Genomic DNA, 496,582 nt, shown 5'->3' on the forward strand with positions numbered 1-496,582 from the left:
CTTGGACTGCAAGGCGATCAAACCACTCAGTCCTAGAGGAGATCAACCCTGACTGCTCTTTAGAAGGCCAGATCCTGAAGATGAAACTCAAATACTTTGGTCACCTAATGAGAAGGAAGGGCTCACTGGAGAAGAGCCTAAGGCTGAGAAAGATTGAGGGCAAAAGAAGAAGGGGACGACAGAGAATGAGGTGGCTGGATGGAGTCACTGAAGCAGCAGGCATAAGCTACCAAGATGGTAGAGGACAGGAAGGCCTGGAGGAACGTTGTCCATGGGGTTGCAATGGGTCGGATATGACTTCACAACAACAACAAATCTTATAAATCTTATTCTAGGATTGAGAGAGAGTCGCTGGTCCAAGGTCACCCAGCTGGTTTTGTGCCTAAACTTGGACTAGAACTCATGGTATCCTCGTGTCACAATTCTCACTCTTCTCAAATTGTTCAAGGAGTTGAGAGGAAAGTCTTATTTCTATTAACCCCTACACTGTTCAAATTCACAAAGAATGTACCTTTCTGTTCCTGAAATGTCCAAATACACTGAACAGCTGAAAGCTTCACAAGATCCAATGTCTTGAATAGAGAAGAAAGCTTACTGACGCTTTCTAAGAGCAAAGCTGGGCAGATGAGAAAGTGAATTGAGGTTTTAAAATTATGCCTATGAGGCTGTTGAAGCAAATACAGGTAGTCCTCGACTTATAATCACTCATTTAGGGACTCTGCTCTTTATTATAAATAATAAATTATATAATAGTCCAGAGGTGGTATTCAACTGGTTTGGACTGGTTCACCCGAACCAATAGTGGAAATTCATGGGTGGGTCTGCCCACCCGCCCCTATGCCGTCCTATTTAGGCATGTTTTTGAGGCCGGGCACATGCGCGGAAAGCACACTTGCAAGCAAAGTGCATGTATGGAAGTTTTGGGCGCATGCACAGAAGGGACACGTGCACCCGTGAACCGCGCAGGTGCACGTGCAGCGATGGTAACAAAAATTTGAAACCCACCGCTGTAATAGTTCTTTATCATAGGTTGCAGTGTCGCGAAGTCACATTTGCAACCTTCTAACAAGCAAAGTCAATGGGGAAGCCAGATTCACTTAACAACCTTGTTACTAACTTAACAACTTGTTCTGACCCCCCCTCTTCACACACCAAAGCATGCCGAGACAAAGATACTTCAAGGATTTATTCACACACAGACTAGCCCTTGGCAGCAATCCAGCACAGACCAGACCTTGGCAGCAATCCAGCACAGACTAGATGTTGGCAGCAATCCAGCACAGACTAACCTTGGCAGCAATCCAGCCTGCCAAGCTAGCCACAAGAGTTCTCCAGCTCTAGTAAATACGTTGACTCCTGCAACGAGCGGAGTCGTGGACAATCATTCCTTGAGAGGAGCCTAATTACCACCAGCTGAGTGCAATTATCTCCTGTAACTGCATAACTGTTCTTTACGCCTATTAGCTCTCTGTTGCCGGGCATCCAGGACCAACTCCCTTGTCTCCTCCCCACTGCTCCAATGCATGACATCAGGATCACACTCCCTTGTCTCCTCCACATGGTCCAAGGCTCAGGCGCCTCCTGGTGGCCAACCAGCCTCTCTGCGCCCTGCTCGGAGTCGGAATCCTGTCCAGGGTCCCCCACATCCTCCAGAGCCGACTCAGCCCTCACTGTTGGAGTCTGGTGGCAGCTCCAATGGCTCCTGCTGGGCCACAACAACAACTGCTGTGATTTATGTAACAACTGTGGCAAGAAAAGTCAGAAAATGACTACCCATATTTATTAATTAGCATGAGTTAATAAATACACAAATGTACACAGTACATGTTCATACAAGTAGATTAAAATCAGCAGGTTAAAATGGTGAGGGCATCTGTTTTTGTTTGTACAGTTCCCGAGTACGAGGTCAGTATTCTCAGTTGTTCAGCAGAAGACTTCCCAGATAGCAATATTGTTAAGGCAACTGTTTTCTACCAGCTGTTAGTGATAAAATAAAATCACAATGAGCCAGCCTATTTCCTTTCTTTCTAAAGGACAAACATCCATTGTCTTTAATAACTATGCAAAAGTGGTAGGTATTAAAAAATTAAAAGCTATGCCAAAGGTCTGGTCTGTCAGGTTTCATTCATATTCATGAGCTCTCGTGCAAAGCATCTCTTGAATTAAGACACAGATGGTCTTATTAGGCCCTGGTGCTAATCCAGATGTACCTCTCAAACAAGAGCAGTTTGCTTAAGAAATGTATCAGAACATTCTGATAAAGTATATGTGGCCTTTACATGGCACAAATACAAAAAGGAGAAATCTTTCATTAGCAAAAGAAAATTTATATTTGATTTTCTTCCAGTTCAGGTTGACTAGGAGAATTAAAAACTACTGATAGTTCTTGAGTTACGACCACAATTGGGGCCAGAATTTCTGTAGCTAAGCAATGGGGTTGCTAAGTGAGTTGCACTTGGTTTTTATGACCTTTTGGCCACAATTGTTAAGGGAATCTCACTGTAGTTAAGTGAATCACACAGTCATTAAATAATCCAGTTTCCTTCATGCTGTGCCGTTTGTAAATGCCACATCTTTCCATTGTTGCTGTTATAACTTTGAACAGTCATAAAACAAATGTTTGTAAATTCAGGACTACCTGCATTTAGGGAACAGTTAGGGAAGAATTGCTGCAATTCACCAGGAGCGTTTCAGAATGTCAGGTCAGAAATCACCTTGCAGTCTTCTCAGTTATGTGTAACTTCGTGACCCGACAAAAGCGTGAACGTCATAAGCGCGCCGACAACACTGTGGCGCTAAAACCGTGATGTCAAAAGCGTGCCAACAACAGCGCGCCCACAGAAGCGCGATTTAATTTAAGGTAAGTTTTACGGTTAGGGTTAGGGTTAGGGTTAGGGTTAGGGTTAGGGTTAGGGTTCCGTTACAGCGCGCTTCTGTCGGCCCGCTTTTGTTGGCGCGCTTTAGGGCTAATTAGTCGCTCATTCATCACGCGGTTTTGTCACCGTGCTTTAGTCACCACGGTTTAGTCAGGCGCACTTTTGTTGTGCGCGCATTTGTGGTGGAACCGTGTAACTTATATGTAAGAGGTCCCCTGTGTTCAATAAGGCTTTCTCCCAGGCATTTCTGCATAAGGATCGTAGCCAAAAACACCGTTCAAAATATATTTATTCAAACGGATCTCGTAGAGATGTACTCCTTGGCACATGTATATTCTCCCCCCCACACACACACACTATATATATATCTTGTCCTGGGGGGTAAGACAAGAAACAATGGGTGGAAACTAATCAAGGAGAGAAGCACCCTAGAACTAAGGATACTTATACATGAATTTCCTGACAGTTAGAATAATAAATCTGTGGAAGAACTTGCCTCCCAAAGTTGTAAATGCTCCAACACTGGAAGTTATTAACTCTGTTATTCTATTCCTGTCATGGCGATCCTATGGCATACGTGTCACAGGTGGCACACAGAACCCTCTCTGCGGGGATGCGAGCCGTCGTCCCAGCTCAGCTCCACTGTGCATGTGCTCCCGCTTCCCGCTGGCCAGCTGATTTTTGGGTCGCTGCTGCGCACGTGCGAGGAGCAAGTCACATACGGGGGATGTGCATGCAGGGGCGGGGGTTGCGCGAGCATGCACAGGGGAAGGGGGAAGCATGGGGATGCAGCGAACCCCCATCCCACAGCCCATTTTTGGTCCTAGGAGGCTTCAGGAAGACCTGCTAGCCCCAAAATGGGGCAGGGGGAGCGTGGAGGAGGGGTCGTATGCTTTTGGCACCCGACAACAAAAAGGTTAGCCATCACTGTTCTGTTCTGTTCTGCTCTGTTCTATTTACAGTGAAATACTTAAAGAGATAAGTTCTAAAAATGAATGAATACTAACAGGCTCTCAAGATGTGTCTTCTCGCCAGTGGTGGGTTTCAAAATTTTTTAGAACCTCTTCTGTAGGTGTGGCCTGTTTTGTGGGAGTGGCTTGCTGGCCATGTGACCGGGTGAGAGTGGCTTGTCAGCTATGTGACTGAGTGGGAGTGGCTTGGAAGTCATGTGACTGGGTGGGCGTGGCCAACTTGTAAAATGTGGTGAAACTCACTTAACAACGCTCTTGCTTAGCAACCAAAATGTTGGCTCAGAAACTCTGGCATTTGAAGCACGCAAGTCTTAAAGCTGTCAAGTTACAAGAGCCTTGCACCCTAACCCTTTATAAAAAAAAACCCAGGGGTGTTCAAACTTGACAGCTTTAAGCCTTTAAGGTTTAGAGGCAGGCGGGGCGATTGGTGGGCCAGCCAATCAGTGAGTGGCAGGCGGGGCAAGCGTGGTGCGGACGGGCGGGGGAGGGAGCTGGAACCACTTCTAAACGGCACGGTAGATTTGTGGAACCTCTTATATAGAAGAGGTTAGAGCTGGCAGGAACCCACCCCTGCTTTTCACTCATATCAGCATTGAGATATTGGCTGATTTTTTTTCGAAGTATAGAAAATGCTACAGTATGATTGGACAAGGATCTATCCTTAAGTATAGAGATATCAGCAAATTCCTTCAGTCTCTTTCTTTCACTCAGTAGCTTTACCATCCTTTTTCTTAGAACACACCAGATGCAGAATCATTGCACCATACTGTGGTAAAAAAGGAAAGTCCAAGGAGGTGGTGACATTCCCTCAGAAAAAAAAGGGTGCTGCCTTTTTTCTTTTACTATTCTAGAACAAGACTGTATCTAAAGTGTTTTGGAGAACTAAAAATTACAGGTTGGCCACTAAAAGGGAAAATCTGCTTTTAACCGTTGTCCTTGTCTTTCTGGCAAGAAAATCAATTGACAAATGATTGAATGAAAGCCCCAATGCAAAGTGTAAGTTTACAAATAGCACATATACAGAGATCGCAAATATCACATGTGCACCAAAACAAACAGGTCTATTGATTCCTCTACCTGCTTGCACCTCCCCACTTCCACTCAGGGAAATCAATATATAGAGAGAGGTAGGGGTGTGTGTGTGTATGAGTACGTGTACACATATACACATACACATATATACTTATACATGAATATACAAACACATATACATTATGTACATATATACATATATTCTTGGAACATGAGTCTCAACTTTACTTCTCAATACAGTAAACTTTTGTCAGACTGATATTAACTCTCTCCTCTTGTTAGGGTCTTTTAACTGGGATTGTTTGAACTTCTCTGGAGTAAAAGGGAGAAATCCATCACCAGGAGCTCCTTTCATCCCTAAAAAGTATATATTGCTCTTATCTCTCTGATATCTGTTGAAAGAAATGTTCTTCTGGGTTCGGATCCAAGTGGGGAAAAAGACACTGGAGACATGGATGCTGCTTGGAAAGATGGTTTTAATGGTGGACAGGACCACATGGCTTGAGCTCCTGGACAGAAAAGGTGATCACATGCTTCAATGTCGGGGGAGAAGAAGAGAAGGACGAACTGAGATGCTGAGTCCCTGGTTTTATGCCCTCTCTGGCCTTTGATCTTGAGCTTGTATTCTGATTGGTTGTCAGACTCCCATGGAGCCATGCAGGGGCAACTCTCTAGGCTGTGCTTTGAATCGAGGTTTGGTTGAGTTCTCAGATGCCATGTGGCGAGTTGGGTAAAGGGCCAATATTATCTTGCCTTAATCCCATGTTGCTGGAGCTGAAGTGGGGAACTCTTTATTATGTAAAGGGACTAGCTTGGCCTTCTTAATGGCCCATTGACAAAAGAGATGGGGGAAGCAGGAAGCTGCAGGAAGTTTCTCTTTAAAACATTTCTCCCTTTCACATCCATGGAAATATAATATTCTGCCTTTTCAACTTTTCCTAGGATATTTCATTTCTCTGGGAGAGGGCTGGGTGATAACTTTCCACATATCAGAGTAGAATGAAAAGAGAACAGACATTTCTGGACTGTACTAAATCAGACTTTGGAGTTCAAAGACCAATGTTCTCCCAGCTGCTGGAGATACACAGATCATTTCTCCAGCCTTGGAGCTCCATGAAAAAAATTCCTCTCTTTTCATAAGGATATGAGAGAAGGAATGAAATCCACATCTCTTTTCTTTAACCTGGCTCACTCCACAGGGCTTTAGAAATGCAAGGGCTCCGACCACAGAAATGCTTTGAGGAACAAGGAAGAATAATCTGTGAAACTATTTTGGTGGTCGGCAACATACAGTTTGCCTGTCCGAAATTCTTGGTATAAGTGTATTGCAATTACAATAGGTTTTCTTTTTAATTGGATTGGTTCACTCCAGCACTTTTCATAGCTATTGCAGCAAGAAAAATGATATTATCAGTATTTCCATAATAGGCCAATTTCTTTTATAGTTGCGTAAAAGCTCTCTACTTATACTTTCTTAACGGTAAGTCTCCCCTTGTACAGCACCCATCAAAAATGTTATTTTAAAGCAGATTAGATTTCCAGTGGCTGCTTTTCATTTACAAACTAGACAAAATTACAGCCATGATCTTTCTGGCTGACCTGCAACTCCAGAGTAGTTAGGTGACCTTCAGATGCTTTGCACTTCAATTCTTATGAGCTCCAGAAAATACTGCCCAAGGCAAGAGGATGTGGATTATCATCTTATACTTGCTGGTTTTTTGTATTCCTTGAGTATAACCAGAACTCCCAATTTCACATGGAAGATGTGAATGATGGTGAACCTATGACACATGTGTCAAAGGTGACACTCCATGACATTTTGCCAGTGTTCAACACTCAATAACTGTTCTCAAGAGAATGCCACATTCTGATGTGTCTTCTGAAGCCTTTGAAAATTATGCAAATGAAGTGGGTTTTTTGCATGGTTTGGGGCAAGGGGTGAAATCCAGCAGGTTCTGACAGGTTCTGCAGAACTGGTAGCAGAAATTTTGAGTAGTTCAGAGAACCAGCAAATACCATCTCTGGCTGACCCCAGAGTGGGATGGGAATTGAGTTTTTGCAATATCCTTCCCCCTGCAGTGGGGAGGGAATGAGAATTTTGCAGTAACCTTCCCCTGGAGTGGGGAGGGAATGGAGATTTTGCAGTATCCTTCCCCTGCCACGCCCAACAAGCCACAGAACTGATAGTAAAAAAAATTGAATTTCACCACTGGTTTGGGAACACTGCAAGGGCAACGGAAGAGCATTCTCCTAAACTGTTTCAAGAATGAAGGCTTTATGCAACCTGGAGCACCTGTGAGTAGCCACAAGGACCTTTCAACATAAAGAGAACAACACCTGAGGGGCACTGGCATATGGCAGGTTCTGGAGATCAAACACATGATTGGAATGTGTTTTCCAAATTTTTGGCATCCTGAGCCTAAAAGGTTTGCCATCACTGTCTTAGGGAAGAAGGCATCTAGAGAATTGGAGATTATAGCAACATCTTAATAGCACAGTTTGTATACCCAAGCCAATCAGGTTAGTTAATGAGATCTTACCCTTCTCCTCTTCCCATCTCTGTTGCAACACTTGTGGTTGCTTATAAATAGTTCTCAACTTACAAAAACAATTGAGCCAAAAATTCTGTTGCTAAGCGAGATAATCGTTAAGTGAGTTTTGCCCCATTTTACAACCATTCTTGCCACAGTTATTAAGTGAACCACTGTAGTCGTTAAGTTAGTAACATGCTTGTTAAGTGAATCTGGCTTCCCCGTTGACTTTGCTCACCAGAAGGTCATAAAAGTTGATCACATGACCCTGAAATACTGCAAGTGCCATAAATATGAATCGGTTGCCAAGCATCCGAACTTTAATCACATGACCACAGGGATGCTGCAATTGTCGTAAATGGGGGAAATGGTCCCAAGTCACTTTTTTTCAGTGCCGTTGCACCTTTGAACGGTCACGAAATGAACTGCCATAAATCAAGGACCACCTGTACTATCTCAACCAGAATAACCACCATTTTCAGTTCCTGGTAGAAGCTCTTCTCCTTGCCTAGCAAAATGGGCTTGCCAACTCCATAAGAAGTATGAAACAGGACGTATGATGATTGCTGCTTAGTGACATTTCATTATCCTTTAATTTATCCTTATAAATTAAATCCTCCACTTATAACTGTTTGTTTAGTGGCTGTTCGACATTACAACAGCATTGAAAAAAAGTGATGTATGGTCATTTTTCACACTTAATGGCTGTTGCAGCATTCCAATGCACATGTGAACAAAATTTGGATGCTGCTGGCAATTGGCTCATGATGCTTGCAATGTCCCAGAGTCAGATGCCACCTTATGTTAAGCCTTAAGTCAATGGAGAAGCCATAACCACAGGGTTACTAAATTAACAATTGCAGTGATTCACTTGCTAAGAAAAGTCATAAAATAGGACAAAACTCACTTAACAACTGTCTCAGCAACAGGAATTTGGGCTTCAATTGTGATCATAAGTCAAGGACTACCTGTAAGAGCCGAGGTGGCGCAGTGGTTAGAGTGTAGTACTGCATGCTACTTCAGCTGACTGCTAGCTGCAGTTCAGTAGTTCGAATCTCACTGGCTCAAGGTTGAACCATCCTTCCATCCTTCTGAGGTGAGTAAAATGAAGACCCAGATTGTTGGGGGCAATTGGCTGACTCTGTAAACCGCTTAGAGAGGGCTGAAAAAGCACTGTGAAGCGGTACATAAGTGCTATTGTAACGATCTTCAGATCATGGCCGGCATAGAGCTGTTCTGAAACATTTCTTCATGTTGGTTCTCTTCTGCCAAATGCATAAACCAAAGGATTGCAAAAGAGTCCATTTTCTGGAAGTCTGTATCTGTAGCATGTCATATTTCTCACTAGGGATAGTTTAGCCTTGAGTATGGTTTTACTGAAGCATGCACACATGCTGAGGAAAAGGCTACATTATTTCTATGGCCTAGCACAGCATTACTTTGGGGATGTACTATTTAGGAAATGTGTTCATACCAATTACTCTGGTAGACGAAAAACGGAATCTGCTTGTAAAATGAATATAGATTATTCAATCTTTTTTTTTTTTTGAGCAGTTTGATGTTCTTCCAGCTACAGAAAGTTTACAAGAAAGTTTTCCTTTGCAGAAAGTGGTGTTTACATATAAGATTTTTTTAAAAAATGAAAACGCACAACCCAAAATGAAGTCCCTGACAGGAAAATCTCTTGTAATTCTGATTTCACAATTTGAGAGGTTACAGAGGGTACAAATTTAACAGGCTCACATACAAAATGTATCAAAAAATTTATTGCAATCCTTTAATTTTTCCTTTTATGAGGCCTGCTAGCAAGAATCCTGTGGGAAAGTTGTCCTCCTACTGCTAGCAAGGACTCTTACTTTCATTTTATGTAGCCTGTTGATCATCCAACTGAAACCAATCAAATGCACTGCCAGCAGACAAGTATATTCCCAGGAGTGGGGCAGCATACAAATTAAATAAACATATTCCAATTGCAAGAGATTTGCTTGTAATCTCTTTTGCTCATAATGCTCAGAACAAGGCTAGTCTTGCTTAATATTTCTGAACACTTTCTGGCATTCAAGCAATCTACCTTTAACAACCACTAAGGCAGTGTAGGAAGTTAGCACTCACCCCTCTCCTAGAAGAATGAAATATCCTAGGACATATTGAAAAGGCAGAATATTATATTTCCCGGGATAAGAAATGGAGAAACATTTTCTTAGGCAGGAAACAGACTCACTCTTAATAGCCTCCGTCTTTCTTAATGGGCCATTAGGGGCCCTGAGCTAATCTACTCTACATAACAAAGATAGGGTTAGCCTTCCATAGAAACTCACCACATGGCATCTGGGAAGAAGCAATGCTCAACCAAACGTGGAAACAAAACACAGCCTAGAAAGCTCCCCCTGCATGGCCCATGGGAGTCTGACAATCAGTCAGAATACATTTCTTACACAGGGACAAGAAACAGAGAGGTGGGGCCAAACGGAGAGCCAGGAACTTTCAGCATCTCACTTTCTCTTTTCTTTTTCACCCAACATCTGGAAGCATATGACCACCCTTTTCCCCAGGACCACAAGCCATGTGGGCCTGTCCACCATTAAACCTTCTTTCCAAGCAGCCTCCATGTTTCCAGTGTCTTTTTCCCCACTTGGAACTGAACCCAGAAGGACATTTCTTCCACTAGCAATCTTTTCAAAACTAATGGCTTCCTGAGATGTTGGACTGTAACAACCCAGACAGTAAAGGAGAAAATCAGTACACATTGAGGACATAGTACAAAGTTTAAACGACTGCCTTAACTGATCAAACAGTGCAACGCTTTAAAACCAGCAGGTCCCCAAGGCTCTCAGAAGGAATCTTCATGCTAGTTTGAATCAGATTCAATTGATGAATCCAGTTGGCTTTCAAAGCTCTTCCTATTGTTGGAAGAAAGGTCCTTCTGGGTTCAGTTCCAAGTGGGGGAAAAGACACTGGAAAGATGGAGTCGCTTGGAAAGATGTTTTAATGGTAGACAGGACCACATGGTTTAAGGTCCTGTGGAAAGCAGGGAATCACATGCCTCGAAGATGTTGAAGAAGAAGAAAAAGGGCCGGCTTGCTGAGAGTCCCTGGGTTTTATTCCCTCTGTGGGCTTTGAACTTGAGATTATATTCTTTTTTTTAAAAAATATACTTTTTTTATTTTCCATTTTCATAACTTATAATCACATGTATACTGTTACATAGCCAATATCCTATTGTATTAAGTAGTAATTACATCAGTTCCTCTTGCCATCAACGCCCAGAAAGATAAAAACCCATTATTAGCTCTTCTGCTCTCCATACACCTTTCTTCTACCTCTCTCCTACCTCCTTTCTTCCCTCCATCATCCTTGTCTACTCTACTTCCCCTTCCTTTCTCCTTCTCCTCTCTCTTCATTCCACTCCTCCTTATCCTCCTCATCTTCCCCCCTTACCTTCTCTCCTATCCCTCTCTTCCTATCTTTCTTCTCTATTCTGTTTCCCCCTCTTCCTCTCATTCACTTGGTGTATTTCAGCTTCTGAGCAAACTCCATTCTATGTTGATGGTATTTATGCTTCCATATCAATATACTTAACATATCTTAGTTTTAAAGAAAAAATAAGAGAAGACAGTATACATGTGCAATCATATTACTTTAAAATCTAACACCCCTCGTCAAGCCTAATATACATCCCTCCCTCCCACCATCCCCTCAGCCCCCCCCAGCCTTCCCTCCCCCGACTTCCCAGAACCCATACACAGTATAAATCTTTAACAAAAACAGTCTAAAATATATTTGAAAAAAGAATAGAAAATTGATAACATCTTTACATTAAACTTAGCTCCTCCTTGCTAGGCTAACTTTAAACAATTTATATCATTCCTGATCTTAATCATAAGCTATCTGGAATTTCTTAGTCCCATATTTATTTTGTATATAATCGATCCATTTTTCCCCAGTCTCGTTTATATCTCTCGTTTGAGTGGTCCTTAAGAACTTGAGATTGTATTCTGATTGGTTGTCGGACTCCCATGGGGCCCTGCAGGGGCAACTCTGTAGGCTGTCCTGAGACCTAAGCCTGTTTGTCCTTTTGGCTGATTCAACCCTCCCAGGTGCCATGTGGTGAGATGGGTGGTATGCTAATCCTACCTTTGTTATGTAGAATAGACTGTCCCAGGCCCCAATGGCCATTGAGAAAGGGGGGGGCAGGAAGTTGCAGGGAGGTATTTTGTCTTTAAAAACATGTTTCTCCCTTTTCACATCCAGGGAAAAATAATATTCTGCCTTTTTAATATTTCCTAGGATATTTCATTCTTGTAGGAGAGGGGTGGGTGCTAATTTCCTACACTATAATTACACGGAGTGGCAAGAAGGATACCACTGATGGCCAAACGGAATGGCGACCAAGCTAGTGGCTTAATTGACCAATAAACTCCTATGAGCTAAACCCCAATTCCATAATAATCCTACAGCTGTGGAAGAGGGATGTAGATTGAAGCAGGAGGGAGCTGTCAGTACTGCCCTTTGAGTGGAGGAGGCAAAATTGCTCAGAGGTTTGCAAAACAGTGTCCCGTCCCCCACCCCAAAGTAATCAGTAAACAGTAAGAACTGAAAGTTGAAGCCCATATAAGACCTGGCAAGCATATCCGAAAGCACCAGACAGACCTTGTGTAAGCAGATGCCTCTGCAGAATACGGAGTTCAAAATGTGGTTGCTGTATTAAGAACAAACTTGACCTTTTCCTGAATTGTCAATCTCCTTATCTTGCCGAGTTTTACACACAGAGGAGCATCTGGCTCACTCTTTGCATCCAGAAGCTTTAGTTGTGCTTGCAATTGTGGGAAAGAGAGGAAAATATTTCTGCTTTGTCCTGAACTTTTGGTAAGTGAGACACACACAATTGTGTGCCTGCTTCTGTACAAAAAGCACCAGACGTCTTGGCACTACATAGGTAATCCAGATCCCCCCCACTCTCACCCAGTCATTTGAGGTTGGGAATGGAAAGGTTAGGGCCGTGATGGCACGCGTGACACAAGTGGCACGCGGAGCCATTTGCCCAGACACGTGAGGCGTTGCGCTGTCAGCTGGCCAGCCTTCGGCCTTCTTTTGAGGCCATTTTTCGCCCTCCGGAGTGTGAAAAACTGGCCCTACGGGCAAACCAGAAGTTCAGGAACGTACTTCCGGTTTGCTCATAGGGCCAGTTTTAGCCCTCTGGAGCCTTCAGGGGCCTTCAGGAGACTTCCCTGAAAGCTCCAGAGGGGGGAAAAACAACCCTACAAGCAAACCGGAAGTCAATTCCCAAACTTCCGGTTTGCCTATAGGGGCGTTTTTTTGCGCTCCGGAGGCTTCAGGGAAGTCTCCTGAAGGCCCCTGAAGGCTCCAGAGGGCTAAAACTGGCCCTATGAGCAAACCGGAAGTACGTTCCTGAAGCCTGAGGCTCCTGAAGCCTCCGGAGGGCCTTGGGGGGGGGGTAGGGGAGGCTGTTTTCACCCTCCCCAGGCTCCTATAAAGCTTCTGGAGCCTGGGGAGGGCGAAAAAAGCACACCAAAAATGGGGGTGAGCGCTGGTTGTGTGCATAGCATTATGGGTGTGGCATGCCCGCATATGCCCCCCCCCTGCATTCCCCCCGCTTTTGGCATGTAAGCCACAAAGGTTTCACCATTACTGGTGAAATAGGTGGGAATGGAAAGAGAGGCATATGGTCTGAAAATTCCTGCAGAACAAGATTGATCAAATGATGTCATGCTTCTCTATTGCTATGCAATATAACAAGAGCCTGATGCAAAGCAAAGCAGCTGATTATACCCCCTGTGAAATGTGTATGCATCTTTAGTGAGTAACACAGAGTTACCATGGATACACATTCTATTTCACAGGTCCTGAGCAGCCCATATAGTTATACACCCCTTCATATGCGACATGTGGTGAAAAAAACAATGTAAAAACAAGGCAACTAATCACATTTCTCAAAGGGGGGGGGAGCTCAGTTTCCACATTTGCAGGTGCAGGCAGAGTTCCTGAAAACCAGTTGAACTGAGTCTCCAGGTGCTAGTTTTTGTTTCCTTGTCTATTTCTTCTTTTCTTTCACTTTAACCTTTTAATGTAAAGAGTCATCTTGTCTTATTTCCCTTCCCAAGGGTGTTCAACCACATTATCCAGGATTTCTTGTGATAGAAAGCAGGTGTGTTCATTCCTCTTCCCCCGCCACACACACACACTCCCCAAAAAGGAAGAAAATGAAACAAGAACAATTCTAAAGTTTTGAGGCCTTGGTGTTTCGCTGACCTTATATTAACCACTAAACTTTTCGGGGAGAGTATATACCATACAATAGACACTTCATTCATACCCATGGTGAGCATCCAAGGTCTAGTGAATTACTCCTCCTTAGATGGGACCAGAATTAAAAGGAACAGAACATGCATAATGGCAAATATTCAAATTCTTCTTGTTTTTAACCCATCTTTGGTATTGCAAGTCCAATTTTGCTATGTCTTCTTTTAAAAAAAAAAAAAAAAAACCCTGCTATCTCAATGTTTTTTAAACTGCAGCATGTTTAAAGATCGCTGCTCCTGAAGCCTGGGGTAACATTGTTGTGCAGAAGAAAACATACTAGATCCGTAATGGCAAACCTATGGCATGCGTGCCGCAGGTGGCACGCAGAGCCATTTCTGAGGGCATGCAAGGCGTTGCCCTGTCAGCTCCAGCATGCATGCATGCCCTGGCCAGCTGATTTTCAGCCTTGGTTTTCAGCCTTGGTTTTCAGCGGCTTTTTTGCCAAAAATGGCCTGACACACAAACTGTGTCCCCATACTTCCGGTTTGCACATTGGGCTGTTTTTCGTTAACTTACTAGGCCAACTGGACCCTTTCTTTTTCTAAACTGCTCTTCCTGCCTTGAACTTCAGTTAGTTGATTAAAAGCTTAGTAAGAGCATAGAAACAAACTTAGTCAGAACACCACAAACAATAGACTCTCTGTCTCTTTGTATTTTACACTACGCCAGTTATATTTAGCAAACTAGCAGTGAAGCATGGTTTCAAACTCTTCATTGTGCTAAAACTCAGCTATGATTTACTATTTTATATTTCAATCTCCCTTGGGATCGTTTAAATGGTGAAGGCACTAAAATCCTGGTGCCAGCTTGTCCTTCAAACCTCCACTCCGGACATAATTTTTCTTGTTGTCTTTACTCTTTCTGCTGATTATGAATAGAAGCTAAGCAAGAAGGAGTTGGAGGTTAAATAAAATACAATCTATGATACTTCAATGTTCTTTTTCTTAATAGTTCACATGAGAATGTATAATGGTTTTCAAAATAGCATTGCCATTTTTTTTTCTGTTTCCACTCCAAAAATGGTGTTTGGTAGCTACTGTATGATCAGAACTTAGATTTAGAGGCCTCCCAAGGGCAACAGATATAACATTTGAAGTCAGAGTATAAACCCAGTTGTCCAGTTTCAGTGGTAGCTTACGGTATGTCATTCAGACATCGCATGGACCAAGCCTTTGTGTGGTTGGTTGCTTCTGAGTGAATATTTCAACAAAGCCCAATAACAATGATAAAGAATCTCAATCTATCCCTGTTGTTTGCTTAGATGGGAAACTTCCATTTCCAGGCATTTGAGCGCTTCAGAACTGAGAAGCCTCAAAGGAAACAAAAACATCAAGCTGTCTTTGGACACCAGTTTGTTCCCTGCCAAAGAGAAGCTGGTTAGTCTGGGAAGAATTCCTGTGTCAGGGTTCAAACCAACACCCCCAACAGAAGTAAAACTCCAAGGCAGGCATTTTCCTCAAAATTCCATTTCATTAGAGATGTCATATTGGCACATCTGGAAAAATGTCAGAATCTGAAAGCCCCCTGGATTTTTCCCACCCAAAGTAAAGTCAAAGTCCCTTCCCCACATGCCCATCACATGGTCCAATCAGGACCCCTGGAGATGGAAAAGCTAATTGCTAGAAATGTGGTGGGAGTCAATTAGAGATATAGAAGTGATATGATGAGAGTTGGTCAATAACAACACTTTAAATGCAACAGAAAGCTGAGCTACTGAAAAGAAGCAAAACCGATCCCACTTTTCTCTGCCAGAACGCACATTCTTTGCTCATTAGAGAAGACAATGATTTGTCTGCAAACCAACCATGTCTACTGCTTTTTAAATACTATCTTTAATGTTGCTCTGAAGGCTGGACTGGAGAGGGAGATTACCAGCAACAAATAAGGAATGATGCAACCAAAAGTAATCACTTTAAGCCCTATTGATTTTAGTGTGAGAGAGTTAAGCCCATGCCTAGCACTTGCATTGAAATCAATATTTTCTAAAGTGCTTATTTGCGACTGATTCATAGAGATTGAGTAAAATTAAATTGTTTATAGGGAAAATACATATAATTATTATAGGTAGGACTTTAGATTCATAGCTAGGGAACTACTTTTTTTTAAACCAAGAATAAAACATCTAGCAAAAAAAACATGGAACCATAAATATTCTACTTTGTGTATAACCTTACAGACTTCCCATGATGTGTCAAACTATAAGAGATGGAAAGAACTGGATGTGATTTCATTTAAAGAAGGGAACACTCATTCACAAGATTATCAGTTAAAAGCATTAAGAACTATAAGAAATGTGAAAGAGAAGGAAGGCTGATTTTTCTTCTCATAGATTAAGGACAGGACAAGAATCCATGTTTCCACTGAAAGAAAACATCAACAATTCCAAGAGTAATAGGATTTTGATAATTTAAAAATAGTTTTATTAGTTCCAATACTGATGAACATGTTAAAACTATTGGATGTCATTCTTTGTCATTCTTTTTTTTTTCTAGAAAAGTTTGGTCAAGTCTGACAGAGTTATGTTTCAAAGGCAGCTTGTCCCGCCTAATAAACATAGACCAGAAATAATTTAAAATATGAAAACAACTTTGTATTTTATGAGACTTGGCTTATGGAAGGATCAGTTGCAACAGAAGACTGATTTCATGTAATCTCTAAATTTGGAAGAGAACGTAAGGGTAGCTAGTGTAGCTTGCCCTGTTTCCCAGTTAAAATTTGTGAAAAGCTACACGAACCACTATTATTTGCTTTTATGGTTAAGCTTTGCAGTAGATGCTATAGAATCTACTTATTGATTTTTTTTGTTTTAACTTGACACTTTGGAAGATTTCAGAGCATAATGTCAAGGGGGGGAGGTGACAACCTCATCCACAAATTATCTGTCAGGATTCCCCCAAAACTATTATACATTACTTCATTGTTTTTAAAGTATCTGGCCCAGAAATTGCCTTAAACCTTGGTTGACTTAATTATGATTTGTTAATCAAGCCAGAACTCTTTAGAGTCGTTCAAGCTAATAAGATTTGAGCAATTTTATACAAAAGCTAGGTATGAAGATGGAAGCTGATGAAGTGAATCTTGTTTTATCATGCCAGAGAAAGTCATTTTATAAACAAGGGACAGATCATACAAACCTTCACTGTTGGAAAACAAGTAGCCCCAAGGCCAGTGGCTCAAGACGGTGGGAGGTAGAGATCCAGGATATAGATGTTGGGATCAGTGGTGAAATTCACATTTTTTTACTCCCAGTTCTGTGGTCGTGGCTTGGTGGTGGGGTCCTGTGACTGAGTGAGCGTGGCCAACTTGATGTCACTCATGGTCATGACTACTCAGTCACATGTCATCACCACCAAGCCACGCCCACAAACCCAGTAGGAATAAATGTGTGTATGAGTGCATTCACAGCAGAGCTGCTGCTCCCTTTATGGTCCCCACCCCGCCACCTCCCTCCCTGGGTCTAACTTAAAAGGACAGGCTGCAGCAGCTCTGCTGTGAATGGAGGGAAAAACATTCAGATTGGGTGAGTGGGTCAATTGGCCAGAAGAGGTGAGCCGAGACAGGGTGACCAGGTGGGGATAGGTGGGGCCACCAGGGATTTTTACCACTGGTTCGGAGAACTGATGCCAATCGTCCCTAGCAGTTTGGCCGAACCGGGCAGAATTGGGAGGATTTCACCCCTGGTTGGGACTAACATATATAAAAGGCAGAATTTGGGGTTATTATTAGATGATAATTTCTTGTATGGCTGACTTCTTAATTCTGTGCAATAAATCTACTTGCTACTCACCTCAGACCAGTATGATTCTCTTCCTTCAATGTGGAAAAAGTTTTTTTTCTTTTTGTAAAGCTCAAAGTGTCTTAATCACCTCAACAATTTTGATTACATCAGCAATTCCCACAAGCCTTTTTGGACCAGGAATTTAAACAAGCCCTGCTGGCTGAGTTCTTTGCTAAGACCTTATTAATTTGATACAGTATGGCTTTTTGATTTCAAGTATATGATTTGACTTTTTTAAAAAATAAAGAAATATAGATTTTATTCTTTTTAGTTATAATTTTTATGTCTGTATTTTATTTTACCTAACACGGAAACTATTTAGTTATTTTGCTAACTTGCTATAATGAGAAATGCCTAGTATTTGTCCAAGCTTCTTGGCTACATGTGATGGAGATTGTATTGTCCATTTCTTTGGTTTCTTTAAGAAAGAGTAAAAGCTGTTTTTTAGGTGATGGCTGGCATTAGCCTTCCCATCCTGATGCCTGCCAATAGGAGTGTTTTAAGAAATCCTGCATCTTCAAGTCAACAAGAGAGTTGTAGTGTTGGTAGCAAGCTACATTGGCATTTTGACCCAAGTTCAAAGAGAACATGCGTAATTGCTAAAATAAACTGAGAGTTTTGTCCTTCCCTCACAAAATATGTTTCTAAATAAAGAATAAGCTCAGATTATGTCATGTTAAGCATCACACTTTGTTTTATTAAACATTGAAAATTAGACTGTTCTTTTTATTTCTATGTGTTCATTAAGACAAATGTGAGAATCATACTGGGACAATGCATAGATATTGACTGTCAGCTTGATTTCTTATTTGTATTTTTTTTAAAAAAACGGTATATGGCAATCCACTCATAGTGATTCTGGATGGATTACAGGAATAAACCCCAAATATAAAAGTCAAAATCTCGCCACCCCTCCTGGCAACAACATCCAAATAAATCACTTGCTCCCATTTGATCGTGGTATCCCCAGGCCTGTTGACACAAATGTGTCTTGTGGGTCTTTCAGAAGAATATCAAGGTAGGGGGCAGTTTTATCTCCACAGGGATGATGTTGCACCAGAGGGAGCCACCACAAAAAAGGTCCCTCTTCTTGGTCCCACTAGGTAGGCCTCCTTGATTGAGGGGATCACAGGTGAAATGCTAACCAGTTCAGACCGGCTCACCTGAACTGGTAATAAAAAATGCTACCGGTTTGGGTGAACCGGTAGTTCAGATGATTAGCTGTGCGGCGATCAGCTGTGCCACATGATTTATAATCGCTAGAAAGCAGGAAGTCCTGCTTTGTAGCTAATCTAAATCGTGTGGCACAACTGTTCCTCCCCCCACTCTTCTACTTACCTTTGCAGACTCAGAAAATGTTTCTTAATCCTCCATTTTCATTGCTGCGCGATAGAGCCTGCAGTGTGCATGCGCGCACGAAGCAAACCAGTGGCGAAGCGAAGCAAACCAGTAGCAGACTTCAGAGCATTTCACCCCTGGAGGGGACCCATAACAACCCTGCCTCCTCGATTTGTAGGCTGGGTAAATGTAATTGGGAAAAGATGGTCCTTCAAATAGCCTGACCACTCCTGCAAGAACGGGGGCACATGCAAATCTAGATTTGCACAAAACTATGCCAGTCATTGCATGCTGAACCGATGGAAGCTACTGGATACTTTTCAAGGGCATCCCCATGAAGAATACATTATAGTGGTCAAGACAGGAGGTAATGAAGGCATGGCTGACTGTGAGCAGAGCCTGTTGATCCAGAAAAAGTTGCAACTGATGCACAACCCACAGTTGTGCAAAGATCCTCTTGGCCATGACTGCCATTTGCTCCTCGAGCAGCAGTCGCAAATCCAGGAAAGCCCCCAGGTTCATCTAGGTTCATCTAGGGCAATACAACTCCATCAAAATCACAGATAGCAATTCTCCATGAATCAAGGAGTCCTGAAGCTGCAGAGATCAGTCTTGCCAAGATTCAGTTTCTCTCTGTTGTTCGCCATATAGCCCTTAATAGTCTCTAGGCACTGTTAAAGAGAGATCAAACCATCGGTTAACTCACCATGGGCTGAGATATGCAACTGAGTATAGTCAGCATTTAAACACACCCTATGGTGATGGAAGATCTTCCCGTAATTCAAATGCTTTAGGAATTGCTCACTCATGCACACACCTCTTCCTACCCATATTTCTGATCATGAAAAATTTAGGTTTTGTCATCACGAAGCCTCAGTTCGGCTTCTTCTTTCACTCTCCACTCCAAATCTTCAAACAGCTTAGCTGTGAGCTATTCTTAGGAATTAATTTCTAGATAAGTAAGCTTCAGTTCAGTTGTTTTTTCATTTCATTTTTAAAAGCTATTTTTAAGCATAGTTCTTTAATAATTGGATGCTCAAATAAATTCTAATCTGAAATTGGCAATACCGTATTCATGCAGGACTAACATTCTACTTAACACCCACAAAAGCAAAGGAGGTTCTGAAGAGAGAGAGGGACAACTGTTCCCTGTAAGTGTAAAATCTTAATTGCACACATGTGTAGGTCCATGGCATCAGTGTCAAGCTCCGTGCTGAACCTCGCCATATTTGGGAGAAGAGAGACAGTGGGTGGTGAAGCTGATGATGTCCTACATACTGGCTAATACAGCTGACAGCGGAACGAAGCTAGTGGCTACAGGAGATCCCCACAAACCCTCTGATATCTGATTTGTGCAGGCTGCCGATGAATGACGTCTCACCGGTCCAAGGCACATTGCTGGAGCTGTGCCGGGCAAGCCGTATGAACCTAGAGCAACAAGCATGCCGAACAGCTGGGAGGGGGGTGGGAGTTGGGAGCGCCAGATAGTGGTTAGTTTAGGGCGTACATTGCATATGCATAAAAGGCGCTGGAAGGCAGGTGCTCCCAGCACTGACTTTAGACCAATTCACGGACTCACGTTGTTCTGAGCACCTGTCTGGTCATTGGATTAAAGGCAGTTTTATTGCTCTGGCACGAATGTTCTGGTTTTTTGTTCCTTCTGTGTGAAGCAGGCCTAGACAGCTGAGACTCAGATGTGAAATTTTGTGCATTATTGTATTATTGATGATTGGATGTTGATTATCTAAAGCCATCTGAAGCATTTCTCATTCGCTCATCAGTTTCATATGTTCACACAATAGTGGTTTTGTTGGGTTCCACATCCAGTAGCCAGCGTTCTGGAACTCTTATTTGAACAATTTGATGCTTTATTGTGATGGAGTTCCATTTCCACTAATTGGAGATACTGTTAAACCACTCTCTTTGAAGCCAGCCATCTTTCGAAACATTTGTAGATTGCAATGATTAAAGAAAAATGTTAGATTTATAGCTGCCTGGTTTGTAAAACAAGATACCCTATTATATTAATATCCTCTAAGACAGTGTTTCTCAACCTTGGGGACTTTAAGTCCCGTGGACTTCAACTCTCAGAATCCCCCAGCCAGCATAGTTATGCTGGCTGGGGGATTCTGGGAGTTGAAGTCCACAGGACTTAAAGTCGCCAAGGTTAAGAAACATTGCTCTAAGAAATACTTAGAAGGAGAATTTGCTTCATTTAAAGCAAGTTCACAATGTTAGAATAGTTTATTAACAACATAGTGACTTGCTAGGCTGAACTTATCCCTCTACCTAAACAGTTCTTAGAGCACGTAATAATAATTTATTAAACTTGTTTACAGTCTGCCTCTTTAGAACTATGCACAGCTCACACCAAAGAAATTACAATAAAACTTAAAAACAAAACAAAAATATGGCAAGTGTCAGGATGTAAAACATCTTTCTCTCTCCCTCTCCAAAGGCCTGGGTAAAGGGAAGCAGAATGGGGATTATTTGGATCTTCCAGCTGGGGTGGGGGATCCTTTTTCCACAGGGCTACAGAGAAGGCTCACTTCTTGTTGTTGCCTCCTGGCAACTAGCAGAGCTGGCAGCAGAGTCAGACAGTGAGGAGGTTGGGGAGGAACAACTCCCAGTCCTGGGAGTTGAGGAAAGCTCAGACAAGAGGTCTGCATCAGAGGCAGAGAGGGAGCTAGACAGCAGTGAGGCAGAACAGCTGGAGCCTGTTCCCAATGTGCGCAAGCACAGAGCTGCCAGAAGACAAGAACAACTAAGAAAGCAGGGTCAATTTAGGACTAAAGCCACATCTTGGAGGTGATTGGCCCCTCCCATAGGAAACAAAAGAGGAACGAACAGGGAGTGGGCTTTTGCAGGAAACAATTCGTTCATTCTGTCGGTTTGAGAGTGGAAAGTTCTGTGTGTGACTTTAAGAGACTCTGTGCCAAGTTTGCCTTGCCCTGCATTTGGGAACTAGTTATCTAGCAGAGCTCCAAACGAGATAAGGTGCGTGGGGATAAACATTCCTCTGAAAGACTGTTTGCTAAGCCTTGATGACTATGAATGAAAGGCATTCACAGTCATGTAAATAAAAGAGGTTTTTCAGGGACCAAGACTTTGCTTCTTGTTTTCTAAGAAAGCTTCGGTCAGAACACTTCTACCTTCTACATTTCATATCAAAAATGTAAATGCCTACTTTCATTTATGTCAGTAGAAGCCAATCTTAACATGTACCACGAAACCCTAAGTCTACTCCTGTGAGACAGTTATTTTATTTATACGGTCTCCTTCCAAACATGTTTCTTCTTCAACTGAACCTTAAGTTTCAACCTTAAATTTGGGCTACCTTGCCAGAATATTGGACCTCCCCCTCCAATATATTATTTATCCTTAGGGTTCACATCCACGAGCTTTATGTCATATCATATTTAATTTATGTGCTGGTAATCAGTCTCCAGCTTGCTATAAAAGTAAGAAGGTTGATTCTAAGGACAAACCCATATATTTCTCTGGCAACAATAGGAAGCACTTTCAGGTATCCATTTGAAGGCAAAAGGAGAAAGAGACAGGAGAGGATGAGTTGGTCGATAACACTATAGTGTTATTGATGCAATGAATATGAATTTGAACAAATTCCAGGACACAATGGATGACAAGGGGGGCTGGTGTGCTATGGGTCATGGAGTCACAAACAGTCAGACACGACTTAGTGACTGAACAACAAAAATGTCTCTTCAGCTTCCTGGATTCACCCATAATTTGGGGATTTTTTCATCCTTTCCCATGCATACATTAATTGGGTCCATCCTGAGATTGACAAAATTTGTTATTGTGTTGCTATTTGCTATCTATTACATATTTCAAAAAGGGACATGGCTCAGTGGCTAAGACACTGAGCTTGTCGATCAGAAAGGTCGGCGGTTCGAATCCCTATTCCGCGTAACGGAGTGTCCCAGCTTCTACAACCTAGCAGTTCGAAAGCATGTTAAAATGCAAGTAGAAAAATAGGAACCACCCTTTGGTGGGAAGGTAATTCATTCCATGCATCTTCAGCGTTTAGTCCAGAGGTGGATTGCTCCCGGTTTGGCCGAACCGGTAGTGTTTTTTTGGCCCGGATGGCAGAACTGGCAGCGACCCAGGCTGACCACGCTCCTGAACTGGTTCCCTGGTCCCTGCTGCCATTATCGGCATGTTGTTTTGTAGTGCGTGGGTGTGCGCAGTTCACTGTAAATTGTTCTGCGAAGTGCGTGTGAAGTGAACCGGTAATAAAACCAGAAGCAACCCACCTCTGGTTTACTTATGCCGGCCACATAACCACGGAGAGCTCTGGCTTTGAAACGGAGATGAGCACCGCTCCTGAGAGTTGGGAACGACTAGCACATATGTGCAAGGGGAACCTTTACCTTTACATTACATATTTCAAACACTAGCACATTATTTGACATGCATTAAAAAAAGTTTCAGACTTTAACTAAGGATTATTATGTGACTTAAAGACTACTGTTTTGATTCAGCCTTTTCTAAGAGACATCTTAACCAGACAATTGTGAATGTCTGGAACAGGATTCCCACTTGCGCTAAACAGATACACAGAGAAATAATACATCTTGATCTTGAGTGAGTTCAAATTTCCAGAACCAGATGGATTGCATTCTCGGTTACTGAAATTGCCAAAAAACAAAGTGTGATCTATTTTTTTTTAGCCTTTGAGAAAACCTGGAGAAATATTGAAATGCCAGATGATTGAAGGACAAATGCTACCCCATCTTTAAACAAGGGCAACAAGCAGATGCTGGAAACTACAGTACTATCTGACCAACCACTCTGCTACTGATAAGTGGAAGGATCCTAGACAGATCACAGAATCAATCAATCTCTGGGGGAGGGAAAGACTATAGAAGTCAGGACAGATTTGTCAAGAACACATCTTGCCAGACTAATGGTATTTTATATTTTTATTTAGTAACTTCCTTAGGACATTATGGGAACACTGTGGGCATAATACAGTTGACTTCAGCAAAGAATATGACAAAGTTCCCCATAAACATATTGGTTAGCAAGTTAGTTAAGAATGGGCTGGTTGGGACATCTATGAGATGGATTCATGCATGGTTTGAAAATGATATTGACATCATTTCTCAACAGATCAAATTAAAGCGAGAGACAAATGCAACGCAACAGGGTTTAGTCCTAACATGGTAGACAATCAGTATTAGAGATAATTATCACCCAATTTAAGATGGTTTAAAACTAAATGGTACAGCTAGCATTTGTCATTGGGTTTGGGGGGGGGGGAACCTCACTTGCAGTTGCAGCTCTTTCATAGCCTAAGCTCATGGTTCTTCCTCTCTTCTCTCTCCATATTGTTTTTCTTCCTTGGTGTCGGAAATACTTTGTTCACCCTCCTCACTCTCATTGTTGCAGAGATCTGGCAGGTACGTCTGGAGGCAGCTGCTGTTTTATCTCTTCCCTTTTCATCCTTCTAGTTTGTTTGTTTTTTAACCTCTCAGCCAAATGGAAGCTTACATAAGCAGGCAGTTGTCGGCTTATGACTGCAATTGAAGCCCCCAAATCCCATTGCTAAGCAAGGCAGTGGTTAAGGGACCTTTGGCTCATTTCATGACCTTTCTTGCCACAGTTGCTAAGTGAATCACTGCAACTGTTTAGTTCGGAACATGGTCGTTAAGTGAATCTGGCTTCCCCATTGATTGTGCTTGTCAGAAGGTCGCAAAAAGGGGATGTTGCAATGGCTGTTGTGAAAAATGGTCATAGTCCCTTTTTTTCAGTACTGCTGTCACTTTAAACAGTCACTAAGTGAATGATCGTAAATCGAGGACCACCTCAACTTACGTTGCATTTTAAGGTCTCCCTCTCCATGCACTTAGTTATGTTAGAGAAAGCTGATTTTTGCTAATGTTTCAGTGCATACCACATCACCTCTGCAACCTAAAATGTTATTAAAACCTGGATTGTAAACAATAGATCATTCCAACATGCAAATCCGTCTTTATGGATTTTTCTTATCTGCATCAAAGTATTGTTAAAATGAAGAAAAAGCTTAGCAAAAGAATCTGTAATGCAAATCAATGACCTCAACAATTAGCGAGTCTTTACATTTTTATTGTTGTACAACAGCTTTGATTTTTCCAGGTTTCTTTTTCCACCATCACAAAAGGGAATCTGATAGATATTATTGTTCTCTTGTTATTTTAAAAGAAAGCATGCAGACTCAGACCATTACCACAAATGGCAAAATTGAAAGTAAAATACCTTTTTCATTCTACGGGTTTGGCATACAACTGGCTGCAATACATATTTCATCTAAAATGTCTCTCCCTTCTTTGGTCTTATTCCCCTTGCATTTAATTATAGCAGCATACGCATCGATTGTATGAGAGATTTGAGGACTCTTAAACATACATGGGAAAAATACAATTTCAGAGTCATTTTTCTTTTGTTTCAAAGGTTAGTGGAGAGCCCAGTAATGATATAGAAACCCTGGGTCTTTTGTAAACTCCTCCCTCTTGAGCTATTGAACTTTGCCCAAAAATGCCAACTTATGATGCAATTTTCTGAATAAAAGCATATAGCAATAGCATTTAGACTTATATACTGCTTCACAGTGCTTTATCACACTCTCTAAGCGATTCATAGTCAGCATATTGTCCAACAATATGGGTCCTCATTTTACTGACCTCAGAAGGATGGAAGTTTGAGTCAACGTTGAGGAGGTTAGGATCAAACTGCTGGCGATGGGCAGAGTTTTGCCTGCAATACTATTATTCTAACCAGTGCACCACCACGACTCATGAAATAAAATACTAGCATAAGCCTTTGGATATGTTTAGTTCATATAAAGAAGTAAAGCTACTATATGTAGCTTCCCAAATCCACAGATCCAAAAGAACATTAAAATCTTATCCACTCTTATTTGCAGGAATGTTACTGGGTTACAACCCTGCTCAATTCAGTTATAGCTTTTGTTGGTGAGTTTAAAAAAAATAATAGCACAAACCTTTACTGCCGATTAGTTGTCTACCTCTCCTTTACAGGTAGTCCTCAACTTACAAAAATTTGTTTAGTGACTGTTCAAAGTTGGCATTGATAAAAAGTAACCTATGATGGGCCTCCCACATACAACCCTTGCAGCATTCCCAATTGTGATTAGAATTTGGGGGCTTAACAACCGGGATGCATTTATGATGTTTGCAACATCCTAAGGTCGCATGATTGCCATTCGTGTCCTTCCCAACCAGTTTCCCACAAGCCAAGTCAATGAGGGGAGCTGGAGTTGCTTAATCACCACAAAGTTCACTTAACAACTGCAGTGATTTTCTTAACATGGCAAAAAAGATTGTGAAATCAGGTGCAATTCACTTAACTTTGCTTAGGAATGGAAATTCTGGTTTCTGTTCTGGTCATAAGCCAAGGATTATTATCTGTATAGGACTGTGATAGCGAACCAGGGCTGGGTTTCAACCGGTTCGCACCGGTCCCTGCGATCCGGTTGGTTGCCGAACCCGGAAGTAAGTAACTTCCGGGAACGGCGAAGCCCCCCCACCCGCGCCCGCGCGCGCCCGCACACCCGCGCCCGCTCCTTACCCGGTTTTTTGAATTTCGCGCTTTCCACGCATGCGCAGAACGCCTGCGCGATCCTCCAGGAGCAGCTGGAGCATCGTGCAGACGCTAATACGCATGCGCGCGCCGCGTGCATGCACACGCACGCCGCGTGCGTGCGCGAGGACGCCGCGTGCGTGCACGCGCACGCCGCATGCATGCGCGAGGACGTCGCCGGCCTCGTTCCAACCGATCCAGTTGGAACGGGCCGAGAAACCCACCCCTGTAGCGAACCTATGGCATGCGTGCCATAGGTGGCACACAGAGGCCTCTCTGCCGGCACGCGAGCCTCAGCTGAGCTCCACCAAGCATGGCCACTGGCCAGCTTATTTTTGGGTCTCTGCAAAACACTATACAAGCCACCGATATACATCCAACAGGAACAGGGAGTGCCTAACTGGAGCAGATAGAGGCAAATCCTAGAGAGGCATGAAATGCATCACTAAACAATGGAGATGAATGCTAGAGAGGAATAAAACTGCATACTAGGCCAACATAACTCCTGTTAACAGCATGCAGGCATGTACAGGGGGGAGCGTGGCAGGGGGCACTGCACCCCTTTTTTGGTCCCAGGAGGCTTCAGGGAGGCTTGCTAGGCCCAAAATGGGGCACGGATGGGTCGCACGCACCTGCACAGTGGGAGGTGCGGGGGGCACATGCGCATTATATTATGGGTGTGGACATATGTACGTGCGATGTCATGCGCACGCACACGCTTTCGACACACGAGGACAAAAAGGTTAGTCATCACTGGTATAGGGATTATAAAGCCTGTTCCTGCTCATAAATAACTTAAAATCCTTAGTAAATATACTACTTGGTAATAGGCTAGCAGCAGTGGGCTGCAAAATCCAGAAGGCCAGTAGGGGACAGCAAAGAAAGAAAGGGAGGGAGGGAGATGTATTCTTTGATATCACCTAGTGGCTATTATTAAGTTCTGCAGCCTGCATCTGATGGTCTACTATGTCCTGTATGATAAATACAAATTGAACCCCAAATTTGGGATAAATGAAATTGTAGCAACGACTGAATTTTCAAGTCCTGGTGAGATCGCATTCAATCGTTTTCTGTGCTCAAAATTGCCATTAAAATAAGTGCCATGAGGGCGAGTTGTGATTGAGGGGCAAGTAATAATGTACTCCAGCAAGTAAAAGCCATGTTAAAATGCCTAGGATCATAAAATGTAATTATCTTTAAGGATATCAAGACTTTAATGATCAACATGCACCTTGTTTTATCAATCAACTGTTCTCCTGGGGACAATAACTGAAAGATAAACTTACTCAAGCTATGGCTTCCTTGATAAGGGGTAATGTTATAGTTTATGATAAAACTTCATTAAACAAACTCAGAAATGCAAAGACTTAAATTAAAATATCTTGCTTAATGCAGACTTCCAAATCCTACAAGTCCTCAAAATCTATAAATCATGCAGAAATACAGAACTTTGGGGCAGAAACCTATCTGGTGGAGGGGAAAAAAAGATACGATATAGGAAAGGAATAGGCAAACCTTAGGTGGAATTAAGTATGTCATCAGCTTAGAGTCCCTACATTGCCACAAATAACCCATGTCAGCCCTCCTTGAATCCCTTTGACCCTTTTCTAGCATCAATTTAGTGCTGATTTTTAGTGACTAGGTTCTTGTGTATAGGCTTGAATAAATCTTCTGTGCTGCAACTTAGCATATGGGCCTGTTCCTTTGCCCTGACATAACAGTACTCTAAAGATAAGTGTGTAGCAATCAGGAGAAAAGGAATCTTAGCAGATTAAAGTCCTGCTCCTTACTGGTTGCCAGAAAAGTTGTACCATATTGTATGCTGCTCCTTCTCCTGTCCTGAACAATTAATAAATAAGATCTGATTTATAGTTAGATTGATCCTATCTAGTTATATTGATCCTATCTAAGGTCTAAACACCCATTTTTCTAATAATGATACCTTCATCCCATCCTTCAATGAGACAGGATTAAATTGTCCTCAGTTACTCCAATTTTAAGGTAGGTTTTCCTCAAAGCCAATGGCCACCTATAGTACTTTCAAGGTATACAAAAGCTAGTTGCTTTGCCAAATATTCTATCGGCAATATATTTGGAGGATATGGGATAGATGAGAACAACCTGGTACTTACTGGCCACTGAAGGAGGCAATAGAATTGGAGGCCTCTACTGTAATAAATGGTTCAGACAGCCCAACAAGCAGCTATCACAGTAGCAGGGGAACCCCAGAGACCTAGGGTTTTAAGAGCCGGCACTCTCATTTTACCACTCATCTACCCAGCTGCCTTGTTTTAACAGTGGGCTTTTGCACCCTCTAAACAGCTGCTTCCAGCTGAGGAAGATGGCCGATAAAGTGAAGGCTTTCATTTCTGGCATGCAAAACCCTCGAGTAATTATTGCACCACAGAAAAGAGCACTTAGTGCACCAGCCCATTTCTCCCAGTCAAAAGCAAACCCCTGATGACATTTGAGCACATGGAGGGAAGAGAGGAGCTACCAGAGGGAAAGACACCCGCAAAGGAACTGGCAGACTTTTGTGAGTGTGTGTGCAAGAGCTGAGCGTAAACATGGGGCAGTCGGTCTGACTCTCTTGCACCTCATTAAAGCCTGTCAAAAGCTATACTGGAGGAGATTCTGATTCCTTCGTATGTCAAGATGGTGGAGTCCAGGGTTGAAATTCAGCAAGTTCTGACCAGCAAGAACTGGTAGTGGAAATTTTGAGTAGTTTGGAGAACCGGCAAATACCGGCATAATCCTTTGCCTCGGCGGTAACTGTTGAAGGTCCTGCCCCAAGTATCAGATTCTGAACTGGAAACTTTGGAATTGGAGGATATCTTCCATACTGAACTCCTAAAGCAGTTATGGCGAACCTAAGTGGCACACAGAGCCATCTCTCTGGGCACGCCAGCTGTCGTCTGTTGCTCTTTTGGGTTCCAGTGTGCACATCCACGCTAGCCAGCTGGTCTTCAAGCGCGGGACAGCTAGAAACTGAAAAAGCAGCTCCCTGGCGCACAGGGAAGCTGAGCATGTTTCCAGCGTGCATCACCTGGTCTTCCAGTTTTTGCCGCTCCCCCACATGTGCGCGCGGTCCCATTTCGGCATTCAGTGCCAAAAAGGTTCACCAACTGACCTAAGGCAAGTTCAGTATCCAGGACTTGTAGGTACAGAATAGGTCCTTTGTTCAATATTGCCAAGCTACAACTCCCAGGAGCCTCAGGCAAGATGGCCAAGAGTAAGGGATGGACGGAATTGCTAGATCGGTGTTTGTCAACCATGGCAATTTTTAAGATGTGTGGACTTCAACTCCCAGCACTCTTCAGCCAGCATGGGAATTCTGGAAGTTGAAGTCCACATGTCTTAAAGTTGCCAAGGTTGAAAAAGCACTAATCTAGACAGCCACAGGTTCCTTCCTACTAATATAGGGAAGTGCCCATAGATTCCTTTTCCACGTGGGTCAATGTTACACCTTGGTTCCTTTTTTAATAATTTAGCCACATTTTTGTTTTTTAGCCGATACTTAAGAAGATATAAAAGAAAAGATAGCAACAGGTAAGATAGTAGACATTTGCCACCATCATTTTATCAGGGCTGTTTCATATATGAATGTTACCCGTTGTCTAGATATCAAATGATCAGCAGTTTATGATCTTTTATGATCTTAGCAGAATGGATAGGAAATAGATAATAGATATGGTTATTAAAGAAGTATTATTAATCTTGAGTTCAAGGTGGAGTAAATTCTCTCCCACAAACCATAAATACACAAGCCACTAGGGGGTTGTTTTTACCCGGGATAAAGATTTGAATCACACTGAGGACAATGTCTATTCCTTACCTGACACATATGTGGATAGCAGTGGTTTCCTGATCCCGTTGCAACCAGTATGGTGCAACGGGGCCCGGCGTCCACCACATGAACATGTGCACTTACCGCCTGCGACATTCTGTGATGCCTCCATAAGCAGCTGGAGCATTGCGCAAGCGCCATACGTTCCTTGTGCCTGCGCAGAAGCCACGAAGAGCTCAAATGCCAGTAAGGAATGCGGGTGGGCCCTCCGGAGCCCCATACCGGAATGGTACCCGGTGCTCTTGGCAGGCACAGGTACGCCCGTACTGGGGCGTACCAGTCGTAACCCACCACTGGTGGGTAGTTGTCTGGGTTCAGTTAAAATAGCATCAGGAACAAAGACCTACATAAAAATATTAAGATTTTACCTAAAAATGTCAAAGTTGGGAGTAAGACTGAATATGCTACACACCTTAAAAGCTTGCTTCACAAGAGGTGGGTGGTCCATATAATACTATTATTCAAGTGTGGATTTTGGATCCATTTATAGAACACGAAAAATCTGATTTCATACTTTGGTAATATCAGCTCTATTCACAAAAGAACTTTTTGTAGTGCTACCAAAAATAGTGCTGAAAAAATAATGAAGATGGCTAGATGGCAGTAAAGAGTAAGAAGTTTTAATTTCTCTCTCTTGCCATCTAGTGGCCTCCTGATATTTGCAGGTGAGATCCAATTGCCCTGCTTTCTGAGAGAAAACCATTAAGAAGGAAACCAAGGGATAGCAATATGGCAAAATAAATTATTTCTTTGAATTCATAGGAAAACAATCTGATTATAGCTGCAGACATCTCTCTATTGCCCAACGAGCTATACAATCCTCATTTTTTGAAGATCACATTTTATTAGCTACTTTTTAAATAATATATTTATGCAGCTTTAATTTTCCCATTATCTCCTTCCAACCTGCAAATAGTATCATGACTACTATTTTTTTTATTTGAACACACAAATGTAATGCTTGGTTAACTAAAAAAGGGCAGAAACTTTCAGAGCATCTACTTTTAGAATGGGAAGAGGGTGTCAATGATCCCAGCTTCATACAACTTGTTCAGAATTGGAACTTGTTTATTTAATGCTTGTCCAATCATTTTAAAATTATAATTCAAATCCTGGAAATGAAATAATTCAATACTAGAAAAAATCTTACCAGTAAAGGTTTTTTTTTAAAGACAGTGCAATATGATGGATTCCAATATAGACATTCTTTGATGGATCTAGTATAAACATTCTTACTATGCTTGATCACATCATGCCTTTATACATGCATTTACTATTGTGCACACACCAATGTGTGTGTCTAGTCTATCACCCCAAAATATACTTCTTCTTTTGATTAGTATCTTCATAACCAGCTAGCCTGGAGCTGTGATGTACATCTGTGCCCTTTTCGTCACATACATTTGCCACTCTCTTAAGAGAACAGTCAGTAGCTTTTGCTGTCATTCAGTGTGGACTGCTGCCTTCCATGAAGAAGTATGGAGATTGTATTGACCACGGCTGGAGTTTCTCAGATACTTGTCTGAAGGTCTCCATTGAGCAATGTTCTCTGGGTTTCTGTAGCTTCATTGAGCCTGGCCTTGTCCTGCTTGCTGTCACTCCTATCAGTTTCATCTATGCCACCAACTTTCATCAGGCAGAGGACATTCTGGAAGCTCTTCTTGAAGTTGTCAGATAGAAAGGCATAAAGGATAGGATTGGCACAGCTATTTGCATATGTGAGGACTACCACAAAATCAAACATGCCCTTGAGGATAGGCGTTGGGACAATAAACACAGAGACCGATGAGACATTAAAGATGTAGAAGGGCAGCCAGCAAAAGATGAAAACAGCAACAACAATGGAGACCATCCTGGTGACCTTTTTCTCTGACTTTTTCCTCTTGGAGGAACCTACCCTAATACCAGATGATTTCACCTTGATGATGATGAAAAGATAACAAAGGCAAATGATGGTTAGGGGTATCAGGAAGCCAAGAATAAAGGCATAAATGATGAAGGCAGCATACCAAACACCAGAATCATCTGGCCAGATCATGGTACAACTACTGTTTCCATGATTATTGATCACTCCAGCATATATCATGATGGGTAATATGACCAGAAGAGAGATGCCCCAGACAGCTACATTGACCATTTTTGCTGTTCTTGGGCGCCTCCATTTAGCAGATTTTATGGGGTGTACTACAGCAAGATACCTATCCACACTCATGACTGTTAGGCAAAAGATGCTAGTGAATTGATTGATTCCATCCACTGTCATGACGATCCGGCAGATGACTTTCCCAAAGGGCCAGTGAACCAGAGCTACCTGCATAGCCAGGAAAGGCAAGCCCAACATAAACAGTTCATCAGCTATAGCCAAATTAAGGATGTAGATATTGGTGATTGTCTTCATCTTGGCATAGCGAAGGATGACATAGATGACTAGAGTATTTCCACAGAGGCCCACAATGCACACCACAAAGTAGATAAAGGTGAGGATGGCATTGCTAGTCAAGTCATAATGGTGGCTTGTGTTGTTGATGGAAACATTAGTAGCTGGAGTCTCTGGGGAGAAACTGTCCAACTGAGAGGTTGAGGGGAACCAGAAGACTGTGGTGTTGGGAAACTTGTTATCCTGGTCCATGGTGCAACCGCTGTCACTGTCTGCCTGGCAAGAAATCTCCTTCAAGCAAAAGAAGACGCCATCTTGATTGATTCAGGGTGGTTTAAGATAAAGTGGAATCTAAGCACAAAATAAATGAAAAATAAAGATCGGGTTCAGAATGGTTATTTAACAACTCCCTATTGCCAAAAATCAAGGAAAGTTCTTACTTTCACTATCTTTTTGATGATGCCCTGGCTTTTTCTTTGAAAAGAACTGTCACAGTGGATTGAGCGCTAATAACCCACCTCTTCCTATATACATCAACTTGGGGAGAAACCAAAACTTCCAAAAGAATGTTATTCTTGATTTGACCTCTCATATGAATTATATTTCATTTAGTGCAGGGCTGTCAAATTCACATCATCACAGCAGCGTCACGTGATGTATCGGGACTTTTCCCACCTTTGCTAAACCGGGCATGGGCATGGCGTGACACATCCGGCCCGCGGGCCACAAGTTTGACAGCCCTGATTTAGTGGATATTATCTGTAACAGAGAAATCTCAGCATAGGCCACTGAGTATAATTCTCCCATTAATCTGATCCTGCATTTCATCAAGAAAGCACAATCTGAGGCCACAATCTTTAACAACCCCATCATTGACCACAGATAAGCTAATTTGGATGAGAAAGAATTTTTCACTGGAAAAAGGAGATGGGAGATAATCATTGTGTATATCCTCAGATTATTCATGCACCTTCAAAAGGTCCTTCAGCCTCTCTTAAGAACTTTTCAGGAGATGTGAAAGCTTAGAGCAGTGTTTTCACAACCTCAGCCATTTTAAGATGTGTAGACTTCAACTCCCAGAATTCTTCAGCTGCATGCTGGCTGAGGAATTCTGGGAGTTGAAGTCTACAAATCAAAATAGCTGAGGTTGAGAAACATTGACTTAGAGCAGTGTTTCTCAACCTTGGCAACTTGAAGATGTCTGGACTTCAACTCCCAGAATTCCCCAGCAGGTGAATGCTGGCTGGGGAATTCTGGGAGTTGAAGTCCAGACATCTTCAAGTTACCAAGGTTGAGAAACACTGACTTAGAGCCATGCCCTGTTTAGGGAAGGGGGGGAAGTTGCAATATGTCACACGACGACGCCAGTTTGATACCCCTGGCTTGGAGGATTGCTTCCTATTCCCTATAGAATGCTACTAATAATAGATTTGACTGAACCCATTACTGCTTGGATGCTCAAAACATTATTCTAGTGGGTTGCCATTGTTGTTACTGTTGTTGACAATCATTTTTAAAATGCATACAGGTAGTCTTTGGCTTACAACCATTCATTTAGTGACGACTGAAGTTACAACAGCACTGAAAAAAGTGACATGAACATTTTTCACACTTACAACCATTGCAGCATTCCCACAGTCATTCCATCAAAATTTGGACACTTGGAAACTGCCATGTATTTATGATAACTGTGATGTCCCAGGGTTACAGGATCATTTTTTGCGACCTTCTGACAAGCAAGGTCAATGAGGAAGCTAGATTCACTTAACAACTGTGATACTAACTTAACATCTGCAACGATTCACTCAACGGTTGTGGCAAGGTCATAAAATGGGGCAAAACTCATTTAACTGTCTTGCTTAGCAACAGAAATTTTGGGGCTCAATTGTGGCCATAAGTCGAGGACTACCTGTAAACAGGAGCTTCATGTGTTCTATATGAGTTTCATTTTTTCCCCGTGATAACCCTATAAAATAGGTTAGGCTGAGAGCTAAGCTTGTTCAATAAAGTTTATTCTGACACAGATTTTCTCAATTCACTTCTCCTTCATTAGGCAAAGCACCAGATTAGTTCCAAATTATAGATCTGGTGATAAGGAAAAATGCCAGATGTAAAGCTAATTGCAGTTTATATAAACCAGGTTCCAAGTGGGTGTATTATATATGATTGCACCTCCATAGAGGTGAGATTGGACTGCATAGTTTTTTTAGACATAACCAGCCCCTACTCTGCAGCAGCTGTTTACCTGGCAATGTGAAACAATGTCATCCCAGTAAATAGGAACCAAGTCCATTACTTCTCATCCATCAACACAACCTCTGGGGTTTTTTTCATGGAGAAACAATGCTGAAGTAAAATGTATCCTTTTGCATAGATGTGGAAGATATGGAGAAAGGTATCTCCTAAGAAGAGAGTAATTCACCTGTATCTTCCCAAGAGACAACATTTAGCTCTGGACTACAAACCAAACTAGGGTTTGAGGTTCCAATACTATATTTACTATAAAAGAGTTAATATTGTGTTGCAGCTGAAAATTGTAAGAGATTACTTTGGAAGAATCAGCTAAAATATTAACAGTCTCTAATATATCTTTTTTTCATGACCTACTTTTCAGGATAGAAATCAGCACTCCAAGATAGACTTGCAAACTACAGGTAACTCCTAATATATATTTTTTCCTAACTGCAGAGTCTCCTCTTCAAGAACATGCCAGAAATCACCACTGATTTCTTCCTGAGTTTCAGCAGAAAAACAGACAAACAAGCAAGCAAACAAACAGGTGTGTTAAGCAAGTGGTAGGAAACTCTATCCTGCCCCTCCAGCAATATCTTTGCTTCGCTCTGTGAAACCTGTAATCGCCGAAACAGACACACTATCCAAAAGCTATCAGCCTCTTCTCTTGTACTTTCAAAAGGTGTGAAAATCAGAAGAGTTTTCTACTTAACTTTTTCAAAACAAATACTCTACTTTTTATTTACAAGAAATCTCCCGTCCATGAGGGGTAAATTCAGCAGGTTCTGACAGATTCTGGAGAACTGGTAGCGGAAATTTTGAGTAGTTCGGTTGACCCCAGAGTGCGGTGAGAATGAAGATTTTGCAATATCCTTCCCTCAAGAGTGGGGAGGGAATGGGGATTTTGCAGTATTCTTCCCCTGTCATGCTCACCAAGCCACGCACAGAACCGATAGTAAAAAAAATTGAATTTCACCCTCCACAATGTGTACGCAAATAATAAGGAGTGAATATTAGATATCTCTCAAGATGAAATTCCATGTTTACTTCTACTGGAATATAGTTCACTCAATTAATGAGATTTATTGTTGTTAAATAATGATACAATTTCATTGTCAATGTAGGCTATATAGTTTTGTTTTTATTTTGCAAGGAAAACATTACTGCATTAACTTGAAGAGATTCTTTATTGTATTTTGTTTTTCAAAATAATTTACCTGTAAAATGGAAGGGCCACTTTCAAATCCTTTTGAGATTATGGTATGGAGATAAACAATAGAAATAGCACTTAGACTTACATACACTTCACAGCCCTCTCTAAGCAATCAGCATATTCCCTCAACTATCTGGATCCTCATTTTACTAACCTCGGAAGGATGAAAGGCAGAGTCAACCTTGAGCCAGTCAGGATTGAACTGCTGGCAGTTGGCAGAATTAGCCTGCAATACTAGCCACAGTCTGATCTGACCTTCCTATACAGGAGAGTGCTGCTTCCAGGAAAATGTGTACCTCAGATTTGGGGCATTATGACCTCTGGCTGAAAATCTGCTCACAAAGCCAACTGAATCTCCAACTCTGATCTCTCCCCATCACAAGTAGTTCTTGATTTAGAAGCATTCATTTAACAGTCGATTAAGTTACAGCACCACTGAAAGAAAGTGATTTATGACTAAGCCACACATGTACGATCATCGCAGCATTCCCATGGTTCAACGTAATCAAAATCTGGGGGCTTGACAACGGGCATGTATTTATGACGGTTGCAGCATCCTGGGGTCATGTGATCACCATTTGCAACCTTCCCAGCTGGTTTGCAACAAGCAAGGTCAACGGGGGACGTTGCATTTGTTTAATGACCACATGTTTCACCTTACAACTGCAATGATTCGCTTAACTGGCAGGAAAAGTAAACTCCAGTGCAACTCGCTTAACAACCAAAGTTACAACTCACTTAACAAAGTTACAATTGTGACTGTAAGACATGGACTACCTGTATTAATTCCTGACTTTATTCTGCTGTAGTCTACCTATAAAAGCCGAGGTGCCACAGTGGTACTGCAGGCTACTTCAGCTGACTGCTAGTTGCAATTTGGCAGTTCAATTCTCACTGGGCTCAAGGTTGACTCAGCCTTCCATCCTTCCAAGGTGGGTAAAATGAGGACCCAGATTGTTGGGGAAAATATGCTGACTCTGTAAAACCGCTTAGAGAAGGCTGTAAGAAGCACTATGAAGCAGTATATAAGTGCTATTGCTATTTTGTGCAAATAAAGGAGAATTTTTTGAAGCTCAGGGTTGAAACGAGGGGTTCTGAAACCTCTCTGAGCTTGCTTGTTTTCTTGTAGACGTTTCATTGCCCAAACTAGGTAACGTCATCAGTGTTGTGAAACAAGAGTTACCCATTTTGTTCCAATGGAACGCATGGGGGAGCAGGGGGCGGGGAGGAGGCAAATGGGCAATTTCCAAGTGGTTCTGCAGAGGTGATTATGTTTCTGGCCATTGGAGACAAAATGCAGAACCTTCAAATCAGGAGATAAATATACAACTTACAATTGTTCATTTATTTACTGAGGAACTGGTCACTGACAGACTGAGGTATACGTATCTGTGCTTATCTTTTTGTCAAGAAAAACACGTTCTGATTGGCTGTCAGTATTCTGCACGTGCTGCAGGTCCCGATATATGTAAATAGGTCTGTTGGTACAGCATCCTAGTAACTTAAAATATTTCTGAAGTCCTGATTACTTTCAATTATGAAATCAAAATTTTGAGTGGTGAAAGGCTGACTGTATCCTCCGAGTCCTACAACTCATGAGCAAACTCTTTTCTTGTCACACACTCACACTGCTCCTTTCTTTCCAAGAAGGTAATTTTTAAAAACCTCTCACTCCAAAAAGACTTGTGTTACTGATACGCTAAGGAATACTAACTTGATGCCTCAAGAAGTGACCAATCATTCATCTGTATTTACAAATTACTGAGATAAATGCTGGATCAACTTAATTTTTTTATTGTAATAAGCTTTTATATTTTATCCTTTTGGATTGTAGTAATATTTCACACATGCATTTCAAGGATCAGTTTGCCCTGTTTCTCTATTACTTTTTTATTTACAAATTTTGGATTTACAAATAAATCCAATTCAGAGTCTACTTGGATGCAAGGAAGTTCCATCCATCATTCAGTACTTTCTTTTAAGAAAAAAAAGCAACCTTTTGTTTTTAAGACCTAATTCAGCATGGCACTAAGCTTTTTTTTTTTTTAACCAAGATTGTAATCTTAACTTTGTGGATCAACATGTTAACTGAAGCTGTTCTTTTACACCATAAAACACGGGAATCTGGATCTATCTCTCCTTTCAGTTATTGCCTGCAGTGGCCCATTATCACATACAACTGGCATCTCTCCCTTGTCTCAGAAAAATCCATTCCAAATGATAAAATGTATGCAGTGTGGGTCTGTGGACAGAATCAATGTGCCAAGAGGGAATCAAAGTGATTTAATTTCTCCAAATATATGTGCAGCCCCTTTGTCAAAACAAGACTTAACCCAACTTCAATACTTTCTTGGCATGGCGTTAGCTGACACAAGCCCTCCTAAGACAGCATTTCATTTTCCACCCAAGTGTTTCCATATTCCCTCTATTGGCTCTATGTCATTCTTGACTGGGAGCTGCTGATTTATACTGGATGTCTTAAAACAGATAGCAGCCATTCTACCCCTGGCAAAAGACGGGTTGCTGGATATTGTCTCGCAGCTCCTAATCAAATCAGACTTGAAAAGAGGAAAAGAACATGTTGGTGCAGGGAAGCCACTTAGGATGGCTCTTAGGATGGTAAAAGGAGAAGCTATGTTGCCAGCTTCTCCTGCTTCCTTCCTTCACAGAATCAACAGGCAGCACCGGATCCAAGCAACAGGGGTAGGCATAGGTGTTGAAGGACATAAATAAAATGTATTGGATGGTTAAAATTAATATCTGAGTTTAATTACATTTACATTCCCATCTTTTATCAAAAAGTTCAGACTATTACACAAGATCTTTCCCTTTTCCTCTTGTCTTACCCTCTCCATCTTTTCATTCTCTTCAGGAGTAAAACTCGAACTAGGTCATGTCAGTCTTCTGTTGTACCTGGCTATGGCTGAGCCACTCAAAACATCAGAGAGGCAAGAGACAATCAAGGACACCAGGAATAGCTAGGAGTCGTCTTTCAGTGTCACACTGACTTAGCTCAACCACAGATTCTTTAATCACGATTTACTAAATAACCCATAAATGGCTGGGTTTGTTTAACATACTAAGGTAAAACACATGGATAGCCGGGGTCAATCTAATGAAAATCAAAGAAATTGCATTCCTGATTAATGTGGGTGCCTTTCTCTTCCTTTTACATTAGAAAAAAAATTGCTACCCTGTTGGGTTTTTGGAAAAAAAGATCAGATTGCAATGATCTCTAGATTGGGAGAGCAGCATTCACATAGTTATCTCAGCACCATCATTTTGATTATTGGTCTTCATGTTACAGGGGAGAGCAGTGGATGAATGCATTTCACAGGGACCCAGTTTAAAGTAAAACTGGGAATCCTGGCTGGGCAGTCCTCATACTCAGCAGTTAGGGAATTGCCTGGGGAAGAACTGGGAATGAGTTCTCTACAGATGAGAAAGTCAAAGTGTGGGTGGGGGGGGGTAATATTACACTGCACAGAGCCTCTCTCTTCACAGAATTCACTCCTCTATCCAATTGCCAGTCAACACAGTCAATGTGAATTTTCAGATTTGCAATCACCTACACAACTGAAGGCACATACCGAAGAAAACTGCCCAACATGAAACATCCACTTTTCTTTAGGAGCAGTGGCCACAGTAAAACATCGTGTACGATTAGCGGGTTTTTTTCCCTATCGGCCGGAATAAATGCAACGAGGATTAGACTCACTACAGATACGTTGCTACGGAAGAAGGTTCTTTTAACGCACTTTGACTCTAACCCAGATGAACGGGGAGGGCATGCAACCCAACTCGGGCGTCCATCCCATCGGTGGATGAAGCTCTTATCGAAGTAAAGCATGCAACAGATTACACATCTTGCTCCCGTTCGCTCTGCTTGCTCGGGAAAGAAAAATCCATTAAAAGGCAAGGGGATAATTTCCAAATGAGCGCGCCCACGACTGCAGCCTAAAATAAAAATTAAAATTAAAGGAGCGTAAGTAATGTGTCAGGAGAGAAAACTAGCATTTTATAACCACCCCTGCTTGGTTGTCGATCCGGGCCAGTCTCGCTTCTGCCTTTCCTCGATCGGGAAGTTTTCCCACCTGTAATTCGTAATACTTCGAGCCCTCTACCCGCCACCGATCCTGGTTGCACCACCGACTCTCCCGCAAGATCACTTACAAGGTCCGAGTCTGTGCTTCACTCTCTCTCTCTCTCTCTCTGCCTTCTGGCTCCAAATCGGGGCCGCGCACCTCTTCCTGCCCTCTGGTCCAAGTGAATCCCTTGCAGCTGTTGCGACGGAAAGCTTCCCCTCCGAAGCGCGGAGGAAGGCAGAGCGGCGCTCGACGCGACTCTGCTCCTTCAGCTGTAGGAGCCCCTAGATAGGGAAGGCGGGTGGGGGGCGGAGCAAGGGAGCGCAAGCGGCGGATCCCGGGCTCATATGCAGCGGAGCTCTCCAGGCACAGGAGCTTTGGAAAAGTGCTCCGCTCATGCACCCACCGGGACGGACCACGCTCGCTCGCTCCAGCCACTCCCCTGTCCCATAATTGTCCCCGGCTGCTCATCACCGAGCTGTGTCACGCTAGGGTTGCGATGCAAAGCAGGGAAAGCTAAAGTCCACCTAGCACAGAAACTGCGCTTGCCAACATAGGGCAGCCTTTCGAGAAGTGATCAATCATTGCAGCAGACGGGGAGGGGGGGATTGATCAGGGTTGCCTAGGTGGGGAACGCGGGAGGGCAGAAGGCAGGCCGATTGCCAAGAAGGTAAACTCCAGCGGCAGCGCGCCCTGGGGACGTCCAGCGTTTGTTGCAATAACAAACAGGCTGAAGGACGCTCGGTCTGCAAACAAGGCGCTGGGCCAGAGCAGCGCGTGACGTCCCGCGATACACTCTCTCTAGTCTAGAGCGACCAGCGGACAGGATGCATTTTTATTTTATTTATTTTGTCAAGCATGTATAAGATAACAGGTATAACTATAAACATGATTATGAATACAGGAAAGATATGAGTAAGTGGGGACAGTAGGACAGGGACGGTAGGCATGTTGGTGCGCTTATGCACGCCTCCTTACAGACCTTTTAGGAATGGGTAAGGTCCACTATAGACAGTCTAAGATTAAAGTTTTGTGGGGTTGGGGAAGAAATCAGAGTCAGGTAGTGCATTCCAGGCATTGACCACTCTGTTGCCAAATGTGGTATTTTCTGCAATCGAATTTGGAGGATGGGAAGAGGGATCTGCAACTAGTGCCCCTGGACTAAAGGTGGCCTTGCCCCTAATATAGAGGTGCTGGTGTCACACAGTAGCAGGATTTGCTCCTGGAGCCAAACCTTGGATGCAACAGAGGAAGCATCTTTGGAAGACAATGACTGCAGCAGATGGAGAAGAAGTGGGAGGAAACCATGCATCCTTAAAATCTGCTTTCTCTATTTTCTTCCCATAGCCTTGGGAGGAGAGAAAGAAAGATGGGAGATATCCACCAGCTACAGAGCCATTTCTTTGATACTTCTCACCAAAATGCTGGTCTTAAAGATTAACCTTGTGAAGGCTAACCAAGAAGAATCAATCTTCAGCACGTGCGAGAAGTAACGCTGAACTGAGTTTCACTGTTATATGTTGTAGGAAGTGTTAACCCACCTCTCTCCTAGAAAATGAAATATTTTAGGAAATATTAAAGGACAGAATATTTCCCCCTAAAAGGAAGAAACTCACCCCCCACTTTGTCAATGGCCCATAAGGCCTGGGCCAGAGAAACATGTTACAGACTCACTCTTAATAGCCTCCACCTTTGCCAATGGGCCATTAAGGCCTGAGCCAATCTATTCTACGTAACAAAGATCTACAGGCAGAGCCATAATAAGAATCCCAACGCCCTTTCAATACATCACCACCAGCAAGGCTCAACCAAACTTGGACTCAAAGAACAGCCTACAGAGGTGCCCCTGCATGGCCCCATGGGAGCCTGAGAGCCAATCAGAGTGCATTTCTTGCACAGGAGCAGAGGCCCCAGGGCAGGGCCCAACATAGGGCATGAAACCCAGGGACTTTCAGCAAGCCAGCCCTTTTTTCTTCAATATTTTTGAGGCATGTGATTCCCCTTTTCCACAGGACCTCAAACCATGTGGTCCTGTCTACCAATAAAACCATCTTTCCAAGCAGTTTCCATGTTTCCAGTGTCTTTTTCCCCATTTGGAACTGAACCCAGAAGGCCATTTCTTCCAACAATGTACTATGAGGCTGATTCAGATCCAATTTTATTTATACCCCCAATATTTTTCCCTAGAGTCATCCTGATGATCAGATTAAAAATCCAATCCGTTAGCACTTGAGAAGGCCAAAAAGTACATTGGCATAAGTTGTGCTGCCCCCATTGCTGATCTCTATTCTACCATAGTAACAAGGCCAGATAATTGTTCTCTCCATGCTCTCGATATTTATTGTGGGTCAAATGACAGAAAGGGCTGTGAGGAAATTCCAGCGAGCAACAAGGAACCTGATTCTGATTATGTGGCCAGTAGCAGCAGGTCCATTTGGTACCCAAGAGGTCTATGCCAGGCGTATCTAATGCATGGCACATGGGTCACATTTGGCTCTGGATAGCTAGTAATGCTGCCCCAAGAGATTGTAAACTTCTAACATTATGTGATTTATATGCATTAATTATTCTACATATTTTATATGCAGCCTAAGACAATTCCTCTTCACTCTGTGTGTCCAGGCAAGCCAAAAGGTTGGACACCCATAGTATATAATATCCACATATCCACAGTAAAAGGTGTGTTTGGAAAAGTGGAAAATATTACAGTACTTTATTATCAAATGCAATAAGAAAAAAACTAATCAAGGAGAGACGCAATGTAGAACTAAGAAGAAATTTCCTGACAGAACAATCAATCAATCAGAGGAACAACCTGTCTCCAGAAGTTGTGAATGCTCCAACACTGGAAGTTTTTAAGAAGAGATTGGATAACCATTTATCTGAAATGGTATAGGGTTTCCTGCCTGAGCAGGGGGTTGGACTTAAAAGATCTCCAAGGTCCCTTCCAATTCTGTTATTCTAATTCTAATTCTAACTTGAACACATGGCAAAAACAAATAAACAAATAGCTTCATTTTGGGGGATGTTTGTGTTTTGGTTAGGAACCCTTGAAATGTATTATTTGAACAAAAGATGCAAGCGAGTGAAAAAATCCGCCCCCCCCAGCCTGAAAAATCAGTATTCAGTGCAGGACAGATATGCCAACTGGAATTTCTTAATTTTTTTCCCTTCAGGACTCCTTCCACTTTTAAAAAATACGAAGCTTTTGTTTTTATGTTATTCTTTTTTTTAAAAACCATTTAATCATGTCCAATTCTTGGTGAATTTATAGGCAAGTCCTCTCCATACTACCCTATCAAACACAGCTTCTTTCAATTGTTGGTTTTCAACTTTCTGTCAGATTTGAAGTTACCAAGCCAGTGTGTTCTTTCCTTTCCCCTTCTTGTTCAACTAACCATTTCAAGCATCACTACTTTCTCCAATGATTTTACTATTTATCATATTAAAAATGCAAAATTGATATATTTGCTGCCAGTACTGCTTCTCACAATTTTTTGGTTTTAGTACTGTGCTATTTTTCAACATAGGCTCAGAAATAATATTGATTTTGAGGACCCCTGAGAGCGTCTGAGGGGATCCCCAAGACCCCTAAAACCACATTTTAGGACTGTGATGCGAACTGTGCGCCGTCGCCAGTTGCTCTTCTGGTTTCCAGCACACGCATGAACGCTGGCCCCCTAGTCTTTGTGTTCTGGTGCTCCAGCGTGCATGTGCATGCACACACACACGCATTCCGGTTTGGGGACTCGGTGCCAAAAAGGTTCGCCATAACTGCTTGAGGAAATGCTGGTGTAAACAAACAAAGGAAAAGGCAGCAGACCTGTCTGGTTCTTTTACTGTACAAAAACACCCCCTCCCAATGCTTGCAAAATGTCAGATGCACCATGAAGTGGCTTCTCTTTTTGCAGAATTCACAAAAGTTGGCACCAAAGGTAAGGGAAGAATTATAGTCTGAGAAAAGCACAGTGTGTATTCTTTTGTCACAATTATTTTGCCTGCAGAAGCTGCAAATGCCAGTTCAGATGAAAGATAGATGAAGACCAAGATGAAAAATGGAACAGTTAGTTTCCTATTCTGTCATACAACTGTTAAAAACTTAGGAATCCTGCCTTAAAACTTTATGGGAACTCATATGAGTAGGTCCATGAGCATTTGGACATGGCCCAGCAGGAAATAGGTACTTTCCAAGGGGCACTTGGGACTCTAGGCAAAAAAGAACTGCAGGTAATCCTCGACTTACAAGAGTTCATTTAGTGATTATTCAAAGTTACAATGGTACTGAAAAAAGTTACTTATGACTGTTTTTCATATTTAAAACATTGCAGCATCCTCATGGTCACATGATCAAAATTCAGCCGCCTGGCAAACTGACTCATATTTATAACAGTTGCCATGTTCCAGAGTCGTGTGATCACCTTTTGCAATCTCCTGACAAGCAAAGTCAATAGAGAAGCCAGATTCATTTAGCAACTGTGTTTTTAACTTAATAACTGCAGTGATTCTCTTAACAACTGTGGCAAGAAAAGTTGTTAAATGGGGCAAAATTCACTTAACAAATGTTTCACTTAGCAACCCAGGTTTTGGGCTTGGGCTTTATGGTCGTAGGTCAAGGATTTATCTGTATTCCTTTGCAGGGGACCAAATTTCGTTCTTCCACAGAAGTTTATTCATCATTTATAGTTTCACGTGGCCCTTCCGTCAGATGTTTTATGTTCTTTTTCATAAATATGAGTACAAAAATATGTGAAAGTATCCGGCTGAAAAAAGAGGAAGAAAGGGAGCTTTTCTTTGATGGCGAACTATGGAAATAGTTGTAGAGAAAGAATCTGGGGAATAGCCTCAAATCTAGAAGAAGCCTTGCCTAATCAGTCCCTTTATTTCAGGAATCTGGTAGACTGCCCCTGATACTAAGTACCTGAAATGCTGGAAAAATGGATTTGCATTCACTCATCAATTATTCCGAGTTCATTTTTAGGTTGATTAGAGTCTATTTCTCTTATTTTACTAACACATACACACACACACACACACACAGAGAGAGAGAGAGAGAGAGAGAGAGAGAGAGAGAGAGAGAGAGAGAGAGAGAGAGAGAGAGAGAGGATTTACTCTCTGAAAACAAATACTGTGGGGGTAAGACACCCCTAAAACCCCTTGGAGTGTGTGTTCTGTTAAGATACAGCCTGTTGTGCCTTAAAATGGCTTCTACTATGCAGCACAGTGGAGTTGCCATGGTAATGGCTTCACAGTACTCCATAAGCGGGCTCCCTCTTGTAAGGGGGAAAATCCAATATTAGAAATTACGTTTGGTCCGGCCATTTTCCGTCTATAAATAAATATCCAGGCAACGCCGGGTTATCAGCTTGTATCTATCATCTATCTATCTATCTATCTATCTATCTATCTATCTATCTATCTATCTATCTATCTATCTATCATCTATCTATCTATCTATCTATCTATCTATCTATCTATCTATCTATCTATCATCTATCTATCTATCTATCCCACCCTTATTATTTCTATAAATAACTTAATGTGCTGAACATCCCTAATGCACCTTTTTCCTCCTCTTTTCCCTAAATCAACAACCCTATGAGGTGTGCTGAGAAAGAGTGACTGGCCTATAGTCACCCATTCAGCTTTCATGCCTAACTGGGACTACTGTAGAATTCACAATCTCCCAGTTTCTAGCATGATTCCTTAACCACTCTCTTATGTATTATTTGTTTATAGTTATTATTTTACCTCTAGAAAGGAATGCTTCCTTGGATATTGCTACATTTGCTGATCAAGCACACTTTAAAGTGACTAAAAAACAGTGACCAATAAAAGAATCGGGAAGGGGAAAATAGATTTTAAAAATCACATTTGAAGCACTGCATCTGTAAACCAGGAGAAACAACACAACAGGAAATTACAGCCTATATATTAATTTATTCAATTTAATTCTCAGAGTGCTTTGGAGCCAAAATAGTATGTTTAAAAAATAAAGTCTCCCTTGAGTCAGGCTGTGCTTTCTGTTGTCTACATGGGCATTTTGTTTTGTTGATGATAACGTGGAAGCAGTTTGCCTTTTGGGGGGCTATTTTTGGACCTCATCTAGTTTATACTGTAGGTCTGATGTTCTCTGGCAATTGCTGATTCAAATACTAAACCAGGACTTATCTGGCTCAAATACTACCTCCTCTATCTGTTCTCATAAGAGAGGGATCATCAAAAGGCACAGAAATAATCCCTCAAATTTTTCAGGAATAAGCTAAAGATTAAAAGTCAGAATAGAGAATTGAGAATGTTCAATAGCAGAGAATGACATCTTTGGAGGGTGAATAGAAAATATAGCAAAGAAAGGAATGAAAAGACTGACTGGGTTGGGCTAGTAGCTTAGTTAGAAGCAGCAAGTGGCAACATTTGTCAAAATGCCACTTTAGTTTTTTTGGGGGGAAATCTGGAATTGAAACCCCAAAGGTGCTTTTACCAAAAAGGAACTAGTCTTTCTTAATTTTTTTTTTGCTCTGAAAATTCAGGTAGAACTGAAAAATCTTCTCGGATGGAAAGTGAAACGTTTTCAAAGTAAAAAACCAAAGAAGTCTAGTTGCCCTGTAGAAAAAAAGCATCTTAGCCATGACCTGGATGACCGAAAATCTCCACTGACATCTGCAATTGAAAGGTTGTCAGTGTTCAGCTGGAAAATATGGAGAGACAGTGTGACACAGTAATTAAAATATTGGAATTGTGCTGGGAGACCTCAGTCTAGTCCATCTTAAAGCAGAGAATCTCCTTGGATGCCTTGTAGACCAGTACACTTTTTCTTAGCCTGCCTTGCAGGGTCATTGTAGTGAATAAACTTGGCAGAAGGGAGTGCCGTATATGTAACCTCCATATCCCAAAGGAAAGGCAGGATGTAAATCTTACAAATACAAAATAAACAAAAAGAGATCCCATAGGCATCTGAAGCCCTATCCATTTTTATGATGAACTAGAAATACATAGAATGGTTTGGAAATATGAATAAATCACCATTAGAATGCTAAAACTTTCCACTTAATGTAAGCCTTTTTGTGCTTGGATATCAGATGATCTTAATAATTAGCGATCCAATATTACATACCTGTTCTGACCCCCCTTGTCCCACACCAACACACACTCCGAGTCAAAGATAAGTTACGGCATTTAATTAACAGACAGACAGGTCTGGCAGCAAACCAGCACAGACAAGCTTGGGCAGCAATCCACCACAGATAAGGCTTGGCAGCAATCCAGCCTGCCAAGCTCACCATAATGTTCTCCAACATTAGTTCCTGCGTTGACTTCTGCAAGAGGGGCGTGTGTACAAGCAGTCTTTTTATAGTCTGGAGAGGAGCCTAATGACCACCAGCTGAGTGCAATTACCTCCTGTAACTGCACAACTGTTCCTGACGCCTATTAGCTCTTCGGTGCCGGGCATCCAGGAACAACTCACTGCTGGCATCCGGCTCACTCTCCCTTGTCTCCTCCACACTGGTCCAAGGCTTAGGTGCTTCCTGGTGGCCAACCAGCCTCTCTGTGCCCTGCTCGGAGTCAGAACCCTCTCCAGGGTCCTCCACATCCTCCAGAGCCGACTCATAGGGCCACTCACTGTCGGAGTCTGGTGGCAGCTCCAACAGCTCCTGCTGGGCCACAACACATACCTATCTTCATTGGTGGTTTTAGATGGCTTTTCTGTCTATTCTTACCTAAAACAACCTTCATTTATTTCAGAACAAAATATAAATCCAACTGAACCATTTCATATAATAGTTGTGAAAATTGTACACTTCTCAATACCACCTGATGATCCCTAGCATGTACTTTTTAGTCTTGTCTTTTAAAAATGTAATCATACGTTTAACACACATAAATTCACATACACCAACAAAAACTTTCTCTGATGTTTTTCCTTCAATGGTATGCAGAAAAGAACAACTAATAACTATCATTTATAATAGCTATTATTTCACCTCTTTATTAGAATGTGGGGAATTTCAAACAGTCACATAAAGGTGTCGTATTTAGAATAGTGTGTTTCTGCACAATTCTTTTTCTGTATGGGTTTTACAAATTCGGGGGCATTTCCATGTCTTGCTTTAGCCTACAAAGCTGTGATTTGGAGATTGTAGTTGAAAAATCTTGCAAATAAATTAGCAAAATAAGAAAAAAAGCTTTAGGTGGAAGTCCTTGTAAGAAAGTGTCTGGAGACATGTCACCCAAATTCAATAGTATTGTAGATAAGCTGGGAGTGAGCTATAATACAGAATTGTATTATGTATCCTCATGAAAGCTATAAAAAAACGGACTTACCTTTTTTCATAACATATTGATTTTGTTCCCTTCTTGTGTTAAGACTGTTCTATGCTAATCTTGGTTTGTTTAAATTTCATTTATAAATGCATAGCACATAAGTCGTAGTGCTTAACAGTGTGCTTTGTAGAGATCTACACTTGATAGACTTGCCATTATAATCTCAAAATTTGTAATTGTTTTCTGTAGCTCGTAAGTGTACCTGAGGCACAAGAGCAGGCCAGAGTAATTGAATCTGTTCAGTTGACAAGTCTAATCTGGGGTGCTTATTTATAGTGCTCTACCATTCAATCAAGAAGTCATAACTGTATCCATCAGAAAGTGCCACACTTGGCAATTTCACTCTGATGGCTGACCAATACCCCAGAAGCAAAGCAGTACATTTTAATGAAACTTCTCTAATGATGTTTAGTGGCACTGATAGGTTGTTGGGTAGAAAAACTTCCCAGCTATCCTTATGGCCTGAAATACATCTCAAACAAAAGCTGCTGGTTATAACGACCGCCTTCTAAAAACAGACCTTGATTCCAGCAATGAAAAGGTGGAGAAGGAGGGATTGGGTGCCACATTTTTCAGGCACAAGATGTGTCAAGAGATATTGTATTCAATACTCTCTCTGTCAGCAAGAGTTAGTTATCGAGTAACCGTCATTCAGAAAGGCCCAAAGTAAAGAGGAGAGGTTTGGGTTAGAGAGATAACCTTTCCAATGTCCTGGGAGATTCTAGGAATGAATTAATATTCACTTTTTATCTCCGTCTCTTTTATCACTTATCACAGAAACAACAGAAGACTGGAAATTAAGGGCAGGTTGGAATAAAGATGACAATGGCCATTAATAATTAGCATCAGGCACAGGTGGACTACAAACCCAAGAAGCTTTCATGGTTGTGGGATCTCAGGAGCTCAAGGAAGTAATCATTACCACAATAAATAACTCATCAGGCAGGAATATGACCTTTCCCAAAGAAGCAAATAGGAGATAAATATCCAAATAAGCTTTATTTTTAAAAACCCATAGAGCAGACTCATAGGGGAGCAGATGGTGTTACTATGGGTGTCCTTGCGAAGGGATCTGCACACTTATACAGAGGCAGCTGGCACAGTCCTCCAAACACTGTCCTTGCCACAAATAATGCCTTTGTGGTGATCCAAGGCCAAGGGAGATTTCCTCCAGTTAAAATAAGAGAAGGTTTGCATTTATTTAAACAGTACCTTGGAATCATTCATGGACTTTATTTTAAATGGATTCTAGCTGTCATTGAGAAAGGCCAAAATAAACAGCAGCTGAATCAACATGTTAGGGAAGCCATCCACATATATACATATCAACACACACATGGGGGGAGAGGGAGGGAGGGGAGAGAGAGAGAGAGAGAAAGAGAAAGAGAGAGAAAGAGAGAAAGAGAGAGAGAACATTTACATCTGCGATTCCTTCCAAGTACTTCATAGCAAAAAAATAAAAGTCATTAAATTATCCTTCACATGCCATTTTTATGTCTAGCTTTATAAATATAAATATAGCTCTCCTAAGCAAAGGAGAAGTGGACAAATTCCCGCTTTAAAAAAAAACACTCCTCTTAACTGCTTGGGTGTTTGTTTGTTTGATATATGACATGGAAGCTAATCAGTGCAGAAGAAAAAACAAAGCAGGAAATACATTTGAGATCTTCTAGATTCAATCTGTGTTTTTTAAAATCTTCCTCTCCACCCAGTTGGAGAATATATCCAAGACTGATCCAGGGTATCCCAATATTTGCAAATCTCTTCACTTATCAAGGCATTATGGGCATGGTCAAGCTGACATCGTGTGGAATGTATCTTTTAGATTCAATTTGTGTTTTAAAAAATCTTCCTTCTCCACCCAGTTGGAAAATATATCCAAGACTGATCCAGGGTATCCCAATATTTACAAATCTCTTCACATATCAAGGCATTATGAGCGTGGTCAAGCTGACATCTTCGGGAATGTAGTTTGCTGAGGGTGATCAGACATTGCTTGCTTTTTCTGGCCAATATCCAAGAACTCTCAGCCAGTCAGTGGTTATCATTTCAAGCAGGCCAATATTTGAGAGCCTTATCCTGCTCTTCTCAGGCTGCTCCAGGCACAGGCAGGCTATGCACAGGTCTGTGCATAATTAATCATCTCTTTCTTCTTTCTCAACAATAAAATAACTTGCCTTTATTACTCCTGTTGTACAGACATTTCTGTACCTGAATGCATGAATATTTGTCCATTGTTACTCAACAACAACAACAGCAACAACAAAACCCAGAAGCTTTTGGAGGAAAAGTTATGTAAGGGGAGGTCAATTTTTAAAAAAATGCACAAAACATTGAAAACCCTACGAAATTTCTCCCTTGCAGGGGAGCAAGCTTCCCTTGCCTCAAAAAATGCACAGAACAGGGATCCACAACAAACCTTTGGACCAGAAACAACAGAATACAGCACATAGATCTGTAATTAACCCTGTTTTCCCCAAAATAAGACCTCCCCTGATAATAAGCCCAATCAGGCTTTTGAATGCATGTGCTAAAATAAGCCCTCCCTGAAAATATTGCAACATAACAGCAGCCATGAGGTGACCATGAGGCCTCCTGCACCTCAAAAATAATGAGACCTCCCTGAAAATAAGGCCAAGTGCTTATTTCGCGGGTGGGTGGGTGTCAAAAGAAAATAAGACCCTGTATTATTTTTGGAGGAAACACGGTATTAAGAAAAAATTAAAAATGAAACAAAATGACATAAAACACATTCTTACAGTAACTGGTAGAAATAGCAGTTGGTAATCACCAAAAATTTGCTAAACATCAACCATGGGTAGGATAAATACAACGACCAATAGCAAAAAACCTAGAAAGATAATGGCATCTGCACTATAGCCAGTGAAGGCAATTGAAACACTTTAATTATTTCTTGATGACCAAAAATGAAATTAAATAAACTAAAATGCCCCCAAGACCAGGCCATAGCCAGTCTGGTCTCAACCTCAGTGGAGAAATACTAGCAGAAAATGACCAGCTGGACTATGGGATATGGGGTTTTTCTGCCAGCAAGCAAGGAACAAGGTATGTTGAGCATGTGGTGACATCAATGCACAAGCCTTGTAAATGAAGGGCTTGTGCATTTGTTACATCTTGTCCCATTTACTTGCTGACATCACTATTCCATGGGACTTAATCTTGGCATAGTGGGAACCCTGATTTGAGGACCTATGCCAACTATGCCCACATCAATGGTGGGTTTGAAAATTTTTTAGAACCTCTTTTGTAGGTGTGGCCTGCTTTGTGGGAGTGGCTTGCTGGCCATGTGGCCATGTGGGAGTGGCTTGCCATCCATGTGACTGGGTGGGAATGGCCAACTTGTAAAATGTGGTGAAACTCACTTAACAACACTCTTGCTTAGCAATCAAAATGTTGGGTCAGAAACTCTGGCACTTGAAGTACGCAAGTCTTAAAGCTGTCAAGTTACAAGACCCTTGCACCCCTAACCCTTTAGAAAAAAAACCCTCAAGGGTGTTCAAACTTGACAGCTTTAAGACTTGTGGACTTCAACTCCCAGAATTCTTCCTCTCGCTCTTCATCTTGATGATGTGTGGACGGGCAAGGGGAGGGAGCTGGAACCGGTTCTAAACGGCACTGTAGATTTGTGGAACCTTTTCTATAGAAGAGGTTAGAACTGGCAGGAACCCACCCCTGGCCCACATGTTCTATAACAGTTGGCGAACCTTTTAGACACCAAGTGCCCAAACTGCACACGTGCATGCCCAAACTGAAAGGTGAATGTACATGCATGTGCAGAAGAGAGCCTAAGACCAGCTGGCTGGCAGGAGGTGGGGCATCCCAACACCAGCAGTGGGGCAAGAGGTAAGATCTTTTTCTTTCGTGAGCTTCTGTTTCGTCGTTTGCAGGGAAACAGAAGCTCACGAAAGAAACGCCATGGAGATCTGACCTGGGGTGATGGTGCAGGCACATGTGCCATAGGTTCGCCATCACAGCTCAGAAGCTAAGGCAAAATCTCTCCAGTGGGAATATGGATCTTCCCTTGGAGCATAAGGTAGCAATATGTTCTGAAACACTTTGCTGTCTTAAAACAGCATTTCCCTATTTAATAAGACAAGCATGAGTATACAACCATGATGGCGAACCTATGGCACACGTGCCACAGGTGGCATGCGGAGCCCTATTGGTGGGCACATGAGCTCAGCTCCGGTGCACATGTGTCAGCTGATTTTCGGGCCTTCTGGCCTTTTTTAAACAAATACAAAGCCTAAAAATTATATGAAATGTTAAAACAGACTCGATAAACAAGCAGTTTTTCTTTCCATCTTTGAAACTGCTAATAAATAGGAATATGGCAAGTGCAAGCCAATAAATTTTCATCATTTATTTCTCAAGCACATCCATTACAGTACATCTGGAGCTGGCAGCAGTTCTCTGAAATGGATTGTAAAAATTATGCAGTTTGAAGATCTGAAATGTTGAAGCTTTATAGTTCATGACAAACAATGAGAGCTGATGGGTTCCTTATGCATTTGCTTTTAGGTGGCCAACATGTCATAGCATCTTCTTGGAAGACAGGGAAATACAATAAATGCAACAACTCCTAGTGTGAAACTTATCTTAGTCCTCAAGTTTTTTTTTTTAAATAAAAATGGTAGGTGACTAAGATCCTGTAGTTAGTTTGAGGATATGGTCCTCCTCCCAGAAAAGAAATAAAGTTTGGATGGTAGAGAATATATATCCTGGGGAGCTAATGGGTTTCTAGTTTGAGGAAAAAGAAAGAAGAGAATATCTCAGAGGAAAAGTAGGATTCTTTTCCAAATGCCTTACTTTAAAATTAGAGGTAGAACAGGAGGTCATCTTGGATTATTAAGAATATAGTATCCATTATTTCATTTTGGAAGTGATGATCTTAAATATAAGATAAATCAGCAGTCATGAGTTTTTTTTGTGATGACCACAAAAGTGTATGACCAATTTGAGAGCATACCAAGGACACAGATGCTTTTACAATAATCAGATCCCAATCCTACTTAACAAGAAGTGTGGGTCATACATACTTGGATGATATAATATCACTGATGAAATTCAACACAAAACTAATCTGGGGCGGAGTGACAGACTTTTCAATTTTATTCAGGTGTAATATCTGGAGGGGTGGCATAAAATGTATATTTTCTGCAATTTTAATCTTTCTTTGAGCACTATAGGCTGGATAGAACCCCACAAGAAACCTCCCTACAAATCAATTTCCCCTCTTTTCTACTTCTCACATTCCTTGCAATCCAGTTTGGAACCAAACTGTTGGGTTTGCTAATCTAGAAACACTAAGAAACGGCAGGGAACCAAATAATTCAATCAGTTTTCCTTCAAGCTGATTAATAGGAGAGTTTAAGAATAGGATTTAGAGCCACCTATTGTATTCCTGCTATATTCAATGTGGTCCATCTGCCACTTTTTACTGTGATTTGTCATGGAAAGTTGATCTTGTATCCGTCGTGCTCCATAACTGGGCAGTTGAAGAGCCCAACCGCCAAAGTAAATGTATGGCAGAATTACAAAGATTGAAGCGGTTACTTGTAGTGACCACACCCCATTCCAGAATTGGAAAGAAAGGCAAAAAATGGAATTTGGAATTTAGGCTCTTGATCATGTTATCACATTTACTCCTGAAGGAGTAAAACAAATTCTGGGACTAAGTCCTCTAAACTACGAAGGACCATGGACTGGAGAACCTTCTTTATAATTTGCTTTGAGTTTGCAGGTGTTAGCTCATAAGTTAGCTTAAATCAGCATCTTTATTTTCAAATGGGAATTAGGAAGTAACTAACCACAAAAACAGACTTGTGCCAACCTCTACTTTATTAACTGTATATTCTGACGATAAGCAGAAAATCTAACCCATGTTACCAAAAATAAGACGTTTGGCATTTTAACATCATTATTGGTCAGGATGATTATATAAAGTTTATTTGCTATTTGTACCAGCCTTAAACAGGTGGAACCTTATGATCTGTCTTCAGCAGTGTTCGGATAAACTTGGCTCAAGAAGGTCATGTGGTCTCCACTCGTAAATTGGGTCTTGGAGAATTTTCCCCTTCACTCCTCACTATTACTTTATTTATAAGAGTACAGGTTTTGCAGGATTGTCCCTACTATTAAGGAAAGGTCCATGTTTCAGGCAGTACATGATATGTGGGGTATGCAGGATAATGGCAGATTTTTTTATGAGGGGTCCTTGCTGCTCTTTGAGTTTGGTTGTTTTCTTGCAGACATTTCATTACCCAAACTAGATATCATCATGCACTGATGATGTTTCCTAGTTTGGGTAATGAAACATTTGCAAGAAAACAATCAAGCTCAGAGAGCATCATTTCAACCCTGAGCTACAAATATTCTGCTTCATAGATGCTCTTTGTTTCAGACATCTACCCTGCATCACCTAAATTAAGTTATTTTGCTGCAGCAGAGAAAGGAAGCTTGAGAATTTCTCTCTGTGGCAGGTACGAGTTGAGGACCATCATGTAGCTAAATATTTTGGACCAATCTGAGCCATTGGCAAGGATGTCCAGATGGTGGGTGTGACAATTAAAGCCCTGTCCTTTTTTTTTAATGTACATGATATGAGCAGCATTTTAAAAAGGGTTGAAGTTTTGGTAACCCAGTTTGCACCCAGCATTTTGACATTACTGACAATCCCTGTGGATGTCCCTCTATATGATCCCTTTGTTCTCATGTCTTTTGGGCAGAAATACTGAATTATTATTATTTAGATTGAAATTCTATCTTTTACCGGGGGGGGGGGGGGGCTCAAGGGAGCTTACGTAGGATGTTCATAACAACAATCATTTGAAGTAGAGGAGAGAGAAAAGTTAGCCAGTAACCTTCCCTGGCTGAAATGATCTTGACCCCGAGTCTCAGTTGTCATAATTCAACACAATCACCACAACAACACAGTGCTTTCATATTTTAAGTATAAATGACCAAAATAAGGTCTAAATATATGGACAGAAAACATCTTCTCTCCCTTATTTATATTGCCTTCTTACTCTTTTCTCTCTTTCTGCTTTACCAGGAGAAAAATTTAAACTGTAAACTCTATAAGGAAAACATGCTTGCATTATATGATAACTTGCAAGTATATAAACAATTTAACCAATCCAAGTTGGTAGAAGTCACAGCCCTATATGTTTGCTGGGAAAGAGTAAGCCTTCTTAAATTACGCTCTCAATTATTTGCAAGATCTGTTTAGAAATTATTTTTATTGTGTGCTTTCCAAGCAATCTTTTTCAGCATCAGAAATAGAGCTGGGAAACAACAAGTATAAAATCCCAAGAAAATTAATTGTTAAAACAAAGATCAGGACTTCATACAGTATATATCAATCAGAGCCAATTAAGAATTCCTGCATCATACCCAATAACTGTTTATAAATCGCCATGTATTGAATATATGTAGTTGTATTAAACCCTGCTAAAATGAAGCTAACCTTTAGATGACCCTAACTGTTAACTCCAACTGTTTTGGAGGGAAATTTTGAACATTCATATTTGGGTGGGGTTTTTCATGTATTATGAATGGTTAAGGCCCTGTGGTCCCAGAGTGTAAATTACAGGCAACTGCCTGCTGTTCTTCACTTCCAGTTTGAGTCAATAAATGCTGTTGTAGCTATGCTGGTCTGCTTTTTGTCTATTAAAACCCCACTACACAATAGCCACAGTCTACAATCCTTGGCCTCTTCTCTACTTTTTGCAATCTTCATTATCTCTGTGATACAGGATAATTACTTCACACTTGGTGAACTGGGGATGTCCAGAGAAGCTAATGATGTAATAACTTCATAAAAGGAGCTGTAAAAACTAGTGAGAATCAGCTTTCAGCTGCTTATCTCTTGTGTATAAAGTGGCTACAAATTAACTTGGTTTTAAAAATCCCTTTCTGGATTTCAATTCCCTGCTTTAGGCACAGCAATGGCCTGATAAATTTACAATGGCTTGTATCGGGGGATTCTCCTGCTTTATGTCTTTGGACTTGTAAAAACACACTGCTTTTATTGTTTTTTTTTCTATTTTGGGGGAAAGAAAGTGATCGAACTCTTGACAATTTTATTTATTTATTTAAATGAACTTGTAAAAACATTGTTTTCCTTGTTTTCCAGATTCTTCCAATATGCGCGCCAACTTGAAAAAATTGCATACTGATGGCCTAAAATATATATATTTTTTATTAAAAATAGTTTTAGTATTCAATTAAAACCTGCTAAAATCAAAATAACGGATACAAACAAATCAATTACCACCATCCTATAACATAGTCTCAAAAATAAAGCCCATTGAATTCAATTGAATCTTTCCCATTCCCAGTGTATATAAAGCTGAAGCTTTATCTTGGAAATTAAACCTTTTTCACATCTTTTTACAAACCTTTGCTAAGCTGTTTTTATTTCTTCCAAGTCCATATGGATATCTTTGTACTCCATACTAATTAATATTATTTGCTATTAATTGTGACATAGAAATTCTTTCTAGTAATACTTGTGAGGAACTTTTAAAATGTATTTTGGAGAATATGTTGCCTTTCCTGGCTTGTTTTCACAATTTCTGATACTGATTAGGATGCCCATTTCATATATAAGAAATATCACTTTTTATTTCTGAGAGGTAGTCTCTCATCCATTTATCCAGCCAGCCATCCACAAATACATGCACGCACATAATAAAAGGAAAAAAAATTGAGGGCAATCTGAAATGTGTAAAACGTGACTGTCTTCCAGGCTTAAACTTTGCCTCTCAAATTTAACTTCAAACTGAATTTGAAGTTAGCTTACTGTATATTTATGTGTCTGGCCCAGTAACCATCTTTTAGACAACATGTTTTAAGAAGGACACCTTCAATACATTTTATTTTATATATACTCAGTTTCCCTGACTGTCAGAGATGAAATAGGCAAGCTGTGCCTAGAGCAAAAGCAAACATTGCCCTCTAAAGAAGCCGAATAGCAATTCACTTAGCCATTGGAAACAAAAATATTTCTTTCTCTCAACACTATTAATGGTTTGGATAGACTACTTACAGCAGCCAAATTGTACACCTGAATTGTGTATAGATTTAGTGACTATGACCTTCTTGCAAGAATGAGACCTGATCCTGATTAAACTGGGAACCCTAATCTCTCACAGCTTCATTTCCCAAACAGTGCCTATTAGATCTGCCCAAAGTATTCCAAAGAAGAGCATTGTAAAATGTGTTTTGGGTAAATGAAACACTTCTTCAAAGCTTTAAAGTGGTGTGTGTTTTGCAAGACTCATGCAGCTGTTTCAAAAGCTATCCCCAGCCAACTGTTTCGGCATAGCCATTTCACCCCACTTGTGATCACAGCACAAGTTTATTCTGTACAAGCACAAAATGGGTCAGTTGCCACACTTGCAAAGTACACAACTGCTTTAATGTTTCATAGAGATGTTTCACTTGCAGTTTGCCACAAAATCCTTCTGAAATGCTTTGCACAGCTTTAGGGCACTGCATTCAGCAGAGAAGACCAACCCCCACCCCAATACTCACAGATTAGAGCAGTTAACCTACTGGGTCTTTTTCATCAGAAAACAAAGATGATTTGATGCCCCACCAGAATCTGATTTTCTAGTGCTCCTATAGTGGTATAATTTTTGTATACTTTCCAGCATGATAATCTGTTATTCCATTTTGTGGATCAACATGTTCCAGCCAAGAGTTTAGAATATTCCCTTAGGAATCATGTTCCCTCATGGCTAGGCAGTGATCCATTGCATTGTTTTTGTCAGAATTTGAACCTGTATTTGGCCAAGACTTTAATTGTTAAAATTTTATACGTTAATTGCATGTTTTACCATTTTCCCTCACTGTTTTACTATTTCTGCTCTATTTTTAATTTTTTTAATTATAATCATTACTGTACATTGTTTTGATATTTAAAGGAAAGGTTCTATTTTTTAAAAAATTGTATGATTGGCATCACTCTTTGTTATCAGCACAAAGAACTTAATTTTCATCTATCAATGGTGCTTTATTTAGTAGCAATATCAGTAAAGCAGAAACGAAGTAGGAAAAACATAATGCAGTTTGAAACTACTACATTCATGTTGGAAGCACTACCAAGGCCACACGAGCCACTCCACCCCCGCCCCATGCAATTTGATTGCAGTTTGGATCAGAGTATTAAAAGAGCTCCAGTAACTGAGGTTTAGTTCATAAAGTTTGGTTTAACATGGCAAATGAACCAGTTGAGACATTGCCTAAGAGACAATAACAGTGCAAAGCTTTGCAGCCACAACTCCCCATCAAGTATGGCAGCTATGGTGTATACAAGTAATGGACCAAGTCTTTCCCAACTTGGTCCCCTTCATTTATCGGTTTTATAACTTCCAGAATTCCCAACAGGTACAGGTACAGTAATACTGAAGGAAGTAATGAAGTAATGAAGTTTTTCCATAGTTTGCTAAAGTAAATGTATCACCCCATTCTGCCCTAGCAAAAATTCTTTTTATGGGAAAATTGCTGTTTATGGGCCTAGAAACAAAATTTCCACATGAGTTTTCTTCCCCTGCCTTAAAATTGAGGGATAGCCAATATTGGGTTCTGTCAGTGTGTTGCTTTAAGAAACTCTTATTTTGTCTTTTATCATCTTGAATGCTTGTCTTTTTATTTGTACATTTTATGATATTGTATATTTTGCTCTGCTCCACAAATATGATAAAGTTAAACCAGAACCATTCCATTTTTTGTAGATGTTGGTTCTCCTGGAGAGACTACACATTTTTAGCTGTTTTATGAAAACAGATCCATCAAACAATGGATCTATGAAAATATCCTTGGCTTTGTGATGGCAGAAGAAGATCCCAAGGCAACCTAAAAGCCAACCCCCCTCCAAAAACCTTTACCCAATCCCACTAATTATGACAAATTTCAGAATATTTTAGCATGAATTGCTGTCTTAATTATGTTCTCTGCTGTCACTATATGGAAAGCAGGCAGCAGAGGAAAGTTTAAAAAAAACCCAATTTAAGCAAAGAATTACTTACCAGGAAACATCTTTATTTCCAAGCAATAAGTTTGTATCACTTTCCAAACTCTAGCTATTTTTTTAATACTCAGACGTTTCTCCTATCCAGCAGAATCTATTTTGTCCCCCTATTCCTCTTTAGCCTTGTTAATTATTTACAGGAACAATGGTGCTCTACAGCTTGTTCACTGTTAATTGTTCCGTGTACATGCAAAGCATAACTGAACTTTAAGATTATGCATAGTTTACTGCCTAGAGCTTCATCTTGCATTGGTTCACATCTCATACAGAATACGTTCCATTTAGATGGTGTTCAAGTAGCAAAACATACATAAAAAGAGCTAATATGCTACATATCCTCTTTTTACACTGAAAAGGAGCATTGGTCTTACCTGATACTTTCCTTCTCTGAGCACTGTGGGAGAATCCAAGCATGAGTTAACTTCTGTCTATCTGCCCAGAGATTAAGTGGAGAAAACTTTGGCCACGCCTCCTCTGCTTGACTTATTTTTAGTTTTTTAGACCTCCAGTAGACTTGGTAGCATTGATAATGCCATCCACTCCTGGACCAGAGTAGTCATCAGGGTGGGTTTGGATTCTCCCGCAGCGCACAGAGAAGGAACGTGTCAGGTAAGACCAACACTCCTCCTCTAGTGCGTTGCTTGGAGAATCCAAGCATGGGACATACCCATGCTTAATGTCTCACGGGCGGGAAACAGAGTGGTCCAGGGTCCTCAATGTCGAATTAATCCTTTGCAGCACTCTCCTTCCGAACAATGCCTCGATTGAGATGAAAACATCCCACTTGTAGTGTTTAATAAAGGGCAATGGGGAGGACCATGTTGCTGCCCTGCAAATGTCCTCAATTGATGCCTGTGTCGCCCATGCTGCTGTTGTGGCCGTGTTCCTGATTGAATAAGCCATTATGCGCCCGGGTAATGGCCTGGCCTGATGTTCATAGGCCTTGGCAATGCACACCTTCAACCAGCATCCTATGGTTTGAAGAAGTCACCTTCTTGCCCCCGGATGCAGGCTGGAATGAGATGAACGGGGATTCTGTCCTTCAAAAGGATGTGGAGGGCCCTCCTGACATCCAAAGTATGCCATTTTTTCTCCAGGGGGTGACTAAGTCCTGGACAGAAATCTGGCAAAATGACCTCTGGGCCCTATGAAACCAGGAATTCACGTTGGGGATAAAGGATGGGTCCAACCACAGAATAACCCTGTCTGGATGGAAAATGCACAGGTCCTCATGCATGGAAAGGGCCGCCAATTCAGAAATCCTCCTGGCCAATGTAATGACCAATAAAAGCGACCTTAAAGGTCAGAAGTGGAGGCTGGTGGTCCTCAACAGCTCGAATGGCGTAGAGGTGAGGGCTTATAATACTATAGAAAGGTCCCAGGTAGGGTACTGGTGTACCACAGGGGCTTAAAGTTAGGGGCTCCTTTTAGAAAGCTGCACACTCTTGGATGTTGAGTAAGGGATTGCAGATCATCACACATCAATACCATGGACAGAGAGGCCACCTGCCTGCGGAGGGTGTTGGGGGACAACCCCTTGTCCAGTCCTTCTTGTAAAAAGTCTAGGATTTGTGGAACCGATACCGAGGTGGGATTGATGTGTCCCTTGGAGCACCATTTGTTAAAAGCTGCCCAGGTCGCATTATAGATCCAGTTGGTTGAAGGCCTTCTGGAGGCCTGGATAGTCCTGGAGAATTTATCCCTCCTCAGGATGTCCTTCTCAAGTGCCAGATGGTCAGCTGGAGCCACTGAGGCTCCGGATAGACCAAGACGCCCTGGCTGAGAGAGATCCTGTCCTGGGGTATCCTCCAGTGCTGTGATACAGAAAGGCTGACCAGGTCTGCATACCAAGGATGTCTGGGCCAATAGGAAGCAACAAGAAGAATCTCTACCCCCTCCAGTAACACCTTCCTGATCACCCTTGGGATGAGGGGAAGGGGAGGAAAGGCATACAAGAGTCCTTGAGGCCAAGGGCTGCGGAGAGCATTGACCCCTTCTAGCGTCCTGAATCTGGGGGGGAAAACCCGGTAGCTGGGTGTTCTGTGGTTGAGCGAATAAGTCCATGATCGGATGCCAAACCTCTCAGACAGATGTTTGAAAAGGTCCAGATGCAGGCACCATTCGAAATGGTCTAGAGTGGTCCTGTTCAGCCAGTCCGATTGCACATTGGCAACCCTGGATATGTGTTCTGCCCTAATGGAGAGAATTGGCCCAGAGCCCCAATTTCTCCACCTCATGTGTGAGGGACCTGGGACAGGTGCCCCCCTGGCAGTTTACATGTGGTTTGGTGGCCACATTGTCTGTTAATAGCAGAATGTGTTGGCTGGCTATCCTTTCCTGGAAATGATGAAGTGCCAGATGCACTGCTCTTAGTTCCAGCTAGTTGATGTTGTTTTTTAACTGTGAAATGGCCTCAGAAATGATGTTATGTAATTCCTGGGATAGCCCAGGGCCCTGATCCTCCCCTGAGTGGAGCTCCGCTGCAATAGGGTGAAGGTTGCTTCAGGGGCTGAACCCCTTGCAGTGCCAGCTGACTCCAAACCTGCTGTTGCTAGGCAGGCAAAGGGAGCAAAATCATCCTTGAAGCAGGCTGCCTGTAAGGCCAGCGGCTCAGTGGCGCCATCTGGCAATCAATCCTGTTGTCTTTCCTCAATGAGGAAAGGAGACAGCTCAGGTTGCAAAGGGCAGGAAAAATCTGCCTTCCCCAATGAGGCCTTTGGTGGCCTATCCGCCTCTTCTTGCCTTTGGGCTTTGGCAAATTGCTTCTCTAATACCCTTTGGCATCTTCTGGAATCTCTTTCTGAGGCAGAGGAATACTCTGCTGCTGGCTAGGGGAAGGCTCAGCTTGATTGCAGCTCTCCGACAATGTGTGTTCCACCATTTTGAATAAGGGCCGGAACGTTAAGGCCCGCCATGTGGTCACGCTATCCGAAATCCAATATAATGTCCCTCCGAGCTAGTGGGGCACCTGATTAGCAAGGCCCATGCAAAATCTTCTAGAGTGATGGCAGCTGCGTTGGAATAGCAGCGGGGGGGGGGGGGGGATAGATCACTCACCCTTGCTGTGAGGGAACAAAATGGCTCTTCATTGCCACAAGTATCATTGAGATCCTCAGAGTTTAACCTGACAGAGTGGGCAGTGACTCTAGAGCTGCCATGATCCCCTGGGTGGTGGCGGTCGTGCAGGCAGACTGGGGGGACCAGCGCACACACTGGGAGCAACAAATGGTGGAGACATGCGACCGCTGAAATCTGGGAGATGCCACGAATGCTCGGGCTTCTCCACTTGCTGCCTCTCCTCAGAGAGTCCCCAGGTGGTGACGATCATGCTGGTGGACCGTGGAAGACCAGTGCACTCACCAGCAGTTGTGTTCACCAAAAGATGCAAAAACACCATGTGGCATCGAGAAATCTCCTGATCGCAATGCCTGCTCCTCTGTAGAAGGAAAATTAAGAGAATCTAAGCAAGGATAAGTTCTGTTTACTCTGAGTATCAGAGCAAGTCTTTTCCACATCTCTAGGCTAGACTGAGTCGAAAAACTGGGCTCAGTTGAGCAGAGGATGCGTGGTGAAAGCTTTCTCAACTCAGTCTCTGGGGAGATAGACAGAAGTTAACCCATGCTTGGATTCTCCAAGCAGCGCACTGGAGAATGAGTAGCTTGTTAATGAAACAACTGTCCAAAGCTCGCCTTAAAAAAATTCACTGTTATGAGAACACTTACAGGTAGTCCTTGACTTACGACCACAAGCGAGCCCAAAATGTATGTTTCTAAGCGAGTCTGTTGTTAAATGAATTTTGCCCCATTTTACAAAGTTTTTTGCCACAGTTGTTAATTGAGTCACTGTGGCTGTTAAGTTAGTAACACAGTTGTAAAGTGAATCTGACTTCCCAATTGACTTTGCTTGGTTGCAAGAAGGTGATCACATGCTCCTAGGAATTTTGATCATCTGACATCTGGAGATGTTGCAACTGTCGTAAGTGTGAAAAACGGTCATAAGTCACTTTTTAAAGTTTATTTTAACTTTAAACAGTCACTAAGTGAACTGTTGTAAGTTGAGGATTACCTATATAGAATGTAGCTCTTTAAAACATCTGTGTAGAATAAATCCTAATATTGTAAATTTAGCACAATGCACATGTACTCCCAGCACATGTTCTTTGGATTGTGCTAAAAAAGAACAATCTAATCAAGGCTTGCTATGAAGCCAGAAGAATCTTCAGTGTAATTGATCTGAATCTTTATCTTTAAGGTAGAATGCCTGCCTGCCTGCCTGCCTGCCTGCCTATCCTCAAGTTAGCCTTTTACAGGATAGCTGAGTTAATCCAGAGTACAATGTGCCACATTTATTGTCACAAGTAAAGACCAGAAACACATGTTATGCAAACTCCAATGCATGTAATTCAATGCTCAGGCAAATGAATCAATATTTATGACAGAATTTATGGCTGGAAAGGGCCATTTGGCTCATTGAGTCAAATTACTTGCTCTGTGCAGAATGTAGATTAAAGCATCGTCAGCAGATGTATGTATGTTTAATTTCTGTTTGAAAACATCTACCAAATCTATCTTGCTGCAACAGTTCTGGAAGGAGAGAGAAGCCTCCTTATAAATACTAACCAAGGGCAAATATCCAGATTCTTAAAGAAGATTTTTCTCCTGCTTTGAGGTATTTTTGACAGTGACAAACTCTTCGTATTCAAGTGACTATCCCTCATTCATTTAAATTGCAGCATAAAGTAACCTTGCTGACACCATCACCACCACCATTCCCTTTCATTCTCTTCTTTCCCCCTTCTCTGAATCTGTTCTTAATTTCTCCTCATCTTCTTTTCTTTTCCTACTTTTACTGGTTCCCACTTTGTTCATTTTTTGTTGTTCTCTTTTTGGTGTGCTTGTATGTGTGCAGGAATAGGGAAATATACACAGGGGGAAAAGAAGATAACTCTGACTAGTTCACTTCCACACTAGGTGGAGTTTCACTTAATATACTGAGCGAGGTACCTTTCCTTTAGGCACACAGCCTTCTGAAAGCAAATCCTACTATGGTCTATGGGATTTAAATTTCCCACTGTATGATTGCAAGCCTCAACTGAGGGCTACACTGATAAATTAAAAATAACTGGACCACAAAGAAATAGCTGACATGTTGATCCTTTGTTTGGTGGCATCAGTGGAGCTGATGGTGTCAGTCAGGACAGAAAGTGTTGGAGGTGCTTAGCAGTGTCTTGTGGGAGACTATGCTGGTGGATCCTTCCTGGCAGTTGTGATATCTAGAGGCATTTAATAGGGCATTGGTACTTACCTGATATGCCTCTTCTAATAGAGTGGAGATAGCATCCACTTATGGGTGGATCCATTCTCCTATTGGACTGAGTCTGATTAATAATTAATTAGCCGCATATATAATCCGTCTCTGTGAGTGACTCCACCCATCTTTGCGATGAAGAACAAAAACACAGACTCCACATGTTATCCAACTTTCAACTTTAGTAACGATATATAATAAACCCAACAATAAATTCCACAATGATACATAATGCAATGAACAACAACCTCATCAACCCTTCGTCCAGGTAATCACTTAAGGAACATTCTCCAATCAGGGTGGGGCTGGATGCTATCTCCACTCTATTAGAAGAGGCGTATCAGGTAAGTACCAACGCCCTTTCTCAATAGAGCTGGAGATAGCATCCACTTATTGGACATACCCAAGCTAGTCCCCATAGGGAGGGAGAGACTGTTGTATTACCTGCCAGTATTCTACCACTTGTAGAACCCAGCGGCCAAAGGCAGCGTCTGCCGAAGCGAATTTATCCAGCTTATAGTTCTGAACAAAGGGCAATGGGGTCGCCCACACTGCCGCCCTGCAAATTTCCCCCAGGGAAGCCTGGGTGTTCCATGCCACCGAAGTGGCCGAGCTCCTGGTGGAATGGGCCGTAATCCCTTGCGGGACCGGTTCCTCATTGGAGAAATAGGCTGTGGCTATACATTCCCTAACCCATCTGCCTATGGTAGTGACCGAGACCCTCTGCCCAAGAGAGGAAGGCTGGAAAGAAACGAAGAGATGTTCTGTCTTCTGCCAAGCCGCAGTCCTGTGGATATAGGTTTGAAGGGCATGCCGGACATCTAGCATGTGCCACTGCTCCTCCAAGGGTCTCGAAGGCGAGGGACAAAAGTCAGGTAACACAATGTCCTGTGCCCTATGAAACCACGAATTGACCTTGGGGCGGAAGGAAGGGTCAAGCCTGAGGACCACCCTATCTTCATAAAAGGTGCACAGCCCTTCGCCAATGGATAGCACCTGGAGCTCTGATATTCTTCATGCAGATGTGATGGCCACTAAGAATGCAACCTTCAGGGAAAGAAATTGTAGAGGAATAGTGTCTAGAGGTTCAAATGGTGTTTTCGTTAGGGAGGTAAGGACCTTCGCCAAGTCCCATGTGGACTATCTGTGTACTATAGGTGGCCTAAGATTAGAAGCCCCTTTTAAGTATCTCCTAACTGCCAGGTGCTGAGATAATGATTGTCCCCCTCCCCAGGACAACATAGTAGACAAGGCCGCTACCTGCCGCCTAAGGGTATTGGGCGACAATCCCTTCTCCAGTCCATCCTGGAGGAACTCGCGGACTTGGGGAACCGATGCTGATAGATCCCTGAGGTATTAATAGACAGCATTGGACTAAATGGGCCAGGCCCAGAATCCAACTGTGAGCAGGGGTTGCGGCCTGAGATGGTAGTGGGGGAATGAGAATGAGGCCCAGCCTTGGCCTGGCGGTGGGCCTCTTTGTCTGCTGATTTGGGAGTCTTTTTTGATTTGGAGCCCTTGCTGGAGGATTTAGAGTCCTTAGAGCCTTTATCTTGAGGCTTATTTGTACTGCTGCTTTGGGCTGAGGCAGGCAAGGCCGGTGGATCGTGGCCTCCAGCCACTGACAGCAAACATCCTTGGGCACTCCCTGACATGTCAGACTGGCCTGATGCTGTGCTATCTGCCATTTGAGGGGCCGTTGGTATTCAAGATGGCGGCCGCGCCAATTTTCCCATTCAAAATGGCGTTCGTGCCAAAATTCTCCTCCTTTTAGACAGCCACCGGCTCTCTTTCTGGGCTCCTGAGGGCTCCCTCAACCTATTGCGGCCGCTCACGCTTCAAATCTCCCTCTGCGGGCCTCACAGGTAACAAAGGCAACTGCCAGGATCAAAGGCAACGTGTGAGGGCCCTTTTGTCTCTCCGCAGCGTCAGCGTGCCGGATCCCTAATTAACTTGGAGAGGTCGAGTAAAGGCCGGCAAGGCGCCTCCCAGCCACAATTAGCCGTTCACAATAGGGGGAGGTGTTTGAAGGGGCTGCTTGTCAGCACGCGATCCTTCCTCCCCATTTTGCAACTGTGGCTCAAGGCTGACAGAAACCTCAATGAGCCTCTCTCTCCAATAGCCTCAAGGCTCTGTTACTCACTTTTCCTGTTAAAAACAATTTCGCTAACGAAGAAGATCAGGTACTGGATAACACTACTGTCCAGAGTGGACTGAGTCGAAAAGATGGGTGGAGTCACTCACAGAGACGGGTTATATATGCGGCTAATTAATTATTAATCAGACTCATTCCAATAGGAGAACGGCAGGGATGTGCAGTCACTAGAGGCAGGGGAGGCGGGGCCTTAAGTGGATGCTATTTCCAGCTCTATTGAGAAATACTGAGTTTTTATAAAATGCTTGGTGTTCCACATGTCACCTGTATATCAAGAGGTTTTTTTGTTGTAGCAGCACACGCAGCAAGCACACAAGTAAATGATCTTCAACAGAATTCAATTATATATCAGAAACCTCTTTATATACAATACCATAAATCAGAATTCAGCATACAATACCAGGAACACAGAAGCAATATTCATAGAAGTAAGTCATTACAGAAAAAAGAGATACAGAGACCTACATTGTACAGAAGCTGAGGTAAAGTTACAGAAGCCAAACCAACTCTTATATATAGTTCAGCAAGTCTAAGCCATACCCATACTCCAAACGTCTCTTATGGCCCACATACAAACAAATACTATGTTTCAGTTTCCAAACAGTCCCCATTGGCTGACCTGTTATCATGTCTATTCCAGTCTATGAACATACTCTGACACTGTAGGCTACATTTTGTGCAGAAAACAAATGAGCTAGAAAGGCTATTTGTAGGATTCACCTACCCTTCATTTATTCCAAAAATAAACCTGTTTTCCAAGTGCAAGAAAGCAATGCTTTTTACTTATGTGACTGACAAAAAAGAAACTTTACATTTACTTATTTTCTTAGTGGATTGTGGCTCTTAATCTCTAGAAAGCCAAGAGTTACAAGGGCTTTCAAGTGGTACAGTACTTAAAAACTTTACTATTACAGGCATTATCTACGAATATATAAAGTTCACACCAGCTACTCTAGTGAAGTCTTACTGCACATATGGTCCGAATTCAACTCATTCATGGGTTATAAAATGATAATGAAATACAGGCAAAAGAGATAATAACTGATTTGTTCTGGATCCTATCACAGAATGCAAAATCTATGAGAATATTTAATGCTGTTTATGAACTAGAATTGCCAATTGATCAAAAATAACATTAGCTTGACATCTTTATGTTTTTCATTATCGCTTCATTTTATTTAATTATCGCTTCAGACATAAGAATTAGCAGATGCTTGTCATTTCTTACAAACAGACATTTTCTATAATGATTACCATCATGATGTGGAGTTTTCAGAGAAGAGAATAAGCTAAAATGTGTCTATGCATTACAATGGCTTTCTTTAACTTTCAATATCAGAGGCAGAATACCGACAAAGGACTGTGGTGATTCACAGATGCCTGCTGATTCAGTTCTTCTGGTGATAGAAGCACCAGTGACCGACCCCTTACTGCTGCCGCAAGCTGCACCTGAAATAGTGTCCACCACTCTGTCTAGTCAAGGCCCTGGACCTTCTGGTCTTGAGGTGGACCCTCGAAGGTTGGGATGGACAATTCACCACCCTGCCTACCTAAAAGACTACATATGTAAAATTGTTATTTTGATCACCACAATGCTCCATCTTGGTGGGGAGGGGTGTTATGTATTGTATATAGTTGTCAATCACTCAGGCCTTGCCTCCATTCTTCACCCAGAACATAACACTGGTGACGAGGATGGGATCAAATGGAAACTGAGGCTGCAAAGAGCTGATCACTGTGAACTGACCCACTCAGAGCTGAATCACCAGAGCTGATCCACAGTTGCTGCCACTGCATTGATCATAGATGCCTCAACCCAGATTGCTTGGGGGCTCACACAGTCTCATGGAAAATGGCTGCACTACTGCCTTTTGTTCCATTCAACCCTGCCTCTGAAACATCCTACCTTGCTTCTTTCGACTGCTTCCTTGAAGCCAATGACTTTGCAGAGATCATTGACAACAGGAAAAGGGCATTTTTCCTAAACTGCTGCAGCCCAAAGATCTTTGAGATGGCCAGGGCTCTCCTCACTCCACTGGCCATTCAGTCTACGCTATAGGACTTGCTGAAGAGCAAGCTATGGACTCACTAAGAACCTATACCTTTTTGAATCGCATGTCGGCATGCCTTTCATCATCAGAATCAGGCTGAATGAATCCATCAACAAATACATTGCCACCATTCAACAGGCAGTCCTATATTGTGAGTTCAAGGACTTAGATGATGCTCTCCTGGACAGAATGGTCTGTGGTGTGAGGAACATCAAGCTACAGCCCAGGGTGAAATTCAGCAGGTTCCAACAGGTTCTGGAGAACTGGTAGTGGAAATTTTGAGTAGTTCAGAGAACTGGCAAATACCACCTCTGGCTGGCCCCAGAGTGGGGTGGAAATGGAGATTTTTCAATAACCTTCCCCCAGGAGTGGGGAGGGAATGGTGATTTTGCAGTATCCATCCCCTGTCACACCCACCAAGCCACGGTCACAGAACCGGTAATAAAAAAAATGAATTTCACCACTGCTACAGCAGCACCTCCTTGCAAAAACAGACCTCACCCTGCAAATGGTAATTGACGAAGCACAAGCAGCCAAGATGTCCAATTAGTCAATGGCTGAGATTCAAAAATCAAACAGCCCATCAGCATCAGGGAAACCAGTCATGATGCACCATGAAGATGCCAACCACAGTGAATCAGCAGATGAGGACGATGACCTCTATCACCTCAAATCCTTTAAGGGGAGGAAAGCAGAAAAGAGCCAACCATCATGTGCTGGTTGTGGCAGCAATCACTCGTGAATGGCATATAAGTTCAAGAATGACATCTGTCAAATATGTGAAAAGAAAAGACATTTGGCCAGGGTCTGTCATGCAAACCAACTGATAGCTACCACTGCAAGCCCAGAAACTCACCCCAAAAGAATGCAGAAGAGACAACAGAATCATGGATATGACTGCTTCACCGTCTCCAAAGGCACCTGCAAATAGAAGCAGACATTGGTCAGGCCAGCCTCTCCTCTTACAGGAAGATCCATGTCACTGTCCTGTTTGAGGGGCAATGGAGGTGGATATGGTATTTTCAATGACCATCGTCTCTTGGAGCACACTTAAGAGATTGGTGCCCCAAATCTCAAAAGATAGTTGGACTTCCACTATATTCATCTCTAAGACTACCAGAGGAACAGCATTTCTGTCATCAGAGTGGGCACCTTTAGAGTATCTTTCAAGGATTTCTCGGGCCCACTGCAACTGCTCATAGTGGACGGCTCCCTATCAAGTCTCATAGGACTGGACTGGTTCTCCTCCCTAGGTCTGGGAATCATTGGTATCCACTCCATCAGTGACTCTGATATCGAGGCCTTAATATCTGATTTTGCAGATGTTTTTGATGGGAACCTGGGTAGGTATAAAGGGACACCCATCTCATTGAATCTTGACCCCCCAGGTTGCTCTGATCCAAATGAAGGTGTGAAGAGTACTGTTTGCCTTGCGCTGAAAGGTTGATGAGCAACTCAACAACCTCATCAGCCAAGGAATCCTGGCATCTGTCAACCAAAATGGGAGACCCCAATTGTGACTCCTGTGAAGCTGGACGGTTCTGGCTGCATCTGTGCAGAGTATAAATGTACATTGAATGAAGTGCTACAACAAAATGCATACTGGTGCCCATGGTCCAACATTTATTGTACTCTCTGGGTGAGGGTAAGGTCTTTGCTAAACTGGACCTTGCCCAAGCCTATCAACAGTGCCACAGCTGAGGCTCAGATTGAGGAGCTTTGAGATGTCGCTGGCTGTAATTTGGGGTGAGCATGGCACCAGGACTCTTCCAGAGCCTGATGGAGCGTCTCCTGCAAAGCATCCCAGGTGTTGTTCCCTATTTTGATGATGTCTTAGTGTCAGTGGCCAACAACACTGAACTCCTCGACTGTCTGTGAGCGGTACGTACTTGTTTCCAGGAAGTTGGCCTCAAAGTTAAAAAAGAGAAGTGCAAGATCGCTGTTCCACAGGTAGAGTTCCTTGGCTACCTTATCAATGCCTCTGGTTTACACCCTACACAGGCAAAGTTCTAAACCATCCAGGAAGCTCCCACACCCAAGAACAAGACCAAACTCCAGGTGTTCTTGTGACTCCTAAAGGTCTACAGCATCTTCTTGCCACACAAAACTTTCATAGCTGAACCTCTCCATCGCTTGCTCGACAAGAAGATGTCTTGATCCTGGGGCCAAAAAGAATCTGCTGCCTTCTCAGCTGTCAAGGAGCCACTATCTTCAAACAGCACCCTGATGCAGTACAACAAGAATCTTCCCTTGGTTCTCACCTGCGATGCCTCTCCATTTGGCATCAGTATCGTTTTAACCACCGATTCTCAGATGGAAGAGAGGCCGTGATTGCTTTCTTCTCACAGATTTTGTCATTGGCTGAATGAAACTATAGCCAGCTGGGTAAGGAAACTTTGGCTGTGGTTGCAGGAGTCAAATGCTTCCATTAATACCTATACGGCAAACCATTTGACATCATGACCGATCACAAGCCGCTACTGGGTCTGCTCGCCAGGGACTGCCAAACACCACAGGTTTGTCCCCTTGCATGGTGTGCTGGACTGTGTTCCTAGCTGCATACAGCTACCGCCTCCTGCATCAGCCATGCCGATGCCCTCAGACAATACCCACTCTTGACTGTTGTGGAGGATCCGGCTCCAGCACTATATGTCTTATTAATTGAAGACCTGCCATCCGATCCCATTGCAGTGTCGGAGATTGGTGCACACTCTGCCAAGGACCAAGCCATCGTCCAAGTGCTCAACTGGATGTGGAGGGGATGGCCAAAGGGGCCAGTCAGTGCAGAGTTCCTTCCCTTCCACACCCGGCAACATGAGCTGTCCACTCAATGGGGCTGCCTATTCTGGGGGAGTCGTGTGGTAGTATCCTAGAGGTTGTGGTGGCCAGTTTTGACAGCTCTTCATGTAGGTCACCCAGGCATCGTGTCGATGAAGGCATCATCCGCAGTTATGTCTGGTGGCCTAAATTACACAAGGCCATCGCTGATTGGTTTGCATCTTGTCAGCCTTGCCAAGAGTCAAGGTCAGCCCCCACCCCCTGCTCCAGCATGCGAGTGGGAAGCACCCAAGACACCTTGTTCGAGGATGCATATTGACTTTGTGGGACCTTTCTATGGACAGACTTTTATGGTGGTTGTGGATGCCCACTCAAAATGGTTTGAGGAGGTACTCATGACATCAACCACCTCAGACGCTGTGATCAAGGCCCTTAAAAAACTGCTTGCAACCCATGGACTGCCAGATGTCCTTGTTTTGGATAACCATCCACAGTTCACATCAAGCCAGTTTGAGATGTTCCTGGTGGGTCACGGCATTCGTCATGCCCTGATTGCACCATTCCATCCTGCTAGCAACAGGCAAGCTGAGCGGATGATCTGATCAGCAAAGAAAACACTGTCCTGGGGGCCTTCCTGACATGGATAGCCAAGCACCTCCTGGTTCAACATGTCACACCAAGCTCCAACACCAATAGAAGTCCAGCTGAACTCCTAATGGGTTGCCATCTGAGGACCGATTTGGACCGGCTGCACACAGACTACTCCTCAGAGGTCCCTGCAGACTCGACCAGTCAGTTCCAGTCATTTTCCTTAGGTGACCTTGTCTATGGCCACAACTATACTGGAGGTCCTTCCTGGATTCCTGCCCGGGTAGTGGACATCACACGGTCACGTTCCTACAGGGTGGCACTCGAAGATGGCAGGTTGTGGCACCACCACATCGACCAACTGCGTTGCTGTCTCAGAACCTCCATCTGCTGTCAGCTAGAATGGACTCCACCAGAGACAATCCCAGCTGACATTTCAGCTCAGCCATCACAAACAACAGTACTGACAAGGGATTGTGGTGATTCATAGATGCCTGCTGACTCAGTTCCTCTGGTGATAGAAGCAAAACACTCAGCGAACCGGTAGTAAATCGGTTAGCAACTACCATGGAACTGGGGTGGGGGGAGGTAGGATGCTCTTCCAGATGGCAGATACCCTAACAGAATGTGCTTTCCTTAGGACCCAAGATCAGTTAGTCTTTGACGTATGCCCACAATTGAGCCTAAATTTTTCATTGCTAAGCAAGACAATTGTTAAATTAGTTTTGCACCATTTTAGAATCATTTTTGCCACAGTTATTAAGTGAATCACTGCAGTTGTTCAGTGAATCATGAGGTGATTAGGTGAATCTGGCTTCTCCCATTGATTTTGCTTATTGGAAGTTGGCTGAGAAAGTTACAAATGATGATTATATGACCCTGGGCAGTGCAACCTTTGGGCATAAGTGTGAACACAAGTCATAACTTTTTTTCAATACTGTTGTAATTTTGAATGGTCACTAAACAAATAGTTGTAAATTGGGGATTACCTGTATTTAATTGAAAGGAATTGGAGTGCACCTACTTTACATGATCGTACTAAATGAACATAAAGAATCAGAGATAAATGGCCTCAGATAACCAGGCCTTATGCCATAAAAGGCTTTATAAGTAATAACTGACTCCTTGAATTGCATTTTGGAATTCAAGCAGTGCAGCTTTTGGGCATATTGTGGCATGCTCTTCATGGCACACACGTGCGTGCATGTGCATGCACACACCCACGCACGCACGCACGCACGCACACACACACACAGCTGCATTCTGGACCATCTGTAATTTCAAAGTCAACTTCAAAGGGTTAGGGATTAAGTGATCATATGAAGGGCTTCCAAACATTTTACTCTGCCCTTTCATTCAATTTCTTGAAGCTACTGAATATAGTAGTTTTCTTTCTTTCTTTCTTTCTTTCTTTCTTTCTTTCTTTCTTTCTTTCTTTCTTTCTTTCTTTCTTTTTCTTTCTTTCTTCTTTCTTTCTTTCTTTCTTTCATTCTTTCTTTCTTTCTCAGGGGAGATTTTAAAAATATTTTAGGTCAAAGGTGGCAAATCCATGACATGCGTCAAAGATGTCATGCCATGATGTTTTGAAAGACATAGCATGGTTGACCAACACCTGATGACATTTATTCTCAAAAGCAAGCCCCATTTTCACTTGATTTTTGGAAGCTGTGGAGGTTGCATAAGAATGAAGTGTGCTCAGCATGGCCTCCCGATTCCCTGGAAGCTGGGTAAGAGGGATGTGCTCTTGTGCACCTTTTGGAGCATCCAAAAATTGCCCAAGAATGGGACGTGCTTTTGTCTGGTGTTTAGAGGCTACAGTAGAAGAACATTCTCTAAAGCTGCTTCGAGTATGAAGACCTTGTGTAAACTGGAGCAGTCTTAGGCTGATCGCAGGGGCCTATCAATAGAAAGAGAACACCATCTGAAGGGAAGCAGCATTCAGTAAATCTTGAGGAACAATGGGAAGTGGCTGTTTTGAGTGGCATTGGTGACCTTAGGACTAAGTCAAGGCCGGATCTCAACCAAGTGCCACTGCTCAAGGTGGCTTAGATGCGGGGGTGGAGATAGATAATTGTTTCACTTTTATTTTTATGTATGCACTTGTGATATCCAGCAGGGTCATTTAGCAAGTTAGGCATTTTGTTGTGTCTGCTATTTCGCAGATGTGGCCAAGTACGGGTCGCTGCTGATTGGCAGGAGATTGCGGTTTGCTGATTGGTCGCCGCTTGACAGCTGCTGCCATATAAAGAGCTGTCAGGCGGGGTTTGTTTCTCTCATTGCCGTTTTGCTTACTGTTGCTTTGAGTTACTGGCTGTTTTGTTATCTCAATAAAGGGATCATTTTGAGCAATCCTGTTTCGACTCAGTCCTTGCCGCTGAGTACCCACAAAATACTGGGCTCTTCCCAGTGGTGGGTTTCAAAAAAATTTCGAACCTACTCTGTGGGTGTGGCCTCCTTTGTGGGAGTGGCTTGCCGGCCATGTGACCTGGTGGGTGTGGCTTGCTGGCCATGTGTTCTCTCTCTCTCTTTCTCTCACTCTTTCCTTTCTTTTGTCTCTCTGTCCCTTTTTCCTTTTTTTCTTTCATCTCTCACTTTTTCTTTCTTTTTTCTTTTTTCTTTTTTTTATTTCTTTCTTTCTTCCTTTCTTTCTCTTTCTCTCTCTGTGTGAATGTGTGTGTGTGTGTGTGTGTGTGTGTGTGTGTGTGTTGGGTTTCAAATTTTTTTGGAACCTCTTCTGCAGGTATGGCCTGCTTTCTGATGGAACCTCTTCTAACCGGTTTGGTAGATTTGATGAACCGGTTCTACCGAACTGGTGCGAACTGGTAGGAATCCACCTCTGGCTCTTTCCATCTTGGATGGCGCATGCATACTCTTGCAAGTATGCTGGGCGTCTGCACAATCGTCCAAATCGTCTGTGTTCAGGAGTGGCTTACAAGAGGAGTCTGCGCAGCTGTTGGAGGAGTTTCAGGCAGTTGTATGGAACTGTCGGCAGCAGAGGATGGCCTGAGCTGACAGTCTTTAACACAAGGTAAGTCTTGTGCCGTGGTAGCCGGGAATGTAGACAGCTTGTTGTGCAATGGCAGATGGTCGGATGGTAGCTGAAGTTTCATGAGGCCTAATAGTCGGTCAGTGGTCAGTGCAGTGCCTGAGGTGAACTGGCGCCTCCATAGCTGATTGATGTGTCGGCGCCAGACTCGCTCGTCCTCTAGGCTGACCTGTTATTTCAATGATGTGACCAGGTAGCCATTTAGGGTCGCCCCCATAGTTCCGAGCATAAACCAACCCCCCCGACCTGAATTCCCTGACTGTTGTCAAACTCCACCAGCTTAGACATGTCATAACTTGGGTGCAGTCTATCCAGGTCAATTCAAAGGGGGCGACCCATCAACCGTTCTGCTGGACTTCGGCTGGTCACTGGACAGGGACTTGAATGTTGGGCTAGGAGATTCTACTTCCCCACTTCCCTGGGCCTGACTTCTCTAGAGCCTCCAGACCGTTTCCTGCAGGGTGGAATGGAGCTACCTGCGCATGGCGAATGCCATGTTCGGCCAAAAACATCTGGAACCGTGCAGATGTTAATTGCAGCCCATTATCTGAGATTAACACGTCGGGGTACCCATGCATCATGAAAAGTCTTCGCAAAGCTCTAATAACGGCTTTTGAAGTGGTTGATGCCATAAGATTGACCTCCACTCACTTGGAATAGGCCAAAACCATGAAGTTTTGTCCATGGTATGGGCCAGCGAAATCCAGATGGATTCACAACCACGGAACCTTTGGAATTTCCCATTCTCTAACAGGGGCAGCTGGAGGAGCTGGTCGTGAGGTTTGTCATTGGTGGCAGGCAGCAACCCAGTTTGTGACATCTTTGTCTAACCTTGGCACCACACATATAGCTTCTGCTGAGTGCCTTCATTTGGACCACCCCGGGGTGACCATCATACAGGCTGGCTAGAATGGGCTCTCACAACTCCTGTGGAATCACCACCCGGTTTCCCCATAGAAGACATTCCCCCTGCACAGAGAGCTCATGTTTTCTTATTGCGGTACGTCCTCAGTAAGTCATCTGTGTACCAAGTTTGGTTGAAATTGCTTGAGGCGTTCCAGAGTTATGACATATCATACATGGACTAGCAACAAAAATTAATTTTTCATCTAGATTAGTAAAATGCAATAAAATATAAATGTTTAAAAGAACTATGTTTGAATACCAATGTCCAGGCTGTTTAACCATTGATGTGTAGCATTATTGATATTTTTTTAAAATCAGAAACTGGACTGCCTTTGGTTTATAGCCAGTCACGATGTGGGACTCCCGCAGTCACATTGAGAGGAGGATACTATGTCCCATTTATACAGAAAGCCTGGAAGACACCATATAACAAATTCATAAGTTTGCTTATTCAAGCAATCAAAGTTAAACAAGGCATGGCTTAACATGATATACAACATGATGATGGTGTGATCCTTTCCCAGTGAAGCTTCTGAATTAACTATATGTTTTATCCACAGGTTTCAGCCTTTGCCATATCATGTTGTTGGCCAATTGCATCTCCTTTGAATTAAAAGCTCACTTTTTGAATTGCTGCCCAAACATGTGAACTGTGTTTGCTTAGCAATGGGCTTTTCTGAGCCAAAAACAGCAGATTTGAAGTTTGTCTAGTTTGGCTTTTATCATCCTATCCTGTTTACTTGTGCAGCAGCCAATTGCCTGAAATCTTCCTGTTTGCTTGTTTGTTTGTTCATAAGATCATGAGATATACAATTGCATTTCTCCCCCACCCCTCAAATATACCCTGAAAAATGTGAGCTATATTCTTTCTGCTAACTCAGGGAAAGGCAACTTGTGCCCCCCAAAGCACCAGAGAAGGGAAGCTGAAATATGAGGACTGATTTTCCCCCCTTTTCTTTTATTACTGGAGGCTTGAGAGAAGATTAAGGGAATCTTAAATCTTGCAGAGATATCAATTTTGCCTCATAAATATTCCCCCAAAGCCTCAAAAGGTGATAAAATGTCCAAGCATTGAAACACTTTATACCACCCATTCTTAAGAGGGGTACTTGTCTTTAAATCACCATTTGCCACCTGCATTATAAGATATTGTATAGTTTGTTTCTTTTTAATTGAACACGTCAAGTGAATTCTGTTCCTTGTTTGGGTGCATGTTGTGGGTACTTTTACATAATGGCTGCCATTGGCCCTGCCCATTCAAAAAATGGCATTCAAATGGGTGATTTGTCAGTTCCCAAATACCATTTTAACAGAAACTAAACTGGTAAGATTGCTTCCAACCAATCCCTCTAAGCATTAAAATTTAATCTTTGCAAGGAGCAAAGAAACAAGTGGATATCAAATCTCTCTATTATGATTACTTTTAAAGGCTGCCCTCAAGGCTTTCTTATAAACAAAGGCTGTGCTAAAGGCCGGTACTTTCCTTTGTAACATGCCACAATTTCATTTCATTAATTAAAAGAAAAAAGAAAGTTAGGGCAGTTCTATTGTTGATGGAGATTTGCAGGTTCTGCTCTCACTCTTTGTCTTTACAGGTTGTTCAGTGGCTTCTTTGGATTTTTTTTTATATAGTTCATCATTGTCCAAGAATAACATGAAGGTTGTTTTCATAGAGACAATTTACTGGTGCTAAAATTCAGAGAGTTGCTAGATGTCACTCATTAAATACTGCACTTATGACAGATTAATAGGGTTTAAGATTTGAGAGCAAAAAGGTAAAGTGTGGGGAGGCCACATCGGATCTGACTGCACTAATAAAAACCGTTGTGTCTCTTCTTAATGTCATTCAGCCACTTCCTAGGAACATTGTTTAGTTTAAAAGGGGGATGGGTAAGACTTGAAAAGATGAGCTGGAAATGTTTCAATAAGAATACAGAGAGACCAACTATTTCTCACTGAGAAATGAACAGCTATGAGTAATAAAGGCAGGGGGGGAAAGTGTCATTTGGGGAACTGTAACATAAAGACTCGAACCCTAGAATTTGCAGAGTCTGCCTTTCTTGCTTAGCAAATACCTGCAATCAAAATATTTTATCAGAGCAATAACATATTGTCCTTGAATCACTGGCTGGGAGCTTTTTGGTTCAAGTATTGGTTGGGGTAAAACCAGGGGTGAGCTTCAGCTGGTGTTACTGCTGGTTCCCTTGTGCGAGCACTTTGCATGCGCTGGATGCGAGCTGTGTGTGGATGCACAGTACAATTGAAATGGTTCTGTGCATGCACAGAACTAAAAAAAAGATGCCAATGGTGGCAATCAGGAAACTGGTTCGGGGGCGTGGCCAGCCTGGGTCACTGCCGGTTCTGTGACCCAGGCCGGCATGCCACTACCGATTCAGCTGAACCGGGCTGAACCGGTAGGAACCCACCTCTGGGTAAAACATGACCTAAGGAGCTGCACAGAGGAGCTATGACTGCCCCATGCCCTTCAAAGCAATTTCAAATATCAAGGGCGACCCATGCCTAAAAAGTCAATAACGCTATCTACTCAGAGCAGAATTAAAAGGGCTTGTGTGCTGTTTTCGTCAATCTTTAGCAATAGCAATAGCAATAGCAATAGCAGTTAGACTTATATACCGCTTCATAGGGCTTTCAGACCTCTCTAAGCAGTTTACAGAGTCAGCATATTGCCCCCAACAACAATCCGGGTCCTCATTTTACCCACCTCGGAAGGATGGAAGGCTGAGTCAACCCTGAGCCGGTGAGATTTGAACAGCCGAACTGCAGAACTGCAGTCAGCTAAAGTAGCCTGCAGTGCTGCATTTAACCACTGCGCCACCATCTTAGCAATTAGTCCCTGAAGCTTCAATGGTTGGTTCCTTGTCCAGTATGTCAAGTTCAGAACCTTAAGTAGAACTCACAATTTTAGCTGTCCTATTAGTTTGGTGAACACTGTCACAGAATGACAAGCTACCTTTGCTCCTTAGTCTACAATTAATATTTAAAATTCTTTTGGTTAGCACTGTTTCCAGGTTTCGGGGACAACCTGAGCAAGATCTTCTCAAAATCCTCATCCTTACTTGAGTGGACCTACCTCTTTGCCACAACTTCTGCCTCTGTTTCATTGTGGCCCAGTCTTCAGGAACTTCATGGAGGAAAGGAAAGGCACCGAGGCTCTGCTTCCCTTTCACCATTACTGGTTTGAAAGAAGGCAGGAAAACAAGCTTCAACTGCAACAGCAAACAGCAGCAGGATATGGGCCTTGGCAGTGACTGAAGGATGATAACCCCTGGCCCCGCTTAAAGAAACTGTGGAGATCAAAAGCCCTATCAGACAGCTTGAGCCTCCTGAAAAAAAACAAAGAGCACCAAACGGGAGGATTAGTCAATTTTTACAATGTACGTATCAATATTAGAAATGAGTAACAGCTTTTGTTATTTACATTTTTGTAAGAACCTCGTTTGTTTTACTGACAAGGACTTTTCCCCCTTAATACAAATTTGAGTGCAATAAAATTGCAAATCAGGTTGCAGGATTCAATTTCTTGTTGCTCGTTCATCAAGGAGAGAATTTAATTTGGATTTGTAGCATACCGTTTTTCAAACAGCTTTGAATTAAGTTTAAGACAATGGTCTAAGCACCTGGGGCTAAGGGGAACTGTGTGGAAAAGAGAGAACATGTTTTCAATAGTAAATGGCTGAAGCCTGGGGAATCATCTGCCATCTGTTCTTCTCCATTCCATGGTTAAGGGAGAAAATGGCAAGTTTTCAAAAGATGAATGTTGCAGCTGCTTAAAAAAGACATTGCCTTATACCCAAAACGTTTGCATTTGCTTTTAAAGTTCCTGTTCCCTTTCTTCTTCTTCAAATTAATCCATCAAGAAGAAACAGCCTGCTGTGAAACAGCCACTGTCTATATAAGATCTCTGTGTAGATTAGCAGCATGTATTTTCTCCAGTAGTATTGACACTTCAATTTTCTCTTTAATTCTCATCCTGGAGTACCAGGGATGCAGCAGATCTGAATGGTTGTTGGTTGAGGCAAGAGGCAAAGCTAGTTTAGGTCAGAGCTAACAACCAGATCACCCGAGTCAGAGGCAAGAAGGATGTAAGTGCAGCAAACATCCAATTATCAAACAGTGCTGTTAACCTTTGGGACCAATTGGCTACCCAGACCTGGATCTTTTGTTTTCTCTTTAATTATCAGCAAACAGTTAATCAATAGTGTCTGTTTTTACTAAGTGACAATCCATTAATGTTCCCTGAAGTAGAACAGACACACATACACAAACATACACACCCAGGCTGATTACAGGTGGGAAAAGACTACAAGGACTCCTAATTAACATGGTGACTGGGAAGTCCCAGAGCTGAACGCTCAGTTCTGAGGGCTATCAGGTTAGGAATGGTTGATCTCAGCCTTGATTGCTTTGTCCTGTGTCTGTGAAATAAATGCACCCATTTTGCAAAACTGGCCAGACCCATAGGAAAATCCCCCAGGACTCCCACAATGTTAGCTTTGATCTAGTGGCTGCAATGTTGCAAAACACATTTTGAATAATCCATAGAGCAAGTTTCATACAGTGGTAAAGCATCAGGCTAGACATCCTGGAGATTGTGAGTTCTAGTGTCTCCTCAGAGCACAAGCTAACTTTTGTGACCTTGAACAGACAAGAGCAAACCGCTTTTGAAAAGGCTTGACAAGGAAACTGCAGAAATTTGTCCAGGCCATCACCAAAAGTCAACATTTATTTGATGGTGCACAGAGACAGACACAAACAAATAAATAACTCATCCAGCAGATGAGACCACTAAAAAGGAACGTCTCTGCTTATGTCTCAGCTGTATGAATAGTCTACACTTGTGTGCACTAACCCCACATTTTGTTTTGTTTTGTTGGAGAAACTAACTCTTTAAATAGTTATAAGTAAAAATCCCACAGAATTTAGTTGGACTTATTTCCAGATAAGCATTCACAGAACTTAGCTTCAAAAGCTCACTGCTTATTGGAGGTGGACGGACTGCCTCTATTTTAAACAAATGATTTAAGTTTCCACTGTAGTCTCTGAATGTGACAAAATTTATGAAAGGTTTCCTAGATATCAAAAACTTGGTGTATGGAGGGTTGTGGAAGGAGAGGAATCAACAGAGATTTAGGAAAAGCTGCCTTCTCAAATTATTTCAGCTTTCAAAAACAGTTTAGCACAGAGATACTCAACAATGCAAACAAATAGTTTAAATAGTTTATTTATTTGAATCAGCTTTGTGGCTTAGAATACATTCTCACATTCTTCTAACTAGTGGCCTGCTGTAGGAGCACCTCTTCACCTCTCGTAACTTATGGTTATTTTGGCCTAAGTTGCAGGATAGGGGAGACACTAAGGAGAAATTTTCTGAGAGTGAGAACAATTCACAAGTGGAAGGGCTTGCCTTCAGAAGTTGTGGGTGCTCAATCACTGGAGGCTTTTAAGAAGAAGCTGGATAGCCACTTGTCTGGAATAATATAGAATCTGGGGAGGGGGCTGTAGGTGTTGGATTAGAAGACGTCTAAGGTCCCTGCCAACTCTGTTATTCTGTTCTGTTCTTATACACCTGACTTCTACTGGGAGCCCAGCCATATAATGCCTGATTGGTAAAAGCATTCCTCAAGCATTATGTGGGTTTACAGCTTTTTTGAACAAGTGTTACTCTCTCCTACACCATTTTCATTGTTTTATGTGGTATTTCTCGGTGCTGGACACAAGACAATCCTTGCCAAAAGCACTGTTATTCCTTTGCAAAGCTTGTCAATTCTGCTCTTCTGAACCTGTCCTCTGTACCTGTAACCTGTCAGTGGTCGGAGCTGTCGTCTTTCTATAAACCTTGGTGGGTGGGTGTGGAGTGCTGGCTTTGTTGCTGTAAGTGGGTTGATTGGCTGTGTAGTTGCATCTTGATTGGTAGATGGAGTTCATGTTTGTAGATTGGTTGGCTGTTTTGTATCATCCTGTGTGGCTGAGGTGCTGGCTGTGTCCGTTGTTCCCCACCCCACCCATCACCCAGATCGTTATAATACAAAAGAATAATGGACACACACACACACACACATATATATATATGTGTTTTTTTATTTGTGCTGCTAAATAAATAAAGGGAGACTAGTATAGATCTATTTCAAGCTATTTAGCTCTCATCAGCTAGCCACACCCTTACTGGGATTTGAACCTGGGCTATATGGCATACTAGGCACACTAGGCAGAGATCTTAGCCATTAGGCCACAGGCTCTTATCCGCTTATCAGCGAAGCCAGGGTGAAAGGTATCTATTAGATTTTTACAACCCCTGGTAAGCCCCAATTATGGGAGGAAGCTAACTGCTTCCATCATCTGTCCTTCGGCTCGTCGCAAGAGTCCATCATGACAGAAACCCAATATTTTTACTGTTGCCTTTGTTATATTTGTGTTTTTTTATTTGTGCTGATAAATAAATAAAGGGGTTGTAAAAATCTAATAGAGAAGGGAACTTGGTTGTTTGCTTTTATTTCCATAATGAATTGTATTTTGGGGTGTAGGCTGTTGAGATGTGTGAGGAAGTTGTCCAGTTTTTCTTTCCCATGTGGCCAAATCACGAAAGTGTCATCAACATATCTAAGCCAGAGTTTGGGTTTGGGTTCAGATTCATCTAAGGCATTAGTTTCAAAATGTTCCATGTATAAGTTTGCGATGACGGGTGAGAGGGGTGATCCCATGGGTGCTCCTTCTATCTGTTTGTATCTTTGTCCATTATGGATGAAGTATGTGTTGGTTAGGCAGTGGTTGGTCAGGTCCAGGATGTGTTTAGTGGGGTTGTGTTTGTTCTGGATAACTGTCAAGGCTTCTTTTACAGGCACTTGGGTGAAAAGGGATATGATATCGAAGCTCAAGAGTAGATCACTGGGTTGTAGGTTTTGTTTCTTTATTGTTTCTATGAAGTGGAGTGAGTTTTGTATGTGTGAAGTGATGAATTCTGCGTAGGGTTGGAGTTGTTTGGCGAGGAATTTGGCAAGATTCTGTAGAGGTGAGCCTAGACAATCTCAATCTTACACGGGAAACGACCCGAAAACAACAAGACCAGCATACCTACACCCGTGAAAATCTACGAAAACACACACACACACACACACACACACACACACACACACACCTGACTTTATAGTCACCAGCTATTTTTGAGCTAGCAATTTAAAAGGTGGATAAACCCACTTGTCTGTACTTGACCTATCCCACCACACAAAGTAGCAGAATTCATCAATGATCTTCTTTAACTTGTTTGACAGCAAAACTATGAAATAGCACCTCTTACTAGCTTAGTCACTGAAGCAGAATAAGGCTTGGTATTAGGGGCGATTACAGTATATACCTTTCTGCTGAGTCAGAGATTAGAGGAATGCACATTAATATGACTGTGAAGAACTCTTAGTCATATGTGTGAATCTGCAAGCCATTATTTTTGCAGTCAACTATTATTAAGTAGCCTATTGTCTAATACAGTTGGGAATCTATCCATAGTCTCTTGTGCGATAAAAAAAATGGTGACAGACATCTAGGTAAACTCATTGGCATGATGTATGATCACAAAATAGTTGTCCACAGCAATGTTCTGATCATATGCCAGCTGTGCTTTATTTAATCATGGCTTCCTGAAAAAAATTACAATTTGCTGATTTTACATTACATGTGAATTGTATAAAAAGCTAACCTGCACATAAGAAACTATATTATAGCATGGCATCTTATTTAAATCTAGCTTCTGCATATGTCTTTGTTTTCATTTTTTTATTTTTTCAATTGAATCATTATGCATCAAACCCTCTGCTTCCAAAAATTAAATACTTTCATATTCAGCAAGATTTTACATATAGCAATAGCAGTAGACTTATATACCGCTTCATAGGGCTTTCAGCCCTCTCTAAGCGGTTTACAGAGAGTCAGCATATTGCCCCCAACAATCTGGGTCCTCATTTTACCCACCTCGGAAGGATGGAAGGCTGAGTCAACCCTGAGCTGGTGGGATTTGAACCGGTGAACTGCTGATCTAGCAGTAGCCTGCAGTGCTGCATTTAACCACTGCGCCACCTTGGCTCCTATAATGAGGGTAATCTTTTATTAAGTCTTTTATTTAAAAAATAGCAATATCATATTTAATGAATTGCTTTATACTAAGTACAATCCTGAAGATAAAAATTGTTGGGATTCTAAAATGTACTTTTTAATGTAATTATTAAAGAACCTGTCCTTCCTTCAATCAATGGCAATCTAATTCACTCTCCAATTTTTGTATTGTAAAGCCTTTGCAATGCAAACAGAAAACAGTAAGTACTGCAGATGGAAGCAACACACCAAACAAGAAGCAACAATCTACCCTAAACTAAAATTCTCACTTATTTTATATTCTGGATGAGTTTACACAACAACGGTCTTAACCTACGGCACTTTCAAGCCATTAAGTTTATTATGAAACAAGCTTATATGGCCTCAGCGTTTATAATTTATAACGATTTTTTAAAACCCATATGCACTCACAAGTCAATAATAAAAAAACAAATATAATTGGGTAAAATATAATCAAAATCATTATTCCTAATAAAAAGGGCTAATTGAATAAGAGGGTCTTGATTCCCTTCCCAAAGATAGCAAAAGAATCCTATGTAGATATTGGGGAAAATATTTCAAGGATAAGCAATGGGAAAACGTCCGAAGACTGAGAAAAGCAGCGGGGCAGCAATAACTGAACGATAGAGTGCCAAAGAAACTCTAGCCTAAATGAGAATAATTAAAATATTTGAATCATTCTTGGTCGTTCGTGCTCATGGGATGTACAAAACAAGTATAGTTTTTTTTAAAGGTCTGCCAGTTGTGATTTTTGTTGTTTGTTTGTATTGGTAAACTCGGATAGTCGACGAGAGTCGGAAACCATATTAATCCCATTACATAGTAGTGCATGCATCCAAACAAAGTCTTTTTTTGAGCCACACGTTTCACTTTTTACAGAAATCTATAGGCGTGTACCGCAAAATCTAGCCTGCTATTCCAGGCTGCTTTGCCAATGGCTGAAGCAGAATAGTAGGTGGAGCCACGTCGGTTTGAGAGACACGTGTACAGAGGAACCAGGAAGTGACTGCCGGAATTGGAGTAACCGCTGTATTTTGCAACGTCTGGGTGATCTTATTGAGTGTATGTAGTGAATTATTATTTTTAAATAGAATAGGTTATTAATTTTAAAAAAATCCAGGAGGATACATTGAAAACAAACACCCAGGAAGGCAAAATTCTTGCGGTATGTTTTAGGAGGTTTTATCTTAAAGAACCAAACAAACCCGGGTTAGTACGGGGGGGGGGGAATGATCTAACTATTTTTACTTGTCAAGTTTGTATCTTCGATTTTTTTACAGATTGATTATTTTAAAAATGGACCGCAAATAGTTTAAAAAAATATATATTTTACATTGTGGCAAACCGACCGACCTACTCATTCATTTTGGTGCCTTTCACGTTTTAGGTGGGCTATTCAAAGCTTTGCTTTGAATGAAAATGGCCATACAGACGGATTAGATCAAGTGTGATTAAAATAGAAGAAATTGTAATAGTTTGCAAAGGTTAAATTGGCGACGATAATATTATTATGGAACTTCATATAGACTGATTAAGTTACAGTAACCTGGAGTTGTGCCTCCCCTTCCCCAGGGTTGCAAGTTCTCAGATAAAAATCTAAGCAGACATCGACGGTAGGAGAAAGTTCTATGACTATTTATTTTTCCTCTCCATTGTAGCGATTCCCTTGTGTAATAACTTCCTTGATGAGAACAATGCTTCACTTGAAAGGCAAAATTAGCGCAAGTCAAAAACACAACCCAAAGATTAGGAATTCACCTGATGTGCCTTTCAAACAGTGATTTGTGGTTTAATATGAACCAGGCATCTATGCTTGTTCATTTAATATTATTAAAACAGCTCATAGTTTATAGTGTAATGTGTAAATTCAGCTGGAAGTAAATCTCTCGGTTCATGAAGGACTCACATGCTTAGAAAGGATCACAACACCATTCCAATTTTATGAGGGATTGAAGGATGGTAGAAATTCTTCAAGGACCCTCCTCAAATGGATTAATAGCTAAACTGTCTTACTCCTTATGATATCTCCTATATTGCCCGTAATCCTCCCTTACAAGAATGGGTAATCTTTTGGGATGGAAATATTTGAAACTTTGAAGGCATGTGGTTATTGTTTTCTTCAAATGGCTGCCATGAGAGGTCTCTTAAAGAGCCATGGTGGTGCAATGGTTAGGAGAATGCAGAATTGCAAGCAAATTCTGCTGACTGCCAACTGCCGGCAGTTCGATTCTGACCAGCTCAAGATTAACTCAGCCTTCTCTCCTTCTGAGGTGGGACCCAAATTGTTTGGGCCAATATGCTGACTCTGTAAACTGCTTAGGGAGGGCTGTAAAGGCAGCATGAAATGGTATATAAGTCTAAGTGCTATTAATCTTTTCACTAAATGGCTCCTAATGGTAGGTGTGGCCAATCATAAAATAGTAATTTACCAGAAGGCAAACAGATAATGTTGGTTCCCCCCCCCTTTAGTTTACCTGGGAGTCCCCCCCCCCCCACCTTCCTGGACAAGCAGACACGCTTCTATTGGAAACATCATTCTTCCTATTTTTATTTTCTAAAAGTATCTACAAAGCCAAAGTGGGTCCAGAACCATCTTTTAAATAAGGATGATTCTGAGGGATAATGGTTTGCTCTATATTTAATTACAAGTATCTAATAATATATGAATAAGCAGGCACTTTATGCAGATATGGTGATGATAGGTAGCATTTTGCCAGTTTCAGGCACACTTGAGGAGACACAAATCAAATAACTTTCTAACTATTGACTAATAGACAAATAAAATGTATTTCCGAAACAGAATAATTGATTTTGATTGGCTCAGATTTTAAGTTTTCTACCTAATTTTCCTTTCATGTTTACCAGATCTTCAAATCCAGAATTCCTCATTATGATACTTGGTTACAATCCAGTGTTGCAAGCACTACTAGGAACTTTACTGACTTGGGGATTGACAGCTGCTGGCTCCGCACTTGTATTTATATTTTCCAGTAGGCAGGTGAGGCCTGAACATTTTTGGTACAAATTTCAAAATTAGAGGATGAAAAATGCATTTTCAGCATTAGATATGATAAAATTGTGAATGTGGAGTATAAGTATGGATCAGATAATCACCATAAATACTAATTATGGCATGTGGGAGTTATGTGATAGAGCTGGAAAAAGTAATGAGCTTAGTATTAAATTTTTATATCTTTAATTAATACTCTGCAAACATTTAGCTGAGATTGGCTAGAAATGCTTGTCTCTAGCTTTTGCATTTTTAGAAGAATAAACCAAATTGCTACAGCAGATAAATAGGTCTTTTGATATCATAAATTTGAAAGATTTATTATTACCTGGGTTATATTAGAAGAGATCCTTCTAAAACTCTTTGAAAGTCATATTTATGATATCCAAAACTATATTTATCAACTGTAGCAATTAGATTTTATTTTAAAATTGTAAATAACATAGCTATTGTGATTACCTTTAACCCATGTCCTGACATCTGGAACTAACTTGGGAAGGTTTCAGGAATATGCAGTTGTTGCAAAAGGCAGTTGGCTACGTTCCTACCAATGAAAGTGGTATGCTAAAATTGAAGGAGAAATTCCCTTTTTTTGTGCTTCTTCTGTAAGCCTGAATTTTGGTGGACAGAAGAATTAACCAGTATATGTTTACAGCAGCTTTCCCAGTTTCATGCCTTTCAGATATGCTGCTATTACAGCTCTCAGCATTCTTAACCTGCATGGTGGTACTAGATGAATATTTTATGAATTGCAGAGGATATCAAAATGGGGAAAAATGACACATTTTGAAGTGTGATGTCTTTATTAAATATGGACTAGATTTTTAACTCTGTATTGAGTATCATCTTAGTTTTACAAGAGACTAACATACACTTACCCGTATTTTTCGGAGTATAAGACGCACCAAGATTTTGAAGAGGCAAATTAAAAAAAAGTTTTTTCAAAAACGGACTGTTTTTCGAAAAAACCACCCCCTTTTTTTCTCAAAAAAAAAAGGGGGGGGGCATGAATAGCCTTTAGGAGGCTTGTAGAGTGCTCCTGGAGGTTGGGGGTAGGGGCAAAAATAAGCAAAGAACGGCCTGTTTTTCACTCATTTCTGCCCTCCCCAGCCCCCAGAAGCATTCTGCAAGGCACCTAAGGGCTATGCACGGCCATTTTGGTGAAGGGGCAGGGTTTCGGGAGGCAAAAATGCTGTATTCAGTGTATAAGACACATCCAGATTTTCAGCCTCTTTTTTGAGGGAAAAAGGTACATCTTATACTCAGAAAAATATGATAGTGTGTTTTGTGTGTTAGGGTAAGCTATAGTGGATTTTTTTTTGCTTTTCAATGCAGCTGTTGTCTGCAAGCTATGTCTTACGGCTTTGCATGTTGCACGAAGCCAGCAAATTAACATTTACATAAACTATGATTCAACGTCAAATGTGAAATTATATGTTGCTGCTGCTGCATACAGTATCATTCTGACGACTTGTAATCTTACATTTGCAGAGACGAATCCTGGATGGGAGTCTAGGCTTTGCTGCTGGGGTATGTAATAACTTGATTTAATTTATAAATTTCTTAAGTTTACTTTGACTTATCTGACCTCCTCATTGTCGATGGTATTTGATCTGTTGGCATTAGGACTTCTAGCTGAAGTTCCATGAATAATCACCTGTTCTGTTTAGAATTGGTGGTACCATGTTGCTTATCAACACTCTTTTTCCCCTGCCCCCATAATTGAATAGAGCCAAAGGTTAGGCCCTGCTTGCATTTGTTGGTTGTCAGAAGGCTAAAGGGCAAATGGGTGTTTATAGCTTACAAATAACACACATTTAATTCCTTCAAACTCTTGAAATTGCCTCTTCCCAAAAGGCTCGGGTCCTCCTCCTTCTTGTTATGGGTTCTTTTATATGCTGTCAGACTTGTGAGGTAGTCCAGAAATGAAGCCCACCCATATGAACTAATTCTACTTTGTTGTATTGTTAATAGAATTTTGTAAGTCTGAAAGTACATTTCTCCCCTCTCCCCTCTAAAGCCCAAGAAATTAAAGAGGTTCTCTTCTGAGAAAAGGAACGCGGTGGCTCAGTGGCTAAGACGCTGAGCTTGTCGATCAGAAAGGTCACCAATTTGGCGGTTCGAATCCCTAGTGCCACGTAATGGAGTGAGCTCCCGTTACTTGTCCCAGCTTCTGTCAACCTAGCAGTTTGAAAGCATGTAAAAATGCAAGTAGGAAAATAGGAACCACATTTGGTGGGAAGGTAACAGTGTTCCGTGCGTCTTTGGCATTTAGTAATGCCGGCCACATGACCATGGAGATGTCTTTGGACAGCACAGGCTCTTTGGCTTTGAAAAGGAGATGAGCACTGCCCCCTAGAGTCGGAACTAGCACATATGTGTGAGGGGAACCTTTACTTTTACTTTCTGAGATGTTTGCCATGCCCACATACCTGCTGTGAGTTGTGATCTTTTATCCAACTGTTCCCCTGTTGTGGCTCTCTCCCTTATCTCCTAAGGTGATTCCCACATACCATTATACCTGCCACCCAAAACCCAGCATTGCCTATTAGCCAACTTTAATCCTTGCCCTGGAAACAGATGGGATATGTCAGCATCCAGATGCTGTGGATACCAGGAAAATGCTACTTGTAATATGGAAATGATTTCTGAGATAAAAGGAATAATTTCCATATTATTTGCGTTTTTATTATATCTCTGTGGCATTTTCAAGAATCGGGTTTAATTTTTAATCTCCATATACATTATCAAAGTCACCAGTTAATATTCCATATGATGTAGCATTTTGGGCCATTTTGGAGATGGAATGGGGGTGGGGTGAAGTTTTTCAATTTTTTTAAAAAAAGAGAAAAAATTTACAGGGAAAAATGGAAAAACGTGACAGTTCTCTTATTAAATGTAAATTTTATGTTCTGGTTTATAACAAGAATATATAATTGAAGCAGAACATAACAAGATCAGGGAATCTGCAATTCAAAACGGAATGTTGCATCTCTTTTTTTCTAGATTTATGAAATGTAGGACTAAATGTTCTATATTTTATTAAGTGATATTTGTATATATATAGACAATTCCCAAAATGGAACTGCAGGGTGCTGCGTCTTGAGATATTTCATTTTGTAACATGGGAAAGAAAGGAATAAAATATTAGTGGGCAGAAGGGGGAATGACGCTGTTAACAACTATAATCATGTTTCTACAGTAGATTTAGATGTATGCTGTTGGGTGACAGGTACATGTCACAGTTTTTATGGACTAATGAGTTATTTTGTTTATCTAAAATTTATATCTCACACTTATACTTAATATTTATTATCCCATAGATATATCTTTAGAGCTATAAAAATACACATGGGACTTGGAAGCAAGTATTTCATGTTAATTCCTTAACTGTATAGGTGCATTTGCAAATTGGTCATTATTTACCAGCAGCATTTGTAATACACTTCAGTCCCAAAGGGCTTTGGCGAGCACAAAATATCTTAAAGTTAAAAAAAAAATCAAAAACACCCTCTCTCTAATTCAGACAAGTTGAGTAGTAAAAACTGTGTTCATTACTCTTTGGGCAATAAGAAATTGGCTGTGCTAGATGTAAGAGAATGCTTGAAATCTGTGCTAAGACAATATTAGGGCTACTCGGTGATCACAAAAAAATAATAATAGAGAATGTTTGGAATTCCAGATAAGTGTTACAAAAATGGAAGTGTGTGTTTGTGGGGGGAGACGAAGAGAGAATGGTGTGATCAGAAAATCCTGACATCTGTAGAGTTGTCTCAAAAGAAAATAATGGAGGATGATATGGATATTCACATTTGACTGCACCTCCTGTAATAATTGGACGTAGAACTGGACTCATAGCATGAAGAAAAAAAGCCCTTGCGAGATGAATGTAATTGTCATCAGTGTGTAGGAAACTGATTATCTACAGTTTTGTTCATTAAAAAAATAGAAAATGTTCTGTGAAACTCCACTTAGTGTCACAAATGACAGTTGGGCATATTTGATGCATTTAAATTGTGTTGCTTAATGTATTTGAAAATACAAGGAATGTTGCCAAGCTGCCAGTTCAGGTTATTGTTTGGGAAATATATTAATTTCTCATCCAAGATTTTTCAGCCAATAGTTTAATGCCACCCAAATGCTCTGTAAACAACTAGGTAAAGCCGGCTGTAGTGCAGAAGTTGACCATCCGGGAGTGAGTCAACAAAACGTATTTCCAGGCTGTTCTCTTTATTCGGTTTTTATTCTTTCTTCTTGAAATGTGTGTCTGTCTTCAAGCATATTCCAGCAACAAGAAAGTACAGGTGGTCCTCAGCTTACAGTCACAATTAAGCCCATTATTAAGTGACACAGTTAAGTGAATTTTGTCCCATTTTATAATCTTTCTTGGTTGTTAAATGAATCACTATAGTTGTTAAGGGAATCTGGCTTCTACATTGACTTCTCAGAAGGTTGCAAAAGGTGAGCATATGACCCAGGGATACTGCAACTGTCATAAATATGAGTCAGTTGCCAACATCTGAATAGCAATAGCAATAGCAGTTAGACTTATATACCGCTTCATAGGGCTTTCAGCCCTCTCTAAGCGGTTTACAGAGTCAGCATATTGCCCCCAACAACAATCCGGGTCCTCATTTTACCCACCTCGGAAGGATGGAAGGTTGAGTCAACCCTGAGCCGGTGAGATTTGAACAGCCGAACTGCAGTCAGCTGAAGTAGCCTGCAGTGCTGCATTTAACAAGTGCGCCACCTCGGCTCTTGAATGTTGATCACATGACCAAGGGGATACTACAATGGCTGCAAGTCACTTTTTTTCAATGCTGTTATAACTTCAGTCACTAAATAAACCATTGTAAGTCAAGGACTACCTGCATTGTGATTCTAAGTATTGCAAAAGAAAATGCTATTAAAAGCAAGAAACTAACTAACTAATATAACTAACATTAAAATGAACAACAAAATTAGAATCTGGTTGCTATTATTTAGTCTTCTTTAAAGATGAAATGCTATTCCTGAAAGATAGGAATTTATCTTCGTGGATATAGATATTGACAAAGAGAAGCAACTGTCAAAACAGTCTTTGGGCTTATTAAATCTAAGTGCAAAAACAAATCTGAATCAATTCCAGCAAAAATATGTTTGTGTTACTCTATTCTTGTGTTTATTTGCTTTTCTGAATAGATAGTAGATGTTCTTTGGTGTATCACTAGGACCTGGGTAACATAATGACATCCTTGAATGCCTTTGGAAAGGAGTAATGATTGTAGGGACGTGGTGGCTCAGTGGTTAAGATGCTGAGATTGTCTATCAGAAAGGTCGGCAGTTTGGTGGTTTGAATCCCTAGTGTTGCGTAACAGAGTGAGCTCCCATTACTTGTCCCAGCTTCTGCTAACCTAGCAGTTCGAAAGCACGTAAAAAATGCAAGTAGAAAAATAGGAACCACCTTTGGTGGGAAGGTAACAGCATTCCGTGCGCCTTTGGCATTTAATCATGCCGGCCACATGAACTCAGCGCTGACTCTTTGGCATTGAAATAGAGATGAGCACTGCCTCCTAGAGTCGGGAATGACTAGCACATATGTGCGAGGGGAACCTTTCCCTTTAATGATTAGAAAGTTGTCCCTTGGTTGTGTTTCTTGGCACCATCGCATTTGGTTAGTGGATGGCATCTTTCCTTGTTCTTCTCATGGCAGATGCTTTGGGAAAGCATCTTTTCAAGTTCTTTTCAAACCTTTGCAGGCTGCTAACTGATGAGAATCAGACAAGAATATGGATTCTAAGCCAAGGGCATCTTTGTGTATTCCTTGCTCAGATATGCCTAACTAATCTTTTTTGTCATTTTGTGTAACAGTGTGAAACTTAAATATTGCAAATGTGTAGTCTTTTTGACAGAACTCTGTGTGTTTGCTTCAAGAGAACATTCACTAAAATGCCAAGGATGTTTGCAGCTGGGAGCTTTAAAACTAGATGATTGCAACAGAAAGCAACTTATTTTAAAGTCTTAATAATGGTTGATTCAGTTAACAAATCACTTGCAAAGATAGGTGGCCATACATATTAAATGAATGAATGAGTATTCCTGATTGGAGAAATGGCGTGGAAGTGAAACACTTTACGTCAAGACACACCCTTGAGTCCTCAAATCTTTTTTTCCCAGTGCCGGTCATGGCCAAATGTAAAACATTAAGCCAAGTGGGACATTGATCCCCAAGGACATTAAGGGCAGAATATCCCATGTTGGGAACTCTATATTTCAGGTATTACAGAATGGTGAGAAAATGTTCTTCTCAATTAGGAATACTTCCATATCCACGTATCTTCCAATTATGCTGGATGCTATTATCTACCTGGAAATCTCCCTGCCCCAGAGTAGCTGGAAAGGCTACTGCAAAAGAATGAGGTGAAATAAACTTGGCATCTCTGATGCCGGTGTTAACCTTGTGGAGATGGTGTATGTGTGTGTGAAGAGCGGGGGGTGTTGTTGTTGAGAAGCTGGGGGGAAAACTATATGGGTGGTGCTTCTTATCTGTGACATACAGTACTGTGCAAAAGTTTTAGGCAGGTGTGAAAAAATGCTGTAAACAAAGAATGCTTTCAAAAATGGAAGTGTTAAAACATTTATGTTCATAAATGAACAAAATGCAATGAATGAACAAAAGAGAAATCTAAATCAAATCAATATTTGGTGTGACCACCCTTTGCTTTCAAAACAACAGCAATTCTTCTAGGTACACTGGCACACAGTTGTTGAAGGAACTTGGCTGGTAGATTGTTCCAAACATCTTGGAGAATTAACCGCAGATCTTGGATGTAGGCTTTCTCACATCCTTCTGTCTCTTCATGTAATCCCAGACACACTCGATGATGTTGAGATCAGGGCTCTGTGGGGGCCATGCCATTACTTCCAGTACTTCTTGTTCTTCTTTACGCTGAAGATAGTTTTTAATGGCTTTGGCTGTATGTTTCGTGTCATTGTCCTGCTGCAGAATAAATTTGGGGCCAATCATACGCCTCCCTGATGGTATTGCATGATGGATAAGTATCTGCCTGTATTTCTCAGCATTGAGAACACCATTAATCCTGACCAAATCTCCAACTCCATTTGCAGAAATGCAGCCCCAAACGTTCAAGGAACTTCCACCATGCTTCACTGTTGCCTGCAGACACTCATTATTGTACCGCTCTCCAGCTGTTTAATGAACACACTGCCTTCTGCTGCAACCAAATATTTCAAATTTTGACTCATCAGTCCAGAGCACCTGCTGCCATTTCTCTGCACCCCAGTTCCTATGTTTTCGTGCATACTTTAGTCGCTTGGCCTTGTTCCCACATCGGAGGTATGGCTTTTTGGCTGTAACTTCCATGAAGACCACTTCTGGCCAGACTTCTCCGGACAGTAGATGGGTGTACCTGGGTCCCACTGCTTTCTGCCAGTCCTGAGCTGATGGCACTGCTGAACATCTTCCGATTTCGAAGGGTAATAGATGTGTCTTTCATCTGGTGCACTAAGTTTCCTTGGCCTACCATTGCGTCTATGATCCTCAACGTTGCCCGTTTCTTTGTGCTTCTTCAAAAGAGCTTGAACATCACATCTTGAAACCCCAATCTGCTTTGAAATCTTTGTCTGGGAGACACCTTGTTGATGCAGTATAACTACCTTGTGCCTTGTTGCCTTGTTGCTGTGCTCAATCTTGCCATGACATGAAACTGTCATCCTCACCTTGGTAGCAGAATTTGGCTGTTCCTCACCCAGTTTTAAGCCTCCTACACAGCTGTTTCTGTTTCAGTTCATGACTGGGTTTTAACCTACATGTGACATTGATGATTATTAGCACCTTTTTGGTATAATTGGTTGATCATACACCTGACTATAATCCTACGAAATCCCTGACTTTGTGCAAGTGTACCTATGAGAATGGATGCTGGTTTGAAGGCAAAAGGTAGTAACACCAAATATTGATTTGATTTAGATTTTTCTTTTGTTTGTTCACTTTGCATTTTGACAATTGACAAAAATAAATAATCTTTATTTATATTTCTGAAAGCATTCTTTGTTTACAGCATTTTTTCACACCTGTCTAACACTTTTGCACAGTACTGTAGGTTCATGTGATTTTTATCAAAGTAGCAGGGGATGGGATTGCAGAAAACACCTCCCACTCCAAAACAGCTAATGGCTTGTATTTCTCAGTTCTCTGACATGTACACAGGCAGTATTGTTGTTTCTCTGCCTTGCCTTGCAAACCCATTGTTCAGCACTATGTACATATTTTAAAAGTTAAACTGCTTTATTGTATTCACTCATTTTTAAAACATTTGCAGGAGATAAATCTTGAATAACATCTTTTGAAAACTATAGTAAATGTACCCATATATATGGCTGCACAGCATGAACAGGCAGGACAATACCTCCTGCCTGCCAGGCATTTGGAAGCCTGCCCTTATTGATAAACGAGTCCTTAACATGATGAATGACACCAGGCCCACACTCACAAGAGCCACACAGGATATCACCACCAAACATCTACAAAGAAAGCAGACAAAAACTCACACTGATGAGGAGGCACGACCAAGGCCCAGAATCCAGACTGCAAATGCACAATTAGCCTCTTTAAACCCCTCCTATCCTTACATGAAACACAAACCCCCAACCAATCAGGACACACCTCCACCCAATCAGGACACAGCCAAGCTACCACCCAATCAGTTCAAACCTCCACCGGCAGTTAAAAGGAAGAAACAGCCGAGATCTCACATTGATCCTGGAAGCACCAAGCGTGAAGATGACGAATGAGACTTCGGCAAAACGTCACCAAGACATCTCCAATTTTACGCGGGACCTACATACTAACACCTGCGAAAACCTCAGAAAACATATATATATAAATAAAACTAAATAGATACCTTTCACCCTGGCTTGGCTGATAAGGAGTCAAACTCTGTAGCTTAGTGGTTAACACATCTGCCTAAGATGCAATACAGCACAGGTTCGATTCCCAGTAAGAGTATGGCTAGCTGATGAGAGCTAAATAGCTTGAAATAGATCTATACTAGTCTCCCTTTATTTATTTATCAGCACAAATAAAATAAAAAATAAAAAAAACACAAATATAACAAAGGCAACAGTAAAAATATTGGGTTTCTGTCATGATGGACTCTTGTGACGAGCCGAAGGACAGATGATGAAAGCAGTTAGCTTCCTCCCATAATTGGGGCTTACCAGGGGTTGTAAAAAATCATATATATATATATATATATATATATATATATATATATATATATATATATATATATATATATATATATATATATATATATATATATATATATAGTGTTATTTATCAGCACAATTGCAACATGTGTGTATGTGTACGTGTGTATGTGTTCTTAAACTTAGGGTGGGATTCACACACACATACATATGTTTTCGTAGATTTTCACAGGTGTAGGTATGCTGGTCTTGTTGTATACGGGTCTTTTCCCATGTAAGATTGGGATTGTCTTGGCAACATTTCGGTGAGGTCCCACTCGCCATCTTCAGGCTGGTGTTTTCGGCTTTGTGCTTGTGCGAGTAAAGCGTGGTTGGAACTGCCGTCTTTCTATAAATCTTGGTGTGGGGTGTGTGGAGTGCTGGCTTTGTTGCTGTAAGTTGATTGATTGGCTGTATAGTTGCATCCTGATTGGTAGATGAAGTTGGTGTTTGTAGATTGGTCGGCTGTTTCATGTCATCCTGTGTGGCTGAGGTGCTGGCTGTGCGTCCATTGTTCTTTTGTGTTGTAATGACCTGGGTGGTGGGTGGGGCTCGTTTGTTGACTAGGGCTGGTTTCCAGATGTCTAGTAGGTGGGAGGTATCGTCATGTTTATTCATGTTGAATAATTTTTCTATTTCTATTCCCTCCTTCCCTCCTATGTTTAAGAACTTTAATTTTACTGGCTTCCTTTTTACATACACCAAAGGATACTATTGAGAAGCAAAAAATTGGAAATTATATGCTGCCAGGTTTGACAAACAGACATAAGGGGAACTCTTTTTAAATGTGTTTTTGTTTTGTTTGCTTTGGCAGTTGTGATAATCATTGAAGCAATGATAATTCCATTGCTGAGAAATGCATGAAAATAATTGAATCAAAGCCTCAAAAGTGAATTCTGAGCTAGGCATTCAGAGTGTAACTTTTCATGAACCTAAACTATACAGTATATCTTATCAACCTTAAGATATAAATTAACTCTGAATTTAACAATTTAAATTTGAATGGTCATTTCTCTTATAGTATCCTGCATTTTCAATTATATCAGGCATCAGTATTGTTGATATCTTAAAGTCAAAATGATATCCAAAAGGATATCAGCAGGGAGATATCAACACATTTACAAAAGAAGTAAATACCCTTTTAGAGAAATCGGAGATCTGGAAAGACCAGGATAACTTATTTATTTATTGAATTTATATATCTGCCCATTCTAGCTTATGATTACAGGTGGCTCACAATACAAAACACTAAAAACAAGAAATAATGCAAACATCATTGCAATAAAGCTGAGGTCCTTAAAATGATAATCTAATCGAAGCATACATGAACTTGGTCCTAGCGCCTGAGGAAAAGGTGAGGATTTCAAAACTTTCTGGAAGACTAATAATGTTGGGGCTGTTTAGCTCTGTTATGCTGTTTTATAGAACAGAACAGACACTATAATGTAATGGTGATTGAATGGCTACAGAAGTCACATAATTATGATTAATGTATCTACAACTGCTCCAGAAGGAGGACTAGAGCTGAGACCATATTCTGATACTTGGGTTTTAAAGATTGTTTTTGTATTTGGCAATGGTGAGTCTTTATCTAACAATTGCACTTACTTGGGAAGCAGGGAAGACAGACCCCTCAGAGTACAAAAAATTTCTTTTGGAAAAGTTTGCAAGCCCCCTTCCCCCAGACTCCACTGTAACCTCTTGGGGGTTCAAAATGAAAATGCAAGTTAAAATAATAAATTATATAATTACAATTGTGGAGGTCACAATTAACAAAATGAGAGCAACAGTCATAACCAAAAAGACTGATTTAGAGTGAGGGGTAAGGAGTGGGGAAACGAATCAAACTGGAACCCATTCATTCTTTTCATTTGAAATTGCTACAAAGAAGCTAGTTCTAAACTCCCTGGGATGTAGTAGCTTCAGGAGAGCTTAGAAAAAGTAAAGATATATTATGGAGAGAAAAGAAACTGGAGACATGCTGAAGGTTTTTTATCTGTTGTATGAGTTGTGTGTTTGAAAGAGGAAAAAAATAAGAATTGGAGATGAGAGAGAAAGGAATGAATGATAAATTAGAAGAGAATCTTCTCTTTGTTCAATCCTTCTAATCAAGGGCATATACTTTCCTTTTACACAGTTCTTCTAATAAAGGGTATGTACTAACCCAATTTTGCAGCTCAACTCTGCAGCCTTAAGTACCAAAGAAATACCATGTTTTCCCGAAAATAAAACAGGGTCTTATTTTCTTTTGACCCCTGAAATAAACACTTGGTCTTATTTTTGGGGAGGTCTTATTATTTTTGAAGTGCAGGAGAAGGTGAGCGTGGTCACCTCATGGATGCAGCTGTGTTGCAATATTTTGGGGGAGAGCTTACCATATTTTTCAGAGTATAAGACGCACCTTTTTCCCCTCAAAAAAGAGGCTGAAAGAGGAGGAGCCAATGTCGCGATGAAATGGACGTGCGGTCTCGATACTCTGAGACTACAGCCAATACTTTTGCTGCTGGGTGGTTCAAACGGACCTAAACCGTCTCGAAGAGACAGTGAACAGGAAGAATATGTCTTGCTGATCTCAGGGATGTCCCAAAATCCCTGAAAGAAGCAAGAGAAGTTCTTCAAGCCAGCAACAAAAATCCAACCTAGGCTGGCAAAGTCGGGGCAGCTCCAAAACGGAAGGATATGGAAAGAGAAAGTGTTTCCAGCAGGTGAGGAACTTTTACTGTTTTAAAAAAAGACTGCCTATAAAAATTTAAAATTAATCTAAATTGGAGAATAGAAGAATCAAGCGGCGAAATTAAATTTGGAATGGTTTTGGACAGTGGTTATCTTACTTTTTAAATGCTATGTTCATGAATGGAATTTATGCAAGCCTTTTGAAGCGGATGGATTAAGTTTTCTTCTTCTACTTTTTCTTTTATTGTTCTCTGAAACCTATGGACTAAAGTTTTCCTCTTTCATTGCTTTGGGTATTTTTCTAATTCATTTAAAGATTGGAATCTTTTTTCTAACTTGAAATACAAAAAAGATACAAAATGAAACTAGATTTTCAACAGTGCTCGGTAACACTGTTGGGAGGATTTGTTGATTGGAGTCTTGTGTATTGAAAATGGAACATTTTTTTTCTACACGGATTGTTTTGAATTGGCACTACAAGGTTTTACTGCTTAGCTACAGAGAGAGATAAGAAGGGAAGCACACAGATGTCCTTTTGAAGTATATTTCTAATTAGAGAAAAGTGGAAACAATGTTTTTTGTGAATCTATGCTTTAATTTTATTAACCTTCCAAGCTAGAGCAGCTGTGTTTGTTAGAATAGTACAATTTGAAAAGAAAATAGAAGTCTCAAATTTGCAAAAGATACTTTCAGAAATACAGAAATTATCAAATATATGTGAAAGAATAGAGAAAAAACTGGAATACTTAGAGCACATAACAATAAAATATGATGAAAAAATTGAGGATGTCTATCAAATGCAAAATGGGGTGATTGAAACCCAAAAAAATATCAAATGAAGTGGAAAATGAATATAAAGAGATTAAACCTGCTGATATTTATGATAATTGGTTTGCTCCTGAAAATGGAAAGAATGGAATACTGAAAGAGGAATTAAATGGAGAGGAAATTATTCTAGAAGGCAAGATACAGAAGAAGAAAAAACTAAAGAATCTTTGGATTTGAAGAGAGAAATTCTACTAGCAAAAGCATTGATAACACTGCTGACAATCAAAGATAAGCTGAATAAGGAAACAGAAAGAGGGCATCAAGATTATATGAGAGATCTTATAAGCAAGGAGTTGCTAAGAGAAGTCTATACAAAGCTGATTAAGAAGATGATTAGAGGATTGGCACCACAAATGGCAGAAGATATGAGACTGTTTTGCTATTGGGAAGATACAGGTTGATAGATTGAAGAATACAATTTAAAACTAGTTAAACTTAGTGAAATTTATTGATAATAGATATAGCTTAAATAAATAACTGATAATGTTACTAATGTATACAATGTGTGGTGTTATGATGAGTATAATTTGATATGAATATTGAATGGTACCCATGTAAAGAAGATTAGCAATCTCTTGGGATTATACATAAAGGATAATGATAATAATAATAATAATGATAATGATAAAGTTAGATACAGTTAAAGTTTTGATTATTAGGGGGGAAATGTTATGATATACTCAAATAAAGGAGGGATAAAAATAACAATGTATATATAGATATGAATATAACATATGTAAACTGAATGTAAACTTTAAACATGATTTGGAAAGGAGGATTAGAAAACTTTGTTATTAAATATTATGGCTGTTTAGCTAGACTAGGACATAAGGATTTAGTGTTAGAGGAGGATTTTAGAAATAGTAATTGAAAGGCCAGTATGTGGTTATGTATTAAATTTTGGTATATTTTATGATGAAGGACGCTTAAACAATTATAGTCAAATGAAAATGGAGATATAATGATGATGACATGTATAAATATTTGAGTTAAAACACTTAAGTTAATATGAATTATGTTTGTTGACTGTGGAAGAGATGCACAAAAGTCTTTTTGTAACCAACTGATACACTTTCTATAGCATGTAAAGAACGATGCTGTATTTGTTTCAAACTAAAAAATTAAAAAAAAATATTAAAAAAAGAGGATGAAAATCTGGGTGCGTCTTATACACTGAATGCAGCATTTTTTGCCTCCTGAAAGCCTGCCCCCTTCACCAAAATGGCCATGCATAGCCTCTAGAACAATGTTTCTCAACTTGGTGACTTTAAGTCCTGTGGACTTCAACTCCCAGAATCCCCCAACCAACTTGCTGGGGGATTCTGGGAGTCGAAGTCCACAGGACTTAAAGTCGCCGAGGTTGAGAAACACTGCTCTAGAAAGCTTTTAGAGAGCTCCTGGGGAGGGCAGAAATGAGCATAAATGGGCTGTTTTTGTAAAAAAAAAAGGGGGGGGGCATGCATAGCCTTTAGGAGGCCCATTTTTTGCTCATTTCTGCCCTCCCCAGCCCCCAGGAGCATTCTATAAGCCCCCTAAAGGCTATGCATGGCCATTTTGGTGAAGGGGGCAGGGTTTTGGGAGGCAAAAAATGCTGTATTAAGTGTATAAGATGCACCCAGATTTTCAGCCTCTTTTATACTCTGAAAAATATGGTACTTTATCAAATTTGTTTGTTGTCCATCTCCCTTAGAAGCGACACTGGACAACTTGGGCAAGTTACATTAAAAGCAGTAAAGCCATAAAAGATAAATATTTCTAAAGACAATAAAAACAGAGTTACAATCCAAAGTTACAGTTAAAAGATGGGAAAGGAGGGAGCAGTATGCATGTAGTGTGGGAGGAGAAGGAAAACTGGGATTTTTACTTTATTACCCACTTTTTTCTCAAAAAACAATTTTTCAATATTATATAATGCTGTGCATTGTCTTTAGAAAAAATGTTTTTCGTAGTTGTCTTTTGTAAAATGAGTTTGACGCAAGCAGGGTTACTGAAGATCTAGGTCCAATGCAATATAATGGTCGTCAAGTCTTAGAACAGAACCAGATAAACCCAGATTTAAATCTGTGCTCACCCATAGAAGCTCATTGGATAAAATGGAATTACTCACTGATTCTCAGTCCATTTTATCTCATAGAATAGCTTTTGTGAGAAAAATCAGAGAGAGTACATTAGATTTCAAGAGAGTACATTAGACAATAAATTGCCAGTTTTTAATCAGAAAGTATTGAAAGGACTAGAAGGAATTACACATAATATCTAACTCATGACAAAAATGAATACTTTTACGTGGATCACTGCATATGTTTCCCTATGGTCTATGATCACAAGTAAATCTGTTAATGTGTCACAGACTACTCACTACAGAAATTACATTTGCTGACCTATTCCACAACCCTAAGAGAGCAATAATGTTTAACAATATCTATATTGTTGTTTAAAAATTACCATTTTAGTTCCTAGTTTCCCTTTTATTTTCTTAGTATTCCAGAAATATTCTTGAAAATGAAGAGTATAGTTGAGGCCAGTGTTTGCTATGTAACATGCTAGCACAGACTTAATTTTTTAGAATTCAGGAATCTTAAAAATTGAGTAGGTACTGGTGTGTGTGTGTGTTAGCAGACACACACTGTATAGTGTGATCCCATATAACATATAGTGTGCAAAAACAAATAGATGATAGGATAAATGACCAACAATGGTAATTGCAGTGACTATATTCTCAACATAATAGACCTAATTTAATATTGATGTTAGATTCTGCCAGTTAATAGTGATATCAACATTCTCCAAATCCAATTATGATTTGCAAATATGGTTGTGCAGTCTAATGAATTTAAAAACCCTTCATTAGACAATATCAGGGCCACAACATTGGAAATTGATTTTGAAATTCTCCAGAATTCTGCATCAGAGGAGAGAATAATCAGAGCTGAAAAACCTTATGTTTGGTTCAGTGGTGGCTTTCAAATTTTTTTAGAACCTATTCTGTAGGTGTGGCCTGTTTTGTGGGAGTGGCTCAGCGGTCATGTGACCAGGTGGGCGTGGCCAACTGGGAAAACGTGGTAAAACTCACTTAACGACGCTCTTGCTTAGCAGCCAAAATTTTGGGCTCAATTGTGGTCATAAGTTCTCTTTCTCTTTCTTTCTATCTTTCTTTCTTCTTTCCTTCCTTCCTTCCTTCCTTTCTCTTTCTTTCTTTCTTTCTTTCTTTCTCACTCTCTCTCTCTCTCTCTCTCTCTCTCTCTGTGGCTCTTTGTCTCTCCCTCCCTGCCTCCCTCTCTGTCTCTCTGTCATTCTCTCTCTGTCTGTCTCTCTCTCTGTGTGTCTCTCCTCCCTTCCCCCATCTGTCACTCTGTGTGTGTGTGTCTGTCTGTCTTTCTGTCTCTCTCTGTGTGTGTGTGTCTCTGTCTGTCTGTCTCTCTCCCTCTGTGTGTGTATCTCTCTCTCCCTTCCCTTCCTCTCTCTCTCTGTCACTCTGTGTGTATATGTGTGTGTGTGTGTGTGTCTGTCACTCACTCACTCACTTACTTAATCACTCACTCTGTGTGTGTGTGCTTCTGTGTCTCTGTCTGTATGTCTATCTGTCTCCCCTCCCCCTCTCTGTCTCTCTCTCTGTCTCTCTTTGTGTGTGTGTGTGTGTGTGTGTGTGTCTCTCTCTGATTCCCTCCCCCCTCTCTCTGTGCCTCTGTCTGTCTGTCTGTCTGTCTCTCCCACTCTCTCTCTCTCACACACAGAAACACATACTGTTGTCACCTTGTGTTCCAATCACAGGTTAAAAGTACCTGGCAGTGGCGTTTTTCCCTGGGGGAAAGTGTCTGAGTCTGTCATTTACAGGGTGTGCGCACAAACCTATGTTTTCAACGGCATGGAGCTGCGACGAGGCTCTGTGTGGCTGGTGATGACTCCAGAGCCAATTCAGGAAGACAAGGAACGCGAGGGGGACCCCCTCCCCCCACGGATGGGCTCCGGACCCCACACATCTTTCACAGCCGCCTCGTCTCCAATTGGGGGAATCCATGCAGAGGATTTCTCCCCCCCAAAAAATTGGAAATGAGGCGGCTGTCAAAGACAAGCCAGCGCTGCCTTGTCTTTCACAGCCACTTCGTTTCCAATTGGGGGGATCCATGCAGATGATTTCTCCCCCCCAAAAAATTGGAAATGAGGCAGCTGTCAAAGACAAGGCAGTGCGCCCTGCAGAAGAAGGAACAGGAGGGGAGTTTGCGCCAGCCACCGGTCGGGCCAGGGCAACCCTCCGCCCGCCCACCTGACAAGTGGTGGCTGGTGGGCACCAGACTAGCCCCACTGTCCTGGCCAAGTGGCACCCGCGGCTGCCGCTTACCTTGAATGTGATGTCGTGGAACTCGCCTCTGCTGCTGAGGGAGGGCTGGCTGGGCAGCATCTCCCCGTTGGCCACCCTCTACTAGGCCGCGCCTGCGTCCCTGCTCAGCCCGGCTGACGAAGTGGTGGTGGCACATTGGTAGGCAATGTGCAAGGTGGAGGAGGGTGCGGCGCTGCCGCCCTTGCCCCTGGGGCTCTTCTTGCGGGACATGCTGGCTGGCGGTGCTTCAGGGTGCCCCGGATGCTGGCTCCTCGGTGTGCAGCCTGGCTCCCAGTGCCGCTGGCATCCTGTCCGATGCCCATCCTCGGAAGCACAGTCAGTCTTTCTTTGGGGGAGGAAATCCCCAAAACCAGGTTGCCCAGCACCCTGAAGAGGTCTGCTCGGGGCTGCAGTGGCTGCAAAGCATGGCATGAGGGGCAGAAGTCCCTGAATCCAGTGGGGCAATGCAGCTCTAGTAGCCCTCGCTAGGATTTCCCCATTCCTCTGCCCAGCCTTCCTTTGCTTAGGCTTCTTCGTCAAGAAGCGGCTTTTGGGACTAATGGGACTTGGGTTTCCAGTCCGACAGCTCCCGCCACTTCTGGACGTCTATTGCAGTTGCGAGGAGCCAAGGAGAGCGCAAGTGTTCTCAGCGCTCTGGGAAGCAGCAAAAGTGGCTGGGAGGGGCACGCGGCTTGGTGTAGCCTCCCTGGATGTCGCAGCAGCCTCAAGCCTGCCAATCTTGGTGTTTTTCACATCAGGCGTGCTGCAAGAGGGAGTGAGTGAAGACCTTTTTCGGCCGGCGCAAAGGACTTCTCCGGACTTGCTTTGCTGAACACGGGGTGATGGGCTCGCACCCCCACCCCCAGCAATCCAGAAAAGTTCTTCACTCCCTCCCTCTTGCAGGATGCCCTGATGCGAAAAACGCTGAGATTGGCATGCTTGGCGCTGCTGCTGTGACATCCAGGGAGGCTAAACCAAGGTGCGTGCCTCTCCCTGCCGCTTTCGCGGCTTCCCAGAGCGCCGAGAACCTTCATGCACTTCTCTGTGCTCTCCTTGGCTCCTCACAACTGCAATGGACATCCAGAAGCAGCCCCAAAAGTCGTTGCACCAGCAAAGAGCTTACCCCTTCGACAGGCAGCCATAGAGAGCCAAAGGCTCTCTATAGGGCTTTTAGAGGCATGGTGCGGATGGGCGGGGGGAGCGAGCGGATGAGCGGCGACCAGATGGGTGGGTCCCAGGGGTGAGCGAGTGAGCGGGCGTTCCACCGCTGGAACCGGTTCTAAACGGCATGCTAGATTTGTGGAATCTCTTCTAGCGAACCGGTTAGAACCGGCAGGAACCCTCCCCTGGTTTGGTTCATTTTGCCAGTGTCATAAAGAAATAAATAACAAACACATATTTGAAGACAGTATTAATTCCTTAGAAGTCTAGCTCTAGTTCTTCTTTAGACTTTGGCTAAAATTTGTTTTTGTATTGATCTATTTGGCCTTTTCAATTCTAAAGAAATTTAAATTTGCATGGAAGAGAATACTGGAGGAAAAATCTGGTTTTCAGGTTTCTCAGACTTGTGTTGGGTTTTGAAAAAGCTCACTGATTTATTTGGGACAAAGAGATAGGAATTCAATTTTCAACCATTTGTATGCATGCAGCCTTGCATTGTACCATCGGACTTTTATAGTAGCTTGATTTAATGCTCTTCCCCCAGGGCTAACAGTGGGTGAGCATGAAGACACAAGAATAAGTAGTTCCTGGGGGACCGAGGAGGTGGGGGAACCAGGTACTTCCAGTTTTATAATAGTATTTAGGAACAGTGTATATCTTATTTCCTATTCAGACCAATGTTTGGACATCTCTAGCAGCATAATAAAGTTCCTGCCATTACTTGCTTCCACTTTGCCTGCTATTTAGCAAGTTTTAAAGGGCAAGTTGCCCTTCCAGACTACATATTGCTTTGTTCTATATATTTATTGTATGCAGTCCTTTGATTGTAGCAAGAATCTAGATATAGAATTTTAATTAGATTAAAACATATGTTTATATATAAAAAGCAGGACAGATAAAGGTTCTAATTCCATCAATTTCAACCATTAAGCTGCTGTTACTCATTGCAAACTCCCATTAATGTAACTAGAAATAATACAATACAATTTAATTTAATTTCAGTTTTAATTTTCAAAAGAGAAAAAAAAATGAGAATATTGCTGCTCCTGCTGCTAATTAAATGTAGTCACTACCACTCTTTGTGATCCTCAAGTCCCAGGATGCATCTTTTCTTCTGTTTTGTCAAACTTTGCAAAATGTCATCCAAACATGGCATGATTATAAGATGACTCTAGAATTTGTTTGTACTGTGTGCTATGTTCTTACACCTTCTTTTTGTGACTCTGTCGAAAAATAAAGGTGAACTATATCACTGTCTTCAGTTAAGTTCCAACCCCCACAGTCATTTTTATGTCGCTAAGGTAGACTATGTTCCTCCCCATTCAGATCCTCATAGTGTCCATATACCAGGGCAGCATCTAGAATCATCTCTTATTTCAGCCCAGGACTTAAGATATGCAATTGCAAATTATCTACTGATAATACCTGAACTCATGACACTGGTGGAACTCCCTCAATGTGTCTTTATGAAGATGTTTAAACAAGAGGGGTAAGTTCTTTAACACCCTACAATAGACAGCTTTAGAAATCATCCTCTCCCCCCTTCCCCTCCTCCAGCCTGAAAGAAGAGAACCACTATTTACACCCTCTTGGGGCACTTAAACTTCTGATGGCATTCAGGATAATGTTAGACAAGTATCACTGTAAATACTGGGTAATTTTTAAGGGTTTTGCCCTTTAATGAGCACTTCCTCTGAGCACTATGTATTTTTGGACTACTCAGGAAGAACATCTGACTATTAGTTGCTCCACTACAAAACACTGATAATATGGCTGAGTTGTTTTTCAGTAAGAAGTAAAAAGTTCCAAAATCATTTTGACAGTTGTAACACATGGCTTGGAATGAACTCATTGCTACATTTGTAGGAATGCTGTCCACCATCAATATCTTGTAGTACATTAAATCTGAGCTCTCTGGTATATTTTACAAGCAACCCTATGAACAAATTATTACCTAATCCGTGAGCCAGTTCCTGGTCTGTTATATATTCCCTGTTTTTATATAAAAAACCCTCTATCTCTTAATTTTTTCCTTGATATTTATTTGCTCTGAATCCGGCACATGCATGCACACTGGGCAGCTGCTCTTCTGGTTTCCAGTCCTCCCATGTGCATGAAGATCAGCTGGCCAGCACGCTGGAACCTAGAAGAACAACAGGTGACGGCTCACGTGCCTGGAGAGATGGCTCTGCGTGCCACTTCTGGAGACGTTCCATAAATTCGCCATCATGATTCTAGCTTCTGGTCTCAATGATTTATGCTGCCTCTATCCATGGCCATGCTTCTTCTTTTGCTAATCCTCCCCAAACCCTATTAGAGCTTTGCCTATCTGTTCTTGCTGCCTGTCAGTCTAGGAAGATTTCCCTATAGGAAGATTCAGATGTCCTCTTCCCTTCCTTGCTTCACAGGCCAGCACTCAGAGCCTCCCACAAAGATGCAGCCCTCCACTCTTCCCAGACACCCCCCCCCCACGAATTCTACCCTTGGACCCAATATAATTCTTCTTCTCATGTCTCCCATACAGGTTCCATAATACATTGCTACTAAGCAAAGTGCAGGCAAGAAAGGAGACTGAGTTCACAAGGAGTCCACTGGAGAGGGTGAATGTGTGCATGATTATCTTCATGCATGTTGTGGGTTCCTTTGTGTCTATTAAAGTATTAGACTTTGATCAGGGAGATTGTAGGAGATGACCCTGCTGAGTCCAGGGGGCGGGGGAGGTCAAATGTGTCATCAGTTTGGAATCACTAGGCTCTCACAAGAAACCGAAGTCCAACCCCCTATGAATGCTTGTTGATTTGCCCTGACCATTGGTAGATCAAATTTGTGTGAATAGGTAGCATGGAATAAACATTTGTGCTTGTGAATTATATCTTGACTCCTGATGTCCCGCTCCTGGCAGACTCAGGTTCAAATTCACACTTAAGAGTGGAGCTCATTGGTGACTGTTAATCGTATTTCTCAACCCAACTTGTTTTATAGGAAAGATGTTAGGGTAAACTTGAACGGGGACACTCCATAAACACTCTTGAGGATTCAGAGAAAAAGTGAAATATAAATGTAAAAAAAATACACTTTTTGCAATATACGGTGCATTAGTTTGCATTGTCACCTCTCCAGTTCAAAAATGATGTGTTTAAATGTTTACATTGTTTTAGTTCGGCGGTTTGAATCCTTAGCGCCTCTAGGAATGGGCTCCCAGCTTCTGCCAACCTAGCAGTTCAAAAGCACATAAAAATGCAAGTAAAAAAATAGGAACCACCTTTGGAGGGGAAGGTAACAACGTTCCATGTGCCTTTGGCATTTAGTCATGCCAGCCACATGACCCTGGAGATGTCTTTGGACAGCGCTGGCTCTTTGGCTTTGAAACGGAGATGAGCACTGCCCCCTAAAGTCAGGAACGACTAGCACATATGTGCGAGGGGAACCTTTACCTTTACTCTTAAAACATGTTAATAAATCAATTAGCAAAAAGAAAATGCAGAAAGTACCAATGGCTTTGAGAAAACTTCAGCAGCCCATTTTTCCCCCTTCATACCTGCCTGCTTAGGTGGGAGCCTGGAGGTATCAGCTGTACAGAAGTCACAGTAGGAGATGACGATTTGGATTGTGGAAAGAACGAAATTCCTTTCTGTCCACACAAGTGTTTTTCTATTAAGCTTCCAGCAGAAACAAAGTTCCCCAGAATTGGGTACCGTTCAGATCAGCATATTATGTTGTGCCAAAGACTGCTACTGGAAGGCTACATCAGTTTGCCTCCTGCATAGAAAGAATGGTATTGCTTGTATTCAAGCAAAGTGGAGACCAGGGGGAGGGAGGGGCGTTAAGAGACCCAAACAGCTTGTCTAATTTCTTTGAAATTATGGAAGCTAGGTACCCTTGACATATGCACATCATACGTTTTTCTTCTTCACATAGAGTAAAATCATTAAAAAAAAAATCAGGATCCAGAGTTTCCTTTTCATGTCAAGGGGAAATACAGAATCAGAAGATGCAGTGAACTGCAGAAGCCTGGCTCTGTAATTAATTAAATTCAACCCACTACTCCTGTCTGCTGAGTGTTGCAGAGCTCAAAAACTTTTATTCCAGTTCATTGCCAAGAGGATGAAAAATATCACATACCTGCCCTGCTTTAATTCTCAGGAAGCAGTTTTGACCTGAATACGAAGAATGTATTTGACGATCACTTTAAGGCTGTAATGGAAAATATTATTTTTTTTAAAAAAAACTAAAACCATGATCGTGAATCTATGGCACGCGTGCCAGAGGTGTCACATAGAGCTCTCTCTGTGGGCATGCATGCTATCGCCAGCTACTGTTATGGATGCATGCATGCAACGGAATCGGGAAGAGCAACTGGACGCCACACGCATGCGCACCGTCCAGTTGCTCCCTTCCAGGTTCCAGCACTCCAGTGCATGCACCCTCCAGTTTCAGCACTCGGTGCCGAAAAAGTTAACCTTCACTGATCTAAAAGAATGGTGCCCCAAAGCTAATTTTTTAAAATGAGGATGGAGGATCACATTTGCAATTTGTTTTGCTTGTGCTGGTTAAATATATCCAAATCTACATAGGTAGCAGGTTTATTGCATGTCTTTTTAGTTATGATGCCTTGGTGATTTAGGATGGCTACTTCGAACATCTCGGTTCCTCTCCCTCTTGCGGAAATGACAAAGAGAATTAGACTAACAATGTGCTTTTCAATTTTTTTATTAGCTATTGACTGTCAGATTTGAGGAATTTGATCCGTAATCTGACATTTGTTGTTTTTGACGAACAATTTGGATGATAGCACACCAAATGCCATACTTTCTAGCATTACTTGGAGAACTCTGGGTCTTATTCTGGGGAGAAAAAGGGAATGTTCCTCATGTGTCACACTACTGTTCAAATGTTTCTTGTATTTCTAAGAGAAAGAATCAGACAAAAAAGTTGTCTCACTATCTATCAGCAAGGGTGAATTTTAAACTCTCTTGCACAAATAGTTGAGATTATTCACAGAATAATCTTGTTCCACAGAAAACCATATTTTTTGTTTTTAGGCAATTAGCAATATTAGACAATTTTTGTTAGTTTTTAGACAATTAGTAATGAAACATAGCAATGAGGAGAGGCCATGTGCCATGACACCATTACTGACTTTGTGGTAGATTGAAAGTTAACCTATTGTTCTTGCCAGGGAAATAGCTATATCATAGCTATTTGACATTAAGCAAATGTCAAATAGCTATGAAATTTTCAGAGTTAAATGAATGGTGAAGGAACAGTTGGCTGAATGTCAACCCCACTAAGTAGTACAGACCAGGAAATTACCTCCAAAGGAAGGCTAAAACTACATTTATAATAATCAGCTACAATAACAAAAAGTATTATATATATATATATATATATATATATATATATATATATATATATATATATGTATGTATGTATGTATGTATGTATGTATGTATGTATGTATGTATGTATGTATGTATATGTACATATATGTCGTATTTGTGCTGATAACTAAATAAAGGGAGACTAGTATAGATCTATTTCAAGCTATTTAGCTCTCATCAGCTAGCCATACCCTTACTGGGATTTGAACCTGGGCTATATTACATACTAGGCAGACATCTTAGCCATTAGGCCACAGGCTCTTATCCGTTATCAGCGAAGCCAGGGTGAAAGGTATCTATTAGATTTTTACAACCCCCGGTATGCCCAAATATGGGAGGAAGATCACTACTTCCATTCTCTGTCATTCGGCTCATCACAAGAGACCATCCAGGCAGAAACCCAATATTTTTACTGTTGCCTTTTTGTTACATTTTGTCGTATTTGTGCTGATAACTAAATAAAGGGAGACTAGTATAGATCTATTTCAAGCTATTTAGCTCTCATCAGCTAGCCATACCCTTACTGGGATTTGAACCTGGGCTATATTACCCAGGTTATATACCCTAATGGCTAAGATGTCTGCCTAGTATGTAATATAGGACAGAGAATGGAAGTAGTGATCTTCCTCCCATATTTGGGCATACCGGGGGTTGTAAAAATCATATATATATATATATATATATATATATATATATATATATATATATATATATATATATATATATATATATATATATATATATATATATATATATATATATATATATATATATATATATATATATATATATATATATATATATATATATATATATGATAAAAAAATAAAAAATATATAAAAAATAAAACACACAAATATATATATATATATATATATATATATATATACTTAAAGTCACAACCCCTGGTATGCCCAAGTGTGGGAGGAAGGTCACACTTCCACTCTCTGTCATTAGGCTCGTCACAAGAGTCCATCCAGACAGAAACCCAATATTTTTACTGTTGCCTTTGTTATATTTGTGTTTTTATTTGTGCTGATTAATAAATAAAGGAAGACTAGTATAGATCTATTTCAAGCTATTTAGCTCTCATCAGCTAGCCATATCCTTACTGGGAATCGAACCTGTGCTCTATTGCCTTCCCAGGCAGGGAGTTAACCATTTGAGCTACAGAGAACGACTCCTTTTATCAGCCAGCCAGGGTGGGAGGTATATACTTAAAGTCACAACCCCTGGTATGCCCAAGTGTGGGAGGAAGGTCACACTTCCACTCTCTGTCATTAGGCTCGTCACAAGAGTCCATCCAGACAGAAACCCAATATTTTTACTGTTGCCTTTGTTATATTTGTGTTTTTATTTGTGCTGATTAATAAATAAAGGAAGACTAGTATAGATCTATTTCAAGCTATTTAGCTCTCATCAGCTAGCCATATCCTTACTGGGAATCGAACCTGTGCTCTATTGCCTTCCCAGGCAGGGAGTTAACCATTTGAGCTACAGAGAACGACTCCTTTTATCAGCCAGCCAGGGTGGGAGGTATATACTTAAAGTCACAACCCCTGGTATGCCCAAGTGTGGGAGGAAGGTCACACTTCCACTCTCTGTCATTAGGCTCGTCACAAGAGTCCATCCAGACAGAAACCCAATATTTTTACTGTTGCCTTTGTTATATTTGTGTTTTTATTTGTGCTGATTAATAAATAAAGGAAGACTAGTATAGATCTATTTCAAGCTATTTAGCTCTCATCAGCTAGCCATATCCTTACTGGGAATCGAACCTGTGCTCTATTGCCTTCCCAGGCAGGGAGTTAACCATTTGAGCTACAGAGAACGACTCCTTTTATCAGCCAGCCAGGGTGGGAGGTATATACTTAAAGTCACAACCCCTGGTATGCCCAAGTGTGGGAGGAAGGTCACACTTCCACTCTCTGTCATTAGGCTCGTCACAAGAGTCCATCCAGACAGAAACCCAATATTTTTACTGTTGCCTTTGTTATATTTGTGTTTTTATTTGTGCTGATTAATAAATAAAGGAAGACTAGTATAGATCTATTTCAAGCTATTTAGCTCTCATCAGCTAGCCATATCCTTACTGGGAATCGAACCTGTGCTCTATTGCCTTCCCAGGCAGGGAGTTAACCATTTGAGCTACAGAGAACGACTCCTTTTATCAGCCAGCCAGGGTGGGAGGTATATACTTAAAGTCACAACCCCTGGTATGCCCAAGTGTGGGAGGAAGGTCACACTTCCACTCTCTGTCATTAGGCTCGTCACAAGAGTCCATCCAGACAGAAACCCAATATTTTTACTGTTGCCTTTGTTATATTTGTGTTTTTATTTGTGCTGATTAATAAATAAAGGAAGACTAGTATAGATCTATTTCAAGCTATTTAGCTCTCATCAGCTAGCCATATCCTTACTGGGAATCGAACCTGTGCTCTATTGCCTTCCCAGGCAGGGAGTTAACCATTTGAGCTACAGAGAACGACTCCTTTTATCAGCCAGCCAGGGTGGGAGGTATATACTTAAAGTCACAACCCCTGGTATGCCCAAGTGTGGGAGGAAGGTCACACTTCCACTCTCTGTCATTAGGCTCGTCACAAGAGTCCATCCAGACAGAAACCCAATATTTTTACTGTTGCCTTTGTTATATTTGTGTTTTTATTTGTGCTGATTAATAAATAAAGGAAGACTAGTATAGATCTATTTCAAGCTATTTAGCTCTCATCAGCTAGCCATATCCTTACTGGGAATCGAACCTGTGCTCTATTGCCTTCCCAGGCAGGGAGTTAACCATTTGAGCTACAGAGAACGACTCCTTTTTTCAGCCAGCCAGGGTGGGAGGTATATACTTAAAGTCACAACCCCTGGTATGCCCAAGTGTGGGAGGAAGGTCACACTTCCACTCTCTGTCATTAGGCTCGTCACAAGAGTCCATCCAGACAGAAACCCAATATTTTTACTGTTGCCTTTGTTATATTTGTGTTTTTATTTGTGCTGATTAATAAATAAAGGAAGACTAGTATAGATCTATTTCAAGCTATTTAGCTCTCATCAGCTAGCCATATCCTTACTGGGAATCGAACCTGTGCTCTATTGCCTTCCCAGGCAGGGAGTTAACCATTTGAGCTACAGAGAACGACTCCTTTTATCAGCCAGCCAGGGTGGGAGGTATATACTTAAAGTCACAACCCCTGGTATGCCCAAGTGTGGGAGGAAGGTCACACTTCCACTCTCTGTCATTAGGCTCGTCACAAGAGTCCATCCAGACAGAAACCCAATATTTTTACTGTTGCCTTTGTTATATTTGTGTTTTTATTTGTGCTGATTAATAAATAAAGGAAGACTAGTATAGATCTATTTCAAGCTATTTAGCTCTCATCAGCTAGCCATATCCTTACTGGGAATCGAACCTGTGCTCTATTGCCTTCCCAGGCAGGGAGTTAACCATTTGAGCTACAGAGAACGACTCCTTTTATCAGCCAGCCAGGGTGGGAGGTATATACTTAAAGTCACAACCCCTGGTATGCCCAAGTGTGGGAGGAAGGTCACACTTCCACTCTCTGTCATTAGGCTCGTCACAAGAGTCCATCCAGACAGAAACCCAATATTTTTACTGTTGCCTTTGTTATATTTGTGTTTTTATTTGTGCTGATTAATAAATAAAGGAAGACTAGTATAGATCTATTTCAAGCTATTTAGCTCTCATCAGCTAGCCATATCCTTACTGGGAATCGAACCTGTGCTCTATTGCCTTCCCAGGCAGGGAGTTAACCATTTGAGCTACAGAGAACGACTCCTTTTATCAGCCAGCCAGGGTGGGAGGTATATACTTAAAGTCACAACCCCTGGTATGCCCAAGTGTGGGAGGAAGGTCACACTTCCACTCTCTGTCATTAGGCTCGTCACAAGAGTCCATCCAGACAGAAACCCAATATTTTTACTGTTGCCTTTGTTATATTTGTGTTTTTATTTGTGCTGATTAATAAATAAAGGTAGACTAGTATAGATCTATTTCAAGCTATTTAGCTCTCATCAGCTAGCCATATCCTTACTGGGAATCGAACCTGTGCTCTATTGCCTTCCCAGGCAGGGAGTTAACCATTTGAGCTACAGAGAACGACTCCTTTTATCAGCCAGCCAGGGTGGGAGGTATATACTTAAAGTCACAACCCCTGGTATGCCCAAGTGTGGGAGGAAGGTCACACTTCCACTCTCTGTCATTAGGCTCGTCACAAGAGTCCATCCAGACAGAAACCCAATATTTTTACTGTTGCCTTTGTTATATTTGTGTTTTTATTTGTGCTGATTAATAAATAAAGGAAGACTAGTATAGATCTATTTCAAGCTATTTAGCTCTCATCAGCTAGCCATATCCTTACTGGGAATCGAACCTGTGCTCTATTGCCTTCCCAGGCAGGGAGTTAACCATTTGAGCTACAGAGAACGACTCCTTTTATCAGCCAGCCAGGGTGGGAGGTATATACTTAAAGTCACAACCCCTGGTATGCCCAAGTGTGGGAGGAAGGTCACACTTCCACTCTCTGTCATTAGGCTCGTCACAAGAGTCCATCCAGACAGAAACCCAATATTTTTACTGTTGCCTTTGTTATATTTGTGTTTTTATTTGTGCTGATTAATAAATAAAGGAAGACTAGTATAGATCTATTTCAAGCTATTTAGCTCTCATCAGCTAGCCATATCCTTACTGGGAATCGAACCTGTGCTCTATTGCCTTCCCAGGCAGGGAGTTAACCATTTGAGCTACAGAGAACGACTCCTTTTATCAGCCAGCCAGGGTGGGAGGTATATACTTAAAGTCACAACCCCTGGTATGCCCAAGTGTGGGAGGAAGGTCACACTTCCACTCTCTGTCATTAGGCTCGTCACAAGAGTCCATCCAGACAGAAACCCAATATTTTTACTGTTGCCTTTGTTATATTTGTGTTTTTATTTGTGCTGATTAATAAATAAAGGAAGACTAGTATAGATCTATTTCAAGCTATTTAGCTCTCATCAGCTAGCCATATCCTTACTGGGAATCGAACCTGTGCTCTATTGCCTTCCCAGGCAGGGAGTTAACCATTTGAGCTACAGAGAACGACTCCTTTTATCAGCCAGCCAGGGTGGGAGGTATATACTTAAAGTCACAACCCCTGGTATGCCCAAGTGTGGGAGGAAGGTCACACTTCCACTCTCTGTCATTAGGCTCGTCACAAGAGTCCATCCAGACAGAAACCCAATATTTTTACTGTTGCCTTTGTTATATTTGTGTTTTTATTTGTGCTGATTAATAAATAAAGGAAGACTAGTATAGATCTATTTCAAGCTATTTAGCTCTCATCAGCTAGCCATATCCTTACTGGGAATCGAACCTGTGCTCTATTGCCTTCCCAGGCAGGGAGTTAACCATTTGAGCTACAGAGAACGACTCCTTTTATCAGCCAGCCAGGGTGGGAGGTATATACTTAAAGTCACAACCCCTGGTATGCCCAAGTGTGGGAGGAAGGTCACACTTCCACTCTCTGTCATTAGGCTCGTCACAAGAGTCCATCCAGACAGAAACCCAATATTTTTACTGTTGCCTTTGTTATATTTGTGTTTTTATTTGTGCTGATTAATAAATAAAGGAAGACTAGTATAGATCTATTTCAAGCTATTTAGCTCTCATCAGCTAGCCATATCCTTACTGGGAATCGAACCTGTGCTCTATTGCCTTCCCAGGCAGGGAGTTAACCATTTGAGCTACAGAGAACGACTCCTTTTATCAGCCAGCCAGGGTGGGAGGTATATACTTAAAGTCACAACCCCTGGTATGCCCAAGTGTGGGAGGAAGGTCACACTTCCACTCTCTGTCATTAGGCTCGTCACAAGAGTCCATCCAGACAGAAACCCAATATTTTTACTGTTGCCTTTGTTATATTTGTGTTTTTATTTGTGCTGATTAATAAATAAAGGAAGACTAGTATAGATCTATTTCAAGCTATTTAGCTCTCATCAGCTAGCCATATCCTTACTGGGAATCGAACCTGTGCTCTATTGCCTTCCCAGGCAGGGAGTTAACCATTTGAGCTACAGAGAACGACTCCTTTTATCAGCCAGCCAGGGTGGGAGGTATATACTTAAAGTCACAACCCCTGGTATGCCCAAGTGTGGGAGGAAGGTCACACTTCCACTCTCTGTCATTAGGCTCGTCACAAGAGTCCATCCAGACAGAAACCCAATATTTTTACTGTTGCCTTTGTTATATTTGTGTTTTTATTTGTGCTGATTAATAAATAAAGGAAGACTAGTATAGATCTATTTCAAGCTATTTAGCTCTCATCAGCTAGCCATATCCTTACTGGGAATCGAACCTGTGCTCTATTGCCTTCCCAGGCAGGGAGTTAACCATTTGAGCTACAGAGAACGACTCCTTTTATCAGCCAGCCAGGGTGGGAGGTATATACTTAAAGTCACAACCCCTGGTATGCCCAAGTGTGGGAGGAAGGTCACACTTCCACTCTCTGTCATTAGGCTCGTCACAAGAGTCCATCCAGACAGAAACCCAATATTTTTACTGTTGCCTTTGTTATATTTGTGTTTTTATTTGTGCTGATTAATAAATAAAGGAAGACTAGTATAGATCTATTTCAAGCTATTTAGCTCTCATCAGCTAGCCATATCCTTACTGGGAATCGAACCTGTGCTCTATTGCCTTCCCAGGCAGGGAGTTAACCATTTGAGCTACAGAGAACGACTCCTTTTATCAGCCAGCCAGGGTGGGAGGTATATACTTAAAGTCACAACCCCTGGTATGCCCAAGTGTGGGAGGAAGGTCACACTTCCACTCTCTGTCATTAGGCTCGTCACAAGAGTCCATCCAGACAGAAACCCAATATTTTTACTGTTGCCTTTGTTATATTTGTGTTTTTATTTGTGCTGATTAATAAATAAAGGAAGACTAGTATAGATCTATTTCAAGCTATTTAGCTCTCATCAGCTAGCCATATCCTTACTGGGAATCGAACCTGTGCTCTATTGCCTTCCCAGGCAGGGAGTTAACCATTTGAGCTACAGAGAACGACTCCTTTTATCAGCCAGCCAGGGTGGGAGGTATATACTTAAAGTCACAACCCCTGGTATGCCCAAGTGTGGGAGGAAGGTCACACTTCCACTCTCTGTCATTAGGCTCGTCACAAGAGTCCATCCAGACAGAAACCCAATATTTTTACTGTTGCCTTTGTTATATTTGTGTTTTTATTTGTGCTGATTAATAAATAAAGGAAGACTAGTATAGATCTATTTCAAGCTATTTAGCTCTCATCAGCTAGCCATATCCTTACTGGGAATCGAACCTGTGCTCTATTGCCTTCCCAGGCAGGGAGTTAACCATTTGAGCTACAGAGAACGACTCCTTTTTTCAGCCAGCCAGGGTGGGAGGTATATACTTAAAGTCACAACCCCTGGTATGCCCAAGTGTGGGAGGAAGGTCACACTTCCACTCTCTGTCATTAGGCTCGTCACAAGAGTCCATCCAGACAGAAACCCAATATTTTTACTGTTGCCTTTGTTATATTTGTGTTTTTATTTGTGCTGATTAATAAATAAAGGAAGACTAGTATAGATCTATTTCAAGCTATTTAGCTCTCATCAGCTAGCCATATCCTTACTGGGAATCGAACCTGTGCTCTATTGCCTTCCCAGGCAGGGAGTTAACCATTTGAGCTACAGAGAACGACTCCTTTTATCAGCCAGCCAGGGTGGGAGGTATATACTTAAAGTCACAACCCCTGGTATGCCCAAGTGTGGGAGGAAGGTCACACTTCCACTCTCTGTCATTAGGCTCGTCACAAGAGTCCATCCAGACAGAAACCCAATATTTTTACTGTTGCCTTTGTTATATTTGTGTTTTTATTTGTGCTGATTAATAAATAAAGGAAGACTAGTATAGATCTATTTCAAGCTATTTAGCTCTCATCAGCTAGCCATATCCTTACTGGGAATCGAACCTGTGCTCTATTGCCTTCCCAGGCAGGGAGTTAACCATTTGAGCTACAGAGAACGACTCCTTTTATCAGCCAGCCAGGGTGGGAGGTATATACTTAAAGTCACAACCCCTGGTATGCCCAAGTGTGGGAGGAAGGTCACACTTCCACTCTCTGTCATTAGGCTCGTCACAAGAGTCCATCCAGACAGAAACCCAATATTTTTACTGTTGCCTTTGTTATATTTGTGTTTTTATTTGTGCTGATTAATAAATAAAGGAAGACTAGTATAGATCTATTTCAAGCTATTTAGCTCTCATCAGCTAGCCATATCCTTACTGGGAATCGAACCTGTGCTCTATTGCCTTCCCAGGCAGGGAGTTAACCATTTGAGCTACAGAGAACGACTCCTTTTATCAGCCAGCCAGGGTGGGAGGTATATACTTAAAGTCACAACCCCTGGTATGCGCAAGTGTGGGAGGAAGGTCACACTTCCACTCTCTGTCATTAGGCTCGTCACAAGAGTCCATCCAGACAGAAACCCAATATTTTTACTGTTGCCTTTGTTATATTTGTGTTTTTATTTGTGCTGATTAATAAATAAAGGAAGACTAGTATAGATCTATTTCAAGCTATTTAGCTCTCATCAGCTAGCCATATCCTTACTGGGAATCGAACCTGTGCTCTATTGCCTTCCCAGGCAGGGAGTTAACCATTTGAGCTACAGAGAACGACTCCTTTTATCAGCCAGCCAGGGTGGGAGGTATATACTTAAAGTCACAACCCCTGGTATGCGCAAGTGTGGGAGGAAGGTCACACTTCCACTCTCTGTCATTAGGCTCGTCACAAGAGTCCATCCAGACAGAAACCCAATGGTTTTCTGTCTGGATGGACTCTTGTGACAAGCCTAATGACAGAGAGTGGAAGTGTGACCTTCCTCCCACACTTGGGCATACCAGGGGTTGTGACTTTAAGTATATACCTCCCACCCTGGCTGGCTGATAAAAGGAGTCGTTCTCTGTAGCTCAAATGGTTAACTCCCTGCCTGGGAAGGCAATAGAGCACAGGTTCGATTCCCAGTAAGGATATGGCTAGCTGATGAGAGCTAAATAGCTTGAAATAGATCTATACTAGTCTTCCTTTATTTATTAATCAGCACAAATAAAAACACAAATATAACAAAGGCAACAGTAAAAATATTGGGTTTCTGTCTGGATGGACTCTTGTGACGAGCCTAATGACAGAGAGTGGAAGTGTGACCTTCCTCCCACACTTGGGCATACCAGGGGTTGTGACTTTAAGTATATACCTCCCACCCTGGCTGGCTGATAAAAGGAGTCGTTCTCTGTAGCTCAAATGGTTAACTCCCTGCCTGGGAAGGCAATAGAGCACAGGTTCGATTCCCAGTAAGGATATGGCTAGCTGATGAGAGCTAAATAGCTTGAAATAGATCTATACTAGTCTTCCTTTATTTATTAATCAGCACAAATAAAAACACAAATATAACAAAGGCAACAGTAAAAATATTGGGTTTCTGTCTGGATGGACTCTTGTGACGAGCCTAATGACAGAGAGTGGAAGTGTGACCTTCCTCCCACACTTGGGCATACCAGGGGTTGTGACTTTAAGTATATACCTCCCACCCTGGCTGGCTGATAAAAGGAGTCGTTCTCTGTAGCTCAAATGGTTAACTCCCTGCCTGGGAAGGCAATAGAGCACAGGTTCGATTCCCAGTAAGGATATGGCTAGCTGATGAGAGCTAAATAGCTTGAAATAGATCTATACTAGTCTTCCTTTATTTATTAATCAGCACAAATAAAAACACAAATATAACAAAGGCAACAGTAAAAATATTGGGTTTCTGTCTGGATGGACTCTTGTGACGAGCCTAATGACAGAGAGTGGAAGTGTGACCTTCCTCCCACACTTGGGCATACCAGGGGTTGTGACTTTAAGTATATACCTCCCACCCTGGCTGGCTGATAAAAGGAGTCGTTCTCTGTAGCTCAAATGGTTAACTCCCTGCCTGGGAAGGCAATAGAGCACAGGTTCGATTCCCAGTAAGGATATGGCTAGCTGATGAGAGCTAAATAGCTTGAAATAGATCTATACTAGTCTTCCTTTATTTATTAATCAGCACAAATAAAAACACAAATATAACAAAGGCAACAGTAAAAATATTGGGTTTCTGTCTGGATGGACTCTTGTGACGAGCCTAATGACAGAGAGTGGAAGTGTGACCTTCCTCCCACACTTGGGCATACCAGGGGTTGTGACTTTAAGTATATACCTCCCACCCTGGCTGGCTGATAAAAGGAGTCGTTCTCTGTAGCTCAAATGGTTAACTCCCTGCCTGGGAAGGCAATAGAGCACAGGTTCGATTCCCAGTAAGGATATGGCTAGCTGATGAGAGCTAAATAGCTTGAAATAGATCTATACTAGTCTTCCTTTATTTATTAATCAGCACAAATAAAAACACAAATATAACAAAGGCAACAGTAAAAATATTGGGTTTCTGTCTGGATGGACTCTTGTGACGAGCCTAATGACAGAGAGTGGAAGTGTGACCTTCCTCCCACACTTGGGCATACCAGGGGTTGTGACTTTAAGTATATACCTCCCACCCTGGCTGGCTGATAAAAGGAGTCGTTCTCTGTAGCTCAAATGGTTAACTCCCTGCCTGGGAAGGCAATAGAGCACAGGTTCGATTCCCAGTAAGGATATGGCTAGCTGATGAGAGCTAAATAGCTTGAAATAGATCTATACTAGTCTTCCTTTATTTATTAATCAGCACAAATAAAAACACAAATATAACAAAGGCAACAGTAAAAATATTGGGTTTCTGTCTGGATGGACTCTTGTGACGAGCCTAATGACAGAGAGTGGAAGTGTGACCTTCCTCCCACACTTGGGCATACCAGGGGTTGTGACTTTAAGTATATACCTCCCACCCTGGCTGGCTGATAAAAGGAGTCGTTCTCTGTAGCTCAAATGGTTAACTCCCTGCCTGGGAAGGCAATAGAGCACAGGTTCGATTCCCAGTAAGGATATGGCTAGCTGATGAGAGCTAAATAGCTTGAAATAGATCTATACTAGTCTTCCTTTATTTATTAATCAGCACAAATAAAAACACAAATATAACAAAGGCAACAGTAAAAATATTGGGTTTCTGTCTGGATGGACTCTTGTGACGAGCCTAATGACAGAGAGTGGAAGTGTGACCTTCCTCCCACACTTGGGCATACCAGGGGTTGTGACTTTAAGTATATACCTCCCACCCTGGCTGGCTGATAAAAGGAGTCGTTCTCTGTAGCTCAAATGGTTAACTCCCTGCCTGGGAAGGCAATAGAGCACAGGTTCGATTCCCAGTAAGGATATGGCTAGCTGATGAGAGCTAAATAGCTTGAAATAGATCTATACTAGTCTTCCTTTATTTATTAATCAGCACAAATAAAAACACAAATATAACAAAGGCAACAGTAAAAATATTGGGTTTCTGTCTGGATGGACTCTTGTGACGAGCCTAATGACAGAGAGTGGAAGTGTGACCTTCCTCCCACACTTGGGCATACCAGGGGTTGTGACTTTAAGTATATACCTCCCACCCTGGCTGGCTGATAAAAGGAGTCGTTCTCTGTAGCTCAAATGGTTAACTCCCTGCCTGGGAAGGCAATAGAGCACAGGTTCGATTCCCAGTAAGGATATGGCTAGCTGATGAGAGCTAAATAGCTTGAAATAGATCTATACTAGTCTTCCTTTATTTATTAATCAGCACAAATAAAAACACAAATATAACAAAGGCAACAGTAAAAATATTGGGTTTCTGTCTGGATGGACTCTTGTGACGAGCCTAATGACAGAGAGTGGAAGTGTGACCTTCCTCCCACACTTGGGCATACCAGGGGTTGTGACTTTAAGTATATACCTCCCACCCTGGCTGGCTGATAAAAGGAGTCGTTCTCTGTAGCTCAAATGGTTAACTCCCTGCCTGGGAAGGCAATAGAGCACAGGTTCGATTCCCAGTAAGGATATGGCTAGCTGATGAGAGCTAAATAGCTTGAAATAGATCTATACTAGTCTTCCTTTATTTATTAATCAGCACAAATAAAAACACAAATATAACAAAGGCAACAGTAAAAATATTGGGTTTCTGTCTGGATGGACTCTTGTGACGAGCCTAATGACAGAGAGTGGAAGTGTGACCTTCCTCCCACACTTGGGCATACCAGGGGTTGTGACTTTAAGTATATACCTCCCACCCTGGCTGGCTGATAAAAGGAGTCGTTCTCTGTAGCTCAAATGGTTAACTCCCTGCCTGGGAAGGCAATAGAGCACAGGTTCGATTCCCAGTAAGGATATGGCTAGCTGATGAGAGCTAAATAGCTTGAAATAGATCTATACTAGTCTTCCTTTATTTATTAATCAGCACAAATAAAAACACAAATATAACAAAGGCAACAGTAAAAATATTGGGTTTCTGTCTGGATGGACTCTTGTGACGAGCCTAATGACAGAGAGTGGAAGTGTGACCTTCCTCCCACACTTGGGCATACCAGGGGTTGTGACTTTAAGTATATACCTCCCACCCTGGCTGGCTGATAAAAGGAGTCGTTCTCTGTAGCTCAAATGGTTAACTCCCTGCCTGGGAAGGCAATAGAGCACAGGTTCGATTCCCAGTAAGGATATGGCTAGCTGATGAGAGCTAAATAGCTTGAAATAGATCTATACTAGTCTTCCTTTATTTATTAATCAGCACAAATAAAAACACAAATATAACAAAGGCAACAGTAAAAATATTGGGTTTCTGTCTGGATGGACTCTTGTGACGAGCCTAATGACAGAGAGTGGAAGTGTGACCTTCCTCCCACACTTGGGCATACCAGGGGTTGTGACTTTAAGTATATACCTCCCACCCTGGCTGGCTGATAAAAGGAGTCGTTCTCTGTAGCTCAAATGGTTAACTCCCTGCCTGGGAAGGCAATAGAGCACAGGTTCGATTCCCAGTAAGGATATGGCTAGCTGATGAGAGCTAAATAGCTTGAAATAGATCTATACTAGTCTTCCTTTATTTATTAATCAGCACAAATAAAAACACAAATATAACAAAGGCAACAGTAAAAATATTGGGTTTCTGTCTGGATGGACTCTTGTGACGAGCCTAATGACAGAGAGTGGAAGTGTGACCTTCCTCCCACACTTGGGCATACCAGGGGTTGTGACTTTAAGTATATACCTCCCACCCTGGCTGGCTGATAAAAGGAGTCGTTCTCTGTAGCTCAAATGGTTAACTCCCTGCCTGGGAAGGCAATAGAGCACAGGTTCGATTCCCAGTAAGGATATGGCTAGCTGATGAGAGCTAAATAGCTTGAAATAGATCTATACTAGTCTTCCTTTATTTATTAATCAGCACAAATAAAAACACAAATATAACAAAGGCAACAGTAAAAATATTGGGTTTCTGTCTGGATGGACTCTTGTGACGAGCCTAATGACAGAGAGTGGAAGTGTGACCTTCCTCCCACACTTGGGCATACCAGGGGTTGTGACTTTAAGTATATACCTCCCACCCTGGCTGGCTGATAAAAGGAGTCGTTCTCTGTAGCTCAAATGGTTAACTCCCTGCCTGGGAAGGCAATAGAGCACAGGTTCGATTCCCAGTAAGGATATGGCTAGCTGATGAGAGCTAAATAGCTTGAAATAGATCTATACTAGTCTTCCTTTATTTATTAATCAGCACAAATAAAAACACAAATATAACAAAGGCAACAGTAAAAATATTGGGTTTCTGTCTGGATGGACTCTTGTGACGAGCCTAATGACAGAGAGTGGAAGTGTGACCTTCCTCCCACACTTGGGCATACCAGGGGTTGTGACTTTAAGTATATACCTCCCACCCTGGCTGGCTGATAAAAGGAGTCGTTCTCTGTAGCTCAAATGGTTAACTCCCTGCCTGGGAAGGCAATAGAGCACAGGTTCGATTCCCAGTAAGGATATGGCTAGCTGATGAGAGCTAAATAGCTTGAAATAGATCTATACTAGTCTTCCTTTATTTATTAATCAGCACAAATAAAAACACAAATATAACAAAGGCAACAGTAAAAATATTGGGTTTCTGTCTGGATGGACTCTTGTGACGAGCCTAATGACAGAGAGTGGAAGTGTGACCTTCCTCCCACACTTGGGCATACCAGGGGTTGTGACTTTAAGTATATACCTCCCACCCTGGCTGGCTGATAAAAGGAGTCGTTCTCTGTAGCTCAAATGGTTAACTCCCTGCCTGGGAAGGCAATAGAGCACAGGTTCGATTCCCAGTAAGGATATGGCTAGCTGATGAGAGCTAAATAGCTTGAAATAGATCTATACTAGTCTTCCTTTATTTATTAATCAGCACAAATAAAAACACAAATATAACAAAGGCAACAGTAAAAATATTGGGTTTCTGTCTGGATGGACTCTTGTGACGAGCCTAATGACAGAGAGTGGAAGTGTGACCTTCCTCCCACACTTGGGCATACCAGGGGTTGTGACTTTAAGTATATACCTCCCACCCTGGCTGGCTGATAAAAGGAGTCGTTCTCTGTAGCTCAAATGGTTAACTCCCTGCCTGGGAAGGCAATAGAGCACAGGTTCGATTCCCAGTAAGGATATGGCTAGCTGATGAGAGCTAAATAGCTTGAAATAGATCTATACTAGTCTTCCTTTATTTATTAATCAGCACAAATAAAAACACAAATATAACAAAGGCAACAGTAAAAATATTGGGTTTCTGTCTGGATGGACTCTTGTGACGAGCCTAATGACAGAGAGTGGAAGTGTGACCTTCCTCCCACACTTGGGCATACCAGGGGTTGTGACTTTAAGTATATACCTCCCACCCTGGCTGGCTGATAAAAGGAGTCGTTCTCTGTAGCTCAAATGGTTAACTCCCTGCCTGGGAAGGCAATAGAGCACAGGTTCGATTCCCAGTAAGGATATGGCTAGCTGATGAGAGCTAAATAGCTTGAAATAGATCTATACTAGTCTTCCTTTATTTATTAATCAGCACAAATAAAAACACAAATATAACAAAGGCAACAGTAAAAATATTGGGTTTCTGTCTGGATGGACTCTTGTGACGAGCCTAATGACAGAGAGTGGAAGTGTGACCTTCCTCCCACACTTGGGCATACCAGGGGTTGTGACTTTAAGTATATACCTCCCACCCTGGCTGGCTGATAAAAGGAGTCGTTCTCTGTAGCTCAAATGGTTAACTCCCTGCCTGGGAAGGCAATAGAGCACAGGTTCGATTCCCAGTAAGGATATGGCTAGCTGATGAGAGCTAAATAGCTTGAAATAGATCTATACTAGTCTTCCTTTATTTATTAATCAGCACAAATAAAAACACAAATATAACAAAGGCAACAGTAAAAATATTGGGTTTCTGTCTGGATGGACTCTTGTGACGAGCCTAATGACAGAGAGTGGAAGTGTGACCTTCCTCCCACACTTGGGCATACCAGGGGTTGTGACTTTAAGTATATACCTCCCACCCTGGCTGGCTGATAAAAGGAGTCGTTCTCTGTAGCTCAAATGGTTAACTCCCTGCCTGGGAAGGCAATAGAGCACAGGTTCGATTCCCAGTAAGGATATGGCTAGCTGATGAGAGCTAAATAGCTTGAAATAGATCTATACTAGTCTTCCTTTATTTATTAATCAGCACAAATAAAAACACAAATATAACAAAGGCAACAGTAAAAATATTGGGTTTCTGTCTGGATGGACTCTTGTGACGAGCCTAATGACAGAGAGTGGAAGTGTGACCTTCCTCCCACACTTGGGCATACCAGGGGTTGTGACTTTAAGTATATACCTCCCACCCTGGCTGGCTGATAAAAGGAGTCGTTCTCTGTAGCTCAAATGGTTAACTCCCTGCCTGGGAAGGCAATAGAGCACAGGTTCGATTCCCAGTAAGGATATGGCTAGCTGATGAGAGCTAAATAGCTTGAAATAGATCTATACTAGTCTTCCTTTATTTATTAATCAGCACAAATAAAAACACAAATATAACAAAGGCAACAGTAAAAATATTGGGTTTCTGTCTGGATGGACTCTTGTGACGAGCCTAATGACAGAGAGTGGAAGTGTGACCTTCCTCCCACACTTGGGCATACCAGGGGTTGTGACTTTAAGTATATACCTCCCACCCTGGCTGGCTGATAAAAGGAGTCGTTCTCTGTAGCTCAAATGGTTAACTCCCTGCCTGGGAAGGCAATAGAGCACAGGTTCGATTCCCAGTAAGGATATGGCTAGCTGATGAGAGCTAAATAGCTTGAAATAGATCTATACTAGTCTACCTTTATTTATTAATCAGCACAAATAAAAACACAAATATAACAAAGGCAACAGTAAAAATATTGGGTTTCTGTCTGGATGGACTCTTGTGACGAGCCTAATGACAGAGAGTGGAAGTGTGACCTTCCTCCCACACTTGGGCATACCAGGGGTTGTGACTTTAAGTATATACCTCCCACCCTGGCTGGCTGATAAAAGGAGTCGTTCTCTGTAGCTCAAATGGTTAACTCCCTGCCTGGGAAGGCAATAGAGCACAGGTTCGATTCCCAGTAAGGATATGGCTAGCTGATGAGAGCTAAATAGCTTGAAATAGATCTATACTAGTCTTCCTTTATTTATTAATCAGCACAAATAAAAACACAAATATAACAAAGGCAACAGTAAAAATATTGGGTTTCTGTCTGGATGGACTCTTGTGACGAGCCTAATGACAGAGAGTGGAAGTGTGACCTTCCTCCCACACTTGGGCATACCAGGGGTTGTGACTTTAAGTATATACCTCCCACCCTGGCTGGCTGATAAAAGGAGTCGTTCTCTGTAGCTCAAATGGTTAACTCCCTGCCTGGGAAGGCAATAGAGCACAGGTTCGATTCCCAGTAAGGATATGGCTAGCTGATGAGAGCTAAATAGCTTGAAATAGATCTATACTAGTCTTCCTTTATTTATTAATCAGCACAAATAAAAACATATATATATATATATATATATATATATATATATATATATATATATATATATATATATATATATATATATATATATATATATATATATATATATATGATATAATAAGTATAATATAATAGTATAGTATAACATAACATAACATAACATGACATATAACATCACAACACAACAACACAACATAACATAGCATAGCATAATATAATGATGTGGTGGCTCAGTGGCTAAGAAGCTGAGCTTGTTGATCAGAAAGGTTTGCAGTTTGCTGGTTCGAGTTCCTAGTGGCGCATAACGGAGTGAGCTCCCGTTAGTTGTTCCAGCTTCTGCCAACCTAGCAGTTTGAAAAAATGTAAAAATGCAAGTAGAAAAATAGGAACCACTTTTGGTGGGAAGGTAACAGTATTCCATGCGTCTTTGGCATTTAGTCATGCCGGCCACATGACCACGGAGACGTCTTCAGACAGCGCTGGCTCTTCAGCTTTGAAACGGAGATGAGCACTGTCCCCTACAGTTAGGAATGATTAGCACATATGTACGAGGGGAACATATAATATAATATGATATGATATGATATGATATGATATAATATAATATAATATAATATAATATAATATAATATAATATAATATAATATAATATAATATAATATAATATAATATAATATAATTAATATAATATAATTAATATAATATAATATAATATAATATAATATAATATAATATAATATAATATAATATAATATAATATAATATAATATAATATAATATAATATAATATAATATAATATAATAATATAATTAATATAATATAATAATAATAATAGAAAATTGTAAGAACAGAAAAACGAACTATGGTCTGGATTGATTACAAAAAGGCATTCGACTCATTGCCACATAGTTGGATCATAAAATGCTTAGAAACAATTGGCATTAGCAAAAATATTACATCCTTCACTGAAAAGGCAATGAAACAATGGAGAACTGAGTTGGCAGTAGGGAATGAGAACTACGGAATGGTTAATATCAAGCGAGGAATTTTCCAGGATGATTCACTTTCACCTCTTCTCTTCATCATCGCGATGATCCCACTATCAGTAATCTTAAAAAAAAATATGAAATTAGGCTACCAAACAGCCAAAGAAGCTGAAAAAAATTCTCATTTATTATATATGGATGATTTGAAACTCTCTGGAAAGTCAGAAATAGAAATCCAATCACTGACAAACACGGTCCGAGTATTCAGCACCGATATTTCAATGCAGTTTGGCATGGAAATGTGTACCACTGTATCTATAAAAAGGGGCAAAATCACTGCATGTGAGGGTATTGAAATGCCCAATGGCCAACTAATTAAATGCAATGAAAATGAAGCCTACAAATATTTAGGCATTTTGCAGTTGGATAACATCAAGCAAGGAGAAGTAAAAACTATTGTCAGGGGAGAGAACACCAACAGAGTTAGGAAAATTTTGAAATCTAAATTGAATGGTGGAAATACAATCAAGGCCATAAATACCTGGCAATACCAGTTATAAGATACACAGCTGGTATAGTTAACTGGACACAAGCTGATTTGGACATTTTGGACTGAAAAACCAGGAAACTAATGACAATGCACTGCAGTTTACATCCACGTGCTGATACTGATAGACTATACCTGTCCCGAAAATCAGGTGGCAGAGGATTCTTTCAAGTGAAGCAAATAGTTGAAGAAGAAAAACATGCACTGGCTGATTATTTAAAAGAAGGCCAAGAACATCTATTAATCGAAGTAAAGAACAAAAATCTGAGGAAGGTCCAATAGACGAAACAAGAATACAGAAAAGATGTGATAAAATCAAGAATGGAGAGTTGGCAGAACAAAGCATTGCATGGCCAATTACTTGAAAAAATAAAAGATAAAGTGGACAGTGAAAAATCTTGGTTATGGTTAACAGCACGTACATTAAAGAAAGAAACAGAGTCACTAATTCTGGCTGCGCAAGAACAAGCTATCCGCACAAATGCCATTAAGGCCAAAATCGAAAAATCCTCTGATGATGCCAAATGCAGACTTTGCAAAGAAGCTGATGAAACTGTTGATCACATACTCAGCTGCTGTAAAAAAATCACGCAGACTGATTATAAATTACGGCACAATTCAGTAGCACAAATGATCCATTGGAATTTGTGCAAAAATTATAATATTAAAACAGCAACAAACTGGTGGGAACATAAGCCTGAAAAGGTCACTGAAAATCAGATGGTCAAGATCTTGTGGGATTTTCGCATACAAACGGACAAAATACTGGCGCATAACACACCAGACATCACACTGGTTGAGAAAAATAAAGTTACAATCATAGACATCACAATACCAGGTGATAGCAGGGTCGACAAGAAGGAATATGAAAAAATGGCAGAATACCAGAACTTAAAAATCGAAATCCAACGATTATGGCACACACCAGCAGTGGTAATTCCATTGGTAATCGGCACACTGAGTGCTATTCCAAAAGCACTGGAATTACATTTAAAACAGTTAAAAATTGACAAAATCACCATCAGTCAAATGCAAAAAGCCGCACTGCTTGGATCTGCACACATATTACGAAAATACCTTATGACGTCCTAGGCCCCTGGGTGGCGCCCGACTAGTAATTAATGCCAAATCCGGCGAAACAACTGGCCGCTGTGATACAATTCTGTTGTTGCAATAATAATAATAATGATAATAATATAATATCAGTCCATCCAGCAAGGAATAACATTAAAGAGGATATGACTGAAGGATCTGACCTCCCTTATTCTATGGCACTTGGAAGACTCTGAAAAGGTTGAGAGTTGGAGTGCCTATATGTAAATCCAATATGTTCAAGTAGAGGCCTTTAGCGGATTACAATACGCTTTGTGAATGTGAAGAGACACAGAGCCCAGCTCATCTGCTGGAATGTTAGCTACTACCAGAAACATGTAGGCATAAGGGCTTATTTTCAGCCAACGACAAAGCCAAGAAGGTGGCTTCATTCTGGCAGTGTAAAGTTTGATTTAGACATGGAAGAACAACAATAACAGAATCTTGTAAGTATGATTGTGCGATATCTTCCTACTTCTTGTACTTCTGTGAATTAGGGAGTTGTCTCTCTGAGGCCCTTCCAGATATTATTAGACTGTTGTGGATTTAAAACATGTTTCACCCCTTTTGATTGTAGTAATGATGCTTATATATCTCCATCAAGATGAACTTCCTTATGCTCTACATTGAACTGGAAATAGCAAACTGAAGGGAAAGGGAATATCTACTATGTACTTTAGATTCATTTCCTTTTTTTATACAAATTTGACAGCAGGCTATTGGATGGAAAGTTGTTTACAGAACCTTTCTTAGATACATGAAGTGCCCAGAGTTGAGAATGAATGGGTATATTTTCTGCAAACACCATGCTTTTAGATAGGAAGATGAGAAGGACTTGCACTGGCTTCCTCCATGATCCAGAATCCCAGACAACCAATGTGAATACACTTTTCCCTCAGACTTCTTGCCTAAATATTTAGAGACTGGATAAAGATTTGGGAGGTCTGTAGTCTGTATGTGCACAGTCTCATTTTCTACCCTGAATTCTGGATTTTACACATAACCAACCAAATGCCTGAACAAGATTAGAAGCAGAGAAATTAAACAATTTTGAAGTTTTTGAAAATCTAATAAACTTTATATTCAGAGACAAACAAGGCACTTTAAATTACTGTGCAGTGGAGGTAAAACAAATTTGGCTTTTGATTAATTATGTCATTTCATGCCAAGAATTGGTAAGAACTGTATTTTCTGGAAGGAAGAGTAGGCGTCTGTTCCTACTTTATTCACTTTATTAGAAGTGACAAACAAAAGAATAAACAAAAATTATGTTAAAAATTTTCAAAGGTTTTGGCTTAAAATACAGATGAACAGAAAACTAGCTATAGGACTATTTTTGAAGGTGTTAAAATGTTTTTTAAAACTCAGAGATGGAATAAAAGGTTGGCTTATTGATCAGGATTAAAAAATAAAAATAGTTCATCTAATTGCCTTTACTGGATTTTTGCTGATAAAGAACAATAGTGAAGCATTTGGATTCTGTTTTTACTTACTAGATAAACTTTTTTTGGGGGGGGGGAGAGGATATATTAATTTGTGTTTAGTTAGGGTGATAAGTTATTAAGATTGTCTGTAATGGTTGGATGAAGGGATGTACTTTTTTCACAGTTTTTTTCTTTTGATTTTTTTTGTATTATTTTTGTTCTTTTCATTTATAATTCTTAATAAAAGTATTTTAAAAAAGAGAAATGTAATTGTAGGGATAAACAAAATTCAGTAGGAAGTGAATATTTATTTACCCAAACAGCTGAACAGAAATAGCACGGGCCTGGACAAAAACAATGGGAACAGGAACGGTGACAAACATGGACTTTTCTTGTGGGAAACCGGCAGCGAGTTTTGGGAATCACAATCACATTTCCAATTAAAAATGGTATAAACATCATGGAAATGTCAATTCCATAGGAATAATATGTCCTGGATTATTTGTGCCTTCTTTAAATTAATGGATTTTAGGTATTTTGATTTAAAAATTGTTGCAAAATACCAGCTTGAGGGTACTGACAAACAAACGGCTAAACACAATAAAAGACTAATGTATATATATATTTTTTGTCTTGTAACTTTAAATATTTAGATTTATTTTTACATTTTAAAATGTCATAATATCTATTCTTTTCATTTGGGAAGATTAGTGCTATAATCCAGTGTTCCCCAATCTTTCTGGGTTGGCGGCCTTGCACAGGAGGAGGAGAAAGAAGGAATGGTTTTGTATTAGGGGTAATCGTGCATGTGCACAGCTTCATATATGTAGTAAGTGGCAGGCTCATGAGCCTGCCACTCACTTGATAAGGACTGTCAGCCCTGATGCCCGTCACTTGTGTGGGCTGAGCTGCACAGCCCAGTTGAAAATAGCCAATGGCCCAGTCGTTGGGGACACCTGCTGTACCTGCTCTCTCTCCCGCCCCCCACCCCCCATGATAGGAATGCTGGGATATACTAGTAGAGGTGGTAGTTTTTCCTCCACATGGGGAAGTAATGCCTGAAAAGGATTAGAATGCTTTCTTTCTTCTTAGATTAGATTACTTTATTTGTATGCCGCCCTTTTCCCTGAAAGGGACTCAGGGCGGCTCACAATTCAAAGGAGGGGGAAAAAACCAAACAAAATTACAAAACATAAAAAACCATACACAATTTAAAAAAAAACACTTCTTCCTGAGCACCTTCTCCTGCCTGTGTTTTTGTCTCCAGGGCTCACATCTGGAATAGGTAAATCCAAATGCACTTGATACCTATTGTTAAATAATGTAAAATTAATGTCATTGGAACAGGTGTTTCTTTTCTTCTATCTTGAAAAGGAAGCTTTTAAAATGCTTTTTATTCTGACTCCCAGAATATAGATGTTAAATTAATCTCTTTTTAAAAAATAAATCAATCCAGCAACTTGTTGAAAGGACAAGGTGAGTGGCCGGAAAACTTCTCTTTTATCATCCCTGTCCGTCAATAATCCTGTCATCTTGTGGCACACGGCATTTGAATGCTCTCTTTTAGCTCTTAATTTAGTTTAATCTTTGTGGCAGTTCATTGTGGGATTTTATTTCCTATATTCTCGGTGGTGATGGAAAGCAGCCAATGAGTTTTGTTCACTTTGAGGAACCCTGAAGCTTGGCAGTGCTGTGAGTCACTGATAAGATAATTATGGCAGCAAAAAGACTTTATTAAACACACACACACACACACACACACACACACACGCACGCACACCACACTGGATTGAATGCCAGCAAACTAGGGTGGGATTCTGTAGCTGTCTCTTTCCATAGGGTACCATGCCAGAAGAACAAGTTTACCTAAATATATAAAATAAAAATGCTGCACTTTATCTGACTTTCAATATAGATAGGTTCTCCATTTCAGTGTATCTTATGTAGTAAGGCTGTGACAGGAAATCCTACTGCACCGTAACAATTTTTCAGCTTGGCAATCTGCCCTTATAAATTTGGTGGGAAACATTAGGCTTTTGTCAGTTACTCAGATTTCAAGGCTAGCAAGCAGAGATTCAAGCACAGAATTTTTGATAAGCTAGTTGATTACTGATATTAGTACTGGAGTAGGAAACCAGCTGTAAATAAACCACACACAAACATGTATACATATATACATGTATAAATATAGATATATGTGTGTGTGTATGCATGTATGCATATATATAATGTGTGTGTGTTATATACATGTATACATGTATACATACATATACAGATACACATATATGTTTATGTACATATGTGTGTGTTAGATATATGTGATATATGTGTATATGTATATGTATGTATGTATGCATGTGTGTGTGTGTATGTGTGTGTAAAACTTTCCAAAGGTTTGAACCTTAACATCTCTTTTTCCTGCCTTAATGAACATTGTTGCTCAAGGAAAAGTTTTTTTTTTTTAATCTTTTTGTTTTTTTTGTTTTTTTTGTTTTTTTTATTTAAAGATTTTATTGGTAAAAAGAAAGTACAACATCCATAACTTGTAACAAACAATACAACTACATTTCGAGATATTCCCATACTATCAAATCATTGTAAACATCAAAGGTTAGGTATCTTTCCCTCCCTCTTTTCTTCCCTCCCCCCCTTACTTCCTTCTCCCCTGCCTTCCCTCCTTTCTTTTCTCCTTTCCTCCTTTCCTTCCCCGTCCTTTCTCTCCCTCGGTCCCCCCCTCCTTCTCACATACCTTTCCTCCTTCCCTGCCTCTTTCCCTCCTCCTTCCTTTTAATCTCCCTCCTTTCCTCCCTCCTTCCCTCCTTCCTTTCAACTCTCCTTCTCTCTTTCTTTCCCTCCCTCTTTCCCTCTTTACTACCCTCTTCTCTTCCCTCCCTCCTTCCTTCCCGTTTTTCCTCTTTCTCCTCTCCTTCTTTCTTCCCACCTTCTTTCCCTTCTCTTCTTTCTCTTCCTCCTCTTTATCCTTCCCCCCTTCTTCTGCCTTTCCTATTCCTCTCCTTTCTCCTCTCCATCCTGACTTCCCTACTGCCCTCCCTCCCTCCCTTCTAACCTTTATTACATTTGCATATTTCCCTCTGCTGAGGACAACCTGGTTTTCTTTCCCTTTCCTTGCTTGAAGAGGCAAGGATTATAAGTCCTCTCGCCTCACCTAAAATGAAGTTTGATCGCTAATTTCATGCAGGTAATTATAGCGGATTTCCTATCAGCTTTTTAAAGTTTTCCCAACATTGTAGCGTAACAAAATTGCTCGACGGTGGGTTCTCGCCCCTGATACATTTCTCCTTTCGTTTATCTCTCAGTTGTTGTATATTGTTCATTTGAGTTATTGGTTTAATCGTATTAGGTTAGTCAGCTATCTCTTTTTATGTCTAGGTCTTCACTGACTCATCAAGCCATTTGTATAGCTTCTCCCAGACTGTATAAAAGTCTGTGTCTTCTTTGTCATTAATTCGCATCGTCAGTCTGTTCATTTCTGCTAGCTCTAAAATTTTATTCATCACCATAGTGTTGGTGGGGGCATTTTCACTCTTCCAGCACTGTGCGTAAACAATCCTTGACGCTGTCAGAATATGGACTAGGAGGTATTGGTCAGATTTGCAAATTTTTTGATCTATTATTCCTAATAAGAAAGTTTCCGGCTTAAGGCATAGTTTAATTGAGAGGATTCCATTCAGCCATCCTAGTATTTGCTTCCAATATGCTTTGGCTACCGGACACGTCCACCACATATGGTAGTACGTGCCCAGCACCGTTTTACATTTCCAGCATATGGCCGAAACTTTTGAAGACATTTTCGCCAGTCTTGTCGGTGGAAGATGCCAGCGGTAGAACATTTTATATATATTTTCTTTATAGGCCGTCGACTTTGTCAATTTTAGGTTCCATTCCCAGACTCTTTCCCAGTCGTCTAGGTCTATTGTGTGGCCAATGTTTTGGGCCCAGGTTACCATGACTTCTTTTACCCTTTCTGCTTCCGTTTTTCGAATCAGTAAGCAGTTGTATATTTTTGAAATTAATTTCTCATCTGGTCCAATTAAAATTTTATCTAATTCCTGGTTCTTGTTCTGGAAGCCAGGTTGTGCTAGATCGAATTTGTGTTTGTTTTGAATTTGGAGATATGGCCACCAATCAATGTTTATTCCCTTATCAGCCAAATTTTCCCTGGGATTTAGTTTGTTTTGGTCGTCTAGCAACTGTTGGTAGGTAACAATTTTATCCAAGTTTATCAAATTCGGGTATATCAGGGCTTCCGTCGGAGATATCCATTTAGGTAGTTGCGTGTAGTATCTCCTTCTAATTTCGAGCCAGTCCTTAATCAATACCCCCCTTAAATGGTGACTACTAAAATAATTGTGAATTTTATTTCCCTCGCACCATAGGTAGTTATGCCACCCGTATTGCAGGTCGTGGCCCTCTATTGTTAAGATTCTTTTATTAGCTAACATTACCCATTCTTTTATCCACATAGTTGTTGCTGCTTGGTGATATGTTTTCCATTCCGGTAATCCCATTCCCCCTTGAGTTCTTTTATCCTGCAGGTGCATATATTTTATTCTGGGCTTTTTACCATTCCATATAAAGTTTCGAATCATTTTGTCCAAATCATTATAAAATTTTTCCCCTAGCTTGACCGGTGCCGTTTGAAATAGGTAGAGGATTTTTGGCAGAACATTCATTTTAATTACTGCGACTCTTCCCATCAGTGATAGTTGTAGTTTTGACCAGGTTTTTAAGTCCTTTTGGGTATTCTGTAACAACTTATCATAGTTGTCTTCTTTTATGGAAGAGCATTTCGCAGACAGCCAGATCCCTAAATACTTAATTTTTTTAGTTACCTTTAATTCCATTGTTTCCTCTAGTTCTCCAATCTGGTTTTTGGGGAAGTTTTTTATAATCATTTTTGTTTTTTCCTTGTTTATTTTTAAACCGGCCACACACCCAAAGTTCTCAATGTCCTTCATCAAATTCGGTCCTGAAAGTAAGGGGTCTTCTACGATAAAGACCATGTCATCCGCGAAGGCCTGTACTTTATATTGTTCTCTTTTTATGGTCAAGCCCCTAATTTCCTGATTTGATCTTATCCGATTTAAAAGGACCTCTAGTGACGTAATAAATAGTAGTGGGGAGAGCGGGCACCCTTGTCTAACACCCTTTCCAATTTGTATCCTCTCCGTTAGTTCCCCATTGACTATAATATTTGCAGATTGCCGTGAATATATAGATTCTATAATCCTAATAAATTTATCGCCAAATTTCATCATTTTTAGTTGAGTGGTTAGAAAGTTCCAATCTAGGTTATCAAAGGCTTTCTGAGCGTCGACAAAGATTAATGCGAGTTGTTTCTCGGATCTTGTTTGATAGAATTCCAAGGTATCAATTATTATTCTTGTATTGTTTCTAATATGTCTTTTTGGGAGAAAGCCGTTTTGATCCGAATGTATACTCTGATTTAATATTATTTTTAGTCTTTCCGCCAATATTGATACAAAGATTTTGTAATCTGCATTTAACAGGGATATGGGTCTATAATTTTGGACCTTGCTACTGTCCGCCTCTTCCTTTGGTATTAGGGTGATGTAAGCTTCCCCCCATGATTTTGGGACCCTACCATTTTGTAATGCCTCATTACATAGTTCTAATAATTTGTCTTCTATGGTATTTTGAAGTTTTTTATATATTTCCGACGGAAGCCCATCCGGCCCAGGTGTTTTATTGTTTTTTTGTTTTTGAATGGCCTTTTTCAGTTCTTCTTGTGTGATTTCTTTATCGAGCATCTCTCTCATCTCCTCCGACAAGACTGGAAGCTTCTGCTTTATAAGGTATTTTCTAATGTCTTGTTCATTAATTTCGTCTTGTTTATATAGTTTCCTATAATAGTTCTGTACTATCTTTTTCTTTTCTCCTATTTCTTGTTTCAAATTCCCCTCCTCGTCATACAGTTGTTTAATAATTCTTTTGACCTTCTCCTTTCTTATTTTGTGGGCCAACCATCTCCCAGTTTTATTTGCATGTTCAAAATAATTCTGCTTCATTCTCTTAATGTTTTGTGCTATTTCCTCTTGAGAGATCAAATTTATTTGGTGTTTAATTAACTCTCCTTTTTCCCTGTGTCTACTATTTTCTGGCTCTTTCTGGGTCAGCAGTTCCGTCTCTCTTAATTCTTTGTTCAGTGTATTAAGTTTTTCCCTGTGTATTTTGTTTCTTCTTATTATATAGGCTATGGATATTCCCCTCACAACTGCCTTCATCGTGTCCCAAACATTTTGTATTGAGGTCTGCTCTTTACCGTTTTCTTTAAAGAAGTAGCCCAATTCCTTTTCTATTTGTTGTACAAATTGTTTCTCTTGTAGTATGTTCTGGTTTAATGTCCACCTAGCTTTTATCCTTGCCTTCCCTTTCCATTGCATAAGACTGGGTGATGATCGGCCCACTTGCTGGTTGTTATTTCAATATTTACAGTATCCATGAGTAGCTCCGAGTTTGACCAAACCATGTCGATACGGGACCATGAATTATGTGGATGGGAGTAAAACGTGTACTGTTGCATCTTGTCATTCATTGCTCGCCAGACATCATAAAGATCTAGATCCTTCGGAGAAGAAGGCGGGGTTAGCAGTGAGAAGATGGAGTTTTAGGCTACTCCTGAAATTCCTCTATACCAAAGGATTTTTGGACGGGTTCTTTGAACCCCAGCTGTCCCGAAGACGACAGTGAAGGTGGGGAGGGACCCAGGACCCCAGAGATAATCGCAAATCTCTGGGGGAGGGTATTAACTCCCCGTGCCAATTCCTTTTTGGATTAGCTTCGTGCTAACTGAAACTGCAGGTCGCCCCTAAGAATGGAAGAAGTGATATCATCTGGTAAGCTGATTTTATTATTCAAGAGAGATTGTTCGTGTTAAAAATTAAGCTAATTGAAAACCAAACCACAAGAAGATCAGCGGCGAATTAGCTTTTCTAATGGATTTATGACTGGTGGTTACTTTACCTCTTAAATGCTTCAAGAAACTCCGCGATATCCTCCCCCCTCTGAATCTCCCTAAGTGGATCGTAAAACTTATCTCCTACTAATTAGCCCGTCACGATTCGACATTTTTATTACTTTACTATCCAGCTCTGTTTACAACTAGATAAGATTGACAGCCGGTAAGAGACTAAAAAAAAAAAAGTAAAAAGTGCTTCGAAGCCTCTGGGGAAAAAAAAAGAGAGCCTTTATTTTAACTACGACACATCATGGCGTCCCAAGATACCTCTAAGACTTCATTTCAGACTCTTTTCTCTGCGTGTAGAGAACTTTTTCATTCTTACCAAAGATTGGAAAGAAAACTGGATCAATTGATTCTAAAATATGAAGCCAAAACTGAGAATGTTGAATGCTTAAATGTTCCTGAAACACAAACGGAAAATGTGAGAAATGGTGTCTGGTCTATCTCAGAGGAAGAGAAGAGGGAGGAAGCCATAAAGACGATTCATTTAAAGAGACAGTGTGCAGAAGGAATGGAGAATCCACCCTTGAGAATTAAAGTTAAATTGGGAAGTTTTACAAGCCAAGAACAACCTTATTATTTCATCACTGACATTCAGAATCCAAAGGTGCCGAAATATTTTTGTTTGGACTTGCTTATGGAAACATTTGGTAAATTTATTCAACGAATGGCTACTGGACGGAGGAAACCTTGTGGCTGGAGGGACACAGGCTGACAGATGGGACAATATAAATTAAAATTAGCTAGATCGGATTACTTTAATTTGTAATAGATATAGCTGAATAATGACTGATATGGATAGCAATATATATAATTTGGAACTGGCTGATAGATTGTTGAATACAATTGAAAACTAGTTAAACCTAATTGCTTTTCTGTGTAATAAATATTGTTGAATAATAATTGATATTGATAGCAATGTATATAATGTGGAGTTGATATGACAATTAACAATTGGATATGAGAAAATACTTTTAGACTACACATAAAGAGTATTAACTATAATAATTAGCACTATTAAAAAACTAAATAGAGTCCGTACAATCAAATGTTAATTAATACTGGGAAAATGTTATGATATATGATATAATTGAATATTATGGATGTTTAGCTAAAATAATTGCTTTTTTGTGTAACAAATATTGCTGAATAATAATTGATATTAATAGTAATGTATATAATGTGGAGTTGATATGATAACTAACAATTGGATATGAGAAAATACCTTTAGGTTATACATAAAGAGTATTAACTATAATAATTAGCACTATTAAAAAACTAAATAAAATTCATATAATTAAATGTTAATCAATATTGGGAAAATGTTAGGATATATGATATAATTGAATATTATGGATGTTTAGTTAAAATAGAATATGAGGATTTGATGATAATAGAGGTTTTTACAAATAAGTAAATGAACTGCCAGCATGTGTTATGGACTAATTCCTTAGCATAACTAAGGATGAAGGATGTTTAAATAATTATAATAATTAAAACCGGAGGTATAATGATGTTGATATGGCTAATATTCGAGTTAAGATACTTGAATTAATGGGAGTCAATGGAAGAGAAGCACCAAAACATGTTGTAACCAGTTGATATACTTCTTATTTTTTCATAATAGACACCTGTGTTTTGTTTTGTTTTTCTGATTGTTGTTTTTGTCTTTTTCTGTATTATCTGTAATTGATTGATATATTAAGAAAGATGTTGTACCAGTTTTAAACTAAAACTAAAAAAATATTTAATAAAAAAAAAAAAAAGATCTAGATCCTTCACCATATTTACATAGGCAGACGGTAGTTTCCTTCTTGTGCTTTTCTTGTGAGTACTCTTATAGTCCATCTTACCGTCTGCTATAGCGTTGAAATCCCCTAGAATACATATATTTTGCCACTCTATTTCATTTATCCTCTTATATAGATTAATATAAAATCTCTCTTGTTTTTGATTTGGGGCATAGATTCCAACTAGTAAAATTTTTTCCCCACCATTAATTATCTCCACCATTAACATGTATACATATATACATGTATAAATATAGATATATGTGTGTGTGTATGCATGTATGCATATATATAATGTGTGTGTGTTATATACATGTATACATGTATACATACATATACAGATACACATATATGTTTATGTACATATGTGTGTGTTAGATATATGTGATATATGTGTATATGTATATGTATGTATGTATGCATGTGTGTGTGTGTATGTGTGTGTAAAACTTTCCAAAGGTTTGAACCTTAACATCTCTTTTTCCTGCCTTAATGAACATTGTTGCTCAAGGAAAAGTTTGTTTTATTTATTTGTTTATTGAATTTGTATATCCCATGTCGCTTGTATGTAATTCTCGGCAGTTTATGCAATTAAAATAAAAATTAAATAAACATTAGCAATACATATAATTGGCCATTAAGAATCAAATAAAAACAGTTAAAGACTATGATAACAAAAAGAAAGAACACAGTCCTCAGATAAACCATTTACGGGGGTCCCACTTTTCATGGGATACCCAGGCCCAATGGCACAAACACCTTTTGGGGGCTAATTTGACTGCAGGGGGAATGAACTTTTAAAGGGTGAGTACCATGGCAGAAAGGCTGCCTTCTTGGGTCCTGCCAAATAAAATTCCTTAACTGACAGGATACACAACATGTCCCTCCTCTTGAATCTGATGAGAAGATGTAATTGGGAAGAGGCAGCACCTCAAAAACTTGGGCCTGTGGCTTGTGGGACTTTCAACGTCAAAACCAGCACCTTGAATTGGATTTGGAAGCAAACTGGCAATAGTGCAGCTTAGGGAGCCCAGGCATACCTTCCACAGTTTATAACTGCCTGCGCCATTGACTTTTATACCAACTGAAGCTTCCACATACTTTTCAAGGGCAGCCAGATGTAGAATGTGCCACAGAAATCCAAGAATAGCCAAGATGGATCAGGTCAAAGTCCATCTTAATCTAGTGTGTTTTCTCAAAGCTGCCATCAAAATGGTGCTAGGTTGATTCCAAGCAGGAGATTGAGGCCTACCACTCTCCTAACATTATAACCTTGGAACTTGTATTTGATCCTGACTTCTTCTTACTCTTTGCATTTTATACTTTAAATGGTTAGCATTTCATAAAATCATAAGTCCTTTTATCTAATTATCATTAAATATGTTTAAGATGATTTAGTGAAAAACTAAAGCTTTTTAAATATCCAGATATGCAGTGCAGATAGAGTGCCTGTTCACAGCAGGATTTTTCCCTTCAAGAAAGTTCATTATTTTTTTAATTAATTCACTTCAGTTAAGGTGGCATACAGATAGTCTTTGACTTGCAACTATTCATTTAGTGATCATCGGAATTTACAGTAGCATTGAAGAAAAGTGAAATGATGATTTTTCACACTTACGAGTGTTGCAGCATCCCCATGATCATGTGATCAAAATTCAGATGCTTGTCAACTGGTTCATATTTGTGATGGTGGCAGTGTCGTGGGGTCATGTGATCACTTTTGGGGAACTTCTGACAAGCAAAATCAATGGAGAAGCCAGATTTACTTTACAACTGTGTTACTAATTTAATAACTGCAGTGATTCACTTAGCAACCATTGCAAGAAAGACCATAAAATGAGACAAAACTCATTCAACAACTAACTTGCTTAGCAACAGAAACTTTGGGCTCAATTGTGGTCATAAATTGAGAATTATCTATATACAACTTCAATTTATATATGTGGGGGGCTATATCATGAATTAGTAGTAGGCAAAGTTATATAATATTGATGTTTGGGCTTAGAATGTGGAAGGTGTATTTATGAGAAGAAGGTTCTGGGACAGCTTTCCTTTGTCTCTATGTTAGGAGTGTCAAACTTGTGGTGTCACGTCACATGACATATCACGACACCCCCCCCCCTTTGATAAATGCGGTGGGTGTGGCCAGCACATGATGCATCTGGCCTGCAGACTGCAAGTTTGACGCCCCTGCTGAAGGTGAAGCCTAAAAGCTGGGTACTGTTCTCATGCCATGTGACTCATGTCTTTCATTATCTCGGTGGTGGAGCCTCTCTATTGGACTCACTGATGGCTGTCTGATTGCTTATAGTGATCAGAAGGCGTTGTGAATGATTTATAGGCAATATTAGCATCTGGTAGCTACAATGGAGAGACCCATTCACTAAGATCATGAAAAATTACTGGTATGTGGATTGGATGTAGTAGAAGCAGGATAGAATAGGAAAAAAAAACTTCCAGTGTTAGAGTATTCACAACTTCTGGAGGCAAGTTGTTCCATTGATTAATTGTTCTAACTGTCAGGAAATTTCTCCTTAGTTCTAAGTTGCTTCTCTCCTTGATTAGTTTCCACCCATTGCTTCTTGTCCTACCCTTAGGTGCTTTGGAGAATAGCTTGACTCCATCTTCTCTGTGGCAGCCCCTGAAAGGATAATTTCCTCTATCACCAGATGAGCAAGTTCCAAAGAAAAAGACCAAGGAAGTACAAGGAAGCCACATTTAACCTTTCAACCAGATTGACCAGTGTGAACAGCTACAGTTGAACAATGAGAAGGAGAACAAATGCATATGCATTGGGAGAGAAAGTGTAGCCATAAGCTCACCCCTCAGTTCTTAACTTCTGAAGATCTCATTATTTGTGGTTTTGCTATTCGCATTCATGTTTTACTATTTACATTGTTTCATGTCAGAACAGAACCCAGCAAACAATGAGATTACATTTGCAATGTAAAATCATCTTAGTGTTATTTTTATCTGTTAGTTTTATAAATGTAAATGAGATGTTTTCTTTCATGTTCAAATAGGGATGGTAGAGATAAAGAAAAATAAATTTCATGAGTTTGGTTGCTGATTTTAATTATGAGAAACTTCAAGTGCATTATTTATATGCCTTCACAATTTAGAGTAATTTCTACCGTGCATGATAGCTATTCTTGTTACAAGTAGACTATTGGTGTAGTCCCCAGTGCCTGATCTGTAGAAGTTATTTTCATGTTATTACTGCTCAATGGAATAAGACTGCCAGATTTTTCATGCTAGTTGCTGCACTTCAACTGAAGAAAAAGTTTCTTAAGAGTTGAGCTTAATCCATAAAGTGTTTTCATAGGAATAGAGAATAAGCATTCCATCTGAATATTATGCTGCTGTCATTTGTGTAAATAAATATATTTAGAACTCCAAAACATCTATTGTAGGTATTTTAGGTATTTATTAATGCTTATAGGCCGCCCTTTTTCCCTGAGGGGACTCAGGGCGGCTTACATAAAATAAGGGGGGGGGGGTATACAGACAATAGACACAACAATACATAGAAGTAAAATAGTAAGCAACATGTAGCATCTTTGGTGTAAAAAAAATCATGCTATTTTATATTTTGACACCTACTGTTCAGCTGGATTAGGAAAAGGCTAGATGGGGAGTGTGGGAGGGCAGAGGTAGGCTGATGTACCCTGGATAATTACAAAAGCCAAAAATACCAAAAAGAAATCAAGATGGGCTTCATTGATTATAGGCATGCCTGGAATTCCATTGATCACATCAAGCTATGGATTGTGCTCAGAAAAATGGGAATCCCAGAACATCTCATTGTGCTCATGAGTAGTTTACACGCAGGCGAGGAAGCCACAATAACAGACAGAATATGCACAGTTTTAAAATGGAGGAAGAAACATCAATAATCTGTGCTATGTTAATGGCACTACTCTGGTAGCCAAAATACAAAACATCTTCAAGCTCTAGTAATAAAAGTGAAGGGGCACAGTGAAACATGGGACTAAGTTAAATCAGTGGCAACAGGTATGACAACCATTTTAGAATGGGCAATCGTGATATCAAAGTAGTAGACTGCTTCTGTCTTTTAGGATCAATCATTAGGCATAAAGAAATAACCAGTTAAGAAATCTGGAATAATCTGGAGATGAACATGCTTAAAACTGTAGAGATGAGAGCGGATTTTGGAGGAACTCTTCTATATTCAACTATATCCAAGAGCACAATATTAACAGTAGAATCATTCAGGTTTTGGGGTTCTATAATCTCCCAGGATTTGAAATGGACTCCCAACATTAGAACCATCATCAAAAAGGCACAACAAAGAATGTTCTTCCTGCATCAATGTAAGAAGTTCAGACTGCCCCAGGAGCTGTTGATACACAGGAATTACTGAAACTGTCTTTTGTATTTCTATAACTGTCTGGTTTGGTACAGCAACTAAACAGGATAGGTACAGATAGTTCAGGAAAAAAAAACAGTTGCAACCAATCTGCCTTCCATAGAACATGTGTATATTGCATGGGTCAGAAGGAGGGCTGAGAAAATAACTACAGATCCCTCACATCCTGGACATAAACTCTTTCAACTCCTCTTGGGCATTACATGCCAAAACAACTAGATATAGGGAGCCATCACTCTGCTGAATCCTACAGTACTGCCTTATGTCTTCACCCATATTGTATGGCTGTAGTGTTATTATCCTTCTCATCTCCTCTACTACTCCCTCTTATTGGTATCATTACGATTATTATTTCTCTGTTGCTTTGCACGTGCACTGAGAGCTTCTGCATCAGAGACAAATTCCTTGTGTGTCTGTCCAATCACACTTGGCCAGATGAAGTCTTCTCTTCTCTTCTCTTCTCTTCTCTTCTCTTCTCTTCTCTTCTCTTCTACTCTACTCTACTCTACTCTACTCTACTCTACTCTACTCTACTCTACTCTACTCTACTCTACTCTATTGTATTCCTTATTCTATTCTATACCACCATCTGATACCTGTCATAAATTAGCACTTGATAGATCAGCCACAAAGGCCTTGGAAAAGATATTAAGATAGCAGGATGGTGAAACTACAGTATTCCCTGTAATGCTGTATGGAAGGGAAAATTGGACTTAAGTAGGATAGGAAGACAATGAACACTTTTGAATTTTGGCGTTAGAAAAGACTCTTGAGAATATTGCGGACAGCATGAAAACAATTGATAGATCATTGAACAAATCAACCCAGGGTTCTCATTTGAGGCACAAATGACAAGGGTCAAATTAGCCTAGTTTGGACATAAGTGAAGGCCAGCTTTCTGGAGAAGGCTCTAATGAAGGGAAAAGTGAAGAAGAATGAGAAGAAGATGACCAACAGCAAATGTGAATGGACCCAGTTACAGTGGCAATGGGTGCATCATTGGAAGATCCAAAAGATCAATTTAGGGACAGGTCATCATGGAGAAAACTATTTATGTAGTCACTAAGAGTCAAAAAGGACTTGATTGTTCAAATAAATTCCACAGTAGTATGCAATATGAGTATGCACAGTTCAGTGCAAATGTTAAAGATATGCTTACATTGTAAACAGAAGGCAGCACATACAGAATACCAGTGGGGAAAAACCCAGTCAATTAAAATACCTCAGTAAAGTTCTTGCGGAGAGGGGATTTGGGATGGATTTTAAAAAATTGATCATTATTTTATTTAATGAAACAGTAATCAAGAAAATTTGAGATAATTGAATAAATGATAAACTGACATTTTCTGAAGGCAGGAATAAATATAGCCAACAGTTCATGTCCTGACAATCATTATTACAATATATTAAGATTTAGCCCAGGTGTGCTTTTATAAAACATCTGCTGCACTGCTTTTAAGGAAAAATTGGGTGAAAACAACAGCTTGTGATAAAATATAGGAATTAAACAGGAATAGTAGTTGGATTGAAAATTGCCAACACTTCTGTGCATTCTCAAGGGATAGCTGAAAAATCTTTCACCGATCTGCTCAAGTTGCACTGGTCAGAGCCATAGTGAAAAAGCAGTGGTTAAAACAAGCCTTTTATATTCCATAATAAAATGACCATTTGGTAAAGAGCTTTTAGATTTTCTTTGGAAGCCACATATACCAAATATGAGATCATTAAATATGAGATTAGGCTGAATGGCCCCTTCCCAGCCTTGTGATTCTATGATTCCTAGGTAACAAGTTGCTGACTTTTAATTTGAAATATTTAGACTCTTTAACTTTTTTTGTTTAAACCAAGGAACAATGCATTGTATATAAATCCACACCGGTTCCTCCCTCCCTGTTTGGTAAATTGAAGTCGATATTAACAGTGACTTCCTTTCGTTGGGTTCTCAGGGAATGAGCATGAGGTTGCTTTAATTGTGATTTGAATAGCCTAGTCTCTTCTGTTGTTTAGGTTATGCTGGCTGCTTCTTACTGGTCCCTTCTTGAACCTGCAATTGAGCTAGCTGAGGAGTCTGGGAAGTTTGGAGCCTTGGCCTTCCTCCCTGTAGCTGTTGGCTTCACTCTGGGAGCAGCATTTGTATACTTCACTGACCTCCTGATTCCATGGCTGGTGAGTACCTCTCAAAATCTGATCATCCAAGACCAATAGTTATTTTTGGTGTGCTGGGGATTACTCTGAATGAAAAACAGGTACCAGGTAAGGTGTATCATTTTTGATCCAGCTTTCTTCTCAGAGCATGTGGTGAGTTTGGGGAAGATGGAACAATGGAAGATGGAACAATGTTTATTTGGTGCTTTGCTCCTTTGATATGCCTCACTGTGCATTCTAAATCATAATTATTAATAGGAAAACTCCAGCACTTGAGTGACTATAGCCAGCATCATGACTATGAGTCGGAATCTGTTTCTTGCCTATTGTGAAAGCAACCATTCCAGATAATCTCACTCAGTGATTTTTACTGTTCCCCTTCTCCAATTGGAACAGGAGTGAGACACTTCTGGCTTTTATAACCCCAAACAACTTTCTCCTAAATTTTGTTTATAAAGGTTTCCTTGCTTTTGCATCTTTTTTTGTTTATTTTCGGGGCGGGGGGGGGGGGAAATGTTGAGAGAAGATTGAAGGAAGACCGAAGAAAGAGAAAAAGACACAGCAGGAAGAAAGATCAGGTGTGAAGGGTTAGAACTGGTGTGATCTTTTTTTTCCTGGGTCTTGCCAAGATATGCAAAATGTTTAAAATTTCAATAATCTTATTTCAATTCTAGAAGATTTTATTTGCAGTGTTCTGAGTGTGCTGAAAACACTTTAAGCTTAAACATTTGAAATTCACACTATCTGGACATCATTCTTCTTTTTTACCATATCAATACCTTCTCTGTCTTTTTTGTCTCTGTGTACTTGCTAGATGTCAAGAAGCCAAAACCGTTCTGTTTTTCTGTCTGCCATGTACTTTGTCTCACAATGAGAGGACAGTAAACAGAAGAATCTAGGATGGACATGGATGGCCATCTTGACAAATGGCATTGTACATGTCTTTTTGACCATGCCAGTCTTAGGATATTGGACAATTTCAGTGCTTATATTTCTGCATTCTTTGTGCGTATGAAAATGAGAAAACTCAGTTTCTTTTCTCATTTTCTTTCTAGTAGATGTCTTCTCTATTTTAACTCTAAAACTTTTTAAAAGTAGTTTATGGGCATTCTTACTTTGGAGATTTTGAATTGGTTTTTTGAGCAGTGGTCTATTCCCTTATTTTTTAGCAAAGAGCTAGAACATAGAAGTAACCCTCAAGTGCTGTCTTTAACTTGGAAATGTTTTCTCAGCTCCTAGTTGGAAGGGTGGGCCTTAATTAAGCAGAGAGAGGCAGTTATTTTCATGAATATCTTTTACAGAGTTACAAATTGACAGTCATAGGTAGTCCTCAACTTATATCTCTTCATTCAGTGACCATTCACTGTTATGATAGAGCTGAAAAATGGATGTATGACTGATCCTCAAAGTTCTGGACATTGTAGCATCCCTGTGGCCATGTGAATGATGCTGGTGCTTGGGTGCCTGGAATGCAATTATGATGTTCCAGGAAACCATGATGTGATTGCCATTGGTGACCTTCCCTGCTGGGTTCCACAAGCAAACTCAATGGGGAAGCTGCAGGGAAGATTGCAAGCCTTTCTAATAAGTCACTTCCACTTTATGTCTCATCTATAGTACACCCCCAACCCATCCACAACTGTCTTTGGTCTCTCCAGGCCTTACTTAAATGCAGCCTGCACTGGCTCTCCCAGATCCTCTGATGGCCTCCCCCACAGCACCCCACACTCCTTACCTGGGACTCCTGCCTCTTCCTGCTTAACCACCCACATGTCTTGAGGTTATGATGACAACTGTGACTGGCTGGGATTGAATTCAATTGAATTGAATTAAATACTTTATTTGGTCAAGTATGATTAGACACACAAGGAATTTTCTCTGGTGCGGAAGTTCTCAATGTACGTATAAAGTAACAGAATAATGATAATCATAATAATAAAGAAGTAAAGTAAAGGAGTAAAGAAAATAAGGATAATAATCCTATAGCCATACTACATAGATAAACACACATAGACAATAAATTAAATTGCTATTGTTAAGTAGTGCAGTCATTTGATGTTACGGTTTATGATCACTTATTTTAGCAATGTGAATCCAGATTTCAATTGCCAATGTAACCTGACAACAACTTGCACTTTGTTGGTATTAGTTATTAATTCAGTAGATACAGGTTCATATAGAACAAATATATACAATTGTTTAAAGGCCTATACATTTTTTTCAACAAAAAATAATAGTGTTTCAGGAAATGTACCAAGATTTCTTGGCAGATGTGCAAAAAGGATAATTCTATATATAATAGCATATGTACCTGCTACAGGAGGACATTTTTTGAGTATTTATGAACCAAATCTGACATTTCCTGCTAATAATGAGAAAACTTTTATCTAAATATACCATAGAGAATGTAGTTAAGTTCCTTTTCTATCTCTTTCCCTCCCTCCTTCTCTTTTTCAAACTCCCTCCTGATAAAGATCTTGCTATAGCAGCTTGTTTTTCTCCATTAGTTAAAACTGAAGTGAGGAAGAAATCCCTTTTAAGGTTTTTACAACGTGACTGGACTGCTAATGTCTTCTGAATTACTTAACCAGGTTTGCTGTATTGAAGTCAAGGAATAGGTTCAAACTGCTGAACTTCTGAGATTTCCTTCTATCCTAATATTTAATGTGATACTTAGGTATTTTGTTTCATTGGGTCCCAAACATCCTAGTAGATTTGGAAGGTTATGTTGGTTTACAATCACAAGTTAGGATTTCATTACTTTTAGTAAGTAATTCATTTCAATAAACATAACTTTAGATAGTTAACTTTGATCTCTTTGGTCTTTTACTCTGTGTACTGTTGTTTATGTTCCCTTTCCCCTTTGAGTTGTTCGCCGCCCTGAGTCCCTCCTGGAGAAGGGCAGCATACAAATAAACCAAATACAAATACAAATCTTAGAATCCTTCAGTGTCTTCTCTGAACATGCAGAGAAGTAAAATGTAGAAATAAAATTACCTTTAACATTGTAATCACGTGAAGATCAAGATCACGTGAAGTGTTAATACCACTTTATAATGCCTTGGTAAGGCCACACTTGGAATACTGCATCCAGTTTTGGTCACCATGATGTAAAAAAGATGTGGAGAAAGAGTGCAGAGAAGAGCAACAAAGGTGATTAGGGGACTGGAGGCTAAAACGTATGGAGAATGGTTGCAGGAACTGGGTATGTCTAGTTTAATGAAAAGAAGGATTAGGGGAGACATAATAGCAGTGTTCCAATATCTCAGGGGCTGCCACAAAGAAGAGGGAGGGGGGGACAACATATGCTCCAAAGCACCTGAAGGCAGGAGAATAAGCAATGGGTGGAAACTAATCATGGAGAGAAGCAACCTAGAACTAAGCAGAAATTTCCTGACAGAACAGTTAATCAGTGGAACAACTTACCTCCAGAAGTTGTGAATGCTCCAATACTGGAAGTTTTTAAGAAGATGTTGGATAACCATTTGTCTGAAGTAGTGCAGGGCTTTCTGCCTAAGCAGGGGTTGGACTAAAAGACTTCCAAGGTCCCTTCTAACTCTTATTCTGTTTTCTGTAATACAATAAACAACCTTTTATTTAGATTAACTACTAGATTGCTGGTAACAAAGGAGACATCTTGGCTTTGGTAGATTAAATAAACCACAGAATTAAACATTTTAAAATATTGTAGTCTGGCAACTTCTTAGTTCAATTTTAGTTTTGAAGTTCTTCGTTCCTTTTAGAATGGCTGTTACAGTCAGTTACAGAATGTTCTTTTAGTTTGGAATAATTTCTCCCTTTGGTTATTAATTTCTGCCAATCTTGATCTCAGAAATAAATTTCTGTATTATTTTGTCAAGACACTGCCCGGTTTGTTTTATGTAAAGTGCGGAAGGGCATTGCTGATGGGGATTGGGTGACTGCCCACTGCCAGGAGTTTGATCCTGATCAGCTGAAGGTTGACTCAGCCTTCCATCCTTCCGAGATCGGTAAAATGAGGACCCAGATTGTTGGGGACAATACGCTGACTCTGTAAATTGCTTAGAGGGGACTATAAAACATGCGGTATATAAGTCTAAGTGCAATTGCTGTTGGAAAATAAATAAATGAATGAATGTATGAATGATGTTGTCAAAGTCTGTTTAATGAACAAGTGGTTGAAAATTGAGGACTACCTATAGTCCTCATTTACCAACTGTCTATTAGGACTGGCAAGTCTGTTGCTAAGTGGTGTAGTTGTTATGTGTTAGTGTCAGACCTGAAAGCCATATTTTACATTGGGCCATCAGGCCGGCCACATTTTCTACTGTGGGAAAATGGGAAGGGTGAGATATAGTCAAAATAACATTCTTTTCTCAGTGTGTCAAGACCACCTTTCCCTGCAGCTGCAATTGTGTAACTGGGAGGCACCTCCAGAGTTGGATGGTGGCTGACTGGATCATGTGATGGACATGTGGGTGCTGGGCAGGGCTTTCTTTTGGATGGGGAAAACCTGGAAACTTTCAGTTTCGGGTTTTCCCAGATGTACCAATACAACATCTCTAATAAAATGGAACTTTGAGGAAACTCAAGCCTCAGAGTCTTCTTTTGTTGGGGGTGTTACTTGGAACCCTGACAATGAGACTGTGACAGATTATGTCAGTTCTGGCTATAGTAGTTAAGCAAATTACCTTAGATTGCCAAGAATGACATCATGTTACTGCGACTTGCAACTTCTTGTGGGTTTCCCCATTGATTTTGCTTGTCAGAAGCTGACTCTGTTGCACGTGATTATCATGTGACTACAGCCATCATTAAATATATGCTGGTTGCCAAGCACTAGAATAATTATCTGATGACCATGGGGATGCTGCAATGTCTGCAACTTGAAGGACTAGTTGTAAGTCTCATTTTTCAGTGCTGTTGTAAGTTTGAATGGTCACTGAACTGGAGATCAGTAAGCAAGGATGTGTATTGCTATTCCAAGTATCTATTTGTTGTTTCTTAATTCTTTTTTCATCTACTGAGCCTTCTAGCAGGGTTCTCTGTATAGCGTCATAACTGAGTGTATGACCCATTCCTCTCAGGTTTGGTTTGTTTGATGGTCTTTATGACCGTTCTTTCTTCTTGTGCCATCTCTAGGATTTCAGGATCGATCTTTTGTGACTTGAAGAGATTCTTGAGATTTTCCTCAAAGCTGCGTTTAAAAAAAGTTGTCAGTCTGTTCTCAGTCTCCTTTAGTACTGTTTATGTTTTGTAGTTTAAAGGAGAAATGGCCAAATATGGTATTGATCATAATCTGTTTCTCACAATCTTTCAGATATGATATTTGGTCATTCTTAAATTTTAATCCAAGTCCCTTGAGGTCAGAATATACTTCAGGTCTAAAAAACTTTCCTGATAATTTCTATTTTCCTCTTTATTTTTCCATGTTCCAGGTGAAACTAAATAGCTGGACAAAACACCTTTCTTGCTGCAGAAGGGCATTATTGACTATGGCAGTGTTTCTCAACCTTGGCAACTTGAAGATGTCCGGACTTCAATTCCCAGAATTCCCCAGCCAGCGAATGCTGGCTGGGGAATTCTAGGAGTTGAAGTCCGGACATCTTCAAGTTGTCAAGGTTGAGAAACACTGGACTATGGTTTATATTTCTGAGGGTCTTTTTTTCTAGAAGGTACATTCATCTTAGTTTCTTTTTTGTACTACAATATAACTTGTACTTTTCACTTTATTTTTTTTTTTGTTTTCTCAGTTAAGTTTCAGGTTCCATTCTTTTTCTGTCAGAAGCACAGAATTAGCCACATATCTTAAATTGTGTCCGTACTACCTATCTTTAATTCCAGAAGTATTGAAGGTCCTGATGTAGTGTTTAGTTCATCAAATATTTTTTCAGTAGAGACACAGAAAAGGAGAGGAGAGGTGAAAGGACATAATTCTAGTGCATTTTTCTTTTTGATTGAAAACATGTTTGAAAAAGCTCCTTCAGTCTTCAAAGAAACTTGCGCTCAATAATAGATTCACTATCATTCTAATACCTTTAGCCATCCATTCCAATCCCCTTTCAGATTGTGATCAATATTTCATGTTTTATAGAGTCAAAGGCTTCTGAGTAATTGACAAACAGGTCTATTTTGTTTTTCCAAATATCTCTTGATTATTTTTTCAGACTGAGCATTTTCCCCTAGTAATACTATCTGTAAGAAAGCCACATTAAAGCTTATCACATTGTTCTGTTTTTCTTGAATTTCTTAAGAAAAGACTTCTAATACATTTTTTGCTGCCTGACTGATAAAAGTAATGATTCTGTGTTCAGACCATTTTATAATTCCTGTTTATTTAACAATGGGGAAAAAAGTTGAGTGCTAAAATTCTTTTAGCAAGTGACTTCTTCCATACATTTGAGTCCAGATTTTGGTTAGAATTCCTATTCCTTTTCCCCTAGGGATTTTAAGATTTGAAGTGATTTTATCTATGCCTAATATCTTATTGTTTTTTAGACTTATCTTATTGCTTACTTTACGTTCTGATACAGCTGGCCCAATAAAATAGATAAATTTTCACCCTGCAGACATAGAACAATTTTTGTCTATCCTTGTGTTATATTTTTTGCATATTAAAACCACCCAGGAAGTCACAAAGAACAATATTAGGGATTTGCAAGCCTCTCACATTGGCTAAATCAATGTTCATGAATCCACCAATAGAAAATCATTTTATAAAAGTGCCAATAGACAATAGCCTGCCTCAAGTTTTTCAAAAAGTACTTGGATTATCCTTTTTAAAAAAAAAAAAATGGACCAGTAAGTCAAAAATGTGTATCACTATGTTTGGCAGAAGCTAAACATTGCATTCCACAATAAGAATCACATATTGGCCGTCAAGCATCAAAGGGGTAATGTCATGGTTCGGGGTAGCTTTGCAGGGTTTACCATCTTTGAAGGAAGCACGAATTCTCCTTTGTATCAAAGAATTCTGGGAGAGAATATCAGGCCATCTGTCTGTCACCTGATGTTGAAGCACATACGGTTTATAAAGCAAAAATATGATCCCAAAGAAAGAAGAAGTACAAGAAAATGAATGAAGAAGAAAGTGTTTTGCAGTAGCCATGGGATAGGTCTAGATCTAAATTCTACAGAAATGTGTCAGGACTGGAAACAAGCAGTTCATTCTGGAAAAGTTCAAATATTACTGTGTTGAAGCAATTTACCATTGAGGAACAGAAGCCAGTTCCACAGTAATGTGAGAGACTGATCTTTAGTTACTGGAAGTTGTTTGGTTCACTCTTAGAGACATTCTGTAGAAATTCAGGGTGGTTTTTTTCTGAAATCAGGAAAGATATGCAAAAACTCAGAAAATCCAAATGTGTGTTGCATGATATCAAGGGCAACTACCAACAGTAATTATCTGACCATTATAAAATTGTTGGAAATGTTATACATCTTCTTGCTTTCTCCTAAGTTGAACCATATGACAGGCTGAGCGCCAAAGAATTGAGGCCTTTGAACTATGGTACCGGAGAAGACTCCTGCGAGTCCCTTGGACTGCAAGGCAATCAAACCGTTCAGTCCTAGAGGAGATCAACCCTGACTGCTCTTTAGAAGGCCAGATCCTGAAGATGAAACTCAAACACTTTGGCCACCTAATGAGAAGGAAGGACTCACTGGAGAAGAGCCTAATGCTGGGAAAGATTGAGGGCAAAAGAAGAAGGGGACGGTAGAGAATGAGGTGACTGGATGGAGTCACCGAAGCAATAGGCGTGAGCTTAAATGGACTCCAGAGGATAGTAGAGGACAGGAAGGCCTGGAGGAACGTTGTCCATGGGGTCACAATGAGTCAGACATGACTTTGCAACTAACAACAACAAGAACAAAGTGGGCATTAGTTAGAGAGTAAAATTTGAGACCTTTAGAAACATTCCATATGATCAGTTCCAAAGCATCTGTTGCCAGCACCTCCTCTTCTTGCTTCAAAATGTTTTAGATGATAAGAAGGTTGTAGGATCTTCAGAATCTCTCAAACTAATAAGAGCATCTTTCCTTGCACTAGACTAAAGTGAGGTTTTCTGAGGCTTGTGATGAACCTAAAAGAAAGAAATCCTGTACATAACTGGGTTTTATAAAGAAAGCTTGAATCTTGCTTTGAAAACCTATTTGTGAAAGATAACCACAAAGTTACTAAATGGAAAAGATATTATAATGTTTCTACAGGTTTTTTTTTGAAAAAAAAATTAAAGTGAACTGTAGTGAACTGGAGGCAAGAAAACGTTAATATAAAACTATCTTGACTTTAAAGGAACTTTAATTGTGTGAAGAGTAGAGGGTTTTGTTTTTTTTTATTCATGAAGGAACAAGTTGCAGACATAAAAAATTGAACATCAAGAAGCTTTAATCACTAATTCCACCAGTGGTTATTTACATTGTGTTTGCTGTCTTATTTCAATCCTAACTGGTTGGTGTTGAAAAATAATATATGTAGAAGGGTTTTTCTAAAGTACCTAACAAAACTAATGTCTGGAATTGTTTATTTTCATTAGATTGTCTTTACGGTGGTAGTATAAAATCCACAGTAGTTATCTTCAGGCTGCCTAAAAATGAAGAAACAGTGAATTTTATTGCTCTGTAACATCAAGAACATTTAAGCTAACAAATGCACAAGCCGTTCAATTTGTGAATTTAGAAATTATTATAAAGTCTTACTTACAATGTATTTCAAGGTAACTGTCAAATACATCTAACTAAATTTTCCATAATCTAAGCATCCTTCTGAAAAGTTCTTTGTTAAGAACTCATAACAACAATGTATCATCACATATTACTTCGAATTTCTTTTCCAATACCAAACCTATTAGCTTAGATACCAAAGGACAGTGAATTATTGTTGAATTGTTTTTTTTTTCTTCAAACTTATTCAGGGAGGATTTGATGCCTTCAGAAGAACCTATTAAAATGTTCTTAACTGCAACAAAGAGCTGGAGCAGTTAATAAAAAGGCACTTTATATGAATTAGATCATAGCAAAAAATAAAACAATGTCATAGATTCTTATGATAAAAGATGAATAGTGTAAAGAATTTATCTTAAGGGAGTTACAGCCCTTTGCAAGCGAATACAGATTATGCTGAAATATGACTATAAATCTGGATTAATTTTCTCCTTATCCCTGTTGCAGACAAACTGAACTTGGTGATTTGTGTCAAGTGGGAGAAAAAAAAAGACATCTCTTACAGAAACATGCACTAGTGTCAGAATATGCTTTGAAAGGATGTGGTTGAAAAGATTAGCCAGTGTCATCATTGTTGCCTGGGGGATGCCTGGTTGGGGGCTCGTTTCATCGAAGTAGAGCTTTGATTGCTCTACTCCTAGCTCTACTTGAGTTTTTAATACAATATTTCATTTTTTTTTTACAGAATGGGAACTGGCTGTCAAACAAAGCAAGGCATTAGTTTTGGCACCATTTTTATTTAGAATAATGCTTCTGGGCTTCACTTAAATACCATAGCCTTTCTTAGAAAACGGATGGCTAAAAAAACAGTGCTTTGTTTCGAAGGTTAATCATGTGTTCAGAAAAATAAAGGAAAGATGTAAACTTTTAAAAAAATGTTCTAAAATAATTTCTCTCATCTGTCTGTCAGTGTGTCGGTCTGTCTGTCTGTTTGTCTGTCTGACTATCTGTCTATCATCTATCATTTCTGCCTGACTGCTAGCCAACCAGCCAGCCAACCAACCAACCAACCTATTGTATATGTATTATATATTTTTTGTTCATCTTTGCTTTTTATAATGAAGTATTTAATTATTTTAGAAAAGAATATAAATCATGAAACATGATATTAATATAGTACATATGTTAGTAGAATACAAGTAAGTAAATGTGGGGTAAAATATCAGAAAGATTGTAATTTTTCAATATATGTTTTATAGAATTTTATAAGTTATGAAATTTGACATTTATCACTAATTAAAGGAGAATTTAAAAGTCAGTTTAAGCTTTCAACTAAAAATGTTTAATTAAGCTTTAAACACAGGCTAAATTACTTTTAAAAATTAAGTCAAGGATTCCAATTTTTTATAAAGTTAAACTATATACAGGATTTGGTATAAATCCACAAGTTATTGTAATTGTCTTAATTATAGTCCAAGAATGAATTCCAGAGAGAACTGAATTCTGGATCAGTTTTATTTTTAAAATACAAAGTTGTTTTTGATATTGAAACATAATTCCATCATTTAATTAGTCATTCGTCCAAGAGAAAGGCAGAACACATTTGTAATAAGCAGCATATTCTTACCACTGGGGAAAGATGCAAACTTGGTCAAAAAGACATTCCTGAATGTTAGAAAGGATGGTTGGGGTGGTGGTGGTGGTGGTTCACGTTTTAAGATTCTCAAAAGTTAAAATTACTTTTATTAAGATTGACAATAATATCAATACTTTTAAGTTTGACTGTTCTCTGTCTCCTCAGTTATGAATCCATCTGGTGATGATGCTATCTATTCAATACTTTTGTATTTTATCAATTTATGTTTTACTTTGTCAAATGCCTTATTGAAATCTAGCTATAGGGCCATAGCATTTTACTGGTCCACTATTTTAGTCACTTTGCCAGAAAATGCACTAAGGATTGTCTGGCATGATCTGTTTTTGACAAACTCATGTTGGCTTCCAGTAATAGCTTTGCTTCTTTCTAGGTCTAAGTCAGTGATGGCGAACCTTTTTTGGCTCGTGTGCCAAAAGCGGGGGGAGCTCAGGGAGGTCATGCGCGGGCATGGCACACCCATAATGCTATGCACAAACCCCCAGCATGCATTCACGCATGACCAGCCCAGCATTCCCCCCTTTTTTAGCGTGCTTTTTTCACCCTACCCAGGCTCCAGAGGCTTTATAAGAGCCTGGGGAGGGCAAAAACAGCCCCCCCCGGAGGCCTCAGGAGCTTCCCTAAAGCCTACAGAGTGCGGAAAACCAGCCCTACGGGCAAACGGGAAGTTTAGGAACGGACTTCAAGGAAGCCATCAGAGGGCGAAAAATGGCCTCAACAGAAGGCCAAGGGCCAAAGTCGGCTGGCCAGTGTGTGCATGTGCGCTGGCTAGCTGCATTGCCCTGACAAATGCCATAGTTCGCCATCACAGGTCTAGGTTCTTGTTTTTTTAAAAACAAAAATATTTCTGACATTTATTGCAAGTCTTAATTCATTCTGCGTCTTAGCTTTCCTGATTTCATCTTCTCAAATTCGGACTGTATGCTGGTTTTCTACCTTAGCTATGTGCCCCTCTTTCTATTTTTTAATACTTCTTTCTTTCTCTCCTCTCTCTCTCTCTCTCTCTCTCTCTCTCTGTCTGTCTGTCTCTCTCTCTCTCTCTCTCTCTCTCTTTCTTTCTTTCTTTCTTTCGTCTTTCAGTTTACGAGGGAGTTCTTTATGTAACCATGCTGATTTCTTCTGGGACTTCTTATTTTCATTTTTTTCAGTAATATTGACTTCTTTATAGCCTGTTGATGACCCAGTTTATTTCTTTACTAGCATAGAATATTATGTGCTAAGATGGTATGACTTTATGCCCAACCTGTTTCTTGAGCTGTACTAGTAGCATTCTTACTTTTTCATTCTGAAATACAATAAGGATTGACCTTCTGGATGGCAGAGGAAACCTGGTCGTCATATAATGTGCACTCTTTCCTCTCTGATAGCTGTTTCCAGTGGGTCCCTTTGGTTCTTAACACTATCACAAGAATATAAAGCTATATTTATACTGCTTTATTGAGTGATAGACTACAGATATCTTCAGGGCTTTTCAGAGCTACAATAATAGGCAGTATGTGGGCAACCGTTTGGTAATCTGCTCTTTATCGCATTCTGTTGCAAAGAGCAAGGAGCACTTTATACTGAATATCTGAGAAAGCAGGCTGACATCCTTCTTTCTGCTCAGCAGCATGATCCAGATGTCTTGCTTGTGTCCCATAAATAGCTGTCTGTGTTTGCTCATACTATAGTTAAAAGGGTATTGGATCTCCTTTTTAATCTTTACTGTCAAGATATTATATAGCAACTGAAAAGGAAGGAATTTATGCCGTACATGAGTTGGGTGACCAGTGAATGACCTTTTTTTCCTTCAAGGTGTGACCCGTTCTTTCTTGCATTGCGTCAGAAACCCTAAAAGTCTTAATTTATAACAGTATCCAGGCTTCTTGAATCGGTAGCGTTTGTATACCTCCAGCAGAATGCAAGATGAGCTGTTGTCTTCATTGTATTGAAGCACCCAGGGATGATTTTGAGAAAGATGCCTGAGGTCAGGCAGACAATGCAAAGTGGTACTTCTGTTGCTATAGCAGCTCAGTTACTCAGTGTGTTTTATAATTCTATTGTGGAGTAAGCTTAACTTACTGTCTTGGAGAAAACTATATCTCTACAATTCTGAGTTTAGAGATTATCTGTGCTGTTTTATTCTTTTTAATTTATGGGGCCTAGACATGTGATGTGTTTGGTTTCCATACTTTCCCCTCCTTTTCCCTCATAGGATTGATAAAAACAATGGCACTGGGGCAAATACCCCTAAGAATCCTGAATCCTGTGTTTTTTCATGTTGGAAATGCAGTGAATATATTTACATTCTTGAAAGATATCTAGTTATTGCATATTCTTATGGGAGGTGGAAATCTTTTTATGTATACTTCTATTGATGCAGCTCACTGAAAATATAACCCAAATTGCTGGTCTTCCTGTTTCCTTTATGCAACAGTTATCTCTATTAGACTTGACAATCTCTTGCTCAGCTTTCCTCAGAGAAAATAAACAGATGGACACTTCATAAGATCACGTGAAGCGTTAATACTACTTTACAATGCCTTGGTAAGGCCACACTTGGAATACTGCATTCAGTTTTGATTGCCATGATGTAAAAAAACATGTTGAGACTCTTGAAAGAGTGCAGAAAAGAGCAACACAGATGATTAGGAGACTGGAGGCTAAAACATATGAAGAATACGAGGCTAAAACATATGAAGAACAGTTGCAGAAACTGGGTGTGTCTAGTTTAATGAAAAGAAGGACTAGGGGAGACATGATAGCAGTGTTCCAATATCTCAGGAGTTGCCACAGAGAAGAGGGAGTCAGGTTATTCTCCAAAGCACCTGAGTGCAGGAGAAGCAGCAATGGGTGGAAACTAATCAAGGAGAGAAGCAACTTAGAACTAAGGAGAAATTTCCTGATAGTCAGAACAATTAATCAGTGGAACAACTTGCCTCCAGAAGTTGTGAATGCTCCAACACTACAAGTTTTTAAGATGTTGGATAACCATTTGTCTGAAGTGGTGTAGGGTTTACTGCCTAAGCAGGGGGTTGGACTAGAAGACCTCCAAGGTCCCTTCCAACTCTGTTATTTTAAATTCTAAATTCTAAATATAAACAAGTGTAATGCCAGGGCTTTGGTAGGTCTCTCTTTGGTAAGCACTGTTTGAACTCTTCTGTGGTGGAAGTTGGAGATGAACATCTACATCTAACATTCTTCTTCCTTTATTCCTTCAGTACCAGTTGCGGGGTATCAGTTGATAGTATACTTACCAGGTTCAAGGATAAAGAGAATCGGTAAATACAAGACAAAATCAATAACCTTCTGGCATTTACTCTTTTAATATACAAGTAATCCTCATTTAGTAACCACAATTGGGCCTGGAACTTTGATCATTAAGTAAAATGGTGACTAAGTAAAACTGCAATTGTACCTACAACCTTTACCTCAGCTTTCCTTTCCTTTGCAATCTTGTGAAGATTGCAGATATGGAGATTGGTCATAAAGTTAATCATCCTTATTTATTATTTATTTTAATAATGTCTGAATTGTCTATCACTGCCTCTTGTGACACGAGCATTGCATGAGTTTAATAAATAAAGTAAAATAAAGTTATTTTTTCATCATTGCCTTAATTGTACATAAACAGCAGTCAGGGTCGATCTCCTCTAGGACTGACCGGTTTGATCAGATATGCAGATGATACCACTCTAATGGCAGAAAGTGAAGAGGAACTAAAGAGCCTCTTGATGTGGGTGAAGAAGGAGAGTGCAAAAGTTGGCTTGAAACTCAACATTAAGAAAACTAAGATCATGGCATAGTGAAGTCCAGATAGAGAAACAGTAATGACCCTTGTTATGAGGAACTTGCTATCTGGTTAGTTTTGGATGATTTGTTGCTTAGCTTCTGCAATGCCTGCTTATTTGTTCTGGACAGCCTCCTGCATGAGGTACATTTGCATATATCATTTATTGTGGGCCCCAATTCTTTATTTAAGTTGTAGAAATACCAGGAAAATACTTCTGTGTGGGATTACATAACTGCTAAGCATTGATTGCAACACATTTTTATTTTGTACTCCAGGGGGAAGATTATTCACTTCCTTCTACCATATTATTCCTCAGAGTGAGTTGTTGTGCCTAAACTATGCTGTAAGCACAAGTATTCGGAGTTCATGAGACTTGCACAGAATTCTTGAGCAATGCATGGAAGCTCCACCAGGGATCTGGAGACTACTTAAGTTTGTTAAGTTCCTAACATGATGTGCTTGTTTATCTAGAAGTCATTAGAGGGAGGGATTGGAGAAGAAAACCAAATCATGAAAGATCCCACCATAATGTCATTACTATGCATGCAACATAGCATTTTGTTCCCTGTTTGATTGCTGAGGGAGATTGTAGCTAATTCCAGTTGGTATCTCTCATATACTGAACTGAATTTATTTTATTTGAAGTATTCTCTTCAAATGTTAACTTTGTGGGTTGTGGGGGAATAAAATATATGGTGTGTGTGTGTAAAACAGTAACACAATAAGAGTAACACAAAAGCTTAGTGAACATTTTTATTTGTATGAGTTAAACCTCAAACAGTCTCCTATTTCCCCATTTGTACACAATAATAATACACTGAATTCTTTAGTCTTTTCTGAATTCTTTAATTCTTTGCTTTTTGGAAGTTTTAGAGAAATGAATGGTTGGAGTTGGGTAGCCTAACAAAACGAATAAATAAATAGCTTTTAATTCTAAAATTGCAGCATGTCTTCCCAGGGGCACTTATACTTTTTGAGAGGAAATTGAATACCTAAAAGATCAATTTGCACCCAATGCATGAAATCAAATGAAATCAAACTGAAGTGAGTTCCTCTTGTTCAGTGTTAGTGGAACATTTTCAGATAGAGGTGATAACAATGTGATTTGGTGACTAAAAAGCAGGTCTTATAAAGAAACTGATTTATTATGCAATCAGAAGAAAAAACTGAGAGGGATGAGATAGTACGGTGCTCTTCAAATACCTGAAATGATGGTTAGAACAATAAAATTTGTTTTTTAGTATTCCAGACTGTCGGACATGGAACAATATATTTAAATTACTGTATAGGAAATCAAATTCCAATTGAATATTAGAAAGTTAGAAAAAAAAACTTCAAACAACTAAAAACAGCTGGAGAATGAAAGCAGAGAGTAATAGGATTGCAGGTTAGGCATCTGTTAATGTTGTTTTAATTCTATATATCCTAAGCAAGAGATTTTATTACCGTATATATTTTATTACTGTATATGTCCCACTAAAATTCCAGCAATTCTGATCCTACAACATACTCATTTTTAATAATGTTCTTGTCTGTTAGATTCCATAAAGTTTTTTGTTTACAAGAACTTGTTCAGGCTGATACTTTTTCTAGCACTGTACTATCTACTGTGATTAGAGGCATTTTTGCAAAACCTAAAAGGAAGGGTTTCATATAATCTATCTGATTCTTTTTAACAGAAAGTGGCAAGTATTTATATGTATGTATGTGTATGTGTATATGTATATATATATTTAATTTTCAAAACAGACACAACACAAAGAATCCTCTTTCTTTACATACTGTAGGAAGTGTATCAATTGGTTACAAAAAGACTTTCGTGCATCTCTTCCACAGTCATCAATCATAATTCATATTAACTCAAGTATTTTTACTCAGATATATTTATACATATTACCATCATCATACCTCCATTTTCATTTGACTATAATTGTTTAAATGTCCTTCATCATGAAATATAGCAAGATTTAAAACATAACACATGCGTTATTTCTAATATCCTCCAATAACACTGAATCCTTATGTCCTATTCTGGCTAAACATCCATATTATTTAGTAACAAAAATTTCTAATCCTCCTTTCCAAATCACTGTTTACAATTTACATCCAATTTCCTTATGTTGTATCCATGCATATATATATATATACGTTGTTATCATTATCCCTCCTTGTGAATCTCTAGTTCTGTGCTGTATTGCAGAATAATGGTCCTCTTCCTACATCTATGCTGTTTCCTGATTTTTATTGATTTTAAATTGCATTCTAGTACAGGTAGTCCTTGACCTACAACCAATTTTAGCAACCAAAGTTAAAATGGCATTGAACAAAGCAACTTACCAATCCTCACACTTATGACCATTATAGCATTCGTATGGCCACATAATCAATATTTAGGTACATGGCAACTGTCATGTATTTATGATAATTGCAGTGTCCCAAGGTCACGTTATTGCCATTTGCATCCTTCCCAGCTCACTTATGACAGGCAAAGTCAATGTGGGAAGTTGGATTCACTTGCAGCCACATGATTCACTTAACAACCGCAGTGATTCACTTTATAGCTGGGTTAGAATACAGCACCATTTCTCAATTTCCATCATGTTGTTTGCTTTCCATAATTTTTCGGAAATGTTAAATAAGAGTTGCACTTTTTCAGAGTCAATCATTTACCAACATTTGCTACATCAACATTTGATTTATGGCCAGATCTTCCAAGATAGTGGTTTTTATTTTTTGTTTTATAGATTCCATAACTGAAAGAGCCTTAATGGTAGAAGATGTCCTTGAAAACAAGTCCTACATCATACCTACAGCTTTTACATGCTTTTCACATGCATGCATTCCCATGGTTCCTACAGTGGCCAGAAGTTATGGAGGTTAAAGTCAACACATATCTGTAGGCAAGAGAATCAAGTTAGAAAAGATTGGTGTAGGGGGAACAGGAGTTAGTTTGGTAGTAGTTATCTGGTCCTGGAAGGTATTGCATGGTCTCAAAATAACATGCTAGGAGTTGAAGATTTTTATGGATCCATCTCTATCACTAGAGTAAAGAATGCTATGTTATATGAATCTTTGTTACAGCAGCTAAATGTCAGGAGTGCTCCTGTTTTGATGGTGGTAATAAAAAGGTTATAATAAATTGGCTTATTGTGGAATGTACTTTTGGGGGTCAAGCTTTTATATGAAGCTTATGATATCAGACATCATGTCCACTTGTATCTTAACGTTCTAATTGTGTCTTAAAACTGGCTTTAATCTCTGTGCAGATGTTTAGAATGCTGTATAAAGTTGAATTCTGATATTTTATGTCTTGCTAAGCTTGAAACCCCAGTTTGTGTGCTCTTTGTATTGCATTTAAGTAGACTTTTATATTTCATTTTGAACATGCAAATGTTGTCCTAAGAGCTTTATCTTTAGAATGACTCAAAAACTTGAAAAATAAGTGACTACCGTATTTTTCAGAGTATAAGACACACCCTTTTTCCTCCAAAAAGAGGCTGAAAATCTGGGTGCGTCTTATACATCGAATACAGCATTTTTTGCCTTCTGAAGCCCCGCCCCTTCACCAAAATGGCCATGCATAAGCCTTATGGAGGCTTTCAGAGAGTTCCTGGGGCTGGGGAGGACAGAAATGAGCAATAAATATGCCGTTTTTTGCCCCCCCCAGCCCCCAGCAGCACTCTATAAGCCTCCAGAAAGCTATGCATGCATTTTTTTTGACAAAAAATTGCTCGTTTTTGGCCCCACCCCCCACCCCCAGGAGCACTATGCAAGCCCCCCCCCCAGGCTATTCATGCCTTTTATTTGAAAAAAATGGGCCCGTTTTTGCAAAAAATGGAACATTTTGGGGAGGTTTGCAGAGTGCAAAAAAAATTTTTTTTTCCTTTTGGAAAGCTCTTTAACTGATAAATGAGAATTACATTGATCAAGTGCAGAAAGAAAGTCTTAGGTGCTCCAGATTGTCAGCAATTTCTTTCTCCAGCACATGGATAAATACACCTGGAAACATCTACCTATCTACCTACCTACTCTCTCCCTCCCTCCCTCCCTCCCTACTGTATTTCTCTCTCCCCCCCTCTATCTATCTACCAACCTACCTACTCTCTCTCTCTCTCCCTACCTATCTACTGTATTTCTCTATCTCTTTCTATTTCTCTCTCTATCCACCTACCTACCTACCTACACTCTTTCTCTCCCCCTACCTACTATATTTCTCTCTCTCTCTATTTCTCTCTCTCTCTATCGCTTTCTCTACCTACCTACCAAACTACTCTCTCTCTCTCTCCTTACCTACCTACTGTACTTCTCTCTCTTTCTCTCCCTCTATCCCTCTATCTACCTACCTACTTTAAAAAAAAATGCCTCTTCAAAACCTTGGTACGTCTTATACTCTGGTGCATCTTATACTCCAAAAAATACGGCAACTCTGTAATTATATGAAGACATTATCATCTGAACCATATTAAAAGAAAATTCTGAGTCTCCAAAAACCAAACCACATGAAAACCCTCAAAGATGCCACTTGCCTGTATCTTGCCATTGGAAAGTTCACAGAACTGCAGGATTCTCTTAACTTTTTATTTTTTATTTTATCAGATAAATAAAATTACATGTGATTTATTGACATCCAGAAAGCACATTAAGAAATACTCTCTATTTATTGCTTCTGGGATGCATGTTACATTCCTGTAAGTGATCTTGAATGTTCCTTTTTTAAATGGTTGTCAGTCAAGATGAACGCTTTATTTCCTTTTGGATGAGGCATGTAAGACATGAAAACAAAATTGCTTCCTTCTATTCTCTCTTCCAGTTGTTAGGTTTGCCTGACAACAGGGCTGATATTTATTGTCTACCTAGAGTGGGAAATGAGAGTATTGTCACGGCTTTTGTTTAGACTTTAAAAACTCCCAATAAAATGCTAGTGAGAGAGACAAGATTTATTTCAAGCATCCATCAGTAACAACAGTAGAAAGCCCATTGAAAGCAAGATATCTGAAATTGGCTTTTGGTTTAAACCAAGGATAGGCAGCTTGTTGACCTCGAATTATAGTTATAATTCCATACAGTGAACATCAGCAGTGCTGGCTGGATGATTGGAAATATATGAACGAGGAAGGGTGCTTACTTCTGGGATTGCTAATGCTTGCCAAAGCTTTCAGTTTAATTTCAGGGCCCAATTCAAAGAGTTCTTTCAACTTTCACTGCTTGTTTTTTTTGTTCCTTGCAAGTGATAAAACCTATAGAGGAAAAGTATAGCCATGTCTTGAGCCCCCATGTATGCTGTTATACATGTTTGGGTCATTTCTGATTCTAGGATTTCTTTTAATTAGAATACCAGATTTTGTATCAGGAGAATAACTGTCAAGTTCAAGCAACCAGAACAGCTCTGAGTTAATAGAATATTTATATATTAATTTATATATTAATTTAAATACTTAATAGAATATTTCAGTTGATATAATCCATCTAGAGGTGAAATGATGCAAGCATCTAAACTAAGGGAGAAAAATAGTCATGTATGAAATAGAAATAAGGGGACACGCTGGCTCAGTGGCTGAGATACTGACCTTGTCGATCAGAAATGTGGGCAATTTGGCAGTTCAAATCCCTAGCGCCCGTTACTTGTCCCAGCTTCTGCCAACCTAGCAGTTTGAAAGCATGTAAAAAATGCAAGTAGAAAAATAGGAACCACCTTTGGTGGGAAGGTAACAGTGTTTCTTGCGCCTTTGGCATTTAGTCATGCCAGCTATATGACCACGGAGACATCTTCGGACAGTGCTGGCTCTTTAGCCTTGAAACAGAGATGAGCACTGCTCCCTAGAGTCAGGAACGACTAGCACATAAGTGCAAGGGGAACCTTTACCTTTATGAAATAGAACAGGAAAAAAGCTCGACACACAGATGGGATTACAAACAGGAAAGTAAAGGGATAATCAGCAGCTGAGGAACCGTGCAATGATACAATCTTTGAACCAAGGTGAAAAATGGATCAGCAGACTTGGGATCTCTGATAATTCTGTAGATTTATAAGAGAAGTCAGTACAAGATAAAAGTAACTACTGTTACAAAAGGAAATCACACAGTACTATAATCATTTGGATCAGCTCTTGAAAAAAAAAAGTAATTTTCACCCTTTGTCCCCAGCTGCTAAAATGTTTCTGAGAATTAAGAAAAGGACAATCCTTTCTCGTTATCCTGTTTGGTAGTTAATTTAGTGACAGAATGGTGGGAAAGAATGGGTAGTGTAAGTGTACCCTGATTTTGACTTCCATCTTGCTGAAGATGGCAGCATGAAGCCTCCCACTCTTGTAACACCCAATTGTATTTCATTATTATTGCAATTGAAGTTTAGATAGCACTCTGACCACGAAGGGTAGTTTCTAGTAGTTTTCTCCTCTAAGCTGCTCCTTTGTGGAAGCAAATGCATGTGGGGTGATAAATCCAGAAAACAGCCTTGCCCTTTCTGCTGCTCTGCACATGATGTTTCACCTCAGTTTCCGTTGGGCCTACAGTATTTCAAGTGTGATTGTTTATTGATCTGAATTGCCTTGAAGCCTCCCTTCACCAAACAGCTTTAGTCAAAACATTTTTCCTCTTTGTTTTGTCTACACCGGTGGATGTAATGAACCTGCAAAAACAGATTATTTGTATTGTACTCTGCAAAAGAATTAAGAATGCCATTCAGAGAATGATTTCAACTGTAGGGAGAGGGAAGATCGACTTACCTAGGACACACAGTTCCATTTTTTCTGGGGAAGATGGGAAAATGTACTAATCCTGGGTATACAATTAACATAATTTCCTGCTAATTTGCAGCATTTCCTGAAAAATGAAGGCAAGGATGAAAGCAATCTGAATCAAGGTTTTGTTTATTTAGCTATTTACCCCAAACTCATTTATAGAGTTGATTTGTTTTAAATAAATCTAATGATACCCCCAGAGGAAATCCACCAATTTAGAGAGTGGGTTGGGAATGCAAAGAACATGAGCCATTTCCTCTCCCCTATACGAAAACGTGGAATCAGATTTGCACGCACAACCTTTTCCATCTGGGAATCCCAAATAGATCTCCTTTCCTTTTTTTTTTTATAGGTATTGCAAAGACCTACTATCTTACTCTCATCCAGCTACTTTACTGTAGCTTCCTGCACTTTGGATACAGGGAGCAGCAATTCCAGTTCAGGGCTAGTGTTTTGTCTGTTTTTCCTTGGAAAAGAATTCTTCAGTTCTGTTAATTTGAAATGTGTCTAAAGAGCACTCCCAAGGTTTTTTTTTACCAAAAAGAAAAAAGAAAATAAAATGTAATGGTGTCCTGTACTTGAACTGATTGGGGCTGTTGGATTTTCAAGGTTAAGTTACAGGCAATCTCAGCCTAGCACTCAGAGTTTTTTGCACATTATAATGCTTCATTTAGTGATAGTCAATCTGCATCTATTGCAATAATGAATCTTCAACTAGGTTCCAAAGCAGATTACCCTGACAATGATCTGAATGATGGGTGGCCCATTATTAAAAAGCCAGCACATGAATTTTGTTGTTGGTAGACTTCCTGTCTCTTAAGAGTCAAGCTGCATATCCCATCTTTTGATGAGTACAGGAAATAGTTGAACCAGTATCGCTGGAGCTTCTCAGTCATCAAGGTCAGGGTTGTCCCAAAGGTGGTTTTCTTCTTCTTCTTCTTCAAAAGGCAGCTGGACTTTCTGGTTTTTCATTGAAGACGTTTCACTTCTCATCCAAAAAGCTTCTTCAACTCTTGACTGGATGGTGGGGAATGGAAGGCTTTATACTCCTTGCAGGCAGGTGGTCATTTGCAATCTTTTAGCAAGTCGATAAGGTCACCTGGAAGTTTATCTGTGTCATCAGGGTCACCTGAGTGGTGCAAATTGGTGTGGAGCCTTCTTGGAATTGTTGAAAGGACTGTGTTGCACCTCTCAGGTGACCCTGATGACACAGATAAACCTCCAGGTGGACTTAATGACCTGCTAAAAGAATGCAAATGACCAGCTATCTGCAAGGAGTATATATCTTTCCATTTCCCACCATCCAGGCATTTCCCACCTTCTTGCATGAGGAGCAAAACATCTTCAAGGAAAAACCAGAAAGTCCAGCTGCTTCTTGGAATAAAAACATCTTTGGAACAGTTGAACCAGTATTTTCTAGGCAATTTGGATGGAAATATAGATGAAATTTCCTTTAACACACTGGGGCACAAATTCAGATTGCCAAGAAAAGTAACAATGACTTTCCTCAAATGGGATGTAGAGTAATTAATAACCCATCTAAAAGAACACATGAAAATATTCAGGCTAAGATCTAGTTATATTACCAGTATCTTGGTTGAACTGCCAGATAATCTTTGTGTCTATAAGCCTTTAAAGATGGCTTAAACTATCTCAGCCTATTTACATATAGCATAATACATTTTAAGAAGAAACCATAATTCTAAATGCTCTGGCTTTGGAGTTGCCACTTGGCCAGCCTTCCTTCCTTCCTTCCTTCCTTCCTTCCTTCCTTCCTTCCTTCCTTCCTTCCTTCCTTCCTTCCTTCCTTCCTTCCTTCCTTCCTTCCTTCCTTCCTTCACTCACTCACTCACTCACTCACTCACTCACTCACTCACTCACTCACTCACTCACTCACAGTTAGTCATTTCTCCCCAAGAAGGAACAATGAGCAGAGGGAACTATTATAACCCAAATAACCAAGGCAGCTTTCTTGTGGACAAATCAATTTTATTCTAGTTTTTTTTTTAAAAAAAAAACAAATTTAAGGATATGAAAATACAAATGCCGCTTTTTAATGGCTTTATTGGATTTAGGGCATGTTAAATTTTTCAACGTTCAATTTCCAAACGTTAGGGGTTCTTAAAAGTTGTGATATGCCTTGGGGATTGTAAAGATACTTTGGCTACTTTAATATACTGTAGATATGCTTGTTAAGTAACTACATAAATATTATAACTTTTTAACATTTTGTTTCATAAAAGCATATAAGTTTAACGTGTGGCTAATTTGTATGGGTTTCCATGTACACACCTTTTTCAAAATTCAGCAAAAGTACTCCTTTGAAACTGGTGCCATTTTTTATGCAAGCAGTGCCTTTAACTTAGTGTTTCTCTTGGGCATTGTTTCTTTTCAGGTTATTGTTTCACGTTACACATGAAGCATCTGGAAGCATGGAGAGGAATAAAAGAAAGGCAGGAATAAGTTTGATAGTTAGCTTTGTTGCTTGGGGGCCCAGCTGTTACTTAGAGCCACTGATATTTCTTCTTGTTCATATAGTGACTGATTGGAGGAAAATGATGAATGTCAAAGAGCATGGTTGTTTTGGTGACCTTATCATCTGTCTACAAAAAAGCAAGTGGATGTACTCAGACACATTAGAATTCTGGAATATTTTAAGATAATTACGGTAGATAATGAAATAGCTCAGATTTCTAATTTAAATAAGTTAATGGGTCTATTAATCAGCTTATTATGGTAACATTATTTTGTTGGGAGACAATCATTGTCTAAAGTTTCCACTAACATAGTTGGGGTAAGATCCTATAAACAAGAAATAAGGGAGGGAAACTTGGTATGCTATGGTAAACTAGAATTCTTCTGAATTTCTAACTTTTTAGAATGAACCAAACTGGCTGATAGATTGATTTCAGAAGTTAGATAGAAGTTAGGTTTATTATGGATTTCTGAACATAGACTGAGCCCTGGTGATGCAGTAGTTAGAATGAACTATTGCAAGCTACTTCTGCTAACTGATGGCTGCCAGGAGTTTGGCAGTTCGATTCTCACCAGGCTCAAGGTTGATTCGCCTTCCATCCTTCCGAGGTTTGTAAAATGGGAACTCAGATTGTTGGGCCCAATATGTTGACTCTGTAAACCATATAGGTCTAATTGTTAAGTGCTATTGCTATAACTTGTTTCTCTTTAGAGAGTTATGATAGCAAACTGTGGAAAACATTCTGTATATTTAGCTTGTCCCACTTATAAAGAGTGCCAAATTAGAGTAATAGGACACCATGCACCAGCATACTTATTCAACCCATTAAAGAATAATTCATATAAATCCACTGTGATGTAATAATTGCCTTACAAATCTTTCCCTTATGACAGCTGAAGTTTTTGTTCAGAACATTATAGTTTTGTTTTATTTATTTCTTTTATATCCCTCCTTTAATCTCAATTTGTTGATATGTGTTGCTTTTATGGATCTTTTCTACAGCAAATACTTAATGTAATTTCTTTTATTTAGATGTAGTAGTTTTGTGAACAACTTAGTCTTTTCGGAGTTGGGGTAATAATGAATTTCGTATGGTACCTATTTATACAGATACTATTAAAGGAAATAGAATTTCCTAATAAGTTAAATTTCATTAAGTGTGGTATGCTTGTTGTAAAACCTAAAAGTTTTGCAGATGAAACCTTTATTACCATTTTATTTTTAATAGCAGCTTGTATTCATTTAATCATTTTAATACAATTATTTTAATACAATTATTTCATTGTATTAAAATAAGTATTATTTTCATTATTCAAAATATTTATACCTTAGTAATTTTCAGATTGTCCAGCTTGCCTGATTTTGGTAAATTTTAAAAAGCTTAAGTAAGGACAAATCTAGCTACTATTTATTTGGCTTGAAGATGACAAGAAAACACCAAGATTTTACGTTAGACTATGAACTTAAAGGTCATCAAAGAAGAATGTAAAGAGAATCCATTTTCACTGGATTGATTAAAGCAGGGGTCCACAATTCCTGGTCTGCGGACTGGCACCGGTCTGCGGCATGCCAGAAATGGGCTGCACAAACAAGAGAAGCTCCATCTACAGGATGCAGGCAGCACACAAAACCACGCCCCCTCCGGTCCACAGAAAAATCCTCTCCATGGAACCAGTCCCTGGAGCCCAAAGTTTGGGGACTGCCACATTAAAGGATCTGGAATTAAGTAGTCCCAGAAGACTACCATTAAATTCAAGATTGAATGTTTAAACATTTGTGCAACGCTGAACTGAGTAGTTTTACTTACACACACACACACACACACACACACACACACACACACACACATCTATGGGATTGATCTTACTGAAAAGAGTTATCAAACTCATGTGGAACAACTTGTCTTCAGAAGTTGTGAATTCTCCAACTGGAAGTATTTAATAAGAGATTGGACAACCATTTGTCTGAAATGATATTGGGCTTCCTGCCTGAGCAGGGGGCTGGATTAGAAGACCTCCAAGGTCCCTTCCAACTGTTATTCTATTCTGTGCTGTGCTATGCTATTCTATTCTTTAGGAATATATTAATTTTGACTATGTGTGTATCAGGGGTGGGTTCCTGGCAGTTCTAACCTCTTCCACAAATCTACAGTGCCGCTTAGAACCGGTTCCAGCTCCCTCCCCTCGCCTGTCCTCACATCATCAAGATGAAGAGCAAGAGGAGGAATTCTGGGAGTTGAAGTTCACAAGTCTTAAAGCTGTCAAGTTTGAACACACCTGGGTTTTTTTTTCTAAAGGGTTGGGGGTGCAAGGGTTTTGTAACTTGACAGCTTTAAGACTTGCGTACTTCAAATGCCAGTTTCTGAGCCAACATTTTGGCTGTTAAACAAGAGCGTTGTTAAGTGAGTTTCACCACATTTTACAAGTTGGCCATGCCCACCCAGTCACATGGCCGGCAAGCTACTCCTACCCGGTCACATGGCCAGCAAGCCACTCCCACAAAACAGGCCACACCTACATAAAAGGTTCTAAATTTTTTGAAACCCACCACTAGTGTGTATGATGCATCTATTCCATAGAATGGTATAAAGTGCTAGAGGTTCTTCTGATGGAGACCTGAGGCTTTCTTATTGTGTAGTTAAATTCAATGCTTTGTAATTTGGAAGAACTGTCACTTTGAACTTCTGAATGTGACTGACTCTTTTAAGGAGAGGCTACAATATTATTCATTTATAAACATAAAAGAAAGAGACAAACATTTGGGTTGATCTCACTATCAGTGGGAATCATTACGCTGATATTATTTACAGCATCAAAAGTGTGAGTACACATCTAAGATAACAAGTGACAAAATTGTAAGTAGGCTCAACAAAGAAAAATGTCAAAAACAAAATGAGAGTAACAAAATTTCCAGGGGTTGGTTTTTTGTTTGTTTGTTTATTTCAATATAGAGGCTGAATCTGTAGCAAATGATAATGGAGAAAAACTGCTAGAGGCATCATGCATCTCAGATCTAATAGCTTGGTAATATCTTTATTATCACTACCATACCCAGAATAGAGGTTACAAAAAACAGAAATTGTGCTGCATTATCTGATTTTATTTTTTCAAAGCTTTAGGCGTTGGAGCTGAAACCATAACAACTCATTCATGGGTTTGCAGTGAATACTCACAACGCTTAGTTCAACAATACTTTGAAGCAACATGATCAATTTATGAATAATTAACATGTGTTTTTATTCATTATAATTAAAAAGTTTATACTTAGGTGTGAAAGAATGTCATCCTGGACATGGAAAGGGGGAAGAAATGACCTAATAGCTAATGGAGGAGTTTCAGAAAAAGTTGCCCAATTCTGAAAAAGTAGGAAGCATGAGAAAGAAACTTAAAATATTCTTGTTTTGATTTTGTTTGGTATATAAGATGGCATAGAGAGTAACTCTGATTGGTGTTCAAGACTCTTGAATAATAAAGAACATTCCTGGAATCCAGGCATACAATGCTCTTATCTTTTCTACCAGTTCGGTAGCGGGAGCACACATGATACACATGCGCCAAGCATGCATGATGATGTCAGGGTGGGTGGCATAGCTTCGTGCCTCCACCATTACTAGTTCGCCCAAACTGGTGTGAACCGCCAGAATACCACCTCTGCTAGAATCCCAGTTAAATCTTTTTGTTGACCGTACCTGCCTTAAAGGGCTTAAGTAAGCTACTGTACCTGTGTTGTTCCTTTCACGAATCATATCTTTATAATGATACAGTGGCATGCTAGACCCAGTGACCTTATGACCTATCCCATTGTGTACACTTCAGGGTACAATAGATTGCAAATAAGAAATCAGAGTAAATGCAATACACCAGAAAAAGAAATGGCAGTTCACTCCAGGATTCTGCCAAGAAAATCAAACAGGCATTTACCGCCAGGACAAAGTCAATATGAAGAAGAGCTCTCCATGTGATAACAAAAAAATTGAAACAATGACTTTGGTTTTGTTGATCAGAAAGATTTATTGTTATAGAAATGGCTAGTTATATATTAATGTGTAAAAGCAAAAAATTGAAGATGGACGGTTTTTATCTTGTACTGCGCTAAGAAGAGTCAGAAGTCAATGCCTTTTTCTTTCTTTCTTTCTCCTCCCTTATATCTCACACCCTCTTTCCCCCCCCCACTACTTTTTCTTCCCTTAATTTCCCATTTTATTTCATTTTCCTTATATTTTATATAATAAAACAAATAAAAACTTGGATCAACGAAGATGAGCCCTCCTGATAAGCAGGTATCCAGAAAGTTACAGGGGAAGAGGAGATTAGCACTGGAGTTTAAAATGTGGCTGCATTAAAGCCCCCTCCCCACTAGCCAGCTGTTGATATAATCATAGGCAAAATAAAAAATTGATGCTGCATACTTTTGTATGCAGAATGTCAGAACCATGGACCAGAGTAAAAAAAGTTAAGATGGAGCATTAACATTTTGGGAATCAATGGACTAGAATGAATCACTTTACAGAAAGAAAATAATATCTTTTACTAGGGACAAAAAATAGAAGAAACGGAGCAGCCAATATTATTAACAAAGGATGTCAAGGTCAGTGCTTGGATTCAATTAAAAAAAAAAAGATAAAATCATTTCAATTCCTGGCCTAGGCAGGGCAATTAATACTATAATGATACAAGTCTGTGGTTCAGTTACAAATGCAGGGGAAGCAGGAATTGAATAATTCTATCGTGACTGGAAATAGCTTGTCAGTACAACATCGGAACAAGATATCATACTGCTTAGAAGAGACTGAAATATAAAGGCTGCAAGTAAAAGAAAATCTGAAATAATGGGGAAATTTATTTCATACAGATTAAAAGAGCTTTTCCTAGACAATCCAGTGTTTATAAGAGATCCTTTCTTTCAACAACCAAAACCACACACGACTATATATTGTGTAAGTGAAAATGTAGATGTTCTACTCAGTGGAGACAGGACCTGGTGCTGAAATGTGGCTCAGATAATGAACTCCGTGCAGAATTATCAATCTGGAGGAAATCATACTGGAAGTACCTAGGAGCTAAGCAATGCAGCATTTGAAAGTATCAAATGAACTTTTCTTGAATGAACATTTCAGAAAACCTATATATTGACCAATATACAGTCTCCAATATTGGTGTAATATAGCTGAAATGGCTCTTACCTAGCATCATACAGGCAGGTGGATTTTTATCAAACCACAGTGTTGGGTTTGATACAGTTATTTACTACATATCAAATGTCTGATCAAAATCCTTACTAAGTATTAGTGATAAAATTAGCCAATTTGGCCTGTTCCTGGTGATTGATGAACCTAGTGGGTTTTCAGGGGATTCTCGGGGTTTTCCAGAAAGACTTGTTGGGTTATTTGAGCAATCATGGTTTTTCCATGGTTTCTGCCAATCTAGTAAGATTGGACAGAACTGGTGTTGTTGTGGGTCCCATATATTAAATAATGCCATGTGGTAGAATGTAGGAAGCAGATGAAATATCTTGGAAAGCATATACTACACACAGGATGAGAGCATTTGCCTTCTGGAATTGTCTTTGGTCAAATCAAGAGAGATGATGTTCTGTCCTAGGCTTCCTGATAAAGCATAAATCATACGCTTAGTCCCAAAACCCCTCTTTTATTTAAACGGCTGTGAATTATGGTCATTCACAGCCCGTAATGATTCACAAACAGTCTGCAAAGTGTCTGACAGATGTCTGCCACAGTCTTTCAGGGTAATGCTGATAAGCACCCACCTTTATCTCCCTTGAAATGCTGCCAGGGACCTAATTCCCAGTTAGTTTTGCAAGGCTAAACAAAGCACAGAGTCAAATGGAGCTTCTCAGAGTTTGAACTGTCCAGAATGAACACATTGCTTCCTGCAAAGGCTCTCGTGCGTTGCTCTTTTATGTCTAATGGGAGAGGCCAATCTTCTCCAAGCCTTACTCCTGAGTCACCCCTTTTGTCTTAACTGTTATTGCCTTCTGACAGCTCTGTGCATGCGCAACCTGGAAACAGGATCACGCTGTTCTTCTGCCTCGCTGATGTGAGACTGCGGAGGCTCTGGAGGCAGCACATCACTACAGATGGCCCTGCCCCCTCTCTGCCTCCGACGCAGAGCCTTCGGCCGAACCTTCCCCAGACTCCAGGACTGGCCCATGTTCCTCCACAACTCCTCACTGTCTGACTCTGCTGCCAGCTCCGCAGGCCGCTGGCGGACCACAACAGATGATTCCCTTCTCTGGTTACTGGAAATGTGTAGCTGGTTGTGTACATAATTGTCACATGAATTTGTATCAGCCTGATCTTATAAAATTTTAGGCTATATAGTTGATTTGTTGAAACTGAATTTCTTTTTGTTCTCTGAGTGTGATTGCTGTAGAGCTAGGGAACATGCAGCCTGGCATGGAAAGCACCAGTTACCTGTGGACTTGGCAGTTAAAAGCAAACTACTCCAGACCGTTTATTAAGGGATAGAATCAACTGATACATGGCAGTGGTCTGAATAGTATGTATTACAACAGATGTCAAGAGACATTTTAATTACTTGCTTAATGAGGCATAGTAACTCTTATGAGCTGGGTCACCTCTCCAGTGCCATCCTAACCATCTCATCCTGTGTGTAGTATATGCTTTCCAAGATATTTCATCTGCTTCTTGGCATCTCCAAGAATGAGGCTTTACTAGTAAACAGCAATTGAAATTCTTTTTTGAGTTGTCTCAAAGGATATAGCTTTGCCGAAGCATCTGTGAGCTATACAAATAGCAATCATAAGCCATTTTGAGTTTGTCATCATATAGATTATGAGACTTAAAAACAGCACAAGTAAGCAAGTGCAGATGCCACCAGGCTCCTTGCTCCATCTAACTTCATTTTTTAAAAAAAGAAATTGTTTTTTTTTAAATAAAAAAAAATAGGAAGCTGACATGTTATACAGCAACGCGCCAGCCTCAGCAACATATTTATTTGCAGCAATGCCCTGGCCTTCACAAACTTCTAGTCAGACACTGGAAAGAATTCTGAAAGGTCTAGTTTGTATAGTTCTATTTCTCATGAATGGGCATATTGAGAGTGGCCGTGTCTTCTGTGGCAGTCATTTTGTAAATATATTCCTGTTTTTAGAGTTGCAAATGTGTCCCTGGCCTCAGAATTTGGCTTGCGTTTGAATGCCTTGGTATCTAGAATCTTCATTTATTACATTTCTTGAGGAGATGATTTGTCTCTTGCAGAAAACCAGCAATGTAATTTGCGATACGGAACAGATTATCAAGGCAATCCCTTTGGAAAAATAGCATGAAGGGATGGTGACAATGGATGCTTTCTCCTCCCTCATTAAGTACTGTAAAGGAACTACTTTCTTTTTTTATATTTTTTTTTTACTATAATGAAGACAAAATTGTCTCAGTTTTGCTAATGAGGCATTATAGGCCAAACACATTAAGCAGAAATGGTTGTGAAATTTTAATATTGTTTGATATCTGCAAATGAAGGAAAGATGTGGAAGTCTGATTGCATTATCTGTTTTCTTTGCATGTTCAATTCTCCTTTTGATCAAGGCTATTTAACTACCCTGTAAGTTAATGAAGGAAAACTTCATTATTTGATGAAACAAATAAGTAATTCTATGAAGTAGGGATGGGTGGATGCTTTTGACCATGGCTCATGAGAAATCTCATTTCACTGTAATGTAGAAAATGTAGTAGGAGACATGCTAAAAATGGAAGTATGTTTTAAAGTATAATTTATCTTGAAATTTACTGCCTTGGGAAAAGGCAATCTGATGTACACTAGATATTAGTACTCCTTACCTTTTATCAGCTGCAGACAACTTGATTAATATCTAAGGTTAGTAGGAATTTAATCATTTTGCAATGTTTGTTACTCCGAGCTTGAAACTGGTTTGAGATCATCTCTCCACTAGACATACAAATCTGAATTAATTAGTTAATTGACTTGCTTGTCATTCTCTAAAAGCTTCATGTGAGCCATCTTCAAATGGCTTTATTCTGAGATGATTAGTCAAGAATTTATAGATTACCTTCATTTAGGATTACAAAGAAGTCCATCTTTCCTACTTGCAAACCCATTGCTATTTTGCACTGTTTGATGATGTCTAATTTGATTTTGTATTTCTTGAATTTTGTCCTCATCTATGACTTGATGGGACGCAGTGACTCAGTGGCTAAGATGCTGAGCTTGGTGATCAGAAAGGTGATCAGTTCGGCGGTTTGAATCCCTAGTGCCACGTAATGGAGTGAGCTCTTGTTACTTGTCCCAGCTTCTGCCAACCTAGCAGTTCGAAAGCATGTAAAATGCAAGTAGAAAAATACGGACCACTTTGGTGGGAAGGTACAGCATTCCGTGTGCCTTTGGTGTTTATCATACCGACCACATGACCACGGAGATGCCTTCGGACAGCGCTGGCTCTTTGGCTTTGAAACGGAGATGAGCACTGTCCCCTAGAGTCAGGAATGACTAGCACATATGTGCGAGGGGAACCTTTACCTTTATCACTTGATTTACGTTTCTGAGTAAGCTGAGCCAAGGTGGCGCAGTGGTTAAATGCAGCACTGCAGGCTACTGCTAGATCAGCAGGTCAGCGGTTCAAATCTCACCGGCTCAGGGTTGACTCAGCCTTCCATCCTTCCGAGGTGGGTAAAATGAGGACCCAGATTGTTGGGGGCAATATGCTGACTCTCTGTAAACCGCTTAGAGAGGCCTGAAAGGCCTATGAAGCGGTATATAAGTCTACTACTGCTATTTTGTTTCCTGATGTCTGATCTGACATAGATCTTGGTATAGAACTATCCTAATTTTTTCCTTGGAATGGTCCCACTAGGGTAAGGGTAAGGGTAGGGAACTACACTACTCACAGTCCTAGAATCCCAAATGACAAACCTACCCACCTCGTTTTTTCTTTCTCAAATCTGGGCAGAGCTGATATAGATAGTCCTTGACTTATTATTACAATTGGGACCATAATTTCCATTGCTAGGCAAGGAAATTAAATGAATTGTGGCCAGTTTTGCAGCATTTTTTGCCATGATTGTTAACAAGTCATTTCAGTTGTTAAGTGAATCATGTGGGCAATCAATCAATCTAGCTTCCAACTTTGCTTGTCAGAAGGCAGTTGGGAAGATCACAAATTGCAATTACCGTATTTTCACCCATATAACCCGCCCACGCAAATAACCCGCCCACGTGAATAACCTGCAGATTTTCAAGATCGTGTAAAATGTTTCCCGTATACCCCGCCCACTTATATAACCCGCAACGAGTAAGCCGTCGGCAAACATTACATTAGCGCTATTCCATCGGACCTACCCATTAAAACCAATCGGAGGAGAAAGCCTGGGCGAGCTGGGGAGGGGTTGGAGGAACTCAACTCAAGGGAGAGATCTTGAAATTCAATAGAAAAAAAAATGCTTGGGTTTCGGGACGCCTTCGTGAAAACCCCACCCCTGGCTATGGGCGAAGCGACCAGGAAGAAGCAGGAGGTGAGAGGAAGCCCGGATTCTGCAGCCCCTCGCCTTCTCTGGGCTTGGAAGTCCGGCAGGAAGGGAAGGGGAGCAGGCGGCGGCGCGGCTGTGGCTCCGTTTTCACACACACACACACCCCTCCCTTCTTCTGCTTTGCTCTGTGAAAGGGCTTCACTGCCGAAGCATTTTGGTTTAAAAAAAAAACACCGTCCCTTTCTCTCTCCAGTTAACAGGGCCAACCCAAGTGGTGCATTTTATCTGGGAGACGCCACGCAACGAGGGAATCTCCTTTTGGGGTGTGTGTGTGAGACGCTGACAGAAAAAGGGCAAGCAGTGGCCGTGTGAGGCGGCCTTGAGAGCTCCAAACGACCTACCGTACTGGCTGGCGAGGTTAGTTCTCTAAAGGCCGTTGAAAGCTCCGGGGAAACCCCTTTTTCCGCCCTCGGAGCCCCCGGTGCTTCCTCAACCCCCCCACACTTTTTCCTCTTTGGTTCACCCCACCCCCGCCCTCAAGGGCCCGGGACTCTGGGAAAGTGTGCAGCTGGGGGGCTGGGGAGGAGAGAGCGTCTACCGTTCCTCACGGGAGGCACTTCGAGCCCCACCGTATCTGAGAGGCTCTTAGTCGTCGGTGTGGGAGAGGAGAGAAAGGTTAAAATGTTTTTGAAACATAAAAAGAATCCTTTGTGGGCAAACTTAAAGCTGCTGGGCTGCACGGGCTTGCTGTAAATTGAGGGCATGTTTTGCCTTTATTTATTTTGCCGCCTCCCCTTCCCTTCCTCGGAGGGGAACGCTCGGAGCAAAAGGGACCCCCGCCTCGTTAAAGCCGCATCCGACGCTTCACCTACAAATGATCCCGATTCTCCCGCGTCCTTCCTTCCTTCCCTCCCTTCAATGTACCGTACTCTTCCTATAAAGAGAAGGGAAGCGTGAACAAACTCCGGGCAGGAGATGGGCTCGCGTAGAGGTACCAGAAGTTTAACCGTTTCACCTAAGCCACAGCTCGTCCTCTCTTGGGACAGCCTTCCACCGACATTAAAACGATGCGTGAACTTGCGAAAAACTGTGGCAGGCACGGAAGGGAGGGAGGGAGCGAAAAAAGAAGCGAGAAACGGATATTTTCTCCCTCTCGTGAAGGGGGGAGGATCTGGTGCTTTCCGGCTCGGGCTCCTTTTCTCCCTTTTCCTGCTTGGGTTTCGGGACGCCTTCGTGAAAACCCCACCCCTGGCTATGGGCGAAGCGACCAGGAAGAAGCAGGAGGTGGGAGGAAGCCCAGATTCTGCAGCCCCTCGCCTTCTCTGGGCTTGGAAGTCCGGCAGGAAGGGAAGGGGAGCAGGCGGCGGCGCGGCCGTGGCTCCGTTTTCACACACACACACACCCCTCCCTTCTTCTGCTTTGCTCTGTGAAAGGGCTTCACTGCCGAAGCATTTTGGTTTAAAAAAAAAAAAACACCGTCCCTTTCTCTCTCCAGTTAACAGGGCCAACCCAAGTGGTGCATTTTATCTGGGAGATGCCACGCAACGAGGGAATCTCCTTTTGGGGGGGTGTGTGAGACGCTGACAGAAAAAGGGCAAGCAGTGGCCGTGTGAGGCGGCCTTGAGAGCTCCAAATGACCTACCGTACTGGCTGGCGAGGTTAGTTCTCTAAAGGCCGTTGAAAGCTCCGGGGAAACCCCTTTTTCCGCCCTCGGAGCCCCCGGTGCTTCCTCAATCCCCCCACACTTTTTCAAAAAAAGAAGCCAGAAACGGCGAAGGGGGGAGGGATCTGGTGCTTTCTCCGCTCCTTTGTTATTTTTTTGCTCCCTTCTGGTGCTTTCTCCGCTCGGCGACTAAGAGCCTCTCAGATACGGCGGTGCCTCCCGTGAGGAACGGTAGATGCTCTCTCGCCTGCCAGAAGGGAGCAAAAAAATAACAAAGGAGCGGAGAAAGCACCAGATCCTCCCCCGTTCACGAGAGGGAGAAATCCGTTGTTATGTTTTTGCTCCCTTCTGGCGAAGAGCCTCTCAGATATGGCGGTGCCTCCTGTGAGGAACGGTAGATGCTCTCTCGCCTGCCAGAAGGGAGCAAAAAAATAACAAAGGAGCGGAGAAAGCACCAGATCCTCCCCCCTTCACGAGAGGGAGAAATCCGTTGTTATTTTTTTGCTCCCTTCTGGTGCTTTCTCCGCTCGGCGACTAAGAGCCTCTCAGATACGGCGGTGCCTCCCGTGAGGAACGGTAGATGCTCTCTCGCCTGCCAGAAGGGAGCAAAAAAATAACAAAGGAGCGGAGAAAGCACCAGATCCTCCCCCCTTCACGAGAGGGAGAAATCCGTTGTTATTTTTTTGCTCCCTTCTGGCGAAGAGCCTCTCAGATACGGCGGTGCCTCCCGTGAGGAACGGTAGATGCTCTCTCGCCTGCCAGAAGGGAGCAAAAAAATAACAAAGGAGCGGAGAAAGCACCAGATCCTCCCCCCTTCACGAGAGGGAGAAATCCGTTGTTATTTTTTTGCTCCCTTCTGGTGCTTTCTCCGCTCGGCGACTAAGAGCCTCTCAGATACGGCGGTGCCTCCCGTGAGGAACGGTAGATGCTCTCTCGCCTGCGAGAAGGGAGCAAAAAAATAACAAAGGAGCGGAGAAAGCACCAGATCCTCCCCCCTTCACGAGAGGGAGAAATCCGTTGTTATGTTTTTGCTCCCTTCTGGCGAAGAGCCTCTCAGATACGGCGGTGCCTCCCGTGAGGAACGGTAGATGCTCTCTCGCTTGCCAGAAGGGAGCAAAAAAATAACAAAGGAGCGGAGAAAGCACCAGATCCCTCCCCCCTTCGCCGTTTCTGGCTTCTTTTTTTGCTCCCTTCTGGCGAAGGGGGGAGGGATCTGTTGCTTGGCAGAGACGGGTCCTTTGCGGGCGTACCTCGGCCAGCTTGCAAGCCGTCCACGCAGCTTTGGCACCCGCGCAAACCCAAGGAGATTACAGCCGGCAATCCAGCCACAACCAACCTCCCCACCCTCGAAGAGAAGGAAGCTCGGGGGAAAGCGAGCCGCCTGCAGTTCTCTCGCCCCTTCGCCAGTGCCCATGGAGGCAGCCCGGGGAAGCCGCTGGCTGCCTGAAGCCGAAGAGCCTTTGCGAAGGGGAGGCTTCTTCTTCAGACGCTACTGCTACCCTCACCGGGGTCGTTCGCCTCGCTCAGCTTTCGAACTGCACGGATTTCTGGGGTTGGCGGATGACGATGAAATAAACCGGCAAAAAAAAAGGGGGGGGGCACCGGCTGGTCTTATCTAACCGAGAAGCCAAGCCAGCCCAAGTGGCGCACCTGCTTATTTAGTATTATTATTTTGGGGGGGGGCAAAAGGCGACTTGCGGTGGCGAGGGAGGCGCACCGGGGTACGAAAGGAAGACGCCACCAAGCCGCTTCTCCCGGACGAGGCTGGGGAGACTGAAAGGTGGCAGCGGGGAGATGGTGGGGGGCAGGAAGAAGAAGGAAACTCCCGCATCCTTTCCCAGCTTCGCAGAACGGCGAGAAACTGCCCTGCTTTGGGCCCCCCCCAAAAGGAGATTCCCTCGTTGCGTGGCGTTTGTGGCAGCCGAGAGCGCGGAGGACGCCGCTCCTCCTGCCGCACGTGTCGTGTGTGTGTGTGTGTGTGTCGTCTCCCAGATAAAATGCACCACTTGGGTTGGCCCTGTTAACTGGAGAGAGAAAGGGACGGTGGTTTTTTTTGTAAACCAAAATGCTTCGGCAGTGAAGCCCTTTCACAGAGCAAAGCAGAAGAAGGGAGGTGTGTGTGTGTGTGTGAAAACGGAGCCACGGCCGCACCGCCGCCTGCTCCCCTTCCCTTCCTGCCGGACTTCCAAGCCCAGAGAAGGCGAGGGGCTGCAGAATCTGGGCTTCCTCTCACCTCCTGCTTCTTCCTGGTCGCTTCGCCCATAGCCAGGGGTGGGGTTTTCACGAAGGCGTCCCGAAACCCAAGCAGGAAAAGGGAGAAAAGGAGCCCGAGCCGCCGAGCCAGCCCACTGCCGCGAGGAAAGTGGTGGTCCCAAGCTCTCCCTTTACCGGTAGTTAATCTGTGTAAAATATTTTACGTATACCCCGCCCACCTTTATACCCCACAGGGGGGCGCTGTGCATGTAAAAAACGCATATAACCCGCGGGTTATATGGGTGAAAATACGGTACATGCCCCCTGGTTGCTCCAGCCATCATAAATTCTTGCCAGTTGTCACTCACCTGAATATTGATCATATGACCATGGGGATGCTGTGACAGTTGTAAGTGTGAGAATTGATAGTTGTTGTAACTTCAAATGGTCACTAAATGAATAGTTGTAAATCAAGGACTATCTGTACGGTCCTGTAAAGCAGAGCTCCAAGCAGTTTTTCTCATTATTCAGAGTATCTTTGAATATGAAGATCTATTATTTTAGGGAATTTTAGGCTATAGTAGGCAACATGATTGCCCTACAAAAAGCTTTTTTAAGAAAGAACTGCACCCTTATCTTGTTCAAGGGGTTGAATTGACTACCATATTTGTCAGAGTATAAGACACACCTTAGTTTTTGAGGAGGAAAATAGGAAAAAAAATCTACCTACCAGGTATTCATTTTTATTCTCATAGTACCAGAAAGGCAAGCAAACACAATAGTATAATAAAATGAACTTTTTTGCCACTTTTTTTCTTTCCCCAGCAGCTGGGGAATATCTTAACTAGATGTCTGGGCATTCAGCCAAAAGTACTTAACAGCTTTAAAATGTAACAAAGCTGAATCAACAAACCAGCCCAGTTTACCTGAAGGAAACCATTGAGAAAACTCAGATAGCAAAAATCCCTGCCTTGCCCTTAAAGGGATTATCTCCAAAAGAATAGAAATCACATAGCCACAGGAACTTTCTGCCTTGCCCTTGAAAGGATTAGGTCCCCAAAATAGAAACTGGACAAAAGATGTCCAGTTAAGGCAGTCTTCAAATCTTTCTCCTTGGCTTCTCCCAGCTGGAAAAATATTCGAAGCTTTTTTTCCAACCCTAATGAGGTGCTAATGAGTGAAGCTGAAAAAAAGCTTCCAAAAAGTTACTTTTGGAGTATAAGACACGCCCATATTTCCACCCTCTTTTAGTGGGGTTAGGGTTAGAGTTAGGGTTAGGGTCTTATACTCCAAAAAATACGGTAAGTAGAACCAAAGGAAAGGCAGACAACTCTATCTTTACTTTTTTTCAAAATGTTCGATAGCTAATTGAGAGTTAGTGACAGTTCTGTACTACTAGTAGCTGAATTTCAAATTGTATCTGCTATTATATAACCTTTGAACTTAGTCTGCCTATTTACAGGTTCAGACGCTGAAATCCCACCTTGCCAAGCAGATCAGGAAAAGTGATTGTGTAATTTGGTTACTTGTACTGCAATCATGTCACTTATTTTCTTCTTCGGAAAGCTTTTGTGTATTCAGTCTTCTTGTTTGACTTCTTCTGTACCTCTATAATAGTGTCAAAGTTTGCAAATTCTGTTAAGAGGAACGTTAATTTCAAAAAAGGCAACTGCTTTCAAGTGGAAGCATAATTAGAGAGACAAATGTACTTTGAAATATTTTGCAATATGTTTTCAAAAATATGCCCTTATTTTTATTTCATTTGAATTTAACTTCCTAGAATTGAACTAAATTAATTCTAAACAAAAGCAGAGGAGAGGTGGGAGGAATCTGAACTAAAGATCTAAATTTCTAATGACTCACATATGCATTCATTTGCTTTTGTTGATCTATTCAGAAAGCCTGCTCCAAGAAACATAAATAATTTATATTCTAAACTACAAATAAGATAGTAAGTGAAAAAGAATCAGTTGATAAAATGAAAATACCAACAATGCAAGATATATTTCCAGAGCCCAGTATAATTGTGGGCAGAAAACAAAAATACAAATGCAATAGCAGAGTTGGAAGGGACCTTGGAGGTCTTCTAGTCCAACCCCCCTCGCCTAGGCAGGAAACCCTTTAGCGTTTCAGACAAATGTAAAGGGCATTTTATTATTGAATAGAGGTGATCCTTTTTTTCAGAATTTCCAATGACAAATTGTTGAAGTCTTATACAATTCTATGAATAATCATTTCTCTCCTTTTGGATTTTTTGAATTTCTACATTTTTTGCCATTGAATGTTAAGACAGTTTCAAGTGTGTCCTACTATAAAACACAAAACAGAGACAGAATTTTAGTGACCAAACCACAATGTCTCCCTAGTTCAATCAAGTCAATCAAAGGGATAATTAGGACCACTTGTATGAAATCTGACTTTGGTTTCCTTATCATGACAAAGTTCCTACCAAATAAATTCTAAAAGCATTTTAAACAAAAAATTCAGTGAGGAAGAAGTTGCAAAACCATTTCTAAACTTGTAAAGTTCACAGACAGAAAAATTATCGTGAAATGAAGATGATTTGGGACAATAGACTGTTTAGTTGAAAACAGCCAAAGAATGGAGCATTGTCCATGTTGTTGTTGTTAGTTGCGAAGTGAGGTCCGACCCATCGCGACCCCCATAGACAACGTTCCTCCAGGCCTTCCTGTCCTCTGGAGTCCATTTAATCACAGAGTGCTTCAGTGACTCCATCCAGCCACCTCATTCTATGCCACCCCCTTCTTCTTTCCCAGCATTACACTCTTCTCCAGTGAGTCCTTCCTTCTCATTAGGTGGCCAAAGTATTTGAGTTTCATCTTCAGGATCTGACCTTCTAAAGAGCAGTCAGGGTTGATCTCCTCTAGGACTGAACGGTTTGATCGTCTTGCAGTCTAAGGGACACACAGGAGTCTTCTCCAGCACCATAATTCAAAGGCCTTCATTATTTGGCACTCAGTCTTCCTTCTGGTCCAATTTTCACAGTCATACATTGCAACTGGAAAAACCATATCCCTGACTATATGCACTTTTGTTAGCAGGGTGATGTCTCTGCTTTTTAGTATGCTGCATTGTCCATAAATTTCCCCAAATCTGCAGCCTTCTGTCATCTGTCATCTGAATCTAAGCTACATTCAATGCTTATGACCAGTTGCCTGGTGATCATGTGATCACCATTTGAAGTCTTCTCTGCCAGTCCCCCAGAAAGTTAATGGAGAAGCCAGCAGGGAAAGTTGCCAGCTGCTGCTGCTTGCCACATACAATGGGACCTCAGGTACCGAATGGCTCAGATGAAGAACAATTCAGGTGCTGACCGAAAAACCTGCTAAATGCTTCTCTCGCGTCATGAACACATCCTCGGGTGCCGAATAAACACAGCTGCGGCAATTTTCCCTGCCACGGTGATTTCCTCTTCCGCACCATTTTTTTAATGCACGCATGCACAGTTTGTCTTGCTTCTGGTCACGACCAAATCAGGTGCCCACTGAAGTCCTGGAATGGATAACAGTCGGCACCCAAGATCCCACTGTAGCTGATATTCTCTCCCAGCAAGCAGCCCTTTGAGAATGAATCTCTGTGTGGAATTGAGATTCCACACACCTCTGGGGTCCTTTGAGAGCAAAAGCCCTTTAACTTGTGTTATGTTACTAAATTAAATTGGGAAATAACTGGCTGAAAGTAGTATAGTCAATAGTAATTGACTGAGCACTACTAATCATTTTTGGGATATTGTATTGAACAAGATAGATGATGAAGAAGACTAAAACACCAAAATCCAAACCATATGACAGCCAGAAAACACATGACATACCACTTCTGTAAAAAATCATTCATAAAATTTTATTTTAAAAAAGGAAAAAAACAAAGTAAAAATAACAAGCCGAGTGGTAATTGCTGTTAAAGATTAATAGCAATTAAAATAGATGAAAAGTTGAATAAATAACTACAGAAAAATATGAGAGAAAATATTGATTTAATCACTGTAAAATTAAATGGGTCAAAAGTTCTAACATATAAGATGAAAGAAAGCTTTGATTAATGCCTCTGATCTATTTGGCAGAAATGCTCAACTGAGGGAATTAAACAATGATATTGGTGGCACTATAAAATGGATGGGAAAACATATTAATAAATGTAAGATATCATCCACATTCCCCCATTTATTGTATGAGCTATGTTTTATGTTAGCTGTCATTGGCTTGCTAACGTTGGTTTAAAAGTCATCACTTTGTGATGGCTTCCAATTTATCCTTGATTTTTTTCCTATTGTCGAATTAAATAATGTATCTCTGCCTAAAGGTGGCATAAAGTAGAACTTATAAGTGCAGATTTTGTTCAATTCTTTGCTCGCCCCCTCAGTTCAATTCCTTAAGGAGTTATTCTTATTTTCCAGGCTCTAAATGCTGCCTTTTTGCCTTTTAATAAGCATGAAATGAGTTAGCCCCTGGGACTAAATGACTTGTAAATTATTAGCTCCTGTTCTTTTTCTTCAGAAATTATTTTGAACATTGCTGAATTCATAATAGGGCAGTTGCATTTGTGTTTTTTCCCACTAGTGCTCACACATAAATCATATAATAAATTATTCCTTAATATTTTCTTTTTGTTTTTGGTGGGTGGGTGAGAGAACTTTTTTTTTATTTCAAAGCTTTATATTTAATAAAAATAGGACAAAATAAAAGCAGAGATGGCTCAGTGAACATTTATCTGAATTACCGCAGCTAGAGTTTTATTTAAATGTGACTTTTTCCCTTTCGCTTATTATTTTTAATGGTAACCTTTTTACCACTCCCCCCCCCCAAAAAAAAAGTTGGTTCAAAGTTTATGTAGATACTAGGGTTTTTTTTTTGCAAGTAGATCAAGTGTTGATTATTGGAGATTGAAAAGTCTATTGAAAGTCCCATTAAAATTTGGACAGAACACATGTGAAAGCTGTTGGAACGAACTGTCTCTATGTTTAATCCCAAAGAATCTTGGTCTAATCTGGAATCTAAAATTTGGTCTTTGTATATCCCTAAATTGTATTGTGCCTTGCTGCTGCTTCTATCCATGTCATGTGCAGAGAAGAGCAACAAGGATGATTAGGGGACTAGAGATTAAAACATATGAAGAACGGTTGCAGGAACTGGATATGTCTAGTTTAAGAGAAAGAAGGACTAGGGGAGACATGATAGCAGTGTTCCAATATCTCAGGGGTTGCCACAAAGAAGTGGGAGTCAAACTATTATCCAAGGCACCTGAGGGTAGAACAAGAAGCAATGGGTGGAAACTAATCAAGGAGAGAAGCAACTTAGAACTGAGGAGAAATTTCCTGACAGTTAGAACAATTAATCAGTGGAACAGCTTGCCTCCAGAAGTTGTGAATGCCCCAACACTGCAAATCTTTAAGATGTTGGATAGCCATCTGTCTGAAACGGTATAGGGTTTCCTGCCTAGGTAGGGAGTTGGACTAGAAGACCTCCAAGGTCCCTTCCAACTCTTGTATTGTATTGTATTGTATTGTATTGTATTGTATTGTATAGTATAGTATTGTATTGTATTGTATTGTATTGTATTGTATTGTATTGTATGTAGATTAAAGGAGGAAAAGCCAGTAGAGTTATGAGGTCATCACAATTTCTCAAGTTCTTTTTCTTGCTCCATTATCTCCTTTACTTTTTTTTCCATGACTCAGAATAAAAAGTTTTATTTTGAATTTTGTGTCTCCTATCTTGTTCTCCTTCTCTTTCTGTCTACACTTTGGTGGTCCAGAATGCTTCCTCTTATCCATTCTATTTCTATTTCTTTGTTTTCAATCCATGCTTGCTGAGCTGGTGGGATAGACACTTCTTTAATCCTGTTCCTAATGATTTTGTATGCAAACCAATGGTTTCCTGTTGGGTGAAATCTGCATTCAGCACTCTGGTCACTTGAAGTGGTGGAAGCTTCTTGGTTCTTTGTGTACTTTAAAATACCCATTAAGTAGAATAGGGGTCCCCCTCCCTTATCTTGCCCTATTTGGTATCTCACAATGCAAAGAAGATGCCTTTCCTTTTTAGAAAGGTCTTCATTCCATGTCTATTGGTGGTATATATGTGTCAGTTTAAGACACAGGATGTGTCCATGATGTGAGAACAGAGCATCACTGGAACATTACTGGCATCTTTATTTAAGAGATTAAAAAAAAAGAATGGTGGGTCTGTGGGTATAGCGGTAGTTTTCAATGAATTATCATTTGCTCAGTGTCTGTTCGAAGTTGAGACTGTACTGAATAGTGGGTCTTAAGTGTTCCATCTTTCCCAAAGCCCCTGCTCTGGAACTTTGAGCAATACTTTGCCTTGAATTCTGATTTACTTTTGGACACTGTGTGCGATTGCTATCTGGAGGTTTGGCAACTAGTTTGCACTCATGACCCATTGCAGTTCCCTGCAATCACATGACTGCCCTTACAAGCTTCCCTGCCAACTTCCCTAGAAAGTTGGCAGGGAAGATAAGTCTCCCTCACCTCCTGCAGCTCCTCCATGCTTCTGCCACATGAGCCGCTCATGCATCCCTGCACATCCTTCCTGATTCTTGCTGCACCACCCTTGTACCCTTGCACACACTCACCAATCATCCCTGCCCTCCCTCCCTCCTTTCCTAACTTGGCAGCAGCTAATTTACCTGACTTTGGTTGTGGGAAGCTGGCAGGAAATTGCCTTGCCTAATGACTGTGGGATTTGGTTAATGAGAACAACTGGGACTTCTTGATGACCCCATTGCTTAGTGACAGATGTTATGGTCCCATTTGCAGTTGTAAGTCAAGGACTGCCTGTAATATGTGTTGATCCTCTTGTATTGCGCTAATGATAGAGAGCCTCGTAAGAAGCTGGAGAGCAAATTCCAAGAGGGAAGTTTCTTCTCACTCAAACATTCTTTATGATGACATTAATGGGAAAAGTGTCAAGGCTTGAGGGAAGGTACTAGCCTCAAAGGATACAACTTCTTGCTGTTACTTAATTTGATTTGAAGTGAAGATTCTACCTGCTAAATTTCAAGGGGATTCATTAGTCACACAGCATCCCTTTGAGCTCTTCTGTATCTTTTAAGAATGTGTTTGTTTGGTAAGTAAAAAAACAAACAAACATACAATGCACAATCCATTTATTTGGAAAAAAATCACTAAAACTATGGTTCCAAGTAGAGGTTCTCTGGCAAATATCCCTCTTTTCCCCCCCTTCTCTACATTATGAAGCACAAGTGGAAAGTGGTACATTTGAACAAATATATAGTCCAAACAGAAGCAGTCATAATGAGACTAAAAAAGAAATATTCACAACTTGTTTTAGAGAAATGTGCTTTATTGTCAGAATAAATCAGTTGAACATAGCAAGACTTTTACTTTGATATAAACTGACCTTCTAAATGAAATGTATTGGTCACAGGTGGGATTAACAATTGTTCATCAATGTAAACATTTGCTCAAATGTTTGCCATGCGTGCCTTTTCCATGACAGCCGGTCCTGCCTTTCGAACACCTTCCCCCTGAGGCTTGGCAGGCCCCCACTCAAGACGTGGTTTCTCCCCCAAGCACTGGGATGGGATGAAATTGTGGAGTTGATATTTTAGTAGGCTATAAGGGAAAGGTTAGCTATGGTGCCAGACCTTTTGGTTTTGATGTGCTTGGTTTTAATATGTTTTATTGTAACTAGATCTTGTTTTACTTTTTTGGTTGGTAAAGATGAGTGGTTATATAAAGGTTTTAAATAAATATTTGAAAAAGTAAATGTTATCACAGTTAAGAGCTGTGATCTGAAGAAGACTAACAGTGTTTAGAATCTCGGGTTCACCTTAGAGTTTTCCAGCCTGAGGATATGGCTTCCTCAAGCACTCCCCCCACTTAAGTCTCTTTCATAATATCTGATATTTCCCACCTATATAGGTTTAGACATATCAATGTATTTTAAAGAAATGTGAACAGCAGAAATAAGATTAGTGGTGGAATTGAGAAATTGCTTTTCTATCTTCTTTAGTTGAACATGGGAGGGTATTGGAACAGCCCTTACATTGAACCTTGCTATAGCTGCATCTGAACTCTCCAAGGTCCTGAAAATGCTATAATTTCATTGTAAAATCTATAGCAAGGTTCAAAGATAGCAGGGCTTCAGCTATGTGGGAGTCAAAGTATGATCAAATTCAATTACTCATAACTGTTGTTCCAGCTCCTGTGAAACAGAAGCTTTTATGCCAAAAGGTCCTGATCCATATATGAGCATAGCTAATACTGATCAACTCTGATTGTAATAGCAATATTACTTAGACTTACATACTGCTCCATAGTGCTTTACAGCACTCTCTGAGCAGTTTACAATGTCAGCATATTTTCCTCAACAATCTGGGTCCTCATTTTACCAATCTCAGAAGGATGGAAGGCTGAGTAACTTTGAGCCTGTCAGGATCAAACACCTGACTGTGAGCAGAGCCTGCAATACTGTGTTCTAACTACTGTGCCCTTAGGGCTCTTTAGTAGCTGGTCTTCTTGAGAGTTATTTATTTCTTGACACTGTTACTCTCAGTGGGCCCTTCTGCACTATCACAGCCGTTTGGTTCCGGATGTCATAATATTAACTTTGCTGATCTAAATTGCATAGTAGGAGTTGAAGAAAATGGCTCAATTGGATCATATTCTGGTGCATCTTGCACCTTATTAAAGTGCATCCAGTGCACTTTATCAAAGCAGAAAGCACATCCAGATAAAAATTAGTGTGAGGGGACCACTGTGGAACACCAAGAAGAAATACAGATAACTCCTGAGTTACAACAGCAAAGGAACTTAATACAATTCCATTGCTAAGTGAAAAGGTTGTAAATTCTGATGTCATGTGACTGGATTGTTTAGTTACAACAATTACAGCAATCCCAGTTGCTATCATAAATCCAAAATTGTGCATGTTGTTCAAGGATCAATGCAACAGCTTCAGAGGGGCCAATATATCTACCTGATGAATTTAACCGATGAGCATATTTCTACATTGAGATGACTATTGAACACTTTCAATAGTTGTGCATTAAAGAATACCACCCATTAAGAAGTTATAGTTCTATTCTGTCATCTTGCTTAATGTTGTTTAAATCCTCCCATTTCTGAAGACCTCCTAAAAATAGGATATGAATCATCACCACACCTTGTATGCTCCTTGAATGGTTTTGACTTTGGCTTTGGCTACTGTATATAACATTTTTCTGATATACTGAGTTTTTGCTGCAATACCAATGGGTCATGTGCTTCAATACCAATTTATGCAGATCTGGATGTTCATTCAAGTCTGGAATTTCGGCTTTCACAAATATATTATAAACTTGTGGTCTTGGCTTGTCTGCTTCATCAAGCCACAGCAGACAGCCCAAATAAGGCAGAATCCACTTTTGAAATTCTATATTGAGCACATAAGCCATACAACTGCAAAGAGATTAAATGTTCCAATGAAGTACATCATGAACAACTTTATTTTCAACTTGAGTACTCCTGTGATTAAATCTGGCTGATCATTTGGCTGCTGATTCAAAAAAAAAAGATGCTGCCATATTTCTGTCCAGTTTGGATTGGATTGCATATCATTGTAATAAAAAATGAAGCATTGCCATACTTCCTTATATACATCATAGCATCTTGACATTGCTCCATCATATATCTTGGTCCATCAACAAATGTTGAAGAGAGAATGATGCACTTTCTGATGTTTTTAAAATCATCATCTGTCATCATTCAATATATCAGTCACGTTTCTATATATTGTTGAACTCAAGGTCGCATGATTCATTCAGACATAACTCAACCCCTTGTCCTCAATCTTTGCAGCCATGTCAAACATGTTTTGTTGGAATAGACATCCTCTTAGAAGGTTATTAAACTCATTCTCATGGTGCATTATTCGATATGCATAGTAACAAGCACTGCCATTAGTCTCTTGTTCATCATTTGGAGCTGGTGATGCCAGCCATTGTCTCCAAGAGGAAAAAAAACATGTGTTGAAAAGTATCTTTGGAGCAATGAGACTTTGAAATTATTTGCAAACCACTTTCAACATAATTGGCATGGTATTGGTTCAATTTCAGTGTTGTTTGGTATAATGACGGCAACTTCATAGTTAATCAGTCTACTAAATCACCTCTCAGATTCAAATGTTGGTCTCCAGGAAGCTTTGGTATGTTTTACATTTATCCTTTTGCAAATCGAAGAGACACAACGTCCAGGTTTTGGTTGTTGTTGTAGTTTCTCCAGTTGTTCAACAATTTCACATTGAATTCCTTTATTGTGAACTATACTCGTTCTCAATTCTATGCTGACTTGAGGATCCATGATGTAAATTTGAATAAATTTGGCTTGCTGCTTCGAGTCTGGCATGAAATGTCCATTGTAATTATGGATTTGTCCTTGAATAATTGCAGACATATTCTGTCTATTCTTTGTTGGAAGGACTTTTTTTTAGCATCAAAGGATGTCATTTTTAAGAGGATGTTTGTTGTTTTGTCTGATGTTCTTCCTGAACTCATTTGCAATAAGTTCCTTATTGCTATATAAATTGAGCTCATTAGATAAAGGTTGGAAATTGCCTATCCTGATATTTGTCTTCATATAGCAGAAATTGGCAGTTTCTCTATAGAATAGAAATGCATGAGAGTGAGGGCAATCTTTAGCCATGCCACCAACTTCAGAAAAAACATTACATTGTGCAAATCATGTATTTTATCTCAGTCTCTCTTTGCTGAGGTCTTGTTAAAGGTGGATATTGTCATATTGAGGAATTCCTGCAGTAATTAGTGATAGCCACATATTCTCTAGTATTCTTCCTCACTTTCCATATTTTCCCTTCCTCCATATTCTCCTCCCTTTCCATATTCTCCCTTTCCTCCTCTATCTCTTCTTGTCTTCTCATTCTGTTTTTGTGATTCTGCAGTCATGCAACCCTTTCCTTCTCTAATTCCTCTTTTCTCCTCATCCTGTCCCAAGTTGTTGGGTATCATCTCTTGACCATGTTGTCTCCCTCTCTTTCCACATGGGATAATTATGCTGATGATAACTTAACTTAATTTACTGTATTTTTCGGAGTATAAGATGCACTGGAGTATAAGACACACCAAGATTTTGAAGAGGCAAATTAGAAAAAAAAGTTTTTGCACTCTGCAAACCTCCCCAAAATGGCCTGTTTTCCTCATTTCTTTTTTGCTCATTTCTGACCTCCCCAGCCCCCAGGAACACTCTGAAAGCCTCCTAAAGGCTATGCATGGCCATTTTGGGGAAGGGACGGGGTTTCGGGAGGCAAAAAAATGCTGTATTCAGTATATAAGATGCACCCAGATTTTCAGCCTCTTTTTTGAGGGAAAAAGATGTGTCTTATACTTCGAAAAATATGGTAACTTAACTTAATTTCTTTTGTACCACTATTTGTATGTTGACTTTCTCACCTCAGAATAGTTTAGAATCCCTGCTGTCTTACACACTGAGTTGTAAGAAACTCTCTAACGACAATTCCAATATAGGATCACATGGCTTTCTGAGGGCTAGGGTAGGACTGGTCTACCTAATATTTGGGGGCTGAAGGAGGAGCCAGTTTACATGCAATTTTAGAGTTAGAAGCACATAAAGCAAAAAAATAAAAATCCAGGCCTTTCTTCATACCCATTAAAGTTGTTCCTTTTTAAAGAGCGACATGATGAATCAATTCCTTGCTGCTGGGTGGAGGAGGGAGAAAGAGGTTTCAAGACTGGCTGGGAAATTGTCATGGGATGTTGAAAATGAAATTCACTTGACTATAGGAGCAGCATAGAAGCAGCCAGTAGCAATGGATCAGGCACAACTTCCCTGTATTCCCTTGAGAGTTGTGGATCCTGGATTTCAGACTCATTATCCATTTGAGGTACCTTGGTTCAAAAATTGATATCGTGTGATGCATCATTTAGACCAGTTAAAGGTCATGACAATGACAGTTGTATTATTACAGAGTAGTTGTGAATAGTTTAACAACCAAGATCTATCAAGTGAGTTTTTCATACCAAGTTGGCATTTATTCTTTTGGCAAACTGCCATCATAAATCCTCCTCCCTCCACATTTCTATATGTGAGGAAAAATGCAATCTACAAGTAAAAATAGATTTGAAAAATAGAGAGGTAGATCAGGTGTGAGTGTATATATGTGTGTCTGCTTTGAGCTATATGATCATTGTTTCTTCTCATTCTCCTTTTTCATCAAATGCGAGAAAAAATGCTCAAGTTGCTCCCTTTTTCAACTCATTGTTTTTGTTTTATTTATTCTTTTATTGCTTTTTAAATGACAGGAAAACATGCAAAGATAAAACACATGTATTGCCAAAGAAAAGGGAAAAAAACCACAAAGAAAGTATATTATTGTTTCTCTTTAATACAGGGAGGTAGTTGATGGACATAGTCATTTTAGCCTTGTTTTATGAATACTTATTATAGCCTGATATATAGTCTTATGTAGTAGCCTTAAAGTCCTAATCTTATTTATGCTACTACCTTGTTTATTTTTTTTCCGGAGATGGGTTAGCTCCTTGGCTTTTCTTCCCTATGTATACCGAATTTTATTCTTCACCTTAGTAACAACCATGGGGAAAGACGTTGGAGTTGTGAAGAAAGAATTTGTTACGGAGAAGGAAGTCTGAGCAGGAGCCAGTTTGATATCAATGACTAGTGAGGAGAACCTTTATCTTTACCTTATGACACCGAAGACTTTGTAACACATTATGATTTTGAACTTAGGAATAAGATTTCTTCTGGCATTTTCAGTTTATTTTCAATAGCAGGAGTTCATAAGAAATGCCTCTCTGAGGCCTTCAATTTTATTTCCTATTTTATGTAATATAACTATTGTCATCCCCTTTGAATGTGGCTAGGTTTCCTATATCTTAATTGAGTATAATTACTACTATTAAGCAAAGATTAAAATGATTTTTAAACAGCACAGTGTTAATCAGGGCCTTTAAAAATACTCTTCTGTTTAGTTGAAATCAGTTATAAATGTTGTAGAGAATGGTGTGGGAAGTAGAAAATTTTTGAGCTAATTAAAAAGAATAACTGCATGGCTCTGACAAATTATGCTTTGAAAAGTATGCTACCTCACACCCCTGAGTAACAAGTCTCATTTCCTTGTAAGTGTCGGTCTAAAGCAGCCATTCCTCAATTATGGAATTAAAAGACTAGGTTGAAATACTCAGATTCCTATCACATCTCAACCATGTAAACTTATCAAGTTGTAGAAAAAGTTGGCATGAAGAAGTCCTGCCTTACCTAAAATAATGTTGAAATCACATGAAATTTTGAAGTCTCCTGTGATCTTGGCAAATTTGAATGAGATTTCAGTATTTTTAAAAAATACGCAGATGAGTAACTGCATTTGAAAAAAAAATTACCAACTCTAGGCATATAGGAGCATGCAGATCAGAAATCTAGTTGACAAATGTCCTTTATGTGTACGTAAATAAAGGCCCATGACCTGATGAGTTCTCAGAATGCTTCATAAACTTACTAGGGGCCATGAAAATAATTGGTAGCTGTTGAAAATTGTTATTCATATTATTTTGAGGAGGAACCTGTGAGTCCCATGACAAGGAATAATGGCAGATTGTCCATTTGTTCTTATCTTCTTCAACTATAAGAAGCTGCAGTGAAGGGCTTCTGGTTTTTGGGCTGGAATGGAGAAATGGGATGCATTGATATGCCTTATTGCCAATGCCATGTGCCTTTGTCGGTCCATTTAGGATTTCTAAGGCTTTATGTCTTTTTCAGCACAAAGATCTATATACATTCTGAGACACTTAAGAAGTTTGCCTACAGTGGTTGCAGGCTCCCTCTTGCTGACCCAGATTTTTGAAATGCATAAAGGCTTTCCATTATTAATATTTACAATTAGTTTTACTTATTTTGAATGTTTTTTACTTGCAGTCTTAATCACTTTAATGTTTGGTTTTAATTTGCTTTTGTTGTGAACCAAGTAGCTGGAAGTATAGCAAGTTCTGTACAATGATAAATAAATAAAAATCTATTCTACCAGCCTAGCTTTAAAAAAAGTAAAAAAGGAAATGAAAGCACTTTGGATGTTCTTACCCAAAGTCCAGAGCCATAAAACATTAAAAAACTGATGAAGTGCTATCCTCTGCTTTCTTCTTCAACCTTGACCCTGCACCACTTAAGCCAAGACAGATCTCTTCTTAAGCCACAGCTTCTGACTACAGTTATATGCTCCAGTTTCTTCTTCTTTTTTCTTAAAAAACCCAGGAAATTTGATAAACAAGACTATTAGGGTAATGCCTGAAATCATTGACTTTCAACAGCTGAAGTTTTATTCTTATTTTTTGGAGTGGAGATGCCACTGTAATGCCTTTAGAAGTAGAAGTAGCTAACCACCAATAATGAAAAGTATTTTTCCTATTTTCTTTTAATGGAGTAAAAATGGCCAATGATATTTCATAAGCTTGTTCTACTATGATCATTGATAAAAGCAAAATGTTTCAGAAGCAATTGACACTCTGTTTGGACAGAATGCCAGCTCTCCAAATCCGCCTAAAGCCTGCATTTATAGGCTGAAAAAAAATATGAGCCACTGATTTATATCCATGCTTCTCCATTAGCACTAATTCTGCAACCTGTAATTTAAAGTTTGGAAATTGCAAGCGACTTCTCGAAAGCATACTGAAAGCATCGTTGAAGGACCTATAGTAGATGAAATGAACAGGCAATAGGTTAGACCAAGGAATATTAGACTATCTTTTCTTTTAAAACAGTGCTGTCAGTGTTTTCCCTGTTCCTCTGAATCAGCATAGTGTTCATAATATCTTATTCTTAGTAGAGAGAAGAAAGGACTCAGTTCAACTCTCTTGCTAAAAAAAACCCTGTTCTTCTTGAACTGCTACCAAACGAAAGACATTTAATTTGAGTTAGCCCTCAGCAGGGCTTAACTGACCCTGTACAAAATTACAAGTATTTGGTGAATATTGGAAAAAGCTTGCTGGATCAGAAATGTTTAGCTTAACATCTTAACTGACAAGTTTTTGATTCTTGTTCCTATCTATCATCATAGGGAGCACCAGTGCTGAGATTGTTCTCACCTTTAATTATCGTACTATCCTCTTAAGAGCTGATTACTGTGACTTTGAGTAGTGTGATCCAAGATGCTCCTTCCTTTGCGTTGATGAGGTCCACATGAGGCCTCCAAACTTACTAGTGCTGCAAGACCAAATCTCCTCCTATTTACTACCATGGTCACTGCCAAAAAGGTTCTGAGAGTGTCTAGTGTCATGATGGCGAACCTTTGCCAGGCGTGCCAGAGGTGACATGCAGAGCCCTCTCTGTGGGCACGCGTACTGTCACCAGCTGCTCCTCCGAGTTCTGTCATGCGCATGTATGCCAGAACCCAGAAGAGAGAAGACAGAACCCGGCCAGCTGCATGCGCACTAGCCAGCTGCTCTCTTCCAGGTTCCGGCACGCATGCTCCATTTTTGGCACTTGGTGCCGAAAAGGTTAGCCATCACTGGTCTAGTGCTATTTAGAAGCTTTTGTAGGTGCAAACAACAACCACTGTTAAGTTATGCTTCTTCTAACCAATCGCATATTCTGCAGCTTGCCTCACCCGTTGTATCACTGGCAGTATCTGCAGCCTAACCTTTTACAACATTTGGCATTGATTTGAGGTTTCAGAACCAAAATTCTGGTTGCATCTGCTTCCGGCATTAGCTAAAATGGATCAGTGAAGATGACCATCTGCATTTCACTTCTACAGTATCAGATTAGTCATTGTTGTCAACCCAATTAGGATTTCATCAGCTTTCTCATTAGAGGACACCAGTCACCCGCTGAACAATTGCTTTGCATAATGAAGGCATTTGGAATAAAGATACAAATGGTTAATTGTCCCTTTTTACAGTTCATCCATTATGTTACTTACCATTCCCTTTTACAGGCTCTGAAGTTAGTCGAAGACATTTGGCAGTGGCAGCACTAATTTCTCTCAAAAGATAAGAGTTCATGTTAGTCTGCCAATTATATCGACAGCTTTCTTTTCTAAGCCAGCCATCAGTATTGAGTGCTTTCTCCAGTTCCTGCAGGGAATTAGGCTGTTTGGTCTCCTGCCTCTTTACTATTGGAATAGGCTTCCCTTAATACATATGGATGAGGACAGAGATGACGATGATGACGATGACGACGACAATGATGATAATATCATCTGAATATCTTATCTGTTACTGTGGGTACTTGAGTAACATACAATAAGAGATCGTAGCCTATGGCTGTCTGTCATCCTCTCATGTGAGCAAGGAAGCACAATATTCTGTTTAAGTAGAAGTTAAGAGTAGAAGACAAAGCATGTTTTATCATAAGCACAAGAACTTTCTCATAAGAAAGGTGGTGGCAAATTGGGAGGAGATAGCTGGTGTCTTAGAAGAGAAACCACTAGGAAGGAGAGGAAAAGAGATCCCTGATAATCCTAAAACAGATTATGCAGTTTTGAACTGCTGAAAACCTGCTAGTTCCAGGGAAGACAGGGGCAAGATGTCTAAAGTTGCAGCTTGTGGGATCTGGAGAAGATTAGAAGAAACAGGGCCAATGAGGGACACATATCTTTGCTATGGGTTTCTTTTATGGAAAGCTGAAGTGAAAGATCACATCCTGACACACTAAGGATACATTTATTTATTTATATTTCATATTTCTTAATCATCCATCTCCCTCTGAGAGGGGCTCTTAGTGGGTGCTTGCCAGCTAGCATAATTACCCCTTTCTTTCTTGCAACTAAGTAGGAGAGCAATCTATACTAATGCACACATATTGTTAATGTTGTAGACCAGTGATGGCTAACCTTTTCCAGACTGAGTGCCCAAAGCATGTGCGCGTGTATGTGAATGCGCGTGTGTGAGCCTGTCCCCCCAATTGCAATGCGTGTGTGCCTCCCATGCATGCATGTGCCCCACATTTGCTCTGCCCTCGCACATGCACACCCTTGCATGTGCATGTGTGTGTGCCTCCCACAGGCGCCCCACTCCCATGCATGTGTGTGTGGTCCCTGCATGCACTTGTGCATGTGTATGTGCCCCTCTGGCATGCCCCCTACATGTGCACATGGCCCTATGCATGTACCCCACCACCCGTACATGCGTGGCAGAGACCCAAAGACCAGCTGGCTGACAGGAGGCCTCTGTGCATGCATGGCGGAGCTGAACTGGGGTGATGGCTCGCGTGCCCACAGAGAGGGCACTACAAGCCACCTCTGGCACATGTGCCATAGGTTCGCTATTACGGTTGTAGACTGAACACATATTCAGTAGGCAGATAGGTAACTTACAATTCATTGGAGATGTAACGTAATGTACAGTACAGTGCAGTACAGTATTAACATATAACACAACATAACACAACCAGGCTTTGGTTTATTGCTCTATTGCTGCTTCATTACTGCTTATCAGAAAGGTGAAAGTGTGGGAGAAATTGACGATGTTTTGATGTAAGGCTTCCTGTATTTGTTTACATGCCTGAAAACTGAAGTAAGAACTTGCCTTGTTTTGCTAATGAACAAGATCAAAGTTCCTAAGAAGGGACTGTTTGTTCTGTCTGTGGGATCAATTTCTATGTATCCCCCAAGCTTTTGTGACAAATACCATCAGTGCCTTCACACAATCTTCTGCATAGTCCCTTCTAAAGAATTTTAGGATCTTGTACTTTGAGGAGGGTGATTTCTACAAAAAGATCCCCTACAATTCTACAAAGTTGCATTGTAGGCTGACTATGGGAACATTACACATATCTCTGACTACGTAAATCCCTTAAAGGATATACATATATACATACATGCATGCATGCATGCATACATACATACATACATACATACATACATACTGTACATACACACCTTGCTTTAATAAAACCTAGTCTTTAATTAAAACAGAGAAATAAATTATGAAAAAATAGATAATCCTGGAAATTTTACCAAAATTATAAATGCGATAACTGCACTTTCTTAATGCTGTTCTTTCATAATTGATGCTGATGATTTTGTGATGCTTCAGTTTTTCACCCATTGTGGCTTATTACAACTGCATCACTCTGTTCTTCTTAATAGTATTGACATTTTGTTGTCGTCCCACCCACCTCCATATATAAATAAAATAGAGCTTCCAAATCGCTTGGGTGAATCCACTGTCATCAACTTGTTCTAAACCTAGGAACAAAATTACCTCTTTTTCATGTTTAAAAATGCAGCACAGTTTGATGCCATGATATATTTCTTAAAAGCAGATTTTGTACTAATAGGCCGTAGGCATTTTGGTTAAATTATTCCAGTTATCTCTTTATTTTTTGTAAGAGGTTTTTCTCTTTAGGGTATCATTTAGATTTGTCATGGCTGAAAAAGAAGGCTATAACTAGCAGATCTGCAGGATTTCTGCTCCAGAGATGAATCAGCAGAGATCAATAATGGCTTTTTATTATCCATAAAGCCTGGGAAACATTATCTCTTTTGACAATGGAAGTACCATAGTTTAACTTATGCCCTGTAGCTAATGAGAAAGGAAACAAGGTGCGTGAAATATATGAAATCACTTTTATTGACTGTTTTTCATCTAGTTTCATATTTCTATGGTTGGTCCTCACATTAAGAGAGTTCATCATTGAACCCAGCTGTAACTGCACAATTTTCAACTAGTCTCCAACATTCCCTTTTTAGGAAAGGTTCTTGAGAAGGTGGTAGGTTTGTAGCTCCCAAGGGTTCTAGGGGAAGCAATATATATGGACTAAAGGGCTGGTGGGTTTCAGGCCAGGGTAGAGCACCGAGATGGCATTGATTAGGCCTGTAGATGACCTCTGGCAGATACGGGATGGGGATAATCTTGACTCTCCTTTTTCTTTCTGTGGCTTTCAATGCTATCAGTCATGGGATCCAATCTGGGTCGGTCACTGGGACTAGAGGTTCAGTCTTTCAAGCTTTCAGATTTGTACTGGGGCCCATCATATTTCTCACATTTCTCTGTGAAAGTTCCCTGAGGATGGCTCCAGCATGAATCCGAAAGCTCGGAAGACTTAACTTCTGGGTCCCAGTGACCGATCCAGATTGGATCCTGCAGCATTATCCTAGGACACGTATTAATATCCTTCATTCGTGACTCGGTCATGGTAGCTATTGAGAATGAGAGGTACTATAAAGAAGATTAAAAACTAACCCCAAAAAACAAAGAGAGAAAGGAAAAGGAACAAAAGTGCAAAAAAGAAAGGACAGAAAACTAAAGAAGAAGCTTCTGATTTCCCAAATGCAAGGATGATCTCTTATTCTTCATTATAAAAAAAGCTCACTTTTTCTATTGTCCAATTTTTTTGGGTAATCATCAAAACCACAAGCCATAAGTGCATTTTCCAGGCAGAATGTCTATAATGGGTTTCTATGAGCCATGAATGTAGATATTAAATTTTCTCTAATCAAAGAAATTAATTTAGCATCTCTGCAAGTCTCATCATCTTCATCAATCATTCCTTCATTGTGGGCAGTATTGAACCTTTCTACTTTTAAGCATATATCACTGCAATTACCATATATAAAAACAAAGTTCCATGACTTTTTTTCTTGCTGTCTGACCATTAGCTCCAAAAGAAAAACTCGGATTTCAATTGTACCAGAGCCTTTAAAAACCTCCGAATTAATGTATATATTTGTATCCAATTTTAAAAGATGTTCACCAAACATGATAAAATGTCCCTTTTATGTTGTTCACATTTCTACCACAGATTCTAAGTACCTTTATATATTTTAGACAATTTGTCTGGTGACAAATGTTAACAATAGGGCATTTTATTAAAAAATATATCTGATTTTTAATGCGTAGGAGCTCTCCATCTATAAGCATCTTTAATGGAGTCTGTTGTTTTGATCAATAATTTCCCCATTTTTGATTGTAGAATCTTCGTAGCAGATCAGAAAGTTACTTAGTGGTGAACCTGCCTTCTTAAGCATGCCATACTTAGGAAATTTAAAAAAGGGATAATTCCAAGTGGACAAACCATGATTCAAAAGAGCTAACTTTGGGGATGTAAATTGTGAAATAATCAGATTTAACTTGTTAAGCTTTCATCACCATCCCAGAGAAACTCTAGGGGACACTGTTGAGCTACATCAAAATGTATGGCTTTCTCACATACATAAAAACTGGATGATCATAGAAAGAACCATAGAGAAGGAAATGGATTAATTTCAGCCTAATACTCAATAACTATTGAGATCACCAAACAGGTTGAGAAAGGTGCTGGTGGTCAAACCCATTGCAAAACTTTTGCTGTCTTAAAATAACATACTTTCTCTAGAATTGCAGTGCTAGTTTTTTTTTAAGTTTAAATGGCAGTCTTTCATTTTTAGTTCTTCCTTCATGTCACCTCATTCTTCAGGGGTTCATTGAGAACCACTGGCATTTGGAAGAAAAAGTAGATTTTCCAAATTCTTTTGGCCACAGTGCCTTCATTTAATAGGTATGAGCAAAGTTAGATAAATATATTGAAAAGGACAGAAAATAAATGGAAAAGAATAGCAGATGTAAGGAGTAAAAATGTATGTGTGAGGTATGCCTTCATGGAGTAATGCTATGATCACTTGCATTCACTTCATGTTGTTCCTGTCTTACTATAATAACTTGCATTATAAGAAGGGAAGCTTGAGCTAATATCATTTGAAAATTAAGTGGTTCGGACAGCTGTGTAGGTCTCTCTTCAGAATAGAGGTAGCTTGCAAAAATCTAGAAATCTCTTATTCTTTCTTCCTACTGGACTACTGTTCAATTCCAGTAATTTCTGAACCATATAATTTTCTAACTTTCCTTTTTTTGTCTGAGGGTAGATAACAGTGAAGTCTGAATTTAGCAGCTGAGCTAAATTTCATGGACTGCTTCATTTTATTGAAAAGACATAAAATGGTATCGATCATAGTGTAGCTGATTTATAATTAGAAAACATGCTCCATCATGCTTCTTATCTCTAAGCATTAAGACAGTCCCTGTCTTGTTTGAATTACTTTTATACTTGTGAGTTGGAAATGGAAAGCTGACAGAAATGAGAGGAAAACTGTTATGTTTTATTTTTCCTTTGCACTTGAGATATTGGCATTAAGTGGAGGTGGGGAGAGAGGGGAACATTTTAGAAAGCCTGAATATTTCAGAGGAATGGAGAATAAATTACTTTTCATTCATCTTCACCTGAACTGATAAGGTAAGAATTTTCATTCTGGAAGTCTGTGGAGGAATATTGCTTGCTTGTGGAAAAGATGGGGAAACAATCTTAAGAGGGCTTGTTTACTGCCTTGAACTATGAATCCAATAGTGATTGCTTCTGTGGCCAGATTCACAGAACATGTTCATGGTGGGAAGACTGATATGAAGATGTATATGTGTGTAAGTGATGAGAAGGTTATTCAGAATTAGTAATTAAATGGACAGTGCAATAGTAGGAAAAGATATGAAACTGAACTGGAAGATCAAAACAAATTACTTGTTTTTTCTACGTAGCATATATTTATTGTTTACTGTATCTACATTCATTTTGATACACAATTTTCAGTAGCAACAGAAACACAGAAGGCAATAACTAATATGTAAGCAAGAAATACATAAATTGATGTTAAATGGTTAAGTAGTCTGGGAAATGCAAAAAAAATTAATTGGGAAGTTCATAAAATGGATATTAAGAGAACATTCCACAGTTTAATTATTGGATCAGTTATCCAGAGTCTGTTGTGGTCCACCAGTGGCTTGCAGAGGTCACAGCAGAGTCAGACAACGAGGAGGTTGGAGAGGAACATGGGCCAGTCCTGGAGTCTGGGGAAGGCTCAGATGAGGGCTCTGCATTGGAGGCAGAGAGGGGGCCAGGGTCATCTGGGACTTATGTGCTGCCTTGGAGCCACCAGAGTCAGACAGCAGCGAGGCAGAGGAACAGGCTCTCCCTGTTCCCAGTGCGCGCATGCGTAGAGCTGCCAGACGGCAAGTACAGCTAAAACAAAAGAGACGACTCAGGAGTAAGGTTTGGAGGTGATTGGCCCCTCCCATAGGACATAAAGGAGGAGCAAAAGCAGGAAGCAACTTGGTTCATGCTGGTCAGTTTACCTTCGGAAAATACATTTGGACTCTTTGCTCCATGTGGCCTTGCCAAACTAATTGCCAATTAAGTCTTTGGCAGTGTTTTCAAAGAAGATAAAGGTGGGTGCTTATCAGCATTATCCTGAAGGACTTCGGCAGCCTGCTGTAGAACTCTTTACTGCTATTTGGAACTCATTACGGCCTTTGAAATAAAAAGAGGGTTTTTGGACTTAATCGTGTGTATTTTACTGTATCAGGAAGCCTAGGTGAGAACAGAGTCCTTAATTGGCAGAGATATTAAAGGGTAGGCTCCTGAAGGCAGTCTTGGGATCCATCTCTCATGCCAATGCAGCTAAAGTTCCTCCTCCTTTCCCGCAATGATTCCACCTTCATTGAACTGAATGAAAGAATTGAAGAATTAGCACAGCTGAAAGAAAATACATCTTCATATGGAAATTTGCTACCAAAAGATATGATAGATGAAAGCCAGGATGACTATATAATTAGTTGTTACTTCAAGTGGGAAGCAAAGAGGAGGGTAACATTGAGTACCTGTTCTGCCCTTGGACAGAATGGATCACATCTGCTTCACCATATTGGCCAATCTAATCTAGATTAAATCTTTTGTTTGATCTGTCAATGCTATTCTTAGGTTCAAAGCAAATGTAGGAAGAACAGTTCCCCAGTAAGGCGTAGGAATGCTAGCTGCATTAGTTTCTTCCTTATGGTTATTTTTGGTGCATTTCTTTGTATGCCACTGACATGTGCATGCTACTATTTTTTACATTTAAAATTTTCCCTTCTACATAGCAGATGGTCAGAATAGTGATAAATGTCTCCATGTAGTATGTTGAAAGGTGGGAAAGGGGGCAGGAACTTTGCATTTGTAAATACTCTGTTCTCCGTTATGTTATGGTGATCGATCTGTCTGTCCGTCCATCTATCCAACCATCCAACCATCCAATCATCCATCACCTGTCATCCAACCATCCATCGCTGTCAGGAGACCATATGGGATCATAGCCGCCTTGTAGGGGTGGTAAAGGAAAGAGAGGTGCTTTGCTGACCACAAGGAACTCTAAATTTCCTTGTTAGGTCCGAAGCAATTTCTCCTGAATGGCAGTAGGGAGAAGGACCATTTTTGGCAGTCACAGAGCTGGGACAAGTGGGACTGATTTGTGCTGGAGCAGATCATGGACATGGGTGAGATAATTACCAACTTTTACTCTAAAGACCTGATTTAAGTGCAATAATTTTAGAAGAGAATTTCCAAGCCTAAGAAAGCGGTGATTAAATACACTGAGAGGAGGGAAAAACTGAAAATCAAGAGACGAAAGAAGCCCAGGGGAAGCTTTAAAACACAGAAAACCTGAAAAAAGCTTAAACAATTGGAAAGGTGATTTTCGGGAGAAACTTGCTTATTTGTATTTCTAAACCCCCTGGATTTAATGGATAATCAGCTGTTTTTGACAGATTCTTTAATGTTGGATTTGGGAACAAGAGAGCCATCTACTGGAAGAAGAGAACTCCTACAGCTCTATAGCCGCAGTATACTCAGTGAAAGTGAACCCAATACACACAAAGTCTAATACACAGAATAGCAATAACATCTGGAAGACAGCCTGACCTTGACTTTATGTTAGAAGACAACTTGGATAATTTGAGAATACTTAATGAGTTTTTTTCCCCTTCTGAAGAATTCTACAAGGAACTAACTTGCAAATAACTAAGTTTTATTAAAATTGGCTATTGGATTATAGATCTGAAAGATTGGAAGCATCTAGTGGATTAATTTGGATTTGGACTATTAATGTTTAACAGAACATTCTATGAGACAAAAGAAGAAAAGTGATAGAACAAAAGAGAAAAGAAGGAAAATTAAATAAGACTTTAAAATTTGGACAATTGGGAAGATATATAATTGGAAAACTATAAGGCTGTAAATTACTAAAGAATTTTAAAGGCCATAAATTTACGGGGTTTGGACGTATAATTATGGGATTGATGAAATCTTATTAAGCAGGAGTTTTAAAATATTGAGACCTTGGAACTATAGAAATATACTGAGTATTATTGTTATAAAATGGATTTACAGGGGATGATAGAGACATGTGAAGAAATATTCTTGATGTTAAAAGTGTGCGTGAAACTATAAAGAACAATAAGGAGACAAGGGGATTGTTTAAAGACACAAAAATGAATGTAGAAGTTACTCAACAATTGGGGGCGGGGAAGAGCAACACGATATTCAGGAAATAGATGAGAAATTAAAAGAAGCCGTGGAAGGGAAAAATCAAAATGAGATGCAAGACGCTAAAAATAAAGAAGAGTAAAGATTAATAAGTAGGAATCAATTAGATAACTCCTTTAAAGTTTATAACAGAACAGAGAGAAAAAAGAAAAATCCCTTCAAAAAAAGGGAAAGATTTAGAGAGAAAAAAGAAAAATCTCTTTTAAAAAAAGAGGAAATCTTGTGGATGGGTATTTAAATAATATAGCAGAAAGAGACAAAGGGCACCCAGAAGAGAATGTTCAGTAGGTGCAAATATATCAAAAAGAGCTACAAGATTGCAAGAGGGAGAGATAAAAGGCTGACTGAAATGATGGAATTTCAAAAAGGTTGAGATGATGGATAAAAAGAAAATATATTAATAAAATGGAAAAATAGAAATAGGGAAAATAGTAGTGTGTATACACACACAGAGAGAAAGAGAGAGAGAGAGAGAGAGAGAGAGGGAGAGAGAACTAAAAATAAGTTAATCTTCATAGATGGAAATTTAGGATTAGGTAATCTAATTGTATTACCAACATTAAGAGTGTGGTAAAGTATATTGTGAATTTATAATATTAAAGATTAGAAATTGTGGGGCTTTTGAGATACACTCCCGGGATTGATTAAATATTGTTAATATTTAGCTTTATTATAATATATATATATATATATATATATATATATATATATATATATATATATATATATATATATATATATATATATATATATATATATATATATATATATATATATATATATATATATATATATATATCTTTATTAATAATCCTACACATTTGGAATATTGAAGTTATGGTGGAATAATGAGTAATTTTTAAAATATCAAATATTAGTAATTTAATAGGGGATAACAAATACATGGGGCAAAGAAATATTATTTATGTTTAAACAAATTAATGGGAAAAATGATTAAAAATTATAAAGAGAGAATAGTATTGTTGAAGTTGGAAGATTAGGATTACACATATTTATTTGTATTATTATTGTTGGCATTGTTTAAAAAAGATTTGACCCAGTCAATACATTGTCCACAAAATATGTATGGTGTGAAAAGAAAACTGCAAAAGAAAACATGTTTAATAAAAAAGGATGTACTTTACCCATCTTATATCTTTTGCCCCCTATCTGATCCAAGCAATTACTTTCACTTTGGACTTGCTTTTATCCTAGGGATACAAATGGAAAGGGGGGGAAATTCTTTCCCAAGCTTCTTATATTTCAACACCTTTGTCAACATGATTTGTCCTCCAAAAGCTGCCATCTTTGTTTACCAACCAATCTTCTCAGCTGCACTTTTCTTTGAATCCTGCTTTCTCTTGGTGAGATTTCAGCTGCAGATTCCTCTTCCATCTCTCCCTTGATATATTGTTGCTATCTACAGTCATTGCTGTACAAACACAACTCCAGCAAGGTCCAACCAACCCCAACAAACCCTTTGTATTATTTGACTCTTCTGTCCTTTTATATATTTTCACTTAAAAAGCAGATGTGCCTATATCCAGATGTTTTAAATAGGTACTAAGCTCCTCTTTCTGTATGATACTGAGCCTGATTAGGACACACCCAAAGGAAAAACAAAACAAAATATCTTTAGCCTTGATGCCAATGCTCTGTCCCATGCCTGTCGGGGAACTCCCCCTGCTACACAGTAAAATGTACTGCTTCCTTTCCATTCCAATCTGGGACATATCAACTATTGTATTTGTTAAAAACATAATGTGTTTAGACTTGTGGTGCTACAGCCCGTGATTGCTTTGTTCGACCCCAAGGCTTCCATCCATGCCTCTCAGTTTGCCCCTAGATCCTTTTAACACTTAATCCTGTCTTTGAGCTAGTCTGAATTGATTCCTCCCTATAGCTGGGAGGCATTGAAAACGTTAGAGTGTAATTTTATTGTATGATTCTTAGCTTCATTATACATGCAGGGTGTAACAAAAACCAGGCCCCAAAAGAAATGTATTATATAATTTGCATTACATGTTTAAATTGGTTGCCATTTTCTTCTAAACTTTTCCTTATTTGTTTGATGCAAGAGCTTTGGACATTCTTAATTATACTAACATTCTCTCTGATGTTTTCAAATTCTGATCTGATGGACTCCTGTGCATCATGTGTTGGCCTATGGGACTTGACTCTTGGTCAAATCTGTATTTGAGTTTTACTTTTTCCTTATGTGTGTAGGTCTGATTAGGATATTCTCTTCATCTGTCTATCCCCATGGCTTTAAAATTTTAGAAAAAAAGTAGTCTCTCTTCAATTTCTATTCCATCACTATTAACCTTTGACATTCTAGAACTCAGTCACAGTTTATTAGATAATTAGTGTTTCTAGTCCAGCACTGGATGCTGACCCCTACCACCTAGTAACCTTTAAATTTGCTTTAAAGAAGAAATAGCGCACATCATCAGTGACACCTTTGTTTAGATCTGCAGGTAAGAAACTTTGTCAGACTTAGGGAGTAAACAGGATGACCTTGACGAAGAGAGGGGAGATCTGTTATGCAGGCAATGAGTAGACAAATATTGCTTAAGCCCAGACAGGGGAGAGAGTAAGATTCTGTTACTATTGCTTACCTATCCTTGAATATCCATATTTCTATCAGTAAAAGTAGTTTTAGCTTATGTGGTATCTGTTTCTTGGTTTATCCTGTAGGGCTGATTAAGACTCTGAGGCATAATTACCAAGGGCTTGTACAATATCTTAAACCCTTGAATGAATCATCTAGATGAGAGAGATGCTCCCTTTCAATACTGCCTTATATCCTCTACAAGGATACCATGGATAATGGAAATCATTAAAAGAACCAGAAGAATCCTGAAAGTCAGATTTTGTTGCCTTTAACCTCCCCAGGTGATCAGGGCAGTATCTATTTCAGACTACTGTATTTTTCAGAGTATAAGACGCACCTTTTTTTTCCTCCAAAAAGAGGCTGAAAATCTGGGTGCGTCTTATACACTGAATACAGCATTTTTTGCCTCCCAAAACCCCGTCCCTTCACCAAAATGGCCATGAATAACCTTATGGAAAGCTTTCAGAGAGCTCCTGGGGGCTGGGGAGAGGGCAGAAATGAGCAAAAAACAGGCCGTTTTTTGCTCAATTTTGTCCCCCCAACCCCAGGAGCACTCTATAAGCCTCCATAAGGCTATGCATGACATTGTTTTGACAAAAAAACGGGCCATTTTTGTGAAAAGGGTGGGGTTTTTTGCTCATTTTTGGCCTCCTCAGGAGCACTCTGCAAGCCCCCCCCCCAAAGCAGGCTATTCATGCCTTTTTTGTGAAAAATGGGCTGCTTTGGGGAGGTTTGCAGAGTGCAAAAACTTTTCCTTTCAGAAAGCTGTTTAGAGGGATTGATGAGAATTATATTGATCAAATGCTGTGCCAGAAGAAACAAAGTTTTAGATGCTACAGGTTGTCAGATATTTCTTTCTCCAGCACATGGATAAATACACCTGGAAACATCTACCTATCTACCTACTGTATTTCTCTCTCTCTCTCTATTTTTCTCTCTCTCTATCCCTCTACCTACCAAGCTACCTACTCTCTCTCTCTACCTACCTACTGTATTTCTCTCTCTCTCTCTCTCTCTCTCTCTCTCTCTCCTCCTTTATCTACCTACCTACCTACTCTCTCTCTCTCCCTCCCTCCCTACCTACTGTTTCTCTCTCTCTCTCTATTTCTCTTGCTATCCCTTTATCTATCTGCCTACCTACTCTCTCTCTACCTACCTACTGTATTTCTCTCTCTCTCCCTCCCTCCCTCCCTCTCGCCCTCTACCTATCTACCTATCTACACACCCTTTCTCTCCTTACCTACCAACTGTATTTCTCTCTCTTTCTCTCCCTCTCTATCCCTCTACCTACCTACTTTTTTTAAAAAAATGCCTTTTCAAAACCTGGGTGCATCTTATACACCGGTGCATCTTATACTCCGAAAAATATGGTAGGCTTGAAACATGATGGAAATGCAGCTGTAGTTAGTTGTTTTTCATTAGGTAGCAGATTAGAACATTCTACCTTGGTCTGAGTGTTTTTCATCCTCTAATTTCTGAGATTTTAGTTTCATCATTTTTACAGCCCAGTTTTAATGGTGAATAAGTTTTTTCTGTGATAGTTCCATCATATATGTAATAGAGGAGAATAAACCCCCAAAAGATTTAGCATTTAAAAAATTCAGGTTAGAAAATATGCCTGTAATTTTCTTCCTTCATTGCTGAATAGCTGAAGATTCATTTTATGGGTCTGTTTTGGAGCCATTTATTATTAATAAAAAGTGGAATCTGACAGGAAGAGATAACATTTTAAATAGCACTGAAAAGCTCTTGAGTAGCTGCCATAATCCAGATACTTAATTTCCCAGACAGAGAGAGGCACTTCACTTCACAGTTGTGGCCAGCTATTATTTCTCAGACATTGGTCAATACATTAGTTCTGCTTTCGTTAATGCTACATATTTATGCACTTGAAAAATAAAGTTACTAAGTTTGTGAGTTTTGGATATTGTAGAACAAACTGCGGTTGTATATTTGAAAGTTCTGTTCTGCAAACTGAGCCCACCTCTTTCCTTTTAGTTCTTTTCTTCTCACCCGTGCCTTTCATGGGGAAACAGAGCTTTGGTAATTCAGAGCTTTTGTTGTAAATGATCCCAGATGAGTATCTGGAGCTCAACATTCATAACCCTCTTTTTGTTGCAGCTGCAATAGACAAATCCAACAGGGAGCAATATTAGAAATGCATTTTCAACTTGGAAATTACTGATCTTGAGAGTAAACAGCCTGTGTATTCCTCTGGTTTCTTGGAAAGACCAATTAGGATGCAAAGGACTACATGTAACTAGTTCTACATACTCTTAAGTTTATTTTCTCAAATTGTAGGAATTGCTCTCATCCTCCAATGCTATACCGAAAGCTGTTTTTGGAACCAAACCAAAAATTCAAAGGCAACCTATGGTTGTTTATTTATTTATTTAGAAATTTATTTATGCATATGTATACACACACACAGAGGAAAGCGGTGGCTCAGTGGCTAAGATGCTGAGCTTGAAGGTGGTTCAAATCCCTAGTGCCATGTAACGGAGTGAGCTCCTGTTACTTGTCCCAGCTTCTGCCAACCTAGCAGTCCGAAAGCATGTAAAAATGCAAGTAGAAAAATAGGGATCAACTTTGGTGGGAAGGTAACAGTGTTCTGTGCACCTTCAATATTTAGTCATGTCAGCCACATGACCACGAAGATGTCTTTGGACAGCACTGGCTCTTCGGCTTTGAAACCGAGATGAGCACCGTCCCCTAGAGTCAGGAATGACTAGCCCATATGTGCGAGGAGAACCTTTACCATACACAAAGAGAGAGGCAAATGCACAAATTTAATGTTACACTATATTTAATTATTATTAAATGGTCATTGATTATATACCATCATGGCATTTTCAATTCCAAGCAACCACGTAAATAGATGTTCTCCATCATGATCCATCTCTAATCTGTTCTTTCAGATCTTCCAATAATACACTCATTGCTACTATAAGTCCATCCTCCTTGGGGGCTTCTCATCTTCTTCTCTTTCCTTCCACCTTTCACAGCCTTAGAGTCTTTTCCAGATATCTGATTCTTCATAGAATCTATCCAATTTGAGCTTGGTCCTTTGTGCTTTCAGTGAGAACACTGGGTGGATTTGTTTGATGACCCATCATTTTGATTTCTTGACTGTCTGTGCCCAAAGATGTTTTTTCTAAAGGCAATTGGATTTCCTTGATTTTTTTTCTTGAAAATATTTTGCTTCTTATCCAAGAAGCTTCTTCAATACTCCAGAATGGTGGGGAGTAGAAGGATTTATTTTTTCTTAGCAGTTATCTGGTCATTAGCATTCTGAACGTTGGTGTTTGGCTCAATGAGAGTTATTGAAGCCACTTGGAGGTTTATCTGTATCTTCAAAGTCACCTGAAACAGAGTGCAAATGGGTATGGAACCTTCTTGGGATTGCTGAAATGACTGTGTTTTTGACAAGGGATAAGGTGAAGTTGTTTCCCACCCTCTCTGTTGAGAGATGGCTGTTCAGTTTTAATCTAGATTGCCTCTTTGACCCCTTCTTTCAAACCAGTGGACCTCTTTGTTCAGAATGTGGACTTTGCTGTCTTCAAAAGAGTGATCTTTGTCTTTCAGATGCAGATGTACTGATGAATCTTGTCCTGATGTGTTTGTCCTCCTGTGTTGTGCTGGGTGTTTGTGAATTGGTGGTTTTGTTTCCCCAATGTACAGATCTGCACCTGTCTTATTGCATTGCAAAGTGTACCACATTTCTCAGTTTATGTCTGAATGTTTTATTCTTGGAGGCCCCTTGTCAGTCAACAGGAGTGCTGATTTACCAGCAGATTTATCAAGTACTTAGGAGGCAAGGGTTTGGCAGCATAAGGAAACAACAGCCAATGGCTTAATAGCTGGCCATCAACACCCCAATCACAACTAAAAAGCCATACACAATCAGGCACTATATATAGTAAATATCACCCACAGAATAACCCAAAGCATTCACTCTCTGCTAGAGAGAAGTTCCCTGAGGATGGGCTCCAGCACGCGTCTGAAAGCTCAGAATGTTAAACCTCTGCTCCTGGTGACCAATCCAGAGTGGATCCTGCACACATAATACACTTTTCTCCTCTTATTTTGCTCACAACAACAGCAGCAGCAGCAACAACAAAAACAACAACAACAACAACCCTGTGAAGTGAGTTGGGTTGAAAGAGAGTGACTAGCCCAGAGTTACCCAACTGACTTTCATCTGTAAGACAGGACTTGAACTCACAGTCTCCTAGTTTCTTGACCAGCACCTTAACCACTATACCAAGCTGGCTTTGTGGTTTGTTCTTCAAAACAACTGCTTCCAAAATAGCCAATTTCCCATGCCTCTTTCTGATAATTCTGGTCAACCAAATGAAAAACTAACACTTTTGGGGTTGTTCATACATGGCGCAGAATATATATTTCAGAGTGTTTTCTCCCCGACAGAATCAGAAATTCAGCTGTTTTTTGTAAAAAAAATAAAAAAAAATTCTGAAGTAGCTGCTGTGGTTAAGTGGTTTTTGTGTTTGTCTCTTACAACTGGAGTCTTGGATTCTCCTGTTCGAGACAAGTTGCTTTTTCATTCCTGTGGGGAATTGAACTTGATATGATGGGAAAACACTAATATCCTTCCATATACACATTTAATATTGAGGGGAGAGCATCAAGTTGAGTTCCCTCCTTGTCGTTTTAATTCTCTATATCAAATATGGCAGTTGCAACCACAGATCCATTTTTCACAGTCCCTTGAGTTCTCCCAAGTTCATATTACTGTAAATTGGTGACAAGCCACTGAATAATGTTGTAAGGAACACACATTTCTATTCCATCATTTTAGAAACAATTCCTTATGGGTTTGGAAATAAATATCATTCAAACATTAAAAAAATATTTCTTTACACTTTTAAACTTCCCAAGAGTACAGGTGAATGTACCTTGTAGACTTGCATATGAAATATATACTTGTAAAAGAATTTTTAGAATAACACATGAAGCCTAGAACACATGATATATGAGCAGAAGCAGAGCACACAGAAAGAAATCTGTGATGGTCACGTTACCATATTTTTTCAGAATATAAGACGCACTGGAATATAAGATGCACCAAAGTTTTGAAGAGGCAAAATTTTAAAAAAAGGTTTCGCACTCTGCAATCTCCCCAAAATAGCCTATTTTTTTGCAAAAACAAGCCCGTTTTTTTCCCCCCACAAAAGAGGCATGAATAGTCTTTAGGAGGCTTGTAGAGTGCTCCTGCGGCCTAGGGAAGGGGGGCAAAATTGAGCAAAAAATGGCCCATTTTTCGCTCATTTCTGCCCTCTCCAGCCCCCAGGAGCACTCTGAAAGCCTCCTAAAGGCTATGCATGGCCATTTTGGTGAAGTGGGTGGTGTTTTGGGAGGCAAAAAATGCTATATTCAGTGTATAAGATGCACCCAGATTTTCAACCTCTTTTTTGAGGGAAAAAGGTGTGTCTTATACTCCGAAAAATACGGTAATTCATTATCTAGCAATGAATGAATGAGTGAATGAATGAAACAAAAAGAAAAGAACTAGAAATAATCTAATTTCAAAAAGTAACTCTTCCTATATCTTCCTTATACTATATTGATCTTTTTCTTGGGTTTTGTCCCAGCACCTCTATTTTATGTGGGCAAAATAGCATCATTTAACAATGTATTTAGAAATTTTCCAGTGAATGTTTTTTCATGATTTGGGTATTGCACATACTGTGAAATTAGCTAAGAAGGGGATGATAAAATGGATATGTTCCAGGTCAGATGGCATCCATTATTCCATAACAGAACTGCAGACAGATTTCTCCAATTACACATACAGTGTATGATGTTAAGGTTCATTGGACATTATATTTTATATCTACTTGTCCTTTACTAATCATTTATAGTTATGACGTGAAACACTTATCATTTATCATTATAATATTGTGATTATTCAAACCATTTCTATTCAAAAATTAAATGGTAAAATGGAAGGTAGAGACAGATAGTGAATAAATAACATACAGATATCATAATGACTGGTTGATATGCTCTGATATTTCGATGGTCTTCAGCCCTGGAATATGAATAGGCAAAGCCTTAATTTGGATAGAACTTAAATTCTTTTGTATAAAAAGCAACCCTTTATCATTCAAGTACATGTTCCTTAAGCTGACTAGACCACTGACACCAGAAATACAGAGGCTGTCATATCATTGGGAAAACCATTAGTTAGTTTCTACAAAGTTGATACTTTCACCGATCTTGGATACCCATGCATTTGTGATTTTGAACTCCCTTGGGGTTTTTCGGGGGCATTTGCTGCTCAGAAGACCAAGATGCCTCAGAATCCTTTCTTTGTAAATAACTTTTCATATGATTTAAACCAGGAGTTAAATCCAGCAGGTTCTGACAGGTTCTGGAGAACTGGTAGTGGAAATTTTGAGTAGTTCGGAGAACCAGTAGTGGAAATTTTGAGTAGTTTAGAGAAGCAGTAAATGCCACCTCTGGCTGGCCCCAGAGTGGGGTGGGAATGGAGATTTTGTAGTATCATTTCCCTCCCATGCCCACCAAGCCATGCCCACCAAGTCACAACACAGAATCGGTAGCAAAAAAAAAAATTGAATTTCACCACTGATTTAAACCCAGCTTGCTACTCAGTGAGATAGTCTGCAAGTAAGTTAGACTGATGTACTGATTTTATTTGAAATGCTATGCATATCTTTCCACATTATCACTTTTCTTGGATACACTCTTTTTACTAGATAGATAATTAAGTTGCATTATTTTAAAAGAGAATTGTTCCTTAAAACATTTCCCAACAGTGACGTTCTCAGTATAGGACCTCTCTGTCGCGAAGCCCACTTTTGGTTCTTAAGATATTGCACAGCTATTAATAATATATTTCCCTATTGTTGAGTTACAGCAAGCTCCACTCATGCTTTGAGTTTGTATGAGTTTGGCTGTCTCCATTGCTATGGCGCTTCTCTTACCTCTGTTCCCATGTACTTTTCAGTCTATTAATTTCTCTGCAGGGAAATGGGTGATAAAGCCTAATAGATTTTACACCCCATGGAACTTTCCTTGAACAGTGTCAAAATAAGAGGAAAGGACTCTTACTTTAACCCAGATTCAACTATGGATAATTTAATTTCACATATAAGATGGGAACAAAACCAAGGCAGCACCCTGGGATCATGGCAGAAAAAACAATCTTGCTATGGCATGTTGGTATAATTGTTAGGTATAAGTGGAGAAAGGCCCTTACTGTATTGAGCTTTGGGCAACACCCTTCTTCTAATTTTCTTTCAAAAGTTGGGCTGAAGAAAGAAGTCCCAGAATTATTCATAATTAACCATTGGAAGGGACCTTGGAGATTATCTAGTCTGGCCCAGTATAGGAATCCACCATGACAGTCTATGTGGGAGGTGGTCATCCAATCTCTGTTTAAGTATCTCTAGCAAAAAGACTCACCTGATCCACATCCAGCGGCAATCTATTAGGATCCCTTCCCTCCCGATGTCCCATTTGTCTCTTCTGAGGAATTGTCTTACATTGTAGTCTTATGGCTATATTATTTCCCTATTATCTTCTTTTCCCCAGACTAAACAGACTTTTTATTTTTGACTCCAGGGCACTCACATCCCGTATCCCACTATAATGTTTAAGGAAGAATCACTATAAAGTGGCAAGTAATTTTTAAAAATTAGGTAGTGATGTATAAATGAATATAACCAATATTATGTGTTGCTAATTCAGTGTCACCTCAGCTGCTAGATGCCATATTCAGACTAGTGTCTATTGTATAAAGTTTTTATATTCATGTGACTCTTGGAGCTGAGATAGCAAAGCACATTTGTCTGACAGCATCTGTTCCCTGTGTGCCCATACTACCTTAAACAAAGTAGTATATAATTTTGACAACAGCAAAGCTAGTTGAAACATCAGATATAGAAATGTATTAAGATTCACTGTGCTTGGATGTAGACATGTATGTCAGATTAATTCTTCTGGAAGAATATAGCATAAAATTGGGCTGAATGGCATTAAAAAGAACGAAAGAAAATAAAATGTGCATTTTGATTTGTTTTCTGTCTTTCAGGATATCAATGTGTCTCCTCAAACATCACTGGCTTTAAATTATGATTCAAGAGTGATCAAGGAGAAATACGAACATCAGGCCACGGATCGTCAGGAGTATGAAAATGAACTGTCCATCCGGATAGGTAGAACAGCTTTACATTCAGGCAAGCATCCTGTCATATACCATCAAGTTAATACGATAGTAGTGTGCATATGTATATGTACATGCATATGCACATCCTACATGTGTGTATGTCATTGGGGGGGAAAAATAAAATGGATAGAGATAGGGCAGCTTCTTTCTTTGGTATTTTTCATCCTCTAAATTTCTACCTTAAATCCTAATGCTTGCATGTCATATTAACTGTTTAGAATGCTCTTTGATCTGGAAGATGGCTATCCTATTTGGAATGACGAATCCTGATTCTTTGAAATTCATGTAGGCTCTCTGTGGATTCAGTGAGTTCCTTGTCTATTTCCTCTATGACTTCCTTCACTTGGCCTGGTTGAGGGTTACTTACCAGCTGGTGGAATAGTAAAGTATGCTAACTATTCAAGCCCTCTTCCTTAGTAATTCTTGTTAAGATAATATTTTCTCTGTTGCTGAGAGATTTAGGGAGAATTATTCTAATTGTAATCCTAATCAGTAAAACAGGCTTAGGTTCATTGGCCCTAGTGCTTTCAAGCCCACTCCATTGCTTTTCTTCACCGATTAAACAGCTCTTTGGCAAGCTGGGGAGGGAATAGTAGCCCCCATTGGCATAAAGGTGGAGGGGAGAATGGATGTCCTTAGATTCTTTCCTGGAATTCAAGCTGTTGAAAGCTGAAAGCATTATCACTTTGTAGGTCTGGTGTGGAACCTGAGTGGGATCACTCTATTAGATAAAAAAGCAAGGGACACAAAAATAAGGATATAAATTATTATTTGGCGTCTTCCTGTAAACACAGAAAAATAAATTGAAATGGTTTTTAAAATGCCTATTAAGGATATACAGATATTTAATGTTTATTGAATGTTGATAAAACTTGATTTACAAATGCGAAAGTGCAAAAAAACTCCAACCACTCAGTTTTTAAAATAAATCTAAAGTTGTCCAGTAAACACTTATGAGCACCCAATGTTTGTGGAATGTTCATAGAAATGTATTGTCTTTATATCACAACAGATAGTACAAGTTAGATTCCGTTTCATGGTCCTGTATTTCCACTTTATGTAAAACTTTCACATAGAATTTTAATATTCCACAATATTTTCCTTTCCCGATTTGCTGAATATCATAGAGATACAAATGTATTGGCTTTTTTTGTTTTTGTTTTTGTTTGCTAAGGTGAACATTGAGTGCTACAACCAATTCTATATAGTTGTGGTAGCTCTAAACCATCTTTTTAAAGAATTGCATCAGTACTCAATATTTCATGAGGCACATAAGAACCTTTGAGTTTTTTAAAAATGAGAAATCTCTTTTAAGGTAGTTTAAGTTGATTTAAGGGAGTGGTGATGCGGAATTGGGACGTGGTGGCTCAGTGGCTAAGATGCTGAGCTTGTCGAACAGAAAGGTTGGCAGTTTGGTGGTTTGAATCCCTAGCGCCGCGTAATGGAGTGAGCTCCCATTACTTGTCCCAGCTTTTGCCAACCTAGCAGTTTGAAAGCACATAAAAAATGAAAGTCGAAAAATTGGGTGGGAGGGTAACAGCATTCTGTGTGTCTTTGGTGTTTAGTCATGCCAGCCACATAACCACGGAGATGTCTTCAGACAGCTCTGGCTCTTCGGCTTTGAAACAGAGATGAGCACCGCCCCCTAGAGTCGGGACCGACTATCACATATGTGCAAGGGGAACCTTTATCTTTAAGGGAGTGGTTATCGCAACACAAAGAATGATGAAAATAAATCAAAAGTTGATTGAACTGCAAATTCTGAGAATTCAAAAGGCAATTCAATCAACTTTCTTGGGTTTGCAGGAATTGAACAAATAAACAAAAACCTATTTTCTTCCCTAAAATCTTTAGCATGTTGATATTCATATCAGAGGGTTGGGTTTTTTTGCCAATAAATACTATGAAAACTGTTGGGATAACTTTTTCCCCCTGCTATGGATTGTTTACTTTTCTCTCTGCCAGAGAAAAAAGATTACTTTTTTCCTGTCTCATATTTTAATATGTGAAAAAGACAAAAAATTGGGATAGTATGCTTTCTTTCTTCAGAGACATGTTGTGTTCTGGCCTGTAGGAATGAACACTGTGTATAAATGCAATGAATCATGACTGTCAAGGAGGGCAAAGACAGAATACTAACCATAAGTTTACTAAGTTTCTAGTATGTTTATCCTTAGCTTCTTTGAGCACTCTTGGAATTCTAATAGCCCATAGCAAATATTTGTCACAACATGGAGATGCAAATGAGTAAACACAATCCAATCCTTATGTACTTGCATGTCATATCAGAATGCAACAGTATGCAATTGTTCTCAAGGTAATTTGTTAAAGTGCCAGGCTTCCAGGAATTCTCTAGTGTTTTTGGGATTTGACTTGTCTAGGATGATCATGGTTTCCCAGTTGAAACTATCCTTAAGTCTGTCCAACTGTTGTGAAATTAAGGAGTTTTCATCATTTTTGACTGTTAGTTGGTTGCTAGTCTTCTGCCTGTTTGTCTTCCGTCGTAGCTGTTGTGGTCTTTACACTGTAGACTTTTCTACAGGGCAATCCAACAAATCAACCATCAATCGATACAAAGACATAAACAATATCGACATACTATGCAAAAGAGACAATCAACAAGCCAAAAGAGGATCAAAAAGGCCAAAACAATTTCCAACCAATGACCAACATCTAGTTGAGCATAGATTGACACCAAGATTAACATTAGCTCAACAATCAAGAAACAAACAATACCCTATTCAAGCTAAGTGTAAACTGCCGAACCAAAGAATTTTGAAGACCACTCCCACCAACACTGACAGGGAAGCCACTAGAATAGAAATTGAGAGCAAATCCTATTCCTTAGTAATACTGATGATGTTACCTACTTTGGGTAATGAAACATCTTCAAGAATACAGCCAAGCTCAGAGAGCATCAAGGAGCTTCATATCAACCCAGAGCTACAAAATTATCCTTTATCAGTAATACGTGAAAAAACTAATATATCAGTTTATAAGTCAATCTCACACAAAATTGTGTTCAGTCACTTTGCAGTCCTTGACCACGCTAAGGTTGTACACCTCTTCATCTTTGTGTGAACTAAGGAGGCGCTTGTCTGAGAGACATTTACTCAAGTCAGTTTCTTGGTTGACTACCTTTGCGTTGGTGGTGGCTCTTTCTCCTGTCCTTCAAGGCCATTCCCTATGCCTTCCCCATCTTTGGCTATGGGGTTTTTCATGCATTCCTTTCATCAGTGGGTAATGTGATGAAATCCATCTGTAGGTATTTAGCATTGTGTCTCCATAGTGATACAGAAATCTATCATTATATCACAAAATCTGGAAAAGCATTATACCCTAAGCCAACAATGAAAGGAAATCATGGATTGGATCCCTGCCTCATCTCAAAATCTAAAATATGATATTCAGGACAGACTAAAAAGAAAAACAAACTGAGAAACGGCAAGGATGAATTGAACAAACATATTACATTCTTAGGTTTAGACTGTCTGATATTTCTTCACAAGGATGTTTGTGAAGTAGCATCCAATCAGGCCAGTAAAAATCTAAATAAATAAAGTTTTCACCTTATGATGGATTCTGGTACAGCCTGTAGAAGTACTGATGCGAGATTAGATATTCCTATTTTGTTCCTATGAAAGGTTGGCAGGTAATCTTGTTTCGTGCTGGAGCATAAAAACCCACTGAGGGGAATATTTCAGAGTTTGAAAACTTTCTTCAACCCTATAGAAGGCAGAGTAATGTAAGTTTCAACTTGTAGGAAGTGCAAAGGGAGAAGATGTTTGTTTGGGGAAAATCCCTCTGGAATCCATTCTCCTTTTAATTACAGAAATGATTAAAGTATATATATTTGCTTTGCCAAGTTTCTTTACACAACCTCCCTACAGTCTTTGAATTGACAGCCAGGAGGTAAAACACGACTTCTGTTTCAAAATACATCAGGCTTGTATGACAAAAAGTAGTTGCAAATTCATATGTCAAACAATATTCCCAAACTTTAAAGGGACAGCTGTAGCCCAGATTTTGGGGGAGAATGACTTCTGTAGGATTGATGAGAGTATAACAAAATGTAATTACTTTATATTCACTGAGGTATTTCCCTAATGGAAAAGACACCTTAGAATGGAATATATGTTTTTATATATCTAACTTGGGCTTTATCAGAACATGATCAGAACAATATGGTGTGGTGATTTGTGGAGTTAACACTTTTGAGGTTAACTAGCATTTCCCTCTGTGATTAGGTGAATAGCTTGCTTGACTTAAAATTGTACATTAAATAATATAGTATAATAACTAAAAGCCTAAAAGATGGCAACTGGTGACCCGAACTGCAAGCCAACAGGGAAACCTTTGGGGAAACTCTTGCCTACCTAGTTGCCACATCAGGATGACCCTTTTAGGGGACCAGAGGCTCCTGCCTGGGTGGAATTGATATTTTCCCTGTGTTAAATTTTCTAAATTAAAGGAGGTATTTATGAAGGATGATCCCTTATTTCATGGTTGTTGAGAATGTTGTGTAAATAGTGCTCTGCTCCCATTGTTTCTGGGTGGATCACAAAATCTTTTCTGTCTGATTTATGGAGCAAATCTTCTATTGCATTAGATGTATAAATTAATGATAGGTCTACTGGATAAATACCAACTAAGACAAATACAGAATTCATCTGCATATATGCATCTATTGTATCCTGTATGAGAATAGTCCAGTCAGGTGTATCAATAGGTAATAGATTTCACCTCCAGGTAGACATCTATTGTTGAGATAATATTTTGACTCCAAAGCTCCAGATCATCTAGCTCGGGAAATTCTTACATTTATGAGCTGAGTGATACCCATTACTAATTAAATAAACAACAAATTGACTTCCACTCAGAAAAGTGCTAGAGACGATGAAGGAGGACTGGTTTTGCTGACAAGATAGAAGATATTCAACTGTTAGTAGTGTTTCCATGAGGAAGTTATGTAAGACAGAGGTGTTGAAATATTTAAATGTCATAAATCACTAGACATCTGGTTTCAGTGTTGAGTCTGAAAACCATGGGATAATAGAAGTTCCTGAACTGCTCCTTGTATGTATTTAATCCTGCCCTTGAGCGCTGTATATCCATGAATGACTAGCTTAATGAGGCATTTAAATATTCAATCTAGACACATCTTGCAGGGTAAGTATATCTGTAATATATCTTTATTGAAAAATATATTTATATTATCTGTGGCTATATTCTATCTTAAATAGATGAAGTTGTCTTTTAAATTTTGATCGAATGCTGATGTTCTTTTTCAGGGCTTGAATTATTCTATGTATAGTCCCCCCCCCAAAAAAAAGTCTGGATCTATTTGGCAATATAGTAGAAGCAACAATTCTCTCTGAGTTAGAGTCTGATCGGGCAAATCTTACGGAGTTGACTGAGGCATGATCTTGTGTTAAATGGAATAAATTTGATCCTGTTAATTGTAAGGGGTCTCAACTCTGGAGATATGGCCATTTGTGTTTTACATCCATTTTTTATAACCCCCCTATTATTTTTACAAACAACTCAAAGTGACAAACATATCCAACACTCTTCTCTTCCTATCCCCCCCCTCCCCAAACAATAACACTGTGAGGTGAGTTAGGCTGAGAGACTGACTGGCCCAAGATCATTTAGCTGGCTTTCATGGCTAAAGTGGGACTTGAACTCATCGTCTCCTGTTTTCAAGCCTGGTGCCTTAAACACTACACCAAACTGGCTCTCAAGCAGTCCTCCTTGGTTGGTTAAGGCTCCAGGGATGATATGTGTGGCTGGATCCGTGCAATAAACAATTCTTCCTTGAGACAAGTTTAGTCTTTGTTTAGCCATCTGGAGTCACAGAATTTGAATTAGGCAGCCAGATAACTGGATAAATAAATAAATAATCAATGTAAAATTATTGGGTTGTGGTTACATTGGATGACATTACCGATATGATGCCATCCTCTGCAATGGAAGCTGTAGTATAGTTCAGTACCGCTGAGCTACATTTTTTTTAACTGGACTTAGGTGTGCTAAATAGTAGCAGTTTCACTCTGTTGGTTCCAGGATCCCCTGTGAATATGAAATTAATAATCAGAACTCCTGGCATGTCTCTTCTACATTATGTTGCCACTACCTCTTTAACTCTTGATGATGCAACTATGTGTAAACCCCTGGGATGTATAAATGAATATCCTGATGATTCATAAAGGTAAATTAATTTGCTTGTGTTTAAGGCTCTTGGCTGCTATGGGTTGGCAAGCAGTTAAAAAGAGACATGGGGGAAATAATTGTGGGGACAAAACTAGCATGCATGAAATATTTCAGAAACAGAATTCATTATCAAGATTATTTAATGATACACAGGGCCTGTGGGCTTCATAATGCCACCAATTAGGTCTTAAATATTTACAATTTAAGAATGCAACGTGACTACTAATATAAAATGAATGGCAGGACTAAGTTAGAAGCTTTCATCTTTTGTACTACAAAGAAGCTAAAGGATTAAATGTGTTCCCTTGGAATTGCTCAAGCACTGAAGATTAAACCTGATGATTTATAACCTGTGATGTGAATGAAGGATGACTTGGTGGATAACAAATTGCACATGAGTTTATTATTACTTCTAGGTCCAGTTTTTAACTATAATTGAGACGTTGCAATCCACAGGCATCTAGATCATTATCTGGACCTATCAGTTTTTCTGATTTGGTTGACATATCCAATAAAGCTGGGGTTTTTGCAGGCAGATTTAACTTTAACTTTTTGCAGGTATGTTTAACTTTTAGTATTTATTGCAATCACTTGAGTTTTGACCTCAGTGTTATATAGGACTCATTATTCTAGGACTGTGATGGTGAACCTATGGCACGCATGCCACAGGTGGCACGCAGAGCCCTCTCTGCGTGCACATGAGCTGTCTCCCCAGCTCATCTCCACCGCACATGTCTGTACGCCTCCCACTGCCCAACTGGTTTTCGTGTCTCTGCCATACAGGCACACAAGGAGACACACACATGCGTGGGGGAGAGGGGCGCATGCATGCACGGGGGTGGGGTGGGGGAGCATGCATTGCATTATGGGTGCGCACATGCACTTTTGGCATGCGACAACAAAAAGGTTGGATATCACTGTTCTAGGATGACGAAACAGGATATTTATTAATATTTTTCTCAATTTTAGTTAAGCTAGCCTTGAATTTGATCCTCAGTTGCATTCACAATCTCAGGACTAAAATTAGAAGAATTACTGTTAGTATAGTGTGATAATTATGTTTATACTGAGTCCCCCCCCCCTATATTTTAAGCCTTTGATGTATAATTAGAGGAAAGCTTTTAGTATACTTAGATATTGCAATACTGGCATTGCAAATACCACTTTTCCATATTTGTTGTGAATCTGAAAATCCCAAATGAACTATGAGGCATTAGATTGGGGAATGGCATATACTATTAATTTGTTTCATCTTTATTTTATTGGAGTCGCTGACCTTTAATAAAGATATTGATTTGATCTTTATTGTAGTAAATTGTTTTGGTAATTCTACCATATCTAAATATCTTTATATGAGAAATACTGAAGTCAAATAAAAGGTTAGAAGTGAATACTACATGAGAGTGACAAAGATTTTCCAAACTTGGTGCAGGGAATACATCAAGGCAATTAGCACCTGGGCAATTCCAGACATTAGTCGTACAGCTGGAATGGTGAACTGAACTCAAGAAGAGTTAAAAGATCTGGAAAGGAAGACCAGAAAAATAATGATAATGAATCATTCACGCAGTGATTCACAAACCCTACTTATCGAGGAAAATACTGTAGGTGTTCATTGAAACTTGCAATTATACTAAGACACCCGCCCTGGCTCTATGCCATCCTATTTAGGCACATTTTTGAGGCCGGGTGCGTGCGCTGAAGGTGCACAGATTAGCAAAGCGCAGGCACGGAAGGTCCCAGCGCACGTGTGGATGCGGCGCACAATGTGGGCAGGTGAATGCGCAGGGCGAACCAGTGGTAACAAAATGTGAAAACCTCCGCTGATCTGAAGACAGGAGAAGAGAAAGAGTTAGAAGAAATAATGAAATACAAAGACCTGCCAATAAAGCAACTGTGACAGAAGAAAGCAAAAATGGCACCAATAGTAATATGCCCTTTGGATACAGTCCCAAAACATCTGGAGCACCCGATTAAACACCATTGACAACATCACCACTATTCAATTGCAAAAGGCAGCTTGACTTGGAACAGCTTACATCCTATGATGATACGTTTAACACTATCAAACAACAACATTTGCCTATCTCAGGTCCCTGGATATGACTTGATAGATGGTAAAAATGCCAAACCTAGTTCTGGACATCTGGCTGACTGTGCAAAGAACTATAATATTAATAATTATAATAAAACAGCAGCAACGTTGCATGAAATAGCTCCATTTATAAGCAGAAGCAGTGTAGCTTCACAGTTTTCTAAGAGCCTTTTTCTTTCTTTCATTTGGAACTAAAAACAAGTCTGTCAAAAGTAGTTATAATACTTTTCCATGGAATGGAATTGATTTGAGAATATTGTACTGCTGCCCGAAAATCAGATTCCTTATGATCTTTCGTATCCTTAATCTATTTGATCTGTCTTAATAAGACTGAAATTGGACTTTGAGCCACATGTCTGGTACATATTCACATAATATATTATTTCTAGAACAAATGAGTGCTATGTGAAGTTGATGACTGTTTCTTGTCACCTTGAGCGAGCTGATTACTGATTCCAAGATTTCAGAATCTAGTAGTCTTCTAATGTAAATGCATATCATTTGTATTCTTGGAAGGGCAAGATAGGAAAAGACTGACCCGAATCATCAAGTCCTCCTTGACTGGGATATTGAAGAATTGTAGACACTGTGTAATGATTGTATCTTTCTCATATAACTGTCTATAATCAGAGGGAAGTTGTAGAAGATACCAATCTGTCTCATTTAAAGTTATCTGATTGAATCAGAAGATTCCGTCTAGTATCTAATAACTTTTCCCCCACTTTCTTGCAACTGGTATATTACAAAGTATGATTGTTGTGGAGATTTTCATTAATCAGTAAACTGAAAAAAAAACTTTGCAGGTTTTTGTTTAGAGTAATCATTCAGGGAACATGTTTGAATGAGTGAGCGTGGCCCTGCAGGAAAATTTGTTACACAATGAAATTAATAGTAATTTTGTAGAAAAGCAAAGTTGTGGAAAAAATAGACAATTTCAAAGATATCTTTAGTAACTAAGAGGATGAACTTGAAAATATTGCTTGTTGTCTTGAAAGGAAAAATCCTTTAATAAAGGGCTGTGAAATCTTTGGCATTTCAGGCATTTGATCTGCTACAACTCCCAGCAGCCTTAGTTAGCATAACCAACACTTAAAGGGCTGAGAATTATAGTTCAGGAACTTTTGAAAGTGTAAAAATTACCTACTTTATTCCAGTGCAGTCTTTTGAGAGGATAGCTGGAATCTGCCTCCTCCTCCTCCTCCTCCTCCTCCTCCTCCTCCTCCTCCTCCTCCTCCTCCTCCTCCTCCTCCTCCTCTTCCTCCTCCTCCTTCCCCTTCCCCTTCCCCTTCCCCTTCCCCTTCCCCTCCTCGGGGGGGGGGGAGGTTGTGTGCAAATATGGTTTGGCTATGCTCCTGTTTCCTCTCCATTTGCCATACTGAACTAACTACATAAATGGTTTTCTTGCAATGGAGCAAATGCAGATTAGTATTAGGGTGGGATGCATCTGCCTTTTTCACAGCTTAGCTTCCGATCCTTTGGCTTCAAAATCAGAGTCTTCGGTGCTCAGAGTAGCATAGGAGCCTTCAGAAGCAACTGAGTTTCTTTGCTGTTCACATTACTCAAGGGGTTGCCCAGACTTTGTTTTTTGTATAATTCTTTTTTTAAAAAGAAAGATAAAAATTAATGCAAATTAATACAAAGTAAGAAAAAAATGAAAGAACTCAGTGAGGAAACAATGCAAGAAAGGAAGAAAAGAAAATTAGAAAAAAGAAAAGATACAAAGTAACTTCCATTTTTTTAATAGCAGTCATAAGTGCAATTATAAATTTTACTTTATGCTCATACATATTCTCTTCTCTCCATAATCTAGCCTGTCTAATCAACAAAACCATAAATCATATATTCATTTTTTCTGTTTTGTGGGAAAAAAATCCATGAGTTTTCCAGTCAATAATAAATGTCTTTTTCCTGATCAAAGAAGCCAAGTTAGGCATTTCTCCAAGTTCCATAATCTTCACCAAACATTCCTCCATTGTAAGTAATAACAATTCTTTCCATCCTTGTATAATAATCACATACAAAAACAAAATTCCATGATTTTTCCCAACTGTTTATTAATCAGTCTCCAAAGAAAAGCCTTTGGTCCAATTGTAATTGAATTGAACATTTTCTAGCTTTTTTACACATCCACAAATATGATAAAATGTCCCTTCATGTTGTTCTCATTTCCAGCAAAGATTTGAAGTGCCTTTATACTTTCTAGACAATTTTTCTGGTGACATATGTCAGCAGTAAATCATTTTATAAAGATTATATTTAAGAATATAGTGTAAATTCCAATCCTTTAAGCTACTTGCAATTTCTTCTCATTCCATCTGTATATTATAATCAGTTTTACCCACTTTATCATATTTTCTTTTACTTGTACTTCTGTTTCAAATTTCAACAAAAGTTTATACATTTTAGCAACTACATTTTCATCATTAGTACATAATTCTATTTCAAACTGAATTTTACATTGTTCAAAACCATACATTCTTTTGCCTACTTTCAATCTTTCTAATAATTGTAAATAAGAGAACCATTGACAGCTATATCCTTCTGCCACCAGTTCTTCTATTAATTTTATTTTACATTCCCCTTGACAAAATGCTAGCATCTATCTCACAGTAAGTTAGCCATTTTTGTTTGCCTATTATTTATTGTCTTTTGAGTGATTTTAATATTTGTGTCTCCTGCGAAGTTTTGGGGAGAAGATATTGCCCATGTTTCAGTGGGCTTTTTAAACATAATTTCTATTTGATTGGCAGAACTTTTCAAGAGTCCATTTTATCAGTATTATGAAGGAAGTTTTAAGCATACCTGATAATAATAGTAAAACTGTTACTATATGAAGTGAAGTGGTTCTTCTTACTTCAGTTCCACTTTCCCAACATTATGATAACAGAATTCATTGCTAAAATGTTATAAGGTACTCTGTATGTGTTTATGTAGGCATATATGCATTATAAAAGTAATACTGTTGTATGCATTGGCAACTAAAGTTCTAAGTAGAGCCACAGTGGCACAGTGGTTAGAGTGCAGTACTGCAGGCTACTTCTGCTGATCACTGGCTGCCAGCAGTTTGGCAAATAGAATCTCACCAGGCTCAAGATTGACGCAGCCTTCCATCCTTCCGGGGTGGGTAAAATGAGGACCCAGATTGTTGAGGGCAATAGGCTGACTCTCTAAACTTAGAGAGGGCTGTAAAGCACTATGAAGCAGTATATAAGTCTAAGTGCTATTGTTACTGCTATTACTATTGCTATACATTTTCAGTCAGTCATATGAGGCTCTGATCTTTATTTTCTGAATCAGTTTTCTGGTTTCTTTTTTCTTCTCTTGCTCTGCTGTACCATTATTTCTATGTGATGATACTAACTGGCTCATTCTGCAGCTTTGATGCTTGTTGAATTTTGCCAGCCCAGTTCTGCTGCCAGCCCCCAAGTGGGCATCTTACAACTGGCCATGTGCCTGGCATGGCTTCTATCCAGTGATATGACTTGCTTTAAATATAAGCATTTAGTTCCTGTCCTTTGCCAAATTCACTTCCCTTCTTCCTGTCATCATTTCCAGTTGTATTATCTTCTGCCAAGCTAATGATCATTTGGAAAGCAAGTAGAACCATTTCTTCTCCACTTCTCCACAAGCAAAATGAAGTTTCATTTTTCCTGTGTATTCTATTTCTACTCAATTTTCTTTCTCTGTAAGTCCACAATAAGTAGAATAATTACCTTTTTTTCTGAACATTTAATCTTTCTTGGATAGCAAACAGTGCATCTTAAAGCTGACCCAGAGGCAATATATAAATTAATCTAGTTTAAAAATGAGATTCTTTCTTCCATAATCAATGTCACTTTTGTTCGTTGAAAATGCAGTTGCAGAAGCTTTGATTCTTTTCTTCTACCTATTGCCCAACAAGGATAATATCAGTACTGCTAACAAATCAGAGGTGTTTAAAAAAATTTAAAAAATATATTTCCTTCTTATTTTCTTCATTCTCTTTCCCTTCATTCTCTTTTTCTTCCCTTGATTGGAAGGAGCTTCAACCAGCTTCCTGCAGGAACAACAGCATACTCCTTTGCCTTTTCTCCCACCATGAAGATGAAAAGCAAAGAGGCAGAGTTTTTTAATGGAATATGAATTTTTTTTAGGACATGTCCATTATTGGGATTGGTTCTATCCATGTATTCCTGCTCTGTCGAATAGAATTAGAGCAGTGGTCCCAACCTTTCTGCTTTTCTGGACCAATGGGAGGGGGGAGAGGAGATGGTTCCATGTGAACGGCAGGTGCACATATTTGTGTTGTCAGCTCCATTTGTGTGAGTGGCAGGTGCCCAAACAAATAGAGCCTCACAATCGTTTGTGTGAGTGCCTGCTGCTCACGCAAATGGAGCTGCATGCACAATTGTGCATGCTTGCCTGCCATTTGTGTGGCCCGATTCCAAACAGTACCAGGTCACGGCCCAGAGGTTGGGCACCCCTGAATTAGAGGCTTCTAACCAGGATTGCTTCAATATTTCGCATCTTTTACTTTAGCAAAAGTGTTAAACTGTTACAATCATGAAATGCAGTACATTATGATTCTTGACGAATGTATCTTGTCTTTTTATGAACCCTGACAGCATATACACCAAAGACAAATTCCTTTTGTGTCCAATCACACTTGGCCAATAAAGAATTCTATTCTATTCTATTCTATTCTATTCTATTCTATTCTATTCTATTCTATTCTATTCTATTCTATTCTATTCTATTCTATTCTATTCTATTCTATTCTATTCTAATGATTTTGAATAGCTATGTGATATAATTCTATTGGTGGCATTTCTGTTAATGATAGATGCCACTTAATAATACATGGCGTTACAATTTTGTATTATGAAGACATTGAATTTGCTTTCTGTTTCCAGAAAACCTTAAGCATGAACATGCTTCACTCTGAAATATTTATAATCTACATTAGGTAGACTATAGGATCACAAATTTTCAGTGGTTTTTTGACAGATCTAATGTATCTAGGCTGCAAAAATCTGGGTAATCACTAGATGGCAGATACACTTAGTGTTATACCAAAGCCGATTTGAGAATATCACACATAAAGATTTTCTGACAAGTTGAAAAAAATTTAGGTTCTCAGAGTTTTAAGAGTTCAATAAAGCACTTTGTGGTTTGCAAACTTCTAATTATTATACATTGCAAATTGGAATATCATTTTTACATCTAAGAAGCTGAACTCTTATAATTAAAATGTGAAGTTGTTTTTGTTACAATATATTGTATTTATCGGAAAAGAAAACTACCATACATTTGATAATCTTCCACTACCAAAACATTGAGAAAAGATTCTTTAAGTCCTATTGCCATATTTTTGGTGAATTTTGGACTGTCTTTCCATTTCAGAAGTATTTAATCTGAGGACAAACATGTGTTTTTTTCCCCTGGTAAATACAGTTGTAACCTTTTGGGACTTTCCAACATTTAAAAAAAGTTCTATAGCAGATTGTGTTCCCAATATGTCATTAAAATGTGTAGCAGATTTAAGATCCTGCTGTTAAATTCTTTCTATTCTATTATGGAATGAAAAAGTTACAGAGATAAAATAAAGAAAATGTAGCTTTGTTCTTCTAGGACTTGGATAGCTTCCCCAATTTAGCTTTTTAATGTTAATGTTTTGTACATTGTTGACATCTTAATCATCTCTGTATTTTATTTTGTGGGTGATGCCAATAGGAAAGACCATTCCTTTATTCTGTTTCGTGTGTGTGTGTGTGTGTGTGTGTGTGTGTGTGTGTGTGTGTAATAATGAAAGATAAATACCACCTTCATTGTCCAGAGCGAGATTTCCTGTTTCAGAAATGTGAACCAAATGTTTAAAAGAGGAGTATACAGAATCGGGTTAAAATTGGCATAGATATTTAGTCCCTCTCAATTCTATAATTGTGTTTTTGTGTCCTTGCTAATACTGAAGGCCCAAAGGGGACATTGTTCACATCTTCACATTCCCATTTTGTAAATTTCCTGTGAAAAAGCCAAAATTGGTGGGCTTGGTGGGCATGGCAGGGGAAGAATACTTTAAAATCTCCATTGCCTCTCCACTCCAGGGGAAGGATACTGCAAAATCTCCATTCCCACCCCACTCCAGGGGAAGGATATTGCAAAATCTCCATTCCCACCTCGCTCCAGGGAAAGGATACTGCAAAATCCCCATACCCTCCCCACTCTAGAGGAAGGATACTGCAAAATTCCCTTTCCCTCCCACTCTAGGGGAAGGATACTGCAAAAACCCCATTCCCTCCCACTCCAGGGGAAGGATACTGCAAAATCTCGATATCCTCCCCACTCTAGGGGAAGGATACTGCAAAATCTCCATTCCCATCCCACTCTGGGGCCAGCCAGAGGTGGTATTTGTGGGTTCTCTGAACTATTCAAAATTTCCACTACCAGTTCTCCAGAACCTGTCAGAACCTGCTGATTTTCATCTCTATTATGAACTCTTCCCTGTCTTGAGACATGACAGCATTTTTGTGCCCAAAATCTAATTGAAAATGCAAGAACTTTCAAGAACTATTCAAGAACCATTTCATCCAACATTTGGTCATGAATTTGAACCTCAGGTTGTAGCTACTTAGCACACAAGCCCAGCAGCCTGGCCATAATCCTATAATGCCTTCCTCAAAATTATAGATATAGCCTATTGATCCGTGCTGAGAGATATAGGGAAGTATATCACATTGCTGCAGAGTTACTTGTTTTACAGTATCATAATGTTCTGCATCTCTTGCTGAAAGTTTGCTAGGTTCATGTAAAAGCTAAGCTTTCCCAGCCAGGGACGGAGTGTACGTGGCTGATTTTACAATTTACAGGCTTTGTATGTTCTTTCAAACCTCATAAATTTAATCTTCAACGGGTGGTTTTTAATTCAGAAAGGGACATCAGCTGCGCCTCATAATTCACAGTTTAAAGCAAGGTATCTCTGTTTTCATGTTGGTCCTTAAAGCAGCTTCCTTACCAGCTGTCTCCAAAATTTCTCCCCTTCAGAAAGAGAAGAGTATGGGGAGCACTTAGAGAAAAATCTGACCCCACTTCTTTTAAGATGTAGTGTAGCCTACTTGAGTATGGCACCAGGTTTTCTTGCTCTGGGCTGTTGATTTCCGTTTTCATACTGAGACACTTGGTTCTTCCTCCTGAGCATCAGAGTTACGAGGAAGGGTCCATCTCCCCCAAATATGGGGTTTTCTTCCTCAAACGTGGGCTGGATCATGATTGTAGGATAATTATTCAGACTTTTGCCAGTTTCCTAGCATGGGCATGAGTAGGGGGTCTGCCACTAATTACAAAATCATTGTACATTACTTACTATTGTAGCTTTATGCGTCATTAATGTCTCAGTATGTGTGTATACGCATCCCCCCTGCTCACCTAAAGGATATCTGGATTGAGGGAGCAAATAAATCCAGGTAGACCTCAATTTACAATCATTAGTTTAGTGACCATTTGAAATTGCAATGGCACTGAAAAATGTGACCAGTTTTCACACTTACGACTGACGCAGCATCCCTGTGGTCACATGATCAAAATTTGGGTGCTTGGCCACTGGCATGTATTTATGGCAGTTGTACTTTCCTGGGATCATGTGATCACTATATGTAACCTTCCCAGCTGGCTTCCGACAATCAAAGTCAATGGAGGGGAACCAGGTTAACTTAACGACTGCTTGATTCACTTAACAATTGTGGTGATTCACGTAACAACTGTGGCAAAAAAGTTGTAAAATGGGGCACAAGTCACCGAATGATTGTCTTGCTTAGCAACAGAAATGTTGGGCTCAATTTTGGTCATCAGGACTACCCGTAAATAAAAGGAGACATGATGTTCTAAAACAGACACCCCCTTCCAATTGTTTTGAAACCACCATCAGATTACATATATCAGAGAGACACAGGCTGATTCATATTTCAAAATCGCTTCCAAGGCATTGCTTCAAAATGAAATTAGAAGGAAGATTGCATTTTTATCTTTCTCCTATGAATTTGAATCTAAAATATTCCATCCATATCCACAGAATGTGTTACTGTACATTCCTTTCTCAATCTTCCTTCCTTCCTTCCTTCCTTCCTTCCTTCCTTCCTTCCTTCCTTCCTTCCTTCCTTCCTTCCTTCCTTCCGCTGACCACAGCTCAGAAAGATTGCTTTCAACCTTCCCTGTCATTCTACAGTTTCTCCCATGAGCTTTCTTTTTACTCCGTAAAGCTCTTGCCAGCCATTCTTCATCTGTCCTGGTGAACACTGTACTTTTTCCATTAATTCTGAGATTTGCCTGCAGCCATCTCATCAGCTCATCAAATAAGATGTAGTAGCTGAGCCCGTCTACTTCTGCACTATTTAATGTTAGTGGATGATGCAATTCAAAGCAAAGTTTTTGTTTTTCTGAGAATACTCTCGAATCTCTATATATATGTTTTTATTTTTTATTTGGCATCTTAGCTTTATGATAAAATGAAAAAAAGATGATATTTGGCACATTGTGGTTATTACCAATATTTTATTCCAAGGATGCTCCCACTGTGACCCAAGCTAGTACCTTTAGTTGAGAGACTTCTTTTCAAGCTAACGTTGTGCTACCCTCATTCCACCACTTAGAAATTATACATAGTATATTGTCACACATTTAAGATATTGTCATTAACAAGGAATACTGCATTAGGCATAGGGGTGTCTAAAGTTTGTAACCTTACCTCTTATCTATCTTTAAAAAAAACATGTCAAAACTTCAACTGACCAACACACAATAGATAGTAAAAATGAATATATATGTCATGATCCCAATTAGCCATGAAAAATGTAATGTGGAATGTAAGAGAACTTAATGGTTAAGAGCATTTTTACCTAATGAAATGAAGAAAAACAGTATTTTATGCCTGAAACTAAAGAGAAGGCAAATATATATTAGAACTGAATGCAAGTGGTTTGATCTTGTGCCATGGAATTGGTAAATATATGCAGGGAAGTGAAGTTGGTGAATGACAGGACCAAAATGTATGTAAAAATATGAATTAATGATATCTAGATCATTTCAAGTATACATGGACGTAGCTATTCATAGGTAGTTATATGTTACATTTCGGTAAATGATGATATGGAAGAATCAAAAACTCATCTGCTGCACATTTACATGAATCCTGTATTTGTAACTAATTTTCTCAATCTTTCATAATGAACAATCAAAATAGTTGTGCTTTCTGTTCACACCTTTCAACACAAATATCTGCTTAAACCCTATACTAGAAACACTTTTAAACAGATGCTAGACAAGGGGTACAGTTCCTTGGTCTTTATATAGCTCAATTATTTTTCCTTATTTGCTCATTTCGTTCCAGACCCATCTATTCATATTTCCTAACAAAGTAATCTTTTTTTAACCGTACTTCATTCAGAATATTGCATAACATTGCATAAATTCCCACTATTTCCTCATTATTCTATATCACTATACTTGGAACATAACATGCAACTATTGTTATCTGAATAAGTGAGATTGTGAAGATGTGACTGCAGGGACCTATAACAGCCATAAGTACAAATACCAGCCTTCAAAGAAGCTGAAGAAACAGTGGGCCACCTTATCAATTACTGGAATAAGTTTGCACCAAATGACTATACAGAACGACATGACAAAGTAACAACAAGGGTGCATTGGAATGTCTGCCAGAAATATCTCTTGCAAACAAGCCGGAATTGGTGGGACCACAAAATAGACAACATAATGTCAGTGTATATTCATGAACTGGAATAGGGCTTAGTAACAAGGTCAGCCAATGGGAGCTGTTTGCTGATTCAGACATCGAAGAGCCTGGGTGTGGCTTAGCTCTGAAGTTCTGAGTCTGAGCTGAGCTCTAAACTAGTCTGATGCTCTGAACTGAAACTGAAACTCCTCTCCTCTGTCTGTGTTGGAAAACCTGCTTTTGGTATTGTATATTTACTTCATGTATTATATTATATATAAGTTAATGAATCCTGCTGAATCAATCACCTGTGTGTGCTTTCTGGTTGTGATTGCTGCAACAAACTCTGACACATAATAGAAAATGAAGATGCTAAAGTGCTCTGGGGCTAGCGTTGCAAAAATGGTATCAATAGTAAAAGGTGCCTTGGGTGCAATCCCAAAATATATAGAGCACTACTTGAACATTATTGGTATTGACAAAGTTATCATCACTCAATTGCAAAAGGCAGCTTTATCTGGAACAGCTCACACCCTGGAATGACACCTCTAGAACCATGAAACCACATTACCTGCTTCTCAGGTCGTTGGGAAGGACTCGATAGGTGGACAAAAATACAGTCCAGTCTAAACGTCTGGCTAACTGTGGCTGATCGTAATAATTTATTAAACTTGTATGCTACCCAACTCTTAACGATGTTGGGTAGCCAACAGCATTCAAAGAAATTACAATAAAATCAGTAAACGAACATATGAGATATGAGACTATGTTCAACATTTCTAGTTCTTAAACTACTGTTTTAAATGGCTTTTTGCTTCCAAATATATATTCAATTATGATTGAAACGCCCAACTCACAACCACTCAGTCCCAAACAAAAAATAGCAATCTCAAGAAAAAGAGGCAAGAATCAGTAAGAAGATCAGTAATTAGGGCAAAACAACGTGCTTCTTCTCAAAGCTTTCCCGTCTTAGCAAAAGGAGATATAAGAGATTTGCCTTGTATCTCCCTTGGAAAGATATTGAATGCAAAATCAGGGCTACATGGCACAGTATCCAGCTTTCTGATGATGTGATTGCTTTTTTTCTGCAGCTAATTTCAGGGGGGAAATCCACAGGTGACTTGTACTGAGGAGGAGAATTCTTGAATAGCAGCGGGAAAATGAATGAACACAGTACTGTGCTGATTTCCAGAGTTGATAGATAAGCTTTCAAACTCTTCAGTTTCCTCTAACTTATAGATTTATGGATCTTTTCACTTCAATCAGGAATCACACCGGAAACTATATTTGTGGCATTAAGCAGCCAGATCATCAGAGAGAGAGATGACTTTTATAAGTGTAAAAAAAAAAGTTCTGTTGTCACAACTGCTGGATTGAAAGTTGTCAGATGTCACACCAGAACCAGAAATCCTGATTCTCTGAATCTTAATTCATGATCCTGCTTATAGCAGAGATTTGCAAGAATAATATAGCAGTGCAGACAAGACAGAAGTCATACACAAGCAGAAGATATGCCTCCTGTACAGAAAATATAACACATACAGTCTGTCTCTCTGTCTCTGTCTCTGTCTCTGTCTCTGTCTGTCTGTCTGTCTGTCTGTCTGTCTGTCTGTCTCTCTCTCTCTCTCTCTCTCTCTCTCTCTCTCACACACACACACACACACACACACACACGTTTGTGTGCATTTATGTCTCTGTGTATATTTTCTCTTAGCATTTGTGCAGGGTCTGCTTGTTTGCACTGCTGTTGTCTACCTTGCAGCAAAACCATTGCATGATCTGACAATGGCTTTAACAATGGATTTGTCACAGAGCCTGGTGCTGTTTAGGAGTGACTGCTCCAAGGGGACCCATGTCTAAGAAGAATTACAACCTGGGTCTTCCTGTTCCTAGTCCAGCATCTTAGCCCTTACTGCAACCCAATCCTTCTTTAAATAGGGAAACCAGCTGAGTGATATTGAACCAGTTCCTGGGGGGGGGGGGGCTGCAATGTCATCACAGGGTTTGACATAATATTTTTATTTAAATTTTGAATTAAGTCTTGTGGGTCTGTGGCCATGATCTGTGGCCACAAAATGTACTTAAAGGGTGGGGGGTGTTTTACAGTGAAGAAAAGGTTGAGACCACTGGTGAAAAGGAGTGGTCAAAATATTTTTAGTGGGCATGAATGACGATTCAAGATTTACTTGCAGAAAGATAAGTTAAGTTATCTTTGTATCCATAGGAATACTTGCATTGGGAGGCCAGGGACAGGATTAGATTTGAATTCATGTAAATTGGCGAATGTGTAATGTGAGTAGCTATTGAATAATTCAACTATAATGAGTACCCACAAGCACTTATTACAAGATGCCTGCGCAAAAGACACACACACACACACACACACACACAGAGAGAGAGAGAGAGAGAGAGAGAGAGAGAGAGAGAGAGAGAGAGAGAGAGAGAAAGAAAAGAAGGTAAAAGACCAAATATAGGGCACAGCCTGTCATACATCAAAAAACATTTCAGAAGCAGTAGAAAGCAGCTTCTGAGATCTGCAAGTGGGTATTGCACACTGCCCAGAGGCTACCATACGAAGACTTACTGTGCATTATAAAGATCATTTGAAGGCGGGAGATATTTCCAGTGTAATCTATCGGATCCCCAAACTAGATACGGTAAGGAAGGTAACTACTAGATTGCAAGAACACAAGTGAGTGGTCAGATGAGGAGACCTAAACTCATCGGTAGCCTCACATTGCAATGAACAAAGACGCGCATTTAATTTCACAGCTACTAAGATTGTTGGCCATGCAGGTACAAAGATAGCGAGCGAAATGATTGAAACCTGAGAAACGGGCCCCTTGTCAGTTAACAGGAGTGCTGAATTACCACCAGCATTATCAATTACTTAGGAGCTGAGGGCACAAGGTAGCACAAGGAAACGACAGCCATCAACACATTAATCAGCCAGTAGGAAGGCACCACATAAACACGACTCTCAGAACAGCCCAAAGCATGTATTCCAGTGGAGAGAAATTCCCTGAAGATGGGCTCCATCACGAGTCCAAAAGCTCGGAAAAGTAAATCTCTGGTCCCGGTGACCGACCCAAATTTGATCTCTCATCAATATCCTGGGACGTGCATATTTGCCTTCATTAGTGAGATATTTTTCTGTTTGATATAGGATTGTATCAACATGTCCTATACCTCAAACCTGATGAACATTCTGTTGCAATGTAGTAATTTTTTTAAAAGGGAAATACGCGAAATGCCTTAAATTCAGAATACAGATGAAAACACTTTCATGCTAGACTGAGCTTTCAACAAGGGACAAATAATAATTCTGTGTTCTGTTAATAATATGGATAGAGTTTAAGAAAAATGAATTATGTCCCCCAATAACATTCTGGTCCAAACTATATGATTTATTAGTCTTTACCACTAGCTCTTGCTTAATGGCTGTATTTATTTTCAACCTTAGCTGAAGGCAGAAATGATCTGTGAATTAAAATTAAAGCAATTGTGGAAAATTAGATAGTCTTTCTTCAGGCATGCTTCAAATAAAGAAACATCAGGGAACTCAGTATTCTGATGTTTTGAGCAGCTGTATCTATTTCATTTAGAAGCTCTGCATATTTTCATGAAATTGATTGTGGTAAATTGGAGCTCTCTGTTTCTTGCTTTCTCATGGTAATTGGCATTCCTTTTTTCTATTTGCTTGGACCTTGCCTCCTTCTTCATAGTTCTTTAGAACCAAATGGAGTTTGCTTTTGTTGATTTTTCATGTTTACTACATTTCAGGATGGTTCTTTATAGATTTGCCAGGAAAGACAATTTTAGATCAAAGTTTCTTTCATGTGGTATATGGCACAGGATGATGGCCTTTTGAATAAAAGTATTTTATGTTATCAGTTATCAGAATAATGATTGTTCTTTTTAATAATTAGAATCAGCACAACTGTAATTTCTATTAAGCATCTCATAAAGTGTTTGATTAGAATTCTAAATAACAATGCCATTTGAGCACATTGGCACAGTCATTACTAGTCAATTGCAAAAGGCAGCTTGACTTGGAACAACTTACATCCTGATGTAAGCATGATATATATGATGATACCTTTAACACAATCAATCCTAGGCCCCTGGGAAGGACTTGATAGATGGTTAAAAATGCCAAATCCACTTTAAATATCTGGCTGACTATGCAACCAGCCATATTGATACTTTTCCTGATCTTGTTGATTAATTATTGTTCAAATGTATGCCATTGATGGGCAGTGTCCTATCTGCTTGCCCAAGTGTGTAATTTTCATATTCTACTGTTCTGAATATTTTTTTCATAGCTTGAGTGAATAGATGACCTTATTCCAAGGTCTTAGGAAAAAATCATTTTGAGTCTTTATCTTGGGCCTTTGATTACAGGTAAGTAATATATGTAACTGCCAAAACCAGTTTTTTTAAAATTTTCAGATCTTTTCATTTCCTTTAAATGACTCGTAGAGTAGCTGGCAACCTCCCGAAAACTTCCTTTGTTATTTAACATCTTTGGATTCTCCTCTGAACCTATATTTACTGGCCTAAGTATAATAATCTATATTCTGCTTGCAAAATTCTGGTGTGTCTCCATGCACTAAAGTGCTCTAAGCATTACTGATGGTAAATGGTCTATAAAGAACACAAGACACAGCTGCATCCTGGATCTCATTTATCTGTCAGATATGGAGAGAAGTCTTCCTGCTGTTTCACATTGCATCAAGTGTGCCTTCCAGTAAATTGCACATGTAGATAGATTTTTCTATCTATATATTTTTTCCTGCACTGATACCTTCTAGTTTTGTTGTGTTATTCATCTCCAACCAGTACAATGATTTTGTGACTTATACAACATATGCATCTGGAGGTCACCAGAATGAGGAAGGCAGGTCCATACGTTATTAGATGATATTTTATTTCCACTCTAACGGTAGCGTTGGGTTAATTTATTTGTGGGCATACATTGCAACCTCTTCAAGAATAATTATTTTTAGACTCACATTTACCAGAATGGAATCAAACAGAATTTCTTAAAGATTCTATATGAGGTTAGTAATTTTATCAGGAAGTTGGCTATAATTCATCTCAAATATAATGAGTTAACACAGCATTCTGATATGTTATTCCTAGTTCATTACTTTTGGTAGATATGTATAGGGCTACAATTTGGACTATATATATACAGGGCTGCTCTGTGTAGGAATACTGTATGAGTTTTCAAACATTGAGTTATGATTTAGGAATTTTAATTGTTATTTATTTATATACTAGATTTTTATCTTGCCTTTAGTATTTTTTATAAATAACTCAAGATGGCAAAAATGCACAATACCGCTTCCTCCTGGTTTTGCAGTGGTTAAATGCAGCACTGCAGGCTACTTCAGCTGACTGTAGTTCTGCAGTTCGGCTGTTCAAATCTCACCGGCTCAGGTTTGACTCAGCCTTCCATCCTTCCGAGGTGGGTAAAATGAGGACCCGGATTGTTGTTGGGGGCAATATGCTGACTCTGTAAACCGCTTAGAGAGGGCTGAAGGCCCTATGAAGCGGTATATAAGTCTAACTGCTATTGCTATTGCTATTCTCCATAACAACAACCTTGTGAAGTAACAACAACCTTTTGAAGTGGGTTGAACTGGGAGAGAGTGACTGGCCCAGAATCAGCCAAGTGGCCTTTTCAATTTAACATTTAACTATTTTAATTTAACATTCCCAGTTTCTTGGCCAGCACAGTTTTTAGTCTGGCCATATTTCACTTGATTTTGGCCATGCTAAATGCCAAACATACAGTAGAGACTGGTGCTGACTTGCATATGTGATTTATGAGGATTAATCTGACCTTTCCGTCTTTTTGCTTGATGAGGCTTAAACACAACGTTCCATTATTTTTAATGTTAAGGAAATTTGCAGCATTTGCAGACAAGGCCAAAGGAATAATACTTTATTTTACATTCCAGAAATTGGGAGAAATGTAGCACAGGCATCTCCCTCCCTTTCATTACTCTATCCCCTTTCCCATGACATGCCGTTACAGGTTTTTACACCTTTTTGTACATAGATAGATTTTAAATCAACAGGACAGTGTAAAGAAAGAAGAGAAATTCTTAAAAACCTAGGGAACATCCTTAATGAGTTTTAATGGGCAAGAGGTTGGAACTGGTAACATTAATCAGGAACAGGGCTAGATATAATAATTCACAGTCAAGGTAGTCCTTGCCTTAGAACAGTTTGTTTTGTGACTGTTCAAAGTTACAACGGCACTAAAAACAGGGACTTGTGACCATTTTTTAATAGTTACAATCTATGCAGCATTACCATGATCATGTGATCAAAATTCAGATACTTGGCGACTGGTTCATACTTACGATGGTTGCATCTTTTGTGATTCCCTTTTGTGACCTTCTGACAAGTCAAGTCAATGAGGAAGCCACTTAACAACTTACCAACTGCAGTGATTTAGTTAACAACTGAGGCAAGAAAGGTTGTGGGGCAAAAGTCACAACAAATTTCTCACTTAACAACAGAAATTTTGGGCTCAATTGTTGACGTAAGTCGAGAACTACTTGTAGATGGTAATGACATATAGGCACTTAACAAATGTCTTGAGGGGAAAATGTTAAGCAACTATACTTATGTCCAGGAATAGGTCAGTAATTACAGGTAGTCCTTGATGTATGACTATAATTGATCCTGAAATTTCTGTTCCTAAGTGAGACAGTTGTTAAGTGAGTTTCTCCTGCACACTGCTTGGAGAGTCCAAGTATGGGTATTATCACAGTCTGCTTGCCCTGGATTGAGAAGTCTTTTCCCTGGCCGGCCTCCTTGCGTGGCCACGTCCCCCAGAAAACATTCTCAGTCCACCCCGATCAGATTGTTCTTCTATGAGCTCCAGGTTTTTTTGAATTATTTTTCCCTAACTTGGACTCTCCAAACTCTCTTTTCCCTTTATTTCTCTTGATTTTGCCTTCTTTTTCCTTTCCCTTACTGTAGCAGCCTGGATTGCTGCTGTTAAAGCCTCGTGCGAGGCTTGGAGGTAGACCGCTGGGGGGTGTGTGTTTCCAAGCCACGCGCCTGTCGCTGGCTTCGGAGGCATGCCGCGGCTCCCTTAAAAGTGCGGCGGGCGGCTAGAGGCTCCAGGGACTGCAGCAAGGCTGTGTTTGGCACTTTTCTTGTTTTCCCTCGAGGTCTTTTTCGATTTTGGCCATAGGGTTGAGGAGCTTTGTCGCAGAGGCGAGCGGGGCCTGCAGGCTGAATCGCATGTGACCACGCTCTCTCTCTCTTTCCCCTCACGCTGTTGTGGCAGCCATTTTAGGGCTGGGAGTTTCGCGCCCTTTTGAGGCCCTGGCCTCTGTTTCAGCCCTGTCTTACCGGGAGGCCGCTGGGTGGATACCGGGGTCAGCGGGGACCTTACCCATCCCTCAACTGTCCCTGGACCACCTTCCTCGATCTCCAAGCGGCGCTGGCTCAAGAGCCTTCATGCCTGAGCCCTGGCACAGGGAGGCCCCGGGCCTGCAGATTGGCTATAGTTTTAAACTCAGGAGAGGTTTTTCTTCCCTCTTCATTGCTGGCTCCTGGGAGGCCCCCTGAATATCCCGGTTGAGGTTTTGGCCTAATAAGCTGCAAACTCATTAACCTCCTCCTTATCTGCTCTGCTCATGAATTTCCTACTTGTGCATTCCTTTATTTGTGGAGTATCTTTAATCATGATTCTCTCACTTTTTTCTATTGCAGAGCAGTCTGTCAGAGTTTCCTGTCTTTTTCTGCCAATTGCCTGATCAACCTGTGTGTTTTCCTCATGGATTCCTCTTGTCTCAGGTTCCCTTGCTGGTAGACAGGGTCCTCCGCAGGTTCCGAGCGTGGGTTCTCCCTAAGCTATGGAGGATGGTTCAGGCAGGGTGCGGGTGGTCAGTCAGGGCAAAACCCCTAAGACCCACTCTGTGGCCGAGGCCAGGGATGCTGAGAGGCGCCAGAGGGCCCTTGACAAGCAATTTGAGAAAGCCAGGCGCCTGGCGGAGAGAGATGCTCTCTCTTCTACTCCTGGGGTTTCCTTGGCTCCTCCCCCTCCCAGAGAGGATCCCGCAGCTCTGTTGGCCGAGGAGGTTGAGTCGCAAGACTTATCCCCCGGCAGATCCTTAGCTCTTTCCTCCCCTGCTCCCTCCTGGTCCTATGACCAAGAGCAGGAACCGGTAGGACATTCTGTTCCCATTCCTCAGGATAATTCCCTTCATATTCAGAGAGAACATGCTGATCCGGACATGGGTTCGGATTCTGACTCTGAGGCTGAGCTTTCTCCTAGCATGCAGAGGATGATGGACAGGGCTATTGCTAGGGCCGTGGAGGCCGCCATGCGGAAGCGTGAGCGCCCGGTATCAGTTCCCTCTAAGACCACCCTTACTGAGCCGCCTCCGCCAAAGCGGGTGCGCCATCCATCTCTTGAATCCTCCGTGGTCAGTGAGACCTCGGCTCCTGAGGATCCGATTTAGAATCTTTTTCAATTGTCAGATGACGAGGATGATCTCACATCTGACGCCCCATCATTCTCGGGGCTCTTCAAGCCTTCACTCTTTAAATCCATCCTGCAGAAGGTGAAGGTGGCCACCTGTGAGGGAATAAAACCCACCCCAGCTCCTCCGGCTGCTGGGGCCACTCTGGCAAACCCCAACGCGGCGATGTTTAAACTCCCTCCTTCTCACCAACAGTTGGTCCCGATCCCTGAACTGTTCCTTGATTTAATTCAGCGCCAGTGGGATCAGCCTGCCACTTCTTCCTCCCCCAGTGGGGTGGATAAACAGTTGTACACCATGGAACCAGCCCTTGAGAACCTCCTGGTGCTCCCGGAGGTAGACCCCCCCCATCACGGCTCTCACTTCCAACACGCCCCTCCCCGCAGACCTCCTTGAAGGTCTCAAGGCGGAAGACAAAAAGGCGGAAAAGGCCTGTCACAAGATTCACCTGGCGATGGCCTGGGCCATTAGAGCCCTCCTCCGCTTCCTTTTTCAATAGGGCAGTCGTGATGTGGCTGAGGGAACTCCTGCGCAAGTTCCTCTTGAAGACGGACGTCTTCATCAGGACATGTCCAAGACCATTGCGGCCGCCCAGTATGCCGCGGACGCCTCACTTAACGCCACCAAGTTTGCGTCCAGGGCCTTAGCTGCCAACGTAATGTCCCACAGACTTATTTGGCTCCACCATTGGCAGGCGGACCAAAAACACAAGTGGAAGTTAGCTGCAGCTCCCTTCAAGGGTGCCAAATTATTTGGGGAGGTGCTAGACAAATTCCTTATCGAATCTAAGGATAAGAGGAAGGTCTTGCCCTCTACTGCTAAGAAACAGGAGCGCAAGCCCTTTCGCTTTCGTAGGAGGCAGTCCTTTCGTGCCTCAGAGCCTTCCACCTCCACCGCCTTCAACCCTGCCAACCGGTCCTCGGGTCAATCAGGGGAGAGGGCGCAAGAGAGATCCTCCTTTCACGACGGGGGGGTAGCAATTCGGGTTCCACAAGTTTAACCGCGGCGGGGCTTCCAACAGGCCCTTTCGCAAGTCTAAGTGACTCCCCAATTACGTCTCCCATAGGGGGGCGCCTTCAGCTGTTTGCCTCTCATTGGGCTCAGACAGCGGAGGATGCCTGGGTACTTCACACCATCAGGGAGGGGCTCTCACTGGAATTTCTTTCCCCCCCTCCCAGGAATTTCATCAGGTGCCCAACCCCTTCCTGTCCTGTAAAGAGGGAGCGGATGGACCAGGAGGTCCTTCACCTCCTGGAGATAAACGCCATAGAGCAGGTGCCCCCTGGGCAGGAGGGGAGGGGTTACTACTCCATTCTCTTTCCAAAAGCTCAGGGGGTGGGTGGAGGGCCATCTTGGACCTCAAGAACCTCAATCGGTTCATTGCCTATCGGAGGTTCAAGATGCAGTCCCTCCAATCCATCCTCCGATAGGCAATGAACCGATTGAGGTTCTTGAGGCCTGAAGGAGGCACATCTCCATATTCCCATCCATCCGCAGCACAGGAGGTTCCTGCGCTTCTTTTACGCCGGCCAACACTTCCAATACCGGGCCCTTCCATTCGGCCTGTCGTCAGCCCCCAGAACCTTCATGAAAGTTCTGGCGGTGGTGGCTGCGCACCTCCGGCGCAGACCCATACGGCTCCAATGCTACCTGGACGACATCCTCATCCAATCGTCGTCCAGGCCGCAGGCCGTGCGGGATCTGCGCATCACCATGAGAACCCTCAGAAATCATGGGTTCTCCCTGAATCTGGAAAAGAGCCATCTTTCCCCCTCCACCAGAATCAACCATCTGGGGGTGGTGATAGACTCTTCCTGTTGCAGGGTTTTCCTTTCCCCAGACAGAGTAGTGGCCCTCCGTTCTCTAACACACCAGGTGATCCATGCAAGGCAGTCTCAGGTAATTCTCCTGTCGAAGTTACTGGGGAAGATGATATCCTGCCTGTCGATTGTTCCTTGGGCCAGACTACACTCAAGAACTCTGCAGTGGCTTCTTCTACCCCACCAGAAGGCCAACAGGAGCAACTTGAGCATGCTGATCACCGTCCCTCCGCCTGTGAAGAGGTCCCTCCGATGGTGGACGTCACCGGCGATACTCAAGGGCCACCTCTTCAAGGAACCCGACAGGGTGGTCGTCACCACCGATGCCAGTCTCTCTGGCTGGGGAGCGCACCTGGGCCACCTCGTGGTTCAGGGGAAGTGGTCCGCATCGGAATCCCGCTGCAGCATCAACCTCCTGGAACTGAGAGCAGCGAGGTTGGCTCTCCGTCACTTCCACCGGACGGTTCATCGACGGCACGTCCTTCTGATGACGGACAACGTGGCCACCAAGGCACACATCAACCGCCAGGGTGGCACCAGGTCCAAGCATCTGATGATGGAAGCGGATGCCCTAGGCCGCTGGGCGGAGCGTCATCTGGAGTCCATCCGCTCAGACCACATCTCGGGCGTTGACAACACCCGCGCGGACTGGCTCAGCAGGAAAACCATCGACCCTGCCGAGTGGCAACTCGACCCCGCCCTCTTCAGTCGTCTGATTGCCAGGTTCGGCCTACCCCAGATGGACCTGTTTGCCTCCAGGGAGAACGCTCAGCTGTCGAGGTTTCTCTTCCGTTTCCAGACTCAAGGGGCAGAAGGGACGGATGCTTTGTGGTGCCGCTGGCCCCGGGGCCTGCTATATGCCTTTCCTCCGCTTCCGCTTCTGCCACAAGTAATCTCCAAGATCATGGAGGAGGAAGCGGAGATGATTCTCGTGGCCCCTCATTGGCCCTGGAGATTCTGGTTCGCCGACCTGGTCAGCCTGTCGGTGTCTCCTCCGTGGCGCTTTCCTCCGGGTCAGGTCTCCCTTCGCCAGGGGGCAGTCATCCATCTCGACCCCCAGTGGTTACAGTTGGCCGCCTGGCACTTGAAGGGGACCTGTTAAGGAGCGAAGGTTTTTCGGACAAGGTAATACGTACCATACAAGCTGCTCGTCGTCCTTCCACGACGAGAATTTATGATGCCACGTGGGCCTCCTTTGCCAGGTGGTACGAGGAACATTCTTTGAACCCGGTCACTGCGCCCGTGAAGCACGTTTTGGACTTTCTGCAGGGGGGCCTGGACAGAGGTTTGTCCCCCAACACACTGCATCACCAGGTGGCTGCCTTGGCGACGGTCTGGGCCGGGGATCCTTCATTACCCCTAGGCAAGATCCCCAAGATGCGCATCTTCTTGAAGGGCGCCTCGAATCTGCACCCACCCACTGTCCACCGATATCCTTCCTGGTGGCTGTCCGTAGTGCTCCAGGCGCTCACCGCACCACCCTTCGAACCTCTCAGCTCTATCTCTCTTCGCCATCTGATGCTGAAGACAGCCTTCTTGATTGCTATCACTTCCGCACGTCGCATCTCCAAGCTGGCAGCCTTGTCGATGCGTCAAGACCTTTGCATCGTCCACCCCGACAGGGTCGTTTTACGGCTCGATCCGTCCTTCATCCCGAAGGTCAATTCACTCTTTCATAGAGCGCAGGAGGTCATCCTCCCAAGTTTCTGCCCCCGTCCTTCCCATCCTCGGGAGCGCTCGTGGCATACCTTAGACGTCAGGCGAGCCCTGAAGGTCTACCTTCATCGAACGTCGGAATTCCGGCAGTCCGAGGCCTTTTTCATTTCCTTTCAGCCTGGCTCTCTGGGCAAGAAGGTCTCCTCTTCCACCGTGGGGTGCTGGCTGAGGGCATGCGTCATCTCCGCTTATGAAAGTCAGGCAAGGACAGCCCCTTGACATCACGGCCCACTCAACAAGGAGCACTGCCACCTCCGCAGCCTGGGCCTCCCAGGCCTCGATTGAAGATATCTGTCATGTGGCGGCATGGTCTTCACCTTCTCCTTTCGTCCGGCACTACAAGCTGGATGCCTTTGCCTCTGCTGAGGCGGCCTTCGGCAGGAGGGTGCTCCAGGCGGTTGTTCAGGTGGATGAGCCCCGGGACAGTTCTTCTGCCCGCCCTGATGGACAGTAACTTGGGTATGTCCCATACTTGGACTCTCCAAGCAGTGTGCAGGAGAAAGACCATTGGTTCTTACCTGAAGGGTCCTTCTCTGCACACTGCGGGAGAGTCCAACCCACCCGGCTGTCCCTGGGGTGATAGTGCCATCATCATCTAGTGACTCAAAATTGTGACTCTTGTGTGTCCTCTGGACTTGATTTTGACTCTTATCAGGACATCTTCACGGACTTGTATGCTACCTTATTGTGACATCCTCACGGACTTGACTACTTCCATTTTTTCTGGAGGACGTGGCCACGCAAGGAGGCGTGGCCAGGAAAAAGACTTCTCAGTCCAGGGCAAGCAGACTGTGATAATACCCATACTTGGACTCTCCAAGCAGTGTGCAGGAGAAACTCACTTAACAACTGTCTCACTTAGGAACAGAAATAGGAACAGTGTGCAGAGAAGGACCCTTCAGGTAAGAACCAATGGTCTTTTCCTGCATTTTGCAACTTTTCTTGTCATCCAGTTTTGGAAGATGGGGAAAAATGAGAGGTAGAACGTATTTTGGATTTTAGACTTAGGAGATGTTTTTGTAATATTTTATTACCCTTAATTGGAGAAGTAGATGTTCATACTACCAGAGGTGGTATTCAGTACGTTCTGACCAGTTCTGGAGAACCGGTAACGGAAATTTTGAGTAGTTTGGAGAACTGGTAAATACCACCTCTGACTGGTCCCTCCCCAATCTATTCTCTGCCTCCCGAGTCCCAGCTGATCAGGAGGAAATGGGGATTTTGCAGTAACCTTCCCCTCGAGTGGGGAGGGAATGGAGATTTTACAGTATCCTTCCCTTGCCACGCCCACCAAGCCATGCCATGCCCACAGAACCGGTAGTAAAAAAATTTGAATCCCACCACTGCATATTATGTAGAGTAGTTGCATCTCAAATTCTCACACAGACACCGTCCCAATGACTTGCCATTACAATCAATAGACAGCGAACCTAGTACAAAAAAACCTACTTGCTTCCTGCTCTAATAGCCAAGTAATGGTTGATATGCAAGAAGAACCATTGGGGGACTTTCTACCTCTGTCTGATTCTCCATGTCAAGACCTGCCCATTGACCACAGGAAGCTGTTAGGAGCATTGAAAACCACAAAAGGGGAGAATGGGTCGGTAGCATAACCCATAATGACTTGCCTGGGCCTTCTTCACAAATGGGAGGAGAGATTGATTCTGATGGGTGAAGTATTGTAGAGGAATGTAAAATAATCTTGAACAAGGCATACTGGAACTATTAAAGCAAAATAAGAGACAACTTGGTCCTGGGAAAAAAGGAGGTGGGAGAAAGATATTAAAAATAATCCCCCAGTCGATTCTGTTTGATATTAGGGGAGGCAGAGGGAAATTTTGGGGAGCTTTTAAGGTTCTGTTATAATACAATAAAGTAACATTGCAGTAATTCTTACAGTGTCTGTTTCCTGATCTATTTTGGAGGGCTGACAATCAACATAACAGAATGTTCAAATTATGTGGAAGCCTATTTGTGTACAGTTGCTTTCAGGTAGGCATTTCTATTAATATACAGTAGTTTTTAAATCACATGAGGAAATGGTCCAACACCGATAAATGGGACTAGGAACCAGTCTTTGATTTCATCATACAATAAGTTTGATGCTTCCTTTTACACAAGTAGCAAGTCAATCAGGTGTTGTTGTTCCTTAATTCTTTTATATATGTATGAATGTGTGTGTATTTGTGTGTTTGTCTCTGTTTTTTTATTTTATTCTCTCGGCTTCTTTAAGTGGATTTTGCACCCTAAATGCCAACCTAAAAAAATCTAAAAGAAATAAAAAAGATTTGAAAATAAAATGTTCAGAGCCTGAGCAATTGTTCCTGATGAGACTTTGGAAAGATAAAATGAAAATAGCTAGCATTTTTCATTTTGAGATGGAACGTTTATCCTCCTTCAGTTGTTAGTGATATTTTCGTTTATTGTAAAGTATTCATTTAGAGTAATTGAATAAGGGCTATGCTTTAAAGATTGACCCCCAAAAAGATTTCTGTTTGAAAAGCTTTTGGAAGCATTTATTCTCAAAAGCAGAGCTACTATAAAACAGGTGTAATTTGCAGATAAGAATTATATCAGCCATGTCCTCTTTTCTTTTCTCATCAAGGGCATATTTGAGTTGCTTGTGCTGAAGTGTTTCATTCCAGTTGTGATCTAGAAAGATCTAAGAAGGAAGGACAATAATTGCTTTTTCATAAGTTGTCCAATTCCACTATACTAGCAATATGCCCTCTAGATGTATGCGATGTTACCCTTTTTAACCTTACATCCATTTCTTTTATTATGTTTTTTGATGATAGTCCCAAAAGTTCATCAGACTCAATTTGCTATCTGCGCGTTGTCATTTTACAGGAAAGTAATGCTTGAAAAATCTCTAACTGTGGTGTTTTGCTTCATAGGTTATTGCTTGAATGCCATTTTTAAAAAATTGAAAGTTCTTCTGTACCACTTGATGCTAGCCAGTTACAATGATGAGACAGCATAATAGCAAGATTGAAAAATGTAATTATGAGATATTGCTAGGGGAAAAGTCCCCTTCCTATTGGCTTTAATCCAAGTGGAAGAAATAGGATTTCATTCCTCTTGCCCAATCATTACAACTGGACTTATTTCTGATGATCACCACTCAAAAATCTTCTTTGAAAGCCCCATATTAGATAATGTATCTTGGAATGGCTGAGACATAATATGAGCATGGGGGACATTTTTACCAATCCATTCTTATGGTTCAGTTGTTCTCTAGTTTCTCTAGAAATAACCATGTCATGTATTTCTCATGAAACAGACACATTTTTTTCAGTCTTCACTGATTTTGTTGATTTCCAAAATCAGAAGGTGTTTGGGGAGTCAGCTAGAAATGTAGCGGGCAGTTACGCTGAGTGCTTGGTCAGTGCCCAGGACAACTATTTGATGGCCATGCTTGATAGAATTGCTCCCAGGCAGTGCTAGCTTGTTGATCCAAGTTTCCCAAAGAGCTCTGAGAGCTGAAGGAGTAGAAAAGATACTTCAGTTGGCATAAAAGGAACAAATATTAGTAGACATGGGTAAGAGCTTAAATTCATGCCTATCCTATGGCAACAAAAGTGGCAAAATGGATTTCTCAAGGCATTCAACCTGAGTGTCCATCCTGCTAAATTCTTTAAGGTTTCCCTGTCCCTATTGGGGGAATCTGAACTGGAAGAGAGGTTGTGAGATAGTTGGAAGGAATTCTCTCAGCATCTGGAGAATAAATTTACTTGGACTTGGATGCCAGTTAGGTAAGTCCAATTGAAGTGACCAAGCTATTTGCTTCAGAGGTCTCGTCTTCTTTGGAGCCAACAATCCTGATATAGATCAAAACTACTTAGCTTATTTCAGATCACCTACCAACATAGCTTTTATCTAAAGCCCCAAATCTTCAATAGTTTAGATCCATCTTAGGTTGCCAGCTATCATATCACCATCATTGGAGTCCTCCTGCTTGTCCATAGTTTTTTTTCCAGGATTCTACCTATCAATTTCAATTTATTGAATTTGTATACCACCCTATTCCCGAGAGACTCAGGGCGGCTCACAATAAAAAAGAGAGGGGATACAAAAAATAAAATAAAAAAATTTAAAATTGTACAACAGCCATAACCTCGGATGGAGCTGGATAGTTCAACAGCCCCAGGCCTGCCGGAACAGCCCCAGGCCTGCCGGAACATCCAGGCCGGAAGGGTAGTATGGGTCTGGATCTCTACGGGGAGATTGTTCCAGAGCGCCGGAGCAGCCACAGAGAAGGCCCTCCCCCGAGGAGTCGCCAGCCGACATTGGCCGGCAGATGGAATTCGGAGGAGGCCTAATCTGTGGGATCTAATAGGTCTTTGGGAGGTAACTGGCAGGAGGCGGTCTCTCAAGTACCTAGGTCCAATACCATGTAGGGCTTTAAAAGTAACGACTAGCACCTTGAAGCGTGTCCGGAGACCAATAGGCAGCCAGGGCAGTTCGCGGAGGATAGGTGTAACGTGGGTATACCGAGATGCACCTACAATCGCTCGCACGGCTGCGTTCTGGACAAGCTGAAGTCTTCGAACACTCTTCAAGGGCAGCCCCATGTAGAGCGTGTTACAGTAATCCAGTCTTGAGGTGACGAGGGTGTGAGTGACTATCCGAAGGGCCTCCTGGTCCAGGTAGGGCCGCAATTGGTGCACCAGGTGATCCTGGGCAAAGGTCCCCCTGGTCACAGCCGACAGATGATGTTCTAGAGTCAGCTGCGGATCCAGGAGGACTCGCAGATTGCGAGCCCTCTCTTTGTCAGTTCATCAACCTTTTCTCTCTCTCTTCTATGGAAACATTTTTCTATGGAGAATTAAGGTACTTGTAATTCTCAGGAAGGTCAGCAGTTCGGCGGTTCGAATCCCTAGTGCTGCATAATGGAGTGAGCGCCTGTTACTTGCCCCAGCTTCTGCCAACCTTGCAGTTCGAAAGCATGTAAAAATGCAAGTACAAAAATAGGAACCACCTTTGGTGGAAAGATAACTGTGTTCCATTTGCCTTCGGCATTTAGTCATGCCTGACAGGCGTCTTTGGCAGTGCTGGCTCTTTGGCTTTGAAATGGAGATGACCACCCCCTAGAGTCAGGAATGACTAGCATATATGTGCAAGGGGAACCTTTACCTGTAATTCTCAGGGGGAAAAAAGAGATTTTCCATCTTACTGTGTAGATGCATGCCTGCATGGTAAGTCTGTGCTGGACCAGTTGTTGGATCCTCTTCTGTGGAAGCCCATATCGATGTTACAAACAGCATGGATGGTGTCAAACAAGACCAGAAATTAAAATTCTAACAAAAGGTGATTATATGAGTACCCCACAACTTCGCCTGCTCTCTCTCACTTAATACCTCACAGCATAATATCATTAGGGAAACTGAAAGCAGTCAGCCTAGTTAACTATTGCTGTGTGCTATAGAAAAATAGTTTTTCTTAGAAATCAGACAGGCTATCTACTGATGGACCAACTACATGGATAGTCACATCCACTCTATTTTAGTTTCTTAGCTGCCAGATTTAAAAGACTTCCGTTATTTATCCAGTTTAAGAGGTACGGAGCACTCATTTCTAAGTTTTAATCTTCCCTGCGAAGACTTACACAAATGAGCAGGTTCTTATGGGACATTTGTGGCATCAAAATGGTCAGAGGCTTCAAAGACTAGGTAGTGCATGACCTGTTATTTGGGAAAATGCTTAATGGTCCTGGTAATGATTTGCAGAGAAGATCTTTTAAACGTGGTGCTCCAGGTGCAATAAACCTGCCAGCCATTCCAAGGATCAGCTACTTAAATCCTTACTGATTGAAGAAGCTAAACCCAATGAATCCATTAACTCAATTTAAATTTAATATAAACTATAAATTAAATAAAATGTTACATTAATTCCACGGTGGTTAAGAGTTTTATCACCAAAACTTGCTTTGAGATGCATTCCCATCCAGCTAGATTCAGATAATGAATATACATATCGGTAGCGTTTAAATTTTTGAAGCTGGGTCAGTAGCACAGCTTCTTTGTGGTAGTCAGTTAGATCCCTTTTTCAAAATTTGGTTCACTGAAGTTTACGCATTTTTTTAAAAAAAAATTTTAATAAATGTTTTTTAATTTTAGTTTAAAACAGGTACACATCTTTCTTTACATCTGTAGAAAATGTATCAATCAATTACAGATAAGTTTTGGTACATCTCCTCCACAGTCAATCAACATAACTCATATTAACTAAAGCATTATTATATATCCATTTTCATTTAACTGTAATTATTATTTAAGAATATTGATGAAAATAATAATCTTGAACAATCCCTGCCCACACCAGTGGGAGAGGAAAAAAGAAAAAAAAAGAAAAAAAAGAAAAAGGACAGATAAGAAATAAAAATAAAAATAAAAAATTAAAATAATACAAAAAAAGACAAAAACGACAAGAGACAAGGCAGGAAAACAAAACAGAACACAGGTGTCTATCATAAGAAGAAAAAAAAGAAGTATATCAACTGGTTACAACATGCTTTGGTGCTTCTCTTCCATTAACTCATATTAATTCAAATATCTCAACTCGAATATTTACCATATCAACATCATTATACCTCCAGTTTTAATTACCTATGGTTATTTAAACATCCCTCATCCTTAGCTATGCATTACATAATTAATCCATAACACATGCTGACATTTCATTTACTTATTTGTAAAATCCTCTATTATCATCAAATCCTCATATCCTATTATAGCTGGACATCCATAATATTTAATTATATCATATATCATAACATTTTCCCAGTATTGATTAACATTTGATTGTATGTATTTTATTTAGTTTTTTAATAGTGATAATTATTATAGTTAATACTCTTTATGTATAATCTTCCAATTGTTAGTTATCATATCAGCTCCACATTATATACATTACTATCAATATCAATTATTATTCAACTATATCTGTTACAAGAAAAAGCAATTAGATTTAACTAGTTTTCAATTGTATTCTTCAATCTATCAGCCAGTTCCAAATTATATATATTACTATCCATATCAGTCATTATTCAGCTATATCTATTACACATTAAGGTAATCAGATTTAGCTAGATTTTAAATTATGTTTTCCATCTATCAGCCAGTGTCTCTCCAATAGCAAACTCTTCTCCAGCCAATTGCCACGCGTTGGATAAATTTACCAAATGTTTTCATAATCAAATCCAGACAGAGATATTTTGGCACCTTTGAACTCTGGATGCCATTGATGAAATAATAATGTTGTCCTGGGCTTGTAAAATTTTCCAAATTAACTTTAATTCTCAAGGGTGGATTTTCCATTCCTCCTGCACTCTGTCTTTTTAAATGAATCTTCTTTATAGCTTCCCCCCTCCTTTCTTCCTCTGAGATAGACCAGACACCATTTCTCACATTTTCCGTTTGTATTTCAGGAGCATTTAAACATTCAACAATCTCAGTTTTTGCTTCATATTTTAAAATCAGATGATCCAATTTTCTTTCCAGTCTTTGATAAGAATCAAAGAGTCCTTTACATGCGGAAAAAAGTCTCTGAAATGAAATCTTAGAGGTATTTTGGGACGCCATGATGTGTGTCGCAGTTAAAAATTGCAAACTCTTTTTTTTTTTTCCACAGACTTCTTAGTCTCTCACAGGCTGTGATTGTAAACAAAGCCGAGTAGTAAAGTAATAAAAGTGTCGAATCGTGACGGGCTAATTAGTAGAAAATAAATTTTACGATCCACTTAAGGAGATTCAGAGGGGGGAGGGTGTCGAGGAGTTTCTTGAAGCATTTAAGAAGTAAAGTAACCACCAGCCATAAATCCATTAGAAAAAGCCAAGTCGCCGCTAAATTTCCCTGTTCTTTGGTTTCAGTTATCTTAAGTTTTTAACGCGAACAGTCTCTCTTGGATAATAAAATCAGCTTACCAGATGACATCACTTCTAGCATTCTTAGGGGCAACCTGCAGTTTCAGTTAGCACGCAGCTAATCCAGAAAGGAATTGGCATGAGGAGTTAATACCCCCCCCCCAGAGATTTGTGGGTATCTCTGAGGTCCTGGGTCTCTCCTCACCTTCACTGTCGTCTCCGGGACAGCTGGGGTTCAAAGAACCCGTCCAAAAATCCTTCGGTATAGAGGAATTTCAGGAGTAGCCTGAAACTCCATCTTCTCACTGCTAAGCCCCGCCTTCTTCCCCACGCATTTTTTTTTAAGAACAGTCCTTCAAGTCCCTAACTCCAGGGCTACAGTGTGACTGGAGACAGGCCTCATGAAAGTGGACAGTAGGACTAAATATAATCCGTTTTGATTGCAGGAAAAACGATTTCGGCAATAGAGTAGTAAATGTGAGGAACACCCTACTTGATCCTGTTGTTAGTTCCTCTAACCCCCATACCTTTTACCTCAAGCTGTCTACCGTGGACCTTACGCGTTTCCTAAGAGGTCCCTAAGGGGGTGTGCATAAGCAGAGGGTTGGACTTGATGACCTAAATAGCCATTTCCAACTCTATGATTTATGAAATTGAGCCCAGAAACAAATAAGCAGACAATTAAAAACAATGCTGGCATTCTCTAATCCTATCTAATTATGGTTGCTTAACAAACGTCTGATCTTTGCATTCAATAATGCAATAATGCCTACCCTCCCTGTCCTACTGTCCCATTTATATGTACTCTTTTTATGTGTTTATGGCTATGTTTTGCTTATTTATATCCGTTTATTTGTGCCATTTTTTCATGTGTTTTCATATTTGTTTCCTTGTACTTGATGACAAATAAATAAATAAATAAATAGATGTGGTGGGGAATACTTAAGTATTGGCTTAAACTATCTTCCTCCTCCTATTAAACTATTTTCCTCCTTGATCTTTACCTGTAATTATGAGCAATGATTTCCATTTCAGTTGGAAACAAATAAGTTAACAACCAGTTAAATCTTATCCTTGGCATTTTTCTATGTCTTCTGTTTGATATGGGTTTTGATCAAGCCAAAGATGATCCCTTTCAGAATTAGGGATGCTCTTATGGCTCCGTCATGTAGGAACAACAGAACATGCTTCCTTCCAGGATAGATAGTCTTTGATTTACAATCATTCATTTAGTGAACTTTCGAAGTTATATTGGCACTAAAAAAATGACTTCTGACTGATCCTCACACTTTATGACTGTTGTGACATTCCCACAGTTATGTGATCAAAATTTGGGTGCTTAGCAACCAGCACATATTTATGAAGATTGCAGCATCCAGGGATTCACGTAATCGCCAATTAATTGACAATTAAATTCAACTAGATAAGCTGGATACTCTTAATGATTGTGTAATTCACTTAACAACTGCAACAATTCACTTAACAACCATGGCAAATAAAGTCATAAAATAGGGTACCATTCGCTTAACAATCACCTTGCATATTCACTTGTGCTCGCATGTTGACGACTACAGACATATGAAGAACAGTTGCAGGAACTGGGTATGGCTAGTCTAGAGAAAAGAAGGACTACAGGTGACATGATCATAGCATCCCAGTATTTGGGAGGCTACCACAAAGAAGAGGGGATCAACCTATTCTCCAAAGCACCAGAAGGCAAGATGAGAAGCAATGGATGGAAACTAACCAAAGAGAGAAGCACCTGGAATGAAGGAGAAACTTCCTAATGGTGAGAATAAGTAACCAGTGGAGCAGCTTGCCTTCAGAAGTTGTGGGTGCTTCATCAATGGAGATTTTTAAGAAGAGACTGGACAGTCACTTGTTGGAAATGGTATAGGATTTCCTGCTTGAGCAGGGGGTTGGACTGGAAGACCTCCAAGGTCCCTTCCAACTCTATTCTGATTGGATACTACCTACATGTGAATTACAGAGATCATACCTATCTTTTTCTACCATTATTATTTAAGTATTCAGGGACAAGTTTCTACTTCCCTGCTTGCTTTCAGACATCAGTCCTACCACAACAAATAGCATTGGCAGCTTCTGTACAGCAGTATACTCAATATTTGTCAGACAACAACTTCTGGCTTATGTTTAGTATCCAATCTTATAGCTTAGTCTCGATGTGTCCCTAGTCTAATACCATGCAGCATTTTAACAGATAGCAGCTTACAGTCTTATAGTTTATCTTCTCTACACTCTACCTCATACATTTTATATGTCTTTTATACAACTTTTAATGTCCCCCTATACCTTTGTATACCTTTTATGTTCCTATGCTTTCTTTTTCTGAAAATATTCCTTCCCTGTGCCTTATGCTGCTCTGTGAACATAATAAAGATTTATTTGAGCCTATCAACAAGGGAGGTGTTGTACTGTGGACATATAAGAAAGCTTAAGGACCCAAAAATATTGGTGGAATATTGCGCTACAGGAGTAAATAGGCCATAGAACCTGGGACTTAATTTCCTGGGATAACCCTATAGAAGTAAATGCTTGACAGGTAGGCAGACAGACCTTTTCCAGTAAAAAGGGGGGGGGGGTGATTCCTTCTGTTTAAATCAGCAAAGGACTTATAGGTCTTCTTAAACTGCATTCATTGCTCCTTGCACTATTTTTTGGAGTTGAGGAAGATCCTATACTTGTAAAATAGTGTGGTTTAGTTTTCTGATTAGTTAATAATAGAGTGTGATCCATTGCAGTCTCCTAATGTGATATACAACTGAGCTGATAGAAGAAGCCAACCCAATTGTGCTTTTTCTAATTCACATAACATCTCAAGTATTGTTTTCAATGTAATGGGTTTTGTTTTGTCTGTTCATTTGAATGAAGATGATACGTTGAAGGTGAATGCAAACATACTCCAAATAGTTTGAAAAAGGTTCAGCAGAACCACACTGTGAGACCCAAGTATTCCAGCAAATTTTTTCCTGAAGTTTTGGGTTAGGACTGTTCAGCAATCTTCTTTATTGAGAAGAGCATGTTTCACGTAATTAAGTGATTCATCTTAAGTGATTTCACTAAGATGATGAATTACTTAATTACATGTGCCATGTACTTCATGGTCCATGAGCACCAAAATAGAATTGTGGCCTGGGACTCTTGATAGCTTCATAATAAAGTCCAGAGAAGTGGTTTTTCAAAGACCTCAAGAAGTACGAACTTATATCAGTAGTCTCATTTGGGCTGTTCCACAGGTGGGATAGATGAGACACTCTGCCCTCAAATATGCTGACCACAATTCCTGGAAGATCTTGTAGAGATTCTTGAAAGGCTACAGTGCCTTGCTATGGGGGAATCATGACAAAGATGCAGAATCCCAGTTCCTTGGGTGACAGTGGGTATTTTTGGCTGTGATGATGTAACAAACCATTACACATGACTAAGACTTCGGTCAGTCAACCTTTCTGTCGGTTAGGATGTTTAGAAACTGCCTGATCTAAAAGAAGTTCTCTGTAAAACAATAGTGATATGGGAATTGCATTAGGTGAACTATTTTCAGATAAGAATCAATATATCTATTCTGATTGGTATTTTTCTTAGTCTTTTCTCACAGCCATATAACTTACTAGCAAGGAAGCAGTCTGTTCTCAAATAAGATAAGAAAATGCATGGAAACTAATTAAAGAGAGAAGCAACCTAGAACTAAATTTCTTAACAGTGAGAACAACAGTGAGAAGTTGTGGGTGCTGCATCACTGAAGACTTTTAAAAAGAGATTGGACAGCCACTTGTCTGAAATGGCATATGGTCTCCTGCTTGAGCAAGGAGTTGGATTAGAAGTCCTCCAAGGTCCCTTCCAACTCCATTCTGTTAAAGGGGAGTCTATAAGTTTTGTTTATACTGTATTTGAGCTACTTGATTTTTTGTCAGTTTAGGAATGAACTCTTATGCCATCCTAGGATGGAATTGTTGTCCTTCTGAAAATCTTTCTTCATAGATTTTGGACTCTGAATGACCATGACATTTCCCTGTTGTTGCGATAGCATTTCCAACCGTGTTTAATTTGTGCTCTGATTTGTGGGACATGGTATTGGTATACACTGATTCTTCACTGGAGAAAAAAAAATAGAAATAACAATAAAATAACAACAGTCAAGGACCTGTATATTTGCTGTTGGTTCAGCAGCTACACATACTTCCAATATTGAAAGTTGTAATGAGACTTTGGAGTTCTTGACTGCATACATTGTAGGTATTTTTCCTAGAAGAACTGAGTCAATTCCCAAATGTTGAAAGCTAAGAAGTCTAGGACAAGAATCCAAAGAAGGCGTCATGTATTAGTGTTGAGGGCCTCGATGGAGCAGGTTCTCTATCTGGATCAGAGAGTGTTGGGTCCAAGACAAGAATGGACAAGAATTGTTGTTGTCTCCTCATCATTATGGTAGGATCTGACAGCATAAGCTGTACTTTTTAAGATGTCTTCTTTTTGTCCTCTTTGTGTCTGAGAAAGGCTCTTGAAACCTGGGCATGGAATAATTGCTGAATATAAATGTTACAGTTTATATGATTCACCATCATGGAATGTGGTATGAAATCCAAACCCAAAGAAATCTTTTGGGTTTTACCTATAATGACTTTTGTTTCTGTTCTCCATGTGTATTGTAGTTCTCTGACATATGTTTGTTTTTTTGCTTGTTTCTTTGTTTACTTTTGCTTTTTGCTTTAATGTTTGCACTAAACTCGGATGTACATTTCCACTGTGGCACAATTTAATTATGTGCAATTATGTTCAAATGAGTGTGTTTTAGCCCAATTCATTAGCAAAAAGAACATTTTCTCTTTTTATTTCAGTGCATGCCCTTTGCAAACAATTAAGCGAAGTAATACAAAAAAGGATCATGCATTAGAAACGATTTTAAAATATATGATAGATATAATGTCCTTCAATTTAGCACATTTTAAAATCATCTATATTTCTTTCTTTTCTCTTGCCTCTCCCAAAATTTTCTGTTATATTTTATTTATTTATTTCAAAAATTATAAGGCTACCCAATTCAAACAGTGTAACTCTGGGTGCCATACAACATAAAAACATAATACGGGGGGGGGGGGTGATAAAAAATAACAAAAACAACCAATAAGATAAATACAAAAGCTAAAATATATGTTTAAGCTTCATTCTTCTGATCTTTGAGAGTGCTACATTTCATAATAATAGTGCCTGCTGAAAGAGACCCTAAGACTACCACTTAGAAAAATTAAATTATTATTTCAGAACTGAACCAAAAGATGCGATTTTGCAGGCATACCTTTGGAACATTAAATTTTACTAGTAATGTGGGTGCTCTTGAAGTGGGTTAAAATATTGTCTTCAAACATAGTCACCTTAGTGGTTTGGCACAATGATTTAGAAAATCAGGTTTAAAAATTATGTCTTTGGATGTAGATTTGACTGCAATTATTTGGAATTATGAATATAATATGGACTGACAACATCTATAGTGAATGTAATTCTGTGGTATATGTAGTTGTGATGCTGAACATACTATATGAATAAAAATCACGTAGTGTATTTAAGATTATCATGATGGGGAAAAAATCAAGTTTGTGTCTATCACTGTTAGATAAATTGCACCATATGCATAAGGACATCTGTAAAGAAAGTACATTATCTTTTCACAAACTGAATAATGGCTTAGGCCATGGGTGTCAAACCCATGGCATCACATTGTCGCCACATGAAGTTTTGTGATATTTTTTTCCCTTCATGGAGCTGGGGTGGGCGAGGTCTTCACGTCACGCATCCGGCCTGTGGGCCACCAGTTTGACATCCCTGGCTTAGACCATTTGATTATTTGTTGACTAAGTGTATATAATGAATAAAATTACGATATTTTTTGGAGTATAAGATGCATTTCCTCCCTAAAAGAGCATGGAAATGTTGGTGCGCCTTATACACCGAATACAGCTATTTTTGGCTTCCCAGAGTCCTGCCCCTGCTGCCCATTTTCTGCCCATTTTTTTGCAACAACAGGGGCGTTTTTGCCTTCCCCCAGCCCTGCTGAAGCCTGCAGAGTGCTCATGTGGGGCGGGGAGGACAATTTTTTTTCTTACTTACATCTTCGAAATCTTGGTGTGTCTTATACACTGGTGTGTCGTATAGCCTGAAAAATACGGTGTCTATAAAATTAACATTAGTATTCTATTATTTCGTATCCAGGACACCTATGCCTGATTCACACAATAAACACCATCAACTCAATCCTCTAAATAGCATAATTTGGGAAATGGTGAGATAAAAGAGGTTCATTTTAGTTTCAAACATCCCCAAGATTATTTGAGGCTAAATCATAGTAGTGCAGTGGTTAGAATGCAACATTGCAGACTAACTCTGCCTACAGCCAGGAGTTTGAACCTGACCAGCTCAAGGTTAACTCAACCTTCCATCCTTCTGAGCTGGTAAAATGAGGACCCAGATTGTTGGGAGCAATAGGTTGACATTTGTAAACCCCTCAGTACTGTAAACCACTATAAAGCAGTATATAAGTGATATTGCTATTGCTAAACTAAACTAACATCCTGAAAGCTCAGCCCCAAATATAACAAACCGAGGACAAAACAGCAGTTTCATTTTGTTTGCTATTCCTGGTGATAATATATATTTTTTCATCATAAAATCGTTGAAAGAAAAGAGGAGTTAATTTAATTCCATCAGTGATTTTAGATGTAGGTTATAATGCTTATTTAAAAAAAAAATCACTCTTCATGTAAGTTTCTGTGTATCAATTGGCTTTACATAATTGTGCAGGCGTATTAAGCATGAAAGCTTATCAAGCAGGTTCTAGATGATTAGAATTGTTTTCATTCTGATTCTGCCATGCTAGCGCATCTACAGGGAGCCAATTGTGCAGTCTTACCATGGGAATTATGGCACTTCCAAACCTATCTCCTTTTTTGCAGATGTGTATACCTAATATGCACGATTAAGTAGTGCTAGCAGATGCAGTTCTACTTTCCACCTGTACTGCTATAGATGACTATTGTCATCAACAGACTTGATTCCCTGGTCCAGGGAATCTCAAACTGCCATTTTGAGCCTTACTGGAGGAAGCAGAAGATGCTTAAAGTCTCCCAGAATGTATTACACGGAATTAGTTTTGAGGAAAGGAGGAAAATTCCATGTGTGAAATATATCTCTTAAGCAGGCTTCTGTGTTTTCTGTATGTAGTTGTTATCTCCATTGTGGGGATTAAGATGCAGCATTTAAAAATCATTTATCTTCTGAATGAAAAACTGGGCTCCTAAAGTAGTCCTCTCACACAGAGGAAAAATAACTAAAATGAGCCTGATAAGAAAGCACAAGCACACCACATTTTGTTTAAATGTGCGCACACTGTTATCAAATCAAATTCAGAAGAAAACAATGCTTAGTGTTGCCAACAACAGAAAGGATGTTCAGTGCAGTTTGACAAAACCGATGTCATCAATCCACATCCCATTCTCCGTCCCAGACACTTGTTTTTCAGGGTTTTAGAAGAATTGTTGTCTTTTGGAAAAGTGTGTGAAGATATTCTGAAAGTGGAGCTATTCAATTTGGATTGATTGCGTGATTTTGAAAGCTAGACTCCTGCTTACATGAAATTCTAACGCTTTAAAATTTTTATCGTTTACATGAGTCATACTGCTGAAGTTTATTTTCACTGGAATCTAAGCTGGAAGCAAAGAAGCAATTACATCCTTGAAATGGTAGTCCTGAAAGTAAGTGTCCTTTGGAAAAATTGCCTCAATAAAAATGTACATGCAGTTAGAGAAAAGCCACAGATACCAAACCAAATAGTAAGACATAACTTTTCTTTGTTTCCCAGAGGTATCAATTCCTGAAATGTTCAGTTCCAAATAAGTAGAATGGCCACTCACAATTTTGTATGGAAAGAAGAATCAAGAGAGCCTGCCTTCTAAGTAGTGTTTCCAAGTTCAGATAAAGCACTCTCTCTACTGAAGAGAGGATGCTCTAGTCCAGGGGTGTCAAACTCAAGATCCATGGGCTGGATTCAGCCCGTGGGGTGTTTAGATCTGGCCCGCAGGGCTGCCCTGGAAACAGCCCATGGTGCCTCTGCCAGCAAGTTTAGGAGTGATGCATGCATCCCCACCGCCTGAGCTCCATTTTTGCTGGTAGAGGGCTGCAGGAGGCCATTACAGCTGAAAATGGGGCCTCGGTCCCCCCATGGGCTCTCCTCCTGGGCTCTGTTTTTTCTGGCAGGGAGCTAGCAAAATAAACTAAAAGCAAAACAAAAAGATAAATTTTTCCCCTTTGGCATTTGAGCATCCAAGTAGGGACAGGAAAGGAGAAAGGGAAAGAGGAAAAGCAAAGAAAAGGATGCGAAGCTGGGAAGAGACAAGGAAGGAAAAGTAAGGGAGGAAGAAGAAAGGAGAATGAAGAGGGAAGGAAAAAGAAGGAAGAAAGGAGTTTATAATGAGAGAGGGGAACGGTCTGAGGAAAGACCTGCCTTAGCACTTGGCCACCACTGGTGCCCCTGACAAGAGTGACATTGAGTTGGCCTCACCCACCCCAGCCCGCCAACGTCAAACATAACTCTGATGCGGCCCTCAATGAAATCAAGTTTGACACCCCTGTTCTAGTCTATTTCATTTCTGATGGTACAAACTTTGAAGTACCTGTGATGGTGATTTGTCATTCCAAATATGCTGGGTACAAACAGTGGAGGTTAAGTTGCTTTCCTTGCTACTGCCAATGCTTATAGTGCACAAAAATAACCATTTAATCATCATTGTCATAATTAATTTTGAAGCAGTAGGGTTAGCAGACTAATGGAATAGTAGCTAAAAATATTACAGACGTGTTGATCTGCAGACCAGGAAGGGCACCATCAAAATGTCCTCTCCCCCAATTACTTACCTTGATCTAGATTCTACATCTTTCTCCATGAACTTCCTGCTTTTACTGGCACTGGGAAAAAATGAATTATTAGCACAAGAATAAATTTATTAGATTCTAAGTTATAACCAAGCAAAGATGGCAAAATTCTTTTCTTCTAGAGAGCCACAACAAAAATTATTCAAATAATTCTTCTTGGATATTCTTGTTTGCTGAATTTCCTACCTCGCCCTTATTTAAAACTGTTTCCTAGAAGACACAATAGCTCTCAGAATGGAACCACAACTCCTGCAGCTTTTAAATCTATAGAGCAAATCATGTTAAGAATTTTGTTTAAGTATCTATTCAGAAAACATATGAAGGAACCTCACTCTGTATATAAATCAGATTTCCTAGATGCTTGTCCAGTATTTCAGCTGCTGAGCCCAGCTGCCTGTCAGACAGTTTGACACTTTCCCAAATATATTAATGTAAAGGGGAAAAGCCAGCTGAGCCCTTAGATGGGCTAAATTACATCCCGGAAGCATCTTTCTTCCTCCCGAGCCACCAAAAGTCAGTTCCTGTTCCCCTCTTAAAATTTTAGTATCTTCTTCTGTGGTTTGTGCCCAGACTGCATACATAAGGACTACAGCATAACAGTTTTCAGCATTCTAAAATGAATTCTGTCTGGTGGATGAAAGTGTTGGAAGATGTACCCACAGGAAAAGTGACATTTCTGAGTTACTAGCCAACTAACTGAATCTAGGCTCACCACTGCTAATTTTCTGTGGAGACTGAAATGACAAGTATTTTTTTTATTTCCAATAGTTCACTGAAAGCTTAAAAGGCAGAAATATCCCATATCTTATAATGAGGAACTCTGCATAATCTCTGTCTTTCTCTTTCTATCACACATAGCCATTTGCTGTTAGAGACTTATGTTTTTGTAGTGCTTTACAATGCCTTGCTCTGGAAATCATTCTTTTCTATTCTTCAAAGAATGCAGTTACATAATGTTGAAATGGCACGCGAAACTGTCAGGTTCAGTTCATCCACACAACTGCATTTCTCACACATCCCTTCCTCCTTGGAGCCACAAGGGACTCTGGTCACCATAAATCTTGCTGCTTCTACAGTTATGGCCTTACCTTGTGTCAAATCTAGATAATGCTGTGCTGTCGTGGTGGGATACGACCGGTATGCCCCGGTACAGGCGTACTGGTGCCTGCTGGGAGCACCAGGTACCGTTCTGGTATGGTGCTCCAGAGGGCCCACCCGCCAGCCCACGCTCCTTACCTGTATTTGAGCGGTTCAAGGCTTCCATGCACGGAGCATATGGCGCCTTAGCGACGCTCTGCCAAGCAGCTGGGGCATTGCGGAGCACCACGGGTGGTAAGTATGCATGTATGCGTGTGTGCGCGTTCATGTGTTGGATGCCCGGCCCCGTTAGACCGTACCAGTTGCAACGAGATCCAGAACCCACCTTTGCTATGCTGCTATTTGTATACCACTACCCTTGGCACTGTAAAAGTAATAATTGATGATCTCCCCAGGATGAAATTGTGCAAGAAAAACCACCACCAATTGCTTTATAGAATAGGTGCCACCAATTGCTTGTACAGTATAGATGCTTCAGTTGACTTTCCCCCCTATTTCCCCCACCCCTAAAGTTTGTCAACCCATCAATCTAATCATTGTGGCAGCAGAGAGAGAATCTCTCTTGATTGCAATATAGTGGTGTCCAGATTTGTGCTGCCATGATATAGGTGCTGTGTAAATATTCTTGGTGCTGTAGTGTATGTGAGAGACATACTAAGCTGTGGGGTGCTCTTGGCTATGTCTGTGAGATTTGTTTTCCAAAATCAGTGTTGATGAGTTGACCTGTTGACTGATCTATCATTAAGGAACAGCAAAGAGGATGTGGGGTGGGGGAATGTATATCTTGATGGCCATCTAATCATCCAGATCTATGTAACCAAGTTGCAGCTCCTGGTGTTCTTGAACAGATGGGATTGTATTGTATATTGTAAATAATTATTTACATATAGGAGAAAGAAGGACTGGCTCAAAGTCACACAGCTGGCTTTCACGCCTAAGACAGGACTAGAACTCACAGTTTCCCAGTTTCTAGCCTGGATGTTTTAACCATGATTAGACCAAACTGGCTCTCTGAATATGAAACTGAACCAGTGGCTGGATGAGCTGCCAGCATGTCACTTTGAAAATGCATTGACATGCCAATCCATACATGACGCAAAACCAGCTGGCATCAGTCATGTGGAACCACATTTTGCTTATTAGAGAGGCTTGACTAAGTGCTCCCTAGTCAAAGGGAGGAGTTTCAAATGGCGCATTTAGTGTGGAATTATATTTTTAAGCCATGCTTTTAAAGTCTAATTTTTCTGTTTCACTCCAGAAAGAGGCACATATGTATGAGATTTGTGCATGAGATTATGGCTAAAAGCCAGCTGGTAGAAATGCTAGTGGGTGACAACAATTGTGAAGAAGAAAGTTGTGTTTTGCCCTTGTAATGAAAAGGCAGTGTGATAAATTTTCATCATTCCAATTTCCTGCCAAAGCCTGTTTTTAAATGTATGATTTTTAAGGGAACTCATTAGCAAGTAAGCATAAATGCTGAAATATATTCATCACCATCTGCCTGTCTTTGAAGAGACATTGGCATCATATGTGAAGCTGTGATTCCCTCCCATCACCATCAGATCCAAAAAAAATGAAAATATTCTCAGAAACAGGTGTTACTATATGATAACATAAGACCTTCTGGGCACTATAAGAAGCGTAGTAAAACTAGCCTCCATCTCTTCAAAGATGGAGAGCACTTTGTAACAAACTAAGAGCTGCCTTAAATTAATAGCAATAATATGAAATCAGGTGGATCGTTTCCATCCATAGGTTTGAAATGTGAGTTTAACTTATCAAGGGCTTCATTTCATTATATATTAGTAGGATGGTCTTCCATTTTGTAAAGTGGAATTTTACAACCTAGCGCCTCCCAAACGTACCACTTGCAAAAAGTTACATTTTATTGCCCATGCCTACTTCTAATTCAGAGTAGAAGAGGGATTTCATGACCTTTTAGAAGTTTCTTTGGCAGCCAATCTCTGTTATAAAACTTGGTAAAAGGCAGTGCAGTGCTTGCATATAACATTTTTCTCCATTTACATTTGGAAATAATGCCTGTTTAATTAGAGAATGAACTCTCCAAGAACAAATATAGCTTGGGGAAAAATTAGTTTAATTTTGTTGGACAACCATGCTTTTTCTGTGAAAATCCTAGCTCTGTTCTAACAGGTGGATAGGCTGTTGACAGCACCTGCCTAAGCCAGAAATAATTGTTTCCCAAATGTGGCGCAATACAAAAGTCACTTTAAATCTGTTCTTCTAGATCAGGGCTGTCAAACTCCCGGCCCATGGGCTGGATGCATCATGCGCTGGCCACGGCCAAGCCCAGTTTAACAAAGGGAAAAAAGTCCTGATAGCAGCGTGACGCTGCTATGACGACGTGAGTTTGACATCCCTGGTCTAGATAGAAAGAGAATGAATAATATTTGAGAGGCATCGAAGAGGAAAACTGGCTTTTTTCATGTTTAAAAATTATTATGGTTGGTTGCACAGTCAACAAGATATTTAGACTGGGTGTGGCATTTTTATTCATCTACTGAGTCCTTTCAAGAGACCTGGCATAGGCAGATGCCATTGTTTGATGATGTTAAAGGTATCACAGGATGTGAGCTTCTCTAAGTAAAGCTGCCTTTTGCAATTGACTGATGGTGATTTTGTCAATGCTGATGTCGGTCAGGTGGTGCTCCAGTTGTTTTGAGATTGCGTCCAAGGTGCCTAATATTAATGGTACTATTTTTGCTTTCTTTTGCCACAAACATTCTACTTCTATTCGCAAGTCCTTGTATTTTGTGATTTTCTCCAATTCTTTTTCTTCTGTTCTGATGTTTTCAGGTACTGCCATGTCCACTATCCTGAGATTTCGTCTTCCTTGTCACTTACTGTTAAATCTGGGCTGTTATGTGACAGATGCTTGTCTGTTTGAATGTCAGGCCTGCAATCCATCTTTTCTTTTGGACCTATTATTCTACTATGCGTTTTCTATTGTGGGAAAATTGGAGAGGGGATTTTACGGAATTGGGTGATATGTAGCCATAACAAAATTCTTTCTAGAAAGCCAAGGTCATCCTTTGTCTCTGCACCTGGCCGGAACTAGATGGGTGGAAGCTGCCAGCATGGCAGTGAAGATTGGACCATGTAATGGACTTATGGGTGTGGGGGCAGGATCTTGAACTTTCAACTGGGTGGGAAAACCTGGATGCTTTGAGATTTGGGTTTTTCCACATGTACCAACATGGCGCTCTTTTTTTTATAAAAAAAAAACAATATTTATTTATTTTTGAACAAGGACAAACATAAAAATAAAAATAAAAAAACCATGTTCCATTACAAATTGTAGAAAGTGTGTCAGTTGGTTACAGTATTTCCATGCATCTCTTCCATAATCTTCACCTGCTTTTCATATCAAATTGCATATTTTAAATTTACTATATTCATGTATATCACGATTTTATATATCAACCTTAATTTGACTATAATTGTTTTTACATCCTTTTATATATAATATTCAAAATCTAGAATAGGATTATATGATAACATTCTATTAAATCTTCCTAAGATCATCCAATCACAATACATCTTTATAACATATTCTAGATAAAGCTTTTAAACCTCCTCTCATAATCTCCATGTGTGTTTATCTAACATTTCATATTATCAAACTAATATATCTCTATGTATGGTTATTATTAATCATTATTTAACTAGAGCTATTGTCACTTCATTTTATACATACTACTAGTAAACTAAATTTAGCTTAGTTTTTATTATACATTTTCATTGCATCAACCTGTATCTTTCCAGTAATAGTATGGTCTTATATCTCTTGCCATTTGTAGCATTAATGTTCTTGTTACTTTCTTAATAAATCTTGTATAAACTTCTCTTCGCAACATGTTGTTCCTTTCGTAATTCATAAAAGCTTGAAACCCAGCATCTGTTCTTTCCATCAGCTTATCTTTGGTTATCACTAGTGCTTCTGTCAAGATTCTTTCCTTATCTCCATCATTTTTTCTCTCTTTTCTTCTTCTGTGCTTTGAAGTCTGGCGTAGAGTTCCAATCCACCTTTCTCCCCTTTCCATGTTCCGCTCTTGCCATTACCAACCACGCTCACTTTGTTGTCAGTATCCACAGTTTTCTTATCTCTTTGCTCATTTTTTTCTTCCATCTTTTGAACTCTGTCCTCCACTTTCTTCATTTGGTAAACATCCTCAGTTTCTCCATCAAATTTTTCTGTTTTGTATTCCATATTCTCCCATCTCTTTTCAATTCTCTCTGTCACAACTAATAGATTTTGAATTTCAATCATAATCATTTGCAATATTACAGTTTCTTTTTCCTGCTGAGCCATTCTTTCAATTTTGCAGACACTGCCATTATAGGGTTCAAGGCTATTTTAATAAATTTCAAACAGGTTCATTTATTACCTTTCAAGTCAAAATGTTGTCTTTCTCCAATAGTTAGTGATTGAATTCCCAAAAGACATCTGTATAAACAACTTGTGCTCTTTCTACTATCTCTCTCAATAAGCAAGCTGAAAGAACCTTGAATCTCAAGTGATCAAAGAGAAAGAAGAAAAAACAATGTATCCAGCCTCCAGCCTCTAAATGGCAGTGTAACTGCTTTTCCTCCTGTTGTTACAACCCTCTTTATAATCCTTCTTATTATCTTCTTTATATTCCAAGCTTCAGGTTCGATTCCCAACAAGGGTGTGGCTAGCTGATGAGAGTTAAATAGCTTGAAATAGATCTATACTAGTCTCCCTTTATTTATTTATCAGCATAAATATAACAAATGTAACAAAAAGGCAACAGTAAAAAAATATTGGGTTTCTGTCTGCATGGTCTCTTGTGACGAGCCGAAGACAGAGAGTGGAAGTGTGACCTTCCTCCCATATTTGGGCATACCAGGGGTTGTGACTATATATATATATTGTGACTATATATATATATATATATATATATATATATATATATATATATATATATATATATATATATATATATATATATATATATGGAGAATTTAAATCCATAGGTGTAAGCAAAGGTGAAAAAAGAAGAATAAAAAATTAATCCATTCAGTTTAAAAAATAGGGAGCCTTTGCAAAAGTTCCATCTGTGGAAAAAAAATTAGAAACAGGAGAACACACTAAGTTTAATGTATATTAATTTCTCTGCTTTCTGTCTTCTGTCTTAAATTTTAATTTAAAAAATATTTTTTTTAGTAGTCTCTTTTTCTAATAATAAAATTTCCTCACCAATTCGACACACTTTCTCTTTCCGCTCTCCTCCCATTCCGGAGCTGTCCCAACTTCAGCAGCTTCATTAGCTGTGTTTCTGTCGCCAGAAAAAAAGGCTATTCCTGGATCTTTCAGGGACTTTGGGGAGTCCCTGAGATCAGCAGGAGGTGCCCTTCGCAATCACTGTGTCTGCGGGACAGTTTAGGTCCAGATGGGCCGTCCAGCGGCAGAAATGTCAACTGCGATCTAAGAGCACCAAGATTGCACGTCGTGGTGTCGCGACGTCAGCTCTGTTCTCCTCAACATGGCTCTCTTAATAAATTGGAACTTGAGGGAATTCTTTGCCTTGGACTCTGATTTACTTTTGGATGCTATTTGGAACCCTGACATTGAATTCTAAAAACCCAGAGCACTTTTACTTGCTTTGTCTACTTTAGTCCCACTAGTTTTTGCTTGTAGGCAAGTGGTATTTGTTGCAAATAGTTCAATGCATCATCGTTGCAACTGTGTCATTTGTTCATTGCATAGCCAGCCAATGTCTCAAACTAGATTTGGCATTTTATCCACCTTTCCAAGGACCTGAAATAGGCAGACATTGTTTGAAAATAGTAAGAGTAACATTGCAAGATTGCAATGGGTAAAGACTTTTTCTTCCAGCAGTCCTACTGTTGCTGGCCCTGGTTGCTTAGCCAACAGTCCTATAGACAGTTTGATTATTGTTAGTATGGTTCATTGTACAGTTGGCTAAATGATTAGACACGATTTGGCATTTTTATTCAGCCCATTGAGTCCTTCCCAATAATCTGCGTTGGGGAGATGTGGTTTGATGTGGTTTTTTAAAATATTATATTCCTACAAATACAGAAGATCCTTAAAACTAACATAAAAGTTAAACCTGAAGTTTTCTTTTTAAGATTACTAGATAAAGGATTGGGGAAAAAAGATTTGGAACTTTGTTATTGTATATGTTGAGAATTCTATATGCATATAAATGGAAAGATATCCTCACTCACCATAGGAGAATGATTGGAAAAAGTGATGGAGTTAGCAGAAACAGCTAAATTGACTGCTTTAATTAGAGAAAAGAACATATCTAGCTTTGTTTCTATTTGGAAACTGCTTCAAAACTTTGTGCTTGAGACAGAAAAAAACGAACTTTTGATGTTAGGTTTTGCTGATTAATATAGTTTGTTACAGAAATGGCTGGTATTTGTTCAGTAGGTAAAGTAAAAAGTTGGAGGCTGTAATTTTATTTTAGATTTTACTGCACTGAAAAAAGTTGGAAGCTAATATTTTTTCTCCCCCTATATCTACAATTTTCTTCCCCCTTTCTTCCCCTTTCCCTGCCTTCAGCAACTGACTGATGTTTTTATCAATAGCAATGGTGTTCAAGTTATCATTCTCACAGTGACGTGCGGTGAAGGTTCTGGCTGGTGAGGCAAAAGAAAGAAAGCGGCTTTTGCCCCCCCCCCCCCACAGCAGGCTGGAGCGAGAGCCGTGGAGGCGAAAGGCGAAGAGGGGTGGGGTGGGGTGTTCCAAGAGGCCCCCTCCCCTTTTGGCACTCCGCAAGCCAGGCCCGCAGCAGCAAGAGGATCCGCTCCGCTTCTATTGCCCCCCCTCCGCTCCAGAGAAGCCGGCTGTGAGCGAGTCTCCACGAGCCCTGGTTCCCTCTCCCAGCAGCCCCAGGAGGAAATGGGCCAGCCCCGCTTCCCTCCCCGGACTTTCCGGCAATAGAGGAGAGCATTCCGCTCCCCACGCTTTCTCCCAGAGCTCCGGCAGGCCTGCCGAGGAGGAGCCCGGACAAGGCTGGAGCAAGAGCCACGGAGGCAAAAGGCTGGCCACTCGGGGCTTGGAAGAGGGAGCGGAATGCTGTCCTCCACTGCCAGAAAGTCCAGGGAGGAAAGCGGGGCTGGCCCATTTCCTCCTGGGGCTGCTGGGAGACGGAACCGGGGCTGCAAAGACTTGCCCGGCCGGCTTCTCTGGAGTGGGGGGGGGGCAATAGAAGCGGAGCGGATCCTCTTGCTGCTGCAGGCCTGGCTTGCGGAGTGCCAAAACGGGAGGGGGCCTCTTCGAACACCCCCCCCCACCCCTCTTCGCTGTTTCCTCCTGGGGCTGCTGGGAGATGGAACCAGGGCTGAAAACACCCCCCCCATCCCTCTTCGCCTTTTGCCTTTGCGGTTCCTCCTCGCCCCCACCTCCTCCATCCCCACCTCTGTGTCTGCCAGGCATCGCACGTTTATGCCCGCCATAAACGCGAGATGCCTGGCGGACACAGCGGGGGGGACGGAGGAGGCGGAGGGCGAGGTGGCAGCTGGCGAAGAAAGGGGAGAGGAGGAGGAGAAAAGGAAGAGGGGAGCAGGATGGGGGGGGAGAGGGCTGCCCCTCTCTTCTCAAACAAACAAGGCCCCCCTCCCTGCGTCTGCTCCTTCCCTCTCTTCTCAAGCAAACTCTCTCTCAAATTGAGAGAGAGTTTGTTTGAGTGAAGTTAAGAAATAAAGAAACACACACACACACACACAATAAAAATAAATTACAATTACTTAACTTACAAATAAATTGAATTCCTCCCCCCTGCCCCCTCCCTCCCAACATATCTTCCAGCTACGCCAAAATTCCAGATTCGGTCTAGCTAGGCTCCAGGGCCAGGCAGGCTAGGATAGTGGCTCCTAGAACCACCACGTGCCCTCTGTAGGAAGAGGCCCGAGAACTATGGGCCTCATTTGCATATATATTTATATATTTACATCATTTACTCTGTCTTTCTCTTCTTAATAGATAGCCTTTCTTAGGAAAAAAATATTCCATGGTTTTATTGATATGATATAAACTGAAAGAGGAGGAACAGATGTACTTCCAAAAAGAGAAGAGAAGAAAGCCAGTTTTGGCTGCCATTTGCCTTTTTTTCTGTAGAAAAGTGATGGGCATGCAAGCTATGGAAATGTTAGCATTTATTTCAGAGGTGCTTGAAATACCTAAAGTTGTAGCTCTTCATGAATTGGCTTTGTTCTTGTCATTTCCAGTAAGCATACAGAGTTCTGGAAAGTACCATTCAGGTTGCTTAGGATGCTTTTTAAAGGGATGAACTCTATGAACTGACTTCACTTTTCCATTGCCTTTGTCTTTTGGAAGAGTTGGGGGAGTGGACAGAAGGACTAATGCCTTGAAATGACTGCTGTCCTGCAAGGAAGGGGCGTAATTTCAGGAAATGAAGAAATTTAGGATGGACTCTAGCATAGCTCTTTGGGCCAGATGTTGTCCGGAGAATCTTCATCCCTGCCTTAATAGCTATCAGCTATTACATTTCATCATATTGCTCCCCCCCTTCCTTCTATTTTATGGAAATAAAATCTGTAAGGCTACAAGCATGAAAACATAACCGTTAATAAAGTAAACTCTAAATGAATTAATTTGTGAATGAAGATGACCCACTATTATTTTTGTCCAGGTGTTGCAGGAAAAGCAGCCTCTTATTTTTTAACAATTTCCATTCATTTAATTGGCTCCCTAAAATTGTGCTCAGGGGTTTTACAAGGCCGCAAAGGATGAAAATTGATTGTCTTGAGACATGTTCTTGGAGCATCACTCCAGTGGCTATTTGTGTTAAATTACTCCCTATTGTTTTGGGACTCCACATTATCCCTTGACAGCAACTGAGAGCAGTAATTTTCCTTTGCCTCTCCATAATTTTGCCCTTCAAGAATTTTAATAATAAATCTAACAGCAGCATGAGATTTTCCCTAGTTTTGTCTTTTGCATAGAGACGAAAGGTTTCTGAAAATGGGCTTAAAATCAGCATATGCATACAAGCAAAGGCCATTCTAGTTCTGTAGCAAGATTACTCTTACTAATATTTAAGGCTATTGCTCCCATAGTTCCCTGATATGCAGATCCTAGTTTTAATGGCTTGAGGGTCTTTTTTGGGCGGGGGAAAATGTCTTTTATAACCAAGATCAGCTTTTGTCAAGAGTATAATTCTGGACTAATGTGATCCACTTTACTAGCTTCATGCAGAGCACACATTAATAGGTCATGCACATAGTGCGATTTAACTTGCAAACCTTTTATGCAACATTTTTTTCTTATTAAGCAAAAATAACAGGGGGCAGATATTTAGCTGTTGTTTCCTGCTTTTTTGAGCGAGGCCATCGCAGCCTGTTTTGTGCTCGAAAGGTATTGGCTACCTTTTCTGTGCTATCACATGCATCCAATGATTAGAGTAGAATAGATTAACAGAGTTGGAAGGGACCTTGGAGATCTTCTAGTCCAACCCCATGCCCAGGCAAGAAACCCTACACCACTATAGACAAATGGTTATCCAACATCTTCTTAAAAACTTCCAGTGTTGGAGCATTCACAACTTCTGGAGGCAAGTTGTTCCACTGATTAATTGTTCTGCCAGGAAATTTATCCTCAGTTCTAAGTTGCTTCTCTCCTTGATTAGTTTCCACCCATTGCTTCTTGTCCTGCCTTCAGGTGCTTTGGAGAATAGTTTAACTCCCTCTTCTTTGTGGCAGCCCTGAGATTCTCTGTGGTGCTTTCAAAAAGAGGCAAGAATCAAATAGTGGGCTTCTGATTTCTGTGCCGCCTCTCTGTTGATTTCATGTGGGTCTGCGTGGGAGGGAGCGCTAATGCTATTTTCCAAGCTGAGTCATCCTCCTCAGGCTAAGGGGGTAGAAAATAAATGATTAAAAAGAAGTGTCTCTAAACTACAAACATCATGCCTGTTTTGGTAATGTGTTTTTTAAATCAGATTTCTACCTCCAGTCGGCTGTGCCTTTTATTGCCCTTTTACTCATGTCTTGTCATTTGAAAATTAAAATGGTTGAAGCTCTATCTCTAGAGCATGGCTATTAAATCTGCACTTCAAGTACATAATGTGAAGAAAGAGAAAGCTGTGCTCTCAGCTGATAATTGTTCATTGCCATCATTTGGTTTCAGCGAGGCTTTCTTTTTGTAGGAGTGGGTATGTGTGAGAGACAGACAGACAGACAACATTTCAAACCTTAGGATGTTAATTTTTTGTTTGCCTATCAGATCAAAAGAGCTACTTATTAGGTACTACACTGCTAAAAAGAAACTCTTAGAAGTGAAACCGTAAGCCTCACTTCTTCTCTGGACTGCCATAGAAAGCAGAAACCTTATTATAGGTCCTTTGTGTAGGGGAAAAATTGTATTTTAATGTTCAGTGGCAAATTTTGCAACTGTGGTTCCTTCACAAACAGTACACCGGTAATCTTCATTTAGTGCTCATTTAGACTGCCTTGTTTAGCGACCAATTGCAGTTATGATGCTGATGAAAAAGTAACTGTGCGACCAGTTATGGCCTTCACTATCTTTGCAGGCCTGTAAAGCAAGGAAAGCTGAAGAAAGATCATAAAGTACATTTGAGATTTCACTTGACAACCACTTAGTTTAATACGTTGCCAGTCCCAATTGTGGTTGTGTTCTGACCCCCTCCTCTGTCGAGTAATGAAAGCCGAGACAAGCGTAAAATGGAATGTCCTTTAATAACAAGACCAGAATCTCGGTGGCTGAAAGCCAAATAAACAAACAGATACGGACCTTGGCAGCAAGTCCGACACCTTGGCAGCAATTCAGACTAACTCTGGCAGCAATCCAGCCTGCCAAGTTCGTTTCTCTTTAGTCCAAGAGTTGACTTCTGCAAGAAGGGTGTGGCACAAGCAGTCTCTTTTATAGTCTGGAGAGGAGCTTAATGACCATCAGCTGAGCGTAATTACCTCCTGTAATTACGTAGTTGTTCTTGACGCCGAGTAGCCCTTCGACGGTGTGCATCCCGGAACAACTCACTATTGGTTTCTGGATCACTCTCTCTTGTCTCCTCCCCAATGATCCAAGGCTCAGGCGCCACCTGGTGGCCAACCAGTCTCTCTGCGCCCTGCTCAGAGTCGGAACCCTGTCCAGGGCCCTCCACATCCTCCAGGGCCGACTCATAGGGCCCCTCACTGTCGGAGTCTGGTGGCAGCTCCAACGGCTCCTGCCAGGCCACAACAGGTTGCTAAATGAGGATTACCTGTAGTTACTATATAACCTACGAAAGCTGTTAAAGAGTAAGTAATTAGTACAGAATATTAAGACTAGCATTTATTTTAAAAAAATTAAAAAATGGCCAGCTGCATTTTCTCAACAAGTTTTTGGCCTAACTATGGATTCCAAATAATACTATGGCCTCTAATGTAGGAGTTCCCAATCCCACAGCTGAGGCCCAGTACCAGACCATGGCCTGTTCAGAACCGGCTTGGGTGAGTGGCCAGCAAGCATGCGCATGCGCAGTTCCATTTGCACAAGTGGTGGGTAAGCGTGCCTGCTGCTTGCACGAATGGAGTTGTGTGTGCTCATGTACATACGCTGCTGCTCATATGGAACCATCCCCTCATCCCACCTCACCGGTCTGCCAAGCTGGAAGGGTTGGGGATCACTGGTTTAATGTGATTTGTCTGTTTCATATAGTGATTCAGAGTTGAGAAGAACTCAAACATAGTTTTTGCATAGTGGATTAAATACATATTTGTTTGAGCTGCATATGTGCAAATATCTGCATGTGCACACAGATACTTCCACTCAGGTAATCCTCAACCTACAACCACAAATAAGCCCAAGATTTCCATTGCTAAACTAGACAGTTACCGTATTTCTGGACTATAAGATGCACCCTTTTCCCTCAAAAAATCTGGGTGCGTCTTATACAGTGAATACAGCATTTTTTGCCTCCGGAAACCCCACCCCCTTCACCAAAATGGCGATGCATAGCTTGTAGGAGGCTTTCAGAGAGCTCCTGGGGCTAGGGAGGGCAGAAATGAGCTCCTGTAGGCTGGGGGCTCAGTTTTGTTCCCCCAGCCCCCAGGAGCACTCTATAAGCTTCCTAAAGGCTATTTATGCCATTTTTTGACAAAAAACGGGTCCATTTTTTGCAACAAAAGACCATGGAGATGCTACACTGGTTGTAGGTCATGAAAAATGGCCATAAGTCCTTTTTTCAGTAGTGTTGTAACTTTGAATAGTCACTAAACAAATAGTTGTAAGTCAAGAACTACCTGTAATAGCTTTATGATTCCACAAAATGCACCAATGATCACTTAGCGTTTTGTGAAGGAAATACTAAAACCAATTTTTCTGATTGTCCAATTTCAACTTCCACAGTTCCCAACTAACTGGATGTGTTGAAGATGTCTTGATATTCCAACTCATCTGAAACTTTATAAAATAGCAGCAAAATCTTACCTAACAAAGCAATAACATCTGGAAAGAATGATTTAAAGCTAATCACATTTGACAGTACTTGACTTTTGATTTTTCCGGGAGGGGGGATACTAACAGTTAAGGAACAGATACTTATGGATGTCATGTTTATCTCATTTCGAAACTCCCATCTCATCATTGGAGTTACTCCTTGAGCTAGTCCTTAACTTTACTAGTATACCTATATCAATGAAGATCTAGCAAATTCTGGAGGATCCTAGGGACTGGAATGTGGGCCAGAAACTATTTTAATGCAGTTTGATTTTTCCTCCCCTTAATGATCCTTGTCATCTGCCAGATTTTCTGCAATAATTAGGTTTTGAGGAAAGGGAGATAATTAATCATTTAATATCTTTATCAGTGGCACAGAATAACACTTAACAACAGACGGCTGTCTGTTGCAGCAACTTCCAAAGAGCAGAAGCCTCTGAACAGATGGTTGTGCTTTCTCCTGAGACCTTCACACGCCCACCTGATTATGAATTTCATCAGGCTGAAGCTTGGGAGTAAGGTTGCTTCTACCAATTTTGTTCCAGAGTTCGGCATAATTCTTTCAAACAAAATGGAATATGGATCAAAGAAGCACAGTTGGTTCCATGACGCTGAGGTTTCTATGAGGAGAAAGAGGGCCTCAGTATCAAATGATGGAAGTTTTTTTTAAAAGCTTCCTCAACACAAAGCACATGATTGCTTTGCAATATATGTTTTAAACAAAATCAGAATTTTGGGCCTAGAAAATAACTTTATTTCCTCTGCCATATTTCAGATATTTTTGTATTGTCTTTTTAGATAGGAACTTGCTGTCCTTTCCATCCCCAAAATTATTCTGCATATTATTTCAGTAAAATAACATTAATGTGCTTAGCAGTGGCATGATTTCTAAAGAAAAGTGAGACTAGACGTGGGGCATTCTGATCCTTAATAAGAAAGTGCATATGCTAGCTGGAGAATTCTGGGAATTGAGGTCCACATGTCTTAAAGCTGCAAAGGGTTGTCGAAGACGGCCCAGGTGGTGGAAACAGAGGAGGGAGAGTGAAGCTTTACCCTAAGGCACAGCTGGTAGATATCTGTGGACTTGCCCTGCCTGCTCCCAAGATTTTTGGAGAACTTTTGTGCTGCTACAGGAGACTTAAGACTCCATTTGAGACGGTCAATATTATATCCACTGTGCACATTGTTTTCTTTTTTTGGTGGGAGCTGAAGTTGGACATTTGAAAGGGGAATATTTCAAGCTGAACTTCCCTTTCTTTTTGTTCTCTTCTCTTTGAGGTTTGATTCCTTTTTTGTGTTGGTGTATTTGCCCCCCCCCACTCCTTTTTTTTTTTTTTATATGAGCCTCCTCTTGTATTTTTTCTAGATCTCTGTATGGGACTATATTCACATATATTTTTCCTTATAGATAGCAGCAAAATAAGTTGGAACATTGCTTAAATTGGTAGCAGATAGCTTATGAAACAGTGGGATAAGCCTCTTAACCTAATTGATATGAGCTGAGCAAAGGGGGGGGAGAAACCTCGGCACTACCTATTCAGTCGTCCCCATCTACAACCCCTCCAACACTACACAGAATTTTAGATAATATGGCTGGGGTAGAGAAAGCACCCACATTGCAAAATATGCAGACAACTTTGCTATCGATACAGAATAATATGGCTAGGAATCAAGAGGTCACCGAAAAATCCCTGGCCAACATTAAAAATGAAATGGGAGACATGAGGGGAGAAATGAAACAGCTGTATTCACAGCAAAAGGAGATCTGGACAAAAATGGAGAAACAGGAGGGTCAAATTCAAGATTTAGGAATAAAAATGAAGGAAAGTGAAGGGAACATGGCGAAGTGGGAGATAAGACAGCTTCATATCAATAGAAGGTTGGAAGATGAGATTGCTATGTTGGAATTAGAAAGGTCAGCCTTCTTTTTCAGATTTCAAAATATTCCAGAGGAAAGAGGGGAGGAACTGAAGGAAATTATAATTGAGATGATTGCAGAGATCGCCCAGAAAGATAAGCTGTTGATACAGAGTGATATTGATGACGTCTACAGGGTCTATACTTCCTATACTAGGAGACAGAAACTGCCACGTGAAGTGCATGTGAGGTTTAGCAAACGATCTCTGAGATAAGAAATTTACCAGAAGGCACATGACCAGAATACGTGGGGGAGATGGTGACAGTACTAAAACAGATACCAAGAAGAGTGAGGGAAGGGAGGCAGAAATATCAGGACCTAACAACACAACTGAGGAAACTTCAGATGATGTATAGGTGGCTTTTCCCAGAAGGGTTGTCCTTCCTCTGGCAAGGCCAGAGGTTTCGGATTGAATCATTACAAGATGCACAAGACTTTATGGAAAGTCAGTTGAAGAGGGAAGAATTGGAAAACGAGAGCCAAGGAGAGGAGCGAAAGAATAGTGCCCTGGGAGACGAGAAAGGGGGAAATGAGAATCAAAACAGAGATGAGAGATTGCAGACAAGGCAGACAACAAAATCCAAAGCCTTACACAAATAAACATGGCGGATGAACTCCCCTTAATTTCTTTAAACATAAATGGTTTGAATTCACTAAGAAAGAGAAATAAAATACTGAATGCTTTACGGAAAAAGAATTGTGATCTAACATGCCTGCAAGAAGTACATATAGTGAACCACCAGCAAAATGTGTTGTATTACCCCCGGCTGGGTATAATGCATACTATGAAGAACGGCTGGACAAACAAGTGGCCTTTATGTTTCTTGATGCACAAAAGGCTTTTGAGCGGGTAAATTGGAAGTTTATGTTGTCACAATTAGAAAATATGAACTTTGGAGAAAACTTCTTAAACGCAGTTCAGGCAATTTATGTACAACAAACTGCGACATTATTGGTAAATGGAGAAGAGACAGGCGATATTGAGATTGGTAGAGGCACAAGACAAGGATGCCCGTTATCCCCCCTACTGTTTATCCTTACATTAGAACCCCTTCTAAAAATAGTGAGGAGTGATATACAAATTAAAGGGTTACGAGCTAAAGCTCAGGAATTTAAGGTCCAGGCGTTTGCCGACGACCTTGTTTTTATTCTGGAGGAGCCTATGGCTTCTGGGATGCAACTTTTACGTAAAATAGAGGAGTACGGTATGATAGTGGGGTTATGTATAAATAAAGAGAAGACAAAACTGTTAATTAAAAATATGATTTTGAACCAGAAAAGGGAAGTACAAAGCCTGTTAGGGATTAACATGGCCCATAAAATACAATACTTGGGAATTTGGCTCACGGAGATATGTTCCTCTATCAAGGTAGATAATTATATGAAATTACTACAACAGGTATCTAAGGATATGACTAATTGGAGTGGTAAACAACTGTCTTTGTTGGGCAGGATTGCGACAGTTAAGAGACATGTACTACCGAAATTTTTGCTTTTGTTTCAAACAGCACCGACTAAATTGGATAATTTTTTTAAAAAATCCTTGGAGACAATAGTGGCTCGATTTATAGAGCAAGGCAAGAAAGCACAAATTAAAGCCCAAACGTTGCAAAAGCGTTGGGAGGCTTCGGAGTACCCAACTGGGAAGCATATTATAATGCAGCAATTATGACATGGGTGAAGGATTGGGTGACGTTGAGTAGAAGGCGCCTATTGGCTATAGAGGGACATGACCTCTCCCATGGATGGCATGCCTCCCTCTGGCAAGAAAGAGATACCCCCCATAGGTACTTCATGGGACATTATATTCGAAAGATTTTGATGGGGGTGTGGGAAAAGATGAGGAAAAAATACTATCTTAGGGTTCCGTGCTGGTTGGCACTGTTGGAGGCCTTAACGCATCCCAGTGTATTTAATTGGACAAGAAACATAACATATAAAGACATTATGACAGAAGATGGCAACATGAAAACAAAGATGGAATTAGAGCAGCAGGGCAGGAATCTGGAATGGTGGGAATATTTACAGATTAGAAATAGGTTTAAAAGCGATAAGGTACGGTTTGGGATCTACCCAAACCCTCAGGGACTAGATAAGATTTTGTTTGGCGGAGATAAGAAAATGTTATCAAATTTTTGACCTGTCAAGATGCTAAAGAAGAGATGGATAAAAGCCTTCTAATAACATGGGAGAGAAACTTTGGCTATGAGATTGAAATGGGCAAATGGTGGGCTATGGAGTAAGACTATTAAACTTAAAATATCTACAGCATTTAAAGAAAACATATACAAGATGGTTTACAGATGGCACTTCCCCCCAACGAGGTTAGCCAAAATGTCTCCACTGTGTTGGAAATGTGGAAGAAATGTGGATGGCACATTCTACCATATTTGGTGGTCTTGTACTGAGGCCACGAAATACTGGAGAAGGATTCAAAAATGGCTAAAAGAGGTAACCGGGGCAAGCATGGAATGGAAACCTGAGAATTTTTTACTAAGCATAAAACCAGAAAACATGAGTAAATCTATATGGCATTTGAGCCTACATATAATTGTGGCTGCAAGAATAACCTATCCGCAATTTTGGAAATCTACTACCATACCATCGGAAGATGCCATAATTAAAAAGATTTATGAATGTGCAGAAATGGACAGAATGACGGGTTGGCTGAGGGACAAAGGAGAAACGGAACATTATCTTAGCTGGAACCTATGGTATATGTGGGCGACAAGGAGAACAGCAGGGACTTAAAACGGGGAAAGTTAAATAGCAGTTGTTAACAATGGGAACTAAAAGTGAACATGGGTATTGTAATAGATCCCTGAACTTTGTAACGAGAAGATGCTGCTTAGAGACTAAACAATGAGGAAGGGGGAAAAAATGGGCTGTGAATGACTGTCACCGTGGAGGTGGGGGTGTTGTATGTTTAAAATTGTATTTGTATTTGTATGTCTTATTCTTTAAAAAAATGTATAACCAATAAAGATTATTTTTTTAAAAAAGCTGCAAAGGTTGAGAAACCCTGGTGCAGAGGTTTAACAATTTTCCCTCCCTCATTACAATTCAGATTTGGGGCTGTAAATTTCATCAGAAACAAAGCTTTCCTTGGTGAGGTTCTCAGTCAAAATGCATCAAGTTCTTTCTTTGAACAGATGATGTTTTAATCTCCTGTATGGTGATATGGGAAAATATAATTAAAATGTACAGTTTATTGTTGTGATAAAATGTTGATCTTTCTCACTTGCGCTTAGCGATTGGGGATAGGATGGGATTTGTCGGGGGTATTGTTGGAGCAATAAATCTGCTGAATTTGGGAATAATACACTATCTGTTTTGTAATTTGTAATTTGGAAAACCGTGGATCAGAAAAGAAAAAGAACCTCTACTATTAGAATGGCAAGATGCAGCATGGACTTTGAAGACTCTGGCATTGATTAAGCTTAATGTTTGTCATAAATATAATACTGTAAGTGATGAATTGAACCACTCTCTCAAGATCACAGTTGCTTTATTTTTATTTTTTCCAACCTAACAGAACTTTGGAAAGGCATTATGTAAAGGGGGAGGGGGGCAGGACTCTATACATTAATCCATTTGTCAGCAAACTATCTCTGAAAACAGAACAGGATCAATTTTAGTGGGAAGAAGTTGGCAAAAGATTATTGATGTAAAAAATGGACCAGGCATAACTTGGGAGTACAGAGAAAGAGATGCAGTTGGACACTGTGTTCGGAGTGCTATAGACTGCTGCATTTTATGTCCCTTCCCTCTTCTTCCTGGCCTCAAGGCTCAGAGTAAAATCCAGGTGGCCTGCCCTTCATTTCCCAGTACATCCATACCCAAAATCCACAAAGACACATTACAAGGGAAGAGCCGAAACAATCAAGGGCAGAGGTAACACATAGGGACCACTTTAATTAGACTTTCACATAAAAAAAGATACACACCCACTACCTGTACATAATATATGCATACATCCTGATGAGTACCTGGGAAAAAGCATAACACTCATGCACATTCAAACATATACATCCCTTTTATGGTCACCTTGTCAGTGTCTCTACTTTAAAAAAGAGCAAAACCAAACCTTGAAGAATGAAGGCATGTGGTAGACAAATCTTGTTTAAAAGTTGGTATCCAGAGCCTCCAGCAGAGGCAATTATGTCTTCCATCCAGTTCCGTAGAAAGAATTAATTATTTATTCCAATTCTTTATTGAATGTATATGCCTAACTTGGGGTAAAGATACTAATAGAAACCAGGCAACTGTTCTTCCTAGGATGGGGAAATGGCCTGATGTAAGAAGACCACAGTGGAAAGAATATTGTTTATTGTACATGTGGCTAATATCAGACAGAGTACAGCAAGTGACAAATAAATCAAGGAAGTTGTTTTAATAGCTTATCAGAATATTCCAGCTAAAAAGGGTGGTGGTGTATTTCTTCTTTAATCTTTCTCTTTTCAGTGTAATTGACCAAAGATGAATCATTAGTAGAAATATTTCACTCAGTGTTCTCTAATGGCCAGGAGTCTGGTGATAACCATAGTGCATTTTGAGTAGTTCTGAGAACTGCTAAAAACAACCTCTAACTGCCCCTGCCCCCATCTATTCTCTGCCTCCCGAGTCCCAGCGGATTGAGAGAAAATGGGGATTTTGCAATATCCTTCCCCTGGACTCAGGTGGGAATGAAGATTTTACAGTATCCTTCCTCTGCCATGCCCTCAAGCCATGTCCACCATGGCACACCCATCAAGCTACGCCCAAGAACCGGTAGTAAAAAAAATTGGAATCCCACCACTGGACTGGCCCTAAGAAAGACCCTGAGTGACAGAAACATGAATTTGAATTTCACCAGTCCCAGTCTGGAATGAAAGTCAATGTGGGGAAAAAAAGAAATCCTGGATTTATAATGCAAAGTTTTGACTTGGATAAAAGGCCAAATAAATCATACCTGAGGTGATCCAAGCTGAAATGTGACAGTTTCCTCCTGCTAGCTTGTATAATTGAAAGGGGGGGAGAGAGAATTTCCGGGTACAATTGCACCCATGTGTGCACCAAGATTAGAGGCAGACAACCAGGACATTTTTCAGAGAATCAGAATTGGCTAAATATATATTCAGTACTTGCTATAACACTCCTCATGAGATATCAGATATTTTCTGCAGTTAGATGCCTGCTTTCGTGGGGTGTCTTTTTCTGTTCTTTCGTTTCTACTTCACAGTAAATTCAATATTTATGCCCTATTAAAGATGCAGGAACCACATTTGCATTAATAGCTATCTCTGTATGTGTTGTCTGTGTGAATTATCAGACATTGTTAAAGCACAGTTAGTGTTTTCTCCATTCGCATAGCAAAGTTTATTACATTTTATATGTGCAGAGAATAAAACCCAACAAGGTTAAAGTTGTTGTTAACCCCAAAGTAATTTTAGGGAGCATGGCCCGGCCAGGGTGGCAGTGATTGCATGGCTGTAAAACTACATTCCAGAACTGTTTTCCTTCAGATGTTGTGTTGATTAATGCAAGCACATTAAGTTGTTCTGCTGATGGCAAGAAAGAAAGTTCCTTTCAAGGGTAAATGTGACAGATTTGATAGAGGTATTACATTGTTATATTTAAAAAAAAACAGAAAACAAACCTACAATAATTTGTTTTGACTACATTTTTTAAAATTTTTATCTACCCTAGATAATAAAGGAGGGGTGAAACAAATAAGCTTATATGAACTACAGAAAAAAAAATCATCACATTTTATAGCTATTGTATAATAGCGCTTAGCAATAGCACTTAGACTTATATACCGCTTCACAGTGCTTTACAGCCCTCTCTCAGCAATTTACAGAGTCAGCCTATTGCCCCTATTGGGTTCTCATTTTACCAACCTCAAAAGGATGGAAGGCTTAGTCAACCTTGAGCCTGGTGGGATTTGAACTGCCAAATTGCAGGCAGTCGGCAGGCAGCAGAAGTAGCCTGCAGACTGTTCCCTCTAAGGTGCGCGGCTGCGTGGCCGCGCACATGGCAAGAAAACACCGCGCAGGACTTTTCAACTCCCGCGCAGTGATTTCTACTGCCACAGGCTCCGGAAGCTGGGGAGGAGGTCCTTTGCAGGTGCTGGCCAACTGGCCCTGGACTTGTTTTGATGAGCATGGGGCGACTGACAGTAATTGTGAAGCCCCAAAGCCCCCGCCACCACCGGACTAACTGCTGCTGCCTCCTCCTCCTCTGACAGCACCGCCGGATTTGCTGCCCGGTGCTGCGGCTTTGAGGAGGCTTGAGTCTACGGGAGCCAGTAGGAACGCAGCGGAGGGGCAGGAGCAGAAAAAAAAGCCCCGATGGCTCCTCAAAAGCACGGTGGAGGAGGTGCCTAAAGTGACTGTTTCATGTAAATTAAACTGAAGTTATCCATTTAAAGTTGGTTCGGGGGGAGGGAGGTTGGAGCAGCCAGAGGAGGAATCTCCCTGCTGCAACCCTACTCCTCAGGCAACATTCTGGAGTCCTGTGCAAGGGGGAGGGGGGAGAGGGTGGGGGAAGGGAGGATAACACAAAGATACAGCCTTGCTGTATTTTAACCAAGATGTGGGGGTGGCAATGTCTGGTAGAAAATAAGTCAATTTTCCCTTTCTTGAAACTGGAAAATTTGGGGAACATACTTTTTCATTCAGTTCAAGCAATGTTGTATTTCATTGATATCTTGGTTCAGTTCAGGCCATGTCCAATACGAATAGTGAGGGCTAGAATTTGTCAACAAGGGTTGGGTTGGGAGGGGAGGATTATTTTTTGTTTGGAACTGGCAAATGTCCAGCAGAGCTAAGATTTTGGCACAGCATATGTACACGAGTCTATAAAGGGAGGCTGTGAACCTATTGTCAAAAGTGATGAATTATAAAATCCTGACTTATTTTTAAGAGAATTGGCTCAATAAAAGCTCACTGGGACCTGAAAAAAAATAAAGTTACATGTGGCAATCTAAGCATAGTGTCTTACATTCTCTTACAGCCCATATCAAATATTTATCCCCATCCAAGATGGATGATGGTCCTCTAGGAATAATGTATAAAATCTGGAGGAGTTGAGAATATTATCTTAAGATGCCATCCTTTGTTTGATCTATATTGGGACTTTTAGGGTTGACAGGTTTCTACTTGATGATTAGACCCATCATTCCAACTTTGTAAGAGATGCTGATGTTTGTTATGAATGGCTTTAGGAGGTTGTTCTTGTTTTGTGGAATTTGTACCCTAACCTGCAGATCTTTAGCAATTCAAACTATTTTCTAAAAGCAGCCTTACTTGATCATATTTGTACATTGTTGTTGGCTGGTTTCAAAGAAAATACAGAAAATCATCAATTAGATGTTATTTGGTTGAATACAAGGATTCCTGATTAATACTCCAACTTCAGACAGGACTATTTTAACTGTAACATAAGGCAATGGATTTCTGAAACACTGCTACAGTATGGGATTCCTTAGGAAGGTAACAGGAGGAAATTATGTTACAGAGAGATTGGTATTAATATGCTCCATGATTTATTACAAAAAAACAATGTTGACTTGCAAATTTGCCCAGCTGAAGGAAGAGCTATCCCACAAAGAGCAAAGTCATAGCAGAGAATTGGAAGGAATGAGGCTTGAGGTTACCCAACTAACACGGGAACTGCATCAATGTGAAATCACAATTGCTTCTTCTTTGGGTTCTACTTTAAGCTTAGGGCAACAACTAAAAATAGAGAATGAAAAAGTGGAGCAAAAGACAGTAGAGCACACAAGTCTTAAAGCTGTCAAGTTTGAACACCTCTGGGTTTTTTTTTCTAAAGGGTTAGAGGTGCAAGGATCTTGTAACCTGAGAGCTTTAAGACTTGCGCACTTCAATGCCAGAGTTCCTGAGCCAACATTTTGGTTGCTAAGCAGGAGCGTTGTTAAGTGATACTGATATTATATAACACTTTTAATTAAGCGGGTACCTTGAATAAACATAACTTTGAATTTCAAATAATACTGATTTCATTGTTTTCTTAGGTAACATCTGTGAAAAAAATTCAGGTGCTCAGGCATGAAAATGTACCGCTCAAACACTATACTTTTCTGCTCACACTGAAAAAAAATTAGAGGGAACATTGGCCTGCAGTACTGCACTCTAACCACTGCAGCACCGAGGCTCTTAAACTTAAACTGAATAAAGTTTTCTGTCTAACAACAAACTCAACAAGGTTCTATCTGCATAAATAAACAGGATGTATTTAGCCTCCAGATCAAAGGTGGTGTTCAGCAGGTTCTGACCAGTTCTAGAGAACCGGTAGCGGAAATTTTGAGTAGTTTAGAGAACCGGTAAATACCACCTCTGACTGGCCCTGCCCCCATCTATTCTCTGCCTCCCGAGTCCCAGCTGATCAGGAGGAAATGGGGATTTTACAGCATTCTTCCCCTGGAATGGAGATTTTACAGTATCCTTCTCCTGCCATGCTCATCAAACCATGCCACACCCACCAAGCCATGCTCACAGAACCGGTAGTAAAAAAAATTGAATCCCACCACTGCTCCAGATATAACAATGTACATCTGGAATCATGAATTTTGTAGTTCAACCTACCTGGAGAGCAAGACTGCTTTAAAAGATACCTTTTGATGGGAATAAAACAGTGGTGCAACTCATCTGGTTCAGGCGAACCGGTAGCGGTGGTGGCAGGAGGCTCCACCTACCCACCCAGACGTCATCACATCCCGTTTGTGATGCTCTGTGGGTGCTTTGGATGCGTGCACACTCACATTTGCGAACCGGTAGTGAAGGTAGGTTGATTTCACCCCTGGAATAAAACAATATTTCTATCATATTTTCTTGTTAACAAAAGGAAATATGGTTAGAGAAAAAAAATCTACATTATTAGAAGAGTTGGAGGCTTTAAATTGATAAAGATAGATTAACAGATAGTGAGGAGATTTTCTTTTCATTGTCCAGCCCAGTGAACATAGCTATGCATATTTATAAAAAATAAATGAGCCTAATGAGTTTACTCTTGATCTGGCATTCTTTATTGCCTATGGATGGCTCATAGATATATGAGGGACATTATTTCTTGGCAGATATATCCAATTGAAATAATTTATATAATCACTAAAATAATTTATACAGCAGCCATGATACTTCATCATCAATGAGAAGGCATATCCCAAGAGGCTCACCATCTAACTTCAGAAGAGCAAAGGAATAAAGAGAAGATTTTGCAAATGTGGGATGAATGTGCAATTAATCCACAGCACAAAGATATAAAAATAGATGATCTCAGCTCTAAAATAAGCATATAGTGGGTATAAGATAATTATCTAGGTTACACATATAAATGCATCACAGCAGGATTTTGAGACAAGGGGTACTAAATGTTTTATTTATTTCTAATTAGATTTGTTGGCTGCCAGAATGCTAGTAAAACATAGGAAATCAAATTACATTATTATAAAACCATGAAATCCCCAAATGGTAGCATTTTCATTTATCCTAGATTTCACACATCGCCATAGGCCTTCAGATTAAGCTCTGTTTTTAGTGGTTTTCATGTAATTAAAAGTAGATACCAATCTGAATTCAACTAGGAGGCTACTGCAAAGTACAGGCGCTAGGACAATATTGGCCATGTTTCTCATCTGACCTTGGGTGGCATTTTAAAATTAAGCTTCATCAGTATATTAGTGAGACTACACCCCAAACTGAGGGACAATCTTTTCATGTAGATATTAAAAATTTGAAGAGAATCTATCATTGGAGTAACCCGCAAAAGGAGACTGTAATTTTAGGTACAAATAAACTTGAGGGACCAGAAGGAAGAGATATTGTCTAGAAAGGACCTGCCCTAATTGATTAGGCTATAAAAAGAGATGGCGGGAGATTTGTACTTTCAGACTTTATTTATTCATTTGTTTGTTTTTCACATTTTTGAACCAGCCATCACTCTCAGAGAGACTTGCAAGATTCCATTAATATAGCCCTAAGAAAAAGTAGAATTAACTCTTTTGGTTATTTTTCCTGTCTGGTTTGCCTTGGACGACTGACAGACATTAACCTCTTGGCCTCTGTCTACCTCCACAACTACTGGCTGCAATTGTCTACTAGGAAAGAGTGGAACACTTGCAATAGTATCTCTAACCCTGAACTTTTAAGAGTCCAGAAGGATACTGATATCAAAGGCTGTTGAGCAATTTCAAGGGACCAATGCAATATATTATTTTCATTCAGGTCCTGACAAACATTGGCAACAACAAGGACAAATATCAATTCTGTCCAATGTCCAGACCAGAATACTGACTGACTGAAATGGGTACAAATAATCCATATATTTGGGGAGATGTTATTGACTGGATTGTAATAAATGAAGTTGGCCACCTTCAAGAATGACTTTTCTCTTGCATATCAAGAATTAGATTACAGAGTAGAACCTCTGGTCATGAACACTTCTGACCATGACCAAATCGGGTTCCAACCAAAAATTTCACATCCGCCCCCACGCAGCCGATTTCCCCTTCTGCACCATTTTTTTTGTAAGCGCCAAATTTCCAAATTAAGGTTCGTGTCACAACCAAATCGGGTTGCGACCAAAGTTATGGAACAAATTATGATCCTGCTGTATCTGAAAATCGCACCAGATAAGCAATCAGGAAGAAAGCAATACCTTAATTTAAAAAAGGCGTACAAGAAGCCAAACTCCCACTAAGACTGCGGGACAAAAAGGACTATAAACAAACAGCCAAGCAATACCATTCTACTACTGATAATGTTACTTATCCAGGTAATGAAGCATCTGCAAAAAAAGAAAAGAAAACCCATTAAACTCAGAGAGCTCGAAGAACCCAATATATCAGCCTGTATATAATTGTCCTGTGAGGGAATGGGCACTTCCTAAATACAATAAATGAATAAATAAAATATATTCTCTTCTATTGGAAGATTTTTAAAAATTCCTGAAATCAGTTTTCTTCTTGTAATTTTTTCATTCCCTTATAGAAGTTTCATGAGCCATTTCAAGTGTAATTTTAGCGTTAGCATTCAGTAAGAGTGTTATTTTTTTCTTCCTATTGAGAGCCTTATTTCCTACTGGGAGAATATCTCTTATAAGAAACAACATGCTGGTAGTGAGTGCAGTACCTCTTTTTTCTGCTCTCCCTCCCCCCCCCACTTCCCAGAAATCTGCTGGGAAAATAGAGATTGTTCTCTCCCAAGTACTAAAGATATTACTTTAATATAATAACTAATCCTTCGTATTCTCAATTTCCCCAATCTTGGTATAATTGAGAAGGCTTTGGATCCTATGCATGTTCCAAATAAGCAATATAGTAATGGGTAATATGATTTGATGTTGATCTTATTATATTCTTTCACCAGTATGTTCCCTTCAGATTAATTTAAGATGATAATTCCTTTATAGGCAGGCAAAACAGTATTTCTTACTTGTCCTCCCCCACCCCCAACCTCTTCATCACTGAATTTGTAAGGAATATTTTCTCCATGTGAAACTGAAGAGTGTGCTCTCTATTTCTCTCTCTCTCAATTTCTCTCCCTCCCCCCTTCCTTCCCTCTCCCTCCCATCTTTTAATGGAAGATTTGAAGGCTGTAGATGGCTAATTGCAACATGCTGACTAATGCGTTCCTCTCAAAACAAGCATTTTAGCAATTAACTAGCTTGTGTGAAAAACACTGTGTGGAAGGATATTCTCCAAATTGTGGTAAATGTATTTCTTACATCAGATGCCGTGCTATAATCATTTCTTCTTGTAATGGCCCCATGGAGCAACATTAACCTTCTGCTTTTGTTATCCTGGGGTTTTCAAACTGTTTCTTTGTAGGAATTTGCGAGCATTTTCATTTTTCTAGCTCCTATATTTAATAATTTTTATTTTAATGTAGGAAAAAAATGTAACAAAAATACAACAATTTCCAACAAATTTTGGAAACAATACCTGGTGCATATTCCATATAGGACTCTGCGTCTAATTTAGTGTGATATGTCAGTAACAAGTCAAGCATCCTTTGCACTGATTCCGCAAATTCAGGAAGCCACTGTACAAAGGTTTGGTGTGGCTGTTTTGTAAGCCTCCTCCGTTGAAGTAGATAACACCTCAGGAGAGTAGAAGCAACTGTATCAAGTGTTCAAATAGTCCCAGCTGCTTTGCATGTATTGCAAATGATGCCCCAGTTTTGACAACAACTTTCAGGCAGTGGTGAAATTCAAAATGTTTTACTACCGGTTCTGTGGGCGTGGCTTGGTGGGCGTGGTGTGGCTTGGTGGGTGTGGCAGGGGAAGGATATTGCAAAATCTCCATTCCCACCCCACTCTGGGGTCAGTCAGAGGTGGCATTTACCGGTTCCCCAAACTACTCAAAATTTCCGCTACCGGTTCCCCAAACTACTCAAAATTTCCACTGCCAGTTCTCCAGAACTTGTCAGAACTTGCTGGATTTCACCCCTGCTTTCAGGTAAGCAAATGGCCCGAACTATAACAGTGATGGTTAAAGAATATAGAAAAACAAGTATTTATACAAATCTATGCAGAAAGTCCAGATATGGTATGCTGATGGTTTTCAGCAATGTCTTAAACTCAACCTGTCAGTCCTATAGAAAATAAACCTATCCGGTGGGGTCCTTGGTGCTCCCTGAACTTGAGGCAGAGATGTTTCATTACCAAACTAGTTAACATCATCAATGCTGAAAACCAGCAAGCTCGGAAAGCACCAAAAGCACCACTATTCAACTCTGAGCTACAAATATTCTCCTCTATCAAAACCTGTATTGATTTCATTCTTTTTAGGTAATTGAGGCCCAAATTATATACCTCCCAAGGTCTGAAAATACCTCAAGCACTTTGGTAAGCTCTTTCAGGGCATCCTCTTAGGCAAGATTAGTCCAATATCCAAGATCTTGGGGCTAAATTTAAATGATTTGTGTTTCTTGATACACCTCAATGCATTTCCAATTGTTTTCATGACATTTTCAGCCAGCTTAATCTTCAAGTTTTCTTTTATTGACTCAGACAGATTGCAGGATGTTGAATTTATGGCATTTTTTTGTTTTAGGAAAATATAATTTATATAGATAGGAACCTGATGATTATGATCAAGCTCTTATCTACAAAAATGATATTTTATAAATCCGTTTCCACATCATAATCTCACTATTCTTTTTTTTTAATTGATGCCATATGAATGTGCCAAGACACTAAAACTATTACAGTAGAAGAGACCTTGTTTCTGATCAGACCGGAATAACTATGGAATTTCTTGTTCTATGAATCTTGATTAACCTCCTGTCTTGGTCATATAAAGTTTCATGATGAAACAGCATGATTAGATATGTATTCCACTAAAATTTACTTTTTATTTGATTTGATTACTGATATTTATTAAAGCTGGTGATTAATATTGTTATACTTTGAGAGCATAGATGAGATAACAAGTATGAAATATGTATTAATCAATATGGATAAAGCCAGTCTTTAAAACCAAGAGCTAATATATATTTCAAGTGAACATTAATGCCAAGTACATATTTAAGGTACACAGTTAAAAAATGAAGGGACAAATAGCCAAGGTCAAAGTTATGAAATATTGTTTAATGCTGATATAACTGCATAGATAAGACCTAAAATTATTAAAACTACCTGAAAGTAATAAATACTTCACATAGGGTAAAATAAAAAGTTTGAAAATTTATGTAATTTAGATTAAACAGTTGAAACAAGGTTTTTTTCCTCTATTTACAAAGATATTTGAGTAAGGAAGAAAATTAATAATATGAAGTTCACTCTAAAATGTGTACTTCAAATAAATTCTTAAATGAGATGCTTTCAATCAAACTTGTTCAAAATATTTGATAGTGTGATTAAGCCCTTTCTATATGTAAATGTCACAAAAAAGGATAAACATCAATATAAGGAATAAATGTTCCTGTTATAATCTGAATAATCTGAGGAGAAATGTTATTCCAAATAGGAACTGTACTTTGTAGTAGCTCTTCTTTTAAATGAAATATTTACCGTAGTAGTAAATTTTTAAAATTCTGCATATGGATTGATCTTTCTAAGTAATTAGAGTTTTACATTGAAGAGATTTGTTGTCCTATAGGCTTGCTGAAACAAGCTTTAATTTAAAAAGAAAAGGTTTAGGTGACCCCAAATTTCAGAAGAACTACTATATGGACAGTCCTTAACTTATAACCACAATTGGAAACAGAATTTTCAGTGCTATGCAAGGTGGTTGTTAAGTGAGTCACATATGATTTTCTGATTTTATGCAGCAAATCACTGCAGTTGTTAAATGAATCATACAGATTAAGCAAATCTGGTTTCCCCCATTTACTTTGCTTGTTGGAACCAAGTTGGGAAGGTCGCAAACGGCAGTCACATGATTCCATGATGCTGCAGCCAGTTTGTAGATACACGTCAATTGCCAAACACCCAAATTTTGATCTTATGATTGTGGAGATTCTACAAAGTTTGCAAGTTCAAGGATTGGTCGTAACTGACTTTTTCCAGTGCTGTTATAACATTGAGTATCTGCTAAATGAATGATTGTAAATTGAGGACTATTTGTAGTCTGTTTGGCAGTACCAAGCTATAGCAGTTCCAGCCTGATCTTCCATAATCTCAGGTTGTTAAACTGTGTTCAGGTGTTCGTTGCCATTTTCCTCATGGGATTGTAAAGGCCAAGCAGTACTTTTAGCTTTTCCCAGTGTCCAAAATGAATTTGGTAGATTAAGAATAATTTCTGACACTAGTTTTAGAGGACAGGGGAACCTCCTAGTTTTTTTTTTTTTGAATGAGAATATGACTTAAAATATTACGAGAATGAAATAAAAGATCAAATTGGTTCCCCCCCCCCCGGTCCCTCGGTTCTCTTTGCAATTTGTTTGAAGGATGTGGGAAGTATTTGAAAGAGGTGGTTTGCGATGTGTGGAGGCATGAACAAAGCATCTCTTTCAATAGATAAAGCTCCCAAATATTTTGTGTGCCCTATTTGGCTACTTCCAAAATGATTTCTGGAACTGCTTCAATGCTTTTCCTTATACAAAGATTATTTTTTATAATAGGCTCATTCAATTTCATTGTGCACATGTTGTGCATTGACAATAAATATTTGATTTGATTATTCTCATTTAAAAAAAAATACTTGATCATAATATTAAGTCTGATCTTTTGAATTCTCACTTCAACTCTCACCTCATTGTAAAGCTTATAGAGCAACAGTAATATTTTTTTAAAAAAAACAATAAATAACAACGTAGATGAATTAGGCTTCATATTACCACAGTATGTATGTAATTATTTGTATGTAATCTGTTCATTTCCTCTTTTTTCTTCGCTTTGTTTTTTCTGTTGCTTTTTAATTACCGTAATTGATAAAAATTACAATTATTGGTTAAAAAGGGTTCCTGTTTATAGCATATGGAATGCATATGCACATCAGAGGTGGTATTCTGCCGGCTCGCATCTGTTTCAGGCGAACAGGTAGTGGTGACAGCGGGAGGCTCCGCCCACCCTCCCAGACGTCATCACGGATGCTATGCGCATGCACGGACAAACTGCATGTGCTCCCGGTTCTGAACCAGTAGCGAAGGTAAGAGGATTTCATGCCCGATGCACACAGAGGCACCTGGAAGCACCTTTAGAAACATCTGTATGAACCTAGAAAAAAAAAAGGTTGCTTTAGGATTCTGAAGGGCAGTGCTATGCTGGTGCTTTCCAATGCTTTAAAAATAAAATTTTTATTACAATTTTGGTAAATTAGGAGAAAAAACAGAAATTAAGAACATTAAACTAGTACTTGATGGTTGCATTATGCGTGATATCATACCTTCTGTAAAGGAGTTAATATGCTCTTTTTCCAAAATTAATTATTTCACTCAAGAGCTGAGTTAAGTGGCGGAATTAATGAAACATGTTGAATTTATCGATTTCCACTTATACTTGCTTCATTATAGTGCATACATGGGGCTTTTAACCAAGTAATAAAACGATAAGAGGACATTTTCTTCTTCACAGTTTGGGAATCTGTTCATGAAATTTGACAATGTTACTGTGTAAAGTAACAGAAATTAAACTCTTAAAAATGCCCTTATCCTTCTGAAAAGTAGGTACTACTGAATGATTTAAATTGAGGTGAATATGTATATCCATAGCCATTTATAGTGGAATAACATTTTTATGTTATTATTTATTGTTTCAGTTATCATGGTTACTCACTTGTCATGTGAGAAGGCTACCAATTAACCATATCCACACATTCCCAACCAAGTTCTTCAAAGCTGTTTGGAAAGCATGCAGGGAAATGCTGAATTCTGATTACAATCTTTGAGAGAAAAATAATTCAGTTCCTAATTTCAATATTTCCAGTGAAGGTCTAAAGAAGCAAATCTAAGAGAAGAAATAATTTGAGCAAATATTTTTGAACATAGGTGAAAGCATGCTGTTTGTGCTTAGTAGTAATCCTAAGGAAAATCAATATTGTTCATTTGAAAAAAAAAACCCAAGATAGATAAAATCTGGACTTCTTTGGAGCATGATAAATGGATATGATAGGCAATGTTGGTTTTGCTAAAAATTCTTATAAGAAAATGGCATAATAGTGCTTGGCACCTTTAATATCTGCTCCAAATGCATTTTGACAAATAGGGATGAGACTTTGCAGAGTTTCTGAATTACAGGTCCTAACAATTCGAGCTAATAGGGCTGATAGGAGTTTAGTAATCCCTATAAGATCTCCATGTCCCCATTGATATTCTAGTTGGTGATAAGTGATCCTTGCAAGCTGAATGAAATAGGTTTTTGGTATATTTGGTGATCAAAGACTAGTTAAAGTAGCAGGGATGGTGAACATAGTAAATCTTTTGGATCCTGTACTCATAATTTAGCAGTGTGCAAATATGTTCGCATCAAACACACACACAAACACAAAATATTCACATGCAGGAGTTAGGATTAGAGAAATATTTGGAAATACTGGAGAAGATGTGGAAAGATCTATTCTCCAAAGTACCTGAAGGCAGGACAATAAACAATGGGTGGAAACTCATCAGAGGGAAATCTAACTTGGAAATAAGGAAGAATTTCCTGACAGTGAAATCTCTCCCTCCCTCCTCTCTAAAAATAATAACTGGGATGGAATTTATTAGCATGTTATTAATATCATAATGTTCACAATGTTTGTTGTGTGAAACATTTGTAGTTTATTATGACAACCCATCTTTTCCCCTCCAGTTGTTAAATCCATCTTTCCCTTCCCTACCACCCCCAATCCTCCACCATCTTGACATTTTCTTGTCACTGTCATCTTGGCCCTTCTTCCTTCCCCTCTGTCATAATTTCCTCTACAGAGTAAGCTTCAGGATAAATAGTTAGAGCTTTGCTTAGAAGATTTATGCCCTTCAGATGTGATTACTTCTTCTCAGAAAGGGAACATATTTTTGTTTTATAAAGTATATGAAGACTTCATTGAGGCTTTACCATGATTCTTTCAGATAAACGATGCCGTTTCTGCATTCAGCATATTTTGCATTAATTTGGTAATCTTGTTCAAAAGGAAATATAGGGAGGGCATCCTCTGACAACTCAACATCCATACAATCATATTTTAGTGGGAAAAGTAGTCTTTATTCATATAAGTACCACTCAGCATGACACTTTCAGTTGAAGAGTTTCTTTCAAGTACTTCCAGGGCTGACAGGCAAGATTAATCCCAAATTCACCTGATGTTCTTTTTTGTTTCAGTAATTTAAAATCCACCGTTTTTACCTATTTAAATTTGACTGCAATTGCTATGCAGTTTATTTTCCACTAGATAGACTTCAGTGTAACTAGAAGATGTACTTTTCTCATTATTAAGGAGTAAAATGGGCATTTGACCTTAAGAATGTGTGAGTCTGTTTCTTCTAATCCTCCTGCATAATCAAGTTCCAGTTACATTTTGCATTGCATTAGAATTTATTCCAGATTGACTTCATTGACATTTATCTCCTAGACATTGCCAGCTAAAGGTTTGTTGTACAGCAATTTCTGTAGTGGACTTTTCTTCCTTGTGAAATATGAGTTCACATTCATGGGGCATACTGTCCCAAAATAAATAAGAGTTTATAGTGTTTGAGACATAAAAGGTAAATGTAAAGGTTTCCCTTGTACATACGTGCTAGTCGTTCCCAGCTCTAGGGAGCGGTGCTCATCTTTCAAAGCTGAAGAGCCAACACTGTCCGAAGATGTCTCTGTGGTCATGTGACCGGCATGACTAAATGCCAAAGGTGCACGGAACACTGTTACCTTCCCACCAAAGGTGGTCCCTATTTTTTTCTACTTGCATTTTTACATGCTTTCGAACTGCTAGGTTGGCAGAAGCTGGGACAAGTAACGGGAACTCACTCCGTTACGCAGCACTAGAGATTCAAACCACTGAACTGCTGACCTTCTGATTGACAAGCTCAGTGTCTTAGCTACTGAGCCACCATGTCCCTTGATCCACTGCTTCCCTTGAGCCACAGTTTAAGACATACAGATCTCCTATTTTCTTCTCACTAACTGTAGTTGGGATCCTATATGTCCTATATGGAGAATTTTTTTCCAAAGTAATTTATTTTCCTCCTCAGTTAATTTGTTTATGATATCTTTGTCATATCAGAAAATAATAAGATTTTTTGTAAATGCATTGTGTTTATTTTTTCACAGTTAAAGCCTAATGGTTGCCAGGGTTTGATATATAACCCACACATAACACGTATTTTATGAGATGCGACTTAGATTAACTTGAATGACAAAATGTATTCAGTAGTGCACCATTGAGATAAATCTGTTAGGGTTTAGCATGAATTGCTGTCTTAAAAACAGAGGTCTCCCTTATGCGATAAATGCCATAATCAATTACAAGATTCAGCATAGACATTTGGTCTGAAGCTTCCCAAATATTTAACAATTATTTCTATTTCCCTTGACACTTTATGTTGTTTAACGTCTCTCCCACTTAAAAGTATTTATGAATTACTACAACCACAAGTTGGGTTATGGGCTTCTGATCACATGTATTCTTATTTTGGCTTTTAAACAGCAGCGTATCCTAAGCACGAATACCGCAAGCAATCTGTGTTGTAAGGATTTTATATTCTACCCACAAAACATGGAGTCTGCAAAACTTCAGGAGGTCCTGCTTATTAGTCTGTCTGGCCAGCTGGTAGAAAACAGTTTATTGCTGCCATTAACTGCATGGAGCCAAGCAATCCTGAGATGGCTTTTCATTTAATGATTTTGTAGCAGTAGTGGGTAACCGGAAATTCAGAGGTGGAGAAGGAAGACTGATTACTTGCCTCTTTTTTCCAATGTACATTTACACGATTGGTGGAAGGTGGAGTTCACGGTTAAGATAGCATTAAAAAAAAAGTTGATTTCCAGTTTGGTCTAGTGGTTAAGCTACTCAGCTAGAAACCAGGAGATGGTGAATTCTAGCCCCACCTTAAGCACAAAGCAAGCTGGGTGACCTTGGGCCAGTCATTCTCTCTTGGCCTTATGCTGGAGGCAATGGCAAATCACTTCTGAAAAAACCTTGTCAAGAAAATTGCAGGGACTGGTTCAGGCAGTCAGCAGGAATCAAATAAACACTTGAAGTATATGAAATCAGCTTCCCAATGTTCTTTAATATATTTAAGAAGGTTTTAAAACTTTCCACCCCATTTTGTAATATTGTATAATGGAAACAATATACCATGATCTGAGCAATATTATAAAATCTGATTCTTAATTTGGTTGGGAACAAATACATTTTCATATGTTGGACTGTTTATGGATATTTTAATTGCTTTATTGGCTATTTTGCTAGGTACAGGATGGCGTGTATTTGAATTGATATTGCTGTTTTAGGCATTATGAGTTAACTGGTTCTATTAAGTTCCTGTGCTTAAGCAATGTTATTGTATTAAAAAATTGCCATTATAGCTTGTCTTTCACTTTCTGGAATTTTAATTATCTCTTGAATCAATTGTTGCAATCCTTTATTGAAAAACATATTATGCATTATTATTATTAAATTAAAATGTGTCCTTTAACATTTGTTACTTGTATTGCTTGCTGTATGTACCAGACTGAATAATATTTATGAAGAGCTATTAAACAGCTCATTAAATGTAATTTCTGATAAGTGAGTTTTTTCAACATCTTCTGACAAAAGGAGGTATTCATTTTATCATTAGGTATTGTTCATAATTACCAAATGTTACTAGAAAAAACAGGCTCTTGAGTATCTGAATGATTGCACAATCAAGTTTAAAGACTTGGCCATTCCACCCAGGTAATTATTGGAAAGCTAATTAAAAGGATCAAGAGCTTGCTGACCTATAGAATGATCAAAATATATGGAGAAACTGCAGTACTGTTATTTACTCTTCTCCCTCATTCTGCTGGTTATGCTTTCAGTTCCAGAAACAGGCCACTATGATCCTTCTTGGTACCAGAGAATCAGAGCATAAGTTGGACAGGCCAGAAGGATGCCATATATGCTCTACATGGGCCTGCCCTTGGAGACCACCTGGAAACTTCAACCCATCCAGAATCAGTAACATGAGCAGTGATAGGCATGTCTCAGTAGGCCCATGTCTGTCCATGCCCATATTCTGTGAACTGCATTGATTGTCATTGAGTTCCAGATGTAGCTGAAGGCCTGCAATTTCTTTGATTCTTGTAAATTGCTCAGAATCATTGATGGGCATCATATAAATGGTGGCGCAGTGGTTAGAGTGCAGTACTGCAGGCTACTTCTGCTGACTGCTGGCTGCCAGCACTTCGAGTCTCACTGGCTCAAGGTTGACTCAGTCTTCCATCCTTCTGAGGTCAGTAAAATAAGGACCCAGATTGTTGGGGGCAATATGCTGACTCTGTAAAACCACTTAGAAAGGGCTGTACAAGCACAATGAAGCAGTATATAAGTCTTAAGTGCTATTGCTAGGTGCTAGTAATATTATTATCAATCAGTTGTTTAGACTGGATTTGACACTTTTTCTGCCCATCAAGTCCTTTAAAAATGCCAAATAATAATAATATTGCATTATGTATTTGTGGGCACCAGGTTTTTGTTGTTTTTAATGTTTTAATTCATTTAGTTTGATAATTGTAGTATGATTTTATATGTCCTTCAATCTTTGATTGAAAATCTCCCAGAGTTGTTTTAGAGATGACTGGCTATATAAATGTATTAAATAAATAAGTGAATAGAATAGAATAATAGAGTTGGAAAGGACATTGGAGGTCTTCTAGTCCAACCCCCTGCTTAGGCAGAAAACCCTATGCCGTTTCAGAGAAATGGTTGTCCAATCTTTTCTTAAAAATGTACAGTGTTAGAGCATTCACAACTTCTGGAGGCAAGTTGTTGCATTGATTAATTGTTCTAACTATCAGAAAATATCTCCTTAGTTCTAGGTTGCTTCTCTTCTTGATTAGTTTCTATCCATTGCTTCTTGTCCTGCCCTTGGGTGCTTTGGAGAGTAGCTGGACTCCCTCTTCTTTGTGGCAACCAACATGCAAATTTCCATTTGATTGAATTTTCTACTGAAATAAACATTTCAGTTTTTGCATTTTATAGCAAAGCTTGAAACATAAATACAGGGGACAAAAACTATGGAAGCATTTCAGTACATTAATACTAACAAGCACAAAGGTCTCATAATAGAGGAAAGTATAAAGAAGTGTAAAGATAGCCTTGGGGAAAAAATTAAGATTTGCAACATTTTCAGTAGTAGTTTCTATTTGTCCTTTTCATAGAGTTGGGAAATACTAACTGGTTCAGAGTCATCCAGCTGACTTCATTCTTAAGGCATATTTCCCCCCGTATTTAGTCTGGTGTGTTTAACTTCTAAGCCAAATTGGTTCTCATATAGTATATGCTTAAAATATATGCTTAATAACTGCCTGATTTGGGGAAAATATACAAAGTTGCACAGATTAGGAAGAAAATGGAAGGAATATCTTCCAATTTCCTTAGTTCTGTGCTAGCTTGGTCCAATTAAACACTAAACTGGACAATGTTCTCCTAAAGAAAAATATATGTTTTGATAAATGTCCATTCCAATTTTTTGAAAGATTTTCAGGAGTACTTTACCTAGGCATCCTAATTATAGAATATTCCTGGAGATTTTGACAAGTATGGAAACCTTTTTTGGCCTGGTAGCCGCTTACTGGCCAAGGTTCTGCGCATGCCCAGATATGCTGCGTGCGAGCGAAGCGAGGGTGCAGGAGCGCGCACTCCCACTACCAAACCGGTAGCGAACAAAATAGAATACCATCTCTGCAGAGGACATGCAGACCAGAAGCACACCAGAGTTTTATCTTGATCTTTAATGTAAGGTTACATGAACAGAATCTTGCAAGTCTGAAAGTCCTTGTCTCCCCCTCATGCTGTCCAAGAAACTAGGGAGGGTTCCTTTTGAGATATTTGCCATACTTCCATTCCTTCTGTGGACCCAGTTGCCACTTATCTGACTGTTGTCTAGGTTGCAGCTCTTTCTGCTGTCTCCCAAAGTCATTCCCACACACCATTACATCATCTGAATACTCAAGTTTGACTTGAGGGGAATCTTTAATCTTTATGTGTTGATTTTTATCGTATTTGTGGAAAATATTTTCTTGTAACTTAACTTGATTAATTAACCAATAAGTTGATACTGTACCTTACCAGCGGCTGTAATTAAGTTTTTGCAGAAATTTTTGCTCTCAGCTTTTTTTTAGAAATCTAATAATGCGCAATTAAGAGAGAGAGAGAGATTCAAGAAGGTTTGAGGGTTTTTGTTTTTAAGTGAATGGAAATTAAAAGGAAATATGGAAAGATACACTCTGCACACTTCATTGTGTGTCATATGATTATCTTGCCTTTCAGTACTTTGGTCTAATTGTAGTACTTTTTTCTTTCTAAAAATAATTGATTCACATCCCTTCCTCTTTTTCCTTTCTTTTCATTGCCAAAATGCATGTGATTTCCTAGACGGATTTAGATTGAAGTCTTATGCTTATTTTTTTGTATTTGTAAATATAATATAGAAGAATTTTGGTCTGAAGTTTACATTGTTCATTTGAAAGTTCCTATAAACATATCTTTCTATGTGCATGCTTTTTATTTTACTTAAAATTCATTAATTGAGTAACGGAAACTAATTTACAGATATCCTCTATTATAGCTGAATTGAATTAATATGTTTTTTCCTAGCAGATTATCAACTAGATTTGGAGATAAATATAAACCTGTATAAATGGTACTTTGAAAGTAAACTTCCAGATTTCCACCAGTATGTACTAGAAAAAACTCATTTCCAAACATTTTATTTATTTACTGTCTTCATACTGCCACAATCTTCGGGGGGGGGGGGGGGAGAAAAAAGCAAGCAATTTCTTTGGGTAATCTCTTTTTTGCCTGACCCTTTTTGCCCAGTGAAGAAATTTGAGACGAAGAAATTTCAAGAGAGTAAGCTGTTTGCTCTTCTAGACATTGAAATCAATGTGATTGACTTGGCAGCAGGAAATAGTCAGACAAAGAAGAGATTGCCTACAGAAATTTCTTGCTTTTTTTCTACCACCTCCTATCACCTCCACAGATTGAAGAGGAAGAGATTTCTGGAGAGTATTGTAAATTGTTTGCATAGCACGCCTGCAATTCCCAGCCCCTGGTTGCCAGCACAATCACATTGCTTTCAGTGTGTACAAGACAGTTAGAGAGTCTTGTTGAGAAACGAGAAGAATAGCAACACATTTTAATTGAGTAGTGATTTCTCTCCTTTGATCCTATCATAGAATTTTACAGCCATCCACACTTGTGATGCAACTTTCAAGGAAAATGTATGAAAATTGCAGGTTTACTTCCTCTGGAGCAGTGTTTGGGGTATGGCTGGGGGATTCTGGGAGTTGAAGTCCACAGGACTTAAAGTTGTCAAGGTTGAGAAACACTGCTCTAGAGAGAGGGTTCTATGAGCAGAATTTTATTTAGAACAATACTGGATTCATTCAGACTAACACCCCAATGAATATTATAATAGCAATTTTAAGAACTAGATCTTATTTTAAATGATTCAGTAGGAAAGCTAGGTTATAGTTTTAATTCTAATAACATTATATAATTTGAAACACAGCAGGGGTGAATAGTCACATTTTAAAAACAAACAGAAAAGTTCCATAACTGACTTTATACAGTTTTAATGATAGTTAAGTATTCTATCTTTGATCTAATTTTATTTTCTTCTTTTTCACTAAAAACTGAAATGCTAGAAGACAGTGTAACCTTGTTACTAATTTCAATAGTTCATTTATGATAAATTTGCAGCTGATCAAACATTTACTAAACACTGGCTTGTCTACATTCCATAATATCAGACAGACGGTTTTTAAGCTTTCCGCTCAATATGTCACATTTAGTTTAAATGTACTCATGTAGTTGGACACAAGGCTAATGGGCAAGCAGCAGATAAGTCTATCTTGGCAGGTATCTTTGTTATTTGAGTTTGGGAAATTAATCTTTGATTGACACTGTGATTGGGTGCCAAATTGCAATGCTAATTGTTTCTATAATGGAGTAGTGGGTGTTTTTATCTATATTGGTAACTTATTAGTGTGTGGAACTAGGACATTATATGTCCTCTGTCTTAAAGGTATTGCAAAGACAATTGTTCAATGTAATCTGATTTTGAGTAGGAAATTGGCATATCCTAATAGCAGTAGCACCTAGACTTGTTCACAGTGCTTTACAGCCCTCTCTAAGCATTTTACAGAGTCAGCATATTGCCCCCAACAATCTGGGTCCTCATTTCACCCACCTTGGAAGGATGGAAAGCTGAGTTAACCTTGAGCCTGGTGAGATTTGATCTGCCAAACTGCTGGCAGCTGGTGACCAGCAGAAGTAGCCTGCAGTACTGCACTCTAACCACTGCGCCACTGCAGCTCATGGTTGACATTTTTATAGTGAGTATCATGTTGCTAGCCCAGGCAAAGCTGGATTAAATTTTGGGATTCTTTCCATTTTGTTTGCGCGAGGTATATTTCCCTCCAGGCTGTTGCCTACTCCCCCCCCCCCCAAAGTAACCCTCCTATACCCAAGTTTTCAAGAGGAAAGCAGTTCTAAGTCCTCACCTTACCTCTAAAAGATAAGAGCAAGGGAGATTTTACCAAGCCTCTTCATTTAGGCAGATTTCTTATGGGAGAAAATCTTCTTAATGCTTCTGTTACAGTATCTGAGCTGGATACTTAGCGCTTCTCACTCCAGTTGCTAGCCACTTTCTCCTTTGAATGTCAAACTCCTAAAGAATACTTTTGCTTGCAATATGTATAGTTAGGTTGTGAATGTTGGACCTTAAAAAAACAAGATGCGAAGAAAACTGATTCATTTGAGCTGTGGTGCTAGAGAAGGCTGCTGCATATTTCTTGCACAGCAAAAGTGACCAACAAATAAATACTGGAGTACATAACACAAGACATGTCACTGGAAGGAAAAAAATCACAAAACCGCATCTCACTTATTTTGGCCATGTCATGTGGAGGAATTAACTGGAGAAAGCATTTATGTTGGAAAAAGATGATGATGTTCATCCATTGTATTCGAATAGGACCTTGACATCAAATTGGGGGGGGGGGGAATGTCAAGACTTGCGTGTGAATTGGATTAAAGTGAGGGAGAGGTGCGCAGAGTCAGCCTCGTTCTCTCTTCCCAGATTCCATCTTGCTCCAATAGCAGAACACGAGTCAAGGGAAAGAGATAGTAGTAAAAGGAAGCCAGGCTGCCAAAGAACATGATGGCTTGACACCATTAAAGCTGACCCCAGCCAGAGCATAGGAAAACTCAAAGAAGCAGTGCAAGATCAGAAGATGAGGAGGGACCTGGCCCATAGAATCACTAAGAGTCAGACACAACTCAATTGGATAACATCATCACAGTATCATGTAGGGAGAAACTTCATCTTCTGCAAGGGTCCTTGCATATCTGGGCAATGCAGAGGGGCTTCACATGATGTTAATAAAGTCAGCTTTTGCTGCAGAGCAAATGCAACAGAGATATAGTGTAATATTTTCTCTGAAGCAGGAGAGCAGTTTCCTTTTGGTGAAAACTTTTGATCCTGCCTCGCAATTTCTCCTCCCCTGAAGCAAAGAAATCCCCCCATTGTGGTCAGTCTATTTTAAGGATTTTTTTTTTTTGCCTGATCCTTGCACAGTAGCCCCCTTTTGTTTTTGTTTGTTGATCTTTTGCGTTATTGCAAAAAAGCAAGTATGATGAGGGAAGAATCAGAAAAGATGTGGATACTGACTAGCTGCTGTTAGCCAGCTGGTTGGAAAGCTGATCATCTATCAGCCTTCAAGAAACACTAAACCAAGAAACTAAGGCCAAATAGGTCAGGACTATTTTTATTATAACAGCTACTATAACAGACTCCTGCAAGTCTGAATGTCCTTGCCCTCCATTGCTTAATCTTCATGTGAATTAGGGTCTGTGTCAGCCCACTAGGTAAATTACCAGACAGGAAATAAAACTAGATGAATTAATCGTACTTCATTATACGGCTACATTAACAGAATCTTGCAAGTCTGAAAGTACAAACTTCTCACTATCACTTTTAACTGTTTTATCCATTAGAGTGGGTCCTCCCAAAGTTTCTTTCAATGGTTATTAAGCCATGGGGGTGGGAGAGGCTTCATCTCAGTAATTGTTTCCTGGGCAGCATTTCTCCCCCTCATTCCTCATTACATCCTGTCTGAGATGTTGACTCAAATTAGTTTCTTGGGACAAACTAAAATTAGTTTCTTGGGACAAACATCACTGCTTGATGGCGAATCTTCCTCCTGTCCTTCATGGCCATTCCTTCTGCCTTCTACATCAGCTCAAGAAGGCGAACTCTGGAGGATCTGCTAAGCACTGCACAATGGTATGAACGCGCTGCTTACAGTTGAGGTGCATGTGTCTGAAACTGGGGGCTGTGCTCTAATTACTGTGCATGTTGAACTAGATGGAAGTATTCTTGGCTTATCCCTAAAGTTGTTTTGGTATTTTTTTTTATAAACCTCAAATGATTTTTCCCCAGTTGGGAGAAATGTAACATACATGGAGTTCTGATTCTATTTATTTATTCAGAAAATCTTCAGGTAAAAGAACACAAATATTGTTCTGTCCATGTCCCCCCCCGCCTCCCCCCAAAAAAAATCCCTAGGGAAGAAACACTTGGTATTCCTTATTTCTTGCCAATTGTGTGAATGTGCTTATCAAACTCTTTCAGAAATGCCCCCTTTGGGTGTCATATCCCAGCCGATCCTGGGAGTAGCTGCAGCTGCAATCTTCTGGGGAAGTGCTTTGATGGAAGACATTCACAGCACTGCTCTGTGGGCCTCTGCTTACTTTTGCAGAACGTTAAAACTGTTGTACCTACTGATTACATCTTAAAAACAGTTGAAGCATAAAAGTCTAAAAGTCATTGGGGGCTCTTAAATATGACTGTTGGCTCAGTTCTTGGTGTTAGCATGACTGTAAATATAATTTGGTTTCACATAACGTTAGAAATCCTTAACAAGCATTTTTAAAATAGAGAGATTTTTGTAATTACCATAATTAGTTGGTTAAAATTGAAAATGGGACATCTTTGGTCAGAAGGAGAAATGAATATTTTAAGTAATCTTCAAAAGAGCATTAGTCATTAAATTACATTTCAGTGTTTGTTTTTGCGATCTATCTCTATTACAAATTGATTCATTTTTTCAAGCTTTAACTTGGAATATTGCATTAAGAAAAATGCATCTGCTGAATCCTGAATGTTTTTCCTTTAATTCATTGTTCTTTAAAAGTACGGTGTATGTTGCTGTGCAAATAATTCAGTTGTTTTTATTGAATATTGCACAGAATTGTTAGATGAAAGGAAAAAGAAATATTACTTATATATTTTTCTGTTAACATTCATTTTGCAATAATGTAAGTAATGACTGATGTTTTTTCAACATGTTTACTGAAATATGCAGAATGTTAATAAGAATATTATATTCAAACTTGCTTTACTAACCAAATGTTAGCAGTTTCTTCTCTATGCTACAGTTGATAGGCCATAGTATTTTATACAATCCTTCACGTATGACCATAACTGAGCCCTCAATTTCAGATGTAAGTCATGATGTTCGTTAAGCGGTCACCATATCATGTCTAATTTTATTACCCTTTTTGTGGCAGTCATTAAGTGAATGGGGCAGTCATAAAGCAAACACTGCAGATATTAAGTGGGTCTATTGTTGGCTATGGTTTTTGTTTTGTTTTCTTGCTGAAAACCAGAAGTAAATGCTGGTTTCTGAGAAAAATGTCATAAATCAGTCATATGACTTTTGGACACTGCAAAAGTTCATACACCCCAGCTGATTGCTGAGCATCCAAAATGTGGACATATGACTTGGGTGTGTGTGTGTTAGAACTTCAAATCTGGATAAGTAGCTTTTTTGAAGTCCATAACTTTGAATGGTCGTTAAACAACTGTGCATAAGTCAAGGAGTACCACACAATTGCTGGTAGTGTGAACATTCTTAAAAATAATTAGTGATACTGTTGTATGCTTACAGTATTCCCAGATATCTTGGAACTCTGTTATTTTTTTCCTTGCAGACTATAGTGAAAGAGGAAAGCTGATATTCTTAAGGTTTGCTAAATTAAAAGTCTTTTCTAGGCAATCACTCACCTATAATGGCAGATATTGTCTCACAAGAGACAATTATACCCACCTTCTACCCCAGGCAAGCTTCTTTGCCCTCTTCAAAAGGGCAATGGAATGGTGGGATACTTCACCCAAAGAAGTAAGAGTAAAAACAACAACATAATAATGCCAAGAGCAAAAGTTTAATTAACATGTTTGAGCCTTTGTAAGTATTACTAAATCATGTGGTTCGGTATTAGTATTATAGTAGCTATAAATACAGTATGAAGCAAAAAAGAAAGAAAACTGCCTAGAAATCCATATTGTTTAATATATTAAGAACTTCTTTTCAGTCTGCTTTAAAATCTCTTGTTGCTCTGTCAAAAAAGAGAGCAATTTAAAGGTGGACAAAGAAGACAGATTGGGGTAGATTTCTCTTTTCAATGTTATATTTTGGCTATTCTGATACATGTAGGCTCTATAACATTCATGCCTTGAGAAATTCAAAATGCTGGCAGTGTAATCAAGAAGAGCATTTGAATTTTGGACAAGCAGTAATGATAGAAGTTCTTATTGTCCATTTTGTACATTTCAAACCAACAGGACCAGTAGCCCGTCACTCTATGCTATAATCCCAAAGTTGTCAGGAAGATGTATTTTTTCCCTACAAATTTGTTCCAGTTTTGGAGGGAGGATTACCTCAGGTTTGCTGTTAAGAATAGAAGTATTTGAAAAGGAATGAGCATGGGTTGTAAATAGCTAGCAACATCTCTGCTGATAAGTGTTTGGGAATTGTCCCTGCTTTGAGATCCTGCTTGATTGAGGAATTCAACCCTTTTTATAACCCTTAGGTAGAGCTTTCTGCTTCTTTTCAGTTCCATCTTCAACTCATCTCATTTCTATCCAAGATTGTCTCTCCCATGCACTTCCCTCTAACCCACCTCCAAGCCTTTTGCCTCCTTCCCCTTCCTCCCTTTTTCAGTTCTTGCTGGTTTTTGCAGGAAGGAGGGAGGGCAAAATGTGTATTCCTATGTACTTTAGCGTGAGCAGTGCGTGTTGACACAGAGAATGGTTTGTATACAGACAGACAGACAGACAGACAGACAGATAGACAGACAGACAGACAGATATCAGTTACTTTGTAAATGATCTTATTTTACAGGCAATTGATTCTAATTAGGAGTTACTATTTCAGTTAATATTAGATTTTTTTTTGTCCTGGCATGCCTCCCGTGTGTGTGTGTGTGTGTGTGTGTGTGTTTGTGTGTGTGTGTGTGTGTGTTTAAATTGGGCAAGCTATTTCAGGAATTCCTTTTAGATAGACTTAGCAATCATAGCTTGATAAGGCAGGGCATTGGGCTTTTCTTTTTGTTCATCCTTTTTTGGGTCATCTCACAATATCTTTTGAGTATCTTTGACTGTCCTGGCTAAATGTTCTTTTGAGATTTCTAGTTGGTGGGAATAAGTTTCTGTTATGAGAGACACACATGTATGATAACAAAGGAAACCAATTTCAGCTTTTAAAACAATGATTTATAAAAGGGGAGCATTCAAGTTCACTAGTCTAGCCAGGAAGAAACACGATGTGTTATTTAAAGTTATTGCCACTGTGCATGATCTCTTCCACAAGATAGAGAAATGAACATGTAAAAGATACTTGAGGTGACAGGTAATTGTCAGCAGAAGGCAGCTGACAATAATCTTATTTAAGGGTTAGTTAGCCTGATAAAATAGACTCTTAACTGCAGATAAACTGTTCCACATCTCAGGATTATGCAATGGCAGTAGTAATGGATAGAAATAAAGGGAATGGGCTGAATTTAAAAGAAGGGAACTGTTAGCAGCTGGCCTGAGAAAGGCTGCTGACAGATGGGCAATATCATTCCATATTTTTCCTATTTAAATTTAGAGCTATTCAAAAAATGCTGATTACATCTGCTACACCTCAAATTTGTATTTAGTTTTTTGTAACATAAATCAATTCCAAGTGGGACCTAGTCGTGTATATGTTTGCTTGAGTATGTGTGTTTACTATATGATACAGTTTTGCCAGTTTGGTCTGGTGGTAAAGGCACCAGGTTAGAAAACAGGAGTTCTAGTCCTGCCTTAGCCATAAAAGTTAGCTGGGTGACTTTCGGCCAGTCGCTCTCTCTTGGCCCAAGTTACCTCATGAGGTTGTTGTTCTGGGGAAAATAGGAGGAGAAAGGTGCGATGGACATATTTGCTGCTTTGAGTTATTTGTAAAAATAATAAAGGTGGGATTCAAATAATAATAATAATGTAAAGTAAAATAAAATAAAACAGTTTCACAGCAAAATTCTGATAGTTTTTTTATTACTGGTGATCTCTGCTTTGGGGTTGGGGTTGGACCATTGTGTGATATTTAAAACATTTGTCGCTTCTCCAGAGACTGCTTTTCAGTAACTCAAGAGGGGTTTTGAGTATCTGCATGTATATATACTAGAAATAATACTAGAAATAATTTTCACCTTTCTCCATTTTAATTGAAGCAGGATTTTCCTTATAGACTGAACATAATGGAAGGATGTAGAGCTAACTTTAAAAGTTAGACATATTGAGCAAATCTCAGGGCAAAGATGTAAATACTATGGGCTTCCAAAGTAAAGTGATGACTGTAAAAACTTGGATGACTCTTTAAATGAAATAGAGAAATATTTAATAATTCTGTATTTATGCTGGAATAAAGTGAGAAATTTTCAACTTTTTTCCATTGTCCCACAGTTCAACTTTTCTATGTATTCAGCAACTTAATATGTGGCTCAGCCAATAACCTTATTGTTTCTCAAGAAACCTTCTGGTTTCTTAGATTATTCTGGAAATCTTAGATTATTACTCAACTATTATTACTCGACTATTGTTTCACAATTTTTCTGCTTACAGCATGTATCAAGAATCTCAGTTTAAATACAGAATTCTCAATCTGGACATACAGAATCTGTTGGCACAAACTAACTGTGATTGGATTCACACTAAGCTACAATATGTTTGTTTCAGAGGTGGTATTCAGCAGGTTCTGACCAGTTCTGGAGAACCGGCAAATATCACCTCTGACTGCCCCTGCCCCCATCTATTCTTTGCCTGCCGAGTCCCAGCTGATCGGGAGGGAATGGGGATTTTGCAGTAACCTTCCCCTGGAGTGGGATGGGAATGGAGATTTTACAGTATCTTTCCCATGGGCACGCCCACCAAGCCTCGCCCACCAAGCCATGCCATGCCCACCAAGCCTTGCCCACAGAACCAGCAGTAAAAAAAATGGTTTGTTTCAATTTAGATTGGCTTGTATGGATCTAAACATTGTAACCATGGTTTGTAGTTTAACACGGGTTGTGACAATATACTTTTTCTGAAATGCTACTTGGGCAGGAAGAATACAGAATATAATATTATAAGGACTTCTTGAAATATTTTTCAGACTTACTATAGAAAGTTATCTGAATCTCTTCTGAGCAGAAGTAGAATTTGGAATGGGTAGCTTTTAAGGCTCATTTCACTTTGGTTTGGTTTAAAACTGGTAGAGCACTAAAACTCAGTACATTTTCTCTGGGGTGCCATATTATTTATTGCTATGAAGTTCAGATATCTGGAATGCCTATGCTATGCATCAGTTTCAATGTACCATGAAATATTTATTGCAGATATTAACAGAAAATGTAATAGAAATAATAATTTCTCTTTAAGCATAACTCTTCTTTTGCCTTCTATGATGACGGGACTGTCAGAAGGTCTTACTTTAAGAGCCATCCCATGGGTTTTCTTTTTTTCTCCCCCAATTAATGTAAAGTGGAATTTACAGCTAGGTCTTCATAAAATATTTTGTCACATCTCAAAGACCTTAATTTCAAGGGTTTTCAAGAGCTTTTATCTCAGCATTAGTGTGAAAATATATATTTACTTTTAGGTCACATTTTAATAGGTAATTAACATTTTTGATAATAATAAATATCAGTAGATTGTTTACTCTTTTAAATAATCCATTTCTCTAATGTCTATCAAACTGATTATAGACTGTCATTCTAGGTCATGAAATGTTACAAATAAATATATTTGGGTTGTAACTGATTTTTTTTTTAATGGCAGGCTTTATCTTAATTTCAAACCACTATGGCCCATCGTTGCTTTTACTTGTCATTTGTTGAAACTATATTCTAGAGTAGGGGTATCAAACTTGTGTTGTCATGGCGTTATTGCATGATGTTTGTGAGTTTTTCCCCCTTTGCTAAACCGGGCATGGGCATGGCCAGGGCATGATGAATCGGGCCTGGAGTTCATGAGTTTCATTTCTGTGGAATTTCTCCCTATGAACTATAAGTGTATAGGATTGCAGCCTAGTTTTCCATTACATGCTCTTACTATCTGAACATAGATATTTATAATGTATATCAAAATCTCCCTGCCTTCTATCTTATAACTGAAATATTGAAGGAGTTTTCCGTGTAAAAGTAAACAAGGAGCAAGGAAAGATTTTGACAGTAAATGTTGCATGTGTATGCCAATTGGACATAAAATTGTATACTTGTCATTTAGCAAATTGCCAGCAAATTACCTCAGAATTTTCTTGATGCTTTTGTGTTAACCATCTGTATTATGATTTGCAAAAGCAGATTTTTTTTGATACTGCAGCTTGGTGATGAAGTGGATTTTTAAATTTATTTTTAATTATATTAATTAAAATTATAATATTTGATTATAATTAGATATGTCTTGTAGCAACCCCTCACAAACATGCATGTTTACAAAATAAATGCATTTGGAACTGGAACTGGATTAAATCAAGATCTTTCTTGAAGGATTAAAAAAATCAGTAGAGTTTATTATAATACAAAATACAAATGGAAATAAAGATCAGAAGGAGGATAGGAAAGAATTGTAAAGTAAGAAGAAAAGAAAAAATAGCAGTGGTTTCAACTCTTTTTGGTGCAATAGAATACAAAGAACAATTACAGCCTCAACCTTTGCTTTACATTTCTGATAAATACAATAAGAACCAGTTATTCTAATCATCGAATCAAATGATCTTTTTTTTTCTGTTTCAAGCATAAAATCCAGAAGCTATTTTCTATTGGGGGGAAAACTGGATAAGTTGTTCTCTTTAATTAAAATAGATTTGTTATCTCTGCCAATTCCACCTCTTAAGATTTCTTTTCTGAAGGTTTTAAATGACTTGTGTCATGCCATCCTGATCACAGTTGATAGAGTTCTAGTGTGATTTTGTTGTCTCACTGTCAAAGTCTTGCGGAAGTGATGAGCCAGAGGCCATTTTCTCAGCTAGATTTGGTTCTAATGGCTCAGCTAAAGAAGAATCTATATCACAAAGAAAATGAACGAATGAAGCCATGTTAATTGCCCATTGCTGTTAATAGTATGCAAATAACTTTTAGAACCCCAGTGGTTTAAAGTTGTTATTTATCATGCACTTCCCATTAATTAATGGAGTTTTTACTCAGCATGACGTGATCTTGAAACTAAGAGGTAGTAATATGTTTGCACAAGACTGAGAATCGTTAGTTCCTACTTCCCAAACCTGGGTAAATTACTAAAAAATAGTTTAAAGTGGTTTATTGTTGGGTAAGGACACATAAACTCTTTACTCTTTACAACCAGTACATTTACATTGACTTAAAGATTGCCATATGCACTAAATATATATTTGAAAATATCCCAAAGTATTACTGTTAAGATGAAAATAGTTGAAATTACCATTAGTAATTTGTTGAAATGACATAAAGATCATTCAGTGATATTGCTTTCATAATACAGGCAGTCCTCAAGTTTTGACCATTTGTTCAGCAATCCTTTGACGTTACAATGGTGTCGGCGGTGAAATCCACTCACTTTTGCTATCAGTTCTGTAGCAATGTGAGCGTGTATGGGGGGGAACAGCGAGGGGAGGGAACAGCAGGGGGAATCAGCTGTGCCACGCGATTTAGATTACCTAAAAAGCAGGAAATCCTGCTTTCTGGCTAATATAAATCGTGCGTCACAGCTGATCGTTGGAAAAACCAGTTCACCTGAACTGGTTTCATTTTTTTTACTACCGGTTCAGGCGAACCAGTTGCATTTTTACTACCGGTTCGGGCGAACTGGTCCGAACCGATAGCATTTCACCCCTGAATGGTGTTGAAGGAAGGCACTTAGGACTAGTCCTTGGAGTTGGATTAGACTTTCTGAAAAAGCGGTTTTTGATACTGCAAGAAAAAGTTTGGAAAGCACTGCTTTAGGATTTGGTGCTTGGTTAGGAAGCAGTTATGAGCCTATCATTTGAGAACTGAAGCTTGGTTCTATGAAATCTGGAATGTGAATATATTGAGCAAATGAAAGTACTGTGTCCAAAAGAATGGATATCTTTTTAGTCTTATAGCTGACTAAACTAACTTACCTCAGTATCCGGATAGGCCACCTGCTGTTTCAAGAGGACAGGAACAAATGATGTCTTTCTCAGCACATTCCCTAGAGAAATAGAAAGGAAATTTCCATCTGAGATGCTAGATTTGTATCAGAAATAAGTTTTTTTCCCTCTTGATGATGCAAACGATCATCTGGTCTCCCTGCTGTGCTTCAACCCCCTCCTATACAAATGCTTTTGTGCCAGCTGAATAGCGTATGTTCTGGCAGGTAGATCTCGATCACCATCAAATTGCATCTTTTGGTTATATGTTTCTTTTTTAACAGATTGAATAGTGGAATAGTGAAATGCTGGTCATTTCTTTGCTTTTTTTTTTAATAACTGGCTGAAATTGACAGGACTGCTTCCAAGTTTCCTCTTCCAGCCCAACTGAAAAAAAGTAAAAATGTAAAGCTATTTTCTTCCTTTCCATTTTGAAAAAGAGATGCCCAGAGAAAGGAAAGCAGGCCCTGACATGGATGATAGAGGAAAGAAGGAGGTGAAACTACTAATTGGGGCCTTGTTAACCATATCTTAGACAGAGCATTCACCACAGAGGTGGGTTTCTGCCGGTTCGCCCTGGATCGGGTGAATTGGTAGTGGCAGTGGCAGGAGGCTCCGCCCACCCGCCCAGATGCTTCTGCACAAGCGTGCAAGAGCGAACTGGTAGTAAAATAAATTGAAACCCACCACTGATTCACCATCACTGTGCCCAAAGTGGAGGAAAGTGCTAAATCCCAGGAACGGATTTCTTAAACCATCTTCATTTTCAGCTGGTTTACAGACAGATGACAAACAACTAAAAGTTGGAATGTGGATAAGCTCTTAGTTTATCGATGGAAAAGCAATTTACTAGGCCAAATTTAGATCTCTCTACTATGCTATTAAATTTCCATGACATGTGAAGCTCCCTCTAGTACAAAGGCAAAGGGACCATGCACAATCGCCCCTATTTTATGGAGCATATAGCTTGTGGGAATGAAGCAAGCCCGTTTCTTATTATAATAAATGCAAAAGTCAAAACATGTCTTTACTCAGACCTTTTAGGGCTACATGTCTTTTTAGACTATCTCATTTTTCTTATCATGTCATCAGGCAATGTACGGTTTCCAAAGAAATAAAACTGGTACTTTCTGACATGTCTATGTTTGATTGCTTGTGTTTGATGACTGCCTGCGCCCATAGATCTATCTTCATGAGAGTGAAGAGTGCTAATGCTCTGATATTACAACCATCAATTGTGGTTCTGTGCTAAATATGCTGACCTCAATAGGGCTATCCTTGAGCACAATAATTTCACCTAGGGCAGAATTTATTAACCTCTGCCATGGATGAAACAGAAACCTGGCTTTATAACATACCAGATGTGTTATTTATTATCACCTAATACAGGATCAACATGGGGGGGGGGAATCTGTGGCCACTGGTACAGTTGCAAGGGGGGGGTAGGCGTCCTTCACATGAACGCACGCAACGTGCGCACATATGCACGCATCACACGCATGCCTCCTACTCTTCAGCGATGCCTCTGCGAGCCTCCACGACACTCCAGCTGCTCGGTGGAGTGTCGCACAGGTGCTGTACTTGCCATGCACGTGCGCAGAAGTGCTGAAGAGTTTAAAGACAGGTAAGGATGGAGGGCGGGTGGGCCCTCCGGAGTACCATACCGGAATGGTAGCCAGTGCTCCGGGCAGGCACTGGCACACCCATACCGGGGCGTACTGCCTGCAATCAACCACTGAGCTAGATCATATACAACAATGGTCACTGTCATTAAATAATTATTTCCTTATACAGTTCCTCTTTATCTGATTGATGGGTAATACTTAGACGACTTAGAATAACTTTATTATTACTTTGAATGCACACTAATCGGCATACATTAAAATGAAATTATGTTGCATACAACTCTCAAAGGCTCTCTACCTCTAATATAGACTTAAACATGACAAGATAAATAGATAAATACAAAATTATGCATGTACTCACATATATTATATGACACACACATATATTATATGACAATTAATCTACCCATCAATTATTTTAAATATACTTCATTCTCAGGATTATTTTCCACAATGTGGCGAGGGATATGATAGTGTGTCAAAGCTTATATGATAATAAATGTCATAGCCTTTTAAAGTGCTGCCTAAGGTGTACTCTTTTTGCTGTAATAGAGTAACACAACTGCCCCTTCGAGAATGAGTTCCCCCATTTCCCTCCCTTCACTTCCCTCATTTCCAAAGGTGCTCTGAATTATTACTTGGCACTTATATACACTATTGAATAATCTTGCCCTGCTCAGCCTTCCTGCCTAGGAAACAAAATTAACATATTAAAAAGTTTGGTGTCCCAGTGTGGTGAAGAGCCACTGTGATGGAAGATAAAGGAACACACAGCTTGGAATTCTTAGACAACCAGAGTGCAGCCCTATTGATAGCTTTGTTATGGCAAAGGAAGTGTACTTGTGGGAAGCAGTACCTTGCTGTGTGGTTAGCACATAGCTTTCTGAATCATCAGTCACTGATTTGCCTATTTGTTCTGGTTGCTGTAATGCAGAAAATGATTTGCAGACAATGTTTATCTGGAGAAAGGTCGGGGTGGTTTCTGTATCCTAACATAATTTCTCTTTGTTGGGACTGCTTTGATTTTCTAGAGTTGCTCCTATACTACATAGCATTAATTTTTAAATCGTGATGGCACAGCTTGATGTCAACAGTGAAATATAACTGCGCCAGGATATAGAAAAAGGCCACCGTGGGTTTTTTCTTCTTCTTAAAAGTTAATGTAAGAAACAGGGCAGCTGATGGAGCTGACACAAATATTTCAGATGATTAATTGCCTATCTCTTGGCTAGGATGTGATACATTTCTTTGGATGGAAGGCAGATAATTAATTCCTTTCCCACTCAGAGCATGTCAGAATGATCCAGTAAGGCTTGCAGCAATCTGTATGACTTCAGTTTATAAGGACAATTACTCAGTAGAATAACATGTAACTCTAGCAAGCAAGTGCTACTTGTACAGGAGAGGATTCCTCAAAAATAACAAATACAGCAAAAATGTATAAATAAATTAACAGGATTTTTCAGGTTGCATGCCAGATAAAACTCCAGGATTCCCAGGTTGTCTGCTGATTCAACTCCTGGCTCTACGGGATGAAACAGATTTCTAGACCTGGCTGTGGAGCAGAATCTGCCTTAATCGCCCATGAGAGTGGTGGTAAAAAGACAAGTAATGTTGGTCCTCCTAGACCTCTCAGTTGCTTTAAATGCTGGTTGAACATGCTATCTTCCTGAACTGGCTGTCAAAATTGGTGTGTAGGGACACTCTACTATGGCGATTCTATTCCTACTTGGGTGGCTTTTGCTAACAGGTGGTACCTCATGGGGATTGGGTTATGGAGTCCCTCAGTCTCCATATTATCCCCCATGCTTTTTAACACCTACATGAAACAGCTGGGAGAGGCCATTCAAAGATCTAGATTGAAGTCCCATATCAATATGCAGAGGACACACAGTTCTCATTTTTCTTTTCCTCTAAAATTTATGAGATGATCGGCATTCTGAACTAGGACTGAACTAGGGTAATAGATTGGATGAAGGCTGATAATCTGAGACTCAATCCACACAAGATGCAGATACTGTTTTGGGATGACACATCAGTCCATTTGTGTAGAATATAGTGAGTTTCAGAAGGGAGGGACTTTTTCCTAGAGGGCAAAGGGATAGTGGAGCTTGGGATGTCTGGTAGACGGGAAGAGAGCAAAGTTGGACTATCCCTAGCAGTTCTCAGAGTATGTCTACAATTATTGCAGATAATTGGTTTATTCAGGCAAGATTATTTTTGTAGGTTAGCAACAATAATGGAACTACAGAAGTAACTCCACGGGTTGTTCTTGGGCTGAGTGATGACCAGTGGTGGGTTGCCAATTTTTTTACTACCAGTTCGGGCACACGCAACACTTCTGCGCATGCGCAGAAGCATCCAGGTGGGTGGGGCCTCCCACCACCGCTACTACTGGTTTGCCTGATCTGGGCCAAACTGGGAGCAACCCATCTCTGGTGATGCCCTGTTGGACCTATCAGCCTTTCCAGACAGGAAACAGGATTAGATGAATTAATTCTTCTTTACTGTAAAGCTACATTAACAGAACCTTGCAAAGTTTGAAGGCACAAACTTCCTGCTGTCATATTTCACTACTACTTCTATTTGTGGCGGGGGGGGGGGGGGGCTTTCTAATTTTTTCTGTCTGACTATTAAACCAACAGGAGCTCCAGCCTCTCTTGTCTGATTGTTTCCTAGTGGCATCTCTTTCCCTCCTCTCTCAAGATCATCCATGCATTCCATTGCAGGCAGCTTAGCCTGCAGCAGGAATCTAGACATGGCAAACATCTCAGAACAGGCCCTCGAGCAATAAAAAAGGCCAAGGAGAAATATATATTCTGACTAGCAAGATTCTGTTAATGTAAACTATAGTAATTCTAAAGTAGAATTAGTTCAGCGGAGTGTACTTCCTTTCTGGACTAACTTGCATGGCTAACACATACATATCCCCCCTCACAATCTGAAATCTTTTCCAAGTCCCTCCAAAGGAAGAGAGGCAGGCGTCTACAAGGGGGAAAACTTGTTCTGTGGTGGCACCCCATTTATGGAATTCCCTGTCCAGAGGGCCTCAACCGGTGCCTACATTAGCATCACTTTTGTATGTTTCCAATTTCCCAGGCTCCTGGCTTGGTTTTAATATATTGTTTAGATTATGAATTATTGCCCTACTGCTGCCTTTTTTCTATGATACTTCCATTTTGTAGTTCAATCAATCAATGAACTAAACTTTATTACAGCTCATAGACCCTACCTTTTATTTGATTGTTGTATATATGCTTTTATTCAGATTATATTTTAATGTGCTGTATTATTAAACAACTAAGATGTCTGGTTACTGGATGTTTAAGATAGTTACTTAATCTGGAACATGTTTCTTACTTTGTTCTTCATTTTACGAACAACAGCATTCTTGTCATTCTGTCTGGTTAATTGTTAAAATAGTTTTTCTTGGAGAAAGTCTTAGATTTAGCTATTTGAATGAGTTCTGTTCAAAACATACACATGGTTGTATACATGTAGTCATGAGGGGTTTTGTGAAAGAGTTTATCCTTCCTTGCCTGATATTAAAGGGGTTTTAATGAAAAGCTAAGTTTTTAAATTCTTTTTTAAAATTATATATATATTATTTTTCAAAATACAAAAAGGATTTTATTCTTAATCTTACCTTTATTCATTTTTTCTTATAGTTTTTATGAGTCAGTGTTTGGATCAATAGTGGTGTTGAAAGAAATGTCCTTCTGGGTTCACTCCAAGGGGGAAAAAGACACTTGAGACATGGAGGTTGCTTGGAAAGATGGCTTAATGGGGGACAGGACCACATCGCTTGAGTTCTGAACAGAAAAGGTGATCACATGCTTCAATGTTGGTAGAGAAAAGAGAAGGGCCGCCTGAGATGCTGATTCCCTGGTTTTATGCCCTCTCTGGCCTTTGATCTTGAGCTTGTATTCTGATTGGTTGTCAGACTCCCATGGAGCCATGCAGGGGCAACTAGGCTGCGTTTTGAATCCAGGTTTGGCTGAGTTCTCAGATGCCAGGTGGTGAGTTGGCAAAGTGCCAATATTATCATGCCTTAATCCCATCCCCCTGGAGCTGAAGGCGAGAACTCTTTATTATGTAAAGGGACTGACTTGGTCTTCTTAATGGCCCATTGACAAAAAGGGTGGAGGCAGGAAGCTACAGGGAGCTATTCTCTCTTTATAAAACATTGTTCTTCCTTTTCACATCCAGAGAAATATAATATTCTGCCTTTTCAATATTTCCTAGGATATTTCATTTTTCTGGGAGAGGGCTGGATGATAACTTTCCACAGTGGGTTTCACTTACCTTCGCTACCAGTTTGCAAATATGAGCGCGCTCGCATGTGCGCTCGCTGCACTCAAATGCACCAACTTTTGTGCATGCGTACCGCCTTCTTCACATGCGCAGAAGGTCATGCATTACGTCAGGGTGGGTGGGTGGGTGGAGCCTCCAGCAGCTACCGCTATCAGTTCACCCAAACTGGTAAGAACCAGCAGACCACCACTGGTTTGCATATAAAACATATTTTTGTGTCAACTGCAGTACTGTTTACCCCTAGGGCTAAATGTTTGGTGGACCAGAAGTAACAAGGCTTTGGGAGGGGAGTAATGCCGTGAATGAGGTAAGGACATAGCTGGTCTGTGATTTTCTGACTTTTCTCCCCCAATGTATTGGGGGAAGAATTTTTATTTTCATTTCATATACCAGGGATGTGGTAACTTTAAAACTTGTGGACTTCAATTCCTCCTGAGAATTCCTCAACCAGCTTTCACCATAGCTTTTACCATCCCTGTATCCAAATGCAATGAATCTGTAGGTTACCTCTGAATTTGTATCATTACCATAGCAATAAATTGACTAAATTCACTCAGTTTTGTTCTGCTCCTCATATGTTTGCCAAACCATTATGAGATATTAGAATTTTTTACAGGGTAAAAAAATCTGTTTGGAAGGCCTGTTTATTTTAATGTGTTGAGGTGCCAGTTTTTGTTTCCTTTTTATTATTTAATACTTGTTTGAACAATCTGCACTGACAGTGGAGTCAGACCAGATTTTCTACAGTACCATTGAATGTTTTTATACTGTCCCAGTTCTCCCCTTCTCTTTCAAAACTGTTATTTCAAACGCAACGTTTAATGTGCTACAGAGTTTCAGGGGCCGCCAAGTTATGTGCAACTTGAACATTAGCATTAAAATGCTTTGAAATGGCATGGGAAGCAACTGACATTAATTGAGAAGTGTCTTCAAATGACTTCTGAAACTTATTAGTTTGCCTGGAGACTTTAAGCTGGTTGGGTAAAGAGAGTCAATATGCATTTAAAATGTCAGATAATTGTAATCAGAGTACAGCTGTTGCCTATGTAAATTTCAGGCACATCTGCCTTTGTTAGTTTAACGTGTTAGAATTTTCTAAGTTGTACCAATCAGTGGAAAGAATCTGATATTGTACTTCAAAATGCTGGATGTTTTGCCCTTTTCCTAGAGCCTTAATTTACACTTGCTTTGCTCGTACTGGCTTTTAAATCAGAGAGACCTTTTCAAGACAGCTCTGTCAGAAAGAAAAGAGAAGAATAGGTAGAATGTAATAATGTTTTTTTTAAAGAGTTAACCAATAAACACTCTATTCTTTAGTGTAGCAATGACTGTATGATTACATGCTCATATACATTCTTTTCATCCTGGACTCTTTCTTCTCTGCTCATTTGCTGCTTTCAGATTGTAATTCTACTGTATTGGGAAATACCTCTTGTGCATAAGCTGCGAAGTTCTTTATGCTAATATTCTTTTAAGATCATGGTGTAAAATGTTAGTAGCACAATTTACTTGATTTTAGACCTTTTTTGCCCACTGTAGGCTGCAGTCATGATAATAAAACATCTATGGACCCTTAACAATAATGTAGCAAAAAGCAATAAGCAGTCATCTCAAGTTATTCCTGAGATAGGGTTGGTTACTTGTTCACTCAGACTCATGGACACACAAGGAATTTGTCTCTGGTGCATAATCTCTCAGTGTACATAGAAGCAACAAGTGATAAATCATGATTATAATCATAAAATACATTCATCATAAATGATAAGATACAGTACTTAGTGATGATCATTGAATACTAAATAATCAATCAAAATAAATCATACTAGGATACTAAATAAAACAATTAATATAAATCATAAGATATAAACAACAAAGTTATAATCATAAGAAGATAAGGAATAGGTAATAGAAAAGATGAGAAGGATAATAGTAATACTGCCCTACTAGGTAGTTTGACAGTATTGTGGGAATTAGTTGTTTAGCAGAGTGATGGCATAGAGGGAAAACTGTCCTTGTGTCTGGTTGTTTTGGCATGCAATGCCCTATAGTGTCATCTTGATGGAAGAAGTTGAAACAGTTTATGTCCAGGATGTGAGGGGTCTGTACACATTTTCATAGCTCTCTTTCTGGCTTATGCAGTATACAGGTCCTGAATGAAAGGCAGCTTATAACAACTGTTTTTTCTGCAGTTCTAACTATCCATTGAAGTCTGTGTCTGTCTTGTTTGGTTGGATAACATGATTTTATTTATATACTATTGCATTTCTACAATATTTTGTAGGTTTTTAACCTCTAATTAAATATTTCATTTCAGGTCTCCCCCCCCCCCCATGAGTGCCTTCTGTATGTGATGAATTGCAGTTCCCCTACTTTTAGATCAATTTCCCAACACATGTGGATGGTACCATATTAGGGAAAGCTGGTTTATTTTAAGGTTAAACTCCATATGCTTATCAACATCTTTGTGACTTTTCTTTATTTCTTTATTTTAAGCATTTCTAACAGGAACCTAAAGTTTTGTACACTTTTTTATTTTTACTCTAGACAAAGGTGAAAATGGGGAACCATATCAAAGGAGGAAAGGTGCTGGACATAGTCAGCCAGATCTTCCTGCAGTGTCCCACACACTCAAAGACAACGTTCCTGTTCCAGCAAGCAGCAGTTGGAGGAGGATCATGTTGTTGATTTTTGCAATAACAATACACAACATTCCTGGTAAGCCCTGTTTTGCTCTTTGGTGTCTCTAATTCTCAGACTTGAAAATACCATAAGTAGGGTTTTCATTATGGTCTTAAGGAGCATCCAAGTAATACTTCAGGTGCTTTTCAGATTTGATAAGTAAAGTTAATAAAGTGACTGCTAATAGATTCAGTACAATGAGTGATGTTGGCATTATAATTATGTCTCTGTGAAGCAAGAATGATGAATGGCCTTCTAAGTTTACTCTGAATTGAATGTACTGTAATTCCTAATGACAAAAAAAGAAAAAGGAAAAAAGAGGTTTATGTAGTCACCAGTAGCTGAGATCAATATAAGGGGACTTTATCTAAAGGATGTATTATAGAACCCACTATTCACAGTTAAAAGTATGAAAACCCATTGTGGTGGATGCAAAAAGAGATATCAGGCTCTTTGTCAGCTGCTTCAAATTTGTTCTTTACAAGTACAATTCTCATAGTTTACTTTATTAATATTTATTGAAATAAATGATATGAAATTAGAAAAATTACAGCAATTGAACTAATGAACAAATATATCTCCTATGCCAATGATGGCTTTTTCTAAAGGTGTGCCAAACTGCGTGTGTGTGTGCTATCGCGCGCATGTGCAAGCGACCCCTCCACCTGTACATGTGCGAGCAACCCCTCCCCCGTGCATGCACGAGTGACCCCTGCATGGGGGAGGGGGATTTTCACACTCCCAAGGCTCCGGAGGCTTTCCTAAAGCCTAGGGAGGGGGAAAACTTTTTTGCCTTCCCCAGGCTTCAGGAAAGCCTCCGGAGCCTGGGGAGGGCGAAAACAGGCCCAATGGGCCAACCGGAAGTTCAGAAACAAGGGCTGCCAAGGGCTGCCATGCCGGCAAATATGTCTCCGTGTGCCACCTGTGGCATGTGTGCCATAGGTTCGCCATCACGGGCCTATATGATGATTTCCTACATCTTTGTACCAACAGTTATAGGAGACATACTTTGCCATTACCTTCTTCCCATATGCCTTTTCAACTTCCCTGTCAAGCATAGGACTCTTAAGATTTCTCCCATCAAAATACTAACCAGGGCTGAACCTCATTAGCATTTTTTCAGTTCAACCAAAGTCACCCAAACATTCTCTTGAAATATATTGTAATTTAAAGAAATCAATTTGCCATTGATTTTGATTGCAGCAAAAAAAAAAATGATGTTCATTGTAGCCTGAACCAAGTCTTCTTCAGCCAAAGTCAGATAAGTAAACAAAATAATTGTAAAGAATTTTAAATAAATAGATTGATGAATTATTTGAACATCACATTCCCATTCATTTAAATATTTTAGAGAATTTGGCTAATATCCAGGCAACCAAAAATGCATGCTAGGCAAAATGGCTTTAGATAGTGTCAGCAATAGCAATAGCAATAGTTAGGCTTATATACCGCTTCATAGGGCTTTCAGCCCTCTCTAAGCGGTTTACAGAGTCAGCATATTGCCCCCAACAAAAATCTGGGTCCTCATTTTACCCACCTCGGAAGGATGGAAGGCTGAGTCAACCTTGAGCCTGGTGGGATTTGAACAGCCAAACTGCTGAACTGCAGTGCTGCATTTAACCACTGTGCCACCTCGGCTCTTAGTATACACATAGTGTGACTATGCGAGACAATCCAGGAGCAAATATGGTAAACACAGGTTTGTATTTAAATAGTGTTTTTTTAATTGAAATTTTTTGAAAAAAAATTTCTTTTTTTCAAATATTTACCTCCCCTCCCCAACCTGAGCCCAACCTCCCCCAACTCCCCCCCCCCCGACTTCCCAGAACAGATACAGGGTATAAATCTTTAACAAAGATATTCTAAAATAAACTTAAAGAAAGTTAGTATAATCTTTCATTTGAGCTTTAACTCCTCTTTTGTTAAGCTAACTCTAAACAGATTATAACATTCCTCGCTTTTTCAGGCATAAACTATCTGGAATTTCTTAGTCCCGTATTTATTTTGAATATAGTCAATCCATCTTCTCCACTCCAGTTTATATCTCTTATTTGAGTGGTCCTTGAGATATGCTGATATTTTAGCCATCTCTGCTAAGTTTGTTACTTTTAATGTCCATTCTTGGATAGTAGGCAAGTCTTCCTTTTTCCGGTATTGCGCCACCAACAGTCTTGCTGCCGTTATTAAGTACAAAATCAAATTAGTCTCTAAAACAGTACAATCAGTAGTTATACCTAACAAAAATAACTGAGAAGTAAACTTTATTCTTTTTTTAAGAACATTTTGCATAATCCACCATATTTTTATGCAAAATGTTTTAACCTTTTTACAAGTCCACCATATATGGTAATATGTAGCATCAACACAATCACATCTCCAGCATTTAGGTTGTAAATTTGGATACATACAGGCCAGTTTTTTAGGATCTAAATGCCATCTATAAAACATCTTATAAAAGTTCTCTCTCAGATTCTGCGCTTGTGTGAATTTTACATTTCTTACCCATAACTTTTCCCATGTATCCAACATTATTGGTCCTTCAAAATTTTGTGCCCACTTTATCATACAATCTTTGACTAATTCTGTTTCCGAATCCATTTCTATTAATACATTATATAATCTTTTTATATGCATTTGACTTTGATCCCTAATTTGTTTTAGTAAATTATCCTCATTTTGCGTAAAACCAATTTTTTGATCTTTTTTCCATCTGGCCTGTAACTGTCCATACTGAAACCATGTTTGAATTACCTTTTCCTCTTTTAGTACATTCAAGGGTTTTAGCTGTAATAGACCTCTTTCTATAGTGAGAAGCTGTCTGTATGTAGTTACATCCTGTTTTTGTACTATACTTATGTTCTTTATTGCATGTCTGGGAATTGCCCACATAGGTATCTTGTTGTTTAGTTTATGTTGATATTTTTTCCAGACCCGCAGTAGAGCATTCCTTAAGATATGACTTTTGAAATTCTTATCCACCTTCTTGTCATATAACAGATAAGCATGCCAACCATATACCAGATCATACCCTTCGATATTAAGTATTCTATCATCTGTTGAGTTAATCCAATCACTGATTAGTGATAAAACTACTGCTTCATAATATAATTTTAGATTTGGCAATTTCAAACCTACTCTCTCCCGTACATCTTACATTATCTTAAGTTTTATTCTCGGCTTCTTCCCTGCCCAAACAAATTTATTAATACCCTTCTGCCATTCTAGCAAATTTGCATCTTTTTAAATTATTGGTATCATTTGAAAAAGAAATAGAAATTTAGGCAGAACATTCATTTTCACTGCTGCTATTCTTCCCAACAAAGATAATTGTAATTTTTCCCAATTTTTCATCTCAGCCTGTATACTATGCTATAGTGGCTCATAATTATACTTATATAGTTTCCCATTTGAGGTTGAAATATAGACTCCTAGATATTTAACCTTTTTAACTATTTCACATCCTGTCATTTTTTTCTAAGTCTTCCCTTTGATTAGTGTTCATATTTTTAACTAGCATCTTTGTTTTTCCTAGGTTAATTTTAAATCCAGATACTTGGCCATATTGATTAATCATATTCATTAAAACCTTGATAGATTTGCGTGTGTTTGTTGCGAAGTTGTTGCTTTTTTAACTCTTGTTCCATACGCCTAGTGACCATGCGGGTTTGCCTTTGCTCCTTCACTCCTTCTAGTTTTGAAAGAGGAAGTTGGTCCAACCTTAATGATCCTTGGATATCTTGCTGTCTGCTCTGTCCTTCTTGTTCTCTTTCTCTGGGTCCAGGAGGGGGGGGAGGTCCAGCCTTCAGTATATTATTATAAAAATCTTGAACCTTCCAAACTGAGTTAAGACGATATCTTTGTCCCTGGTAATTAACTGCTAGTCCACTGGGGCTTCCCATCTGAACTCTAACTGATGGTTTTTGAGCTCATCCACTAAAAAGGCATCGTCTTTCTTTGATCTCAACATTTTGGGTGGTATTTCCTTCAAGACAGTCACCTCCTGACCTCCAGTTTGCAACTTGGTTTTGTAAGACTCTTGCAATATCAAATTCCTCGTATCTCTCATGGCAAAATACACCACAATGTCCCTTGGGAGTTGTTTTTGTCTGGCAAGCCAGGAATTAACATGATATATCTTGTCAGTTTGCCAATCAAAATCCTCTCCTGGCTGTCCCATCAATTGATCAAAAGCTTCTGAGAAGATCTGCTTCAAATTTTCTTGGTTTTTCTCTTTAAGGCCCCTTATCCTTAAAGCAAATTCCATCTGTCTGTACTGCAACATTATAATTTCATTTTCTGCATCATCATTAAATAGTGGTTTTTATCCACAAAGCATACATACATGTACTTTTATTCAGACTTCAGGCAATCAACAATTACAGAATGGAAGCACCCACGAGAGACAGATATGCCCCAACAGGACCTCTTATTATTACAGGGCCTCTTAAAGTGATATCAGCCCCCAAACCTTGCTGATTCCTTTTCCTCATTGCATCATCATTATAGCATTACAGCAGTTGGTTAGCTATTAAATCGTTACCCTGACAGATAACTACCCTTAAAACTGCCTATTTCCTTTGGTCTTATATCTAAACCAAACTGCATTCTATATGGGTCTGCCTTTGAAGACTATCTAGAAGGTACAGATCTTTCAAATTGTGGTGTCACAACTAATAATGAGCACTCCTTGTTGTACACATGTGTCACCTCTGCTATGTGAGCTGCATTGCCTACTAATTGGCTTCTGGGTGCCAATCAATGTGTTGGTTGTAATCTCTAAAGCCTTCATTGGATAAGACCTGGTTATTTGAGGGATTACCTCTCTCCCAGTGTATTTGCCTGCCCAGAATATCTGGGCAGAGTGGGTGCCCTGCACTCCCTTCTGTTACATGTTGTCAACTTGTGTGACTTAAGAAGCATGCCTATTCTGACATGGTCCCACCCTCTGAAACGGGAGATACTGATGGCATCCACTTTCCTGAGATGTCAAACATCCCGTAAAAGCTGCCTTTGGTTCCATGCTTGGGATTAATGTGTTGACAGGCAGGTTGTTATTGCTTTTGTTATAGTAGCTGTTTTAGTTTAGGTTGTCTTCTTTTATTTATATTTTTAATTGTTGTAACACTGCATTAGATTTTGTAAATTGCCCAGAGTCTGTTTAGAGTGGGTGGCCATAACTAACTAACTAACTAACTAACTAACTAACTAACTAACTAACTAACTAACTAACTAACCAAACTAACTAACTTTACTTTTAAAGCCCTTCATGGTATCGGACCTGGATACTTGAGAGACTGCCTCCTGCCAATTACCTCCCAAAGACCTATCAGATCCCACAGACTAGGCCTCCTCCGAATCCCATCTGCCAGCCAGTGTCGACTGGCAACTCCCCGGGGGAGGGCCTTCTCTGTGGCTGCTCCGGTCCTCTGGAACGATCTCCCCGCTGAGATCCGTACCCTTACCACCCTTCCGGCTTTCCGCAAAGCTACTAAGACCTGGCAGGCCTGGGGCAGTTAAATCTTTCAGCCCCAGCTGAGGTTACGACTGTTGTTGTATTTTTAAACTGTTTGTCTTTTTATTTTTATTTTGTACCCCCTTCCCTTTCTGATTGTTAGCCGCTCTGAGTCTCTCGGGAATAGGGTGGCATACAAACTGAATAAAATCTAAAAAATCTAAATCTAAAATAAATAAATCAATAAATGTCCTTTTTGAATAAAAAAGGGGAAAAATTTACAAAATATAACTTCCCTTATGCAAACTGGAAAAAGTAACTTGATGACTTTTCTCAAAACCACACAACCAAGATGTACTGTACTAACCAATGTCCAAGGAGCATTTTCTGAATTGAAGCTAATAAGCATGCAAGAAACTTCTCAAATCAAGTGGGACTGAGCTTTGGAATGGCATAGCAAGAGTCATAGGCTCAGTTAACTTTCCCTTTCTTGAAGAAAACTGCAGAAGTGGAATGACATGTTTATCCCCTACTCACTCTCTGGTGTAAAAGGTAATGAGAATCTGGTGTAGCGTGAAGTTAAAGCTGTAGTTTCAACTTGAAGGGTAGATTGCTACGTGATACGATCAACAGGAGATTCTTTATCTTATTTCCCTTTGGAAGGCATTCCACTGATCTAGTTCTTTCAGCCATTTATTCCTTTACATATACGTAATTGAAAATCTGTGGAAGATTTCTTGCTCCATATAACATAGGAAGCTTGCATTATATACCATATATGTCTTCTATCTTGACACATTAAACCATAGAATTTTTTTTTTAAAGATTTTGATTTAGGGTGTTGCTGTTTATAGATAAGATTACCTTATAACATAGGAATTATTTCTATGTTCTAGGTTGAAGGAAAGGTATATTGGATAAAAAGCAGATAGCAAGGAGGAAAATTTATAACAGCATCTCCATTTTTGCTGTTGGCTCTGCCCTTTATTTTAGAGCTTGTAGCAATTGAAATTTCCCCCAAAACCCTGAACTTAAATATCAAATTTGGTGAACAAATTATCTGTCCTTATCTACTAAACAAATTTGCTCTTGTTTTCTATATATTACGATTTGCAGCACCCAAGTGATGTATATTAATTAGAAGTATATTTGTGTTTAATATTAAGCTGCTTTTATGGTTCAAGGAAATTCATGTAGCAATATCAATAGCACTTAGACTTATATATCACTTTATAGTGCTTTACATCCCTCTTTAAGTGGTTTACAGAGTAGCATATTGCCCCCAACAATCTGGGTCCTCATTTTACTAACCTTGGAAGAATGGAAGGCTGAGTCAACCTTGAGCCAGTCAGGATTGAACTCCTGGCAATACTGCATGGAGCCTAAAATTCTGCATTGTAACCTCTGTGCCACCACAACTCTAGGTATCTATAATATTAAGTGATGTACAGTTTAGGAACTTCTTATTTCTCTGGATGCTATTTCTGTTTGTGTCATTTTGGCGATCTGGAAAATCCACAACAGGTTTCTCCCTGGAAGCTGACTTTTAACATGATCCATATTTTTAGCTCTTAAAATCCCAATCAAGCATCAACAGATGGGAGCAGTAATTCAATTTAATAATAAGCATAATATCTTCTGACTTATGTGTAAGTTATATAGCAAAATGAAAATCTGTTCATCAAAAATATCAGAAAGGTTTTTTCATACATATCTGGGAAAGTCTGCTTTAAAATGAAGAAAATAAGAACTAAACTTTAAGGGAAATATCTGTTAGAACTTCCAAGGTAAGTTCTAATTAGTAGAAAATCTTCAAATCTAAAAGGCAAAGATATCATTTTGGACACAATAAGGCACAAAGATAAGAAAAATGCTATAAATTGTTAGATTATGAATATAAGAAGATCAATATATTTACACATTGTCAGTTCTTCTGTTTCAGAAAGCATTTGCTCTCTTGTGAACAAAAAATAGAAGGCTATTATCATTCTCCTACCACTTTGACCGCAGGTCAAAGTCTAAGCATGGAGATCAAGTAACACTCTTGACAAAAGTTATTTCCTAAATGGATAAAATACTGGGTTACATGTTTTAATATGGATATTAATGTTTCTTCTCCTGACTTGCTAACCTTGGCAACTTCAGGACCTGTGGACTTCAACTCCCAGAATTCCCCAGCCATCAAGGGGGAATTAATAACATCATGGCTTCCTTACCATTCGTCAGCATCTTTATTGGATGGAGTTCCTCTTTGTACCATCACCCTGTTCTGCTTCTGATAGTTGTTCATATTGTACTTATTTTGGCTTGGAGTTGTGATAATATGGCAAAGACAAACCTGTAGAATTCTGACTGTGAAGTAGCTGCTTGTACTTTATTTTTGCTAATGGCATGGTGTTGTTAATAACCTTAAGAGGAAGTGTGTTTTCCTTTTTAGAACTCAGGCACAGAATAAAATCCAAAAGCAGATTTATTTTAAGGGGGCACCTTTGTTTTTACTTCATAAAGGTTAATTTGTTAGAACTGGCAACTCTAATTGGACTTCATCCTTTTTGCAAACTGTCAAACGTCATTTCAAATAAGGATGGAGTGAGAATGGTACATCTTTCTGAATGCTACCCTGCTACTTTGTCAGAGCTTTTTTTTTTTTACTGTCACTCAAGACAAAAATAGGGAACTTCTGTAAAGAGAAGACAATCCCCTTTTCACAATAGGTCAACTGTAATAATCTCACTGTTGCTAGAGTGAGATCTTGAAAAGGCCTGCCTGACCTTTTTAATCTTCCTTGTTCAGGACAAAGCTACCTTCAGATAATTATAGAGGCCTCAGAATGATCTCCTTACATTTAAAGGTTGTGGCATTAATGTCCCTCCCCCCTCCCCATAAAGTTGCTAGCAGTGTGTGAGAACAGCACCTTCAGCATGTATGTTTCAGTTCAATGAAATAATAATGTGTTCAACCTGTGCTTTAAACCCCATCCCAGCTATGTTCTTGCTTTGCCTTTCAGTGCAAGTTTCTGTTCTCACGAGTCAAGGCTTTTTAATAATTAAAGTTGTGTAATTAAAAATGCTATTGAATTCCATGCTGTATATGGCTAAAATGATTTGGCTTCCTTAAACTAATAGGGCTACATGCACAGACCAAGCATATATTTATAGATCTCTTGAACAACTAAACCAGGTTAAAACGCATACATCTTTAAAGTGTTTGCTAAGTGGAAGATCAGTTTGTGGGCTGAAGTATCAGGTTTTGTGAAATTTTCCTTCTTTTCAAAAAGCATGGGGCCAAATAGTATGTACCATGGATTTTTTTTTTTACAAATTACTCATAAACTCATTGAGAGTTGAACTACACTCAGCGAATGCTTTGATTTGTTTTTCCCAATAAAATAATGGAAAATTCAGCTTCAACTGCAATAATACACAGCCAAACAATAGATACAAACTCAAGGTAAACTGCTCCAAACGCGATTGCAGAAAATATGATTTCAACAACAGAGTGGTCAATGCCTGGAATGCACTACCTGACTCTGTTGTTACATCCTCAAACCCCCATAACTTTAACCTTAACCTGTCTAATGTGGACCTCACCCCTTTCCTAAGAGGTCTGTAAGGGGGCATGCATAAGTGCACCAGTGTGCACCAGTGCACCAGGTAGGTCCAGGGGTGGGTTCCTGCCAGTTCTAACCTCTTCTATAGAAGAGATTCCATAAATCTACTGTGCTGTTTAGAACCAGTTCCAGCTCCCTCCCCCCCGCCTGTCCGCACCACGCTTGCCCCGCCCGCCGCTCACTGATTGGCTGGATCACCAATCTCCCCGCCTGCCTCTAAAAGTCCTATATTAACCTTAAAGTCTTAAAGCTGTCAAGTTTGAACATCCCTGGGGTTTTTTTTCCTAAAGGGCTAGGGGTGCAAGGGTCATGTAACTTGACAGCTTTAAGACTTGCATACTTCAATGTCAGAATTCCTGAGTCAACATGACTGGAGGAGGAATTCTGGGAGTTGAAGTCCACAAGTCTTAAAGCTGTCAAGTTTGAACACCCCTGAGGTTTTTTTTTCTAAAGGGTTAGAGGTGTAAGGGTCTTGTAATTTGACAGCTTTAAGACTTGTGTACTTCAAATGCCAGAGTTTCTGAGCCAACATTTTGGTTGTTAAGCAAGAGCATTGTTAAGTGAGTTTCACCACATTTTACAAGTTGGCCACCCCCACCCAGTCACATGGCCGGCAAGCCATTCCCACTTGGTCACATGGCTGGCAAGCCACTCCCACAAAGCAGTCCACACCTACAGAATAGGTTCTAAAATTTTTTTGAAACCCACCACTGCTACTGTCCCTGTCCTGTTGTCCCAATTTGTTTGTCCCTATTTCCTGTGTTCATGTCCATGTTTATACTTATATCTATTATCTTGTACATGTCTGACAAACTAAATAAATAAAATAAAAATAATTATATTTTCTCTCTGTAAAATGAGGAATCCAGGTGGGCAAAGGAAACATATTTTTGCACAAGTGTTCAATCCAATAGTGGCAATACGGAAGGCACAGTAAGTATTTTACTTCATAGGATGTGTTTATTTATTAATCAAATATATACATCACTTATACAAGTATTTATTACTAATTAACTTCTTTTACTTATGGTTTTCAACTTGGCCTGCCTGACTAATGTTTGAGATATAGACATTTATTTTATGAAGTTGAGACAGATTGTTTACCATTCCTAAAATAAACACATACATACAATATGTACGTTTTCATTTCAGGAAAGGAGATAGATGAAATATGAAAAAAGATAATGGAGTGAAGCAGCTCAACTTGCCTGCCTGTTTTGTGTTTATCGGCTTAAGAGTTGAAGTAAAGGCTTGCTAATTTGCTCCAAGCTGAAGCAAATGAAGAGAATAAATTGATATAGATGAGAGATGCCAAATGGTAGAGTAGTAGTTGCTAATGTACTACTGGATCATTAATTATGCATTTAATCAGAGGCTGTTTATTCTGGTAAAATCTTTGTGCTTCCAGTGGTTGTTATGGCAAGAAATGGAAATGAATTAAAATGATACAAGCCTACCCCACATAAAAATTAGCAAAGTGTAAATGAGAAAACTTAAATCATGTTTATAAAAAATTCTGATTTAATAAAAAAAATGAGAGAGAGAAAGAGAGAGGGTGGAGAGAGAGAGAAAGAAAGAGAGAGAAGTGGATGCTGTAGATTTGTGCATTTTGTATAGTTTTGTTTGTGTCTTTATTTGCCATGTATCAGTAAAAAGATTAGGTGTGAATTTTATTTCAAAATATATGATATATTCAATGAATTAGTTGTTTAGCAGAGTGATGGCATTTGAGGGGAAAACTGTCCTTGTGTCTAGTTTTTTGGGTGTGCAGAGCCCTATAGCGTCGTTTTGAGGGTAGAAGTTAAAACAATTTATGTCCAGGATGTATTTCCTCAACAACCTGCTGGCTCAACCACCATCTTTCTATTGTCTAGAAGGAGTTGCAGCATGTATACTTCAATACAGATACTTTAGTCTGTCATTTATCTTAGACACTAAAGGAGAGAGATCCTAGTCCTAACTTTGGACTGAAAGGAGAAACTTGCTTTACTTGTGAATGTTTCTGTTTTACATATTGTTTTGAGGTATTCTGTCCAGGATGTTAACGAAAGCCTAATAAGATATGGGCCTAATCCTAGTGCTTGCATAATTGTAATAATTGTAATTAAAATACCTGTTAGGAAAGCTAAGGAGAAATTCCTTGTTTACATGGACGGTAAGAATAGTTCATCAAAATAGTTCACCCAAACTGGGCAGATACATACATATTCTTTCTAGCATTTCCTTTCTTTGAAAATTGCTCCTCAAATCAGTTCCACAAGTAATTCATATCCTGGAATTGTAGGCTATAAGTAAATGGAAACAGTTTGCATTGCTTTAGGAAGTCTCCAAAACTTTTTAAGTGCCTCTACTTGAAGTTGTTAACCAATCATGTCATTTATATGGAATAAGAAGACATTCCCAATATGTATATCCAGTGATTGCCCAGAATAGTTTTGCAGAACTTCTGTTGGATAGCAGTAACCTCTCTGATGTCATACATATATTACATAATCTCTGAGGGACTTTCAACGTCTTGTCAATAGTATTTATTGCCTACAAATGAATCACTTTCCTCAGGGATGAATTTTCTCTAGTCCCTTTGAGAAAACTCTACAGCTTTAGCCTGTAGAGCTACAGCTTTAGCCTGCCATCATTATGGGCACTGTTAGAATTGCTGTTATCAGAGTCATGACTGCAAATGTATAAATATGTAGAAAATGATTGAAATGAATTAATCACAATTGAACTCTGGGGAGCCAAGTTCATTATGGTTTATATTGTTTTCTTCTGGACATCAATTTCAAAAATTAAGCTTTTCCTAGACAGAGAGAGAGGGGGGGGGAGGGAGGGAGGGAGGGAGGGGGCGAGAGAAAGAGAGAGAGAGACACAGACAGACAGACAGACAGACTCTATTAGGGCACATTCTTTTTGTAGTTATCTGACTACCAATTAAGCTACGACTTATGAATAATTCAAAACTGTTAAATCAAGATGCCAAGTTTTTTCCTTTAGTATCAGCAAGATTAATCAGTTAGTTTATCATAGCTTATATCTTTTTTGATTAAAGAGTCTTCATGGTCAATTGTCAAATGCAGATTGTACTAAGCCAGCCTTACATAATACTTTTTTTAAATTCATAAAATTTTTAAAAAGTTATTTGCTGATTCCTTAAAGGTCCTTGATAATCTATAGCAAGGGTGTCAAACTCGCGGCGTTACATGATGTACCATGGCTTTTTCTCCCTTTGCTAAAATGGGGATGGGCGTGACCAGCGCATGATGCATCGGGCCTATGGCCCGCGAGTTTGACACCCTGATCTATAGTAATCATTGTCTTCTCAAATTACTCCAGAGTGTGGTAGCTGCTTCTTGATGGAACTTAGAATTACTTAGAATTGCTGATTCATAGAAGCAAAGCACAACTCCTCTTTGGGAGAAAAAAAAATCACACTGGCACCAAGCACCAAAATTCTCATTTTTCCCACTCCCTCTTCTTAAAACTAGATGATGGAGTAGAAAAGTATCTTTTCACTAATTCTTGATACTGAGTTTTTATATACATTGTTATCTGATTCAAGGACTCCACCAGCTCTCCATTCAAGCTTTAGAAGATCACATTTAATCAAGAACTGATTTACATACACTGAACATTTACTCCCTGACAATTCTTCATTTCCAGCTTAGTAATTTTGGGATTTTGTTTGGTTTTATATGTAGTCATATTGAAATGTATTAAAATGAGGCTTGTATGATTAGAGCTACAGCTGTCAGCCTTTCCAAGTAGTCCAGACAGGAAACACAAACTGATGAGCTAATTCCGTGTTTTTCAACCACTGTGCCGCGGCACACTAGTGTGCTGTGACATACTATAAGGTGTGCCGTGGGAAAAACACTTTATATATAGTCAATATAGGCACAGAGTTAAATTTTTTAAACATTTTCTAATGGTGGTGTGCCTCGTGATTTTTTTCATGAAAAAAGAGTGCCTTTGCACAAAAAAGGTTGAAAAACACTGAGCTAATTCTCCTTTATTGTAAGGCTACAAAAAAACCATGCAAGTCTAAAATCACAAATCATCTACCATTTGCTTTATTACCTGATAAGTTAGGATGGTTCTTTCTGAGATTTTTGTCTACCATTATGCATCTGTGAGTTATGCCCCCTCTTATCTGATTGTTCAGATAAGCAGCATCTATCCCCATCCTTGCCTCTCAAGGTTACTCTTACATACCATTACAATAGCAGTAGTTATAGATATAATTCCAATAGAGAACAGCTGGATGGGCTGTGGAGTGCCCATACCAGTGGTGGGATTCAAAAAGTTTTACTACTGGTTTGGTGGGCGTGCCTTGGTGGGTGTGGCATTGCTTGGTGGGCATGGCTTGATTGGTGTGGCAGGAGAAGGATACTGCAAAATCCCCATTCCCTTCAGCTGGGATCAGCTGGGACTCCAGATGCAGAGAATAGATTGGGGGGGGGTGTAATCAGTCAGAGGTGGTATTTACTGATTCTCAAAATTTCCACTACCGGTTCTCCAGAACTGGCCAGAACCTGCTGAATACCATCTCTGGCCCATACTTACATTGATCCTGATAGATATATACCTTTTGGAAGAGGGACACATCTGTAGATGATAGTTGTGCAAAAGAGATACCTACAGCATACATATCTTTTTCTAGCTTGCTGCCTTCCACGTGAATTCCTGCAGCTGCCATAATCCGTAGGCCAAGATGGTGAAGGCTGTTCTAAAACTAACCCTTCAAGTATTCCTAATCCTAATACATAAAAATGATGTGTGAAACTCAAAAATAATATATAAGTTAAGGCATGTCAGCTGCCAAGAATATCTAAGGAAGGCTTAGACTATTTCAGTTCTCATATTGGAAACACCCCAGAATTTTCAACTTCTGCTCCCTTCATGAAATAGCATTATATTTATATTTTTAAATAAAAACCATAAAAGACTTTTGGCCACTTTGAAATTCTCAGCTCAGAACTATTTGCATTTTCAAAGAATTTCTAAGTAGATTTAATTTTTTTCTTCAGGCTTTAAGCCCCATGAATATATTCCAAAGGTGTTAAAAGAGTCTTCTGCAGAAAAGACAAGTTAGGTTTAACTTTAAATTTCTGTTCTCAAAACTCCTAGAACTACTAGTGAGGAGAGTTCATTAGATAGAATGATGCCCTTGTTTTTGTGTTTTGTGTACAATACAGTGTAGGTTATATACTGTACTATTGAAAAAAAGGACTGTCACAGAATGGGTTGTTAAATGGTGGTTTCAAACCAAAAATCTTGACAAAAGGCAAAGAGCGTTTGAAGGCTTAAGCTAAAATGGAATGAAGTTCTGAGAATTATTCTTGGAAGCAATGACCCCTAGAATTGGTTTACTGCAGAAATCAAGTTTAAAGACCACAGTTATGCCAGCAGCCTGATGGAACTTTCCCTCGAGCAAGTGGTTGGGATTTGAAGGGTATTACTTTGTTCCAATTTTCAAGATCTTTCATCAGCCCATACCACACCAAGACCTTGCAAAAGCAAAGATCCTTCATCCAACCTGATTGGATGCACAAACACATTTTAAGCAGCTTGTTGTTGCTTTAAAGTATCTTTCTTTAGAAAGGCTCAGCCATTCAAATGTATCTTTCCCTTTAATCTTCAGAAAGGGTTTGATCCTGCGTGTCTCATTCTGTACCTTTTTTGTTCCTGATAAAATGGCGGATTCATTCTGCCAATGACTTGGTAGAAGACTCTGTTGCTTAGATACAGAGGTATTTTGAAGGAAGATAATGTTGCCTGGGAAACCAAGCCCTGAACTTCTCTGTCTTATATTTGTTGCTTCGGGGTTTCAACACTGGGCAAAGATCTTTTTTTCCTGACAGCTGTGAGAACACAGTAGCTTTGGAAACTTGCATAAATGCTGCTAAGTAGCCAAGAGAAAAAGCATGCATGTTCCAGGTGTTAAACTACAAGCTGTGTAGGTGTGAAGTCTGTCTGTGAGGGGCTAAAGAACTGTTCTCACCTCAGATTAGAAGGCATCAGCTATAAAAAAAGTGGTGAAGGTAGCAATCAGAAAGGGAGAAAGACATCTGATCCTTTAATTGTTGCCCTGAAAATCATTTATAGTTTTTCACACGATCTACACCCAGGTTTATGCAGGCTCATTGTTCCGTGCTATAAAACAGTGAAGGCAGAAGATCTATTTTGCTGATTGCATTGATAGGTTGCATTGATGAGGTTGAGAGTCGGAGCAGGAAAAGGGAGAATAACTGAAATAGGAATAGTCAGTTCAAGATTATTCATCAAGAGGAATGAAAAAGAATACCAGATCAGGCTGATCAAAGATCAGATGTTAAATTAGCCCGACATGCAATGACTGTTCTAGTATTTATAGTTATGTTATCATTAGGGCTCTTTCAGTATTCAGGTTACAGCGATGAGATTATGACACTGAGGACTTTTGAAGCAGCAAAAAGGGTAAAAAATGAAAATGGGAGAAAGTAGGGGGGTAATAGATAGTAAAAGATAACAAATAGCTGTATGAAGCTGCAAAAAGATACACATAGTATTTTGTGAGTGTTAAGAGATCTTAATAATGGCAATATCTGATGTTTAATCTTACATTTGGCTCTATGCATCTTGAAAGCTTTGTTTTCACATTTGTTTGAACATAAACTCCCAAATCTACATGAGCAATTTTTTTCTTCAGTAAAGGTAAATTTCAAATGCAGCTTTTAATATAACACAGGAACACCTGTGGTCACCTAACTGACCTTGGTTTATTTTGATTAAAACTAGGCAGGTATGTCCCTGGTTAATACTTGGTTGAAAAACCATTACGAAATAAATATATAAAAATCTGGAAGAGACAAAACATTTCTATATTATTGTCAAGCTCAACTCAGGGAGATCTTTTACCCTGTATGATATGATAAGGAATCCTCTATCAAAAAATGTAACCTTGTTTGTTAACTGTTCTAAAGGATGATTTATGGGAAATTTATTAGGCTGGTTATTTATTGTGGCAATCAAGACTGAAGCCAAAATGTGATTCTTATTACTACATTATTGGTTTATTTTCCAAGAAACAGTCATATACTGATTACCCTTTCATTCTACTGAAATTTTTTTCAGAGAGATATTTTGATATCCAAAGATTATATAATTCTAGTATTGTGTCTAGGAAATAGGTAAAGAAATTTGCAATACAGATATTTTTAAGGAAAGGTATTGGATACATTAATTTTGATTATGAATTTCTTTTCTACATTGCTATTCATTATTGGACAGATTTGCCCCTGTCATATTTAATGTGCATTCTGAGGTATCTACAACTATGAAAGCATGAGCCAATTTATATAATTCACATCTCTCTCCTGGAATTTGAATTCTATTGTGGGAAGAAATATCCATCTGGTTCGGTTCCAGGCTGGGGGAAAGACACTGGAAACCTGGAGGCTGTTTGGAAAGATGGTTTAATGATGAAGCAGAACCATATGGATTCTGGGCAGGTGACAAAATGAAGTTGAGAGTGTGATTTTTATACCTTCCTTTGGGCTTTGCACTTGAGCTTCTTGTTCCTGTGCAAGAATATGTATTCTATTGGGTGTTGTCAGATTCCCATGGGGTTGTATAGGGATCATAGCTGGCTCTATAGGCAAAGTACAAATCCTAGGTGTTTGTCTGGGCTAGGTTTGGTTAGAGTTTCGACTAAGATGATGCAATGAAGAAGCTTGTGTTCTGAAATGGTGTTGGGCAATTCCTATTGTGACTTAATGGCTTTGTCCTGAAGGATAATCCCATCATCCTGGAGTTGAAGGTCTTTTGTTTTGTAGATAGGCTGGCCCAGACTTTCTTAATGGTCATAAAATATCTGCTAGGGGCTATTAAGACTGAGACTGCTTTCTTTCTCTAAAAAAACATGTTTCTCCATTTCTCATTTAGGAAAATATACTAATATTCTGCCTTTTTAAATATTCTTCATATTTCATTCTTCTAGGTGGGTGGGTGCTGACTTTCGACACTACGTTAACTTTCTATTTATAGGAATTTTCAGTATTTTCTTTAAAGCAAATTTTGTTTGCTTTCTTGAAGGCTTACTTTTGTTCTTTATGAAAAATATCAGGGAAAGTGTATTTAAAGGGACCTGAAATTTTAAAGAGAATCAAGGGCACGTGAAATTAAGACTATTAATAAACTCAGCTGGATTGCATTGGATTTTACTATTTTCATTGTCTGCATTGTAATTGCTTTGATTATTACATGATTACTAATCTTAGGGGCTGAGGAAATCAGTGTAGCTTCTTATTCTGCAAGATGAATGATTACCAATAACTAATGAATTTTTCATTGGGGACAATCTTTCTTGGAAAAAATGAACACCGAACTTAGTCTCAGCCCTTTTATTTCTTCCCTCTCTATCTCACTTTTATTTCCATTAGAGCAGTTTATAACCTGCTAGATGCTGTGTTCTGGTAAATAAAGATCCACATCCATCCATCTCTTAAAGCCATCATTTTTCTTAGAAAGGTAGAATAAGTGGATTATAGTTTCTATCCATTGGTGATCCACTTGCATGCCTTGAAATACAAGAGACACAACTATAATGGGCAGAAGTATAAAAACAGCAACATTTTTTCTTTGTTTAATTGCCCTTCAGCGAGATCGGGGTGTCCAATCTTGGCAATTTTAAGACTTGTGAACTTCCCCAGCATGACTGGCTGGGGAATTCTAGGAATTGAAGCCCCCAAATCTTAAAGTTGCCAAGATGAGACACTCCTGATCTACATCCTATAGCAGTGATGGCTAACCTTTTTGTCATTGCACGCTGAAAGTGTGTATGCACCCATAATGCAATGCCCGTGCCCTGCCCACATGCATGTATGCAACCCCTTACATGTGCCCCACCCCCACACATGCATGTGCAACCCCCGCACGTGTGCTCCACCCCTGTGCCTGTGTGCACATGTCCTGCATGCGCCCCATGCATGTGTGGAGAGACCTGAACACCAACTGGCCGACGGGAGGCGAACGCACATACGTGGTGGAGCTGAGTGGGGTGATGGGGTGATGGCTCACATGCCCAAAGAGAGGGCTCTGCGTGCCACCTGTGGCACATGTACCATAGTTTCCCCATCACAGTCCTATAGTATATGTCACCTTCCATTTGCTACGTCCAGTCCTTATAGATTTTTATACAGTTTTGCATAGCTCTTCTGGACTTACTGCTGCTTTTAATAGCATCACTGAATGTTCACACCAATTTTCTTGCTTTTATTTCCCTGTACTGATTTCTGGCAGCATTCATCAGGAAGCTCCCACATTTGTCTTGTTCCTATTGGGAAAACTGAAAGAAAAAAAACAAACCCACCTTGTTTTCTTTCCTGCATTTTGAGGGGTAGGAAGCAGGCCATCCAGTCTCAAGGTTCCTTGGGTGCTCACCTTTAAACTACAGCCTTAGAAATTGTGGACTGCAGCGTGCGGAAGACATCTGTCAGCTTACTCTTTTTGCACAACTTCTGACAAAAAAGTAAGGAAAAAGAGAAATCATTAAAGAAACAACATCCTCTGACTGTTGTATGTTGATAAGGTTGACAGAAACTTCTGTTTGGACTCCTAGACAGGGAAGCCTACTTCTTAACCAAGGTCCCTTCCAATGTTCTACTTCCATGTGATTTTGTGTAGTATTTCTTCATAATGTATTGAGTGTAAAATTTTCTCCCAGATTCAGATGGCACATGGTTGGTGGAAATAGTTTGCAAAATATGCCTCATTTTAAGTCAACAATATCAACAAAAGGAGCTCCTATTTTCAAATGCACTTGCAAGATTTAAGCTGCAAGCCTGACATTTGCAATCTTGATGAGTTTATGCAAATATTGTACCATCAGAGGCTGTGTCTGTGGACCCATTAAGGGTTTCATGGCTTGGATCTCATTTAAATGCTTTTTATCAAGAACTAAATTAACTTCAAATGAGTTTTTTACTCTTTAAAAAAAAATCTAGCTGTTGATAGTCAGTTCCATTTCATGGCTTGGAGCCTTCCCATGGATAGTTCTGCTAGTAACTAATCATCTGACTTCTGCCGATAGGTTGGCAGCCTGACGTTTTTAGCCAAATAATCCCAGCTGTCACTTTCATCTCTACTCACAACTGCTGAAGAAGAGTTCCTTTGATTTGCTTTTGTTTAACGCTTGTGTTAGAAGGGTTGTGCTTCTATATCAGGGTTGTCAAACTTGTGGCCCCCGGCCCAGATGCATCACATGCTGGCCATGCCCAATCCTGGTTTAGCGAAGGGGGAAAAAGTTGTGATACATAACGACAATGTTATGCTGAGAGTTTGACATCCCTGCTCTATGATGTTGCCTCAAATGTATAAACGGCTGTGTCCCACAACAGATTTGAATATTTGGAAATTTATGTCCATGCATTCTCATTATTTGTATAGTGGAACATAACAGTCAATTTATATCTCATGTACTTTCAACTTCATATATGTAGTATAGGCAATGTGAGATTTCAAACTGGGTATTTGAACAAACAATACACCCCCCCCCCCCTAGAGCTTCATTTAAAGCACAGGTGTCAAACTTGATCGCGTGATATATCACAACATTTTTTGTCTTTGCAGAGCTGGGGTGGCATGACCTGTGCGTGGCACATCTGACCCATGGGTTGCCAGTTGTGTTTCTTGGGAAGCATTGATTATCATTGTATAGGTTGCAAAAAGCAATTTAGATTGAAAAAGTAGCAAATACAGCAACAAATGCAAAAGCTAGAATGTAGATTAAATAGCCACAGAAAGGTCTTCAACCAGAAACCACCTGAAAATCACAGGCAAACAAAAAATACACAAAAACATTGTGAAAGTTTAAGCCTCTTTAGTAGGGACCGTCTAGCTTCAAAATGGCCTTTCTGAAGGTCAGATTCTGAGCTATTACTTTTCCCATTTGCCCAAAGTAGTAGATAGTATATCCTGTTGTCCTGGCTTTAAGAGGTAACAAGAGTTTATTTGCATATGACGAGATGGTCTTTATGGACAGACTTGAAGGAAAGATTAACAGAGAGGAAATGTTTTGTTTTCATTCTATGGAAGGCAGAAGGCAGACCCTGAAACTAGTCAAACCTTAGGCAGTGATAAAGAATGAATGCAGAATTCCTGATTCTTTGACTATACAGCCCTTTCCCCTTGTGATCATTAGAATAAAAGGTGCTGAATGAAACCAACGATGTCTCTTCAGCAGCTGTATGGTCCATGTGCAGTTCTCTGGAAGCATGCTTTTTTCATTCCTGCCACCATGCTACCTAACATACTCTTAAAGGAAGCCATTCCATTGCTGGCTACAGCTCATTAAAAGATCCATCCACTTTGCCCATCAGTGGATGACCTACTTTTGGTAGAAACTTGGCGGCAAGGGATATCCATTCTGAGTCTCTTGCAGTTCTTAGTAGTATTCAGTATCATCAACCATGGTGCATCTTTGTGCACTGTCTGCATGGATTGGTAATGGGAAGATTGTTCTTCAGTGTTTCTTCTCCTACACGAGTGGGCAACACTAGTTGATGTTCATGCAAAATTGAGCACTGAAGTCCTTGGTTCTTCTCACTTGGGATTCCACAGAGTCTTCCCTGCCTCCTCATTTTTTAGCAGCTAAATGAAACCATTGGGAAAAGTAATCTGTTAGTTTGGGATATCATTCAAGACACTGATTTTACTCAATTACATTATATATTGCCAACCAAGGCTGGTTCAGAGACTGTGTGACCAAGTATCTGATAAGAGTTAGGAGTTGGTGGGGTCAGAACAAATAAAAGGTGTAGGTGACTGATGGGTCTCCAGCTTCATCCCTAAGATGGCTGGTCAATGTGGCAGCCCTCCCCCAAATTAAAGAGCAGGCCTGCCGTTTCTGGACTACTGGCTTGTCCTTTAGCAGAAGGTAGAAGTGCTTTTGTCCCATTTTGGCTTGTGCATCAGTTGAAAACTTTTTTAATGCCTTTGCAACAGTTACTCAAGACCTCACGATTAGTTGGTCAGGCTACTGCCATTCACTTCACACAGGTTCACCACTGAAGGTGATTTGGAAGCTGGACAAGTGCAGTTGACATTGAATAAGTTGCATAGGGCTGCAATATTACAAGCTCTGTGGCAGCATTTCATATGAGCTAAGACTTCAGAATCAGTTTTCAAGAGTTGTTAATGAGAGTCCAGTTTCTCCCCTCAGATTCCATGAAGCCCAAAAGTAATTGTTAAAGAACGTTAGATAATAGGACAGCAGCAGACAGAACCAACATGTTCATGCCAGGACATCCACTTTTTTTTCTTGTTTTCAAAACTATTTCATAAATAGGGGAGCAAGCAGACATCCATCTCTATCCAAATCCTCATCTTTCTAGCTTTCTATAAAATGATGCTTATCATAGAGTAAAATAAGTTTTATTTCCAAGGAAACCTGTTTAGCAGCAGGTTTTATTCCTTGCACTCTTCATAGTGGGTAAGTTTACAATGGAAAAACTGCACATGCTCAGAGTTTATATTATTTTTTTATCCAGGCTACTTTGTTAAGTGTGATCTGAGGACTCATAGGAGTCCTCCAAGACTCTCTCAGGGATTCCCAAAATCAAAATTATGTGTCAGATATTGAAGTTATTTGCAAAAAAATTAAAACGATGTCACTCTTTTCAACATTTTGTATTTGTTAAGGACAGTTTCATAAAAATATGTTAATATCAAATGGGTTTAATATGGTTATTTTTGAAAGATTTAATATTCTGATATGTCAATTGTAATTTTATACAGTAAATATTTGAGAAATATGGTCCAAATAAAACTCTTTGGGCCCCTCTCTAAATTTTAAAAATGGGAAGGGGTCCAAGGAGAAAAAAGAATTAAGAAAATGATCTTTTTTTAAAAATCTAACATACAGAAATATTTTGTATAGATGGTGTGCTAGTGGGACAAGAGATTGAGGTAAAGAAAGTGTTTAATTGTGTGCTTCACTTCTGGGTTTGCATACACGACCATTTAAATGCAAGGGTCATTAAGACCAAGGTGGAAAATTACTTTGTTATGTGGTTATATGTAGTTGCTGCTCATAAATGAAATTGCAGTAATAAAGCACGGAGGCTAGCAAGCTTGGATCAGCATGGCAGAGCGCAGACAATTAGGAAGAAAGTTTCCATGGAGGCAAAGACTGGAAAGATAAAATAATAATCTTGGCAGCTATTCCAATTTGAAATAGTTGAGCTAGATCTAGTCCCTAGGCTTTTTACTTGATCAGAGTGGGTGATATCTGTGGTGCTATAAATTACTACGAAGGTGAAAGGGACTTTCAAAGGGCGTGTTTTCATAGATTTTGCTTAAGGCTTCAATGGATTTGATTAAAAGAGACAATGCCAAACATTCTACCTTCACTCTTTTTTAAAAAATTCAGATTACTGATAAAGCAAACACAGTTTCATTTCCTGCTTTTTTGCAGGTTCGAGTTACAGCAGCCATAATTGCATTATGTAACATTGTGACTGGGTTCTCCCTTTATTTTGCAGATCAACCAATGCTTCGAAGGGGCATTGTTTCTGACTTCCAGCTTTCCGCTTGAGTAAAGTTTAAACATGGATATAAATACCAATTTATTATACAAGCTTAATCTGTCTGACTCGACTCTAGTGGAACTAAGTGGCTGTGGGCATTTGGACTCTCCAAAGTACTTCCATCTTTGGTTCTGGGTGGGGTTGCGCTACCCCAGTCAGACCTGGTGTGCGATCTTGGGGGTCTTTCTAGACCAGTGGTTCCCAACATGGGGCCCCACAACCCACAGGGGGACAATTTGATTTTTAATGGGGGCAATTTGAACCTTGTTTAAACCCAGTTAGTGGCCTTTTAGGCTTACTCTGTGTGAGTAGAATTCACTTTTTGAGTAAAGTAAGAATTATACGTAACGGGGAGGGGCATCAGGATTTTAGAGATGCTTAGGTGGGGCATGGCCGAAAAATGGTTGGGAGCCACTGTTCTAGACTCACAACTCCTGCTCACAAAGCAGAAGGCAGCTATAGGCAGGCGAACCTTTGCACATCTTTAGGGGATGTACCAGCTGCATACATTTCTGGACTGGGAGGCCTTGTAATCTTTCTTTTAGACTACTGCCGTGTGCTCTACATGGGGATGCTGCTGAAGAGTATTTGGAAGGTTCAGCTAGTGCAGAATAAGACTTGTCAGGTAGTAAATGATGTCAAATATAGGGCACATGTAACAGTACTATGGTGTGAACTGCATTGGTTATTGGTACCCTGTTTCCCTGAAAATAAGATCTCCCCGGATAATAAGCCTAATCTGGCTTTTGAGCGCCTGCACTAAAATAAGCCCTCCCCTGAAAATAACCCCTCCGCAAAAATATTGCCACACAGCAGCAGCCATGAGGTGACCATGCTCACCGCCACCTGCACCTCAAAAATAATAAGACCTCCCAAAAAATAAGGCCAAGTGCTTATTTTGGGGATCAAAAGAAAATAAGACCCTGCCTTATTTTGGGGGAATCATGGTATATTTCCAGGTGCAATTGAGATTATCACTTTTAAAGCTTGGTTTGGCACTGGATTACTTGAGGCACTGCCTTTTTCCAAGAGTTTCTACCCATCCAGTTCAGTCAAGCAGATGCTGTAGATCCCATCAGCCGAAGTGTCGGTTGGCAGGGACTAGAATACAGGCCTTTTCTGCAGTAGTCCTGATCTGTGGAATATCCTCCTCTCAGAGAATGGCCCCAGCCCTTTCATAAGGCTTTAAAAGCTTGGCTTTGTACCCAAGCCTGGGGTACACTAAATGTGTTTAAGTTGGCTTTACTGTTTACTGGCCAAGTACCTCAGCTGCTGTGTATATTTTATGGAATGTTTTTATTGGTTTTACTTTTTAAACATGCTTTTTATTGTTTTCTACTTTTAGAATTGTAAGCTGTCCATTGATCGAGATGGGCAGCTATAGAAATGGAAAGAATGGATAAATAAATATATAAATAAATGTGGATGTTCTATTCTGAATGTACTCTTGCTTCCTCTTACTAAGTCTAAAGTTAAGAAAGGGCTTATAGATCATCAGTGACAATATTTCTCAGATGAACTAGCAGCTTTACTTGATCTAGCTGGTGATCCTTTGATAACTAATCCCTTTGATCTTGTTTCTTCTGTCAACTTCAATGCAATTAAGGATCCCACACCCTGTCCTCTTCAGCACTTGATCTTCCAAATACTTTATGGGCTTTGTACCATTAGTGAAGTAATTAGTTCATTCTGCAATGCCTAATCCATTCTAAGATCCTTAACTTATTTTTGGTGTGGTGTATAACTACAGTCCATCTTTATCAGTCATGTGAAGCCATTTTAGCTGCCAGCCTTCACCCCCTTTCCCAGCTCCACCATTTCCCAGCTCTTGTTTCCCACGGTCCTGTTTGGTGTTGCTCAAGACTTACTCCTTTGCCATTCCCTGATGGTCACAGTCCTTGTCCTTTGTGCGAGTTATTTCTACTTAAAACCTACTATCAGATCCTTAAGAGAAAAAGAATACAATCTTTTTTGAGTGTCAGCAAAAAGAAGGAAGAATCGTTTAAGAAGCTATATCTGAAAATAGGTTCTGCATACCGTAGGTGTTTGTATAACATCTGTATTATGTCTTAAAGTAGCTGCCCTTCACAGTCGCAGCATGAGCCCAGAAAAAGACACCGTTGGTTGAAGGGAGCTCCTGAAATATCTTTTTCCTTTTAAACCAAAGTGTAGCACAGCTCTAATAACCAATGTCCCTGGTCCTTTAGCTAACCTGTATCTACACCAGTCATTCAATATTCATGAGTCACATGTCTTTTAACGATACCCGTCTCTGTATTTTCTCCCAAAGTCAAAGCTGAGTGATAGGCCATGTGCTTCACATTCAGACTGATCTAGTTACAAATCATGGCATTCCAAGATAGGACTGAAAGAGAAACAATTGCCATTATTAAATGTTGGAAGTACTGACTTGATAGAGCAATAATCTGACTCAGTTTAAGGATACTTCCCTAGATCTGGCCAAAGTTCCTCTGATATATCTTTTTTAATCACTTCCATGTGAGCTCTGGATTTATCATTGCCCCAAATTATAAAATTGTAGACACTCATTGGGGATCAGTTTTAGAAATTGAGGCAGCTGAGACAGCATCCTTCTGTGAGAATTAGAATTTTTATGCAGCACTGTAAATGTAGGTTCATGTGGTACATGGACACACTTGGCCAGTTTTCATAATCCTCATAAGCAATTGATGTGATACTCCTGAACCAATTGCTTCAATATTATTTATTCTTTAAACCAATCTTTCTTAGCCAGTTTTATTTGTTCTTTTGGCCTCACCCTCCTTCTTCGCAGCTGTTCTATCGAAGGTGGAGGGGGGGAAAAACCCAATTCCACCTCCTCTCTTTAAGCCGTACTCTCCTCTCTGTTATTCCAAGGAGGTTCAATTTTTTTTTTACATATGTATATAAGAGATATCTCATCCAGACTGTCCACACCTTCTTCCGCCTCCACGCTTTTGCTGTGGCTGCCCCAGCTTCATAGCAGTTCAATATTGGCTACCTTCTCAGCTGTGGGTTTGGGAAGCTTCCTCCAACTCCAACAGGGAATTTGCGGCTTCCCTGAAATCATTGGGGTGCGCTCCCCTTGCTTACTGTTGCTACAGGATGGCTTCGGTCCCAAAGGACCCCCCCAACAGCTGACATACCAATGATTCCCTCGAGAACCTCCAAAGGAAGAGTTGTCTCGCCATGATGCCAGCCATGCCCCCTCCCTTCAATATTCTTGAATGCCCAATCCCAGTTTGGACTCTGTTTTAGTATTTTAATTCAAGTGGCATATAGATGAGCTAAATATTGTTCTCTCTCCCGCTCTCTCCCCCCCCCCCTCTTTCCTTGTTTGTGTGTACTGTGTCTCACACATTCATAAGCACATTTAAATAAACTCTAGAGAGCTACAGAGATGACCTTGGAGAGACTATGTAGAAAAGATTACAAAAATGAAAGCATGCTTTTTAGGTCTATGAAATAGAGAAAGGGTGAGAAAGGAGATCAGACTGGCTCCTTCCTAATTCACTGCAGAGGGAACGAAAAACATAACCAGGCTTTAAAAATCATCTTACTGTAGCATATATCAATGAAATACACTTCTTGTCAGACCTGAGTCTTTTTCCTGACCTGTTTTATCTTGAAGAGCTGAGATAGATATTCTACAACATAATTTTAAGCCACTTTGGTCTTAATGAAAGTTAAATGTGTAAAGTTTATGTGGATTTGAATATTTCACATGAGAAGTAGCATTTGTTCATTATAATTTCAAGGATATGGTATACAGGATACCGTGAAAATAAAAGTAATCATAACCGTGTTATCAAACACTTTTGATTAACAAACATGGAATTTCAACCCTTGCCGTTCCCATGACCCATTCAAACATAGTCTATAACTAAGTCTGTGTTTTTGAAACAATAGTATAGCCAATCATTGTTTAGCTCTTCTTCTACTGTCCCTTTCTTCAATGTTATTTATATGTTAATTCAGGGTCCTTGTGAAAAGGATTTTGCAGAGGCCAGTATGTAATATTTATTAGCAATAGAAGCTAGTAGTGATAGAGGTAGTCCTCAATTTATGGTTGACTGTTTAATGATCATTCAAGGTTAGAATGGTCTCGTAAAGGGTACTTTATGGCCTGTAAAGATGCCCCCATGTGATCATGTGATCACAACCTGGGCGCTTGACAACCTCTTTGCATTTATAAGTGGCTGCCAAATGCCTGCAACCGTGAGATTGCCATTTGCAATCTTCTCTGCCAGCTTTGCCAGACAGTCAATGGGGAAGCAAGCAAGGAAGGTTGCAAGCAGCTGCTGCCTGTCAGAAAACTCCCTCTCACCTTGGGGGGGGGGCTGTCTGACAGAGCTATCTGCCAAGGGGAGCAGAACTCTTCTTCGCAAAGTGAAGAACAAAGAGCTCCGATCCTGACGAGTCAAGCTCCATTCCTGCAGCCCAATGGAACAGTTACTTTCTGCACAAGGGGAGGAGTGAAACATGTTATGCAGGTCTTTCACTGGGTCCACTTAACAATTGAGAGATCGCTTAATCACAATCAGAAGCGCCGGATTTGCAGTCATTGAGTAAAGTAACCACGTGGGCAACTCAGTTAACAACCACTGTTGAATGACCAAGATTCCAGTCCCAATTGCGGTTGTAACTCGAGGACTACTTATAGTAACTGCTAACTGTTCTTCATTTAACACTGTATACTCTATATTTTAATGAAAGATTCCGCTGCTGGACTGACTTCATATAATGAAAGAAATTAACCCCTTTGCAATTGTGCGTGTAAGAAGGTATCCCAAGAGAACTTCTTCATCTTTTGTGTGACTGGTTAATCGATTTAGAGAAAAAGCTTGATTTTCTATAGTTTTCAGATTTCAGTTCTGCGGTTTTCTATAATCTTCTTATTTCAGTTATGCAGCGAGAAAGGGCATTTATCAAAAGGTATGAGCCCCACCAGAAACATGGAGAAAATACACCATTTTACACATGCAAGGGGGATTTTAATCCCCCTTAGCATGAAAGAGGAGTTATCATAATTTCAATTTACTGAAATAGGAGATGCTTTCCCTGCCTGAGCCAGGTTGTTATTTTTATACTCTGAAGATAATGAAGCACTGTTACAATAACTTAAGTGCTTGATTGCTATTCAGATGTTAGAACTGCAGTGTAGAGCTGGTGATTATGAAATTCGTAACTCCTTCTGGCAATGTTGGCATCACTTTGTCTTCCTGTGAAGACATATATCAAACAGGCCAAACAGAACTTTATACTTCTATTGATTTTGATGGTTAGATGAAATGAATCCTCAGCTAACAACATCCCTGGAGACTTAAATTCTTTCATTCTTCAGGGAGAAAAAAGTTTACACCACAATGCAAAGCAGACTGAGCTTGAGATATTTGCAGAATAATGGGATACTTATAGTTAGGGGATTCTGCTTTAGAGAATAATATCTTTGTCTACCGGGGCACCAATGTCAAAACCTGGATCCAGTGGTGGGATTCAAATAATTTAACAACTGGTTCTCTGCCCTAATGACCAGCTGGTTAGGCGTGGCCCGATGGTCATGTGACTGGGTAAGCATGGCCAACTCAGTGTCACTCACATAGATGGGCGCTTCGCCTTAGCTGTTACAATGCAATAGGGGTTAACCAGAGAGGCAGTTTCTGTAAGCAGGGCAATAAAGATTAGGCTAGAAACAACACCAGAATGTTTCCTTCCTGCCTTCCTTACAGGATTAGCCCCATAAAGTGGAAAAAAACAAAATGAGATTTCTTCCAACAACTGGTTCTCCAAACTGTTTAGAAAGTTTACAACCGGTTCTCCCAAATAGGTGCGAACTGGTAGAATCCGACCACTGACTGGATCTACAGTTGAAAATACCATAAGTATTTTCAGTGAATGTGCATCTCATTTTCAAGTGTATCTTTTTGATCCTTTGCTCCTCCTGTTCCTTGTTTTTGCTAAGATTAGACTACTTTTTTTCCCTTTGATGCCTGTGTATTGCAAGTGTAATAGAATTCTTCATCCTGATTACATAGCTCTGATAATAATAATTATTTGTATTGCAGATTTTGTATTTGCAATGCTTTCTTTGTGAAAGCCTATTCGTCTCTGAAGATTCAGACTGCAAAACAATACAAAGGTTATTATGTACCCAAGTCACAGATTGTAAATTATTGTTTTCTTTTTTTAAGGAGCAATTGAGAATTTAAAACTTCTCTTATCTTTCCTTATTTATTCATGCAAATAAATGAATTCATCCTTTAAAGGCATGCTGTTGAAAAAGTGCAACCTGATTAAAATTATTTGCACATGTTACATTCAGCCTTAACAATGAAGCTCAAGTGTATTAGCTATTGTGGGGTATATTTTGAAATGGTTTATTGAGAACAGAGTAGTTGCCAAGAAAAAAAATTGGCCCCAAACTTTTACTTTTATTCAGCAACATCATTAAGTATTAATAGAAAATGAAATGCATTTGTGGTTTGTATACAGTAAAAGTCCACAAAAAGACTCAGAACAAATGGAATATGTTCAGGGCAAAATTGATTTTCTTCTACATTTGTCCGAAAATGTTGAAAAGACTGTTAGAATTAAATTAAAGGATTGTTTAATCTTCTACTTGGCTATACAAATTATATTTACAGTTATTTGGTTAAGAGTTTGTTGTTATTCCTGAATATGTTAACTTCTGTGAAATTATGAATTGCTATAAAAAGTAAAGGTTCCCCTTGCACATATGTGCTAGTTGTTCCTGACTCTAGGGGGTAGTGCTCATTTCCATTTCAAAGCCAAAGAGCCAGTGCTGTCTGAAGACGACTCTGTGGTCATGTGGCCAGCATGACTAAACGCCAAAGGGACACGGAACGCTGTTACCTTCCCATCAAAGGTGATCCCTATTTTTCTACTTGCATTTTTACAATGCTTTCAAACTGCTAGGTTGGAAGAAGCTGGGGCAAGTAACGGGAGCTCACTCCATTACGTGGTGCTAGGGATTCAAACTCCCAAGCTGCCGACCTTTCTGATCGACAAGCTCAGTGTCTTAGCCACTGAGCCATTGCATCCCTTTATTATTATCTGCGCATGTGCGGGTTTGGAATGGCGACCGGGCTTTTTCGCTCTACATTAACCTGGCGAAAAAGCACCGGGAAGCCCCCAAACGGACCGCAAAAAATTGTTGGGAACAGCGCCTGGGAGAGCCTAAGACCCCCGGATCCCATAGGACCTGTTGAAATCCGGAGGCTCGCATTTTCATCATAACGGCAGCCCGGGCTACCCAGCTGTGCGAGGACGGCGGCGACGGCGGCGCGCGGCGGTGAGAGCGGTGCGCGGGCGTTCGGAGCCTGTTCGGAGCCTCCCCTTACCATCTCTGGCCTTCTTGGTAGCCCTTGGTGCTGCTGGTGAGCCCCCTGGCCAATTACCTGCTGGCCCCTGGTCCTAGCATCCATCCCAGAGCAGCGGAACAGCAGCTGCTGAGGTTGGAAGAGAAACGTGGAGGAAAGCATGGAGGAAATGGCGGCGCCAAACAGCTGACTCACAGTATTACATTTTACATCCTCTTCTCCGGCCAGCTTGCTGACTACGCTGGAGCTGAGTAGTCGTGACTGAGATTGTGAGTCTTGGTGACTAGTGAACTGAGAGGGGTGAATTTTTAATTTATTTTACTTTAAAGAAGGGGGCTGTCGGAAGCTGTTGGAGGCTGCACTGAATTTACAGATTGAATGGACGTGCTTGCTATCGCCCTAGACGCCCCCCCCCTCGGATCTATCTCCGCTCACTGTACTATCTGTCGCCATTTTATTATTTATCATCTGCTGCTTTGCTGTCTATCGTCGTTGTAGCCCCCTCCGGACTTTGCTCCCTGCTCATTTAACTAGTAGGAGGAGTAGGACTGTGGCCAACTGGCGGGGAGCAATAGAGGATGGCGACTACAGGGATAAGGACTGAGCCCCGAGAATACCAGCATTTCTCCTTCCATTTCCAAGAGCGGTGCAAGTTAGCCTCGAACTCTGGTCTCCTACATTGGGGCCCTTATATATCCTTGGGAAAGAGACTCTCGAATATACAGCCCGCTAACCTCCACCAGTGGGACAAGACTATACGGATGTCGTTTACGAACTTTGGAGTCTTATATTTAATCTCGCTTGCCTACAGCCACCTGATATACTACGTACTTTTGATTTGGTGGCTTAGGACATTTCCCCAGGTCATAAGAAGGGAGAGGAGCAAACCATCGCTTCCTCCATTGTTCCCATATTATTATTATTATTATATACCATAACTGCGCAATTTTAAATAGAATGCTGAGTGTATGGGAGCTGGCTGGAATTGAATGAATGGCCCACTTTTAGTAATTGTTACCCTTGTATTTTATATGTTTTAAATTTTTACGTGGGAATTGTTAGAGTGGATAAATGAGTATGTTTGACTCGGAGGACCTGCTGGGGAAGGCGGGAGGAACCGGGGTGGTTGGGGGGACCATGGACATGGGAGTGGGTCGGAGCATAGCGGTCGTGACAGGGAGAGGCAGATACGGCGGGGACCTTAGGGCTGGCCATTACCGGGGAAGGAGGGTTCGCTACATTACAGAGATCCCTCCTTCCGGCCCTAGGAGTCCCACTCCAAGACCAGATGGCGCGAGTAGTCAGGACCCTGGTCTCAGGCTGTTGTCGCTAAATGCCAGGTCTGTTGTTCACAAAGCTCCCCTCGTCCGGGACTTAATTGTTGACGAGAGGGCAGACCTGGCATGTATTACTGAAACCTGGCTGGGCACAGAAGGAGGAGTCCCCCTTGTAGAGATGTGCCCAGAGGGATTTCAGGTGCTTCATCAGCCGAGAGCCCAGGGAAGGGGTGGCGGTGTGGCTATTGTAATCCGGGAGTCTCTGTTACCTCGTAGGGTCCCTGCTCCGGAGCTTGTCGGGTGTGAGTCTCTGCTGATAAAGTTGGACCTCAAGGGTCAAGTGGGTTTGCTGCTAACGTACCTGCCTCCCAACTGCGTTGCAGCATCCCTCCCCTCGCTCCTCGAGTCAGTAGCCGAGCTGGCAGTTGAGTTCCCCAGGCTTATAGTTCTGGGGGATTTCAACTTGCCATCGCTCGGTGAACGCTCTGATGGGGCGCAGGAGTTCATGGCCTCCATGACGGCCATGGGCTTGACCCAAGTAATTCGGGGCCCAACCCATGCAGCGGGTCACATGCTCGACCTCGTATTCCTCTCGGAGCAGTGGATGTGTGATCTTGGTCTGAGGGGTAATGAGATCATACCCCTGTCGTGGTCAGACCATTGCCTACTGAGGCTTGACTTCCGGAGGCCAAACCCCCACCGTAGGGAGGAGGAACCGACCAGGTGGTTCCGCCCCAGGCGACTTATGGATCCTTTGAGGTTCCAGACGGAGCTTGGGGTTATTCCTGATACCCTCGCCCACAGTTCGGCGGAGACTCTGGCTGCCGCCTGGTACTCGGCGGCGTCGGAGTCTCTCGACCGGATTGCGCCACTACGGCCCCTCCGGGTCAGTGGATCCCGGAGAGTTCCCTGGTTCACCGAGGAACTCCGGGAGAAGAAACGCCGGAGGAGATGCCTAGAGCACCAGTGGAGGTCCGATAGGTCCGAGGCAAGCCGAGCACTCTTAACTACTTGCACCAAGGACTATGTCCGAGCATTAAGAGCTGCGAAAAGATCATATATTTCTTCCTTGGTTGCGTCCGCCGAGTCACGCCCAGCCGCCCTGTTCAGGATAACCCGCTCCCTCCTTAATAGGAGGGAGGCGGGAAACCCCTTGCAGGGTAGGGCTGAGGATTATGCTCAATTCTTGGCGGACAAAGTAGCTCGGCTTCGATCGGACCTGGACTCCACCGCAGTAGATCCAGCTGAGACGCAGGAGGATCATCTGTTACATCAGCTCTGGGTTGAGTTCCAGGAAGTTGCCTCAGGGGATGTGGACAAGGCCATTCGAGCTGTAAGTGCCTCCACTTGTATTCTGGACCCGTGTCCCTCCTGGCTGGTGGCTAACAGCAGGGAGGTGACACATGGCTGGATCCAGGCGGTTGTCACCGCCTCCCTTCGGGAGGGGCACTTCCCCGCCGTACTTAAAACGGCGGTGGTGAGACCCCTCCTGAAGAAGCCATCGTTAGATCCAGCCATTTTAAATAACTTTCGTCCTGTCTCCAACCTTCCCTTTATCGGGAAGGTTGTTGAGAAGGTGGTGGCCTTTCAGCTTCAACGGGCCTTGGAGGAAGCCAGTTATCTTGACCCCTTCCAGTCCGGCTTCAGGCCTGGTTACAGCACAGAAACCGCTTTGGTCGCATTGACCGATGATCTCTGGAGGGCCAGAGATGGAGGCTATGCGTCCATCCTGGTTCTCCTGGACCTCTCAGCGGCTTTCGATACCATCGACCATGGTATCCTTCTGCGACGACTGCGGGAGGTGGGAGTGGGAGGCACTGTTCTGCGGTGGTTCTCCTCCTACCTCTCGGACAGGTCGCAGTCGGTGTTAGTTGGGGGGCAGAGATCGTCCCTGAGGCCCCTAACATGTGGGGTACCCCAGGGTTCGGTCCTATCACCCCTACTATTTAACATATACATGAAACCGCTGGGCGAGATCATTCGGAGGCACGGGATAAAATACCACCAATATGCGGACGATACACAATTGTATCTGTCCGCCCCGTGCCAACTCAATGAAGCGGTGGACGTGATGAACCAGGGTCTGGAGGCCGTTAAGAACTGGATGAGTGCTAACAAACTGGTACTCAACCCGGATAAGACCGAGTGGCTGTTGTGTTTCCCCCCCAATAATTTGGCTAATACACCAACGCTTAGGCTGGGGGGTCAAATTCTATACCCCTCAGATAGGGTCCGCAACTTAGGAGTCCTCCTGGATCCACAGCTGACTTTTGATCACCAGCTGTCGGCTGTGACCAGGGGGGCATTTGCCCAGGTTCGCCTGGTCCGCCAGTTGCGGCCCTACTTAGATCGGGGGGCTCTCACAGCAGTCACTCGAGCCCTTGTGATCTCGAGACTGGAATACTGCAATGGGCTCTACATGGGGTTGCCCCTGAAGTGCATCCGGCGACTACAGTTAGTCCAAAATGCAGCCGCGCGAGTGATAGTGGGCGCACCACGGTTCGCCCACGTTACACCTGTCCTCCGCGAGCTGCACTGGCTACCTGTTGGTCTCCGGGTGCGCTTCAGGATACTGATGACCATCTTTAAAGCACTCCATGGTAGTGGATCTGGGTACTTGAGAGACCGCCTTCTGCCGATTACCTCCCTAAATCGACCAATTAGATCGCACAGACTGGGCCTCCTCCGAATCCCATCTGCCAGTCAATACCGACTGGCGACCACGCGGAGGAGAGCCTTTTCTGTTGCTGCCCCGACCCTGTGGAACGAGCTCCCCATGGAGATCCGCACCCTCACCACTATCCAGACCTTCCGCGCAGCCCTCAAGATCTGGCTCTCCCAGCAGGCCTGGGGATAGGCTCCTAATTACCCGCCCAAGTGTTTGACTGCTGAATGAAAGTTGGGTTTTTATTACTTTTCTGTTGTTCACATATTGTTTTGTTTTGACCTTGCACCTCCCCTTCCTTGTGGTTGTAAGCCGCCCTGAGTCCCCTTAGGGAAAAGGGCGGCATATAAATCCCAATAAATACCTTAAAAAAAAAAAATACCTTTATGAATTCCTATATATGGACATAAAGATTAGGGCTAGAATTCTGGGAGTTGTAGACAAGCCCAAAAAGGCATCAGATTAGGGAAGCCTGATCTAGGCAGGTGACTTCAAGTAGAGAAATGTTGGGTGGGAAGGATTATCTTTCATTTCCTTCCTTCAACCTAAGATCTTTTCTTTTTATGTTGATTCCTGGAGACTAAAAAAAAATTGTTCGGAAAGAATAGTTTGAGATGTAGGACACAGGTGTAAACTCGCAGTGTCACTTTGCCATCACGTGACGTTTCACGACATTTTTTTCTCTTTGTGTAGCTGGGGTGGGTATGGCCTGCGTCTGACACATCCAGCCCACAGAACACCAGTTTGACACCCCTGATATAGGGGATAAAGGGCAGTTAGAACATTTAAGCCTTCTCGCATTGTTGCCTAGTTTGCAGCTTGAAATCCATTTCAGCTTGAAAAATCAGACTTTACTGCTTTCACATTTAGTTGCAAACCTAACAACTTGCAGCACTAAATATTTTGGGGGGAGTTTTTCTTTGAGAAAAAACTAGGATCACAGAAGTATAGAGTTCAGCTGCCCAATTTTCCATTCAGTGTATTGTATTCTAATGTAGATTTGCCTTTTTACCTGCCGCATCACTCTGTTGCTTCCTGTTTAACTTAATGACAAAAATACCTAGTTTCCTTTCACATGTACAGGTAGTCCTCAATTTAATGATCACAATCGGAACATTTCAGTTATAAGTTGGTTTGGTCATAAAGCGAGTCATCATGTGATAAGATCGGGTGGTGCAACAGTCAAAACCTACCCTCCAGAGGTGGGTTCCTACTGGTTCAGCTGAACTGGCGGCCTGGGTCTCTGGAATTGTTTGCAACCCATTCTTGCTTTGTATCATCTCCAGATTTTATAACTATCTCCTCAACTTGCTGATCCAACGCATTGACTACAGGGTGCCTGATAGAATCCTTGATACTCCATACCACCCTCAAAGCAGATATGGGATTATTAATGAGATCTGGGCACAATTCAACCAATGGTGCTTCCAACAACAGTATAATCTAGTTTACTTTTTACCATTTATGAAGTATAATATTGCTCACTGTGTCATGATATTCCCTGATCATCTAAGATAAATCTAGATGGTCTGATCCTGATGATGTTCAAGAAGCTATTAAACCCGACTATTCTTCCAGCTGTGAAACATAGTGAAAATTGAAATCCTTGTTGGATGGGATTTGTTTTGCTAGCTGCTGTTTTGGGGCCAATCATGAATTCTTTTTGTTTTTTGTGATGTTTTACTTTTTTTTTAACTGCAAATCACCCAAGGTTGTTAGAAACTGGGTGGCCTATAAATTCTATGTGTACATGTATATATGAATAAAGAAATAAAATGAGTATCATCCTACTAAATTTCAGAGATAATTATCACATATTTGTCTTCCTGACAAATCTCTTGTTCTTTCTGTTTATTTATAATATATGCTACCTGTTGATCTCCAGGTGCGCTTCAAGGTGCTACTTACCACCCATAAAGCCCTCCATGGTAGTGGATCTGAGTACTTGAGAGACCGCCTCCTGCCAATTACCTCCCTACGACCTATTAGATCACACAGATTAGGCCTCCTCCGAGTTCCATCCGCCAGTCAGTGTCGACTGGCAACTACACGGAGGAGAGCCTTTTCAGTAGTAGCTCCGACCCTTTGGAACGATCTCCACGTGGAGATTCGCACCCTCACCACCGTCCAGACCTTCCGCACAGCCCTCAAGACCTGGCTATCCCGTCAGGCCTGGGGATAAAGATTCTAATCTGTCCCCACCCGAATGATGAATGAATGTTGTGTTCTATTTTTACTTATGTATTGTCTTATGTCTTGTCTTGTATTCCCCTCCCCACAAATTGTAAGCCGCCCTGAGTCCCCTCAGGGAAAAGGGCGGCCTATAAATAATAAACAAATTCAAATTCAAATAAGTATAAAAATATCTAAGGCAGGGGTTGTCAAACTCGCGTTGTCATAGCATCATCACGTGATGTATCGGGACTTTTCCCCCTTTCGCTAAACTTGGCAGGGGTAGGGCCAGCATGTGACATACCCAGCCTGTGGGCCACAAGTTTGATCTAAGGTTTTGAGCGGTGCCACATACTGGCTACTTTTTTTAGTTTCCTTCGAAAATGTCACTTCAATATGTCTTTCAGTTTTCTCTTGGGGTTTTGCTTTCATGGGCCCGTTATTCGCTGCATGTTAAGTTTGGGATTTGAGTACTTCCTTTCCAATTTTTAAAACTTACCTTGCCTCTTCCCAGCTGCAAGTATTAATGAAAAACCTACCTGTGCTCCCATTTTGTTCATCTTGTTGTCCAAGACCTCATAATCTTCAGAGACGTTTTCATGATCTCTTCTTGTTGTTATTTATCCCCAAATGGACCAGCAGGGAAGAATAGTTGTTAGTGGGTTTAAATAGTTATAGTAGTCTCTCTGCCACATTCTGGTAATAAGCGTCTAGAAGAATGCATATTTCCAATGATCTATCAGTTCCATACACAGCACCCTGCGTTTCTCTTAACAGGAGATCAGCACAACTGGCAACCCAGCCATGGCACACTACTTCTTCCTCAGGGTGGGTTCTTCATTTTTATTTCAATCTATGGAGGCTCAGCATTGATCTGTGGCACAGTTTGCTCAGGTGACTCTCAATCATCCTTTGAAAGTTTAGTTTGGTCCCACTTCTTGATTTCTACTGGCAATGAATATCTCCTGATCCTCTTCCTTCGTTGGGTCTTGTGCTTCTACATGATATCCCCGTGGAGGTATTTTGCTTCTCTTCTTTGGCATTCTCTTCACTTCTCTGCCCCTCCTGTCAAGGAATGTCTTGTTGGTCCTGATACACCTCAGTGTAGCAATTTCTCAGTGCATTGTTTTCTCTTCCAATAAGGAAGCAGGTTTTCACTTGCAGCAGGTATACTGTGAGGTTTTTTTCAAGCAGGAAAGTAAATACTATGTACACTTGCATAGTTTCCCTCACTATCCATGTTGCTTGGAGCCTTCCCCATCAACTTCCTTAGCAAAATGTCCAAACAAATATTGCTTTTTTGGCAGCTGAATCATGCCTTCTGTTCTTTCTACGTCCACCCTGGAGGACATATACGGGGTCCGCCTAACCAACTTGTTCAGACTGAAAAAGCTATTTGGCTAAGCAGAGAAACCTTTCGATCCATAAAAGAAAAGTCTAGTTGCCATTATTCAACTTCCAGACAAAGCTACCTGGATGATTGAGAATCTTCATCAACATACAAATATTTCTTGTTTGATTGCTCTCTGACAACTGCTTTCCTTCTCTACTTCCTTGATTGGTGTCAAGCGGATCAGCCAAAATAACGTTCTAATCCGATATAAAGGACAAAGCACTTATGAAACTGACAGCTGTCAATCCATAGTACAGGGGAAGCTATTGGTAGCAATTAACAATAGCAGAAAACACTCAGGAGTCCCCCTTTACCTTCTTGGTTTCCTCTTTCTCTTTGGCTTCTTCCTTGAGACCTGTTTGCTTCCTTACCCTGCTCTCTTACTCAAGTCAAAAGATGCGAAGTGCTCCCTTTCTCTCAAAGTTCCTTTCTTCCAGTTCCTAAACTATAAGCCTGCAGTGATTTGTTCTCAGTCATTTTTCTTTTTGTATTTAATATGTGCATTGAGGCAGCTAGAGGGACGTTGAACTTTGTTTGCATATCTTCTATACTGTTGTGATGTTAACACACAGCATTTTTCTCTCCTCTCTGCTTGGAGGGTGATTCTGGTGTTGACTGCAAAAATTTTTTAAAAAATGGGGCGATTTATTGTATGTGTACAGGAGACAAGCCAAGTAGCAATAACAGAAGCTGTTTTAATAACTGGAGAGAAAAAAATCTGCAGGAATGCAGAATAATGATAAGTAGACATGGAAGACATTAGTCTTATTATTTTGAGCGTTTGCTTGCAGGAATATACACAAAAGGGCTTTGGAAATTATATTAAAATCTCAAGTTGTTTGACTTTTTCCAGGGAGAAAACAGTGGGATCTCAGCATTTTGTATATCCTTGTGCTCACCCCTGTGGTTAACAGAAGCAGAGTTAATGATGCAAAATAAGCAAATAAATTTTATTTACCCTATGCAAGTTGAGTTATCATTGCAAATAAATCCTTTTCTCAGTGCCAAGCGTACATATATAATTCATAGACAAATAAGATTAAAGGAAATTTTTCTGTAAACATTCCCATAGCCTAAATTTGTGCACAGCTTGATTGGTCTAATAATTGCTTCATCGGTCTTTTCTCTAAAAAGAATATTTATCTAAAGATTACCTTGAACTTCCAGAGTTGGAGCCAGTTCTTTATGTCCCTGAACTGGGATCTGGGAACTCGGGCAATGTTAGCTAACATTTGAACATAGAATAATCGGGTTGGAAGGGACCTTGGAGATCTTTTAGTCCATGGCAGGAGATCCTATACTGTTCCAGACAAATGGCTGTTGAAAACCTTTGATGATTTGAATAGTCATGGGACAGGGTATCCTTCTCCTTTATTAAATTTGTATCAGAGGTGGGTTCCTACTGGTTCAGCCCGGTTTGGCCGAACCAGCAGTGATTTGGTGACCTGGGTTGCTGGAACCGGCAGCGACCCAGGCCTGCCATGCCCCTGAACCAGTTCTCCTACGGGACCACCATCTTGATTTTCGGTTCTGCGCATGCGCAGAACAATTGTAATTGCACAAATTTTATTTTTTCCCTTTTTTGTGCAAATGCGCACAATTTTTTTGCACGCAACGAACTGGCAATAATGCTGGGAGCAACCCACCCCTGATTTGTATTTCATCTGTACTTCCAGCAACTTGGGGCTATACAATTGTTAAAATATTTTTTTAAAGAAACAATACAAAAGCCACAAAAACATCACGAGATAAAAGGGCAACAACGGCAAGTACATGCATTCAATTTCACAGCTACTACAATTATTGGCTGACCAGGGACAAAACTAGTCAGATAAATGATTGAAGCCTGGGAAACTGCCCCCTTGTCAATTAATAAGAGTGCTGTTTTACCACCTGCCTACCAGATATTTAGAAACTAAGGGCATGGCTGCACAAAGAAACAACAATTAACAACTTAATAGCCAGCCATCAACAGCCTAATTAACAACTAAATGAAATATACAACCAGGAACCAAATAAATACAATGTGTAGAATAGCCCAGTGCTCATATTTTGGAGAGAGAAGTTCCCTGATGATGGGCTCTAACACTTTCGTTCCCAGTGACCGACTCAGATTGAATCCTGCAGAGATATTTATCTTCCATGAAAATTTTGTTAATTCTTTTTTTTATTACCTCATTCAAATTAATCTGTGTTTTTTCTTGGTTATTTTTGTTAGGTAAAGTAATGTATAGAATATCCTCTCGCAAAGTGGTTTGCATCCCAAACCACTCTTAAGTCCATATTAATGTTTAAAGTATTTTTATTAGTTCTATTAGTTTCTTTTTACAATTCTTCACTATTGCCTTTTTTCTGTAACATTTCATTTAGCCTCCATCTGCAAGTAGTAACATTCTTTTTATAAACCAAACTCACAGGGTTATGGTCAGAAAAAGTGTTTGATAAAATTTCTACTTGAGCAATTCTTGTAACTAAATTCTTTGAAATTTCGCTTGGATGCTTTTGATATTTTTCTCAGATACTCTGTCTAACAATATGGAAATGACCGCATTCCACTTTCCCATCAAACACCAATTTTCATAAAAAAATATTAATTTCTCCATAAGTCACATAAAATATTGCTTTATCACCATTTAAGGCATAGATTTCCAATATCATAGTCTTAACCCCATGTAATTCAATTTCAAGCTTAACAAATTTACCAAGTTCATTGATCAATCAAAATTCTGGCTTTAGTTTGGGTTTAATATACAAAGCTCCATTTCTTTTTTCTTTTTTTTTGAGTCTTGCTGAAATAATCTTTAGAAATCAAATATTTGATATCTTTGGTCCTAATAAGGGTGTGTCTAGCAAAATATATCTTATTTTTTTTAAAGTAATTACAAAGTTTTGACAGTGCATGTTAAATATTTGTAATCCATAACCAAGCCAAAGATTTAGAAAATACCTGTGTCACTCAATTCATTATTTTCTCCTTGAGAATCTTTTGTATCTGTTGTAACTGATGTGAAATCTTACCTGTCATCTCCATTTGATCCTCTTCCAATTCTTTTTTATATTTTTCAAAAATTATTCTGACTTTTGAAAAGAAATTTGTTGACATCTCTGTTGTTCAGAAATAAAAATCATATCCTCTAATTCAGTGTTTTTCAACCTTTTTTGCACACTTTTTTCATGAAAAAAATCACGAGGCACACCACCATTAGAAAATGTTAAAAAAAATTAACTCTGTGCCTATATTGACTATATATAAAGTGTTTTTCCCACGGCACACCTTACACTATGTCACGGCACACTAGTGTGCCGCGGCACAGTGGTTGAAAAACACTGCTCTAATTTATCCCAGTGAAATGAAACCCTTTTCTGCCTTAATTTTTTAGACACAAAGATAAATTATTTTTCCTTGCATAAAATTCTAATAGGTATTTATTTTGAAATAATTATATCTACATTATCAATCTTCAATATTATACTAAAGTGCTGTTGCAGAACTTGATCTCTTGTGGTTTTTCCTTACAAAATAAACCAAGATATCCCTTATCCTATAGACTTTGTCCATCTCAGTTTCAATATCATCTGCTTTTGACCCAAAAAAAGTAGATAAAGTTTTTATAACTCTTTCTGTTATATTTCCATCAGAACTGTCTGGAATAGCTCTAAATCTCAAACAAAATAATTCATCACTCAATTTCAATAAAGCCCTCTTGTCCAATTCTTTCTCTAATTCTCTATCTGCGATTTCAGTTTTACTGTCCAGAGTATTCATTTTGTTGTTAACACTTTTTACATTACCCTCATATTTGCCTTATAGAATTAACCATGTTTTTCCAAATATGTCATCTATTTTGTTTTCAAAGGCTGTAAATTTAATCTCAAGTGATTGAATTCTGCAGCTGTGTGAAAAAGTCCTGCATGCTTTACGGTTTATGACATTTTTTGGATAGGCCATTGATTTTATGATATTTTATGCTAACTGCTATGCAAATATTGTTATATTGAAATAAATACTGGTGGTTTTTAAGTGAAAAGCATAAGCTTTTTGGAATTTGGTGCTCTTTGGATGGGGATTGTGAATTTTCTTGCATGCTTACAATGATTATGAAAACAGATTAACTGATGCATACCCAGTGGCATACATGTTGCAATTACTAAGGCCGATGCTAGTGTTTTGTTAACATTTTTATTGTTTGTGGCCGTGAAAAGGGCCATTTAGGTAACCAAACATGGTTACTAATATGAAATTGGCCAGCCCTTATTGCTTATTACCAGGTGGCATCACTTTGGCATAGACTGTATAAGCCTTTCCACATGATATTTGGTGACAATGTTGTGCCAGATTGCCAAAGGTGAATAATGGATTCAATCAGTTCTGGCTTGGTCTTTGGATGCTTCTTGCTTATTTTGTAACCAATCTTGGCCCACAAGTTCTCAATTGGGTTCAAATTTGGGCTCTGAGCTGACCAATCCAGGAGCTGAACACCATGCTTTTTCATCCACTGCTGGATGGACTTGGCTCGATGACAAGGAGTGTTGTCATCGTGGAAGTCAAAGTCCTTCCCTACAAGTTGCTGAGCTGAAGGAAGCATGGTCTTTTCCAGGACTTCAACATACTGCTTGGAATTCATGATTCCCTGCATGATTTGTAACTGACTAATACCAGAAGCAGCGATACAGCCCCAGATCATCACATACAATGGGGGCTTCACAGATAGATTCAGGCAGTACGGCCTAAATTCTTCAGCTGGAAATCTTCTGACATACTTATTGCACTGATTCCCAGTCAAGTAGAAATTGCTCTCATCACTGAAGATGACCTTGGCCCACTGTTCGTTGGTCCACTTGGCATACTTCTTGGCCCACACACGTCTATGAGAGTGGTGAGCATCTGTGAGCAAAGGTTTACTTCCCTGCAGCCTTTGAGCCCTCTGGCTAGCAGTCTGCAACGCACTGTGCTTGTGCACACTTTTACATTGCATGTTTCACCCCAAATTTTTGTAATCTGAGGTGAGGTGAGCTTCTTGTCAGCCATTGAAATGCGTTGCAGAGCCCGATCTTGCCATTTTGTCGACTTTCTTGGTCCTCCAGAGCGGAGCCTGTCATCAACTGAACCAGTTATTTGGTATTTTTCAACCACTCTGCTTACTGTGGTGCGATGGCATTTTACTCTTTTGACTATTTCTGTACAGGAGTAACCCTCTTCATGAAGCACAATGATGCGATGCCACTGCTCAGTACTGGTGAAAGCAAAGGCCTTCATCCTTGCCCGCAGCCAGAGCTAAATTAAATTTCTTGATGCTTTTCATGCCTATTTATAGTCAGAGAGTATGACAACATTGATTGGCTCATAGATTTAGCCTCTGTGCATTTTGATTGGTCAGCCAAAGCTCGCTGCCGATTGGCTACTTTTGATCCTAATATTCTCGAAAATTCAAGTTGTTTTTGTTTTACCACATAAAGTCACTCAAAATCTTAAAAAGACTTTGGTTATATTAATAAAAATTATGCATCTCGATCGGCTACAGAAATTTTCTTCAAAGTACTGATTTTGCATGGTTTCTATGAGTGAAAAGTTGATTAAACATGTAAATACAGCTTAAAACTGAAAGCGTGCAGGACTTTTTCACACAGCTGTATACCCAATTGGTCCAACATACTCTGAAGTAAATCCAGTGGGACAGCCTTTTCTTTTCTACTTTCTCTACCTATTGCTTCATGGAGCTGCTCCTTTTGGGAGCTTTTCTGGTTGTCATTTTGTAATAAAAAAAAGTACATATAGGGAGAAGTAAACTCCTTCCTGTTTTTTTTTTTTTTTAGTTCTCTTGAGTTGTGCTTGGATGCAGTAATTTGAGACTATTGACATATGCTGTTCTAACTTTCCATAGTTATAAACAAGCAGGCAGTCTACACTTATGTTATGTAAATGCCACCAATTTGTTGTAGTATTTTAGCTGGAAACAACTCAAACAACTTTATTTGATTGAGAAAGGCAGGTCTATATCAGTTACTTAATTCAATTACAGTTTTTACATAACTACATCTAGTTATATATGTTAAGTCTCTTTAAAAAATAACTCTTCCTTTTCCATTAAAACTTAAGTATTTCACCTGTGTTGAACTCTTTGTCATATGTTTTTTTAAATATAAATCTTTACATCTTCTTTTAGTTTTATAGTCCAGAGGGAATGTGGCTCACCAAAAGGACTCATTTGCTGTTAAAAAAACCAAAAAACCCTCATGCTATGAAGTATTTATTTCAAATATGGCTACGAAATGGAGTGGTAGGTTATATTGTACCTAAAGGCTACACCCATGATGGCGGCCCTATGACACACATGCCAGAGGTGGCACATAGAGCCCTCTCTGCTGGCACTCGCGCCATCACCCCCAGGTCAGATCTCCATAGCATTTCTTTCATGAGCTTCTGTTTCCCTGGAAACGATGAAACAGAAGCTCATGAAAGAAAAAGATCTTACCTCTTGCCGCACTGCCTGTGGTGGGATGCCCTGCCTCCCCCCAGCTAGCTGGTCTTCGGGTCTCTGCTGTGCATGCGTGCATGTCCGTGCATGTTCATGCAGGTGCATGTTTGTGCATGTCCATGCATGCACACGTTTGCGCATGCACACGTTTGCGCATGCACACGTTTGCACATGCACACGTTTGTGCATGCACACAACTTTTAGCTTGGGCATGCACACGCAGTTTGGGTACTTGGTGTCTAAAAGGTTCGCCATCACTGGACTACACCATAGATGTGAACATGAATGGAACTCCCACCTCCCAGTTGTTCATCTCGCAAGTGTGTTTCAGAAACTCCCATCTCTGCAGTTTGCTTATAGGGAACAAATGGAGTGACTTTGCATTCTTTCCTTCATCTGGAAAGTTACTTTTGCGCATTATTCTTGTGAGCTTGGCAGATGCTACATTTTAATTAATGGATTTGTTCCACTGATTGGAACTTATTAAACTTTAATATGTGGAAAAACTAGTCAACCATTTAAAAATGTAAACGGATGACTAAACCTGAGCAAAAATAGGGATAATATATAATAATTTGTATGAAACTGGCCAAATTCTGGTGTTTATGGCACTTTCAACTGTAGATGCTGAGGCTGCCTCAATTTTCAGGGAAAAGAATCACAGTATTTAATATGGAAGTGGTTTGCCTTAAAGCCAAATGAATCTTGACCTTGAAACCAAATCAATGTAGATTGCTCCATAAATTGGAACAAATGGATGGCATTGAGGGATGTTCAACATCTGTTAAAAGAGTATTGAAGTAGTGTCAGAGCTAATGTTACTAATTACATTTTCTTAGCCATGCATGCCATACAAAATGACAGGGAAGTGTCTTGTGTAATGCCAAGTATACATTTCACATTCTATGACATGCAGTCAACTTCGGTACTTAGTTTCATCTTGGTTTGTATGCCTGCCTTTAGCTATTGTCCAATGATCCAAGACTTGCTTGTCATCTTAAAGAACAAGCATATTCATGAGGTAAACTGCAGCATTGGCAAAGGGCATTAAATGGGGAATAACAATTTGGACATGGAAAATGAATGGGAAATGAATTGCTCATGAGACAAACAAAATGTTAAAAAGTTATGATATTTATGTCACATCTAAATTATATTAAAGTAACCAAAATATCTTTACAATCCTGAAGGCATTTCACAACTTTTTATCACCCCTAACGTTTGGAAATGGGAAAATAAATGGCATGCCCTAGTACATAAGCATAAAGGCACCAAATGTATTTTTGAATTTCTTACAATACAGAAGATTCAGCTATCCATACTCTTCACTCCTTAGCCAAGGGGCTGCACCCTGGAAATGATAACAGTCTATTTCAGATGTAGGCTAACTAGCACTCACTGGATTTTGAAAAACCTTGAAACCTTGCTTCTGCTTGGAAACTTTTGGGATGATGTTAGTGAAAAAACAAAATATTAGGGACTTTACTTGGTAGGTAACATCGTCGAGGCCAAACTTTTTTTTAAACTGTTGTAAGTCAAGAGCCGAGGTGGCGCAGTGGTTAAATGCAGCACTGCAGGCTACTTCATCTGACTGCAGTTCTGCAGTTTGGCTGTTCAAATCTCACCGGCTCAGCCTTCCATCCTTCCGAGGTGAGTAAAATGAGGACCTGGATTGTTGTTGGGGGCAATATGCTGACTCTGTAAACCGCTTAGAGAGGGCTGAAAGCCCTATGAAGCGGTATATAAGTCTAATTGCTATTGCTATTGCTATTGCTTTTGACATTCAGCACTCCCAATTATCTTTAAATAGTTTTGAACATTATAAACACTAGATTCATGATTTGTGAGAAAAATATAATTTGCATTTTATTTATTAAATTTGTATGCTGCCCATCTCTCTGTCCAAAGCAATTCTTTGTCCCAATGTGTGCATTTTTGATGCTTCTCTTATATTATCTTTGGATCTGGAAAACTTTGAAAAACTGGTTTGTAGGATAAATATTCAAGAAAATTGGAATTGACTATTTAATGTTTAGAGTCCACTGGCAGGGTTTCAAATATGTTTCTGAGTTCAAATCGTATTTAATTTTACTGGCAATGTTGTTGTAAATTCATTAGAGCATGACTTTGTGTGTATACTGTTGTATCACCCCATGATCTGTTTAATCTGTGAACTTGTAAATAGATTTTTGCAAAACATGGTAAGCTATCAATTGTTCAGTGGGGGCAAACGCCTCGGAAAGGCTGTTCTAAGCTTTCTCAGCATGGGAGATGGAAATATAAATCAATACAGCATCTTCTTATCATTTAGAAAGCACGTTTCAGGTAATTAGTTTTCATCATTTTACTGTTCATTCCCTCAACTATACATAACAAAATTCATTGTATGCTGGAAACTTTGTGAGATTGTATTAACAAACTGGTATTATACAAGCCAGTGTAATGGTGAGTGGGTTCATTTTTAAATCAAAGTCTCTAAAATGAATGCATCCTGATTTTTGAAAGTGTAGGTCTTTTATCATAGTGATGATATTCATATTGCTTATGATAACAACTGATAAAAGATGGTTGTGCACTATTTTTGGACCAATTGTGATCTTTGTTGCATAGATCAGTGTAGTCTTTCCCTGCTAAAGATTAGACTCTAGCCAAAAATAATACATGTAGTTCATGTAGTTTGTTATCAAGCTAAGTAATATTTATAGGGAGAATAATAATGAATAATGGGCTTTGCTATGTGATGCAGCAGATGAAATGAGGCAAGTGAAATATGAGAAAAGTCACCTATAAAGTCTTATTTTTTTCCCTTTTGCTGAAGGGAAGCCTATATATTTTCTTTGCAGGAAGTGGTGCGAGAAAATTATATGGAATTCAGATGCCCTTGAATCACCTCAGACATTGAAGAGTTTCACTTATTTAGCTCTACTGACACCATATTTAGTGGAGAAACTATGATGTCCAGTTCTTGAAGTGTTCGTTTGTATTTGCCATCAAAAAGCTCCACTGTGCATTTAGCTTTCTTCTCATGCTTTATAATATCTAATATAATATGTTCTACTAAGCCAGAGAGTGGCAAAGGTATCACAGTTGATGAACTGTTTATGGAAATCATCAAACTAAACCTTCAGTTTGATTGAATAAAGCAGCTACTTCAAGAAGACTGGAGTGAGAAGTAAATTAGGACCATAACACTGCTCTCCCAACCTGATTCTCTGTGCAATCACTTTTTGTGTCCAAAGTATACAACATATATATATTGTTCTGAGGGGTGAAAAATAAGATGATTGAGATAAATAGTAATGTAGTAATAATGTGACCAGTAAATACTTTGATCTTTGAGGAAGATCAGCGCGGCAGCCTGGCCATCGGAGAAGTGGAGCATGACTGACAGAAGCTAATTCCCTTCTCATATCAAATGGTGAATCCTTTTGCATCAGTCCTGGAGATCACTGTTTATACGATCTACTTATCTAGGTCTTGTGGATTCTAAGCATGAGGATGAATACATTTCATCCTCATGTTTTAAAAATGAATAAATGTCTTAAGGCTTCTAAATTTTGCTTCTGCTTTCCTTCCATCTGATTTGGTTATATAGATTCCTCTATAAGACTGTGATAAGAATGCAAATATTCCCATCCTTCTATTTTTTTCATGGTTCTTAGTCACCAATTTGTGATGTGTCTAATAGAGAGTAGTATCAACTACTTCAGTGCAAATTTGTAATGGTAAAGATGTCATTTGCTGATATGGTTCAAGTTGATGAGGGAGAACAGTTGTGTGCATATTAATGCAATGTGCAAATAATATTAATATGTGCATAGTATCAGATGCGGGATAATGTTTGTTTATATTAACATCTATTCCTTATTCATATGAGAAATGAAAGAAGAAAGAAGGAACATGTACACAAATAATAGTTTCTCTATTTTAATGTAGCGGATATTCTATAAATTTTTATTTCGTGTTCTTTTATATGATTTCACTTACAGTTCCAGTGAAAATCACCTTTTCTATTATTGTTTCAAAAGGTCATCAGTGTAGAAAATAACAATATTTATTATTTTCCTCATCTAGAGACAGGTGAGACAAGACAAGAGTATTTCCTGAGGACAATGAATAGTCCATAAAACACATCACATGCATGTAGCTAACACTGATTAGCCAATTCAGTAAATGGACCATTTAGATTGCTGCGCCTTTTACATATTATATGACAAGATTTGGTCCCGCTTAGCGAAATAGATTCATTTAAATCAGAAAGTTTAAAAAAATCACTAAAATGAGTGAATGAGAATGATCAAGATATTTAATTAGGTGTGGGGTTAATAGCTCACAATGAGAGTTGACATAAAATGAACATTATAATAAAACGTATTTACTGGCTTTAGTGGCCCCTTCGCTATTTTTATTTTGCCTCTAAAACCACTAATGAAAACTCATTAAACTGTACCAAGGTTAAGGCCTTCCCTAATTTGGTGACAGTAATTTGTTTAGTCTATGAGAGACATGAAGGGTAGTTCTCATCAAATGTAATAGAATTTCACTGTCCTTGAGGCATTTCTTAATTGTCTCTGTTGGGCATTCTTGTCCCACATGAACACTTGAGTCCCCGGCAGGTCCAGCTCTGATAATTTTGTCTCCTCTGGGACTGTCCTCTTCTGGGACAAGCTAGTCCAAAGGGGCAAAAGAAATATATGGAGCGATCTGGGAACCAAATATGAATTGTGCCAGTTGGATTTCGTATTTAAGGCAACAGCAAGAAAGTCGGAGACCGTGAGCTCAAGTTCTGCCTTAGCCATGAAAGCCTGCTGGGTAACCTCCAGCCAGTCACTCTTTCTCAGCTCAACTCACGTTATAGGGTTATTATGGGGATAATAGAAGTAGGAAAGGTGTGTTGGATATGTTAACTGCCTTGAGTTATTTGTAAAAATAATAAAGGAGGGATATACAATCAATCAATCAATCAATCAATCAATCAATAAATAAATAAATAAATAAATAAATAAATAAATAAATAACCTGGACTGAATGCACTTGAAGTGGAGCAAGAATATTCAAGGCCTCTTCATGTAAAGGAAAGTTTGGAGGGCTGTTGTACATTTTTATGATTACATGTTCCATATGTAACCCATGTGTGGTTATTACATAAAAGACAATGGTGATTTGCTTAAACAGTTTAACCTAATCTATTGGATGGTTTTTTAATGTCCCAGATGTGCCCTTTACGTTCTGTTGCAAACACTAGCATCTTGCTTTTAATGTAGCTCATTTCTACAACTTCAGCATTATAATGTTCAGCCAGAGATAGCAGTGCTGTTTTTAAGCCAGGATGGGTGTGGGAGAACAGAACTATGTTGTCTGCATATAAATCATATGCAGTTTTAGGGAATGATGTGAAAGGCGATTCATCTTGACAAGGATTGATTTAATAATTAAATGATGATAGTGCCGGACTGCATCCCCTGTCAAACAGAGATCTCCTTAGTTTAATGGTCCCAGAAGCTACATCTGACCTTTATAGTGGAGCTATCATGTAATTTATAGATAAGCAGAAGGAGCTTTCTGTCTGTGGTGGAATTTTGGAAGTTGGGTCAAAGATTAGATTGGGAACTTGAATCAAAGTCTCTCTGATATTTATGTAGGCTTTTTAGAGCTTTCCATGTGGTTTTGAAGATAGAATAAGAGCAAGATTGAAAAGACCTGAACTTGAGAATTTCACAGCTAACAGTCAAGCACCTGTGAGCCAAAGGCTTCATATATTGTGAAGAGGTTAATTAATCCTGTAAACTTTTTTTTTCTTTTCAGATAAAGTTGGGAAGGGAGAAAATAACTAATTAACAAAAGGTTAGGTTCTGTAAGAATTTCCATAAAGATGTATGTTCATTTGCTAATCTCAGGCTCAATACTTACAGAAGTCTCCTAAAAGGTAATTGATGTAATCTCTAGATCTCTCCATGTTACTTTATGCTTCTGAATGCTAAACAGTTCATTAATAATTTTAGGCTATTCAGTTCTTATCAAAATGTTAATGGGAGCTTAATTTCCAAGCCATGTGGTCTGTGAATGGTTATTACAAGAAAAAAAATCTCTAGATTATGAATTGTAACACGGAAAATAAAATGTAAGTTAAGGCTTAATCATAGTAACAGTAGATACTTCCTTCATAAATGAGTCTTAAATTTTGCCATATCTAAAATTTAAGAATATAAATCGAATCAATCTGACTATTTTTCCAATGAAAACTTCTTTTTGTATGCCTACTCTTGGTTCTTGTTCTTATGCTATCTCCTGATTATCAGCTGTCTTCTTATCCTCAGGAGGCTTTGGTGTATGATTTTGTCAGAGGTTTGTTGCTGACTGCTTGACATCCTTAAAAATGGATTTTTAAAAAAGACTATTCTACCAAGTGCAATAAGACAAAACATATCCTTTCAAAAACCATCAAATGTTCTATTGGTTCCCATTTTTCTTTCAGATGATTCTGAATAAAAGCACTTATATACAGGCCTATCAAGGGAATGTGGTGACTCAGTGGCTAAGACACTGAGCTTGTTGATCAGAAGGGTCGCAGTTCAGTGGTTCGAATCCCTAGCACCCCGTAATGGAGTGCGCTCCCGTTACTTGTTCCAGCTTCTGCCAACCTAGAAGTTCAAAAGCATGTAAAAATGCAAGTAGAAAAATAGGGACCACCTTTGTTGGGAAGGTAACAGCGTTCTGTGCACCTTTGGCATTTAGGCATGCTGGCCACATGACCACAGGGACGTCTTCACACAGTGCTGACTCTTCAGCTTTGAAATGGAGATGAGCACCATTCCCTAGAGTCAGGAATGACTAGCACATATGTGCAAGGGGAACCTTTACTTTTACCTTACAGGCCTATGAAAGACCCCTTACTCATACAAAATCAAGTACTTTTAAAAAGATTTATCCTTGGCACCAAGAGAAATACATCTGCTGCAGCAATAGTGAGAACTGAAAGAGTTATCCATTCCATTTACAACCCAACAATAACCAAAGTCTTTTAACTATCAATGCAGGTTCTATTCTCCCAATGGAACCTGAGGCTATCAAAAATGTGCCTTGAAGAACAGATGGTTAAAATTCAGTTCACCACATGGATGAATCAACTTCTCCAAATCATCCCACAGCTTGGCTTCTCAATACAATATCTACTCTCTGCTGGACTTTAGGCCAAGGCAATATTCAAACCAAGAGTCTTGGATGTTTACACCCAAACCAATGTTGAGTCATTCACAACATCAGGTCATAGAATGACTGGACAAGAATAAAATGTCCTTTCAGACAGGAAAACACTTGATAATGGGCCTGTCTCAATACCATAGCACAGCCAATGTTCCCTCTAATTTTTGTTCAGTACGTGCGGAAAAGTATAGTGTTTGAGCAGCACATTTTCATGCCTGAGCACCTGAATTTTTTTCACAGATGTTTCACAGAGCAATTGGTTTATAGGATCCGAATTGGAATGGAGAAAAATGGTTTTGTGCGTGCGTGAGTGAGTGTGTGTGTGTGTGTGTGTGTGTGTGTGTGTGTGTTTGAGTGAGCGAGGGATTCGGTAAGGGAACTGCACCTATTTAGAAAAGGTAAATTATTGCAAACATGATCTGTCGAAGATAAGTATGGGGACAGGTTGGGCAGTAGAGAGAAAGTGATAAAAGAGTGGAAGAGAGGGAGAAAAAAGAGGGAAGAGAGACAGAAAGAGACAGAGAAGGAGAGAGAAAATGACAGAAGAGTGGGAAAGAAGGAGAGAGGAAGAGAGACAAAGAGAAAGAGGGTGAGAGACAGAAAGAGACAAAGAGGAGAGAGAAGGGAGAAGGAGAGAGAAAGTGACAGAAGAATGGAAAAGAAGGAGAGAGAAAGAGAAGAGAGACAAAGAGAAAGAGGATGAGAGAGACAGAAAGAGACAAAGAGGAGAGAGAAGGAGAGAGAAAGTGAAGGAAGAATGGAAAAGAAGGAGAAAGAGAAGAGAGACAAAGAGAAAGAGGATAAGAGAGACAGAGAGAGAAGAGAGGAAGAGGAAAGAGTAAGAGAGAACATCTCATTTCAACCCTGAGGTGCAAATATTCTCTTTGATTGGTAATTTTATTTGTCCATTTACTATCCAATACTCTCTTTTCTCCTTAAGTTATCAAGAATTCCCTTCTTTTTATTGAATTCATCACAATACCTTGAGAACAACTTTTTCTATCAGTTTATTTATAAGAACATTACTCTATTTATAAGTCACTAAGTGCAAAGAAACAGAATTCAGAAAGTTGGCTTCCATTTTTGTAATTGCCTATTGTCTGCTTAATTTTCTACCTACATTTTTGATAACTGATATTCACCGTTGACCCAAGAAGCCCATCATAGAAAGAAATTCTCCCTATGAACTTTGTTGGGTTTCCATGGAATGAAGTTTGATCTTTTTCTCAACCATACAGTAGCGTATTATTTCTAAGGAGGATATAATCAAGATAGTCCATAATTGCCTGTCAATCTAACAGTATGGCAATTGACAATCTCTTTATATTTCAACTCTTAACTCTTTCAGTCTTAAAGGTTTGGTGAGGAGAAATCCAAAAATTCTTTTAAAGAAGAAAAAAAATGCTTGCACAATTGCATCCATGGAGACATTTATATATACACAACACACAGAGAAGCAAACTTAACAAAGTGCTAAGTCTGCCCACCAACTAACTAACTAACTCTCTCTCTCCCTTCCTCCCTCCCTCCCTCTCTTTTAATGAGAGAGAGAGAGGGAGGGATGGAGAGAGTATCCCTTCTTCCTTCAGCCCAACACTCTCGCTGGCATCCCAGCCAGACGAGAGGGACTGCAGAGGGTCTCTCCGAGTCTAGGACAGCGAGTTATTCGATAGGAAGCTTGCCTCTTGGAAGGAATGACCCGGCTTGGCTCCCGCTTTCTATCTGCTGCCCAATGACTGAACAGAGAAGCAAAGAGGCAAGAGAGACGAGGCAGGAGAGACGAAGCGGGAGAGATGAAGCGGGAGCCAAGCCAGGTCATTCCTTCCAAGAGGCAACTTTCCCATCAAATGACTTGCTGCCCTAGACTCTGCAGTCCCTCTCATCTGGCGAGGATGCCAGCAAGAATGTTGGGCTGAAGGAAGAAGGGATATACATGCTCGCACTCTCCCTCTCCCGCTCCCCCCCTCTCATAAATGGCAAATCCAAGCAGCTGCTGGGAGCCCGTCTCATGCCTTCTCCCAACCTCCATACCCCTTCTCTCAGCTATTTTCTGCCTTGTGGACCTAGAACTGATTGCTTTCTCCAGGCTGGCTCTCCTCTCCTATTATCGTGGAAGGTGTCTCACAAAAACCACTGCACGGCAGTTGGAAACTGCTGCATGGTGTTTTGTTGCCATGTCCGCGGCTGTGCACCCACGCAGCTTAGGGGAAACATTGAGCACAGCCCTTGCCAGAGCCATATTTAGCAAGATTTTTTTGGTTAAATGCAGACAGTTCCACAAAATGCCATATTCTGAGAGAAATAGAAGAATCTGTGCACGTCTTATTCAATTGTCAAACATACATCCCATCAAGAGCTCAGTAGTACTTACACATGGTACCGATAGAACCAAATATTAGGACTGTAACAAAAGATCTTGTTTATCTTGGGGCACAAATGCTGTACATATGTATTCATAAAAACTATATAGGATATAATTAGAATTGTCCACCTGACAACATGCTTTATAGCACAGAGGAGCAGTAAATGTGATGAATTCATCTAAATGCATACTGTTCTGAATTTTAGCAATCTCATGTGTCTCTGCTCTATTTTATTTTACGGTATTTTATTTCACTCTTTTATCTTTACCTTGTTGATTTTATTTCACTTGATTTTACCCACAATTATCCTATTGTGATTGACTCCCATTGCTTTGGTACAACCAATTGTCTAGCCAATGAAGTTACCCTATTACCACTTACATATTGTTTTCTCCCTTTCATTTCCTTGGGAAATGCACTTTTTCCTTTGTGATCCTGTAGCTTTTATCAATCAATTTTATTCAGTTTCTGGTTTTACAGTATTCTCCTTTAAACAACTGGAACAATTTTCAGTTTCATCTTCTAGAAATGACACTTGTCCCCTTTCCCTTGAAATCAATTCAGAAGCTGTTGTGTTTGGGATCCTTCATATTCAGGAAGTGTCCTTGCCTTTGTAGTCTAGTAACTAGATTCTAGTTTGTTTCAAAATATTCCCAGTGTATCTCTGACCCAAATTACTCCTAGCACCATAGTCTCATCCATACATTAGTACTGTTCAGCTCAGCATATCTAATTGACTCTATATGTGCTATAGGTTGGATTTTGGGGAAAACTACTGTATTGTAGCAGTACAATAGTTTGGATTTCAGCATCCAAGCTCCCAACCTAGATTTCATATTACATGTTACATTTTCATGCAATTGATGCCACTTACTGCTTCCCTAGCATCATCTACAAAACAACATCATCTAGATAACCAATTTCTGAAACTTTTTCTGTATGGTTAGCTCACATACGTGTCCATCTATGCTTCTAAAAATTGAATTACCTTCTACAAGGATGCCTGGCCCGTGGAGATAGTTTGATTTCCCTTGTGCTATTGCAGTCTAAAATGATATCCAAGTGATACAGTTAACCAGGCTTGTCCAAAAGTGAAACCATTTGTATGTTTACATCCTGCCAGGGATTCAAATATCTTTATCCAAGATAGCAACTGATTCTGTTGCTGACATATTACATTTTATTGATTTGAAATCTTGTTGCTGGGAAACTGTTTCCCTCTCCCTCCTCTCCATCTCTAAGTTCTGCACTGTGGAGAAAATACACTCAAGCTATTAGTGTGTAATTATCTACACAAGTCTTTTAATAAAATTATTATTGTCATCTTCTATTTAAATTTATTTCTCAGAGGTTAAATGAACAAGGTAAAGTAGCTATCTAAAATGACTGTGCAATTCTTTGTGAAAATAAAATAAAAGTTTTTTTATTGTGCATGTTTATACAATATCCAATTTGTAAGAATGCAGCTTAACAAGATTGGACATTTTGATAGTTCTTAAATTCTTTCTGCTGCACTGCCTTTAACTGAAGGGTAGATGCACAATTTCTGAAAGAAGCTTCAGAATATTTGTTAGTTTAAATTGCCTACAGTAATATTCTTCAGTTCTTTTTATTGTATATCCTATGCAGTGTTCCAAACCTATAATGAATTGGATTCTCGCCATTTGATTTAAATAAATATATTTTTCCATCTCTGTCACCAAATTGTTCTGAAAAAATTATCTTTGTTTCTGTTTCTTTAAAGTGGGAAGTTAATCCTATATTTCATACTTTATTTGTAGTGGCTGCCTGGTGCAGATAATCTATCCTGAGCATCCAACAAGGTTTTATCTCTGGGAAGCTTCAAAATATAGTATAATAATCATTCTTACCTGTTGTTCCACTGTCTGATATGCAGAAATACTGTATGTTGCCTTAACACTAATCTACATGTAGCAAATTATTGAAACTACTGTCAGGTGCAGGGGACCTGAATGACACTGTGAGATGATCAGAGTTCTTTGTTATTGCTAACCTATTCACACAAATCTCACCAGGCTGACTGTATTCTTTTGGGAACATCCAGATAAGGGTTCAGGGATTTGGGGGGAGGTCAAATCTGTATTGCTTCCTGTCTTGCAAGGATTCTAGGCTTGCCAGTCTCTTCAATCCTCCCTCCACTTTAGCTGGAGATTCCACCATACCTATGTTCTTACCAGCTTAACAAAAATGTGCAAATCTAAATGTTTTGTAAAGTATTATATCTGGTTAGGATCAGAGCTTTTGGAAGTCTGACCTGACTGTTTTTTCCCTGAGGAAATTAAGTTGTTACTCGGCTTTGAAATGGTGTCCTTGTGCACCTCATCATTACTGAAGCAGAGCATCTAGAGTTTACTTCTAAATTTTTTTTTCATTTCCAAACATGTTTAATTCAATTGCTTCGTGACTTACTTGTACAACCTTTTTTGGGTAGGCTGTAAGCGTTATCTTAGGTTCATGGCAGGTCCTGGAATGTGCCTTCTCACCCTGCAGGAGACATGAAATTGTTTAGTAATTAATCAAGGATGTCCAGCAAAAGGAATAAAAATAACAGTTGCAACAGCTGAACTCTGAAGAAAGAAAGTTGAACAGAAATTTGAATATTGAGTGCCTTGTAATCAAAGTTTTGTTACAGAATTGGGAGAATAAATCATAAGAATTCACTGAGTGATGAAAGCATGCCTGAAGTAGTTGTGCTACTATCACCAGCTATCAAAAAGTGTATTTATCAAGGAACTGCTGGCTGTGCATTCAGCAACAGCATGGGCAATATATTCAACAATAAGGGCAGTTGAGTTTTGGTGTGATTGATTTAAGTATCTGGAAGCCAGGGGTGGGTTCCGGCTTCTTTTGCTGCCAGTTCACTCAGGGGCGCACTTGAAGCGTGCTACACACGCATGCGCAGTAGTAAAAAAATTGCTTCTCTGCATGTGCAGAAGCAAAAAACAAGATGGCGCCGCCAATAGAACCAATTTGGGGATGTGGCTGGCCAAGTTACTACCTACTTGTCCGAACCAGTCCGAACTGGTAGGAACCCAACTCTGCTGGAAGCATAAAATTCTACTTTATGACCAAATTGAAACTTTGTAGTATAAAGTAACTGAAACAAAGAAATCAAGATATGAATTATTTGATACTGATTCAAGCCCAGTGGTCTTGCCTTCTTCTTTTTAAAACCTGTTGTATTGTTTTTTACAACTTGACCAACCAACATTAGCTTTTTATTGTGCTTGCCACAACTTACAACAATTTCCCTGCAGATAACACATTCTATGCAGCACATCTAAGGAAGTATTGAAAAGCAGATAAATAAATCAATGGATAATAAGACTCAAGTGATTTCATGAAGGAGCCTGAAGTGATCTTGACTGAGTTGTATAGCACACATAAAAGATTAATGCTGAGGTGAAAAAGCAGGTGTTTTAGCCAATGTAATACTGGTGAAACTCGAAAAATTAGAATATCGTGCAAAAGTTCATTTATTTCAGTAATGCAACTTAAAAGGTGAAACTAATATATGAGATAGACTCATTACATGCAAAGCGAGATAGTTCAAGCCATGATTTGTCATAATTGTGATGATTATGGCTTACAGCTCATGAAAACCCCAAATCCACAATCTTAGAAAATTAGAATATTACATGCAATCAATAAAACAAGGATTGTACATAGAACAATATCAGACCTCTGAAAAGTATAAGCATGCATATGTACTCTGTACTTGGTTTGGGCCCCTTTTGCAGGAATTACTGCCTCAATGCGGCGTGGCATGGAAGCTATCAGCCTGTGGCATTGCTGAGGTGTTATGGAAGACCAGGATGCTTCAATAGCAGCATTCAGCTTTTCTGCATTGTTCTGTCTCATGTCTCTCATCGTTCTCTTGGCAATGCCCCATAGATTCTCTATGAGGTTCAGGTCAGGCAAGTTTGCTGTCCAATCAAGCACAGTCATTGAACCAGGTTTTGGTGCTTTTGCCAGTGTGGGCAGCTGGAAAATGAAGTCAGCATTCCCATAAAGCTCATCTGCAGAAGGAAGCATGAAGTGCTCCAAAATCTCCTGGTAGACGGCTGCGTTGACCCTGGACTTAATGAAGCGCAGTGAACCAACACCAGCAGATGACATGGCTCCCCAAACCAACACACACTGTGGAAACTTCACACTGGACTTCAAGCATCTTGCAATGTGGGCCTCTCCATTCTTCCTCCATACTCTAGGTCCTTGGTTTCCAAATTAGATGCAAAAGTTGCTCTTATCAGAAAAGAGGACTTTGGACCACTGAGCAACAGACCAGGTCTGTTTTTCTTTAGCCCAGGTAAGACGCTTCTGACGTTGTTTGTTGTTCAGGAGCGGCTTGACAAGAGGAATACGACATTTGAAGCCCATATCCAGGATCCGTCTGTGTGTGGTCACTCTTGATGCACTGACTCCAGCCTCAGTCCACTCCTTGTGAAAGTCCTCAACACTTTTGAATGGCCTTTTTCTGACAATCCTCTCCAGGCTGCAGTCATCCCTGCTGCTTGTGGACCTTTTTCTTCCACACTTTTCCCTTCCACATAACTTTCTATTAATGTGCTTTGTTACAGCACTTTGGGAACATCCAACTTCTTTTGCAATTACCTTTTGAGGCTTTCCCTCCTTATGGAGGGTGTCAATGATGGTTTTCTGCACAACTGTCAGGTCAGTTGGGACACTTTGAGTCTTTCCCATGATTGTGATTCCTACTGAACCAGACTGAGAGACCATTTAAAGGCTCAGGAACCCTTTGCAGGTGTTATGGCTTAATTAGCTGATTAGAGTGGGACACTTTGAGCCTAGAATATTGTACCTTTTCACAATATTCTAATTTCTCTAATATTTCTAATTTAATTCTAATTTTCTGAGATTGTGGATTTGAGGTTTTCATGAGTTGTAAGCCATAATCATCACAATTATGACAAATCACAGCTTGAGCTAATCTTGCTTTGCATGTAATGAGTCTATCTCATATATTAGTTTCACTTTTTGTTGCATTATTGAAATAAATGAACTTTTGCATGATATTCTAATTTTTCGAGTTTCACCTGTATTAACTGAAGTGGTGGAATATTTATTCTTTGCTTTTTCCCCCTTGTAGTTTTCTTCCTTGAATAATAGGAATATTTAAGCTGAAATCTCAGTATGCGATAATGGGAGAAGTTAAATATCAGCTTAAATAAATATCTCATTGAGTAGAAGTTGTGGCGTGCTTGACTCTAAGGAAGTTTTCCATGTGATCCTCCTCCAGTATAGTTAGTGCTATACTGGCAGACAGTTTCTTGGTAAATGAAGATGAGTAATCCTCAGTCAGTGTTTATACATATGATGAATTTACAAACAACCTGACCATGGTTTCTGGAAGACAAATATAAACTCATACAGGATTCCATAGCAATCCAAATATAAAACAAAGGGGCCTGGCCAAATTTCAGTTATTCTGTTCTTGTTTAAATTATGCAATCCTCCTTTTTAAGATTATTTTATGAGTAATTAATTGATATGGAAAAATGGTGGTTTAAGCATTCTCCCTTGATTATGCTCCTAGGTTTGGCTAATGGTACTTCACTCAGATCCACAGGCTGTTGAAGGATGTGAATCTTGTATGCCCTCCCCCTGCTTTCTATTTGAGTTGTCCACATAGGTATGACTAGAGCAGACAACCCCACCACACCCCTCTCCGATCAACAACTGGAAAATAATTAGGATACACACAAATCACTTTGAACCAAACACTGAGGCACACAACATGTTCTTCCAAATACATGGAGACCCAGTGAATTTTAAAGTAATAACAAAACTTTTATTGGTTACAGTGTGCATTTGCTTTTTTATATGTAACACATACACACACACACACAAACACACACACGGACATGCACTTCCTTCTCTACCAGGCTGCCAAGTACTAGCTAGAGAAGCCTTTCTCAACCTTTTGACTGATGAAACTATTAATCGAATTTATTCACCAAAACCTGAAATATTTTTCAGAACCTCTGCACAGTCAGGCTCAAACATAGCCCAGAAGTTACAGAATTATTATATTAGTTTCATGTGAAGGCCTGTTTATATGCATTAATAGTGTCCTTTAAAAAATGAAACTTCTCTCTTTAATGTGACATCTGTGCTTGTTTTTTACTGCACAAATACTGAATTCTGGGCTGAACCCGAGATAAGCCCACATGAATTTCATCTTCAAAAAAGAAATAAGACCCTTTCTATCTTTGCTTTTGATGCTTGTTAAAGAAAAAAAAACCTTGCTCATATATGTAAAAAGTTGAAAATTGCAACAAAATGTTCAATACCTTCTTAGAAGTTGAAAACTTCAGCAAAATGTTCTAGGCTTTCCGTTGAATGGCAAGACACCTTTTCACAGAAATGAGGAAGTTGTCCCTGGGCAGATCAGGGAATCTGAACTTGAGTGTACAATGAGATGCAGCTCACACAGTTCTTCCTTCAAGGTGAAGTTCCCAGGCTGAGTAGAAGGTTCAGGAAAAGGATCCTTCTCCCAGTCATAAATTTGTTTTGAAAGGGAAGGAAAGTACTGATCGATTTTGTTCTGTTAACACCCTGTGGAGAACTCTTCCTTTGCTGATCCACTGTATTTACAGTATATATGCAATATGTATTGTGTGCTCTTTATCACACATTTTTTAAAATACATTCTTGAGTGAACTGGTCTATTATTTGACCAGTTTTTGTAATTGGTGCATTTCTCTAGCATCATCCCAAACTTTTTTCATTTCATTTCCAAGACGTTTTGACATCTACAGATTTCTGTGAAGGAAGCAATGTATTTTGATATCATCCAATTTTTCTTTTCTTACAAGAGAAATGAAACCTCTCATGGAGCCAACCATTGATGGAGCACCATATAGAGTTCAGAAGCCAACACGGTTCCCCCAAGACAAACTTTTTGTCTTCAGTTATGAAGACAAAACACAAAATACATCTTGGCTTTTGGGTGTTTTGTAGAGCAGCAAAAAAGGTTTCTTGAAGTTTCATCATCATTTACAAATCTTATGTGTCATAATATGACATTTATTGGTGAAACTGTTGACCAATCAACTTGATAGAAAGGCTATTGTTCTTCAATTTATCACACACAATTCGCTCAGCATCATGTGACAATAATTGTAACATGTCATCAATATGCCAACTTACTCTACTGTTCAAATTTTTGTACTATATCTCACCCTAACATTTTTTCCCATTCTTATTTTATATGCTGGCATAGTTACATCCTCACCAAAGCATGATTTTTCCTTTGCTGTGTAATAAGTTCTGTTAAGTAGTTTATTGCTTTTGGGGCTTTTTTTTTTAACCAGCTGTCATTTTATTAACAGAAGCTTTACTTTTACATCTGCACAGGAAATTTGTTCTGTGAATAGCCATTTAAAATAATCACAACTTTTATTTATCATATGACTCTGATTTGTAATTTAAGCGTCTTGTCCTTTTGCTAGAATCATTGCTGCATTTCTAAATTGTTTGATACAGATGTGGCACAACAGACTAGGGCAATTGAGACTACCAGTTTATAGTGAGTTGTAAAACTCATTAATAATTTTGATAATGGACCCTTTTTAAATGTGTTCAGTAGACTGCAGGAAAATGCCTGAGAAGCTTTAAATTATTCATTATCATTACCATCATTAAACTTATTGGTTCTGTCCATTCTAGAACCCCGCTGTTTTCTCACACAGCTGCTCTTCAAAAATTACCACTTTGCACCCTCAAACATGATTGAATAAATATGCATGAAATTTATTTAATATAATGGGATAAAATAACTATAGGAAATTGAGGGGAAAATATGAGAGAGAGATTGATATTACAGATTTAAGTTTGGACAAGTTGAATAGTTTCTTGAAAAACACACTTTTTCCCTCCCCTCCTTCAGTATATTTCTCACTGCAATATATAGCATTCACCTGTTATCAACGTCTGTCCTATCATGTGTTAAAAATTAAAAAATGGATTCAATCAAGCATAAACCTATAGTGAACTCAGAAAAAGCGATAACCAGGTTTTTGTTTGTTCTCTGTTCATGATTGCAAGAGCAAGTTGCCTGAATCTGAAATAATTTTTTAAATAAATCATGATTTTCCAGGGCCTAGTGACTTCTTGTGGAAGCCTAGGTTTCTACAGAACCCCAGTTGAAAGCTCTGTAGTAGAGAGAGACAGAAGCTGCTAAATCTGGATCCAAAGACAATTCAAGGAATGGGTGAGCTTCAGAACCCCTTTTAATCCCCAAAGGTTTTTGCTTGTTGTTTACCTGGGTAGGGGTGGGTTCTGGCCACCATTACTACCAGTTCGGTAGTAAAAGAAATTGTGAGCATGCACATTTCAACTTAAAATGATCTGCGCATGCGCACAACATTAAAAAAGGAATAAAAATTACATTTTTTTCAATGAAGATTGTTCTGTACATGTGCAGAACAGAAAATCAAGATGTCACCACCAAGGATAGAACCAGTATGGTGACGTGTCCGCCGGAGTTACTACCTATTCGTCTGAACTGGACTGAATAAGTAGGAACCCACCTGTGACCTGGGATTGTGTTTTTCCCATGTGCTCAGCAGTGGTGGGTTCCGGATCCTGTCCCAACAGTTACTCTGCAACGGGGCCAGTCGTCCACCATGAGCATGTGCGCTGCACACGCATGCACACCCACCGCCCTGTTACTATACTATCAGATCTCACACTTTAGATTTTCCACTGAAAGATGCAAGGAAAATATATGTCACTCAGGACAGAATAAAAACAGTTCGAGTCATAATCAGAGTAACCTGATAAGATAATAGGCCACTGTAGGCCCAGTGGGTTTGTGTCTTGCACAACCATTACATCTTTCATATTTTTAAAAAATGTTTTTCGTATTAGCGGCTTTCATGACCTAGAATCAACTTCTCTCATAGGGGTGTTGTAATTTTTTTAACCTACCTGAATAAAAGTAAAAGAGAAATGGTAATATACCCTGATGGACAGATGGAGCATGGAAAGAAGGGAAAAAACATGCTTCGAGATAAACTGTTTTCTCTATCATTTCTGTCCATTTCCAAGGTTGCTATAGCAGCAATATTTGCGAGAATATTTTCCCCCCTCTAATTGCCTCTATTCCATTCTTTGTACTTAATTTATGTAGCTGTCAGATGTGGCAGCATCTCATGCAAGCAGTTTGCCTTACACACAAGCAGCCCGCAACATGCCATTAATTGAATGGAAAATTTGGGAACAAGAGGGAGCAGTGATTTCAGCAGTATAGTCAACATGCTTCTCGTTTTCCTATGCTGTTCCTTTTATTGTTGAGAATCTGGTGATATGTTCATGCTTGGAAAAAATATATACACAGTTTGTTTGTGTAGACAATAAAGTCTTTGGCATATGCACATATAAACCATACACTCTCATATCTGCTGTTTTATTTTTAAGCATTCGAGTTTCGAGTTTAATAAAATTTGTATGCCGCCCACTCCCATTGGGACTCTGGGCGGCTCGCAGAAAGACAAAAGAAACATTTAAAATTTAAGAATAAAAAATACAATTAAAAGTCCACATCATCCATTCCATCTAATCAATCAACAGCCTCAGGCCTGCCGGAACAGCCAGATCTTGACAGCTTTACGGAAGGCCGGGAGAGTGGTAAGGGTCTAGATCTCTATGGGTAGATCGTTCCACAGGGCTGGCGCAGCTACAGAGAAGGCCCTCCCCCGGGGGGCCGCCAACCGGCATTGTCCGGTTCACAGCACCCGGAGGAGGCCCAACCTGTGCGATCTTGTTGGTCATTGGGAAGTAAGTGGCAGGAGACGGTCTCTCAGGTAGCCAGGTCCTAAACCATGTAGGGCTTTAAAAGTAACGACTAGCACCTTGAAGCGCGTCCAGAGACCAATGGGGAGCCAGTGCAGCTCGCGGAGGATAGGTGTAACATGGGTGTATCTAGATACATCCCATATCACTCGCGTGGCTGCATTCTGGACCAACTGTAGTCTTCGAACACTCTTCAGGGGCAGCCCCATGTAGAGCGTGTTACAGTAATCCAGTCTTGAGGTGATGAGGGCATGAGTGACTATTCGAAGTGCCTCCCGGTCCAGGTAGGACCGCAACTGGTGCACCAGGCGAACCTGGGTGAAAGCCCCCCTGGTCACAGCCAACAGGTGGTGCTCTAATGTCAACTGTGAGTCCAGGAGGACACCCAAATTGCGGGCCCTCTCTGAGAGGTGTATAATTTCACCCCCCAGGCTAAGAGGTGGAATGTCTGGACTAGCATTTTTTAAACAACAATCTAAATACAAATCTTAGTGACCTAAAACAAAGTAGCCTTGTTTGCAAGTATATTATTTGGATAACTAATATTTATTATTACCATGCTTTGTAGTTTGGATTGGCTAGAAATTAAGTTGATCTGCAGAATGCTTATTTCTACTTTTCTAAAAATAAAAAAAAGCTTGCAACTTCTCAACAATAAATTGTTTCTTCTGTACTTTCCTAGTATCTTTGACTATTCTGGTGTAGACATATAAATTAATATTTAATATTTAGGGTATTTAGTATTTATTTTTCTTCTGACTGAACAATACAAATTAAAATAAAAAAGTTACTTTAGAGGTCCAGCCCCTTCCCCTTTTTACATCTTTTATATTTGAGATGTCAAAACTTCAAACACAACTTGAATGTGCTAGAATTAAATAAGTAATTAAATTTAATTTAATCAAAGAGCAATAGACATTAATAGAATCCAATTAATAAATACAGTCTAATAAATCAAATAAATTGATGCACAGAAAAATTAGAGACAGAATCATTGAGGAGGGAAAGTTGTTCCTAGCTAATATTTGGAGGATAAAATATATAATACAGAAAACAAACCCATTCAGTGGTGAATATCTAGAGATTTTTGAAAATTGTGGGATATAAATGCAGAGGGAGGGAGGGAGGGAGGGGAGAGAGAGAGAGAGAGAGAGAGAGAGAGAGAGAGAGAGAGAGAGAGAGAGAGAGAGAGAGAGAGAGAGAGAGAGAGAGAGAGAGAGAGAGAGATAGAGAGAGATGCTATGAAAAGTGCCATTGCATAAGTAGGAGATAAACATTTAAGTAGGCATTTTAATCCAGAATAGAGAATTGCTGTGTGGATTTCCCCAAACTGCAAAATTAAATTTAATGTAAATTTTATTTTATTTAATTCATTAAGTATAAATCTGTTTAATCAACCAGTTTGCAAATATGAAAAATATTCTTTTAGGTTTTCTTAAATCTCACTTTTATTATTTTTTCTAAATAATTGCCCACAACAACAACCCTGTAAGGTGACTTGGGCTTAGAGAGAGGGACTGGCCCAAGCTACCCATCTGGCTTTCATGCCTATGGTGGGATTAAAATTTAAAGTCTTCTGGTTACTAGTCTGTGCTCTCATTATTAGACCATAGATTGAAAGAATTAATATACATATGTATGGAACTCTGACTTTTTCCCATTTAAAAAGTTTATATTGGTAAGGAAAAACATTTTGTATTAAATTCCCAACTGATCTACATTTCAGAATTTTGGAATGCAGAAGTTAGGGCAGCAGTTAGTTGTTATTCTGAACTCACAATGTGATGAACTTCATATATGTTAGGTAGGACATGTTGTTTTGATCCCCATTGTTATTTTTCCCATGATTGTTCCCATAATGTAAGTATGAGTGGTTGACAGTAAGATGAACCAAAGGCTTTTCTTCTTGCTCTAGAAACTGATGGGCAGGAACCATTGCTCTATTCTGTTGTAGCTTGCAAGGATTGTCCCTGGCTGGTCAAGAAAGAGTGAAGGGAAGTATCCATGACTTCTTTCTTGTGGTGAAAATGAGATAACACTCGCCAACCTTTCCCATTTCACAAACATGAAAGAAGTGATTTCAGATTTCTTCTCAAAATACATTGTCACATTTTCTGCCCAACTAAAATGAGAGATTAACATCACTGTGGGTTAGGACATGGGGATCAGAAGTAAGAATACTATAGAAGAATTCTTGTATATTTTGTTGGAAAGACAGTTTAATTCAGAGTCACCTTGTAGATACAATGGACAGCATAAAAATTTTAATAGATATAAATTCATTCATTCATTCGGGGGGGGGGGGGCAACAATGAGAGTGAGGATTTTCAAAGCTATGCCCAAGTAGCAAGCAAGCAAGTGAATTGAATTGAATTAAATACTTTGCTTAAATGACCCAAACCTATTATGGGCAAAAATCACGGTCAAGCAGTGCCCAAGAGATAGTTTGCAACATGCAAGAAGTTTCTGTGCATAGTGGGGTTGAGTTAAAATGGATATTAAAAGAAGCCATGAGGGAAAATGATAGAACATTATAGTCTATAAATAGAATGGAAGGATTTGTCATATGACTACTAGGTAAATCAAAAGTTAGCAAAGCACTCAGACAGCAGGTGTAACAATTAGTGTAGATATTATATTTCATCATCTTAAGTTCTCTGATGGTGTAAAACTAGATATATTAACAGAGAATGGTATCTTAGCATTATCCAGAAAATTTGGAGCATTCATATAGCACACCCTCAGACAGTTGCTTTTGCCATTTGGAGAATGTTATATACTTGCAAGCCATGGAAGAATAATTAGCTCAGACAAATCTTAAAATCTAAGCAAATTAACAGGCTTATTCCACATGGAGATGCAAACAAGAACACATAGGAGGATAATTAATTTCTTATTATGCAAGAGAAAATGGCTTGGGCAGTGTGCCCACTTCCTCGCATATGAGCCAGCCAGTATATTGAAATCTTCTAAACCAAAGATAGGAAAGATGGAAAGAAATGAAATAAACTGCCATTTACAGGCTACCCTCTAGAACAGCATTCTCAACCGTAGCTACTTTAAGATGTATAGACCTCAACTCCCATATGATGGCTGGGAAATTCTGGGAGTTGAAGTCCACATATCTTAAAAGTGGCCAAGGTTGAGTAATACGGTTAAAGAAAGAGCAAGGGCAAAGAACCTTTAGAGCAGTGATAGTAAACCTTTTGGACTTAGATTGTCAAAAATTCAGGAAATGTCTTAACCTGATTCTGCTGCCATGTCTCCCCAGATTAAAAAAAAAAAACAATTCTCTATCTCATCCCCATCTGGGTCTACCTAAATAGTGACACTCAGCAGCTGCACCAAGATTAGGCCTAAAGGAAAGGCCCAAACTTCAACTTTGGCCCTAGCACTAGGCGGTACACTCCGGTATGGGTGTACCAGAGCCTGCCCGGAGCACCAGGTACCGTTCTGGTATGGTGTTCTGGAGGACCCCCTGCTCCCCCCTGCGCTCCTTACCTATCTTTAAACTCTTTCATGCATGCGCATGGTGCATACAGCGCCTGTGCGACGCTCCACTGAGCATCGTGCAGGCGCTGCAACGCTCAGGAGCGTTGTGGAGGCATCGCTGGATGATCATATGCATGTGTGCACTGCGCACATGTGTGCGCATGCCGCACGCGTTCATGTGGAGGACGCCAGGCCCCGTTGCAACCATACCAGTTGCAACGGGATCCGGAACCCACCACTGCCTAGCACCATCACTGCCACACAAAAAGGCTGACTCACACCATGCCCCAAGGCATACAATCCTTGGGGAACAGCATGATTACCCCGTGGCTCAGTGCTCCCCAGCACTGCCATGCACTGCTTCCATTAAGGCGGTGCTCTCTTTAGGTTGACGGGCCACTGAGGCCTATCTCAGGCTGCCCTTGATCTCAGGAGGCCTTTATTCTTGAAGCAGTTTAGAAGGATGTTCTTCTATGACCTTCCACAGCCTTCGAAAATCACATGAGAATGGGGCATGCTTTCAAGAATAGCTGTTGGGTATTGGTGAATAGCAATATCATTTAGACTTATATACCGCTTTACAGTGTTTTACAGCCCTTTCTAAGCAGTTTACAGAGACAGCTTATTGCCCCCAACAAATTTGGTTCTCATTTTACCCATCTCGGAAGTCTGGAAGGCTGAGTCAACCTTGAGCCTGGTGAGATTTGAACTGCCAAATTGCAGTCAGCTGGCAGTTAGCAGAGGTAGCCTGCAGCAGTACCACTCTAACCACTGCGCCACCAGGGCTCTTATAATGCTTGCATGTCGCCAAAAATATTGTGGTATCTCACCTTTGATATGTGAATCACAGGTGTGCCATCACTGCTCTAGATGTTGCTGAACTGCAACTACCAGCAGCCCCTATATACGGCAGACCTTGACTTATAACAGTTCATTTAGTGACCATTCGAAATTACAACAGCACTGAAAAAAGTGATTTATGATCATTTTCACACTTACAACCATTGCAGCATCCCCTTGGTTACATGATAAAAATTCAGATGCTTGGCAACTGACTCATATTTATGATGGTTGCAGTGTCCCAGGGTCATGTGATTCTGGTTTGCGACCTTCTGATAAGCAAAGTCAGTGGGGAAGCCAGATTCACTTAGCAACCATGTCACTAACTGCAGTGATTCACTTAACAACTGCAGAAGAAAGGTCATTAAATGGGCAAAATTCACTTAACAAGTGTTTCACTTAGAAACAGAAATTTTGGGCTCAGTTGTGGTCATATGTCAAGGACTACCGTTGTTGAGCGAAGTCATTATTCCACATCATATTATGTTTAAAAGAGTATTGGATTTCAAATTCTCGGAATGCCACTGGTGTTTAAAACAAATGGAGGGAAAATTATTGCTCAGAATTATCTTTCTTTTCTAGCATTAGTAAGCAGACACAAGAAAAGATTCTTATCTGCTTTTGTCTTCTTATTTAATAAACATACAGCCATGAAGGACTGTATATTACTTTTATAAAGTGACTTTCTACAACCATTTGTTTTAACTGATCCTCTGACTGAAAGAGAAGCAACTCATTGGTGAATCTTTATTGATTTCTCTCCAGTTCTTACTTACTTTTGTGTAGTTTACTCCTGTAAGCTTTTTGTAAGTAAGTACTTAAATACCTAATTCCCAGATAAGTGTTTTTATAGATACTATCTATGGTGGCTGGTCTGTTTTCCTCTAAGGAAGCAAACAGATAAAGCTCAGCGGTAGAAAAAATGAAAGTACTTGCACATCTGTCTGTTTGGTGACAAATGAGGCGTCAAGGTTATTTCCATTACATTTAAAATATTGTCTCAATCTTGTTCCTGTACCCAATTACATCTTTGTTTTAAGTCCAGTTCTTTAATATTGGTTCTAGTCATTGAAACTGTTATTTTAAATTCATAACCCAGAGGTCCTCTTAAGTAACATAACTAGAATATCTCATGCCTTCGGCATGCATGTTACAGAGAATTAACACTAAAACATTATTACAGCCAATTAGGAAGCAATGGAAACCCCATTCTCCAGTTGATAATTTAATAATGCTGATGATGCATTTAGCTACTTTAAATAAAAGTAGAAAAAATAATGTAAAGTAAGGTAAAAGTAATGAGTCCCCTCAGCTTAATATGGAAGCAATTAGCCGTTGCTTTCTTCCAGCATTTTAAATTTCCAAGTCTAGCTCATAGTCCAAGATATCCTAGTGGTCTTCCTTCAAATATGAACGTGACAGTTCTTTTGACATCAGTCAACTAAATACTGCCACCTGCTATGCCACAATGAGGGAAGGAAACATAAAATGGCTTCCTAAGTTTATTAATATGTTGTCCAATCAGGTAAGGAAGAAAATGACTTTTACATGCAATATGAGCCATGGTGGCACAGTGGTTAAAATGTGGTATTATAGGCTAATTGTGCCAGCTGCCAGCAGTTCGATTCTCACTGGTTCAAGATTGACTCAGCCTTCCATCTTTCCAAAGTGGGTAAAATGAAGACCCAGATTGTTGGGGACAATAGGCTGACTCTGTAAACTGCTTAGAGAAGGCTATAAAGCACTGTGAAGCGGTATATAAGTCTAAGTGCTATTGCTGTTGCTAATACATGTGATTTTTAAAAGTATATTTGTATAATAGAGACCATTCTGGAATGCTTTTCAGTCCCTTTAAAGGATTTTGAATAATAATTACTACTACTACTACTACTACTACTACTACTACTACTACTACTACTACTACTACTACTACTACATACTTTATTCATTAAACATGAAACTCAGCCAAAAATGCATTACAAATACCAGTGACTGGTGTTAATGATACGGATTGCTGCCAGTGTCCTAGATATCAACCAAGTACCTTCTTAAAATATAAGATGTTCCGAGTAGTGCAGTTTTTTGCAGTTCCGTTGCTGTTATTGCAGGAAGCTGCAATTTGCTGATATATCTTGTAAAATTCTTAGACATGGTACCAAGTGCCCCAATGACAATGGGATCACTGTTACATGCTTCATCCATAGCCATGTAGTTTCAATGGCCAGGTCGCAATATTTCATTATATTTTCTAGTTCTTTTTCTTTGACTCTGGCATCTCCAGGAACAGCAATATCAATAAACTGTACACTTCAGCCCTCTACAACCGTGATATCTGGCGTGTTCTGCTCCAAATGACAATCTGTTTGTATTCGAAAGTCCCACAAGATCTTCACCTTCTCATTTTCGATAGCTTTTTCCACTTTATGTTCCCATGACTTTCTGGATAGGGGTAAATCATATTTTTTACATAATGACCAGTGGATTAATTTAGCAACTCGGTCATGTCTAGCTTTGTAACCAGTTTGTGCAATTTTTCTGCATTCACATATTAAATGTGAAACAGTTTTAACTTTGTTATTGCAAAGTCAGCAGTTTGGGTTGTCAGTGGATTTTTGTATCTTTGCTTTCATGGCATTAGTTTGTAGTGCTTGTTCTAGTATTAAACTTTCCGTTTCTTTCTTGATAGTTCCCATCTTAAGCCATGTCCATGTCAAGTTGTCATCACATTTTCCTTCAATGTTTTTCAAGTGCTGTCCATCAAAGCTTTGGTTTTCCATCTATTTAATCTGTCATCCAACAGTTTTTCCTTATATTCTGCCTTTGTTTCTGTTGTTTTTATGCTGTTCTCCGTTTTCACAGCATGCAGTAATTTTTCTGCACTTTGGTTCACATAATCATTCAAACTTCATTCTTCTTCTTCTACAGTTTGATGGATTATTATTATTCGCAACAACAGAATTGTATCACAGTGGCCAGTTGTTTTGTCGGATTTGGCATTGATTACTAGTCAGGCCCCACCCAGGGGCTTAGGACGTCATAATGTATTTTTGTAATATGCATGCAGATCCAAGCAGTGTGGCTTTTTGCATTTGACTGATGGTGATTTTGTCAATTTTTAACTGTTTTAAATGTAATTCCAGTGCTTTTGGAATACCACCCAGTGTGCCGATTACCACTGGAATTACCACTGCTGGTTTGTGCCATAATCATTGAATTTAAATTTTTAAGTCCTGGTATTTCGTGATTTTTTTTCATATTCCTTCTCGTCGACCCTGCTATCACCTGGTATTGCGATGCCTATGATTGCAACCTTATTTTTCTCAACCAGTGTGATGTCCGGTGTATTATGCTCCAGTATTTTGTCTGTTTGTATGCAAAAATCCCACAAGATCTTGACCATTTGATTTTCGGTGACCTTTTCAGGCTTATGTTCCCACCAGTTTGTTGCTGTTTCAATATTATAATTTTTGCACAAATTCCAATGGATCATTTGTGCTACTGAATTGTGCAGCAATTTATAATCAGTCTGCATGATTTTTTTACAGCAGCTGAGTATGTGATCAACAGTTTCATCAGCTTCTTTGCAAAGTCTGCATTTGGCATCATCACAGGATTTTTCGATTTTGGCCTTAATGGCATTTGTGCGGATAGCTTGTTCTTGCGCAGCCAGGACTCTGTTTCTTTCTTTAATGTACCTGTTGTTAACCATAACCAAGTTTGTTCACTGTCCACTTTATCTTTTATTTTTTCCAGAAATTGGCCATGCAGTGCTTTGTTCTGCCAACTCTCCATTCTTGATTTTATCACATCTTTTCTGTATTCTTGTTTCGTCTGTTGGGCCTTCAGTAGTTTTTTGTTCTTTACTTCAATTAATAGATGTTCTTGACTTTCTTTTAAATAATCAGCCAGTGCATGTTTTTCTTCTTCAACTGTTTGCTTCACTTGTAATAATCCTCGGCCACCTGATTTTCGGGGCAGATACAGTCTATCAGTATCACCACGTGGATGTAAACTGTAGTGCATTGTCATTAGTTTCCTGGTTTTTCGGTCCAAAATGTCCAAATCAGCTTGTGTCCAGTTAACTATACCAGCTGTGTATTTTATAACTGGTATTGCCCAGGTATTTATGGCCTTGATTGTATTTCCACCATTCAATTTAGATTTCAAAATTTTTCTAACTCTGTTGGTGTACTCTCGCCTGACAATAGTTTTTACTTCTCCATGCTTGATGTTATCCAACTGCAGAATGCCTAAGTATTTGTAGGCTTCATTTTCATTGCATTTAATTAGTTTGCCATTGGGCATTTCAATTCCCTCACATGCAGTGATTTTGCCCCTTTTTATGGATACAGTGGCACATTTTTCCATGCCAAACTGCATTGAAATATCGGTGCTGAATACTCGGACTGTGTTTGTCAATGATTGGATTTCTATTTCTGACTTTCCATAGAGTTTCAAATCATCCATATATAGTAAATGCGAAATTTTTTCAGCTTCTTTGGCTGTTTGGTAGCCTAATTTCATTTTTTTAAAGATTACTGATAGTGGGATCATTGCGATGATGAAGAGAAGAGGTGAAAGTGAATCACCCTGGAAAATTCCTCGCTTGATATTAACCATTCCGTAGATCTCATTCCCTACTGCCAACTCAGTTCTCCATTGTTTCATTGCCTTTTCAGTAAAGGATGTAATATTTTTGCTAATGCCAGTTGTTTCTAAGCATTTTATGATCCAACTATGTGGCAGTGAGTCAAATGCCTTTTTGTAATCAATCCAGACCATATTCAAGTTCATTTTTCTGTTCTTACAATTTTCTAATATCATTTTATCAATTAGGAGCTGATCTTTTGTGCCCCTGCTCCTTCTTTTGTTGCCTTTTTGCTCTACTGGCAAGATGTTGTTTGTTTCCAAATAATCCATCATGTTATCTGCAATAATGCCTGTGAGTAATTTGAAGGTTGTTGGTAAGCATGTTATTGGTCTATAGTTTTCAGGTGTTGTTCCTTTAGTTGGATCTTTCTGAATCAAGTATGTTTTTCCAGTTGTCAACCATTCATCAATTTGGCCCTTTTGTAAAATTTCATTCAGTTGCCTGGCCAATATTGCATGTAAACTGGTCAGATATTTGAGCCAGAAACCATGTAATTGGTCCTTTCCAGGTGATGTCCAATTCTTTACCTTTTTAACTCGATTTTTGATCATCTCAGTTGTTATTTCTAATACTTGCATTTGTTTGTTGCCAATGCTTTTCTCAAAGTCATGTATCCACTTTGCTTCCCTGTTGTAGTCCTTTGCATTTTCCCACAATTCTTTCCAGAATTCAACTGTGGCCTGCTTTTCTGGTTTTTCACTTTTGGTGTCACCATTCACATTAAGACTTTGATAAAAACGCCGTTGGTCTGATCGAAATTGCTGATTTTGTTTATATTGGATGATTCGTGCCTCATATCTTTCAATTTTTCTAGCTGTTGCTGTTATCTGCTGTTTTACAATCTCTACAGCTTCATTGATGTTTCTTGTATCCAATCTATATCTTCTGATTAGCCGATCTATGATTTTGTTGTTTTTAAGCCGTTGCTCATGCATGTTCTTTAAGTTACTAGCATCTGCCCTTGATTTTTTGATTTTTTGTTCTAGACGGATTTTCCACTTTGGCTTTGATGCTTTTTCTGTTGTGTGACTAGGTACTTTAATTTTAATGCCTAGTTCATTAGTGACTATTACAGCTGCACTGTACATTAACTGGTTTGTTTCCAAGATGGATCCCGGTTCAATTGTTGAAAACACTGCATTAACCATTTTCATGATAGGGGCCAAAATTTTCTTAGGCACAGTTTTTAGTGATGGTAAACGTTGCCTTTCCTCATTAAGCAGAAAATGCTCCATGATCTTATCCTTCAATTCTTTTTGTTTTTGAGTTAGTTCATCAGTTGGTTCAGTGATAACTGGTTCTAGTGGTGGTGATGTTATTTCCTTCCTGAGAGCTTCTTCTGGGAGTTCTACTATAGTGTCTTTAGTTGTGTCTTGAATATCAGTTATTTCCGCTTGTGATATTGTTTTTTGGGTTTTGCAATTTGCCTGAATTTCCTCATGTTCAACTTCACTAAACACTTTATTCCGTATAATAAATCGCCTTTGATCTGCTAGTCGTTGTTCACTAACATTTGAATCTGGATATTGTTGTTTCCATAATTCATACATTCGCTTTAAATATTCTCTTTTTTCTGGCTCTGAGTTGTAGTAACAGGCCATTATGGCACGGTTTTCATCTGCACTATATTTTTGTCATTTTGTTGGCTGGTCCACTTGTAGCCCACTTGTCGACGGATGTCCAGGGACCCCAACATCCGCCGCGGCCCTTGTTAACCCGCACGACGACCGATGCGGTATGGAATTCTTATTCGTTTTTTTCACCATATTGTATGGGTTGGCAGGGGTTTTTTTACGGGACCAGATGCCAACCTGATCGCAACCTTCCTCCTTTCTCATCCGGGCTTGGGACCGGCAACGGCGGAGTTGTTGTTGTTGTTGTTGTTATTATTATTATTATTATTATTATTATTATTATTATTTCTATGACTAGCCACCAAAGTGGAGACCTTCTTTGTGCAGCTACTCTGAATTAGTGAGCGCTATACTCTTGTTAGATGCTATTTATCACAAGGTGCCTGCAAGCAGCAGCTGGAAACATCTATAATTTTTAGTGCAGTAGATATTAGATTCTTTCTGATGAATAGAAATAATTCTCATTAATATGAAAAACATTAGTTTTCCTCTGCCGGAGGCTGTTCTACATGTTTGGAAAAGAAAATGATGGTGTTTCTTTTCCATAATGTGGAAAATGCATGTAAAAATGGTTTTATCTTTCTGCAATATGCTTTCTTTGACATAAAATATCTGGCGAAAGAACCACATGTTGGGCAGGTATGTTTGTATTTACAATTTCTTGACTGTTGCATTGTCAGAGCTGATAAGGCTGCAGCAAGTTAGTGAGCTTCATATGTCTTTATTCTCTTGCCAAGGTAACAATAATAGCTAGGTAGAATATAGGCTTTTAAGATAAGCAGTTTCTTCCCTTCAAAACCTAGCTGTAGCTTAGTATGGAAGAACAAGATGTTGAAACTACACGTACTAAGCATATTTCAATACTTTATGGGTTGGTCATGAATGTAAGTGTGGTTCTTTCCAATTTCAACACGTAACTATTGTTAGCTGATATTCTAACTGAAGTGCATTAAAATGTATATCTTCTCTACAATGCTACATCTCTGAAGTCACATAGTGACAATGTTATTGAGAATGAAAGTCTATGGTCACGGAGCAGAGCTCGCTGGAAATTACCATTATTTATGCACCTTGATATTTGCTGTTGTTTGAATAGTATGAAAATTTCATTCCTGTGCAAGAATTAAGCCTGCTGAATTAGATGTAGAGGTTTGGTGGAAATAAGAGCTGAAGAATCCCAAGTGTCATAATTTTCTTTAATTATGAAGGCCTGAAAGGGGTAAAGGGAGATTCATGGTCTCATAAAGAAAAGTAGAAAACCCCGTCAGAGCTCCTGGCTTGGCTTGGCGAGACCAGGGACATTAGATTCAAAGTGTGTATGTGTCCCACCATTCTTTAAGATCTCATGAATAGATAAGGAGGATTCACCCTTCTACTTCTATAGTGATATCTATTCACAAGAGAAGCCATATGTTATATGAATTAAAATTCCATTGCACATTATCAGATTCCTGGCTTGCATGGAATTTAGAGTATATATGTTATACCGATGTAAGCTTTCTTTTAATAGACAGTAGCACTGAATGCACAAAGAGCTGGTTTTATACAGTATATTTCTTAGCTGCCATCTACTGGTCATCCATACGTTTGCAGCCCATATCTAGTGGTCTTATTGATACTATATTAATTAGCATATGTAAATTACTCCTATGTGTTTAAATGCAAGTTGGATTGCATGATTTTATGGTAACTATACCAGAAATGAGTATTTTCTTTTACCTGATTGCAAAGGACCTAAAAGTAGTGCTTTTAAAAATTAAACTATCTATACACCTGTATAGAGCCTATCTCCTGGCAATTCGGACATCAAAAAACGCTTATTTTGCCGCTCTGATTGCGTCCGCTGAGTCGCGTCCAGCTGCCTTGTTCAGGATAGCCCGCTCCCTCTTGAAAGGGAGGGTTGCGGGGGACCCTTTACAAGGTAGAGCTGAGGAATTTGTCCAATTTCTCGTGGATAAAGTTCCCCGGCTTCGGACAGACCTGGACTCCAATTGCTCAGAGCCAGCCGAGGTACCGGGGGAGGGTCTTGAGCAGAATTTATGGATTGATTTTCAACTTGTCACACCTGAGGAAGTGGACAAGGCCATGGGAGCTGTGAGTGCCTCCACTTGTGTGCTGGACCCATGCCCCTCCTGGCTGGTCGCGAACAGCAGGGAGGTGACACGGGGCTGGATCCAGGCGATAGTTGTCACCTCTCTTTGGGAAGGGTCCTTCCCGCCCCTTCTAAAGGCGGTGGTGGTGAGACCCCTCCTGAAGAAGTCGTCTTTGGATCCAGCCATTCTAAGTAACTACCGTCCAGTCTCCAACCTCCCCTTCGTTGGGAAGGTTGTTGAGAAAGTGGTGGCCTCTCAGCTCCGGCGGTCCTTGGATGAAACCGATTATCTAGACTCCTTTCAGTCTGGTTTCAGGCCTGGCTACAGCACGGAAACTGCTTTGGTCGCACTGATCGATGATCTCTGATGAGCCAGGGACCTCTCAGCGGCCTTCGATACCATTGACCATGGTATCCTTCTGCGACGGTTGCGAGAGGTGGGAGTGGGAGGCACCGTTCTTCGGTGGTTCTCCTCCTACCTCTCGGACAGGTCGCAGTCAGTGTTGGTTGGAGGGCAGAGGTCGACCCCTAGGCCCCTAAAGTATGGGGTGCCGCAGGGTTCGGTCCTGTCCCCCCTCCTGTTTAACATCTACATGAAGCCACTGGGTGAGATCATTCGGCAGCACGGGATAAAATATCACCAATACCAGTTGTATCTGTCCGCCCCGTGCCAACTCAGTGAAGTGGTTGACGTGATGTGTCAGTGCCTGGAAGCTGTTAGGGTCTGGATGGGTGTAAACAAGCTTGCACTCAATCCCGACAAGATCGAGTGACTTGTGTGTTTCCCTCCCAAAAATTTGCCCTATATTCCATCTCTCAGGCTGGGGGGTGAAATTATACGCCCCTCAGACAGGGTTCGCAATTTGGGAGTCCTCTTGGACCCACAGCTGACTTTAGAACACCATCTGTCGGCTGTGACCAGGGGGACATTTGCCCAGGTTCGCCTGGTGCACCAATTGCGTCCCTACCTTAACCGGGAGGCCCTCAGAACAGTCACTCACGCCCTTGTGACCTCAAGACTGGACTACTGTAACGCGCTCTACATGGGACAGCCCTTGAAGAGCATTCGGAGACTTCAGCTTATCCAGAATGCAGCTGCCTGAGCGATTGTGGGTGCACCCTGGTACACCCATGTTACACCTATCCTCCGCAAGCTGCACTGGTTGCCTATTGGACTCCGGATGCACTTCAAGGTGCTAGTCTTTACTTTTAAAGCCCTGCATGGCATCGGACCTGGGTACTTGAGAGACCGCCTCCTGCCAATTACCTCCCTGCGACCAATTAGATCCCACAGATTAGGCCTCCTCCGGGTTCCATCAGCCAGCCAGTGTCGACTGTCGACCACCCGGGGGAGGGCCTTCTCTGTGGCTGCTCCGTCCCTTTGGAACAATCTCCCCATGGAGATTCGGACCCTTACCACCCTTCAGGCTTTCCGCAAAGCCGTCAAGACCTGGCTGTTCCGGCAGGCCTGGGGCTGATGAGTTCCCAACCCCCACTCGAATTGTTGTGGTTGTTGTGGTGTTTTAATCTGTTCTTTTTGTCTTTTGTATTTTGCTTTTTGTCTTGTTTGTCTTTTTTGTATTACCCCCATCCCCTTTAGTTTGTTAGCTGCCCTGAGTCCCCCTGGGAATAGGGCGGCATACAAGTCTAATTAACTAACTAACTAACTAACTACACACAAACATATTCTTGATGTATGTGCGTTTGGTAATATTTGCTTAAAGAATACTTCTAATTAAGCATTATTGGTTTTCCCAGGGAATTATAGGTAATATGTGCTGCAGGTGATGGAAAACAGCCTGATGAAGAGAGGTTGAGGGTGTTTGTTTCACACCAATGTAATGGTTCTATTAATTATGTGAGAGCCAGTTTTGTGTAGGGCTCAGTCTAGAAAGCTGATCATGAATTATAGTGTTGTCTTAGGCACAAAGCCAGGTGGGTGGATTTTGGCCAGTCTCTCTCTCCCGGCCCTAGGAAGGAGGCAGTGGCAAACCACTTCTGAAAAACCTTCCAAGAAATCCCGATATAACTCCCTTCCAAGTGCTGATGAGGTATGATAACTTTAAAAAATCAGCCATGTCAGGTAGTACTGTCTGCTAGCATTCTTTCCTAAGAGTAATACAATACAATACAATACAATACAATACAATACAACCACAACCACAACCACAACCACAACCACAACCACAACCACAATAGTTGGAAGGGACCTTGGAGGTCTTCTAGTCCACCCTCCTGCCTAAGCAGGAAAACCTATATCATTTCAGACAAATGGCTATCCAACATCTTAATCAGTGCTTTATAATCTATTTCTTTAGATTTTTTGATACCTCATTTTGCTTGATTTGAACACACTACTTGATTAACGGTTTCTCTGAGTAAATGTGAATCTTCATTTGTTATGTTAAAATGAGGTTTATCCTCATTTTGCATTTAGAAAATTTAAATGTCATATAATTCCTGGCAAAGCCATGCCTTTGCATGAACTAGTACACCCAAGCCAGATTCCAGATTTTGAAACATTGTGTATGTTTCAAAAATTAATTTGAAACATATATTTCTACTGGGAAGGCAGGGAGAGAGGGAACAGAGATTGGAGAGAAATTCTAAGACTTAAAAGCAGGCAGCATGAAAAAAAAAGTGATTATCTTTCCTACCCACCGTTCTTTTGTTCATGATGGCAGTCTGGATGGTTTCTATTCAGTAATATTTTTTTTTTTTAAAAAAATCCTAGTCTTGGGGAGAAAGTGTTACATAGAAATGTGTATAATGGACAGCTTGGCCCTGAAGTGTCACTTTACAAATAAGTGCTTCTCTAAAAAGAAATAACAATATGCATCAAATTTTGAAACTGCAGCGGGTGAAAGACTGATTGCTTGAGCAATCATTCTTTCTGTAATGCCTTTCCCACTGAATTAAAATACAGGTGAGCAAAGCTCAGGGAAAAAAATGTGAGTGTATTGGTGAATGTCTATTACCGCCAAATATTTTTGAAACAGAAATGAAGCAGAAGTTAGCTCTCATTTAGGTCTACTTTCACAATAGCTAAACACAAGTTTTATTTCAATTGTATTGTGTTTTTCCCCCTCCTATGATCAGACAAGAGGTTTTCGAATTGAGCATCTACTCATGACTCGGATAGTAAAGAGATTTGTTTTATAACAGCAGATGATGTTTGACATTAAATGGGATTTGTCAACATTATTATCTGCCAGCCAGCAGGTGAAGGAGAATGAGGCACTTTAATTGATTCCTAACAAGATGTTAGTTTTTTCGCAGCAGTCCTCTCAAAATTTAGGCCTGGAGAATTAAACCCAATTTATATGCATCCCCAAATAAAAGGGGGAGGGAGAATGAGGCTAATGACTATAGCATCTAATTTGGAAAGAGACTGCTGTCATCTTCCTAGGAATCTAAGTAGTACTTTCAAGAGCTGCCTTGATTATCAATTTAAATGGTGTAAATAGTGAAGGTATGTGATATATTTTGATTGTGTGACAACAGTTCTTGATCGATCAATTGTGTGCCATCAAGTCAAGGTCAAATTGTAGCAATCACATAGATAGATTTTGTCCATGATGGTCTGTCCCCTAACCTATCCTTCAGGTTTTCCAATGGTGCACCCATCACCAATGTAATGGAGTCCATCCATCTTGCTGCTGGTTGTTCTCTTTCCTTCTACATTCCCCAGAGTTAGAACCTTCTCCAGAGAGAGGTAGTGAGATGTTCCAGAATTCCCATTTTTCTAAGCACATTGCATAGCTTAATGTGATTGACATAACCCAAGGCCTTTCTACCATCAATGAAGCACAGACTGAATTCTTTTTGGTATTCTTTGGCTTTCCTAATTATCCAGCCCTGCAGCAGCAATATTATTTCATATTCCTCTGCATTTTCTAAATCATCTTGACATCTGGCATCTCCTTTTCCATGCAGGGCTCCAATTTGCATTAAATGATCCTAACTGTTCCTTCTTTCTTTCTCATGTCCTGAAGGGTAAACAATGTGGTCTTATGACTCAAAGTATCCAATTCTCAATTCCTTAGATCTCGGGTTGTAGTTATTTCACTTCATTTTTCACTATGTTGAGCTTTTCCATGTCCCTGTTTCTTACATTCCATGTTTGTACTGCAATTCTATTTTTGCAGCTTTGAATTTTATTTTCCCATATGGCAGTATCAGCAACTAGAGGTCTTGAAGGCTGTAATCTAGCCACATCATAAACACCATTATGACTCAGAAAGATTCTCAGTTGCTCCTCAGTAGCATGTTGGATGTCATCCAACCTGAGGGGCCTGATTTGTTCTGGCAGGATACTGTTAACCATTTTATATTTTTCCATCCTTGGTAAAAATACAGGAATGATATTGCCTTCCCCGATGAAATAGTAATTAATTCCTTTTCCATTGTCACTAATGTGATCATCTGCATCCAGCATCTTCCTCTAGTAGTGCTACCAAGTATAAGATGCCTGCTTGCTTCATTTCTTGGTGACCTTACTGGGAACTTGGCATACACTCCCAGAAACATTCCCCCACCCCCAGTCCCTGCCATGATGAGGCAGAATAGGATATGTGAGGATAATGATTTGTTGTCCTTAAAATAGGAACTCCCCTTATTATATAGGTCCCATAGAAATCCTTGGTTTAGACAGTCTAATTGCAAAACATCAGGCTGGCTCACCGTATAATTTTTCCCTCCATTCTTTGACTTTTCCTTTCCATGTGTCATTAGAAGAGGTAATTATTCTCCCCAGCATAAATGAGCTTAACCTCTTCCAGCACCTCATTTTATATATTCATGAGTGGCACAATAAGCCATTACAGTCCATTCATAATTGATTTTACACTTTGGGAACACACTTAGTGACATGTTAGTTTCCATTTTCTTGCCCAACATGCTGTCCTCTCACCATGTAACTTCTGCTGAACACAGTTTTCTCCTACTTATATTGTGTGGGTAGCTACAGTTTGTATTTTACTTGCTAGGTTTCCTCCTGGGAATTCCCAGCAGATAATTGGCTTGGTTTTTCCATGGCTTTTAGACTGTCTTCCTTTGTTCTTACCAGTATTTGGGCAACTGAAGCATCTTTTTTCTGATGCAGTTTGCTGATATTTTGTTCTTTAAAGGACACAGCTTCTCTGGCTAATGGCACAGAATGTATCTCCTGCCTGGATAAATTCTAACTGCAGTAATTATGCATCTAAGGTCTTTTCTTTCTCACACTGAATATAAGACTATCTTGTGCAGTACATAACATGTTTATCATTAGCAAAAGGCAGATAGAAGTATGCAATTTTTTCAGACCTTTGTGTTTTGAGTGTATTGATAATGATAATGCAGTGACATATGGAAAGCCACAGGTTTTCCATCTAGACCAGTGGTTCCCATCTTTTTTTTGGGGGGGGGGGGCATGCCCCACCTAAGCATCTCCAAAATCCTGAAAGCCCCACTCCCAACATATAATTCTTTCTGTACTCAAAAAGTGAACTCTACTCACGCAGAGGAAGCCTAAAAGGCGAATAACTTGGTTTAAACAAGGTTCAAATTGCCACCATTAAAAACCAGTGGGCCCCATGTTGGGAACCACTGATCTAGACCTAAGAGACCAATGTTACTTCCTTGCAGTACAAATATCTTACTATCACAATTCAGACCAGAATATTCCTTACTAGGCAAGACAGTTGTTAACTGAGTGGCACTTGATTTTATGACCTTTCTTGCCATGGTTGTTAAGCGAATCACTGTAATTGTTAAGTGACTCATGCAGTTATTAAGCAAATCCTGCTTTCTCCGTTGACTTTGCTTGGCAGAGGTCAGCTGGGAAGGTTGCAAATGGTGATCACATGACCCTGGGATGTTGCAACTATTGTAAATACATGCTGATTACCCAAGTGTCTGGATTTTTATCAAGTGACCCTTGGGGGTGCTGTGACGGTTGTAAATGTGAGGGCTGGTCACAAGTCACTTTTTTCAGTGTTGTTGTTACTTTGAATGGTCACTAAATGAATGGTTATAAAACAAGGACTACCAGTTCATCGAAGTTTGGCTAAGAATGTTGAAGCACTGCAAACATTTGTAGAAAGTATCAGTATTTCCAGTTGATTTGGTTTTGTAATAGAAATCCAGCAAAAAAACAAAACACATTTATCTTATTAACCATGGCACCATTCACACAGAACAGGTTTTCAAATATCAATCTCAAATAGCAATAATTATCTCACTTGCCAATCCTGGCCTATGATGACATTTCTTTTGGGCAGATATGGAAAAATACCCAGACATTTTGAATTCTTTTCAAATATTTATTCCACTCTACCCAAGATCTCATCAGTTTTCTCTTCTTTTGTTTTGTTGTTCCTGAATCTTTATCTTGAAACTTTATCTTGTTTCTAACCTCCTGCCTTGTTATTCATTGAGTGCTTTACATACTTTGGAATCTAAAAGTCAAGACAAGCATTTATACAACTGTTATTGCTCAACTGTCTCATTGTATGCAAATGAAAAAACTCACCAAGTGATTGTAAACTGTATTATAATTTTTGTCCTTTTTTTCTATAGTTAATTTTTCTTCCTTTTCTTTCCCCCTCCCTCCAAAAATTTAGAACTTGAATAAATGATAAAAAATATATGTTGTATAAGTTGTTCTACTTCTTTTTCCAGAAGTATATTTTGTGATTTTCTCTCATTCTTTCTCTTTTCTTCTTCTGTCTCCAGGTACTGCCACATCTGCAATTCAAACTTCTTTGTCTTTCTTATTGACAGTTATTAAGTTTGATGTGTAATGTGGCAGGTGTTTGTTTTTTTTGGTTTGAATTCTAAAGTCCAAGAACACTTCAGCCTCTTCATTTTCTATTATTTGCCTGTTTTGTTGTCCTACTAGTTTTTGCTTGCAGGGAAATGGTATTTCTTTCAAATATTCTAGTGCACTATTATTGCTATTGTGTTGTGCTGTTGCTTGTAATCAGTCTATATCAGGGGTGTCAAACTCAAGGCCCAGGGCCTGGATCCGGCCCACGGGGTGCTTAGATTTGGCCGGTGGGGCTGTCCTTGAAACAGTGAAGGACCAGCCCACAGTGCCTCTCCCAGTGAAAACAGCTCGGAGAGCCAACTTCCGCCCTCCTGAGCTCTGTTTTCACTGGCAGAGGGTTGCAGGAGGCTGTTGCACCCGAGAATAGAGCTCGGGAGCCTGTATTCGCTGGCCAAGTGCTTGGCCCACCACAGGCGCCCCCAATAAAGTGATGTTGAGCTGGCTAAGCCCACCTGAGCCACCCAAGGTCAAACACAACCTTGATGCGGCCCTAAATGAAATTGAGTGTGACACCCCTGGTGTCAGGGTTCCGATGGATGCCCTAATTAAATCATGAGCCTCAAGCCAAGCTTCAAAAGAAATCCAGTTATTTATTAGGAGCTTCATGTCGGCATGAACCAAATGAAGCCAACTCTGAGCTCACTTAATTCACACCTTGATTCTGATCCTGTTTCCCCTTCCCCCAAAGTGTGTCATCAGTCACATTCCCCAATGAAGCAATTTCGCAGGTTGTAGAAGTCACTCCCTCTAGCCACTGTGGGTCACTCTGGAGATGACCTTGATGTTGCCAGCTGGAATGTGCTTTGTTTTAACTGAAATGTAAGTTCCTCGATGTAGCTACGAGGCTTGATTCCTCACCCCCTGCCCATAGGAGTAGGTCAGGAATGTTTGGCAAGTTGACACCTGGTCTATATGATCTTCTTACAGCAGTTAGATAATCCAGTGTTTCTTCAGCTTCTTTGCAGAGGCGGCATTTGCTGTCTGTCTTCGCAATTTTGACTTAGTATGAATTTGTTCTTAAGGTTTGGTCTTATGCAGCCAGAATTGACCCCTCTGTCTCTTTCTTAAACTTTTCTGCTTTTAGCCATTGCCAGTTCTGTTATCTAGTTTGCCTGCTATTTTTGTTACATACTGGCTATGTAATACTTTGACTTACCATATCTCTTTTCTCTTTTTCATTTGGTCTTTCTTGAAAGCCAATTTCATCTCTCAGTAATGCTTCAAGACATACCAGTTCCAATGCATCTACTTAAAAAAGTTAAGGAAACAATTGCTGGGAGAAAATGGCAAGAAGGTGACAAGCAACAGGGAGAAAGCAGAACTATTTAACTCATTTTTTGCATCTTTGTTTACACAAAGGGAAAAAACAGCCCCACCTACCAAAAACAGCACCACAAAAATCAGATTAGAAACACAAGTTGAAATAGGGAAGAAAATGGTAAGTGAGCACCTGTCTACCCTAGATGAGTTCAGATCACCAGGACCGGATGGATTACACCCCATGGTTCTGAAGGAACTGGCAGACGAGATCTCAGAACCACTGAACTATATCTTTCAGAGATCCTGGAGCACCGGGGAACTGCCAGAGGACTGGAAAAGAGCTGATATGGTTCCCATCTTCAAAAAAGGGAAAAAATAGATCCAGGAAACTACAGACCTATCAGCCTGACTTCAATACCAGGAAAGATTCTGGAAAAGATTATCAAGAAACGAATTAGCGAACACCTAGAAGTAAACAAAGTAATAGGCAAAAGCCAACATGAGTTTGTCAAAAACAGATCATGCCAGACTAATCTTATTGCATTCTTTGTCAAAGTGACAAAATTAGTGGATCAGAGGAATGCCGTCGATATAGTTTATTTGGACTTCAGTAAGGCATTTGATAAGGTAGACTATAACCTACTACTAGATAAAGTAGAAGAATGTGGGCTAGACAGCATCATTACCAGATGGATTCGTAACTGGCTGACCAACTGCACTCAACGTGTAGTCCTCAATGGAACTGCATCTACATGAAGGGAAGTATGCAGTGGAGTACCCAAAGGCTCTGTTTTAGGCCCAGTACTCTTCAACATCTTCATCAATGATTTGGATGAGGGAATAAATGGGGAACTTGTCAAATTTGCAGATGACACCAAGCTGGCAGGAATAGCCAGAACTCCAGAAGATAGGGTTAAGATACAGAAGGATCTTGACAAACTTGAACATTGGGCACTATCTAATAAAATGAAATTCAATGGTGAAAAGAGTAAGGTTCTACATTTAGGCAAGAAAAACGAAATGCTCAGGTACAGTATAGGTGGTACCTTGCTTAATAGTAGTAACTGTGAGTGGGATCTTGGAGTCCTAGTGGACAACCATTTAAATATGAGCCAGCAGTGTGCAACAGCTGCCAAAAAAGCCAACACAGTTCTAGGCTACATAAACAGAGAGATAGAATCAAGATCACGTGAAGTGTTAATACCACTTTATAATGCCTTGTAAGGCCACACTTGGAATACTGCATTCAGTTTTGGTCACCACAATGTGGAAAAGATGTGGAGACTCTAGAAAGAGTGCAGAGAAGAGCAACAAAGATGATATGGGGACTGGAGACTAAAACATATGAAGAACAGTTGCAGGAACTGGGTATGTCTAGTTTAATGAAAAGAAGGACTAGGGGAAACATGATAGCAGTGTTCCAATATCTCAGGGGTTGCCACAAAGAAGAGGGAGCCAAACTATTATCCAAGGCACCTGAGTGCAGAACAAGAAGCAATGGGTGGAATCTAATCAAGGAGAGAGGCAACTTAGAACTGAGTAGAAATTTCCTGACAGTTAGAACAGTTAATCAATGGAACAGCTTGCTTCCAGAAGTTTGAATGCCCCAACACTGGAAGTCTTCAAGAAGATGCTGGATAGCCATTTGTCTGAAACGGTATAGGGTTTCCTACCTATGCAGGGGGTTGGACTAGAAGACCTCCAAGGTCCCTTCCAACTCTGCTATTGTATTATTGTATTACTTCACTGTCCTTCAAATATTCTTCCAATGCTCTTTTTTCCCTCTTTTTCAACCATCTGGTGTACTAGCACATTATACACCCACCTATTTTCCTCAGTAAGTAGAATCTGTCAACATGTTATTTTAAAAAATACCTTGATGTTTTCTATACAGGTAAGAATTATTCCAATGAACATTCAGTATTGAGAGAGAGGGAATATAACTAAGGGGGGGAAATAGAAGCTTCCATAATTGAGTTAAGGAGAACGAGCCAATTATGCAGGAATTACTTCAAAATTCATCTCTGGTGAGCACAAAACATTGTCTGATTTCCTGCACCTGTTTGAAGGCTAAATGCTTTCTTTTCTCTCCCTATTAACAGATAATGCAATTGTAATTAAAGCAGTTCTGATTTATCCCCTGCAGAGTTGAAAATACACCTGGCAGAAGGGTGTCTTAATAGAACATGCTGAGTTCTTTACTATAATAACTTTTAAAAAATGTAAAATCTGGCTCACAACAAATTTCATCTCCTGTGAGTTAACATGTCCTAAGAATTCTAATTTTCACATCAGCGAAGCTGACAAAGCAAAAGTGGTTTTACAGACAAAAGTTATTTCAGGAAAGGTTGATCTGCTTTTTTCCAAAAAGAAATTTTGTTTATATTTTCCTATGTGGGATTTGTTTTTCTCTTTGACATTCCAGATGTGGAACAGCCATCTTAAATACAGTTTTATTGGGCTATTTAGTCCTGCAGATCTGTGCAATAGACAAGTTAGCTTTACATTGGAATGTAGTGTAAAGTTATTATGGGATTCTTATCAATCCCAGCTATAATGGCCGATCAGTGATGGTAGTATAATTATATCATGGGATAATTTTTTTATAAAGGATTATAAAGGCAGTGAGGCAGGTATCAGGATTTTATTATGAAAGGTGTATTATTTTACAACTGTATGACAAATAGGGTGTTGGTTTATTATAGCCAGTGATTAGTGTCACTTTTAATGTTTATATTTCTAAATGTTAGCTGTTTTTTCTGTCTTATTCTAAATTCCTCTTTAGTTAGATTTTGGTTTGAACTTTGAAGCCTTTTCTTTACTTAGCAGCAGCTTTTTTTTCATCCAAATCGTAAGTTCTTTAGTCTTCTTGTTCTCACTCTCCCCTGATTATTTATCTCTGCTAACACTTTCTTATCTCTTTTATTGCTTTACAACTTAGTTTTTAAACTTTTATTATTTTGACTTTTTATTTCCTCCTTCTTTCCCAGAGTTAGTTGTTCACCTTCTTCCAGCTTTTTGATTCAAGTATGGTACAGAGCTTGTCTCTCATATTTGAATAATGGTTGCTCTTTTCTGGATGCGTTGTCATTCCTGCTTCTTCGCCTGCTTCACTCTTCAAAGACTCATGTGTGGGACTTTTCCCTGGGCCAGGGGTGTACAACTGGCGGCCCATGAGCCGGATACATCACACACAGGCCACACCCAGCCCAGCTCTGAGAAGGGGGAAAACGTCACGTGACGGCAATGTGATACCGCGAGTTTTACACCCATGCTCTGAGTGAATACAGGCATCTCTTTTCACCTTCTTCTCCTTGTCTCAGCCCCCTTGTGGATAGTGCTGCTTTCTGGCTCTTCCTTTTTCTGGCCCTAGTAGCCAATCAACATTTTCAAAGGACTCTGCAGAACAAACAGTTGAAAAAAACAAGACTAATCTTTGTCTTTGGCTCAAAACCCCTGAAGCTTTTGGTCTGAATTGCTGATTATACTTCTCCATTCTTATGTCACCTAGACATACTCACACCATCAGCAGCCCCTTTTTTAAACAACAGCTTTCTTCACTACTAGTTTTCAATTGACCCTATTTAATATTTTTCCGTTTCACCTCCTTGCATCTAGAAAGGCGTTGGTTGATGTGCTTCAGGAATGCAGTTCTGTAGGAGATACGAACAAGTGGTTAATCTTGAAAGATGACAGGTAGAAATTGCCCTTTGACAAGGTGAATACCATATTATGTTTTAGTTCCATCTGGATAAAAAGCACAACACTTTACATCAATATAATTTGTGTCATGTTTCTTCTGAAACAAGTATCCCATCTGCTCTTTTACCTACATGTGGAGTCTTGCAGTAGTTAGAATGCTGATGAGTAGTTTTCATCTTCCATATATTCTTCTCCATCTGTGTCCATGCTATATTATCATTGTTCAATTACTGTGATGCTTTGAATATCGGTTCCCAACTTTTAAAACAGGTTGGTGCCATATAAGGAGTCATCCTGTATTTGATTTGTTGTTTGGTGAAATCAGCATGATCCTTAAGATTAATAATAGTTTATGTTGCGATACCGGGCCCAAATTGTGGTGCTGACCTACAATAGTAATTACAGCATATAATGTTGTGCCCTTGTAAAAAATTTTAGACTTAAAATTATAGAGCAGAACAATCAAATGTATATGAGTTTTATGCTCCTAAAGGGGGCATAACAATGGCTTCTTTGGAAGACATAATTAATGCCATTATTGGTCTTTGTTTTGAATCATTTCTATCTTAACTAGTAATGTGTCTTGTAGATATCAGAAAATTTATAATTTCCAAGTTAGTGGGAAATTATAGATTTTTACATCAGGTAAGAACTGTTGCTATTCTGCAAGTTTTATATAAACCAAATATTTGAAGAGAACAATCTGTCTGCCAAGCAAATTGCAGGATTAGTAACCACAACTTTCTTGCTCTGTTTCAGAGGGTTTGGCTGTTGGTGTTGGATTTGGTGCTGTTGGGAAGTCGCCTTCTGCAACTTTTGAAAGTGCAAGGTAATTGGTGTGATTTTAATTTATACACTGGTGGGATTTCATTAGCTGTAGTTGCTTATTTCCATGGTTGATAATTCTGTATCAGAATAGTAAATTCTTTAACATATGCATACATTCCCAAGTGTAGCTTTGATCTGCCTGCTGTTTTACACATATAGTAAACATCTGCCCTTCACTCCCATCGGTTTTCCAGTTTCCAAATATCTGCAGCATTCTGACCCTTTTTGATCATCCTCTTATTTTATCCTCCCCAGGGAAATACATAAGTGCACATAATCTTTATTTCTGATTTTTCTGCTTGCAATAAAATAGGGGGAAAGGAATATCTGAAATGGCCAAAAAACAGTATCATTATTTTAGCTTTTTCCTTGCATATTTGATTTTCTTTCTTTTTAAATCATTTTCTAGTGTTCTAGAATCTAGCTCCCCAGTTCTCCTAGTCTCAGCTTCAGAATCTTTTTTTTAATAAAAATTTTATTTTCAGAGAAATACAAACACACAACACATATAACTTAAAAGCCTCCTCAATTACACACAGTGTGTCGATTGGTTACAAAGTCTTTCTGTGTCCTTTCCGTGGTCCTCACTTGAATTTTATCAAAATTCACATATTGACAATCAAGATATCTTTGTATACATTGTTTTTATGCTTCCTCCTATTCTAAGTCATTCAATCATTTTAGCATTGATAACATTCTCTAATAGTTTCCAATTCCATGTTTTTTCCCCATTATTAGTATCATCAATCTAATATACATGTATACAAATTGTTATACTTATTAAGCATCCATTAAGCCCAACTATTATTACATCCTTTCAACATAAGGCATATTAAAATTGAAGTAAATTTATAGTATAACATTTTATTACATTATCCTAAAATCATCCAATGAAATTACATCTTTCTAATTTATTCTATATAGAATTGTTTATCTTTTATAAAAAGGCTTTTCAACATCATCTCCATAATCCTCACTTACAGTTTGAAAATCTGAATCTTGAATTACACCAGAAGCTTACTAGGAGCCATATACAGCTCATAAATTAGAGTGCTACATGTATGTCCCATACTGCATCCATAACTATCAGCTTCAGTATATTCTGGAGCAATTGCAGTTTTGGTGTTTTTTTCAAGATACAGTACCATGTAGTAATTATAATATTCCAACCTGGAAGTGTTTAAGGCATGAATGGTGACAAACAGGACCTCCATAACTGATCTAGCAAAACTCCATAATCGAGTTAGCAAAACTCCACTAAAAACTAACTACATTAGCACTTGGGCACATTGTGCAGATTGTGTCAGATTGTGCAGCATCTGACCATTTCACACAAGAATACATTTGTGAATGTCGAGGGAATGCCCATCCCTGCAAGAAGACGACAAAGTGCAATAGTTCTTGAAAAAGGAAACCTATTGTAGGCAGCTGATTCAATGGCTCCAAATTGAGTTGTCAGGAAAAAAGTCCAAATCGCCAAAGGCTCACAGATATTTTTGAAATCCACATTAATTTTAAATATTCTATCTAAAGCTTGGGTCATGATCTTCTGGTTCTAAAAGTCTCATAGTTTCTCAGCAAGATCCATTCCTATTCCTTCATCTAGACAAAATAACAAGCAGCAAAATATAATACCATTGTATAATACGGTGTGTTTCATACTCATTTGGGGGGGGCACTTATTTTCTTGTATGTACTTTCCCTCTTAATTACAACCTCTTTCATTTCATCATTCCACTGAACAGTTTTTTCATACTTCTCATTAGTGTAATGTCAAACACTTTTGTAACATAACTCTTTCCAATTTGCTCTGAGCAACTTCCACATCTTTTTTCATTTCATCCATTTTGCAGTCGTTCTGTTGAATGAATAATCTGTCTTCTAATAGTTTAATGCTATTTCTATGCCACCCCCTCTAACAATAAATAAAAACAAAAAGAGTATAAAATATACAACTGCAGTAATAGAACAAAAGCAATAAACCTGGACAGTAAATTAAAATAGCAACAATCTCCAGTAGGCTAAAAGGCCTGACAAGAGAATTGTTTTAAATTCCTCCTACAGGTAACAAGGAAAGGCCAGTCTTATCTCAGTGGACTGACTATCCGCAAGACTGGAGGATGGCAACAGAAAAGGCATCTTTTTTTCTGGTCCCACCACTTTAGTTTACTGATGATTGGAGGGAGGAATGAGAACAAGTAGTATAACTTGATAAAGAAGGACAAGTAGCTTTGGTCTGGAGCAGGTGGTCCTTAGTGTATAGGACTCATACTTTCTTCTCCTGTTTCATCTACTTTCCCTCCAATTCTTCGTTTGTTGTTTTCCCTGTTCATTCTTTTCAGAAGATTCACTTTTGACACTAATAAAGATTGGTCTGTCACACATTTAGAACCTTTAATTATTTCTGTACCTTTTATCAATTCCCTCAGGTTTTTTGTCATAAACAATCAAAATAGTCATGCTTCTTGATTTATATTAATTGCTTTTCCCTGGGTGTATATGAATGGACTTATTTTTAAACTATGTGTTTGAAATAGGCTTTTTTTTGAATAAAATATTCATCAGTCACCATTCTAATTCTTTCTTGGGTTTATGAATGACTCAGTTACTTTTTCTATATTCTTCTTGTTCCCTCTGTCCATTCATACCACTTAGACTATTTTCTCTCCTGGGATCACATTCATTTAGAATGCTGCACTAGTTTTTCCAAACCTGACCTCTGATTAACACTGTTGACTGGAGTATAACATGCAACTGGTCATACAACCAGCTAGAATGACCCCCCCTTCATATTTCATGACATGCATCTTAGCCCTGTCATTCGTAATTATCAAAACTACACTTTCGCTTCCCTGCCTTTATTTACTCCACTGCAATTGATAAGACCAGCATCTTCATTTCTATAACATTATATCCAGTGGTGGGCTGCTATGGGTTCGCCCAGGTTCAGGAGAACTGGTAGCTAATGTTATACCCAGTTTGGAGAACTTCCAAATCCCACCCCTGGCTGGCCCCGCCCTCTGAAAATGTATGGGACCTCATTACCTGGGTGCACTGTTAATTTTTATGATAATTCTTGGTTTCCTATATGTATTATTTGCAATTGTTTTTATGCTTTTAATTTTTTGTACTGTTTTTCACTGTCCAAGCTCAATTGGATTCAGATGGGCATTTACAGAAATTGAATGAATCAATGAATTAATAAATAAATCTCCTATATTGAAAATTGCTATCTTCCATGCTATGGTCATCATGGGGTGACTCAGTAGATACAGGTAGTCCTGACCTACAATAGTAATTGAAACTAGAATTCAAATTACCTCATTTCAAGCGTGGACAAAACTGGATAATTTCAAGATGAGGAGTCATTCAGGTTGATTGAGATAACAGATGAGGGCAGAACAATCTGTTTCAAACTCAAAATGGTTTATCCGCAACAGTTTTCAGCTTTAAGTGTCAGCTTTAAGAAGCATTTCAGAATGCTAAGCATAGACATTTGTGTGTGTTTTCTTAATGGATACACCCGAAGTTTAGAACTCCTTGGCAACCACCCTTGGTTTGAAAAGTGAAGGTTATTGTCTTCAGTAAGCTTTTTCCGATCTTTCTGAACTGAGTGGGAGATTTCATATGAACCTAATGGTGAACTGCTTCGTGTGTGTGTGTGTGTGTGTGTGTGTGTGTGTGTTTATAACAGAACTTTTTTATTTTTCTTTAAAAAAAAAACACAAATATGTCAGCATTTGTCAATCATTAAAACATTGAAGTACAATTTTTTGTGTGTGTGTACCCCTCCCTCCCCCCACCCCCCCCTCCTCCTTCCCCCCCCCCCCCGACTTCCCAGAACCCGTACACGGTATAGAATTTTAACTAACACAGTCTAAAATCTATTGAGAAAAAAGAAATAAAGAAATTAATGACATTCTAGATTGACCTTAGCTTCTTCTTACTGAACTGACTTTTAACAGTTTAAATCATTTCTGATCTTAAGCATAGGCTAACTGGAATTTCTTAGTCCCGTATTTATTTTGTATATAGTCAATCCATTTTTTCCAGTCTTGTTTATATCTCTCATTTGAATGATCTTTGAGATATGCCGATATTTTAGCCATTTCAGCTAAGTTTGTTACTTTCAATGTCCATTCTTGAATTGTAGGCAAGTCTTCCTTCTTCCAATATTGCGCCACCAACAGTCTTGCTGCAGTTATCAGGTGCAGAATCAAATTGGTCTCTACCACTGTAAAGTCAGTACATATACCTAGTAAAAATAACTGAGGACTAAACTTTATCCTTCTTTTAAAAACATTTTGCATGACCCACCATATTTTTATCCAAAATGCTTTAACCTTTTGGCAGGTCCACCATATATGATAATATGTAGCATCGAGAGAACCACATCTCCAACATTTAGGCTGTACATTCGGATACATAGAAGCCAACTTTTTAGGATCTAAATGCCATCTATAGAACATCTTGTAAAAATTTTCTCTCAGATTTTGAGCTTGTGTAAATTTCACATTTCTTACCCAGATTCTTTCCCATGTATCCAACATTATTGGTTCCTCAATATTTTGAGCCCATTTTATCATAACTAATAAAAATCTCGGGCTTTCCATACAGAGTTGAGGCGGTACCTTTGCTTATCAAATGTAAATATTATGCCAAATGGTGCATCCCATCTATACTGTATCTGACGATTTCTGAGTTCTTCGACCAAAAAAGCGTAGTCTCTCCTGGCTCTTAACATTGGAGGTGGTATCTCTTTCAAAACAACCAGGTCTTGACCGCCAATTTGAAGCTTAGTGTTATAAGATGCTTGCAGTACCATATTCCTAAACTCTCTTGTAGTAAAATATATAACGATGTCTCGAGGAAGCTGCTTCTGCTTTGCCAGCCAGGAGTTGACGCGGTAAGCTTTGTCAATTTGCCAGCCTTGATTGGTCCCTGGTCTTCCCATCAGGCGGTCAAAAGCTTCCGATAGGATCTGTTTCAGGTTCTCCTGTTTCTCCTCACGCAGCCCCCTTACTCTTAATGCGAACTCCATTTGTCGGTACTGTATCATAATAATTTCTTTTTCAGCATTTTCCACTTTTTGTTCCACCACCTCTGTTTTCAATGTCAAGTTAGCATTGGCATCATTAAGAACCTCTAGAGTATCTTCCACTCCAGAAATATGCTCTGTTAATACAGTTACAAGACTCAGCATGTCGTCTCTAATTTTATCAACCTTAGCATCAAATTTCTCATACAGCTCCTGTTTGAGTCCTTTTATTTCACTTTTAATTTCTTCTTTCATTTCTTTTATTTCCTCTTTTCTCTCCTGCTTTACCACCTCTCTATTATCTCTAAACTTATCTTCCATTTTAATTGTATGTGCATTAAGAGCCTCGCTTAGATTACTCAGGAAAAATTCTTTCGTTAACACATCCCCAGCAGGGGGTGTAGGAAGCGGAGGCTGCAGCTTTGTGCCAGGCACTGAGGATGTGCCCCTGGAAGTAGAGGGTGACGACTTCAAGTTAATATTTGGTTTTGAGGCCATTTCAAAATTTATCTGCCTGCAGTTAATAAAACTCTATTGCCTAAATATGCAGCTTTAAGTAAAGAGGCTTTTATTTTGAAGTTTAAGGCTTGGCAAAACTTTCAGTGAGTAAACATTGTAACAAGACCATTCAGCAGATTCATCACCATTTAACTTCCAAATAAGCAAGGTTAATAAAGGAGTAAAATTCTTCTATTGTGAAACCAAAACAAATGATAAGCAATCTCTTTTGTTTTGAATTCTTTTGAGGATTAGCAAAGAGTGTTCGTTATTACCGGAGAAACCAGCCTGCTCGGCGCCATTTTAGAAGCCTCTGAGTAAATAATTTTTAGGAGGAGAAAAAGAAAAGAAGCTAAAATGTTGATAAGCAATTAATGTCCACAGTGAACGGATCCAGCTCGTGATAAGAATAAATCAAACAAAACTTTGATCAGAGTGGGAGAGACCTACTTTGTCCTGCACAAGGCAGTTTGAAGTTCCCAGCACGGACAGCCGTTCTGCCTTGGGCTAGCCCCGCTTTCCTTGCAAGCACAAAAGCTGCAAAAATCGAAGAGCATTTGCCAGCAAAACAGTTTCTTCTTTCCTTCTTGCCTGAAGGATAAGAAAACCTGATAAGACGTCAGATGGAAGATCCTCTAAACAGGTACGTAGCCAGGAATTCGGAGGCAGCTGATTTTTTGCTGCCCCCACCAGTAGGCTCCTCCCAGGAAGCCTCAGTGTGTGTGTTTAGACTGATGTACAATTCATCAGTGGCCTGCTTTAAGCCAATGCTTTTAAATACATTTTATTATTAATAGAAAATAAGCATGATATGGAGTTGTGGCATTTGGTGCTGTAGTAGGATCTCAAGAAAAGACAACAAAATAATCAGTAGGCCATGCAAAGCTAACTGTCTTTTTCCTTTAAAATTCTCCTGTGAGTTATTGTAGCATGGAAATTATAGAACATGAAGAGCTCCAAAGGGTACTGAATGGCACTATAGCACCGTTGGCACACATCATGAGTTGTAATTATGGGAGACATTCAAGCATGGAAGAGTTTGCCATCCTTGAATGTTGTAAAAAAAAAATACAATTAGTGTACCCCAGTTTCATTATAAGAAGAAATGCAGTTGCTCTAGAACTGTTCCAGGCTTGAGAAGTTTGTTGTTTCTTCTTTTTATTTTGTTACTAAAGCACTTGATAATTTCCATGGTAGAGTGTCAAATCATTATACATTATGATGAAGAGGATTTATGTGGTTTTGAATCAACAGGTATGACCACTCTCCCAATGGCAATGTGATAGATATATTATTAATGGGGAGGGATTGTTAACTACAAAATATATGTATTTAAATTTGTGAGGGCTTTTCTTTCTGATACTTTCATCTGTCTTCCTTCTCCATCAAGTCTTTTGATCCTGTCATAGAACACTTTGCAAATTTTTCCTTAGTTCAGAAAAGGCACCATACAGTGAGAAAGGAGGGGAAAATAATTGGGGCTTTCAATAAGCCAGGATTTTGGTTTTCCCTTCCTCACCTCCTACTTACTACCTCTATATTTGTTTGATGGCTACATCTGAGGCTTACTCCTTTCATAAAACCCTTTGAGCAGCTTAGATCAAAAAATTATCAAAAACCTTTGGAACAGATGGTTTTCCCCTCCCAATCCTCCGCAGAGTCAGCAGGAGTTTGTGTTGTAGATTTGTGAGTCACATACCTGATTCTCTCTATCGAAGTATTAGATTATAATGTTTCCAATGTGCAGAATTGAGATGGTTGATGTAACTTTTTACCAAGCTTCTATTGATAATATCAAACAATCCCCTAGCTACCAACAGCAGCACTGTTTTTTAAATTTCTCTCAAAAGATCAAGCATACTTCCTTTCCTCCTGCTTATTTCTCCAACTGCTCATCACAGCCTACATGTTTGTATTTTTACTAGCAAGTTGTATTACTAGTATTTATTTAAATATCTGCCCAGAGTGATTCAGATAATGAGATGGGGAGTATCAAAATGTGATATAAATAAATAAACCCATTAATGTATTATTTTGATTGGTCTCATAACTTTCTTCCTAAAAGACATAGTCCAGATGTCTACCTTTGCCCTGCTGTGTAATTTATACCAGAGTCATTCTTCCTTAACTTTGGTTAGATCTCTGTTTTGGATATATACTGTCAATTTTGCCATTGATGGCATATTCATCAGTTTCTATCTGATATATTGGCAAAGTTCTTCCAGTGTTGTGCCAAATTTGTTCTTGCAGCTGCCAGCGAGATCAAGGATAATTAAATCACACTGGGATTGTACTTAAAATTAAGAAACCAAAGGATGGTTTGGTTTCTTTCACATGGTCCTGTAGGTCAACGGCCTTTGAAATAAAATATTGAATTGAAGCTGCAGTGAAGATAGGTAATGAAGAGTAGCTATCAAAGAAACTGCAACAATTGAACGATTACATTTGAATCTTGGTTAATTTAATTTGGTGACAAAAAAGAAAATGTAACCCCCATCCTTAGTCTCCTAAACATGACCATTGTTCAGAGTAAGTGCTTCAAAAGAAGTAAACTATTCATTTTATCCCCAGTGGCTGTTTTATGCAACCAGCAAGAATCAACCCTTTGGCTGATGCTCAACTGTACTTACCATACTGTGTCATGAGGTCTGGATTGAGGTTGATTAGGAAAAAAATGAATAAAACAGCACTGTTATCTTGAACATGATTTTGGTTATTATTCAGGATAGCCCAAATATTTGGTTTCTTTTATGAATATGAGCAAAATATAGAAAAAAACAGCAATTTGCAGAGAAAAGGTGAAGACAAAAAGATATACTTCTTAGTTAGTGCTCAGAACAATAGGAAGATGTGCCATGTTCTGTGGACATCAAACTCTTGCTCAATCCTTCAGACTCTGAACCTTAGCTGTTTTCTGAGCATGTTTGACTTTGGAAATCTGACTCCCTTTCTGATTACATGGAGTAACCTATTATGTTGTTTTCTCTCTCAAGTTTAATTCTGCTTAGAGATGGTAGTTGATCTTGTATCAATCACTCCAGCAAGTAAGGGACAATAGCATCTTCCCTTTTAATTGTTGCCCAGGACAGAAGTAATGTAGAACCTGAATCAAGGAGAGAGGTGCCTTATTTACAGGGAGAGAGTCTATGAGCTTTCTGTGTAAAAGGAATGTTTCAAACACACACACACACACACACACACACACACACACACACACACCGTTCCCCTCGCATATATGTGCTAGTCGTTCCCGAATCTAGGGGGCGGTGCTCATTTCTGTTTCAAAGCCAAAGAGCCAGCACTGCCCAAAGACGTCTCTGTGGTCATGTGGTCGGCATGATTAAATGCTGAAGGAGCATGGAACGCTGTTACCTTCCCACCCTATTTTTCTACTTGCATTTTTACATGGTTTTGAACTGCTAGGTTGGCAGAAGTAATGGGAGTTCACTCCATTACGCAGCACTAGGGATTTGAACCACCGAACTGCCAAACTTTCTGGTCAACAAGCTCAGCATCTCAGCCACTGAGCCCTACCTTTTTTTAAGGAGATCTTTGTCAAATATCAGCTTAAGTTCCTTATACATTTCTGATAATGCTAATTTCTTTGGAAGATAGTGAGTTAATTCTCAAGGGCAAATAAAAAGCTTTTGCCAAATGTCCTAATCATTTTACCTTTCCATGTGTGTGTATATTCACAAGATTTCTTTAGTATTTTGACATCTGCCATCCTATTATCTTTTGAATTGAATAGAATTGAATTATCAATTCTATTTCTGAAATCCAGGGATGTATAAAGCACTATCTTAAACTTCAGAGATATATGTAAAACTTGGTGTAAACAGGTTGGGGAGAAAACAGCTTTCAAACTGAGTATAAGATTATGTGAGCAGAGCTTTTATGTGAAATCTGTAATTTTATAATGATCTTATAGACCAATAATTCTTGACTGACAGGTAGCCCAAATGATGGCAGCTGTACAGAAAAGTTACCGTATAATCTCTATAGGAATTGTAGTTCTAAATTAATAGCAGTCGGCACATCTATTCTTTCAGAACTGCATCTGGATTCAAATGTTAGATGAGATTATTCTTTTTTTAAAACAAATTTAATTCTTTTATAGGAGGAGCAGGAGACAGGGCAATACTTCATCTTAATTAAGCATTCATTGATTCTGAAATGAGCTGAGATACATGGAAGACAAGAATTCTGCCCTGAGCAAAATAGGTTAAAGAGAGTGTCATTAATAAATAAATGCTCTGGAAACCTGATCTGAACTTTAATACTGCTTAGAGTCATCCTTCTGGAAACATTTTGTAAAAGAGCAACCTTTATGATGCATATAGTGCTTTGATTTGAGAATTAGAAAAAAATAATCTCTCGGGAATAATACCACAAAGAATTACCTCAAAGTTGTGAGAAGGATAAACTTCATAACTTCATGGCTCAATGCTTATCGGAAATTTCTTTTATCAATTCTTGGTTACTTTCCAATTCGTTACTAGGAAATTTAACATAATAGTTATGAGACAAGGAGATTTTGGGCTTCAAGCACAGATTTCTCAGAGTGAAATAAAACTTTTTAAATAAATCATACCCAGACTACTAAGATTGGATTACTTCCTTGATTTGTAACTTAATATTTATTTAGACTGGAGAATGTAACTCTGTACCCTTGTGCCACTGACATTGTGCAGTAATCCACAAACCAAATGGGATATAATATTTGTTAGATTTTCATCAGGAAACAAGATAACCTGGATAGGTTTCATGTCTTTAACGAAATTCAGTTCCCCTAATGAAGCAGTGAGCTGAAAACCTTTCCGTAGTCCCTTTGGTGATGCCATTCCTTCATTCTCCTTACATCCATTAGCTATTGACCCTTCCCCAAATACTAACCACGGTTCCTTTCTTAGGGGTATCATGGTTGTAACCAGCTTTCATTCCTTTATCAAACCTCAGGTTTCTGCTATCTCCTTGCCTTTCTAACTACTTTTGCTCATCAGTTTCATGACAATAAGAAATGGAAATCAGTAAGTTATAGTAGACATTGTTTCTTGACTTAATAATAATAATAATAAGACCTATTCCTGATGTCAGGAGAAAAGTACATATTTCATAGAGCAAGCTTTGTACTCTTGTCCTATTTAGTTTAATTTCAGTATTTTCACCCTTTGTCCATTCATGGTTACACATATACATATAAATACACACACAAAACACACACACACACACACACACATGCATACATAGATATGGAATTGAGGTTCATGATCAAAGGAAAGAGTGGGCATGGGTATGAGCTGAGTGTTTGCCTTTGAACTCTCAGGTCTGTACCAAGGTCAGGATTCAGAATATATATCAACATTCACCATGTTCAGTATATAACACCCATAACTGGGGTGGGTTCTGGTAGTCACTCATGGGCACGCTGCATATGCATGTGCAGTACAATAACAATTGTTCTGCGCATGTGCAGAAGAAAAAAACAAGATGGTGGCGCTTATGGCACCACCCAGAGAACTAGTTCAGGGTTGTGGCAGGCTGGAGTTGCTGCTGGTTGCAGTGACTCAGGCCGCCAAACCACTACCGGTTCGGCCGAACCAGTTCAAACCAGTTGGAACCTACCACTGGCCCATAAAGACTGCAGACTTCCTCAGATATTTACTCAAAGCTCTCTTTTCATAAGAACTTGCTTTAGACATTTTAGACATTTTTTTTAGACATTTTATTAAGATTTATAGGCCGCCCTTCTCCCTGAGGGGACTCAGGGCGGCTTACAATCATGAGGGAAGGGGGTGCAATAACAAAAGACAAACAATAAGTGAACAAAATAAAATGGTAAAACACAACATGCATTCAACAGTCAACACTCGGGCGGGTAAATTGGAAACCTATCCCCAGGCCTGCTGGGAGAGCCAGGTCTTGAGGGCTGTGCGGAAGGTCTGGATGGTGGTGAGGGTACGAATCTCAACGGGGAGGTCGTTCCACAGGGTCGGAGCTGCAACAGAAAAGGCTCTCCTCCGTGTAGTCGCCAGTCAACATTGACTGGCAGATGGAATTCGGAGGAGGCCCAGCCTGTGTGATCTAATCGGTCGGAGGGAGGTAATCGGCAGAAGGCGGTCTCTCAAGTATCCAGATCCACTACCATGGAGTGCTTTAAAGATGGTCATCAGTACCCTGAAGCGCACCCGGAGACCGACAGGTAGCCAGTGCAGCTCGCGGAGGATGGGTGTAATGTGGGTGAACCGCGGTGCACCCACTATCACTCGCGCGGCTGCATTCTGGACTAACTGCAGTCGCCGGATACTCTTCAAGGGCAACCCCATGTAGAGCCCATTGCAGTATTCCAGCCTAGAGATCACAAGGGCTCGAGTGACTGTTGCGAGAGCCTCCCGGTTCAGGTAGGGACGTAACTGACGGACCAGGCGAACCTGGGCAAATGCCCCCCTGGTCACAGCCGACAACTGATGGTCAAAAGTCAGCTGTGGATCCAGGAGGACTCCTAAGTTACGGACCCTGTCTGAGGGGTATAAAATTTGACCCCCCAGCCTGAGTGTTGGAATATCGGCCAAATTATTGGGAGGGAAGCACAACAGCCACTCGGTCTTGTCCAGGTTGAGTACCAGTTTGTTAGCGCTCATCCAGCTCTTAACGGCCTCAAGACCCTGGTTCATCACGTCCACCGCTTCATTGAGTTGGCACGGGGCGGACAGATACAATTGTGTATCGTCCGCGTATTGATGGTATTTTATCCCGTGCCTCCGAATGATCTCGCCCAGCGGTTTCATGTATATGTTAAATAGTAGCGGGGATAAGACCGAACCCTGCGGCACCCCATATGTTAGGGGCCTCAGGGACGATCTCTGCCCCCCGACCAACACCGACTGCGACCTGTCCGAGAGGTAAGAGGAGAACCACTGCAAAACAGTGCCTCCCACCCCCACCTCCCGCAGTCGTCGCAGAAGGATACCATGGTCGATGGTATCGAAAGCCGCTGAGAGGTCAAGGAGAACCAGGATGGACGCATGGCCTCCATCTCTGGCCCTCCAGAGATCATCGGTCAATGCGACCAAAGCGGTTTCTGTGCTGTAACCAGGTCTGAAGCCGGACTGGAAGGGGTCAAGATAACTAGCTTCCTCCAAGGCCCGTTGAAGCTGGAAGGCCACCACCTTCTCAACAACCTTCCCAATAAAGGGGAGGTTGGAGACAGGATGATAGTTGTTTAAAATGGCTGGATCCAAGGATGGTTTCTTCAGGAGGGGTCTCACCACCGCCGTTTTAAGTGCGGCGGGGAAGTGCCCCTCCCGAAGGGAGGCGGTCATGACCGCCTGGATCCAGCCATGTGTCACCTCACTGCTGTTGGCAACCAGCCAGGAGGGACACGGGTCCAGAATACAGGTGGAGGCACTTACAGCTCGAATGGCCTTGTCCACATCCCCGGAGGCAACATCCTGGAACTCAACCCAGAGATGGTTTGCCAAGTAATCCCCCTGTGTCTCGGCTGGATCTACTGCGGTGGAGTCCAAGTCCGACCGAAACCGAGCAACTTTGTCCGCCAAGAACTGGGCATAGTCCTCAGCCCTACCCTGCAAGGGGTCTCCCACATCCCTCCTATTAAGGAGGGAGCGGGTGATCTTAAACAGGGCGGCTGGGCGTGACTCGGCGGACGCTACCAAGGCGGAGATATGCGTTCTTTTGGCAGCTCTTAGTGCCCGGATGTAATCCTTGGTGCAGGTAGTCAGAAGTGCTCGGTTCGCCTCGGACTTATCGGACTTCCACAGGTGCTCTAGGCGTCTCCTCCGGCGCTTCTTCTCCCGGAGTTCCTCGGTGAACCAAGGAGGTCTCCGGGATCCGCTGACCCGGAGGGGCCGTAGTGGCGCAATCCGGTCAAGAGACTCTGATGCCGCCAAATACCAGGCGGCAACCAGAGCCTCCGCCGAACTGTGGGTGAGAGCGTCAGGAATTACCCCAAGCTCCGTCTGGAACCTCAAAGGGTCCATAAGTCGCCTGGGGCGGAACCACCTGGTCGGTTCCTCCTCCCTACGGTGGGGGTTTGGCCTCCAGAAGTCAAGCCTCAGTAGGCAGTGGTCTGACCACGACAGGGGTATGATCTCATACTCATTAGTTTTCTCGCAGAATTCATTCATTCTCCAAGGTTCTATTGTACCTTTGGTTTATCCAGTTATTCAGAGGAGAGGTTGCATATTATAGATTGGTACAGTATATAACCTCAATACAAATAATTCTTGTTTATTGACCACTCAATCAACTACCATTTAAAGTTATAATGTCATTGAGTAAGGGAAACGTATGACTGGTCTTCATAGTTGCAGCTATTGCATCGTCCACCATCACAAGATTCCAAGTTGGGCATTTGCAATTATGATGGTCGCAATTATAATGGTCACAGCATCCCAAAGTCACATGACCACCATTCGCAACCTTCTCTGCCAACTTTTGACAAGCAAAGTCAATGGGGAGTTCACTAATGGCACTTATGTGACTGTTGGATGTGGCAACTGCATAGGATTTGCCTAACAGTGGCTACTGGGACTGCTGTAACTGCTGTTGTAAGTTTGCATGGCAATGTGACATCATGCTTTACAACCATGTTGCTTAGAAATGGAGTTCCGGGTCCCAATTACTATGACTAAGCGAGGACTACCTGTAGATAGAGTCAGATTTCTCCTACTCAGGTGATAGATTCTGTGCTTGCTTATTAAAATGTGTCAGTGGTTTTAACAGGATAAATAAAGCAGACAGAAGTTCATTAATGCCTTCTAGGTAGTTTTATAGCATTGGATATTTTTGTTGGAAATTCTGGATGTTGGAGTCTTGTATATTTGGAAGATACTCCCCGCCCCATCCCATGGATGGCTGCAGAGGATCAAATGACTAAATATGTCCAGTTACTTTTCCCATTGCTCAGAAATATTAAGCAAATATTCTTTCTGAGTTTGCTTTTGCATTTTAAGTTAAATGTGCACAATTTAACCTGTCTAAAAAAATATTTTTGAATAACTACCTATTGCTGCCTGGTGTTGAAGATGGTACCACTAATGAAACATGCACTAATGTACATGTTGCATATAAAACTGGAAAAAAAACAGTAGAGCACAGTTGCCTATATTGGGGAGCCCTCTTCTATAAGGAAAATGTTCCAAAACTAGAAGCCTTACACAATCAAGGGTCGTGCTTGTTGCATGCACATAAAGATTCCTTTTTGGTTGATTGGATTCTTGTTGATGTCAAAAGGTAAGCATAGTATTAGAATATTTGTCATCAACAAATATGCAAATTTTCTTAAAATATAAAGAAGAGCTCTGAGATCTTTTTTTAAATATTTTTTTTATTTTCAAACAAACACAAACACTAAACATATAACATAAAAACTTCTTGAATTGCATACAGTGTGTCGATTGGTTACAAGGTCTTTCTGCAACCTTTCCATAGTCATCACTTAAGCTTTATCAAAAATCACATATTGTCAATCAAATATTTTTGTATACATTATTATTATAATACTTCATTTGATTGATTATCACTATTGTTTCTCCATTTTAAACAAGGTATTCTAAATATATATCCATTTATATTATGATTCATTATATCATCTTCAATATATCCAATAATAAAGAATTTTTTAATATCCTATTCTAAATCATTCTATTATTTTAGCATTGATAACATTCTCTAATAATTTTCAATTCCATGTTTTTACCATTATTAGTATCATCAATCTAATATACAAATTGTTATAATTGTTAAACATCCATTAAACATAGCTATTATTACATCCTTTTTATATGAGGCATATTAAATTTGAAGTAAATTTATATTATTGCATTTCATTACATCATCCTGAAATCATCCAATGATATTACATCTTTATATTCTATTCTATATAGAATTATTTATCTTTTATAAAAAGGCATTTCAACATCATCTCCATCATCCTCACTTACAGTTTGTATAAAATTTCGTATTATCAATCTAGTACGGTGGTTCTCAACCTTCCCAATGCCGTGATCCTTTAATACAGTCCCGCATGTTGTGGTGACCCCCAACCATAAAATTGGTGTCTCGGTTCCTAAGACCATCGAAAATATGTGTTTTCCTATGGTCTTAGGTGACCCCGTGAAAGGGTCATTCAACCCCCAAAGGGATCCCAACCCACAGGTTGAGAACCACTGATCTAGTATATATAAATGCTTTATTATCATTATTGATCATTTATTTGATTATACCTGCTATTACTTTGTCTTATACATAGTACTCAAAATTTAACTACATTTAACTAAATTTTATTGTGACATTTCAGTTCATCATCCTGTATCCTTCCAGAAATAGTGCAGTCCAATATCTCTTGCCATTTGTAGAATCTGTATTCTAAGTGTTTTCTTGATATGTCTTATGTGGACTTCTCTTGACAACTTGTTGTTCACTGCATATCTTATAAGGATTCGAAACCCACCATCTGTTCCTTTCATCAGCTTGACTTTTGTTATCACTGATGCTTTTGCTGAAATTACTCTCATTGTTTCTGCCAAATTTTCTCCCCTTTCTTCATCTATATTTTGACATCTGAGATAGCGTTCCAGTTCATCGATCTTTCCTCTCCATATTTTTCACTTATCATTTCCCTCCGCACTCGATTTGCTGTCAGTGTCAACAATTTTCTTATCACTTTCATATGTCTCTGATTTTTTGAACTCTGTTCTCAAATTTCTTTGTTGTTTTATAACTATTCTCAACTCTTCCCTTCGTGCTTTCTGTATTTTGATCTATTATTTCAAGTCTCTTCAATTCTATCTGTGATTATTAAGGCTTTTCGAATTTCTAACATAATGTTTTGCAATGTTAGTTCCTTTTTTTCTTCATATTGCGCCATTTTTCCAAGTTATAAACACTGCTACTTTGTAATGTCAGATGTTGCCAAGCCTCTAGATGGTAGTGTTATCTTTTCCCTCTTTTTTTGCTCCTCTTTTCTAAGCTCTGAACTCTGGAAGAGAAAAAAAATGTTTAAAGATTACGATCCTTGCAAGGAAAGAGGTTTTTAATCCATGAATACAAAAAATGGGAAATGTATAGAGGAAGAAGGGGGGGGAAAGACCAGTCCAGTTTAAAAGTAAATGGCGTTTGTAAAAAGGCCATCCATAGAAAACAAACAAAATTAAAGTGGTAAAGATAACATGATAGTTTTAAACCAGGGTTAATTCGCCGCTTGCTTCCTTCTGTCTTTAATTTTATTTTAACTCTAAGTCTTTTGGGTTTTCTCTTCTCTAATAATAAAAATTTTTCTCACCATTTCGACACACTGTCTCTCTTATTCTGCTTCCGTTTCAGGGGCTTGTCCCAACCTTCTGCAGCCATTTTGGCTGCTTCTCTTGTAGCCAGCAAAAAGAGCTTTCCCTGGATCAATCAGAGGCTTTGCGATGCCTATGAGATCAGCAGGACGTACCCTTCTCAATCACCGTTCCTTCAGAATAGTTTAGATCCAAAAAGGATTGTCCAGCAACAGAGATATCGACAGCAATTCTGGAGCCCCAAGATTGCATGTCGTGTCGTAGTGACGTCAAGCCCCACTTCAAGAGCTCTGAGATCTTTTTAAGGCCACAACAGATTGCATATCCAAACCATTTCAGAGTATATTTACTCTACTTAAGAGTATATTATTTTAAATGCAAGAAACTGAATATTATAATAGAGTATATCCAATGTAATATATAACACATTCAATACCAGTCTTGTACACCGCCCAGAGTCACTGTTTCATGAAATGAGCAGTTATATCAATTTGATAAATGAATAAATAAATATCTCTTGTGAATCTTTTTACATAGTCAATGTTACATTTTAGAGACTTTTGAAGCAAATGATTTAAGAAAGAAAATAGAGAAGAAAATGCAAATCTGAAGCTAGAATTGTTGTCCAAATTAATTAAAACATACAAAATTTTCTTTTCCACCTTTTAATATCCCACATGATATTATTCTCTACATTTTTGAAACATATGTTTAGAATTTAATACACTGGTTTGATGATATTGTTGACAAATTCTTCTCACTTTTCACTTAGAAAACTTGGACTATCAAAGGGGATTTAATTTTGAAGATTTATATGTATGCCATAAGTCATGTCTCCTATCTCCAGTTAAGGCATGACAAGTTCATTAGTTGGAAACTTAGCCTCACAGGCTATTTTGAAATTGTCATTAGAGACCCTTCATAAAATATCAGGTGTAAGTCCAAATACTTGGTTAAGTATAAAATGTGTCATATTTCTATCTTAGCGACTACAGAGGTCCTTATGATCGTTCTAAATTAACATGGGGGAATCCAGATTTGGAAATGTCAAGGCAGTGTTTTTGAAAGTGAACAAAACTGAAATGAGGACAGGATATTGAAAATTGAAGATTTAGAACATATTTTGTTTGTTGTTTTAATTTGAGGAGGTACAATATAAGCCAAAAATTGCAGAGGAAAATATTTTATATTATGCTGTGGCCCCCTAAATTCCAGATCATCAGACAATCATCACTAGTAAAATATTGGATTTGTGACTTTTAATTTTTTTTTGTCATGTAAAATTGAATGTATGGGACCTTTGGGCTGATAAAAGAAGGAACCAAAATAAAAACCCCAGTTGGCTCGTACATTTTCAAAGCAAATCCTTGTTCCTGAAAAATTGATGAGAGGTCTATACCAGCATATTCAAAAGCAATTGTTGGTAGAAAGCTGAAGGAAATGTGCTACCAATCATGCCCGCAAAAATATACAGTAATTTTTTTGCATATTTCTGCTGCAGTCCGGCACTTGTCTGGATTTTAATATCCCAGCTTCAGTAGCTCTGTTTCTAGCTAAAAATGAATGATTTCTGACAAGTTCTTCCCCCCCCCCCCCGCTAATGTGAATTTTAAAAGCTGTTTTTCCTAATATAAAGAGTTTTTGTGGACATTTTCTTCTCTTCTATTGAATTTTGAAGAGTACTATGATGCTTTTGTGATTCTTTGCTGCCCCCAAGTGCTTCTGTGCTTTTACTGCACCAGCTCCAATATTGACGCGGTTCATACATTATATTGTTTATCCAGCACCATAGTCAACATGACGTATTGCCATTTAATTAAAATTCTTTATTTAGATCTGTCTATTATGAATGCAATGTTATATATTTTTCTAGTTCATATTTGCAATATAGATAGCATTTCCTACATCAGCATTTTCTTCTATATATCAGGAAATGGTTGGAAGCCTCTGGGCTACTGCCTAGCAATGAGATAATCCATATTTGAAGAGTTCATTGTCTGAGAAACTAAGTGCTGGCATCTACCTCATCCTTCATCTCCTGCAAGTGTGGCAGTTATCCAGGTAGCTCACATTCAGGAATGAAAAAAAAAACACTTTTTTGATGGTTTAAAATTCAGCAGCATTTATGAAACTCCTGGAAAACTACTACATCACCTGCGGATACCAATATGATACCACTTCTTTGTTATAGAAGTGACAGCTTCTTTTGTACTACCTTCTTCATTTCTCCCTTTTCCTTCCTCTCTTCCTTCCATCGTTTTCCACCTCAGGTTTCCACTTCCAAAACTGCCATTTGCTCACAGATATCCCTGCAGTACATATGACAATTGTATTGTATGAAGTATAACTAGAAAAAAACATGATGGACTTATTTATTTTATTTATTTATTTATTAGAATTAGTCAAACAAAAATGAGAACAAGTGTAAAAGAAAAAAAATACAATGATAGGGACGATAGGCACATTAGTGCACTTATGCACACCCCCTCTACAGACCATTTAAGTATGAAGTAAGGTCCACAGAAGTCAATTTGTGACTGAAACTGAAAATTTGTAGCTGAGACAACTGAATCAGGTAGGGCATTCCAGACTTTGACAACTCTATTACAGAAATCATATTTTTTACAGTCAAGTTTAGAACGATTTACATTGGGTTTAAAGCAGTTGTCCGTGTGTGTATTATTGCGGTTAAAACACAAAAAGTCATTTACAGGTAAAGCATTACTATGTATAATTTTGTATGCAATATCTAGGCCTGACCACAAGTGACACAGATTTAAGTTATCCAAATTGAGAATTTCGAGCCTAGTAGCATAGGGAATTATATTGTGTGCAGAAGAGTGCAAGACTTTTCTTGTGAAACAATTCTGAATTGATACTTAAGGGACACCATTATTAGATTGCTTTATTCCAGACTATAAATGTTGTCTCATCCTCCTAAAGTCTCACATTTGCTAAATATAAACTAAAGGCATATTTAGTACTATGTCCATGCAGTTAACGCTGGAATCCTTTGCAGATTTAATTGTGAATAAATATCACAATTATCTATTCAATTAAAGAATAAATAGAATTGTGTAAGAAGCAGATCAGTTAAAAACTGAATGCATAAGACTATAAAGTCACTCTGCTTTTCTATACAGAATCAAAAGATTGTAAACTACCAGTACTTTTATTCTGATGGATCAAGAAACATGTGCAGTGTTTGCAATTATATGAGATAATTTGGGCTCACGGTGAAAATACTCAAAGTCTTGAAATCACAGGTTTGGAGAAGCTACAAGAATACATTTTACTAGAATATTTGCTAGGCTGTTACTTTTCCAATAATTTGCTCCTGGGTAAATATATTTATACCACTCAAAGAATTAATCTATAAGGAATAATGTTTTAGAAATATCAAAAGAATCACTTTGGAAAGATTCAGATTAATAGAGTTGGAAGGGACCTTATCAGTCATCTAGTCCAACCCCTCTGCTCGAGCAGGAGACCCTACACCATTTCTGACAAATGGCAATCCAATCTCTTCTTGAAAGTCTCAAGTGATGAAGCTCCCACAACTTCCAAAGGCAACTTCTGTTCCATTGGTTGATTGTTCTCACTGTCAGAAAATTTCTCCTTATTTCCAGGTTGAATCTCTCCTTAGTCAGTTTCCATCCATTATTCCTTGTCTGGCCTTCAGGTGCATTGGAGAATAGCTTGACCCCGCTCCTCTCTGTGGCAGCTCCTCAAATATTGGAACACTGCTATCATGTCTTCCCTGGTCCTTCTCTTCACTAGACTAGTGTATCAAAGGAATAGATTTGTTTGAAAATAGATGTACAACTGTTTGGCTCCCAGCTGATTTTTTGATCTTCCTTTGAACTTCATGAATTCAACAAATATTAGAAACTTGCAGTGAAAAGTGATGAGAAACCTGTGCGATCTTTAACCTTTCCCTCATTTGTGTAGAACTTCTTTATCATTTCTAATTCTTTCTCCCCAGTTCTATGCTTGACAGTCGTGACTTTGGGTGCCCTCCAGAATGCTGCAGTAGAGTAGAGATGCTATTACCAGAGCTGGTTACTAGCTGCCTCTGTCTGGTTCATGAAAGCCTCTTGTACCTAAAACAAAACCTCACATTTTTCCTCCTTATCTAATCCTAGATAAGAAGAAAAATCCAGAGTGCATCTCACACATAATCATGCTTGCCTGCACAAGAAAAATCCTCTAACCTGACAGATTGTGCTCTGGGCAACCAGTTTATCTAGGCAGTGCAAAGAAACATGTGAGTCTCAATCTTAGTTGCATTGAAAATTCTGAAATCTACACCAACATTAACTAGGACTCTGGGCACAAAACTGTAGGAAAACAGCTTAGTTCTAAAGTGAAGTGTGTCCAGTGAGTTTGGGATTGCAACTGACTCTTCTTTAAAAGGCCACTCTGTTAGCAATATTAAAAAGAAGAATGAAAAAGTTAGGATTGAATTTTCTAACTATTTGTTATCAAGAAGTGCTTTCCAATCAAAGGGATTTTTTTAAATAAGCAATACTTTTTCTATCAGTCTTATGTTCTCAACCCATTGCATTTCCTGGGATTCAGTTTAGTTAAATTGACTATTGAGAGCAGATTCCCGAACCTATACAGTTAGTCCTTGACTTATAACAGTTATATTTAATGACCATTCAAAGTTACAGCAGCACTGAAAAAAAGGAACTTATGACTGTTTTCACACTTACACCTTTGAAGTGAGATCTTGGTCATGAGATCAAAATTCAGCTGCTAGGCAACCTGTTCATACTTATGATAGTTGCAGTGTCCCAAGGTCATGCAATCACTTTTTGTGACCTTTTGACAAGCAAAGTTAATGGAGAAACCAGATTCACTTAATAACCGTGTTACTGACTTAACCGCAGTGATTCACTTAACAATTGTGGCAAGAAAAGGTTGTAAAATGGGCCAAAATTCACTTGACAAATGTCTTGCTTGGCAACAGAAAGTTTGGACTATTGTGGTCGTAGGTCAAGGACTGGAAAGAAAAGTCTATTATCCACTACTTTGATATTTCTCATTTTTAAAGGCTGCCATGACCCATTTTTGCTGGAATTGACTATTGTTGTCTAATTTAGATAACATCCCTGGCGAATACCCTACCTGCTGTGTTGTGGCTATCCAGAGTCACCATATTCCCTCTCTCGTCTACCATTACCCTACGATATTCATGACCTCTCATCTCTCAGCCTAATGGACCAAATGTAACTGATACCTGGTTTGTTTATTTCTTTCAGCTTGGCCAGTTTTATCTTCTCTATCCTGTTGATCTGAGTCATCAATTTACAAGGGAAAATTTAATTAATATTTAATTAGCTGTGCCAATGATAAACCTTGACAAACAGAACAATGTCATTGGGAAACCAGAGCAGGGCAAATTAGCATGGCAGATAAGCAGCTGAGCCAGTCACTGCTGCTTCTCCCCCCTCCTTCCCCACTGGCTGCACCTCTGAGCCTTGTGTAGTCATTAATTAATCAAAATATCTAGCCCTTGTTGCTTACTCAGTTGGTACCGAAGTGTTATGCCATCCTGCAAAACTGGTGCGTGCAATTCAGAAAAGAGGAAAAAAAATAAAGTGCATTCCCAAAGTGAGTGCCCCAAAGGTTCCTGTTGAGCATAGCAACCTGTGGAATTCAGGCAAGGGTCTCTCCAGATGTGAGCAGAGGTATGAGTTGGTCTCTGGAAGATTTCCAAAAAGGAAGGTCAAAAGAAGGGCAATCCATGTGTGTAAATGAGCTGATTTGCCCCTCTCAAAATGCCTCTGCCTCATGGGACTGATTAAAAGGAACCATATGATGGTGGAATGTTTTACCTCAACCTCAGCTTGAATTTCTGAATTGTGAAGCTGCCCGCACTGAGGAAGTGGAGAGACTGTTTTTTGGTAGGAAGCCCCATACATAAAGCAAACACACACACACACACACACACACACACACACACACACACACATATTGGCAGATTGACAGTAAAAACCTGAGAAGTACTAAGAGCACATGTTGAGAAACAACGCAGAGTTGAAAATTGCAGGTGCAGAAGCTAGCTTTGTGGTTGAGTCTACAGAAAGATTTTTTTATTTTTTTTATTATTATTTTTTTAAAAAGAGGCCTTACTCAAAATGGAAATACAAGGCACAATTATATTCTTTATTTCCCCAGGCTTCTTTCACCTAAGAAATACCAGCATAACTGCAAAGGTGTGGAACCTCCTTGAGCAAGTATTTTCCTGACTTTGAGGAGGCCTGTGAATCAGACAAGATGATTCCTTGCTTTGGGCTGTTTATGCTGTGTTTTGCATTGCTTCTCATTGTTTACAAAGTAGGGTTCCATTTCGAGCTTTCTGCCTTTCCTATGCTGTTAACGTGATTTTCCTCTCTCTAAAAACGTGGGATGAATTTGCATTCGCCATCAGTCACTGAGGTAACTGTACCAATACATAGATTGGGCCTCCTCCGAATACCATCCGCCAGTCAGTGTCGACTGGCAACTACACGGAGGAGGGCCTTTTCAGTAGCAGCTCCGACCCTTTGGAACGATCTCCCCGTGGAGATTCGTACCCTCACCACCGTCCAGACCTTCCGCACAGCCCTCAAGACCTGGCTATCCCGTCAGGCCTGGGGATAAGATCACAATCTGTCCCCACCCGAATGAAGAATGAATATTGTGTACTATTTTACTCTTATGTATTGTTTTATGTTTATTGTTTATACCCCCCTCCCTATTTTATGTAAGCCGCCCTGAGTCCCCGCGGGGAAAGGGGCGGCCTATAAATATTAATAAAATATCTAAAAATATCTAAAATATATTTCCACTGTGGCTAGCTTGATCGTCAGGTTTAGGGAGTCAAGTGCTAGTAAGGATTAGCTTTCTGGAACCTTGTGTCAGTCAAGTTGACAAAACAAAATTAAGTAGAACTTGAACTGTAGATAATTAAAAGTAATTGCAGTAGAAGCAATGGGGAAAACTGGCACCAGTGTATAGAGTCAGTCTTCATCTTATTCTTGAGCCCAGAAGTATGGTCATAAGTCATGTTGGTCATTAAGTGGATCATTATGCCCAATTTTATGGCCATTTTTGTGGTAATTGTTAAGCAAACACTACAGTTGTTAAGTAAATCCACTGTCCACAATGGGTGGTTTTTTTGCCATAAACAAGTTGTAAATACTTGTTTCTGACAAAAAATGTTATAAATCGCATTCATTTCACCACAAGATATTGCAAACAGCCGTAAATACAGGCCAGTTGCTGAGTGTCCAAAATGCAATTACCTGACCGCTGGGGACAGCCATTGGAACAGAGATTGGACAGAGAAGATAAAACTTGAAAACTTGAAAAATTGAAATCACCAGATATCAGTTACATTTGGACCATTGGGCTGAAATTAAAGTTGATAAATTTTGCTGGGTGATAGTAGAAGAGAGAGGAAACATGGTGACCCTGGATAGCTGTAACACAGCAGGTATGGTATTCTCTAGGAGTGTTATCCAAGTACAACAACTACCCTGTGAGGTGAGTTGGGCTGAGAGAATGACTGGCCCAAAGTCACTTAGCCAGCTTTTATGCCTTAGGTGGAACTACAACTCAATATATTATTATTATTATTATTATTATTATTATTATTATTATTATTATTATTATTATGTGGTTAATCTTTGGTGAGATTCACAACCTTTGGGACTGGTTGGTAGCTCAACAGCTTGAGTCCTAACCAAGGACCTAGGAACTGTTACGGTAACGTGGGAGGATATAAGCTGTTCCAAGTAGGGTGGTTTCTTTTGTAGTATCATAATGTTTAAGTCCAGTAAATTTAGAATTTCCAAATAGCGAGGTAGCCCTTTAGTTATTGCTCCAAGGGCTCCAATTACAATCGAGACAACATATTATTTCTTTTTCCACAGTTGCTCAACTTAAATTTGCAAGTCCCGGTACTTTGTGAGTTTTTCTTGCTGTTTATCTTCAATTCGTGCATCTCCAGGTATTGCAATGTCAACGAACCATACTTTTTTTCTTTTCAACTATTGTTATGTCAGGTGTGTTGTGGGCCAAATGCCTGCCAGTCTGAATTCTGAAGTCCCAGAAGATTTTGACTTTCTCATTCTCTAAAACCTTCTGAACCTGATGTTTCCAGTGGTTTTTGCTGTACTCAAATCCAAACTTTTGCCACAATTTCCAGTGAATGATCTTAGCAACGCGGTCATGGCATTGTAGGTAGTCGGTTTGTGAAATTTTGCTGCACCCACTGATCAAGTGGTCGACTGTCTCATCTTTCTCATTACAGAGGCGACATTTGCTGTTGGTGGTAACATGCGTTCATGCAGTTTGTGGCTAAGGCTTGTTCTTGAGCTGCCAAAATAAAGCCTTCTGTTTCTTTTTTCAGTGCTCCTGATCTTAACCAGTTCCAAGTTAGCTTTTGGTCAGCTTTGCCTTCAATACTTTTCAAGTATTGGCTATGCATAGCCTTTTTTTCCCAATTTTCATCTCGCTTCTCAATTACTTCTTTCTTATATTCAGCTTTTGACTTAACAACAACAGCAACAACAACAACTACTACTACTACTTCTTTAAAAGTTTAGTATTAAATTAACACAACAAAATGAAGTGTTTATCCTAATTTAGCTGGGCCCTTTCCAAGGATCTAGCAGAAAGTGAAATGCCATGTGAGTTCATCCCTCCCTCATCTCTCCTCCAAGTCTGCTGGGACTATTACATTCTATAAAGAAATAATTTTTTGTCATAGCACAAGACAAGGTCCAGTCACGAGTGACACTTTAATACACCAAGAAAAAGAAGAAATTATTCCATTGTAGTATTCTTTGTGCTCATGGTAAAAATCTAGTCTTTGAGGGACTGTGTGAAACAAATTGTACTGGGCATTATTCCAAAGAGATCTAAAGGATTTTACTTAATCGTATAAATTTGACATACACTCAATTATACTGTCTTTTCCTTCTCTCTGTTATTTGCTAACGCGTGTCTTCATATTGTCTTAGCAGATTTGGATTTTCTTTTTCAGAATGGAAGAAACGTGGTTTGCTAGTCCATGTACAATAATTTGACAATATTTTTTTAAAAAAATAGATGGATTAAGATTTTTAGTTTTCTGTGGATTTGCAAATACAGGTGGTACTTGGTTACAACACATCATTCTAATTGCAAGTGTCCCCGCAGCATCCCTGCCTCCCCTTAAAGAGCATGATAATGTTGTTGTTTTTATTAAGATGGTGATAATGCATGGGAAGAGAAATGAAGTTAGGTATATCCATAAAGCACTGCCCATATGTTGTCCTATAATAAAGCTGTAAGGACAAGAGCCACCCTAAACTGTGGAAGCAGTTTATTATTGACTCTCAGGGCTCAACAAATTATGGCAGCCTACTTTTCAACGGATTCATGAATTACAAGGAAGCGCATGAACACCGACGTCTGCAGAGAAGGCCCCTAGATTTGTCTGAGGTTGACTTTTTTCCATGCAGCACGTTTGTTTTTATTTATTTAAATCTAGCTTATCTTCATTATAGGTTGTCTCTGATCACAGTGGCTTTCAAGAGCAGTGGCTTACAAGTACAATGCGAATTAAAGTTGGTAGTACATACACAGAGATCACCTGCTAAGAAACATACTTGAGTGTTGGCAAGAAAGCATACATTTGCCTGATAAAAGACACTGGAGAAATGACACTCAAGATTACCCACAAGGAATGTGCAGGAGGGACAAAGAAAAGCTGAACAGGTTCTGTTAGTTCAGCTGATGGACTCAATAGGAAAGAGACCCTTCAGAGTATTTTTGTGAAAAATATATCCAGCTGGACAAAAATCAAAATGCTAGTTCATTTCATTTGGGATATTTTTGTATAATTGGAGTGTGTGTGTATGTGTGTGGGGGGGGAACCCCTGTATTTAGAGACACGCAACACTTTTATCACTTTTTTAAAAGGGAGTTTTATTTAGGGTTTCCATTATCATTGATTTCTGCCATCAGCCTCATAGGAATAACCTACTTGCGAATATATATATATATATATATATATATATATATATATATATATATATATATATATATATATATATATATATATATATATATATATATATATATATATATATATATATATATATATATATATATATATATATATATATATATATATATATATATATATATTAAAAATAGAAGCAACAGAAGTATTTGTTTACATGCATGATTCTGGATGGACTCTTTTAAATACTTATGGATCTTTTTCTCAGTTTAAAATCTAGAATGGTGTTAACATTCCCCTGGATCTTATTCCCATTGTATCTTCTTGTAGCTAGACAAAATAGGCTGTAGATGCTTTGAAAATGTTTCTGAAGAAGTACTTCAAACCTCATGAGGTAACTGCCCCTTTCTGCATAAGGCTTAAAAAGGACGCAAAGCTGGCTGAGGAACTCTGGGAGTTGAAGTCCACAAGTCTTAAAGTTGCCAAGGTTGGGGACTCCTACTTAAAGAATCTGCCACCAAAGTTAAGGCAACTCTGAAACTGCCACAATGCAAAAGAGTTTCCATGACTGAGGAATCTTGAATCTGACTCTCCCCTGTCCTAATCCACCTTTTTAAAAAAATCTGCTACTTTGGCTCTCTTTAACAATTGCATTATTAGGCTATTGCATTATTAGGCTGTTAACAATTGCATTATTAATCTGTTGAGTCCAGATTCAAGGTGCAAACCTTGTGGTTGTCTCTCTTCCAGCATAGGAAGCTGAGGAGGGCTAAGATATACTTTGCATGGAGTCACAAATCAGTAAGTGATAACACATTTGCATTTTAAGTTTTGGATTGTTGGCTGTGGGAACCTAATCATAGTAATTTATTTAGTAAATCATGGTCAGGCAATCCATGCCTTAGCATTCTGTGTGGTCAGTAGGTTAACTGTAGCTTCAGAGGCATCTAAGTAGAATCCATGATGATGAAGTCACAGCACATGTGGCATTGCTTGCCCCACTTTGGATGCCTGTGAGTAGTATGTAGCTGTCCTTCTATTCGATTTTTCTGGTTGTTATTGTTTTTAAATGTAAAAAAATAGTTTAACTGCATCAAAGCCTGATCTTGATTTTTTTTTTTTTGCAAGAAGTTTGGCCATATGAAAACACTCAAATCTGCTTTCTCAGCCACCTGCTTTTCATAATCTGTTTTCTACCAGTCCACAGAAGGTTATATTTTTAAATCAAAGTTTTTTTTAAAAAAAATCTAGGCATATTTTTTTCCAGTTTGTTAAAGGTTTACCTTTTTTTTTTTTTTTGATCTAACAAACCAACTTTGGTTACCCATCTTACCAAAGATGGCTGTGAGATTGGTCTAACAAAACTAGGGCTGTTCACTAACTGGCTGTTAAGAGGTGCTGCTAACTCAGCTGTTGAGTCTTCTAATTCAAACATGCTTTTCAAATCCACATTTAGTATACTGTACTCTTTGAAAAGCTGGCCTATCCCTACCCAGAGAATGAAGTCCCTGCTACATGACATAAATATACCAACAAAGGAGAGGTTGTATTGAAAATGAGTTTGAGGAATGCGTTTGTGATTGGGATTCAGATAACAGAGGACAAAACATAAATTTACAAGTACTATTGAAAATATTTTAGATAGAGATTGAATTCTGTCTTCAGACCACCCAGTTTTAATTCACAGATGTGCTTTCTTTTCTATTGAAATAAAATATTTTAATAACCTTTACAAGGCTTTAAACCTCTATCCAACTCTAGACCTTCTTGAGATCAATGCTGCTGCATCATTAAATTGTACTTTGTGTGTGGCCTTGCCAATGCTAACATGCAATTTATACTTTGAGGGGGAAAAGACATTTCTAAGGAGCTAAAGGCAGCAGGCTTTCAGAGGAAGGTTCTTTTTAAAGCAGTTCCAAAAATAGTATGAGCTTAATATTTGACCTCCAGCTTGCCTGCCTGGCCTGGCTATAGTAAAGATTTCTTTTTTAAAATAGTGCCACAAAGAATAGAGAGACTAATAATCAAAAGCCAGATAATTTGTATTGGGATCAGCAGAGAACTGACAGATACTGTGCTTTCTAGTTCTCAATCAATTAGGAATATTTTGATTACTCTTGCTATGTTACTTTTTGGACTCAAGTCCAATACATGGATGTCCAACATGTGGCTTAATGTAATGTGATGGTGGGTAAATGGGCCATTATGAAGCAACGATTTACACATTGCCGTTCATCCTTTGGTTTGACAGACAAGACTAGGCAAAGGAGCTTGGTGTATATCTTTGGGTCTACTCACTGGAGCCCCTGGTACATTTGCAGACAGCAGGTCCCCAATGCTTAGTTCTTAGCATCTGTGTGGAAGAGTGGAAACGAATTTCTGATTAAAGGCTGTCAATCTCCGTGGCAAAGTTTTAAACTAGGTGGACTAATGATTCAATAAATGCAAAGATGAATCCTGTGTGTGTCCTTACAAAAATTTGTGGTTGAACCATGGTGGCCAGAGATTTGCTTACTACTGGTCTAGAATCACAAGGACAAAATAAACACACCTAATCACAAATGGCACCAATGCTATATTATGGTGCTGCTTTTCCTAATGAAAGACATGGAAGCAGTAAATGTGCCTTTTCCTAATTGTGGCTTCCTGTGTGTTGCTTTTATATTAATCCAAGTTTCTGAAAGCAGCTATTTGGCTGTGAAGTAGCTTTCCATGGAAAACATTATGGTAGAAATATTTGGAGGCCCAAGGAAGCAAATCTAGGTATAAAAACAAGGTATTGCTGAATTGGGCTTGGCATCTGATTAGACAGAAGGAGACAGCCTCAGATGGCTACTGTTGGGGCAGGAATGGTGTGGAAAGGTTGGAATAGATGGCCACTTATGCTAGAGGTCTGTTTTGTACCCCCTAACAAGTCTTTTTACCAGAGATGGGTTTCACATAATTTTACCACCAGTTCGCTGTGCACCAGAACTGTGAGCACTTGTGTGCATGCGCTTTGCTTGCACGCATGTGTGCGGCTTAGAAAATGTGGCTAAATAGGACGGCATAGCACCAGGGCAGGTGGCCTGGCCTACCCGTAGGTTGCCACTACCGGTTCGCCTGAACCAGTTCGAACCGGCTGAATACCACCACTGCTTTTTATCTTGAGTGCAAGAGAGGACTAGTTAGTAGTTATAATGGTATGTGAGGATGGCTTTGGGAGACAGCAGAGCGAGCAGCAGACTGGCAAGCAGCATTTAAAGATATTTCAGAATAACAGAATAACAGATTTTGAAGGGACCTTGGAGGTCTTATAGCCCAAGCAGGAGACCCTATATCATCCTGGACAAATGATTGTCCAGTCTCTTCTTAAAAAACTCCAGTGATGGAGCACTCACAACTTCGGAAGGCAAGCCATTCCACTGATTAATTTTTATGCCAGTAAATTTCTCCTTAGTTCTCGGTTGGTTCTCCCCTTGATTTGCAGTTTGCAGAAGGAAAGAGGACATGGGAAGCACTTCAGAAGGGACCCGTCCTAGTTTTTCAGAGAGTAAAAGGGAGGAAGAGAGGAATGCTTTCATAGCTGCAAGATTGGTTCATGTAAACATATAATAAAAATAGAGCTGGTATTTACTGATGTGCTTCCTGGGTGAAGTACCTCAAATGGCTAACATGGATCTCAGTCATTCTGAGACATCTTTTACATGCTGCTTGTACAGCCTGTGACTCTTATACTTGTCTCCAGGGGTTATTCTCACATACCATTACAGTAGGCAACAATATTTACACTAGGCCATCCTTGACTAGGGTACCCACCAGACCTGAAGAAGAAAAACTCATTGAAGCAGAATGGCCAAAGTGGTATCTTCCAGATGCTTTGCACTATAATCTCTATAGCCGTGATGGCGAACCTATAGCACGCATGCCACAGGTGGCACGCGGAGCCATTTCTGAGGGCATGTGAGGCGTTGCCCTGTGAGCTCCAGCACGCATGCGCACACTGGCCAGCTGGTTTTTGGGCTTGATTTTTGGCCACTTTTTGCCAAAAAAGGAGGGAGGGAGAAAAACATCCCGACGGGCAACCCAGAAGTCTGTTCCCAAACTTCCAGTTTGAGTGTTGGACCACTTTTCGCCCTTCCCAGGCTCCTAGAAAGCATCTGGAGCTGGGGACGGCGAGAAACGGACCTACCGGGCCCACCGGAAGTCAGAAAACGGGCCGTTTCCGGCCTCTGGTTTTCACCCTCCCCAGACTCCAAGATAGCCATGCGTGGGGCAGTGGGTTGAATGGGGGTGTCACACGCACATGCACAGGGAGCACGGTGTGGGGGAGCATCAAATTATGTTATGGGCACACGAGTGCATGTGATAGCGCGTGCACACATGTGCTTTGGGGACCCAAGACAAAAAAGGTTCTCCATCACTTCTCTATAGCTTCTCATCATTAACTTATGAAAGGTGTAAGTCTGAGCATCTGGTGGTTTCTGAGTTGCCCACCCGGCCCTTGACCTTTTTCACAGATGTTTTCCTCTCCCTTTCAAGAAGCCTTTATGTGGAAGAAGAGCCTGCTGTACCATTAGACAAAGAGAATTGGCTGCCCCAGGCAAGTGATACCAGAAAGTACTTGCAGCGCTGGCAGCTCTATACTCTTATTTATGGAGGAGAATGCCAAAGTTGTTCCTCGCAGGAAAATGCAGTGAAAAGGGATGCATACATTCAGTTAGTTAGCTATTGAGCTATTTGGTTTTATATACAGCTTTTCTCTTTAAAGAAATGAAAAAAATGATTAAACACAATCAAACCATCTAACATAATTATATTCAGGTTAAAGCAAGTTTAAAAGCCGGGAGAGTAAAAGGCTTTAGATATATATAAATGTATTGGAGATAATGAATTCACTGACTCGCATTTTGCTAAATTTGCTTTAAAAAAAAAGAGGTTTAATTATTGAAGCTAAAAAAAATCACTACTTCTGTCTCATTCTTCTTGTGCATTTGGGCAGTGTGAAAACGGGCCTGTAATTATGTACACTGAAATAATAATGACTATTATTATCGTTGGTTACACAGCCAGATGTTTTCCCTGTATTTGGCATTTTTACCCATCTACTGACTCCTTCCCTAGAATCTAGGATAGGCAAATGTTGTTGAAGGATTCCCCACCACCACCCGGATCTCTCAGCAGCATTTCATACTATTGACCATGATATCATTCTAGACCAGAGGTGGATTCCTACTGGTTCACACCAGTTCAGCCGAGTAGGTAGTAACTCGGCTGGATACCCATCCAAACCGGTTCTATGCTTGGCACCGCCATCTTGATTTTCTCTTCTGCACATGCGCAGAACAATCTTCATTGGGAATATGTAATTTTTCACCCTTTTCTAATGCTGTGCACATGCACAGACCTTTTAAGGTGCAAATGCGCACACACAGGGAACCGGTAGTAATGCCATCAGGAACCCACCCCTGTTCTAGACTAGCTGCAGGGCTTGGGAACAGGGGCTACTGTTTTTCAGTAGTTCTCCTCCTTCAGTAAAGAGCATTTAATTGTGTTTAAATGAAACTCAAATACTTTGGCCACCTAATAAGAAAGAAGGACTCATTGGAGAAGAACCTAATGCTGGGAATGATTGAGGACAAAAGAAGGGGACGAGAGAGAATGAGGTGGCTGGATGGAGTCACCGAAGCAGTTGGCGTGAGCTTAAATGGACTCTGTGGGATGGTAGAGGACAGGAAGGCCTAGAGGAACATTGTCCATGGGGTCACTCAATTGTAGTTCAATTGTATTGCAAAATATATGATATTTTCATTCATACTTCTATTATAAAAACCAATGTATTTATTATGACAAAAATGTTTTTATTCTTGATAATTTTCTTTTTTTAAATAATGGATTTAATTCAGTATAGAAATCTAGACTCCAGACTCTTGTGAGGCACAACTGCAAAAGATTGGGAAGCTTTGATATCATTTCTCTGAGGTTCTTTCTCTGTGCCTGTCTTATGCAAGAGAACAGACTTATTTTTTTTTATATAAAAAACCGGGGACTGGGGAGGGGAACTTTGCATGTGAAGGCAGCAGGGTTTAACAGGTAAGGCAAGTATGGGGAAGTGCTCAAGGCTTACCAGAGGAGCCCTTCCCACCTGCAGCCCTGATCAAACACCTTGACAGGTTACTAGAGTGGGAAGCCATGACGTAATTGTAGAAACCCCAAACAATCGGCCCTTTCATGGCAATACGATAACAATCAAAACAGTATGTTAAGGCCCCAGCCATACAAGAACACACATGCATGTAGGGAGTTGAAGCCAGAGTGAAAAAGGGCTTGTTAAGAATATGTAGCCTACTTTCATAATCAGCCGACCAAAGAATAGGCTTTTCAAAACAAGGGTTTAGGCTTACAGAACGCTTTCTGTGCCTTGACCTTTCAAATATGTGGGGATGCCAAATTCTTTTCTTTGCCACTTTTTATAGAAGCACAAGTAGAGATCTTCAAGGTGAGACCATGCCAGCTGGCAAAATAGCTACGTAGGGTTAGAGAAACCAGTAGAAAGGTGCCCATTTAAGATAGGCTAATGCTTATAAAATAAGAAACTGCTTAATATCAACGAGCTAATTACACAGATACAGAGCTGGCTAATCGAAAGATAAGGAATATGGAGCTATCACCAGCTCTTTTTCCTTTTTTGAGTACTGGAGAATATTGGAGAATACCCAGTAGTACTTGCTTTTTCCTAAGGCAAATACTTGTTCTTAGCACTAATGAGACAATATTAGTATAAGGTTAAGATAAAGGTTCCCCTCGCACATATGTGTTAGTCGTTCCTGACTCTAGGGGGCGGTGCTCATCTCTATTTCAAAGTCAAAGAGCCAGCGCTGTCCAAAGACGTCTCTGTGGTCATGTGGCCGGCATGACTAAACACTGAGGCACACAGAAGGCTGTTACCTTCCCACCAAAAGTGGTTCCTATTTTTCTACTTGCATTTTTACATGCTATGGTGGCAGAAGCTGGGACAAATAATGGGAGCTCACTCTGTTATGCGATGTTAGGGATTTGAACCGCTGAACTGCCGACCTTTCTGATTGCCATACTCAGTGTCTTAGCCACTGAGCCACCACGTCCCTATAATATCAGTATAGGATTATATAAAATTACTAGCATATTTTACTAGTATATTTAAAACATACTAAAAATAATATAAAATAGTATATACTATTTTTACTATAATATTTACTACCATAAAAATACTAGTATATTTTGGATTAAGAATATGTATGAAACCTTTATGCCTTGTCTGCAAAAAATAAGCTCTTTAGAGCAAGGGTTTAGATTTCCTGCTCGGCCTTGTATGGGCTCTGCGTCTATATATGATTGGACTGGCTGATACCTGAATAACAGAATTAGGGTGGGGACAATTCAGGAGCCTGGACAATTGAAGACACTTTATGGACTTCCAAGGACAAACCATTTCTACATGGTACCCAACAAGAAACAAAACGCGCCTCTTGGAGGTGACCCCAGGAACCAAGCTTGCTTCTTTAAAAATGCACTTACTTAATAACTACCCTACAGGCTGTAACCATAAAATCAGGACTGTTGGTGATTAAATTTCTAAATCAATTGTGGTCTGAAGAAATGTTGTTACTTTTTTTTTAAAGTGGCAAGTATTAACGTTGTACCCATATGCTCAAAATGACCCATTAAATGGGAATCTTGCCAGTCTTACTGAAATTAAAGTGGTTCAGATTGACAATTTATTTTAAACCATGTAATGATATCCCATTGCTGCAACATAGGCCACCTCTATAATTAATTTCTATGGTTCATATTTAGATTCTTACATGAGAATTTCAAAACTAAACTTATTAGGGCCGGGGCTGTATTGGGGCGGGGTTAGTTACAATTTAAAGACTTCCCATATCCAAATGACTCTGGGCAGCTAATCTTCTAAAAAAGGACATTTTAAAAAAGCAAATGGAACATAGAATCTACAAGAGAAGCTAGAAGTAAAACATCATACCAGGGTTCAACCACTGTGCTGCTTGAGAGCCTGGGAGACTAGCCAAACATTTTGATGACTTTCTGAATGTCTTCAGGATGGGGAACCGTTACTACCCCAAATGTCATCAGTGTCATAACTAAGTAAGTCTAAATGTGTGGGGGATGTTATTCCAGAAGGTGGGCGCTGGGAGAAAGTCTCCAATGGCTTAAGTGGAGATTTTGAATTTAATTGCATCTGGAATGCAATATCAATTGAAGGTATTGCATTCCAGGTGCAATTCTGATTCACTGGGCAAGAAAAGCAATTGGAGAGAGGCAGTCTCTCAAATAGCCAGGCCCTATTGCATTTAGGTGAGGAACTAGCACCTTGAATTTCACCTGGAATGCAACTGGTAGCCATTGCAGCTCCGGGAGCAGTGGCATCACATGGACGTACCACAGCATGTAGAGCATTTTACAGTAGTTCATTCCTGAACTGTCTAGGGTGGGAGTGACTAAAAAAATACCACTTCATATTTGCATTGACCTTGCTTATTTAATTTGAACATTTTGAAAGCAGGAAACTTGAATACCGCTGATAGTTTTGATTTTGGCAGGTTTCACATTTAAAATAGTTTAGCCAATGTAGTATTGCAGGTTATAGATCTGTTGCAGCATTTTTAAAATGACTTGCTAGTTATTAAATGTGATTAAATATTAAAATGTATTGCTATTTAAAGGGTACTCTTTGCAGAATAAGCCGCCTACAGTTAGTCCTCAACTTATGACAGATCACTTAGCAACTGTTACGATTCCCCAGGGCTACTTAAGACCAGGATTCAAAGTTCCTACAGCTTCCCTCGCCCTCCCAATCATGTGATCATATTTACAGCCATTTGCAGCATCCCAAAGTTACAACACCATGATTTATGGCACTTTTTTGCCGGAAATAAGCATTTGCTTCCAGTTTCTGGCCAAAAAGGGCCATTGCGGACAATGGATTCCTTAACAACTGCCACTTTCACTTAACAATCACCACCATAAAAAAGGTGGTAAAATTGAGCACAGTCACATGGTGACTCACTTAATGACCTGCACGGTTTACGATTATAATTTTAGGCTCAATTAGGTTGCGAGTTGGGGACTACCTATATCAATATATGGGATGTATAGGATGGGCCTTCCATGTAAACCATACATCATCCTCATCCAACTCTTGAGAAAAGCCTGTTCACAAATGTTGCCACCAGCCCCTTTACTTCCCTGCCCTCTACTCAGAAAGAAGTAGCAATGTTCTTCCTATCTTTTCTTTTTTCTGCCCTGATAATTTCATCCAGAAGGGATGGATCTGTTAAATGCACCTTATCTATGCATTGTTTGCCTTCTAGAATGCAGTCCCTCCACAATTTTGGAGATTTCCATCCTACTGAAGTTTCAGAGAGCAATGAAGACCTGGCTTTTGCTAGGAGGATATTGCCTCTTTGAAGCAGCTTTTTTGTGATTGTTGTGCCATCTTTGCTGCTTTTGTTGTTGTTGTATTGTTTCTCTTGTTTTATGTTTTCTTGACTTCTTGAGAGTTGGGCAGTATGCAAATCAAATGAAATAATAAATATATTATCTGTAAAATAAATTGAATTAACGGTCCTTAGCTTGCTTCCAGCTCAGGATTCATGGGTTGGTGCTTTTTCTTACCTGGTTTTCAGATGTTGGGGGGGAAGCAAAATGGAGCTCGGCCCCTCTTTTTAGAAGAAGGGAGGAGGAAGAAGAAGAAGAGGAGGAGGAGGAGGTGCTGCTGCTGCTGTGGTCATCAGTTCTTAACGTCTTATGGAGGTTAAAATAATGAGCTGTGATGTATGGCCCTATTGGTCTTCCTCAGAAGACAGGTAATCTGCTGGCCTCTTGGGAGAAGGACAGCTCATTTGGTAACAGAAGCTGCCTGACATTTTCTCCTCCCTTCCTCCATTATTTTACAGGGGCACCAGCCCTGGGACTTCGTGATTTAGATGGTAAAAGAAGCAGCAAATGGAGATGACATCCCACCTGCTTCTTCACTCTTGCACGCCAGCCACCTAATAGAGTCAGATATGTTATGCCTTTTTGTAAAGAATGTTCAATTCTTCAAAAGTTCACCTGCCTCAGTAGCAGGATTGCTGAAAGGCCTCTTGCTTTTTGCTTGCTACTCCTCCTCTCCCTCTGCTATAGTCGTAAGAAAATGTTGGGAGCGTGTTATGAATCAACATTGTCCTGAGCAGACTGCAGTGTTGAATGCAATTTTCCTGGCATGTGCAACATTTGAAATTCTCCATCGTAATCAGTTAATAAATACCTTTGCAGGTCAGATGTCAAATACTGTGAAATCTGACTTTTCCCATCTCGTGTCTAATTGGATGTTGAATAAGAGGGAATGGGAGTATTCAGAAGTAAAACACAATCTGCATTATATTACAACGCTGGGCTTTTGGTATGTGCAGTGTGCATGAGGGCGGCGGTGTGTGTGTTGATACATTTTTAAAAAATAATGTCCATTTCCTTCCTCTGCCATGTGAGGGAGCCTTCAAAGAGTTTCTTCCTAGTTCTTCATAATGGATCTTTTGTTTTCCATAAAACTTTGGTGGAGTTGTGATCTTCCCTTGTGCAGAGTTAAGAAGCAATCATAAAATGAACAGATGGTATTTACATAGCACAAATCACAAAAAAGTTCTTGTTCAGGCGTTTTAGAGGGAAACCTTCTTCACTGCATTAAGCATACCATCACAAGAACTTCTTTCCCAAGGTTGACCTGTTTTTGTGCACAACTGCAAACAGAACTCCTTTCTCTTTCCCATCATTGGAAAGTTTATGTTAAGCAAAGGACCAGGGGAGCACCTTCTTAGCATTACAAATCCAGTTATGGGTAGGCATGCAATTGGCAGTAATATCATTTCATACCCAGATTAATTCCTAGGAAATCTTACTGGTTCCGGATAAGTACAAGGTTAGCCTTTTAAAAATATAGGGGCTGGTATTGATTTTTTTTTTAATGGTACTCTCAATCTGAAATTTATGTTACAGCACAGGTTCAAAGTATTTACCATACTTTTGGGAGTATAAAATGCACCTTTTCTCCCCCCAAAAGAGGGTGAAAATCTGAGTGCATCTTATACACTGAATACAGCATTTTTGGCTTCCTGAAACCCCGTCCCCGCGCATCCCATTTTTCTAAAAAATGGACATGTTAAGGGTTTTGGAGGCCTGCAAGTGCTCCTGGGGTCTGTGGAGGGCAAATACAAGCAAAAAACAGGCTGTTTTTTGCTTGTTTTTGTCGTCCCCCCCAATCCCCAGAAGCACTCTACAAGCCTCCCAAAGCCTATGCACACCCTGGGTTTTTTTTGCAAAAAAACGGTGCGTGCGGAGGGTTTGGGAGGCCTGCAGAGTGCACAAACTTTTTTTTAAATTTACCTCTTCAAAATCTTGGTGCGTCTTATACTCCGGTTCATCTTATAGTCAGAAAAATACAGTAAATAAATAAATCATCCCCTACATGAGAGAATAAATTTACAAGAACAAAGTAATATTTGATTCCAAATGTTTTGGTAGTACGATATTGGTTTCTAGGCTTAAGGAAACTCTTTTTACCCTTTGGTAAAATGTTCTGTGACCTTTTAAGAGTCAAGAGACTTTTCACAGTAGGATTTTTCCCCCTACTATTAAAACAATAAGGAAACCAAGATTGAATTTTCCAGTCACACATTCTCTGAAGAAACTGATGATTACACTTTTCAGTGTGGTTTAAAAATGCATGAATACTAATTCCATAAATCTATCTTCCAAATTAATAGATAGGTTTTATTCAACCTTAATTCAATTTCAAGAGCTATTAGAGCAATGGTTCCCAACATAGGGCCCATGGCCCACAGGGGGGCAATTTGATTTTTAATGGGGGCAATTTGAACCTTTTTAAAACTTAGTTAATGGCCTTTTAGACTTCCTCCTTGTGAATATTCACCTTTTGAGCAAAGTATTATATATCACAGGCAGGTGGCATCAGGATTTTAGAGTTAATTAGGTGGGGCATGGCCAAAAAAAGAATGGGAACCACTGTATTAGAGTTACAGTGATTGTGATTAGTTACTATCATGGGGGCAGAGCAGTCTCTAGCAGTGCAGTGGCTCCTCCTTTAATTATTGTCCTTGCCCCCCCCCTCTTGACTATTTCAGATTTCAGCTCACCCTCCCCCCCCCATGTTGCTATCCAGAGAATTGAGTCCTAAGGAGCTTCATGAAAAGGATGAACATTACTAGAAGATCTAAAGAATTAACTATAGACTAATGTCTAAATTAAAGGGGACACGGTGGTTCAGTGGCTAAGACACTGAGCTTGTCGATCAGAAAGGTCGGCAGTTTGGTGTTTTGAAACCTTAGCACCATATAACGGAGTGAGTGCCCATTTCATGTCCCAGCTTCTGCCAACCTAGCAGTTCGAAAGCATGTAAAAATTCAAGTAGAAAAATAGGGACCACCATTGGTGGGAAGGTAACAGCGTTCCGTGCACCTTTGGCATTTAGTCATGCCAGCCACATGACCACGGAGTCATCTTCAGACAGTGCTGGCTCTTCAGCTTTGTAACGGAGATGAGCACCACCCCCTAGAGTCGGGAACGACTAGCATGTGCGAAGGGAAACTTTAGCTTTAATGTCTACATTTGCTAGAACCCTGTTTCTAAAAAGTGGGTTCCAAAAGATGGACTCTCTAATATTATTCATTTCTAAGAACTTTCTCCCAATTATGATTTCCCGAGAAATATTTTAAAGAACAGGTTGAAGATCCTAGCTAATGTTGTGAATTGAATAGCCATAAGGAAAATGTGTTTACGAAGAGTTCATTGAAGCAACTGTATGGCCTTGTTAACCTTTGCCAAGGAATGTCTCACCTTCTTCAGATACCTGTTGGAGGAAAGGCCCTACCTGGGTCCTGAATCACTAAAAAATGAGTCCAGAGACCTGCTTTTACTACTCCCATCCTCATATTTTTATTCTTGTATTTTCATCAATTCTGCTTCATCTTGTGCTGTTGAACCTAAGGAAATGTCCTTCATCTAGTTTCAGCATCTGGCTCTTTATTCTTTTTACAATTAAATATATTCTGTTTTCACAACAGATTTGGCTTCTTGGTAGTTTTCATAATTTGGGTGTGGTTAGTTAGCATGGAAAAAAGACATAGAGCCTGATGATATTTTGGACCAACAGCCACAGAGAAATTCTTTCCAATCATCCAGAATACTGGCAGCAAATGGGACTTTAAATGTTGGCAATTCCGTATTTCAAAAGTGTTTGTAAATTCCATGTGAACATGCCATCGTTTGCATTATCAGACACTCCCTGAAAGTCAAGAAAAGAAACATTGCCCTGCACAATTGTATTTTCTGTTCAAAAGTAAGACCAAGGAGGATAGGCATTGTTTGATCCTCGTTTCATCAAGATGTTTAATGCATGTAATTAGCTCAGCTTTTGCCTAGTTCCTTTTGTTTTCCCGTTCAGTCATCATCACCTAACTAACCCATCCTTTTCTCTACTCAGAACAAACCAAAACAAGGATTCACCTAATTGCTCTTTCTTTTTCTTTTTTTCTTTTGAAGGCAATAACTAGAGCAAGGTCAAGGCAGGCTTTGCCTTCTGGTAGGGGAAAGTGACAGTCTGTGGTTTGTTTTAGCACAGCCTCTTCCATTCACATTTTTCTCTCTCCCACTCATTAGTTTGTTGTGGTTGGAGCTAGTAATAGCTGTTTTGTACTAAGGAGAGGCAGGAGAGGAGGGGAGCATGGAGACAGCAGCTCCCCTGTTTTTTTGAAAAGATGGTTTTTTTCCCCACTCTCCCTCTTTCCCTTGATTCTCATCAGTTTGTCCCGTCCTCCTCCTTTCTGTCAGCTGTTAAAAAGTTAAGCAACTGAGAGTGATTCCCCCCCCACATTTCCATCCCAAGTCTTATTTTGCTAATAGGAAGCAAGAGTTTTAATCTGTCAAACAGGATCTTTCTCTTGCAGCTGTTGCATTTTCTCTGTCTGAAGAATGGAGCCCCTCTTTGTGAAGAGATGGGAGGCTCTCAGTTAAGGGAAAGAACAGAAGGCACCGAAGGAAGCCCTGCTGTTTTTCAACTCCATATTTCAGAGGGGAAATCTTCCCCCAGGGTAGATCTCTAAAGCCACCAAAGATGGAGATAATTGCTCCTGGTGCTTGCTGGAGGCTGCCTAGTGATGAATCGAGCTACTGCACAACCCCAAAGATATATAAGTGAATCTATTCTGTTCTCCTAGGTGGCATTTCTTTTCAATCAGCACATCACACAAAGCAATTAGCCTTTTGTCCACTACCGAGCTCCGTTGATGTGTCAGGGATTGCCCCAGAGCTCAAGTGTTCCATCAGTTTTCCCATTCACATTTCCCTGAAGAACAGGAAAAAGCATGTCCTTTATATAACACAGCTGTCTGCACACATGAGCTCAGTAAAATCGGCTAACGTTTCCTTTCTGTGCTGTAGATGCTGCTAAGTGAGATTGAAAAATCTTACTGGCCTGCTCTTTTAATTTAAGAATAGCTCTGCCACAGTGGTGAAATTATTATTTTTTTACTACCAGTTCTGTGGGCGTGGCTTGGTGGGCGTGGCAGGGAAGGATACTGTAAAATCTCCATTCCCTCCCCACTCCAGGGGAAGGATACTGAAAAATCCCCATTCCCTCCCCACTCTGGGGCCAGCTAGAAGTGACATTTGCCGGTTCTCCAAACTATTCAAAATTTCTGTTATCGGTTCTCCAGACCCTGCTGTATTTCACCCCTGCTCTGCCATATCCCAAATAATATACATACTGCACAGAACTGGTCATCCAGTCTGGAGAATGGGGCAAGTCTATACAGGCAGTAGTTGTAGATGTATACTGCACAGAGGATACCTTTAGAAAGGGAAATTTGCTAACCTTTCAACATTGTCGTAGATGTAACCTGGTTGGGTTTTGAATGGCGCTTGGCTTCAGTTACTTGGACTGAAATGATACTGTAGGTGTGTGTGGCATAAGAGGGGTTACTATAGGACATGACTGAGCCTTGTAGGTAGAGCCTTGGAGAGAAAGGTTTGTGCCACTCTCATCCAGAATCTGCCCTCTGGCGTTGTTAATCCTTCATGCTTGAGAGCAGCAAATTCTACCATCAAACAGGGAAACTCAAGGAGAGGAGCTTAAGTTTCCTTCAAAATTTCATTTTAGGAAAATTTCGCAGGCAGGCATCCCACCGTAAAGCAAGTGGCCCCAGTTTCATAAGCCATTCATTCAGCAGCATCCATGCCAAGCACGTAATGTAACAGGCGCTCTTTTTCTCCTATACCACCGATGCTGGAATGGAATGAAACTCAAACATTTGCTGGTAAAGCTCACTTCTTATTAATACACCCTTCTGTTCTATGAGAACAATCAGGCTGATTCACTCAACATTTTGTCTGTAACCTTTTAGAATTTAGTTACTTTTAATCCCCTGGCTCTTTCTTGGAAAGTACCTATAGGGAAGTAACATTTTATTATTCCAAGTACAATCATTTTCTTTCCAAGAGTTGGTTTTTAAAATGTATCTTGTTACAGCTTTAGAAGCTAAAAAATGTGATAAAAATTGATTGTGAGGGGTATGGGGACATAATCATAGTTAAATCATAAATAGCATGATAGCATTATTTTGCAGGATTGTTGTTAGAAGGAAATACTTGTCTCCAGATTGCATATTCATATTTGTGGAGATATGACTGAGCAATCTATTCTTATTTTCCCTCTTCTGCTCTCCCTCTCTGAGTGATCCATCTATTCACCTACTACTCCTAGTGATTATTGGTAGCCCATTCTTGGCTTCCTTTTTTTTTAACACAACATGTTTAGACGCAAGCAGGATCTTTCAATGGAAATTCGGCTGCCAAAACTGAGCTCCTCTGAAGAATAGAGGCAGTGAAAAGGGTACAAGGCACTACTGGTGATGGAAAGGAAAGGGCAGGTACATTTTATGTGCATAAAGCACTTTGAAATTCTTTGTTCATTTATCCTTTCAGTAAGCCACTAACATAGATTCTGCAGAGATTGTGACTTGCCCAAGCCCACCCAGTGAGCTTTGTGGTTGGAAAGAGATTACAATCTAGATTTCTCACATTAAAATTCAATATTGTGTCTACATAACCACATTGCTCTCTTTTTACCTCTTCAGATGAAACCTGCTCAAATTCAAAGCTACATGTCTACTTTAAGGACAATTAAATCTTGGTGGTTTGACATTCCTAGAAAAATAATGTTTCTACTCATTGGCAGTTAAGCACTGAATAGACGGACTGTTAGATCCTTACATTGGTCAACTGTCTTTTTAAAAAAGTGTTATCAGTTGTAATCAGTTACTCAGTGTTTAACAGTACATTAACAACTTTAAGAAGCTTATTGTACATTTTAGCCATTCACATTGTTTACATATTATTAGAAAGTTTCAAACCCAGGCAATACATTTACCCTTATTTTATTAAGCCTGAATATTCAACAGCAAAATTAGAGGCATAAAGTGGATGATTTATTTCCTTTTGACAAAGGCATATATGTACATTCTGTTGTCAGATATCCTAGCCTTTGTCTGTTAAGCAGTATCACCAATACTTTTCTTATTTTCTGAGTGTACCCATATTACCTTCTGCCTTTTAAGAATACAAATGCTGTACTCTGTTAGAATGATGAAAGTTATGCACACTTTCTTCCAGTCTAATAATGCAAATTTGTATTGAATGAAAAGGGATGTTCAACCTAGAATGTCAAAGACATCAGATTTTAGAAATTGCAGACTGACATACAGTCCACTCAATTCTGTCTTAACAAAAAAACAAAACAAAAGAAACCCTCACAAACCAGCAATTATCTAGACAAAATATATGCCAAAAACCATATTACAGAAGGTTGCATAAAGAAAGTCATGCGGAAGGGGCAATTGTAGTCAAAACAGCTTTTATTCTATTTTTGTTTAAATAAAGTGATATGTAAAGCTGTGTTCTAGGGCAGGAATGGAAAACCTTCAAGCTGAATTCCACCCCACTCCCCTTAAAAGTCCCCCCTCGTTTTGATCACAAGTAGTCAATCAAACTATCTGAGCTGCGTCTACTGTTTCCTCTTTGAAGAAAAAAGTAGAGTTCAACTATATCTCAAGAGAGGTAGATATTTGATATCTGGACCTGTTGTAGCTTTGGGAATGATTGATGTGGCTTGCTTGATCACAGAAAATTCTTCTGTTCTGTGGTGGTGTTTGGAAAGAGTTTATAATTCATATGTGGGCACTCATGAGTGTGATATACTTTTTAAGAATGTAAGGCAATCCAGATTCCTACTGAAAATTCTTGCCTACTCTATATAATTTTGTGATTCTCCACCTCTGAGTGAATCTTATGAGGAATCTCTTGAAAGTTTTCAGAATGGGACATGTTGTTGTCTATGTTTATATGTTGCTTAATGCACACTTTATTTATGTATATGTATGTATGTGTGTGTACACACACACACACACACACACACACACACACACATATATATATAGTGTGTGCATTAAGCAACACACACACCACACACACACACACACACACACACACACACACACACACACACACACACACACACACACACACACACACATATATATATATATATATATATATATATATATATATATATATAGTGTGTGTGCATTAAGCAACATTAGCCTCAGCATCTTTCTTACCATTTTACAATGTACCTTTGTGGAGGTGTTTTCGGTGTGTGCTTCAGCTCTTTGGAATTCAACTGGAGTTAGCTATTTTAAGCTTGCTTCTTTTTGACAAGTTTTCTCTCCACCCACCTCTATTTGCCTCCCAGAGGCATTGTTAAGTTGAGGAACACTTTGAAGATGAAAATCATGAGCTGGATGCCAAGCATTAGTTATTACATTAGGCCTCAAGGGCTAAAAACATTGACATTAAAGAGATGTGTTTAATCATAAGGATTTCTTTTCCAGTAGAGGACGATCCTCATAACTTTCCCCCATCCTTATACAAACATCAATGTTATATAAAATTTGTTTCATTTTATTTGTATAGGAATTTAGCCATTGGGATTGGCATTCAGAATTTTCCAGAAGGGCTGGCTGTCAGCCTTCCCTTGCATGGGGCTGGATTTTCAACATGGAGAGCCTTCTGGTAAGCAAGTCAAATTGTTACTCCGGTGTTTCTTTGTGTTTTCTTCACTGTTATCTGCCTTAATGGTAGAACTAAAATGCATAAAAATGGCTTTGAGTCATACTATCCCTCTAATGCAAGGAAAATGCTGCTATTTCTGTTGTAAGTTCTCAAACTTTTTATTCAGTGAGACGATTTTATGGTCTCTGAAGAGCCTCTTGTGCAAATGGAGTTTTCTGCCAAATATTTTACGATTTCATTGAAGGCATTGATCTTAGCTTTTTACCCAAATGAAGGATAAAGGGCAGCTGCAGGTGGTGATCTGAACTTTAAAAAAAACAAAAACAACAACCCACCAATAGCAGTACAATCTTCTTGTTTTTATGATGTTCCATGCAAAAGGAATAATTTTTCAAGTCTGTCTCATCATTGCCTGAACTGGGTAAACAGTACAATTGAGGAAGAATTTGCCAATTTTTTCATGGTGTTTGCCGCTTACAAATGAAATAAACTGCTGAGTCACACTGGGCTTTATTTTTTTACTGTCAACTGATCCAGACCTGATCCACTCAAGAAATGTTTGTTATAAAGTCAGAAAATTGGGCACCCTCCAAATGTTTTGGATTTCATCTAATAGCACCAATCAGCATGGCTGGTACCAATTAGTTGTTGGAGTTGTAGTTCAAAATATACTCAGTTTTCAACACTGATCCTAATGCCCACATTCTAATGCTTTGATGAATCTACACCTGAGGGCTCATGTGAGGACCCCTCGATGCCTCTATACACTTTAAACACATCCTGTAATGAGGCTTTATTTCTCCCGGGTTGGTCTGTCATATTAATTTCCTAATTTTTGCCCCCTTCCAGTTTTATCTAACAGCATGGGTTTGAAATTTTGATTTTAAAAAAAATCATAAATTAACTTAACCACACATTCTCCAAAGCCCTCAAATTGCTCTCCCATATACCTGCTAACACATCTGCATGCTATACTAGTCAGAAACCTTCTGGTGAAAAGAAGAGACTCAATGTCACCAATTGAATGCCCTCTAGATGTATTAGGCCCACGATGGCGAACCTATGGCACGCGTTCCAGAGGTGGCATCCAGAGTCCTCTCCGTGGGAGGGCATGCCATCGCCAGCTGCTCTTCTGGGTTCTGGCATGTGCATGCACACTGGCCAGCTGGTCTTCACGCAAAGACCAGCTGGCTGGTATGCATGCATGTTCCGGAACCGGGAAGAGACCTGGCCAGTGTGCATACATGATGGACCAGCTGTCCGATGTGCATGCGCGTGACAGAACCCAGAAGAGCAGCTGGCCTCCACGTGCATACACACCAGTCAGCTGCTCTCTTCTGGGTTCCAGCGCTCTGGTGCACATGTGCACGGTCCAGTTTTAGTACTCTGTTAGCCATCACTGTGTTAGGCCAATTGCATAAGAATATGCAGAGAAGATGAGGGTCCTCATTGGGATTTTTAGATCTCTTAAGTGACGTGAAGTCTTTAACCTGAAAGTTTCATAGAGAAACAAAGTGGACCAGGTAAATTAGGAATATTACATGCTGAGGCAGGAGGGAGGGGGGGACAGAGAGGGGCTGCCTGATGTTCTCATCTTTCCTCCAGAACTTTTGGTCACTTCTCAGTCTAAAGGAGGGATGATCTCCTAGATGTTTGCTCAAGAAAGACTCGGAGAAGCTTCTGTTTGTTTTTCAAAGGCTGATAAACATCCATGACCCCACGGAAGAACTTGGCAGAGAGGAGGGAAAGAGCTGATCCTATATTGACTCAGAGTCCTCCAAAGGGTGGCAGTTGAGGGGGAAAACAATCCACTGCATGTAGAAGGAAAGAGATCCTTTGTCTCTTGAGTGACATTTTGCTCCACTTGCTTTACAGGTATGGGCAGTTAAGTGGCATGGTGGAGCCCCTAGCTGGCATCTTTGGTGCTTTTGCCATAGTGCTAGCAGAGCCTCTCCTCCCATATGCTTTGGCTTTTGCTGCTGGAGCAATGGTGTATGTAGTGGTGGATGACATCATCCCAGAAGCACAGATCAGGTGAGGACCTGGTTTATTTGCATCTGATCAACTTTAAAATCCTAGAGGTACAATGCAATCTAATCCACTTAATTGAATGATTTTTTTCTTAGATTAGTAAATAATCATTAGTAATTAGTATTCAGTAAGTAGTAATAATCAGTAATTAGTAGTAATCAACTTAATAATTAGTAATAGTTGGTATTACTAATTAGTAATTGATAATTATCTACTTAGCAATAATCTACTTAATAATTAGTGACAGTCGTACTAAACAATAATTAGTAATCTGCTTAGTAATAATTACCTCTTTGTTGACCCTGTATTGTTGACCCTCTACACTTATATCCATAATACGTTATTGAAGGAGCTAGGAGCAGCAATTAACTGAAAAATCACAACTTCCATTAGTTTGAGGATCAACTTCATCAGCATTTGATTGGAGCTAACTAAAAAAAATAAATCAGAAATTGCATTCTGTCTTCAGTAAACTACTTTACTTTGGAAGGACACACAACTGTTTGTTTTTTGCAGTGGTGAAGGGAAACAACCAGAGCCTTTGTGTATCACAACCAGATGGGTCACAAATGGACCAAATGGCTTTCTTATGATTTGTCTTCAGTTTTCTCACTGAGCACAGATCACTCCGAGTAGCAATCTCATTACCAGCTCTCAAAGTAGAACGTTTATGTAACATCTACAGCACAGCAACTTCCAAATCTCTCCAACATTGTAGGGTCCTTCCCAGTGGTGGGTTTTAAAACATTTTCACTACTGGTTTGGTGGGCGTGGCTAAGTGGGGACATGTGACTGGGTGGGCGTGGCCAACTTTATGTCAGTCACGCCCATGCCCACTCAGTCACATGACCCCCCCACCAAGCCATGCCCACAGGAAAAGTTAGCAAAAATTTTGAAGTTTTTCTTTACTGTGCAAGGTTTTTCCCTGCACACAAAGGCTTGCAGTGGGGCGCAATTTGGGGGTGGCTAGTGGGGCAGGATATGGACCGGGCCGGGCCATGAGATGCACATCTTACCAGAGACTGGAAGCTCTGGATCTTGACGCTTTTTTGGGGTTTTCTTTAAAAAAAATTGCCTCTCCCGATGAGCTTGAAAACTTTCAAGGTTGCTTCAGGAGGGGGCAGTCAAGCAGCATTCCCCCCTTCAGAGCCTCGGAGCCTGCAGCATTGGAGCAATTCCCGGCCCTTACACAGTAAAGATAAACTTCTCGTCAGTGCAAGAAGTTGTTAATTGCCTCACATTCGTGAGAAGTTTTTCTTTTTCTGCCTCCATTCCTGCCATGGCTGCAACACCGACTGCTTTGGGAGACGCTAGCCAGGCGGGGAGTGGGGGCATCCCAGCAAACTTTGCAGCCATGTGGCTGCAAAGCTTGCCAAGCTGGGCAGCCCCCTCCCTGCTGGGCTAGTGTCTTCCAAAGCTACTGCCGTTGCACCCACGGTGGGGATTGGACAGGGGAAGCCTGGCAAGCTAGGCACCCGAAAATGGCATGGAGTTTCAGGCAAAGACCGGGAGGGGGGTGCAACATGCAGGAGGCTCCCCGCAGTTCCTTGGCTCATCCAGGCTGCAGCTGATCCCACTGCCCTGAGCTAGCGAATGGAGGCATCACAGAGTGTGGCTGGGAGCATGCTAACCTTGCCCTCCCCGAGTGCCCAACTCAGCCATTACCATCGCCCCTGCCCAGTTCACCGCCGGCTGGCTCACGAGCTAGGAGGCAGCAGCTGGTTCCCCCTGCCCCCCGGATTGCCAACATGAGCGTGGCTCTCCAGAAGCTGCAATGGCAGCAGCTTCGTCCCGACGGGGAGGGGGCCACCCGGCCTGGCAAGCTTTGTAGTCACATGGCTGCAAAGATTGCCAGGCTGCTCCTGTCCCCACCGTGGCTGCAGCGGCTTCGGACGATGCTGGCCAGTGGGGGGGGGGGGTAGGCTAGCACGAATGCTTACCTGTGTGTAGGCAGGAAGAGGCAGTTCTGCGGATGCACATGGTGAAAGCGAGGCAGGGCGAGCGTCCGAGCCAGTTTTGGGGCATGGCCAGCCTGCCCTCCCTACTGGTTTGGTGTCCCCGGCCCAATTTCCAATACCGGTTCACCTGAACCGGTACGAACTGGTAGGAACCCACTTCTGGTCCTTCCATGTTTAAAAGGATTGTTCTGTGTTCAATTCTTGCTTGATCTTATCCAATAAAGAGAAGTTGCTTATGTATAACTGTAGCTCTCGAAATGGCCGTCTTGACTTCAAAAAAGTCCACCTAACCTCCACATTGAGGTCTGAGGATATCTGATAATTTTCTGAACTGACAGTTTAGACGTGAATGCTACATGTCAGGTAAAGCTCCTGCTAGAAAATTATAGGCTGTACCTATATCAACAGTAGACTGTGCAAGTGTGGAACCCAATATTTTAATTTTGTAATAATTTCATAGGTAGTATTTATTTTGGTATAATGGCCAAATAGTAACACACATTAATACTGGGTATTATGGTATCAGTAGTCCAATATCAACAAATACTGTATTCCAGAATCACTTCATGGAAGCAAGGAAAATGTGTGTGTGCTTGAATCAAGATAGAATGAAGTATCCAAGCAGGAAACAGTAATTTGTTACTCCAGCCGAGCCCCAAAATTAATATAAGTCTGTATGGTAGATATACTGGGGTGAAACATACGAAACGTACAGGTGTCCTGAAAACTTTGAGAGCTAAATATTTAAGAATCAATTTACTCCTTGCAATATGAACAACTTGCACAGAAGGAAAGGTAGAGAAGCTTTTAGAAGTAAGTTGAGCACTTTTAGAAATCTTTCGGTTTCAAGAGGGGGATTTTTTAAAAAGTCTTTTAAATTCTAAAACTGTCATTCTTACCAAACAAACAAACAAAAAACATTATTGCCTTTTCTTTTTCTTTTTAGTGGCAATGGAAAGCTGGCTTCCTGGACAGCCATCTTAGGATTTGTGGTTATGATGTCCCTGGATGTAGGACTTGGATAATAAGAACTAATGCCTTTTCTCAAACTGACCTTCAAAATGCATCAAAACAGGGAATATTGCACAGTAGAAATTGCAACTGGACTAGTGTTTTATATTATTGTGCGGAACTAAGCTAGTATTGATTTAATTATATTGATTTTTGAAACTTGATCTTGGGAAGCAGGTTTTTTGTGCATTTGTCCTTTTGCCCCTAATTAGTTCTGTTTCTTCAAGGCTGTTGGTTATAAAGCGTAATCATGAGTTTTCAAGAGGTTTTTTTTTCCTTTAAATTCTTCTAATTGTTGAGGCAGGTCTCTATAAATGTAACTGTCCAGTGTGGTCTATAATTGATGGCCTTTGCTGTATGTATGTGTGTTAGGGAACAGAGTGGGGCAGCCTCAGAGACCTTGAAGGCTTATAGTCTTCTATTGAAATACAGTGTTCAACAACAAAGGTGTGTTGAGTTTTTTTTTTCCAGGGATTTGGAAATATTTACTTTTATAAGTTGCTGAAATAAATAGTATCCTTTTTTTAAACAATCAAGAGCATAGATAGGATTTTAGGAGATTTATTTGGACAGCAAGGCTGAATTGCTTATGTCCTCTTTACATATCCTGTACTAAACAGTCCTCAGCAGTAAATCTCTGCAGGTGGATCAATGAATAGTTGACAATGTATAGTTGTTCTGCATTGTCATTGCACGTAACAAAAGGCAATAAGTGTTTTGTTTCATTGTTTAAACCAATAATAATAATAATAATAGATCTGTTCTAAACATTTTTCCACCTTTAGGTATAAACGCGAAATGGTCTCGTGTTTTAAAAAAAACATACTGAGGAATTTCTGATGGATATAAAGATGATATGACTCAACAAAGGTTAATATAAACAAAATCATTTTTCCTGTGTAAGAAAATAATATCCATTCGGCCATACAGTCAGAATACATCTGAAGGACTAAACAATTTTACAGATCCAGCAAGAGAACTTAGTATATGTATGGAATGTACTTTTGATTCAGGACTGTTTGCTTTACATCTCCAGTATTTATTCTTCCAAATGAAACTTTGAGAATTGTGCTTGAAATCTCTCTTCCCAAATGTTACAGTGGGGTTCTTGCAAATGGATAAATACTGCCAATAGTAGCCCCATTCCTAGCCTGTACTGTAGTGGTAATTAGTTAGGCTTTTCTGATAATTCTTAGTGTTCCGGGAGAGATGTATAAACTTTATTGTCATTGTACTTAAATACAACGAAATTGGTTGGATTATAAGATGATCGCGTCCAGACCTAAGTGGATTCTCTAGAGTAAAGCTTTCTAAGAGCCATGCAACTTCCCTTAACTAGCAAGGATTCATGAACGAAATTAAATTATATAGAATTGTTTCTTCATTTTCAGGAGGGGGTTTGTTACTGCGCACAAAGACCAATGCAGAATGATGTTTGTAATTGATTTTTAAAAAAATAATCTGAATAAAAAGGGAACAATAATTTGTAATGGGCCAATTCTTTATTCTTCTATTTCCATCCCACTTCCTTTGTTTCCTGACTTTTAGTATATACTACTATTCAGACTCAAATGAATTCAAGTTTATCAGACCTTTGGTGTCTCTGCATGTGCTGCATTTGGTAGATGATATTTTTATTATAAAAATATAAGCCAGTGTCCATTTAATCATCTTAGTCAAGCTGATTCTACCCATTCTTATTGTTTACTGGCATGTGTAATATAGCTGTTTGAAATATCACCCAGTCTGCCTTCCAATCTATAAAGGATACATTGAAGAACGAGCCATTCTTATTAGAAAGTCTGCATTTCTGGCACTAGAAAACATCTGGCCCTTCGTTCCCTTACAGACCCATGACAGATGTTACTATAGTCCTTGTTCTACCTCAAGGTGCAAACTAAAAGCCAGTGGGAAAAAATTATATCAGTTGCACCCTTTGAAATGCCTCTCCTGTCTGTGACATCTGGTGTTCTCAATTTGTTCTTTCATAACAAGTTAAATGCAATTTACCATCAGAAGTGTTAGTCTTAGGCAGTGGTTCCCAAACTTGACAACTTTAAGACTCTGCTGGCTGGAGAATTCTGGGAGTTGAAGTCCACAAGTCTTAAAGTTGCCAAGTTTGGGAACCACTGCTCTAGGGATATAGAAATCTGAGCTATTTGTCCTGCCATGGTTGTTTTGCAGAACTTCATTCATACAGAAGGCTTTCTGGGACCGTGTGTTTCAGTGGTGGGATTCAGCCAGTTCGTACCACTTGGGGAGAACCGGTTGTTAACTTTCTGAGCAGTTTGGAAACTGGTTGTTGGAAGAAATCATTAGGGCAGAGAACCGGTTGTTAAATTATTTGAATCCCACCACCGGTGTGTTTTGATTTCTGTTGATAAGTTATAGAGAAATGCTTAGAGGTTTCTAAATAAAGCAACTCCTGGAGGGCTGGAGGTCATTGAGTGATGCAGTGATATCTGGAAGATGGTGGAAGAGCTCTTGGGAGTTTGCAGGAATTAAAGGTAGAAGTGAGAAAGGAAGTTTGAGGGAAGCACTGTGCTTCTATTCACAACATTAAAATCTGACCATTTTGCTGTGGAATTTTGAAGTTATGATCTGCAGGTACTAATTGCCTGGCTGTGTTACAGAGTAATAATGAATGAAATGTTTCATTGACTTCTGTTTGATCTCAGTTAATAATGTGTTTGAATGGGGTGACATGTTCTCGGAACCCCAGCCCTTAAAACCAGAGATAAAACCAGGAGAAATCCCTGAGGTTGCTTGCTTGTAACCTTGTACTTTACTACTAGAAGGTCTGGATGTGCCTGAGGAATCAGCTAGGATTTCACAGAGATGAAAAGAATGAGATTTGCTCTAGAAGCAACATAGGGAATGGCTTCTAGCCCTGCATCCATAGACCGACATTCCATCCTGCTTCTTGGTTAAACAACACCTGGCCAGGAATGAACAAAGAAGAGGGTTGCAGCCAGCCTGTTGAAGTGCTTTTCCGCACTGTTTCCTGCCCTCTTTGCTCTCTTGTTGCTGCTGAGTCAGTGAGGAAGCCTGTCAGGGCCAGCAAACTCTGTCTGCTTTTACCTGCATGGCTCTCCCTGGGCTGAGGTGGAACTTCTTCCTCAAGGGACCTCATGCGGCTACTTGATGTTTACTCATAAGACGGGGAGGGGGGGAAGGTGTTGGTGGAGGAAAGGTGCAGCTCAGTGTGGTTGTGGTTTCTAGGGAGGAGGCAGGAACAAGAATAGCCAAGGAGAGCTTTGCACGCAACTAAACAATAATCTTCTTATTATAACTGATGCCGTAGAACAGCACAAAATTGACAAGGGCGCTCTTCATGCTGAAGCTGGAGGAGATGGCTGTACCTGAGTCACTGCTCGTAAAGGGAGGCTGATTTCACCTGCTAACCCAAGCTCTTCCTGGGGGTGGAACCCAGAGACAAAATGCTTTCTGTTCATAGTTGTTGGGGGTTTTAAGTTGCTCTTTGTTAGGCGCTTGGCACCAGAGTAGCAATTAAAAGTGAGACACGCAGAGGCGTCTGTCTCCCAAGTCAAGGGCAAAGGTTCTCTTGATTGCAGTATTCTTAGGACTGTCTCCTTTATGTGATTATAATTAATAATAGCGGATTTTGCCCAGGCAATATTGAATATTTGCCCAGGCAATATTGAATATTTGCCCAGGCAATATTTGCAAACTTAAAAGTGGCATCAAGCTTAACAGGAAAAGGACAGCGGTCCATTTAGCGTAGAGGTGCAAACTCTTGGTGGCCAATACTTGAAATGGGAGGGGGGCCCTCAGTGTCACCAAGTAAGACAAATTGGGGGAGAAGTAGGGAGGGATTTTGTTTGTTCAATTGCAGTGTGCCAGCTTTAAGGCTTGACTCTGAAATAATGAGAAACTGTGCACTGTGAACTTTTAAGTAATAATGATTAGAAGGAACTTGGCCACAAAAGCAGAATTTGGGTTGCATTTTTGCCCTGGAGCCACAAATCACCCCTGTAAATGAATGGAAGGATTTTATCATTTGTATATACTTTCAGAAAGACCCGGTGTATGTTTTGTTTTCAGTGGGTTGGCAGTGATACTGGACAATTTTTGCTGCCATCAATTGCATTTGTTAGGCAGAGGTGGGGTAAAGATGAAAGAAGGGGACTACAACTCTACAACCAAATTATTAACAAAGGGTTGTATTTATTTTGAGTAGTCACCATGAAATTTTAAACCTCCCCCCCCCCAATCTTTTAGATACTCCTGATTTAGCAATGCCCCCAAATATGGCTATCAAAAGCTTGCCTGACTCTGAATCTCTGATCAAAATTGCTTCAGTTATGTTGAGGATTGGCCCTGGCTAAATGCCTGTATATGATCTGAACTGTAACTCCTTTTCTGACACAAAGACCTGTACTTTCTATTTACACTGATATGGCTCACAAGATGCCATTTGATAAGGAAGCTGACTCAAGTGTAATCATATCCAAGGAGAACTTTGAGTCATGGATATGCAAAACCCATTTTTTGTGGGGTGGGGGGAAACCTAGCAATACCTCTTGCAGCTGTTGTGCGTGAGACGATCTCTGGTGGACTACAGACTTAAAACCCAGGAGTCTGAGGACAGGATGAGAGAGCAGATATAGCACCTTTTCCACTTTTCTAATTTTTTTACTTTCCTGTGGTTTGCCATCTGCATTGCATCTGGCGATTTTAAACAGTTGTCTTTTCCTCCATATTTCTCGTAATTTTGATTTGCTTTTAAGATATGGTCACCAAGGCATTTGTTTTCCCTCCAGTGCTGACTCTTTCAGTAAAGCAGATGTCAAAAGATAACTCTTCAGGCACTACTCAAAACCCTCCAATGAAATCTCATAGCTATTATAAATGTCAGCAAAATGAGAGAGGGAAGCTATGGAGTTGGAGACATGCTAGATCTTGTCTAGAAGGAGAGTGTCAGAGGGTTGAACCCCTGGCACAGTTCATGCCCTCTGCTGTGAATCCAGGGACTTTAGCATGACCCACAGCTACCAAGCAAGCTGTACACTTAGTTAACTGCTAAATAGGAGCTGCCATTGTTTTGTTGATTTTCATTTAATAGATTTCTTATATGACGAATCTAAAGAGGCACATTGTTTATTGTTGAGTAATTTGTATATTACCAATGGTACTTGCTCCTGGGGAGAAAAGCTATAGCAAAACTAGATAGCATACTAAAAGAAACATCACTGTGCCAACAAAAGTGCGTATAATCAAAGCTATGGTTTTCCTAGTTGCAATGTATAGCTGTGAAAGTTGGAGCATAAGAAAGGCTGAGCACCAAAGAATTGAGACCTTTGAACTATGGTGCTGGAGAAGACTCCTGCAAGTCCCTTTGACTGCAAGGCGATCAAACTGGTCAGTCCTTAGAGGAGATCAACCCTGATTGCTCTTTAGAAGGCCAGATCCTGAAGATGAAACTCAAATAGTCTGGCCACCTAATGAGAAGGAAGGACTCTCTGGAGAAGAGCCTAATGCTGGGAAAGATTGAGGGCAAAAGAAGAAGGAGACGACAGAGAATGAAGTAGCTGGATGCAGTCACTGAAGCAGTAGAGGATGGTAGGGGACAGGAAGACCTGGAGGAACGTTGTCCATGGGGTCGCAATGGGTCAGACACGACTTTGCAACTAACATCAACAATGGTACTTGTAACGGCATTGTATCAAGTGCTCTGAGTCTCTTAATTTTTTTATTTATATATTTCTAGTATATTCTAGGTCCTTAAAGAAGTGTTGAATATCTGAAAAAAATGGATCTGTGGACAGAAGTACAGAAGTACAGTAACTGTACTAAAACAAATTAGTTTCATATATATTAGGATTCTCATTTACTCTCTCTGTAGACAAACTTCCAAGAAGAAGGAAAAGATACTAAGGTCTGAGAGTTCAGTCTAAGGGAACAGGTAAAGCTTACATTTTTTAAAAAGTCAGCATTGACATCAAGCTTTATCTTTTGAGTGCTCTAGAAAAGCAAACATAGAGTTTCATAAAATAATTTCTATTTTTCTGGTCCCATTTCCCCAGCTAGTCTTATTGCTCTGCAGTGGCATTCCATACTTGGATTGACTGAACTTTTCTTAGTGTGTATTATGCTTTAAAGGTCTTTTTTTATAGCACTGTTTCTCAAACTTGGATACATTAAGACATGTGAACTTCAACTCCCAGAATTCGACAGACAGCATGTTGAGGCCCACAGATCTTAAACTCACCAAGGATGAAAAACAATGGACCCCCAGGCCACATATTGTGCTTATTTTATAATATGTTCCATTTCTGCATTATATGTTTTATATGTATAGAACATTTCTCTGAATGCACATCTAAACTTTATGCTCACTTTCCCTAGGATAAGTAAGTTTCTGTGTACAGTTTTGGAGGATGAAACTGCATTGCAAAATTAAAATAAAGGAACAGACACATTCAACACATTGCTTTCTGCCTTCAGAATAGACATCTGAAATGCAGGTGAATTGGGATTTTATTTTTTAGATTTTGGTTTTAGTTTTGGTTTTTATGTTTTTTAAGATTTGTAGTTTTATTATCGCTGTGAGCCACCCATAGTCTAACATGAGCAACTCAAACAAATGGTTTTTAAATCATTTATTGGTATAAATGCAGTTTTAATTGTAATTTTAATTAGTAATGTTTCTAGTGTAATCCCCTTTTCTTCCTTCCATCCCTTTTTAAAGCCCATTCATTTTCTGAAAACTTCTAATTAGCTTCCCACTTTCATTTCAGCTGAAACAACCTCCTTAGTACATATAAGAACACTTGATTTAGCTCTTCTTATGTTACCTGATTTTTTTATTCTTGAAGGAGAGCACATTGCATTCCTTAAATTAACTTCCATTATACGCTGAGGTACTAAGAAGCATCAGCAGTTCTTTTGTGTCAATAAAATACATGGTCCATGAGTTGTACATGGAAAACTTGTGGCTGCATATTAATTTACTCTCACAGCTTCCCAAACCTTTTGTTGTTCCATATCATACGGATCAAAGTTGCAATTCTGCAAAACATGCCTATTCAGGTAATAGGGAACCCCCTTCCTCCTGAATAAGCAAATTAAATTGCTAGAAAATGTGGGAGATATCTTGTGAATGGGTATGAAAGCAAGCAGAAGAATCTATAAGAAGAAAAACACTAATGAGTGGTGTCAGAGTTTTGGCAGTGTGACTATTATTATGAGATAAACCCATGAGTAAAACACAGCACACAAAGCCCTTTAAACAATTAATAGTGGTTTATATATACATATATACAGACATACACATGGTAGATAAATCCCTTACCACTCAGCTATGGACACAAGGAGATAAATGAGATACATGATAAGAGATTGAGAGAGAGAGGGAGGGAGGGAGGGAGGGAGGGAGAGGGAGAGAGAGAGAGAGAGAGGGAGAGACGCCCTCTGATGGCTATACATATATAGATACCTCTTAAAACGGTTACAAGACTTGTAAAGGACCCCACCAGAGTCTTAAACTGGCTATACCTATATTGCTGAATCATCCTCATTTCACCAGCTTACAGTTTATAGCTTACAATCTTATATCAGCTGGCAGCTATTAAATCCTCAGTACCTGACAAGTGGTGACAGCCATCTCTCATCTATCTCCTTGAGATCTTTCCATTAATTTCTTTACTCCATTCCACTAAAGCTGTGTTTCCCAACCTTGGCCAATTCACCTCCCAGAATTCTCCTTAATGGCCATGCTGGCTGTGAAATTCTGGGAGTTGAAGTACAACATCTGGAAAATATCATGGTTGGGAAATTTTATTAGGGCATTGGTCGGAATCCTGACACACTGCACTAACACCTAGGTTTGCCCAGAAGGATGGCTCCAGCCTGTCCTTTCTCACTTGATTTGCTCTTTTCTGCCTGTTGAAGAAATAATTGTTTCCACAATCATCTTTCTTCAGATGTTGTGGTACAGTTTCACTCTTTGAAAACTTCCTTGGATTAGAGAAGCCACATATATCACAGACCCTATATGAGAGCAAGCATTTAAGCAGTTCAGTTGGGTGTTCATCCGTGGTTCCCTGTTATGCTTTCTAGTAATTTTCCATTGATGTCTATACAGTATTAAATGTATTTGCCCGTTAACATTTGTTCAGTTTGGATGCAAGTAGGAACTCCACATTGGAAAATACCTTGTCTCATCTATGAGGACAGAGTGAGTTCAGGCAACTGTTTCCTCTTAATCTATTTGAAAAGATGGTTCTAAGCTCTGCTAAGATAATGCATGTGAGGGAAACAGTGGAACAATTACTACTACACTAAAAAACTGATAAGACCACTAAATCAAGACCACCCAAGGCACTGGACACAGTCAAATAAAGAAACACCACACACTGGGGAAACATGTGAACAAGAAAATTCTGACCCACTCCTCTTTCATCAAGGAGGATCACAAAATACCCTTATATTAAAAAGCTAAATTTCAAAGCTTTTTCTAAACCAGAGCAAGATTTGGGCCAAACAGATATGGGGAATGGGAGACTAGCATTGCAGTGGCAAGACTAGCAACAGAGAAAGTGCATCTCCATATTTCCACCAGATGGCACTGTTGGATCCAAGGGACTCAGACTACACCCATCCTGTCACATGGGTCATTTTTGAGTCAATATGGCTAGGAAATTTGCATCTTTCAGAAGGAGAGGGAGGTGAAGGGAAGGGTGGGGAGGACCGAGTGGAGGATTCCCATGCTGTTGGGATGCATGTCAGCACTGGCACATGGTGCTTGTGCTTTCTTACTTTTTGTGGCCTTTTTCAGTGGTGGCTAAGGCTATACTAAAAGTCTGCATTCTGTGGGCTTCCTCTATCGCATCTTAGAGAAATTTCTAATTACTCAGCAATTACAATAGAATCAAGGGTGCCTGAAGTGGTCACTTCAGCCTTGGAGTCCAAACTGTCTGATCAACCACAGTGTCCAAACCACACGTTACCATCTTTCCTTGTGCTATGTTCAAATCCTTTTTGTTTTGTTTTTGGTGCCTTCAACTCAGTCTTGACTTGTAGACAGGTGCCTGCAGTTTTCTTAGCAAGATGTTTAGAAATGGTTTACCATTGCATTTTGCAACTGCTCAACTTTACCAAGCCATTATCCAAATTACTGCATGTGTGGATTTTGATCATAGAAACACAGATCTTGATGTTTTCCAGCTATGATTTTGTAAGATATTTCCTCAAACATTCACACAAGAGCACTCTTGTCTCTTGAGGCTTCTTGATTTTTGTAGATTTTGTCCATAAATGGACAAATAGTTGTTGTGCAGATAAAATCTAAAGTAGATGCTTACTGGAATGTGACAGTCGCATGCCTTACCTGACTTCACCTGCTTTATACAAAGCAGGTCCTGTATCCAATCTCCTAGGACTACATTCATCAGTACCACTAGTTTGTGAATGTACAAGGCATAACTTTTTATATAACCTGATGTTTTATTACAGTATTTATTCCAGAGTTATTTCTGCTCGGTGGCTGCTGATAATGCTTACAGTATTGTATTGATTCTAGCTAAAGCAGTGTTTCTCAACCTTAGCAAATGCTGGCTGGGGAATTCTGGGAGTTGAAGTCCAGACATCTTCAAGTTGCCAAGGTTGAGAAACACTGAGCTAAAGCATTGGTATGAACCACATATTTCCAATTGTAAGCTTATGAGAAATGTCATGTTGAAAACATTAAATGAAGTTTACCATCTATGGCAGGGGTGTCAAACTCAAGGCCCGGGATCCGGCCCACGGGGTGCTTAGATCTGGCCTGTAGGGCCACCCTGGAAACAGCAAAGGACCGGCCCGCAGTGCCTCTGCCAGTGAAAACGGAGCTCAGGAGCCCATTTTCGCTGGCAGAGTGCTCGGGCCACAACAGGTGCCCCAATATGAGTGACATCAAGCTAGCCACACCCACCCTGGCCATGCCCACCCCAAGGTCAAACAAACAATGAAATCAAGTTTGACACTGTTGATCTATGGCATTCCAATTGTTGGCTTTAATGATAACATCATTTTTAAGTACTTTCACCTCAAGTTCACATGAAGTTAAGCTGCACTGAAATGTAGTTTAAAAATAATTCATATTATTCATATATCGGAAGAAGTTTTTTTTTTAAATCATACATTTCTCACCCACATGTACTCCCCTCCCCTGACTAAGAAGCATTATGCTTAACTTCTTAGCGGCATTGAATATGCTTTTGCTGGCTCTGATTCCTCTGAAGACAGGAAGGTATTTGAGTCTTTTATTTTCATCCCTTCTCAACGCTATCCTGTTCCTTCAAGCACTCAAAGAATTACAGCTGCCTCAAACTCCTTCCAAGAACTGAAATCAATCATTCAGAACTAGGAGAAAATAAACCTTTATGGAAGCTGCGTAGTCAAGAAATGATTATTGAAGCTGCTGAGGCAAGTGCAGAAAACAGATTATGATGGAAATAAACAATACCAGAAGGACAGATTGGGGAGTGAATCGTATGCTTAATGAATGAGCCAGATGTCACAGGGCCAAAGAAAAGGAGTTGTATAGATTGGCCCAAACAATCGATTGATTTAACAAAGTTTTCTACTACTATGCTAAGGGGGAGTATTCTGACTTGGTAAAAAGCACAGAGGTGGGGGGAGAGAAATTGCAAAATTCAAATAACTGCATTATGATCCGGTTAATATAAACAAGCAGAGAGAAACTTATATGGTTTACAATTTTAGATTTTTCCCATCCAAATACGTTATAAATATAATCCAGACCACCATGAAAATGTTTGGCCTCTTTTGTACCAGAACTGCCAAGAGTTCATGCATCAACATCTCTATGTTTTTTTTTAAAAAAAACCCTCTCATATTTTCAGTCCCAATTTATATTCTACTGGAAATTCTTGAGAACGCCATTGACCAGAAACTACAGCTTTGTTGCTTTCGAGAATTAAGAGTTACTTTGGCTTGTGGGCTGGGAGCCATCTCTGAGTATCCTCTAAGCTACTTAACAGGATAAGTGAAGGGCTTTCAGAAATACTTCTAAACAATAGATGCTTCCCAGATACAATAGCTTTTTCATATTCCCATATTATATTATATACACTGAAGAGAAAATTACCACAAGAGTTTTTTTGAGTTCATCTATCTTCTGAGCCTGCTTAAAATTCTGTTTAAATTCCATTGTGTCTCCAGAAACTTCCAATGGGTTTGGACTTCTTTTGCCCTTTCTACCAGCAACCTCTACACCTCTAAACTTTTATCAAAGTTAAACAGGTAGGTTAAGATTTAAATAAGGAACTAACCCTTCAGGTTGGTGTTTAGTGTGGGTGGCTGGGAGATAGTCCCAAGGAACACTGAAGAGAACTTCAGACTCTTTGCTCTCCCCCTGGTATTGTGTATTGTGAAGTTGTGAATGCCCCAACACTGGAAGTCTTTAAGAAGTTGTTGGATAGCCATTTGTCTGAAATGGTATAGGGTTTCCTGCCTAGGCAGGGGGTTGGACTAGAAGACCTCCAAGGTCCCAACTCTGCTATTGTATTGTATTGTTATCAGGATCATAAGGAGGACAGATTTGAATGAAGATTCAATTGTGAATTGTTTTATTGTTGTGAAAATAAAAATTGATGGTTTTATCTAAGCCATTCAGCACCAAAATTATTTAAGAGGTTCCTTTTACCAGCCATTACAGATACTTGGGCACAAAATAATTATTCAGTCTTTTGCATTTTATCACTTACATTTTCAAAGAAAAAAAAACATTTTCTTCCTATATAAAGTTAATTTCAAAGGTTAATCTCAGTACTTTGTCACATTTAAGTGCTTCTGAATCTAGGTGAGTCCAGAAATGACACACTACTAAGCTGGGATTTTAAACTCTAGTTTATTGGACAAACCATAATGGCCTAGTTCATAATATCCCTGTGCCAAGGGTAAAGAAATCATATTATGACTTTTTATTCTATGAGATGAGATCTGATCTTTCAGTTCCATGATAAAAATAAGTAGTTTATTTTTCCTGCCAAGTGCTGGGTTTCCTTGAGGATGGTCTATGGGACTCTGCATCTCAGTGTGAGGTGGGAACACAACCATCGGCTCCAATCAGGAATTACTCTGTTCTCCCCCCACCCATTCCACCTCCCCATCCTGTCTACCACTCCTAACTTCCTTTTGTTTTTGTTTTTTTCCCTTGGTAGACAGGCCCATTTCCAGACTTCGCTTTGAGCTACAGCCACCCACTCTTTTTATTTTCAAAGCAAGTCTGTGGGCTCACAGTTATTCTTGGAAATAAAAATGATTGGCAGCTGACAGTTTGTATCCCAGCATGTCAACTTGGCATAACTTTATAGGAGAACTGGCAATCCGCTGGATGGGCTGCCATCAGTAGAGTCAAATAGTTGGGTTTGCATTTATTGGATGGAATGGTTGGCCCTCCTTTGAAAGGAGAAAGAAAAGCTGCTGCACTTAGAGGTATTGCCATCTGCCTGATACTGAGTCACCATCCTAGCTGCTAACAATGAGACCAAGACAACCCCCCCCCCCAAAAAAAAGACTCCTCTCAGCATTTACTAATGTTTTCCTAGTCACAATATCAAGCCAATGCCCAAGTCTAATGTCTTTGTTAGATGCTAGCTGGCCTGAGACATTTTGCTGCCAAGACATATCACCACAGTTGGCACCCTCTTCCTTCTCTCCCAGCTGCTGTCAAGGTGTGGAGGTTTTACCCAGAAGTGCTTTGCTTTCTTGGCATTATAAATAAACCAAGACTGGGCTGGGCTTTCAGGATGCACAGATTCAGCCATTCAGACGCCTGCCTTACTCTACCCAAAAGCAAGTCCTATCATTCTTCAAAGTTGGTGGAGACAGCGGTCATGCATGAGTTAACTCATCAGTAACCAATAGAACTGAGTCTACTAAAGTGATGTCATCGCCTCTGAGGAGCATGCTCCCACTTTTCTTGACGAAGGCCTGCCGCGCCCACGCCGCTGATGTAGCCGCGCTGCACGTGGAATGAGCCATAATGTTGGGTGGAGGAGTGAGATGATGCGTGATGTAAGTTTGAGCAATGGCAGACCTGATCCATCGTCCAATCATGGATGGAGAAGCTTTCAGCCCTTTGTTGGTAGGGTGGAAAGAGATGGCTATGTTAGCGGCGTGAGCGTGGCAGGCCTTGGTGGAAGAGATCTGCAAGGCAGCGACCTGGTCTCCTCCTAATTCATTTATATGATATTACAAGGTGGATCGATATGCATCGGCAGATGCAGCTTTCAGACAGCGAATCCTCCAACAGGTTCTCCCTTCTTCCAGCTCCTAGGCCAGCCTCATGCCCTCCCGGGGACACGCCAGCTTTGGTATGTCCCATGCATGACCGCTGTCTCCACCAACTTTGGAGAATGGGGCGTTGGTTCTTACCTGATACACCCCTTCTCTGGGTAGGTGGAGACAACGGTCATCCCCACCCTTAGGATCCTGGCCTACCTCCCAGGGGTGATATGGGAGCATGTTGTGTAGTCACTGGACAGAAAGCGATTGTTCACCACACAGCACTCTACTTATCTCCTTCGTCAAGAAAAGTGGGAGCATGCTCCTCAGAGGCGATGACATCACTTTGGTAGACTCAGTTCTATTGGTTACTGACTGAGTTAACCCATGCATGACCGCTGTCTCCACCTGCCCAGAGAATGGGTGTATCAGGTAAGAATCAACGCCCCAGTTTAAAGTAGGCAACAGAGGTTGCAGACAGGCAGCTCATGCTTCAAATCCACCGACTGTGTGTTTGTGTGAGAGAGACAGAGACAGAGAACAGTGTAATTGGAGTCTATCTCTATCTGGACAGATGGAATAAGTACCAGCTGAAGCTTGGTCAGTTCTTTGCCTTTAGATTAGGGTGTCCAATTTTGGCACCTTTAACACTTGTAGACTTCAACTCCCAGAATTCCCTATGCTGGTTGGGGAATTCTAGGAGTTGAAGTCTACATCTCTTACATTTGTCAAGGTTGGCCACCCCTGCTTTAGACTCTGCTGCCAGTCTCTGATTTGTTTGCACTTTGTTTCCTGCCTCAATCTGAGGTCTGAGTCCTGTCAAGAAACACCCACTAAAGCATTTTGTGCTTTTTGTTTTAAGGCGGATGATGCTTCACCCCCCCCTTTTTTTTAAAAAAAAATGTGACTTCTAAAAGCTTTTCCAAATATTCCTCCTTTCCCTGGACGGGACGTTATGCTTGCCAATAAACTCTCCCCGTCATTTCTTGTGGCTCTTTATGTGACTCCGATAGACAACTCAGTGTGTCAAAGAGTGCTGATCAGAAAGGCCCTGAGGTCCCCTGGTTCACATGATGTCTGAGTGAATTAACTGGGGTTGGGTATATTATGGGGTCTGACAAATGCTGATGGATTGGGAAGTCAATAGAAACTACTGTGAATGTTGTCAGCACAATAGGAGTCATTGTGCAGCAGGGCAAGCCTCTGCCTGTTTCCTAAAAGACAGAGACAGGTGTATCATAGTACGGCCATACTAGGGAGGAGGGCGTCCCGCCGCCAAGATTTCACCTCACCTGCTTCTGTCTCTTCCTTTTATTGTTCTTATTAAGCAGGAGCTGATTGTAATTTGATCTGAAAGTGAATGATGAGTATCCTCTTGCTTTGCTCCCTCAGTACCAGAATCCCCTCCCGTTTCAGGGGCTTAGAGCTCGGGCATTGGCATCAAACAGAGCTCACATCTGCCGGGAGGCACTTTTTAGTCTAGGGTCTGACCACGAAAGCAAATCCTCAAACCTGCAAGGAACTTTCTTGCAAAGAACACACATTAGCAGATTAACAGAGTTGGAAGAGACCTTATAGGTCATCTAGTCCCATTCAAGCAGGAGACCCTACACCATTTCTGACAAATGGCCATCCAGTCTCTTCTTGAAAGTCTCAAGTGATGAAGCTCCCACAGCTTTCAAGGGCAGCTTCTGTTCCATTGGTTGGTTGTTCTCACTGTTAGAAAGTTCCTCCTTATTTCTAGGTTGAATCTTTCCTTGATCAGTTTCCATGCATTATTCCTTGTCTGGCCTTCAGGTGCTTTGGAGAAATAGCTTGACCCCCTCTTCTCTATGGCAGCCCCTCAAATATTGGAACACTGTTATCATGTCTCCCCTGGTCCTTCTCTTCACTGGACTAGCCATGCCCAGTTCCTGCAACCGTTCTTCATATGTTTTAGTCTTCAGTCACCTAATCATCCTGGTTGCTCTCCTCTGCACTTTTTCTAGAATCTCAATATCTTTATAGTGTGATGACCAAAACTGGATGCAGTACTCTAGGTGTGGTTTTACTAGGTATTTATAGAGTGGTATTAGTACCTCACTTATCTTGATTGTACCCCTCTGTTAATGCAACTTAGGATTGCATTGGCTTTTTTGGCTGCCACTGAGCACTGCTGGCTCATATTTAGCTGGTTGTTCCCTAAGACTCCAAGATCCCTTCTCACAGTCACTGCTATTAAGCCTGGATTCACCCAGTCTGTATGTATACCTTTGATTTTTCTTGCCTAAGTGTTTTTCTAACCTAAGTGCTCCATGTTTACTGAAAATACCTTGGAAGGCAGAGTTGCCTTTTCAGATTCAAAAAGAGGGAATCAAGACGCATTTTATAATGTTTCTTTCATGTTTACAGACTTATATATGATTAATTCCAGTAATGGGCAGTTCTGTCCAAAACTGAATGATAATTTTAGGAAGGATAAAAATACTATTCATTTTGTTTTGCCATAGGTAGCCCTCGACTTATGATCACAATTGAGCTCAAAATTTCCATTGCTAAGCAATACAGTGAAGTGAGTTTTGTCCCATTTTGTGACCTTTCTTGCTACAGTTGTTAAATGAATCACTGCAGTTGTTAAGTTAGTAGCATGGTTGTTAAATGAATCTGGCTTCCCTACTGACTCTGCTTATCAGAAGGTCGCAAAACATGATCACATAACATCCCTGATGATGGGCACTGAAACCGTCATAAGTACATGCCAGTTTGCTAAGCATCTGAATTTTGATCACATGACCACAGGAACGGTCATAAAGGGCTCACTTTTTCCAATGCTATTTTTTAAAAAGCTTGAATGGTCACTAAACGAATGGCTGTTAAGTTGAGGACTACCTGTTTGGTCCTGATGCAAATCAGACTCTAGAGCTGGTTTTGTTGCCAATGCTAACTTCTGTCCTAGAACAGGATGGGAGAGGTGATATTTGACAGGATTCTGCTTTCCTTTCTCCCTCCAACTCCATTCCAATTGTTTAAGAGTTTAAATATTGGTTAAATGAATATTGTCTTGCAGCATCTTAAAAACCAAATGTATAAATCTTCACTCATGTTTCCAGGGACAGTTCTGATCAGATTAGCAATAGCAACAGCAGTTCGATTTATATTCCTCTTCATGGGGCTTTTACAGCCCTCTCTAAGCCAGAGTCAGCCTATTGCCCCCAACAATCTGGGTCCTCGTGATAGATTTACAGCCTGCACAAAGCATATATGATCTAGATTTGTTTAAGGGACTGCAAGACATTGTGACAATGTGCCTGCTAAAGACAGCCAAAGTTTTCACTGTGGAAGGCACACTTTCATTTAAAGCACCACTGAGCTCAAGTCTTGTGGCTCTGCTCAAAATTTCATAAATGTAGATGGGAAGATCTTTTTTTTTTTAATGTATTCTATATAAAAGCTTTCTCCAACCAGGTAACCTTTGGATATTTTTGACTAGTGTCCCAATGACTTTCAGCCAACTTTGGCAAACGGTTTTCTGGGAACAGAGTGTTGTAGTAATTAAGGCACCAGTCTAGAAACCAGCAAATGGCCAGTTCTAGTCCAGCCTTAGGCACAAAGCCAGCTAGGTGACCTTGGGCCAGCCACTCTCTCACTGCTCCTAGAAAGAGACAATGGCAATCCAGTTCCAAAATTCTGCCAAAAAAATGCAGAGACTAATTCAGGTAGTTGCCAGGAGTCAAATACTGACTGAAAGGCACCAACAAAACAAAACATAAGTAAGTATCCAACACAAGGAAGGAAGGAAGGAAGGAAGGAAGGAAGGAAGGAAGGAAGGAAGGAAGGAAGGAAGGAAGGAAGGAAGGAAAGCTTTGAATATGTAATCACAGTTGCCATCTTTCCTTTGTTGTTATACTCTCAGCCTACCATGTATGGTCCTGGGTTGATGCTCAAGCTGGAGTTGCAGGCAGATAGAGTGGCAGAGCCCAAAGCTTCCAGCTTGAGCATCATTGCAAGAGATTGAGTGTGCGTGTGGGATCCTGTACAGATTTTGCACTGGTAGGAAATAATGAGCTCATTAGCCTTGTGTACCAACTCTGTCTCCAAGACACTTAGCACTTTCCACATGCAAACTGCTTGCTTTTCAGCTGAGCAACAAGCCAGTACCTTCTTGCTTTGATTCCAGCTCATGTTTAATTTAGGGTGAAGCCGATCAAAGAGAAAGATTACAAAGAGAAAAGGACATTCCTGTCCCAACCCACTTATATGTGGCCTTAAGGGAACAACAAAAATCACTAATGGGACAATCTTCCTCCAAAGAAGGCAGAGAGCCTTCTCAACAGTAACTGGTCTTGTGTAGCACTACTTTCCAGAACACATACCTTCATTTGCCATTTAAAAAAACAACCCCTGAACATTTCCAGCTGAAAATGTCATTGAATTGACACATTTTATTAGCCCTCCTGCCTTTTAAAGAGGCACTTTATTGTAAAACACAGTTGATGTGGTTTGGGAAGTCTACCCTTGTATTTTGCTTGCCACCATGGGCAGACCTGGTCCAGAAAGGTAATGTTATAAATATGTAAATACATATTTAAATAAAACCCCTTCCTTATTGTAACAAAGTCCTCCTTCCTCTGTTATATGGCTAAAGGGTGATGGCCTCACTTCAAAGGGTTTATTCCCCCACCCGCATTGTTTGGCAGGGCCCTCCCCGCACCTGCTGTTGAGCTCAGCTCTTTTCTTTGGCTTTTTACTATTTGGGAAAGGGGAGGGTGGGGTAGGGTGGGGGGAGGCAGCTTTGACAGCATATTTTTACATGGCTTCCCAAAATCCTCCACTGAACTATGGAAAATATTTATGAAAGTTCTCAGAGGTCTGAAATTTGCTATGGTGGAGGTGTTACGTTTCTCCTCCCATTCGTTCTCTCTCTCTCTCTCTCTCTCTCTCTCTCTCTCTCTCTCTCTCTCTCTCTCTCTCTCTCTCTCTCTCTCTCTCTCTCTCTCTCTCTGTCTCTCTGTCTCTCTCTCTCTCTCTCTCTCTCTCTTCTTTAGTTCTACTTTTTAAAAAAATGCTTGAAACTCTCAGCAACAAGTGCTGGTTTTATTGCAGATCACTTACCAGCAGCATAAAGGCGGCTTTGTAATGCTGGACTCCAGATGTTTAGCATTTTCAGGCTAATCTAATCATAAAGAACCTGCTCATTAAAACACCAGCTGGACAGGAGGGAAATCAAGGAGTTTGAAAGTTAAAGACCAAAAGGGAGAGGAAAGAAGAGGAAACAAGTGTCTGGTGTTCTGTTCAAACAACCGCATTTATATGGCTGGGTCTCTGTTGCCATTTGCACACAGGGTAATCTCTTGCAGAGAACGGTAAAAGGAACTGGCTGATGGAGACAGGCCTAAGAGGATAAAAATCTGGGTCTTAGCAGACCTCAAGTCAGTAGTCAGACCCTGGAATAGTATGTCTTGCGAACCATATGTTTCTTCCTGAAGGCAACCCCCCATCCCACCTCATTTTCTTTGTTGTCTTCTGTTATAAGTGGTCTTAAGAGGCAGTATTCCCAATGCAATCATAGCGATGATTTAGGGATCTTGGCAAAAAAAAAAAAAAAGTACTTAACTCTTTACAACAAAGCTAATTGAGTTGAAATGAACATTGCTCTCAGCATATAGATTAAAATGTTAAACTGCCTTTCATTTAGGGAGTTCATTTGTGGATTCTCAGCATAAAAACTCTCTGAATGTGCAGCTTTTAACAAATGATGTTATTCCAGAGAGCACATTAAATAACCAATTTTACAATGACTAGAACTGCAGTCTTAGAAAGGCAAATAAGTCCTCATTAGGGATTTTAGCCAGAGGTGGTATTCAATCAGTTCTGACCAGTTCTGGAGAACCGGTAGCAGAAATTTTGAGTAGTTCGGAGAACCAGCAGATGCCACCTTTGATGCCCCCATCTATTCGCTGCCTCCCGAGTCCCAGCTGATGGGCTGGGTCTTCTTTTGTTGCTCTGAACAGAACGGAGCTGGAAAGCAGGTTAGTGGGGTGTGGAGGGAATGGGGATTTTGCAGTATCCTTCCCCTGCCACACCAAGCCACGCCCACCAAGTTACACCACGCCCACCAAGCCACACCCTCAGAACCAGTAGTAAAAAAAAAACTGAATCCCATCACTGTGTATCCCAACAGCAGAATAGCTGTAGGGAGACAAGTCTAGATTTGGCCTATCAGTTAAAAGGGTTAACAGAAGATAACGTGAAATATCTCTGTCCAATTCAATATCACCCCCAAGGAGATTATAGCAGGCTGCAAAGATTAATGAATTTGAGGTAAACAGTGTCCTCCCATATTTCAAGAATCAAAAATTATTCAAGACACCTCAAAGTACAGAAGGAATCTCAAAGATAAGATGCCCCAGATGAAATGGCCTGTTAACACCTTATTTCAGATACTCTGGTAGGGCATGTTAATGCCTTGGAAAGCTAATTGAGATATTATTTCATCTCACTGCTTTTAGTTGGCCAATGGCTCAGAGATGGGTTTTAGCCACCCCTCACAATTAGCTGGGATATTGCTGCCAGCTTTGCCTGGACAAGTCTGCCATCGACTTGCCCAAGCAAAGCTGGAATAAGTTTTGACAGGGCTCTGGCTTGGCATGCACACACACACAGTTTCCCAGAACTGTGAAAATGGGCACCGAGCTAGGCTCTCTTGCTTTGCAAATTCACAAATTGTGAATGTGTGGCCACCGGAATGCTGTGATGGCCATGACTGTAAGGACCCATTGTAAGTTCCCCTCATTTGCCTCCCTTTTAACCAGTGAGGAGCACCTGGGTTTATTAAACAGACGTTTTAGTGCTGGTTTGTGCCTTGGGGAGATTGTGTTCTGGGAATGTGACTCAGGAGGCTTAGATCTTTCAGGTTGATGACCAATATGATGGATTTAAACTGTCCTTGTGTTTTTCAATCGATCAAAAAAAGGAAGGCATTTTCTTTCCTTTTGTCTTGGTTCTATATGTCAGCTGACAGGGCAGGGTGGAGATGGTGGCAATGAACAGCAATGAAAGCAATAATTGCTATGTTACCCTGGACTGTCCCTCAGCAAGTAAAAGGAGCATCCCGCGGTCAACGTATCATTTGGCAAACTCATTCATGACATTCAGATTCTGGGCTAAAAGTGGGCTACATGACAATTGCATGACAGCAGTTGCGTCAAAATCATGCTCATGGTGGCTCCTCCCCAGAATGGAGTGAAATGCTGAGAGGGATGTATCAAAGTTCAATTGCGGGCTTGCTGTTTTTCAAAAACTTGTTAATAATAAGTAGATGAGGAAATGGAGGCAATGTTTATATATATATATATATATATATATATATATATATATATATATATATATATATATATATATATATATATATATATATATATATATATATATATATATATATATATATATATATATATATATATATATATATATATATATATATATATATATATATATATATATTAGCAAAATGGGTTTAGAATCGCAGAAAAGAACTCTGAATTAAATACAAGAGCTTTCTGAAAGGATGTCACAGAGAAGAGAATTAAGACCTGTTTTCTATCATCATAAAACACACAACATAGAATAATGGATTTAGATTACAGGAAGACAAGTCTGACTGAAAGTTAGCAAACTAAACGGTAAGAACAGCACAATGGTGGAACCAATTGCAATTAGAGATTGTGTGCCATGGGTATATTCAAACAGAGTTTAGTTAATTGCGTGGGATGCAATAATGTGGATACCTGCACAAAAAAAGAGATTGAACTCAATGCCTAAAAGTCTCCTTCCATCTCTCCGATTGTTGAATAGATTGCATAGGTTGGTGCTGTCATCCTTACATAGGTACCTCTCTGTCCTCCCATACATTGTCATCCCTCTCCACAAACTTCAGTGGCCACCCTCTAAAGTTCCCCCTCTGCTTAGTTTCATGACTGAACCTGAAAGCGCCACAATGTCAAATGAAATGTATGGTAATGAATGTAATCAAAATTTGTGATTGACAAATGTCCTGGTTTGATTTGAAGTACACATAGTTTCTATTTCTGAAACTCATTTCAATATTTGAGCTATATTGTGCTTCCAGTGGTATCATCAGGAGACCAGATACACTTCACCAATACATTGATTACCGCCGACAATATTTGAGCCGCAGCATGAATTCACCTGTTCATCCACCTGAGAATGGAGAATTTCTGTCTGCTCTCTAGGTCATATAAATAGTCCATGCCAGCAGAATAAATGGGATTAAGAAAAAAGTAGCTCCAACTTTCTTGTGAGGCCAGAATTTCTGATGGTCACTTTGTTCACACAAAGTGACCATCTTTGTTCATACCAATAGTGGCATCACACAAGTCTGCACATGAGAATTCTCAGATATACCAAAGGAAAAAAAGAGAATCACCAACGACCTTAACTAAACAGATGCAGATTCCATACAGCTAAGCTCACTCAATGCCATTCAGTCTTCTCCAAGCTTCTAACTGGCATAATGTATTGAATAGTTAAAGAAACAAAAGGTATGTGTGAAATCCTTATTTACTGACTTTCCAGGTAAGAGAACTTTCTTGAGGTGGTTCAATGCATAAAAGAAATAAGAAACTGCACAATAATTAGAAAAACCAACCTAACCAACCTTAAAAAGTTAAAGATTACCCTATCCAGTCATGTCCCATTCTACGGCGTGGTGCTCATTGCTGTTTCTTGGCCGAGAAGCCAACCTTACACTGATATAATTCTTAAAGGTTAGCAAGATATATAAGGCACATCTATCACAAATATGCAGCGGCTACATTATCTCTTTGGAAGATCCGAGATACAAGCTCAGAGTAAATAGAGACAATAACCCAGCTCAAAAACTGTGGTTTGCTTAATTACCCTAAGCCACAAAGATTGACTTCACACAACTTGCAATGTGAAACCAAACTACGTATGTTATCGCTCAACACAATGTGAAGCAGGCCACACAATTAGATGTGTTTTAAGGGCATGATTATAACTTTAGCATACCTAGTCAAGTGGTGGTAAAAAGATTCGTGAGCATTGGATTTCCCCCCCGAAGATCTTGTCCTGCACAGTTTCACATTCATAAGGATTAGGAACAAGCCTGAGAAAGAAAACCGAAGGGGGGAAACATGCCGGATTTTGCACAGGCAATGCATTGTTTTCCTTTCTACACAGTATGAGAAAGTCACAGAAGAAAAAAAGGAAGAAAAAAGAGACTCCAAATACAGCCCTGGCTTAAAAGATGTAACCAGTGCTCAAATAATGTGAGAAAAGGACCAGTGCTTGTTAGTTTGGTATCTAGAGTTATGTGCAAACATTTTTAGGTGTATCAAAATGTTATAGATCAAAAGGGGAATGTTTAAGGATACTATCATTGCCAGATGAGTCTGGCAGGTGATGTTAGACAGATGCTGTGAGCTGTAATTATTGCTCAAAATAAGACACAGAATGTAGTTCATAACAGCAATAATAAATCAGACCTTAATGCCACTGAAAAACAACTCCAAAAAAGAACTGCAGCTTCCCTATAGCGTTAACTCTTCGCTTCCCATGATTTTCTACTGGCATTACCTGGTATTGTTAGAGCCACTTCCCACCAGTCAAGTGAAATCAAGATATGTTTGAATTCACCTCCCACAAGTCCCAATCTTGGAATCTTAATCTTGGAAAACGTACAGGTACAGATTAGGTGAAAACCTGGTTCAATGGCAGCCCTAAAATCTTGGATCATATTGGACAATCACTTACATATGAGCCAGCAATGTGCAGCAGCAGACAAAAAAGCCAATGCAATCCTAGGTTGCATTAATAGAGGGATAGGATCAAAATCACATGAAATATTAGTACTGCTTTATAAAGCCTTAGTAAGACCACACTTAAAATACGGTATCCAATTTTGATCACCATATTATATAAATTTTTGTTCAGACTCTGGAAAGTGCAGAAAAGAGCAACAAAAATAATTATGGGACTGGAGGCTAAAACATGAAAAGCAGTTGCAGGAACTGGGTATCTGGTTTAATGAAAAGAAGGATTAGGAGTGAAATGATAGCAGTATTCCAATATTTCAAGGGCCGCCACAAAGAAGAGAGAATCAAACTATTCTCCAAAGCACCGGAAGGCAAAATAAGAAGCAATGGGTGGGAACCAATGAAGGAAAGAAGCAAGCTAAAACTAAGACAGTGAGAACAATTAATCGGTGGAACATCTTGCCTTCAAAAGTTGTGGGTGCTCACTGGAGGTTTTTAAGAAGAGACTGGACAGCCAGTTGTCTGGAATGGTATAGTATCTCCTTCTTGAGTAGGGGGTTGGACTTGAAGACCTCTAAGGTCCCTTCCAACTTTGTTATTCTGTTATATATTTCACTGAGCAAAAAAAGCATTGCCTCCGACTCAAACACAGATCTTGAAGGAACTGATGTTCCCTCCCAAAGATTGTCCAACTGTTCCATCTCTCAGGCTGGGGGGCGAAATTATACGCCCCTCAGAGAGGGTTCGCAATTTGGGAGTCCTCCTGGACCTACAGCTGACTCTAGAACACCATCTGTCGGCTGTGACCAGTGGGACCTTTGCCCAGGTTCGCCTGGTGCACCAATTGCGACCCTACCTGGATCGGGAGGCCCTTCAGACAGTCACTCACGCCCTTGTGACCTCAAGACTGGATTATTGTAATGCGCTCTACATGGGGCTGCCCTTGAAGAGTGTTTGAAGACTCCAATTAGTCCAGAATGCACATTACACCTATCCTTCGCGAGCTGCACCGGCTACCTATTAGTCTCCGAATCCGCTTCAAGGTGCTGGTCGCTACCTATAAAGCCCTACATGGCATCGGACCTGGGTACCTGAGAGACCGCCTCCTGCCGATTACCTCTCTCAGACCAATTAGATCACACAGGTTGGGTCTCCTCCGGATTCCATCTGCCAGCCAATGTCGGCTGGCGACTCCCCGGGGGAGAGCCTTCTCTGTTGCAGCTCCGGCCCTCTGGAACGAGTTCCCTGTTGAGATCCGGATCCTTACTACCACCCCCCCCCCCCCTGGCCTTTCGCAAAGCCACCAAGTCCTGGCTGTTCCAGCAGGCTGGGGGGAGCTGAGAAGCATCTACCTCCACAGAAATTGTGAATGTTGGTTTTGTTTTTAATATGTTGTCTTTGTCTCGTTCCCCCCTTTCCCTTGTCTTTTGTGAGCCGCCCGGAGTCCTCCGGGAGTGGGCGGCATACAAGACAAATAAATAAATAAATAAATAAATAACTGCATTGTTAAAGGAGCAATGAAACCCAGGACCAACCAAAAAAGCAGTACAATGCAAACAGCCCCATGATTTTAAAATAAAAAGAGCAAATCAAAAGAGAAACATGACAACACAAAACTTTTATGAATCATCTCAGTGTTTTTACACCTTTTGGGCAGAATAGCGAAAGCTGGGAATTGCAGCCTTACTTTTCACTGAATGCCATTTAAGTTTTCCCCTAGTAAAAACAAAGTTTTGTTCTTGATTAAAACAAAATAGGGATTGCATGTCTAGATAGGACTGAGGAAACCCAAGTTCAAATCCCTATTCAGTTGTAAAACTCTCTTGGGCCAGACACGCTCTCTTAAATATCCAGGATTGTTATTTAAAAAGAAAAAAGAAATTCAGGAGGAGAATAATAAACTTGTCAACCTCTCTAAAGGATAACAATGACAGAAATACAGAAGGATGTGAAATAAGTAAATGAAACATGCATTTCAGCATTCATGCCACAACCCCCAACTTCACTGAAAACTAGTATCGCCTCATTTTTAAAAATTTGAACCCAGTTTGGATGACTGAATCACTTATTTCGGCAAAACAGCCCCTCTTCTCTTTTTAGTTTCCTTCAGCTAACATTGAGATTCCAGAAGCAGCAAATGCTAAATTTCCAGCCACGATGGAGAGGAGGGTGAACCAGCCCACCTCATCAAGCTGGACAATACAAGTAGGTCTCTGTCCTCTTTGCCTTCCATAATGTGCTTCCTTTGTCTCTCTTTTCACAGTTCCTCCCAATCCTTTTCTCTTTCTCAAGCTGCCAGCAAGATGAGGATACCCTTTCCTGTATATTATTTAAAACCTAGCGAAGAAGCCACCTGCTCCCTTCACTTTGATTTCTCAGAATGCCCCAAATGTTTATTTCAAGAAGTTCAGGGCCAACTTATTTAGGGGAATAAGGGAGAATATATGTATATATATATATATACACATACATACATACATACATACATACATACATACATTCTCCTCTCCTTCTCTTCCTACCCAGTCCCCCCCCCCCCCTTAGGACACAGTTAATGAGTAACTATAGCGTGCTTGGAGGCAGCTGTTTCAGACAAACCAAAGAGAAGGTTTTTTTGTTTTCTTTCTTTTTTTTGGAGCTACATAAGGGAGCATTTGTTCTGTGGTTTCTCAATAGATCCTTGTACAGGAGGCAAAAGAGAGGCGGGAGGCGAAGGAAGAGACACTAAATCACCCTAAGTCCTGGAATTTTACTGATATATACATATATCCTTTTCATAATAGCACCAGCCTTTCAAGTCTTAGCTCCTCATTTAGTCTTAGGTGGAACTCTTAAAAAAAAAAACTCAACTTCTAAAAACGTTTTAAATCACAGAAGGAGATGAAATACCCGATATGTGCTTGAAATGTGGTATCTACCTCCTCCTTGTCACCCTGCCTAAGAAACTTGAGGTACCCCAAAACTATCAAATATGTTACTGTAATAGGCTAGCCTGCAGAAGCACGCAACGATATTTAAAAATGCATAACCTCCATCATCCACAACCAACATGGTATTTGACAGCTGGAATGCAGCACTTCGTCTGCGAATATACCATACATTTCCTACCAGGAAACTTTGAGACACTTGATATGACACCGATAGGTTTTGTTTATCCAGCTGAGAAACAGAAAATGAAAACTTCTGTATCAGTTTTAATTATCCCCGTTCACAACTCCACCCATGGCCTTTTTATCATGCTCTTGCCAGCATTTTGCATCTTGCACTTCCTTATGTAATTCTCTGCCACAAGAGGTACTGTAGATGATCTTGAAAGGATGAGGTCATGCAGGCAGCCTTCGGTTTATGACCACAATTGGCTCTGGAACAATATGCTAAGTGATGCAGTTGTTAAGTGAGTCACACCTGATTTTTATCACCTTTTTTGGTCACAGTTTATTAAGTGAATCTGGCTTCCCCCATTCACTTTCCTTGTTGGAAGCTGGCTGGGAAGGTTGCAAGTGTCATTTTGTAACCAGGGGTGGGATTCTACCAGTTTGGGTGAACCGGTAGCTCCAAAGATCAGCTGTGGGCCCACCCACTTGCCCCTGCACTTTACCAACCTTCATCTCCTTACCTGAGTCACGTGGCAGAGTGGATTGCCACACCTCAACTGTTTTCCTTCCTAAGCATTAATCCTGAAGGTAAGTCTTCTGTAAATTGTGCACACACACACGCAGCACACATGAGAAGTGCGCCCTCAGCGAATTGGTTGTTAAACTGGTAGGATCCCACCCCTGCGTGTAATCCTGGAATGTTGCAATTGTCGTAAATACATACCGATTGCCAAGTGCCCGAATTTTGACCATGTGACTGTGGGAGATGGCGTAACGATCATAGGTCATTAGTTTCAGTGCTGCCATAACTTTGAACAGTGATTAAACAAATAGGTGTAAGTCAAAAGGACTTCCTGTAGTTCAGTATTGCAGATTAAAGAAAAACCTCGGCTTTGGAAGGAAGATGAGGAGTGACAAGCTTCATGCTTTTTAATGAATTGCCCAAAGGCCTCTAATCTAGCTCTTTCCTCTGGTATTCTGATCAGTCCTGATCAAAAGGTATTGTCAAACACAAGTGAGCAGATCCAAATGTGAGCAGTTCAATCGAACCAATTTATTGTGTTCTGCCTATAATACAGGGATCTTCCCAGATTGCTTGCCTCCCCTTGGGAACAGATCCTTCCAAGGAGACGGGCTGGGCAGTCAATCAATCCTGGATCTCTTGCAGCTGCGCTGCATGACTCAAGACTAATTCCCTGCTTGATCCCTCCTCCCTGTCTGGTTGGGTGTTTCCCAACAGGGATTCTGTAACTGTTCTGTCTTTTTTTAGGAAAAGGAAGTGATTAAAGAAGTGAGGAGGTGCTAAAGCAAAAACATTTTGTAATGTTTTGTGAACAAGGCAGGGCGACTATGCAGCGAAATGCCTTGTTTGGAAGAGTTCCTCTAGTGCAGTGGTTCTCAACCTGTGGGTCGGGACCCCTTTGCGGGGGGTCGAATGCCCCTTTCACAGGGGTTGCCTAAGACCATCGGAAAACACATATTTTCGATGGTCTTAGGAACTGAGACACCAATTTTATGGTTGGGGGTCACCACAACATGAGGAACTGTATTAAAGAGTCGCGGCATTGGGAAGGTTGAGAACCACTGCTCTAGTGAATTAGTTAAGGACATCAGTTTTCTTGGATATACTGTATATAGGGCTAAAATGTTAGGTTTTCATTGAAGATTGTGAACCCTAATCTATCACACTGTATGGGTTGATAGACAGGTATGTTTTGCCTTCTCAGCCTAGAGCTGAGAGACAGCAGCTAGCCAAGTCTTCCATGCTTAAGGGAGGACTAGAACTAGTCTCCCTACTCCTAGTTCAGCACCTATAGCACTACTCCATGATGGTTCATTCTCTGTCTGCCTGTCTGTCTCTCACTTATTCCCTCCCTCCTTCCCTCCCTCTCACATACACTTATGATACAATGGTTTGTACTTCATTCATATCACTTACATCAAAGATGACAGAAAAGAAATTAAAGCCATCTCATCAGCGGTAGGATTCAAAAATTTTTTACTACCGGTTCTGTGGGTGTGGCATGGCATGGTGGGTGTGGCGTGATGGGCATGGCAGGGGAAGGATACTGTAAAATCTGTAAAATCCATTTCCCCCCCCCACTCCAGGGGAAGGTTACTGCAAAATCCCCATTTCCTCCCGATCAACTGGGACTCGGGAGGCAGAGAATAGATGGGGGCACAGCCAGTCAAAGGTGGTATTTACCAGTTCTCCAAACTACTCAAAATTTCTGCTACCGGTTCTCCAGAACTGGTGAGAATCTGCTGAATACCACCTGTGGATCTCATGGAATAATTGCATCTAAGTTGCACAGGAATGTTTCCTAACCTAGCATATTCTAGAAGTGGTAGGCTTTCAATCTAAGCATTCTTGAACTTGCAGCCCCAACACATCTGAAAAATGTTACATTGAGAAGACGGAACTTAGTCAAAATTGCTAAATTATATTTGCACCCAAAAGATGAACATGTCAAGGAGGCGAGGGGCTATGGACAAATCCGCATCTGTAAATCCAGGGTAAATTGTGCCAAAGAAGACACGATATAGGATGCACTACAACTCACTGTCTACATTAACTTTGCGGCATTGGGCACTATCAGCAGCACAGCCTTATAGAATAAAGGGGATTTTTTTTTCATATTCTGTTCTTGATGAAATTGGCACGACTAAGGAAGAAAAGACTGCTGTTCAATCCAGTCAATCCAGTCACAGAATATATGCTTTGCAAACACATTTTCTCAAATCCATCCTTGGCAGGACAAGAAACAACTAATCAAGGAGAGAAGCAACCTGGAATTGAGGAGAAACTTCCTAAAAGTGAGGGCAATTAACCAATAAAACAGCTTGCCTTCAGATGTTGTGGACACATCATCAATAGAAGTTTTTAAGAAGAGACCTGACATGGCCCATTGTCTGAAATGGTATAGGGTCTCCTGCTTGAGCAGCGGGCTAGATTAGAAGACCTCCAAGGCCTCTTTCAGCTCTATTGATCAAGATTCTAGCTTGACACTCCAGACAGCCATTGCTAATCACTATACTACACCTAAACTAAGTATCTTTGCCTACCACCCTGAGTAAGACAGCTTCCCATATTCGCCTTTATGATTTTTGAGGGTAACCTACAGAGTAGGGTTCTGGGCTGCAAAAACAGAGACCACTCAGTTATTATTTATTTCTTTAAATGAATTGGCTGCTGAACTCCAGTAAACTTTTGGGCAGCATGCAATACTAGGGAAAACATAAAAACAGTGAAAAATACCAATCACGCAGGCAGCCCAGACTAAAATGATCTAATGGAAAATCATTAGCAAAATGTGTGTTCTTGTAGTAACAACAGCAACAACAACAAAACTAGGGGCCATGAACATATAGTAAACATCAACGGAAGGCCTGGGACCAAAGTTGTGTTTTCAAAGCTTTCTGGAAAACCAGGAGAGAGGGTACTGTCCTTATATCTGCAGGATTCTATTCCAGAGGGTGGGGCCCACAACAGAGAAGGCACGTGTCCTACGTCCCTCAAGATGGCAAAGTTTAATGGAGGAGATCTGGAATGTACCCATCTGCTGGAACTAGGCAGGCAGAAACAGTTGGAGCTAAGCAGTTTCTCAGGTGTCCAGGCCCTGGGCCATACAGGGTTTTACAGGTAACAATGAACACCTTGAAGTGTGCACGGAAGCCAACTGGCAGCCAATGCAGCTCACATAGCAATAGTGACACATGGGCACACTGAGAGGTCCCCATTACATTACTGCTTGCACTGCTGCATTTGGAAACAGCCATAACTTCTCAGTGGTCTTCCTGGGCAGGCACATTGCAATAATCCAAGCATGAGGTGGGCAGGGCACAAATGATTGTCTGGAGGGCCTGAAGGACAACTCTGAATGCTTCCACTAAATGGTTGCATGCTGGATCTGAATATCAAACCAAAAATGCAAGGTTGCAAGCTAAATGCAAGCAGTTACACAGCTCTACAGTGAAGGCATACGAGTAAACATTGAATGCAAAGCAATTCTGCTCCTGAAGTGTGGCAAGGTAAGACAACTGTTCTGGTTGCTTCATTTAAACAGACCCAAGTGCACATGAGATCTTATGGAATAATCCAAATTGCATCCAGCCACATATATCCGATAACTATGTGGAAGAAAAATAATGAAAGAAAAAAGGGATGAAAGAAAAGGAAGGAAGGAAGGAAGGAAGGAAGGAAGGAAGGAAGGAAGGAAGGAAGGAAGGAAGGAGGGAGAAAATAATGTAAAAGATGATGACCATCAGTAAGTGAAGTGCAATAGTCAGGGTAGGGACTAATTAAATCACTGACCAGAAATTTAGAAGTGGAGTTAGAATTTATAACACTGTAAAAAGACGAGCTGTGTGTATTGGAATTCGAACTCTGCTCTAAATGTTATGTCTGCCTTGCCAGTTCCAGAGAGCCATGCATCCAGAGAGTTGAAAAGCTTTCACAAGTATGTTTATATATAACACAGAGGGGGAGAGATTTGCGTGACTACAGCTCTGGCTGGAAACATAAAGTCATTGTTTTAAAGTGAGAGGCTCCTTCCCTTCCCAACTTCCTTGTGTGAAGGCAGCATTCCTCCTTTGCATTCCTTCACCACTGCTGAGATGGGGAGGGAGCCAGGGCTGAAGCAAGCCCATGTTTTTAATTATTAAAATGTGTCTGAAGTGTTTGGAGGGCAGGGCTGGGAGGAAACGAACCGCCAACAAAGCAAGATAAAATATGTACGAAGCAGGTAAATTAAGGATGATTATCCCCCTCCCTAAGCCCTGCCTGCAGGCTCCAATATATGTCAACCAGATGTTTCTAAGATACAAAGAGTTAGAGCTGGTTTTCCCTATGGGCTCATATCAGCAATTGAAAGCATCCTTTATTCTCTTCAACCTGGCGATCTTCTCGTGACAGAGAGGAGAGTGATGGAGTTGAGACCTCGTGGACACTTTTGGATGAACCAAAAATATTTCTAGATCCCTGAATGCTGGTTAAAATCAAGAGCTAAGCTGGGGAATCCAACCCATCTGTACCTCAACTCTAAGCCCTTCAGATACTTTGGATACTGTACTGTTCCTATAATCCCTAGCTAAATCTCATTGGTAGGTTAGTTCAGATTGATGGGAATTATCATTAATTATGGATGATTTTTCTTCTTCTTCTGATGCTTCCTAGAGATTCGTTTAAACATTTTGGCAGCAATATACAGCACAACCAACTCAAGCTGTGAAAAGGATAATGCTGCCATCCATCTAAAACATCTCAGAAACCATCAACAGACTATTAGAACCACATGGCATCAGTGTGGCACACAAACCCCCAAAGCCCTCCAAAACATCTCAAGTAAACCAAAAGAAGAAGAAAAACAGGAGACATGTAGACTGCTGCCAGTCTATACAATCACTACGTAGGATAAACAGGCAAAAGACTAGCAGAATGCATCTATGAACACCAACTAGCAATCAGAAGACATGATAAACACTGCTTAATTTCACAACACATGAACAGACTTAACCATAGTTTCAACTGGCAAACTGTGACCATTCTAGACCAAGCCAATGCTGGAAGGTGGCACTCAACAAATTGGCCATTAATAGGCATATAGACAAAAGCAATATCTATATATTGTGCACAAGAGGCTATCAACAAGCCAAAAAGGAATAAAAAGACTAAAATACCCTCCACACCAGCAATCAATACTCATTTGTGTAGAGATAAATGCCAAGATTAACATTAGACTAACATTCAACATTATCCCAATTAAAAAACCACCAAGTTAACAGTAAACAGCTGAACCAAAGATCCACCAAGACCATGCCCACAAACACCAACAGAGGAAGACACTAGAATGGCTTAGGTCAATTTGTGCTTCAGAAATTGGCTTTGACTTGAATCTTGAAGTAACGGTGGAAAGTTGAGATCACAGAAAGGAACCTGCACAATTTTCACTTACCCCTTGTCAACAACAGCAACAACAACAACAACAACAACAACAACAAAACAACCCATATAGTCTTGGGAGATTAAAAATTCTGGCAGCAGCTACATTTCCCCCAGATTTCAGTATTCATTGTGCACTCAACCATTTGCAAATTTATTTGGACAAAGTAGATGTACAAACTTTTTTCACTATCATAACACTAAATATACAAATATCCCAAGATGAGTTTTATAGAGTAGTAATTTACAGAAGTATGTCAACATCTGGTTCAGTTTCCATCTTCTGCTTTCAGAAGTTAGTACCATAAGGTTATTGGGCAACATAACAGGGGAACGAGAAGAATTCTCATGGAATTATTAAGAAATACTTTACAACAGGCTTATAAATATTAAACTATTTGGCACTTTGAGGACTAATATCATTTTATCTTTCCTGTTAACTGGTCTCACTGGGTTTTTTGTTTTGTATGTAGCTTTGACCTGTTATTGCCATCCATTATATGCCTCATTTCAGTAATATACTCCTTTAGGGAATAAAACGATCCTTAAAAGAAAAGGA

General features: G+C 39.9%; 2 protein-coding genes across 5 annotated transcripts; one reads left to right on the plus strand and one right to left on the minus strand.

Moving 5' to 3' along the window:
• Window positions 1-26,687: 26,687 nt before the first annotated feature.
• On the minus strand, window positions 26,688-79,600 carry SSTR2 (somatostatin receptor 2). 2 transcript variants are annotated; one of them, XM_087710191.1, is made up of 3 exons: window positions 79,507-79,600; window positions 69,954-70,018; window positions 26,688-33,027 (listed from the first exon to the last, which is right to left on the minus strand). In XM_087710191.1, the coding sequence occupies exon 3, from the start codon at window positions 32,926-32,928 to the stop codon at window positions 31,810-31,812; it is 1,119 nt and encodes a 372-aa protein (XP_087566317.1). In that variant the 5' UTR covers window positions 32,929-33,027; window positions 69,954-70,018; window positions 79,507-79,600; the 3' UTR covers window positions 26,688-31,809. The 2 variants fall into 2 exon arrangements, with proteins under 2 accessions (XP_087566317.1, XP_013917114.1); XM_014061639.2 differs by lacking the exons at window positions 69,954-70,018; window positions 79,507-79,600 and adding an exon at window positions 40,295-40,656.
• Window positions 79,601-85,510: 5,910 nt separating this feature from the next.
• On the plus strand, window positions 85,511-465,441 carry SLC39A11 (solute carrier family 39 member 11). Of its 3 annotated transcripts, none has more exons than XM_014068383.2 (10): window positions 85,511-85,598; window positions 87,402-87,534; window positions 89,038-89,076; window positions 147,366-147,524; window positions 219,142-219,286; window positions 325,153-325,323; window positions 413,885-413,954; window positions 458,859-458,957; window positions 460,833-460,991; window positions 463,893-465,441. In XM_014068383.2, the coding sequence occupies exons 2-10, from the start codon at window positions 87,427-87,429 to the stop codon at window positions 463,969-463,971; spliced, it is 1,029 nt and encodes a 342-aa protein (XP_013923858.2). In that variant the 5' UTR covers window positions 85,511-85,598; window positions 87,402-87,426; the 3' UTR covers window positions 463,972-465,441. The 3 variants fall into 3 exon arrangements, with proteins under 3 accessions (XP_013923858.2, XP_013923860.2, XP_013923857.2); XM_014068385.2 differs by having other exon boundaries at window positions 85,534-85,701; window positions 219,142-219,265; XM_014068382.2 differs by having other exon boundaries at window positions 85,535-85,701.
• The last annotated feature ends 31,141 nt before the right edge of the window (window positions 465,442-496,582 follow it).

The sequence above is a fragment of the Thamnophis sirtalis genome, unplaced genomic scaffold (genome assembly GCF_051295495.1).
Source record: "Thamnophis sirtalis isolate CommonGarterSnake01/CBP01778 unplaced genomic scaffold, rThaSir2_p1.2 scaffold_3, whole genome shotgun sequence".
Lineage (NCBI taxonomy): Eukaryota > Metazoa > Chordata > Lepidosauria > Squamata > Natricidae > Thamnophis > Thamnophis sirtalis.

Excerpts from the sequence above, each read along its gene's own strand:
- SSTR2 (XM_087710191.1), bottom strand. The coding sequence starts at position 32,928 with ATGGACCAGGATAACAAGTTTCCCAACACCACAGTCTTCTGGTTCCCC.
- SLC39A11 (XM_014068383.2), top strand. The coding sequence starts at position 87,427 with ATGATACTTGGTTACAATCCAGTGTTGCAAGCACTACTAGGAACTTTA. Across the intron at positions 89,077-147,365 it reads GTCTAGGCTTTGCTGCTGGG|GTTATGCTGGCTGCTTCTTA; the intron begins GTATGTAATAAC and ends TCTGTTGTTTAG. Across the intron at positions 147,525-219,141 it reads ACCTCCTGATTCCATGGCTG|GATATCAATGTGTCTCCTCA; the intron begins GTGAGTACCTCT and ends TCTGTCTTTCAG.